This window comes from Brachyhypopomus gauderio, chromosome 16, assembly GCF_052324685.1.
Source record: "Brachyhypopomus gauderio isolate BG-103 chromosome 16, BGAUD_0.2, whole genome shotgun sequence".
Classification (NCBI taxonomy): Eukaryota; Metazoa; Chordata; class Actinopteri; order Gymnotiformes; family Hypopomidae; genus Brachyhypopomus; species Brachyhypopomus gauderio.
Window position 1 is genome coordinate 14898887 of NC_135226.1, and position 498107 is coordinate 15396993.

Here is a 498107-nt window from a genome sequence, read left to right on the forward strand (position 1 = left end):
CCTCTCTCTCTCTTCCTCTCCAGAGCACAGAGCAGGTAGCTGCCTTCTGCCGCAGCCCTCCACGAGATGAATCCTTCATCGGAAGCTGCCTCTTCCTCTTCCTCCTCCACTGGAATGGAGTCTTCCTCGCTCCCATTGAATGCCGCCTCCCCCCGACAGCTCTCCGATGCCGACAAACTGCGAAAGGTCATCTGTGAACTTGTGGAGACTGAACGCACCTACGTCAAAGTTAGTACTGCTCCATGTGTCTCATTGTAAGCGGCGTAATCTGTTATATCAGGACTAGCTATACGTTGAAGACCAGAAGCCAAGGCACTACTTCACATCTGTGTATTATTCCACACCCATGACTCTGCCTCCCCTGAGAACTAACACCTGCCACTCATTCATTCCTCATTACCTGCATGTGCTTCTTTCTCTTAATGCATGTAGAAATACTTTCTGTGCATTAACGCATGTATAAATGCTTCCTGCTCATTTATGCAGGTATAAATACTTTCTGTTTAATTACTGCATGTGCTAAATACTGTATGTGCTAATTTGTCATGTGTTGCTAATGCGGCGCTAATGTTAGCATCGTCTTGCCTGAAGTAGCATATGCTTTCTGCTTCATTGAGTTTCTGAGTTTCCATCATTTGTGTTGGCGTGTATTAGCTGTGCTAATAAAATTCACCTCACGCACCTCGGCCGCCCCACTCTGGGTTTTACGGTTTTACACGTTTAACAATTGATGTCGAGCTTTTGGAAGAGTGCAAGCACTGCTGGTCGTTGGCATGCGGGTACCTGTTCTCACAGGCTGCCTTGCGTGACATTTTCAGTCGTTGGTTTAAGTCACACTTATAGCAGCTGAGTGGGACCAGCCAGCGTGAAGCAGCAGAGCTTGGGCAGCCTGATCCTGCCTGCTCGTCTTCTGCTTGGGGGGGGGGGGAGCTTCAGGAACCAACCAATCCAAAATAGCAAAACACCTCTAGATACCCTCAAACCAGCAGCACTGGGCTTAGTGTCTAGATCACAGGCACGAGTGGCAGTGACAACAGTTGGGATTAAACCCTTGACTTTTAAATCCACAGCTTTGTGACTTACAGCGTATAATATTTCTATAAGGAACAGAGTTTATATGAGCAGTTGTGCTAAATTATCGATTTCTGTAGAACGATATTGGCATTAGCAAGGCCAAGGTTTGATTTGAGTTAGACTGCGTTGGGTTATACTGCTTTGGGTTTGATTGAGTTAGACTGCTTTGGGTTATTCTGCTTTGGGTTATACAACCAAGAGTTGTGAGGTTGACTTCATATCCCTCATACCAGAGGAATACAAGACTCAGTGTCTGAATCACAGGTGAGCTGTGGTTGGAGATTTAATCATACACACTGTGAGTGTGTGTCTCTAAATGAGTGTGTGTCTCTAAATGATTGTGTACTCCATCTGAACGTGCATTAATTCCTATGTGAAAGGTTCCATGCTGCTACAAGTTTACATGATTATTAAAAACACTCAGGACTGGACATAAACGACCACTGTAGACTGTGTGTTTGCTCATTTTTTGTGGATTCTCATGATAAGTGTGTGTGTGTGTGTGTGTGTGTGTTGTGTGGTGTGTGTGTGTGTGTGTGTGTGTGTGTGTGTGTGTGTGTGTGTGTGTGTGTGTTCTGTAACACTCCCCCCCTTCTCATTTTCAGGATCTGAACTGCCTGATTGGAAGATATTTGACTCCTCTGCAGAAAGAGAGTTTCCTCACCCAGGATGAAGTAAGTCCTCACACTCAGTCTAAGCTCCACGCTTGCACGACTGCAGTGTGATTTCATAATCACACAGTAGGACTGGGGAAAGAAACACGCACACACACATACACATACACACGCACACACACACGCGCACACGCACACACACACACACACATGCTCTTTTGCTCACATACCCACATATGCACACAAAGTCTAGGGGTGTGTGTATGTGGGGAGAGACTATGTACTCATGGGGGGTGTGGCTGAGGGGGGGCATGGGGGGGCATGTTCTATATTGAGCAGGATTGTGTGGGATTAGACTGGCAGTAAAACATGGACGTGTCCATTACTGTAGCACACATCTCTGGCACTGCACCAGCCCTCGCTGTAAATCAGACCAACACACACACACACACACACACACACACACACCGACACACACACACACCCAGCATATATGTTCTATAAATCATAATGACAATTTAATGCCAATGGGAATGTAGAAGTTATAGCCTCTCTACATGTCAGACATAACTGCCCCAAGAGAGCATGAACTGAAACATGTTATAAATAAGATGTAAAGAGTATTATTTTATTAGCATACATTGTATTACATTGTAAGTGTATTAGAGAGAGAGAGAGAGAGAGAGAGAGAGAGAGAGAGAGAATATCAGGGAGGAGATGCAGGCTGCTGTCTGAAGTGTTTTTCCCCTGTGGGAGGAGCCAGTGGGAGGAGCCAGTGGGGAGGGCTCATGACTTTCTTTGCCCTTCCTGCCTCCAGCACTGATGTGGCTACTGCATCCAGAGAAACTGCAGGCTGATACCGGCTGTGTCAAAGCCAAGCTCACTCATACACTCGTATAAACAACATACATTTGAAGGTGCAACATAACGACTAGCTGAACTCTAGCTAACCAGGGCTCAGACTCACCCGTGCAGTGACTGCTGAAGGGAGCCAGTCCTCTCTGTATAAATCCTGGATTTGTTCCACGTGGTTTATAGTTCTAATGCTTCTCCATCTCAGTTGGATGTGTGACTGTGTCTATTTTCAATTGCTTATTAGACTTTCCTCTTTTTTTTTTGTAAAATGCCAATGATTGCTGTTATCCATAACCGTGTTTGTGTTATTGGTGTGTGTGTGTCTGTGTTTGTGCGCACGCATCCGTACGTCAGCTGGACGTATTGTTTGGGAATCTGCCCGAGATGGTGGAGTTTCAGGTGGAGTTCTTGCGCACGTTGGAGGACGGGACTCGTCTGGTGCCCGATTTGGACAAGCTGGAGAGGGTGGAGCAGTTCAAGGTGAGGCAGTGAGGACCCAAACACTGTACCTCTCCTCCACCCACCGCCTACAGCCCTCTGTTACACCACCCTACTGACTCCCCAAACACTGTACCTCTCCTCCACCCACCGCCTACAGCCCTCTGTTACACCACCCTACTGACTCCCCAAACACTGTCCCTCTCCTCCACCCACCACCTACAGCCAACTGTTACACCACCCTACTGACTCCCCAAACACTGTCCCTCTCCTCCACCCACCACCTACACCCCCCTGTTACACCACCCTACTGACTCCCCAAACACTGTCCCTCTCCTCCACCCACCACCTACACCCCCCTGTTACACCACCCTACTGACTCTCCAAACACTGTCCCTCTCCTCCACCCACCACCTACACCCCCCTGTTACACCACCCTACTGACTCTCCAAACACTGTCCCTCTCCTCCACCCACCACCTACACCCCCCTGTTACACCACCCTACTGACTCCCCAAACACTGTCCCTCTCCTCCACCCACCACCTACACCCCTCTGTTACACCACCCTACTGACTCCCCAAACACTGTCCCTCTCCTCCACCCACCACCTACAGCCCCCTGTTACACCACCCTACTGACTCCCCAAACACTGTCCCTCTCCTCCACCCACCACCTACACCCCCCTGTTACACCACCCTACTGACTCCCCAAACACTGTACCTCTCCTCCACCCACCACCTACAGCCCTCTGTTACACCACCCTACTGACTCTCCAAACACTGTCCCTCTCCTCCACCCACCACCTACACCCCCCTGTTACACCACCCTACTGACTCCCCAAACACTGTCCCTCTCCTCCACCCACCACCTACACCCCCCTGTTACACCACCCTACTGACTCCCCAAACACTGTCCCTCTCCTCCACCCACCACCTACACCCCTCTGTTACACCACCCTACTGACTCCCCAAACACTGTCCCTCTCCTCCACCCACCACCTACACCCCTCTGTTACACCACCCTACTGACTCCCCAAACACTGTCCCTCTCCTCCACCCACCACCTACAGCCCTCTGTTACACCACCCTACTGACTCCCCAAACACTGTCCCTCTCCTCCACCCACCACCTACACCCCTCTGTTACACCACCCTACTGACTCCCCAAACACTGTCCCTCTCCTCCACCCACCACCTACACCCCCCTGTTACACCACCCTACTGACTCTCCAAACACTGTCCTTCTCCTCCACCCACCACCTACACCACCTACACCATTCTGTATATCAGGGCTATAGTTTACTGGAGAATTTAGCACATGTGAGACTACCATAAACAATAATAAAAATTTAACAAATGATGGAATAACAACATTGGCAAAAGCCACATTTAACACACTTGAGAGCTGATCTTGGGTCAGTTTTTCCATTTAGGGTGGAAAGCCCACATACTGATCTAGGGTCAGACTGTGCCTTGGTTTGGTTTGTTAAAGCCATGGCTGATGTCTAAACCTTGTTCTCTTGGTTGAATAAATGAATCTGTTCAAAGGTAGTTATATGTTTGGTTTTCTTCTTTACCTCCTCTGTAATACACTCATACACGTGGGCACTCTCTATCTCCATCTCTCATCCCCTCATCTTGCAGAAAATCCTCTTCTCCCTGGGAGGCTCCTTCCTCTACTACGCTGACCGCTTTAAGATCTACAGCGCCTTCTGCGCCAGCCATACCAAAGTGCCCAAAGTGTTAGTGAAAGGTAACAGGCTCACTCTCTCTCTCTCTCTCTCTCTCTCTCTCTCTCTCTCTCTCTCTCTCTCTCTCTCTCTCTCTCTCTCTCTCTCTCTCTCTCTCTCTCTCTCTCTCTCTCTCTCTCTCTCTCTCTTCTCTCTCCCAAATGTATATTCTGGAGTGGGTTAAAAGATAAAAGATTTACCAGAAACTTACCACAGTGCCAAAACAGACATAGCTACTGTAACCACACACACACACACACACACACACACATACTACATGGCATGTTGACCTGCGACCACATGCATGTGTGTGTCCTACAGCGAAGACGGATCCGGACTTCAAGGCGTTTCTGGACGAGAGGAACCCAAAACATCAGCATTCCTCCACGCTGGAGTCATACCTGATCAAACCCATCCAGAGAGTGCTGAAATACCCACTCCTCCTGAGAGAACTCTACACACTCACCGACCCCGACAGCGAGGAGCACTATCACCTTGACGGTAACACTGAGCGTGTGTGTGTGTGTGTGTGTATGTGTGTGTGTGTGTGTGTGTGTGTGTGTAATGCTGTCTGCTGTCTTTGTGATTGTGTGTGTCTTCGTGTATTTATTATTGCTTTTGGCTTTGTGTGTACCTATATTTGGTACTTATGTGTGTGTGTGTGATGCTGTCTGCTGTCTTTGTGATTGTGTGTGTCTTCGTGTATTTATTATTGCTTTTGGCTTTGTGTGTACCTATATTTGGTACTTATATGTGTGTGTGTGTGTGTGTGTGTGTGTGTGTGTGTGTGTGTGTGTGTGTGTGTGTAGTTGCAGTGAAAGCCATGAACAAAGTAGCCAGCCACATTAATGAGATGCAGAAACTTCATGAGGAGTTTGGTGCTGTATTTGACCAGCTCATTGCTGACCAGACAGGAGACAAGAAAGAGGTGCCCAGTACCGACTCCCTCCCACTCATCCACACATACACACACGTGACGCCACAGCCATACCTGAATCCACAGGTCCATCTCTTACAGATGATCAGAGTCATCATTAGCAGGTTATCAAAGTGTGTGTGAGTGTGCAAATGAATAATAATCTCACCTGTTTTTGTTTATGATGGTTTTGTTATTGGGTGCAGGTGGCTGACTTGTCTATGGGTGACCTGCTGCTACACACCACGGTGACCTGGCTCAACCCCCCCTCCTCTCTGGGCAAGTGGAAGAGGGAACCCCAGCTTGCCACCTTTGGTATGCCACATTAACCCCTCCCACTTTCTGGCATGCCCCTCCCACACCCGGACAAGCCCCTCCCACACACTGACAAGCCCCCTCCTGAACCTTCAGCATTCTGGTCACATTACTTGACCCTTGTTTCTTACCAATTCATTAATAGTGATGGTGTTTGACACTCAGCTTTGCTCTGTGTTAGTGTTCAAGACTGCTGTGGTGTTTGTATGCAAGGACTATTCCAAGCAGAAGAAGAAAATGGTGAGAATGATTCTTCTCTATCTCTCTGTCCCCCTCTTTCTGACATGAAATAAAAATTCAAAATCATTTCAAATTGACAAATTTTACTGTCATGATTTACTCTTCATTTACAATAAGTAACAGCTGTGTCTCTCTTCCTCTACGTCTCTCTGGCCTTGTCTCTCTTCCTCTACATCTCTCTTGCCGTGTCTCTCTTCCTCTATGCCTCTCTGGCCATGTCTCTATTCCTCTACATCTCTCCGGCTGTGTCTCTCTCCTTCTCTCTCCCAGGGAGGGTCACATCGTGCTTCTATCTCTGGTGAGGAGAAGGACCCGTTCCGATTCCGTCACATGATCTCCACCGATGCCCTCCAGGTTCGAGCCATGACAGTAGCAGGTGAGGAAGATTAAACACACTGTACACACACACACACACACACACACACACACACACACACACACAATATAGATTCTGTAAATCTAAACATTGTGTTTATATCCCGCATATGTCTGCAGATGGTGACAGTGCTGCAGTGTGTGAGATCATCCATGTGAAATCAGAGTCAGAAGGAAGACCTGAGAGAGTGTTTCACCTGTGCAGCAGGTCCGCACACCTCTACCACACTATAGTACATACACATTAAACTCCACATATGTTCAAGCACACACCTGCGGCACACACACACATACACACCACCAACATGTTCAAACACACCAACACCAAACACACTGGCCGTTTTTTATTAAATCTGATCGTAATAGCATTTCAGTTTCGTAATTCATCAGTTTAATCAATTTCATGCTCAGTCTGACATAAAAAATTGAAAACAAAATTATTGCACACATGTGAATCCTAGTAGACAACTGTCAAAATGTGTAAAGTGAATGGAATTCATTCGTTTCATGAATCAGACCTATGCTCGTTCAGGTCGGTCAAAAATATTTGTATGCATAATGATGAGTATGAATCATTGATTCACACTTCATATATTACAGTATTCCTAACACCTTATTCAAACCAAAATTTAAAACATATTTAGGCCGAACATTATTCTTAATTGTTTTGAATCATTAACTGTCAGTGAATGAACAGTTTTGTCCTGTAAATCACTTTACTGTCCTGCCTCCTGATTTTGCTCCACCCCGTAGTTCCCCAGAGAGCAAGAAGGACTTCTTGAAGGCGGTTCACTCCATCCTGCGGGACAAACAAAGGCGGCAGCTGCTGAAGACGGAGAGTCTGCCACCCAGCCAACAGTACGTGCCGTTTGGCGGGAAGCGTCTGAGTGCTCTGAAGGGAGCCCGGCCCACCATGAACCGAGCAGGTAGCCGCGACCTCACAGAACCACCTGCTGGCTCGACCCACTGATTCGACCTTCTTAAATGCTCTACTCACATACTCATCCAAGCCTCAGCTGATAGTTCTAGGCTCACCTTCTGATCATACCACAGACTGTCACATCTTATATTTGCCAGTGAATAATATATAATGTGTTCTTTTATTTATGTAATTGTTTCTATGTTACTCTGTGTTAATATGTTGGTAACATGTCGTGTTTGCATGTAGCTTCTGCCCCTACGCGCATGTTGGGCCGTCGTAAGTTGGTGCGAAACCGCTTCACCATCGACACGGACATCGTGTTTGACGCCGACGCCGACGGTGACTCGCTGGACTCCCAGCATGCACTGCAGCCGGGTGACACGGACCGCTGGGTGGAGGAGCAGTTCGACCTGCGGCGCTACGAGGAGCACGAGCAGGTGAAAGAGACGGACATCCTCAGCGATGAGGATGAGGAAGGTGATGACGAAGACCTTAGCCAGTCGGCGCTGAGCCCCACCACGGAGCAGGACCTGGAGGAGACCCTCTCCGCAATGGCACTGGAGGGAGACACGGCTGGAGAAAAAACAGATGAGGAGGAGGAAACCAAAACTGAAAGCAGGGACTGCAAATCCCAGCATGCCCTGAGGCTCTCTCATCTGGGGAAGCAGTGCGCCATGTCTGTGGCCAGTGTGGATGAGCAGGCGGCGCCCAGTGATGAGGTCATCTGGGTGCGACGGGATGAGAACAGTCCCGACTGTGATACGCAGGACGCGTCGCAGAGCTGAAGACCGACCAGCATGATGAAGTAAAACTACTGATCCTGGATCAGTCACATCTGCTGCCTGCCTGCCCTCCTACAGGAGTCCAGCTTTCTTGCACAGTTCATGGCCAGCACCACACAGCAACGAGTGATATGTCAGAAAGTGAAAATATATCCCTAAGACAAAGACTTTGCTTGAACAAACCTGATCCAACCAATTAAAACCTTCAGGAGGGTTTCAGGAGTGGCGGTGACTTGGAACTAAACTCTTCCTGGGTCACCAGGAAGTAGTCAGGCATTAGAATGAGTAGGGATCACAAACCCTGTTCTATATCAAACCCAATGCTATATCCTGAGAGATATGAAACAGGTGACCCCTGGAGAGAGTAGAGAGCAAACGTTCAACTGTTGTTCTTTTGATTTCTGCCTGTTATGAGCAGCCATATCTCAGAATGCAACCCAATAAGAATCGGATAACATTTGAAAGACGTTTCTGCAGCGATCTGGAGGGACTGTCTGATCAGTGATGTACACTGATGTACACGGCAGACTTGCACACACAAACACACTCAACCACTCACCCACATAACGTAGGTTGCGGTGTTTACAATCATTTAATTGTATGTGACAGGTTGCAAAACACACCCAGCTGTATGATACGGTGCTTTTCCACCACAGACATCAGCAGATCATAGAAATCTGATTTCCACAAGTGCTGTTTTCAGTCATACACATTGGGGAGCACCTTGCAGTATGATCAGGAGAATTTAATCAGATATTAACTTTGCACATTCCCTATGGCAACAGTGCCATGCAATTTGGAATGCCAATTGCTGCCAAATCAGTTTTTTTTCCACTTTTTGTTATTTTTGTTTATTTCCGAATAATAAGCATCTGGAAGTTGTATTATAAAAGGGTCTTTGTTTATTTATGCCCTTCTGAAGTACACAGTAAGAATTAGTATGGTAAATATTACATGAGTTAATGTAAGCTAAATATTGTCATAAAGATGTGTACAATGTTGTTTTAAGAGCAGCCTTTTTGGTTGTATATATTTTCATTTTTTTTAAGTTAATGTTTTTAAGGATTCAAGATTAAAGAATTCAGGTTTGAAACACTTTGTACATATATTCTTACATACAAAGAGATGTAAGTTGAAGGAGAAGAAAAGGCTCCTCAGATGGTTTAGACATGCCGCTTTTTTGCCATTTACCACAAAACATCCGGAGAAAGGATAAAAACAAAAGAAAGAAAAACGAGAGAGCTGTGATGATGAATATGATGAGGATGAATAGAAGTTGTAGGTTGTAGAAAAAATTGAGCTATGAATTCTTAAAGCAGATGTATCTGCCTTTGGTCATGGGCCAGCTAAGGTTCTCTTGATCAAAGAAAAAAGAGTAAACGGTATAGCACAGCAGCCCTTGAGTTGTGATAAAGGCCTTTCTTTACCATTTAAACCATGCCTCCACGGTTGGATCATCAGTGGAAGGCAATGGAATATCTGTGTCTCACTTTCACATGCAATAAGGACACAGTTGTTAAATAGAATAATTGTAGAATTTATTTTGTGCTGTTTTGTTTTATGGTTATTAATGATTCATTTACCCTGACAAATCCTGTTTTACTTGAATTTTTCATCGTTAGCAAAGGCAATAGTGTTGAGAGTAACGAACAGTGAAACATGTTTTTTTTATTATTATTAATTGTAATAGTCACTGCTTTATCTGGTTGAAATGCACTCCATCACAATGCTTCTCCACCTCTGCACACCTTGATCCAGAGGGCCTGAAGTTTGTCCTCAGGGGTCCAAAGCCAACTAACACACACACACACACGCGCACACACACGCACACACACACACACACACACACACACACACACACACACACACACACACACACACACACACCTCCTGTTCAGGACGGGGACCCTTTAGGACCAAGTTTAGCCCCTGGCCATAAACCTGTACAATAGATAAATGGAGTCATTGTTGTACTTCTTATTATTCTATTTTTTCTTTTTCTACATACAGTTTTTTCACATTACTAAAATCCAAATTTTATTCTATTTTTTCTTTTTCTACATACAGTTTTTTCACATTACTAAAATCCAAATTTGCTGAATGCAATCAAAAGGAGCAAATGAAAATTGGAAAATATTTTAGATGGATGTACTGTAGAATTACTTACAAAGTGTTCTCATTGTGCTACAGAGTTAAATTTTATTTTGTAAATAGAGCTGTGTATTAATATTATATCAAATAAATTGGTTTCATAAATATCCATAAAACTGGCTGGTGTAGTTGACTGTTCGTCAGTCTGTTCCATTGTTTTGTTTTTTGTTACTTTTAGATAATTACATTTTAATTAGTGTATAAGTGTGTGAATCACAGGTTACTGCTGGGTTATCGACTTGGTAGTTATAACAGCACACAACTTCCGACTGCCAGGTGGGGGTTATTCTCCATTTATTTCCCATTTATTCCCATATTCCCCATTCTACATTGACCTTGTTTACAGTAAACTGTCCCCTCACTCAAACCCTGAATAATCTTCTTTTAGTGGGCTGAAGGGTTTTGTACAGATAACACAAGAACCGCAGTTCTCAGCAGTGGAGGTCTGGGAATGGAAGTTAGGCGCAGCAGAGCAGAGCCTGGTCCAGAGAAAGAGGAGGACACCGTGGAGGACACGAGAACACAGTCATAACCTGGAGAAGACAGAGGACAGGGAACAAAGAGAAGCAGAGGTGCAGGCGGAGGACTGAAGAAAGGAAAAAATACAAAAATATACCTGGACTTTGTCATGCTGTTCACTAGTTAGCCAAGCTAGCTTAACAACCATTATCCATGTTTCCAGCCTAGCACACATTTTAATGGCCAAAGTGGACGTGTCACTTATGTTAGCCCAATATGTGACCCACATAGTTTGTCCCATTTCCACCTGCAGTGCTCGGATATCCTCAAACTATCTTCCTAATATTTCACATTTAATCCCATCTCCATAATGCAGCAGTCGTATTTGTCACGGGTTGTTTTTACTGTTTTTGGTAGTACTCGGTAGAAATAGTAAGTGAAGACCAGGAAAGGAGAGGAAACAAGATGAGCACAAAGGATGTGAGTTTAACAGAATGACTGTTCAGCGTTTTAAAAGTATTTTATCAGTAAATCTAACTTGATGAGTTGTTTCTTTGGTAGGAGGACATTTAAAGTTTTTTGTGTGGAGAGCATAAATAGAACCAGTGGTTTGAACAATAAAACAACAAAAACCAGATCCTGGTCCTTACATGCTTCTTCATGCAGTACTGTAATATATTCCTTTTAATGATTCATTTCAGCCAGCACCTATAAAGGCTACCGTTCATTTGTATACAAGCAAATTGGAATAAATTACATATGCTTCATTGGATGAAGCATTACATTAACAGGGAAAAGTCTCTGTGTTTAGTTTATAGTAAGCTCACACTAAAAATTTAAGTTTTCTCTTTTATGTATTATTTTTTTTTGTTTACAGCAGCTAATATACTGTATATTCACAGAATGTGTGTTCCCAGGGAATTGATGTAAGGTGCTAGTAACACCATGATCTTGGTGTTATTGCTACCATGTTCTGTGTACTGTACCATGTGATGATTGATTTAAAACATCAAATGAGATGGAAAAATGTGGACTGGGATTAGCTCCAGTGACCCTGACTAGCGGGATTAAGCAGTAGAGATGATGGATGGATTGATGGACGGAAGGATGCAATGCCACAACTGTGCTACATCTCCCTCTGGTGGGGAGATGCATGAAGTGCAGTAAGTTGGCATCATCTCTGTAGACCTATACTCCAGTAGACCTATACCTCGTGTATTTAAGACTGTGACACCACCATACCAAGGAGATGAAGAGAACCAATACTTGCTATAACAGCCCAGTGCATTTCCCCAAAGCTATGCAACATCATGACTGTAATCTTGTGGTAGAGGGAAGAATTATATGTTCAAACGGATCTTACTCCAACAGGCTAATGCCGGTTGTGTCACCGTGTTTGGGAAACCTGTGGCATCCTCGTGAACATCCTCGTGTGTGTGTGTGTGTGTGTGTGTGTGTGTGTGTGTGTGTGTGTGTGTGTGTGGTTACTCCAGTACCGTACATACAGAGACGGGTCCTTCTCAACACAGTAATGAGGTCATGAGCAGTATAAATAACCACTGGTGTTATTGCTAATGCAGTAAGGTCTTTGACGATTTCTGCTGGGGCACTGGCTAGACCATTCACCCAAACTCATGTTTGTATAGACGCTTTTACTGCAGCAGCAGGTAAATGCCTATTTACTGTTAACCTACTTAGGCCTTGTTTTGTGTGTGTGTGTGTGTGTGGGGGGGGGGGGGGGGGGTTATATTAAAACTGTACAGATGTGATAGACAGAGAATAGGCTGCAAAAGGGATGATTATTACTTCATCCACCCATGTACTCTCTGTCATTCTGTTATCAGTTTGATCTCATTATCAAATAAAGTATGACATGGACCAGTAGCGCAAACAAACCTTATTATACAACATACTCAGAGTGCTGAGTAGGCTTGGCTTTGATATTCTGACTAAATTATTTGTTTGCTTCTTTTGATACCAAGCAGCACCGTTCTGCGTGTCAATAAAACAGTAACCCCTGGGTGGTGCTGTTCAAAACCTTTTTCAATCAACAGCATATGTGTAATGTGTAGTGATAAAACGCATTTACAGGAAGAGAGTATCAAGAAGAATGAAAGGTGAAAGAGAATGAAACCTGTGAAAGAATTGGCACCTGTTTCACACAGAAACTGCATATACTATAATACAGCATGTCTTCTCTTATACACACCTCCAGAAATTCACTGGTAATATACTGACTCCTGTACCTTTTCATTAGTATCCCCGGAAGCTTAGTATTTTTTGTCTGTGTCTTGGTTATGTTGTCTAAAATCTCACCTTTTACTTAGACATGGATATTGTTGTTTTTAAGCCCTAAGGAAAACGCCACTTGTGCATATAGCCACAGAATTGCTTTTTTCTTTTTTTTATTCAATTAAACTTAATTTGAAACTTCATTTTGTGTTTCATTTATAATAAAGAAATGTGGTTTCTGTTTTAAACAAATTCACCTTTCCTAATTAATAGGCCTCTGTAAATCCCCCTCCCCCCGAGTCTGGAAGTTTTGTTTTTCTGTCAGTACATTACAGGAAAAGGAAGAGAACTTGTGTTTACATATGAAACTCAGGATGACGTCGCTGAAGTCGGACTAGTTGGACAGGTTTTCGGTTTCTGTTGAGGCTCCCATCCACAGCATGGACAAGCAGTCTACGCAGTTTCAGCTGTAGCCACAGAATACCACAAGTGACCTGTGGCTTCAAAACAACATGGCTGTTGTAAGGTGTCTCTCTTTTAAACAGACTCCGCCATACGCTCAGAGTTCCATGTTGACATGAAAACTTTCATCCTACCATAATTTCAGTGTGTGCTTACCCACAATCCCTGGCTGCTTCTGGAAAACAATGATATAAAAAATATATATGTTTTTATATAAAAATGTGATGTATACATATATAAATGTCATATAGTTGTGCTCATGGTTTACATACCCTGGTGGAATTTGTGATTTTATTTTATTTTTTCAGAGAATAGAAGTAATAATGCAATAAATTGTTTTCATGCTTAGTGGTTGGGTCAAGCCATGAATTATAATTTTTTTTTTTTTTGCCCTTTTTAAAATAATAATGACAACAGACACTACCCAAATGACTCTGTTATTATGTTGTACAGCCTGCATTTGGGATCCTACGTGGTGTGGTAGATCCCAGATTTGTTGGTCCCAGACTCTGCCATGACTACCGCCCCTGTGCAGGCTCTTAGCCTCTTCCAGCCATTGGTAGGATTTCTCTATATCAGGCACTTCCACTGTTTGCCGGTGGTACATATCATGCAGAGGTGTGTCATGCAGAGGTTTCTCCTTCTGTGATTGTTCCTCTTCATGTCCATCCATCTCAGGGTTCTGTTGTCTGAGGTTCCCACTAAGCACACCATAATTTGGGGCCACCATTTTCCTGGATCTTTGATGTTTCACCTTCATCTTTGATGTTGCTTCTTGGACCAAAAGCTGCTAGAAGCAATTGTTCTGATCTTCTTATTACACTAGATGGCTTTTCAGTAACACCTGAATCTAAAAGTTTAGGCATCACTAGTGATTTAGATCTTTCATTTTTCACACACATATGCAACGTCACTAAGGCGGATGTAATATTGCCAAGCTGGTCCATGCTTTTGTCTCGTCAAGATTGTACTAATGTAATGGTCTTCTAATTGGATGCTCTATTTAGCCCCTAAAGAAACTCCAACTTGTACAGAATGCTGCAGCTAAAGTCCTAACTAGGGCTAGAAAATTCGATTATATTAGTTATACTCTCGCTGCATACACTGGCTTCCGTTTAAATATCAAATTGATTTTTAAATTCTTCTGTTGACCTATAAGGCGTTAAATGGTCTTGCTTCACAATATCTGAGTGAACTCATTGCATACTATAATCCATCTCGCCTTCTATGCTCCCAAAATTCAGGATTTCTCTTAGTTCCAAAAATTAGCTCCAGCTGGAGGCAGATCTTTCTCCTTTAAAGCCCCTCGGTTATGGAATAGCCTTTCAGCTCCAATCCGAGATTCTGACACAGTTCCAATCTTTTAATCTAGACATAAGACTGTTGATGCTGTCATCCAGCCATGTCATATGATCACTCTAGTTGTGACAATGACTTGGGTGGAAAGTAATGGCTCAGTGAGCCCTCATGACAGTATTTCCATGTCCCAGCAAAATACTGTAGATGTCATAATGAAGATATACCAATGATATTTTAAGTAGCCAAAACACAACATTAAGAAGATAAATGCATAAAAATGAGCGAGTAACAGCCAAACATCTTCACTAGTTCTGTCCTGTCCTCCCTCTCAGTTCTACTCCATCTTGCTTTGATCTACTGTTATTGTTTAAACGGTGTTTGCACACTACTGACCAATGAAAAGTGACCATAGGTCAACCATTAGGTGCCACACCCACAGGCACTCACACATGCTAGAAGGCGGAATTGATTTGCTGTGCTGAATAACAGAGGGGTGTTTGTGGTTGGGGCAGGACAGAGCCAAAGTGAGCACTGTGGTGTGATAGCCGGTCTTTGTAAGAGACCAAAGATGTTTCTACAAATGGGGCCAGAGGATCTTCTCCTAAGCTGGCCACTGATCACTCCCAGGATCAGTCACCAAGACAGGAATGAGCTAACTATCCAGGGTCAATACAACTTTGAACTGGATTAACTTTCCAGGATTATAAGTCAATATCGTCAAATCCTGGAAAGCTGTGTTGTTTCGTCCCCAACACAACAGACTCAACACACCAGTCCATCGGGTTGAATTGGGTGAGCAGAAAAGCCATTAGGCTTGAGTATTATGGGCTGGTGGTTCCCTTGGAGAACTCTGCTCTACCTGCTCTCAGTGCCTTTCTCAGTGTGGTAAAGGTTTCTCTGTCTATGAAGGGAGTGTGGCATGACATACATAACACAGACTCATCTACAGTACAGTCAGGGTTCAGTGCACACCACTGTAATGCATAGCTGGCACAGATAGCCCCTCCCTTCTAGTTCCTTATTAAATGTTGCCGTGACGATAGTCTGCCTTGTCAGTTCCTGTATTGGTTGCCGTGCGAGTCAAGCGGCAGTTAGGCCGGAGGATGTCACCGTGGTAACCTCACTACCCATGAAGAAGGTGCCAGTTCATATTTTTGCCATTGTCATTATCATGGAGACACACAAACATTAACTATACACCTTGATGAACATCTTCAGCATGTGAGCAGACTTTCATGCAAAACAAAGGTTTTCACTACCATGTGGCTTCACTGATGCTTGTTTGAATGTGTTTGCTTCATCACACCTGAAAACAACCTCACATACAACCAAAGACAAATATATGCATAAACATACAGCTCAACAAAATTGAGCTCTGTTGGTGAAGATGAGAGATCTGTTATAAGAAACTAACTTTGCTTTTCACAAGTACTATTCCCCCAAACATATTCATTTTAGGCTGATGTTAATGGCATCTGACCATAAACAGCAATGTATACTAACAATGTATCAAGGCCCCTGTTGAACTGGTGTGCTGATGGCATTATGCAAGTATATGTGACATGCTAAATTATTGTGTAAACCTACCTGTTGACTGCAGATTATTACCAGTATTTATATTTTCGAGTTACATATGCACACTTTGATTAACCCCCTGATGCACATACAGTCATGGCAAAAATAAAGTTCACCTTCCTACAATTTATCACATCCATAGTTATTTGTCTTATTTATCAACTTCCGTAGACAAAAACCCCCCACACAGCTCAGCAATTTCTGAAATAGTCAGTGCAGCCTGTCTAGAACCAACAACCATGAGGTGTTCAAAGTCATTTCTAAAAGTCACCAGGTGAGTCACATAGCTCCAGAGATGGACATTCCAGGTTCAGAAAGTGAAAGGTCCTCACAAAGATTTGTTCGGGATTCCTGGATTGTGTTGGTTCCACAAATTTTACCTGGCTGGCACTTATTAGAAAATCCAGCAAGCTTGAGTAAAATCCTGGGAAGGAGTTTTACTTTCTGAACCTGGAATGTCCACCTCTGCTGGTGATCTGGATCTCAGAGTATTTTATACATCAAAGTTACTTCTAATAAAAAAATTGATAATAAATTTATAATTTTATTTATTTAATAAAATTTATAATAAATAAAAGTGCACATCTTAATAAGCAGCATGTAGCTGGAGTTTCTTATAAAACTGCAGCATGAAATTAAAGGTGTGACCTACAGAACAGCCATAGCCAATATGCATTTACCAAAGTAATACTGGAAAAAGCACTCAAAAATGCAAACAAGAGAACCTCCATGTTTGAACCCCCCACGTTTGCACCTCCACTTTTGAAGTTGAATGTTGAATGTTTACAGATTTGATTATTTGTGAACTTGCCATCAAAAATTTCTTGAATTATTATTTGTTTTAGTTTTGTTGCCTATTGTGGAGTATGTGTGTAGACTAGAAACACTGAAAACATGTTTTTATAGTCATAAATAAATGCATTAAATATATGTATTCTTAATCTACTCTATAATTTACTGCCATAAATACATACATTTATTATAAAGTTATGAATTTTGTAAAAACATTCAGTGTGCTTAGGAACTGCAGGCTACACAACATGTTTGAGGATGCCACACTGTGTTAAAATGGTCAACAGAAGTAAGTGCTAAAGTTTGGTGGTGTCTTGAGTTCCTTTTCCATGCGGGTCATGTGGGCGCCCGACAGCAGTAGAGAAACGTGGCTTTAATTATTATGATAATAATTATTACGAGCAGATTCTCACCACTTGGATCTAAAGCAAGGGGGAAATTTGGGGAAATAAGCCATTTCAACTTATTTATCACTCAAATGATTCATTTAATATCCTTTATTACTTTAATACTTTATATTTAAAGAAAACCATAGTGTTTCACTATTTGTTTGTTGTTTAGTTTATCATTCTGTAACCTCCAAATTAGTTTGAGTTTTGATCTTTTGTTTTTCTCCATTTCTTGACGTTTTCTTCTCTTTATCCTGACACCAGCTGACAGGACAACAAGGGTCACAGGGTAACAGGGTAACAACCGGTCCTCCCCTCCTTTGCATTGTTTGAACAGTTCAGGTATTGCCAGTTGCTTTTACCGATGCAGATAAACCTGTTGGGGCACATAGCACTGCTAACACATTTTTTTCTTGTGACTTAAAATCTTCCTCTCTGATATTCTGGCTCTCAGTTGAGACACAGCAGCTGTGAGAGGACGCAAGAGGAGTGAGACCAGGTTCGAGGCGGAGTGAGAGAGAGTGAAACCAGGTTAGAGACTGACGTGACGCAGAGAGAGAGAGAGGCATAGGGGGACATTTGAGTCAGAAGACCCCCGATTCCCTCCTGTGCGTGTGACCTATCAGTCCAGCATGTCTTACATGGCTGAGTCCTACGCCGGCAAGTCGTACGCAGGCAAGTCGTACGCGGGCAAGCCGTACACGGACCACTCGAACGCCGACAAGACGTACGCGGACAGCGCGTTCACGGACCAGGCGGTGAAGGACGCGTACGACGAGCAGATTCTGAAGGAGAAGAGAAAGCGCAAGGAGGCGGTGCACTGCGAGGTGGTCGCCCTGGTCTTCGGCTTCATCGGCTGCATCGGCGTCTCCGCCGTCACGGGTCTCCCCATGTGGCGGGTCACGGCCTTCATCCAGGAGAACATCATCGTCATGGAGACGCGCTGGGAGGGGCTGTGGATGAACTGCTACCGGCAGGCCAACATACGCATGCAGTGCAAGGTGTACGACTCGCTGCTCTACCTGCCCCCCGAGCTGCAGGCGTCCCGCGGCCTCATGTGCTGTGCCGTCGCCATCTCCGCCATCGCCTTGATCATCTCCATCGTGGGCATGCGCTGCACCCGTCTCATCGATTCCCGGCCGCGCGTGAAGCACATTGTCCTGGTGACCGGCGGCTGCCTCTTCCTGGCCGGATGCCTGGCCACCATCATCCCCGTCTCCTGGACGGCCTACCGCATCATCCAGGACTTCTACAACCCTCTGCTGCTGGACGCTCAGCGACGGGAGCTTGGCGAGGCGCTCTACATCGGCTGGGTCACGTCCGCCCTGCTCTTCACGGCCGGCGTGATTCTGCTCTGCCGCCATGCACCACACACGGAGGAGAAAGAGGACCCGACCACGGTGCTGTACAGAGCTGGTTACACCCCCAACAGTCTCTACAAGCCTGGATACACCTACCAACCAGCGTACACCTACCAGCCGGCATATTCCTACCAACCGGCATACGCTGCTCCTCCACCACCAGGATCTGTGATCTACAGTCGGCCCAGTTACTGATGATCTGGACCCTGGGGAGTAAAACCAGGACAGGTGTTCTACACGAGAGAGGAAGCACCTCGCTGTTATCCGGAAAACAAAACACAAGTTCAAAACTCTTGTTTTGTTGGGGTTTTTTTGTTGGATTATTGGATGCGATTTCTACTGCGTACATTTAGCTAGATGTGAATCTCCTGCAATGATTGTAATCTTAAATTTGTATTGCTTTCTTGGTTTCCAGTGGACGTTTTCAGGACTTGTTCATGGATAAAATCTGCACACAAGTCGAGGAACTGGCACTTTCTGGGAAGGTGAATGTGATGTATTGCTTCAGGAAGCAGTATCACTCTCACTCGTGCGCACTCATATGCATTTATCTTCTTACTAATGACGCTGAACCACTGGGAGTACTGCGGTACTCTGATTCAGAAGAGTGCATTTACAAACATATTGGAATATATGTCATTTTTTTAAGCACTGGAGAATTTTGGAGAAATTGTTAATGATAATAATAATAAATATTTATATATAAATAACAATGTACACTGTTTTATTTCTCATTACTAAATTCATGAACATTCTCTTCTGATGATGAACGTGAATTACTAGGTGAAGTCATTCTGTTCCAGGACAGACCTGGGTACACTGGCCAAACCTGTCTATGTGCATTTTTACATTGTTTGACTGCACTATTACCAACCCAGAATGATCCTGGATCCCTCAGATGTGCAGACACGCCTAAAACACAAATGTACCCGCAGGAATTTGACTATCGCTACCGACAGAAGTCACATGCTTGCCCCACACACAGCCCACAGCTCTCATGTACAGCACTGAGCAAGTAGTGATTTCACCTTTATGGATCAATTCAATATATTGCATATTCTTAAATATAGACACAATAAGGAATGAATGGGAATATGCTCATTGTAATACAATTTAGACCAAATCTGTTAAAACAGTGCTTTATAATGACACAGAAACAAAGCAGATGTGGACATCAACAGGAGGTGCTCACAGTAAAGTGGGAGAGAATGTTGTTTTTTTATGTGAAAGAAAGGTGGATGTCTTTTTCAGACTGGTTGGTTGCATTTTTAACATGACTTAAGCAAAACCTCCTAAACGGTATGCTGTTTCTCAGTAGAATGTGGTGTTCTTTCCGCCTGAGTGGTGAGAATGACTGAGGCGTTTGTGTGCTATTAACAGAACTCCAGTTCAAAGAATGGTTCTGTTTTACAAGTGTACATAGCTGGTCAGTGGCTGGTCTCATGCGTGTGGTCTCACGTGTTTGGTCTCACGTGTTTGGTCTCACGTGTGTGGTCTCACGTGTTTGGTCTCACGTGTTTGGTCTCATGCGTGTGGTCTCACGTGTTTGGTCTCACGTGTTTGGTCTCACGTGTGTGGTCTCACGTGTTTGGTCTCACGTGTTTGGTCTCATGCGTGTGGTCTCACGTGTTTGGTCTCACGTGTTTGGTCTCACGTGTGTGGTCTCACGTGTCTCAGAGGCAATGTGCTCTGCCTAGAGACCCATGATGTAGTCGGGGAGGATAATGGGAGGATCAGGCTGTTTGAGGAAAAGCAATGACAAACGCTAGGAAAAATAACTGGACAACAATCAAGAAAAGGAAAAAAGTACATCGTGTCCGCGTTCAACTCCCACGTCTCCTGAGCGAAGATACCAGTTTCATGTTATGTTACACGTGCAATCTCAGATGAAAAGGTTTGTCATGGTACACCTATGTGTTCAATGTCATGTTACACCTACATTTTTTGATATACACTAAACTATACACATATATGTAGATATATAGGCTGATCAGTCCATTGTCCACACTAACTCCATGGTAGCATTTGGTTTGTATTCTGTTCTCTACATTTGTTGTTGGAATCTGGCCTTGTAAAAGTCTTTCCTTGCTATATTGTGAGCCAATACATGTAAAGCTGTATTTCCATTAATTAAAACAAGACAAAACAACGTAAACAAGGCAATTAGAAGACCAACAAGTTGTCTCAAATTAGCCATTTATACAGCCAAATGAAAATTTCTTTTTAAACCAGCGCTTTTGCAATTTAACATAATTTGTAATAAAATTGGAAACTAAGTTTCTTACCACAACATAGCAACACTTTGTCTCACTATGACTAACATTCCTACTTGTACAACAGATGTGCAGTTCCTAGTGTTTGCGGTATTTGAAAACAACCTGAAATAAACAGTTTTTCCCAAGATAGTTCCAGGGACGTATGCAGTAAAGCACTCTTGGGATTCTCTGCTGACATAGCTCTTGTTAAGAAAACCTTATGTAGCTCTTTTTTTGTGGACAAGGTTATGAAAATGGTCACATGCTGTGTTACTGTTTGACGATGGCTTTAGGCAGTACAGAGTGCTCACAGTGACCATGCCAATGCATGTGCATGAGAGAGAGATAGAGATAAAGATAGTATAGTTTCCTCACTCACTGAAGTACAGTTTCCAGAGAAACAGGACAGATTTGTTGGTATATGTGTGTGTGTGTGTGTGTGTGTGTGTGTGTGTGTGTGTGTGTGTGTGTGTGTGTGTGTGTGTGTGTGTGTGTGTGTGCGAGAGAGAGAGAGTGAGGCGGATGGAGACAGTGTGTTTGTGTGTGTGTATAAGGGAGTGAACATGTAGTGGATGGCATGGCAGCGTTTCCTCCCCCTCCTCCTCCAGTCACGGGTTCATATGATTTCATGGCAACGGTGTGGAGATCCCTCCCATCCTATTATCCAGCTCAGGGCCCGGGGGGAGGGGCGGGAGGCAGCAGAGGTGTACACCTTTCACCAGCGCGCTCACAGGGACACAGAGGAGACCTTCAGGTGAGCGCCACTCCGCTTTCGTCCTTCGGCTGAGCCTGTCGCTACGGCCTGACTCCTCCTCGCTCTGCTCCGAGCATCTGATCCGCCTTTACACGGAGCCCCAGGTCTTGGAATGATTTGAAGCGGCCCCGGTTTGTTGCCGTCCCGAGTCTGAGCGCGCGGAAGGAAGATGGCGGCCCAGGGGCTGGAGATAGCAGCCATGTGCCTGACCCTGGTGGGCCTGATGGGGGCGGCGGCCAGCACGGGCATGCCCATGTGGAGGGTCACGGCCTTCATCCAGGAGAACATCATCGTCATGGAGACGCGCTGGGAGGGGCTGTGGATGAACTGCTTCCGTCAGGCCAACATACGCATGCAGTGCAAGGTGTACGACTCGCTGCTCTACCTGCCCCCTGAGCTGCAGGCGTCCCGCGGCCTCATGTGCTGCTCCGTCGCCCTGTCCTTCATCGGCCTCGTCATCGCCATCGCCGGGATGAAGTGCACGGTCTGCATCCAGGGAGACGACGGCACCAAGCACAAGGTCCTCGTCGCCGCCGGCTGCCTGATTCTCCTGGCCTGCATCGCTTGCCTGATCCCCGTCTCCTGGACGGCCCACGTCATCATCCAGGACTTCTACAACCCCCTGCTGCTGGACGCCCAGCGGCGAGAGCTGGGCGAGGCGCTCTACGTGGGCTGGGTGGCGGGGGCGCTGCTGTTCGTGGGCGGGTGCATTTTCACTTGCTGCAGCGCCCCCGAGGATGAGGGTGTGAAGCAAAGCCACGTGGCCTACACCCACAACGTGCCCTACGTGGCTTACCAGCCCCATCCAATGGTCTTCCAGCCCAGGTCAGCAGCCGCCTACAGCTACTCATCCAGAGAGCCATCGTTCATCCAGCCGTCCCGAGAGCACTCGTTCATCCAGCCGTCCCGAGAGCACTCGTTCATCCAGACGGCCCGACAGCCTTCGTTGGTCCAGCCGGCTAGACACCAGTCTATCCGCAGTGCTGTCGCCTACCTGTGAATACTCGTCAAATGCCGGCAAAAGGAGCTTAAACGAGACACTTTGGTAATGCTGGTTTGTCTCATATGTATGTACTCCTGTACAGTACGTGTGTCTTGCGTACTGGTATGTATATAGATGGAGATGAAACACTTCTGTTTACCATAAATGGATCAGCTGTGATGTGTGGGGAGGAGCACTTGTCTTTTGTCCAGACATTTCTCCACTGTATTTAAGATGAACGATAAGGTATAAGAACTTAATAATTGACCTGTTCTTGTTTTGGAAATAACCACTTTGAGTCTTTGCTAAGAAATCACATTTCTGAGAAAGTTATGAGAATGGATGGTGGCTTTGCTGTATAATGTTTATGGACTATATGGATCATATAAAAAACAATAAAAAATGTATTGTATATTGTAATTGTACATTTAGGAAGAATGGGCCAGTATGTCCACTTAATCTTTTTGTTTATTTCAGATTTATTCACATTTTATGCAGTTTCAGCTGTGTGCGGATGTGCTTTAGAGCGCTTCACCTCCATGACGGCCGTGTTATCTAAGGGCAGTGAAGGCGCTTGTGTGTGTCTTAGTAGTGCTGGCGCATGTACACAGAGGCGCGGAGTGTCTTGTTGATCTCTGTACCCTGAGGGCCCAGACAAACAGAGAGTGAAATATAAACTAACGTACAGCCATTGTCTAATATCCTTCAGCTGGCCACGCCCCTGCATCCTCAGTAACCTTACCACACAGGGCTACAACCTAACCAGGAAATGAAGAACAAATTGCTAATCCACTTTTTACTGGGAAGAGGAATGCATGTAGATTAATTTAGTTAGTGCTTGAGAACAGACTCCAGGTGTAGATTTAATGCAAGGGCAAGTTCCAAGGTAAAACTATAAAAGGAAAATTTTTCAAAGTTAGATTTAAACTCAAAAGTGTACAGGGAATAATTTGTCCAGGAAAAAATAATGACCTTTGTTAAATCTTTATAGGTTTTCTGTTGTGTTTACAGGGTATTGGGAATGAATGTTGAAGTAAAGGACTTAGTGATTCTTGGGGTTCTGGGTATATGGGTTATCCATGTCTAACAATAGGCAAGCTCATTTTTGGCAAATCCATCAAGCATACAGGAAAACAGGCAGAACAGGTGAGAGAGAGGGGAGGTTCAGTATGTACTGAACAATTCGAGCTGGCGTTACTGTAAAACTACACCTTGAGATAACATGGACAATGTAGTCAAACAGGAAAATTAGATAATCCAAATCTACATGTTGTAGAGATTCAATACTTGTGTCCATAATTAACTTTTTGTCTACCATAATTATGTGTCTGTAATTACCTAGAAGTGTCAACGACCTTTAAACGTAATCACATAATCTCTTCTGTGAACTGTGTTTTAAAATTAAACATGCTACTTTTTTGTCTTACAAACTAAGCAGCTATTGATGGTAATATTTGCCAGTGTGATAAAGTATTTTTGGTACATATACTCATAGTACATATTAGCAGCTTGCTTCATTCAGCAAGAGATGACCTGACCCATGAGTTGTTGACCCATGGCTCCTATAAGTACGCTGACCTAGACCCTCTAGTGGTGAATCCTGATATTGTTCTTGTGCGGACGATAGCTCATCTTTGAAGCTAGCAGAAGGGTAGAACTACTGACAATTCAACACTTAAATGAAAGGAATGGGAAGCAGTGTTAAAGATGCAGACACAAAAACCCACAAAAACAAAGGACGAGGTAGTAACAGAAGGACAGTGGGAGTGCCGTTCTGTTTGGGTATATTCACAAAGTGCAAGATGGTTACTGTTATATCCTGCATGAGCAGGGCACAACAAACATTTGGTAACCAGAAGCCCTCATGCTCCCTAACCAATCCAGAAAGAGCGACCCGCTTCCCAAAACGCGAGAGACCCAGACTCAGCACTCTCTCCTCCGTTCTGTTCTTCTCCAGACGTACAAGCACGGCCTGGGTCTCGTTCTTGTGTGGATTTAACTTTACCCTTGGATTATACTCCAAAACCACAGACATCACACCTTCATCCTGGGAAAACTGCGTAGAGGTCCACTGGTGTAACTGGATAAATGCTCAGGTCTGTCTGATATTGTTTAGGAGGAGTTGTGACTCGGACCACTGACACAGGCTCGGGCTTTTTGTGTCAGTGTATTGCTGAAGCTTCAGCTCCTGTTTGTGAGGAGAGCACGTTTGTGGATTTGTGTGCATGAGTGTGTGTGTGTGCGTATACATTTGAGCAATGGTTAACGCATGTGAGATCATCGCTCTGTCCTTGGGTGCTATCGGGTTGGTGGGAAGTGCGGCCACGACGGGCATGCCCATGTGGAGGGTCACGGCCTTCATCCAGGAGAACATCATCGTCATGGAGACGCGCTGGGAGGGGCTGTGGATGAACTGCTACCGCCAGGCCAACATACGCATGCAGTGCAAGGTGTACGACTCGCTGCTCTACCTGCCCCCCGAGCTGCAGGCGTCCCGCGGCCTCATGTGCTGCTCCGTCGCCTTGAGTTTTCTCGGACTGTCGGCCGCCGTCCTGGGTCTCCGTAACACGACCTGCTTCCAGGGCCAAAACCGCATCAAATCCCTCCTCATTACGACTGCAGGGGCGATGGAGGTCGCCGCTGCCCTCTGCGTTTTCATCCCCGTCTCCTGGACGGCCCACGTCATCATCCAGGACTTCTACAACCCGCTTCTGCTGGACGCCCAGCGGCGGGAGCTGGGCGAGGCGCTCTACGTGGGCTGGGTAGCGGGGGCGCTCCTCTTGCTGTCTGGGGCGGTCTTCCTGTCCTGTCGCTCTGCTCCGGACTCCGATCTCCTCTACCAGCCTGTGTACGGGACCGCAAACTCCACACTGACGCGTCTCCAACCCCTCACCTCCACTCACAGCTCCATCACCACTTTCCCCCAGCAGCCCCGACAAGCATTTCACCCAGCCTACAGCCACACTGGAGCTCCCCCTGGTGGACAGCCTGCATACAGTGAAGTCCTGGTGAAACAAGCTAACATGGTGCCCATTTATCAGGACCAAGGATCTGTGCATGGCTCCCATGGCACATGGAGACACTCCACGCCCAGAACCTCCGGCAAACCCAGCCTGATGCCCGTACCTGCGCGTGCTGGTCTTGACGGGCGCACACGCAACATGGCCACTATGCAGACCTCCCAAAACGCATTGGCACCATTTGGATATGGCAACTCTCAGATTCAAGCACACAACCCACTGTTCCACTCTGGAGTGTACATATGAGGACAGTTACATTTAACCGCCTCTAACAGCAGATAACAGAGTAATTATAAATGATGTACACTGATCAGCCATAACATTAAAACTACTGACAGGTGAAATCAATAACCCTGATCATCTTGTTGCATTGGCAGCTGTCAGGGGGTTAGATATTAGGCAGCCAATGAAGAGTCAGTTATTGTGTTTCAGTAAAAAAACAAAAACAGGAAGCGTAAGGATCTGCGCAACTTTGACAAGGGCCAAATTGTGATGGGTAGATGACTCCAAAACAACAGGTCATGTGGTATATTTCCCAGCATGCAGTAGTTAGTATATGTACCAAAGGCAGTCCATAGAAGGACAACCGTTGAACTGGGAATCATGTGCTTTTATGGTCATCGATGCACGCGGAGTGCTAATGTTAGCCTCTCTGGTCCGATCCCAGAGGAGAGCTATAAAAGAAAGGTGTCAGAACAAACTGGGTTTGCTGGGTTTGCATAGCTTCAGAGCAGTCAGAGTTACCCTCTGACCCCTGACCCCCTCTGAGTGCCCTCTGACCCCTGCCCTCCCTCAATTGTACCTACATTTGGCACATCAAAACTGGACCGTGGAGCAATGGAAGAAGGTGGCCTGGTCTGATGAATCTTGTGATCTGTTACATGTAGGGAGTGTCCAGGTGAGTGTGCATTGCCTACATGGAGCAGGAATGCTTAAGAATGCATGTTGGGAAGAAGGCAAGCTTGTGAGATGCTGGGAAACACTGCATTCATGTGGATCTTACTTTGAAATGTTCCTAAACGTTGTTGCGAACCAAAAAGTGACAAAAAGTTCTAGGCGTTCACTTGACCTCCAAACTCCAAAGAGCTCAAACTCAATCAAGGATTGGGATGTGCTTAGAAAACAATCTCACAACTTAGATGATCTGCTACAAATGTCTTGGTACCAGATACCACAGAAGACTTTCAGATGTCTTCTGGAGTCCATGACTCGCTGGTTAATGCAGTTTTGGTAGCAACAAAAAAAACAACATTAAGCAGGTGGATTTAATGTTATGGCTAATCATGGTATATTACAAATCAGTAAACTATATTAAAATTTGCATAAGGGTTACTAGATTAGAGTTAGCATAAAGTAATGCTAAAATAAGCAGGAATAGACTACGTATGTATTTATTTATGCATTTACAATTTGTAGTGTTTTTAAACAAAAAAAAATCATTTTCATTTTCTTTCTTTGGTGCATCTGATTTAATTTTAGATATGTATTTTACGGGAATCGCTTTTTGTATAGAGCCAGTTATATTTTTTCTCTTTTCTTAGTCATTTATAAGTCAACTTGTACTTCATTTTGCTGTCAACACTCTCATAATGTTGGTCAGAAGTTAATAAATATATTGATACATTTTAACTGTCACCAGGTTTGTTCAAAAAATTTGCCATGAATAGGCGGTCAAATAAAGAAAGTTATTACAATCAGCCTGTGTAATAACGCATGGACGTAATTTTGTAATAAAAAGTGGGGGGGACACGGATTCGTCGCTATTTAAATATTTGGTTTTAACCGTAAAAACTGGGGGGACCAACACCGGCTTTTGAAAAAGTGGGGGGCACATGTGTCTCCCCCCCCCCCCCCCCCCCCCCCATCCTCCCCCCAAATTACGTCCGTGTAATAACGCGAGGTTCTGTAGCACAGCAGTAGTGGAAACTGTGCTCTTAGTTCCAATTTAATTGCGAGGTGTCACATTTTACCCCCAATTTGGGTAATTTCTGCAATCGGTGTACTGCCTTCGCCCGGAGATGCTGGGATTGGCTCCAGCCCCCCCCCCCCCGTGACCCCGACTAGCGGGATTAAGTGGTTCAGATAATGGATAGATGGATGGATGGATGGGTCATACATTTGTTTAGGTGACATAAAGTTAATCCACAAGTCATCCACACGGTCTGTATTAGCTACACAAACGTGGGTGGGCAAGGCGGGAGAAGGTCAATCGAATAAATAGATGTGGGTCTTATCAAAATTACGGCGTCCAGTAAGGCACATGTAAGCCTATCGAGAAATCACACTTTTGTTTAATATCGTTTTCAAAAGGACTGAAATATAAATTATTTACCTTTTTCTTTGTGCTATTTTGTCCACCCCACGCAGCTAGCTGAATCTAATTCACGTAATCTAAAGGAATGTCTGTAAGAAAGTTGCGACAGTTCCCTTCTTTACCAGAAGATGGCGGCAGATCTAATTATTTTGACCTTCACGGACGCGTTTGCTCGGAGAAAACCTGCACAGTAAAGTTGCCTAGAATTTATATTTGATGGGCGTTCCGCTTTGAATTTATATAAGAATGCCAAATCACTATCACTAGTAATCTAATAATGTTGCAGGCAATGGACATGATAGGTCATTATGAAATCATTTTTCATTGGTGAGAAAGCGGAGTCGTGAACTGCTATGTTGTATCGGACCACTCCGTGATTTGCGCTTTAACCGCAACACACCAAGACGAAACCATGAAGATGTTTTCATGTTCATAAGAAGAACCAACCTATGCCTCTGAATGGAGAGAAGGATAACTAATATTCCTCATCTCATCTTCGTGATTGCATATCTAGCAGATCATCGGTAAAGCACCACACCATAGCAGGTACTTTTAAAACCTGCTGACCTTTATGGTGTATGATAACTGACTGTCTGCATAAACCATTTGCAACTAACGCCATACACACCAAGTCCAGTTTGCAGCATGCCCAATGTTCTTATCCAACCCAATTTTAATCAAATCACAAAAAAACCCGTAATATCTACAGATGAGCTGGATAACATATTGTGTACTGCGAGTACGCCAAAATGCATTTTTCAATAACTCCTACTGCTTGCCTAAAAACAAGAACCGGTCGCCTAAAAATAAGAAACAGGCCCATTTAATAAAAGCATGATAAACTTCAATGGAATATCCGAACTCTCGCTCCCTAAATATAACGCAACAGATAAAGTGTCGAAGAGGAGGCGCTTAATCTCCATGGAGCGCGCCATGGATTAAATCAAGGTTTCCATCACTGCTGCTACAAATATTTAATCAAATCTTGGTGCAAGCGGAGCAAAGATTTACTCAGAATCGACTGCTGCCGGATTTGAAGATAATCCTCCAAGAGTGTGTTTGAGGGTGGGCGACTTGTCTCTGCTCGCAGCCGAGTGTGCGCGCGGAGAGAGACGTTCACGCGGTTTGCATAATCAACCCCAAAAATCTTTATAACCTAGAAAGCGTGCGCGGGGCAACAGTAAGTGTTGCGTGATTAACACTTAATGTGGGATTGATGTGGGTGTGAACACCGAAAGGCGGAGCTCGCACCGAGTTGATAAGCAACATATGCCGAAGGCGCGTCCTGGCACCAAGATGCACGGCAGGAGAAGGGCGCGTGCCGTTTACGTTTGGATTGGAATGTTAAACGGTGCGCGTGTCGGCATGAAGTGACAGAAGAAGGACACACATGTTAAAAAGCAACTCTGCGCCAGTATCATGGCGAAAAGGAAGGGATTATTATTCTCGTTGCTGTGCCTATTAACTGACCTGTGTGTGAGTTCGCAGCAAGTCTTGCGAATCGGTACGTATTTTATTATTGACAGTCTTTGGCTGATCTTTGTTTGATTTGAATGAACATGCGCACGGTGTCGACTTGCACGTATAATAGTGTTACCGGGCGTTAAGAGCTGTAATCCTGCACAAATGCGTGTGAAAGCAGGTGCACCTGCTCTATTAGCGCGCACAAACACGCACGCACAAACACGCGCACAAACACGCACAAACACTAACGACACTGCGGGGTTTTTAATGTTTACCGGGACCTAAAAGTTTTGGAACGTGTGTTTATGGATTAGAGGAATAAAACTCTTTGCTCAAAACATCGGGACGCCTGCATGATTTGTATGGCTAGTTGTTTGCCTCGTGTCGCTTTATATGTTCGTTTTAATTTTTTCTCGAAAATACGCTTTGAAGTTAAAGCTGCAAAACACCTGTTAGATTCCAGTTCGTACGATTTTTAAGAGGAACACACAGAAAACATTATGCGCCTGTGCTCGATTGGAACAGACGATTCCGTCATTCGTATATATTGATTTACTAAGAACCATATTCCTATTTTTAATAATGTTTTATGATTTGACGCAAAAGTGCGCTAGTAGTTCGCAATGACCTGGTGCTGCTCAGATCAAATCCTGGTACTGTGGCATGAAGAGGTGAGTTTTCCCTGTAGAAAGAATTAGTTATGATTCAGCATCAGCACTGACATTCATGCTTTATGTGGAGACGATTAATGCTACGTTTGTACTTTTGCATTCTTTGTTTCTTTGCTGTTATTGGTTTGTTAGCGATGACCCTGACATTTTGTATCCTACACTTCACAGACTATTTGACCTCCAAAATCTAATCTTGAATCTGGTAGCAGGATACATGTACGTCACTAATGTATACTAAATATATATACAAATACAATCTATACAACTATCTATACAAATATCAAGTATCAACAGAGAATACAGGCGCTGTTGTGCACGCTACACCTCCCGTTTGATTGAAGTGTGATGTACTAAATCCACAACATCCACTGTGATTTCACTCTGGCCAAATCATGACTTTCTCTCTCTCCCTGATTGAGGTTGCCTAATCTTTTGCTTACTTTTTTTGCGATTCCGTTTCAAACCGCTTGGTGAACACATAATCTTTCCCATATGCTGCATACTTGAATAACCAGTTGATGTTGACCCATGTGCAGGCACACAGCTGGTAATAATGCCATCATCGTAACCCCGTAACACACACACACACACACACACACACACACTGAGAGTAAAGTGTAGGGCTTGTTCTGATTAACCCCCACCTTCCTGTTTCATTGCCAGTGCACAGTATCTCCCAATAATCCAGCTGTGCTAATCTGGCTGTGGCTCCCGGCCAGATCAGAGACAGCTCCACGGAACACAGCCGACGCTCGTGCGCTCCGATTAGGGGCTGCAGTATCCGCCGCGGAGCACAATAAACCGCTACTATTGGCCAGCACTGCTAATTTAGCCTAGACGTTCCTCTCCTTGGTGCCGCCCACTTTTATGTTAATTCGATTCCGTGACTTAAAAAAAGGCATTTGTGTTTGGTGTGCGGTGATGTGGCTTTTGGTTTTCAAGTGGAGAAGAATTTGTGAAGAATTTGTGAAGAACGTAAACAGAGACGTAGCAGCAGAACACAGAGGGATCTCAGTGGCTTACGCAGCAACGAGGCACACGTGGGTGCACCTGTGCGTGAACGCATGTGTTGGTTGGGCTCTGGACTGGAGAGATGTGGGCCAGGCAGGCCTTTGGAGTCCTGCAGGAAAGCTTGGACAGAACAGTGACATCATTGTGCGCTGGTCCTTTACATGCAGTCCCACATGGCATTGAGTGCTGTTTCACCAAAACATCTCTCTCTCTCTCTCTCTCTCTCTCTCTCTCTCTCTCTCTCTCTCTCTGTGTGTGTGTGTGTCTGTCTACCTATGACTTATCTTCCACAGAAAATTTTGATGCATTGAATTAACACCTGTTATATTCATCTGTGTACAGTTGGACTTAAACGAACATGGCGTGTGTTCAGTCTTTGGTGTCCGTTGATTCCACACCGTCTCTTTTTCAGTCTTTTTGGTTTCCAAAAGTGAATCTGTTAGTCCCTTTAGCTGATTGGCTGGCTTAATTCAACCTTATTCTCAAGCCTAGGTTTTTAATATCTGTATGTTCTGAACATCGTCCAGAAATCTGCAGTGTTTGGGCTTTGCAATCATAACAACCAGAAGTGATATTTGTGAGATTCATCTTGTGGCATACCCAACAGGGGCAGCCAGAGTCCAGCTTTAAAAATTACACACATCAACTTCAGATTACAGTAGAATTTTTCATCATAACGTCTATTAAGAATCAGAGATATTAGACAGATAAATCACAGAATGGCCTTTTTATGAGTGCCGCACTCAACAGTATTTTTAGATCATTGCAGCCTCTGTCTAGTGATATTGTTTCGGTCATACAGCCAGATTAGTAAAGACAGTTGGACAGCACTCGTATACTATGCAATATATTTAATCGACTGAGGGATGAAAACAAACACAAAGGCGTTTATCAGTGTGCTTATTGTGTTATGTCTGCCAAACCCCTTAAATACTGTGAACAATTACACCGTCGGGTCACTGGTGCATGACATAATCATCATTGTCCAAGAATAATATCCAGTCATACAGCCTCCATGCTTGCCAGGGTCAACATATCTGCTCCCAAGTAATACTGACAGTTTTAATTACAGGGTGTGAATAGTTTTATTTACAAAAACAATGAGAAGCAGAATGCTAAAACAACTAAAGTCTAACGAAAGTCAATCTGAATAAAATTACAGACAGAAAACCGCTAACAGAACACATTCGTACATCAAGCAGGGACACCATAGGGAAATATACACAGAGAACTACCAACATAGTAGCAAACCACAAACGATAGGAGACATGAATACTTACAAAGACCAATAACAGGCATACAAGACAAAGGGTTTAAATAACAAAGCTACTGAAGGCAAACTAGAAACAGGTGAAGACAATAACAGGCGGAAGAGGAAATAAAATGGGGAAACAAGTAAAGACCAAAACAAGCAAGCACATGAAATTAGAACTAAAACAAGAAGTTGCCAAGGAAACTGCAAGATATAAGAAACAGAAGAGTCAAAACACAAGCCAACAAGTGAAAACAGGCAGCGTTCAATTACATCCTGACCTCCTATCTCATCTCTCTGGGAGCAAATTGACAGTCTCACCTTAATCCTGCTGATGGCAGGTGTTACAGTTGGCCCGTATGTTTCGTTTCCATTGTAGCTAATCAACACATTAAGTGTCTTTATGTGGTTGGACAGATACTTTCTTGTGCCCTCCTTGTAATTCAGCTCTATTGCTAATGTGCGCAGTGTTTTTTAGTAGTGAGAGGGCAAGGGAAGAAAAGGCCATCCCATTGAACTGACCACGTTCAAGTTACATATCTAAAATGACCTCACTGGATGTAACCAGCAGCTTTGCCTGAGGGTTAAGAATGAATAGATGCTGGAAAGCGTACACAGAGAGCTCAGTTTGTGTTGAGTGTGACCTGTGCAGGAGTCATGACCTCAGAAGTGGATGTCAGAGCTCTTTCTCTGAATTCAATATACATAATGCTTTTTAAAAATCCATTTATAACATACTAGATGTCATGTTTCATTGCTCTTGATACAAAAAATGAACCATTCTAACTACCTTTAAGTATAGTCACACATAATTCACTGTAGAAATATGAGCACTTATAAAGATTATACAACATTGTCTTAGAGACATTCATAGATATTCCCCTAAAATAACTTTCCACTGTTGAATGATCTCATTGCACAGAATACTGTGCTCTGATATGAAAATGGTAGTTGGTACATCATGTTCAGTCAGCTATTCACATTTTAATTGCTACATGTCACCAATGTAGCATTTCGAACCCTCATTCCTCATTCCTCATCACATAACGTCAAGATACACAATTAGATCTTAAATAAATAAAAAAACATTTGATTTTAGGCACTCAAGATAACTCAGTGTCACCCTCAGCTGGTATCTAACCAACCCCCCACTTCACACACATATCTCTATCCAAACCCCACTGGTGATGTAGTCCACATCGACGGTCCTACACTTTGGGCACTTGGCAAACCCACTGTTTTCATAGTTTTGATAGCCTCTTTAAATAAATGTATTTTACTTCACACTCACGTCTCACAACCACTTTACGTCCCATCATGTCACACAAATGCATTTGTGTTAATGCTCAATGCTTACATCCCCAAATCCACGACGCAGCAGCCATACAGCAGGGAAAGGGGTAAAAGTGCATTATGAAATCATAACAGTAACTTCAGGGTTCCCAGTGTTCCTGGGTATGTTCGTGGTGAAAAGGGTGGTATGTGCGGACGTCCTATATTTATTTCCATTTCCGAGGACGGGAAAACAAGGGATTGACCAAACACAAAAGCAATTCAAAACTAACAGAACAAGGCTAAAAATAAAGTACTCAAACAAGGAACCACGCGCTGAAACTGACATATATCCACAACGGGGGTAGACGGAGGGAGCCAGTATCTACAGAGAGAGAGAGAGAGAGAGAGAGAGAGAGAGAGAGAGAGAGAGAGATAGAATTTCCAAAGGGAAATTTAAGGCATCCAGTAGAAGTCCCACACTGCACCAGGCACACAGGGATAACACTACAAAAGTGCAATAAAAATAACAACACGAAGAGATAAAAGCAGAGAATAGAACAATAACCAATAAGAATAGAGATAAAAAATAAAGGATAAAATAGAAAAACAGACTCTCAGTGTCTGTGAATAATGGAGGTAGTGCAGTTATAAAGTGAACTAGTTCCTCAGTACAAACAGAGAAGAACCGCTGATATCAACCATAAAATATACATGAATTACTCTACAGTGTACAATTGTATTGTAATGACATTCACATATGCATCTGATACAGATATATTATCAGGTGTCCACAGTGCAGGAGAAGTCATAGAGTTTTTTTTTTTTTTTACTGTGAGGAGCTAAACAGTCTGTTGGCCTGGGGGACAACAGACTACCTGAATCTGTCTGTGGGGTAAGACAAGGACAGCAGTCACTAAATGTCCTCCTCTGCCTGATGATGGCGTTGAGCAGAGGTTGGTGGGCATTGTCCATGATGGTCAGCAGCTTACTGAGGGGCCTTCTTTCTGCCATCTTTCTGATGTGACTGACTTCAGCTCTGATCCCAGGTCAGACTCAGACTTCCTCACCAGTCTGTCAAGTCACTCCAGCTCTGATCTCAAATCAGACTCGGTCTTCCTTGCCAGTCTGTCGAGTCACTCCAGCTCTGATCCCAGGTCAGACTCAGCCTTCCTCGCCAGTCTGTTGAGTCACTCCAGCTCTGATCCCAGGTCAGACTCAGCCTTCCTCACCAGTCTGTCAAGTCACTCCTCTGATCTCAGATCAGACTCGGCCTTACTTGCCAGTCTGTCGAGTCACTCCAACTCTGATCCCAGGTCAGACTCAGCCTTCCTCACCAGTCTGTCAAGTCACTCCAGCTCTGATCTCAGATCAGACTCGGCCTTACTTGCCAGTCTGTCGAGTCACTCCAGCTCTGATCCCAGGTCAGACTCAGCCTTCCTCTCCAGTCTGTCGAGTCACTCCAGCTCTGATCCCAGGTCAGACTCAGCCTTCCTCTCCAGTCTGTCGAGTCACTCCAGCTCTGATCCCAGGTCAGACTCAGCCTTCCTTACCAGTCCATCGAGTCGCTAGGCCTCCTTCTTCTTGATGCTGCTTCCCCAACACATTACAGCACAAAAGCAGATGCTGGCTACCACGGACCGTCTGGACACCCACAGGAGTTTCTGGCAGATCCCAAAGGATCCAAAACTCCTGAGAAACCACAGTCTGCTCTGTCCTTTCCTGTAGAGGGTGTCTGTGTTTGCTGACCAGTCTAATAATAAATAATAATGCATTTTATTTAATGGCGCCTTTCTAGCACCCAAGGACACTGTACAATAAAAGACAGTCATGAAAGTAGACAAAGGAAATAAACATTAAAGATAAAACTAAAGTCTAGCATGTTATCTTGCTGTATGCCCAGATATTTGAAGGTCTTGAGGACTGAGATCGGCTGCAGAGGAGGCCTGGACCTTCTGAAGTCCACTAGCATTTCTTTTGTTTTGGCGATATTCAACTGCAGGTAATCAGATGCCCACTAAGTACCCAAACCTGTGAGAACATGTGGCCGAAGTTATGCATATGGCAGATCTATATAAACTAAGGTAACTATATTTATTTACAGAACAACTAACAGCAATCCCTCTTGTATATGGTATCTCTGTCATTTCTTGTGGGTGTTTTTAGAAGTGCTGGTGACAGAGCTTGAAGTTACGACTTTCTTCCTGATGATAATGACCTTTAACCGCTGTGCGATTCTAACATGTGCTCTGTGTTGTGTCGTTGTGTGTTGTGTCGCTTCGAAGAAAACCCAACGCATCAATCGCGAAGCTGAAGACAGTAGCATCAGGGTTCTAATAATAACACTTTCCTTATTGCCTGTCTAGCGTTGCCTGCATTCACAAAATGCACAGCAAGTACTCAGTTTTGTAACCAAGTGGAAGAGACACTGTCCTAAATCTCTTCAGAATGCTCCGTCAGAGGCAGAATCACCGTATTCATTTTTACCACTGTTCCCCGTTCCAGTTATTTTACTGTGTGCACTTCACAGACAAAAAGAACCGTTTCAAAAACTGTGTGCAGTTAAGATGTCATTCTCACATCATACTCCTATTCACAGTTCAAAAGCTTGTATTATTTGTGGATCTGTGATGTTTAAAGCAAACAAGGTAAAGACTATGAGTGTTTCCTTATGGAACTGTTAGCTGTAGCTAAGCCAATGCCTAGCTGTTGTCTTCTCAGCCAATGAGGCTAACTTGGCATCCAATCTTAATGTGTTATAATGGTTTGAACAGTCTTCAAGTGTGGAGGTGGAATGTAATGCTGTAATGTTGCTGTTGCAATCTATTGTATGCTTCTGCTAAGCCAGCTAGCTACATTTCTAATGTCCATGGTATTCTGGCATGTGTTCTGCAAAGTTCTGCCCTCCTGGAGAGAACTGCATGTACAGTATATCTTTGTGGTACTGTGGACATCTTGGAAACCACTGGACACTGTAATGATTATTAATATTTCAAACACACCTGTCTTCATAGCTGCTCAGAAGAGAAAGTCTGTCTGCAGACTGCAAGACAGGACGGATTGACCAATCAGAACAGAGTGAGGGAGCTGACCAATCAGATCAGAGTAAGGGAGTTGACCAATCAGAGCAGAATGCGGGAGCTGACCAATCAGAGCAGACTGAGCTCATCAGGTGGCTTAAAGACACAGGAGTTCAAAGAGAGCATTTCAAACAGAGAGTGAGCTGAGATGTACAGTATGGGTGAAATATGTGTTTTTAGAACATTAACACATGTAATTCTATTCGAGTAGACCCCAAAAATAACATTATGAACTTTGTATACCAGCTTAATAGGTCTCCTTTAAATGTATTCCAGTGAATATTTAAATTCACCAGTTTGGTCTTGGCAAGTAGGTTAATGAGGTTTGGAGGACCTAAATCTGTGACCTCATTTCAGTCACCATGTCAGAATGATGGCTGATGATAAAACATAGAAAAACTGTTAATGTCTATAGTAAAACGTAGTGTAACTACTGTTACACCTGTTCACCTGTGTCCTCGTCCTTCCTTCCACTAATCCGGTTCAGCTGTCTCTCGTCCCCCTTACACCACAGACACTTTCAAAGTTGTGAGATCGCTGTGCTGTTCACACCGCACAACTCACTGTCTTGTAATGTGATTTACACACTGTATGTCATCAGCGACTAAGGCTAACGCAACATCTGATGTTTCTGCCCGACCAATCTGCCCGGCCTTATAAAAACGCACACAAGCATTGACATGAAGATTGATGCGATACCATGAGCAAGAGAGATTGCTGCTGCCAGGATTTTACTCAGCAGGGCCCTTGGCCTGACTGGCTCGTATCCTGCCTCTATAAAACATTAATTGCAAATATGATTATTGGTCACAGTGCACGGTGCCCGACATAAATATTGTAATTTAAATGCAGAACTCAGGTGAAATCTAAGTTTGCGTGTGTTTTGTTTCCATGCGTGCAGATGTGTTGGTGCATGTGTGCACACCTTTCCAAAAAGCATTCAAATTCATTCTTGTCAATTGTAAATGAGTTACTGTGTGTTTGCTCCCTAATAACTTGTTTGTATTGCCTTATAAGTACAATCAAATCCAGTATACATTATACTAATTATCGGTAAAACGCTACACCTGTTGACACAGAGCTGGGAGACCACAACATGTCTGCTTAGTCCAGAGCAAGACCACCATCTCCACCATGTTGGGAAACTGAAGGCCAGTGTCCCTGACTAACATCATCCTGACGAGGTTCCCTTCCACACTTCCCACCTTCTCCTCTGTCATTCACAGCCCACCACAGCAAATCCCATGAGGCAGGATTTCATAGACCCTGCGATCAACAGCTGCTGTTTCATGATTGATTACTCTGGGCTTGATCTGGGGTCGTCAGAAACAGGTGTGCTCAGTGGGGAAGACGGGAGGTAAATTTCCCTCCAGTCATGAGAAATGCAATGAAGGGAACAGCGGATTTCCTGGAAACAGTTTCCAACTGAAATCTGTAGCAGTCAAAACTATAACATCTGTATCCCCAAAGCTGCATATCGCTCTGTGAATCTCTCCGGTTTTTGTCCATCTCTGATGTCACTGTCATTTAAATTACATTATGACATAATGATGACACTGGCTTAAGGACCTTATTCCAGAGTGCAACAAAAGGTAGACGCAGCGTTGAGACCCACCATGGCCACCCACCATGGCCTGAGCTGTGCACCTAGCACCTAGCATAATTACATGAATTATAATGGTAAATATTATAGTATGTATAGAGTAGTACTGCTTGCAAGTCCTACATACTTTTTTCATCTTGTTCAACAAATGTTCTGGCCATTCAGGACGATGCCTGTGTGCCTTAGCTTTTCGTTTTCATTTTTACCCAATTATGTCAATTCCTGCCCACCAGCTAGCGAGCCCTCCCCCTGTCATGTGACCTCAACCAACCAGGAAGGGGCACAAGTGAGCGTGTGCTTCCTCCGAGAGAGGCGAAGCCAGTAATCCCAGCTTGTCAATCTCCTGCCCAAGTGAACTACACTCGGAGGAAAGCATCAACGCTAACAGTCCATGCAAGCACACAGACACTCGTGATTGGCTAGAGTAATTGACCTGGGACACAGCAATGCCACCCCTCACTCCCAGAGTCCTGACAGTTTTGCTAGGATGTCAACTGAATCGTCAGGACTCAAATCAGCGAACCCGTGATGATAAGGCAAATGCTTTTCTGCTTCGGCTTTTTGGAGTGCACCACATGTGACTGCACCCCCCCCTCAGCTCCCCCGAGGTGTGGAAAGGTCAGTGTGCTCCCAAGACGGTTTTGAGAGTCCTCTTCTACCTTGTTACTGCTGTCAACACTCATCCAAGCTGTTTTCTCCTCATAACCCCAAGGGGAAAGTCCATGTGTATGAATTAATTTTATTGTGTTAAAAATAAAGCACTATTAGCCAGTTTTTTTAAAAAGGTATTGAATTGAATGAGATAAATATGTGTAGTTCAGAGTAAACGTGGAGCAATGTGGAAACAAAGAAAACCACCTGCAGTATGTGTGTACATTTGTGTTGGTGTGAAAATGAATCTTTACCTTATTTTAATAAACCGTGACCACTTTCAAGTATTGTCTCTGACTGCTTCTCCCAAACACATTATGCATTCTGGTTGGTGGGTGTGATTCCGACTTTAATGTGAGCTTGTTGAACCGCTTGTCTGTGTGGTGGAGCACCTGATCAGAGAAGCAATTCTACATCAAAGCGCAGATTAATTACAGTCATGCAAGTGCGTTTTGAAGAACACTGGCCCTTGAGAACAGAAATATGAATGACTAAGATAAATTAAATGTATGCTGTCCAGCATAAAGGACTAAGCTATGTGCAACCCTTGTCACCATGGTGCTCTTCCATTTCAATGTGATTGTCCATAAGTAATGGCTGGCTTGGGTTTTTGTTGGCTAATGGGTTTTATTTCACTGGGAAAGGATTTAGTTACAACTCAGAATTCTAGCTGAAGGGCCGAAAGGCGAAGCACTCTGACACTGTTCTTTTAGATCTGTCTTTGGCTTCCAGTGATGCTTATATTTTATCATCGGTTCCAGAACAGATAAACGTGTCACTTCAGAACAATGTGCTTATTTCTGCAAAGCATTTCCAGATCAGCGGGCATTTTTGGTCCAGATATCAAACACTGTCACTGCCAAGTGGATTAAAGAAGTCAGACGACAAATGAGATCACGTGTGTGACAGAAAAGCCGTGACATGTCTGGCCATGTCCCAGCATGCAGTAGGAGATATCAGTGAGCCAGGCTATCTGGAAGGACAGCTGAAGCGCATAATCCCACGTAATCCCACGTAATCCCCATCCAAACACACGTGCGGCCAGCCGGGGGTTGTACTAGGCAGGGCAGAGAGCACTCAGTAGGGCACTCAGGGCTGAGACACAGGCAAGGGTCCAGTTATTGTCTAAGGATGGGAAATGGACATCTATGATCCTGAAGACTGTGTTGCTCTCAGTTCACGTCCAAGTCTGGGAGGACATCTTCATAGGCTCATGTTTCCGCAGACTCGCAGGGGTTTTGTGTAGATAATAGATGATGCATGTTTAATTATTGAAATTTGATAGATAGGTTCTTGTGTTTGTTTTCATTTAGATTGTTATTTTGGTTTCAAAGGAAGGCTAGGACGAAGCTTCCTTTTTATCTAGGCCAATTAAATGTGTATTCAAGCACTGCCAAAACAGAACTATTATTAGTTCTTATAAAAAACAAGGATTAGCTCTGACAGAGAAAATGGCACATAGATATTTTATATATTAGTATTTTTATAGTGTGTAAAGCAGTGGGGAACTGTCAGGGCCCTCTACGCCCTCTCAGAGGGCCTAAAATATTCTTAAAACATATATATATATATATATATATATATATATATATATATAACAAAAAAAATAAGCAAATAAATTATTCAACCGTGTCTATTCAATCTGTGTTGGAAGGTGAGGGGTTAAGTGGAAGCCTGTGAGCCTGTGTCTCCCCCTATCAGGACTGTGATGGGGGGTGTTAGCGGGCCCAGGTTTAATGATCACGGTTCGCTACTGGTGTAAAGCATTATGAATTAGATTGAGTTGTGTATGTGTGTATTGTGTGTGTTTGTGTGTCTGGGAGACGGGGGGTTGTTGGTGTGTATGACAAAAGATAATTGGTTGTAATTACATCATTCCTGCATACAGGGGGCATTTTTGAGACATTGGAGAATGAGCCGGTCAGTGTGGAAGAGCTGGCCTTCAAGTTTGCTGTGACCAACATCAATCGAAACAGGACATTAATGCCCAACATTACGCTCACCTATGACATCCAGCGCATCAACCTTTTTGATAGTTTTGAGGCCTCTCGAAGAGGTAAGAGCCATCTGACTGCTTCTTTCATCTCAGCATGTACTTTAGTAGTATGTGCTACTACTTCTGCTATCACTGCCAATACTACTACTACTACTACTACTACTAATACTACTATTACTACTACTGCTACAATACTACTACTATTACTACTACAATTACTACTACTATTACTGCTACAACTATTACTACTATTACTACAACTATTACTACTACTACTACTACTACTACTATTAGCCTACTATTACTACTACTACTACTAATCTAATACTACTACTATTACTACTACTACTACTACTACTACTATTAGCCTACTATTACTACTACTACTATTACTACTACTACTACTAATCTAATACTACTACTACTATTACTACTACTACTACTACTACTACTACTGTCACTATTACTACTACTACTACTACTACTACTACTACTACTGTCATTATTACTACTACTACTACTACTACTACTACTACTAACCCACAACCCTCCGGTCACAAGACCAATTCCCTACCACCAGGCCATGACTGCCCCTGGGTAGTGCACTAAAGGATGATCGGGTAGGGTACTAAAGGATGATAGCTTAGTATTACTATTTCATTATCATCAGTATTCAATCTGAATCCAGTGACTGCTATAGCCAGGGCTGTTTCTATACTCTATACTTCTATATATGGCTTAGGCTACTGGTCAGAGAACTGGGAATGTCACAGAAACTTCTCATCACCTTCCTTTTATTTGTCGCTTGTTAGCACCTGTTCACATGCCCCACTTTCAAAGTACTCCGACAAAGACAGACTACAACGAAGCAAATTATGATCCATACGGTCATGAAAGTAGTTTGTCATTTTTTGCATTTGAACTAAATATTTAAAAATGTATTTCCCTCTTTCTTACTTTGTCTTAACTCTTCCCTTATCCCTCTGTGTCATAACTCTGTCCTCACTGTGAGTTAACTCCACCTTCATATCACTTGTGTACTTTTGTCATAACTTTGCACAAACATCTCTCACACTCTGCCTCACAACTGCATCCTGACCTCTTTCTGTTCTGCCTTTAGCGTGCGATCAGCTGGCGTTGGGGGTGGCTGCTGTCTTTGGCCCCGCCCACAGCTCCTCGGTGAGTGCAGTGCAGTCCATCTGCAATGCCCTGGAGGTTCCCCACATCCAGACCCGCTGGAAACATCCATCTGTGGACAACAGGGACAGCTTCTACATCAACCTCCACCCGGACTACGCCTCTATTAGCCGGGCTGTGTTGGATATTGTGCAGTTTTTCAAGTGGAAGACGGTTACTGTAGTCTATGAGGATGCCACAGGTGGGATTCATTGGTGACAAACAGGAAATGACCACATAGGCTACATATTAATGACACATAAATATTAATGACACATACATATTAATGACACAAACTAATATGACACATATGACAGATTTTTTAATCATTTCTCACTTGCCAACATAGCGAAATATATTTAGTGAGCATTTCAGTGGTGAATTAGGCAAAAAATTTTGGATCCTCCCACACCCCACCCCCCTCCTGGACCACTGTAATAGACCTACTGGTTCCAGTCTGCCCACCCCTAGTTCACATGGTCTAAATCCGCCACTGGCCATAACAGAAACTCTCATGTTAATTCTTGAATGAGTGCTGTGCCATGCCATACATTACTTAAAATAATGTGACACAATATTATTGTTAATTAACAACACTTAGGTTTGGAAAAATACAGGATGTCTAATCTCTGTTAATATGAGTAATCAAGTAACACATGAGCAGGTGTTTCAGTTTCTCATTTATGAATAAAATGTCTGTTGTCTACTTCCAGCAGGCATTGCTAGTAGAACTGCTCACAGGCATCTTCAGGCTAATCAGATCTCTAACTGTGCATCCACATTAGTATTCCTGTATATATACATTCAAAGATCTACAAAAGATATCCAGCCAAAAATCTATTCAGGTGGCAGCTTATGGATACAGTGAATATCTCCACTAGACATCCATTGTCGATTGGGATCACGATAAAATAGATGAGGTGTATTGACTCGCTTATATTACAGGAAGCTTTCTTATCTCACTAGGAAGGGTGTTTTTATTAAGAAAGGACAGATAGGCGTTGACCTAAAGTGTAAGGAGATTTGGCCAATTCTCAGAAACTGAACTGTGGGTGTCAGTACCGTATGACTAAGTAAAAAGCACTCCATTTCAGCATTCATGCTGACATTATCATGTGTGAGCAGATCACGTCCTAGAGACAAGTATCAGAGCAGCGGTTCTGATATGTTCTGATAAATATGAAATATGCACATAGGTTGTGGTCTTGAAGCCATGTTACATACTGACTTTTCATGCTTGTAATCAATTATGGGTACAAGTAATGAATTGTGTTCTCAAAAAAATGCTTGAGTTATTGAGAAGATATGAGTTGAGAGAGGTTTTAGACTATTTAAAAAAATCTTGATAAGTGGGTCTGTGTAACGATTCAAGGGCGGGGATGACGCACATGCAGATATTCAATTGATTTATTAGAAGAACAGGAAACTAAACACAGGACAATGAGGGCTAACGAGTGATATGGTAAGTAGACAAGGAAAAAACATACACTAGACTAAACGGCTAACAAAACCATAAGGAAACCTAACATGAGCCGGGCAGAAAACTATGAGACACTAAACTGAAACAGAGAGAGCAAACAAGGCGAGGGAGACACATATACAACGCACGTAGAAAAACCCGGGAAGTAACAACGGGGAGGGCGGCAACTAAAAGGAAGGAGATACTAACAGGGCAAGGAATAAAATAAACAGCTACACGAGACTACTATGAAGAAACTAGGGATGAGTACAGAGACAGAGAGACTAGCAAACAATACAAACTACGTGGAGCTGGGAGGCTGGGTAACAAGGAGAACTATGACAGTAGATTAACACTAGGAGGGAGGTAGACAACAAGAACATGAACACGAAAGCAGGGAAATACAAAAACCATGAACAGGCAGACAGGGAGGTACTCACAAAACCACAATGACCGACATGGGAATGAAACACCACAGGGATTATATACACTGGACAAGACAGAGAAACAAGACTCAGGTGTGCAAGACTAACGAAGAGGGCGTGACGGACAGACGGAGGGACGAATGGGAGCGGGGAGCTAGGCGGGACCAGGGAGGAGGGAGGGGCTGGACGTGACAGTCTGTGTCAGGAGAGGGTGCATTTTCATACTTGCTGTATTAAGATGCATATATACAGATTAAACAATGACATTAAAACACTAAATATTAAAACACAATTTTTATGCTTTAATGAAAAATGCTCTGACTGTTCAACAGAAGCTGACATTCTGGGGGTGAAATATTAGTTTTTCTTACATTCATTCTCCAAAGGAATTATTAAGTCTTAGAGGAACTTTATGAAATAGAATCCATCTGCATTTTAAGATGATAAACAATGCTGTGTTTTTGGAACTGAAACGCAATGTAATTTCATGTAATGGCAGCAATTTCCAAAAAGAAGCAGGAAATTCTGAAATGATTTGTGGTTAACCTTAAATATTTAAACACTGCTAAGCGCCATTTGTTTTATTCATATCCTACTTCCTGGACTCCCTATGTTTTTGGTGCATCTTCACTGTGCTCATCCTTATCAATTAAATGTCTTAAATGATGGTTTGTGTGTTTGTTTGGAAGGTCTGATTCGTCTGCAGGAGCTGATCAAAGCGCCATCCCGATACAGCATTAAAATTAAGATCAGGCAGCTCCCAGCGGGCAGCAAAGACGCTCGGCCACTTCTGAAAGAGATGAAGAAAGGGAGGGAGTTCTGCGTCATCTTCGACTGCTCGTACCAGAGCTCAGCCGAGCTGTTAAAGCAGGTAACACACACACTCACCTGGTCGTAGGACAGGTAACACACACACTCACCTGGTCATAAGACAGGTAACATGCACACTCACCTGGTCATAAGACAGGTAACACACACACTCACCTGGTCATAGGACAGGTAACACACACACTCACCTGGTCATAAGACAGGTATCACGCACACTCACCTGGTCGTAGGACAGGTAACACACACACTCACCTGGTCATAAGACAGGTATCACGCACACTCACCTGGTCGTAGGACAGGTAACACACACACTCACCTGGTCGTAGGACAGGTAACACGCACACTCACCTGGTCGTAGGACAGGTAACACACACACTCACCTGGTCATAAGACAGGTAACATGCACACTCACCTGGTTTTAAGACAGGTAACACACACACTCACCTGGTCGTAGGACAGGTAACACACACACTCACCTGGTCATAAGACAAGTATCACGCACACTCACCTGGTCGTAGGACAGGTAACACACACACTCACCTGGTCATAAGACAGGTATCACACACACTCACCTGGTCGTAGGACAGGTAACACACACACTCACCTGGTCATAAGACAGGTAACATGCACACTCACCTGGTCATAAGACAGGTAACACGCACACTCACCTGGTCGTAGGACAGGTAACACACACACTCACCTGGTCGTAGGACAGGTAACACGCACACTCACCTGGTCGTAGGACAAGTAACACACACACTCACCTGGTCATAAGACAGGTATCACACACACTCACCTGGTCGTAGGACAGGTAACACATACACTCACCTGGTCATAAGACAGGTAACATGCACACTCACCTGGTCATAAGACAGGTAACACACACTCACCTGGTCGTAGGACAGGTAACACGCACAGTCACCTGGTCGTAGGACAGGTAACACACACACTCACCTGGTCGTAGGACAGATAACACACACACTCACCTGGTCGTAGGACAGGTAACATGCACACTCACCTGGTCGTAGGACAGATAACACACACACTCATCTAGACATAGGACATGTAACACACACACTCACCTGGTCATATGACAGGTAACACACACACACACCTGGTCATATGACAGGTAACACACACACACTCACCTGGTCGTAGAACAGATAACACACACACTCACCTGGTCATATGACAGGTAACACACACACACAAACTTGGTCGTAGGACAGATAACACAAATACTAACATGGTCGTAGAAATAGAATAGAAGCAGAATTGTGATTTTCTTTCTCTGTCTACAGTTACTGTCGATGGGCATGATGACGGAGTACTACCATTTCTTCTTCACCACACTGGTAATATTAATACACGCCTGACCACTGTAGGACAACACTTACTGTAGGATCTGTAGGACTGACTGTATGTACAATATTCATAGTACAGTCTTTCTCTTCAGTGCTGAAGGATTTGTAGTAGTGTGTGACAGGTCCATGTACTGAAGTACCAGTAATACAACCTGACTATTAGATGTGCACTGCAGGATACATAGGAGTGTGTAGGTGTCCCCACCATCATAGGGAGTTTTTCCTCGCCACTGTCGCCTTTGGCTTGCTCATTAGGGTTCTGGACCCATAGTATTGTTAACCTTTTAAATCCTGTAAAGCGCTTTGTGACAACATGTGTTGTGAAAAGCGCTATACAAATAAACTTTGATTTGATTTGATTTGAGTGTGTGACGGTGCGGTGTGTGTGTGTGTGTGTGTGTGTGTCCTGAAGGATCTATATGCTCTGGATCTGGAGCCATACCGCTACAGTGGGGTGAATATGACAGGCTTCCGCCTGCTCAATCTGGACAAGCCTCAGGTGACTTCAGTGTTGGAGAAATGGTCCATGGAGAGACTGCAGTCTCAAAACAGACCCGAGAGTGGCCTCATGGAGGGCATGATGACGGTACGTCCTCACAGCACGTACGTTACAGCACTGGGCTCGCTGAGAGGCTGTTTTTGCAGTTGTTGTGCGGTTGGTTGGTTAGCTTGCTGTGTAAGAGTTAAACACTGAACATTGTTCTAATGGGTCAATAACTGCCTGAAATGATTGTGCTTGTGTATCAAAGCCACTGTCAGTTACGGTCAATTAACAATTATGGTCAATTAACATGTAGAATAATTTGATGGTCTTTACCTTGTGTTTGAAACCTCTTTAGAGTTTCTTGTTCTCTGTTTCAACAACAGCCATGATGCTTCTGATATTGGTTTCAAGAAGAACTGTGTTGGTGATTAACTGATCTTTGGTGATTAACTATAAATGTGGTGCTTAGAGATTTCGTTTTAAACACTGATATATTCTTTTAAGTTAATAATAATAATGGGAATATGATATTGTAACGTGGCTTGCGCCACGGAGCGAGGAGACGGACACAATCGCTGAGAGGAGCGAGATTTAATACGGGGAATACCAAAAGCAGAGTCGATAACACAGGCAGGGGTCATAACAGGCAAGCAATCCGAACATGAACGAAAAACAGGCATGACAACAGAAACCAGGAGGACTCACGAACTAGGGATCAAACAGGCAGACAAACGACGTACGAACCGACAGAGTAGACAAAACCACGGATGACTCGACTGGGGGAATGACGGGACTTAAATACATAGAACTGAAACAAGGAACAGGTGATAACAATGACACGGGGCGTGGTAGCAACCGAGGAAACACGGAGACAACGAGCAGGGCGGGATAAACAGGCACGGGACACAGACACAAGGGAACCCGGAGTGACAGCTAGGAGAGGGGGCGTAGCCATACGTGACAGTACCCCCCCTCAAAGCGTGCCACACCGGGGCACGCAAGGGCAGACAGGACAGGGAAACAGACTAGGACCGGACAGGGAACCACGGTCCATGGCAAGGGACAGGGACAGCAGACACGGGACGGACCAGAGGGACAGGACACGGGACCTGGGGCATGGCAGGGACAAAGACAGGAGACGCGGAGACTGGCCTAGAGTCGGACAGGGACACGGCATGACATGGGATACAGGGAGACTGGACAGGGCCAGGGCGAGGCACAGGAGCAGGGCTGGACAGGACAGGACCGGGGACAGACACTGGAGCGGGGCCAGGGGACAGGGCAGAGGTAAACACTGAGGTGAAGACAGCATGGACCACAGAGACAGGCACGGGCACAAAGCGGGTCGTGACTTGGGGAACAGACACGGGGACAGGGACCTGGAGGAACAGACCAGACGCAAACACAGGGACGGGTACAAGGACACGAACAGGCACACACACAGGAACTGGGACCAACACAAATCCAGGGACAGAACACGGGAGCAAGGGGAACACGGGTACAGAGGCAGGTGTACAGGGCATAGCAGAGGGCACATAATGTCCGGGCCCAATAGAGGGCAGCACAGTCTCTGGGGACACAGGCGCGGCCGGGCGGCGGGCAGCGGGCACAGGCGCGGCCGGGCGGCGGGCAACGGGCACAGGCGCGGCCGGGCGGCGGGCAGCGGGCACAGGCGGAGCCGGGCGGCGGGCAGCGGGCACAGGCGGAGCCGGGCGGCGGGCAGCGGGCACAGGCGGAGCCGGGCGGCGGGCAGCGGGCACAGGCGGAGCCGGGCGGCGGGCAGCGGGCACAGGCGGAGCCGGGCGGCGGGCAGCGGGAACAGGCAGGGTCCGCTGGCGGGCAGCGGGAACAGGCAGGGTCCGCTGGCGGGCAGCGGGAACAGGCAGGGTCCGCTGGCGGGCAGCGGGAACAGGCAGGGTCCGCTGGCGGGCAGCGGGGACAGGAACCGGCGTGGACGACCCCTCCTGGGTCGCGGGGACAGGAACCGGCGTGGACGACCCCTCCTGGGTCGCGGGGACAGGAACCGGCGTGGACGACCCCTCCTGGGTCGCGGGGACAGGAACCGGCGTGAACGACCTCTCCTGGGTCGCGGGGACAGGAACCGGCACGGACTGCCTACGGGCAGTGGGGACAGGAACAGGCACGGACTGCCGACGGGCAGCAGGGACAGGAACCGGCGTGGACGACCTCTCCTGGGTCGCAGGGACAGGAACCGGCGTGGACGACCTCTCCTGGGTCGCAGGGACAGGAACCGGCGCGGACTGCCTACGGGCAGCGGGGACAGGAACCGGCGGTGAGGAGATGCACTCGGGGGGCGGAGCCGCCATACTGACGTCCTCGGGGGGCGTGTACGCCAAGCCGACGTCCTCGGGGGGCGTGTACGCCAAGCCGACGTCCTCGGGGGGCGTGTACGCCAAGCCGACGTCCTCGGGGGGCGTGTACGCCAAGCCGACGTCCTCGGGGGGCGTGTACGCCAAGCCGACGTCCTCGGGGGGCGTGTACGCCAAGCCGACGTCCTCGGGGGGCGGAGCCGCCAAGCCGACGTCCTCGGGGGGCGGAGCCGCCATACTGACGTCATCGGGGGGCGTGTCCGCCAAGCCGACGTGGCTTGTACTCCCCCCCAAAAAATACATGGGGGTGTCCTGTGGAGTAGCCGGTGGGATCAGCGGTGTTAGGTCCTCCTCCTCAGTGTCCGGGTTGAGCCTGGAAGAACACACAGACACACACGCCCCTCGGTGGCTCTCTCTGCGATGGCTCCGCCTCCTCTGAGGCGTCGGGAGCTCGCAGCAGCCATTGAGAGCCAACCGAGGGTTAAGCCACGGCTCGTCTGTGCGCTCGTTCCGTCTGCCCGCTGCTTGCACCACAGGTTGCTCACCCCTGTGGTGTTCGCCAAGCGGAGCAGACTCCCAGCGCTCAATAGGAGTCTCGCCGCGAAAGCCAGTAGTGAGAGACTGCGCTTTCTTTGGTCTGCGACGAGACTTCCTTGTTCCCACAGCGCCAGGGGTATTCCTGTCTCCGGCTCGTTCGCGCTGTAACACATGAGTGTTAAACTGCACGGAAGCAGCCAACAACTCGTTACAGCGACTAAACTCACCGGAGTCTCGCTCTCTCGCTGTGTCCTGGATAGATCCGTGGTTATGTAACGTGGCTTGCGCCACGGAGCGAGGAGACGGACACAATCGCTGAGAGGAGCGAGATTTAATACGGGGAATACCAAAAGCAGAGTCGATAACACAGGCAGGGGTCATAACAGGCAAGCAATCCGAACATGAACGAAAAACAGGCATGACAACAGAAACCAGGAGGACTCACGAACTAGGGATCAAACAGGCAGACAAACGACGTACGAACCGACAGAGTAGACAAAACCACGGATGACTCGACTGGGGGAATGACGGGACTTAAATACATAGAACTGAAACAAGGAACAGGTGATAACAATGACACGGGGCGTGGTAGCAACCGAGGAAACACGGAGACAACGAGCAGGGCGGGATAAACAGGCACGGGACACAGACACAAGGGAACCCGGAGTGACAGCTAGGAGAGGGGGCGTAGCCATACGTGACAGATATATAGACGGGGTGAATGATTCATTGTTCTTTCAGTATTTCACTGAAAAGTTGTACAAGCATCAGGTCCTTAGTCCTGCCAAACTGTACAACTGCCCACATTAGCATCTCTCCCTACTCTGTACAACTGCCCACATTAGCATCTCTCCCTACTCTGTACAACTGCCCACATTAGCATCTCTCCCTACTCTGTACAACTGCCCACATTAGCATCTCTCCCTACTCTGTACAACTGCCCACATTAGCATCTCTCCCTACTCTGACACACTCGTTTGAGCACGAGAGTGTGTCATTAATCTCCCTCCTCCACTCCACCACGTGTCTTGGAGCGGTGGACGCGTCCGGCACGAATCACCTGTGTTTCTCTCCCGCAGACGGACGCTGCCCTGATGTACGATGCCGTGTACATGGTGGCCGGCGTGTCTCAGCGGGTCTCCCCGATCACCGTCAGCTCACTGCAGTGCCACAGACACAAACCCTGGCGCTTCGGATCACGCTTCATCACCATGTTCAAGGAGGTGAGAGCGCCCCCTGGTGGCTCAGGCGCACCGCGCATCCCGTCTGAACACACCTGCCTACTCGTTTGTTTCTGGGACACTCTGAGTCCTATGCTGTCTCTACAGCCCATGGGCCTGTGTCTGGTAATAACGCTGATGCATTTACACAGGTGTGTGACTATTTGTGACAGGGCCCATCAAGACATTACATTACACCCTTAAGGAAAAACATGGAAAATATGCTTCCAAACTCACTAATTAGCCTCGAGACCTTTTATATCTCCGTCTTACTCATAATGCAACTCATCCATGGTAGATGTGTTCAGATGGGTCCTTCACAAATCGAAATGACCCAATGCAGACATATGCAGACACACTCCTAATTATTCTGTTCAGGCATTTCAGTGACACTCACTGCTGATGTAACACATGTGACTGAAAGTGTAAAAATGCCATGGCAAATAAAAACACTGTAGTATTACTGCTAATGAATAGGAAAGGAACTTGTTAATTTGTACGTCAGGCAGCTGCACGCTATCTTTGATCCAATTAAAATGAGAAAATAATTGGACTGGAATCTACTGTTATTTTCTCTTGTTTTGGGTATTCAAATATAGACAAAAACAAACAAGAAAACAAACAAACAATCTTTCTGTAATGTGGAGTGATAATGAGGCGGACACACGAAGAGTGAGATTTATTAAGGGCAAGTGCAAATTCAGGGAGGTTAAAACCAGAACCAAAACAAACAGAACCAGAATAATACATTATAACAACAATGTGGCAACAGGGTTTAGAATAAAGGAGGCTAATATATAAAAAGGACTTTAGCTTAGTACCTACAATGACCAGCAGCATAACATGGGAAACCCACTATTCAATTTTATTTAAAGAAGCCTCCACTGTTAGCGCTTAGCACAAACAACGCTTGATGGATAGAGATTCAGACATCAACAAGACATCAACACACATATACTGTATATTTATGAAAGCCTTTTAAAAACAAAACTTTTGTTTTCCCATAGAGTGTGCACACACTTCCCGCCTCACACGAAATGCTAAATGATCCCCACTAAAAGGAACACTTCAGCCATAAGCAGGAACAGTGACTGAGAAATTGTGTTTCTAGAGGAAAAAAAGACCTCCAACTTGTCATCAAATTTATTTTAGACAGGTATACGTCTGTACACCATTTGACAATGGTGTCAAATTTTTTCAACTGTCATAAACTTGTTGCTCAGGTGGTTGTTAGTCAGCTGTGACTCATTTATGACATTTCATTAAAGGATCATGACCTCATCTGAGCAAGGATAATTATCTTATGGTTCACCTCAGTGATAATCACTTACAGGCACACTGACCAACCGGCACCAATTTGTTATGGGTTACACTAATGACAAATGCACACAAATTCAATCTCCATAGGCAAACAGTGGTGGTAGGGCGGGTCATACTGAAGACCTGTAGGGCGGGTCATACTGAAGACCTCAGTGTGGCCATTGTATGTCACCTTATCTCAGTCAGCTCGAGAAATGTCTGTCCTGCTTTGTCCTGGTGAACTTTTAAGTGCTACTACTGTGAAATGTCCACTGGACTCTGGAACTCTGGAACTCTGGAAGCGTGCTCTCTGGAACTCTGGAAGCGTGTTCTCTGGAACTCTGGAAGCGTGCTCTTTGGAACTCTGGAAGCGTGTTCTCTGGAGTGATGAATCATGCTTCTCTATTTGGTGGTCTGATGGATGATTCTGGGATTAATGGATGCCAAGAGAACACAGCCTACTAATGTGTGGTGAGCACAGGGTGGTTAACAGGCAACATGGCACAACCTTTTTACCTGTGAGGAGTGATTGTGGTTCTCCCGTTAATCATTTAATTAGATAAGAAGTTATGAAGGTGGATTATGTCCAAGAAGGATCAATTTCACTAATATTAGCTAGTGGCTATGTTGGAGTTAGCTAAAAGTTAACTGTCAAACTTTGTGGCTGGTATTGTGGGGTATCTGTGATGTAAATGCTGATGAAGAATACCTTAATTAATATTAATCTGAAGTGTTCTGCCTCGCCTAGTGTGAAAACAAGGACACAGTGTCATTGATGTGAAGAAACACTGTGTTATAGTCCCCCTGTTCTTTCAGTATTTCCTGGTTGTGGACAATTTAGTGTTTGCAAACAGTGAGTGAGTGAGTGAGTGAGTGAGTGAGTGAGTGAGTGAGTGAGTGAGTGAGTACCTGTTAGCTGAGGCCATAAGTTACAATTTGTGAAGTGTAAAGTGGACAAGCATTTTGGCACTCTACACAGCAGCTCAGCTTGCTACATCGCAGACCTCTAGGAACCAAGGCAATTTTCTCAGCAGTAAGATACAAAAAAAACCCACTAAAAACTCAACAGCATTTCAGCCGCTGTGCTGTTGACAGTTGGTGTTGATGCTGTGCAGTAGATTGTCCTCAGCTGGTGATGGGAATTATTAATAATACATTTACTGTCATCACTAGAAAGCATTTCTTTTCCTGTGCAATGATTTCGTCCTCAGGCCCAGTGGAATGGACTGACTGGACAAATAATCCTAAACCAGACGGACGGCCAGAGGAAGGAGTTTGACTTGGACATTATCAGCCTGAGAGAGGACGGCATGGAGAAGGTAAACACCCACGCCGTCTTCTTCACTGAACACCGCCACACGCCATGTTTGTGTGGCAATTATATCAGCAATGGCAGAATTATTACCTTTTTATGACCCTATTATCACAACAGTAGCGACACTGTTGCAATAATGACCTCATTAGTAGTGGCAGACCCTGGGCTTCACATGCAGGACATGATCTTTCTCCTATAATGAATCAGAGCCGCTGTTCAAATATCTTCTGTGTTTTCATCTCATGCACGTTCACAAGTCGCTCGCCGGGTGCTCTAATAAAGCGTGGAAGAAGGTTGGTTCTTTCACGTCTGTCCTCGGAGTTTGGCTTCCTTTGCCCCAGCTGTTAATAATTTTTTTTTCTTTTCTGCCCGTAGTCCACTTTCTTTTAATGTTAGTTATCTTTTGTGTCAGACATTTGTCTTTTTATCATAATTTTGAAGCAAGTTACTGTGTTAAATAGTGACTGCACATCGTCGAGTGGTGAATAAACCCAGATTGTTGGAGATAAATTTCAAGCATCAGAGTACTAATGTTGTATGCTCATCATTCTAAACATACCTGCTTTAATGTTTATGACAATATGTACAAACATGAGCACATTTATATATAGTGTTGGTGTCCACATCCAAACCCAAGCATTCTCTGTATCAAACTTTTGCCATAATCATTAAATGCTCTGTCAGTCTGCCATAATCCCCAGCCTCAGCCCACTAAGTTGAGCAGATGGGTCAATTATCGGCTAATCCGACGTTTTCGGGGTGCTATCCTTCTGCTTCCTGCACGCTCACAGATCCAAGGCTACTCATGACAGCCGCTCTCAAACTGCAGGGATGAAGATTGGAAAACAACACTCCTCTCCCTCTCCTCCCTCCTCTCTCGGACTCTCCGTCGCTCTCTGTAGCTCTGTCCGAGGGATTGCTTCATCAGCTTTGCACCCACAGCTGTCGGCTCCTGTGTCTGACATCATGACTCAGCGATTCCTCCGCCTCAGTGGCGTGATCCATATATGCTGTCAGATTAGGATTAGCACGGTGTACCCCGAAAGGCCTGCCCTTTTAGAGTTTGCGTCGCAGTAGTTCATCTGTGTTTAACGTAGTTACGAAAAACTTACTTAAGTCAGTAAAGCAAGGCAACTCAAGAGCTAACGAAAATCCCTTTATGCAGCGACGTTTCTCCTTGCTACGTGTCTAACTTGAGTATTCATGTATTCGGTCCCCCACCTTTCTTTTCCACTCTGTACCTAATCGTTGCTGCGTTCTTCTTGGGTCCTGAGTCTTACTAACGCAAATGAGGCTGTACACTGCTTTATGTTGTCCCTGAGAATGAATGTGACGTGTCCAGTGATTGATCCTTTATTTTCTATCAGATCGGGGTGTGGAACTCCAATTCAGGCCTTAATATGACAGAGACAAGCAAAGAGAGGGCCGCTAATATTACAGACTCCATGGTCAACCGTACCTTAATCGTCACCACTATCCTGGTAAATTTATTGATAATTTATAATTTTATTTATTGTTATAAATAACGTATTCTGCCACTGATGATTTGTAATGTGATTTTATGGCAGGAAAACCCATACGTGATGTATAAGAAGTCAGACAAGCCACTGTACGGAAATGACAGGTTTGAGGGTTACTGTCTGGACCTGCTGAAGGAACTTTCCAACATCCTGGGCTTTGCCTACGAGGTCAAATTGGTGTCGGATGGCAAATACGGTGCCCAGAACGACAAGGGGGAGTGGAACGGAATGGTCCGCGAGCTCATGGATCATGTATGTTAGACCGTCTTTCTTCAAATCGTGAAATTACCATCTGCATCACGTTCTAACATTACACGCTACACTTAACTGAGATTCACTCTGTCCACATAAATCCCTCTTCATCTAACTGCTGGGTCAGGGATTACCCGCCTCAGCGACATCGTCCATACGCACTGTCAGATGTGTGCCGCTCGGCCTGTGTACTGGAAGCGAGCTGTCAGATCATTCTTTGCAGTGCCTCCTGTCCCTTGGTGCAGGTGGCCGACCTCGCTGTGGCTCCTCTCACCATCACTTACGTGAGGGAGAAGGTCATCGATTTCTCCAAGCCCTTCATGACCCTGGGAATCTCCATCCTTTACCACAAACCCAATGGCACCAACCCAGGCGTCTTCTCCTTCCTGAACCCTCTCTCGCCCGACATCTGGATGTATGTGCTCCTCGCCTGTCTCGGGGTCAGCTGTGTGCTCTTCGTCATCGCCAGGTAAGAAGATCTAAAGTTGGGGTTCTGGAAAAGGCCTGCAATGACTTGCAATGCAAAGACCGGCGCCAAGCAGTCATCTGAAGTCTGGAAAAAGATGGAATATATAAACCTTGTTTCCACTGCCTGGAAATAATATGGAAATTAACTTTTTTAAGGGAATATAGGATGCCAAGGTTTTATAACCTGTTCTATAAGTCTATACACATTCTATGATTTTCAGCAAGACAGCTGAACATGTCTGGAAGGTTGAAAGAGAAAACAAATCGAGTTAACATCCCCACTGCATGGCATCTCACTTTCATTGTCAAATTTGTCTGCAGATTTAACTGCATGTTGTAGGTAGGAAGTTAGGAGAGCATTTTATAATCTATTTTCTCAATCGTACTCTCCTAAAAAATCTCATCAGTAACAGCTGGAGTTGGTCAGACTGTGTGATAAAACAGCAGAGATGATTAATCAATTAAACGGACATGTTTGATGTCCTACTTACAACTTCACTGGGTAATCTGACATTAGGGCCCACAGGCTGCTAAATGACCCACCTGTTTCAGACATTTTCGTGCAGAAATGTAGCATCTTCCAGAGAAGCCCTAAAATTGCCCTATAATGGACCCCCCACAAATCGAAACCAAGTGCCCTTCGGTAGACATCTGATCACTTTTCATTTTATTTTATTGCTCTGACTGCCTGCACTTCAGTCCTTAACAGGAATGCAGGACTGTGATTAAGAGGTTCTTGTCTCTTTGCCCAGTGATTTGGCAAACACGTTACATCTATTACCCAGTGCTAATGGCTCAGACAAACTCATCTGGGCTGGGAGATTTGTATCCAGCTGTTAGAGGTGAGCTAACTTTAGTGAGATCTGCTTGCCATGGCTTCTCTGATATAGTCCTTCTTTTGTAGCTCAGCAGGGTTAAGACATTGTTAGATGCTTTGAAGCATGGAATCCTGAAAAGGGTTGTGGCAGTTCAGAGAACCAGAGAATCTGCTTCACTTCTGCAGAGAAAGGTCACAGAAGACAGATTTGTGGAATTCGGGGCAAGTGTCTAAGAGAGTCCTCACATGTATGAGTGAAATTCATGGTACACCTTCAGTAAGGTGTTCAAAGTGCACTTATATTCCTCATCTGATGATGCTATGCAAGGTGTTTTTTCTGTCTCGATGCAGATTTACTCCTTACGAATGGTACAACCCTCACCCCTGCAACCCCGACTCTGACATTGTGGAGAATAACTTCACTCTAATCAACAGCATGTGGTTTGGTGTTGGAGCCCTTATGCAGCAAGGTATGCCTTATCTATCAAGTGTGCAATATAAAAATACACAGGAAATCATTTCATTTCACCTCTGCCTTTTTAGATGTCAAATTAAAAGTCTGTACTTTGGATAATTATGGGTAGAGGAGATGGGGTAGTAATCACCACAGCTGATATTAAAACTGGACTGCATAATAACATCTTTCCCTTCAGGTTCAGAACTGATGCCCAAAGCTCTGTCTACAAGAATCGTAGGAGGCATCTGGTGGTTCTTCACCCTCATAATCATCTCGTCCTACACGGCCAACCTGGCCGCCTTCCTCACCGTGGAGCGCATGGATTCGCCGATCGACTCGGCCGATGATCTGGCCAAGCAGACCAAGATTGAGTATGGAGCAGTGAGAGACGGCTCTACCATGACCTTCTTCAAGGTAAGACCTCCACCCACAGCCGCTCCATGGGCTTTACTGTGGGGATGCATTCACCTGTTACACTAACTGCCTCAAGGTTATACTAACACACACACACACACACACACACACACACACACACACAAATGTACACACACACATCTGTTCATGAAGCTTCTCTTAGGTAGGCTGTGGAAGCTTTTAACAGAAATCAGTGTAGACAAAAGCTAAAACTATAGTGAGTGATTTAATGACACTGCTCTTTAAAGTTATTGTTGACACATTTTTAGAGCCAGATATGGCACCACACAGCCTTCAGCATTAACCTCAGAATATTGTTAATATTTCTCATTATGCATTTTCTGCATTTCTAATTAAGGCATTTAATGAACTAACACAGCACTTCCTGTGAACACTCCTGGTCCAACCAAAACAGTTTATGCTTAAACAGTGCTCACCGTCGTCCTCCTCCATCACGGCACATGAGCTAGCAATGTCCTTTCCCCTATGGCAGAAGTCGAAGATCTCCACCTACGAGAAGATGTGGGCCTTCATGAGCAGCAGGAAGAACACGGCGCTGGTGAAGAACAACCGGGAGGGGATCCAGCGGGTGCTGAACACGGACTACGCCCTCCTGATGGAGTCCACCAGCATCGAGTACATCAGCCAGCGCAACTGTAACCTCACCCAGATCGGAGGACTCATAGACTCCAAGGGCTACGGGGTGGGCACTCCTATTGGTGAGGAAGCTGGGGTCAAAGTGCAAGTGCTGTGCTTGGACACAACCACAGCACATCCAGACTGCTATCAACATTACCGATAGGCCAGTTAACATCTCGCCCTGGCCGGCTACGTTTCTATGATACATTCACCCTCTGAAGTGGTGAAAGATTTTAATACGAGTAAGAATCATAGCGGATGAACCTGTAGCTTGTAGTTAGTGAACAGACTTTATACGCACATCAGATGGATCAATCTCAACTCAAAATTATTTATCGATCAATAAATTCTCACGACCGATTATCCGGTCAAGCTTGATCTCCATAACCCATTTCATGTACAGATTTTTGCAGAATGATAAGCAGATGGCTAAATAATATTATCCAGTAAAGTGCTTGTTTTTTCAACCAGGTTCACCGTACCGGGACAAGGTGACCATCGCCATCCTGCAGTTGCAGGAGGAGGGCAAGCTGCACATGATGAAGGAGAAGTGGTGGAGGGGCAACGGCTGCCCCGAGGAGGACAGCAAGGAGGCCAGCGCCCTGGGTGTGGAGAACATCGGGGGCATCTTCATCGTGCTCGTCGCCGGCCTCGTGCTCTCTGTCTTCGTGGCCATCGGCGAGTTCGTCTACAAGTCCCGACGGGAGCCGGACGCGGAGGAGGAGAACGCAGGCCGCTGCGAGTGGCACAGCAAGTTCTGAGTTCCGGCGGTGGGGGGGGGAGGGGGGGCGTCCGGCGGGCCTCGTCGGGCATCGGGCTGGCGCCGTCCGCTTGCTTGTTTTGTTTGCTTGTTTGTTTGTCTGGCGGACAACCCGGGCCGCGGGGTAAGGACGGGCCATATCTGGGTTGGTGTAGCTACAGCTGAACACAACCCCTACAAGGACGCAGCATTGCCAGACTGCGTGGAGATGACTGGCACCGACGAAGGAGATTCACTGATCTGGAAGACAATGTCTGAACAACCGGAAAAAGTAATGAGAGACTTTGAAAAACAATTAATCTCATAGAGTAGCACACATCCATGTAGCCGTCATTTAGATGAGAACAAGCTTGACTATTTTATCCTCTACTAGAGAGAATTTTTTTTTCTTCTACGAAAGGATTATGGCTTGTTATAGTCATTTTACTCCTGAACATTGGGTTTGAAAAGCTTTTGCTTTTGGTGCTGAACAAATGAATTGAATTTGAACATGGATATTTTTAAAAACATTTACATCATTTATATCACAAACAAGATTTACAAAATAGTAGTGCCGCTCTTTCACAATACTGATATCCAGGTGCTGTTCCAGTATTTTCATTCTTTCACAAAATAATTAGGCAATTAGGTCATTATACAACATCTACCTTCATATTATGTGGCCCTATTGAAAACACTAATAAACATTCCACCTGGTCCAGCTGCCTGTGAAATTTCAAAGTGATGTGAGAATAATTTTTGTATTTTCCTTTCCTTCATAATTTTTTTGTTTTGTCTAATTCATGTCCTGCCAGCATGTTTTTGGTTTGTTTATATGTGTTTGTTAGTGTGTGTGTGTGTGTGTGTGTGTGTGTGTGTGTGTGTGTCTGCGTCTGCCTTTCTAATGAATGTTTTTGTCTGTCATGGGTAGAGAAGCAGACATGTAAAACGGGGATTTAATAACAAAGGGTGATCGAACATAAAAACCCATGACGGTCAAAAATAAGAAACAACAACCAGCGATGAGCTGGTTCAAACACAAGACATAAATAGACAAAGACAAACGCCCCTCAGGTGGAGAACTCACTAATGTGTACCACCCACCTGAGGGGCGTACACACAACAACAACACAACACGGGATCCTTTTCAGTTATCTCAAAGGACACCCTAACCTACACCTGCCCATGAGTATTATCAGATATGTCAGTACACAGTGATTTTTCTACCTTTTGTCACAGGAGGACCTTTTTATTTTTAATCTGTTTTGTCCTAAAAAAGAAAAAAAGGAGAACATTATCTAATCAGAATGTTTTAAGAGCCCTGTCCCTAAAAAAACACTTTCTGATCACAGTACCTATATACGCTATCTTTACAGGACTAAAAGCCAGGATCTAAATCTGTAAGCATTTTTTAACTCCCGTACTAAGCAAAATGATATCACACACCTCTGCGAATCATTTGAGTCGGAATGAGAAAAATCCCTTTTGGTTCTCGACTGTCATTCCATTCCACATCACACGTCTCCCCTCGGCTCTGGTGCCGTTGCTCACCCAGAGCCTCTGTGAAGTTTACACGTGGCCTGCCTGTCCTCTGATGTCACTCCTTTTGCGCGTACCCCAATTTCCATGTAATATCAGGCTCAGCTGCAGGCCCGAGCCCATCAAAGGACAGTCCTCCAGTTCCGAAGACGAGCACAGGAGCCATTACACGCCAATAAAAATCTGTCTGATACTGCTCAACCTCACGCAGGTCCAGCTCGGCTGGAGATTATACCCTGCAGATACAATATCGGCAGAATCACTGGCCATCCTGTGGAAGCGTTCTACTTACAGCAGAAAGATGAGGTGGATGCAGCCATTGCCAGGATATTAACGAGTGTCGACTTGAAGGTGCATTTTGTGTTATAGTGTGTTTACATGTTATTTCCAGTAGTTAGATCCATTCATTCAGTAGATGACATTTACTGTCTGGTTTGGAGAGGCGTAAAGCCAAACTGGGGCAAGTTCGCAGATTCATCTGTGGTCTTGCGGTGTTTGTGAGTGAGATAAGACATACCGTTTTGTTTTAGGTTTGCCAAACGAGTGACAAACATTATGATCACGAGCACTGAATGGAAGAGAAATTGGCCAACATTTGTAATTTGCTCGAGTGGTCTCCATACAAAATATAATAAAGATGTTTTCTACTTCCTTTTCTATCTAAAGCCCACTCATTTCTGTCTGTGAAATGACAATGTGTGGAGGTCTTAGCTGTGCCTTGCCTAGCTCACGCTAGTCTTTAGTCTCCTCACAAAGTCCCAACAGCATGCTGGGTAAGCGCACGCATATTCCAATGTCATCCAATAATCCACGACACTACGAAGGCACTTCATGTTTGATATAAGCTTGCATGTGCACACACACACACACACACACACACACACACACACACACGCATGTTCAGCAGTGCTGAATTAAAGACTCCATTACCCACTGTTTAGATCCCTGATCCATGCTAAAGCCTACACATTTTTTCACTTGTATTTTTTCAGTGTGTGTGTGTGCGTGTGTGTGTTCAGTCTTGGCAAGCATATTTTCCAGTGCCTGATCTGGCCTGCCATAAAGTAATCTCTGTAGCAGAAGGGATGGGCAGAAATACAACTTTCTTCTGAGTATATTGAGACTAATGTCAGTATGGTTGCCAGCCATTTCATGCAGGATTCCAAGTCAGCTTTTAGAGGTGGTTATAGACTTCCAAACACATTAGTATAACATCACTCTTGGTAGAAAACGAATACCCTCCAAATCACCAACTTTTTAGCAGAGGAGAATTTATTTGTTTTCTATAGACTGGGAAGATCGGGTTCCATGCTGGATGCCACAGTAACAGACTGCACGACACTGCAGACGTTTTTGTGCATGACGGTTGTAGGCGAGACATTACAGGAGCGCTGAGTGTGTGTGTTCCTCCAGACCCAGCAGCCAAACACATGCCCCGCCATATAAATCACACTGTGCACGCCAGCTTAGGCCGCTTAATGAAAACATTAATCAGACCCGTCCATAATCAGATTCAGATTCAGCTTCAGATTTCAATCTGGAATAGCCATGGTGATACCAGTTTTTTGCCCGAGTTCAAATGACACAAGACAATGGAAGTGATGTATTTGAGTGTCACATTTATAGTGTGGGTTCATACGTGCATGTGTGTAGGGCAATGCTGAGAGCAGTGTGTGTGTGTGTGTGTGTGTGTGTGTGTGTGTGGTAAGAGTGAGTACAGATAGAGTAAATATGTGGTGCTGATGAGTGAAAAGTGAGGTTCCATTTCTAGGGAAACTCAGAAACAAACCCACAGCTGGGCAGTGACAAAGTGGTCTTTAAACCAGTGTCTGACATTGTTAAATATAATCATTTGCGGTTATTGTTATGTTGGCTTGAAAAAGCTATCAGGCAAATTGCCCTTAACAATTACCCTGCCAATTACCCCTCATTCCAAATTACCCATCACAGCGCCTCAACATTTACCCCATCAGCCAAGTTGGCTTCAGATACCCCCACAGCTAAATAACCCTTAAACTACAACTACCTCACAGCTAAATAACCCTTAAACCACAACTACCCCACAGGTAAATAACCCTTCAACCACAGCTACCCCCAAAGCTAAATAACCGCTCAGCCTCACATCCTTTTGTTTTCTTGTACTTATTCTTTATTCTATCCTTTCATGTATCCCTCCATCCTCTCATCTTCTGATTTTATAACACCCATCATTTTCAACAGCCATCAAACTTGGTGAAAGGACTCACCAGCTGACCCCAAACATGAAACCACACATTGATGACACTCGTCTTTTCATCTCTTCAGGCCCTTTATTCATCCCTCCATCCTCCCATAGAAACCCACTGATTTGAAAACGCCCTTCATTTTCAAGCTATAGCCATCAAACCTGGTGAAAAATGTACTATGTAAGTACTAAAACTAGAATTTCATCAGTATTTCAACATTGCATTTTACATTTAAACAGCATTTAACATCATTTAATAGTTTTTATTGGGTTCTCCTCAATAATAAAAAAAAACAGGCAAACAGACTTTAATTATTTGTATCTGCTTTGTCACACTGATATAAAGTTCATTCACAAAGCTGGCCTTCTAGGATTGTCAATTACACATTAATTGGCAATGAAATTACACAGTGTTTTATACTATTGGTTGTATTTGTAGAGTACGTTACTTAAAGAACAGAACAGGGTTTGTTATTTCTCATCTTAAATTATGGAACATTTGCAAGTCCAAAGAGAGAGTGAGAGAGACAGAGAGAGAAAAAGAGAGAGAGAAAGAGAGAGAGAGACAGACAGACAGACAGACAGACAGATAGAGACAGGTGTACAGGAAAGACTCAGGTAAGCATTAAGCAATACAGAACAAAGGCTAAATGCTCAATGTTTTTTATTTACCCTAACACAATTATACACTTGTGTGTAAATAAGTGTGTGTGTGTGTGTGTGTGTGTGTGTGTGTGTGTGTGTGTGTGTGTGTGTGTGTGTGTGTGTGAGAGAGAGAGAGAGAGAGAGAGAGAGAGAGAGAGAGAGGAAGAGGAAGAGAGAGAGATAAGTGTGTGAAGGCAGTTCTAGGGCTTTGCATGGGCTTTGCATTAATCCTATGGGATAATCACACTTTTAAGGTTTGTTTTTTCTGATGAATTCAGAGAATTCATTAGGTTGTCTGGTCTTTAATCTGCCAACCCAGGTGTGTAATCAAAACTGGGAGCAGGATTACAATCTTCCTTAAATCTTGGCAGGATTAGGGCAAGTGACCTCAATTTGCAATACATCTGTTTCCTCCTCCAGTCGGCTCCCTCTGTGTAAAATGGAATAATCACATTGTAGTTATTTCTGGATGATTTGTGTGTGTGTGTGTGTGTGTGTGTGTGTGTGTGTGTGTGTGTGTGTGTGTGTGTGTGTGTGTGTGTGTGTGTGTGTGTGTGTGTGTGTGTGTGTGTGTGTGTGTGTGTGAGTGTGTGTGTGTGGTTAGAAGAGTGGAGTCTGTGAAAGTCATCAACAGTGCAGATGCATTTGCTCCTTTTAAGTGTAATCATCACATTGATGGGTTACTCTTGAGTCATTATGTCATCTAGGTTATTTCCTTTGGACAACATTGTATGTGGGCAGCATTTGTGTGGTGTGCAGCAGACATGCACACGGCACTTAGAGTGGAGACAGTATGCTGATGCTTCCAGCCCTTTGTGTTTGATGAAACGTAAAGTTGCAAAATGTGTTCCGTGTCCTTAGCTGAGGGTTACAATAGGCTGGAAATAGGTTAATGGTTTGTTTGTGTTGTACAAATGAAGGTTATTAATATTAGAGATTATAATAAAGTCTAACAGTGGCAAAATTAGCAGTGGCAAAGGAGTTTTCATTTGTGTATGAATTATGAGGATTGGTTATCTATTATTGGTTGCCATGCAATTAGCCCTGCCTCATTCCTCATCCTAGCTTTCTGCTTCCTTGGCGACAACTGGCTCCACCCAGTTCTCCAGCTCCTTCACTATAGTCCCACTGACCACTGATCCATATTATAGACAGAGGTGGGCATTCAAGGTTCAGAAAGTAAAAGTCCTCACCAAGGTTTTGCTCAGGCTTGCTGGACTGTGTTCATTCCACTAATTTTACCTGGCTGGCACTAATTAGAAAATCCAGCAAGCTTGAGTAAAATCCTGGGAAGGACTTTTATTTTCTGAACCTGGAATGTCCACCTCTTCTGGTGATCTGTATCTCGCACTCTCCAGCAGAGGTGGACATTCCAGGTTCCAGGTTCAACACAAACCAGGAAGCCTGAGCAAACTCTTGGTGAGGGTTTTTACTTTCTGAACCTGTAATGTTCACCTCTGATTATAGACTTATGAGTAACCAAGTACAGCGGAGGTGTTCAGACTTTTTGATTGGTTGCTTCCAGTTTATAAGTTTCATTTCTTCTCAAAAGTCTTTGCCAGTTTTTTCTACCATTTTCTCAACCTTATTATGCAGTTCACCTGCATTTGTCTCTCTGCCTGGATCCTAACCCAGGGTGTTTACCTGCTGCCGTGTTGTTTACCTGCTCTTGGGCTGTTTACCTGCATCTCCAGGGACTGGAGTCTCCAACCCAGAGAAATTCACTGACAGTGTTTCGTTCAGAAACACCATGATAAACATTGCTTATTTTCGAGTCATGCTTATGTCAAATCAACGAACCGCACGCTTCCTTTATTCACAAGAAATACAATTCCTCCTTTAACTACGTTCATTGAGAGGCATAAGCCGACCTCAGATACGCACTCTCAACGTTTACCTTGGGTACGCATTAAGAGTCTACCATCTGTGAGAGCCACCATACTCTGGAGGACATTCAAAACTGTGAAGAGATTTACAGAATAATAAATAAATTCACAAGATTGATGGCTATGCTTTTCTGTTCTAGGTAGAAGTGATGTTGATGCGGAAGCGGCCGTGAAAGGGGTGAAGGGCTGTTTAGGATTCAGCCCGAGTGGCTCCTGCTTCCTCAGCTGGAGCCGCCAATGAGCCACAGTGCCGGCGTGTCTTTAAAGTCACCGTGGGAGCAGAATCAAAGGGACAACTTCTGAATGAGCCCCCGTCCGTGTGCAGTTAACAGCAATGCTGCTCTGTCATGTAAATCGGTCATTCAAAAGTGCCGGCAGCTTCAAAAGCAAAGCAATCTCAAGATCTTTGATGTTCCACAAAGGTGAAATAAGAACAGCTGACTTTACTACAGATAGTCATAAATTTGACAAAATCTTTTGCTGATCATAATGAATTGTGTAGTTACATTTTTGCTGCAAATGACTGCTCTACTTTCATAGATTATTGAATATTTTGAGAACAGAAGCAGAATGTTTATTTCCATTATAGGGAATAATTAACATTAAATTATTAAGTTTATAACAAGAAAAGACACATTTTGTCCTGTGAAGCCCTGGACTGTGAATTTTCTCTTTTAAATCTTGGGTTAGTTTTAATTAATTCAGAACATCACATCATATAGATATGTTTCAAAAGTGTTTGGAAATAAACATTAAAGTGTTCAGTGCTGGGTGATAAAAAACACATTATTTTTAGTGTCTGGCTGTTGAGAAGCATCAGCTCCGCTCTCTGCCAGTCATACAGGGTTGTAACGTATCACTTTCTGTCATCTGTATTGTAGCTGTTGGGTGGGGGAGAGCGGATCGTCCAGCCCTTAGTACACTAGAGCTCCAATTTTAGACCTGGACTCCCATCCAGCTAACTACACTTAAACAGCCAAGGGCAAGATAGAAAATTGGAAAAATGTTAAAACGTAGGATGTTCAGGAACCCCTCATAATTGATTAGCATGGTTTTACAGGTCAGATAATCCTATTTGAAAAAAAGACAACTTGTTAACCCCAGTAACAATCTTTTTATTAAATGTAATGAAGTCAAAAGAAGAACCTGTCACCTTTGTGTTGAAAAAGGTTGAAATTCTACTTTGTAAATATCTAAATAGAAATCTAAAATCAAACCAAGGTACAGCAGTAAAGTAAGTCTCTCCATCCCATGTTCATAATAAAAATGGAAACATTGGCCTCTTGTGGGCAATTTAGGTAAAACCTAATAAAGCGAAGCAAGGTGAGTTTATTCATACGAAGGGCAATTCAAAGAGTATAACACAGACACTATAATAAAAAGCCTATTAGTGCCCAAGATCTATCAACTTGGGAAGGTTTTGCCAAAAGCAAAAAAGAAAGATCAGAAAATGCTAAATATAGTTTATTTAAATAGGAAATTAAAAATTAAAATTTTATGAAAGGATGAAAAATGCATTATTAAAAAACTATCAAACTAACATTAATAAGACGAAATGAAATAAAAATACAAAGAGATGAAAATTTTCAATAAAAATATCTAAAGTGCATAACATTAAATCTATAGAATAGCAGGGCAAATGAGATCCCTGAGATCTAAACAGTGTCAGTGGTTTAGTTGATCTGAATGGCACAGGAGAGTAAATGTGTTTACAGTCTGGGTTTGGAGATGTTAAGAGTCTGCACATGTCCCAGACCCAGGAAGGTTATTCCAACTGCAGCACAGTAGCAGAAGACAGACTGCACTATGTTGCGGGACTGTTTATAGGTCAGAATCCAGAATTGGAGAGTTCTAATAGGCCCATATTTTCCCAGCATACAAGTTATTTAAATAGGAGCGACCACATTTAATGATTTCAATAAAAGTCGCAATATTGTAAAATCTCATCCGTAGCTGACCGATGTAATGATCTGAGTGCTGGCGTAATGAGTTCACAGCTCTCAATAAGCTGTAGGTGTCCAATGGACTCTTGAGGGAGGCATATGAGGAGGCCATTACAATAATCTACACTGCAGGAGATAAACATCTTTTTCCATCACAAGGGACACATGATGTCAATCTGAGCATCATCAGCAGAGCTGAGATAAGCAAGTTTGTTGTCCTGCAGGATTTGACCTAGCGGGAGTGTGTAAAGGTTAAAGAGAAACGGTACAAGAGTGAGTCTTTATGGGAACCCAAGTTAGGGGGGATTGCACTGATTTTAGAAGTCATTTCTTTACATAAAAGTTTATTCCACACTGAATGGAAATAATGCACAGAATCAATGTAAAAAAAACCTGATTGTAGAATGGCATTGCACAATTAATCTTCTATGATGTTAATATTAAACATCATTAATATTAAACTCTGATATTAAACTCGTGTTTAACACAACGTTAATCATAGCGCACACTATAAGGTGTGTTAAACTGAAATCAGATCCACACACCATCCACACACCATTCACAAACATGCAAACGCATGCGATCTGGACACCCCGCCCTCTTATCTCCCTTCAACCCCAAAGTACAGCTGGAACATCTCCCCACATCCCCTGTCACTGAGGAACTGGAAAAGCTGACCAAGGTCCATGTGATTGCCCCTATTTCCATGAGGGTCGAAAATGGCCTCCTCAAAGCCGGAGAACCTTCGAAGTGAGTCGATGTCCTCCGCCTCGCCACTGACTCCGCCCACCAGCTCTATGGCAACATCCTCCCTGTGTCGAATCATGATCCTCTTCCAGGTCAAAACTTTCAGCCTGTGCGTCAAAGCAGACAGTGATTGTGTTAAGGCAGATAGGCATGGTGCTGTAAGTCAGAACCTCCACCCTGCTGCTGGAGGTCCCAGCCTTTAGTTTAGACCCGACTTTCACATAACACTCCTCATGTTACTAATGAAGGTTTCTGGGACCATCTGTTGATTAGAGTTGGGTAAATGTATAATCGAGGTCGCTGTACTTGGTTTACAATGTGACAAGTGTCTGATTAGTTCAGTATCTGACTAGTAACTTCAAGAACAAATATATTTCCATACATTTTATAAAACTACAGTTCTTTGCTTAGGAACGCCTACCCATACCTGGCCCAGAAGTCCTCACAGGCAGGGTGTAGCCCCTCCACACACACAATGCCTGGCTTTCCCGGCATGCAAAAGCCCGACAGGTTCATCTCCTTAGCCCATTCCAGAATGTTCTTTCTCTTGCTCTTGTTATAAATGTGATGGCTGTAGATCCAGAGCCTAGTAAAGGTTTCTCTGGGCTGTGACGCGACCGTCTCTTTCTTGGGGGCGTGGTCCAGGGCACTCCTGCCGAGGTATTCGAGCGCGTGCTCCTTGAGCCACTCCACGGCAGAGAGCGCGCACACGTCACCGCAGCAGCTCGCGCGCAGGTAGGAAGTCAAATCGGCGAGGAGGCGAGACTGCTGCGCGCGGCTAATCTCGGCGCACCTGTAATGCCACACGGAACCAAAAATAAACGCGCTTCTTTGAGGTTATAATGACACTGTAATAAATAAAACTAATAAAATTAAATAAATAAATTTAATGATTAAAATACCTGACTGCGATCTCTGGCAACACTTTAGGATAGTTGGGTGGGTATGTACAAGACAGTGTAACACCAATCTGTATAAAAGAAAACATTGGTAGATTATGGGTACCAAGGGCTCAGTAATTCACATCCACATTTAAAACATTGTGTAGAAAGTGTGTTTTACCTGGTTAACTGTCGCACCGTCTATCTTCAGCTTGATGGAGAATTCAGGTCTTGTACAAGGCGGAGTGTCGCTGGTTCCTTCAACATACGCTCGAAGTTCTGCGTGGGCGAGATGGTCGACCACAAACTCGTCCTGGCTGGGGAACATACTCGCCATAAGTTCTAGTTCTGCCAGCTGAGCCTCTGCTTCTTCTGCACACGCCATATCCGCATTTGGTACAGAATTTAACGGTGCAGCTAAACCAACTGGCGACGAATATACTGTTATTAGCTGGTTAACTAGGCTGCCATACTGAGCAACGTGTCACGAATATAGCGAGGCAGCATTACCTTACACTAGTTGCTGGTTATATTGAACAAATACAACTTAATTCGCAAAGCATTAAAGATCATAACAACACTGAATATAAAGACAATACTATTTCATTCATGGTTATCTGAACCCGAGCAAACATCATTAATGCAATGTGGTATTATTCGCTTTGGTTGTAGCTACTGTTGGGCAAAGAACCCAAATTACACTCTGGTGAAGTTGGCTATAGCTAACATATAGCTAGCATTACATTTCCTGCCCCAAAAACCGCCGATACGTAGCTTTATAATAATTTTATTCAGATACTAGTGTATAATTTTTCTTACTTTGATTAACTATACTAATGGTATATGAATGGTATACAAAGGTAAAACTTTATTTTACAGCTGAGTGAATGGAGCGATCGTTGAAAACTCTTATTTTGAAGTTCTTGACGACACCAAGTTCAACCCGGAAGCGGCCGCACACTTCGCATTGTTGAACGTGTGTAGCACGTTAGCTGCAGCTGTATATGCACTCAAATTTATTTTTACCAAAGGACGAATATAAATAACCGCTTGTTAAATTATTTTTGTATATTACACGTTGCTCGAACCGGAATTTTCCGGTTGACATGTAATACATCAAAGAGGATGCAGCTGGAAACTCGAAGTAAGACTCCAAATTGTATTGACTTCACTTGGTTAGCTGGCTGGGTAGTGGGGGGTAACAAGCTGTTGGGAACTGTGAAGTATATTGCCTCTTCTTTTCCTTTTCTTATGTTATTTATAACGTGTGTCTTTGAATCACGTTATATATGTTTAACCACTACTTTGTACGTAATTTGGTAACGTCTAGTTGTGATTTGATACGTCATCAGTATAATTAACATAACATTTAATTTGTGATTAGGTTAGGCACTCATCCTCATCATCATCATCATCATCATCATATGCTGTAATGGGTAAAAAGCGAGCAAAAGATAGAAGTCCAAGAGAGGATGACTCTGCGGACCTGTCAGGTATGTGGCATCTGGCTCCCTTTAAGCATGACAGTTTGGCATCCTTAGTCATAATTTGTGACTTTACTTTTTCATTATGTACCTTAGGTGCTACCTGTACGCATATCCGTAAAGGAATCGACCGCAGCTTGTTAAAAAAGACGGGCTTGGACCAGCACTGGGACACCTGCCAGGAATGCATAAAAGAGAGAGGAGGCAACTGTGACGTTGTTTCTGACCAGGAGATGGTCCAGGAGTCACCAGCCATATGGATGTGTCTGAAATGCGGTTATAGGGTAAGCAGGGACACCCCCCACCCCCCATAACATCCATTATCATATAGTTCACTCCTGCTTTCTTCCTGTTGACTTTACTGGTCATTTCCCTCCCAGTATTCTTGGTGGTCAGTGGTGGTCATGTGTTTCTGATGTGCTTAGGGCTGTGGCAGGTCGTCAGAGCATAAACATGCCATCAGACACTATGAGAAGCCACGCTCAGAGCCACATTGCTTAGTGCTCAGCCTGGACAACTGGAGCGTGTGGTAAGGGCACAGACCAGCCATGATGTGCTTGTGCTGATCCACAGTTATTTATTTTTACAACTGTTGTAATAAATGGTGCATGATCCTGACTGATTGTTGATCTAAGGTCACACTGATGACCTTTGCACTATCCTATGAGCTTTTGATGCTGGTCTTCGCAAGTTTAAAGAACACTTTGTGGGTTTTGCCAAGGTGTTACATCTGCGACGATGACGTGCACTACTCCAGCACGGGGCAGCTGGCCCAGCTGGTCTCCAGCATTAGGAAGCATTCGTTGGCTGACTCGGACCACAAGGCCTCGGCCAGAGGTGGGTGCAAAAGTTCACTGCAGGTCCAGACATGGCGCTGCTTTTAATGCCTTCGTGCCCCTTTTGTTCTCATCTCCAAGGTCTTCTAAATTATTAAGAGCTGAAGGAGATGTGCACTTTTAATAGTGTTGGAGGGCAGTGTTGTGGTCCCCCACAGCTTTGGTAAATGCTTAAGTGAAACTAGTCCCCTGTACCTGTTATGTTGCTGAATAGTATCTATAACAGAATCTTCTCCACATCACGTCTTCATTAAGAGTTGGAGGAAAAGAGCGGCGAAGCGGGGGTGGGCGTGGCCGAGAAAGACCAAGAAATCACGGCCAACCAGAAAGAGCGAAAGAAGGGTTCAAAGCAGAACGGCTCCCCAAAGGAACCGGCTGCGGCCTCCGTGTCCGACAACGGTACCGTGGCAGTGCGAGGCTTCAGTAATCTGGGCAACACGTGTTTCTTCAACGCCGTGCTCCAGGTGAGAGAACTCGTACCAGGCCGGGAGCGAACCCCTGCCCCTACCGGCCCGGCCATCTTACGAGGAACGAACAAAGAACATCAGATGCTGTCTGCGAGGCTCTTGGGTCCCGTTTTGGACAGCTGCGAAAGATTACACACGACTTGAATAGCCAGCGCTGCACACAGATCTCTTTGTTCTCGTTCCGTATTCTGTGACCATCGGCGAGTGATCACAAGGCCGCCTTTGTGGTTTCCGCACATGCGAATCCAATCAGTTAATGAACTCCTAATTCCTTCCGCTTGCGGTTCCAGAATCTGTCCCAAACGCGACTGCTGCGTCAGCTGCTCGGTGACCTGAGGGACGAGGAGAGGAGCGTGCTGCTGAAGCCACCGCCGTCCTCCGCGCTGGTAGGTTCATACCAGTGCGATCAGTGTTGGTCATATGGGGGGCACCTGCATGGGGGGCACCTGAGAGATGGGAATGGGATTAATCTAACACACATTTCAAATGGTGTTGTTAAATTGTTCGGCGCTACTGTAGCTCAATTGGTGGTGTAAATAGAGCAATATGCAAACAGCTCAATCCAGGGGATGCACAGTCTCTCGAACTGTTAAATATGTAAGTCGCTCTGGGTAAAAGAATCTGTCAAATGCTGTAACTGTTGTCCTAGACCAAGATCCAAGAATGAGATGAGACTTCCTGGCTATTATTTCTATCCCAGGAGCCTTTGCAGGTGCAGTTGCCAAGACCCGGGGCCCTCACGCTGGCCATGTGTCAGCTGCTTAACGAAATCCAGGAGACCAAGAAATCCGTCGTGACTCCTCGAGAACTCTTCACCCAAGTGTGTAAGAAGTAAGGTCCAGCAGTGAAATCCTTTGCTGCTTTTATGAGCAGAGTTTGGTTTTGGAGTAATTTAGTAGTGCGTCACCACCTGACTGGTGTGTGTGTGTGTGTGTGTGTGTGTGTGTGTGTGTGACACTCTCCACAGAGCGGCCAGGTTCAAGGGCTTCCAGCAGCAGGACAGTCAGGAGCTGCTGCGCTACCTGCTGGATGGCATGAGGGCGGAGGAGAGTTGTGTATGTGCGCTCCCCCTCACACACCGAAGCTAGCCAACACGCTAGAGTTAGCACTAACAGAAGTGAAGTACTCCATGTGTTAATATTTTCCCACAGAGTACTATCACTTAAGGAAAGCAAGGCATAGTGTAGTACGCTAATGCTAACTTTTTCGAAGTGTACGTTCATTATTGCGAGACTTTATGCAGTGTATGCTAATAATGATTGAACAGTCCAACCAAAAGCTGTTAAAGGAGAGAGTTTTTTCCTTTGAAATGTTTTTGGTGCAGTCTGTCAGATTGTGTCCAGGATATTCTCACAGTTGTCATTTTGAAAATGGCAATGGCATATCCCATTAGTTATAACCTTGAGCTATTAGATATAGGTTATATGGTGTTTTTTTTGTTTAGTATTTGTGCAGTGACGACATGGCAACATATACACATTGTACCTGTGTTTTTGACAGCGGGTGACTGCTGGAATTCTGCAGGCACTGAAAGGTGCTGGTAAAGGTTCTGACCCAGAGCAGAAGAAATTGGTGAAAGGTGAGTCTTTACCTGTATGGGGCAATTTCACTTTGCTTAACTGACAGACATACTTTCATCTAGAAGGTCCTTACACTGCCTCAGAATGCTCAATGTGCTTTTCTGAAAGCTTTAAAATTTATTTTTAGCAATACTGAAATTAATATATAGTGAGTGACATCCATACATTTATTAATCTCAGAAATATCAATTTGAAAATACTATTTGTTTTCCAAGAGTATGAAGGAAACGGTGTAACCAGGAGCTTTGTGGACCGCGTGTTTGGCGGAGAGATGAGCAGCACTGTCATGTGCAAACACTGCAAGACGGTTTCCTTGGTTACGGAGGTGTTTCTGGACCTGTCCCTACCTGTGGCTGACGAGGTACTGCCTCTCGGTCAGGAACTCAGTGACACGGTCACCACCATGCTGCATGAAACAGCCTTTCCAAAGCAGACAGATGATCAACATATATTAGGATGTACCACTCTGAAAATCCATATGAATCCATCATTATTTAGGATAGAAACATAAAAAGCTATTAATTTCATTTTCCATATGTGTTTACAAACATTAACATGCCACTAACAATACTGTTAACACTTCTTGTATAAATCATTGTATGGCTTTGAAACCAGTTATATATGTTATACCTATATAAATATGTAATCAGATCTTAAGCAGGGAACTTTAGCGTCGCTCTGAATGTCTAATACCATTCAGCCGGTCTTGTATGGAACATATAAACACTACTGTTCAGATGTCACAGTGGTTTAGTAGGTAAAGGCGACACGTGATGAGAAGCCAGTCAGTAGTGGAGTCAGTAGTTCTCTGGCACATGCGACTGGTGACACAGGACCAGCTCCGTCAGTTTATGTAGACAAAACCATCAGCATCTAAAACGCAAACGTTGCTCTTAGATAATTAATAGGAGAGATGTCTGCCCTCGTAGGCTTACAGGAAGAAGAACCAGAGGAAGGGAGTTCAGCAGAGGAACAGTGTCTGTGAGGATGGTGGGCGGGACATTCCTCTGGCCAATGGGACGGAGGATATGCCGACTGGGGCAGGCAGCAAGTACCAGCAGAAGAAGGCCAAGAAGCAGGCAAAAAAACAGTCCAAGGTAGACCTCACCTTTTTTTTACGCTTTTATTTTGTAGAGTGTGTATTCAAGTGTAATTAGACAAATGTCATACACTGAAGGTCCCCTTTAACATAAAGGGTGGTATGTCTGTCCTGATTGTGTGGGTCTGTGTTTTATAGAACCAGAAACGACAGCAGAAACAAGGAGCAAAGGTCACGCTGGACTCTCTGACCAATCAGAACACGGGCGACGCTCTGGAAGTCCCGCCTCCTGGTGTGGACGGACAGGTGGCTGACACTGAAGGTGGGGAGGACCAGTTAATGAGCCAATCAGTGACCACTGATCCTGCGGAGCAGAATGAGGATGGGCCTCCTGGAGAGGAAGAGGAGGAGGAGGAAAAGAGCCTCCAGGGCTGCGTGTCTGTGCAAAGCACTTCCTGTATGGATAGCAAGGGCTCCAGCCCCCTGTCAGAGGAGAGAACAGCCCTGGACAAGCCTTTGGAGCATAAGAGAGGAGAGGAAGAGGAGGAAGAAGAAGGCGAATCAAGCACACCGCCAAGCAGGGAGACGGAGGAATTAACGGAGGCCGTGGAGGCACTGTCGCTGCTGGCAGCCCCCGAGGAAGAGAGGCAGGACAGGGAAGAGCCAGGCGATTCCCTGGAGTACGTCGTGGTTAACCGGGACCCGGAGCTGGCCTTCCACGCGCTGGCCAGCAGGGCGGCGCCAGACAAGCAGGAGTGCTCGGTGGAGTCATGCCTCTACCAGTTCACAAAGGTGGAACACCTGACGGAGAGCAACAGCCTGTTGTGTGCGACCTGCACGAAAAGGCAGACCAGCCCCAAAGGCTCCGACGGTACAGCACACGCCTCCATTCACGCATTCAGTTAGGACGTTTCTGCACAAACTGGGAGAGTCACACTGAAGTCCTGGTGGTGGCCACTAGATAATGAGTGCTGGAGATTCAGGCCTCGGTCCTAGAAGGCATGCTGAAGTGTAGCACAGCCATTTTGAACCCTCGTTCCTGGAGGGCATTGCAGGGTTTTGTAAGGACAAGTGTTGGCTTTGTGTTGCATGCAGGACATCTGCTCGAGGGTCTGATTAATACGGGGTGGTGTTCACGTTTGCAGGTACCAAGAAGAACGTTTACAGGGACGCGCTGAAGCAGATGTTGATATCTTCACCTCCACCTGTGCTTACGTTGCATCTGAAGAGGTTCCAACAGGTAATCCCGCCCATTACACGTTAGACGTCTGCCATCCACAGCCCTTAGAGCATTTTGGTTCTGTAGATCACATTTAGTCATTTTTGCCAGTTTCTGAGTGTCTGTGTTTGTCTGTAGGTGGGATACAGTGTCTGTAAGGTCAACAGACACGTTCAGTTCCCTCAGGTGCTGGACCTTGGCCCATTCTGCTCCCTAATTTGCAAGGTATTCAAACCTAACCTAAACTAATCCAACCTAATCTAACCTAATCCAACCTAACCTAAACTAATCCAACCTAACCTAAACTAATCCAAACCTAACCTAAACTAATCCAAACCTAACCTAAACTAATCCAACCTAATCTAACCTAATCCAACCTAACCTAAACTAATCCAACCTAATCTAACCTAATCCAAACTAACCTGCCAACTCACTGTTACTCTCTCTACTGTCTCTCTGCGTCTTCTTATTACCATCATGAACCTTATCAGGTCATACATGCAAACCAGAATATATATATATCTAGAAGTAAGACATGCCCCTTGATGTGAGTCTCTGCTATAAACCTGTGGGGTGTGTGTGCGTTTGTGTGTGCAGGGAGTGGAGGAAGGACAGACACAAGTGCTCTATTCTCTCTACGGCATCGTGGAACACAGTGGCACCATGAGGTCAGGCCATTACACTGCGTTTGTTAAAACACGGCCCCAGGCCCAGACCACGCTGCAGAACGGAACCGAGCCAGGTAGGAACCAGCTGCCCCCGTAACTCCCGGACAGCCACTGTTAGCCAAACCACTGCCACTCATTACACAGTCTAGCAGCCTAATGGCAAGAATAATACAATTATCACAGTGCTGTTATTTATTTGAAAAACTCTCATCTGTTATTGCAGTTGATCAGGTCCCACAGACGTAGTGTTAAATGTTAAACTTAGAATCAAATTATTATTATTATTTTTAATATATATATTTGGTAGCTGAGAAATCAAGTGTTTTAATAAGCTAAAAATGAATGTAATGAAATAAATGAATGAAATAAATTGAAGTAAATAGTAATTAAGTTTCTGATATGTAAATATCTTTCAACAGGTGAAACAGCACCCCCTAAAGGATGTTGGTTCCACATCAGTGACAGCAGTGTACAACCTGTTACAGAAGCCAAGGTGCAGAACTCCCAAGCCTACCTCCTGTTCTACGAAAGAATCTCTTAGATCACTTCAGTGTAATGCATAACTCTAAAGGTGATGTACAGAGGCGGAGATGATTGCTGCTGAATCTTTTACCTGCTGCTTCACTGACGGAAAACTAACATGAATTTGATGGTTCAGGTGTAGGAAAGGAAAGAGTTGGTTTATTTTTTGTGGATGGTGTTTTGTAGTGATGAAACAGTTTCTGCAATATCAAATATCATTAAAAAAGATCCCTGGTTTGAGATTTTGCAAAAAAAAAATACGGAATATAAAAATAGAAGAATTATGATGAACTGAAAAGATGGTTTCTCTGTTGTTACTATCAGTATGACCAAACCCTTTTATAAAAACTTGGACATGTTCTGTGAAGTGATCTTACAAAAACCTCAAACTCAGTACATTCATTTGTTTGTTTTTATGATTTGGTACAATTTTGTCAAATATTTTAATACAGTATTGATTTAATCTAATTTTCAATGTCTTGTATGATCTTTTGTCTTTGAAACATGAACGGTTCTCATTCAAATATGTTTCCTAAATGTCACTAATTTATATTTAATTACAGCATACATTAAAAGATTAATTACAGAATTAATGGTATAGGGGTGGTATGGTATTCTCGTCGTGCCGGGACTTTTATTTTGAAACCTCGGTAAACGACCAGGCTGGCTTCACCGCGTCTACAGCGCCGTGTAACATCATCGGGCCGGTGTGTTCATCGACGGTAGCGACCATGCCGACTGTCAGCGTTAAACGGGATCTTCTCTTCCGAGCACTTGGAAGGACATTTAGTACGTTTGTTAAGACGAGCCACGTTATATATTTGTTAATGATCTTAATTGAAAACATGGAATGCGAGATTTTTATTCATCAGTAGTTTCGGTGCGATAGTTAAGCTGCTAACAGCACTGCGGTGTAGCATCGAATGAAAAAATAATGATCCTAGCAAGCCAGAAAAAGAATAAATGGTGCCAACGTGACGGCAGCTAAAGGCCCGTTGGCGTATGTGGGTGTTTAGTGCCAGTTAACGCAACTTGTCTCTTCAGACGTTCAAATGTCTGATGGGCCGATTGCGTCAGATAAACGGAGAGCAAATACGCCGAATAGGAAGAAAATTCAACAGTTTTCATGTTCTGGTGTAAATGTGTATCACTGTCATGTATGTAGCTACAGTAAGAAGAAAAAATTTATTTCAGGAATTTAGAGTTTGCCGTTTAATTCAGCGAATGTAGAGTAGAATAGCGTTCGTGTTGACGTAATTAAAAGGCGCCGGATGCGGATTGTTCCGGTGAGCCACGTGTTTCCTGTTTTGAAGCCGTCGCTGTGTTGTGTGTCTCGTAGCTGATGAAGAATTCGACGAGCTGTGTTTCGAGTTCGGCCTCGAGTTGGACGAGATCGTAAGTCTGATTTATGCGAAAGGAGGACCTCGCTGGTTTTAGCTACAGTTGGGGCGTTAAATGTAAACGTTTAAGGCAAGTTAAAGTGCGTACAGTTGTTGTAAGTGTGTGTGTATGTGTATACACCCTGTCCGTTTAGACATCAGAGAAGGATATAATCATCCGTGAACAGGGCGATCAGAAGGCTTCAGGGGCTTCGGACGTGATTCTCTATAAGATCGATGTGCCTGCCAACCGCTATGACCTCCTCTGTTTGGAGGGCTTGGTCAGAGGCCTCCAGGTCTTCAAGGATAAGTAAGACGCAACCCAGTGTTTGTACTTGTATGTAAGATTTGAACAATAAATCGATTCCTCAGTGGCTTATTGTGTTGAGTGGGATTCATTTAGGCTTAACGTTACAGTCGTGGTACCTGCAAACGTAACTCCTTGACCTAAAAACACAGCTTCATGTTATATATCTGAACATTCCATGTGTTTCTAGTTCTTGGTTGTGTTGAAAAGTGTGTGTGTGTGTGTGTGTGTGTGTGTGTGTGTGTGTGTATAGAATGGAGGCCCCCCGCTACAAGCGTGTAAATCCTGTGAGCGGTGATCCACAGAGACTCATCATAACTGAAGAGGTGAGTGAGAGACGCTCTTTCTGCGCAAACCTGGTCCTGATGCACACAAGATCTCCATCCCTGGATATGTAAGAGGTCCTGATAAATACTAGCTGTCCTTCGTGCTGCCTGTACAGACGGCGTCTGTGAGACCCCACGCGGTGGCCGCAGTGTTGCGCAACATCACCTTCACACCGGAGCGCTACGACAGTTTCATTGAACTGCAGGAGAAACTGCATCAGAACGTCTGCAGGTGAGTTACGTGTGTTTGGATGGATCTCTCCATCTACGCAAAAGAGTGATGGAGATGCATCTGCCACAATGAATGCTCAGAGGAGGCGGCTACCGTCGTGCTCGTATGTCTGTAGGAAACGGACACTGGTTGCAATAGGAACCCATGATCTGGACACCATTTCGGGGCCTTTCACCTACACAGCCAAAGCACCGGATGACATCCGCTTCAGACCACTCAATCAAAACCAGGAGTACACCGCCACCCAGCTCATGAGCTTCTACAAGGTGAGTTTGGACTCCTGATGAGGGGCCGTGTGAAATTAGCAAGTTCGTAGTAATAAAAGCATCTGTTCACCAGCATTGACTTTGGAATACCAGAGTTGGTTATATTCAACGACAACATTATTCAACAAATTCTCAGGCCATTTTTTTTAATTAAAGGTCCCCTAAATTCAGTCCACAACTTAAGCCTGTTGTATTGTTTTTACAGAGGTGTCAATTCCAGGTTCAGAAAGTAAAAGTCCTCACCAGGATTTTGCTCAGGCTTCCTGGATTGTGTTGATTCCACTAATTTTACATGGATTGTATCTAGCAAGCTTAAACAAAATCCTGGTGAGGACTTTTACTTTCTGAACCTGGAATTGACACACCTGCGTTTATAATACTGTGGTTAGTTTCATTAGTCACATTTGTGTATTCGGTGTGTTTTTGTTTTGAAATAAGCGTTTTGCATCATTCCCTAAAGAATTGTTAACATGTTGGCTTGATGTAAGGTGAGGGATTTTTACCCTCGTGTAATGTGTAAGAGTTTGTGTTTGGTGGATAGGGAAGTGTTTAGGTGTGGGGGATGGGTGGAGATTTCCTCATAACGTTGGACATGGTGGCCTAAATGCCTAAAAAACGAAGGGTCTCACCTTATCCATGCAGAAGCTATCTTGCAAACGATGAGTGGTCAATATATTCGCAGTTATCTAAGCAGTTATATGGGTACATTGCATCCAAGAAGCTAAACATTTTAACTGGAGTTTCCTGTCGAAGTTAATGGTGTTATGTATGTTTATTAGTGTTATCAGTCTGTTAATTACATGTTCTGCTTTGCCCAACTTAAGTTTTCCCTGCTCGGGATTTGCAAACTTGAGCTGTTATTAGGCAGGTTGCTTAGCGGGGAAGATTTTAACTTGTCAGCAATTACTCTGAGTCATACATCAACTCAAAAAGAGGTGTGGACAGACTTTGAAGGTTTCTAAGCCCCTCAGTAACCAGACTGTTGATGCTTGTGTGAAGAGCTCTAAGCAGACGGCCTTACCTACTCACTTTGGTTTTACAAACCTGTCAAAGTGGCACTGAGACAGTCACACAAAAGCATGTGGTCAATCAATGCAGCTCAGTTACTGTCTTGTCTCTACAATTAACATACTGAATCATTTTGTAGACGTTTTTTTTTTTTAAATAGTCTTTTCTGTACAAAGGCCATTGTGGCTTCAAATCTTAACATCTTCCTTTGAGTAAGATTTGGCCATAAGGGATGGCTTTATTTGGCCTTCTACACATACACGTGTACAGGACAATTAAGGGCCTGGCAGTAGCAGCATGGCAGAACTGGGATTTGAACTCACAACCTTCTGGCTGCTGGCTCAGAAGGTCAACGTTGCTGCATCTGCGAGAGTAGCGACCAATCACAATCACCCGAAGTCCAACCGCCGTCTTTCGTCCTGCAGACAGACAGCCACCTGCGGCACTACCTGCACATCATAGAGGAAGAGCCGCTCTACCCGGTGATTTACGACAGCAACGGGGTGGTGTTGTCCATGCCTCCCATCATCAACGGTGAGGCGTCACCGCTCCCCCCACGCACACTCATCACAGCTGTGTTGTTGTTTGTTAATGCTCATGCTATTTTGAATTTCTGTTTAGGGGATCACAGCAAAATCTCCGTAGACACGAAGAACGTTTTCATCGAGTGCACAGCCACAGATCTCACTAAGGTAGCTTGGCTTTTCATTTTGTTGTTTAAGCATTTGAAGACATGACTGACCTAACAATATAAATACACTAACAAAGTGTTCACAGGTAATAATGTAGGTCACAGATTAGTTGTCGGTTTATTACATCTTGTCTAAATTGAGTGTTTCCTTGTTTGATAAAGTGGACAGGGGGCACTGCTGGGAAACATGTGCATGTTGTAGCAACTTGTGCATGTTGTAGTGGTGACCAGTTTCTAACGGTTACCGTTCTGTGCAGACGTTTATGCAGGTGTGGAAAAAAATACTTAGAACTAGATGGTTTAATGGTTTATATTTGTCAGGTAAGTGGCATGTCATCTGCTACAGATGTTTCCATGGCATCAATCTGCCCCTCAGGTTTAAGGCTCCAACACAGCTGGTTCTGTTTCAGTTAATGCCGGTGTTTCAGTCTACATATGAAAATGATCGTTATCGTTATAATATAATTGGTTAATCATGCACCTGATGATAATCCTACAAATCCCCGACTTTATGTAAGTGGATCTAGAAGAACAGATGCTGTTTTGAAAATACTGATATGATTCAGAGTTCATGATTCTCTTTTCTTCGTTCACGTTGTTCGTCAATTACCGAAATGCAATGATATTAGCACGCATGTTTTTTGAGAGCATTTTGACTTTGCAGCATTTCTTCCGCACCTGCCGGACCCGTATCCACAGTCCCGTACGTGAATGTTGCGTGTAATGTTACGTAACGGCTCAGTCAGCACTCTGCAGTTGCCCCCGGGTTCTACGCAGAGTTCCCATCTCTACTGCAGGTTTAAATTATGTGCTTATCTGAACTCATGTTAACAGGGTGTTTGCTTGCCTGCAGGCAAAGATTGTGCTGGATATGATTGTAACCATGTTCAGTGAATATTGCGACCAGCCATTCACGTAAGTTTTGTGTGTGTGTGTGTGTGTGTGTGTGTGTGTGTGTGTGTGTGTGTGTGTGTGTGTGTGTGTGTGTGTGTGTGTGTGTGCGCGCGCGTCATCCCCCCCACCCCCCATGTCTGTTTGATTTGCTATATAATCTTTGATTTAACAAACACTTCTTGTCTGTCAGAACAGTCTCTGTTTGCCATTTGTCTGATTCATATCTGATGAATCACATCCAGTATTCTTACTTAACACATTAAATATGCATTATATACACTCACCAGCCACTTTATTAGATACACCTGTTCAGCTGCTCCAGCACACAAATTCACACAGGCTCACCAAGGCCAGACAACGGAAGATTGGAACTTCGCCTGCTCTGATGAGCCTCAATTATGGTTCTGACATTTTGATGGTAGGGTCAGAATTTGGCATAAACAACATTAAAGCAAACTGCCTTGTATCAACAGTTCAGGCTGCTAGTGGTGGTGCAGTTTGTTTTGCTGCACTCTGAGTCTCTTAATACCAACTGAGCATCATTTAAACACCACAGCCTACCTGAGTATTGTTGCTTAACAGAGTATTGATGCACCATGTGGCCCACCCAATCATAGCTGGACATTACTACCCATTATTTGAAGTGTCTTTCTGTCTTTTCTTCTCAGAGTTGAGGAGGCAGAGGTGGTTTATCCAGACGGCAGAATGGTCACTTATCCTGTATGTATCCAGCTGCGTAAATCACTGACACACACCACACACCTTCAGCAGTGTTAATCAGTCAGTATCTTAAAAGCAGACCTACTGACGCTTTACTACACACAGATTTGTTGCATATATGTCTACGGTTTCACCCTAAGTACAAAGTGGGTGTACTTCTGGCTAAGGTAGCACTTTGGTTGGTGCAAGCTTTTGTGTTGATTGCTTTTTCACTTTTTGGACTATAGGAGCTCGCTTATAGGACAGAATCCCTTTCAGTAGACTTCATCAACAGCAGAGTTGGCATCAAGTGAGACACACACACATACACACACACGCAGAGGCAAAGTATTACAGCCCTCACTGTGTTTATGCGCTGTCTCTCTCTCCCTCGCTCAGTGAGACGGCAGAAAGCATAGCTCAGCTTTTGACCCGGATGTGTTTGAAGTCGGAGGTCGCTGGTGCTGGTGAGGAGATACAGGTTGAGATCCCGCCCACACGCTCTGATGTCATCCACGCCTGTGACATCATGGAGGATGCGGCAGTGGCCTATGGTTTTAACAACATCACAAGGACCACGCCACGCACGTACACTGTAGCCAATCAGGTTAGATAACTGTCTTCACAAAAAACAAACGGCATTTAACTTGATGTATGTATTGAATTTGTCCGTTTGATTTTGTGTACTTTTAGGTGGTTTTGTGGGGTATATTTTACATTAACATTCATTTAAAGAGCTCTTCAAATTGGTCCATGCACATTGAAAAGAGATGAAAACCCCAGGATTGTGTAAGCATACAATTTGGCACATCCTGGTACTTGATCTAACTTGTGCATGTGTGTGTGCGCGTAGTTCCCCCTGAACAAGCTGACAGAGCTGTTAAGACTGGACATTGCTGCGGCTGGGTTTACAGAAGCTCTCACATTCGCTCTGGTATTCATGACACCTGCCTGTACACACACACACACACACACACACACACAGACTACACCCACCATTACACACACACACACACACACACACACACACACACACACACAGACTACACCCACCATTACACAGACACATACACACACACACAGACTACACCCACCATTACACAGACACATACACACACACACAGACTACACCCACCATTACACAGACACATACACACACACACAGACTACACCCACCATTACACAGACACATACACACACACACAGACTACACCCACCATTACACAGACACATACACACACACACACACACACACACACACACACACACAGACTACACCCACCATTACACATACACACACACACACAGACTACACCCACCCTTACACACACACACACAGATAAAACAACCTCCCTCTCTCCTTCCGTCTGTCCTCCCACCAGTGCTCACAGGAGGACATCGCTGATAAACTGGGAAAGAACATCAAAGACACGAAAGCTGTACACATCTGCAACCCCAAAACTGCAGAGTTTGAGGTACCATGCAGACATACACACGTGCACATGTACATCAGACAAAAACACATCCACACAGCCTTAACCTATATCGCTGTTGCCCACCAGAGGGCGCACTTTTGTGTCGAAAATCAAATATTTCATTGTTCGTCTTGAGAGATGCACTTCAGAATTTCATCCCCAGTTAGGATGTTGGTTCCAGCTCATCAAGTACTTCAACAGCATCTAAATATTGGAGACAGATGTGGGGTGTAAATTCTGTAAGCGGGTCGGTCTCCAGGACTGGAGTTGGGGCGCCATATTGAAAAGTCTGATGTGTAGTAAATGGTGTGCACGGGTCAAGTAGGGTAATGGTGTAAGTGTCCTTGTCATGGGCCCTGAAATAAGGTTCTAAATAAGAAGTACTGGTGGTTGTGCAGTGTAGTATATTGAAAGGGTAGTTAGTGTACACTTTGTGGTTGATTTGCAAAGAAAATGTGGTTTTAAATGTGGCTTTTAAGTGTGCTAAGTGTTAGCATTATCCATGTTCGTATTTGATTGCAAATGTCTAAATCAAAATATGGGCGTTGTGGGTAGAACAACGGATTAGCTAAGGATGAGCAGATGGCAATAAAACCAAAAGAACAAGCCACGTGTTTCGCCATTATTTTGGGTCCTTGACGGGGTTCAGAAAGCTGTATTAACACATGGCTGTTCTCAGAAAGGCTGTGAGCCTTAGGAATTTACAGTGGGGTTAGAGTGGTTGTTAAATGAGCCTGTTTGCATTGATCACACCCTTTGTTACACACCCTTACTGAGAAGCGGCCCCTATTGCAAATTCATTATGGAAAACCAGCACAACAGACAAAACTTGTTCTTTTGAGATTCAATCCACTGTTGGATCAGCTCGGGATTGTTTTCAGTAGTCTGGTGTTCCATGTCGAGGTGATTTTCTTAAGACGTGTTGTTTTATACCTGTGCAGTGTATTAAGTCTAGTGTTCTACATCTAGGTGGCACGAACCACGCTGCTTCCTGGACTCCTGAAGACCCTGTCTGCCAATAGGAAGATGCCCCTCCCCCTGAAACTGTTTGAGATCTCGGATGTGGTGCTGAAGGATGAAAGCACTGGTGTGTGTGTGTGTCGGTGTGTGTCTGTGTGTGTGTGTGTGTGTGTGTGTGTGTGTGTGTGTGCGCGCCACACAATGCTTCAAGCCTTGCTGTAGCAGACATGTGAATGAATGCTGATTTAAGACAAACTTTAACATGCGCTCAAATTAGCATAATGCTGTAAGATTTGCATAATTCTATTAAGGTATGGTTAACTAGGACTGAGGCAGTTGCAGCACTGATATGGGAAGATGTTTAGTTTGTATCATCAGCAGTGACTGCAAAGTCTGGAAACATAAAAAGTAATTTCTTATATCCCAGTATGCTGGGAAGTCTAGTTACAAGCATTCAGACAGCTCGTCTAGCCGTAGGACATGGCCAAAGGTAAAGGGAGAACATGTAGACTATAAAGAACGATTTTATGGTCTGGAAACCTAAATAACTATGCAGTAGATCAATAGACTTGGGCGTTAGCCTGTTAAATATTTATGTGTGTGTGTGTGTGTGTGTCTCAGATGTAGGTGCTCGGAACAGTAGGCGTCTGTGTGCGGTGTACTACAACAAAACCCCTGGCTTTGAGGTGATCCATGGGCTTCTAGACAGAGTCATGCAACTGCTAGAGGTCAAACCAGGGCGTAACCATGGTTACTACATCCAGGCAGCAGAAGGTGAGTGTTTTTAAGTTTGCGGCTCAAACACGGCGTGGCTGTACAGGAAGTGTGTGTGGGGATGTACAGGAAGTGTGTGTGGATGTACAGGATGTGTGTGTGGATGTACAGGAAGCAGATTCTACCATGCATTGTTCTCCCTGCCACTGCATTAGAAGTAAACATTTTTAATGCTTACGGCATTTGGCAGGCTCCTATATCCAGAGCAGCTTACGGAAGTCCTTCAGTACCTTTATCATAAACACATCCTCATATTATTATATAGGCTGGTGTTAACACCATCAGGCAGATGGAGGAGGGAGAGAGTGAGAGTGAGAGAGAGAGAGAATAAGCAGATCAAAATAGACATGCTAGACTGTCTCCCTCCTCCTCTGTCTGTCTTTGTCATTCTGGCTCTTGCACGCACATTTGCTCACACACACACACACACACACACACACACACACACACACACACACACTCGCTCAGCTTTAGCCAGACTGACTTTGTTTTTCTTTTCACGCCTCTCTTCCCAGATTCCACCTACTTCACCGGCCGCTGCGCAGAAATCTTTTCTCGCGGTAAAAGCGTCGGACACCTCGGGGTCCTTCACCCTGATGTTATCAACAGCTTTGAGCTCACCATGCCCTGCTCTGCCCTCGATATTGATATCCAGCCCTTCCTGTGACCCTGAATCTTAAGCCACGCCCACATCGGTAACGGTGCCTGCCAGCTGATCGTCACCTCCCCTTTAGTCTCAGACCTATCAGGAAGGAATGGGCGGAGTCTTCTTTACATCCTGGGCTGAAATCATGCAGAACCCTTCCTATTTTAATAAGACCACTTTATAGATGGTCCAGTTGAATGCTAGTGCATATTTATCATCTGTAACGAGCAGGTTGATGTACGTTTATGTACAGTACATGGAAGTCTATTACATCTCGCATAAAATAAACATGAAAACAGCCAGATGTTGAATTTCTTTGGTTTCTAGACTGCTGACAGTGTTCTGAAAGCGAAGTTCTTGATGTCTTCATCTTATTCCCTTTGAGAACTACAGGACATGAAGCTCACAACGTTTACACCTGTGTCTTGCCCTTTGTTTTCAAAAATACTGGGCTCTGTATTGTCATTAACCAAACTGTGCTGGGAAGACAAGGCGTTTGTCCCAGGAAGTGGGAGGAGCCCTGCTGATTTGATTGTTGTATTTGCTTAACACAGGTAGGCTACATCTGATGACTTACGAGTTTCTAAATGCTATATAATATATAATATAACTGATGATTATTGAATGTCTTATCTAAATGTTGTGTGTGTGTGTGTGTGTGTGTGTGTGTGTGTGTGTGTGCATGCGCATGTGCTTGAGCGTGCACGTGTCTAGCTGTGTATGTGCAATCATGAACCACAACAGATACGTCCTACAAAATATGGCCCCATACGTCATTTCCGCTATTTCCAAACACTCATATCATGCAGCAGACAAATGAGTGTGTACATTGTGACTAATGACGGCTGAAAGGGTGTGTGTGCAACACATGGTCAGGTAAATGACTGACATGCGTCTGTAAGAATTCAGACGGGTAGTGGCCCATTAGCCACGGAAACATCACTGGTGTGCATTTTAAATGTGAGTTAGTTTAGTAGATGTGTTTAAAGATTTGAGCACCTTAAGGACATTACAGCCATAAAACCCCACCATAAAGGAGAGATAACAAACAAGAGACTTCTGTTTTCTGGTTCCGTGTTTATTCATTCTTGTCGGCTAGCGTAACAATAGTGCACACATTTTTTATCCAAAAAAAAAAGAGGTCCAATTTAAAAGGTTCACTTTTGGAGAAAAATAAATACTTTTCTGTTCTCAGAACAAAAATGGTGCCGGTTCCTGCTGTAAACAGCACACAAAGTGTCTTAAGCAGAGGCGCTGAACGCTGAGACTGAACGTGAGAGTTGAGATATGAACGTTCTGCGTGAGGCGTGCAGGGAGAGTCACACTGCAGTTGTCGTTAGTTTAAGATGTATGCCCTTCTCGGTTTAAGTGGACTATTAAAATAAGTGAATCTTTAAAATATTTGTCTTCTTGGTTATTTATGATGCTTTCTGATTCAGTTGTGATTCAGTTTTTCTTTTGTGACACAAAATGTCATAGAAGAGCAGAAGTCTGGTAATGTCTGCCAACAGGTTATATGTTGTTGAGGTGTTACGCAGGTGATGTGTGTAAAATAAGGGATGACTCCATAATACTATGCAAATGTACTGATTTCACGTTCCATCTGGTCATTTCTGAACTGTAATGGTAGCTGTAGCATGCTACGTACATGAATAAATAATTTAATTTACATTTCATGTGGAATTCCCCTGCACAGAGCTGCCAGACTGTAAACATCTGAATGTGTCTCGGTTTGATGACATCACGCACCGTGTCCCACTTTGATGCCATCACGGTAGTGTTGTGGTTGCTGCAGGCTAAAGGGCTTGAGGTCACAGCAGCCTCATCATGGAGAACACTCGACAGGCGCCCATGCTGTTCACCAGTCCAATCACCAAGTACGTGCAGAACTTGTATGGCACTTCGACCTCTCTCCGCCGCCGGGCGATGGTGTCGCTAGGAGATACTCCGTAGCAACGGCAGATCACCCGCAGGCTCGCCCACTTGGCCATCTGCCGGGTGAGGACCAGCATGGACACACCCACCACGAACCGAGCCACACCGAGGGCAAAGGTCACGGCGGTTATAGGCGGCAGGGTCACCGGAAAGGGGCCTGTGAGTTCAAAGGTCTGACCTAATTGGTGATTCACCCAGTAACCCACTGAGGAACCTGCACTCGCAGACATGATGATGGTGGTGTCCCCCCGCGTTGTACTGTAGTGGTCTAGCTCGGGGTATTTGTAGCACAGACAGAGGGTCAGTACCAGTACTACTGCGGGGGAGAGGGGGCTCTTGAGTTGTAGGACATCCAGAGTGCTCCAGTGTGGATACGTTATTCCCAAAATGAGTGCAGATATAAGAATTCCACAGATAACGTCCTGAGAGAAAAGGCAAAAGGCAATTGGTCAAGGCTGAAAACAGGGTGTGGAATCACATGATAATATAATATAGTAATAGATCTTGGACTAATTGGCAGTGTAGTAGAAGCACCGTAGTAGCACAGACGCTTCCTTTCTGGATAAGATGAAGATGTCCTGCTGCCTGCTAGAACACAGCAGGTATTATCTGTGCATTTTCCATCCTGGCAGTTCCCAGCACTGGATGTTTGGCAGATCGGACAGAATTGAGCAGCGTAGCTGCTAATTCCACAGTTCTGGAACACGGTCAAGATAATGACCACGCGTTCCACTGCCCTGCCTAATAGCTGACGCTCGTGGCTGGACAGCGACACGCACACTGTGGTCAGATGTAATGTCCCTCACTAGCCTGTGTGCTCTAGGAGGATGTGGGAGGAGCCATGCTGTGCGTAGTCTGTCGGTTTGCTGGCGGCTGTCCATAAAGACCAGAAGCGGCTACAGCAAATAACACCTGATTAACGTTTTATTTCAGCTTGGATGCACTGAGCCAAAGCTCACAGTACATACCGTTTATCTTTCATTCTATCTCTATTACACACGTCTCCCTCCTCACTGTCACATACACAGTTATTCTTCCTTCCTCTTGTTTTCTCTTTCTTTCTCTCTCTCTCTCTCTCTCTCTCTCTCTCACACACACACACACACACACACACAGTGTTTTAGATCTCACCAGTGCAGAGTGCATGCCAGTGTAGAGGCGGCTGAGACACACCAGACCTGACAGAAGCACAGCCAGGACCAAGCCCACCTCGAACGGGAACTAGAACACACACACACACACACACACACACACACACACACACAAGCATGTTGCAGTTTCATATATACAGCCAGGGGTATACGCAATGTTTAAGTGGAATAATTGTTTGTTTGACTTCTTGCAAAAATACAATGAAGTTTCCATCGTGGGTTGGAGAAATCATCTCAAAACGAGCTGGATCCATTCTTGTTCCATACGTCGGATCTTAATCATATATAATGGTGTGGGATGAAATGATGAGACCTTTGCACAAGTCGATGTTCTGGGTGTGTGTATCCATGCCACAAGCAACTGCCCCCCTGTGTCCTGACAAACTAACACACCACCACACCTCTAACACAATGATTGAATGGTGGGCGTGGCTAGTGGAAGTGGGCGGGGTCAGAGTTGACTGACGGTCCCGTGCTGAATGGCTCTCTGGCTCTTGTCACTCTGTTTCTTTTCTTCTCCTTTCTTGGCCTGCTGCCCTTTGTTTCTCAGCATCAAGGTTCATTCCTTTTCCTCCACTCCATCTCTTCCTGTCATCTGTCTCTTTCTGTTTCCCTCAGTTCTCTTTTCTCATCCTGTTTCTCTCTCAATCTCTCTCTCTCACTCTCTTTTAAGGCTCCTCTCTTTATTTGGCTTTCCCCTTCACCTGGTTAATCAGTAACTTTGTTTGGATGGTTCTTTCATGTGTGAGAAGCAGCCCTGTCTCTCTCTCTCTCTTTCTCTCTCTCTCTCTCTCTCTCTCTCTCCTCCACCAGGGCTCTTTCAGGGTAGGCCATAAAGACAGTCAATACCCTCAAAGGACGCTGAGACAATAAGTCCTGGGAAGACAGTTAACCCTTCATAGTTTCTCTCACACACGCAGTTCAGTTCATTTCTGCGTTGGTGAACTGGTGTCCAGTCCCCTGGGGTCTGTGTGGACTGGATTGGTTCATCACTGATTGACACTGATGACCTTTTTTTCTTTACTGATCACTGTTGGGTGTAGCCATTTGTGATTGATAATGGCTGATTGATCCATTGCCTTTCCACTTTTAAAGGACTGTTTCTAAATACATTACAGTGTGTGTGTGTGTGTGTGTGTGTGTGTGTGTGTGTGTGTTGTGTTTGTATTTAGTAAGGTATAGTATGTGCATACACGTTCTTCTGTATCAGTCTGTGTTAATCCGCACGTTACATGCAATGCATGTGTGTCTGACGTGCACACTCTCATGAGTTGCAGTAGTTATGTGTAGGTGTGTGTGTGTGTGTGTGTATGTGTGTGTGAGACCTGCACACTTTCGTGATTTGCAGTAGTTATGTGTAGGTGTGTGTGTGTGTGTGTGTGTGTGTGTGTGTGTGTGTGTGTGTGTGTGTGTGTGTGTGTGTGTGTGTGTGTGTGACCTGCACACTCTCGTGATTTGCAGTAGTTATGTGTAGGTGTGTGTGTGTGTGTGTGTGTGTGTGTGTGTGTGTGTGTGTGTGTGTGTGTGTGTGTGTGTGTGTGTGTGTGTGTGTGTGTGTGTGTGTGTGACCTGCACACTCTCGTGGTTTGCAGTAGTTATGTGTAGGTGTGTGTGTGTGTGTGTGTGTGTGTGTGTGTGTGACCTGCACACTCTCGTGATTTGCAGTAGTTATGTGTAGGTGTGTGTGTGTGTGTGTGTGTGTGTGTGTGTGACCTGCACACTCTCGTGATTTGCAGTAGTTATGTGTAGGTGTGTGTGTGTGTCTTACCTGCACTCTCTCGCGAGCGCTGAACAGCAGTGTGAATGATATCGCAGTGGCCGCCATGGCGTGAGTGGAGGGCAGTCCATACTCCGCGTCCACGCGCTGCTCCAACTTAACCACAGGGGGCACTGTGGGCCGGGGCAACTTCAAAATGTCCTTCATTACCTGGCCGATATACATCACCACCTACACAGAGATATGGAAATAGAGATGAATGTATGCTGATGCATGTTAAACAGAGGTAACACAGGTGATGGGTGGAGGTTACTGTTTAAGGCTGTCTGGGTTAGAGTGCTCTCATTTTGAAGATCTCTCTAAGGGACGTGAAATTGATATTGGAACTGTACTCAGACGGAAATATAATTTTATTTAGATTTATTAAAGAGTTGCTGGTGTTAGGCTAGTACAAACATTATCCACTATTGCAATAAATACATGCTTGTGTTATTACCCTTACTCTGCATGTGTGAGTGTGTGTGAGTGTGTGTGCGTGTGAGTGTGTGTGAGTGCGTGCGTGCGTGCGTGTGTGTGTGTGTGTGTGTGTGTGTGTGTGTGTGTGAGTGCGTGCGTGCGTGTGAGTGCGTGCGTGCGTGCGTGCGTGCGTGCGTGCGTGCGTGCGTGTGTGCGTGCGTGTGTGTGTGTGTGTGTGTGTGTGTGTGTGTGTGTGCGTGCGTGCGTGCGTGCGTGCACATGTGCATATATGTTTCCTCTCACAGCCCACATGTTGACGAGGCGCCGGCACAGGAAAGGATCCAAGTTCCAGTGTATACAGGGCAGGAAGGAGATGTAAAAAACTTCATTTCCCAGTGTTGCAGACACCACAAACAGGAAGTACAGCGGCCAGTTTCTCACCTCATACTGAGGCGTCTTTTGCTGAAATGAGAAAAGGGGGCAAGTTAAATCAGACCGCAGCATTGCAGTGATTAGAAGCGCTCAAACATGCTCATGTGGTGCTAGTGGTGATCAAGAGGTCACAGTCAAAGGAATCCCACATGTGCTCATGGTGATCCACGTTTGCCCTTCAGAGTTTAGCTCTAATCATGCTTCTGGAGATCTGCCTGTAGAACTAGTTCCAGCTCAGATTCTCTGTCGGCCTCCACACTAGCTTTTTTCCAGACCCAGGTCACTTGCTCCTCAAGTTTGGAAAATTTTCGAGCTCGTGAGCGGTCCAGGGCTCTAGTCTCCGGTCATTCTGAACATATGCATTCTTAATAAAAAAGTACACTTGCATAAGACTTGAGCAAAGTTATAGTATGTACACTGAGAGCACAGCGATATGTAGGCCAACGTCTCTGCTGACCTGCCTGGCTAAAAACTTTTTCCTTGTTCGCGCGTGCTGCTGCACGGTGAGTGTTAATGCAAGGATTTTAAAGCAGTTAACGGGCGATGCAAACTTACAAAAAAAAAAAGATATATGACAGTGAGCGTTTTCTTGCAGCCTGCATATGCAATCCTTTCAATTTCATGAATTGATTGATTGATTCATTCATTCATGCAACCGGCACCGGGAGCGGATCGCATCCACACGATTTCAGACGGACTGATCGGGTCTCTAGCACCCAAGCTTTCAAACTTAACCAAATGTACCAAACTTGTAGAGTAATCGGTGTTGGGTCCCGGGAAAGATAACTCTTGTCTTGTGTTAAACTAATTCTTCTCCTGCTTTTAATATTGCCAGGGGGAACTATAAAAAAAAAACATTCAGTGAAATATGGATACAGTCTAATTATTATTATCGTCATTGTTATTGTTATTTTGCTCACACCATTAAAGCTAAATCTGCCTACCAGAAATACAGGTCCGGTGGCAAAGTTAAGTCTTTCCTAGTAGCTACAGCAAAAAAAAAAAAAAATCTTACGTTCAAATCATACGTCCTTAGTCTCATTCAAGCCCTGATGATAAAAAAGTATTTTATCTGAGGCTGAACTTCATTTTTAGCAGTGCGATAAGACTTGAGAATGTGCAGGTGAACTTTACGGTCTAACCAAACCCGACAAGCGGGTAAATCCTGTAGGCAGGTAGACTGTTGTTTTACTTCTCATATTTTGACCGGTTTCTGTGTGTAAAGTTGAACTGAGCTGCGAACGGTAGCGGTAACACATTAGTGTCAGTTTCATTGACACGCATGTAATCATTATTTACTTACGTTCATTTTGCAGTCATCTGCGGTGTGGTTGAAGTTTGAGTTATCGTCCTGTGACAGCGATCGTCCCGTCGCCACCAAATCTCCTTTTCGGTGCTGAATCTTCGAGGCGGTCGTGTTCCCGGGGTCGTGTCCCCGAACCCGACCCGTCTCGGTGGTTCGCGGTGCCGGATATAAGCCGCATGCCCGCTGGAAGGCAGCAACCAGCTCCGGGCTGTTCAAATATGATATTAACCACCACATCACCGCACGCGGTTACCTGCTGCACCTACTTCTCAGCACGCGCTTCCGTGTTTAGTCCTTCCCACGCACGCGAGCGCGTGTACAGGTGTGTACAGGTGTGTAAAGGTGCGCACAGGTTGTTACTTGTTCGTTACGCGGGCATGGCTCTGACGTCTCTTCGCTTTTGAGTGGTTTGACAGCCCCAGCAGGTAGTTTTCAAGAACAACCGACATACTGGGCGTCAAGGAAATTACTTATCCTGTCTGCAGTTGTTCCATACAAATATCCTTCTATCTGGTTCGCTCTGGGCCATTTACATTGTTTAGTGTGTGTGTGTGTGTGTGTGTGTGTGTGTGTGTGTGTGTGTGTGTGTGTGTGTGTGTGTGCGTGTGCGTGTGCGTGTGTGCGTGCGTACGTGCGTGTGTGCGCACGTTTAAAATAATACAATTCTGATTTATGTGGCCATTTGCTTTTTTGTTTGTTTTACTTATATTAGTCTAAATAATTCATTTTGGTATCTGAGGTTAAGGCTAAAGCTTGAAGTAAAGTGTAGAAAAAGAATTTTGCTACAGCGACACAAACCACAATGATTTTAGCATTACAAGACACTGTCTGTCTGTTCGCGCGCGTGTGTGAGCATTAATAAGGTGTTGAATCATTAATGATTCATATTTAATATATGCGCACTCTGTCTCAGATGCCCACCAACACTGAAGATTACATTTCTTCCCGCATCTAAGATTCTGCCAATTTAAATGTTGTTATTTGTTTGTCAGGTGATGGGTCATTATCCATTTTTATCCAGTGATTATTGCCTCCGCATCAATTTTCACCGAAAGCGGAATTACGAGAAATGATTGAAACGTTGATCTAGATCTGACGTGGGCAGACGAACATGAGTCATGGGATGCTGGGTTTCCAAGACAACGTCGATTACTGTTTGGATCTTTGTATGCTGTGTGACAATTAGTCTATAAATTAGCTAAATTAATGTTAACTTTTTGTGTCTTTCTTTTAAAATCGAGATTATAACGTCGTCATAACACCAGACAGCATCCAGAACGTGCAAACTGGAAAACGTCCCTGACGTAAACAGGAAGAACACTTCTCAACTCTGACCTCCTCCAGCGACGCGTGCCGCCCGACCCGGCGCGTGTCGGCTTCTTGCTTTGATCTCACCGCACGAGCTCTTTTGTCCGATATTGCGGCGCGTGATGGCGCCGCGCGCGGTGTGATTCTCCCTCGCGCGTCTGCCCGGAGTCCAGCCGCTCCCTCCCTCTACAGCGGGGCTCCGGAGCGAGGACGCTCGTCACCGCAAGCTAAACGGCGGACCAAGGGAGAGAGGGCGGCGGAGATACGGCGCATCCGCTCAAGAAGGCGTGAATTATTCAGAGTGGACCAGAGATTCGGAGAATGAGAGGACATGAGACAGTGTGTTTCATCGGGATGTTTTGGGATCTTTTTTTGTTATTAAGGGAGTGACACCATCCCTTAATAATGGCAGGATAATGGCCTTTTCATTAAGACTGTGAGGAAAACATCTCATCGTCTCGTTGTGTTATGAGGATGTGAGCAGCGCGAGATGCTATGGCAGAGGCGGATATAGTCGCTGATGGTTTGGACCCGCCCGGGCTCGCGGCCACTGCATTTCCGTACGAGGAGTATGAATGTAAAATCTGTTACAATTACTTCGACCTTGACCGCCGCGCTCCTAAAATCCTGGAATGCCTGCATACGTTCTGCGAGGAGTGTCTCCACGCGCTGCACCTGCGCGAGGAGCGGCCCTGGCGCCTCAGCTGTCCCGTGTGTCGCCACAGGACTCCGGTACCGGACTACAGGATCCAGAACCTCCCCAATAACACCAAGGTCACGGAGGACTTCCCCCTCTACATAGACTCGGACCCTCTGCCCCAAGACGTGTTGCCACCGCACCCGCCACCTCTGCACCCCGCGCTCGTGGCCCTCAGGCGCGAGGAGGCGTCCGGCGCGTCCAGCGCGAGCCAGGCCACGCCGTCCACCACGGTGTCCACCGCCACGACGCTGTCGCAGGAGTCGGTCTCGCGCTACGAGAGCTGCCACAACTGCAAGCGGCTCGCGCTGACGACGGGCTGCGTGTGCGTGGTCTTCTCCTTTCTGTCCATGCTCGTGCTACTCTTCATGGGCCTGATATTCGTGCACAGCCACAGCGGGCCGCCGTCGCCCGCCGGACCCATCTGTCTGTCCGTCGCGAGCATCCTCGCTATGGTGTCCGTGGTGGTCACGTGGCTCATCTGCTGGCTGAAGTACAGACCCGAGCACGAGACGGGCCGTCCATCAGCAACAAATAACGGCAGCAGGAGGAACGCCTGATCTTAACTGCTTTGTGTGTGTGTGTGTGTGTGTGTGTGTGTGTGTGTGTGTGTGTGTGTACGCGCGCTCGCTCGTGTCCACAGTATAATCACTGGTGTTTTAGACTCTGCGTACAGTTATTTTAACAGTGATTTTATTTGGGAAGCATATTATAGGCTGCTTCACGCGCTGTGCTTACTCCTATCACAATAGATTTGTGCCACTAAGAAAACACGTGCTTCTTCTCCTCCTTCTTCTTCTCCTTCTCCTCTCCTTCTCCTCTCCTCCTTCTTCTCCTTCTCATCAACCCTATGCAGAAACACGGTGTAACCGTGTCACAACCGACAATCGCTATAAGCGTAACATGCAAGCAGCATTCGTGGTTTTGTGGGCTTTTCTATAACGCGTTACTCACATAAGTACCTGTAGACATTTAAGGCGTGTTTTTTTCTCGCTGTTTTTTAAAAACCCATAAATCTATGACAGATGTGCGTGGGTACAAACCGAGCCACAGCGCCCCCTGCCGTAGCCCACGTTTAGCGTCCGTTAGAAATGCGCACTGTGCTGCGTGCGTCGTGGTTCCACGGAGTCGCTTACGAGCACCTGTTCATATTTTGGACAGAAAAACATTAACATTTAGTTTCGTCTGGCATTTATTTGGCACCAAGAATTAAGCAAGTAATTTGATCAATAGGCAAAATAACCGTGTAAAGTATTTGATAAATATTTTATTTAAACATTATTGGACCAATGAATTATTCATGATTTGTAGATATTAGCCATTCCAAATGAAAAAATACCAGTGAAGATTTTGGATCAAAGATCACGGAGTCTTTCAAAAAATACTTAAACGCCTGTTGTTGGTTTTAAAGGTTTCTTGTTTCTTTGTTCAAAAGGAGTAGTATGTCTAATTAACCGAGGTTGTCGCCCACGGACAGTACAACCTCTTTGCCTCAACAGAAGCGTAAATTCAGAGAAAGTCGCTCTGAGAACATTATCTGTAATCTAACAAATGAACTGGAAATATTGGGAAGAATTTAGTTTACGTAATGAGGTAGAAAATAGAAATTAACTTTGTTTCGGACTGTAAATGTGATGTCGAATGATGGCTTTTCATTTAATTTCACTGAAATGGGTAAGAAAGATTTTAAATGGCTATTCTGTGCCTTTTCTTTATATTTATTTATTTATTTGTGAGTGCTAAGCTCCATCAAGTTATTTTATTTATTTGTGCATCATTTTATAAAAAGATATGATAAATTGACAGTATGTTGCACTGGTCATAGGGTAAGTTTGTTTCAGGTTGCTAGCACCGCCCCCTCGTGGCGGACGCATGTAATGCAGGAGTAGTTTACATGCAGTGTTTTGAGCAGCGGTTCAATAGTGGGTTGAGGTCCAGGTCTGGACACTTGGACACTAAGAGATGTTGACGTAGTAACTCCTTCCTTCTCCTGACCAGGTAACAGTGTTTCGGAGCCTCTCTCTGTTTGCAGTTTGCTGCTGATGTGTGGTGTGCGTGTGTCTATATATCTATATATAGATATAGATATATATGTAAGGGGTGCTGCTCTGTGCTTTGATTTGGACAGTCATGAGTGTGTATAGTTTCTGTCTCTGTGTCTGCATATACATACTGTCATTTGTGTCTGTGCGGAAAAGCTTAGATCTAGTGACCAGCGTTACTAATTCATTCTGTATGTCATTACAGTCAAATTCTGCCATTTTACAGTACGTACAGTGTGACTCAACTACATCTGCTTCAAAGCAGTCAAAATATAGGCAGTGTGGTGCCATTCCCCAGAGACACAGAGACACACCTCTATGAGCAGGATCCAACAGCGATTTGAAGCTCTACGAAACGTGATTTGAAACTCTAAGCACTTTCTTTGCACGTTTCCACACTTTTTCGTAAACAGCGGGACACTTCGCAAGTTCTTTGGACCGCAGAAGATTGTCTGACCTCTCGAAACACCCAAATGGACCCGCGATGACGGACGACAGCAGTTACAATCAGCGAAGTTGATGAAACACAATCATGTAGTATAGCTTTAAAGACATTTCACATGTGGGTATGTGAGCTCCTGGGATGAGTCAAAAGACTGTCTGTAAAGACTACAGCATTTCTGTTCTCTTCCCCTACGGTTCTCAGTTAGTTCATCTGGAATCTGGGGAAGGAAACAGTCTTCCTTTGTCTTTTTCTTCTTCCCAAATCACTTAAAACTGCTGGAGGACTTTGAGCAGGCCCCTGACGTCTTGGCTATATGTCTTTAAAAACAAAATGTTGACGTGAGATATACAGAAGAGCAAGAGAGAAGACACAGCTGAAATAGTTGCTTTGTTTTTGAGAACAGTAATCATTTAATCAATACAAATCATACATTGCCACTAAAAGGCTTGTTTGTATTTTATTAAGTTTGTAGTAAATGAACATACACACAATATTCTGGGGCATTTTTTATGGCATCTAGCTTCATTCTGTTTCTGCCTTTCACCACAGCTACATGTCTGTAAGTGTTTGGCCTAAAGTCTCCACTTCTCATGTCTGAAGTGTTACACAGGTACCTGATATATAACGACTGACAAACACACACCCACACACACACACACACACACCCACACACACACACACACACACCCACATTCTCTGACCCTGGCACCATCACCGGGAGCTTTCTGTTGAAGTATACCCATTGCACAGATGTATAGGAATGACAGTAGACTGCAAACATAACCCATATATACTCTGTCCTATTGTCTATTTAGAGGTTAGGCTGTGTGGTTTTTATTCATTATGACCCAGATATTAGATTGTGTGTGGTTTTGTTTATTCTTTGATTCAGACCTTGTTGTGAACCATCTTTGACTTGTACTTTGCACATGGAAATGATTTGTTCTGTTTATATACATAAAAACACATTTACTTACAGAATTAAAAGACTGAATAAATATATACTTTTGTTGTTATTCATAAAGACATCCTGAAAAAAGGTGCCTCGGAGAGAGAGAGAGAGAGAGAGAGAGAGAGAGAGAGAGAGAGAGAGAGAGAGAGAGAGAGATACAGACTGTTAGAGCAAGAGATATTTATTCAGATTTTATTACTGTCTGTGTATTTATTGTGTATGTGTGCTTCTTAACATTATAGTGCTGTAATACAGCAGTTGACTTTGACTGACATTTTATTAGCAGGAGAGATATAACCAGACAAAAAATAGGGATTCATTCAGTTACACAAATTAATGTAATTCAAATAATGTATTTTTATGGTATACATATCTGTGTTTAAAATCTTACTCGTATTCTTGAATGGAACTGTCTGAATTCTCAATTAATAAATAAACACTATACTGTTACACTATTATATATGTATATATGTATACATACAATATATAATTATATATATATAATTAATATATATATTTATTTAAATTAAATAAACTTTACTGTACTCTCTCTCTCTCTCTCTCTCTCTCTATATATATATATATATATATATATATATATATATATATATATATATATATATATATATATATATATATATATATATTTACTTATTGCTTTTGGTTATTGTCTTCACTGTCAGACAAGTGACAGTAAGCTTCCCGGAACATTTCCAAGCTGGTTATTTTGTTTTTTATTTGTTGTGTTTTGTTCTTTTCCCTGTCCTGAGGATGTTTGTGAGCGATGAACTTCATTATGGTAAACTTTGTTTTTGTGACACTCTAGAACCATTTAATTTGCTGCTGAATTGAAACCTTGTTTAAATGAAAATATTTGACTAAAAGGTTCAGCTTAATTTAACAAGCCTTCTAGATGCAGCTGACAGAACTTGACATTAGTCAGCTGAAACACACACACACACACACACACACACACACACACTTTGTTAACTTCTCCAGCTCATATAAATTTGTAGAGTCTGTATCCTACGGGACCAGTCTATTTATTGAGTTTATTTAACTCTTCATGGAGAGAGAATAATGGGCTATTTTGCACGTGAAAGGACCCCCGTATCCCCTGCGTATTTTCCCTCCTGCGTGTGTCCCATTATGTCCGCATACGGCACAAAGAAAACATTTGAAGTTTCTTTTCATTTCAACAAAAGAGCCACATGTCATTGAAGTCTCTGTGCACTGTGCGCGCGCACGTGTATGTGAGTGAGTGAGTGAGTGAGTGAGTGAGTGAGTGAGAAACGCATTTCCCATAATCAATATCTGATTTGGATATAAAGCAATTATTTATTTTATTCTTGTACATCAAAATTCCAGCAAAGTTATACTGTAAATCATTTACACTCTGAGTACATATCTCAGTAAATTAGTCTATATTTTCCTACGAATTAGCCTAGGAATACATTTTAGAGTATCCTAATTTTGCCCGGAATTATTACCTGACCTGCAGACCTTCTATAAACATTTTTACTTTTTATTTATTTATTACTTCCATTTATGTAAATGAGCTTGATTTCAGTAATACTGACTTTAAATTTTACTGATTGATTTCATCAGTTGTGTTTTTGTGTCATTTTGATCGACACTTTTACAGCACATAGCGGAGCTGAGTTTTACTGTGTCAGGACTGTCTCATCTCTCACCATCACTTTTACGTGTTCATTGAAAACAGAGAAAGTTTACATATTCGACCAATCGGCGTGCAGCTGTTAGATTATGTTGTCCAATCAGACTCTTCTAACTGTAGGCACCAATGGATAGAAGGATATAGCTAAAATCACATCTTTCCACCAGTTTGGGAATACATTCTCAGTCGTAACTTTTTTAGTAACAACAACAGCGTCAAAATTAAACCTAGGCGATTATAACATTGGTAGCTATGTTTCTCTCTAATATGATACAGTGATCCATCTTTACTAGTAAGACTAGCAGAAGCCTGAACATTTTATCACTCAAATCCACGACCACTATTTTCCTGTGGGACACCCCATATTCCTTCTCAGTAAGTAAGACCTCAAACTCGCATCTCAGATCGATCGGATTTTTTAAAACCAGTGTAGCTAGTGGTTGCCAGCCCAGCGCACCCTGTTTCCACACTGAAGTGTGTCGGAGGAGCGCGTGCTCCGACAGGAACTGGAGAGTTGGAGTAGCGCGTGCTCTGACAGGGACTGGAGCGCGTCGGAGGAGCGCGTGCTCTGACAGGGACTACACCCGGAATGATGCGCCCTGCGTTGCCCCAGAACTACACACGCGGCGGGTTTCCTCTGGAAGGTAAACCTGTTCAAAAACTTTTCCAGGAAAAAAGTAGCAAGTTATTAAATGTTTTAGTGAAATGGGCATATCACGTTTCTGGATGAGCATTAAAATATTTATTGTTGAATTATTTATAGTTAATTTGTGAGAGTTATAAACTAAAATGTTTTAAATATGTCATTTATATGGATGTATTTTACCATAAATAATAAGTTGTTGCACGAATTTTGGGTAGGCCTCATGCTTTTTAAAATAGAAAACAATGATATTTAAATAAGGCAAAACCAGATGCTGCCTGACCAAGTCTCTGAAACTTAAAAAAATTGGGTCAGACGTTTTCGCCACAAGAACAACATGTCTGCAAATGATTGATTTATAGATTCAAACGAAGGCTACGTCTTATTTGTTTTGCATGATGTACAACTATGTTTGCCTGTCGATTATACGTCACTTATTCTCATATTTTGTCTTTTCCTAATCTATATCTCGCTCTGCCTCTGTCGCACCCAGTCTCCACTCCTCTGGGTCAGGGCCGCGTGAACCAGCTCGGAGGAGTTTTCATCAATGGTCGCCCGTTGCCCAACCACATTCGGCACAAGATAGTGGAAATGGCCCATCACGGCATCCGTCCATGCGTTATCTCCCGCCAGCTACGAGTGTCTCACGGCTGCGTCTCCAAAATCCTGTGCCGGTACCAAGAGACCGGATCCATCCGGCCAGGAGCCGTCGGTGGGAGTAAACCGAAGGTGAGCTGAGCCATCCGCTAACAAGCACATCCAAAGTTGCTTTCGGTGATTTGCACCGATGTGTTCTGGTTCCGACCCCTCAAGATCTGTCTCCGGATAACAGGTTTACTTCGGACTGAACCAGAGCGCAAGGCAGTTCTCACGCCTTCCTGCTGGGCCCCTGTGTTTCGCGTATACTCTGTTTAAATCTCAGTAGCAAAATTGTTGTCATTTTCTTTGCACAGACTGCGTCTCCCGACGTGGAAAAGCGCATTGACGAATTGAAACGGAACAATCCCGGGATGTTCAGCTGGGAAATACGGGATGCATTGATCAGAGAGGGCATATGTGAACGGAACAGCGCACCGTCGGGTAGGCCGGCGCGTGAGCGCGCATAGCTCAGCAATTTCATATATTTGTTTGAAACTTTGAAGTGCTTATCACTGATTCATAAAAACTTGCAAAAACACTAAACATAAACAGTTTCCATTTGTATCAGAGGTGTATTATGGTATTTAACAATTTAAACGTTTTTAAATATATAAACTCGAGAAGGACCTTTATCTCCAACTCGTGTATTTATTTCTTGCTAATTTATTTCTGTGGAAAAGTGAGCACAATCAGTCGGGTGATGCAAGGGAGAGCCGACGTTAGGAGAGACGAGGAAGAGGGGGGCGAAGATGAAGCGGAGAAGCGGGAACAGGAGGAGCACGCGCGCAGGGCCAGACACAGCATCGCGGGGATCCTGGGTGACAGATGTAAGTACAGTTTGGTGTGAATTGTTGTTTTGATAGTTGTTATTAACATGGCCATTTAAGTGGACTATTGGGAAACTGTCACAGTATTTCAAAACAGGTGATAACCCGTGTTTGGTACTGGGCCGTTATCAGCTTTACGTTTTCTCGCCGGTGATTTCGTTAATCTTATTATTCTTATATTCTGTGAGAAATCTTAATCTTAAACAAATTAACATTTATAATGTAATAAAATAATCTGTAACGACATCATCTTCACCATTACCGCCATCACCATCCTCAACAACAAAAACACGTATTGTTGTTATTATTCTTATTACAGATGCAAGCCAATAGTTTATTTCCAAACGAGATAAAGACAATGATCCTAACAGTGTGTTGTCCATATTATCGCAATACTACATGTGGAGAAAAAGAAACTAAACAAACTTGCAAATACGTTATTAGGCCAACCTATTTGCACAACAGTGCTCGAGGGCTCAATCGGGCTCTTAGGCGTGAACTTGAGTGACAAAAGCGCGCGAGCCCATTGAAACTTGTGTCTTGCCAACACGGGGACAAAAGACGGCAGCTCGCGCACAAAGAAGAAACTGCGACTTTTTGGGGGCAGTTTAGATAAGAACATTCTGCGCAAACAATTGCATTTGATACTATTAGATTTATCGCAATGCATATATATATATGATCAATTGCTATCCTGTTGATATTCCCATTTCATGGTTTCTGCTTACATTTAGACTATTCTGACAGGATAAAAGCAAAGCGACAATGCGATAATTAGAGTTTCATTTTGAAAGTTACAGGCGACAGGCCTAGAGGCTGTATACTGAAAATGAAAAGCTCATCTTTTTATTTGACTGGTTGTTAATCTATATGCTTGCTACATCTTATTAACACAACATAATAAACATATCTGTTACAAATAGGCTCCTTCCCGTTATCAGCCTTTGTAATGATAAACTAATGAGATAACATCTTGTCCTTGCGTGACTAATCTTCATGAATGTGCTTCGGGTTTCCCTAATGCTCTGGTAGTGCCGCCGAAATGGTCTAAATGGTTCTGATTTGGGAGTTTATTAAAGAGCGTTTGCGTCAATAGGGACCACTGTTCTCCTCAGCTAGACGTTCCTGGCCTCGAGCGCCGGTCACAATGGGCGCGCGCCCTTCCTCGTGCGCGCAGCTACAATACCCGTCCGTCACGCATTGCCCTTCTCGTGCCCCAAGACCAAGAAAGGAATATCCTCGGGCAAATTAGATCGAGGCCTTTATTTCAGTTTACTTTCATCTACTAGTCGAACATGCCCCACCCTCCTCTCTCTCTCCCGTTTCTAGTTTACCCCGGAGGACATATTCGTTTAATAATTCCGCTATGGCACGTTGTCCGCTGATTCCACTCAGTCGAGAGGGTTTTCAGACAGGCAAGTTGAGTTCGGTATTTACGACGCACTGCTGGTTCGGCTGAAGTCTTATACTTGACCTCAGTCTTCCACACTCTATAAATCACACAAACTACGCAGAAGCTCGTAAAATATCACCGTTTTCTTGAAAGTGTGGTTTCCAAAACAAACCAATCGTTCGTTATATGACGGATTTGTGACCATAGTTCAGTATGACTTTGACCAAATTGTAGTTCCAAAAATAGTTTTGCGCAATAAATATAAAGACATAACGAATGATTTGTAAATATATTAGCTTCAAATAGCTTGACCATATAATGCAGTAAAACACACTTCAGTGTGAAAACCTTTTATATGGTTAGGAGTGGAATGGTTTAATTTGGTTAGTAACGTTGAATGGTTGATGTTGTACCATGGAGTATGCAGTCAACAGCACATAATTTACTCTGAGAATGCACACACACACACACACACACACACACACACACACACACATATATATATATAGAGAGAGAGAGAGCGCACAAGCATGAACTAGTGTGATTACATTTACATTTAGGGTATTTATCCAGAGCAACTTACAAAGTGCTTTACGTCTGTTCACAGAATACATCTTCAATAATAGCGTAGATATGTCAGAATTCAAGATACACTTGAACCAGACTACTACTAAACTACAGGAATCAATGCCATTACCTAGTATGTCAATTAAAACAGGCTCACTTAAACAGGAATTAAAACATATACCAAGGAGCGCAAATAATCATAGACAGACAAACATACAATTTAAGAACACTGACAACAAGTGCTATCTGCAGTGTTAGTGCTCATTAAAGTACTCAACAAACAGGTGAGGCTTCAGTCTACGCTTGAAGATGTTGAAGTGTGATGTGATGTTGTTACAATGTTAGAACCAAAAACGTTTTTGGGGGTGTGATTTCTTGTATTGATTCATTTCAGGACTCAAGTGTGAGGGAATGTGGGAGAGAGACAGACAAAGAGAGATGGCAAATACTAAATGGGGAACCCCCGAAACGATAGCAGATAGACTGAGGAATGTTATATCTCAGTTCCAAGCCCCCAGGCACTTCAGATGGGGGGGGCAATAACAGAAAGGGTTTTATTGACAGGAAGGGTATGAAGGGCCATCACTTGGACATCGCTGGAATGAAGGATTTGATGATGATGATGATGATGATGACAATGATGACAATGATGGTGGTGATGATGATGATGATAAGGGATGTGGCATCCATTTGAAAAACACTGAACACAAAACCAGAACAATTACAAAAACCTGATTTTACCATCACTATCCCTGTACCTGTGAATCAGATGTGAAAGGTAATCAGGTTTCAACTGAGTATCAGGCTCTATGTAAACTTTTATTAATTTATTTAACTTTAATTAAAAAAATTGTGAATATTTTTTTTTGAATAATTTATTGCATCTATAGTAAGTAAAATTCATATTCAGTAACACTGAATATTACTGTGCTTAAAGTGCTATACAGTAAATAAGACTGAAATATCAGAACTAGATAATTGATAAATTACTAAAACTGGACAACTTGTTTATTTGTTTGTTTTCCAAACTAAATGATGTGGACATTATAGCATGTTTTATACTTAATAAAAATAGTTTATAGATACTTTTTCTATCACTTTTCTATAAAATTTAAGTGACAGGGCAATTACATTTTACATTGAATCTGTTATAGGACTTACAATGTGTAAACACTTATTTCTAAAATACATTATATTCGCCTGTATTTGGGCTCGAGAATTTCTTCAGTATCCAGCTATTGGATTCACTTTTCAAAAATACACAATAAACAAGGCTTTTTGCAGGAAGCAAAGTCATTACTGACCAATATAATTGATCAAAATCAATATAACATATTATTATTATTATTATTATTATTATTATTATTATTATTATTATTATTATTAATATAATAACAATAATAATAATAATAATAATAATCCCTGGTTATTATTAATATAATAATTATAATAATACCTCAAATAAATGATATCAATGAGAATGAAATTTTGAAATGCTAGTGTAAAAAAAAGTATGCTTTTTGTCTCAGTTTAAAAATGGTAACAGGTGAGACATTCTTACTATTTAGAGGTTGGCTGCAACCATTAAAGCACCTTTGCCCTTCAGCTGAGATGGTGGATTAGCCAGCAGGCACTGATCTGAAGATCTCTGAGATCTAGTAGTGCGAGGATGGGGCAGGTCTGCACTGTGGGCTGGATCTAGCCAATGGGGAGCATTCACAACAAGTGAAAGGCCCTTAGACTGGATCCTGTAATAACCAGGGACGCAGTGACGGAAGCGAGCATGAGGTTGAAGGTTCTTTATCCAGCAGCCCCGATCTGAAGTGGTTCAGAGAATATTTCTATAATCTAGTTAATCTAAAACAAGTAGATCAACAACTTGCCATATTTTGAAAAACAATGGTTTGATTTTTGAAATTGTTATGAGTTTGATAAAAGTGAGTTCCAAAACCAGCACTGTTTCGCAGGGCAGATCTGAGGGCAGGATTAAAGATTTTCATCATGTGACTTTGCATAGTGAGAATGCTTCCGAGTTTTTGTGTGATTGGGAGGGTCAAAAACAATAATATCTGTTTTGTCTTTATTTAGTTACAAAACTTTGTTGATCATCCATCTTTTTAATATTGTCAACAATAAAATGAGGGAAGCATCACACGGGAAGCATATACAATAACAAAAGGATGGGTTGTTCTATTATTAAATGGTAGCAGACTCAGTGGTAGCCAGCTGTGGCTACAGAGATAAAACAATTGCTGACATTATCTGAAAAGGTTCTTCTACACAGATAAGACTTAAGTTTGGAACTGTCCTATTGAATGTAGGGATACAGTCCAACGATGTCCCCAAGGTTTTCAGTAGGACTGTTGTGATTAAAGACAGTACTGAGGTTGAACAGGGTAAGGACAAGATAGTTTCAGTAAGGCAGACATTGGTATGAAGGGTTTAAAACCATACTGAATATCTTTTAAGGATATTATTTTTATTCAGTGGAGACCACAGTTGTGCAGGCACTTCCTTTTCCATAACTTTACAAAACTGCAATCTAGAGTTGAGCTGAGGAGATCTGGTTTCTGAATGTGGCTTCAGAACTAGCCAGAATTCTAAAATAAAAACACAAAAATGAAACCAGTATGGCACTGGGTGGAGCACTTTGGTAAATCACCACATGAGAGACTGAGCCAGTATCCAGCTCCCAGTTAGAGCCTAACTAAATAAACGACATATATGACATATTTATTACTTCTTTTTCTCTCGATTGAAGTTTTATGCAAGAACGCAGACAAATTTATAAATTCCTACCATACTTTCCAAATGTGTTGCTTGATAAAAAGTGCATGGAACAGAAGTGTGTTTGTGTGTGTGTGTGTGTGTGTGTGTGTGTGTGTGTGTGTGTGTGTGTGTGTGTGTGTGTGTGTGTGTGTGTGTGTGGACAGGATAGCTCCTTGCATCTCATGCATGTGACTTCCTTTATGATGATCAACACATCGACCTTTATGGCTTCAGAGATTACAGAAAGAAAAAAGCTCAGTTATTAAGAACTGTATATATATATATTTATTATATATACTATATATATTTTTTCCAAATATTTAAATTAAATATTTTAAATTATGAATGATTGGATCATTTTAACCTAATGTATGTTTACCTGGATGAGGGAGAGACTAACTCTTAAGAGACTAACACTTAACCCACAGTGAAGGAACTCTAAACTCTCCAAAAGTGTTACATTTGTGCCAGTGCAGTGGCTGGTGAGCGGCTGGTTTAATTATTTTCCTCACTGGACCATGAGTGGTGCAGAGAACATTCATCCATCCATCCATTCTGCTTCTCCCTTCTTCATTGGCTGTCCTAAACTGTTTGGCCATTTCTCAGAAATAAGGAAATGTCAATCACAAGGGGGAAAAAAACACAGAGGGAGGAGGTATTATTCACAGGGAGTCGGGTGTAGGAGAGGGCTGCAGTTCTGGCTCTGTGTCTTTGGGACAGCTGTAGGGGTCAGGACTGCTCTTTAGGAAGTCAAGTGCCCACCCCCTCCCACTCACCCCCCAGCCAGTTCCCGACTAAAAGCCCGTGGGGCAGATGGGCTATTAACTGTCAGTCATGCTTTCTGCAGCAGGGCATCTGCTGGAGCCCTATGCACTGTTTAATACACTCAGGCAGTCACTCAGCCACCCGCGAGCTGAAAAGGACCCCGAATCGCCTCCCGCCCTCCTGAACAAATGCATTTTTTTGCTTTTGTGTGTGTGTGTGTGTGTGTGTGTGTGTGTGTGTGTGTGTGTGTGTGTGTGTGTGTGTGTGTGTGTGTGTGTGTGTGTGTGTGTGTGTGTGTGTGTGTGTGCATGTGTGTGTCTGTGCAAATGTGTGTGTGTGTGTGTATTTAAGGGGGCACATGTCACAGCATCTATTAGCCCTCTTCATTACCTGTCCCCTGGGGTAACAGAACTGGCCCCTCGGATAGACAAACTGCCCCCACCTTCCTACTCAAACGCTTCTGTGCCGATAAACACACACATATGGTCGAGGCTTGACTTTTTCTCCTGGATTTTGTGCCTGCTTGGCACAGAAGAGACACAAGCACCCTCTCCCTCTCCTTCTCTCACTCCCTCTTCTTCTCTTTCTCATCCTCTCTCACTCCCTGTCTCACTCCTCATGCTTCAGCCTTCCAGGATGGCTCACACAGTTGGATGTTGTCCCATTGTTCATCTGTTTGGACCCATCCACCTGTTTGTCTGCCTGTCTGTCTGCCTGTCTGTCTGTCTGCACCAGCATGTGTGTGTATCTGTGTGGATCTGTATATTTCGGTGTGTGTTTCAGCATACTGTTGGATCTGCTGATTTGATCCCAGTCTTTGGGTCCAACAGTCAAACAGGGACAGAGCCTTGGCACGGTCTGCTGTCAGGGCAGTCTGAGTAATTGAACGGTGACACAGTTGGTGTTTTGTGCATGAGTTTCAGTTTGTCGACTAGAAAAAACGAAAGGCTGACTGTGAGGTTAAAGTGCAGAATGTCTTCTGTCTTTATCCGATGGAGCGATCGCTGTTGTGTTTATGCAGCCCGCCTATTTCAGATGACCATGAATAATATGACAAATTAAGGCAGTTAAAAAAAAACTGTTTATGTATGATACATAACTGCAAATAATTTTCAGTGCACACTTCATGCAACTCAGGGACATGCCCAGATCTTCGCTGGTGGTGATCTCTACGGTCATATCACTAGATTTCTGCTTGTTTGGGGGGCTGCTTCTGTCCTGCCCTCAGTGAGTGAAACACATGCTCAGTGGATGAATGACCTGTTCACGGCACTTTACACCCTGACCTGGAGTCGTTTTAGGAGAGTGTTTTGGGTCATCGAGTCTTTATTTTTCTCCATGCGTTTCCCTTTCCATTGTGCTTCATGCAGTCTTCGTCTCTTCTGACATTCTCGCAGAAGCTTACAAGAAGTTGATTTTGATTCGTCTAATGTTTTGGTTAAGTCTCTGGCGATCTATTACGGTGATGACTCAGCGTTGACAAAAAAACACTGCTGAGCTGCCCAATTACCTTCATTCCCTTAGAATGGGTAAAATATGTATAAAAATGGGCTGTAATTCCAACAAACAAAAGCCAAACACACACACTCTGAAAGTGTCCAAACACACACACTCTGAAAGTGTCCAAACACACACACTCTGAAAGTGTCCAAACACACACACTCTGAAAGTGTCTAAACACACATACACTGAAAGTGTGTGGGCTTTCTGCACCATAACCCTACACTACCTGTCTGATTCCCTGTCTGATTCCCTGTCTGATTCCCTGTTTGATTTTGAATCCAGAGTGCTGGAATGCGAAACTCTACCACCGTTTAATTTCTCCGAGAGTGCACTGTACATGTGAGGACTCCATAGTTTTAAGGTTATGACCGCAGATATGGTTTGTATATGAGACTGTTGGGTTTGGACAGCAGAATTGTGTTTGCCTAAGAAATTGAATTTGAGAGATGAAGAAAAAGCGGAATGTGTATGCGCTTTTAGTAACCACACCGTTTACAGAGCTGAGTGCCACACGTACGCACCGTTTAGATTCTGGGGAACTGAAATGTCCGCAGGTTAGACTGGGCCTGCTCCTCCTCTGTGGGAGAGCTGTGTCTCACTGGCTTCCACTGCTGCTTTGAGGTCTGTGTGTTTATAAAGCAGACATCAGCTCCGTGCTGCTAAAGGGAGAGTGAGACACACGGGCTTCACTTCACTACTGTACATTCACTGGGTTGGCGGGGCTTACAGCTGACCAGAGATGAATATGACTGTTTGTTTGTGTGTGTGTGTGTGTGTGTGTGTGTGTGGTAAAGGTTCAAATCTCTGCTGTTTGCACCTCTAAATATGGACATTTCAGCTGGATTTTCTGATATGAATGCATCCATACACACATCTGTAGTCGCCCTTAGGTTGAAAGAAGGAAGATTAGTGGAAGTTTACCAGGCTGCCATTGGCCATGGCTCCTTCCTTGTCTACGTCTGCCTCCGGTCCCCCCCACGGGCAGGTGACGGCCCACTCTGGAACCCCCCACCACCATGACCGATTCCACAGATGGAGCATGCAAATCAGCTTGACAAAGAGAGGGAGAGAGAGAGGGGGAGAGAGAGAGAGAGAGACAGACAGACAGACAGACAGAGAAAGACAGAGAGGGCTGATTGGAGAAGATGGGAGAAAGGCTGTCCTACTTTTCGGAGGGAGCAGTACTACAGCATTGCAAGTAGTGCTACGGCATGATTCCTGGGTATATTTAGCTCCAAAGCTCCCAAGAAATACTCATAAACGTCCATTGTTAATGTGGTGTGTGTGTGTGTGTGTGTGTGTGTGTGTGTGTGTGTGTGTGTGTGCGAGTCAGAGTAACAGGGATTGTGTTCTATTTAGAGGATCAGTTTCTCAGAAGGGGGTCATACCCCAAACTATTGCTCTGTTGTTTCCCATAGCTTGAGGGAATAAATACAATGTGACACACAGGGTCTCCTTTCTCAGCGGGGAATTTATTTAGAGTGACACAAAAATTACTGACCGCCAATTACACATGTGCTTACACCCACACACACACACACAAACACTGGATTTGGGGGAGCAGCTAACAAACCCCACACACCTCATATGCAGAAATACAAAGAAACCATGCTATAAAACGTCACATCTGATCTGTTACCAAACTCATTCAATCACAAAGTCCCCCCTTGTGTATGTGTGTGTGTGTTGTGTGTGTGTGTGTGTGTGTGTGTGTGTGTGTGTGTGTGTGTGTGTGTTCTTCCATCAGTCATTCATCTCTCTACTAGTATGGGCCTATTCTCAAGTGTTTCCATAATGGATTTAGAATTTTTTCTACCCAAAGCACGCATGCGCAAACCTTTAAATGTAAGCTGTGAGTGTGATGTTTATGAATGTGGGCATGTGTGTGTGTTTGTGTGTGTGTTATAGGCAGCGCGTCTGACGAGGGCTCAGACGTCGAGTCAGAGCCAGATTTACCTCTGAAGCGTAAGCAGCGTCGCAGTCGCACCACCTTCAGCAGCCAGCAGCTGGAGGAGCTGGAGCGCGTGTTTGAGAGGACACACTACCCCGACATCTACACACGAGAGGAGCTCGCTCAGAGGGCCAAGCTCACTGAGGCAAGGGTGCAGGTACACACACACACACACACACACACACACACACACACACACACACACACACACATACACACACACGCGCGCACACACACACTCACACAAACACACACACACACACACACACACACACACACACACACACATAAACACATAAACACACTCACACACACACACACACACTCACACACACACACATAAACTCGCACACGCACACACTCACACACACACACACACACTCACACACACACACACACTCTCTCTCTCTCACATATACGCACGCACACACACTCACACACACACAAAACCCATCTGATACTGAGAGTATTCTAGTGCCATTTGTGAGCCTCATTTAGAAATGTTCCTTTTGTTCATTCCCATCTGTGTACTAGTGTAAAGTAGTCGTGTTGATAATATCAGTGTCTATGTCTGATTCTGTTAGGTTTGGTTTAGCAACAGACGAGCCCGATGGAGGAAACAGGCAGGAGCCAATCAGCTGATGATGTTTAACCACCTGATCCCTGGGGGATTCACACCCTCAGCCATGTCCAATCTTTCACCCTATCAGCTTTCAGAAAGCCAGTACCCGCCCACCAGCCTTCCTCAGGGTAACGCCCAGATTTCAATTTATGCTAATTAACTGTCTGTTTTTAAATGGCTACAGATGTTCATTTATGCAGACTACACTGTAATTGTTCATCACTTGTAGTTAACTGAAGGGTTAATGCAGAAGTCTGGACCACATGGTTAACACACCTGGGAGGCACATTATGCCCCTTACAGTTACATCAGCTGTTCAATTAGCTACCAGTAATCCAGGACCAAAATCCAGGACCCGGTTTGGTGTTGAGGGTCATCGAGGACATGTTTGTACACTGTACCACATGTGTTGAGCAAAAGTGTTGGAGTTTGTATATAGTATGCAGAGTGACGAATATTACTTCTGTATTTTTTCCAAGACTCCAGCCCAGTCTACAGGCCTCAGCCCCTCCCACAGTCCCTGCCCCCATCTTCAGCCCACCACACGATTGGAGGGGTGGATCAAGAGGGTGGAGCTCCATACTGTCTGTCAAGTCGTCATGGTTATACTGCATATTCTGAAGGCTTTGCCACTCACAATGGCCACCACACTTCCACTATCAATAACAGACTGTCCTCACAGGTATCAGGCACGCTCTCTCTATCTCACACACACGTGAACGTTCTAGTGAGAGCTTTAATGTGTGTTCAAATGAGCGCTCTAGTGAACGCTGTGGTGAACGTGAGGGTTTTAATGTGTGTTTTAATGAGTGCTCTAGTGAACATTGTAGTGAACATTCTAGTGAGCGTTTTCAAGTGTGTTCAACTGATATATCGAACGTCCATATAAATAACGTCCACCTGATTTACATTTTTGAAGGACCACATCAGTTGAGAGCATGCATCCCCTGATACATCACCCTCATTGTTTGTTCTTAAGTGTGAGTGTGTGTGTGTGAGTGTTTGTGTGTGTGTGTACAAGTTCTTCAAGTGTCTTCAAGACTTTAGAATTTTTCTATGTGACCATTCTAAGTTAAAAGAGAGGATGGAGAGAGAGAGAGTGAAATGGGGATAGATACAGAGAGAAAGGGACAAAGGGAGAATGAGGGTGAAAGAGAGGGAGTGAGAGAGGGTGAGAGAGAGAGAACGAGGGAGAGGGGGCAGGGTAGATCCATCAGGCTGTTAGGCGTGAGCTCCATGAAATTCTCTGTTTTTAGTTGCTGGTTTCAGTTGGTTTAGGTTTCCTCTTTAAACCGGGCAACTCCGAACTCTGATAATTTTTTGAGAAAATGCTTCTGAGACACAAGAAACGCAACTCCAGCCACACTCATCTGTGGGGAAATAGTTTAAGCAAGACCATATGCACGTGTGTGTGTGTGTGTGTGTGTGTGTGTGTGTGTGTGTGTGTGTGTGTGTGTGTGTGTGTGTGTGTGTGTGTGTGTGTGTGTGTAGAGCTTTATGAGAGAGGAAGAATAAAATGGGTCAGACTATCAATGTATATGTGATCATATAAATAAATTTTCTTTAATATTGTATGTTTGTGATATAGAAAGAAAGAGAGAGATAGTTTTAGTTTCTCTGAAGAGTCATTTCCTGAGGCAGAAGTGCCTTGTATTGGGCTTTCATTAGGTCGGGAGACAGGCTACATTACATTTAATTTATGTTTATAGAATATTACTTTCTTTACCTTTGCCACTAACTTGTATTCAGAGATAAGAACCATTTGAACACAACACAGCATGCCTGTAACATAAAACAGCATTTTCGAAGCCTGTCTGTCTCTTTCTCTCTTTTTCTCTCCCCTAAACACACATACACACAGGTCCTGGGGCCAGATTCTTTTCCAAGAATCAGATAAAATGATCTCTAAATTTAATTATCTCTCCTTTAATCAATTGCAGGTCACATAGATCCCCCTAGATACAACCATATGTGTTCTTGTGTGTGTGTGTGTGTGTGTGTGTGTGTGTGTGTGTGTGTGTGTGTGTGTGTGTGTGTGTATGTGTGTGTGTGTCCACGTATGTGTGCATGTGTGAGACCAAAGAAAGCAAAGGAGAGTATGAAAGGAAGTGATATTATCAGACATTATCAGGCTGTAGTGTCCTTATCTATTATTGGTGTGTTTGGATTATTTTTATTTAAGCGAAATCAGACATCCAAGACTAATACTTTTTCATAGTAATTTGACTAAAAACAGCAACAAAATCTCTCTCTCTCTCTTTCTCTCCCTCTGTAGGTCATGGGCTTATTGGCTCCTGGAGGTGTTCCCCATCAGCCCCAGAGTGAGTACACCCTGTCTCCGCTCTCTGGCTCCTTGGATGCGGGTCCTGCCACGGGCTGCTCTCCCCGGGTGGAACACGTGCCCAGCGTTGGCCCTCTGGGGCCCGGATCCCAGTCCTACTGCCCCTCTGCCTCCTACACGCCGGCCCCTTACCGCCCGGAGCACAGCGCCACCTACCAGTACAATCCCTATGCGCAGAGTAAGGTCAATGTCTTCGGTGTGCTCGTGTCTCCTCGTACCCTACAGCAGTTGTGTTTTCTCTCTTCTTTCTTTGTCGCAAATTGTTTTGTTGCTTTTGTTTTGCTTTTTTAACAGGTGCATAAATGTCAAATGTGGAAATCTGTTTCTCACGATTCAGACTTTCTTTGCTCTTTGGTTTTGCTGTTTATTGAAGGAACGGAACATATATGTTTTGCATATATGTTACGTCCACACACACACACACACACACACAAACACACACACACACACACACACACACACACACACACACACACACACACACACAGGTTTTTTATTTCATTGGAACATTGGAATGGCAGACATTTGAGTTTGCATTAATGTTTAACAGACATGCAGTTACCCTTCAAAGAGATGTCATATGTTTGATTGTAATTGTGGCTTCTGAAGTTTCTAATTTTGGTCAGCGGGGGTCGACCCATCATTTTTGTCCTTCATAACAAACTCTCTCTGCACTCTCTGACATCACACGAGCTGTCCAATCAGACTTGCGTGATGCCCTTCGCCTCACCTCTCGGCCAATCAACAATAGGCACACTGAGTTAATTGCTGTATGTCAGTGATCTTCCTTTTCTATTAAGTTACTGCTTGGTTTTCAGTCCCAGTGTGGGCTCCGTTTTGTGTGTGTATGTGACAGACGGAGCTTTACGAGTACATGTGTGTGTATGTGCCACATGTAATACAGGGCTTTACTAGTACATGTATGTGTATGTGCCACATGTAATACAGGGCTTTACTAGTACATGTGTGTGTATGTGCCACATGTAATACAGGGCTTTACTAGTACATGTGTGTGTATGTGCCACATGTAATACAGGGCTTTACTAGTACATGTGTGTGTATGTGCCACATGTAATACAGGGCTTTACTAGTACATGTGTGTGTATGTGCCAGACGTAATATATGTGTGTCATGTGTTGTCATGTATGTCCATACATGTGTTTGTGTGAATTAATGTTTATGCTATGAATGTGCATGTATGTGTATGTAAGTGCTTCTATATGTGCGTGTTTCATGGTTTGATAATATCCTCTAGCAGTCTCATGATTAGAAACACGTGTACTGCCCCCCCACCCCCAGCACACACTCACCTGCACATGCCCCAAAGCAACCATTCTGCTCTGGGGATCTTGCTGCACGAGGTCAGTACTGTACCGGCGTTTGATCTGCACGCTGTCGGTATATTGCAGGCATGAACATCTGTCACCTTTCGGCGAAAATCGCCGTTATCATATTGACTTAATAAGCAAACAGCACTTCCAAAATCGGCAATTTCAATGACACAGTCGCCAGCAATTTCCGCCCAGAATCATCATAGAGGCCAAATTGCGTTCAATCATACGAACGTTCTTCATTATTCATATTTTGCGGTAAAACAAAGTTACTGCCGTTCGCTACAGCTTGCGTTGCGTTGAGCTAGCCACAAGCTCTTGTGAAAATAGGTAGATAGATAGGCTTATTAAGTTCGAGTCAGCCCTGTGTAGTTAACGGTGACATCAAATAAGAAACAAGATTTTTTTCTAGTGTCTCTCAGTGGCGGAGCCAAAGGGGGGGCAGGGGTGGCAATCGCCACCCCCAACAGAACCCTTGCCACCCCTGGTGCCACCCCACTGGAAATGGTCATTTTAAGAGAAAATATGTGTTTCCTTTTGTTCATCATTTGTATATGGACCCCTCTGATAAAACCTTGGTCACCCTTTGGCCACCCATTGAAAAAAAGTCTAGCTCCTCCACTGGTGTCTTTGTAGTTGTAACTGGTGAATCCAGGGACGTGTGAGGATAACATTCACGCCAGGGCTGAAAAGGTTGAAGATGAAGTTGTAAACTCTTGTCATTTGATAGCCTACCCTGTGCTTTAGCCCATGTTAGAAGCAGGGGTGTAGTTATTCGAACAGGGGGGACGCGTCCCCCCCCAGTGGTGTAGTGGGAGTGTGTAGTGGGGGAACAGCGACCCCCCACTTATTTTAACTGGATGTTGCTCTTGCTGAGACTGTTACGTCAAACGCTAGGTTTATACATGATGCGTTAGTAATTCGCCAACTCCTGGCGATCGCTCGCCACGCCCCACTCAACAACTTACACGCTATATCGCCATAGTGATATTGGCATATCGCAATATGGCACGGTGGAGAGCCTTTTTCGATTTTTTATTTTGAATGATCAAATTAACACCCCTACAGTTTGATGACCTCCTCAACAGTGTGTGCTTGGGTCTACTGTATTAGGGTTAATGTCACACAGGGTTAGGTGGGCTACACTGGGTCTACTGTATTAGGGTTAATGTCACACAGGGTTAGGTACGGGCTACACTGGGTCTACTGTATTAGGGTTAATGTCCCTGGGTTAGGTGGGCTACACTGGGTCTACTGTATTAGGGTTAATGTCACACTGGGTTAGGTGGGCTACACTGGGTCTACTGTATTAGGGTTAATGTCACACAGGGTTAGGTGGGCTACACTGGGTCTACTGTATTAGGGTTAATGTCACACAGGGTTAGGTATGGGCTACACTGGGTCTACTGTATTAGGGTTAATGTCCCTGGGTTAGGTGGGCTACACTGGGTCTACTGTATTAGGGTTAATGTCACACAGGCTTAGGTGGGCTACACTGGGTCTACTGTATTAGGGTTAATGTCACACAGGGTTAGGTGGGCTACACTGGGTCTACTGTATTAGGGTTAATGTCACACAGGGTTAGGTGGGCTACACTGGGTCTACTGTATTAGGGTTAATGTCACACAGGGTTAGGTGGGCTACACTGGGTCTACTGTATTAGGGTTAATGTAACTGGGTTAGGTGGGCTACACTGGGTCTACTGTATTAGGGTTAATGTAACTGGGTTAGGTGGGCTACACTGGGTCTACTGTATTAGGGTTAATGTCACACAGGCTTAGGTGGGCTACACTGGGTCTACTGTATTAGGGTTAATGTCACACAGGGTTAGGTGGGCTACACTGGGTCTACTGTATTAGGGTTAATGTAACTGGGTTAGGTGGGCTACACTGGGTCTACTGTATTAGGGTTAATGTCACACAGGCTTAGGTGGGCTACACTGGGTCTACTGTATTAGGGTTAATGTCACACAGGGTTAGGTGGGCTACACTGGGTCTACTGTATTAGGGTTAATGTCACACAGGGTTAGGTGGGCTACACTGGGTCTACTGTATTAGGGTTAATGTCACACAGGGTTAGGTGGGCTACACTGGGTCTACTGTATTAGGGTTAATGTCACACAGGCTTAGGTGGGCTACACTGGGTCTACTGTATTAGGGTTAATGTCACACAGGGTTAGGTGGGCTACACTGGGTCTACTGTATTAGGGTTAATGTCACACAGGGTTAGGTGGGCTACACTGGGTCTACTGTATTAGGGTTAATGTCACACAGGGTTAGGTGGGCTACACTGGGTCTACTGTATTAGGGTTAATGTAACTGGGTTAGGTGGGCTACACTGGGTCTACTGTATTAGGGTTAATGTAACTGGGTTAGGTGGGCTACACTGGGTCTACTGTATTAGGGTTAATGTCACACAGGCTTAGGTGGGCTACACTGGGTCTACTGTATTAGGGTTAATGTCACACAGGGTTAGGTGGGCTACACTGGGTCTACTGTATTAGGGTTAATGTAACTGGGTTAGGTGGGCTACACTGGGTCTACTGTATTAGGGTTAATGTCACACAGGCTTAGGTGGGCTACACTGGGTCTACTGTATTAGGGTTAATGTCACACAGGGTTAGGTGGGCTACACTGGGTCTACTGTATTAGGGTTAATGTCACACAGGGTTAGGTGGGCTACACTGGGTCTACTGTATTAGGGTTAATGTCACACAGGGTTAGGTGGGCTACACTGGGTCTACTGTATTAGGGTTAATGTCACACAGGCTTAGGTGGGCTACACTGGGTCTACTGTATTAGGGTTAATGTCACACAGGGTTAGGTGGGCTACACTGGGTCTACTGTATTAGGGTTAATGTCACACAGGGTTAGGTGGGCTACACTGGGTCTACTGTATTAGGGTTAATGTCACACAGGGTTAGGTGGGCTACACTGGGTCTACTGTATTAGGGTTAATGTAACTGGGTTAGGTGGGCTACACTGGGTCTACTGTATTAGGGTTAATGTAACTGGGTTAGGTGGGCTACACTGGGTCTACTGTATTAGGGTTAATGTCACACAGGCTTAGGTGGGCTACACTGGGTCTACTGTATTAGGGTTAATGTCACACAGGGTTAGGTGGGCTACACTGGGTCTACTGTATTAGGGTTAATGTAACTGGGTTAGGTGGGCTACACTGGGTCTACTGTATTAGGGTTAATGTCACACAGGGTTAGGTGGGCTACACTGGGTCTACTGTATTAGGGTTAATGTCACACAGGGTTAGGTGGGCTACACTGGGTCTACTGTATTAGGGTTAATGTCACACAGGGTTAGGTGGGCTACACTGGGTCTACTGTATTAGGGTTAATGTAACTGGGTTAGGTGGGCTACACTGGGTCTACTGTATTAGGGTTAATGTAACTGGGTTAGGTGGGCTACACTGGGTCTACTGTATTAGGGTTAATGTCACACAGGGTTAGGTGGGCTACACTGGGTCTACTGTATTAGGGTTAATGTCACATGGTATGGCCTGGGGCCCAATGCCCTGACAGCCATGACTGCTTCTCGGGTTGGAGCTGCAGTCGCCAAAGACGTGAGTGTGTTTCAGAAAGATCTAGCTTTTATATAAACCAGAGTGTGATCAGATTTCTCTTGAACTCTTATGAAGAACCATATCAAACATATCAAAAAGTGGAACAGAATCACTGGTTATTATCGATTATCACATGGCTTTATTCAACACAGGATATTGATTACAGCAGCTCTTCAATGGGAATGGTGGTCTGTTATTAAAGTCCAGGGCAGGCCCGGCTGCATCATGTCTGAATCACAAGATGTCAGTTACCTGGTGCCTTTCATCCAAATCATGGTAATCAGTTGTGGGCGGGGCTTCACCGACTGCGAGAGATACTGTTTTGCGCTGATGTCCTCGGCTCAGGCTCGGACCACGCCATCCTCGCGGCCCCGCTGCCTCATGGGAAACTCTCGGCAGCGGGCCGTTGAGGAGCACAGGGCCCCCCTCGGTCTGTGTGGTGCGTCCACAGCTTTAAGCCTGCTGTAAATGGCCCCTTCACTGAGGTTCCTGGAAAGTGCATTCCTCCTCATTTCAATTACTCTAGCTTAACTTAACTGCATATTTTGCATTTATTTATAGAGCCAAAGCAAAGTCAAAATAAGCATCAACTATAAAAGTGATATTTCATGAGAACTCGTGTACATATGGGCTTATAGGCAGTAGTTTTCCATTGGCTTCTGGGTAAAATTTGGCTAAGATGGAGATGACGTTTGCATATGAGGCTAGCTGTCTATCGGTGCAGAAAAATATCACTTGCAGGACGTATTTAGAATATTCTCTGATGTTAATTTGTGTAGTTGAGTTTGTGTGTGTTTTCCCCACAAATCTCATGTGGGGAAATTTTCTCTAAATTTTCTCTTTAGTCACTCGAGGTCTTCATGTTACCCACAGTTGAAATCTTAATGAAAAATGCAAGTCAATCACATCGAATAACTCAGTGTTTGGAACATTTGGGAGTTTATAGACTGGGGTTTGCATTTCATCAGATTCAACTAATATTATTAAACTAATACTTCTCTGTTTTTCTTAGCCTAATTTGTTTTTCAGTGCACTCAGTGGTATAAATATTGCGGTGCAAATTGAACTGAAATTATGACAATTTCAGTTATTTGTTCTCTCATCCCTGTTTCTTATATCTCACTCCTCTCTCACACACATTTTTTCTCTCAGTCCTCTCACACTCATTCTTTTCTCTCATTCCTCTCACACTCGTTCTTTTCTCTCACTCCTTTCTCACACTCGTTCTTTTCTCTCACTCCTCTCTCACACTCATTCAGTTCTCTTGTTCTCTCTGCAGGGTCCCTGCACTGTCTGAAGCCTGAGATCGCCTGAGCTGATTGGCTGTCCCACGAGGGGAGGTCTTAAGGGCAGCTATGAGTGCCCAACATTCAGGAGATGCTAGGGATCAAGTTTGGAACATCCTGATGTAGTCTTTACTGAAGAACACTGCCTGCAACAATGGGACGTGGTATCACACCACCATGGTGTGGGCAAAAAGATCTATCACACACACACACTTGCACACAGACTCAGACCCAAGCAAATTAAGAACTTGGATGTACATATACATACTGCTTTGGTGTCTTGAGGTCTGACACAAATACAGAAGCTGTTCTGATTCTACAAACTTTTCTCCTTGAAGAATTCTTCCAAACTGCGGTTGCTGGCTGGACCTCTTCTAATGATGATCTGCACGAGAGACTCTGATGCTACAGAGATTTGATTGGTCAAACATGAATCGGGGTGCAATATATAAAAACTCAAGTCTATACGTGAACGCTGTGTAAAATGGAATCAGAACTGTCGGCGTGGATGAACTCCATGACTACCCGTGGATGGGGGCCACCGTGATTGGTCAGACGGAGACGCCACTGATAGCAGCCACCCCGTCCCGGTCTCCGGGCTGAAATGAAAGCAGACGTTTGTATGATGTCAAACAAAGCGACTGCTGGATCTGATCCCCCCTCTGTTCACCCACATGCTTTAAATAAAAGACAAATGGCAAAAAGGAATGGCTAGTTTTTGTTTTTAAGATGGCTTAAAGACCAGACCCTTTTCTTTCTTTCTGCACATTCTGTTCTGTTGTTTTGTCTTATTTTTTTTCCCCTTGACGTCGTTGCTGTTAAACAAGAGTAGCATCCTGATCCCACTCAGGGTCCCAGCTGCATCCCTTCCAAAGCCAGAATCCTAAATCCTAGTAATTCTTGTTGCCAGGTGATGATGAATTAATCCGTACCATTTTATTTATGTTCCCTTAAGTCCTTCATCCCTTAATAATTCCACTGCAGTATCCCACTGCTGTTATTGTGTTATATCGCAGCCAGAGGTGGACATTCCAGGTTCAGAAAGATTTTCTAATTAGTGCCAGCCAGGTAAAATTAGTGAAATCAACACAATCCAGGAAGCCTAAGTAAAATCTTGTTGAGGACTATTACTTTCTGAACCAGGTATGCCCACCTCAGATCACAGCCTGTCGGGGGAAAATAACACCCAGTGAAACATATTGTGGGACACAGTGTAAGATAAAAGCTGCTCAGCATCACAGCGTCCGTTGCTGCCTGACCTGGCTGGTTCAGAAACCTGGGGGCAGCAGTGGTACCTTCTCTGGGAGAAATGTTTGGAGTGCTATAAGAGCTGTTTTACAACCTCTGTCCACTATGCCATGTTAAGCGCTGTGGGGCTGTAAATGGTGATGAGAGACCAAGTTTGGTGTTCTCCACTCCTTTTTTTTGTTTTTTCGGTAGGAAAATCTGAATGGTGAGTGAAAATGGAAAACAAAACAGAGAACGTTTGCATCTCTGCGTTTAATAAAAGAGATTAAGAGCTGAAATCTTGCTGCCTTAATCGAAAGAAACATTTTCAAGCTGTTAGTATTTTGTTTACATGATGATAAACCCTTACATACTGGCACGTAACATATTCTTTGTCTTTTTTGAGGCATCGAGAAGAATTCAGCTTCAGCAATAAATATGTATTTACAGTAAAGCTTAAGTCATGTAATCAGAGTGGTTTTAAAAGTACACTGTTGTTTTAAACTTGCCCAACTGAGCTATGGCTCCTGCACTCTGCTTCTTTAAAAAGCACCTCTGTTTGAGAGGGGTCATTTGTATAATTTTTATCACACGATCCTCCACGAAACCCATGAAAAACATTTAGAAAGTTTTGAGGCTCGGAACACACTTGTTCTGAAAGAGCACGTTTTCCTTTCCAAAGACCGCCTGGTGTGTTCAAGCTGGAGATGCCATTTCAGGTGTAAATGCATGATTTCTGAAGAACTTTGCTCAAAATATTTTCTCTACTTTGCAGGGTAAAAAGCTCCACTGAGCAAATTTAACTATGCATTTAAGTATTTAATTTTTGTGTATTTTACATAGACAGCTGTTGAAGAATGTATGTCCAATCGTCTGTATAAGTAAAAATAGAATGACAGACTGAAAGCATAAGTTAAAAGACTGAAAGCATTTCATTTCGCAAAGTAAATAATTGGCAACAGTATGAAGTGTGTGGGTTCAAGGAAATTAGACTCAAAATGTCATGTATAATATGTTTTGTTTCTAGTGACAGACCACACACACTCAGTAGGGAAATCAGTACTATCGCATGTGGTTCAAAAGACTTTCCTGCACATGTGTGTGTGTGCGTGTGTGTGTATGTGTTAGGAGAAGTTTGACAAACACCTGTAAGTAGTAATGTGCTATTTCAAGCCTCTCTGACATGATTTACAGCTCAGCTCTTCCTCAGCTGTTTCAACATTTTAACCATTTTACACTAAATACCTCTGTACGGTCTCACAGTGCATCTGATGTGTGTGTGTGTGTGTGTGTGTGTGTGTGTGTGTGTGTGTGTGTGTGTGTGTGTGGGAAAGGATAAAGTGCTCTCTTCATATTTTCCCTTCTTTTTTCTCTTTCTTTGAAGGTTCCCCTCTCTACCCGAACTGAAAGTCCCTGCTTCAAACAATCCTCTCCTCAACCCTGCCCTGATTGCGTATGACATCACAAGGTTACAGGTCAAGGGTCACATTCAGCTCAATCGCAGTTCTATAGACAGACAGACAGGCTCATCACAAAAATGTATAACAAAGTACACTTTCTTTGCTTTTAACTTCACACCTGTTCATTCTAGGCAAATGCCAGTTCCCAGAATTGGATTTTTAAATATAAGGTGTGAACAGAATCAGGGTATTGAGAAAATCACATTTTTCTTCTCAGGGTGGAAAAGAAGAGCAGGAGACCTGAGCCGTCACAACATGTTGCTTGTGTCAAGGCAACAAAATAAATGACGATCAAAGGCTCTAAGCATTTCAATCATGCCCAGAAAAAGACTCATGTCATGTGTTATCTTATGTGACTGGAACCAAGACCACTACACATCACCACCACGCAAAGCCATGATGTGGTGGAGGATGGAAACTCTTATAATATAATGTTCGAAAAATATGACCAGATGCACAGGATTAGAGTGTAAGCAAGATCAGGGTGGAAAACCACAACTGTCTTCCTAGTCCGCTTCATTAGGCTGATTTGATTAAACAAGAACAAAAGGCAGACGACAATGACCATGCATTGAACGATCATGAAAGTTCAACTGTTAAAAGCCATTACAGTGTGCCGAGACTTCTAATTTTCTGTATAACCTAATTTAAACTTTTGTGTAATTAGTATTAGATACATTTGAACCGAACGTGTAATTCTTTGGTAATATAAAATGCAAAATGCAAAGGTTCATGTCCAAGTTTAAATTTACTCATACTGTATAAAATGATGATGCGTACGGTATTATTCGGTGAAATCAGTGGGGAACCGTCAGGGCCCTCTACGCCCTCTCAGAGGGCCTAAAATATTCTTAAAGCATTATATATATAATTATCCAATTTTATTTTATCTACTTACAGTTTGACATTCGACATCTAAACAATTACAAAAATATAAGCAAATAAAATATTCACCCGTGTCTATTCAATCTGTGTTGGAAGGTGAGGGGTTGAGTGGAAGCCTGTGAGCCTGTGTCTCCCCCTATCAGGACTGTGATGCCCGCTGTTCGTTTACAGAGGGCCTGGCAGTTATAATTCAGCGCAATACCAGTTTCAAATGACAGCAAAATTGACCAATCATATCTTCTCTCTTAGTGGGCGGGCTTAACTGTATGATAATTTCCGCCCGCTGTGGCGACGCTAGCTGTCGTTAGCACCATCGCTAGCTAGTTTCGATTCATCCCTTTGACGTCCTCGTGCGCGTTGTTTACATATTCCGCTTCCGAGAACCACGGAGCTGTGAACCTTATTTTGTTTGGAAACTTATTTTGCTTAAGATGTTATCTAGTACAGATATTATTGTTTATTGCGTTTTTAAAGCTGTACTGTCGTCAGTGCCGTTTCAAGGTATTTGGGGGCCCCAAGCAAAGACACCAACCGGGGCCCCCCCAACCTCCACACCAGAAATCTCATGCCCAAACCCCCCTCCGGCCAAAAAAAAAAACATATCTGGCCGCAGTCCACCTTCAAGAACCACAGCATATACACCTCAAACTAACTACTTTACAAATTTACTACTTGTAGCTGAACATAGCAGATTTAAGTATGGGATTACCCGGGACGTATATATATTGTTTTTAGCCTACCTGCTGCTAAATTACACCATTTGTACAGGTAGGCCTAATTTATCCAGTGTAAATCATCACTTACCACTGTCTTGTGTTTTTTTTAGGGGTGGGCATAGATTAATTTTTTAAATCTAGATTAATCTCACTGAAATCTTGAAATTAATCTAGATTAATCTATATTAAAATGGCTCATATGTGTGCTACCCAAGTAATAACTAAAAGTCAGCTTTTGAGATAGGGTTTCTTAATACAGAGGGTGCATTAGACCAGGGGCTCATCTCCTGTTTCCAAAATGCATCAATGACTGCTTGAGGAAGCTGTTCTACTTTGATACTTGAAGAAAAAAACATACTCAATAAAATGTAGGCTACTCGTGTTCAACGGTTTATTCAGTTAAACATGAATTTGTAAGCCTACATACTGTACATTAAAAGGGGTTGATAACATGTTTATTCAGCTAAACATGATATTTGAAATGTAAGCCAACATTTAGTACATTTAATCTCACGGACATAATTTGGGGGGGACTTTTTCAAAAGCCGGTTTGGTCCTCTGAAGTTTTAACGGTTAAAAATAAATATTTAAATAGCGACGAATCTAGCGCTAGGACCATGCAGAAAACGACCGCTCCGAGCTCCGCTCCGCTTTACGTTCCTAAAAATGAATTTTCCATGAAGCAAACCTGGCGACTTCGTGGCTGCATCCATGTAAACACACGTACGATTTTTAATTCACAGGTTTGAAAACTCGTTCTCGCCCCTACTGTGCAATTTGGTTAGGAATACAGCCGAGCTAAACTGTCAAGTTGAAAGTCATCATAGTTTGCTTACCCATTTAGTAGATATATTAACGGCGATAATTTTTATATCGCCCGATAAGAGTATCAAATTAACGAACGCCGTTAACGGCCCACCACTTGTTTTTTTGTGTTCCTCTTCCTTCTTTTGTTTTCTCTTTTGGCTTCCTGATGGATAAATTCGCTTCATGGTTAAGTTTCATATTTGCCGGCGTCTAAAACTTGGCTGTCTGCCAGGACAGTGTCTGCCTGCCTTAAGCAGCTGGTGGGAGGGGCCCCCTTGAGGGGGATTCTGAGAACAGTGTCATTGCTCATGACTTTGAGAATGTAAAGGGGGGCTCACACAGTTTGTCGCTGCATTTAATTCTTAACCTGTTGTTGTCTGGGGGCCCCAGGCCAGCTTGGGGCCCCAAGCAATTGCCTGGTTTGCCTGCCCCATCGCGACGGGCCTGACTGTCGTCTCAGTTTTTCTTTATTTAGTTTATTAAGAAAGGAAAAAAAAAAATTTCGGGGGGGAGGGGGGGGTAGCGGGCCCAGGTTTAAAGGTCACGGTTCGCTACTGGGTGAAATATATCTGACTTGACTTTCTCCAGATACTGTACAGTGCATGCGGGACCGAAAAACTAGAATTTGAATATGCTTTGCAGTATTGCCATCTACTGGTCGATAGCTGAACTTGCAGGCTCTTCCTCACTTCTCTACAGGAACCGTCCACAGTGCCTTGAGATCCTGCAGAAAAGAACTAACAAAATTAATTTGTTGTTGCATTTGTGAGAGTAAATTTATACTTTAGTAATGTGAGGTCAATTTAAACCCATCTATATATGTGTTTTCATTTGTCTCTGCACGATCTGGGATCTGGAGTAAACATTTGAATCCAAGAAAGATTAATCTGCAATAGTAAATGAAAACACCAAAAAGGTCTATTCACATCTGAGAAAGAGAGTAGGGGGATGTTGTTGGGATTTGGTCTGGTTTTATTATTTTATTGTATTTAACTTTATGTTCCAGGAGTACATGTTGCTAGCAACACCATTGTCATTTGATTCCCAAGGAGCTGAAATTTCCCAAGAAGGTCATTAGCCAGATGAGAAAGAGTTTGAAAAAGCAAACAATGGATAAGATGTGATTCACAGTGAAGTAGTAAATAATAATAAACAAAAAGTTACATTTATTCCAAAATAAATTTTATTTAATTTTAAAATATAAAAAAAAAATCATATTCAGCTTCATATTCCTATCAGCTTTTCTACATTACTGAAAATTATTTCCTCATCCATGTATTTTCTGAACATCTGACACTCACCTCAAAACACGTTTTGATGTTTCATATGACCTAAACACTCAACAAGTTTCAACAGCATATAATCAAATAAATAAATCTATACTCTAATACCGATCTTTGGTAGGTAAGTTATAATTTTACTGGAAGCTATTACTATTATTTTTCACTGTATTTTTAAATACAAAATTGCATTTGGATTAAATGCATTTTGCTTCTAGAATGAATTATTTTATAATGCAAATAGTATATAATTTGTAAGTAACATCATATAGATAATCTAATTCACAATAGTAAACCATTCACTTAATCAATGTGATTAACGTTCTGGGTTTACACTGAACCCTCAGGTAAAGGGAAAGCTCTTAAAATGGATGCGTACATGACTGCCTGTTCTTGGAGGGTTGTCTCCACTGTGAGCTGAAAACAATTACACATACAGCCTTGTTTTTCACTAACTACACCCCGACATTTCAACAGGGTTTCTACCAGATTATATCTCAATCTCTCTCAATCCCTCTCTTTCACTTTCTTTCGTAAGGGTCAACCTCTGTGAGGTCACCCGCCACGAGACTTGCTTTGTTTTTTTACATCTGTGACAATGTTATAACAGACTGCTGAGAGAAAGCAGAAGGAATGGATCAATGTTGGCTGCTTCAGACTGGTTGAGTTACCCCATAGCAATGTGAGTTACCCCATAGCAATGTGAGTTACCCCATAACAATGTAAGCGTGTCTTTGAGTTTGGTGGAGAACTTTTGAGACTGCCTGCTTAAGACAAACTTAACCAGGATATTCTTAAGAGAACCAACATTGCATGAATTGTTTCCTTGTTCATGCACGGGTTGTTTCATTTGTCTAGGTATGGCTTCACAATTCAATAACAAAGTAATCCTTGACACCCTTACCATAATAATAACAACAATAATAATAATAGCATAACAACAACAACAATAATAATTGACAGTATTATTATTTTTTTATTATTATTTTAGTTTGTATTTCATATTGTACTGTACATTATTACCTTTTTGTATTATTTAGGGTTTATTTTTCTGAAAATGCCACTGAAATCATGGTTAGGTGCTATATTATGTGCTATAGTACTATAGTACTAGATGCAGGTTCCTCTTCACTGGAGGTTCTGTGTATAAGCTAAAGGTTAGAAAAAAAAATGAGAAAAAAAGGAAATTCCAAGCATAAAAGCATGTATTTAAGATTCAAGATTGCATTCAAGATTCAATGTCAAGACTTTCTGATTTTGTGTTTATAGCGTTCCATTTTTTTTCCCAGTTTTAAATAGAGCATACAGAGTTAACAGCAGTAGTGATAGTAAGTAATAATCACACAAAAATAATCACATATCACATCATCAGAGTAATAATCACAAAAGTTAACAGTGGTAGTAAGTAATAATCTAAAAAATATGACCCATTTTAAGTGCTTAGTAAAAAATAAAAATAAAAACAGCTAAACAACCACCAGCAATTTTGCCTCGCACTCTCAATAATGAATATTTTAATAATTAATATCTCAAATTTTTTTTCATTGAAAATGATTTGTATATATATTTGTATATATATATATATATATATATATATATATATATATATATATATATATATATATATATATATATATATATACAGATAAAAACAGTCTGCAAGCGAGTTAAATTTAATTAGTGGTGGGCCGTTATCGGCATTATCGGCGTTAACGGCATTAACGGCCCACAACTATTTTGTAATGTGACAGAAATGATTGATTATTGACTAATCATCATTGATTAGATCATGTTTAGTTATTATAAGGGATCATTATGAACTTTATGATTTAGGACATGTCCATTCTGACTAAGCAGAAGGACTACAATAATGAAGTAGTGTGTTTCCGTGTAATCATGTACTTATGTTTAGTTCATATTATGCATGTGTGCTATACGTGACCCATGTCAGGGAGAGTGCTGAGGGTAAGAGCACTCTGTTAACTGGTAGTCACTAGGCTTCTAGTCTTGGGTCATTTAGCTTTCTCTGTGTTCAACTGATACATCAGTTGCTTCCACTAACTCTAGGGAAGTCCATATTAGGAAATACACACATGTGCGACAAAGTAGCCTGCTGGACTCATGTTTTGGAACATGCTGTGCTAAAGATAACCTGCTGTTAGAACTGCTGAATTGTGTTTAAGATTGTATATAAGCAGGGGGACTGCCCCCCTGCCTTCAGAGTTGTCATGCTTGAATGAGACTCTCATGTCTGTGTCTGTCTTGTGTCTGTCTTGTATCTGTATTTGTCCTATTTATATATATTTATATTTTTGTAATAAATTAATCATTTAACCACGTCTGAGTCCTCATCCATTTCCAGAAAATTTCCACGACAGTAATCATATATTTTTTATAGGTCTGGCTCTTTACTGGTCTGTCCAAAACTATAAAGCATGTTCTGTTGCAAAAACACAATCCAAAATTAATTCTACAGATCTGGTTATTTTTATGTAAAAAGAATGCTTGCAGAGTTATTGTGACCTCATTCTTGTAACCTTTTACATACATTGCTTTGGCCATCATTGTCCCAGCTAAAATGTATTTAGAAGGTTGTGACCCTAATCAGAACGTTCTTCTGGATAATAAAGCACAGAGAATGAGAAAAGTCATGGTTGGTCACAACAAAGTTTAGAGATGTGAGAAGCTGATTGGTGCCATACCACAACCAATCCCTGGAAAGAAATGCCATTCGGAACACCTCCCACTGATTAATGCAACATCACAAATACCTGCCCACTCCAGGAGGCTGTTAGGGTCTGACGCCTACAGCTCCTCCCACTGTTCCACATCTTGTCACCCATACAGAATTAGCCAGAGATCACCAGAGAGATCACCAGAGATCACCACAGAGATCGCCAGAGATCACTAGAGATCACCAGAGAGATCACCACAGAGATCACCAGAGATCACCACAGAGATCACCAGAGATCACCAGAGAACACCAGAGATCACCACAGTCTGAATCCTTCTGGCGGGTCTGAAGACATGATAGAAACTCTATTCGGTGGGAAGAAGATACAAAATGTTCTACTGCTGTTTCTCTCGTGTAGATACATGGTGACTTTAATCAAAAATGTACTTGTTAATTTAGTTGTGTTTTAGTTCTAAACACATCTAAAATGAGAATTGGTTTTACTGGCCATAGAAAAGTCATTACACATGTTCAAAGGGACATTAAATAAGAAATCACAACTGTATATAACAAAGGGCTGTGCATAAATGCAAAAATGTTAAACCATATTACATTTGTTTTCTAAAAGCTTCAACAAATCTTTATGCATTTAATATCCTATTCTCTTGTAAAAGTCTTCCTTTGGGCAATTAAGTTTTTACATGTATCATCAGACTCACAAACAGACTGATGTTTATTAAAACCAGCTCACAGAAACATGACCAGTGATGGCTTAGTTACTCTGAAAAAGTAATCCGATTTCTAATTACTGATTACTCCTTTAAAAAGTAACTTAGTTACGTTACTGATTACTTGATTTTAATAGTAACTACGTTAGATTACAAGTTACTTTAGTAGTTACATTTAGCAGCAAAATTCATTTTTCCAATACTCAGTTTATTGGATGTGCATTTTAAACAAGTAACAATGTATCTCCTGACATTTAAATAATGTATCTCCTGACATCACGTTTGTGTCGCTGCGGGGTATTATTTGTAAATGTATTTGTAAACGTAGTAATACAAGCAAACTATTCGGTCAGACAGCTATTTGTTGTGAAACAAAATACAACTAATACAATTCCCTATAAAGCTCACCTCTGCACTGTTGTGACTACACGATCCTATGAGGTGGCAGGGCTGTATGCGGTGTGTATGTGTTCATACACATATGGAATGGAAGGGGGCCAGAATCTAGAATGGGTCCAGAATCAGCAACAGGAGGCAGAACGGGTAATGGACCAGAGTATGGAATAGTACCATAACAAGGACCGGTGGCCCTGAGCCATGAAAGTGTCGGTGGCCCTGAGCTCTGGAAGAGTGTTCCTGCTCCTCCGCATGTCTCTACTTCTCTCCCTTCTCTCATAACGCAGCAGAGAAAACGTATATATCAGTGCATGTCTTTCTTCTCGTCTGTGAGGTGACAAGCAGGAAAGTGAGATGTGAGCATTCAAGGAAGGTTGCATCCATTAACAGGATCCAAAACACAGAACACGTTGTTGCTCCCCTCCTCCGCTCCAGAGCCCGCGTGACGGACCTTCCATGTGGCCCGCGTTGTGATTTCCTTCTGTCAGAGGGTGCCCTCCTCATTTGGCCACGCCCCCTTATTGTTTTCTCTTATTGCTTCGAACTGTGTCTAGTTAACCCCATCAATGCCTAATGTATAAGTGTTTACACGTCAGCTGTTTTGACCTAGCGTTTGCTGTGTTTGTCTGTGCTCATGTGTTCATACCCGCTTGGATGAATGTCATTGGTTTTATGTTTACATTCATACAGCTTATGCATTCATATGGTGTTTTACTGGCCTCTCATGGGAAGAATAAGTTCAGACAGACTCCAGGAGAAATTGGTCAAGACCTGCTACTGTCAGTTAAACACATATTTTGTGTCATGGTGTTCACCATAGCATATGGTTCATAGCACAACCACTGGGACAGTGACCATGACCAGTTAGTTTCTGGGAATATGATTACCCAAAGTCCTTAGACAAACAGACACACACACAAAGCTTATGTTTACAACTATAATAATCTTTATGCATTTATTTACTGATCTAACTTTAGGATGTAATTATTCAGAGTACTTTGACTTTCTGAGATACATAATACATAATACAGTTCTCATAGGTTTCAGCAAGCGTTGGCATTAAAAACCTCTCCATTAAAGCAAGCATTGCATCTTTCAGGAGTACATTGATAAAGAAAAATTTCTTTGTTTACTTTTGCAAAGTTTGTACGGCGGTTATCAGCACTCTCGCTGCCAAAAATCTTACTGAAAACAAAAGCTTTTAGATTTCGGCTGTTGAACATCTTGAGGGCTTTGAGAATGTTATACGGACTCTGTTCATTTAAACATGTATTTAGACAGGGGGAGTTGTAGGTGTAGAAAATGACACAGCCATTGCTGTTCTTATTCAGGAGGTTCTGCATAGGCGAGGCTTGATTTGCTGAATTTAGCAGCCGTGACTCAGAGTGGGCGTTACTCTTTGGCAATGCCCCAATCATTGTGTTGCTTTGATAAATGTTTCTTTCATTTAAGACCTTTTTGACATTTTCTGGGTCATTGCCTGCAAGGAAGTCCTGACCTGGAATAAAACCTGCAGCACACTGATCAGCTGGAATATTGAGGGCCACTGCATACTGAACATCAACACCAGGACTAAACCTGTAATGAACAAAACAATGAAAGGCATGATAATTCATGTAATGACACTGTGAAATTGATTTTAATGTTTAAGGAGCTACTGCAGAATAATGTTATCTATATTTTCTTGCTTTTGTATAATAATTTACAATGCTCCACTTTTTTTGCATTATTTATATTAGACATTGTTTCGCTTACTTGTTCTGAATGTACTTGATTATCCGAGCCAGAGTGTTCTGGTCCACATTTTGAGTTTCAGTTCCACTAAAAACAACGCAGAGCAGGAAGCAACCTCTCAGAACTCCACCGAACACCTGCAGTGAAACCACAATAACTTCATAAGTCAAATTTCATGAACACCGGCCTAACTGAGTGTTTGTGCTCCATGTCACTAAACATTGTACATTTGGCCAGCTTGGGGCTCTGAGGTGTTTATTAATGCTGTGCAGGTAGTAGTTCTCTCAATGATACAGGTGTATCATACATCAGAAGAGAAGAAATGGATGAGATCTTGTAGTAATCTAGGAACTACAACTACTTGTAGATACATATGTCCAGTAAATATTTATAGGCAGAAATAACTTACCATGGTTTTTCGTTGGACACTGCAGAGCAAATCGGGATGAGAAAGCAGAATTGAGACTCTTTATGTCTCGGTAAGGAGTGATGAGCAGGAGGATCTGGTGCAGATTTATACTGATCATAACCCCGCCTCCTTAAAAAAAAAATTAAAAGCACTAGCCAGTCAGTGTTATTATGAATTCAGTGCCAGTTCCACTTGCAATATGTCAACAAAATAATTCTCGAAACGATTATTATCGGGTGGCCTATAACATACAGTATGTACTTACCAAAATCTAAACAGAGGACATGACTTCTACAATGCTTGCTTAGTGATTTAAGAAAGGTTTCAAGAAGTCACAACCAGCTACAGTTATGTAATAAATATGTAGTAGTGTAGTAAATACTGCTAGTATGTACAATAATATATTCATCTTTACCCTAATTAATTTATTAGCATAAATGTTCTTACATCTTAGAATTTGGAACAGGCAGGAAACAGACACAGCCTCAGTATTAAGATATTGAAGTGTACACGTCTTTGTGGTTCTCATTAATTGAATTCAGAAAGAATGCATTATAAGGGTGATTTCAAATTCCTGTTATAATATTAGAGCATATCTGATTGCTCCCAGCCCAAACCAAGAACCTGCAACCTCATTAAAGTGAATGTTTTAGTTTTGAGGTCTTTCTAAGTGGCGTAACATGCTAAATTTGCGTGACACCCCTTGAGATCCCCCAAGTGATGGTGTCACATGCATTGCTGTTTTCCTGTGTGGTAAACCTGTGAAAAACGTTCATGAAAAAGCATTTGTGTGGTGTCATTTTGTATGTACAAGAATTCATCTGCTTTCAAAGGCAGCCCTATTTTACAAAGCATAATTCTATTTATTTAATGTTCCCTCACAACACATACAATACCATTATGTCAAATGTGTCAAATGTCAAATGTCAAAGTGTTTAAGATAGAACCACCCAACCTTGAGTTCTATTGTCATCTTCACAATAAACGGTTACACTGAACAATGAAATTCCTACTCTGCATTCCTTCTATGGCTAAGAAAGAGTAAATGTAAACACAAATATGAAAAATCAACAAGAAACAATAAAAGGATCAATATAAAAAATAATTGAACATTAGTGTACATGAGATTGGCTGTGTTCAGCCTGTGCAGTAAAGGACTGTTCAGATTCACTTTGTCTTGGTTCAGTCAGTCAACTTCCTGCTGTTCTGAGCTGAAGAAGAAACAAACAACACACACACACACACACACACACACACACACACACACACACACACACACACACACACACACACACACTCACAGCGTTTCACTGAGAGTTACTGAGTTAAAATTCCAACGATTCACTTAATCTAAGCCATTCAATTCTGTATCTTCCAGCTTAGTATTTGAGACAGGCAGGGACCAGATACTGTCTCAATATTAAGGTATTAAAGTGAAAACGTCTTTGTACGATACATTATTGGAATTCATAAAGATTCATTATAAAATTATGCTATAATGGTGATGAAATACTAGAAAAAATCCTGTTGTATCGGAGTGTGTCTGATTGTACGCAGGCCAAACCAAGAGCCTCCAACCTCATTAAAATGAATGTTTTGAAGACAAAATGAAAAGAGAAGTACTCTTGCACAGTGTTCTTAATGTTTCTGCCTGTGTTACATTAATCTAAAAAGCTAGTGAGGAGTGGATTAATAACATGCAGTGGTTGAAATGTGGCTGATTAAGCTAGACTAAATCTGCTGCTGATAACATTCACAGTAAAGTCTGAAGTGTTATGTGCATAGCACACAAATGCAGTCTAGAGTTCAGGAGCAAAAAGCATGTGTGTGTGTGTGTGTGTGTGTGTGTGTTTTGAGAAAGGGGTAACGAAGGATAAAACATTTAAGATCTGCAAGAGTCTGCAAAAGTTGGGCGAATCTGATGCTTTCAAGGTGAACTTCTAGAAAGACTGCACACTCATTCTAGACACTATCAGAATTCTACACGTTACTTCAAAGTGTTACAACAGGACACTTTGGGAAATTGTGCAAAAACGTCACAACACCACAACTCACCAACAAGAGGATGTGGCCGTTCTAACGAGATGAACAGTGGAGCTTAACACTGAATTTTGCAACAGGCACAATACATTTTAGACTGTTACATTTTGTAAGTCTAATCCTGTTTATTTTATCTTCCCTCAAAAAATAGAACATTTCGTCAAAAGTGTTTAAGGAGGCAACTGTGCTAAGTAATTACAGACCCATCTCAAATCTACCATTTATTGGGAAAATAATTGAGAAAATAGCCTTCAAGTAACTCTGCAAGTGGCTGTCTAGACAAATTTCAGTCAGGTTTTTGACTGGCTCACAGTACTGAAACTGCTCTAATTAAGGTAATTAATGACATTCGTCTGAACACGGATTCAGGGAAGCTGTTCTAGTACTGCTTGACAGCCTTTGATACTGTAGTAGACCATCACATTGTTATAGATAGACTAGAGAAGTGGGTTGGTCTCTCAGGAACAGTTCTAAAATGGTTCAGTTCTTAATTGCAAGGCAGGAATTATTTTGTTGAAACTGAAAATAAGACTCCTGAAAGAATGCCAGTGACTTCCACAGTGGTGTTCCACAGTGTTCGATACTTGGGCCACTCCTATTTAACTTATAGATGCTTCCACTTGGACAGTTTTAGCAGTCACATGAAATCAGTAACTAAGTTGACATTTTTTCATCTTAAGAATATCAATAAGATCAGAGATTTCTTGACAAAAGCAGATCTTGAGAAACTTATTCAGGCTTTTGTTTCTAGCAGGGTTGATTACTGTAATGTCCTCCTAATAGGACTTCCAAAAAAGACAATTAAGCAGCTACAGCTGATTCAAAATGCAGCTGCTGTTCTCACTAGGAGCAAAAAAAGTGATCATATCACCCCCATTCTTACGTCCATACAGTGGTTACCAGTACAATACAGGATAGACTTCAAGGTGTTATTACTGGTCTATAAATCACTAAATGGTGTAGGACCAGTGTATCTATCTGACATGATGCTGAGCTATGAGCCAGGCAGAAATCTTAGGTCACTAGGAACTAATCAGTTAGTCCTGCCAAAGGTAAGAACTAGGCAAGGAGAGGCAGCATTTAGATATTACGCTGTTTCTAAACGCAATCCAAATAACACAAGTAAACATGCATGGCAACAAACACGGAGAACTCACAGGGCAACGGGAAGAACACTAGCCTATTTTAATAATTTTATTTATCTTTTACTTATTCCTATTTTCTTATTTATTTTCTCTGTTTCCATTTTTATTGCCTTTTATTTTAATCTTTTAATCTTTAGATTGTAATCATTTTCATTTCTATTTGATTTCCTTTAAAATCTTGTTAAAATTCTTATGTATTATGGGCAACACCTTGCCAAGGTGATAGACCTCGTAATAATCTTCTTTCTTTGCTTGTGTAAAGCACTTTGAATTGCCAGTGTGTATGAAAGTTGCTACATAAATAAACTTGCCTTGCCACAACATAATGGGGAACAGGTGCTAGTAGTCTAGTGATGGGGACAGAAGGAGTGGTTTGGTGCTCGGGGGCGTGTTGTGAAGCAATGTGATCTGAGACACGCGCCCTCTGGCGGCGACCCGGCCTCCCCACCGTGACAAATATTCAATAGTTACCGAGTCTTCCCAGTCTTCCCTTAAACATCTATAGTTGGTAGAAAATTCTGCTGCCAGGTTTTCAACTGGAGTGCATAAGAGGGAGCACATTATTCCTATTCTGGCTTCCCTCCACTGGCTGCCCGTGTATTTTAGAATTCATTTTAAGATTCTTTTATTTGTTTTTAAATCTTTAGATGGACTCGCCCCACCTTACCTCTCTGAGCTCCTCCATCCACATGCTCCCACTCAGTGCCTCAGGTCAGCTGATCAGCTGCTCTTCAAGGTGTCGAGGTCAAAGCAGCGTTAGAGCAGCGGGCTTTCTCACCTGCTGCTCTTTAATTATAAAACTTTAAAAATTATTTAAAAATTATAAAACGACCTCTCAATTTATATTAGACAAGCCTCGTCACTGTCCATTTTTGAAACTCATCTTAAAACCCATTTTTATTCCTTGGCTTTTAATCCAGCATAAGACCTGTTTTATTGGTGTTTACTGTCTCTATTTTTATTTATTTTATTACTGTTTTAATGCAATACTGCAGTTTCCAACTGAGAGTTGATTTCTTACCTGTTCTCATTACGGAAAGTCCGGATGTACCTACTTATATGTAACACTGTGGTATAGAATATTCATGCAGTGATCTTAATACTAGTCCCCTTATATGTGTCATAGAGTTTTCATGCACAGAACTAAAGTCTCTCCATTTAATTTGGTAAACATTAAATTAAAAAAATAATTATCTAATTTCCCCATAATGTGAAAACTGTGTTTCAAGACATCCTTGGCATAATTTTCATTGGGATTGTCAATGTATATATTAAAAATCAACACCAATTATGGTAGACCTCAGTAGAAATAAAAAGACACCCAAACTCCAACTAAATGTTGGTGTGACGACTGGGGGGGCAGACAATCATGTAGACAGACAGTAACACTGACTGACTGGTGCATTTTGTGGTGAAAACTATAAAACCAATCACACCTCAATCATAGAGGTCACACATCAATTTTTTTTGGTGTGTTTGTTGGTGTCCAATAGTCCAATACTCTGTGGCACTATAAGGGGACTAGTATTCTAAAACCTAATGGGATAAAGCAATCCAAAAGCATTTAGGAATCAGATTACATTACTTAAATATAGTAAGATTCTGGATTAGGTGACAAAAACATGTTTAATAGTTAAATCTGATAATTAATTAAATAAATTAATAGTAATCTGGGGTGACTATGAGTAAGAACTTTGAGATTAGAACTGTGGGATTATAAAGGGTGCTCTGGTGATACAGGCTGTGTACATTTGAATTTATCATGTCATCATATTGACCGATTAAGGTCAGACTGAAGGCAAAATAACAGGTACCCACCTCCCAACTCCAAACACAAAATCTAGTTACAAATAAGTAAAAACCATTTGTCACGTTGTGGGGGGGCCCCTGCCGGTCGCCCCCGTTTACAGCGGCAGATGTCCTGTTTTTGGTCACGTTATGTTCGTCCCTCAGGTGGGCGGGACCCGTGATCCGTCTCACCTGAGGGTCGTTTGTTCGTCTATAAATGTCTTGTCTTTGTACCAGTTGACTGCTGGTTATTATTTCCTTCATTTGGAACAATGCACGGGTTTTTGGTTTGCACACTTTCTATTAAACCATCCTCTTTCCCTGAGACCATCTGTTGAGTGACATCACAGCACCATCTGTTGGGCGACCTGTAAACAGAACTAAAGTAGCAAGAAAAAGCACAGACATTCTCAAAACGGCAACAGCCGTAACACACAGAGTTTATAATAAATTTTCATTTTCAATTTTTTATATACTGGGATGATGTATTGTAAGATTGTTAGGTTTTCACACCTCATACAAGACTGCTCAGTTTCTTGTCAATATGACAAAAGATTTAATAGATTAATAACTTCAACTTCAACATTTTTTATATACCCCTTGAAAACAACTACAGTTGACCCAAAGTGCTGCACAGAGAATATGCTAATAAAACATACAAACAGTAGGAAAAGTAGAATACAACAGTACACCAGCAATATCAATACAGTACTCAATGAGTACAGTATTGCCTGTGGACTGTTCTGTAGGACTGTAAATATAAAGTATGTTTCAAGTATTTGGGAAATGTATTCCTACTTTGTATTCCTACACAGTATTTACAGTATGTTACTATTTGTATTGCAGAACTGAAAGATTACCAACACTAGGTGGACGGAAACGTCTTTGGTCTCCTGAACAGGAAACTGAAATCCTGAACATGGTCCTAGAAAATAATGCCATAACATTACGGCAAATGCAAAGAAAAATAATAGAAAACAATGAGATATTTCAGAATATTGATAGGGTAGCTTATCAACGCTGGACCGTGTCTTGCGCAGAAATAATCTGAGGATGAAGCAGGTCTACAGGGTGCCTTTTTAACCCAATTCAGAAAGAGTCAATATAACTACGTGCAAGTAAGCCCTATACAATCTCACAACTGATGTATACACTCAACACTATATAAATTATACATAGTTCAGTATTGTAATCATAATGATTGTGCTTCACAATAGTGACTCCTCCATGTCTATTTCTGATACTGTCATGTGTGTTTCAGAGAATCCTTGAGCAGTGGAGCACCAATTCATCTTCATTGATGAGGTTGGATTCAACCTCACAAAAAGACGAAGGAGGGGAAGGAATATCATCGGCCAGCATGCCATTGTTGAAGTCCCTGGCCAGCGCGGAGGGAACATCACTATGTGTGCAGCGATTACCCACCACGGCGTCATCCATCACCATGCTACCCTTGGCCCATACAACACTGCCCATCTAATCACATTCCTGGACACCCTACACAACACACTCATTCCACCAGATCAGATAGACGGTCCAGAGCAGCTCAGGTACGTTGTCATTTGGGACAATGTAAGTTTCCACCGGGCTGCTCTGGTTCTTAACTGGTTCACTGCCCACCCACACTTTTCAGTTGTTTATCTCCCTCCATATTCTCCATTCCTCAATCCTATTGAGGATTTTTTTCTGCCTGGAGATGGAAAGTGTATGAGCTACATTCACAAACACGTATACCCCTTCACCAAGCTATGGAAGACGCATGTGGAGATATAGCAGTTGATGCTTTTCATGGCTGGATTCGCCATGCTAGTCGATATTTCCCCCGCTGCTTGGCCAGAGAAAACATTGCTTGTGATGTGGATGAGGTGCTGTGGCCAGACCGAAACAGAAGAGAGGATGCAACATAGTTTTTTAAATGTAACTGTATACAGTAAATTCTTCTGTTGTTTTGTATGTAGACCACTGTATGTGCAACTTTGTGTTGGGTGGGATGTACACTGTGTACATTGCTTTTGTGGGAAAAAATAAAATATATTTGTTACTGTGTGTATGTGTGTTCTGAGTATAAAAACACTATTCTAAAATATTTTACAACACACTTATGTATTTCCTGTCTGTAGTAAGTGTAACACTGAACAAAAAAAAGCCTAAGTCATTATGATGAATGGAGAAGAAGTGTTTTCCATTCATCATAGTGTTTTACATTGAGCACATCAGTGTTCAACTGGTTCTTATAAATGTCTATTCATATGATGGTTTGTGTGTGTTATCTGTGTCATCAAGAGAACTGAGGGGTTTTGCCCAATGTGTGTGTGTTTTTTTGATTTGTGTGTAGAGTTCTAAGAGTATGAGGCATGCTTTCAGACAATGTGTGTAAACAATTGAGAAAAACTGTAATACGGCGGTACCTGAGCAAGAGGACATTAAGAACTACAGAACAATTTCCAATCTTTCTATTTTTAGTAAATTGTTTGAATGTGTTGCTGTAGTCTAGTTGAAAGAACATCTATGTTCTAATAATCTTTCTGAGCTGTTCTAGTCTGCGTTTGGAGTTAACCACAATACTCAATCTACCTTATAAATGACTTATTGTTTGAGTGAACTCTGGACTGTTGAATATTTGTGCTCTCCTGGATCTCCACATGTCTCTAATTTTCTCCCTTCTCTCATAACGCAGCAGAGAAAACGTATATATCAGTGCATGTCTTTCTTCTCATCTGTGAGGTGACAAGCAGGAAAGTGAGATGTGAGCATTCAAGGAAGGTTGCATCCATTAACAGGATCCAAAACACAGAACACGTTGTTGCTCCCCTCCTCCGCTCCAGAGCCCGCGTGACGGACCTTCCATGTGGCCCGCGTTGTGATTTCCTTCTGTCAGCGGGTGCCATGAGCACTCTGTTCTCTTGTTCCTCCTCATTTGGCCACGCCTCCTTATTGGGGAATAGGAAGATGGTGGGGAATAGGAAGATTATTATTATGGTGGGGAATAGGATTATTGTTTCCTCTTATTGCTTTCACCTGTGTCTAGTTAACCCCATCAACGCCTAATGTATAAGTGTTTACATGTCAGCTGTTTTGACCCAGCGTTTGCTGTGTTTGTTGGTGCTCATGTGTCACAGTTTTAATGTGAGGGCTGAGAATGTTTGGTATTGTCCAGCTGTGGAATATCTGAGGGCAAAGATGCTGTGGCTACATGTAACTGATTCTCCAGGTGGGTATCTGTTAATCTTGAACGAAGTCGGTTTTTTGCATGTGACAGCTTTGAGAAGAATTGTTCACAGCGGTATGTGGTTCCGAACAGTGAGGCCATTTTAAGTGCATGTTTCCTTAAATTTGGAAATTCACAAGCACTTATGTTCTGTTTGTAGAATTCTAGCAGGTCCATGTTGCTGTGCCTGGCCTTTAGCTGACAGTTATTCTGAAGTTCAATTATTTCTAGCTGCATGCATTCTGGTACATCAGCCACATTTACATTGAATGGTGTTGCAAAAATGTTAAGATCTTGTTCTTTTGCTTTCACATCTTGAAATCACTGAGCAAATGCTTCTAGCAAGTAGGTACATTCATTTGCATATTCTTTTGTCCTTTCTGGCACAGGATTGTGATTCTGAAGTGTAGGGAAATGCCCAACATTGCCCCTTGCAAGTTGCACTTGCCACAATTTTAATTTGGCTTCAAATGACTTCATATGAAAAAGAAGTGAGACTAGGAGCTGATTAGGCCCTTGCAGTTTAACATTGAGCTCTGACAAATAGCTTGTGATGTCCACCATGAAGGCCAAATCACACGTCATTGAGTTTTTCATTACATTTCCCTTTTGTTTCCATGAAACTTTTAACAGCATCTCGGAGTTCATAAAATCGCTTGCGCATGTTAGCCCTGCTAAGCCATCGCACCTCACAGTAGTAAACCAAATCTCTGTAGTCTTTTTCTAGGCTTTTCAAAAATTCCTTGAACTGTCGATTATTTAGCCCTCTACTTTTAATGAAGTTAACGCAGGAAACAACAGTTGCCATTACATCTTTTATACACAGTGACTGTGAGCACAGATTTTCTTGGTGAATAATACAGTGACATGTAAATAAACTGCTGGGATCTACACCAACACGTGCCATCTCTTTTTTAATGAGTGCCACCAATCCTTTATGTGTCCCCACCATAGCTGGTGCACCATCAGTTGTCAGTCCACATAATTTGTTGAGTGATAAACCATAGGACTGCATTGCTATCATTAGCTTCTCAAAATGTCCTCACCTTTGGTTGTATCATGCATGCCCACCAACGAAAGCAAATCCTCTCTTGTGTTAAAACCCACCATAATTCCACGTACAAAAATTGCCGTTATGTCTGTTGTCTCGTCTAAAGCCAATGAGTAGAACTCAAAATCCTTGACAGAATCTTTCAGAGATTTCTCAATATCCTGTGCCATATTGCCAATATGGTCCGACGAGAAAGGCTGACGTTCTGGAACAGTTTCAGCTTTTCTGGAGCGAGCACCTGAGCAGCAGCGACCATACATTCCTTCACAAACTCTCCTTCAGAATATGGCCTCAGCCTCTTTGCTATCAGTTCACGTAACTCGCCTCAGTCACACTGTCCAGCTCCTTTTTGGGTCGTGTATAAGACGCTTGCTGTGTAAGCAAATTATTTTTAAGCGCCTTTATTTTTTCTGCTCGTACTGCAGTGTAGTATAACTTGCGTGTTTGGTGGTATGATGTCTTTCAATATTGCTTTTCTTGAGAACAGCGAGGGCTTCTCTACAAATTAAGCATACTGGCTTTCCTTTCACTTCAACGAAAAAATATTCTGTCGTCCATTTTTCTTGAAAGGCACGATATTCATCATCAACTTTCCTCCGCTTCGCCATTTTTCCAACTCGGACAAGCTTACTTCATGTCAGAAAGATGCATCTAATCGGATGAACCTACAATCATGTTTCTTGCAGCTAATTGGTTCGTTGAAAATATGCTAATTGAGTTGTAGAGTATCAAAAGTGACTGCATAAATCCTAAATATATATTTAATAAAATATAGAAAATACCCGACGGGCCATATATGGCTGAGTGGGGGGTCGTATACGGCCCGCGGGCCGGAGGTTCCCCACCCCTGGTGTACACGATAGCATTTAGTTCATAGCACAACCACTGAGACAGTGACCATGACCAGTTAGTTTCTGGGAATATGATTACCCAAAGTCCTTAGACAAACAGACACACACACAAAGCTTATGTTTACAACTACAATAATCTTTATGCGTTTATTTACTGATCTAGCTTGAGGATGTAATTATTCAGAGTACTTTGACTTTCTGAGATACATATTACATAATGTGGTTCACATAGGTTTCAGCAAACGGCATTAAAAACCTCTCCATTAAAGCAAGCATTGCATCTTTCAGGAGTACATTGATAAAGAAAAATTTCTTTGTTTACTTTTGCAAAGTTTGTACGGCGGTTATCACGACTCTCGCTGCCAAAAATCTTACTGAAAACAAAAGCTTTTCGATTTCGGCTGTTGAACATCTTGAGGGCTTTGAGAATGTTATACGGACTCTGTTCATTTAAACAGGTATTTAGACAGGGGGAGTTGTAGGTGTAGAAAATGACACAGCCATTGCTGTTCTTATTCAGGAGGTTCTGCATAGGCGAGGCTTGATTTGCTGAATTTAGCAGCCGTGACTCAGAGTGGGCGTTACTCTTTGGCAATGCCCCAATCATTGTGTTGCTTTGATAAATGTTTCTTTCATTTAAGACCTTTTTGACATTTACTGGGTCATTGCCTGCAAGGAAGTCCTGACCTGGAATAAAACCTGCAGCACACTGATCAGCTGGAATATTGAGGGCCACTGCATACTGAACATCAACACCAGGACTAAACCTGTAATGAACAAAACAATGAAAGGCATGATAATTCATGTAATGACACTGAGAAATTGATTTTAATGTTGAAGGAGCTACTGCAGAACAATGTTATCTATATTTTCTTGCTTTTGTATAATAATTTACAATGCTCCACTTATTTTGCATTATTTATATTAGACATTGTTTCGCTTACTTGTTCTGAATGTACTTGATTATCCGAGCCAGAGTGTTCTGGTCCACATTTTGAGTTTCAGTTCCTCTAAAAACAACGCAGAGCAGGAAGCAACCTCTCAGAACTCTACCGAACACCTGCAGTGAAACCACAATAACTTTATAAGTCAAATTTCATGAACACCGGCCTAACTGAGTGTTTGTGCTCCATGTCACTAAACATTGTACATTTGGCCAGCTTGTGGCTCTGAGGTGTTTATTAATGCTGTGCAGGTAGTAGTTCTCTCAATGATACAGGTGTATCATACATCAGAAGAGAAGAAATGGATGAGATCTTGTAGTAATCTAGGAACTACAACTACTTGTAGATACATATGTTCAGTAAATATTTATAGGTGTGACGCTCGGGGCTGGACGAAGGACGAGACACGAAATCCTTCTGGACGGACGTCACTTTAAGTTTATTCACATATATTGCGCAATAGCGCACAGTGAACAGAGATACACACACAGAAACGTGTAGACCAGGGGTACTCAAATAGAAATGATGACGGGCCACATTTTATTTTTTCAATCACTGACGGGGCCGGTTACGGGGGGGGGGGGGGGGGGGGTGGTGGTGTGAACGCATTTGAATGAATGAATGAATGTTCGATTTATATAGCGCCTTTCCAAATTCCCAAGGTCGCTTTACAATTTAACACAGGTACAATTCACAGACAACCAATCACACACACACCGGTGAGAAGCGGCAGCCAATTGCGCACAGCGTACTCTCTACCGGGATCCACAGCCCCCTGGGGGACTGAATGGGGTGCAGGAAGGGGAGAGAGGACAGACCCTAGTGGCAGAGCACCATCCACCACTGGACATACAAGCACACACACGCACGCACGCACACAGACACAGACACTACTTTTTATTGAACATAGAGACACAGACACACACTCAGGGAGAATTTTTGTTGACTGCCAATTTACCTAACCTCCATGTTTTTGGACTGTGGGAGGAAACCGGAGATCCCGGTGGAAACCCACGCAAACACGGGGAGAACATGGAAACTCCACTCAGATAGGAACTAGAACCCAAGACCCCAGTGCTGAGAGGCAAACGTGCTAACCACCAAGCCACCGTGTTACCCATTTTGACGCATTTGGGCGTCTGCTACCTGTTTGTTGTTGCCATAAAGGCAATCCCCGGCATCATCTTGAGATCGCGGTGCGCGATTTCAAAATAAGAGCGGATAGCGCGATTTAAAAAAAAAGATTCCTAAAAAAAAAAAAAACACTTTTCAAAACAGCTCGCGGGCCAGAAATAGATAGCCCCGGCCCGCGGGCCGCTATTTGAGTATGGGGGGTGTAGACTCTAGACAACGACGAGCACAGGACACTGCGCGAGCGCACATTAAATAGACAAACCACATTAACCCCATGTGATTACGAGACGATTCACAGGTGAGACGGATTATCACATGACATTGCCATCACCACGGAATATCCACAGACGCAGACGATGCACGTAGACTACGTAAACACACGCCCAAAAGGGAGGGGCCGGGGTCCTCAACGTGACAGACGCCCCCTCCAAGGGCACTACCCGTCCCGGGGTGCCAACAGGACCGAGTGCCCCGAACCCACGACGATGGGCGGATCCGACGCGCTCAGTCCTGCGTCTGGGAGGTGACTGCCCTTGGCGAAGCGTCCATCACGAATCGTCTAGCACACCCTCCCTGGGAAGACGGGGGAAAAGACGTTAAACACATTAAACGGCACATTCACAAACACACACACAGGCACGTTTACACAAAGTGGCACAAGAGGGAAAAACGGGTTAGGTACACAAAGGGGGAGACTGACAAACACAGGAACACAAACATGTAACATAGGCGCCAGGCTTCGCGCCAGGAGAAGAGCGAGTAGGGGAGAGTGCTCCGGTGCTGCTGGCGCTGTGTTGGGCAATCCCCCTCCTGCCTTCGCTGCGAACTCTCCGCCGGGTGCAGCGTGGCTGGCGGACGTGCCGGGAGCAGCGCGGCGGGCGGACGTGCCGGGAGCAGCGCGGCGGGCGGACGTGCCGGGAGCAGCGCGGCGGGCGGACGTGCGAGGTGCAGCGCGGCTGTAGGACGTGCCAGGTGCAGCGTGACTGGCGGATGTACCCGGCGCAGCGCGAGGAAGCTCCTCCTCGTAGTCCATCAGCTCCTCCTCGCCCTCCAGGACCCCTTCCATGGACTTAGCCGGACTCTCACCCCGGGAATAGTCCATGGGGCTGGCCCCGGAAGGACTGGAAGACGCGGTCTCTCCAGGAGTCCTCCTCCTTTTGACGGTTTTCACGGAGGAGGGAAGGCTCTCCTCCTCGTCCTCCGTGTAGGAGTCGCTCTCGGGTGTTCCCGAGCCCACAGACGGGGAATAGTCCTCTGCTCCGTACTCCACTGTGGACCTGTCGTCCTCCGACGGAGGGTAATGGTCCCGCTCCTCCTCCTGACCCTTGGGAGAGAGACCCACAGGCGGAGGGAGGTAGTCTTCCTCCTCTGACTCCTCCTCCTCTTCGCCGTAGTCTATGGTGGTGTCGGTGTAGACGGAGGGAGGGTACTCCTCTTCCTCCTCCCCCTCCCCAACATAGTCCACGGTGGGAGCGGAGTAGATGGATGGAGGGTAATCCTCCTCCTCCTCTGACTCCTCCTCGGAGTCCCCCTCCCCGAATTCGCTCACTGGGGTGGACTCCGTAGCACCGAAGACGCAGGAGTCCACCCTCAGAGGCGAGAGGGCGCGTGCTGGATGGGGGCGTCGCTGGCGCTCACGCCAAATCCGCACCACCCCCTCACGGAGCTCCTTGGCCAACTCGGGGTCTCGCGTACTCCGTGCTGCGGCCAGCTGGAACGCGCAGACGGGATCCTGCTCCAGCTGCTCCTGCGTCGGGGGGTCCTCTTCCTCTACAAGCTCGGCCTCTGGTGGCGATGCCTGGTAGAACTCCGGGACGCTCACTCTTATGGGCGAGCCCTCCCGGGAAGGTGCGGGGTGCCGCTCTCGCCACACTCGGACCGCAGTCCGGTAGTACTCCTCCTTCAGCTCGGGAATAGTGGTCTCCCGAGCCGCGCAGAGCAGGTAGGAGCACTCCGGGTCCTCCATGAGCTGCGTCCGAGTCGGCGGAGCTTCGTGGCGTGGGGGAGAAGACGAAGAGCGGCGATGCCGCTTACTGGGCTTCTTGCCCTTCTTCGGCTTCCCCTTGTAGCCTGGCATTCTGGGTTGGTGTCTCAAACGGCTCGTCGTTCTGTGCCGCTCGGGGCTGGACGAAGGACGAGACACGAAATCCTTCTGGACGGACGTCACTTTAAGTTTATTCACATATATTGCGCAATAGCGCACGGAGAACAGAGATACACACACAGAAACGTGTAGACTCTAGACAACGACGAGCACAGGACACTGCGCGAGCGCACATTAAATAGACAAACCACATTAACCCCATGTGATTACGAGACGATTCACAGGTGAGACGGATTATCACATGACATTGCCATCACCACGGAATATCCACAGACGCAGACGATGCACGTAGACTACGTAAACACACGCCCAAAAGGGAGGGGCCGGGGTCCTCAACGTGACAATAGGCAGAAATAACTTACCATGGTTTTTCGTTGGACACTGCAGAGCAAATCGGGATGAGAAAGCAGAACTGAGAGTCTTTATGTCTCAGTAAGGAGTGATGAGCAGGAGGATCTGGTGCAGATTTATACTGATCATAACCCCGCCTCCTTAAAAAAAAAAAAAGAAAAAACACTAGCCAGTCAGTGTTATTATAAATTCAATGCCGGTTCCACTTGCAATATGTCAGCAACAAAATAATTCTCGAAACGATTATTATAGGGTGGCCTATAACATACAGTATGTACTTACCAAAATCTAAACAGAGGACATGACTTCTACAATGCTTTCTTAGTGATTTAAGAAAGGTTTCAAGAAGTCACAACCAGCTACACTTATGTAATAAATATGTAGTAGTGTAGTAAATACTGCTAGTATGTACAGTAATAGATTAATCTTTACCCTAATGAAGTTATTAGCATAAATGTTCTTACATCTTAGAATTTGGAACGGCCAGGACACAGACACAGTCTTAGAATTAAGATATTAAAGTGTACACGTCTTTGTGGTTCTCATTATTTGAATTCAGAAAGAATGCATTATAAGGGTGATAAAACATTAGAAAAATTCAAATTCCTGTTATAATATTAGAGCATATTTGATTGCTCCCAGCCCAAACCAAGAACCTGAAACCTAATTAAAGAGAATGTTTTAAAGTTTTGAGGTCCTTCTAAGTGGCGTAGCATGCTAAAATTTGAGTGACACCCCTTGAGATCCCCCAAGTGATGGTGTCACATGCATTGCTGTTTTCCTGTGTGGTAAACCTGTGAAAAGCGTTCATGAAAAAGCATTTGTGTGGTGTCATTTTGTATGTACAAGAATTCATCTGCTTTCAAAAGCAGCCCTAACAGGTCAAGGCTACTGTATTTTTATTTTTTTTGACAAAGCATAAGTCTATTTATTTCATAATCCCTCACAACAAATACAATACCATTATGTCAAAGACAGAACCACCCAACCTCCCAGAAACTACCATCTACTCGATTCATGAGTTCTATTGTCATCTTCACAATAAACAGTTACACTGAACAATGAAATTACTACTCTGCATTCCTTCTTCTATGGCTAAGAAAGAGTAAATGTAAACACAAATATGAAAAAACAAGACAATACGACAATACAGCTTTAGAAATGCAATAACCAATAACATGTGTACTAGATAACTTTAAATTAAAAAATTAGGTTCACAGCTCTGTGTTCCTCGGGAGCGGAATATGTAAACAACACGCACGAGGGCATCAAAGGAATAGCCTTCTTCTATGGCTACGAAAAGGGTAAATGTAAACACAAATATGAAAAATCAACAAGAAACAATAAAAGGATCAATAAGAATATAAAACATAAATTAACATATGTGTACATGAGATTGGCTGTGTTCAGCCTGTGCAGTAAAGGACTGTTCAGATTCACTTTGTCTTGGTTCAGTCAGTCAACTTCCTGCTGTTTTGCAATAGACTTGAACTGAAGAAGAAACACACACACGCGCACACACACACACACACTCACAGCGTTTCACTGAGTGTTACTGAGTTAAAATTCCAACGATTCACTTCATCTAAGCCAATAAATTCTGTATCTTCCATCTTAGTATTTGAGACAAGCAGGAACCAGATACTGTCAACTGGCAACGGGAAGAACGCTAGACAGAAAGGCGGGACTGAACAAGGAACAATACTCACAAACGGTCACGAAATAACAGAGAGCACACGGTCACTAAGAACACTAATGAACAGATAGAACAAAACATACTATACAATACTATACTAGGGGAACAAGACACAGCTGGAAACACTGACGACAAGGGTGTGGCAGACAGGGGAAACCATAGAAACAGACAAAAAGGCAGGATCAATGAGCGGGGAACAACACAGACACGAGGAACAGGGACACCGGTGTGACGGCTAGGAGAGGGGGGCGTAGCCCTACGTGACACTGTTAACGTTTGGGACGGGCAGGCATGACGCAAATGCAGAATTCAGGGGGTTTTAATAAGGAGAGTAACAATCACGGCAAATAACAAAGAAGGCGGAGGGAGCTAAACAAAACCAAGGGGGGAAGACACCAACTAAACAGGTAAGCTAAACAACAGGGAACGCTAACGTATAAACCATAACAAACCGAGAACTGAGTAAGCACACAAAGGGGAAGAACATAACGAGGGGAGCAAAAGATACAGGGAAAACACAACAGTAATCAATGACTAAGCGAACAATGAACCACGGAACTACAAAGGATTACAAAATACTAGGGATATGCATAAGGAAAACAGAAACGCTAAACATGTGAAGACAAAATCAGCGAAGGCTAAGAATAAAGCAGGGAGGGAGAACTAGAACATAACATGAACAGACTATGAGGCAGGGCAAAGGAGAAACGAGGGACTACACACAAGGACAATAGCATGAACAATCTAAAGGCAACACAGAGGAACAGCGAGGACTCACGTACAGGGAAAGACCGACAACGGAGAATAACACTAGGGGGTTTTTATACACAGAGACAAGACGGTGAAACAAGACTCAGGTGTGCAAGACTAACGACGAGGGCGTGACAGACAGACGGAGGGACGAATGGGAGCGGGAGCTAGGCGGGACCAGGGAGGAGGGAGGGGCTGGACGTGACAGACACTTTTATTTTATCTTCTTTTATCTTAATTATTTTATCTTTTATTTTTATATTGTAATCATTATCATTTCTATTTGATTTCCTTTAAAATCTTGTTTAAATTTTTATGTATTATGGGCAACACCTTGCCAAGGTGATAGACCTCGGTTCGTAATAATCTTCTTTCTTGTCTTGTGTAAAGCACTTAGAATTGCCAGTGTGTATGAAAGTTGCTACATAAATAAACTTGCCTTGCCACAACATAATGGGGAACAGGTGCTAGTAGTCTAGTGATGGGGACAGAAGGAGTGGTTTGGTGCTCGTTGGCGTGTTGTGAAGCAATGTGAGCTGAGACACGCGCCCTCTGGCGGCGACCCGGCCTCCCCACCGTGACAAATATTCAATAGTTACTGAGTCTTCCCAGTCTTCCCTTAAACATCTATAGTTGGTAGAAAATTCTGCTGCCAGGTTTTCAACTGGAGTGCATAAGAGGGAGCACATTATTCCTATTCTGGCTTCCCGCCACTGGCTGCCCGTGTATTTTAGAATTCATTTTAAGATTCTTTTATTTGTTTTTAAATCTTTAGATGGACTCGCCCCACCTTACCTCTCTGAGCTCCTCCATCCACATGCTCCCACTCAGTGCCTCAGGTCAGCTGATCAGCTGCTCTTCAAGGTGTCGAGGTCAAAGCAGCGTTAGAGCAGCGGGCTTTCTCACCTGCTGCTCTTTAATTATAAAACTTTAAAAATTATTTAAAAATTATAAAACGACAATTTATATTAGACAAGCCTCGTCACTGTCCATTTTTGAAACTCATCTTAAAACCCATTTTTATTCCTTGGCTTTTAATCCAGCATAAGACCTGTTTTATTGGTGTTTACTGTCTCTATTTTTATTTATTTTATTACTGTTTTAATGCAATACTGCAGTTTCCAACTGAGAGTTGATTTCTTACCTGTTCTCATTACGGAAAGTCCGGATGTACCTACTTATATGTAACACTGTGGTATAGAATATTCATGCAGTGATCTTAATACTAGTCCCCTTATATGTGTCATAGAGTTTTCATGCACAGAACTAAAGTCTCTCCATTTAATTTGGTAAACATTAAATTAAAAAAATAATTATCTAATTTCCCCATAATGTGAAAACTGTGTTTCAAGACATCCTTGGCATAATTTTCATTGGGATTGTCAATGTATATATTAAAAATCAACACCAATTATGGTAGACCTCAGTAGAAATAAAAAGACACCCAAACTCCAACTAAATGTTGGTGTGACGACTGGGGGGGCAGACAATCATGTAGACAGACAGTAACACTGACTGACTGGTGCATTTTGTGGTGAAAACTATAAAACCAATCACACCTCAATCATAGAGGTCACACATCAATTTTTTTTGGTGTGTTTGTTGGTGTCCAATAGTCCAATACTCTGTGGCACTATAAGGGGACTAGTATTCTAAAACCTAATGGGATAAAGCAATCCAAAAGCATTTAGGAATCAGATTACATTACTTAAATATAGTAAGATTCTGGATTAGGTGACAAAAACATGTTTAATAGTTAAATCTGATAATTAATTAAATAAATTAATAGTAATCTGGGGTGACTATGAGTAAGAACTTTGAGATTAGAACTGTGGGATTATAAAGGGTGCTCTGGTGATACAGGCTGTGTACATTTGAATTTATCATGTCATCATATTGACCGATTAAGGTCAGACTGAAGGCAAAATAACAGGTACCCACCTCCCAACTCCAAACACAAAATCTAGTTACAAATAAGTAAAAACCATTTGTCACGTTGTGGGGGGGGCCCTGCCGGTCGCCCCCGTTTACAGCGGCAGATGTCCTGTTTTTGGTCACGTTATGTTCGTCCCTCAGGTGGGCGGGACCCGTGATCCGTCTCACCTGAGGGTCGTTTGTTCGTCTATAAATGTCTTGTCTTTGTACCAGTTGACTGCTGGTTATTATTTCCTTCATTTGGAACAATGCACGGGTTTTTGGTTTGCACACTTTCTATTAAACCATCCTCTTTCCCTGAGACCATCTGTTGAGTGACATCACAGCACCATCTGTTGGGCGACCTGTAAACAGAACTAAAGTAGCAAGAAAAAGCACAGACATTCTCAAAACGGCAACAGCCGTAACACACAGAGTTTATAATAAATTTTCATTTTCAATTTTTTATATACTGGGATGATGTATTGTAAGATTGTTAGGTTTTCACACCTCATACAAGACTGCTCAGTTTCTTGTCAATATGACAAAAGATTTAATAGATTAATAACTTCAACTTCAACATTATTTATATACCCCTTGAAAACAACTACAGTTGACCCAAAGTGCTGCACAGAGAATATGCTAATAAAACATACAAACAGTAGGAAAAGTAGAATACAACAGTACACCAGCAATATCAATACAGTACTCAATGAGTACAGTATTGCCTGTGGACTGTTCTGTAGGACTGTAAATATAAAGTATGTTTCAAGTATTTGGGAAATGTATTCCTACTTTGTATTCCTACACAGTATTTACAGTATGTTACTATTTGTATTGCAGAACTGAAAGATTACCAACACTAGGTGGACGGAAACGTCTTTGGTCTCCTGAACAGGAAACTGAAATCCTGAACATGGTCCTAGAAAATAATGCCATAACATTACGGCAAATGCAAAGAAAAATAATAGAAAACAATGAGATATTTCAGAATATTGATAGGGTAGCTTATCAACGCTGGACCGTGTCTTGCGCAGAAATAATCTGAGGATGAAGCAGGTCTACAGGGTGCCTTTTTAACCCAATTCAGAAAGAGTCAATATAACTACGTGCAAGTAAGCCCTATACAATCTCACAACTGATGTATACACTCAACACTATATAAATTATACATAGTTCAGTATTGTAATCATAATGATTGTGCTTCACAATAGTGACTCCTCCATGTCTATTTCTGATACTGTCATGTGTGTTTCAGAGAATCCTTGAGCAGTGGAGCACCAATTCATCTTCATTGATGAGGTTGGATTCAACCTCACAAAAAGACGAAGGAGGGGAAGGAATATCATCGGCCAGCATGCCATTGTTGAAGTCCCTGGCCAGCGCGGAGGGAACATCACTATGTGTGCAGCGATTACCCACCACGGCGTCATCCATCACCATGCTACCCTTGGCCCATACAACACTGCCCATCTAATCACATTCCTGGACACCCTACACAACACACTCATTCCACCAGATCAGATAGACGGTCCAGAGCAGCTCAGGTACGTTGTCATTTGGGACAATGTAAGTTTCCACCGGGCTGCTCTGGTTCTTAACTGGTTCACTGCCCACCCACACTTTTCAGTTGTTTATCTCCCTCCATATTCTCCATTCCTCAATCCTATTGAAGATTTTTTTCTGCCTGGAGATGGAAAGTGTATGAGCTACATTCACAAACACGTATACCCCTTCACCAAGCTATGGAAGACGCATGTGGAGATATAGCAGTTGATGCTTTTCATGGCTGGATTCGCCATGCTAGTCGATATTTCCCCCGCTGCTTGGCCAGAGAAAACATTGCTTGTGATGTGGATGAGGTGCTGTGGCCAGACCGAAACAGAAGAGAGGATGCAACATAGTTTTTTAAATGTAACTGTATACAGTAAATTCTTCTGTTGTTTTGTATGTAGACCACTGTATGTGCAACTTTGTGTTGGGTGGGATGTACACTGTGTACATTGCTTTTGTGGGAAAAAATAAAATATATTTGTTACTGTGTGTATGTGTGTTCTGAGTATAAAAACACTATTCTAAAATATTTTACAACACACTTATGTATTTCCTGTCTGTAGTAAGTGTAACACTGAACAAAAAAAAGCCTAAGTCATTATGATGAATGGAGAAGAAGTGTTTTCCATTCATCATAGTGTTTTACATTGAGCACATCAGTGTTCAACTGGTTCTTATAAATGTCTATTCATATGATGGTTTGTGTGTGTTATCTGTGTCATCAAGAGAACTGAGGGGTTTTGCCCAATGTGTGTGTGTTTTTTTGATTTGTGTGTAGAGTTCTAAGAGTATGAGGCATGCTTTCAGACAATGTGTGTAAACAATTGAGAAAAACTGTAATACGGCGGTACCTGAGCAAGAGGACATTAAGAACTACAGAACAATTTCCAATCTTTCCATTCTTAGTAAATTGTTTGAATGTGTTGTGAAAGAGCATCTATGTTCTAATAATCTTTCTGAGCTGTTCTAGTCTGCGTTTGGAGTTAACCACAATACTCAATCTACCTTATAAATGACTTATTGTTTGAGTGAACTCTGGACTGTTGAATATTTGTGCTCTCCTGGATCTCCACATGTCTCTAATTTTCTCCCTTCTCTCATAACGCAGCAGAGAAAACGTATATATCAGTGCATGTCTTTCTTCTCATCTGTGAGGTGACAAGCAGGAAAGTGAGATGTGAGCATTCAAGGAAGGTTGCATCCATTAACAGGATCCAAAACACAGAACACGTTGTTGCTCCCCTCCTCCGCTCCAGAGCCCGCGTGACGGACCTTCCATGTGGCCCGCGTTGTGATTTCCTTCTGTCAGCGGGTGCCATGAGCACTCTGTTCTCTTGTTCCTCCTCATTTGGCCATGCCCCCTTATTGGGGAATAGGAAGATGGTGGGGGATAGGAAGATTATTATTATGGTGGGGAATAGGATTATTGTTTCCTCCTATTGCTTTCACCTGTGTCTAGTTAACCCCATCAACGCCTAATGTATAAGTGTTTACATGTCAGCTGTTTTGACCCAGCATTTGCTGTGTTTGTTGGTGCTCATGTGTCACAGTTTTAATGTGAGGGCTGAGAATGTTTGGTATTGTCCAGCTGTGGAATATCTGAGGGCAAATATGCTGTGGCTACATGTAACTGATTCTCCAGGTGGGTATCTGTTAATCTTGAACGAAGTCGGTTTTTTGCATGTGACAGCTTTGAGAAGAATTGTTCACAGCGGTATGTGGTTCCGAACAGTGAGGCCATTTTAAGTGCATGTTTCCTTAAATTTGGAAATTCACAAGCACTTATGTTCTGTTTGTAGAATTCTAGCAGGTCCATGTTGCTGTGCCTGGCCTTTAGCTGACAGTTATTCTGAAGTTCAATTATTTCTAGCTGCATGCATTCTGGTACATCAGCCACATTTACATTGAATGGTGTTGCAAAAATGTTAAGATCTTGTTCTTTTGCTTTCACATCTTGAAATCACTGAGCAAATGCTTCTAGCAAGTAGGTACATTCATTTGCATATTCTTTTGTCCTTTCTGGCACAGGATTGTGATTCTGAAGTGTAGGGAAATGCCCAACATTGCCCCTTGCAAGTTGCACTTGCCACAATTTTAATTTGGCTTCAAATGACTTCATATGAGAAAGAAGTGAGACTAGGAGCTGATTAGGCCCTTGCAGTTTAACATTGAGCTCTGACAAATAGCTTGTGATGTCCACCATGAAGGCCAAATCACACGTCATTGAGTTTTTCATTACATTTCCCTTTTGTTTCCATGAAACTTTTAACAGCATCTCGGAGTTCATAAAATCGCTTGAGCATGTTAGCCCTGCTAAGCCATCGCACCTCACAGTAGTAAACCAAATCTCCGTAGTCTTTTTCCAGGCTTTTCAAAAATTCCTTGAACTTTCGATTATTTAGCCCTCTACTTTTAATGAAGTTAACGCAGGAAACAACAGTTGCCATTACATCTTTCATACACAGTGACTGTGAGCACAGATTTTCTTGGTGAATAATACAGTGACATGTAAATAAACTGCTGGGATCTACACCCACACGTGCCATCTCTTTTTTAATTAGTGCCACCAATCCTTTATGTGTCCCCACCATAGCTGGTGCACCATCAGTTGTCAGTCCACATAATTTGTTGAGTGCATTGCTATCATTAGCTTCTCAAAATGTCCTCACCTTTGGTTGTATCATGCATGCCCACCAACGAAAGCAAATCCTCTCTTGTGTTAAAATCCACCATAATTCCACGTACAAAAATTGCCGTTATGTCTGTTGTCTCGTCTAAAGCCAATGAGTAGAACTCAAAATCCTTGACAGAATCTTTCAGAGATTTCTCAATATCCTGTGCCATATTGCCAATACGGTCCGACGAGAAAGGCTGACGTTCTGGAACAGTTTCAGCTTTTCTGGAGCGAGCACCTGAGCAGCAGCGACCATACATTCCTTCACAAACTCTCCTTCAGAATATGGCCTCAGCCTCTTTGCTATCAGTTCACGTAACTCGCCTCAGTCACACTATCCAGCTCCTTTTTGGGTCGTGTATAAGACGCTTGCTGTGTAAGCAAATTTTTTTTAAGCGCCTTTATTTTCTCTGCTCGTACTGCAGTGTAGTATAACTTGCGTGTTTGGTGGTATGATGTCTTTCAATATTGCTTTTCTTGAGAACAGCGAGGGCTTCTCTACAAATTAAGCATACTGGCTTTCCTTTCACTTCAACGAAAAAATATTCTGTCGTCCATTTTTCTTGAAAGGCACGATATTCATCATCAACTTTCCTCCGCTTCGCCATTTTTCCAACTCGGACAAGCTTACTTGTCAGAAAAGATGCATCTAATCGGATGAACCTACAATCATGTTTCTTGCAGCTAATTGGTTCGTTGAAAATATGCTAATTGAGTTGTAGAGTATCAAAAGTGACTGCATAAATCCTAAATATATATTTAATAAAATATAGAAAATACCCGACGGGCCATATATGGCTGAGTGGGGGGTCGTATACGGCCCGCGGGCCGGAGGTTCCCCACCCCTGGTGTACACGATAGCATTTAGTTCATAGCACAACCACTGAGACAGTGACCATGACCAGTTAGTTTCTGGGAATATGATTACCCAAAGTCCTTAGACAAACAGACACACACACAATGCTTATGTTTACAACTACAATAATCTTTATGCGTTTATTTACTGATCTAGCTTGAGGATGTAATTATTCAGAGTACTTTGACTTTCTGAGATACATATTACATAATGTGGTTCACATAGGTTTCAGCAAACGGCATTAAAAACCTCTCCATTAAAGCAAGCATTGCATCTTTCAGGAGTACATTGATAAAGAAAAATTTCTTTGTTTACTTTTGCAAAGTTTGTACGGCGGTTATCACGACTCTCGCTGCCAAAAATCTTACTGAAAACAAAAGCTTTTCGATTTCGGCTGTTGAACATCTTGAGGGCTTTGAGAATGTTATACGGACTCTGTTCATTTAAACATGTATTTAGACAGGGGGAGTTGTAGGTGTAGAAAATGACACAGCCATTGCTGTTCTTATTCAGGAGGTTCTGCATAGGCGAGGCTTGATTTGCTGAATTTAGCAGCCGTGACTCAGAGTGGGCGTTACTCTTTGGCAAAGCCCCAATCATTGTGTTGCTTTGATAAATGTTTCTTTCATTTAAGACCTTTTTAACATTTACTGGGTCATTGCCTTCAAGGAAGTCCTGACCTGGAATAAAACCTGCAGCACACTGATCAGCTGGAATATTGAGGGCCACTGCATACTGAACATCAACACCAGGGCTAAACCTGTAATGAACAAAACAATGAAAGGCATGATAATTCATGTAATGACACTGAGAAATTGATTTTAATGTTGAAGGAGCTACTGCAGAATAATGTTATCTATATTTTCTTGCTTTTGTATAATAATTTACAATGCTCCACTTATTTTGCATTATTTATATTAGACATTGTTTCGCTTACTTGTTCTGAATGTACTTGATTATCCGAGCCAGAGTGTTCTGGTCCACATTTTGAGTTTCAGTTCCTCTAAAAACAACGCAGAGCAGGAAGCAACCTCTCAGAACTCCACCGAACACCTGCAGTGAAACCACAATAACTTCATAAGTCAAATTTCATGAACACCGGCCTAACTGAGTGTTTGTGCTCCATGTCACTAAACATTGTACATTTGGCCAGCTTGGGGCTCTGAGGTGTTTATTAATGCTGTGCAGGTAGTAGTTCTCTCAATGATACAGGTGTATCATACATCAGAAGAGAAGAAATGGATGAGAGCTTGTAGTAATCTAGGAACTACAACTACTTGTAGATACATATGTCCAGTAAATATTTATAGGCAGAAATAACTTACCATGATTTTTCGTTGGACACTGCAGAGCAAATCGGGATGAGAAAGCAGAACTGAGACTCTTTATGTCTCGGTAAGGAGTGATGAGCAGGAGGATCTGGTGCAGATTTATACTGATCATAACCCCGCCTCCTTAAAAAAAAAAAAGAAAAAACACTAGCCAGTCAGTGTTATTATAAATTCAGTGCCGGTTCCACTTGCAATATGTCAGCAACAAAATAATTCTCGAAACGATTATTATAGGGTGGCCTATAACATACAGTATGTACTTACCAAAATCTAAACAGAGGACATGACTTCTACAATGCTTTCTTAGTGATTTAAGAAAGGTTTCAAGAAGTCACAACCAGCTACACTTATGTAATAAATATGTAGTAGTGTAGTAAATACTGCTAGTATGTACAGTAATAGATTAATCTTTACCCTAATGAAGTTATTAGCATAAATGTTCTTACATCTCAGAATTTGGAACGGCCAGGACACAGACACAGTCTTAGTATTAAGATATTAAAGTGTACACGTCTTTGTGGTTCTCATTATTTGAATTCAGAAAGAATGCATTATAAGGGTGATAAAACATTAGAAAAATTCAAATTCCTGTTATAATATTAGAGCATATTTGATTGCTCCCAGCCCAAACCAAGAACCTGAAACCTAATTAAAGTGAATGTTTTAAAGTTTTGAGGTCCTTCTAAGTGGCGTAGCATGCTAAAATTTGAGTGACACCCCTTGAGATCCCCCAAGTGATGGTGTCACATGCATTGCTGTTTTCCTGTGTGGTAAACCTGTGAAAAGCGTTCATGAAAAAGCATTTGTGTGGTGTCATTTTGTATGTACAAGAATTCATCTGCTTTCAAAAGCAGCCCTAACAGGTCAAGGCTACTGTATTTTTATTTTTTTTGACAAAGCATAAGTCTATTTATTTCATAATCCCTCACAACAAATACAATACCATTATGTCAAAGACAGAACCACCCAACCTCCCAGAAACTACCATCTACTCGATTCATGAGTTCTATTGTCATCTTCACAATAAACAGTTACACTGAACAATGAAATTACTACTCTGCATTCCTTCTTCTATGGCTACGAAAAGGGTAAATGTAAACACAAATATGAAAAATCAACAAGAAACAATAAAAGGATCAATAAGAATATAAAACATAAATTAACATATGTGTACATGAGATTGGCTGTGTTCAGCCTGTGCAGTAAAGGACTGTTCAGATTCACTTTGTCTTGGTTCAGTCAGTCAACTTCCTGCTGTTTTGCAATAGACTTGAGCTGAAGAAGAAACAAACACACACACACACACACACACACACACACACACTCACAGCGTTTCACTGAGTGTTACTGAGTTAAAATTCCAACGATTCACTTCATCTAAGCCATTTAATTCTGTATCTTCCATCTTAGTATTTGAGACAGGCAGGAACCAGATACTGTCAACTGGCAACGGGAAGAACACTAGACAGAAAGGCGGGACTGAACAAGGAACAATACTCACAAACGGTCACGAAATAACAGAGAGCACACGGTCACTAAGAGCACTAATGAACAGATAGAACAAAGCAACCGATACCATACTAGGGGAACAAGACACAGCTGGAAACACTGACGACAAGGGTGTGGCAGACAGGGGAAACCATAGAAACAGACAAAAAGGCACGATCAATGAGCAGGGAACAACACAGACATGAGGAACAGGGACACCGGTGTGACAGCTAGGAGAGGGGGGCGTAGCCCTACGTGACACTTTTATTTTATCTTCTTTTATCTTAATTATTTTATCTTTTATTTTTATATTGTAATCATTATCATTTCTATTTGATTTCCTTTAAAATCTTGTTTAAATTTTTATGTATTATGGGCAACACCTTGCCAAGGTGATAGACCTCGGTTCGTAATAATCTTCTTTCTTGTCTTGTGTAAAGCACTTAGAATTGCCAGTGTGTATGAAAGGTGCTACAGAAATAAACTTGCCTTGCCTTGCATTGCCTTAAGCAAGAACCAAGCTTCCAGAAACCACCATTCTCTACTCAATATTGTGACGCGGGAAGAGAAACGGCCAAAGGCGAGGGTTGTACAGAATGATTTTTATTCTCCATCAGAGAAGAGCATTCAAAATAAAGGGCAACTCAAAGAAGGGTGCACAACATAATGGGCAACAGGTGCTAGTAGTCTAGTGATGGGGACAGAAGGAGTGGTTTGGTGCTCGTTGGCGTGTTGTGAAGCAGTGTGAGCTGAGACATGCACCCTCTGGCGGCGACCCGGCCTCCCGACCGTGACAAATATTCAATAATTACCGAGTCTTCCCAGTCTTCCCTTAAACATCTATAGTTGGTAGAAAATTCTGCTGCCAGGTTTTCAACTGGAGTGCATAAGAGGGAGCACATTATTCCTATTCTGGCTTCCCGCCACTGGCTGCCTGTGTATTTTAGAATTCATTTTAAGATTGTCACGGTGAGGCGGCCCCCTACCGGTCGCCTCCATCCACAGCGGCTGTTGTTGTTGTTGTTGTTTTGTGACGTCGTGTGCGTCCCCTGAGGGTCATTTGTTTGCCTATATATGTCTTGTCTTTGTACCAGCTGGTCATTATATCCTTAATTTTGAGATATTGCACGGGTTTTTGGTTTGCACACTTTCTATTAAACCATCCTCTTTCCCTGAGACTTGGCATGATCGCTTCCTTTTTAGTTGCTCACCCCTGCCCGTCACAGAATGACCAGCCACTTTTTGGAAGCTGCCAGTCTCCTTTACTTTCTCCTTCATTCGTGGTCATGTCTCGTGGTAAGTGTTTGTCTGCGTGGTGTTTTTGTCTTACTGTCTCCAAATTTTCACAAGCTTACTCGAAGAGTTCTGTAAATAGCATTATAGAGGCATCGGCTCCTAGTGTAAATGTGGATGAACTAGTAGCTCTGTTTCATTCATCTTGTTCCACTATTCTTGACTCTGTTGCTCCCTTTAAAACCAGACAGATTAAATCTAAATCTCAGCCATGGTTAAATAATTCTACCCAAGCCCTTAGACGTAAATGTAGATGTGCTGAAAGGAAATAGAAAAAGGAGAAGCTGCAGGTCTCTTTGGACATTTTAAAACACTGTCTGACTGATTTTCAAAATGCTGTAAAAGCAAAAAATCACTATAGACCTAAAGTTTTGTTTAATACCTTAAATGCTGTCCTAAAGGCACCACCCATCACTCTTGTGGAATCACCCAAAATTTGTGAGGATTTCTTGCAAGTCTTCATTGATAAGATTGATAAGGGCTAATATAAGCCCCCCCCCCCCCCCCCCCCCGGAAATGATAAACCAGTAGATGTAGTAGGTTCTGCTGTTTTCAATCAGTTTGAACCTGTCTTTCTTTTGGATATTAAAGATATGGTCTCTCAGATGAAACCCTCAACATCTCCATGTGATATTATTCCTACCCGCCTTATTAAAAAGGCTTTTGATATAATAGGGCCAGGTATTGCATTAATCCTAAATGCAAGCTTATCTTCGGGCATGGTTCCAGCCTGTTGTAAACAAGCTGTCATTCAGCCAATTTTGAAAAAACAAAACCTAAATCCAAACATCCTCAGTAATTTCCGGCCAATCTCCAAATTAAGTTTTATTTCTAAATTACTTGAAAAATCAGTATTTCAGCAAATAACATACCTATTAGAAAATGAAATCTTTGAGGAATTTCAGTCTGGTTTTAAAGCACTTCATAGTACAGAGTCTGCGTTGCTAAGGGTGACAAATGACTTATTGTTAGCAACCGATTCAGGAAATGTATGTTTCTTTTAGACCTCGGTGCTGCGTTTGATACTGTCGACCATGGCATTTTGCTTAAACGACTTGAGCTTATGGTTGGTTTTCAGGGAACCGTCCTAGATTGGTTTAGATCTTACCTGAGTAATAGGACTTTTAGGATAAATGTGGGAAATTGTTATTCATCTATCGCCAGCCTGAGATGCGGGGTTCCACAGGGTTTTATTTGGGGGCCTGCCTTTTTTTCACTGTATATTATTAGGAAACACAATATAGCATTCCATTGTTATGCCGATTACACCCAGCTTTACATGCCCTTCAAGCCTAATGATCTCACAGCCGTAACTCGGCTAAGTGAATGCTTAAAGGAGATAAATTCATGGATGGCTATTAATTTTCTCCAACTAAATGAACAAAAATCAGAAATGCTTTTATTTGGCCCCAGCTAAAGCTGTTGAAACAGCTTCACAAAGAGCAAATTATCTGTCACGTTGAGGACCCCGGCCCCTCCCTTCTTGGCGTGTGTAAATGTTGTCCACGTGCTTTGTCTGCGTCAGCGGAACTCCGTGGTTATGGCTATGTTGTGTGAATAATGTGTCTCACCTGTGAATCGTCTCGTAATCACATGGGGCTAATGTGGTCTATCTATTTAATGTGCGCTCGCGCAGTGTCCTGTGCTCGTCGTTGTCTGAGTCTACACGTTAGAAAAGGGAAAGAAAAGAAAAGGGACCACATCACCCCTGTTTTAGTTTCTTTGCACTGGCTTCCTGTTTACCACAGAATTCATTTTAATATTCTTTTATTTGTTTTTAAAGCCTTACATGGGCAAGCGCCATCATATATTAAGGACCTGCTCTGTCCTTATTCTGTCCCACGGTCTCTGAGGTCCTCTGACCAACTATTGTTGACTATTCCTCATTCTCGTTTGAAGCTGAGAGGTGATCGAGCTTTTTCAGTTGCAGCTCCGAGATTATGGAATAGTCTTCCCTTCGAGGTTAGATCTGCTCCATCTCTTACAACCTTCAAGTCGAGACTTAAAACACATCTTTTTACCTTGGCCTTTTAAACCTGTATATTTATCTTACATGGTGTATTTGTATGTATTTTAAATGTTTCTATGCTATGTATAAATGTGTTTTTCATTTGAGTTGGGCGTATATTGTACTTTTTAGCCTTTGTACAGCACTTTGGTTGACTCTGTCATATAAAATGTGCTTTATAAATAAACTTACTTACTTCATGATGTTTTGGATTGGCCAGTAAGGAAGTAACACTGGATTCAGCTGTTTTCTGTGCCTCTACATTATTGACAGCACGAGATAGTGTATCTTTTCCAGGTGTGTACAGGAAGCCACTACCGAAATGCGGGAGACTCCCGCAGCTTCAGGGAGACTTGGGATGTCTGCGAGGAACACTGAGATGAGGAGAGACGAGCCTTTCCAGAGATCCATCCTGGGCCAGCCACCTCCTGCCTAACCAGATATGATGGAGGACCTACCCACCGCCCTGACAAACCAGTTTTTCCAAAAGTGTGAGATGTTTTGTCTGTTTTTTGTGTGGCATTGGCTGCTGTGTGTTTCGAAAAAAGAGACAGTTTCAGAAATTGAGTCTTAGCGGCTGCAAAAAACTGTAAGCTGTTCATGCATCCACAAGGTATTTTACTGCCCTCTAGTGGAAAGTCCAAAACATTTAATTCCTCAAACACACACACACACACACACAGTTGACTCACTCTGTAATGCTGCATTACGTATTTATTTAATGATCTTAAGCTTTAGGAGATCTTCATAAAGAGTGCTGTGTCTTTTTATAGCCCAATAACAAAATTCTCATAGGTTTCAGCAATCATCACTAAAAATATTCCCATTGAAGCAAGCATTGCATCCTGTAGCATCACAGCGATAAAGATTAATCTTATTGTTTACTTTGGAAAATAATTGATGACGCTGTTCTCTGTTTTGTGTGTCATTGGGATAAATTCTATTGAAAACAAAAGCATGTGGACCATGATGATTTCGGAATATGTTGAGGTCATTGAGAATATTACGTGGTTTTGCAGCACATAAGCAGGTTTTGAGGCAGGGTGAGTTAAAGGTGTAGAAAACCACACAGCCGTTTTTACGCTGGTTCAGGAGGTTTTGCATAGGAGAGACACCCGTCTCTCCGGGCCTCAGCAGCCGGAATTCAGAGTGATTTTTACCCTTTGGCTTTGCCCCAATCATTGTGTTGCTTTGATAAATGTTTCTTTCTTTTAAGATCTTTGTGACATTTTCTGGGTCATTATCTGCAAGGAATTTCTGACCTAGCTTAACTTTAGTACACTGAACAGCTGGAATATTGATGGCCACTGCATACTGAACATTCCTAGCAGGACTAAACCTGTAATGAACAAAAGAGTTTAATCGACATATTATAATTCACAAAAAATACTATGAGAATTTTATTATTATTCTGTATAATTCATGTGGTGCCTGTTTTACATCATTTGTATTTGACAATGTTTTGCTTACTTTTCCTCAATGTAATTGATAATGTGAGACAAGGTCTTCTGGTCTACATTTTGGGTGGTCTGGTCCACATTTTGGGTATTTTGGTCCACATTTTGGATGTTATGGTCCACATTTTGAGCCTCAGTTCCAATCACGTATGAGAAGAGAACACAGAGCAGGAAGCAACCTCTCAGAACTCCGCGGAACACCTGCAGTGACACCACCATACCAAAGACATGAAGAGCACCAGCACTGACTATAACTGCAACCCAGTGCAAACTGAGGTCATACATTACCATACTAGTAATGCTGGGTGTGCCATGGTTCTTGGGAAACCTGACATTTTCTTGAAAATGTATGCTAACAGGTCTAACATCAAAATTCAAAATTGGTTGACCCAATTTGACTGCACAGTGTTGTGGAAGAGTTCAGTTCTAAAGTATAAAGTTCTGGATATACTACAGGGTTTGATGTATTTGATAATGCTATACAGTCAGGTCACAACTTGTAGGTCTCATATATACTTCAGAGGACGCAAAAATGGATGTGATTTTGTACCAATCTAGGAACTTGTTCAACTACAGTAACATAAAGAGACAGGTGTAGATATTTTTAGATTGAAATAACTTACCATGATTTTTCGTTGGACACTGCAGAGCAAATCGGGATGAGAAAGCAGAACTGAGACTCTTTATGTCTCGGTAAGGAGTGATGAGCAGGAGGATCTGGTGCAGATTTATACTGATCATAACCCCGCCCCAGAAAGAGAAGAAAGCATGTAGTGGAAAATTATGTGTGGTGTCCAACTAGTGGTGTTGAGAATAACATGACTGTGTGTGACCAATGAGAACAGCACACGAGAGACCTGTAGTGTTGAAGTGGGACTAGTACTGAGAGTAAAGAAACTGCACAATTGCACAAACAGATGGTTATGTCTAGTGATTATCTGATCTCCTGTTTAATATATATATATATATATATATATATATATATATATATATATATATATATATATATATATATATATATATACTGTACATATAGTTTATTTATATATACTATATACACATTTATACACACACACACACACACACACACACACATATATGTATATATATATATATATATATACTGTATATATAGTTTATTTATATATACTATATACACATTTATACACACACACACACATATATGTATATATATATACTGTATATATAGTTTATTTATATATACTATATATACACACACACACACACATATATATATATATATATATATATATATATATATATATATATATATATATATATATATATATATATATATATATGTATATACACACACACATACTTAAATAAGAAAGTGATCAAAAGTGTTGAGTTTCTCTTGAGCAGCCAAACCCAAAGATTGTTTTTCTCTCCTGTCTCCCACATACTTGCTTTCTTGTTTGCAAGAAATCCCAGTAAACTCCTTGACAGTGGTGCTTAACAATCTGGAATAGCTATTTACTGTCTCCCAATGTAGGGCCCAGTTTGACTAACTACTGACTACTGTAGTCATTATGCTACCATGTGGGCAGCCAATCATAACGTGCACGCATTTTGATTTGCTTTGCACATGCTGCTGTTTTGTTGTGTCTTGTTTCTGATGATGTATGACTTTCCACAGCCCAGATCTAACACTGACAATGAAACAAGGCACTGAAGTTGAAGCCACAACGATGAGGCAACAGACGCAGGTGATAAAAAAGAAAACACTTTGTTAGAGAGAAAAACTTTGTTTATACAACAATGTGTCTCTGACTCTCATGCTGATATCTTTCACAAACCATTCACACAAACCTATCACACACACACGCACGCCTTTTTCTCTTCCTTGATGCCCTGATCCCCACCCCCACCAACTCTGGTGTGCTGCTATGATTATTAATATTCTCATTTGTATGTATATGAATAACTACATCAACAACAATCAGCTATTCAGCTATCAAAAAATATCTTCAGAATTCCGACTCACACAAAACCAGGCATGACTATGGCAAAATGAACTAAAAAACAATTAAACCACCAACACCAGCCATGTAATGTGTTTACACACGTGAACAAGGAGAGAGAAAAGAGTGAACAGGGAAACAGCTAGGTGAATAACATGTGACATGTGTACATGCAGGTGTGTCTGAGTCAATGTGTGTGTGACAGTGAGGATGTGTGTGTGAGGTTGATTAAATGGCAGGTATATTTATGAATATTTATGGAGAGAGGGCTTTATTAAAAGGGCCCCAGTCTAAAACATTGAGTGATGTTGGATATGTTCTATAAAAGTGAGTCCCACTGCATCATGGTCTTTTTCCTAAGCTGTAAGTTCAGTACACTTTTCCTCTGTGATAGTGATGGGAATATGTGCAATGCAAAATAAACCCAACCCTAAAAGAAAAATAATGAATGCAAGCACAAAAGATGCGGAAAACTCAACTCAACGTAAAAAGAAACAAAAGATGCCAGGGGAAGTAACCGGCTGGCTGGCAAACGCTGCTATGAACAGAAAACCCTTCCCAAAACAAAAGCAGAACTGGACAGGTAGATAACAACGTGAGAGAGACCAGGAAGTGGTGCAGGAGGTAAGTACTCGAATAAGTAAAAGATGAGAGTGAGAGAGAATGGTGACGAGTCACCAGCAATGCAACACAAGACCAACAAGGAGAAAACTGGCTGAGCAACAATCAGCATGGAGACCAAACGATTCAGCAGTGAACTGCCACAACTCTCTCCCTAAAGTAGGGAGGGAGACAGCTGCGGCAGATCACTGCTGATTGCGAGGACTCTGTCTGAAACTGGCTCATGAGCTCTTCTCTGTGGCAGCCAGAGGAACCGCACTGGAGCCAGCCCTGACACAAATCCAGGAGAAGAGAAGAACAGAGGGTTTGGAGTTTGGGGGAGAACTTTTAAGACTGCCTATTTACAGTTTTTCTGAGTTGCCAAGACACATTTCCGGAAACCATGCATCTATTTCTCCAAACTGTAAACACAAAACCGAATTCAAACACTAAATTCACAAAACCTCTGACTCTTCCTGCAAAACCAAACTATTTCCTCAGAACAGTTCAAGCAGTGCTCAAAACCAAACAATGTTGTCAAATCAAGCCTCAAGTCAATCAAAATGAATAACAGCACTGAACATTACACACAACACTGAAAAAAGGAAAACACAATGGTCAGATCATGAACCTGTAGAAATAATCTTTATTGGCTTCAAAACAAAAATGTTGTTTAGAAAAAATGAGTAAAAATATATACAAAGAAATACATTACAACAGAAGTGCATGCAGTATCTACTCTACTGCAGCATTATGTCGAAGTGCTGGGTCAGGCCACAGGACTTCAACAACATCACAGGCCACATTCTCCCTGGCCAGGCAGCGTGGAAAATAACTTCTAGTATGCCGGATCCATGCTTGGCATGCATCCACACCTATGTCATTACAGGCCAGTTCCATGGCCTGCAAGAGATTTTCACTGGTGTAGGGTTGCCGGTCATAGACCTTCCAATGCCATGAACGCTTTGCCTTATGCCTGTTGCCATTTTGAGAACATCTGTGCTTATTCTTGCTGCTGTAGTTCTGTTTACAGGTCGTCCAACAGATGGCGCTGTGATGACAATAGTTGGGTTGTCACTCAACTTCTTATTTAGAGGTGAGATTGGTGGAAGGTTCATCAGCATGTGGTTGTCTTGTGCAGTAGGCGCCATGTGGTAACGGAAGATGGGGTTTTTTTATGTTCTTTTTTAGCTTTTGTGGTTGGCAAGTTGTTAGAAACAAGGCCTATTGAGTTAAAATTGAACTGTGGTTCTTGAAAAGGGCCTTATGAGATAGTTCTGAACACTGTGGTAGGTTCTCTTTAGTAGGACCTTTTAAATCACTAGCTTTACAGTTTTTCTCGATTCTTTACACACATTGTCTGAAAGCATGCCTCATACTCTCAGAACTCTACACACAAATAAAAAAACGCACACACAATGGGCAAAACCCTCCAGTTCTCTTTCAAAATGAAACTTTACATTCAGAACAATGTTATCTCTTTTTAAAATGGTATTTTGTTCACAGATGACACACACAAACCATCATATGAATAGACATTTTTAAGAACCAGTTGAACACTGATGTGCTCAATGTAAAACTGTCACGTAGGGCAACGCCCCCTCTCGTAGCTGTCACTCTGGGTTCCTTCATGTCTGTGTTCCCTGCCTGTTTGTCCCGCCCTGCTCGTTGGTTTTGATGGATTCCTTGTTTGTTACCACGCCCCTGTGTCATTGTCATCACCTGTCCCTAGTTTAGTCCTGTGTATATTAGTCCCTGTGTCTCCCAGGTCTAGTTATTGGTTTTTTTGTTTTCTCTGTGTTTTGCATGTTCGCCTTAGTGCTGCTGTTCCGTGAGTTTTCCTTGTTGTGTTCGCTATGTCTGTCCATATTTCGTGTCCTGACTGCCTGCCCGATATGACCTGCGCCTGCTATTACGACCCTGATTATGGAATTTCCTTGAATAAATCTCGCTCTCCTCAGCGTTTGTGTCCGCCTCCCTGTTCTGCCCCACGCAGAACGTTACAAAAACACTAAGATGAATGGAAAACACTTCTTCTCCATTCATCATAATGACTTAGGCCTTTTTTTTGTTCAGTGTTACACTTACTACAGACAGGAAATACATAAGTGTGTTGTAAAATATTTTAGAATAGTGTTTTTATACTCAGAACACACATACACAGTAACAAATATATATATATTTTTCCCACAAAAGCAATGTACACAGTGTACATCCCACCCAACACAAAGTTGCATATACAGTGGTCTACATACAAAACAACAGAAGAATTTACTGTATACAGTTACAGTTAAAAAAACTATGTTGCACCCTCTCTTCTGTTTCGGTCTGGCCACAGCACCTCATTCACATCACAAACAATGTTTTCTCTGGCCAACCAGCGGGGGAAATATCGACTAGCATGGCGAATCCAGCCATGAAAAGCATCAACTGCTATATCTCCACATGCATCTTCCATAGCTTGGTGAAGGGGTATACGTGTTCGTGAATGTAGCTCATACACTTTCCATCTCCAGGCAGAAAAAAAATCCTCAATAAGATTGAGGAATGGAGAATATGGAGGGAGATAAACAACTGAAAACGTGGGTGGGCAGTGAACCAATTATGAACCACAGCAGCCCGGTGGAAACTTACATTGTCCCAAACGACAACGTACCTGAGCTGCTCTGGACCGTCTATCTGATCTGGTGGAATGAGTGTGTTGTGTAGGGTGTCCAGGAATGTGATTAGATGAGCAGTGTTGTAGGGGCCAAGGGTAGCATGGTGATGGATGAGGCCGTTGTGGGTAATCGCTGCACACATAGTGATGTTCCCTCCGCGCTGGCCAGGGACTTCAACAATGGCACGCTGGCCGATGATATTCCTTCCCCTCCTTCGTCTTCGTCATCAATGAAGATGAATTGGTGCTCCACTGCGTCCACCTCTAGCTCAAAGATTCTCTGAAACACACATGACAGTATCAAAAATAGACATGGAGGAGCAGGGTTGCCAACTCTCACGTATTGAGCGTGAGACACACGCATTTGACCGTTTCACATGCTCTCACTCCACACTTCCAATATTTCACGCCGAAAAAAAAATCCAGTTTATTTACCTCTGATCCACATATATGATTCAATGAGTTACTAGTTCACTCTGGCCACCGGCTTTTGACAGATCGAGATATAACACTCAATTTGTGTCCATTACACTCGCCACCTCCTCGGTCACCCTGTAGACCTGCTTCATCTTCAGATTATTTCTGCGCAAGACACGGTCCAGCGTTGATAAGCTTACCCTATCAATATTTTAAAATATCTTGTTGTTTTCTATTATTTTTCTTTGTATTTGCCATAATGTTATAGCATTATTTTCTAGGACCATGTTCAGGATTTCAGTTTCCTGTTCAGGAGACAAAAGACGTTTCCATCCACCTCATAATACAAATAGTAAAATACTGTAAATACTGTGATTATAGAATATAAACAAAAACTAAATATGAGGTTCGACAGGAACTTTGAAATCTCCAGTCTGTTAAGTGTGTTGCAGATCCAAACCTGTACGGACCTCCCAGGCGACCCCAAACCATCCCGACGGCCCCACCCACTCCCATCGACGTCAAACCCCCGATACCCGTGAGACGTACCAAGAACACTCCAGCACGCCCAGTCAGCCCAGTGGCTTCGCACACGAGATCACAAGACGTGCAAGACGCAACAGCCGGACCAAGCCAAGGACGGATGGTCCACGTCAGCGAACCGCCCCTGCCCCCACCTCCAGAGTAGAAGTGGACAGGATGAGCCTATGCTTGTTATGAGAACATGGTTGCAGATTTACAGGAAGTCGTAAAGCAGTTCAAATACCCTGGTGACATTGGGGATCGTAAGTTTGCAGATGAACTGGATATGTTCTGCTGTGAGTTCAGGCCGACGTCACATGAGGGCAGCACGGTGGCTTGGCGGTTAGCACGTTTGCCTCTCAGCACTGGGGTCTTGGGTTCAAGTCCCTATCTGAGTGGAGTTTCTATGTTCTCCCCGTGCCTGCGTGGGTTATCTCCGGTTTCCTCCCAGAGTCCAAAAACATGGAGCTTAGGTAAATTGGCAGTCCCAAAAATTCTCCCTGAGTGTGTGTCTGTGTCTCTCCATGAGTGTTTGTCTGTGTCTCTCTCTGTTCAATAAAAACAAGTTGTTGTCTGTGTGTGTGTGTGCTTGTATGCCCAGTGGCGGATGGTGCTCTGTCACTAGGGTCTGTCCTCTCTCCCCTTCCTGCACCCCAATCAGTCAAGGAATTTCCCACAAAGACAGGATAAGCGTGATAAGCAAGGTCGGCAAAGTCGAGGTGGGGACTGATGGTCGGAGGGGTCGACTGGTGATGTTCCGGAAGGGTCAGGTAAGACACAAACTTTTATGACTGAATTTATAGATGTTGATGACAGCGATAAAGTGATTAATTCTGCTACTGGGATTATGCAAAATAATTATGAACTGTCATGTGGGGGGGACATATGCTGTTTATGAGACAAATGCTGCTGCAGATGTACTATGTTAAATGTTATGGTGGGGGGAATTGAGATGGCAGGTATCTCCAGTCTGTTGGTGCGTCAGGTGTGCCTATAGCTGAACACTTCTCTTTCCGGCTTTCGCACTTTATCTCTGCTCCTGCACTCCCTCTGTTTCAGCTAGCTTAACTTCTTTGTCTCGTCTTAGTTTCCTGACGTGGTTTTCGAACTTTGGCAAAGAAAATGGATTTGATCAAGTGGTCCCTCAACACAATTGGTATGATTTTTTCCACGTGGAGTCATGGTGTGGGAGAACCCACATGTCTGGACGGACCGTCCTCATCTGGATATGTGTTTGGCTCAGGGGGGACGTGGCGTAGTTTGTGTCTTGCGCCTCTCTCCCTGGAAGATGTTGAGGACGTGTTCTTATTTGGAACTTTGATCACTGGGATTCTGCTGATTGGATTAGGCGGATTTGGATTTGGATTTGCCCTGGTGTATCGGGAAATTAAAAGAGTGGGGTCAGTTATCGAACGCCCACGAAAATTGCCCAACTTGATTGATGCGGTGGGTAGAGCTGTTGGAACTGTTGGAACTGTTGAAACACAGACTGTGACTTTTAAAAAGCTGGATTTGATCATGGATGGAATCAATGCTCTACACGTGAAGCTGGATCAGCTGGGAGACCGCTGACTTAAGGGGAGTTTGTGTGTTCAAACACTCAAGGACAAGCTCCCTGCTAAATTCTTCATTCATGATTATCTGCATTGGCGCCCAAACAAATTTCTCCCGGAAGGTCATCGTCTTGGTTACCTGCTCCTACCCCGACACAGAGACTGTCAGAGATGGCTTTCGCCTTCCACCACGAACTTTGACACAAAGACTGTGTGCCAGGCCTCTGGCTCCCCCCTCCCTATCTGAATGGATCTCGCCTCTCACTGCTTACTGTCTGTGTTATCAATGCTGTATGTGCTATGGGGATTTTTTGCATGCACACAGACTGTTGTCTTGTTTGTGAGAATAATCTGTGGTCATATTTTTTTGTCTCCTCCTAATGTCTATCTCTATGTTTCTCCCTAATCTGTACGGCGGCACCCTGAAGTGTGGCCACTCTAGGTTCTCGGTGCTTTACACCGGGGTCCTGGGGAAACTGAATTTCCCATTCGTGGGATCAATAAAGGTTTATCTTATCTTATCTTATTTTTCTGCACCCCTCTCTTGTACATTGCAGGAGACGGGGACTAAATTTAGGTTTAGCTTCCTGATATCTAGGGTGTGTCCAATAAATCTGCTTGGAAGAGATTTAATGTGTCAGCTAGGTATTCAGATAAAAAGGGCCGGATGGCCTGAGAGTTGAATTACCTGATTCAAGCTGTACATCTTGCTTTAGAGCCGCTCTGTTATGCATACGAGTGGCAGCTGAGCACCTGTCCCACTGGGAAAATTAAGACAGAACTGATAACATTTGCACAAAATGCTATTAACCCCACGGGCACTGTGTTTATGGACCCGTGTATGTTGCATTGCACAGCTTACACACATGAGAGAGGACCAGATGTAGGTTATGAGAAAAAATGGTTCAGAAAGCGTGAACAGGGTGAAATGCTGGTGTTAAAACAGATGTTTTGGGGTCAACACATGGGAGTGCTGGAGGTTGATTTGAGCAGAGCAGAGCAGGCTATGTTTCAAATGATAAACAGTGTGGCACATGTTTCTTTGGTCGAACCCACTGATTGGCAGTGGGGTGATTTGGGGGTGTGGCTGGAGCGAGTGTTGTGTGCGCATGACTGGGATAGTGGGTGTGATGATGTGCGGTACAGTGCATCAACGGACGTTTTTTGTAAACCTCTGAACTGGGTAGTCATAGTGGGGGGGGGGGGGGGGTAGAGCTGCGTCTGGGCAAGCTGCCAACATTCCATTGTCCAAAGATAGAGGGTGTGTGTGTGGGAATGGAGCAGGTCTCTGGGGCGCTGTGGTCTAAGGGTAAGTGTGATGTGGGCTTAATCAGGGGATGTGACCCTGTGAGAATCACACCTAAGTCGAACTTCAGGCCTTGTAAACCACAGTATCCCTTGAAGCAGGAAGCAGTCCAGGAGATACGACCAGTCTTTGAGGCATTGTTGAAGGTGGGGGTAATTGTTCCATTGTTCCATAGGGGGCCTGGTGAACTGGAAGAGTGAACGTAGCTGTGAACGTAGCTGTGGTACAGAGAGCACCGTTGGTTCCGAACCATTATACACTTTTGTTACAGGGCCCACCTGACAGTAAGTGGTTTTCAGTTGTTGATTTGGCCAATGCCTTCTTTTCTGTACCGGTACATGCAGACTAGGGATGTCTTCAACTAAGGATTTTCATCCTTGGCTTTATTGGCTTGGTTGGCTTTATTCAGCTTTTATTTATTGTGACGGGCGGTGTGAGCAACTGAAAATGAAGCGATCACGCCAAGTCTCAGGGAAAAAGGATGTTTTAATAGAAAGTGTGCTCAGCATACTTAGCCTCACTGATAGAGAAAAATAAAAACAATCCTAGATTTCTTTTTAATACTATTTCTAAACTTACAAAAAATCAAGCAGGCACAGAACCTCAGATTCCAGTAAACCTCACTAGTAATGTATTTATAGATTTCTTTGATAATAAAATAGAGAATATTAGACAAAATATAAAACCCTTTATTAGCAATACAACTGGTATGTCATCTGGTTTGGTTGATATTGATTTAAATTACATACCGGGAGAAAAACTTGATGCTTTTCATCCACTCCCAAAATCAGAATTAGAGAAAATAATTTCTTCCTTAAATTGTACTACCTGCACATTAGACTCAGTTCCCTCAAAGTTATTAAAAGAGGTATTACCAGCTGTAACTGAACCTCTTCTAACTATAGTTAACTCATCCATTACAATAGGTCACATGCCCAAATCATGTAAATTAGCAATTATCAAACCTCTGATCAAGAAACCAAATCTTGATCCGACTGTGCTATCTAATTATAGACCCATTTCAAACACATCATTTATATCTAAGATCATAGAAAAAGCTGTTGCCCAGCAATTATGCCTATATCTGCATATGAATAACACATTTGAAAAGTTCCAATCTGGTTTTAGGCCCCATCACAGTACTGAAACAGCATTAGTTAAAGTAACAAATGATCTCCTCCTTGCATCAGATCAAGGCTATGTATCACTGTTAGTGCTTCTTGATCTTAGTGCAGCTTTCGACACAATTGATCATAGGATCTTGCTAGAAAGGTTAGAACGCTGGGTTGGAGTCTCAGGCACAGCCCTTTCATGGTTTCAGTCTTACTTAACAAATCGCTATCAGTTTGTAGAGCTCAATAATATTTCATCCAAACATACAATGGTTAAATATGGGGTCCCGCAAGGCTCCATCTTAGGACCACTATTATTTACATTATATATGCTACCATTGGGCACAGTTATAAACAAACATGGTGTCAACTTTCACTGCTATGCGGATGACACTCAACTTTACATATCAGCCAAACCCGATGACAAACTCAGTTTAGGAAAAATTGAGGCCTGTGTAAGAGATATTAAATGCTGGATGTCTCTAAACTTCCTACAATTAAATGAGGACAAAACAGAAGTTCTCCTTGTGGGCCCTAAGGCCGCAAGACAGAAAATTCCAAATTTAATGCTTAATCTTGCAGACTATCCCATTACACCTGGCACAGTAGCCAAAAACCTAGGCGTCATACTCGACTCCGACCTATCATTTGATAAATATATAGATAATACTACTAGGATAGCTTTTCTACATCTCCGCAACATTGCCAAATTAAGAAATGCATTATCACAGGATGATGCAGAAAAATTGGTGCACGCCTTTGTTAGCTCTAGACTAGACTACTGCAATTCACTACTGTCAGGATGTTCAAATAGGAATCTAAATAAACTTCAAGTAGTTCAAAATGCCGCAGCTAGAGTTCTGACCAGAACTAGAAAATTTCAGCATATTAGACCAGTCCTATCAGCCCTGCATTGGCTCCCAGTTAAATTTCGTATTGATTTTAAAATTCTATTATTAGCATATAAAGCACTACACGGGCTTGCTCCTGAATACCTCCAGGAACTTATTTCCTACTATGAACCCCCACGTCAACTAAGATCACAGGGTGCTGGTCTGTTATTAGTTCCACAAATTAACAAGGTAACAGCAGGGGGAAGAGCCTTTTCTTATAAGGCCCCCCAGCTTTGGAATAATCTTCCTAAATGTGTCCGGGACTCTGACACAGTCACAATCTTTAAATCTAGGTTGAAAACCCACTTATTTAGTCTAGCATTTGATAATTAATATCCCCCTTAGATAAAGGTACAGATCCAGGGGTTCATAGACGAAGGGTTTTATGGTAGACTGGGGTGCTGGTGCTGTCATCCTGTCACTGCTCGTGGTCACTCAAGTTTGTTGACAGTGCAGTGGACGGATGCCATTGTCTCAGAATGCCCCCAAGCCTATGTTACCTTCTGGTTCTGCCTTTTTTTAGCTAGGCTGTAATAATTTAACTTAGTGCCGGAGTTGCTGCCACACTCCAGAAATGTTTATAATTTTACCTGTCCTGTATATGTCCTCATACAGAGCTAATTTTCCCTGTTTCATTTCTCCACATGGCTGCCCGCCTGCTTGAGGTATAATGAGATGAGGAGAGACAAGCGATCCATCCTGGCCGGCCACCTCCTGCCTAACCGGATGCCTACACCATGATGGACATTATTACATCTTTTTCGGTCTAAATGGACATTATTGCATCTTTTACATTCTGTCTACATTCTGTCTATATTGTTGTTGTTGTCATGGTGACCGGTGTCGGCCAGAGGAGGATGGGCTCCCCCCCTGAGTCTTGGTTCCTCTCAAGGTTTCTTCCTCATGCAAAAACTAGGGAGTTTTTCCTTGCCACTGTCGCCCTTGGCTTGCTCACTGGGGGCTAGGACTCGGCACTTGTAAAGCTGCTTTGTGACAACAACTGTTGTAAAAAGCGCTATATAAATAAAATTTGATTGATTGATTGATTGAAAGTGTGCAAACCAAAACCCGTGCAAAAGATCCAAATTAAGGATATAATGACCAGCAGTCAACTGGTACAAAGACAAGACATATATAGGCAAACAAACGACCCTCAGGTGAGACGGATCACGGGCTCCGCCCACCTGAGGGACGCACATGACATCACCAAACAATAACAACAACAGCCGCTGTGGACAGAGGCGGCCGGTAGGGGGCCGCCTCACCGTGACATTTATTCACATTTTTTTTATGAAAAAAAAAAGTCACAGTCAGTGCGCATATCAAACTGTCAGACAGGCACTGTGCAAAATGTCAAAAATATTTTAAATAAAATATGCCTGCCTGAAAATATAAAAAATGCCACACAACAGCATTTTATAATTATAAATTATAAGTAAAGGTTCAAGTAACGGGGTTTAAAAAGCAAACAACAACAAAAAATGTTTATAGGCCTACTTGCCGAGACGCACCGCGACGAGACGAGATGACACTGTAACAGTGGTTTTACATGTACTGTACCACTGCGCATGCGCACTCTTGTTGGGTATCCTGCGCGGGACTGCGAGCTAGTTGTAGCATAGCCTCCGGTCTGCTGTGTCTACCCTGAGTTATCTGGACAGTAATGGTGAGATGCGTGGGTGACTCCTGCCCTATTAAACACCACTTTTACCCCGCACGGTGTGTGTCCTGTGTGTGTGCCTCCAGAGAAGCCAGGAACTAGTGTATTTTCCCTGCTGGCTCCTTCGCTACACGCTTTTCACCCATTACAACACGACCGAAACGACAAACGGCTGAACTGTTTTTTTTTTTTTTTTTGCCTTACGCGTTTTAAATGGTATGCCATGTTGGTTGTTGTCTTGTGAAATGAAAGACGTTGATGACATAACTTGCACTTTACTTTGTTTGATTCATCTTTATCTTTTTCAAAATACTCCCACACTTTTGAAGTTTTTTTAGTAGCCATTATAATCTCGGCAGATGCTGACTATCCTGACTAGCCCTTTAATGAATTTGTACCGGCTCCCCCGGTCAACAAATTACGTTCGCAACAAATTTGTTTGGGTGATATGGGACAGGTGGGGCATGGAATTTCCCCTTCTTCTGAGGTGGGGAATGATAGAAAAAGTTTGAGAACCACTGCACTAGTTACACTTTACTATAGTTACATTACAAAGCATTACAAAGAATGAGGCTGTCATTCTCATATCCTCCTGCAGCCTCCGGTCTCCTTACACCAGTCAAGTCCCAGGTGAGCCATCAGCAGTCTTCTCAACTCGCCGGTGTTACGTTTGAATTATTGACATAACTGGTGGACCTGCCTGACGAACTTCTCTCCGCCCACGTCTCTAGGGTTGTCTATCTGTCACATGACTTATTTGATGTCGGACACAGTCCATGGGCGGTGGACCAACATGAGTCCTTCATGGCTTGCCACCTCTACCATTGGCATCTGGTGGGTCTCTTGTCTCTCCTTTTTCTGTTTTTTGCTTTCTAATGAGGCCTGCGTTTCGAAATTTGGCCCCCCGGCCGCGCGAGCTCACAACCTTGCTTTTCTCCTGTTTCCTGCTCACTATCTGTGTCGTAACCGCTGTAATCTTCTGGGCTGGTGCTCATGATGATGATGATGATTGCAGCACCAGCAGCTGGTTTGGTGCTGCTGATGATAGCACCACCAGTGGTAGTGCCTGCGCTGCTGTGTGTGTGTGTGTGATAGAAGACACTGACGTATCAATTGTACACAGAAAAAGCTGATGGGTCAGCAGAGGAATGACAGGCAGATAACCAGTGTTGGGAACGTTACTTTAAAAAAGTAATTAGTTATAGTTACTCACTACTTGTTCAAAAAAGTAACTGAGTTAGTAACTGAATTACTCTATAATAAAAATAACTCGTTACCAGGGAAAGTAACTATTTGCACTACAGTTAAAAAAAGTTATATGCTAATGAATAAGGATTTTTTTTGAAAAAGCAGTTTTCACAGTCAGTTCAAATGAGTAGATCAGAAAGGTGTTTAACTTTTGATATTTATTGTAACGTCAACGGCATTGTAACGACAGGAAAAGTAATTAATTATATTATCCCATTACTGACAAAATGACGCCGTTACCTAACATTGCACAACATTGCACAACGTTATTCACAACATTGCAGATAACATAGTGCTTTCCGTCTCTGCACATTCCTCTGATGCAGGTTACAATAAACACACACATAAAAAAATACATAATTACATACTGAATCACACTATTCACAGTCCTTCTGCTAATCAGAATGACATGTACATAAATCTTTACTAACCACCCCAAGCTGTCTGTGTGTGTGCATGAGAGCATGCACGTGTGTGTGTGTGATTACCAGAGGGCTGTGGATCACACATGCCCAAAGCGGTGTGCAGCCCTAGCCCGGCACCCAGTTGGGGTTAGGTGCCTTGCTCAAGGGCACCTCAGTCATGACCTTAGGTCTGGGAATCAAACCCACAACCCTCCGGTCACAACACCAGTTCCCTAACCACCAGGCCATGACTGCCCTAACACCCCTTGCTATGCTCTCCTATATTCAAGTTCTTAAAATGTAGATGAGCATTAATTACCTGACTATCCCTACAAAACTGTAGTTCTAGTCACTGGTCTAGTCCATAATTTCCAGACTTCATGGTGCCACGATCTTCTTCTACCCCTGCTATAGGCCCATAGCCACCCACCATGACACCCATGCTCAGTTTCATAATTCATCATGTCCAGTCTTGATTATATTAAGTTTTTTATATCTTGATAACTTTCTCCTGAAACTCAAAACATCCTTTTTGTTTGGCAAACCAAAACAAACTGGTCTGCTCACTTTAGTATGTCTGCTACATTCTAGAAAACTGGCCCACATCACTCCAACTCTCCATCTGTTACATTGGTTATCTATCTCACAATGCATTCAGTTTAAACTTATTTTTACATACACATCTTGGAGAACCGTACTTACTGGCCATGGGCCTCCACTAGACACAGCCAAATGAAAACATGACCGTAGTATTAAAAACGCGTCCATACCACTGTTATCATTAACGTACCCTTTCCCGGCTTGTGTTAGAATCTGAAGATGAGGTAAGAATCAGTGAGCTTCAAGAGGTAGTCACCTAAAATGGGCTTCAGGTTTGCTTTAATAGGGTTCATTAGTGGAAGCTCATTGAGAGAATGCCAAGAGTGTGCAAAGTAGTAATCAGAGCAAAGAATGGCTATTTTGAAGAAACTAGAATAGAAAACATGTTTTCAGTTATTTCACTTTTTTTGTCAAGTACATAACTCCACATGTATTCATTCATAGTTTTGATGCCTTCTACAGCACAACTAATTACAGTATACTGGTTACATCAATTGGAAGTGGAGCTTAGATAAGGGGATCTAGACCTCTGCACAGAAACTTACAATACAACAAAACGCAAACCCTTAGAAAATCAGACTATTACAACAATTTCAGACCTCTGCAACACGTAAGATATCAATATAAAATTATATATATATATATATATATATATATATATATATATATATATATATATATATATATATATATATATATATATATATATATAAAATAAAACAATTTTATACCTGCATATGGATCCTCACTCTCATTCATAGTCCATTTTGTGGACTTGTCAGACCTCTAAAACACAGCAAATTTCAGACCTTTGCAACAAAACTAAATTGTGTTGTGGATATCTGACCTACTTTGAAAAGGTCTCACTTGTTAATGAGAAAAAAACGAACATCTCTCCAAACTTAATGCAAATGGATAAATCTTTTTTACAATAAAATCTGTAGCAAAGTCCATGAATTAACTATTTAAAGCAGAGATTGAGCAGAGAGGGACTGAACATCCAGTAACAAAAGATCTCACCATATATACATTTGAAAATACATTGAGGCTGCTTCTGCCTGTACTGCCAAAGGGCAGAGACAGGCTCAACCCATTCAGTGTAGTTTGCTGTGAAAATCCCTGCCTGTATTGATTGATTCAATGTTTTTACTACATAGCAAGAGTATCAAAACATCAAACTTCATGTGTGCAACTGGAAAAAATATCACGGCAGCTATAAAAAACAAACAAACAAAAACTGTACAGAGCAGTGTACATCAGCATAGCCAAACATATCCATTCATCTAGATTATTCTATACCCCCCATACTCAAATAGCGGCCTGTGGGCCTAAAAAGGGCCGCGGGCTGTTTTGAAAAGTTTTTTTTTTTTTTTTTATGATTTTTTTTCAATCGCGCTATCCGCTCTTATTTTGAAATCGCACACCGCGATCTCAAGACCAAGCTGGGAATTGCCTCCATGGCAACAATAAACAGATATGTTTATTATTAGATAAACAATATGTTCACAATCGGTCTAATTCGAAATATGATTGTTTGATTAAAACTGTCAAGTGTAAGGGGAATTCCCATGATGTCACAAAGCAGCAACTGTATATAAACTTGCGCTGAGAGTGTCATTTGTGGGATACAGACAGGAGAGCAGTACGTGGTTTTGGATACATTTACAACATTTATTTACCACAGCATACAGGATTCAGCTACACAGATTGCTGCAGAGGTATGTATGTCTTTTGGACTTTTATGAATATGTTTTAATACGAACTGTGCCTTCCGCCAAAAAGTAGTTCCACAACAAGTGAACAGAACAGTTCCCTGGCCTATCTAAAAAATAAAATAATTATTTAGCTCAGCCTTTTCAACTGTTCCCAAATTGACCTTAAAGTGATTTTGTAAGAGCCAGACTGTGAAGCACTTTGTAGCCCACTTTATTTGTCGAATTGTATTTTGCTCATGTTAAGCCAGTTCCAGCGCGTTCAGTTGTTCTACTGTCATTGCAGTCGATCAAATAGTTTTTGTGGTAATTGTAGGTTCAGAATTTGATGTAAGTGTGGAGTCACACTTTTTCTGAGTCTGTCCAAATTGGCTGCAGGTCAAACGTTATGTTAAAAGCATCCATTTGATAAATTTTTGCAGGTTGTATAAGCACAGATACAAAAATGTTTTTTGTGTACATGCCGTTGCTTGGCAACGTGTCCGCGGAGTGATACAGGTTTAGTGTGAGAATGCAGTGCTGTTCTCAGATTGCGAGGTCGGAACTAACTGTTGTATAATGATGTTTAAATGCGGTTTTAAAAGTAGCTATAGAGTCAACGTTTGTTTTTAGAAAGAGCATCGATATTTAGTTATTTTTGACGTGCCTTATTACTGATGTGCAACCAACTCTTAAACCTTTGGAACAGTTATACATTTGGTTCAAAGAGGCGGGGTCTAGTTAAAAACTTCAAATACTTCGAATGCAAACGGGAATTGCCGAAAGAAGATGATGCGTCTCTCTGGACGTAGAAACACATCCTAGCACCAGTGGGGAACCGTCAGGGCCCTCTACGCCCTCTCAGAGGGCCTAAAATATTCTTAAAACATAAATATATATAATATAATTTATCCAATTTTATTTTATCTACATACAGTTTGACAATCGACATCTAAACAATTACAAAAATATAAGCAAATAAATTATTCAACCGTGTCTATTCATACTGTGTTGGAAGGAGGGGTTAAGTTAAGTTAACTGTGTCTCCCTCTATCAGCACTGTGATGCCCGATGCCCGATTCATATTCCGCTCCTGAGGAACACGGAGCTGTGGACCTTATTTTGCTTAAGAAGTTATCTAGTGCATATGTTATTGTTTGTTGCGTTTTTAACCTGCTTTTAAGAAGCATGTTGACCTCGCTTCTTTGCTCACACGTCTTTTATCAAAATATTTTTTATCTAAATGTAGGAATGTTAACACCACCTAATTCACAATCTCGGGACCAGATCATATGTAGTGGATCAATAAAAAATTGCGGTTGCAGTACCAGCTGCCCAGCCGCTAGCGAGCTTGGTTAATAATTCGGTTTTTAATTCGAGGACCGACGACGTCTTTCTTGTCGTAATAGTTTTGTGAAGGCATCTTTGATATTTTTACATTAACATAGTTAACCAACCATGAACGCATTTTCCTCTGTAAATCCACATAAATTGAAAAGACACATCTAAAATCCCGTTTCTCGTGGCCCAAGAGTGCGACATATTTGTTTACATGTGGTGTTTTCATCTAGTTTGTAGGTGGGTTTGGTCTTCACTTGAATTTGACAACAGGCTTCCAGTTATGGTGAGTTGTGGGTGATGAATCCAGCACCACACGCCCATGTTCATTTAAGATACAAAGATCTTTAAGAACACAGAAACAATTCTGAACCATTTTCTTATGTAGCTCATTGAAATAGCCTGGAAGAGAATTGTACTACTCGGTATTAAAAGGGATCCTCCAAAAACTTTAAATAAAAAGCAATAAATATGGAACCATAAATGGATATAAATGCTGAATGTAAAGAAAATGCTTCTTTATTCTGTTACTCTATTCAATATGGAAAGATCTTCATGTACTTTTCTAAAATGTAGTTGCATTAAGGAAATTATTAAGGATAATCTTTTAAATAAAGTAGCAGTAACTTCCAAACATTTGTAATTGTGAGTTCTGAACATTGTACTGGTTCTGGCAGTCCAACGCAGTGGATCTGAAGAAGAAGGAGGAGAAAGATGCGGAGCTGGACAGACGGATCGAGGCTCTGCGCAAGAAGAACGAGGCTTTGATGAGAAGATATCAGGTGGGTGTGCTGAAAGTTGCATGGCATTCTCCCCTTTCACTGTTTATTTCATGCGTGTTGTCTCCCAACCTCGTGGGTTTGCTGTGGAGAAGAGTACATGTATCTGTCTGGTATGTATACATTTTCAATTAAGTGAAGCACTTTTTTCGCATTTCTTCATACATGGATCATTTTAATTTTATATGCTATATGTGATTTTTGTAATGTGCATGCCAACTTGTACTTAACAAAAAACCCTATACGAGCAGAAACTGAAGGGGAAGGCAATTAATTTTTGTAACAACAGCAGAATAGGCCAGATAATTTTTATTTATTTATTTTAAATAGGTGCTATTTGTTATGATATTTATAAGTACCACTACGTTACATCCTGCAGGAAATAGAGCAAGATAAAAAGAAGGCTGAACAGGAGGGCATCGCTGTGACAACCCCCCGCAAGCCCCGCTCTCATGAGCCCGACTCGGACCGGCGGAAGATCGAGAAAGAAAACATAACTGTGACTGTTGATCTGTCCAAACTGAGTGGGGTAAGACCAGCAACGTCCATAGTTCAAAGTGGGCTTTGTGGACATGGAATGCCAAGCTGCCAAGGAGATGTTTTCAGTGCTTTTAGCATTTTGGGGCTATGCTAATGTTGGCTTTTGGATGGTATATAATGTAAAAACACCATCCAGGGAAAGTAACACACACACACAGATGGCCTGTGTAGTGGTAATTAGACTCCCTCCCTCTGGTCTATGAAGGTCAAGTGTCAGAACACACACACACCGCTGATTACGATGTCCCAGCCCTCCACACACACACCACCTATGGAAGCCCTCTGTGACAACTGCTCACTGACTCCCTCCCCCTCCTCCTCCCCCAGAATCGGAGGCCCGGTACCAAGAGCTCCGTGGACATGACTCTGTCCATGACGGGCCGAGAGCGGGCCGAGTACCTGCGCTGGAAGAAGGAGCGCAAGCAGATTGACGAGGAGAGGCTGGCTCGCCACCGCAACTCCACTGGCCAGTGGAAGCGGGAGTGGGACGCCCAGAAAACAGACACCATGTGAGTCCGGAGCCCCGGCGGCCCCTCCTCCACGCACAGCACTCGCCCCCCGCCCGGCTGCCTAACGACAGACAGCCTGTCATGGGAAATGGGCGCAGTTATAGAGTATTTTCATATGAAAAGCAAACGTGGTGTAATGGTGTTAGACAATTACAATCTGATTTTTGGGTTATTATTGGTGAGTGTGTGTGAGGGATAGAGAGAGAAGCTGGGAGGGAGTGATTCATGTTGACAGGATGCAAGTGGGATGATGAGTCACTCTGTGGTGTGTTCACAGGTTCAGTGAGGACTCGGCTGCAGCCGGAGAGGCCACACCAGAAGCAGGAAGTAGGAGAGGCAAGTTACACACACACACACACACACACACACAGCTGACCATGAGAGTGAGTAGTCGGCACTGATCATGGCATCAGTGAACATACCTGCATAAAACCTGCCTGTGAGGTCAGTTGTGTGTACATCAGGTGTACACCTTAATCAACTCCATGCACCACTTGTGATTTTGGGCTTTGTTTCTGTAGTTGGACTTCTTAACCATCCTTAGCCCATCATCATTGTAGGTGTTTAGTGACGTTCTGTGATGTCTTCTTTCAGCAGCTAGGGGGCGTAATGCCCATATACAGCAGCACAGTGGGGCTTCAGGTCAGCTTGTGGCATGGGACTGTCTCTGTGTGGCGTGTGTCTGTCACCTCACTCCACATTGACCCTGCCAAAGGACAAGCTCGTCTAACCATGCTCTCACCTACATCTGCTTCATGGTCATGCTGACCATCCTTCACTTGTAGTTGTGTCCATGGTGTTTTTATGGGGTGCTCCTCTGCAGTAATGAACTGAAGTTCATGGCGGAAGGGGAAGAATGACCTATTTTGAATGGTTGCTTTTAAAAAAAACTATTCATCTTGTGGCATACGCTCTTGAGCGGCTTTTTACGTGCCTCAGCACCTTACGTCAAAACTCGTTAGACACAAGTCCAGTCAAGACTCAATTTGCATGCTTTTCATCATAATTTCCCCTCCCCCCTCACCGAAGACTGATGTGTGCTGCTATCCATCATGATGACTTGTGGGGCCATCTGTGCCTCTGAGCTCCGGGTCTGTGCTCTCCTCTGCTGGTTTGTTGTATGCAGTCGCCTTCCAGGATCATGCAGGGCCCCTTGTAAGACTCACACTGTTTTACCTCCCCTCTCTTCCAGAGGACAGCAAGAGACCCCCCAAGGTGCCCACGTTTGGAAACTTCTTGGGGCACGGCAAGTCCAGAGAGGAGCGCCGTAGCTGTCGTGGACGAGGGAAAGGCAGGGGTCAGGGCAAGAGCTACAGGTAGTGTTCCATACTGGTCATCGGTCACTCTTCAATTAATCTATCAGCTCTACGTTTTCCTTGAAATGGGGTATTGGGAGGTGGTGACGTTATCTACAATAAATGTAAAGTATTAGTCACCGTAGCTTCAGAAATGTTGCACAAGATTAGTTTTAATTTGATGCTTAAGCGCCATCTCAGCCATGGGTTCCCAGTAAATGGGATTACAGTGGCAAGGGCAACACGGTGGCTTGGTGGTTAGCACGTTTGCCTCTCAGCACTGGGGTCTTGGGTTCAAGACCCTATCGGAGTGGAGTTTCCATGTTCTCCCTGTGTTTGCGTGGGTTTTCCCTGTGATCTCTGGTTTCCTCCCACAGTCCAAAGACATGGAAGTGAGGTAAATTGGCAGTCACTGACAAATTCTCCCTGAGTGTGTGTCTGTGTCTCTCTGTTCAATAAAAAAAAGTAGTGTCTGTGTGTGTGCATGTATGTGTGTCTGCTTGTATGCCCAGTGGTGGATGGTGTTCTGCCACTAGGGTCTGTCCACTCTCCCCTTCCTGCACCCCATTCAGTCCCCCAGGGGGCTGTGTATTCCGGTAAAGAGTACGCTGTGCGCAATTGGCTGCTGCTTCTCGCTGGTGTGTGTGATTGTTTGTTTGAGACTTGTACCTGTGTTAAATTGAACATTCATTCATTATTGTGTCTCTGTTCTCAAGCATGCATGATAACCGCTGGGAGAAGGAGAAAGAGGAGGAGAAGCCCAGAGAGGAGCATCCCAAAGCCCTATCAGAAAAGGTGAGGCTTTTGTGCTTCCAGAAGCTTGGTTGGATCCTTTCCTGAATGTTTTAACATGGTTGAGCACTTGATAATTCCCAGAGTTTAACTAATATAGTTGATATCGTCTCTGCCGATGGACTAGCCTGCAGGTGCCGTTGAGAAACTCCCTGTTAGCAGTACTGCTAATGTATTTAATTTAATGAACTCTTGGTCACCAGAAAGAACTGAAGAGCTCCAGCTCCCACGCCCCGTCCACCCCGAGCCCCAAGCAGCAGCGGACATCCGGGCCCAAGGTGGACATCCCCTCCCCACAGGAGAGCCTCAGCACCCCAGAGACCCTCAGCCCCTACATCCCTCTGGAGGACCACCAGCCCGTGTTAGACTGGGGAGAAGAGATGGAGAAAAATTATGGCTGGTGAAAAAATAAACAATTTATTTGAACATGAATTTTGCCCTAGAAGGATGAAAGGATTTTTTTGTAAAGATAAAACTGAATTTACTCTCATTTTGTAAGAGCTGCTGCTCCAGCTTGCCTGATATTCAACGTGAACCGAGTTACGTTGGAGGGTCACGCGAGGTGGGCGGAGTCGCGCGCTACGGTCACTCGCGAAAGTATAAACCTAGCTTTAATGAACCGCAGCTGACTAACACTACCAACAAGAGTGGGTGTGTCCAAGAAGAGTGGGTGTGTCCAGAGAGCTGCGCCCCGTGGAAAATCTGAAACCAGCCAATTAAACTGCAGCCTCAGATCACGTGCTTGGCAAAAGTTTATCCCTCTCCATGCACTCTCATTAGACCGGTGCCCCGCACACAGGAAGTGTGCACAATGTAAGCAATTAAATTAGTGCTGTCAATTCCAGGTGCTGCGATTGATTTTGCTCAAGCTTGCTAGATTTTTTAATTAGCAATCCAGGTAAAATTAGTGGAATGAACACAATCCAGGTAGCCTGAGCAAAATCCTGGTGAGGACTTTTAATCGCAGCACCTGGAATTGACAGCACTAAATTAAATACAATTGTGTTTACTCTTTTAATACATTCAAACATGGCTATTAGACACACAGTGTGACAAAATAATTTCCTCATTATCGCAGTTTATAATGAACTAATTTTAATATCGGAACAATATTAAATGGGCGGCGCCCTAGCGCCCCCTATTGACCAGCCACCACTGAGAGATGCAGTCTTCCAAGAGCAGTGCGGGGGAAGAGTCCCCTGAAGCCCAGCAGTGACCACAAGTCCGGTACCAACCAAAAGCCAAGAGGAGAGGGGTGGTGGTGACCATTGATCTATATTACTGGATTGGACATCGCCTGTTGCCGCTATAGCTAGCGATGCGCCGCCCTCTGAGCCATTACTATGCATTGAGTCATGCCAGCAAAGCAGTGTAGTTCCTATGTGGGATGTGCATCCATCCGCCCTTATTTCTTATCCGATTTTTATAAAATATGGCTTAATTTAAAGGTGAAAATATTGCCAATGTTGTGATATGTAAAACTTTGTTATTCTCCCAAGAGATAAATTTAAATTTAGGTAAAAATGTTAAAAATCCCTGCAAAAAGCCCTTTTCTTTCACCTGGCTAAAACTAAATAACACAAGTACGTCATTGTCACGGAGGAGCCGTGACGCTCACGCAAGCGCACAACACTCTGCCATTCACGCAAGCGCACAGGCGCAGAGGCAGCCATCTGCCGGCATTTTTACAGTTTTTTTCGATTGGTTTGGCTCATTTCTTGAAACCGAGATGACATTCTCAATACAACATGGACAAGTCTGGAAACCCCTTGGCAATTGTTCACAACAGAATAGCAGTTCTCCTTGGTTTAGTCAAATTGCAAATGTCTTTGTACATGTCTCAAATATCCCAGTCATCTTTGCAAATGATTTAGTACAAGTAGCCTACAGTTAGCACAATTTCCTAGTAATTTGAAATGAAATGAAATGAAAAATGAAATGTGCCATATTTTGTCAATTGTGATTTTTTACACCCCAATCGAACAGCAATCTGTTCAATTTTCAAAATTAATCAACATTATACCATATATATTATATAGTATTATACCACAAATACCACATACCAACCTCTTGATATATTTGGTAAATTCATGACTATAATTGAACATCTGAAACTAGAACCTTACTAATGAAGGTTCACACATCTCAGATAACCAAGCAGATAGATACTTGACAGGTGCTCTTTATGCTTGTGAATGCTATCAATCATGTAAGCCTGTACATAGAGAGCTTGACTAGGACCAATACAATTTCTGAACATGGAGGCAACTAGTCCAACACAAGCAAGAAGGCAACTTCCTGCTCAAGGAAGAGGTGGAAGAAGAAGATGAGGAAGAGGAGGAGTGAGGGTACGTGGTGGTGGGACAGGGGGAAGAAGAAGATGAGGAAGAGGAGGAGTGAGGGTACGTGGTGGTGGGACAGGGGGAAGAAGAAGATGGATGGGAAAGAGGGGGAGTGAGGGTACGTGGTGGTGGGACAGGGGGAAGAAGATGATGAGGAAGAGGAGGAGTGAGGGTACGTGGTGGTGGGACAGGGGGAAGAAGAAGATGAGGAAGAGGGGGAGTGAGGGTACGTGGTGTTGGGACAGGGGGAAGAAGAAGATGAGGAAGAGGAGGAGTGAGGGTACGTGGTGGTGGGACAGGGGGAAGAAGAAGATGAGGAAGAGGGGGAGTGAGGGTACGTGGTGGTGGGACAGGGGGAAGAAGAAGATGAGGAAGAGGGGGAGTGAGGGTACGTGGTGGTGGGACAGGGGGAAGAAGAAGATGAGGAAGAGGAGGAGTGAGGGTACGTGGTGGTGGGACAGGGGGAAGAAGAAGATGAGGAAGAGGGGGAGTGAGGGTACGTGGTGGTGGGACAGGGGGAAGAAGAAGATGAGGAAGAGGAGGAGTGAGAGTACGTGGTGGTGGGACAGGGGGAAGAAGAAGATGAGGAAGAGGGGGAGTGAGGGTATGTGGTGGTGGGACAGGGGGCACTGGAAAAAATCAAAATCTTACCAAGTGTATTTGTCTAATTTCTAGTCAAAATATCTCATTAGACTTAATATAAGACATAATTGCCTAACAAGTACAATTTCAGCAAGATATAGGGACTTGTTTTAAGACAATACAACTTGAATATCTTGTTAAGTGAAAAAGTCTTGAAAACATCTTGTTTTGAGTCATATGTCATATGAAACAAGCTTTTTTGACATTGGAAGAGGTTTTTAAGCTGCTGTGTTATTTGCAACAGATGAATCATCATCTTTCAGGAATTACACTTACTTGATTTAAGAAAATATATCTTATTTATAGTAAAGCCTTAAGTTTCACCAGTTTGACAAAAACGAGTGACTTTCTGGAGTCTCTGCTGTTTGCCTCATGGTGATCACAAGACTAGGAATTCCCAGAATGTTGAACTATTCCTTCAATCAAAATAAAACTCCAACAACATTGAATAAAATACAATGATACACAAATGCAATGAGGAGTTTTTAATGTTCAGTTACATGAACATCTCTACATTTGAAAGGGTAAATAAATGTTTGAGTCATTTCTCATTTAACATCTGAACATTACTCAAATTATACCACAATACCATAATGTTACTACACTGAAACCCCATTCACACACAAATACAACACATGAATCAGTTACTTATTAAAGTATCTCATACACACTGGCCTTATCTAAATGGTTCAATAGTGGGAGGAGAAAAAAGTTTAAGTAAATGCTCCCCAGAAAATCAAGTTTATAAAAGAAAACAAAAAAATCAGTACATCAACATAAATAGTGGCAGTAGTGGTCTTAATATTTGTAGTTAAAACATTAATTTCTGCTCAAAACAGACTCAAGTATTTGTATTAAGAGAGTAATGCACATTGACATCTGTGATATCATACTTCATTGGAACATACTTGCTATTATTGAAGTTCAAATAGTAGTATGGTGTATAATCAACAAGTTTTTCAGCATCTTCAAAAATATTGGCTTGGGCTAGGTAGGGAACTTCTACCTCGTATGCTAAATAATGATCATTCCACCCATTTATTGAGAGAGGCTGGCATTCAAAACAATACAATGAAGAATTTACTATGTAGATGTTTTTCACAAGTCCAAACTCTGGAGTACTATTGATGACATTAGTAATAACCAAAGTTTTCTCACAAGTATACTTATTTCCATGTTGCATTATCCACTTTACCGAAACTATATGTTGAAGATGCTCTATTCCTAAGAAGTCTGTAATCTTTCCTTCTACATAGTGAACATTTTTAACCTCAGAGACTGGGCCGATTTCAACTTCATTTGAAAAAATTGGATGTGTCTCATGCACATTTTGACTACATTCATATAGTTGGTTGTGCTTCACAAGAGACTTACAAATATTCTTAAAACTACTTTTCAAAGCCCACTGCTTGAAAAAGCAATGCTTTGACTCAAAGCGCATACACATATGCCTCACCATAGGACCAAGAGCCTTAATCTGAGAAGGCAGATGCAGAAGGAAATGCTGTTTAGGTATAATATTTTTATCTGGAAATAGTTCTTTGAAATCTTTTAAATGTTGCTCTATTAAAAGTTTCAGCCTTGAAAGAGTTTGGAGAGCAATAGTAGGTGAAAACAGAATTCTGACTATCTGTAACAACTTGAGGAGCATTTGCGTGTACTCATTGTCTCCAATTTTGTCAATAAGAAATGGCATGATCTTTAACAAACCAGCATCTGCCCTGCTGACTGTTTCAATTTATTGTCATTTGATGACAGTGTATTGACAGATATCGGGCAAGGCTTATCTCTTGCATCCAAAGGAGAGTAAGGGAAACTAATAATTGCACTGTTGAATGTGTCTAACTCCATATGCCCTGAAAGCACAAGATGCTTTAAAACACATTTGATTTCATATGGGGCAATACCTTCAAGAATAATATGCATAATGTCTTGTGGAGTTTGATTGATTATATCAAAGTGAGGAAATTCTGTTAATTTGCTTCTCCTGTTAATACCATATGTTGTTTTTAGATTTTCTTTCAGAAAGTCAGTGCTTGCTTTTTCAATGTCACTACATTGTCTGATATGACTTGTCGAGGTCCTTTTAACAAATAAATCTTCATTAAATTGTTCCTGCATGTCTTCAAAGTTACATTCAGTGTCTGCATTTACTGTAGGCAAACCCTACTCCTTCCTTAAATCCAGCCACTTTATGTTGAGCTAGAGTGTCTCCACACACAGACATAAGTGCCCCAAAAATTGTCTTCTCACCATTTGCAGTGACAACTTTAGCACCATCATACAGCTCAATGAAGTCGCAATTAATCCTCTCAAGGACCTTATCAATACCACAATCAGAAAGATCTTTTGATTTTACCATGGCAAGCAGACGAATGGCAGCAAGTCTTGACCTGTATTTAGGGTTGATGTTACCTAAGGTATAATAAATCAATAACAATTTGTTTTTGTTGGCCCGAGATCCAAGAGGATTGCACAATTCAATTTCATCTGTATATAAAATTAATTGCAATGCTGTGGGAACTCTCAAAAACAGTGGGTGTGATTTAAAAATGTCTCCATCAATGAAATCATGAAAAAAACTATCCTTGCATGGTTGTGGCCCCTGTTCAATCATTGCAAGAATTCTTGGATGCATTAACAGCTGTTCCAAACTTTTCAACAAAGGTATATAATAAAAGTAATGGTGTTTAATGGTAAGGACTCTAGAGTCCCCACTTTTCACATAACATGCCGTATTTTTTTATATAATCATCTCTGGTTCAACTGGCTGTAACAGTTCTTTGATTGTCTTATCCTGCAAATGTGTTGTAGCAATTTGACTGAAAGGGTCATTAAACTGGTCAAATACTCCCATTATATCACTCTTCAGTTGACCAAGGTCCCCATTATGTGTCTCAATCATATTACTCATTTGATGTTTTAGGTGCTCCAGTAATGCTGCCTGGTATTGCTGGACTCCGGACACCATTTGGTTAACAGCTCTCTAGAGAAAAAAACAATAATGCAAATAAACAAACAAATTACAAACTAATGAGAGAAATGTGAACAAGGCTATGGAACAGTTGGAATTGAGTTTATAAATGAAATTTACGCTCATTTCAAACTCTGTAATTTTATTCTGAGACTCAAGAGATTCACAATTACAACATATCCTTATTTATCTTATTCTGTCTGAAACAAGCCCTTTTAGACAGAGCATTCCAGGAGCCTATACAAATAAAATTTGATTTGATAAAAAACCTGTGTAAGTCGATGGGTTTCTCTGGCCTGAAGAAGAAATGCAGTTGCATATTTGGAAAAGTCCATGTTGACATGCCCTTCTCCACCTTCTTGAAATCCACGCTGAAACAGATTTACATCTCTATTAAAACATGTAGCAGAAAGCACAAATGCAGTAGTATGTTTCCTCAGAAGATTCACATCAGGCTATTCATGTAACACTCTCTCAGCTAGAGAAAAGCAAACATCTCATCTTTGATATTTAATGAACATCACATTTTTAAATATCAACATACTAACCATTTCATGAGTACACAGTTAGGATTTAAATATATTCTGAATAAAGCAGTTAAATTCACTTCACTGTAACAACGAATATTAAAAATACTAAAAACAACGAATATTAAATAAGACACCGATATCATCATATCCGCCGTTATCATGGTTCATCGGACCAACACGTTGTCTTGGGACCCTTAAAAAACTACCTTAAACTGTACAGACTGGGATATAACTTCAGGAAACAACAAACAAGAATATAATGTAACGGTCCACGTATATACTAATATCTTTTGAACAGTCCCACAATGTTTTTGAACGGTCCAAACGCGAAGTTAAAATTCAAGCAGGCTCAAAAAGAAACAGGAGCACGAAATGCGAATTCTTCTAACGGGATGAGAGAAAGTGGACATTCAATTATGTCATATTACCAAAACTCTGGGAAGAACCTCCTAAAACCGATGAAAACAGCGATTTATTTTACCGCGCGCTTGTGATGACTGATTTCGCTTAGACAGCGCGACCGGAGAAAAATGGCCGCGGCTCAATCATTATCACGCGGAAATATCCAAGTCCCTACTCAATAGGAATCGACTTATTAGTAAAAAGGGCAGACTGGTACAGATAACATAAACGTACGTGCGAAGGTGTATTAATGTAGACAGAATACACAAATAAGATGCAGAAGTACTCTGCTGCGTTACAAACTGCTGGTAACTTACTTGTGTAGATTCAGGTAGTGCTACATTCTGTTCCGCCTGGGTTGGAAGTGTTGCGTCTTCAGTATAAGTTGATGGAGCGGCGTGACCTGGGGCGTTTTCGGCGGTCGAGCAGCCAGCATCACTATCAAAACAACCTGCTATGCTTGTTGTAGTGGGTTCGCGTGCCTCAAGTGCTACCTGAATGCTGGGTACATTAAAATCCTCGAAATATCCTTCTCTCGAGTGCATTCGAAGTTTTGTAGATGTACATAGCCCTGCATTGTCCTCCGTGGCTTTAGCTGCCGTTCGGTCTCCGCATGGCCTCATACATTTGCGACTAAGAAGATGCGAGGCATGGCTCCGTTTGACGTGGTAGTAAAAAGAGTTGTACACTCTGTATTCCTGAGTGCAACCATCAATGCCACAGATAACACGGAAATTCGGACTACGGCTGTGTACGGTATGTATGTGGTTAAGTAATGTTCTTAATGTCACTGCCACAAAAAGGCAGCAAATGAAGCAGCGCCAAATCATGTTAATGTATAAAGACACTCCTCATAACAGCCCTCGAGCCCATAGCAAACCACGAGAAGGATTGTTGTAGTGGCGGAAGGTTACATCAATAGGAAAAGATGGTACGTTTTAAATTATTTAAAGTTGATAAAGCGTAAAATTGATTGACACCAAAATAAGGGGTTTAGGTTGTTATTGTGAGATTAAGACTAATGTAACTGTCCTATATTCCAAAGTTTGTTAGTAAATTTAAATACATTTTATAACCCATTGTGCTAACAGCGGATGTAGACACTGTATGTAGTACTACGGATCGTGTAGGGCCCTTCTTCCGAAAAAGCGGGAACGTCCGTTAACAGACTTGATTAGAGAATAGTTTTTACCTCAGAGGTCCAGTATATGCGAACATTAACGCCACAAGTTAATTATATTGGATTTTATGATATAATAATAAAACTATATGTTATATACTATTGTATGTTATATACTATTATATATATAACTATATACTGTTATATCAAATGACCGTGTAAGCTCTGCTACCTTTGTGAGCTAGCTGGCTAACTCTTGCTAGTTAGGTTAGCTAAAAGTAAGATACCTGACTTTTGCTAGGACATCCTTGGAAACGTTAGCTAAGTACATCTGGAAACATCTCCCTCAGATGTCCTGAGTTATGGAAAAAATGGACGCAATATCAACAGCTACCTTACAAGGTAATTATCATTAAGTATTATTTAAGTTAACTTGCATGTGCTGCTACCCATTCATGGTGGTAGCTAGTTAGAATGACTGCGGTGACTCGTGCTATTTTTATATTCAAAGTTGTGCAGGTGTGTACATAATATTTTACTGAAATTAGTATAGCTACATGCTAATGTTTTACAGTAAGCTTATTTTTGTATGATTAATTTATATAGTATGATTTATATAGTTTATTATCAAAAATAATTATATTAAGACCAGAAAAGAGAAAGCATGGGAGTTAGGCTAACCATGTTTTTTTCTTCTTCTTTTTTATCTTTCAAAACATGCTTTATGTAGAGGGGGTTAAGTTAATGAGAAGTATCTTTTAATATTTTTATTTTATTTGTATGTTGTTGTTTAGCTGCAAACATCAGCGAAGCCTTGTTACCAACCCTGTCCCGTGAAGACATTCGTGATCTTTTTCCTGGACCTGAACATTTTCACAGGAGAAAAGCCATATGGAACCTGTTTCACAAAGAACAGGAGGTACACAGTAACTTAAATCAGCTTACATTGTACTTTCACCATCAGCATTCAGTCAGTTTTAACAAATAATTATAATTATAAACAAAATCATAACAATTACAATAAATAATCTGCTTTTAATGGACTCATCACTGTATGATGTGGAGTTTCAGCTTTTGTAGTTAAAAAATGTGTGTTAAACTTGTAATTACCAGCTATATAATACATAATTATATATTATATTATATAATGCATAATATTTTTTATTTATTTTTTTAGTTCTATATAATGTTGCTAATGTTTTAATTTATGAATTGTAATATTGTCTTATATATATTCCTTAGCATGTGCAGCAAACAGCATTCCCTAATCAAGAGAATGGTTCAAATGGCAGAGTTTCAGAAACTCCTCAGCCCAGCAATGCCCAACCTGATGTGCAATAGACACTGGACCCTCCAAGAACCCTGCAGATAACCAACCCTCAATATGTTGTGTATACTGACAGTGAGCTGGAGTATTTTAGGAAGCAGTATTTTGAAATGCAGCATGTTGGCCAAGAAGGTGAATGCACTCTTTCAAAAGAACTTCGCTGCCGATTAGTGAGGAACACACTGACCAACATGGTGTCCATCATCAGAGCAACTACTACCGAATTCATGTATCCACCCAAAAATCATGTACAGTCTATGGCAAAGCGGCTTGTGGAGTATTATCCAATGCTACGTGATAACTCTGTGAACTGCAAACACACTTGGGTATGTGTTCCATTTGTGAACATTTCATTAATGTCAGTTTTTAGTTTCAGTGATGGAAAACTGTACACCATCCATGATCGAACATGAAAACTGAACTATAAATAATATTTATGGAACTATAGTATAAAGTTTAAATGTCTGTTAGGCATTTCAGTGTAATTTTATTCTGTTGTCATGGAACCTGCCATCATGATCTCTAAATTATTTATTTATAGTATTCAGTTTTTGTTTGTTTGTTTTTACATAATTTAGTTACTAGTTAGAATACAGAGTATAACAAATCCCCCATAGTACAACAAAATGTGCAGTCTAAATGTTTGGTTGTAAATGGTGAAATTAAATGAGTGCATTACTTACATGTCTTTCACATGCAGGAATTACTTTTCAAGCAATTAATGAAAAGACTCCACAACATAAAGACACCAAAAAAGCGACAGGGATCTACACCACAAAGACAAAGAAAACGAAGACGGCTCGATTTTCAGGGTTCTGATGGTGATTTAAGCACATCCATCTCAGAGTCACCAGGAAGCACTGCATCAACTGTAATCTTAGACAGAACAAGAAGCAGCTCATCATCTTTGGATAGGAGTAATTCACCTGATGGTAAGTGTGATATATTAAGATGTTTCATTATAGACTATATGTGAACAAAAAACTGACTCCTTTGCTTTTTAAAAAGCAGAAATTGTTGACCAGAGAGAAACTGCTGAAGATCCAGGAGTTCATTTTGGCCCTGATAGTCAGCAAAGTCACGCAAGACATTACCGTACCCTGCAAGAGATGTTAAAAAGACCGAAACCTAATAAGGAGGCAGTTGCTCAGCTACTTGACCTTGAGTTTGATGCTCGTAGAGCCTTCATCAACTCTGACACAGTGAAAGACCAAGACAGACCTGCTATCATACTGCAAGCATACCCCTGTTTCAAAGAAGTAGATCATGTAAGTAAATGTATTTATTTCATGTATGCCCCTAACTAGAATTATGAACATATTGTGTTAAATCTTTTTTGTGTATGTTTGTGTGTTATCCTTTTTTTGAACCAGGTTATGGATGAACTTCGTTGTATCCTTGACAGATCTAACCCTGACTTTATTTCTGACCTGAAGACCCGCTGGGAAAGCTTTTATGGCAAAGCACAGTTCTATGGGGTTTTTAAAAAGGTTCTGAGACCCCCAACAACACAGGACAAAGGTAGAAACTTTTCAGGAAATACCTTTTTGTTGTTTACTGCTGCTTATACTAAAGCTTAGTCATCAGGAGCTTCAGAGCTTTATGTTGGGTGCTGGAAACAGATCCAACTGTGTTGTGCTACTCCAGAATATACTGGAGGTTCTCTAGCCTAGTCTTGAGCTTGACTTTTAAAATAAAATGTGTGAATATTAAGGTGAAAATTCATAAACACAGACTACACACCACCCTGCACTCCCATTGAGTTTGATCCAACTTTTTGTGCAAAATATCACACTGATTTAAACACAAACAAAGAAAACAAGCACTCAATGCAAAAAATATATTAAATAATGTGCTTATGTCTGGAACAGTGACACAATCTATAGCTATGATGAAGGCGCTTCCTGAGCTGTTCCCATCACCTGTGGCCCTACCCAAGAAGTTGGGACATGCAAGTGAGGCAATGGTGCATGTTCTTGAGGTAAGAAATCTGAAATAAATGCCTAAGGCCTCATATGTGAAAATCATATGAACTATTAGACACGATTGAGCTAGGGAATGCCTTTTGGAATAAGTTTTTACTCGTGGTGTGCTTTTGATAAAATAAAGGTTGTCTTGCATGAGTAGTGAATTGAACCCTAGTTTTTTGTGTTGATGGCCAAGGTTGTGTTCTCTATCTTGTGTAATGATCAATTCACCATTCCATTTCAATTTTTTATTTCAACACCATGGTTCGCATTTCTCCTTGAAAGTTTGATTGCAAATTGTATGAAACTTCATAACTATTCAAAATCAAATTCAGACTCAAATATACATGCATGTTTCAGACAGTATTATTCCATACTCATTTATTTTGTTACAGCCCACAGAAAACCCAAACATCTACCTTCAGAGAAGACAAGTCTTCAATCCAGTGCTGATCATTTGTGAAAGCAACTGCATGCTGGCCATTGGGGCTACACCTGTGACAACCCTTCCAAAAGAAAACATAGACACAGGTGTGCTCTATCTTTTAGCATACTACTACACATTTCATCTGACCTATCCGAAGTGCATCGCAACACTCCTGTCAATACTGCAAACAGAAGTTCTGCAGGATGCCATTCATGATAGGGATGCAACTTCATCCTACAAAAAAGCTTTGTCAGAGTGGAAAAAGTTCATTGGGGAGTAGTGAAAAGAGCTCTATGGCCATGCAGCTATCACCATCATATAGTTGACATAACATATAACGCTGTGAGCGTGTACTGTTTAGTGTGTTCTACTGGTGTTTTGATGCGCCGTGAGCGTATACTGTTCAGCGTGATTGACTGCTGTTTCAAGACGCCGTGAGCTTGTACTGTTTAGTGTGTTCTACTGGTGTTTTGATGCGCCGTGAGCGTTTACTGTTCAGTGTGATTGACTGCTGTTTCAAGACGCCGTGAGCGTGTACTGTTTAGTTTGTTCTACTGGTGTTTTGATGCGCTGTGAGCGTTTACTGTTCAGTTTGATTGACTGCTGTTCCAAGACGCCGTGAGTATGTCCAGCGTCAAGCTTAATAAACATAGCCTTTAAACACACCTTGTCTTTGACTCCCTCGCACCCGTTACAATCCAGTTAATAAAAATGCTTCCTCAGAGGGTCTGATTGTTAAAAAATTTTGTTTAAGTGAAATGTAACTTTTGTTTTAAGTTTCAAAAACATTTTGAGTTACCACCATGCCTACTGCATACTTGTTTTTCATTAAGTGCTATGTAGCCTCATTTCATGTCTCGAGTTAATAAAAAAAAATTGTACCATACTGGATGTTGTTGTTTTTACTGTTCCTTGTGTTATTATGAAATATAGCTTATTATAAGTATTACAGTCTTAAATTAGAATGACTTTAAATTGTTTTTTTGTTCATTTAAACTTCATATTGAGTGTAAAATGCATTAAAGGATTCTAATTTTGAGATTTCTTTACCAAATGAGGTTGCTTAAAACAAGATTAATATGCTAGTTTATGGCATTTATAGACATTTTTTATAGTATTTGAATAGGTAGGTTTTGCTTAAATCTAGTCATAAAGCCATATATTAAGTCTTTTTTAGTGTTTTTTTTCTTAAATATCTTGCTTAAAACAAGATTAATATGCTAGTTTTGGCATTAATAATAATTTTTGATTAGGTAGGTTTTGCTTAAATTAAGTCATTTTTAGTGTTTTTTGAGAGTACAAGATCATTTTTAGTGCAAGATTTTTTTTCTTGTTTCAAGAAATCTTATCAAGCTAAATTTTCTCACTATACTGGCAGATAATTTTGCTTGATTCAACCATTCTTTTTCTTGTTTTGTTTATATTTTTTCTTATTTTTTGGCACAGATTTTTTGCAGTGGGAAGAGACAGAGGAGCACGATCACACTGTGTTGTCCCAGATGAAATTCAGGCGACGCTCATTGACCATGTTATAGCCTACTGTAAATCATCGCCTCACAATGGCAGAGGCAGGTCAACGAGTTCAACCCAAAGTGCCTCCGTCTACCGTCTCCTCCATCATTATTGACCAACGGGCCACAGTGGATGTCCCAGGCCAGCGAAGGGGCAATCTGACTATGTGTGCTGCCATTTCTGAGAATGGTGTGGCCACCCACATCCACAGTCTTGGCCCATACAATACAGAGAAACTTCTCCTTTTCTTGGATCACCTTTACATCTATTTGATCCCTGAAAATGAGAGAGGTCTCGTAGGGCCTCACCTACCACTCCACATCATTGTATGGGTCAATGAGAATTTTCACCATAGCCAACTCATCAGTGCTTGGTTTGCTACCCATCCAAGAATGCTGATGGAGTTCCTACCCTCTTACTCTCCTTTCCTCAATCCCATTGAAGAGTTTTTTTCCACTTGGAGATGGAGAGTGTATGACCATCATCCACAAGACCAGAGATCCCTGCTCAGTGTAGGGGGTGGTTGCGACATTTCTACCCTCGTTGCATTGCAAAGGAGATTATACGTTGTGAGATGGATGAAAATCTATGGCCAGACAGAGAGCAGTGTGTGGATGGCCAGGAGGTTGAGGATGGTGGCCAGGTGAGAGAGGGTGAGGATAGTCACTATTGAAGTGAAACCACACCCCCACTTTATTTACAGGACTATTTTTATTTGATTGTATTACAGAATGGGCATCATGTTTACATTTCCTTTTTACACTTCAGTATTGTTAGCAAGTTCATTTTTGTGTAAATAAAAATGGGTTAAACTTCCTTGGCGTTATTAGTTTGATGTGTGATTAACCTTTGTAAAATCTTTTTTTTTTCAGTTTTATACTCTATTGTATTCTGTTAGTTAGTCCTTTGCCATAGTGACAACACATCTAACCATTTTGTCTTGAAGTGCTCACACAATGCCAAATGGACAATACATTTTGGTAGCACTGACTATTCATACGAGAAGGGAATTGAGTTTTGACACATGGGTGAATTGTTTTGGAAAGGATATGGGCTTCTGAAGGCAAACCATGGTGTTATGCTGAACCATCCAGGTTATTTTGATAAAAGCACCAAATGCTTGAGGATGTCCAGTCTGTTTCGAGAAATGGGCCAAAGCAATTTCTTGCCAATCTTTACTATTTTGGTGGCACTGACTTTAAATGAAAAGGGGGTTTAGCGTTGAAGCATAAGTGAACAGTTTTGGGACAGATATACGCTTTTGTAAGTGAGCTCTTTGTTGTGCTGATCTGTAAGACAGTTATACCAAATGATGTTAGAGTTTTGAGAATGTAATTTCAGTTTCAGGAAATGAGCCAAACCAATCGAGAAAAATTGCAATCGCTCCTAATCGTTCCACTCACCACTTCTACATCCTCAGGACGTTCCTACATCAGCCCTTTAGCAGCACTGTATCTGTGAACGTGCAGAGGGACCTCTTTTAACGAAAATTGGTAGGAAGTGTGTTTTTTATAGAGACCATGTCCTCACCTTTTAGGATCTGTGGATTTGCTTCGGGACGTTTGCAAGGAGCTGGCTGGAAAGAACTGCCTTATAGGCTGTCCTGTTGAGCAACCTGCCTGGAGGCTCTGACAAGGGCACTTTCAGCAGACGTCTCTCCACCTTCTGTTTTGCAGTGTGCTGTTGTGCTCCCCTGCACATCATTCCACTTCTGAATTTGTCCTGACAGGCGGGGTGATCGTTTCACTCCAAGGTTGCGGAACACTTTCAGTGCCCTGATCTCGACGAGGCCCCTGGGGCTTGAGCAATGTTGATCGGTGCACTGGTTCACTGGGAAAAGAGCATCTGCTAAATGCTCTAAATGTATCATGCCACTAATTAGGAATGGAAGACTGGCCGCCCAAGTGTGTAAGAGACGTGATGAGAGGACATGATGAGTTAGGAAGAGCGCGTGATGAGTTAGGAAGAGCACGTGATAAGTTAGGAAGAGTGCATGATGAGTTAGGAAGAGCACGTGATGAGTTAGGAAGAGCACGTGATAAGTTAGGAAGAGCGCGTGATGAGTTAGGAAGAGCACGTGATGAGTTAGGAATGGAGTACTGCCTGGAGTGTGTACAATTCTTCAGAGCGTGTAGTGAAAACAGGATGGAGCCCTGCCTCAAGAGAGACAACGCAACATGTGGCGAGATGGGAGCGGATTGTTGTCCTCTTGGACATAACAAAAGGCCCTGCTGACCAGTTTCTTTTGTCTACACCAGCGGTGTCCAAACATTTTGCAGTGAGGGCCAGATTTGGTGAGGTGAACATGTGTGTGGGGGCCATCCATTCAGTGGCATGAGGGGGGGGGGGGGGGGGGGGGTGATCTGCATGTGATGAGCAGTGTTGGGAACGTTACTCTAAAAAAGTAATTAGTTATAGTTACTCACTACTTCTTCAAAAAAGTAACTGAGTTAGTAACTGAATTACTCTATAATAAAAGTAACCTGTTACCAGGGAAAGTAACTATTTGCGTTACAGTTTTAAAAAGATTATATGCCAATTAATTAAGTTTTTTTTAAGCAGTTTTCACAGTCAGTTGAAATGAGTAGATCAGAAAGTTGCTTAACTTTTGATATTTATTGCACATCAACAGATCAGTGCAGGATAAAATCCTTTAAAATCCCAAATCTTTGTAAAAAAAAAAAAAAACAAAAGTAAACAGTTACACTCTATAAAGTGCATTTACATCTATTAAATTATCTCAACCTGAGACAACTGGTTTGTTCACAACAGAAGTAAACTTAACAATAAATCCTCTATTCTTAATTAAATAAATCAAATACCCAGTCTGGTAGACATTCAGGAACTTCAAGTATTTTCTTAAATAATGTTTATATCGCCTTGAAAATGCTAAATTTTCTTCGGCTTGCACCTGACGCCATTTCGGCCTCTTCTCCGTTTGTGTCGTGTCACTCGCGTGCTTCGGCGCGCGTGTAAAAACATTGGCTCTGATTGGCTACCATAACGCTGCCTTAGCCAATCGCTTACTGACTTGTTAAGTTAAACAGGTGTTACACCGAGAACTGTGACCTATCAAGATCTGTTACTCCTCACTAGCCTGGGCAGCGGTCCGCTCGCATTAGTATATCAATATATAGTAACGCACCGCTTTTAATGACAAGTAACGTAAACGGCGTTAACGGAAAAGTAACTAATTATATTATCCCGTTACTGACAAAATGACGCCGTTACCTAACGCCGTTATTTTTAACGGCGTTATTCGCAACACTGGTGATGAGAGAGCGGGGGATGTGGGACTGCAGTGTATACTGCCATCTTCTGGTGAAATATAAAATGCTGTGGTCAACAGAGGCTATGGGCCGGAGAATTTGAGCGCGGGCCGCACATTGGACACCCCGGTCTACACTTTCACTTACCCTTCACCATCTTGCTGTTTTGGAAAAGGAAATAACAAATTGATCATATCACCACAGAAGAAGATTCTGTCCATTGCGCTGGTGGCTGCCTCCTAGCTAAGGACCAAGTGACTTACAGGAGACGTGGTGTGTAAAATAAATGGAGACACACCGCTGAAGGTCTTCTTGCCCTCTGAAAGTGTTCAATGTTGAGCAGACCTGTCCTACACCACAGACCTGTTCACACCCACCACCACTAGCCAAGGTCAGAGCCAGCTCAAACACATCTGACTTATATTAACGGCACGGTGCTGCCCACTGTCTTCTTCTCTGTTCTCCCTGTGTCCTTTAAAACTCCGCCCATATTCCGCGTGCTCTGTTTCTGTTTCCTGTTCTCCATATGGAATGTGCTCCTCTTTAACACAGACTTTCAGAAGTTATTCTTGTTGCCATGGTAATGCACTAATGATGGGACCCATCGATCTCCTGTGCAGGAAAGTGAAAGTGTGTGTGTGTGTGTGTGTGTGTGTGTGTGTGTGTTCCTAAGGGTCCTTAGGAAGCACAACCTGGAGTCCAACCTACTGCTGACCTTCTACCGCTCGTCCATCGAGAGCCTACTGACGTACTGCATCACAGTGTGGCAGCTGCACCATGGCAGACAGAGAGAGACTGCAGAGATGTAGTGAAGACAGCACAGAGGATCATTGGCTGCCCTCTGCCCTCCCTAATGGACATTTACTCCACCCGCTGTCTCAGCAGAGCACAATCCATAATCATGGACAACTCCCACCCCGACTCTGATCTGTTTGACCTGTTGCCCTCAGGAAGACGCTACAGGTGCATCAGATCAAAGACAAACCAGTTCAAGAATAGTTTTTTCCCAAAGGCAGTTACAAACATAAACTCAAATTTGCACTAACTCCAACCCTACAGACTCTCTGACACCCACCGTGCAATATTATACCCACTGTGCAATACTTATATTTATATTTATACTGTAAATTCAAGATTGTGTACTTACTGTGTACCTACTGTGTATTATTTACTGTGTTTTTATGTTGTACTTGCTACTGCACTGGAGGATAGTGTACTGTACTGTGTATAGTGACAATAAAAGGCATTCTATTCTATTCTATAAGCGCATCATTTTCTTAAGCACCTCACCATTCATGAGCAGGACAATAAAATTCACTTTGAACTCTTGATCACATAAGAGAGTAAAGTCAATAAATTCTTAAGTGAATATTGACAAGAGACTTCAGACATAAATGGAAGTTATAGCTACAGCATAGAGCTACAGCAGTAAATCTTACTCTCTAGAGTTATGTGGTAAAATATAAAGTATATTAATCTGTAATAAAAAATGTGAATGATATTTATAAAAATACATATTAAGTTACAGGTAAAACGCAGACTAAGCTGTTGTGTTCATTACAACTTGCCTGTCTGCTTCATAGACCATTATGTACTAAGTTTCCTAATGACCGCGAGGTGGCGGTACAGCACCTAACCGAGCCACCCAACACAGTACATAAGAGTACAGAAGAAGACTTGTTGTCATGGCGCCGTTTTAAAACGTTTTGAACCTTCTCCTGTATGAAAGTTCATTTAAGCTGTTTGGATAGTTAGAAAATTACCGCATGATATGAAACCCAACGGGCGGGTTAGGGCGCCTGTAAATGGACTTATATTCAGTCGTCATTTCACTTTCTAAAGCAACTGAATTGGTTTCAGTAGGCAGTTTTCTTCAGTTGGGCACCGTTGAATTGATGTTATTATAATTAGCGAACGTTAGACAGATAAAAGTAGGAAAGTACATGTTTGAAAATGAAGCTCAGAGCTCGGATATAAACGTAGATGCAACTAGAGAGCTAAACTAGTTCGTTAGGTGAGGTTAAATGAACAGTGTGGATGAAGGCAGACTGAAGGGGTTCACAATGACAGCTGGGCTGAGTGACCATCATCCGGACACACGTGCGTGGGTCAGTAAAGACGTTTGTGCTCGGAGCCGAGGCCTTCAAACACAGGTACCTACTGTCTAATAATCAGCCCGTTATGTCGCAGTATTAGTGGCAACTTGCTTTTCATTTGTACTTATTCTGGGTCGCTACATAACTAGCCATGTATGATAAATCTACTGCTATTTTATAATTATTCCTAACACTTGTGAGCTAACAATTCTATGTTCTCTCTCTCTCTCTCACTCTCTCTCTCTCTCTCTCTCACTCACACACACACTCATTCACAACTACTACACAGCTTTTGTTTAATCTGGCCATGCCAAGCAGTGTTCACAATCGAGCGAGCAGCGTGGGGCCTCCAGCTCCCATTGTGATTGAGAAGCTGGTGCCTCACAGCTCAAAGCAGGATGAATCCGGGAGCTGTGACGGCTCCTTACGCCTCTCCGTCCTGTCAGAGGAGCGGCTACAGGCAGCGGTGAGACTGGCCAAGCGAGACGTCTACAGGAAACGGCAGGACTCCATAACCAGCCAATTGCGTAGATCAGAGGAGAGGTCTACAAGTCCAGACTGGAACAGCACAGCCAATCATCAGGTATCTGAGTAAAACAAAATCCTGTTTAATTACTGTTATATAGTAATTGTTATATTAATCAATAATATTAAATAATATTTTGTCTGATCAAATTTAGAGTGGTGTTTCCCCTAAAGGAGAGCAGAGGACAAGGAGCCCAAAGAGGCAGATGAAGTCCTGCTCTGAGGTGCTGGTTTACACTCCTCAGAAGCTCTCGGTGGCCCCTCTGCCTGACCACGGTCGGTCCCCTCCCACCAGGGACCCTGGCCCGAGAGGCGAGCCGCAGCTCAGCAGGGAGATCCACAAGCTCCAGAAACAACTGGCCACGTACATCCAAAGGATCGAGCGGCTGGCTGATAAAGGTACAGCGAGCTTATCACTGGTGTGCCATCCTCACGTTTCCTCGTGTGTGGGGAGGGAGGCTCTCCATGACCCAGTGTGACCGTCTCCCCCAGGGAGAGCACAGGAGGCCACGGTGGAACCGGAGGAGCGGCGGAAGCTGGAGATTCGCCGGCAGGAGCAGACGGCGCGCTCGTCTCGCCTCATCTACGTCCTGCAGCAGCAGGTCAGTGTGGAGTCCTGCACTTTTGCCGACGGTGAAATAGCACGAGTGGTGTGTTCATGTGATTTGTATTGATTGTGCAACTTTGCTTGAAGGTTTACAATTACTTGATATTGAACACGAGTATATGGATCACGTGAATCTGTTTTCATTTATACACAGGTGAAAGAAATTCAAGAGGATTTGGATAAGATGCGATTGCAGAGTGTAAGAGACCCCAAGAAGGCAAGTATGATGTATTTAATGCAGTGTGGATGTATGCCCAATAAAATTTGATTACTGCAGATTTTGTGGTACTAAGCGTGGTGTATCTTGCCACACAGTCAGATTGCACAGTAATCTAAAGAGATCTAAAAAAAATACCCGTAATAATGGAAGTTTGCTGGGAAAGTACACACCTGCTCAGTTTACAGTTATAGTGGATCCGTTTTCCCTTACCTAAGGAAAAAAGGCATTGGCTTATTAGATCTCCAGTGGCCAATTAAGGGCTGTGAAAACTCAGAAGAGTTGAAGAAGAGTAGCATGAGTTCTTCGTCAGACAAAATCATACGTCAGTCCCACGTGTGAACGCTGTTGTCTGATACACGGTCTTGTGTGTCCTTAAAAGGATGTTTCTTCTTTAACTTTTAACGTGCAACAGAAACGTTATTTGTGTCCTCCCAGTCAAGGGCGGTGGACAGGTTGGCCGCCGCCCATCGAGGGGCCGTCCGAGCGATGCAGGTGTTCATCAAGCAGCTGTCGGACCCGGCGGAGAGCAGAGTCCCCGCCCAGTGCAGGGAGCTGGGCCAGCTCATCCGCCAGCTCTCACTGTGCTCCGCCAGGGTGGACGTGGACCAGGGCTCCGCTGTGCCTCACACCGCCCTGGACATCCTGCAGACGTTGGAGGTGATGGCAGGGCCGACCTCGTGTCTTTTAAACCCCTGCGTTGACTGTTTGTAAGACTAAGATATGCTTGCGTGCGAGACTACGTACAATAGGAGTTCTAAATCACCCTTTAAAATAGCACAACCTCAGAGGCTTTTATTTGTGGCTGTGTCAGCTGATTTTACTTTTGTTGTTCAGACCTTGGACTCCATGCTGAGTAAGAAGGAGGGTGTCCAGGGGACTGAGGCTGGACCACGTGGTTCCTCACCCGGCAGAGAAAGGTCTCCCAGGGCCAGAGACCTCAGCAGGTCCTCACCACACGCACCTCGCATTCCAACTGTGAAAGATCCCCGGAAGCCAGGGAAACCCGCACCCTCAAAAAAGACCTTCCCAGGTGAACTGTGATCTAGGTCGTGTCCGATCTGGAGCCCCCAGATACGAATGCAATGATGGGACTTGACGGCTGGGCTTTTGGTCTTTGTGATCAGGCAGGAGAACGGCGGGGCGGCCCCACAGACGACCGCAGCTCTCGGATCAGGAGCGCGGCACGGTGATGGGGGCTGGCGCCCAGGGCCTGGCACACCTGGGGGAGGGAGGGGGAGGGAGGGAGAGCAGGCCAGAGCCACACAGCCACAGTCCAGCCACTGCTGCATCTCGTCCAGCCAGAAGCAAGGTGAGCTCACACAGCTGGGTCTTCTGGATTTCATCTGGTCTTTTGTCCATATTGAACACCAATGAATGAAACAAAAACCTTATGCTTTGAAATCTGAGGCCCATCTCTTAATCCACAAAGCAGGGTGGTCCTGTTCGAGATGTTGGCTTCCAGCAGGCCACTGTCTCATCCAGGCTTCGAGAAGGTCACCTCCCACAGAGAGAGGCCCGGGTGCCCTGGGTCCCCACATCTCCTCACTCCTCTACTAAACAGCAGTGCGTGTGATCACACACACACACACACACACACACACACACACACACACACACTTACCCACCCCAATTCTTCCTCTGATCTCTCCATCTTGCAGCTCAGGGTAGGTTTGTCTGTGTGTGTGTGTTTTGTAGAGCTGTGTCCAGCAGGCCAGAGCCCAGGTGTCTCTTCTCCCCAGCGAAGAGCTCCTCCCAGCCCGTAGGTGGGCAGGTGTCCCAGGCCCGGGGCAGGAGTAGCGCCCAGCAGGAGACGGCTGCGCACAGCTGGACACAAGCCCACCACGAGGCCCTCAGGTCCCACACACCTTCACCCGCTCATGTGACACTGCTTTATTTGAAAGGAAACCTATACAGAGGCTCTCGAGGCACGGCGGTTATTTAGCCTAGCATGGTTTGCAATATAAGACCTGGATTCTTTCACCTTTGAAAAATTACGGCCTCCTCGCCGAATGCCGCTGTCAAAACATCTTGGTGGAATGATGAAGTGAGAAGTGAACAGTCAGCACAGTGCTGTTGTGTTTGCAATGGATGAAGAAAATGAATGAGCTGAATTATTGCTGTGAAAACTAAACACAGCTTGGATTAGTTTGGCGTTTGCCATGAATTTGTTTCACACGATCGTTACTTGCACGTGGCCAGGGGCGGCACTCCTGATTCTATTTAGAAATTAGTTCTTGCCATAAATTACTTGTAAACTCCTGCTAAATGGGCTCATTAATTTATTTCACTCTGAGGCAGATCACAGCTGCTCATGCACTAAATCTATATCATGGCAAATGCTCCCGTGCCCTTGTGGGCTTGAAATAATTACAGTAGTAGTTTTTCTACTCATGCATATTGTGAAGGTGAAACGATACCTGAATGTGAAATCCTGAATGGCATCTTTTATTCTGACACCGATACACCAGGACTAGATACAAACGCCAGACCTGGAATCAGCTCTAGATACACGGCTGATAAGACGAGGAGTTCTACCTGTAACTGTGCAGTTACATGTGTTCCCCTGTAGAGGGCAGGACTGTTTACAAAAACAACATGTTGGATTACTCTCCTGGGCCTTAAGCACTGCATTTCTGTGTAACTGTGCCCTGTTGCACTGCCTATATTGTGTTGGAAAGTAGTGTCTGAGTTATTCATAATTCTGAAGTGTGTGTGTGCGCACTTTGCAGACATGCTTGGCTGGATAGGATGACAGAGGACAGACTAAAACAGCTGAATCAGCTCACTCAAGAGGAAACTGAGCGTATTAATAGACTCAGGTAAGTTAGTGACACCGGCCACCCAATCACTCCGTATGTCTGGGATCTGAATTAATCGGTTATGTTTGAAGCTCACACGTCTGCGTGTCTGCGTCTGCGTGTCTGCGTCTGCGTGACAGGACTGAGTTGCTCTCTCCTAGTCAGTGGGCCCAGAGAGCAGAGGAGGCAGCTAGAGAACGACTTCAGCCTCTGCTGGACTTAGCACAGGTAACACCTGCACAATAGCCCCTAAATCCCAATGTTACCTGTGACCCAACAAAGTAATACTGACAGGATTGAGGTGATTTCCATTTAAATATGAGCCTCGTGGGATGCGTTCAAGTGTCACCCTGGTGTTTACCGCTGATTTACATTTGCACTAGGGTCAAATCTCGAAGGGGATTCACTTGTATCACAGTTGAAATGTTGGGATTGGTATTGATTTGGTTATATAACGAATTATAGTAACATGCGTGTTTAGGTTTTGGCCAAAACGAAAACTCTCAGGCTAATTTCCGTGCAGGTGGAGGAGAGGGCGCGGCGGGCGGAGGAGGAGCAGGTGGAGGAGAGGGCGCGGCGGGTGGAGGTGGAGCAGGTGGAGGAGAGGGCGCGGCGGGTGGAGGTGGAGCAGGTGGAGGAGAGGGCGCGGCGGGTGGAGGTGGAGCAGGTGGAGGAGAGGGCGCGGCGGGTGGAGGTGGAGCAGGTGGAGGAGAGGGCGCGGCGGGCGGAGGAGGAGCAGTTCCGCGGCAGGCTGCTGCAGGACCCCGTGCTGGAACACATGCTGCAGCGCATGGAGGAGATGGAGGTGGGCCCACCGCTCCACCCTCGCCGGAGCGCTAACTCACGGGCCGCCCGGAACAGCAGAAACCTCAATCCTATGTTACGTGTTCCTCATTTTCCTTCTTTAGAAAGATCAGGAGGAGGTGCGAAGGCGATTCGCTACGATCTCTTACACAGATTCTTGGCACTGGGAGCAGGTCCCTGGTGAGTACCTAAATGGGGCCGAACCACCACTCAAGTGTTTACGCTCCACTGGACACGACCGGCCCAGGTGTGTGGAGAAGGCCCTGTTTAATTATTACTCTCTCTTCAGTTTGTCAGAAGGTCACAGCTGTTCATGTCTTTACAAACAGTGAAAATTACTACTGTGGCTTTGTAGTTGGTTTACTGATATTGCCCAGCAAGTGGCAGCATTGTTGAAGCAGATACTCTCTTGTGGTCTTAGGGGCCCAGAGGAAGAGTGATGGTTCGAGGCCTGCATCTCCACAACCCATCAGGCTGACCAAAGCAGTTGTGAAACCCTCCACCACTGGGGACATCGTTATACAGAAGCCAGTGGAGAGCAGGTGAGTGGGGGGGGGGGGGGCACCAGACTCCCTGTACTGAGTTGGGGCTTCTCCTAAAACCATGTGATGCTTTGTCTTCCCCATCCTGACCACTGACGCTGTGGTTTTCTGCTCACTTGCCTCACTGTCGGAGACGTAATATATTTAAAGGAATGATGTGCAGTTGAACAAGTGTGTCCTCCAAATTGAGTTTGGCTGAAGGAAATGAGTTGAAGCATCACTGAACTCCTCATCTCATGCAAACACAATAATTTGATAAAATTAAGTCTAAGAAACACTCAGTAATGTGCCATAAAGAAATTAAGAGACAAATTGAGCAAAAGTGTTTGTGGTAATTTACAGTAATTAATCGTTGCCTGATTTCTTTTCCTCCTGCCTGCAAGGCAGTTCTGGGACTGTTGCGTTTCTTTGCATTGCAATGCTTGTCAGTGGACTCGAACAGCAACCGAGAAATTCGAACGGATTTCGGAAAGATCCGCTGGCTCTCGCCTGGTCCGCTGTCTGTGCGGAAGACCGGAGACGACCCCATGACCATCTGTGCAGAGAACGGTAGACTGTCCCGTGACCGTCTGTACGGAGAACGGTAGACTGTCCCGTGGCCATCTGTGCGGAGGACGGTAGATTGCCCTGTGGCCATCTGTGCGGAGAATGGTAGACTGCCCCGTGGCCGTCTGTGCGGAGGATGGTAGACTGCCCCGTGGCCGTCTGTGCAGAGACCCGCCGTCCGCTGCCACTGCTCTGTCAGTCATCACAGATGATGAAAGGGTGCTGAAAGTGCTGAGAGGCACAGTGGTCAGGGACGTCAGCAAAATTCAATGGACCAGATTCAACAGCTCCATTTTGGAGATTAAAGAACTAAAGATGTCCTGTAAGCGCGACATGGCCTGACTCCCCCCACTCCCACCCCTCACCCGTGCTCCCCAAGTTCTAGTGCTGCTGAAAATGTTCCATAGAAACTTTGGGGCACTGTATCAGAGCTCTTTTGATGACACGGTCTAAACTAGTCCATGCTGACTGGGATTTACAGGGATCACGGATGTCAGCAGGCCTCTCAGACAGAATTGTGTTCTAAAAGCAAACAGGCCCACTAAGTGCTTTGGGCTTTCCAGAAAACACTTCTGACCCCCTAGAAAACAGTACAGCACTAGCGGTAGAAACCACTGCACAAGGAAATACTGCTCAGAGTACAGTATATAATGCATTTGTGCTGTTAATAATAGACAATAGAACTTTTTGGATGTTTCTGTACCCTAAAAAGGTGTTTTAGTGTAGAACTCTGAGTAGTGCATAAATTTGGATTATTTAGCAGGAGCTCTTCCCTGCTGACTACAGCAAATATGGACTGCTCTGTAGGGTTTCCCCAGGGGCATGAAGAGGTCTCTAATGAGCTTGTAGAGAGCGTTTAAACAAGCTTCCAGGCAGACCGCTGGTTCACACCAAATTGGAACGACATGTTCAGGAAAGCCAATCCGCTACTGTCAAGCCTACTGCCTCACGCATCCAGCAGTGGAAATGAGCCTGTCACGTTGACCATGTCTCCATCTGGCCTGGGTTTGCACGTCTGGCCTGGGTTTGCACATCTGGCCTGGGTTTGCACGTCTGGCTTGGGTTTGCACGCCCGGCACTTCCAAATGGGCTCCGGCACAAAGGAAAAAAGCCCGACTCAAAAGCTTCATCTTAGTTCCCAGACAAGTTTACTCATAAAGGGATGGGATGAGGAATGTCGAAATCCTCTTGGGGAGATGTTTGAGTCACCATGTCAGGCGCTCTGTCAGCAAACATCTGCAGGCGGCTGGCAGCCAGCCAAGCAGGATTTAGGCCCCTTTCCTAATGTGGAGCCTGCCAGTTTTTTTGTTTGTTTGTTTATTTATTCGTTTGAAGCTGCTCCTTGAATTGCGTTCAACCGAGAAATGGGCCACGTGTACAACAGAAGTGAGCGACTTTCGATTTTACTGATCGAAAATGCTAAACATGAGCCACAATGTCAAGTCGGTGCGATCCATTGCCCTTCCTTCCCGTTTGGTTAGTCACATACCGGCTACAACACGCACGTTAATCGTGCACAGCAGGCCGGACAGCAGCTGTGGCGCGTGTGGAGGAGCGCGAGAAGCAGCCGCACCAGAAAGAGGCTAAAAACGTTTCATTCGAATCATCGCGCGAGGGTTAGCCGCGTCCGTGGTAAATACCACCGAGGTCAACGGTCTTGGCCTTTGTGCGGTGGGACAGAGCGGTTTGTTAGTTTTTCTCAGTCGCTTTGATGCATTTCTCAGATCAGGATTAACATTTGCACCACAGTCTGTGCATTTCTCAAAACAATTTGTTCAAACAGCACCACACAATGGTTGGCTACCTAAAGCCTGTACCTCACTCACAATCCTTTGTTCATTCCTCAAAGGTAAGTATTTATATCAGTAAACATGTCCGAGTCATCAGAATTAAAAGTTCTTCAATCATTGATTACGAACAAGACAGTGAAAATGATTAGTCCTGTAATCATGTTTACTCTGTAAGGATTTTCTCAATGTTGTTCTTTTGATGACGGATTGAACATACTTTATAAAGTATGTCAATTTTAGCAGTATAAAATTACACATTACTGTTTATGTGAGCATGATTGTAAGAAAATGGACAGAAATCCATTGATGCATTCTTTGTAAAGAAATTTATTGATGGATCATGTCATCAAAAAATAAACAAACGAGACAAGTCTGGAAAAACATTACTTTGCACAAAGAATAAAATGTTCAGAAATTTAAACGTAGGAAACAAGCAGCATTGTACAGTGTAAATCACAGTGCTGTTTTCTATACCTCCTGACGTTCTTGTCTGTTGGGCCACATATTCTCATCCACATCACAACAGATATCTTCCCTTGCAATGCAGCGTGGACAGAATCTTTTGGAATGTCTAATCCAGCCTCTGCAAGCTTCTGCTGTGATGTCATCACATGCTGCATCCATGGCAGCCAGCAGAGCCATCCGAGTATGAGGCTGCCGATCGTAAACCTTCACCTCCATGCGGAGAAGAACTCCTCAATTGGGTTCAGGAATGGGGAATAGGGTGGGAGAAATAGCATCAGCACCCTGTTGTGGTTTGCAAACCATTGCCTGATGATGTTTGAATGATGGAATCTCACATTGTCCCAAATTACCACATAATTTGTTACAGGTAAATCTGGAGCCTTTTCATGGTCATTTAGAGCCATATCACCATCTGGGATGAGATCCCTGTAGAGTGTATCTATGAATGTGACAAGATGCTGTGTGTTGTATGGCCCTAAAGTGGGAATATGAGTTAGCACACCCAATTCTGAAATGGCTGCACACATAGTGATGTTCCCTCCTCGTTGGCCAGGTACATCAACGGTGGCTCTGTGTCCAATAATATTTCGACCACGTCTTCTGCCTTTTGTCAGGTTGAAGCCAGCCTCATCCACGTATATGAATCGATGAGTTTGCTCACTTGATTCCAGCTCCATTATACTCTACATTTCAGAAGATACAAAAACAAATAACACAAAGTTATTATCTTACAGTAACAGAATTCACTGAAGATCACAACAAATGTACATTAGTCAAATTTACTGTACTTTATCATTACACAAGGAACTATTTACTGAAATGGGTAGTTACTGTATGCACGTAGATGATTTACCTGCACATACTGATAGCGAAGCTGCTTCACTCTGTCACCATTCCTTTCAAATGGTACACGATACAACTGTTTCATTCTCATCTGGTTTCTTCTAAGCACTCTGTCAATAGTTGAGATGCTTACTGACTGTATGTTTTCAAAGATGTCATGGTTGTCTATAATGGCACTCTGGATCTCCCTAAGTCTAATAGCATTATTAGCTATGACCATTTCACAGATGGCATCCTCCTGCTGAGGTGTAAAAGGGGACCTCTGCCACCCCTGTGAGGTAGTCCTGCAGACCTGTGTGGTACACAAGTAGTAAGGCAAAACAAGACCGAGTTGAGTATACTTTTAGAAAATGTGTAAAATTGTAATATGAAGTGTTAGTGTGTACTGTAAACATAAAAGTATTACAGTATAGAGTTATTTGGATTACCCACCTGTTCTCTCTACGAAAAGTTTGGATTATTGAGGACACGGTTGATCTCCCAACATTTGGCTGCGCCCTTCGTCCAGCTTCAGCCATTGTTAGGCCATGATTGACAACATGGTCTATAAGTGTGGCCCTTATTTCATCTGCAACATGCCTATGTCCATGGCCTCTTCTACCTCTCCCTCTGTTATGCCTCCTTTCTCCCCTTCCATGCACTCCTACTGCTCTTCTTACTTCTGGCTGTTGAGCCTGCTCATTTCTTTGTGGATCTTCCATTGTTAGAAATTGTAGAACTGTGTGTTGCTTCCAGTAGTCTATATATGCTTGCCAATTGAAGGTTCATGAGATGCACCTTAGAGTAGTTTCAGAAAACTGCTTGATAATTAGTTGATCTAGAGCAGGTATCACCAAATGGCGGACCGCGGTCCGGATCCGGACCCGAACGCCGTCCTGTCCGGACCAATCACATTCCTGATTAACTGGATACGGACCCAAATGCCAAAAAAATTTTAACGGGAGACTATATTTTAAACCGGAGAATTTATTTTCAGACGAGTGTTACGTTCACCACCCATTTGAGTGTTACGTCCCCCCCCCGCTCAACAACTTTCGTTCGCCCCCCCCCGATTTGATGTGCACAAGTGACTAGATGATATGCAAATTGAACGAGTAGTTTTAAGAAATCTAATTCTGATCTGAGAAATGCTCCAAAGCGACTGAGAAAAACTGTAATAAGGGTTCAAGGGCATTAAAAAATTACAACAAATCATCCATTTAGGTGCGTTTCAACATTAAAGCACACGGCTCAAGTTATTTAGGTGGTTTCTCTGGTGTCGTTCGCCGCACATATCAGATATTTATGTCGGGGCGGTACGTTATGTTTTACGTATGCCGGATGGAGTCCAGAACCGATCTTTGCTAAATTTAGGTTGATAAAGAGGAAAGTAATTACTTTTAAAGGCAAACAACTGATGTCGGGTTGGCCTCGTGTGGAATCACTTTGCCTTGAATATCGCTGCCGGTAGTGGTTTTAGTTGTGTCCCACTTGCCTAGAGGAGGAATTTTGAGCTAATCAGCATGTTTGGCCTGTAGTGGCTTCTGCACTAATAATAGCATCCGGAATCGATATCACACACTCGAATCAATAACCCAGAGCCTCCACGGGCCTTTATCTGGTGATTATTATGTGTGCTTTGTGCCTCAGCATTATCATTCATTTTCTCACAGGCCGCTGAGAGTCTTGTAAGTCTTTTAATAGCTTCATTTAACTTCTGGTATTGCTGCATTGTAGGTCAGTGTCAAATTTACATTAAAATAGACTGTTATTGGATCCATGTGGTATACAGAGACGAACCTCATTGGAAATGGATTATTCACAGACATTTGGTAATAAATCATATGACCGCACATTTCATTAAAGACTGTTGCCTACGAAGGAATTTATAATGTAAAAAAAAAGGTAATGATTTTTATGTTACAATATTAAATTTACCACTAGAGGGCGCAGTGGTGAGTTCTGTGAGTGTGCGTTTGTGGATGTGCCGATCAAGCTGCAGGGATGTGCAAGGACTGGGTACAGAGGTGATTACTGCTGTAAATATGGAGAAGCAGATATTGGGCCCAGCTGCTGATTAGTGCTCACAGCTCATTATGTCTCGTCTAATCTCCCATTCCCTGTGTTTACAACAAACATGGTTTAGCCCAGGAACACCCGCCGCTTTTAAACCCCCCCCCCCCCCCCCCCCCACCCTATCCACACTGTTCTCATAGGTAACTCTGAGCAAGTATTCACACGTTCAGCTAACACGTGGCATTGCAAGCATTGTGGTTGTCTTGTTGCTAGCGAATGGTGTTGAGATGGTGCCGACTCCTACTGAGCCAACATGGCGGAGGGCTGTGATTGGGCCATATGGCTTTTCCGTCTGTTTATTCGGAGACCGTTTGAGGCCAGGACTATGTTGAAGAAGTCTGTAATGAAATTTAATGGATTACTTTGCCATTATTCCATTATTGTGAACCCTGAACCAGCAATGACCAGTTTATGCTGTTCGGTTTTCTGAAATATTGCGTATTGCTTTTCCAAACCATCTCTTAGGAAGTGATAGTTCATGGATCCAGTGAAGGGCACAACAGGACCTGTGGATACATGAGGGTGTATGTTGGTGCAGTGCTGAATGGGTGGTGTGGTTATGGCACTGAGAACAACAGGCAGGAAGGGGTGGAGAGAGGAGGGGGGGAGATTATCTCCAGGGAGAGTCAGAGGGAGTGTGTGGTCAGCACTTCTCCGAGAGCGACTAATCTCGATTGACTATGGTTGGTCCAAAGTGCTGAGGGCTCTCATAAGCAGGTCAGATGATTGCTTGCAGTGCTGCTCAGAATTCAACACTCTTTTATGCCCATTCTCTCTCTCTCTCTCTCTCTCTCTCTCTCTCTCTCTATCACTCTTCTCTAGGGTCACATACTCTCTGCTCCTGGCTGTGACCTCTTGGTGTGAGGGCTGCATAACTTCTTCTGTCCTTTCACTTGTGCTTATACCCACCATGCCTTCTCCCCGCCGCCTAGAGACAGGCCTGCAGCCGCTGAAACTCAAAACTGCCCAATGTGTTTTGCAGCCTGTGTTTTGTGGTTGAACAAGCATGCGTATTTGTTGTCCACATCATCCATCTCCCCTCAGTCGTCGTCGTCCCCCCCCCCCCCCCCCCCACCCCCCCCCCCCATGGAGCTCTTTGCTGCCTGGTCTGGGAGTCCGGCCTGTGGTTCGACCCACCCACCCTCCCACTCTTGCATATATATCCACAGTAGCAAGCAGGGGTTCTGCTGGAGCAGATGACACTTCCGCTTGGCTGAGTCTCATGTGGGGCTGCTGGCTGCTTCTGGGCTCTCGACCGCTGTACTGCTTTTGGGACTGTGGGGGAGGCAAAGATATTTTCAGTTGCCAGCTGTGTGGTGTCAGAGGATTTAAGGTCAGGTGTGTTGGGCTTTGCCAAGGGGTGCGTGCGTGCGTCTGTGTGTATGTGGATGGGAGAGAATGAATCCTGGGTAGTGAATAGTTTTTTGTTGGTGAAGAGTATTTAACATGGCATTCGTCTGAAACTTTGTCTGCCTTGAGTAATTTCAGGTCCCTCATGGGTAGCTGCCTTGTTTCAGATTTTTGTTCAGTCTTTTGTCTTGTTTCCAAGAGAAAGGTCACTCAGCCTGCTTAGAAGTCCAAAGTGACCAGAACTGCATTACTATTCAAGGCACTTTTCTTCAGTGCTTTGTGAAATTAAACCCACATCCGTTAAACAAGCGGAGTTAATCTTCTACCAGTATGAAATTCATAACCCCTGGAATATTTAAGACCTCTTTTTTTGGCTTTGACACGACCTTCAATGCTAAAGTCTTTTCGAATGAATGCCTTTAGGTGGATGTCAGCAGGATGTGTTAGTTTAGCTGGAGAGTGCTGCCCCCCCCAGGTTATGTTCCTTTACAGATTAAATGTTCCTTCTGTAGAGCATGTTGTGATGAAGGTTTGGCACGTTCAGACCCGGCGCCTCAGCGGACGGCCTTCTCTGGGTAGGGGGACCGGTCAGTGTAATGCCCCCTGATGCTCCCAAACCACACCCCTGCTCCTGGCTGTGCATATGGCCCGAGGAGAGTGCATCCACTTCTGTGTGGCAGCTTTGGGCCCAGAGGGAGCCATGTGGCATCATCGCCCTGCTGGAGACCTGGCCTGTGTCCCCACTCCCTCCTATTGATGGGTGGAGCAGGTGGAGCTGGAACACGCCAGCCAAACTCGCTACTCACCATTGCTCTTAGAGAGGTGGTGGTGGTGGTGACCTGTTGGTATTTTACTTTCATCCTATCATTTGTTTTGGCTGTCTCTAGGAGAGCAAGTGGATGAGTTGACTACAAGCAGTTACAAGGGGGTCGAGCTCGTGGTACCAACTGTGTTCATTTTCACTCTTAACCTTGACTACAAAGGTTGAACATTGCTGGGATGATTCAGATGTGCGGCGATTGCTAACCAGCTGCTCGTGTGTCCGTTTCTAGCAGGGCATCGGAGAGCAGCTCCCCGCTGTACGAGGAGGCGTCTGCCCCCGTCCGCAGCCGTCCACCCCCCAGCCAAGCGGGCCCGGCGGGAGGGGTCCGACTGAGCGTGCCCCCCAGCGTACTGAAGAGCATCCAGGAGTACAGGGAAGCCCATGGCTCCTACCTGCGCCTGGTGTCTCACCAGCGCGTGGGCAGCTTCGACCCCTGGGCTGTTGCCGAAAGGTGAGATCCCGACGTGTCCAGCCAGCTCTGGCCGAAGCCCGTTTCGCCACTTCTTGTAAGAAAAGGAAAGAGTAGTGTATTTGTAAGACGCACACTGAAGAGGTTGGCCTTTTGAAATAGCTAATTTCGTGCAATTGATTTCTTGTATAATCCTTTGTGTGCCGGAATGTGCCGGAGCTGAAATCACATATCGGGACATGGCAGCACGGCTTGGCCATTGCCAGCACGGCCAAAGTGAGCACTGCAGATTACTCACAGCATCCATTTTTATTCCTGTGGTGACACATGCAGTAGGAGCTTCCTTTGTTTACAGCCCAGAGGCTGTAGTGCTCCTCAAACACGGTGCTATTTTACATGTTAACATTAGCTCCAGTACGGCCGGCAGGATCCAGACCGCTGGCTCTGTGCCCTCTCTAGCACATTCCAGGCATCATTAGCACATTAACAGAACTTTTACGTCTATGTAAGTCTATGCACAGTGTCTTTGAATTAGGATGCTGCTGGGAGCCCTTGAGCTAGATTAAGGTTAAACACGCCGTCCAGGGCATGGGGGGTGGAGGAGGGGTGGGGTGGAGGGTGGAGGTGAGGTGGGGTGGAGGGGGGTTAGTGCTCATTGAAATCTGCTCCAAGGGTTCCCAAAGGACAGCTGAGGACTTTCTCCTCTGTTCCTATTGACTGTGTGTGCTGGAGCAATATCTGCAGTGGACAAGACTTGCAAATCAGTGTGGAAAAAAAAGGCACAGGTTAAGAGGGGTCTCAGTTTCAACGTGGAGAGATTTTCATCTTTCTCCACTTTGGTGAAGAGAAGTAGAGAGAATTCTTATAAAACCTAACACACTAAGATGTTTGAAAAGATCTTAAATGGCATTTGGTGGTGGAATGACTTATTGTTCTTGAAGGATGTGAAAAGGATGGATGTGAAAACACGAGTTTGTTGAATCGACGTAGAGGCACTCGTCCAACTCCCTGTGCAGTCTGGGTAATGCGGCTTACCGGGACACCGAAGGCCCTTTGGCAGTTCTGCCTGAGGGCTGGAAATGCAATGAAACGAGGATATCGGCTACTCGACCTGCCTCTCCCACACAGGGTGGGGTTGGTGCAGGGAGGAGGGGCTATGGGACATGAGGGACTTGTCAAAATTCCGGCTTGTGGCTTATTCGATCATCTCTAACTGGGCGAATGTGAAACACTGGGTAAAGTGCTTGAATGCCCCATGGGTGTTTGGCAACAGAAGCAAGCTGGTGTTTATGGTGTGCCCCCCCCCCCCCCCCCCCCCTCTCGCTCTCTCTCTCTCTCTCCCCCCCCCCCCCTCTCGCTCTCTCTCTCTCTCTCTCACCCCCCTCCCTCTCTCTCTCTCTCTCTCTCTCTCTCACCCCCCTCCCTCTCTCTCTCTCTCTCTCTCTCTCTCTCTCTCAGTCTGGCTGAAGAGCTGATGACGGAGGCCTTGTCTGATGTGGCAGCAGAGTTCCAGGATGTTTGTGAGCAGTACGCCGAGGCCATCTTCACCTCCGAGTTCCTCCAACCTGTCCAGTCCCCTCCCCCAGCTGTGTCCTAGCAGTGCCACAGATAGGACTTCATCGTGGGGGTCTGCTGTTGTCCCCCTTTGTCCCAAAAATACCACTCTAACATTTTAATGCACTTTTGTATGTTTGTACTTTTTTTTTTACTGGGAGTGTGATCTTTAAAGAGAGTACAAGAGAAGCATTAAGACTTTTACATTTATTTTACAGTTAGTCAGTGTTTGAGTTTCTTTTGCATGTTTGATCATGGTGTCTTTCCACACATGAAAGCTTTCAACATGGATTTGATGCAAAGCCTAATTGCCACTGGCAGCCCATCCCACTTCTTACACACCATGTGGACCTGCACAGGAACATAATTAACCCACTGCACAATTCCCACATTACACAGGGCTATAGCCTTCTACTATCTCTTCACATACAGCTTGGACTATTTTGTTTTTACTTGCTTGAGTTCATGGCCGTGCTCAAGGACTTTAGACCAGTATGTTTTTATTGCTGTTGCAGGATGAATTGCCAAAGCAAAAAACATCCCCATGGCTTCTAGATGTTTGCAGTTTTGTGTGATAAAGGTATGATGATTACGCTGTGTGTGTATGTGTGTATGTGTGTATGTGTGTATGTGTGTATGTGTGTGTGTGTGTGTGTGTGTGTGTGTGTGTGTGTGTGTGTGTAACGGCCACTGAACTAATTCAGTTCATGCGTTGGTGCTTGAAGGGCGATCAGGGAAGGGATGTGCCCAGCCGATGGCCTGGAGCTAACGGGCTTGTGACATGCAAACACACACTGAGAGCAATTAGACATCACAGGATCTGATGTGGGCACGTGTGTGTGTGTGTGTGTACGTGTGTGTGTGTGTGTGTACATGTACGTGTGTGTGTACGTGTACGTGTGTGTGTACGTGTGCGTGTGTGTGTACGTGTGTGTGTGTGTGTGCATCCAGGTCCCCTGTGAATGCTTTTATGTTAAGCTTCCTGCCTTGGTGTCGTATCAATAGTCTAGTTATTCTCAAAGGCTTGTTCGATTAATAGTTAATTACAAACTTTTAGAGCTATTGGTACTTTATTATTATTTATACATTGAAATAATGCCCTATGTTGTATAATGGTAATAACCCCTTTTTCCTTTTACCAGTGTGGCTGATGGGTTTAGTCTCATTATGTCTGATATAAATATCTTTAATCTGAAAGAGGGAGGCCAAGCATGTATATTTTAAAATCCCTTCCCCGGAGTGGCATATAGCTCCCAGTGACAAGGATGAAACTGCTTCTAGAGGGGGGAAAAAGTTTAATTAATTAGTTTTTTTTCCCCCTTGCATCAAACTGGTGAAATCAATGTTATCCATCTTGCTGTCTCACCTGCCCCCAGGAGGTGTTTCTCTGGAGCTGTTCTTATAACAGTCCTGGTGCACTGACTCCAGCAAGAAACGCTTTGTCACTGGGCTTCCTGACTGGTACAAATAGACCCACTCTGCTAAAGAGTGTGGTAACGTAGCAGGGCCGGTGTGCACGGATTGCAAAAGAACCGAGCCTCTGGACCGTGCTGCCGTATGTACTCATGTAGCAGGACTCGTGCAGGGAATGAATTTGGAAATTGCTGATGTGACGCGTGCAGACTTTGTTTTTTTTTTTTTGTTTTTTTTTTTGGGGGGGGGGGGGGTGAATGGAGAGAGAGAGAGACTGCAGCAGTTTATCTGCAGGTGCTTCTACAAAGTGGCTGTATTATCCTGCATGAAATGAAATGCTGCAGATTGTTGTGACTGGTGTGAAAAATGTTGGGCTTAAGCATAATTATTTCTCGTTAACTCCACCTCAGTGGCACCACCATCATTCTTCACTCTGTCCAGCCTGTTGGGTTTTGTAACATACAGGCTCACAGATATGTGCAATAGTGGTTGCATTATATTTGATGTTGCGTGGACCGTCTCTACGATGTGATTTCTAGACACTTAATCTTGCCTTTTCATCGTATGACCTCTCAGCTACTGTTACACAATAATTTGTCATTTCTTATTTAAAATGAACTAACACACAGAGCCTGTCAAATGTCTTTGTTCAATTATGTTTAGCCATTTTCATATTTCGAATGCTCCAAGGCTGTATTTTGGTCACACTGATGCATGACAAGACGAGTAAACACGGATGGTGTCTGAAGCACTTTCCACCATTTAAATGCAAGCAGTTGCATTAACGCTGTTCCAGCGTAGACCAATCCCTCCGGCTCTAATAAAGGCAGAATGCAATTAGCAGTGGGTAAGAATCAGGCTTCAGTTTGCAGTGTTCTTCTGTGGAGGCTTTCGGCCGCTAGCTCGGTTTCCTCCATTCAAATTGGGCCATAAACAGATTTCTGCTCGAACAATTTGATCTTCACTTTTACTTTCGAAGAGGGCAGTTTTGGTCTATTTCAGGAAGATTACATTCAATTAGACTGAATGGGGCTGGAAGATGGTGGCACCTTGTGATGTCCAGGTCTGACAGCAAGAGGCGATTACAACAGACGTGGCACAAGGACCACAGATAGACAAAACACCAACACAGATCCACAATGTGGAACATCTTGGATAAGCACAAACATAAAAAAGTGCACATACTTCTCATTAACCAATATATCAAGATTTCTTTTTGCTTAAATGCATCTAAAATGTTCTGCCATAGTTTCAGAATATGAAGTGTAGTAGGTGTAGACTAACAGCCCAGACATGCACAGCTGAGTCTGTGTCTGACATCCCCCTGATTTCTTGTATTGCTGTGACTAAAGTGCTTGGTGCAGCTGTGTTAACATCTTCTACCTTAATGTCTAGATTTCCAGGATGATGCCTCATGTAAGCAAAGCAATGACAACACAGTACCATGGCAACTATGAAGAGCTCCTGAAAATAAAACTTGCTAAGTCAGGCTTCCAATTTATATCCAGTAATGCATTAATTTAATATGCTGGAAAATGAGATGGAGTTCAGAATCTATCAAGCATGAACAAAAATGGAAAATAATTGCAAGTAAATAAGCAGAAGTCTACAAGATCTTGTCAGGAGATCAGACTCGTATTAATTGAATGCAAGCCATTAATTTGTAGTCTGATTGTTTAAATGAGCTGATTCATTATTAAGGTCACAGTACTTAAGATAGGCTATAATGTGAGGATTCAAAAGATTTGTTTTGAATTCAAAAGATTCAAAAGGTTTGCTTTTGAAGGTCTAGAGCATCTCTCGTGTAACTCCTGAAAACATTCCCAACACAGGGCAGAGCGGGCCGTGGAGTTAAACACCAGGGAGTATATCTCGGGTGAACCTAAAACTGAAAAGCTAAAGGATATAAATAAACACAGTGGAACCACAGTACCTTACATACCTGATGCTAAATTATTGAGGTAGGTGGTATTAGTCAGCTACGACCTTATTTGCAGGTATGCCAGCCTTATGTTGCCAAAGCCTTAATGTGATGGGTCGTGCCATTTCAGTGCAGTTTTCCTTATTTCACTGTCTCTCAGCTCAAGCCAAAGTGGGATATTTTCCCACGCCCACCCGATTAACTGGCTCCTGTAACTATTTACAAAATAAGATCATTGGGATGGGCGTTTTGACATGAAGCAATTTGCATTTTCTAAGCGTCACAGTGTCAAAAACAGCGAGACTCCGCTCGTCAGTGCGACTGTGCCGCTGGAGGCAGTCGAGCGTCAGCTGCGATAGGGAGGGAGAGCAAAGTCTGCACACACACACACACACAACCCCAAAGAGTGAGGACTTCACCCACAACCGCATCTCAGCTGCCATGGACCGCTTCCCCGCTTATGGAATGTGTTCAGCATCCTGCCGCATGAAACCCACGCTGTAGATTGAAGGTCTGCTGGATCTCAGCTGTAGTAGGTGGAGGTGGTGGGGGGAGAGACGTGCGTGCTGTCAAAACTAATAGAAGAACGCGCAACAGACACTTCTGTGGCAACCCGTTCCACGGAATGGCTCATGAGACGAGAAGCAAAGGTATGTGATAATCATAATGTGTTTTGTGAACTACATCCAGATCTCGGATACTAAAGCTCGGTGTTCTTTGGTGAGGCTGCAGTTCGTTAACAGGTTGAGAGACGACTCGTCTCGCCACGAACACGTTCCCAGCCCCGATCTACTTTGCTCGCCAATGTGTTGGAATGCGTGTGTGTTTAATATCACGCATTAAGCGAGTTTATTTAATCAAATAAATCAAATGTTCATTTAATCAAATAATACAAAAACATCGGACTGTTTCCGAATCATAACGAAGTGATGTTAACATTCAGACCTGAATGTATGAATCTGTGTATTACTTTTGTCCGTAGAATAAAAGTGTCCCACGTTAGGCCTAAGTGTTCATAACATTTAGATAGGGAACGTCTAATTAAAAAGATTAAGTATAATCCAACAGGCGCGCATTTAGCCACAGCCTCCCGTAATCTTCTGTAATTTCTCACTTTCGTTTCCTCCATTTTAACGACGGTTTGTCCTTGTACACTATTGCGAGCACTAGTCAGTGATTGGGATGCGTATTTTTAACTGTCTTTACTCGGAACATCTCGGGGAGCCGACCTCTGGTTTAAGACTGCGATGGGGGGGGGGGTCTCATTCATCCTGCTCTGAAATATGGGATGTATACTTTACACAGTTTATTTTTTAAATATTTGAATTTTAATTTGAATTTGTTTGGCTTATTTTGCATTGTCACTGTCACGGGCGGAATACAGCAGGACATGCAAATGTTGTACCACACTAATAAGATCCAGACTGAAAATCCTTGGCACGGTGCCTCAAGAAGACCAAGACACTGAGAGTTTTGCTTCATAGTGATGTAATGATATAAGACATCTCCCTGTCTTGACTATGCTGGGTGACTCTTCTCTCCTGCTTACGTTAGATGACTGCATGATTTTTGCTGTCTTGCTCAAGGTAAGCTCCACTGTCGCTAAAGTGGGGTTCTGTCCATAAAGTGAGGTTCTTTGACGCCTCATAACGTGTGGCCACATCGAGAAGCTGATAATGACCCAGTTTTGCTGAAGTGTTGAAGAAAATTAGGAGATGCGTGTAAACGAATTCTGTATAGGTTTGCGTTTCTAATCGTGCTCAACCCGACGTGAAATCTTTCCAAAACCTCATAGGCTCTATGGCAAACGATGTCAAAACAATGTTATGTTGAAGACATTTAATACAGCTGTGGTTGTTTCTGGAGAATGGAAAACAGCCTTCACCATTTTCAATCATCGTTTCAATTTACACAAAAGCCCAGATGCAAACAGCTTGCACTGACCTGAATTGCACCTGTTGGGTGATCGCTTACACAGGTGATGGTGGAAGACAGCTTACATTGCAGTGTTCTTTTCGCTGGTTTCTTTTGACAGTTTATTTGCAATAACTGGCAATATCAAACAATATACTACTGATTTATAATGAAATGTGATGATTTCAAAACAGATTGACTAAGTAAGACTTATGAAATGCCCGTGTAGTTTAAATTAAATCAAAAATCAAATTAAAAGTGTGGGTGTTTTAAGTTAAATGTAAATTTAAATGTACCATATTTTGTCAATTGTGATTTTTTACACCGCAATCGAAATTTGTCCTCCGCTTTTAACCCATCTGTGCAGTTAGAACACACACACACACTAGTGATTACTAGGGGGCTGTGGATCACACGTTCCCAGAGCGGTGGGAAGCCCTAGCCCGGCGCCCAGGGAGCAGTTGGGGTTAGGTGCCTTGCTCGAGGGCACCTCAGTCATGGCCTCAGGTCTAGGAATCGAACCCACGACCCTCCGGTCACAAGACCAGTTCCCCTACACTAGGCCATGACTGCCCTAAGAGAAGTTAAGAGAAATCTTCCATCAATCTACTTTATATCAGCTTTCCAGCACCAGGGAAAAATACCCACCTTCAAGCTTGACTTGATTCACTTACCAGACATCTCCATCCAACACATCTCCACCTCAACCCGCACGACTCAATCTCTACCTCAACCTGCACGACCGGCATGTACCAGCCCAAAAGCTGGGGAAATCAGAACAGAGGCCCGGTCTGTTCTAAAGCAAAATCACCCACTGGCCAAGGCACTTTGGTCTCCCTGATTATGGGGCTTTTATTCAGTGTATATCTGTAGTTAAATAGATGGGAAACTGGCACCAGCTAGAGCTAGACATCTAGACAGGGAGTTTAATGCTGTCTCACCTCCTCATGCCATTTCATTATGGGAGCCCCCAATCACCCTTCACCCTCCCACATGGAGCATGTGGCTGCGTTTTATCAGGAGGACACAGTAGCTTCTAAATTACGGTAGACATGGAGTGAGAACGGTGTGTGTGTGTGTGTGTGTGTGTGTGTGTGTGTGTGGGCGGGCAGAGGGAGGGGGGGGTGGGTGTTTGTTTTTCATTTACCAGCGTAGTAATAAGACTCTCAGTCACAGAATTGGAGCTCTTGTTCCTCTGCCAATTATACATTATTGCTTCTGTCCAAATGTGGTCAAGTACGCCAAATCACCCACACATCAAAGAGGAGGTTGGGCCAGATGCGTTGACGAGCGCACACCATTTGGGGGGGGGGGGGTGCCTACATTTCACCAGTGCTGAATTTATTGAGCACGTCTAAAATTTGTGTATTCATAAAACTCAGCATTTTCTTACGTGTTTTGCTATGTGCAATGTCCGGTCACAAGGCTGTAAAAATGCTAAACGCATGCACATTGAAAGGAATGATATTTCACTTGGGTTCATGAACACAACTGTAGCTGCAAACATAGTCAATTGTCTGGGTCAGGGCTTCATTTCCATGTAATCTCATTCACCTATAGATTACTATGTCAGTTAGCGCAAGAGGATTCCATTCAATCTTTATTTACCAGGACATTTGCATCCAGCAGTAAAGTCATTACAAAGCTTTTAAGTTATTTAATTTGGCTGGTGCAGAGAGAAATTTGTTAATGAGCACTGAATGACTGTTGTAATGAAATACCCATGTGGATTGTGCCTTGTTCAAAATATAGAATGCAGGCAACATGGCTTCCCTTATCACTACTGGGGAAGCCCGTGAGATCCTGGGGAGGATCCTCAGTTAAGGTTCGTACCTGATGTCAAAAAATTGCCTCTTTACAGAATTAAAGGTTGGGCAGATAGAATGGTTAAAGGTGGGAGCAATTTGATGTCTTTCACCAAAAGATTGCCGTATTTGTGTTGTTAGATGCAAGCTCCACGTTCTTCTGCCTGTATTTCATATGTGATTGCTTTCCATCTGTTGTGTTTTATCAGTAACACTTGCTCTCTTATCGTATCGGTCTTGGATTCGTAAAGAGAAATTATTCATGGCTAATATGCCATCCTGAATGGCTTCAGATTGAACAATGCGTTGCGGGTTTTCAGCGCTTGCTGAAATGTTTGTGTGCTGCCTAATTTGCACAGCGATTTGGATGGAGCACAGATCTAAAAATAGCCCAGCGCGAGAGGCAGTGACAGACAGCAGGTCCACGCTCACAGCTACCCTGCATCCCTCTGAGAGCAAGCGGCGGAGGGAGAGAGAGGCGCGAGCGCCCGACCACTTGCGCAGCTCTCGGGACTGCGTGGAGAACTGCAGCCTGGCCTGTATCCCTGAGAAGAGCAGACCAGACCATGCAGAGCAGTTTGTGCGTAGCAGAATCACAACACAACAAGGGCGAAAAAGGACGGTTTTATTTATTTGTTAATGCATTTTTATGGTATATGGGAGCACAATCTCTTCACATCAGGAACACCGTGAAAGGGAAGGTTGACTCGAATATCACGTCCTTTGTGTCTGACCTAGCACAGAACCAATGTCGAAAATCACTAGTTTGGAGACCACAGACGTCTGTGTCTAAGGAAGGAACCGTAGGGCTGGTGTTCATGTTGCAGAGTGCTAAACAACATCCAGATATCTTTCAGAGGCACGTCTGAGCCAGTGGCTCAACGCTATTCAACCAGAGACTAGAACAAGATACAGAACATTGTCTCTTCAGATAACTGGTAGGACAGTGAGGGCAAAACAAACCAAAAACCTTTCAAGTTGAAAGCTTGACATAATTTATCTCTGTAGAAGAGGAAGCTACAGCGGAACTAGAATTGCTGCTCAAAATGAACTGAAATAAACAAACAGGGAAATGTCTCAAGTCTTGTTTGGAGACATTTCACAAAGTTGTGATGTCTTGAACTAAACGCACAAGACTGGACTTGAGATCGAAACAAATTCATCACTTGATGCCATGTGCATGCAGACTAGCCAATAAAACGGCCCCTTCTTTGTGAACCCATGACATGTCATTAGAGCTTCACGAGGCGTTATAACTTGTCCAAGTAAAAATCAATCACCATTTTTTATATCATCACTGTTGGTTCAACAGTGGACACTTCACAAAACCCTGGGTATAGTCCTTATTGACAAAACATGTATGTAATGCAATTTCTAGTCCATGTCCAACCCTGGACATTGCTAAAAACAAATATTTTCTTATCCAACAAGGACATCCCATATTTAATCGAGGAATTTGTTAATGGAGTTCTTTCTGAGTTTATACAATCACGTTATATAATAATGTTATACAATCGGTTTGGACTGAGTAGATCCCGATCGGAGAGCATTGAGTGGCTCTCCTTACAGGGTTAAGTCAGAAATGAAAGCTCCGTCTGACTGTATTTGGCAAGCGGACCTGCACGAAGCAGGTTTCAGCCCGCGGCTGCTGGGGCTGCAGTGATCTCTCTCAGGGAGATGACATTTGGGACATGCTTGAGTGACCCGTTCCACTTCAGTGGGAAAATCTGATTGCGGTGCTTACACGCGAGAGTGCAATTCTTGCCTTAATAGGGGTTACTCTCAGATTTTTTGGCATTGAAGAGTTCTCCTGGCGTGTAAGCACCTGTGGTCCTCAGTGCAGGCGTTGTTTCTCTCGTGTGCTCACGCAGGTTTCAAGGGCTTCGCTCTGTCGCTCCCGAGGCGTGGTCAGACTGGAGCAGCACGTTGCCCCGACAGGCACCCCTAAGGCCTGTTGACCTGTGACCTGTGACCTGGGCCGTGCTGGTGTCCCTCTTTTTTTTTCTTTCCCTCGTTACCTTTAACCCCAGTCTGTTTTTGGTGCATGTGGTTGGGTTCCTTCTCGTTTCTTCATAGGTGATAGGCGGGACAGGTGTGGAGAGCTGTGCTGTGGTCTTTGTAGAGTGAGAGTGCTTGAACTCTGCTTCCTAATGCAAAGTTATTCATCACGTCTGCGTTTTCAGCGTAACGGGGGCATATGTGGCGTTTCGCAGTGGAGAGTGGCACTCCGAGCGCAGGGCTGCCAAACCGAGGTGTTTACCAGCCGCACGGCACATATGCCGTGGGAACACTCGCTCACCATGGCGACACGTTGTAAGGGCCGCATGAGTCTTCTGCACAAAGCCCGGCACTTTAGCAGAATGGCTGAATGAGGGATGGCCCATCCTTCCTTTGAGAAGCTCAAGCCAAACTCGTGATGGATTTTTATTACGTGTTGGAATGGGATTTGGCCGAGTCCAAGGACGTTATTCATCCCGTGCCAAGTTCTGCCAGGCCCAATTGTAATTTTTGTCAGATCCATATGGGAAGGCAGAAATACAGACTGCCTTCAGGTAACCCATTGGGTGCCTGTGTAAGGCTGATCTGTGCGGGCAGCACGTGATGTTAATTTGTGGATTACCTCCTACGTCGTAGTAAGTCTCCGTCTGGTAAATACTGGAATGTTAAAGCTTTAAAGTGCAAGTGAAGAGTATTATTCTTTCTTTTTTAAAACCCAGTTTTTTTTTCACGCTGTTCTGCCTGAACTGAAGACAGCTCAGCATATTTGGGGAAGAGTGCTAACTGCTCTGTTCTGTACTTGTGAACAGAAACCCTTGAATTTCGCATTTCATTTTATTGACAGTAGGGAAGAGGAGCAAAGAGGAAAGCTGGGAAAGAGCTTCCACACTCTTAAAGTCCCACGTAGTCTTCAACGTCTACACCTGCAGGGTGTGTGTGTGTGTTCACCTGACCAATCAGCAACCCGACCACCTCCTGCCCCCACCTGGGGGGAGGTGGTGTCCTGTCTATGGTCGATGGTCCCGTCTAAAGTCGACAGGCGATGTCGACACTCGGCTTGTGCAGTGTGTTCTCTCTTAAGGAAAGCAGTCCTGTGCATCAACTGTGCGTAAAAACCAAGATCTTTGGCTTCCGGAGCAAACCAGTGTGTACGACACGTGTACGAACTGCCCTTCTGTGAAATTCAGAGTGACAGATGCCGGGCGTTTACAGGCCAGCGCCACGCACTGTGGCCCAAACGCTCCGTTTACACTCATGTCAATTACAGTGGCAAAGACGAACTAACGACCAGCTAGACGCTCCACAGCGCTCTCTAGGAGATTTGGGCCGCGTTTCACTCCAAGGAATCCTATGGCCCTGCTGACATTTCATTCAGCTGGACATGGACTGCTTACAAATGAGCACTTCTGTCTGTTCTGTATGCTCTGAATAGTATTAGTTTCCCTCCAGTTGTTAAAAAATGCGGCGCATGCCCACTAATCCGATCGAAAAAACCAGACTGAGGCATTTTTCACCAAAACGCAAAGCCACTCACAATGCATGTGCCTTTTAGCATTAGCTATCCCTCATATAATAATGCTAATTTCATGGTTGAGATAAGTCCTCTCACCACCTGGGAGAATTATTGCTCTCTTGCAATTATATGGTACTGTAAATGTGTATTCGTCCTCAGCCTCAACCACAGAAGTGCAATGTGTCTTTCTCTGTGGCGCGAGTTAGCTATGCGCTTATTAAAGTATTAACATAAAGAGAGTCATGCGCACACCCATATCTAAACAAACCAGGTATGGATCTTGATGAAAGGCCGTCGGTCGGCACCCTCACTATAACTCATAACATCAAAATTCATCATCTGGCCGAGTTTGGAAGCCAAGCGTGTGGGGTCTGGACAGTTTGTGCTATCACATGTGAAGCTGAAAGCGTGTTCCGGTGTAGGTGTGTTCCGGTGTAGGCGTGTTCCAGTGTAGGCGTGTTCCAGTGTAGACGTGTTCCAGTGTAGGCGTGTTCCAGTGTAGGCGTGTTCTGGTGTAGGTGTGTTCCGGTGTAGGTGTGTACCGGTGTAGGTGCATTCCGGTGTAGACGTGTTCCAGTGTAGGCGTGTTCCGGTGTAGACGTGTTCCAGTGTAGACGTGTTCCAGTGTAGGCGTGTTCCGGTGTAGACGTGTTCCAGTGTAGGCGTGTTCCAGTGTAGGTGTGTTCCGGTGTAGACGTGTTCCGGTGTAGACGTGTTCCGGTGTAGGCGTGTTCCGGTGTAGACGTGTTCCGGTGTAGGCGTGTTCCGGTGTAGGCGTGTTCCGGTGTAGACGTGTTCCAGTGTAGGCGTGTTCCGGTGTAGACGTGTTCCAGTGTAGACGTGTTCCAGTGTAGGCATGTTCCAGTGTAGGTGTGTTCCGGTGTAGACGTGTTCCAGTGTAGGCGTGTTCCAGTGTAGGCGTGTTCCGGTGTAGACATGTTCCGGTGTAGGCGTGTTCCGGTGTAGGCGTGTTCCTTCCGGTGTAGGCGTGTTCCAGTGTAGGCATGTTCCGGTGTAGACGTGTTCCAGTGTAGGCATGTTCCGGTGTAGGCATGTTCCGGTGTAGACGTGTTCCAGTGTAGACGTGTTCCAGTGTAGGCATGTTCCAGTGTAGGCGTGTTCCGGTGTAGACGTGTTCCAGTGTAGGCGTGTTCCGGTGTAGACGTGTTCCAGTGTAGGCGTGTTCCGGTGTAGACATGTTCCGGTGTAGGCGTGTTCCGGTGTAGGCGTGTTCCTTCCGGTGTAGGCGTGTTCCAGTGTAGGCATGTTCCGGTGTAGACGTGTTCCAGTGTAGGCATGTTCCGGTGTAGGCATGTTCCGGTGTAGACGTGTTCCAGTGTAGGCATGTTCCGGTGTAGGCATGTTCCGGTGTAGACGTGTTCCAGTGTAGGCATGTTCCAGTGTAGGCATGTTCCAGTGTAGGCATGTTCCGGTGTCGTTGGACGTGGAATGACGGACTGTGTACGTTGCCTCCTTCACTAGCCACATCTCCCTAAGTCTGCAAACTCCTTCCTCTTCGTCACACTTCTCTGTGTTTATTTCAGGGTACATTACGCAGGAATCAGATTAGGAGCAGGAGAGGGAATGGATTTGATTAGACGTGCTGGGGTCTGGGTGCTGGTCAGTAGAGCCTTAACTCACACACCGACCACTTTTAACAACCCAGACCAGCATATGCACACATTTGTACTCAATCACAGTACTGGGCTACATGCTAGCCATCTTGCCCCCCGATGAACAGAATGTAATTCTTATTGTCAACGATTTTATGTACACAATGCCTGTGATTACGATGGCATTGTACATACGGAGCATATGAATGGTGCACAACTCCAGTGGGACGCTCTGTGCACTGACCCTTGCAGAGTCAAGAACAGGTGCACGACTCCTTATTGGACAGCACTCTTTGTCTTCAGTAATGGCTGGCACTTGGCTCCTTCTGCAACGACGTGCCTGAGTGGTTTGGTGTTGGTCCTGATTAGGGCTCGGCAGAAGGAAGCCTCTCCTGTGGGTGCCACCGCGTAAAGCCTTGTGTTTTTATTGGAAAGCTGCAAAAGGTTAATGCAGATAGCCATCTTGGTGCGTGTGTGTGTGTGTGTGTGTGTGTGTGTGTGTGTGTGTGTGTGTGTGTGTGTGTGTGTGTGTGTGTGTGTGTGTGTGTGTGTGTGTGTGTGCATGTATGTGCGCGTGTGTTAAGGAGCTTTAATGGCAGGAGTGTTTGTTCCAGTGTTGGCAGGGCAGGCAGAGATGAAAAGCTCATTAAAAGTCGTGTAGTGGCGCGACGCGGGAGCTGGCAGGCACGCCAGGCTGCGGTAATGGGAGGCGCGACCTCATTGTTTGAGCCGAGCGTGGAGGTCTGCATCAGGAGAGGGGGGGACGTCACCCTGGTCCTTGGCCAGCGGTCGAAGGCGCTGGCTGGGCTGGCGGACCTGGAGCTGGTTGGAGTGGTTGACGCAGGTAAACTGACCTCGATCCTCTGTCTGCTTAAATCGATAGTGGTTCGATGAAGGTTTGCTAAGAGGAGAGTATTTTAGCGATGGTGACTCAGTGATGCTAAGACGTTAAATACTGTTAAAAACTATGTGGCTTGGTAGTGTTGAGTAGTGGTAAGTAGCACAGTAACTTTAGATGTGGTTAACATACGGGCTGTCACAAAATATTTCCCATGTGCCATACAGATGTCTTCAGTGTCTCAGATCTATAATTATAACGGTATAAATCAAGCTGAAAGAATGGAGATGATTGTGATGTGACATGTCATTTTCCACAATTAACATTAACATTAAATTAAAATTTGAGCACACCAGGGATCTTTGTTCTATGTTGTTCAAAGAGCTCTAATCCCAGCACTTAAACTCGAGGTTCGCTCGGTTCTTGTAGAATAGCAATTGACCAAACAATTTTACTAGCTGCTGTATGTCCATGACATTCATGTTTTTGATTTCTTTCTTTTTTTTGCTTTTCATATCATTATATCATTCAGGAAAAGCATGAACCTGTTTGATTTTACTTTTCTGCACTTGATGGCAAACTTTTCCTGTGTACAAACGCTTTCAAAGTAAACGTATTTTTCACTTGGTAACTTGGTGTAGTTTGGCTTGGCTAATGCCATGATGGATCTAATCAGTAAGTGATTGGATGTGCATTAATTGCACGGACGATTGAGGCCTGATGTCTAATCATTTCTTTACGTCTTCTCGCCCACAGTGACGCTACGCAAGCACAGCGCCTCCCACTGGCGTATGCAGGACATTGCCCAGGAGTCTGTGGACAGCTCTGATGATGAGTTCTTCGATGCCCGTGGTTAGTGTCACTCTTTTGTCCATTGGTGTCCTGATATCACCTCTCCTGTGTGTGTGTGTGTGTGTGTGTGTGTGTGTGTGTGTGTGTGTGTGTGTGTGTGTGTGTCCTCTGTCCTCCTTTCTCTCTGACATGCTCCTCGTTTTTTGAGGTGTCACCCAATCCACTGCCTGTCTAGTCAGTCCAATACACTGATAATGCAATGACTTCACATACCAAGCTTGTGTTTTGGGCTTGGGTAAACAATGTCCGTGGCTCTATACAATGCTTAACTGAGCTGGTTTCGTATGTGTTTATACGATAATTCTGTCACACTGAACAAACGTCCTTGTTTCCGAAAAATTCCTTGGTTAAACATGGACCTCTGTGGTTCTGAGCCTGCATAAAAAGTCAGACCACAGGCTTTTCCAGAAATTCTGCATGTAATCTGATGTTCTCTCTATGCTTTGACTTCTATAAGGATTCTCTATCCAGCATAGCGAAGCACGCCGTATTGCAGCCGCGTTGTGTGCAGCCAGACCCAGTGTCTGTTTTCAACCCTTTACTGTGAGCGTGTGGTCAGAGACGCACGCGCTTGTCGATCACGGGCGATGAAAACAGCACAGCGGCGACCGCCGGCCTGCCCGACCTGCCCGGCTCTATTGTGGCTGTTCACGCCTGCCTTCATTCTGTCCGGCTCGCTGACGTGAGCTGTATTCCAGCCGTCTGCGGTGACCTTCGGAAATGTCACGTTTGCTCTGGGAATTTTTTTTTTTTGTTTTTACTATGAAAGCATTTGGGTTATAGTAGCTTCATGTTATACGTGAGCTAGTAGTAGATGTGTTCTGCTAGAATTCAGTATTTTCTTACCTTCTCTGAAAGTCAGGACTGAGACTGATTTTTCTACCATCGAGTTTGATAAGAAAGAGGCAGCATGACTGAAGCAGCCCCCGGGGACAGATGTCAATGCAGTGCTAGAAGCAGCTGTGTTCACATCTCTGCCGGTCAGTCATGTGGTACCAGTTGCTGTAGTGATTTGAGACTCTTCTGAGACTCTTCTGAGGGGGCGGAGCAGAGAGAGGGCATTCGCTTGTGTGATTGAAGCTGACGCGTCACCGTTCGAGACCACAGCAACTCCGCAGCCCCTCCTGAGGTCTCCAGGGCCGGGGGCACGCCACCTACTTTAGTAAATGCATACATGCTCTTTCAATTATAGTTCTGATGAAACTGTCTGCCAAGATGAAGAATTATGCAGGAACTTATTAGGCATTTTATTAACGTGTGTACTTTGTGTTTTTGGTACTGTAGTAAGGAACATTTGCTTAAACTATAAAGATCTTGTTATTATTAAAGATAATACATGCTGTGGCGTGTTTGTGTTCCATGGGTTTTATTTATTTATATTTATTTATTATTTATATGTACACTGTTGGCTCTTTCTCCATTGGCAGAGATAAATAGTAACACGCACGTCTCCATATTTACCTCTAATTGGACTCATCTGGTCAGACCGTCCTGTCCCACCGCTGCACTGAGCACTTCGGTTCAACTCCAGCCCATTTCATGGTGATAACAAAGATGAAATCGCACTTCTTGATTGCTTTTGTGGGAGAACTTTTTCCCTCTTTCAGAAACCTCATCAAGCAGAGATGCCGTGCCACCTTATCTTCTGACACGAATCATTAACCACAATGAGACAGAATCCTGGAAAACACATCGTTTCTAGACACATTCTAGCATGCTTGTTGTTTTTTTTTTTTTGGGGGGGGGGGGGGGGGGGGGGGGTACCCGAGGCAAGCTTATAGAGGGGAGGGCAGAAGATGACAGAAGAGGAGCAGGATTCAAAGAGCGTGCTCGGCTCTCTGGACCTCGACAATGAACCTCCAGGGCTTTTCTTTATTCCCCTGTGATTAATGCCTCCTCCCATGCTATAAAGACACCGGAGGAATGGAGCCATGAGAAAAATGTATTATGCTGCCACAAACCATTACCGGGGAGATGCTAAAGGCACAAGCTACAGCAGGCACTCTGAGGAGCAGCTTGTGGGCCAGTCTGTTTGATGGATGCTCAACAGATGTACCGTCTCTCCATGGGGTGAGGACATAAACTAGATCTTTGGGCATTTTCAGAAGCCTTCTCTTCACTTCTGCTTGGAATTACGAAGAAAGGTAAAAATAATGGTGCGACGCTCGCAGATCTGGATTTAAATGCTTTTAGCCATTCGAAACCTTTTAAGTTTTCCATCTAATCAGGTCTCGTTGCTGTCTGCAGAGGTGTGAAAGACTTCAGGTCCAATGACATTGACTTAATGGAGCTTCATGTGGATTGCAGTTTCTAGTACTATGGCTGCTGCCTGTTGAGGGTGGCCTCCTGAATGAAGTTGTTTGTAACAAGTGCAGATTATCAGGAAACGGATGACGTGTGAAACACTTTTAGCCAAACAAAAACAAGAATGGCAAGAAAAACAACAACCTAATGTGGTGAAGGACAGCGTGTATGCATGCATGTGGAGATGAGCTTTCAAGAAATCCTACTTACATGTCTGCGGCTGACACCAGTGAGGTGTTTGTGGGGTGTGTGTGTGTGTGTGTGTGTGTGTGTGTGTGTGTGTGTGTGTGTGTGTGTGTGTGTGTGCACCTGCGTGTCATCTCCATAGGTGTCGACGGCTCTTCCTGGGTATCTCTGTTTGTGTGCCCTCCGCCGCTCAATGTGCAACAGTCGCGGTGAAATCGCACGGCGGGAGGAGAAGAGACTGGTCATAATCACAGATCACTGGCAGCACGCCTTCACCTGCCTGACACCTCCACTCAGCCGTGTGCGTTCGCCTCTCTGCGGCTCCGTGAGGAGGGGCTCGGCTAAACACACCTCCCCCAACTCCCCCACCCCTCCGCCCGCTCCCCTCCGTCTTGCGGCGCGGCGATGCACAGAAGCGAGGCTCCGTGTAGGAAGTCATTAGCCATTCTTTTCCAGGGCGGGTGCAGGATATAAATAGAAGCTTCACCGAGTCCTGTTAACTCCAGGCATCCAGTGGCGATGTCTGGAACAAGTGATGAATCTTAAATGTTTCTGAAGTGAAACTCGTGTATAGCGATTTGGTGAAGACATAATGTACTGAAGGTCACATTGTCTGAATGCCCTGAAAGCTTATATAAGTGTACCTGCCTGTGTTTTTACTCATTGCTGGCTTCAAGCACTGTACGCCTCTTCCAATATTAAGTAGTATACATCTGTGCCCCCACATTGCCTCAATCTGTAGTTCACTCAAACCATTGAACCCAACACTTTAACCTTGTTTATAATCATGGTCCAAAAAATACAATGGTAAATAATTTCTTGTTTTGCTCACAAGAGCAGTGAGACAAATTAAAAATGAAAAAAAAAATCCCTTCAGCAAATGTGCCAACCCATAACAGCTCTGCTCCCTGCGTCTTTGACATGTTTGACAAATTTCCATAGTGGTTAATCCAGATCTGTTATTGGAGCACATTCACTTCAGTGATGAAGTCTGGGTGTGCCTAACCACACCATATTTACAGTGATGCATTAACTGGAGCCCCTGATTTAAAGAGGTCATAAATTGCTACCGGAGGTGCGTTTGTTGGCCAATTTATTATAGTTCCACAGTCATTCATTTTGCTGCCATTACTAAATAATTAGCGCGACACCTTGCTACATGGCAGCACTGAGATTTCTTGAAGCTTTTTTCCTTATTGATTATGCACTGGCGGCCTGAGCCGATTGGCTGGTCACACACTTCAGCCCTTCAGCTCTGCCAGGGTTCTGCTGTCCCTGTCGTCAAGCCGTGGTAATTATATTACTCAAAATCTACTTAAAAGTGAGTTCTGTAAGACCAAAGGGCATTGTCTAACATATTATTCCCTTCATTTAGTGTTGGGAATAGGGGAGAAGGTTGTTTTTCAGGTGGGTTTTACTTGACTTGGATCATCGTGCGTATGATTATGAGAAAATGCAGATGACAGCTGCTCCCCCGACTCGTGGATCCTCTGAGCGAGTCGCACGTCTGAGTTTGTGCTTCTCCGCACGTGACCAGGCAGCCGACCGAGTTCAGTCGCAGTGTGATTAGATTGTGATTGTAGTGCAGATTTGCCAGATTGCATGAACACTCGTTTTTGCCGGAGTGCGACTAGAACAACTATCATCAGAGGTTGGTCAGTGACCTCACAGGTTGGTCAGTGTTCAAAAACAGTGGTTCAGGTTTACTGGAGATATGTAAAGCTTGATGGAGAACCCATTTTCTAGTGTGGCGCTCATATGAGTAAAAAAAAAAAATCACGTCCTTTGACTTTGATTCATGCCAAGTCACCCTTGTGACTCTCCTACGAACATATGCTGTGACATGCAGAAATTTCTCCCAGTGTTTATGAACTTTTGCGGTTTTCAATGGGAGCACCTCAGTCCAGCTGATGGAAATGAGATGGCTGTTTGTTTCCTGTGTCTGCGGATGTAGATGATCTTGGACCACGTGGACCCTGACCTCCTTCCTCATGACCCCCCCCTCGCTGTAGAGTATGAGGTCAACCCTTCTGGTTCTTTTTGGACGTTTTTAAAGTGATCGATCAACTTAATGCACCAGAGCTTTATTCCGCTTCTTTGTCGTTAAAAAAGGATATTCTTTAAGAAACATTGTTGGAGAAACAAAGTTGGATTCACTGGATTTGGTTTTGGCACATTTGCTATTCATGTATTCAGACTCTTCTGGTGTATCATCTGTTGCAGCCTAAAAGTGTAGCGGGAAGAAAGCGCGGTGAAATAAACCAACCTGCAGGATGCCGTCATTCTCCCGTCTGCACCGGGCCGCTCCTGCTCCACAGACGGCCCATCTGACAGCTCCTCTTCTTCTGTTGTTGCTTCCTTTGTTTTTTCATACTGAATATGAAAAATTCTCGAGTGAGAAATGCGTTCAAGGGAACCGCCACCCCTAGGACCTCATTAATTCAGGCCTTTTTAAGAATTCGGTGTGTTAAGCCTTGTTATTTCAGATTTGTTGTACGTTTAATTGCCTTCATTCAGAACGGTTCATTGTTTTGTAATGGCTTACTTTGTATGGTTCAGTACTTCACTTCCTGTCGGCTTGATCAGCCCCACATCTCTACGGTTTCAGTAATCCAAGCTCTCAATGCTCAAGCGTTGTACAGCATGGAAAGGAAAAGAATAAAGAATATTTAGTGCTTAATTTCTGCGGGGAGGTGTTTGGCTTTTCTGCCCTTCACTGAGAACTTGCAAAAGTCTTGCAGGTCATGTCAGTACTGTACTATTAATGAAGATCAGAAACCACCAGGCCCTTCCTCTCTTTCTTCAGACACCGTCTCTGTTTCTGTTTGTGTTCTTTTAGAAGGTTTGGTTATGATCCTTCTTCAGGGGCAGTAAGAAGCTTTCTTACACCTTTAGTGAGGATGGGATTAGCTGGGATGTGATGGGATGGGATTAGCTGCTTTATTTATTCCCCTGCTTGTTTTTGTTTCCTTCACTGCTCCTTTCCTTCCTCTTCTGTGGTAAACACGTTTCACACTTCTGAAAAGCGAGGTCCCCCCCTCCAACCCAAACCCCCACCCGCCCCCTCACCCACACACGTTTGCGTTCTCTCTCCCTCTCAGCTTCACTCCATCTCCCCTAATCTCTCCCTAAAATGTACTGATCAGGTCCATTCCCAGCTCGATGAGTCAGTAGTTTACAGCATTTGGCTTAACAGCCCTGTTCTGCTTGCCCATCAACCCCCCACCGTCCCCGCCATTTTGGATCCGTGAGCACTTGTGCGTCCGTGTCCGCACGAGCTAGCATGGAAACGACAGGAGGGAGAACAGCACGAGACGTAGCTCGCCCAAATGGTCCCGCAGCTTGATTAAGACGAGCAAGCTTGATGGATGGCTGTCACACTCACTGTCCCGCATGCTGTCCCGCACTGTCCAGACCCGAGGAGAGCTGCAAATCCCGCCCTGCAGCCGCCCATCCGCTTCCCCGCAGGCTAGGGGTAGTCCTCCAAGCACCAGGAGAAAGGCTGATGACTCCAGTCATCACGTGCAAGACAATCTCGCATCCTAAAACATGCTTCATTGTGTATATTTGTGCCTCTGTGTGTGGGTTCCTTACAGAGGTCCTGGAGGGGAAGACAGCTATGCTATTGGGGATGAGTCAGTGGAACTCCAACGACCTCGTTGAACAGATTGAGACCTTGGGACACATTGACCAGACACAAGGTAAGAGCAAAGACGACTACATGGGTAAATTCTCTGAACCGAACAGACATTAATGCCCCATCCCACATAGAACGGCTGTTCAGAGTGTCTAGTGTCTTCGGGGGTTTATAGACACTGCAGCAGAGTCGCACCTGATGTAAATGTATATGTGTAAATGTAAATGTGCCGTATTTGTCAATTGTGATTTTTACACCACAATCGAAATTTGTCCTCCACTTTTAACCCATCTGTGCAGTTAGAACACACACACACACACTAGTGATTACTAGGGGGCTGTGGATCACACGTGCCCAGAGCGGTGGGCAGTCCTAGCTCGGCGCCCGGGGAGCAGTTGGGGTTAGGTGCCTTGCTCAAGGGCACCTCAGTCATGGCCTCAGGTCTGGGAATCGAACCCACGACCCTCTGGTCACAAGACCAGTTCCCCTACACTAGGCCATGACTGTGTTTTGGGGTATTAAAGGAGGGTGGTTATTGGTGAGAGTGGTGAAGCTCTGCACAGGAAGGCCAAACCCAGGGGAGGAAGGAACATGTATATATGCACACACACACACACACACACACACACACACACACACAAACACTAACACACACACATAATACATATATTGGCCATTTTATGACAAAGCTTGCACAATCTTGCACAAGTGCACCAAAGATTGAAAACAAATTTGCTTTTTTCCATCGCTGATTGAAATATAAAAAACCCCTTTAATCACCTCTCAGATCTTTCTGTCACTCTTTGCGCCGTTCCCATTTCTCCTTCCGAAGGTAAGATGTGAGTCACAAGCTAAAGATAATGTAGACATTGTCCTCGTCTGCTTGCTAGTAGATGCTATAAAGTTCCAATATATTGCATATCGCTTTGCTTCTGAAAACCACCTGGTTGACATAGTGTTGCTTAGGGCTGTGACGATAACCGCATTACCACAACACCGCGGTTATGTAATGCCTACCGCGGTGTTGAGCTCATTACCGCCGTTTATTTATTTATCTATAAAATGAATCATTTCCATTGCAAAAAAACATGGAAAAAACATTTCCATTGCAATCGCTGTGTACACGAGAGGAACAGTCCATTAATTAAATGGGCGTTGGGGAATGGGGGGGGTGTGTGCTGGATTTTTGTGTGTGATTACCGTATTTTCCGGAGTATAAGCCACTACGTTTTCACCCCACGATTTGAACCATGCGGTTTATAATGGGGTGCAGCTTTTCTGTAGTTTTTTCTTCAACCGTCAGGGGGCGGAGCAGAAAGTGAATCAGGTGGTAGGTCAAAGTTGTAAATCAAAGAAGAAAGTGCTCATTTTCATTTAGCACATGCAAGCAGCAGGCACGACGGAGAATTTTTTTCAAACCAACATTTGCCAAATTCCGAATCCCCGGCAGAATCCGACTCCCCTCGTTTGCACACGCATAAAGATGCTACAGATGATATTCGGGAGTTACAGTGATGTCAATGGGAGTCATGTGGTCAGAGGTGAACTTCGGTATAGCCGATGTGTTTTTTATTTAAAATAATTAACACTCTTGAGCCAGTGTGGCTTTGGACATAGATAATGCCGTGTCGTTTGCTGTGATGGATAATTAATGTCTAGCTCTTATTTATGCATAGAAACATAAATCGACAATATAATCTGTATTGTCTTTATGCGGATAAACGAGGGGACTCGGAATTCGACACAACACCGGCTGAAAGCCAAAACTGTCGCACATGAAATGCTACAGGCACCGTTCAGAAACTGATCAGTTCAGTTAAATGTGTTCAGTTCAGTAGATATATGCAGCTTTTAGCCCGGTGTGGCTTATACAACATTTTCCAAAAAGAAAAGAAAAGACCTCCACTCCGGTCCCCAGGAGAATCCGTGCGGACACTGAACTCGCGAGGTATTTGCAGGAAGAAGCCCTCGATTCGCATTCGGATCCACTTGCCTGGTGGCGGAATAATCAAAATCGATTCCCTCTTCTGTCAAACATTGCCACGAACGAGTACTCCATCGAAGCGTGTATTCAGCACGGCAGGCAACATTGCCACCTCATTTAGATCGTCCCTTATACCGGTGAACATGTTGAACATGTTGGTTTGTCTTGCAAGGAACATGAAGATGGAAAAATAAGATATTTATAATTCACGTTATTCACGTCATTATTAACAGTATTATGGCCATAATTTGCGTAAAGTGATTGCGACTAATAAAGTTTTTGTTAATTTAAAAGTGCATGTTTTTTTGCATGTGCATGCGCGGTTAACCGCTTCACCACGGTGATACGTTGCTCTCTCACCGCAGTAAGAAAAAATCCATACCGTCACAGCCCTAGTGTTGCTCCTATATACGTTTGTCTATCAGGTTATGTCGGGTCAAATTGCAGACTATGAGATCAAATGAAACAATGCATCAATTTAACACTATTTTCATCTACACTGGATAGTGTGCAGGAAAGAAAGAAAAAAAACATTCAGGACGTTTTCCTGATCCAAAGTGAAGCATCTCGTGCGTGGTCCACTCATTTGTCTCTAGTGATGATGCGACTGCAGATGGTTACAGCAGGAGGAGGGATGAAGGTCCCAGAAACAGCTGAGGATGATGATGTAGTGGGTCTGACCCCCCTCCCCTCGACCCCTCCACCTGCACACACCCCTAATGAGCTTACTGAAGATGAGTGTGAGGACCGTGGGTCATACGATTAGAGCAAATTAAGATTCCTGACTACCATGTAATCTCCCAAAGTGAACTACACAGAGTCTATTAACCTCCACAGTGTTTGACGAAGTCAAAACTGGAAATGGGAGGATTCCTGTGCTAGTCACATGACTAGCTTGACCAAACAAAATGATGTCTTTTTGTACTCCAGAGCAAGCAAGTTGGCCTAGAGCCAACAAAATCGTTTTGGTAAAAAGAAGGCTTTGACAGCAGAGCTAAGCTTGAGTGAGAGAAAGCAATTTTGTAAATTGATTTGATGGTCAGCATTCATGTACAAATGAAAGACTTTGTTAGCTTATAGGTCTTTTTGGGGTATTTTTTCTCTAGTCCATAATTACAGCAGGAGGCTTGTGAGATTGATTGAAGCCTACAAAAAACATTATTTTTGAAAGGTCTGTTTAGTTAACTTTGACCTATAAAAAAGTGGCATGTTGCATATTAATGGCTCCACATTTAATGTGACAAAGACATTCCATTCATTACCTTTAAAGTGTAGGAATGAGGCAACTACAGACGGTTGCAAGTTTAACAAGTTTGAATCTGTTTTATCTTGTCCAGTGTCATGAGGAGGAGGATGAGTTCCCCTCTCTGAATTTCACCTCCTCTCGAGGTTTCTTTCTTTCAGCCTCAGGGAATATTTCCTCATCAAAATCGCCTCTGGCTAGCTCTTTGTGGGCTTGTATCTGGTTATGTATAAAGCTGTTGTAACCACGTCTATGGTAAAAAGCACTATATCAATAAACTTTGAGTGGCTGATTTAATAATTTGATGTAGAACCTGTCGGCCGTCATCTTTTCCGTTTGACCCAACACTCGTACAGTAGGATGATGAATGCAGCCAAAAATCAGCCACGTACTTTAGCCCTCGCTGAAGTGTTTAGTCATTCTGCCAACACTGCAATTCTTGTCTACACAAAACATTAGTCACCCCAAACTTTAAGCCCCAGGCCCACTCGAGACGGCCCACTCAACCACGTGATCATTCCTTTGACCTTTGAACCCCTTTTGTTGATGTGCCCTGTGAGCGCTTGTTCCTGTGAACAGAGTGATCACACATGCTCAGTTACTGTGATCACGCCAAGGCTCAAACTGCTTCCTGAAGTGGCTTCCGTCACACCAGAGCATATAAACACATTGGAAATATGGTTAGCGTGTGTGGGACCGTATATGGGAAATAATTAATTTCAGTGCGCAGATAGTCTGATGTTGTGTCTTCATGTGCCTATTTTTGTCTGTCAGGGCAAATGAGGGGTGATTACAGGGACCTGGTGTACAGGAAGTGGAAGTCCTCCTGTCACACTCTGTAAACACGCACAACAAACCGGGAGAAAGCACTCAGGAACATGACTGCTGCACACACAATGCCTTTTAAGGAAATCTACTAATAATATAAGGTGTCCCAGCATAAGAAAAAAGGGACAGGAGAATTCGCTTGTTTCTGTGATTTGTTGGTCTGTTTTGGTCTTTTGGAGAAATGAAATCTAAATTTTAACATGACGTGTCAGTTATTGTACAGTTACAGTACACTCCATAACTCCTGTAACAAAGATGCTGCTCGTGGTGTCTTGGCTCAGTAAAAAAATTGATGTTGTGCTAGTTGTTTCTTGGTTAGCTGTGTGTTGTTGCATAATTAGTCTGAGAATGCATTAGGCCAGTCAAAGTCATCTGTGATGATGTACATGTGTGTTAAGCTGGGTGTATACTGCCACGCTTAAATGCAATCGTGACCTTGGAAAGACCTCTATTGTACCTTCAATAATAACTAAACCACTCAATAATGTGGGATATGTCAGAGAATGCCATGAAGAATGGTCCAGAATGCCGTGGGACACCAGAGGTACTCCAGAACACAATGGCCAGGACTCATTTTGCTAGGGACAAAGTGTTCTAGACAAATGAAAGGAAGACGAACCTGTCGCAGGCTGCTGGAGGGGACGTGTGGAGGAACGGAAAGAACCAGGACGTTCTCCTGATCCACAGTGAAGCATCTCATGCGTGAGACGTGCAGGCGTGCACAGGCACGGCCGCCGGTGGTGCCGCTCACTTTAGTGACGAAGCGACTGCAGACGGTTGCAGCTGGAAGAAGGTGGAAACGGCCCAGAAGAAACTCAGGAGTTCAAAACGAACGAGTGCCTTTCTGCTGCAGTATAATGACCCCATAACAGTCCTGCAACAGCTGTGGACTGCTCCAGAATGCGACGTGATCTTGACAGTCTCACGGCTTGTGCTCACGGAACTTGCTTTCCACTTACCAAAGACACAACTGAAGCTTCAACATCCCCCAGTCAAGCAAGGCGTGAAACCCACACAGAGCCTCATCAGGGAAGCCCAGGGAAATCGCTGATGTCTATGAGTTACAGACCTCAGACACACGCTGTTTGCGAGCCATTTTCAATCAAGTAGTAAACAAGACAATCTTATTTACAATTACGATAATTTGTCCAGCCGCGCAGCCTGCCCCAAAGTGGCTAGAATCCTGCATGGTCCACCCAATATAGCTGTGAATACGCTCGAATTAAAGCTGACAGCAGATTATTATCTCTTACTTATTGCTTTTTGTCCCCCCCCTTCAAATCCAGCAGGAGTTCAGAGCTCTTTCTTTAGGAGGTTCCTAGTGGATCCAGCACATTATTCTGTCTTGTTTAACTTCTACACCCCTCTTCTCTCACGGTCCCTTGGGAGCGTTTGACTGATGGAGCCGAGAACAGGAGGTGCTAGGTGTCCAGAGGTATTGGACTAATTAGTCTGTCAAATGTAGGGATTCTTGCCTGATGTGCTAGAGGCAGACGTTAATTAGGAAACGCTGTTGAAATGTCGCTAAAATGCCACTGGTGGGTGTTTCAGTGATAGCAGGCAGACGCTCCCAGAGACACTGACCTTCACTGTGGGGGTTGGAGTTGAACACTGTTCTTTTAGCTAATGTTCAAACCTCCAAGGTGATTCGTTTGTCCCTGCTCTCCCATGTATCCATCTTGCCTTACCAGGTTTTTCGTGTCTCAGAGCTTCAGGGTACCAGTCTTCTTTTTTCAGCCAAAATAACAGTCATTTCAGTTCTTGCACATTACATATTATCTCTAAGAAAAGATACTTGGCCAGCCGATAATCGCTGGCCATCAAGTCTTCAAGGGCGCACGCTGTCTCTCGCTCATTAGCACGTAAGTGATTAGTATGGGGCCCCCGCGGTTTTCTGGAGCAATGCAACGATGTGGCGACAGTGCCTTAGGAAGGCTTAATGGATGTTAATGTGGCGTGCTGTGTGTTGTGGGACCCCCGGCAGCCTGACAGGCAGTGCAGAAGGGCTGGGCTCCCAGCAGCCTGACAGGCAGTGCAGAAGGGCTGGGCTCCCAGCACCCCTCTCTCCCTAGATGTGCTGTCCCTGGGGCCCCTGCCACAGGCCTGTCTGTACTCCTGTAAGGCCCCACGCAGAGCTACTGTTTCAGTTAGTGACGCTGAATCAATCACCTTGATTATACGTGGATGAGTGTGGGAGGGGGTGTACGCTGAGAGAGCTGAGCTGTGTGTGTGTGTGTGTGTGTGTGTGTGTGTGTGTGCGTGCGTGCGTGCGTGTGTGTGCGTGCGTGTCTGTGTGTGTGCGTGGGTGTGTGTGTGAGAGAGACTCTGTTGCACCTTCCTCTCCTCTGCTTGACTGCACTGATCTCATACCCACTGGCAGTAGTGTGTGTGTGTGTGTGTGTGTGTGTGTGTGTGTGTGTGTGTGTGTGTGTGTGTGTGTGTGTGTGTGTGTGTTTGTGGCAGTAGTGTGTGTGCACTCACTGCTTCTGGCAAATTGTCAGGGTAAAAGGCTGAGAGCCTAACAGAGATGCACCCTGTCTCTCCACCTCTGTCACACTGTCTCTCTCTCTGTTGCTGTCTCTCTCTCACTGTCTGCCTCTCTCTCCATCTCCCTTTCCCCACCCCTGTCTGTCCTCTTTCTCATCTAATGTGATTCCTGTATGTTCCTACTTAAATATTTCGCCTAAAATGAAGTGAAGAAAAAAATAATTTTATTTTATATAATTTTATATTATTTATATATATATAAATAATATCTCCTATGTGTTTGTAGTGTTGTGACGCAAGGTTCAGCAGAATCTCTTCAGCTTGATCTTACCAGGGTTTATGATTAAGATTTAAGTTTCCACTTAGGTTTATAAATGTTAATCGCACAGTCACTGGCATTGGGGAAAACGGATTGTCTATTACCTACAAGCTATTCAGGGCCTTAAATAAATTTAGCCATAAATAAATTTGAACTGAAAACTAATTAGAAAACAATGGAAACAGGCAACACACAGGTGTGTTGCCTGTTTCCATTGTTTTTCATTGCTGACTCTTATGTCCACGGAGCACCACCAACAAACATCATTGAAGAACTCCTTTAGCACCTGAGCACCTGTCCCACTGCTTTGCTGAAAACTAATTAGACTTTAGTAGAAATGAAATGTCCCTTACGCTAGTGATGCTGTCACATATCTCCCTTCTGTCCATCTAAGGGCTACAGCAGACTTTCTGGGTTGTTGGTGGTGTGTACACACGCGCACACACACACACACACACACACACACACACTTTTCATTGTTTTTCTCCCTTACTCCAGAACCCCACCAGTCTCTGTTAACATATAACCTAGTAGGTCCAGTCTTTTTACTTTTACGTGTTTTTTTTGCCCGTTTGTTCGGTGCAGTGTGCTGGAAGTGACAGTGAAACAGGGACATCGGTTGAGGGGAGAGCTCTACTGTTCTGCTGCTGAGGACCGTGCTTGTGGACCAGGTCGTCGCTGCTCCCCAGTCTTACCTTACATGGTGTTCAGTCCTCTCTATTGCTGTGTTGAAATAGCCTTCTGCTGTGGTGTCTGACTTTCCCACTGCAGGGTGGACTGTGATGTAATGGAAAGTGAATGGACACAGATAAGCTCACGGGGCCTAAACATAAAGCCTTTATGTGTCTGAATGAAGGCAGAAATGATAAGTGTGTTTGGGAACACGGCTATAGGTGCTTGAGTCGGGGAAGCCATGATAAGTGTGTTTGCCCGATTTTATAGTGCTGCACGAAGTGGTAGCTGGTGTGACTTTTGTTTATATTTAGTGGGAGTGTTTTTTACACACACACACACACACACACACACACACACACACACACACACACACACACATATATATATATACACACACACTCACACACACAAAAACAGTGCAGTGACAGGCCGCTGGCAAGCGGATCCCAGGCCTGGAGTCACCAGCCCTGTGTGGGAGACTGTCAAGATCTGTCTGGGTCACAATACACACACAGTCTGGAGCACAGAGCATCCACACCAATCACATTTAAAGCTTCTTTCTCGCTCTGTGTCTCTCTCTGTCTCTCTCTGTCTCACACACACACCCACACACACACACACAAAGAAGATGTGAGCTTCAAAGTCTGCTTACCTCCCCGGTGAGCTTTTGTTCATTATTCGCGGCATGATGCTGCGTCCGTGTCCATCAGACTCTCTGCCTGTCCGTGGCCTGAATCATCTTCTCCACACATCCGTCCGCCTGTGCTGCACCGGGGCCGTGTCTGCGGCAGGCGTGGGGAGTCAGCCGCCGTTAGCATAGAGTCCTGCCGGTGCCGAGTCATGCGAACAGGTGTGGGGCAGATGGTGGTCGTGGGTGGGGGTTGGTGGGGGTGGTGGTGTGGGGTGGCGCTTTCACTCCCCGGGTCACGGAGTCGCCCGTGCCACCACGACCGAAGATGTTTCTGATCTGTGCCATTACCCTGCAGCTGTTGGGAGCTTTGTGTGCTTCTGCAGCTTTTAGCCGTGATGTCCTGGAGTTGACAGCTTCACCCAGACATCTTGCAATTGGTCTGGAATCAGCACTTCCCTTCTGGGGAAGTGGGGGTTGGGCAGTGACTTGATTTTTACTTGATGAATAACCAAGATGTCCCCAGATTGTTTTTTTAAATGCTTGCAATCAGCCTGTTCCACTCAATAGAACGATATCTGACACAGACATTCTATACTCGGTACGATGTCAAATTCTGGACATCCAACTATGAGGGTTTCCTCTTTGTTTCAGTTGCTTCAGTATGTAGGTAATTAGCTCTACTCAAACACATCAATGCCTTCTTTCAGATGTGTGAGGGCTGTAATAATTGTGAAGGTTTATTTAACCTCCTTGTGAAAGGTGAGTACTTGACTCATTTGTTATCAGAGCTCAAACAAGACTCCGCCACTGTTTCTGACCCAAATTAAATTATTGGTCTTGTTTTTATCTTGTTTTACAAATGTGGAAACCAAAGTTGGTCTCATTTATATGGGTCTTGTTTGACGCTGAGCTTTACAATGTGTGTGTGGTAGATAAATAGATTATGATCACTTCCTATTAATTCAGCCTGATTGAATGAATTCCACTAGTGCTGTTCTTCTGGGCTCGTGTCTGTAGCTTTGGGGGACACAAATAGCTGATTGCGTTAAACTGAGATAACATGTCTGGATATGCTCATTTTACTAGTGTGCTTTTCCGGATGTTTCCAAAGAGCTCACACCCCTGCGCTGGCATTAGCTTAGGCCTGCCAATAGCCCTGTATGCACAGAACACTGAGAACCCTGCTGGTGATGATGACAACACACCCAGGTTCACTTTCTCACTCAGTTTTGACCGTGTCCCAAAAAACCTCTCCATATACTTCTCTCGTTCTCTAATCACAGTAGCTCTCTCCCAGAGGCACTTGGGCTAGCAGTCTCACCCATTTGGGGTTCTCAGCGACCTGCTGTTTTCAGTTGGAACTTTTCTCTCTTTCTTTCTTCAATCAGGTTCTCACCGCCAAGCCAAACCTGCATCTATTGTGCCGTATTGAATACAGAGTGCCTTAGATGCCTGTGTGTTATAAAACATTGAATTCTAAAGGGGGACAAATGTGCTATAAATGTAGAATCCAGCCATGAGATGATTAAGAACCAATTAAGAACACCCAGCCTGAATGAAGCATACATTTACATTTACGGCATTTGGCAGAAGCCCTTATCCAGAGCGACTTACATTTTTATCTCATTTTTTATACAAATAAATAAAGCAATTGCGGGTTCAAAGCAATTGAGGGTTAAGGGCCTTGCTCAGGGGCACTTCAGTCATGGCCTCAGATCTGGGAATCGAACCCACAACCCTCCGGTCACAAGAGCAGTTCCCAGTTCCGCCAGGCCATGACTGCCCACACACACACACATACACACTGCATACACACCCAAGCCCCCCCCTCCAAACACACACACACACATACACACAACCCCCCCCCCCCCCCACACACACACACACGCACGCACAACCCCCCCCCCCCCCCCCACACACACAACCTCCCCCCACACAAACACGCAACCCTCCCCACACATACACACAACCTCCCCCCACACAAACACACCCCCCCACACACACAACCCCCCATACACACACAAACAACCCCCCCACACATATACACACACAACCCCCCCCACACATACACACACACAACCCCCCCCCACCCACACACACACACAACCCCCCCCCACACCCACACACACACAACCCACCTACCCACACACACACACACACAACACCCCCCCCCCCCAACCCATACATACACACACCCACACTCCTCTCTGCTAAGGCAGCAATCCCAAGTGCTGCCAAGCTGTGCAGGTTGACGTTCACTCACATCGCGCACACCGCATCGTGCGAACACAATGTCTCCGCCCATCGCCCCAAGCCCGGCGAGGGCCGCCCGTCAACGGGAGCCTGCAGCTGCGCTGTCGGGCCGACCCTCCGCAGCGTACGCAGCTTTGAGCCCCGCCGCAGGCCTTTCATTCAGCACAATCGCTCCTTAGAGAGCGCACCGTCGGGAAATGAAAGCGCGTGCTATTTAAAGACCCGCCGCAGTCTCCCCGACAGTCCCTCCAATCTTCAGTCACTTCAGGGTTGTCATGACACCCTCGCCATGGCGCTCACGGCCCCGCCGCGGTTGGCACATCGGACGGTACGGGTAGATTAACCAATCAGATTTGGTCCTGCTTTGTCTTTAGTGCAGCTCGTGTGTCTTCAGGAGTCTCACGCCACTGGATTTGTAGCTGATAAAGAGACAAATATAACGAGCATATTCCCATTAACTTGGATGGACACTGTGAATATTTCACTGCCAGTCCAACACTGCCAGTATGTCCACGTCGATCGGTTTGAGCTAAAGACCTTGACTATGCTGTATGTGAATGCAGATGTGTTCAGTAATAGAAGGTATGATCTGTTGCAGGAGTGAGTGAGAATCATTCGCTGCTAGTGACTGCAGCATGGCACAGGGTCCTGCATGGCACAGAGTCCTGCATGGCACAGAGTCCTGCATGGCACAGAGTCCTGCATGGCACAGAGTTCAGTATGGCACAGAGTCTTGCATGGCACAGATTCCTGCATGGCACAGATTCCTGCATGGCACAGAGTTCAGTATGGCACACAGTCCTGCATGGCACAGAGTTCAGTATGGCACAGAGTCCTGCATGGCACAGAGTCCTGCATGGCACACAGTCCTGCATGGCACACAGTCCTGCATGGCACAGAGTTCAGTATGGCACAGTCTTGCATGGCACACAGTCCTGCATGGCACAGAGTCCTGCATGGCACACAGTCCTGCATGGCACAGGGTCCTGCATGGCACACAGTCCTGCATGGCACACAGTCCTGCATGGCACACAGTCCTGCATGGCACGCCCATGTCCCCTTGAAGCAGGTGTATGGAGGCTGTATAAGTGCAGTGGGGGCTTCACCGTCAGACCCTGCACAACCGCCATGCTGCCTCCCTGATTGGGAAATGGTCCCAGGAGGAGCTGCAGAAAGCAGACGGTGAGGTGCAGATGGAGGCATCTGTAACGCGGTGCAGTCGCGAGGCGTATGCATTCGCAGAGAAGAGCAAGATTTAAAAAGGACAAATCCATTATTGTTGTTGGTTAGACAGTCCAGGGTCATTTTACCAATTTTTTACGTACCAGATGACCGGATAAACCAAAAAGACAACATGGGCTGAATAAACAATGACCAGCAGGAGGACAGAGCAAACACAGGGTTAATGTACACAAGATAAGAAGGATTAACAACAAAACTAAATACTAATGACTATGGTGGAGAACCAAACGAGGTGGTGTGAAAACTACAAAGAAGCACGTGGCAAACAAAAACACGGATGTGACTGACAGACGGGGAGGGGCCAATTGTGACAGCTCTGATGACATTTGTTAGGGTCACACGCGTACTACAGATTAGCTGGTACTACAGATTAGCTGGTACTACAGATTCTTGTCCTCATTCCGGGACTCTTGTTGGGATTTATTTATATCTCTTTCACTTTGTTAAGGCTGAAGCCGCTGACTGAAGAATGGAGGGTTTGGTGGTAATAGCTACCCCTCTTTGTTGCACTTTTGTATCGACTCCTTTTGAAGCGATGACAAATAACAGTAGGGGATCCTTTTCTCTTTTTTTGCAGTCCCACCTGGTTTCTTTAGAAACTTGCACAATAAAACGTGAACGTAAAAACATTAATGGAAGCTGGAGTAATGAGCTTCAGCAGATCCATAATTGTTTTAGTCTGGGTTATCTGTGCATCTGTGTGAAATGGCTTCATTAATACCCCACCTCTCTTTTTTACTCTCTCCATCTCCACCTCCATCTCTCCCATTGATCTGTGATTCAGGGAGCTTGTATGGTGTTGGGCGTCCTAGGTTTGTCCCCCAGAGCAGCATTGAAGTCCTAGACGATGCTGAGGTAAGATCATCCGAAGATCACTCTGTGATAGGAGAAATTCATTAAGATGTTACTGTCAGACCAGTCTGGGAATTTAGTTCCTCAAGGCTCAGCCTTCATACCCTTAGCCTTTGCCCCACAGACACACATGTGTAATCTTACACTTCAGATTAGCGCAGTGATACCATCGATCTGTTTCAAATGTGTTATTCTGGTCTCCTACACAACGCTCTTGATTGCGGTCTCTAAACGCCACCCCCTTCTGTCTCCCCTCCCCCAGACGAAGTGTAAGACGCAGGTGCTGGTACTGGCTGTGCATGGCGGGAACATTCTGGACCCGGCGGGCGGCGACCCCGGGGCCAAAGCTGCTGACGTGGCCACGCTGGCGTCGGTGCTGGAGAAGGTGACGCGGGCCTACCTCCATGCCGCCACCCAGCACGTTCTCCTCCGGCTGGTGCCTTGTCCTGCAGTGTGTGCAGAAGCCTTCAACATGGTCTCCAAGTGAGTGACTGAGAGCTTCCAGGAAGGGTCTCGCATTAGGGAATCATCGTAGCTGGATATTAACTGTAGTGGATGGATTTAATAATTTATCGATTAGCTAGAAATTAATGGCTCTTCTAATCTTCACTGCTCTCATAGTCATTCTGCAGATACACATTACTTGGGTCTTCTGAACAGAGCTCTGCCCTTAAAGCCTTTAAAACCGATGTGGGTTTTGTCAAATTGCTTTGTATTCTTTAAGACCTATTGGAGACATCAGTAGTACATATATTTATATATTTGTAGTATAGAAGTACATACATATTTTTTACATTACTCATCACCAGCATTTAGTTTTAGCATGACTGTGCAAGCCTTTGTGTTTTCTCAGTTTTTAACCAAATAGTGGATGCTGCCATTTTGTCGTCAAATTGCTGCTCTGAAATCCCTGATGGTGGTTTTTGCTGAGTCCATGTGAGCGTCCGCTGCCCCTGCCTCAGGAAACATCTAAAGCAAAGTGTCCCCCCCCCAAAAAAATGAACATCAGCACTCGGGCAGTGAAACCGCAACATGACTGAATTGGGAGACAAAACCTCAACCCACCGCAGGCCATGTTTACCTAAACGTGATCAGCTGGGGTTTGTAGACATGCTCTGGATTTGCTTAATTTTTTCTTGACTTGTATTTAAATAGGGAAGGTGCACTGGTACCATACTGGGAGCAGGTGCACCTGGGCAAAGGCTTGGAGTTCTGAAGGGCTCCTGTCCCATTCTAGCAACTGGTCTTAGTAGTGAGATGTCCACGCTCAGCTCCACTGAGACCTCATTTTACGAAGGAAAATGAGAAATTATATGTTTACTTCAGTACCGGTTAAATATCTTGTTAGGGACGTGGCCATAGTAATTAGTATTTGTGGGCTTTTAGTGCCATTTAAAGTGTGCAAAATATTACATTTACAACATTTAACATTAACCTCTGTACTTCACAGTGGAAGGTTCTGAACACACAGACGCGCTAGGCAGAGATTAAAGAGAATTCATAAGCGGAGCATTAATCATGCTGTCTGTGGTGGTCTGACTCTCTGAGGAAAAGGAAGAGCAAGAAAACAGATTCAGTTTGTGTGATGCGTTTGTTGCAGAGAATATTATGACTTATCATTCCTCTTGGCTGTTATTGGTTTATAAAGGCTAGAATGAGCAGACAAAAATGAGTCAACAGTGAAGGAAAGCTCAAAGCAAGTAAAGTTAATTCTAATTTCTCCAGAGAAATTGCCCCAGTAATGAATGGGCTCTCTCAGAACCCTTGAAGCAAGTCTGTCTCTTCTAGTGCTCCGATGCCTTTAGAGGGTCTTTGATGTTAAGTCCAGAGTCCTGAACTGCAACATACAGTTTTTCTCTTTTCTATCACTTGTGCTGCGTAATAGTCCAATACTCTATTGGCAGACAGGAGCTTCATCACACAGCACGATCACAGGAACCACTTTGATCACACGAACGTACTCATTTCCTCTACGTGTAGTACATTTGTACATATTGACTGTGGCATTATATTGAATTTTCTCACGTCAATGACATGTTTGTAGAATTCACTGTGTGGTTGACTCCTGACTTATGATTGATGGGGGTTTTTTTGAGGAGAGGGAACAAAAAAATAAACAGATGTGAGTGCCATGGCCTCCATAGTCTGAGGCCTGCCGGCCCGCTGGCCCGCATCGTCTCTGCGTACTGGGATGAAATATTGAACAGAACAGTATCCTGTGGGAGCTCAGTGTGAACCCAGTTATTGTTGAATCCTTCAATCGCTTCTTGCAAGATGCCGAGTCAATAAGCATGCTCATACACACACACACACACACACACACACACACACACACACACACACACACACACACACACACACACACACACACACACACACACATCGTTCTGCCCCGGTGAAAGTCATCGTGCTGTGAACTAATGAAAACCTGGGCCGGCGGGGTTGCCTGACTCCTTGGGTCCGTGTACCAGTATCAGCCCGGGCGATGTTGCCGGTGGCCTGTGTCGTCCCGGTAACGCCAGCTCGCTCTGCTGGGAGCCTAATTTAATGTCCTGCAGATCTCTGACAGTCTGCTGAGGGATGTCAGCGGGGCATCACTAGACACCTGACACACACACACACACACACACACACACACACACACGCACATGCACACACACGCGCACACACACACACACACACACACACACACACACACACACACACACACACACACACATACAGTATACACACACATACAGTATACACACTCACATACACACACACAAAAAACACACACACACATACACATACAGTATACACACATTCATACACACACACAGTATACACACACTCACACACACATACAGTATACACACACTCATACACACACACACACACACACACACACACACACACACACACACACACACACACACAGTATACACACACTCATACACACACACACACACACAGAGTATACACACACTCATACACACACACACACACGCACAGCATCTGTTTTGCACCTCTGAGCTTGTCCACATATCCCAGTGCTCTTTGACATTCCTGGTTTTAGGTATGTATGGGAAGCACCTGCTTATGGGGTCATGCCAAGAAATAGTTGCGTGTTTTGCTGGTAAAGGCTTTTTGAGTTATTGCAGGTTGGTTATTCCTGCCTTGGCTTTAAATGATGCTTCTGTCTCCATTTCCAGCAGGGTTCACTTGCTCCCTGTACAGAGTATACGTTTGCTTTCTGCAACTGCACCTTTCTTCTGCGTTTCTTTAACCTCATAGGTGCAATTAGGGGTAGAAGAAGTGTGTCAAATCACACGTTCGCCAGGTGCATTCGACACGCCCGCACACGCGCACACGTGCACACACCAAGCGCGTTCAGACACGAGCGGGCATATACTGCATGACACCGCATGTTTGCTCGCCTTTCTGCTGCCAGAGGCAGACGAGGGAAAGGTTGGAGCTGTGAAAGAGGAAGAGGAAGAGGGGAGAACTGACGCATGTTTCTTCACGTTGGCCATCAAGTTCAGGCAATTCAGGCAAATAATCCACATCGATTGTCCTTCACTGATGCACGGTGAGAAAACGGACCACCGTGCCTTCTCTCTGACAAGTAGTCTCATGAACAGCAATCAGGGTCTCTGGGGCTCTGGAGGAAGGCGGCTGCTTCGATGTTTACTGGTACTGCATCTGTCCTGTAGTCAGTGGGGAAAGGCTTCGTCCTGCCTCTGTGTGCAGGACGCTGCAGTGGGCACTGTCCCCAGGTCAGCTTGCTCCTCCACGGCTCCTCGTTTGTTGTGCGAGGCGGCGGAGGATGGGGGGTGTGGGGGGGTCTGTCTGTTTCGTCTGTATTGATCCACCCAGGGCGGCTAATGGCGGGAGAAGGTGTTGCTAGTGGATAAACGGAAAAGCAACAACAACAACAACAAAAGACAAGTAAATAAATAAATCAACACCTTGCCCGCTTCCACTAAGGGAAGCCACCATTAGACTTGTTTTTGGTCATTTTGCCAATGTGCCTGTGTTCGGGTTGTGCTTCTGACCATCTACACGACTCCAGGTGTTATTGATTGATTGCCCTCTCAGTGCCCCCGCCATCCACCCCGAATGCAGCGCGGCTATTTTGAGACTCGGTAGCCGTGGCCTGTGGAGCAGACGTGCAGGCAGCGAGGACGCTGGGTGTGTGAAGTCGGCTCCTGAAAGGCTCGTGTGTGTGAGCACATGGACTACTGGATCTGTGTCCTCGGGCATGAGTCATATCAACATGCTGCTAATGAGGGCGGAGAATGGGGAATCTGGTCTTGCACACACGTGTACATGTATGCGTGTTGGCGGGTGGGGGTGGGTAGGGGGGGGGTTTAAGATAAAGAAAGTGAATTAAGCAGCTGTCTCAATAATAAGTCGATAACGTGGCTTCCCCGCATCAGCTCAGCTCTTCGATCCTGGTTCTTTCTACCCCACACCAGTAGAACGCTTGAGCTATGGGGCTTCAGACACACGGTAATGACGTCCTTTAAGAAAACACTCACCGCTGAACACCGTCACGGTCCACGGTGAGGGGAGCAGCCCATGGTTCTGGTGTTATTAAAGTGTCATGGTCTAGAATGTTCTGTGACGGGGCAGCGGGTGTTGAGGACAGAGGGGGATCTTGAACATGTTCAACACACGTGTGAGTCGTCATGCTCTCTCATCTTCCTGATGAAATGGATCCGAATTCGGCTCCCTGCTGTTTCCCATGCTGGTCTCATGGTTTCATCTCTTCGGGCACAGTAGAACAGTGCCACAGTACCAGCACGACCAGCTGTTTGCATAATTCCCAGAAATTAATTATACAACTCCACAAATAAATAATGAATGCTGGGAAGTCTGAGGGATAAGGAGGTGCTGGTTGGCCCTGTCGCTGGCAGGGGGGCGTGGCTTGGCTGCATGCTGCTGTCATGAACCCGGTGCGGTAACGGCCACGCTCTGATTCGGCCAGGTTGACTCATGTAAAACATGACAGGCACAAGATCCCGACCCCCCTACCGGGTCACGTCCTCTTCGTGGTTAGACCAGGGCTGTCTGCACAGGACGTAGACAGGCGCTCAGGACACCATCTGTGTGCAGGAAGAGAGCAGTTGCAGGAAGAGAGAGGACAAGAGAGAGGGACTCGAAAATCTAGACAGATGCATAGATAATCCCAGGCCAAAGATGCCTGTTGATGATGATATGAACTATTTTATCAAAACCATCACACCCGATCTGGCGACGTTATCAGAACCTCTTCTGCTGTTCCAACATTTCCAAATGGGTCAATGTGAAAGTGCGCTGGGCAGCTGAATTATAATTGGGTTAAAATATTATTATATTTGGCTCATCTGATCATTCGTTACCAATGAGCTGTAAACATGCAATAGACTGAATAGACGCTCCATAACCGCACGTCGTGGTTAAGCTCAAAGCGTTGGATGTTGTTCTGAAGACGGCGACAGTTGGCTTTGAGTTTTTCACTCGGCAGTTGCTAGACGTCTCCTAAGAAGTCGCAAGTTCAGCACCACGCTGTGTACGAGAACAATCAAAGCGCTCATCGGCTGTGAACACAGCAGCGTGGGGAGTGCCGGCTCTGGCTGGGGGTTCGCCTCAGCCGTCCCCGTTTAATCAGACGGGTGTGCTTCTCCTCTTACACGCCTCCTGCCGAGGCTCCCAGCTGCACAGGCGGCCCCCTGGGGGACCGGAGGGGCTCGGAGGGAGGGCGCCGCCCCTGTGGAGTGGTCTGGGTCCTGCAGCCATTTGAGGGCAGCCGGATGGGTTCACGCCTGCACTGCCGCAGCACGGTGCATTTGGGAGCCTTCAGTTTACAGCCCCGTGTGCAGCTATCGTGTTTTCCAGCCCTGCACGCCGCTAGCAAGGGAGACTGCCGTATGTTGCCAGTGTTAGGATTGCAGTGTTAAAATTAGAATGTCTTTGAACAAAAACACAAGAGAGGAGAGAGACGGCCTCTGCTGGCAATGGATCCATGGAACGAGTGTTGCTAGGAGGGATTATGTCCCCTGTCCCGCGTGTCCCCGCCCCTGCCGTCCTGAAGTCAGAGGAGGCTCCACACACTCACTGTTTCAACGCTCGAAAGCTTTCGCAAACTCCGTGTCTGTAAGCTGCGTATGATCAACGGTTGGCACAGCTGTTCATGGAGACAGCAAAGGGGCAATGCAATCTGTGAGTTTTCTCTCAGCATCGACCAATGGACTCAGGGGCTGACACACACACACACACACACACACACACACACACACACTCATACGCAGTGCTATCTCTGCCTCTGGTTCTCCTCATCTTTGTCATTTCTGACCTAAGTCAGTCTTCTATTCATAACCATCTGCTACTTTACTGATCAGATCCCTCTTCCAATCTCCCCAACATACACACACACACACACACACACACACACACCTCAGTCATTTGGAGCTAGGCTAATGTCTGGAATGTCTGAGAGCCTTCACCGGAGTGGAAAATGAGGCTTGAGGGGGGATGCATTTCCAGTCTGTGTCAGACTCTGGGCCTGCAGCGCTATCACCTGGGGGTGGGGTGGGGGGGATGCTTCTGAAGACCTCGTCTCAACGAGGGGTTTATTTACTCACTCATCTTATTGAGTCTCGATGGAGACGACACAGCCGTAGCTCGCGTCGGCTGGGACGTGCGGTAGGTATTTGGGTGAATTTGCTTGGCTGTGGGGACCCTGCGCTACACGGTGCCATGAGCCAAATGCCACGCCCCCCCCCCCCCCCCCCCCCCCCCCCCCCCCTGCCCACCATTACCCACGTGTCCCTCTGCTTCTGCTGCAGCCTGAACCCCTACAGTTATGACGAGAGCTGCGTGTCCAGCAGTGTGGACCACCTGCCCTGGCCGCCCTGCCTCTCCTCGCAATTGCCTCGCCGCAGTACCAGGACGCGGTGGTCACCGTCATCGCACGAGCCAATCAGGTGTACCGCAGCTTCCTGCAGTCTCCTGAAGGACAGGGCTTCGCCGGTCAGGTCAGTCCTGGAGGTCATGGGCCCACTGCTGATCTGAGATCAGTTCTGCTCTTTACCTCATAGTACAACCTCGATTGGAACAGTGTGGAAATACTAATGAAAGCAGAGTAGTGATTTGTAAATCCAGTACTATACTATTTACTGTGAAGCTATCTGATGTTTTATACTGTGAATTATTATTATTATTTTTCAAAACATGCACTCATTACTCATTTCAAATGATGACTACAAGAACTGCAAAAATGTTGGGACAGTTGACAGCTTCCCATTGTGTACCATCTTTTAATAACAGGCATTACACATTAATAACAGGCCCTTGAGGACTCCTGTTCTTTAAGTCCAGTGGAGTCCTCCCCATTCCTCCATGACACATGTCTTCATTTGCTGTATTCTGTACTTCTTAACATTTCTCGGTTGGAGTTGAGCACCACACACTTGTCATCTGGCTTTATCGTTATCCTGTAAAAGCAGAGGAAAGACAGTGTCTCATTCCTTCTATATTTCTACATATCTACATTAATGGTGCCTTCACAGACGTTAGCCATGCCTCAGACACTGACACACCTGGCTTTTGGACTTGATGCTGATAACAGCTTACCTGGTCCTTGTTGTCTATAGCCCAGAGAATATGACCATTTTCTTCTTTTGAATAAAATATTTTTAGACTGATTGAGTGGACCTCGAAACACACTTCCACTGAGCCATTCACAATGAGCCCTGAGGAGCTAACACTGCTTCTGTACAGTGCAAGTGTGTGTCATCATCTTTGCATAGTACAGCCTTAACTTGTAACTGATGATTAGTGTTGACTGACTAAGGTTTGCCGTTCTCTGTGACCCTGGGTTCACTGTTCTCTGAATGATCAGATCTCTGGATTATTCTCTGACACCTCCATGCTGTGGAAGGATTAGGTCTTGCTTGGAAGCTCCTTTATATGCTGCAATAGTTTCCTCTTCCTTTTAACATCACCTACTTATCACCACCAGTTTCAGATTTGGAATTAGGAGGCTAGTCCTAGGACTGCCTTAAAACACACCCCAAAGTTCCTAGCAGTAGTTGGGGGGGAAGGGGGGCGGGGCTCACTGATGAGTCATTGCAATTCTGAGTCATCACTGATGAGTCATTGCAGGCACAGGGAGAGGAGAGTTTGGCTCAGCTCTCCACCTGCTTCTGAATCTCACATGATAAATACCCAAACACAAGTGATTTCCAGAGGCTGGAAGAGGCTGCTGTGTAAATCCTACATGCAGAACTTTCGTGCACTCTCATGAGAGGCACGTTACCAACCCCCTCCCATCCTGGAAAACTCATGCAGGTATATGATAAGGCTTTGAAATGCTGATACATTTGGAGCTGGAGAACTGTTGCTCATAGATTTTCTTGTATTTTATTTCTAATTGATGTAAGTAAAACAAAGCTTGTGATAATTGTATTTTCAGGCTCCAGCCCAGCCAGAGCAGGGTATTAGACATTCATCCACACCAAAGCAGTCATTAACCAGCCGCAGCAGCGCTGTGTGTGCCACGCTCCCTCCCTGCTCTGAATAAGAGTGGTATTGACAGACAGATTGAGCAGTGGCCATCATTAAGCCGGCCTGCTGTTGAGCCTCGGATGTCTGAACTGGCTGCTTTCACTGTGGTGCCTCTGATGTGTGTGTGTGTGTGTGTGTGTGTGTGTGTGTGTGTGTGTGTGTGTGTGTGTGTGTGTGTGTGTGTGTGTGTACTATGACCAGGTGTGCCTGTTGGGCGACAGTGTGGGTGGCGTGCTGTGTTTTGACGCTCTCTGCTTCAGTAACAGTCCACAGCACGACAGCCCTCATCACCGAAGCCGACACGACAGTATGGAGAGCCTGAAGGTATTTGTTTAACACTACAACAACTCTCGCTAATCCAAACCCTGTTTCCTGGTTGTAAATGACTTGGCACAGTCCTGGGTTCTTCCCTTTTGTCTCAACAAAATGTCTTGGTTGTTGTCCACACCCCTGTCTCCCTCCAGCAACATTCACTACAATCTTTTAATCTTTTTTTTCAGTCCTCACAGAAAAACAACCCGTTGATTTATTTTCTGTTTCACTTCTTGCCACTTCTGAACCCGGCCACGTCCCGCTCTCTCACCCTTGCCCACAGGAGACTCCGGGGCTTCTGGGAGAAGCTGGCATGGGCCTCAGTTCCAGCAAGCGCCTGAGCAAAAGCAACATTGACATCTCAGAGCCCTGTGAGGTCCGTGGGCCCCGGAAAGGCTGTGAGCAGAGTGACTCGTGTGACCGCAACTCCCCCAGGGGCCATGGGCACCCATTCCTGAGCAGGTAAGACTCGAACCCTGGTTCGTGCGTTAACTTTTTCCCAGAGTTTTGTTGAAACACATGGATCGATCAGATGTGCACATCGATTTAAACAGGTAAGGCAGAGCATATGTAATTGAGCCTTGACCGCTCGGTCAGCCTAGGTGTCAGTCTTCTTCACCTGCTCATTCATCAATATTTGTCACCTGCTATAAATAGCCTGCACATGCCGGGGGTGAGTGAGGACGTTTCTTCCTCACAGAATCTGCTTTACCATTTCCCAGTGCAGAAGAGACATTTGTAAACATCATATAAAATCAATTTTCATCTATAAACCAAAAGCCATCCAGCATTATTCCGCCTCAATGGTGGCCGTCTTGAGTCAAATATCTTGCTACATCTCCCATTAATGTGTAGGATCCAATAAGTGTGATTCGAGAATCCCCAGCCGTCAGCATAAAGCCCCCATTACGTCATTTTCCTTTGCTCGTCACTTCGCTCCCTGGTCCGCCCACGGGGGACGTGACTGAGCCTTGTCTCACGTCCACGGTGAATATTAAGTGTTCCTGCACGTTCTCGTTCGAGCCAAGCCGGGAGCTAAAGAGCTCTTTTCTTTTAGCTAGCCGTATGGACGTCGACCACGTCCTCTGTAAATGTCAGAAGCGTTGTTCAGTCAGGTGATGGCCAGCGTTGTGAGGCTTGCCTGTAATTGCTTTACCTCACACACAGGACATTGCGGAGGAGCAGCAAGATAGCGCAGCCTTTTGTAAACACTTAAAACGAGATCCATTCTATGCTTACTGTGGAAGGAAATGCACCCTTTGTGGACCGTGGTGGGCGAGTGGAGGGGTGGTCCTCACAGCCCTGAGCCCACCCAGGGTTAGGCGGTGTGTAAAAGGGCTGATTGGCAGGGCTGGTGGTGCTCGTCCACTGGGAGACTTCTCTTTGCAGCTTGTGCTTATCAGAGCAGTGGCAGCAGTAACCTTTAGTAACCTTCAGGAGGTTTGGGCTTTTCTGCCAGTGTTACATCTCTGGTCCGAACCTGATGCCGATGTAATGGAGCGATCTGGCACGTGAACAGTGTGTGCCTTGGAGGCACTGCTGGCTTTAGGGCACTCTGTGCAGCAGAATTTGAACATCTGATTCCTGCTAATGGACATCAAGACCAGGCAGTGGACCAACTAGTTGAAAAGGAATGAAGAGAAAAGATGAGTTGGGGGGGGGGGGGGGGGGGGGGGTGGACTGTTGTGTTGTCATGGTGTCACATCGATTGTTTCTAGCTGTAATCTTTGAGGCCTACGCAGAGGTTTGAACATGTCCAGAGATGCCTGCCACCATGCCGGAGGCATCATCAATCATGTTAGAATTAGAATTACAATGCCTAATTCTAATTCTAATATGTTTCTAGGCATCATCAGTCATATTAGAATTAGAATTAGAACACCTAATTCTAATTCTAATATGTTTCTAGGCATCAAATCAATCCTATTAGAATTAGAATGCCTAATTCTAATTCTAATATGATTCTAGGCATCAAATCAGTCATATTAGAATTAGAATTAGAATGCCTAATTCTAATTCTAATACTTTTTCTAGCTGTAATCTTTGAGGCTCAGGCAGGTGTGAACATGTCCAGAGAGGCCTACCACCATGTGGGAGTCATCATCAATCACATCAGAGAGTGTGGAAGGCTGTTAAATGTACACAGAATGACCTGAATGTGTCTATATTGGTGTTTCCCAACCCAGTCCTTGGGACACCCCAGTCCTGCTGAGGGTCCATATTTCTGCCTAAACGCTGGGACACCTGTACCTGGTACCCAGTGTTCTTATTGGCCGGTCTAGATGCTCAGTGAAGGATTAATGATGATATCATGATGCCATATATTGATACTGTACTTTCATTGGGAAAGGGGAAATGGTTATGTAAATATTATAAATAAGTCTATATATTCACATTTATATGTAAATTGTGTAAATATCATACAAATATAAATTCCTATCCTATTATTGCAAGCATTTTCGGAGATACCCACAAGTAATATATCTTTGCAAATGACTTTAGTGAAACCCTCAAATTGGATTTGGCCTTTAATGCAGACAAATAAGTGAATTAAGTCAAATTATGTAAACTCCCTTGGTTGTGAAATATATTGCTGGATTGGGTGGAAATGTTTTTTTAACTATGAATTCCATGCATGCTGATGCCTGCTGAAACAGCTCCACAGATTTGCAGGCACTGTGTTTGTGGAGCAGTGACCTGTTTGCTCGGTGATGATGAATGGGGCCGTTCCTTATTAAGGACGGCCAGATGATATGAAACGAGACCGAAGCTTTGGCTGGTTACCACAGATAAATGTTAATGGCAGTGGCCTGAATGGGAAAAGCGAGCTGCATGTCATGGCTGCAGTAGGTCTGGGTGTCTTTGTATCTTGATGTCATATTGTCTGCAGAGGCCGAACCTACACAGATATAATAATACTCCACTGGGGACAACATAAAGGCTGAATGAAGGAATTGTTCGCCATGTGCAATTCTTTTCATCCTTTTTTTAAAGATTCGTTTCAAGTCATCTCTGTAGCAAACCTGGATGCTGATATGTGGATCTGGAGAGACACCTTTGACTCTGACCGGGACAGCGTTTGGTCACACATCTGCTCAGTGTGGCTTGTTTTCTCATGAATCATCAGAACAGACCCATGAATCATCAGGACAGACCCATGAATCATCAGGACAGACCCATGAATCATCAGAACAGACTCATGAATCATCAGAACAGACCCATGAATCATCAGGACAGACCCATGAATCATCAGAACAGACTCATGAATCATCAGGACAGACCCATGAATCATCAGGACAGACCCATGAATCATCAGAACAGACTCATGAATCATCAGAACAGACTCATGAATCATCAGAACAGACCCATGAATCATCAGAACAGACCCATGAATCATCAGAACAGACCCATGAATCATCAGAACAGACTCATAAATCATCAGGACAGACTCTTAATACTGTTATTGGTCATCTGTATGGACATTTAATGTTCAGGCTTGATGCTTACTTAATGAATTGACTGAGCTCTGTTATCAGCTTCAGCTTATTTAGTGACTAAGAGCTTAAATCGTATTGCTCAGCAACTACTTTGAGTTATCCATTACCTACAGAATCAATATGAAAGGTTAGTCAGTTGGTTAGCTCACAGAGTGAGGAGAGAATATCTGGTCTACCTGGTAGATCTTTGAACTTTGAGGGGTTAAAAAATTCAAAGCACAATAAGTGGGTTATCATTGAGTTAGCGGTATCAGCGGTTTACCACCCACAATAAATAATCAAACCGCCAGCATGTTTATTGTTCCTCTGTCAGGACATTCTAGCTATGACCTCTGCTTCCCCATTCCACATGCTCCAACAATGAAGTTGCTATTTAAAGTTACTTGGTGTGTCTTGTACGGGTTCTGCTACGTAAATGAAAACCGCCTGTTCCATTTCCTTGCTAGTGCTTCTCTGTTAGCTTTATCAATTTCAATTAGCCTTTTCAATTTGCTCCTACAATATGGCAGAGATGACATCGGCAATACAGGAAATGAAATACCCAAACGTAGCTTTGCTGTTGGTATGCTGGTGCATTCATGTGCTTATGAAACAATGCAGAATATATTAAGATGAAGATGTTAATTGATGTTAGATTAATGTTAGATTTTCAATTAACCAAGTATTTAATGTTAAATGAATAATGCACGTCATGTAATGGTGATTTGTTTTAGGGGCAAGATCCATAACTTATTCTTTGGTGCTGTTTGGTAGGCCTGTCATCATGGAGTTCCATGGTGCTGGAATTTCATGTTTGAACATGGTTTCTCTCTGCATTCCTCCATTTCTGCGCTTTTGCATTTCTGCATTTTGGTGTTTCCAATACTAATTACAAATGAAAAAATCTTTTAAAACGTTTCTTTTAAAATGTTCATGGAATTGTCTGTATTTGTCAGTATATCTGCTGGAGTGTCAGTCGATTCATGTATATGAAGAAGACCTCGGTCTTAGTCACCACGTCCATGTTTTATAACAACACTGAAAACCGAAGCCTATACACTTATGTGTACAATGCACTTGTGTTACTGTCTTTAGCTTTGGATTGATGCACTGACGTTTGGGTTGTTTGTGTTTGTGCGTGTATGTAGTCTGATACAGGATGGAGGGGATCTTAAATCAGCAGGCAGCAGTCCGGCAATGAATCCAGGCCGCTTTGATTTTGAGGTTGCGGAGTGTTTCCTGTTGGGCTGCCCTCTTGGGCTGGTGTTAGCCATGAGACATACTGTGCTTCCATCAGTCCAGGGTGAGGATTCTGCACACGCACACACACACACACACACACACACACACACACACACACACACACACACACACACACACACACACACATGCTCTCATACACACACACACCGCCAAAAAATCAACATTCCCCTGCACACTCCACTTGACACTCCATCCTCTGAATACACTACGAGTATCCACCTGGCAGGTCATTTCGACTTACGCTCAAGAATTCCCGACTGATTTGCAGTGTGGCGATGGCGGCTTCAGCGAGGTCGCCACGTTACGACACCCTCCAGTTACCCCTCCACCTCCGTCTTTTAGAACACCCCCCCCCCCCCTCCCCCCCACTTCCACTTCCTCCTGAAACGTGTCTGTCTCCTTCTTTCCTGCAGTGCCTCAGTTGCGGCCCGCCTGCTCCCAGATCTTCAACCTCTTCTACCCGTCCGACCCCTCGGCCTCGCGCCTGGAGCCCCTCCTGCACGCCAGCTTCCACCGCCTGCCTCCGTTCTCCATGCCCCGGTACCAGCGCCACCCGCTGGGCGACGGGCGCTCCACCCTCATCGGTGAGGACCAGGCTGCCCGTGATAGTCGAACACGCTCTGTACTTCTGAACTGGGTTTGTGATCGTTGTTTCAATCTTTTTTTTTCTCCCCTGACTGCTTGATTGGTTTGGTAGAAGGCTGCATTGCCTGTTCTGTATTTGAGGCACGTGGTCCTCCACGGCAGGAGTGCTGTTTCTTTAGCTGTGTAAACATCCCACACCACTCATATTTTGTTCTCTCTCTTTTGCTCAACCACGGGCAGATTTAGCCTTGCATATGCAAAATGTTTCTCTCTCTGGTTGGAGCTGTCATGTTAACCAGTGCTGATACGGAGAGTGCCAGGATGCAGCCCGACACCCAATCTAACCAATAAAAACAGTGACTGGGGACTGGGGACACACCCCCGTCCCGCTGTTCCCCTAAACAGCTAACCCGAGTAGGCCACGCCCCTCACATAGAACCTCGAGAGCGTCGTACATTCATTTAACCTGTACATTGTTTAACCTGCTTCCACTGTAGTGTTGCCCTGTCTTTTAAACTAGGCTCTCGGCAGAAAATAAATAAATAAAACAGTAACTAGGACGAGCATCTCTGAAGGTTTTCAGCATACGGTTTCATAGGAGAAAACGTTTTTGCAGCAGAGAAAATGGAACATAACCTACATATCAGAAGTTAAAAAAAGAAAGTCCCAGAGAATTCGATTATGAGCATAATATGTAATTATATACATAAAGTCTTTGACAGGTGACTCTATTGACATTAATATTATGGCTGCTCACGGCGACACTTATTAAAATTGTGATCTTGTGTCATGGCTGCAGTCATCCAAAAATAGAAGGATGAAACTGTGAGGGGAAAAAAAACAGTGACTTTGTTAGGCGACTTTTGTAAGTGTCACTGCACTGACTATGGCACGGCTGGCAAACTGATTGTTAGACACAGAATGTGGATTGATAGCAGCAAATGAATACTAGGAAACACGCATGTGTACTCTCAAATGTGCAGGCGTGCATGCACACACACTCTCACTACCAACACACACACACACACATACACACACACACACACACACACACACACACACACACACACACACTGGTTTAATGTAGTATATGTAGTAATTAATTATTGTTGTCACATGGAGTGTCTCCAGAGTTGCCTTCCATGTGTAAGATAGTTCCACCATTACTGTGATCACAGATCCACTCTGCAGGCCATTTAATGTGATTAATGGCGCTAATGTCCAGGAATAGCTGGGCTGTTTGCTTGTTTATGGTTTTTTCCCTCACATTGTTGACTGATTTGAAATTCAGAGCCATTCATCCTAGACATGTGAGTTATGGCAAGAGGCTGAGAGCCGCAGTTGTGTGACTGGTGATGGCAAGCGCTGAAAAGTTGTTTTTCTCATGACTCTCTGGAACACTTCCGGAAGCTTCCATTTATTTTCTTTATTTTCTCAGTCTTCATCACCCCTCAAGCTCCAAGCTCCTCTTCCCTCCCGCCCTGCCCGGGGTGGCACAGGGGGCCTGGCACACTGTGCTTGGCCTACACATCTCCTCTTCAAACCAATCTTCTTCTCAAGGTCTCCTGGTCCTCGTCTAGCTAGCATGAGCCTGGCGAGACTCTGGCTGTATTTCATGCTGTATGTCCATGTCTTGTCAGGGTTTTTTTTTTTCCTTCTTTTTTCTGATCGCCTCCCAGGAGTGTTTCATCTGCGTAGGTTATTTCATGTCCAAAAACAGGCTTGTTTTTCTCTCTCACTCACACGCATACACACTCTCTCTCTCTCTTTCTTTCTCTTTACCCTTTATTTGAGAAGACAAGCACCAGACATTGCCATGCTTAGGCCTGACTAGCTATGTCTCTCAGTCCATGTCTTTCTGTCTCTCTCTATTGTCCTCACCATTGTCTCTCATCTCACTCTCTGTCATGCTCTCTCAGCATTTCAGAGTCAAGAAAAAAGAAAGAGGGATGGACTAACACAAATGGGGGGGGCATGACAATAAATATGTGATGCAATAATTCTCCAGGGTAGTGTCAGTATAAAGTCAGATTAATTTTTTTCCCCTGTAATGAACGTATCTATCAAAAGGGACCAATGTCACTGTTCACCTTCAGTGTCCTCTCTCATGTACTACATATTAGGGAGCTGAATCAATGCCTTCATCACTCATATTCCTAATCAGTTCAACAACTAATCTACTAATGAAATGTGGCGATCACACTCCTGGGACCGGCGTCGTGTGTCTATAAAGCCCGAAGTACTTCCGCTTGTTCATCGGGCCTCGTTCCGTTATTAGCGACGCGTGATTCTGGACCACGCACCTGAAAGTCCTGCCAGCGTATTAGCATTCCCCCCGGCGAACTCCCGCCTCTTTAGTGACATGGGAAATTAGAGCGAGCGTCTGTGGCTCTTGAGCCTAACGGGAAAACGGAAGGTCAGGCTGGCCAAGGAGGGGGGGTTCAAAACGGGGCAGACGTGTCCCACGTCCCCCATGCCCCACCGCTGGGGGGTTTGCGGGCGTTGAACGCGGGGCATCGCTCACGTCAGACGGCGGCCACATTCCGTGCGTTTGCTCCCCTGCCGTTTGGAGACCACGGGGGAGGGAAGGCGATACAGATTCAGGTGGCGTTTCTGATGAGCCGTTCTGATAGGGCTCCGTCTGCTTAGGATTCACGAGCGTGCCATCGTCGGGCACTATCCGTACGTCCTCCGTCTCCCCTGCTGTCTGGGTCGCCCCTCCTCGGTGCCCCCCCCCAAATGGGTCCCTGCTGGATCTCTGTCTGTGGTTGGTCACAATCTCCCAGCTGCTTGCACTACTGCTCACCACTGTCTTTCACTGTCAAATGAGAAGAGACTATGCCGACCGCAGAGCAGCCGCGATTGGCTGTTTAGCAGCCCGCTACATGCACACACATGACCGGGTCGACACGCGGGAGTGCACACGCACACACACACACACACACACACACACACGTGAATGTGTATTTAGTGAGCTGTGTCTGAATCCTCAGGTGTGGCAGTGCTTAATGTTCTGTTTTCCACTCTGGTGTTCTGTGTAATGAAAGCATGCTTTGTTAGAAAACACAGAGTGCTTGTAAGAGGCCGTAGCATACGGGGAGATATTAGATATGGTTAACGCTCAAGTAACGTGGGAGAGGAGAAAGGGCTTAACCTACACGTGGAAGCTTTTAAGATCTGTTTCGCTGCCGCAACTGGATGTGACACTTGGGAGTAAGTGAAACAAAGTCTTGCTGTGTGGAGTGGCAGTAAACACCCATAAGCCATCGCCTGCTGTGCCATGGAGTAAATGTATTAAGGTTTTGAGTCCATTAAATGTCAGTCTCCCAGCACACAGAGAGGACAGTCTGAAGAGAGGGCAGATAACTGGAAAACAAGGGTCTGATGTGTAATGCCCTTTGGCCTATTTATAGTTATTATTAAATGAGTGCTTGACTTCAGAGTTTGAAAAGTTTATTTTTAAGCCAGTTAATCATCACTATACCTAAGGGGAAAACATATCCAATTGTAATCTAAACATATATTGTGGATGTGTTTTGCATAATCCTTAAGGGATTCAAATGAATTCTGAACTGATCATTGCCAGAGAACGGTCTCTGTCCTCCAGTGGGAGAGTGAGGTTTGCTGGAGGCATAATTCACATCGGGCGTCGCTGATCTCGCTCCACTCACCAGCCCCCCCTGTCTGCCCTCCCAGCGGATGACATCCACAGCCACGCCGACGTGTTCCTGGACGGGGGCGGCGTGAAGGCGGACGAGGCGGGCGGGGCAGGCAGACGGCCGGGGGGCGGGACCCGCAGGGCCAGCTTGACCAGCACGGACAGCCAGGCCTCGGGATGCTGGGAAGGAAAGCTGAGCTGCGCCATCGCCAACGGTGAGTGGGCGGCGTGGGAGCAAAGCAGGCGCAGATACACCTGCCCCGTCCCAGCCGGTGTGTGCGGAGGTTGGCACATGGTGACTCATCCCTCTCGAAACACCCAGGTACCAGAGCACGGGTTCTCCTTCAGGTGAACTGTTCAGAGCGGCGAGATTCCTGTGGCTACACTCACAGCAAAGCGTCTGAGCTGCCGTCATTGTTGCGCTGAAGGCTTTAATAGCTTTAATTGGGAATGCATTAGTATTGTAGGAACAGGTTTGTTTAGGTATGATGAGCACCAGTGACCCTTTTCGTATTGTAATTAGCAGAAGGCCTCATGTTGGAAATGTGGATTTTTTTATAGTGTGTGTGTGTGTGTGTGTGTGTGTGTGTGTGTATGTGTGTGTGTATGTGTGTGCGTGTGTGTGTGCGTGTGCGTGTGTGCGTGTGTGCGTGTGTGTGTGTGTGTTTCAGTCTCCAGCAGCTGGTGGGGCTCCAAACGGCTGGATTATGCCCTGTATTGTCCTGACGTCCTGACTGCCTTCCCCACTGTAGCTCTGCCTCACCTCTTCCATGCTTCTTACTGGGAGTCCACTGATGTGGTGGCGTTCCTGCTCAGACAGGTACCACATACAGCTACCACCCTGCGGGGTAATAGAGCACGATGGTGTTACCCCGGTAGTACCGAGAATCCCTCCTGTCCTAGTTTTCCCGGGACTGTCCTTCTCGTTAAATCTCCCAGGTTTTCATTAGGTTGAACCTAGTCTATGGTGTGAGACATGGCTTCCACTGTCTCACCGTGAGCAGGAGAATGAACAGAGCCTGTCTCACTGCCGTTTGTGGAGCAGATTACTGGAGCCATAGTGTATAGACAGCTTTCTGGTGGGCCAATTTGATTGGATGAACCAGATTCAATATCACCTTAAATGACACGAGAAGAAATGGAGGTATAATTGGATCTTTTTGTGGTATGTGGAATGGCGCTTGCGTAGTCTGGCAGCATTAGTCAGGTTTGGGGTTTCTGGACGAAGGGAGGGTGTGAGGCGGGTCACGCCTGCCCTGCTGAGGGGGAGGAGTCACTGCTTAGCCCTGTGTGTCTGTGTGATTGACAGGTGTTGCGCTGCGACTGCGTGAAGGCGCAGGAGGCGGACCGTTCAGACTCCACCTCCTTCTCCCCGTCCAGCCCCAGGGAGAAGTGGCTACGGAGACGCACACACGTCAAACTGAGGGTGAGGACATGTCCCTCGTCCCCCCAGCCCCATCTTGGTGTGCTCATTTCTGCACATCCTCACTGCCATGTTATGCCTGAACAACGTATTTGATAAAATCCCGTTCTAATTAATTAGGACACTTTTTGTCCAGTGTGTTGAATATTTGTCTCATTTCGCTCTCAGTATCAGCTACGCGAGACTCCCGCTTAAAAACTCACATCACACACACACACACACACACACACACACACACACACACACACACACACACACACACACACACTCCATCGCTCAAATGCCACCGCAGGCAGCAGTTGAGCCCCCTGATTTTGTGGAAGAAGGTAGAAGGGCTAAAAATATCCTTGGTGGTGGTGGTGGTGGTGGTAAATTGAGCTCCTCAAACACTCCACAGTAGTGCGGTGTGTGAGTGAGTCTGCCGCCTCACCTTGAGCCTCGGCACCGAGCTCAAACAACACAATTACCCAGCGCGACTCCGCCTGTGCCCCTGCGCGCTCATATATCAGCTACGTCGTTCACCAAAAAAAAAAAGAAGGACCCAGTCGTTCAGCTCTCTCCGGTGTTTCAGCAGGGTTAAATATAGCACGCTGGAATATTCCGTCACTGTCAGTGCGTCTTTGTCAAAGGAGATTGTTTTGATCAACGGGACCCTGATGTAGAATTTGTGCAGTTTTGCAGTGTTCAGCCTGCAGATGAACACTGATTGTTCTTGAGGGGTGTTGATCGGAGGGCGTGCTGGGGTTTCACGCGCTCACGCCAAACGCGAGCATTTCTGGATACGTGTTTGCTTTCTGTAGACTTTGTGAAGCCCATATTTCCATTCTCAGACATTGTGTGTGTGTGTGTGTGTGTGTGTGTGTGTGTGTGTGTGTGTGTGTGTGTGTGTGTGTGCGTGTGCGCGTGTGCGCGTGTGCGCGTGTGCGCGTGTGCGCGTGTGCGCGTGTGTGCGTGTGTGCGTGTGTGTGTGTGTGTGTGTGTGTGTGTGTGTGTGTCTGGTCAGGTTTGTGCTCTGTGCTGTGGACATCCACACAGCTACACGTCTGTACGTGCCCTCTCTGTGTCCCACCCTGGCCGGCCAGCTGCGGTTGTCTTTGCCGGCACGACTAGTATCTCACTGCAGATGTCTGAATGTTGTGTCAGTGGGATTCATCCTCATATGTGTGTGTTTGTGTGCCTCTATGTCTGCATATGTATGTATAACTGTACAACCCAATCATGGCATTTTAGCACGGACACTGGTGAGAATAAATTATTGACTGACTTATTTAATATGCAAATATGTTTAACTGCTTCACTAAAAGACAAATCTGCTCAATCAGGCTCATTAGCTCATCTGGACTAATGATTTTTAGAGTGGCTCTCTATGATGAAAGTTTAAATCCACGCAGGGCTGTCATGTTCACATTAATCTCAAGGATTGCGGTGTGCGTAACTTTCAGTTATATCATTTGCACTTTGCACGTGGGTTTCACAGCAGGGACACTGGTGTTCCTTTATTCAACATAGCTGTCGTAAGGAAAGTCAGGGGTAAAAGTAACACTGTAAACATGTTCTCAGTAGACAGCGATGGACGTCTAACCTGCATGATGATGTCTGGGGAACTGCACTGCTCAGCTCAGGGTTCAACCGAAAGCAAACTAACACAGTCCTGACACAGTGATTTCTTGCTGCTCACAAACTAAATTGGACCCCTGCATACATATTTCCATGACAGCCAGCTACGTTTCCCGCGTATAACCAGTACGCATCAGAATCTGCATGGGTCAGTGTTTCTGGGCGCCTTCATTTCCCCATCCTGACTACCTCAGCAAAGGCTTCGGGATTTATTTCCTGCAGGCTCGCGGTGGCTTGGGCTTCCTGGAGCGAAATTTATGGGAGAGCAGGATTAGTGTGGAAGGGTTGCGGAGGCACGCGACTCACTCTTTCAGCCACCGCGGAGACACGACCCCCTTTTTCGGCCACCGCGGCGGTGCGACTCCCTCTTCAGGTCACCGCAGAGACATGACCCGTTCTTTCAGCTGTCGCCTGTGCTGAATGCTTAAGCGTAGTCTGGAAGACAGCGGTGTGACGGTATGACGGTGTGGCGGTATGACGGTGTGGCGGTATATCGGTGTGGCGGTATGACGGTGTGGCGGTATGACGGTGTGACGGTATGTCGGTGTGGCGGTATGACGGTGTGGCGGTATGATGGTGTGACGCTGTGGCTGTGCGTCGTGACCTGATGCGTTCTTCTGAGCCAGCATTACCAGGAAAGGAAGACGATGGGAGGTGTAGGAACAACGTAAAATACGGTGAACTCTGACCCCACCCTCTCTCACCCTACTCACGCAGAACGTCACTGCCAACCACAGGGTGAACGATGTTATTGCCACAGAGGAGGGACAACAGACTCTGGTTGGACGCTTCATGTATGGCCCCCTGGACATGGTGACTCTGACAGGAGAGAAGGTGATGCCTAATCAACTGAACTCCAATCTGATCATCAAGATCACATCTGAGTTCTTTATATAGTTTCGACTGCTCAATCTCTCTCTCTCTCTCACACACACACACACACACACACACACACACACACACACACACACACACAGGTGGATATATATCTCATGACTCAGCCACAGTCAGGTCGCTGGGTGCACTTTGACACCGAGGTCACCAACAACAGTGGCAGAGTGTCCTACACCATCCCTGATGACAAGAAGCAGCCCTTGGGGGTTTACCCAATCAAAATGGTCGTCAAGTAAGTCAGTGCCAGTGGTTAGTTCTCCCAACGATGCCTGACTTTGTACGTGTCAGTCTCTGTAATTTCTAGTTAAATGCTGTTTTATTCACTGTTGCGTTACATGAATGCTTGAGTGAATTGTTAAACACAGCGGGATATGTTCCAGCAGGCGTTAAAATTAATCTCAACACATCCGGTGCAGTGTGTGCTAAAGATAATCCACCTTTCTCTAGTGCTGTCTGAGTTTTCTCATATTCTTTTCTCTATTTCTCTCTAATATTCGCTGCAGGGGAGACCAGACGAGTGCTGAGGCTTTTCTCACCGTGTTGCCTCATGGGATGGAGTGTGTGGTGTTCAGCATTGACGGCTCCTTCGCAGCCAGCGTCTCCATCATGGGCAGTGATCCGAAAGTGCGGCCAGGAGCCGTGGATGTGGTTAGGTGGGCAGGGGGATGTATGAGAGAGTTGGGCGGAGGAAGAGAGAGGAAGAGAGGGAGGGAGGGAGGGAGCGAGTGAGTGAGGGAGCAAGTAGTAAGGATATGGAAACTGAAGGAGAAAGAGGTTGCTGACCTTTGAGAGATGTGTGACGTGTGTGTGTGTGTGTGTGTGTGTGTGGGGGGGGGGGGGCAATGTAGAGTGGCGCATATATATAATAATGTAAAGTAACGAAAAATCACATAGCATGATCTGCTAACAGATCTGCTAACTGCTTTAAATGACTGTTTTAGAAGGAGAAGGCCATAGTTTTAGAAGCCCAGTTGGGAATCTTTGATGGGGGAATCCTTGTGTTCAGACACTGGCAGGACCTGGGCTACCTGATCATCTACATCACGGGCCGTCCAGACATGCAGAAGCAGAGGGTGGTGTCATGGCTGTCTCAGCACAACTTTCCCCAGGGCATGATCTTCTTCTCCGAGGGCCTGGTGCACGATCCCCTGCGCCAGAAGACTATCTTCCTCAGGAACTTGATGCAGGAGGTGAAGTGTACCAGCAGGGTTACGTAACTTGTTACCTCACTTCCTGTTTATAATGAAGTGTCTGGCTCCTTCCATGACTCTTTCTCGCTGGTGCTCTTGTCTGCTGCATCTCACACAGCATCATTATATTTCTTTGATTCCTCACACACAATCACACGCACAAGCACAGACACAATCGCACGCTCGCGCACACACACACACCTTTTCACCACACCTGAGGCTGTCTGGAAAAAGTCCTCCTTTTCTCCTGTTGTTAGTGTCACATTAAGATCAACTCTGCCTACGGCTCTATGAAGGATATCTCCGTCTACAGCATGCTGGGCCTCAGCCCCAGTCAGATCTATATAGTGGGCAGACCGTCCAAGAAGTACCAGAATCAATGTCAGGTGACTTTCTTCTGTTTTCTTCCTTTTGTTAACAAGTACAAATCCATGGTGCCAGCGATTCTCGCTTCTCTGGAAAATTCCATTCGAGCAGCTGTTTACATCCTGTTCTTTTCTTTTCGCTTTTCCTTTTGTTTGTGTGGTCTTTTCCTTTCTTCCCCATTCTCTGCTCTCCTGACCACCACGTGGCGCCCCTGCCCCGCCCCCTATCCCGGCCCCGCCCCTCCCCATGCCCCGGCCCCTTTCGCATGCAGTTCCTGAGCGAGGGCTACGCCGCACATCTCTCGACGCTGCAGTTCGGGCACCGGGCCCGACCCAAGAAAACCTCGTCTGTACGAATGGTGCTGCGTAAGGGCTCCTTCGGCCTGTCGGCCAAACCGGACTTCCTGTGCAAGCGTCCGCACCTGCGGCGCACGATGTCCGTGCAGCAGCCCGAGCCGCCCGCCACACCCAACCCCAAGCCCGAGCGCGCTCAGAGCCAGCCAGAGTCCGACAAGGACCACGGAGGCGGAGTGGCGGGTGGCCATGCCTTCTGGGTGCGTGCGGCCGGGCACCGCGGCGACACCACTCCCTGACCAGAGAGAAAGAGAGAGGGAGGAAGGAGGAGAGGAAGAGTTTCTCAGCTGACGTGGTCCAGGTAAGACCCTCATCTGGAAGCACTAAACTGGGTATAATTTAAGAAGTTTTTTTTTTTTTTGGTATTTTTCCCTTGATATTCTCACTTTTAAAGGTGTGAATCATTCAAGTCTGTTATTTAAAATTCGATTTCAGAGGATTTCTGAAAAGAGCCGTCGCCTGTGAGATCTGGCTGCATTTTTTGTGCAGTCACACACGAGTCGATAGATTGTAAGGAAAGAGTCGGCGTGCTTCTAGTTTCCCTGACGGAGCAGTCCCCCCCCCCCCCCTTTCTGCACTGTCACATCCATATTCATGACCAGGCCCAGGGTCGAGCTATTATTGGGAGATGCTCTGGGATCGTCTGACAGCACCACACCTCCCACTCTGCTCTCTCACTTCCCTCTTGGCTGCTGAAATGCAAATTCAAATGTCCGGTCGTGTCCTGTGTTGGCGGTTCCGGTGATCCGAAGATGGAATTGAGCGCGCGCTGAATCCAGCCGTGGCTTGATGTGAAATTAATATTGGCTTTAAGAGGGTGGGGCCGTGCTAGTCCTGGAGCAGTGGATCTGTCTCTCGCCGAGCGGACGCGGAGGGCCTTGATTAGCGCAGTGTGGGCTCATCCCTTCAGCTCCTCTCTGTTCCTGTCCCACAGGGCCTTTACCTCTCAACCCCACCCAGCTCCTGCCGCTCCACCCGCTGGGACAGACCGCACCACCCGCTGGGACGGGCCGCGCATTGGCGAGCCCGTTGCACGTGCGGCGGGTGAGAGAGGCCTTTGAGTATCCGTCCGGCGTGCTAGGATCGCTTGAGCCGCGCGGGATCCAAGATGGCTCAGCAGCACCGGAACCGAACCGTTTTCAAGGTCCCGGATGTGTCGACCTCGAGTAGAGAGACGTGGAGTAGAGACGCTGTTCCTGAGCTGAGGGCTTTTGGCATCTCTGCTCCATCCTGTGTCCTTTGTCCAGTGATCAACACGACCTTTAACCCGGAAGAGCTTCTAAGGCTCCACACACACCACACACATTGACATACCGAATAACATCCCATTCGAAAGGTGGGATCCACAAGGCTCAAGCAATACGCATCACAGACGAGAGGCAGCCGCAGCTCAGACGCTGACCCCACCCCTACATAGTGGCAGCATGTCTGTTCGGCCTCCCCGCCAGCAGGGGGCGGCCTCGGCCCCACGCCGGGACCCACGGACCCCTCCTCTCTGGCGAGCCTTCCATATCCGTGGCTGTGGGTGCAAATGGACAACGGGGGGCGTGACCGTCAGTGCTTTTCTTTTGTGCCTCATATTCTCCTGTTTCTGTGGCAGTTGTAAGTGGCACCTGAATCAAATTAAATAAGTTACTGTGGGTGTAGTTGCTTGTGGCTAAAGACAGCAATGTTTACCATACAGCAGAGGCTGGTTTCATAGTCGTATTGTTGTTATTGATATTGATAATACTACCATATTATTCAAACAATACAGATGTAATTAAGACATTTATTTGTAAACGATATCAATATATTAAGTCTGTATATAATAACAGTACATGAAAGGAGACCAGTATGACCAGTTAAAGAGATGTTGATTGTCTCCTTGTGTGCTGTTTGTGTTGTACTGCAGTACAGTACATATGCTCTTATTGAAACAATTTTTCACTGAGGAAATTTAAAATAGCCTCATATTTATTAATGTAAATTTGCCAAACCAAGGTATGCTTCTCTTTCTTGTACAATTAGATTTACACCGTTTGTGGATGCTATATGAAAATGAGCAACTATTGGTGCGGGAGTGTTTGTGTATTTGAAAATCCGTGAAGATGTCTGTGTTCTGAACCGATTTGTAATTACTGTACATATTTATAATGACAAGCAGTCATTGTTTATTTTTTTCTGTGTACACAGAAGTCTAGTGGATGAGGTCTTAAACAGATCCTGCAATATGAGCCTCTCACATAAATTTCAAGGACATACAGTATTTATATAATCTTTTGTGTGTGATATTCTGAATCAAATTGTGAACACTGATGAAATATTATAGAGTCACTATACAAGGTACATGAATGTATTTTCAGCCTTATAAACGTTTGTGTGTACCGATGTATATTCATTCGTCTTACAAAGTTATAGACCTTCCTATTTATTCAAATTATGTGCTATAAGAGAATATATTTATATTTTCCCTAAGTTATTCACCAAGATGCAGATTTTGTCATATTGTTTATGACAGGATTCAAAACGTGGTATGGAAAAAACAGACAACTGTGCTGTTGCAGACAATAAATGCTATTTTAGCCGATGCGTGTGTAAACACTGGTACATTACCTCCATGACCCAGAGTGGAACGATCTATGGCGCGGAGCCATTACCTGGTATGAAGAGGCGCACGCCGTTGACGTCTCTGCTAAGATCTGAGGACTCTGAAGAACTGAGGAGTGTCCACATGTTTCTTTGAATCTGATTCACATTTATAGTTGTTAACTGTTTCATTCACTCACAAGCAGTTTGAAACACAAGGTTTGGTACTTGAGTGTGTCCAGTAAATGAGGTTGGTTCAGTCAAAGGCCGTGGTATAACGCCCTGTGACTCGGTCACAGCTAATTTTGCCCCAGCTCCTGCCCCAGAAACGTCTGTGGGTGGATCCCTGGCCTCACGTTGAGGTGAGGGCTTAATTGTCTAATCTCATCCATTTTCTCCTAACCAATCACAGGCAGGAACTCGATTTTATTCAAATTTTTATTTCATTTATGCTGTCAGGTTTGTTATCACATGGCTTTAGATGGAGATTTATATGTATGCAAATTCAGAGAGCAATTTGCTTTATGTAATAAATTACTGTTAGAGTAAATTATGTTAGAGAACAATTTTTTAAACCACCCCTATAATTCTTTATAATTTGTAATATAATTCTTCTTCATATGTTTCTCATATATTTCCAATTGTATTTTCATAGGTGAGATATAGTACCAATTGTGTGTGTATATAGTATATTACTCAACAGACATTTTTAATGTCTGATGAACTATGAAAATGTATAGTTATGTAATAGTTATTTGGCCATTTAATTTTTATGCAAAACAATGTAGTCAGTTATGACCAATTTATATATTGATTGTCTGATTTAGTATAGGTAGTTTGGCTCATTTGTACTTAAATTTGCCAGATCAGACATGTGATGTCAGACACTTGTTATGCATGCACTCATGACCCTCTGGGTCCATATTGGTGAATGATTCTAGCCCTTTGTGTAATATGAAACCCTAAAATACCACATTGGTAATATTTGCAAGACAGTGGTAATATCTGACCCTAAACAATATTTTAAATTTGCCAGACTTGTGTTGACAGATACTTGTTAGACATGTAATGTGATGGCCAGCCAGAGGTGAACTGGGTGAGCCACCATGGAGTTGATGGGTAGATTGGACCCAGTCACTGATTGGTCTTATAACTGGGAGTGAGGAAAAAAGGGGCAACGGAACAGCCAGGAGAAGGTCGAGGGTAGAAGGACTGGATCTCTCATTCAGTGAGGCAAAAACAGACATAAACTTCCCAACAAAAGAATAGTCGATAGGAAACAAAGATGGAGAACAAACTTATTGTTTTAGTTTCAAAGAAACAGCTTTTTGTAGAGTAGAGAAAATGACCCGAGACCCGAGAACAAGTCCCGCAACCTCTACTCAAAGATATGGGCCGAACTGTGGGTCAGAACTCTGAATAAGCATTCCAGCGGTATCTTGGCGTGAGCTGTAGTGATGGGACATCTGAAGCTAGGCTTCGAAGCGTGTACCGAGTAAAAAGGGGCGTGTCCGATGAAGCCCCGCTTCGGAGCTTGTGTCATATTGAGCAAAATCACGTGATCAGCAACAAACGAGGCCTCGCATTACATCGGCCACGTCATTGCTTCATTTTGCGTATCGTTTTTCTAAATAAAAGCGCTATGAACCCTGTTGCTTCGTGTTGTAGTTAAATTTAAAATCTGGAACGTTCTAAATTCTTTTTGTTTGATCAGGATGTACATCAGATTCACACATCAAAAACAGACTAAAAACCATTGGAAGAGGCAAACCTTATTTGTAATGTTAAAAACATTTTACATTTGGCAGACGCCCTTATCCAGAGCGACTTACATTTTAATATAAGTGAACAATTGAGGGTTAAGGGGCACCTTAATCATGGCTTCAGGTCTGGGGATCGAACCCACGACCCTCCGATTACAAGCCCAGTTCCCTAACCACTTCCCTTCCCTAACCACCAGGTCATGACTGCCAAACCAGATCTAGAAGCCCCAAGAAGCAATTATTTTAAACACATTCTGTTTTTAAAAAAAATCAGTTTCTAACTCCAAATATTCAGTCACTCAACAATCACTCAATTCCCAACATAGTAAAGTACAACATATCTTCATTGTCAAATACGTTCATGACATACAAGAAAACCCAACACAACCACTAATGGTCAAGGATTAGATTGGCTACAAATCATTTTAATAATTAAAACATGACAATTAAGTATGATTTAAATGATTCTCCTGTTACTAAACATGAGTTTGATGGAAACTTTGTGACAATATTGCATTTACACATTTTTGAAAGTATGATCCAACTGAATGACGAGGCTGTTACAGTTTCACCAGCAGATGTCACTAGTGAGTGATGAATGAAGCCTCGAGTAATGAACCTTTTTGCAAAGCAAAGGGTTGGAAAGCTTCATTGCTTCAAGAGGCTTCATTTGCCCATCACTAGTGAGCTGCCTATAAGGGCTATCAAGCGGGTGTAGCTCATCTGGCTTGATTAGCCCGTCGGCTCCGTCTGGTGGCTGGTGGTGGTATGGCGTTGGGGCCAACCCTTACAAGGCATGGCCTCATGACCCTCTGGGTGCATACTGGTGAATGATTCTAGCCCTTTGTGTAATATGAACCCTAAATATCACTGTGGTAATATGTATGGGGCACATTGGTAACTTTGGGGACATGTTGGTAATATCTGACCCTAAACAATACTTTAAGTCTTGTCTAGGGTTGCAGCGGTAACCGGTTTCACGGTATACCACGGTATTAAAATGCACGGTTATCATACCGTGTGCATTTGCTTATTACCGGTAAAAAGCAAGCCAGCGGAGAAACTGACCCGTGCATGCGCAACTTCGCTCCGGTTCAGCTACTCAGCACACAGCGGTGAGAATGGCAGAAAGTGTATCAGACTTAACAAATTTTTTAACAAAAAAAAAGCTAAACTAATGTCAGCGGCGAAAATGACGTAATCGCGGTGGCTCCGCCCGTGCGCGAGGGTCTCACGCGCTGTCGATTAGCGAGGTCGTGCACCTCTCGAATTTTGTAACTGCGCGCGCCGCGCCTCAGCGTTTTAATATTTCCCAGCACCTTAAACTTAATAAAGTTAAATATTTATACATATACTCGAAATAATTCGCTTTTTATCACATTATTTAATGGTTGTTTATTTTCAAAACGCCCAATCTTAACGTCTTCACGTTCTCTCATGTTTCGTCCTGGAATTACAAGAGGCTCGTATTTGTTAACTGTGCGGAGTCGCGCGCTACGGTCACTAGTGAAAGAATAAACCTAGCTTTTTATGGTCCTTGCTTTCACTGGATGTGAAAGACGCCATTAATTTACATGCGTTCATTTTCAAATTCTAACGTGCCTGTTTTTCACATGTTAAAACCAGACTCGGTGTGAAAGCCTTAAAATAGAAATCTCTATTGTGAGGGTCATGTCAGAAATAAATCCTCTCTTTCTGCAGTATCTGGTTATATTCTAACTTGGCAGTACAACGGACGTTTACAACAGTTGTTGATCAGACACTGACCCAGGCTGAGTTTATCAGATATTAAATAATTTAAACTTAAATAATTGTACTGAAATACATGATTTAGGTTTCTCTAATTTTGCAGTATTTATATAAACATGTTTACAGCTTTTTTTTTTAATGAGACATTTTGTATACAATAGTTGCAGGTTTCTACAAAAAATAGTTAATTGAACAAAAAAAAAACTTGTAATTTCTTTAAGGGTCAGTGTATCTTTTAATAATATACAAACTAACTGTGATACCGTGATAACCGTGATACCGCGGTATTGTCTGAGACGGTTTTCATACCGTGAAAATCTCATACCGTTGCAACCCTAGTCTTGTCACACACACAGAGACACATGCACACACACACACACACCATTTGCCATACTGTCACACTTCCTCTGCGTATATATATTTCTCCACTGCACCCGTCCATCAGTTGCATGGCTGAGCCTGCGGTCTGGTGGGGGTTAACTCTCCCACTGCCTTCCTCTGCTCTCAACAACCACTGCACTTGTGGTTGTTTAGGTGATGTTATTACTGTAATATCCTGCAGAGTACTAGTACTAGTACTGTGCTAGTGACCCCTCATGATCATCATGGTGGAGTGGGACTTTAACTCAAATCATCAATATTTAACGAAGCCTTTGCAAAGTATAGATAGTGATTTTAGTCACACTTTAGTCATAATGATAGATTACTTATTGCTTTAAGATTATGAACCATACATGTTTTTCTGTGAGATGGACGTGGCATTCTGTGAACTTTATCAGTGTTCCTGTATATACCAAAATCACAGTTAACTGCATACTGTATTTAAAAGCATATTTATTGGAATTTCAGCATTGTGGACATTGGTATTTTGAGTTAAGCTATTGTTTTGTCTATGGAACAATCATAAATGCGTCCCTCTGGTTAAGATACGGTCATGTATCTTAACTGTCAGCCACAGAGATAGCCACACAGCTGCAAAAGTACGAAGAATTCAAAACAGTTAACATTAGCAACATGACTGCCTGAGAAGACAGTGCGCACCATTTCATTCTCTGTCATGATTATGCCATTATGTCAGCACCAAAACAATCACAAAATCCAATGCTATGGTCGTGTATTTCCCAGCCAATCGCTGATCATAGTAAGTTTACACAAGCAGATAAACACAAGTATTTGCCCACAGCATCGTTCATGAGTACCAGGCAGCAGCATGACGGCAGCAGGAAGGGGAATGTCTGTCTGTAGTTGGGGGAACAGCGACAGAATTATTAGCTGATTAAAGTGGGAGGATCAGACCTCAGGCTAATAGACACTTAGCCTGGGTCAGCACCTCCTATTAATGTCTACTGCTGCTCACTGCCACTGCATGAGAACTTAAAATTCCCATTTTAATTCATACAGTCGAGCTTCATTGTCCTTTACTGCCCCTCACTGCACCTCTCTGCCCCTCACTGCCCTTTATTGCACCTCACTACCCTTCATTGCCCCTCAATACCTCTCTCTGCCCTTTATTGTCCCTCTCTACCCCTCACTGTCCCTCTCTGCCCTTTATTGCCCTCTCTACCCCTCACTGCCCTTTATTGCCCCTCACTGCCCCTCTGCCCTTTATTGCCCCTCACTGCCCCTCTCTGCCCTTCACTACCCTGCTCCTCTTCATCTCATCACTCTTTCTCCTTTCTCTTACTTTTTTATTTGCTTGTTTGTTTCTGGTATTAAAAAAGGAAATCCTAACAGTATCTTTCTTGATAACTATTGTTATTATCATAATTATTGCAGACATTTGTAACGTGTGGTAAAGAATTTAGACATTGAGATTTAGGACTATTGGAATAAGAAATAAAATGCATCTGAATACAATTTTTTATTGTTCAGCAGTGATTATTCTGTGTGTCCTGTCTCAGATCATCTGTGTCTCAATCATCTGTTAATGGCAGCTCTTAGTACCGTTGTTCTAGGAAGTCACCCACAAAATGTTGCATTGTGACATGACTGAATCACTGCGATATGAGTTTGTAGGAGATGCGAGCCTCGTGAGGTATACCTTCTTCAGCAGTCTAAATGCAAAATTACAGCTGATATCAGCTGATATTAACAGTCAAAGGCTTCTTGACTGAGTGACAGCTTGTGTCGTGGCCTGCTCTATCGGTCAGCATCATGGGTGGACAGTCACTTTGTTATGTCTCATTTATCATCACATTACCATCTTATTCTGGTTGTTAGTAACATTAGTATGTATGCCCTCGGCAGGTAAGTGACTTTCCCATATATTTTGATGTATTTGTGTGTTTTATAATAATTCAATTATGAAAAGTATGAAAAAGTCTCACAGGCTTTAATCCACAGAACATTCTTCATGTTTCACATTTATAAGGTTTTCAGTATTGTTTTTACACTGATTTAGATAATAATTCACTACTTAGGTGGTGAAAACAATTTAAGCACTTGACACTGAATCACACGAGTAGTGAATTGAATTAAACATTTACTCTCCATTTGGACAGTGCAGGAGACGAACCAGGACGTGTATTATTTTGCAAAAATGCAGCTAACTAACTAAATAACAGAACCTTTCTCTTCAAGTAAACACTTGCTACATGGATCTAATTGGTAAGCTTTTAAAATGGTCAAACTTTGCCACAGTGACCTGTGACTACACAGCTGCATCAGAAGGCAGTCGTGTCCTGCTGGGACTGAGGCGTGTGGGGGGGACCAGAGTGGGGAGATCATGGATGGTTCTGGGTCCACAGCTGAAGCTCTTTCGACGGAGCCCAACACCAAGGTGTTCTGCTGCCGCTACCTGAGGAACTTCCTCCCTCGGGCGTACAGAGAGGAGCTCTACCACATGCTGCGTATGTCGGGACCCCTGGTGAGAGCCTGGTCTAGCTGCTTGATTGACTCTCCTGCTCTCCCCCTATTTCCATTTGTGTGTGTGTGTGTGTGTGTGTGTGTGTGTGTGTGTGTGTGTGCGTGTGTGTGTCTGACAGGTGTGAGTGTTATATACACACACGAGAGTGTTGGGTTTCTCTCATACAGAGATGCGACTTTATTTTCTCTTTAGTCTTCGATATACATTTGTCTAACAACAGAAAACATCAGGGCTTTTAATAATCTTGCTTTTCTAGTGAAAAACACATAAACAAACAAAAGACCTTGTTGCAGATGGTTCGGCAGCCTCATCCACTATTCATTCAGTATTATTTTTCTGCTTTGTCGTTATAGGTCGTAACTCGCATTTTGAATTACCTGCTTCCTTTTGTCATAACAATATTTTGTGGCCGACTGGGAAACAGTGTGTTGGCTGGTTATGGGATGGCTAGTGTTGTGAGTTTGCATTTTCACATGTTTCATTTTCCTCATTTCCTACCCTGTGGTAGCACGGTGTCGTAAAATTTAAATCATAGCACTGCAAAAACGGTTAAAAGTGAACATGTTCTCTTCTTCTTTGGTTTAGACCCTGACCATTACCACAGCTGCAACAGGAGGAGGTCTCGCACTGGCATGTGACACGCTAGTGGCTCAGGTCTGAAGATCCCTACTACAACACAAATGTTTTACTGCACACATATGCTAAAAGAATGAATTATAGAAGCATTAGCACCTGCAGACCTGCAAATTTCTTAGTTCTTCACTCCCAGAAGCTCACATCTGATTGGCTTAGCTAATGATATGATTGCATTCTGAAATCTGGGGCAGTGGGACCATTACTTCATTATGCCTAACCACAGCATCACAGGTTCAATTAAATCATGAGTGGACCAATGAAATTTCAATAGTCTGTAATGTTTTTTTTCTGTGCAGCTCTATGTAGGACAGGTGCTGCAGGGATATTATATGAATATATGATATTGCATAAAAAACCAAATAATTTATTTTTGATGTTTCTTCAACAGTCAAAGCTAAAGAATCCCAAACTAGTTTTTTTTTTTTGTCTTGAGCTGCTTCTCGGCAAGGTGTATGTTGTAAGATGACGGTTAATTTCCAATATGGGGTCAATTCAGTGACAATGATCAAACTTTTCTGCCTTTCTGTGCCCTTGTGCCCAGACGTTCGGGAGCAAGAACCTGCTATATGTGGGGGTGATTCTGCAGAGGGGCATTCTGATCCTTCTGCTCTTCTGCCTGCCCTGCTGGGCCCTGCTCATCAACACCCAGTCCCTCCTCCTCCTGCTGGGCCAGGAGCCCGAGGTGGCCAGGTGACCCAACACATCTTAGCGCCATTGTTTAGCGCCATTTAGCGCCATTGTTTAAAGTCAAAGATACATGCGGTGGGAAAGGTTGAACAGGGGAGCTTTCGAGGTATGTGTGGCGTATACAGGACAATGCCCTTAGGGCATCTCAGTTGACACTATAGCACACGCAGCAAAGTGCAAAGCGGTTGCGTATGCAAATGAAGACAATGTGCAAACCGCAGTGTGCTTCTTCTACAAACAACTGGATAGTGGGGCAGTTCAAATTTCCTCAGTCTCCAGAGGTAATGAAGGCAAAGGTGTGCCTTTTTACTGGTGTATCGATGTGATGTCAAATTCTTGTCAAATTCACATCAAATATTGACACCTCGGCACTTGACATTTCTTAGTCTCTCTAGCAGGTTCCCATCCAAGGAGAGGGGGTTTGTGTCTCTTATTCTGCTTTCTGCCATCGGTTCTTTGTTTTTGGGATTTTATTTTACTCCACTGTGAGGCTGCCTACCACCTTCAGGTAGACCCTCTCATCATTTTTGTTGAGGAGCCCTCCCCACAGCAGTTCCCTGAGCACTTTTGACTGTGGTGTTCGTGCCGTGTAACCATGGCATTACAAAGACAATGATGTGAGTGGAGAGGGTGGAAAACATCCTGGCATTGCAGAAGTGTTCAGGACGAGAGACGAACTACTGGGATTGGTTAAGGATGAAAGGGTGAAATGTGTCAAAGCTAAAGTCAACAAACAGACCCCTTACATTATTCCCCTCTGGCTCAAGGTCCCTGCTCAGCCCTGCAGGACATGGGTTACATAATTTTGTGTGAACCTATTTGAAAGATATGAAAACCATTGAGCTGAAAAGTCAAGGTTGTTGTCTTAAAGATCCACTGATTAATTATATTTAGGGATATACATGCATATTAAGGGACAGGATGCTGAGTGCTTAATCTCATATATATGCCATGTCCCCGAGCCATGTTCATAATGCTGTGTTCCGTCGTCATAATCTGCTTCAAGTGAACAGTTATCTGCTTTTCCCAGACTTAGTTTTTATGAACTCAAAGATCATTCTTCAAGGAGATAATCTCCCCCATATTGGCTTGATAAAATCTCCAGAAAGCATCTTCTCTCTGTTGACCTGCGTAATGGAATGAAGACACAGCCATTGCATTCCAGATGAATGTTGAATGCTCACCCTCAGTGATTGCTGCTGTCAGTTTTACTGCAGGGTGGTAATGACGTGAGGGTAGGAGTTGATGTCTTCCTCCGTTGATAGAAAATTTCATCCCTCTGCCATCATCTTACTCTTCTACTCAGTGACCTGTGTGCTCCTGTGTGTTTCAGGATAGCTCAGCTCTATGTGGTCATATACCTGCCTGCAGTACCGGTGAGTATTTTCGCATTTTCCCCCTTTACAGTTGACTGCACAGTATTCATGCTAATGAAAAATAAGGAAATGTTATGTTACATGCTAAACTCAAGCACCACTCCATGCACTGTGGTGTTAAGCTGCCCCTCCCCTCCACTAATCTCTCCCTTAGTGAGCTGTTAATCTCTTGTGCACAGGCTCTGTTTCTGCATCAGCTGCAGGGAGCATATCTTCAGAACCAGGTGAACGTTTTCTTTAGATCGCGAGAGATTATGTTTCACAATACTTCATTGCTCCACAATTCAGAATAATTTAAGTTATTTTACATTAAAATTCACTTACTTGGGTTTGCAGGGAGTGATTTTTCCACAGATGTATACTGCTGTTGCGGCAAACATTGCCAATGTACTGACAAATTACATTATGATCTTCTGGTTGGACCTTGGAGTATAGTAAGTGAATCATGAACCACAGATATTTCTAGCAACTGCTTTGCGGGTCTGTGTTGTCACACTAATGGCTGCCTGTGTAACCTCATGTGAGAACCATAACAACCCGTAGAGGAACTCGTGTTGTTTTTGTAAATCGCCCGATGTTTTGTGTCTCTGGATGTCAGCGGGTCTGCTGTGGCCAGTTCTTTGTCAGAGATCTACAGCTGTGTGTTTCTCTATGGCTACATTCGCTGGAAGAAGCTGCACACGGACACATGGGGAGGTGAGACCAGACGCATCGGCCCTCCCCGTATTTATCCTGCACTTGGACGTCCTGCCGCGCACATCGTTAAGCTTCCCGGCCTCCTGTGCTGTCTTTGGCTCTCTGTCAAAACAGGACTTTCATTGATTCTACAGGCTGGACTTTAGAGTCGCTGCAAGACTGGGGGCCGTACATGAAGCTAGCAGTGCCTAGCATGATGATGCTCTGTTTTGAGTGTTGGATTTATGAGTTAGGAGGATTCCTAGCAGGTACGCACCGAAACATATTTCCTACACCACTGCTCAAGTGTGATAACATCTCGTACACATTATTCATAGATAGTGTGCTATACTGTTTACCCACTATAGTAAACTTTGAATAATGCAGTCTGGAGAGATAGTATTAGTATGCTAACATGAAGCATAGATCATTCAAGGCCCACACTGGTTTGTGTGGGTATTACCTTTTAATATGATGTTATTCTGTGTTATCTTTTAGCAACATCAAGTTCCTAAAAGTAATTCTCCCTAGTGTTCAGTATATTAACTTTTCACTGAAAGATAAACCAGTGTCTCATCCCAAATGAATAAACATAATGTTCAAAGCAATTAGTATGCTTGCTGGGAGCTTGAGCACCTATTTCTGATGATAATGGGATTCAGCAAGAGAGACACACACAGGGTCCTCAGTCTGTAAATCTTTGACATGTGGCCAGGTGTGTTGTCTTAATCATTAGCAGCGTTATTCTGTAATTGCACAAAAAATGCACAATGCCATTTTCACACTACAATAACAGCTGCCCATTTTAGCTTCTCATGATTAATGTTGTTAACGGGATGCCAAATCAAGCCATATCATTAAATATTTGCTCTGGGTTATTAAAAATTCCCTTTCTTGAGTTTCAGGGCTACTGGGCGAAGTGGATCTGGCTGCTCAACACGCAGTGATTATGATTGCTACCATAGTCTACATGGTGCGACGGCTTAAAAAGAAACTAGCATTGTTTTGTCCACCTTCCTGAACGAACTAAAAGATGAAATGTAATTGCCGGACGAAGTCAAATATTACCTGATTCCACAGTTTGAAGTATAACTTACACGATAATACAATATACGAGCGCAGACGTTGGAGATGGTTGACACCATAATTGCTACGGTTTTTAAGGTTTAGAAGTGTTCCTAACTGTTTACAAATGGCCGTTCAGTGTCCGTTAGGCATTCAGAGTGCGGTATGCGTGCGTGTGGGTAACGCCCTCGGGGCGGGGGACACTGCCGGGGCCCTCCTCACCTGCAAGGTTTCTCTCGGCTGCACAGGTTATCTCCCACCTCTCACACTCATTACCCTCATTCAGCCATTTTGAGTTTTTCCACTTCACGTTGCCTCAACGTTTCTCCTTTCTCACGGTGTGCGACACCACAGTCGCCATGACCATCGTCGAAGGCGCCATACTGGCCTCTGTGAAGTCGGTCATCGGTTTCATATTTACAGATGATAGGTAAGCATTCGTATTGCTCAAGACTATGCCCCGATTTCTTAGCTGATGTATTCTAATGAGCCTGTATTTTGGGGCCAAAAAATTTGTTACTTTTCAGGCAGATCATACTGTTGGTGTCCCAAATTTTAAACGTCTACTGTGTTTTGGTGATTTCTGATGGTCTTGTGGTGAGTGGTGCACGTTTTTTTTAAGGCACAATACTGCACATTTTAAAGCCAATGTTCTTTAATCTTACCCTTTCTCTTCTGTGTTAGTGTATTTGCATGGGCATTCTTCTGGGTTCGGGGCAGCAGAAGATAGCAGCTATCGCTAATCTTATTGGTTACTACTGCATCGGACTGCCAGTGGCCATCTCTCTCATGTTTGCAGCAAAACTACAAGTTGCTGGTTTGTGTGTTGCTTTTGTCTCCGTTGTTTTCCATTTGTCAGTATGTAAATGCTCTTTGAACCTGGCGTGGCTTTGGCTTATCCTTGTACACCCGCTGTGCCAGGATTTTGGCTGGGGCTCCTCATCTGTGTGTGCATTCAGGCCGGCTTCTTCATCACAGTCATTTTCAAACTTAACTGGGATAGATTGACAAAAGAGGTATGAACCAGTGTGAACCATTTTTCTTAGCAAGAGGGCCTTGCCGATTGGTCAGCGTTCATTTTTTGTTACACACTTCTCTGAACTCGTACTACAAGTGGTGTACAGGTATATGGATGTATATATTTCATTTCCAGGCCGTTCAACGCTGTAGAAAAAACAAACTGTCCAGTGTGGCACGAGATACCGAAAACGATCTGAATCATCGTACTGTAGTGAGTTCTATTCCAATGGACAATGCAACAAGCAGTGTAGAGGCAAGTGTTTTTGTATCGATCACAAAGAAAACACTTTTGGAGTGAACCGATGCCTTTTAGAGGTGTAGGGATATCACAGGAATCATAGGGATAAAACAAATTCTGTCTCCTTTCCGAACTCAGAATAGGAGCAGCTACCAGACCACGAGCTTACAGCAGCATGAAGGCTCAGAACCTCAGGAGAGGGTGAAACCGGACCAGAAGGTGGAGAAGCACCAAGTGTTACTCTCCACATCTCAGCTCATCATCAGAAGAGGCCTGACCACTCTCTCTGTCATTCTTATCTTCGCCGCGGGGGTGGCCATCCATGTCTTGCTGCCTTTGCCTGAGGTTCTTGATGCATTTGGAGTTAATGCCACTTTGCACTCTAACACCACACTGCACTACTCCACACTGTCTCCTCAGGTCACTCCCACAATGACACTCTGAAACCAGGATTCCTTTGATATTCCTCTGACTTTGTCAACCTTTAATGTGAAGTACTCAAGTAAATTTTTGGGATGCATACTTTTACTTTTACTTGAGTAACATTTGGTTCAAGTAACTGTACTTTTACTTGAGTAAAATTGTTGAATACTCTACCCACCTCTGTTGACCAAAGATTGTCATTGAAAGGTAGAGTGACCACACACTCCTTCAGTTAAGTTGATAATGCTTTTGGGAAATGGGACCCTAAATGACAAAAAGGAACCTGAAATGGGGAAGATGGTACTATACATTACACACACACACACACACACACACCATTTTCCGTACCATCAGTGTGACGGTGGGGTCGCGGCGAAGAACGAGACACACAATCCTTCACAGATACGTCACTTTTACTTATACACGGGAATTGCGCAATAGCGCACGAAGAACAGAGATACACTCACACACACAGCGTGTAGACTTTAGACATTGACGAGCACAGGACACTGCGCGAGCGCACATTAAGTAGACAAACCACAGTAGCCCCACGTGATCACGAGACGATTCACAGGTGAGACTTATTAATCACACAACAAAACCCTACCCACGTATATACACTGACGCAGACAAAGCACGTGGACTACGTTGACACACGCCCAAAAGGGAGGGGCCGGGGTCCTCAACGTGACAGACGCCCCCTCCAAGGGCACTACCCGTCCCGGGGTGCCAACAGGACCGAGTGCCCCGAACCCACGACGATGGGCGGATCCGACGCGCTCAGTCCTGCGTCTGGGAGGTGACCGCCCTTGGGGAAGCGTCCGCCACGGACCGCCTAGAACACCCTCCCTGGGAAGACGGGGGAAAAGACGGAAGACACATTAAACGGAACAGACACGAATACACACACAGGCACACTGACATACATCGGAATAAACGGGAAAAGGGGGTTTGGTACACAAACGGGCAGACATACGAACACTGGCACACTCACACATGAAACGGGCGCCAGGCTGCGCGCCAGGAGGAGAGCGACTAGGGGAGAGAGATCGGGTGCTGCAGGCGCTGCGGGTACTTGTCCTGCTCCAGCCTTTGCTGCCTGGTCTCCGCCTGGTACAGCGCGGCTGGCTTGCGCGCCTGGTACAGCGCGGTTGGCGTTCGCGCCAGGTGCTCCGCGGCGGGCTTGTGCGCCTGATGCAGCGCGGCGGGCTTGTGCGCCTGATGCAGCGCGGCGGGCTTGCGCGCCTGATGCAGCGCGGCGGGCTTGCGCGCCTGATGCAGCGCGGCGGGCTTGCGCGCCTGATGCAGCGCGGCGGGCTTGCGCGCCTGATGCAGCGCGGCTGGCAGACGCCCCGTGCGGGCCGTTTGGTGTTTCCCCGTCGATGTCCATGTCCTCCGTCCCCCGGCTCCACTCCATGGACTGCTCCGGGCTGCCACCCCGGGAGCAGTCCATCGCGCTCTCGCCGGAGCGATCGGAGTGTGGACGACGCTCCGCACTCCCTTTCACGGTCCTAACCGACCTCACCGAGGCAGGCGGACTGTCCTCCTCTTCCTCCGTATAGGAGTCCCCCTCCGTCTCACCGTAGTCGGCGGTAGGCGTGGAGCACCCCAATGGAGGGTAGTCCTCTTGCTCCTCCTCCTCGGTAGGAGCGGAACCCACGGGCGGAGGGAGGTAGTCGTCGTCCTCCGACTCCTCCTCCTCCTCTTCACCGTAGTCCTCGCTCTCTGAAGGAGGGTAGTCCTCTCCCTCCCCGCCGTAGTCTACGGTGGATGCGTCACCTAAAGACGGAGGGTAGGCTTCCTCCTCCTCTCCACCGTAGTCCTCGGTAGCGGACTCGCTCTCTGAAGGAGGGTAGTCCTCTCCCTCCCCACCGTAGTCTACGGTGGATGCGTCACATAAAGACGGAGGGTAGGCCTCCTCCTCTTCTCCACCGTAGTCTACGGTGGAGGCGTCGCACAACGAGGGAGCGGGTTCTTCGCCCTCATCTTCCTCTTCGTCCTGCTCCTCCTCCGTGGAGTCCCCTGCCCCGAACTCGTTCTCCGGGGAGGTCTCGACCGCTCCGAAAACCCCGGAGTCCACCCTCGGCGACGAGGGAGCGCGGGACGGAGGGGAGTGTCGCTCCCTCCACAGCCTCACCGCGCCCTGGCGGAAGAACTCCGCCAGCTCGGGGTCCCTCTCCACTAGCCCCTGGGCTGTGGACAGCTGGAGGGCGCACACTGGGTCGGTCTCCAACTCCTCGACCGTCGGCATAGCCTCGTGTCGCGGAGAGGGGTTCTCCTCGGGCTCCTCCTCAGGTGTCCTCCCCTCTTCATAGAGTTCGGCGAAGCCCACCCGTATGGGCGAGGGCTCCCGGGAAGACAAGGGGTGTCGCTCCTGCCACACTTTTACCGCCGTCTGGCGGTACTCCTCCGCCAGCCAGGGAATGGCGGTCTCCCGAGCTGCGCACAGCATGTAGGAGCACTCCGGGTCCTGTTGGAGCTGCTCCGTAGTCGGCGTGGCCGGACTGCGTGGAGGGGAGGAAGAGGTACGGTGACGCCGCTTGCTGGGGCGCTGTGCCTTCTTTGGCCGGGTTGCGTATCCTGGCATTTTCTGTGTCTCTTGTGGCTCGTCAATCTGTGACGGTGGGGTCGCGGCGAAGAACGAGACACACAATCCTTCACAGATACGTCACTTTTACTTATACACGGGAATTGCGCAATAGCGCACGAAGAACAGGGATACACTCACACACACAGCGTGTAGACTTTAGACATTGACGAGCACAGGACACTGCGCGAGCGCACATTAAGTAGACAAACCACAGTAGCCCCACGTGATCACGAGACGATTCACAGGTGAGACTTATTAATCACACAACAAAACCCTACCCACGTATATACACTGACGCAGACAAAGCACGTGGACTACGTTGACACACGCCCAAAAGGGAGGGGCCGGGGTCCTCAACGTGACAATCAGACCACTGTCTGCGTATATATCCCCAATGTTCTAATGGTCCGTTTTAATGTTCTAAAAATTATTGACAAAAAAATAAAAAATCGAATTGGTTCAACATAACATGGAGTAAGGTGGGGTGATTTCTGTGTATTTAATGTACACTCCTTGTAAAGCCAGTCAAATAATGCCATCTTAGTAATAAAGTGAACAGTAGATTGTTTTGAAAAACCAGTTGTTCTGAATATTTCTGAGTTGGTCTTGGTCAATAGTTCGTAGTGCATTCTCGGTGACTGTCTGTGAACTCAAGGCTGCAGGGGTTGTGTCCTCTGCTGATTCTGCAAACAGTGCATTTATGTTTCAGAAGCAGAAAGGGATTCTAGCAAAAAGATCAATGGACATAATCACACTTTGTGTAAACTGGCCATTAAGCTCACGTCAGTTGTTTGTTTGTCTCATGTAACCCTACGGAGTCTTTCATCTCGTCTGTCTTTGTAACCCAGGGTCACGTGACTGTTCCTGGAGTTCCTCCTTTGCTATTTTGGTCACAATGTTCAGCGGTGCTCTGGCTGACCCAGTTCATGTTAAAGGTTTTCAAGAGCGCACATGAGCATGTAACTTGTGACTATGTGAATACCATTTACTGCAAAAATTAGGCCATTTTTTGCATATTTGTTTTTTTTCTGATGTTCACACAGCAAATTACATGTGCACAGAGCAGAGTGCAGACTTATGGGTACATGTCTAAAATACAAAAATATTCCATAAAACAACCACCGTTGGAACATGAAACGCCTTGAACCTCCTGCATCGTTTCATTGGATTGTTTGCTGTCGGAAGGAACTTCAGTCAGGAGGAATTTCACCATGAGCAATGATAACAAAAATCTTTTTTAAAAATGAAGAAAGTGTGGAGGGACTTCCAGCAGAGCTAAACTCCCTCACCCATTACCACAATCACAGGTTCAGGTCCCTGAATAACACCTAGACGGAAGAAGTAGCACTAAATGTGAAGGATCTGATGGTTCCCACATTTAAGCTTTTTTTGCAGGGTGATATTTTGATTTAAGTATGTGCTCTAGATGTATGGTGATAATCCTCCTTTTGTGCCTCAGTTCTGCGTAGCCTCTAGCCTTGTCCTTTAGCAGATCAAGAATAATCTCTGGGTCCCAGGTGGTACAACCAGATGAACTTCCCTACCGAGAAGAAGCCAATACTGCAACTATTTAGAAATGTTTTAAACACGAGTGTCTTTCTGTCAGAGAAGTAGTCCCATATGATGAATAAAGTTACATACAACAAGACCAAGAAAGTCTCTCAACTCACCAGTGTGTACTGGGCCCCTTGATTTTCACCTCTCTGGGGTCCAGAGTTCTTCCTTGTCCCAGTCTGGTTTTATATGTTCTATTGTAATTACTGTAGCAGTACTTTCTTTTTTAAATGTCCCAGGAACATCGTAGACCATGTTGAGCCTGACTGAATGAATGTTCAATTTATATAGCGCCTTTCAAGATACCCATGGTCGCTTTATAATTGGCTACATTCCTGCTTCTCCTCTGTGAATTTGAAGGGGACCCTCAGTTAACAATACGTGAGAATCTTCTCTAATGAAAATTGCCTAAATATCTTATGTTAGAAAAGACAAGCATACAATTATTCCATGGTATAATTTTCAGAATTGTCTGAGCGGATAAACATTTTCTGTGTGTTTTATAATGAAGGTTTTTTGGAGCATCTCTCTTAAAGAAAACCGTTTCTTTAAGGCACAGACAATCTACGGTGTGAAACATTACAATCATGACTGAGAAGTAAACGACTGTGTTATCTGTTGTAATATAGAAATTATTGTATTATCAGTTCAAAAAACTGAATGAGAATTTAATGTGCTATATCAGTGCATTTTTCCTGTTATTTCTTTGCTGCCAGTAATTTAAACTTTTATGCTTTCTTACTGTATAACTGGGTTTATGGAATTATTCTTTTTTTTATTAATTATTCTTTTTCAATTATGGTGCCAAGACGAGGGCGTTTTTCGGACGATATAAATAATGATACATGCTGTCAACACAACGCGGGACTCAATACAACGAGCAGCACGTATGTGTCACTAACAAGACACAAGAGCAACAAGTCACGCTAAAAAGTCAAGAGACATGAAACGAGAAATACGCATACACAGACTAACACACAAGCTAACAAACACACACAGACAAGAGTTCACCACACGCAGGACAGCCCAATGGTATATGGTTATACTAAGAAAAAACTATTTCGATATTCTATAAAAATAAATACATGTACATCACCTATTATTTATTTACATTTACGAATATACATTTATGAACATTTACGGCTAATACATATCAATGTTTAATGATATATAATATAGTCTAGTAAGTAATTGGTGTAGGCATTACTGCTGGGTGAAAGGCCAGTTTATGTTTAAATCTCAATGCATAGACTCCAAGGTCTGCTCCTCACCATCTGCTGTAACTAATATAGGCACATCCAGTTAGGAAAGAATATCTTTAGCAGATTGGCAGAATACCTTGGTGTATAGTGTTCACCTGCATATTGGCAGAATACCTTGGTGTATAGTGTTCCTGAATAGTGGCGGAATACCTTAATGTATAGTGTTCCTGTATAATGGCAGAATACCTTGGTGTTCACCTGTATAGTGGCAGAATACCTTAGTGTATACTGAACACCTGTGTAGTAGCAGAATACCTTAGTGTATAGCGTACACCTGTATAGTGGCAGAATACCTTAGTGTATACTGAACACCTGTGTAGTAGCAGAATACCTTAGTGTATAGTGTTCCTGTATAACCTAGCCACTAGGGTGCACATACTAATGTATTTTAGTGCAGGTCCCAAGCCCGGATAAATACGGAGGGTTGCGTCAGGAAGGGCATCCGGTGTAAAAACTGCGCCAAATCAAATGATGTGGATCAAAAATAGAAATTCCATACCGGATCGGTCGAGGCCCGGGTTAACAACGACCGCCACTGGTGCTGTTGTCCAACAGGGCATTAGTGGAAATTGGACTACTGTTGGGACAAGGAGGAGGAGGAGAGGGGGGAAGAGGGTTCTGAAGCTGAAGGAGAGGAGGCAGAGCAGGAAGGTGGAGGTTAGAGTTGGTACGTTGAATGTGGGCTCTATGACAGGTAAAGGGAGAGAGCTAGCTGATGCGATGGAGAGGAGGAAGATAGATATACTGTGTGTACAGGAGACCATGTGGAAGGGGAGCAAGGCCAGGAGCATTGGTGGTGGCTTCAAACTCTTCTATCATGGTGTAGACAGGAAGAGAACTGGAGTAGGGGTAATCCTGAAGGATGAATTTAGTAAGAGTAGTGGAGGTAAAGAGAGTAAGTGACAGGGTGATCTGTGTAAAGTTAGAGATTGATGGGGTGATGAAGAATGTCATCAGTGCTTATGCTCCTCAGGTAGGTTGTGATTTGGAGGAGAAAGAGGAATTCTGGAGGGAGTTAGATGAAGTTGTTTTGCAGGTTCCTAAAGAAGAGAGAGTGGTTATTGGAGCAGATATAAATGTACATGTTGGTGGAGGGAACAGTGATGATGAGGAGGTGTTGGGTAGATATGGTGTTAATGAAAGGAATACAGAAGGACAAATGGTGGTAGATTTTGCTAAAAGGATAAAGATGGCTGTAGTTAACACTTTAAGAAAAAGGAAGAGCACAGGGTAACGTATAAGAGTGGGGGAAGATGCACACAGGTCGACTATATCCTCTGTAGGAGACGAAACCTGAAAGAGGTTAGTGATTGCAAGGTGTTACCAGGGGAGAGTGTAGCTAAACAGCATAGGATGGTGATATGTAGGATGATGTTGGAGGTGAAGAAGAGGAAGAGAGTGAGAGCGGAACCTAAGATCAGGTGGTGGAAGTTAAAGGATGAGGACTGTGGTGTAAAATTCAGGGATGAGGTGAGGCAGGTACTGGGTAATGGTGGTGGTGTTCTGGATACCTGGGATGAGACTTCAAATGCAGTGAGGGATGTGGCTAGGAAGGTACCTAAGGACAGAGGAAGATAGACAAAGAGTCGTGGTGGTGGAATGAGGAAGTTCAGGAAACAGGGTCACAATTCCCAGTGCATAACTTGTTCGTGCACTTGATGGTGGCATCCTCCTTAAAAAAGAAACAATTTTTAAAAATGACAATTTCACTGTGCATATGATTAAATTGAATAGATATATTATTCAAATTCACTTGAATGTCTTACCCGTGCATTTCAATCATATCAGCAACCAGGATGTTCACCATTTGTTTACGTTTTGCATCTGTTAGTCTTAGTCATCCACTTGTTATTAGATTAATTAGCACTAGATTAATTAGCGACCACAATAGATTAATTAGTGATTTGTCTTACAGAAATGTCCAAGTGCAACAGGATTTGTAATATGTATGCTGGTTATAGACTTTTATAGAGTTCATTTTCGTAAATAAAAAATACTAACTGTCTTGAAGAAATCTGTTGTATTCCACGCCTTCATCGAACTGCGTGAATAGTGAATATTGGGATCATTTACCAAAGTGTAATCACATATCAGCATTCAAATCATTTACCACACGTTGTGAGACATGGCATAAAATTGGGTTTAAAATCATTCACCTGGACATCTAAAAATAAATACATGTTGTAGATGGCAAAAATCCATTATCCATCCATCCACGATCTAGATCCAACTCCTCCCACCGTCGTGTTTTCATTGGTCTGAAGTAATTGCACTACGAGTTGTATCAGATCAGCCATTCCAAATCACTGTTGCCATCCTAAATTGCTATTCTTATTTACTTGCCGTTCATTTGTGAACAATCACGAATGTGAAAGTAAGTTCATAATAAACCAATTTTCATCTTGCTCATGCTAGTAACTAGTTTCCGTTGGTGATCATACAAAATCTGACTGTTTCTGTTACAGACAACCGTGCATCTTATATATCTTAATGACAACCTGACTTATTTAATTTTTATAACTTATTTCACTGAGCACTCTAGGTTTCAAACTAAGAATTACGAGAACAGTAACACACGTGATATACCGAAGTTCACCTCCGACTACGTGACCTCGCCATATTACTGTGTTCCACGTCGTTACAGACAACCGTGCATCTTATATATCTTAATGACAGTGAAATAAGTTATAATCACAGTACCCGAACCCACCCCGATTAACGGGAGTACTGTGATTATAACTTATTTCACTGAGCACTCTAGGTTTGTCCTAGCTACATAATAAGATATATTTAGGTAATAATTGTCTATTTTATATTTTATTTTATTAAAAATTAAATAAGTCAGGTTGTCATTAAGATATATAAGATGCACGGTTGTCTGTAACGACGTGGAACACAGTAATATGGCAAGGTCACGTAGTCGGAGGTGAACTTCGGTATATCACGTGTGTTACTGTTCTCGTAATTCTTAGTTTGAGTCGGAATTCGGCACAACACCGGCAAACACAGGCAAGATGTGTGTTTATGTTTTCTCATATCAGCTATTTTTAACGATTATCTATTTTAGTAACCCACAGTAGATAGACTGAAGTAGATTGTTGTGGAGTTACGACTACCCTGTTGTATATTGTAATCGTGTGTGTAGAATGGCATGGGTGGGCGGGGCTTAACTCCATCAGCCAATGACTGTGTAAATCCCGCCCACCCGTAAAAACAGGTCCAAAAGTCAAAAGCGAGAAACTTCTGGAGGCGAGAGCGAGACCGAGAGAAGCGCGAACGAGAAAAGGCGCAACGAAAACGGATTCTTCAAGAATATTAAACTCAAAATAGACTATTGAAAACATAAATATTGTGTACAAACCAGCTTTTTAAACTCTCAATATTAACGACAGTTTTCTCAATTACAAAACGTAATTTCTTGGTTATGGATTCTGTTTTTTGATTCTCAAAACATTAGGTCCTATATTGACGTCATACATTTATATTTACATCCCGCTCTGTAAATACGGGGCAGGGCGTCAGCGGCAGTTTTGGGCATGCGCAGTTCATTTGCAGTGTGGACGTGGAGCGGTGAGGGTCTGCTCTGAGTGAGAGACTGCACTGAGTGTTGTGGGCGGGGCTCACGGCAGCACCCCGAGTACAGCAACTGAAGAGCGAGTGTGTTCAGAGTCTCCAAAAGTCTCCGATAACACCACAAAAAGCCGCTAGATTTGTCGCTAGTCGCTTTTTACCACAAAAAGTCTTTAGAGGGTCAGAAAAGTCGCTAAATTGGCACTCATAAATCAATATATTTACGCAATAATACAGAGAGGGAGTGCGTGTAATATTGGCACTGCTGTGCTGCGGTCGTAGGCACTAGGCCGCAGGCCGAGTGCCGTAGATCAGCACCGCAATGCCAATATTACACTTTATAGCACGAACCCCGAGTGTACTATTGCGATTATACCACAGTTCCATTATTGAAAGATTTTGAGTTAAAGAGGACGAGAAAATACGACCTGTTTGGTTAAAAACATTCCGCCAGTTAAAATAGTTCCATTCAATTGCTCGCTGCTAAACTTACACAACACTGGAACAGCCTTACCCAATAAATATTATAGAGGTAAATATACACAAAAACAACTGTTGATAAAATTGTATTTATTAAAAATAAAGTACAACAATTATTGATAATGGATTTTACGGTATTAACTTTGTTTCTCTGCATTTCCAGCTCATCCAAATCATTGTTTGTAAGCGTGGCAAACCTTGGCTCATTGTAGGAATGAGGCTGGTCATTTATAGCTTCATCCTCCAGTTTCAGATCGAAACAAATGCTTTCGAAGCCAATAGATTTAACGAACTCCCTGTAACTCATTTTGATAATGTTGCTGCGTGTTTGTAGTTGCGCTGTTTGGCTTGTAAACGCTGCTTCGTTGCTAGGTTACCTGTATGTGGCGGAGTAATACATGGAGAGCTTCGGTTACAGTGCTATAACGTGTAATATTGGCACTCCTAGATCGCCTCTCAGCCAATCACATTGTAGGGTCAGAACTAACAGTGGTATAATAGGCATTAACTTACCGATTCACACAGGAGAAATGAGACACAGCTAACAAAGAGACGACATACTATGGGGTTACTCATTTAACACTCTAAATGAGTAATGGGGAAATGGGAGTTAATCATAATCCTAGACATAAGTGATACGTTCTCAGAGTTATTTTAAAGGAGAGTGCTTGTTTAACACTTTATTTTAACACTGTTTTTCCCCATTGTGAGTAAAACCACAGAGATGAGACTCTATTCAGAGTTGTATTAACTCAGGCAATAGTCAGATTGACTCTCTACTCTCAAATATTTAATCAACACCAAATATTTAGCTCTGCTGATTTTGCTGGGGTCACTTTCGGCGCCTAACTCAGAGGTACAAAATGGCTTTCAAGAAATACCCTTAATTTCTGAGTAATTGAAGATGGTAAGCTAAAGTGAGCAGCTGATTCAGCCCCTTTTTGGTCTAATATTTTTTTCTTTTGTCAACCTTTTCTTCTATTTGAACACTGAGGACCTTTTTCCGGTGCAAAGGTTGATTCTTCTTAGAAAAAAACAACAGTATAGTGAAGTGTGCTATTGGCTGTTTTTAATTTATTTTTTGAAGTTGATTTTGGGAAGCTGTATGTCTGAAATTTCTGGTTAGCAAAGTTTTTAAACATTAATTATTTTGAGTTGTTCACTGTAACAATGTTGTTTGTGAGTTTAGTTAAATTCTGATTGATGTTCAGAAATACTTTCTACCATCATAGACAGCAATTGCTCCGCCACTACAAACATCCTATTTCCGCTGTGGACCAAATCAAAGCTCACTATTGTCTGCATCTCATTTAATCAGTCAGTGTTTAGGGGTTGTGAAACGCTCTCCTAAAGTGCACAGTTTCAGCAGAGCGGACTGAGGCTAGTGGGGGGGACCAGAGTGGGGAGATCATGGATGGTTCTGGGTCCACAGCTGAAGCTCTTTCGACGGAGCCCAACATCAAGGTGTTCTGCTGCCACTACCTGAGGAACTACCTACCTCGGGCGTACAGAGAGGAGCTCTACCACATATTACGCATGACGGGACCCCTGGTGAGAATTCTCTCTCACACACACACAGATACATACATACAAACATGCATGCATACATACATACACAAAAGTGTTCTTACTTTTGTCTTTCATTCCTCATTTAATTATAAAACAATGCTAGCCATGATTGTTGATTTATGGAAAGTACAGACCAGGCTATGGGGTGATATTTGTGATGCAGTCCTTCAGGATCTGTGGAATATTCTTCATACTGTTGGGCTGCTAAATGCAGTAAAATAAATTTGTTCCAAATCATGTCAGATTTCTTGGAGATATGTGTCACATATCACATTTCTTGTGACATGTAAAGTCAATTTTGAAATCTTGTGCAATATAATTTTTTGGGGGGTGGTGGGGGGGAGCACATCTGGCACTGTGCTGTTTTTGTGTGTTGGAGAAGCCCCATGAAGCCTCGTGCTGTGGCTGATCTCTTTCCCCCGAGGGGCCTGAAGACCGTTTCAACTCTGATCACCAAACAGTGCCGTGTTTGTGTCCGCAGCTCGCGTGCCGCTTCCTGAATTTCCTTCTTTTCTTTGTGGTCACAATGTTCTGCGGGCGTTTGGGGAACACAGTGCTAGCTGGCTACGGAATGGCTTCTGCTGTGAGTCCACCCACCACACCCCAACCCCCCAACCCCCACGCACCCCTACCCCCAAACCCCCACGCACCCCAACCCCCCAACCCCCACGCACCCCTACCCCCAAACCCCCACGCACCCCTACCCCCCAACCCCCACGCACCCCTACCCCCAAACCCCCACGCACCCCTACCCCCAAACCCCCACGCACCCCTACCCCCCACATCACCCTACTGCTCTTGTCAATACTTTTACAGATTGGACAAACAAAAGATTAAAAGTAATCAGCTTCCATTTTCTATGGAGGATTAGAACTCAGCAATGGTGTCACTGCATCGCTTCACATGAGTGATTTTCAATTCAACTTTTAAATTCATTTCTTTTTCAGACAATAAATGTAACAACCGCAGCGACTGGATTGGGCCTAGCTTTGGCGTGCGATACATTGGTTTCACAGGTATGTGAATTATATAATTGGTTCCCTCGCTGTTAATGACCCCATTCAGAATGTCATGAACTCCTCATTTAAAATTCAGTATTTGAAATGTTTCTTGAATGCTGTTTGTGAAAGACAATGCTCATAGCAACTTCAGGATGCATGCTTTGTTCATGTGAAGGTACGTGGCTTAATGGATTTGATTTGAACCTACTTCATTTGATAATACAACAAAAAAAACCCAACGCAGTCCTGAACTAAACAGAAATGGACCCGTGTAGGCTTTTCACCAGTGAAAGAGTGCTAAATAGACTTCCGCTGGCCCATGTCCTCGTGCCCAGACGTTCGGGAGCAAGAACCTGCTACAGGTGGGGGTGATTCTGCAGAGGGGCATTCTGATCCTTCTGCTCTTCTGCCTGCCCTGCTGGGCCCTGCTCATCAACACCCAGTCCCTCCTCCTCCTGCTGGGCCAGGAGCCCGAGGTGGCCAGGTAACTAATATATACTTCTTCACATGTTGCCAGAAAACAATGCCAAATTTTAGATGAATTGTATATTAAACCCCTCTACAAATGTAAGTAATATTCAGACAGAGTGGTCATTTGAAGTCTGACAAATTCAACCACTTAAATCCAATAATACTGATTTGAAAAGGATATGTATGGATATTCAGTTTATCATAAATATACTAAATATATGTTTAGATGAATCTTCACTAGAAATAGATCTGTTTTATTGATCAAATAAAGTCTGATCTCCTTGCTTAGATCTTGTTTACCCCTAAGATACGTCTGGCTCAGTTAATCATAGCAATGTAAACATTCACATGGCCTTGTTTGGTATCTCTTAAAACAGATGCTTTCGTCGAGCATGAGTTCTGTGTTCGAGTTGAAGTGTTTAACCCTTGCTGAGGCAGGTCATGCTGAACTCTGCTTCCTGCAGACAAAGCAGTGACTCTGGTCTTGTTCCTTTCAGGATCGCACATATCTACGTTGTTGCTTACCTACCTGCGGTCCCAGTAAGGCCAGTGTTTTGTGCTGTCCCCAAATTTCACCACACATCCCAGTCCTCACTCACATGTGTGCTGCCTCCTTTTTCCACAGGCCATGTTTCTATACCAGCTACAGTTGTCTTACCTGCAAAACCAGGTGTGTAGGACTAATAGCCCTGAATAGTCAGTCTGGCCAGTAATAAGAACCACTGTGTTTCATGCCTGTGCTAACGATGGAAGTGCATCTCCATCTAGGGTGTGATTTTACCTCAAATGTACGCGTCCGTGCTGGCCAATCTCATGAATGTGCTAGCTAACTACGTTCTGCTGTTCTGGTGGGATCTTGGTGTGCAGTGAGTGTTCTTTGTCTCATTCTTTTAAATGCACCTGAAAAGACTCCTGTTGGTCTTTATTTTGAGTTTGTGCACGTTGTGTTTCAGTGGGTCGGCAATAGCCAACAGCTTTGCCCAAGTTTTCAGCTGCTTTGCTCTGTTCTCTTACATCCGCCTTAAGAAACTCCACGTTAACACATGGGGAGGTGAGAGTCACCCCTTCATACACCGTACTTCAATTGCAGCAGTGCATCAGAACCACCCATGTCTTATACCGGAGTTCAGAGTTGAACTCTGCCTGACCCAGAGTGCATTGCAATGCCTGTGGCTAGTAAGGTGGCCGTGAAAGGGCGTGGTGATGGTTCAGGCTGGTGGGCGTGGTGATGGTGCAGGCTGACGGCTGTTGTTTTTCTCCGCGTTACACTTTCTCCGCTCACTCAGGCTGGTCCTCTGAGTCCCTGCAGGACTGGGGTGCCTACATGAAGCTGGCCCTTCCTAGCACACTAATGACATGCTTTGAATGGTGGATCTACGAGATCGGGGGATTCCTAGCAGGTGCCTTTTTGCGGACACAGCATATTAAGCATTTAATAGCTTTTAAAAATGTATTTCAGTATATTGAATGAATATGGCTCATTTTCAACTTTGCTCACAGGAATGTTGGGAGAAATAGACCTTGCTGCTCAACATGTGGTCATAATGCTGGCATATATTAACTACATGGTAATGAAGTTATTTAAATCTCTCTCCATATTCATTAACCTATCATTCATCTTTTTATTTTTTTTATATATATATACCACACACACACATATATTATTATTTTTTTCAATAAATTTGTGCATGTTTCTTTCACACTATCGAAGATCCCGTTGGGCCTGCAAGGCGTGGCGTGCGTGCGTGTGGGTAACGCACTAGGGGCGGGAGACACTGCAGGCGCCATCCTCACTAGCAAGGTTTCTCTCATCTGCGGAGGTGACAAAACAACTTAATTTACACATACCTCATATTTCATTGGTTATACAATTATCAATTCCAAGCTCTGTGGGGCTTAAACACTTTTCTCAAACACTTTCAGCTGTTCTGGCCATCATTCAGGGTCTTGTGCTTGGCTCAACTAAATCAGTAATTGGCTTCATGTTCACCTCAGATGAGTATGTCTTTCTTAATTGTTCAGAGTGTTCTCCTTTTTGGGGGCATTTTGACATCCAAATCTGTTGACATTAACCATTAATCTTAATAAAATCCTCCAAACACTGCTTTTAAACATCTCTGTCATGTGACCATCTGCTTTCAGGAGCATAGTGGAGTTGGTTTCTGAACTCATGACTATCTACTGCCCTCTTCAGTTCTTTAATGGGATTTTGGTGAGTTCTTAGTGAGACTCTCTCGTTCGTTCAACAGTAGACCTTCACACAGTTTCACCTAATCATGTGGTTTGTGACCGTCATGCTACGTTATGTTCTCAGTGTGTTGGTATGGGGATTGTCCTGGGCACGGGTCAACAGAAGATAGCAGCCATTGCTAACCTGGTGGGTTATTACGGCATTGGCCTTCCACTCAGTGTCGCTCTCACTTTTCCCGCCAAACTAGATGTTGCAGGTTCGTTCTTTTACATGAATGAAACTATTTAACCGAATGGGGCAAACACAGACAGCACTGAGCAGTTTATTGTAAGCAGTGCTGTAGTAACACACATCTCCTCTTCGTTAACAGGGTTCTGGTTGGGCCTTTTGGTGGCTGTCTTCCTGTTGGCGATTTTTTTCATCGTCATCATCTTCAAATTAAACTGGAAGAAGATGACAGAGGAGGTATGACCGAGTGGATCTCGATGTCTCGTTAATATTCATATTTGCGGACTCATTTCATGATTAAAAACTGAATATTCGTTGCTGAGGAAGGCTATTGACCGTGCTGGATTGGGGAAGAACAGTTCTGTGAGGCACCCAGAGCTTCGATCCAGTCATCGACTCTCTGATAGCTTCTACATCGCCATGAGTAATGGAGAGGTATCATTCTCTCGTCTAAATTACCTGTAAAACTAACTGTAAAAATCATTTTAGCACTTAAATAAGTTAAATAAATTTTTAATCAAATATTATACATTTTTGCAAATTATTATATCAAATCCTCAAATGACCATGCACAAACATTTTGAGCTATGTTCTTTCGTGGCCAGAATGGGTCCAGCTACCAGCCCATGACCTATCGAGTCCAGGAGGAGGAGAAGACCAGCTCAGAGGCTCAGGAGAGGCTGAGAGGAGATCAGGCAGATGAGGAGAAACCAGTGTTACTCCCCACCTCTCAGCTCGTCCTCAGGAGAGGCCTGACCACTTTCGCTGCCATCCTTGTCCTCGCCGCTGGGACGGCCGTCCACCTTTTCCTGCCTCTGCCTGAGCTGGTTCCTGTGATCAACAGCACTTTGGACTGGGAGAACTTCACATCTCCTTCTCCATTCACTCTACAGATGTCTGTTTGAGACTTGTTGGTGACTGTGTGGACAACAAATCACGTTTAAAGTGTTTCAGTGAGGAACTCGCCTCAGCATGGTAGAATATTACTATGCTGTGGGAATTGAACAGTGTTGTCTTTAGTAAAAGGAAATTCCCATTGCAATAAGGATTAATACATACCTGTAGACATATTTTTTTGTTGCTGAGATGGCAAATATTCCAAGAGATTTAACTAAATTAATAATATTGACAAGAGGTTTAAATGTAAATAGTGTTTATCCCAATCAATCTAACACACTAAAATATTGCCTAATTAAAACAGTACACAAAAAACATATCTCCTATTGGACATCAACTTATATCTTTTATTCACCTATTAGTCGTCCTATTTAGATAAACCATTGCAAGTAAACATGAGGATGTATCCAGTATATTGGAAACCAGTTAATAGTAAATATTTTCAGTGTTTAAAATTCAAATGTGTAGCTTATTAACCAATTTTAAAAATGTACAAAGGAATAGAGTGCATCAATAAGTTGTAAATATAAATTTATTCACTTGAAGCATACCTTCACCTTCATATATCTTCACACCGTCTCTTGACTAAGATTAGTCACAAATACAAATACGTTAAGTGGTGGAAATTTTGATATTTCCTTTTATCCTATGTTGTTTGCTATCCGTTAATCATATTAGACACATGTTTAGAGATGTGACTTATAAATGTGTTAACCATATAGAAGGGACACTGAACCTGTTACAGAACAGTGTCCCGTATGATTTAGTAAGGCCTTAGAAAACTATTGTCTACCCTGGACGTACTCGGCCCGTTCCGGGACTGCGATGTTCCTAAACCGACCTCGCTAGAGATGCCAGATGGTCTCTCTGTAACACGGGGTGTACAAACCGGTACACACCGCGTAAGAAAATGAAGTGAGAATTGAACCCAAATGCCGTTGGAAACCAATAGGGATAAATGCTTATGACTAACGCAATGTGAGCGTAACAAACACTCACACGAGAAAGCATAAACTGCAACAGAGAAACCAATCTGCATGCACGTTAAACACACACACACACACACACACACACAGAAGCTAAATGAAACTTAAAAGGACGCGGAAAACAACGCGTAAAAAGGAAAAATCCAACAGAAAACAATGTGGAATACTCAACATTCCAGGAACAGGAGGAAAATAACAAAGGCAACAGCAAGAACGCGGAAAAAATACAACTTGTGAAAACGAAACTAAGGACGCCAGGGGAAGTAACTGACAGCAGGCAAACGCCGCGACAAAACAAAACCCTTCCCAAAATAAAAGTTAAACTGATAGGAAGTAAAAAGCTGGAGGAGAACTTGAGGGAGGCCAGTAAGCGGCGCAGGAGATAAACACTCGAATAAGTAATAGTGAAAAGGCAGAGAAGAGAGAGAGAGAGAAGGCAAGGTGGCAAGACACCTTGGCAACTGGAACGCACCGTAGAGACTGAGGGACCAGAGAAAGGGCTGAGAACGTAACGGCGAGAGACCAAAACAAATCAGCAATGATCACCGCTGATTGTGCCCAGCGAGTCTAGGACTGTCTCGGGTGCCTCTTGTGGAGGTAGAAGGCGTGGCAACCGAGGCAACCCTGACACTCCTAGTCTCAACATGGAAGTGGCCACGTCGGCTCTCAGACCATTATGAGATCACCAAGCATGGACGGGTCGTGTGGGGAGAAGCCAATATACAATTGTCAAATCATGTGTGATTTATGTTATGTTCATCCAATCATATGCTTTAATCACCTCACGTTCACCTCGTGAACATCTTATGTGCTTATGAACTAGAGTATAAGAGATGAGAGCTCGGAGTGGGGAATTAGCTCTCGTTTGAAGGCGCTCTTGAGTGTATGTAGATGAGAACTTTGGATTGATCCATACTTGTTTAATAAATCTATTATACTTTACATTATCTTACCTACCTGTTTTTGACTTTTACTGTGCTTACCATTTAAGGGTTACAGAATTTCCAGAACAGTTAAAAAAAAAAGGGCAGCCAAACATCTGGAAATCAGCTCTGTGTTTTATTACTCCAGTCCGTGTCCTCCAGAGCTTAATCCGAGCGCTGTGACCTTCTCTCAGTCCTCTTATCTGGTCAGAGTCATGTTTAAGATCAGTCCTCCAGCCAGCATGCTGAGCATGAGCACCAAGGGGAGGCCCCGGCGAAACACCAGCGTCCTGAATGGCAGCAGCTTCCCCACAGTGCAGAGGTTCTCGCTGGATGACTGCACCAGCAGCACATCCATGTCGTGGCCTGGCAGGTCTCATTGGGCTCCACGTCTCCCTGTTGCTCTGCGGAGTCTGCCAGCACAGAGCTCCTGTTAGCACCCGGCCGCGTTATGTGCTTCACCAAGCAATCTCGGAGCTGTGGAAGTTCTTACCGTCCTCTGTCCCATTGGACTGTACTCCAGCCCTGACCTGGGCCTGCGATGAGAACAAGGCATTAGTAACGCTGGCACTGAACGCCGCAGGGCAAGAGCTGGATTGTGTTTGGCACGTGGCTCTCACCTCCTCTGTGACTTTCGCCCAGTTCATCTTGACCAGGAGCACTGAAGAAGACGGACTGAAGGAGCACGCAAATGAAAAGGCCCGTCCAAAGACCTACAGCGCGGCAGACGAGAGAAACACGTCTCAGAGGGCAGCGCGTGGCATCGGGAAGACAGGCATATGAAAGAAAAAGAGCATATGAGACAGAGAGAAAATGAGCGAGAGAAAATGTTTTCCATACCAAAAATCCCTAGTTTGGCTGCAAACATCAGAGATACTCCAATAGGAAAACCCACACCATAGTATCCAATCAGATTTGCAATTGCCCCGAGCTTCTGTTTCCCTAAGCCTCGGACAATGCTCTCAGTAGCGGCCTGGCGTGGGATGAAATCCAGTCGGGTGATCCAGCACACGCCCTGTTTACACCTCTGACTCCTCCCACTTTATAGGTATAGAGTAATACGAGTGTGGCACGCTCTGTTAAGTGTTATGTGCTGTAAGGAGCAGGTGTGCAGGAGACTCACTGCTGTTGCATCAAATATATGGAAGGGAGCGTAGAGGACCATGACAGTGGCAACCCTCTGCCTAATCTGTCTGTGAAAAAGACATTTATTTATGTTTCATGTTTTTGTTTACATGATTTTACATGATCATGGTACTGTTCAAATTTAAAAAAGTATTCTAAACCCACAGTATAATGAACAGTACATGAAGTTTATTATACTGACACCATGTCCAAGTTAATATGTGTTTCATGGACAAAGTTCACGGTGGATTTTACTACAGTTGGTTCAAATAAGCAAAAATATAGTTTAAATGGATGACAAAGACAACACACTGTCTAGGTACAATAGAGTGGAGTACTCACTCATCATTGGTGAAGACGTAAGAAATGGCGTCTTTGGAACAGCCGATGATGACTGCCAAGCATGCTGAGACCAACACTGCGAAACAAGTTCATGAGCCGAGTTTTTTGGCCTTTTTCCGAAAAACAGTACAATCGGAGCACTGTAATTCAGTCCCCAGTGCAGCACATGGTTTAAAGAACGAGTGCCAAACGAGCAAAGGTCAATCACGAGTGTGAAGCGTCTAATCAGGCAAGAAGGTGTCCCACTCCTGTAGGCAGTCCATGGACCACCCTGCACATGGAGAGAGACACGGACCTCACACAGATCTCACAGATAGCAGTTACCACAGTTGCATACATATGATTACACAAATTAGGACATTGTAGCTTTCAAGGTCTGTTGTCACTGTGGTTAACAAAATAGGTTAGAATTTGCATAAGGGGAGTCGGCATGATTAGCCTTTCTAATTGGGTCATTATGATGCATGTATAAAATGAAACAAGTGTATATGCAAATTGTTTATGTCGCATATTTATCTCACTAGGGAAGAATGTTGGTGAGGAGTACTCATTGATATAAGGAAACATGAAATGGTTGTTTATGTGGTGCAAGAATTTCATGTGATCACCTACCACAGAAATGTTTGCGTGATTTTACGAACTCACCATGCCAGGTGTCCTTGTGAAGACCTCTACAAAGGATGTAAATAAACAGTACAATAGCCATCGAGTACAGTGAGATAACGTTGGCTGCTGCAGATCCACTGCAGATAAAACAGTCATATCAGTCACATTGGTGATGTCGTACATATCGTAATCTTTGTCACTGATGTGCACATTTAAAAAAATTCAGTACTGGGATAAACGGACTATGCCCAGGGGTTTAATCCCAGCTGATCGTTCTTGCAAAGTGTCATCTCGATAGAACGGTGTACTCACATGATGCCAAGGTCAAGAACCAAGACCAAAACATAGTTTGCCAAAGCATTTATGATGTTTTCTATAACTCCAGTGATAACCAGCAGCCAAATGATTCCCTAGAAGGAAACACTTCATTCACTCTTTACACCTCTCTGAATGACAGTGATTTTCATTACTGTCTGAGAGCCAGGAGAGTCTCTCAAGACGTTCTCTTACCTGGTTTTGAAGATAAGTGGTCTCAATAATGAATGCATATAATGCCTGAAAGAAAACAACAACATTAAAATGGGCTGAGAATCTGTTTTTATAACCGGAAACCTTCAAGTGCCCCTGTATGCAGTGAAAAAATGACAGCAACTTAGCACATCAGTCAATTTATTATCTGATATAAATAATTCAAGCAGTTCATTTGAACCAACAGATGCTCTGTTATTGCATATCCCAGCAGCAGAGGGTGCATGGCTGAAACCAGCCACAGACAGGCCGCCATTGCAGGGCAAATGTGCAAACACACACACCCTCATCCACCCATTCTCTCACACAGGGCTATTTTAGAGAACCTAGCTGAAACCATAGTGGGGGACACAGTGGGGATATGCACACTCCTCACAAGTAGTGCAAATGTGCAAACACAAAAAACATCTTCAGTAGGGATGTGTGTATTGTTTTACGTACTGGAAGAGGCCAATAAATGATTAAATTAAGTACAAAGAATAAAGAGCTTACAGGATAAGCCACAATAAATAGGGCTAAAAGGATCAAATTAAAGAGACATAAAATATAAAAGGTAAGAATTTTAAAGTAATTCATATTGATCAAGAACTTTTTAAAAGACAAATCTTATATACTGTGCAGGAACAGAAATGTTTTCAGTCTAGATGCTTGTGGTTTGGGTATCGTAGGACTTTGGGGAGTTAGTTCCAGCTGTGGGTAACTGGGAAACCGAAAGCTTTGCTGTTTATCAGGACCAATTCCTGTTCTAAGAGACCTAATGGGTTTCCCAGATATATCTGAGTCCTCAGCTGTTTCATTATTTATAAACAAGTAGTAACATTTAAAATTGATCCGGTGGCTAAATGGAGGGCAGAGGATTTGAGAGCTGAGGTAATACCAGCACCATAATAAGGGTGGGCTTCTCTCTGCCTGGTAATACCAGCACCATAATAAGGGTGGGCTTCTCCCTGCCTGGTAATACCAGCACCATAATAAGGGTGGGCTTCTCCCTGCCTGGTAATACCAGCACCATAATAAGGTTGGGCTTCTCTCGGCCTGGTAATACCAGCACCATAATAAGGGTGGGCTTCTCTCTGCCTGGTAATACCAGCACCATAATAAGGGTGGGCTTCTCCCTGCCTGGTAATACCAGCACCATAATAAGGGTGGGCTTCTCCCTGCCTGGTAATACCAGCACCATAATAAGGGTGGGCTTCTCCCTGCCTGGTAATACCAGCACCATAATAAGGGTGGGCTTCTCCCTGCCTGGTAATACCAGCACCATAATAAGGGTGGGCTTCTCTCGGCCTGGTAATACCAGCACAATAATAAGGGTGGGCTTCTCTCTGCCTGGTAATACCAGCACCATAATAAGGGTGGGCTTCTCCCTGTCTGGTAATACCAGCACCATAATAAGGGTGGGCTTCTCCCTGCCTGGTAATACCAGTACCATAATAAGGGTGCGCTTCTCTCTGCCTGGTAATACCAGCACCATAATAAGGGTGGGCTTCTCCCTGCCTGGTAATACCAGCACCATAATAAGGGTGGGCTTCTCTCGGCCTGGTAATACCAGCACCATAATAAGGGTGGGCTTCTCTCTGCCTGGTAATACCAGCACCATAATAAGGGTGGGCTTCTCCCTGCCTGGTAATACCAGCACCATAATAAGGGTGGGCTTCTCCCTGCCTGGTAATACCAGCACCATAATAAGGGTGGGCTTCTCCCTGCCTGGTAATACCAGCACCATAATAAGGGTGGGCTTCTCCCTGCCTGGTAATACCAGCACCATAATAAGGGTGAGCTTCTCCCTGCCTGGTAATACCAGCACCATAATAAGGGTGGGCTTCTCTCGGCCTGGTAATACCAGCACCATAATAAGGGTGCGCTTCTCTCTGCCTGGTAATACCAGCACCATAATAAGGGTGCGCTTCTCTCTGCCTGGTTAGCATACTAGTGATAACATTCTGAATTAGCTGCAGATGTGTAATGGTCTAATGGAAACTTCTGCAATAGTGGCCTGCTTTGAAATTAATGCAACAGGTTTGTCTAGTCTCCTGGAGATGATGTTGTTACTGAATTTCACTTAGCCACTACAAATAAGCTCTGAATACATTATAACTCTTGCGATTTCTGACTTTATGTTTTTTGGTATTTAAAGTCTTGGAGGTAAGCAGTAACCTTCGGCCGGTGGACGCAGGTGGACAGTTGCAAGAGCTGCAATGTTCCTTAAGAATCTTTAAATTAATAGCACTAAACTCAAGACATAACTTAAGTTATGATGATGGCACTTACTGGATCCATTTGCTAATGTATCGGTTTAGCCAGCACTACCAGTTGGGAGTTGAATGTCAAATACTTCCAAGCACCCAGTGGTTCTCTCTTATATATGCTCACTTCTGTTATTAGCACAAAACCAAGAAACAATAAGGATACTGTGCACTGGAAAGTTGGGTGAAGGACACCGAACCGGTTTGCTCTGGCTGTGTAAGCAACACGCAGATCTCAAAAGAGAAGTTATGGTGCTGACTGAGCAACTGGTGGTCTCACGACAGACTCGTGCCGGAACAGGTGATGTCTCAGACTGAGGTCACTAGCGGAGACGTGGAGCTAATGAGCTGTTTGAAAACTTTTAACACCGATTTGTGTGGCATTAATTAAGTTAGTTGGGGCAGGAAATGCTCCCACAGACTACAGTTGTGGTTGGGATATTTTACACAATGTACTTAAAACTCAAGGGTGGCAAAATTAATCCCACAACAGTAGGTAATCTTTTTGGGCAACAAGAATGAAGAATAACATGGTGCAATACGCAGCCTTGCCTTGGCAGCCTTGGCAGCAGCATGTCAGAGTGTGCAGGGAGTGATACCACGAGGGGCACACCAGTGACCATGTTACACACTCATGGATTTTTCATGGGCCGCAGGGAAGGATGAGTTGTCTTTTAGAGAGGGTTCTGTTCAAGGTCCCCTCGTGGGGTCTGCTGATTGCTTTGGGTGAGCTGACTGCTCAAGTGGGAACTGGCCTCCAGATTTGTCATGGTGAAATTGGTCGATATGGTCTCTCCATTGTGAACAAAATTTGAACCGGCACCATATTTGTGCATCATGGGCACAAACCTTAAGTGCAAACATATTTACAAGGTGATGTGGTGGCATTGAGTCTCAACAACAGGGTCACCTGTTGCTACTACTGTGTTGTTTCCTCTTCAGTGTCCACAAAGTTTACACAAAGGAGCTTGATGGTTGCATGCAGGTGTTCTGGAGATAGAAAAATAAAGGCTATCTGGACTGCTGGATCACAGCCCTGAGACAGAAAGGGCCAGGCCTGTAGTAGCATGTACAGTAGAGTGTTTCTTGGGTCTTGTGTCCTGTTACCGTCTGAATTAAAAAATGTTTTGGTCAACATGCCTCGACGTTCTCGTAAACGAATTTCGAGTCTACGTTTACGTTTAGGCAAAATGTCTTTTATCTCCTCTCTCTGAGCCCCCTGAGTGTGCTCCGGTCTCATCTCAGTCGTGTTTTTTCTCTGATCCCTCGGACGTTAGAACGTTACAGGAATAATAAAAATGATGTTTAGGTTTGAGTATGTGTGTGAGTTTAAGTTAGAGAAATTGGATCCCTACCTGAGATATTAATGTGTCACAGGCTGATGCCAAACCATAACCTACCGCAACCCCGGTCACGTTTATGACCTGTCAGAAGGATCGTAGAGGATATGATGAATATAAATACTGGATAATCTAAGCTGCTCTGAAGCAAAGTGTCACACGGGAGGTCAGTCACCACATACTGAATGGTTTCTACTCACAGCTATGGCTAGCAGCACTACACCATCGAGCTCTGTCCTCCCCAGATGTCCACAGAACACAGTACTGACAAAAAAAGGTCTTTATTACTATCTTTATTTATTATATCTTTATTATCTTTATTTTGGTATCTTCATTTTCTGTGCTGGATTGTTTTAAAGTGTCTCTGATATCAGTCTCCATTCCAGCAAGTAAAATACATACTTGGATTTAAATAAGATTTACTAGAACAGAAAATATTCACTCATAAAAATCAAAGCAGTAGTTAAGATCAATGCAGTTTCCCCTTAAGCCGGTAAGAAGAATCTTAGCAGTGTTTATTAACCGTTATGCACAGATATAAATTTACGATCCACTTTGAACTTCAGGAACCTGAAAGAGTCCATTAGAGTCACCTAAATTATTTATATTTTTAACTAAATAGGCAGAATGCATGTCATCTTTTCTACATGTCTTATTTTCTAAAATTTCAAATAAATAAATAGCTTAAAGCTTTGCCAATGCACAAATTAAATCGTCCCGTGTGCTACTTTAACAACATGGGGATCATTGTAAAAGTATTTTAAAAGACACCGTAAACACAAACATAAAAACAAAATATTTGAATGAATTAATAAAACGCATGACTTACTGACACTAAGCTGAACTTTGACAGGGTGTACAAGGTTGTAATAAGATCTCCAGATTGTCAATATGGTTCATATATACTCACGTTTTTATTCATTTGGATTTCAATATATTTTTCAAGCACATCATATAGTATCTGCTTTGCATCAATTTTGTATTTACTTTGAATTTGAGGAGGAAGTGATGGTTGCAAACCCCTTGGAGCTTGGATGTAATGTAATACATGCTTTACAATTCAATTTAGTCAGTTTTGTGTTTCAATAGTGTGAATTAATTTCAGGAAATTACATACAACACTATCATCTGTGTATCACCTGATTACAGTACTGACGCACAATCATTGGATCTGAAATGCAATTCCTACTTCCTAATTATTTTCATCTTGAATTTCAACATTGTTTGAACAAATCCTAATTGCAATCCTAAAATAAATCACGAAATATAAGTCGCTAGGTGGCATTAATGCCCCTCGGTTGAATTCAGCAATTCCCTCTTTATTTTTAAATCACACAAAATATTTAAATTTTGAATTTCAGTAGCATATGAATTGCATTACATCCAGCGTTAAATCACCTGCAAATGATGCTGATACAAAGCGACTGCATTTGAAAGGAAATGCAGTTCTTGCTTTGTATTCATTTTAATCAATTTCAATAGTAATTCAAGCATTTTGCAAAGAATTGTGCATTGTCTGTAATTGCATTCAACTATGTATTTCTATTGAAATAGTAGAATTAATAAGTGTGTGTTGCATTTCTCTCTTTTCTATTGACTTTTATCAAGAAACTGAGTAAGCAGGTTCAACTTTTAAGGAAATGCTGAAGCTCAAGTTGGTACATATTAAACATAAAATATCCAGAGGTAACTTTACGTCGGTGGTGTTCACATTGTAAAATATTCACACAGCCTACTCACCACGGGCAAAGCTGGAGATGATAACTCATTAAATTCTTGTCTGCATTCTGCAGGAATTAAACTGGGAATTCGTCTCAAACATATGTGGTTACTGTTCAGCGATAAAGGATTTTCAGCCATTTTGGAGTGTTGTACTGTTCACCAGGACCATTGGTAAATTTCGTTTTTTAAATGCGGACACGAATGGAAAGATATGAAAATTACCCTTAGCAAATGAATCGCCTCTAAGCCGTGGACTCGCCGCTCACCTCAAAGCAACCTCTAAACTGCTTTACCAACCTACTACCCGCAGACTTGTACAGCTTTGGGACGCCGCTAACCTGTGTCTTCATCATTTGGCCACAAGGTGGAGCCATTTGCACAGCAGATGCATAAGTATGGAGGTTTGGAATTCTTGTGTATTCAACAGTCTAAAAGACACCCCGCACACTTCATGAGAGCTGTTTCAGCCTACATTATGTTCTTGTAGTGTGAAATATGTACTACAGCCAAGTTTTAGTCTATCTTAAAGGAGCAATAAGTCATTTTTCCAATCTCTAGAATCAGCAAAGAAGTTCAGTATAATTTATTACAACTAGGTGAAAGGAGGTTGATATATTGGCTAATATAAAAATGACACCTCGTGTGGTTTACAGGAGTAACCCGCGTTTGTGAGAGGCATATTTAAGTATAGTATGAACAGTACATCCTAACACACAGTGAAGTTATTTTACAGCAAAGTTTATTAGTTTATTCTGACAAACCTACAAACAAAAGATCAGGAATCAATGGCATTGCTTATACGCAGTGAAATTTCCTATTTTAATATTTGAAAATTTCTAGAAAAGAAATGGCCAGAAATGAGAATGACTTTTTGAATGCCACTTCAGCAAAGCACAATCCATGCTATATTATATATATATATTATTCCACCAATCTACTACACAGACCAATTGATGAGTGTGACGGGCAGGTGTGAGCAACTGAAAGGAAGCGATCACGCCAAGTCTCAGAGAAATAGGAGGGTTTAATAGAAAAGGTGCAAACCAAAAACCCGTGCTATACATCCAAATTAAGGAGATAATGACCAGCGGTCAACTGGTACGACGACAAGACATATATAGACAGACAAACGACCATCAGGTGGGAACGGATCACGGGCTCCGCCCACCTGAGGGGCGTACACGACATCACAAAACAACAACAACAACAGCCGCTGTGGACGGAGGCGACCGGTAGGGGGCCGCCTCACCGTGACAGACCCCCCCACCAAGCCGCACTCCCCTCCACTGGGTGTGTGGCACACAGCGGCTGCACAACAACACGAAGGGGCAGGAAGGCAAGGACAGGCAGGGACACACCTCCTGCAGTCCACGAGCTGAAACACAAAACACATAACGTTAGTCAGCTCACCTCCCTGGGCGGGACCCTGGACCGACTGGGCCGTTAACAACACATAACCACGCCCCGGTCGGTCACAGGGCCCTTGCGCCCTAACCGGCCCTTGGCCGGTGAGCCCCACAGGTGTGAGGACGAGGAGCTATGGCTCCTGTGTCGTCCTTAGCGTATGTGTGTGTGCAGGTTACCTCCCCGAGGCGTGGCTTCTTCACCTCCTGGACCTACCTCCTCCCAGAGCTGACCCCTGCCTTCTGCTAGGGGTCACCCCAGCCTCCTGGGGGAGCCAACCCCTCCCGGGGTCCCTCATCACAAGGTGGACTCCTCCACCCAACCCAGGAGCGCCAGAGACCGAGGCCCAGAGCACCCCCGACGCGGGCTAGGGAGCAGCCCCAAGGGCCTCCTGGTCACCCCGGGCAGGAGGGAGGATCTCCCTCCGTGCCATACCCAGTGGCACGGGACCACAACCGCCCCCCTCCCAAACACACATTTAAGGGGAGGAGCAAGCGTGGAATTACACTTAACAGTAGACAACACGCTAGGACAAAACATGCACACAAAGACTCGACAAACAGAACTTAGTGAGCAGACACTGAACGAACGGGACCGATACTTGCGTGCACTACACAAACGATGGTGACGCGCCGCTCAGAGTCGCAGTCGCTCCCCACATAAAACACACGACACACGGGGAGCGAGGCGACAGTGACGAGCGGCGAGCGCGTCACACACACAAAACACTCAACATATAACAAACGCGCACGCACACGGATCCTCACGTCCGTTACCTGGACACACTAACACCACACAAGAAGAAGAGTATTTCCAGGACGACAGTCCTGTCCCTCGCCGTGCCACTAACACAACACATGGGCACAGCGGATCTCTTCACACAAACAAACAAACAACAAACACGAAGAGTATTTCCAGGACGACAGTCCTGTGCCTCGCCGTGCCACTAACACAACACATGGGCACGGCGGATCTCTTCAAACAAACACCACGCAGACAAACACTTACCACGAGACATGACCACGAACGAAGGAGAAAGAAAAAGAGACTCGGCGGCTTCCGAAAGGTGGCTGGTCATTCTGTGACGGGCAGGTGTGAGCAACTGAAAGGAAGCGATCACGCCAAGTCTCAGAGAAATAGGAGGGTTTAATAGAAAAGGTGCAAACCAAAAACCCGTGCTATACATCCAAATTAAGGAGATAATGACCAGCGGTCAACTGGTACGACGACAAGACATATATAGACAGACAAACGACCATCAGGTGGGAACGGATCACGGGCTCCGCCCACCTGAGGGGCGTACACGACATCACAAAACAACAACAACAACAGCCGCTGTGGACGGAGGCGACCGGTAGGGGGCCGCCTCACCGTGACAATGAGTGCAGAAAACAGTTCAGAACACTGGAAATTCTGACCAAAAATGTTGTTTAATTTTGGGAGTTTTGCTCAGGATATTGGAAGAATTGAAGTAAATCAGAAGATGTTTTTTAATACCATTTTAGATGGTGTATTTTTATCTTTAATTTCCCAGGCCTCTGCCACAGGCATCTCCATAGTGCCTAGAAATGGTCTTCTGCATGCTCAAAGCAAATGACTGGATCTTCATCATCTATAGATTCATCATCTATAATATGAGCTGTCACACCAAGATTATTAGATTATTCTTGTTGCTAACAGAGGTCCAGTGATCCCCAGTCAGAGCCACATTTGTGGCGCTCTTCACAATAACCCACAGACATTTTGGGGGGCAAGTGCTCGTGGGGGGAGGGGGGGGGGGGTGGGATGGTGGAGGGCACTTTTTAGCGCAAATAAAAAAACTACAAGCTCATGTTGAATGAAAATTGACTTTTATTTGTAACATTCTCTAAACGTGAGTTTTCAATGGAAAAAAGTCACGCAGCCAACTTATGGAGATGATTCCGTGCCTATTCGAAATGTAATCGCTACTAGACAAAAATGGAAATGCAATCCACAAAATGCATTGCTTTTCCATACAAACATGCAGAATACGTGCCACAATGAAATGCAAAAGCACTATTACATTACATTTCAATGCACTTTAACTCTTTATTGAAAAACAATACACAAGAATTACCATTCAAAACCAAAACGCTGAATTTGTGCCAGAATTGAATATAATACAGCTCGAAATGTAATCACGGCACCGAGGTATTGCTTTTCACCGTACGGTATTTCTGACATAAATGTCTCCTTTAAATGTAATGATCACGAGATTGACACTGATGTGATGAAAACATGCCACAATGAAAAGTAAAAGCTCCAGTGTGTGTGGATTTGTATTTAAAGAAAGAAACGCTGAATTCGTGCCAGAAGCCACCATGAAATGCAATCGACTGAGCGTCATTGTATTCCACTGTGTGTCTCTGCGAAGCTGTGTTCATGCCAGAATGAAATCTAATCACTGTCCAATAGGAACGCTCGCCTGAATTTGGGGCGGGGCTTAGACTCCAGTCAGAAGCAATCGTTCATAGTTGGACTTGAAAGCAGCAGAAATGTCTTTTCACGACAGAATAAAAGAGGAAATAAACAGTCTAATTGGACAAATTGAGGCTGGTGCAGTTACAGACGACTACGTGCTTAACTTAATTAAGCTGAAGGTGCTGGACAATATTGAAAACGGACCTTGAAAGTGTCGTGCATGTGCTTGAATTCCATCTTGTAAAGGTGGATGAACCCTGCAAACAGCGCTGAAGAGCGGAACACGACATCGACAAGCCACAGCGGAGCCCCCGCGATTGCTACCCGTATTTTCCAGATTATAAACCGCTACTTATTCCCTCTCGCTTTGAACCATGTGACTTATAATGAGGTGTGGCTTTTCTGTAGATGTTCCTTCACCCGTCAGGGGTGGAACAGAAAGTTAATCAGGTGGTAGGACAAAGTTGTAAGTCAAAGAAGAAAGTGCTCATTTTCATTTAACTCATGCAAGCAGCAGGCACGACGGAGAATTTTTTCCAAACGAACGTGTTGTGCCGAATTCCGCCCCTCGTTCAGCAATCGCGGGGGCTCCGCTGTGGCTTGTCGATGTCGTGTTCCGCTCTTCAGCGCTGTTTGCAGGGTTCATCCACCTTTACAAGATGGAATTCAAGCACATGCACGACACTTTCAAGGTCCGTTTTCAATATTGTCCAGCACCTTCAGCTTAATTAAGTTAAGCACGTAGTCGTCTGTAACTGCACCAGCCTCAATTTGTCCAATTAGACTGTTTATTTCCTCTTTTATTCTGTCGTGAAAAGACATTTCTGCTGCTTTCAAGTCCAACTATGAACGATTGCTTCTGACTGGAGTCTAAGCCCCGCCCCAAATTCAGGCGAGCGTTCCTATTGGACAGTGATTAGATTTCATTCTGGCACGAACACAGCTTCGCAGAGACACACAGTGGAATACAATGACGCTCAGTCGATTGCATTTCAAGGTGGCTTCTGGCACGAATTCAGCGTTTCTTTCTTTAAATACAAATCCACACACACTGGAGCTTTTACTTTTCATTGTGGCATGTTTTCATCACATCAGTGTTTAAATCAATCTCGTGATCATTACATTTAAAGGAGACATTTATGTCAGAAATACCGTACGGTGAAAAGCAATACCTCGGTGCCGTGATTACATTTCGAGCTGTATTATATTCAATTCTGGCACAAATTCAGCGTTTTGGTTTTGAATGGTAATTCTTGTGTATTGTTTTTCAATAAAGAGATAAAGTGCATTGAAATGTAATGTAATAGTGCTTTTGCATTTCATTGTGGCACGTATTCTGCATGTTTGTATGGAAAAGCAATGCATTTTGTGGATTGCATTTCCATTTTTGCCTAGTAGCGATTACATTTCGAATAGGCACGGAATCATCTCCATACCAACTGATATAATTCATATCCAATATTAACTATATACAGTCATGTCCTTCAGTTAACTTCTGTTTACCCTCCACTGTCTGCAGAACTTGTTACATATATTTTGTAATTTAAATCAATATATGCCTACAATTAAGACAGTAAAAAGACCAAAATGTAGGAGAAGGAGTTATGGGCTACTGAGTGTTGTCATTACACGAATGCAGATGGGCATTTTTCACAGGTAATGGGGAACTTCCCGTTTCTTCTTTCACAAATGAATGTGTTAATTTATATTGCCTAACAAAACCTATACAACAGTACGTTCAGCTTAACACATAGATTTGCATACTCTACCTTAATTATTTGTATGTGGTCGTCATCACGTTATCTATCATTGATTTGGGCTAGAACGACTAGTTTATCAGGTGACCAGTCGGCTAAAAATGCTTAGTAGTTTGGTGCTGTATGAGACATTTTACTGCACAAGAAAATGATTTCACGTTGGGCTTAGAGGGCAAACGGTAGATTTGACTTGATGTGTATGTGACCTGGCTGGTGGGGCACGGGAGAAGAAGTCTATCTGTGACCGTGTGTGTTGTGCTGAAGACGCTTCCTTCCACTCGCTGAACTGAACTGCAGCTGCAGCGCATCTGGTGTTAAAGGAAGAGAGAGGTCGGGTGTGTGCGAGGTTGTGGCGCATTTAGGGCATTGTTTTTAATCGCTCAGGTTTTCAAAAGATCATTTCAAACCGACCTTAGTAAAATGATTTTAAAAAAAGTTTTCAAAAGGGCACTTTCGTTGATAAAGGGCAGAGCTGGTGTCTATGTGTGCACGCCACTGCAATAATGTCAGGAATGCCACCTGATCTTTCCTAATCAACCTCACCTGCCCCTCATCACCACGCCCCCTTCAGCCTTACTTAAGCACTTCACCAGCACATCTCAGTTGCGAAGTATTGCCGACTCATGCCGCGTACCAAGCCGTTCTATATCCTGTCTGCTCTCCTGTGTCCTGACCCTCGCTTACGTCCCCGACCTTGTCTCCTGCCTAATCCCTCTGTACCTCCTGACTTCTGCTCCCCCGGTATGACCCTGGACCGTCCTGACCACGTCAAGAACACGCTGTTACTACTGATCCTAGTACTCTTGATTCACCTGCCTGTGTTTGTACCAGCGTCTCATTTAAATAAAAGCGGTGTTCTTCCGCATTTGGATCCCTCTCTGCCTGTTCAATACGTTACAAATAACCTGTTTTACTTCCCTTTCCTCATCATAGAGCTGCTGGATTTTCGTCGACATTGTCTTTCTGGACGGTAGTTCGTAACTTGCATCAATTGACGCAATGTGCAGCGCTTCTTGTAAGCCTTTATCTTCGATCACAGAGAGCGAACAACACTGCAAATAATGTGACGCGTCATGTTTAAACGCGTGCGGAGTCGCGAGCTACGGCCACTCGCGAAAGTTTAATCAGGCTTAATGGTTCAACGAAGGTAATTTAAAAACCAGGACATTTCCTCACTTAAAAAAAAACCCGGGACAGGATGTGAAATACGGACGTTTGGTCACCCGATCGCACTAGGAATACATTTAGCAGCTAAGTGATCATTACTGACCTGCGCATTAGCACCAACATGTTTTGCGTTGAGGTGGTAACGAAGGGTGGAAGTGCTCCTGTGATAAGCGAACTCCTTCCTACATAAAGTGCAAATAACACAATTTTTGTTTGTACTTCCATCTGGAAGTTTCTTATATTTAAATTTCCCATCCACCAGCGTAGCCTCTTCAGTCATCTCCATCATGATCTTATTGTACGTCCATATAATCTGTTTGCCCGGAACTCGTGCACTTAGAGTGTCTCATGCGTTAAATGCGTTAAAATGCGTAAATCTTTTTAGTGCGTTAATTTTCCTGTAATTAATTAATCAATCGAAATTAACGCGTTAAAGTCCCACCACTAATTACTATATATTATTTTATATTTATATCTTACGTGTTGCAGAGGTCTGAAATTGCTGTAGTCTGATTTATGTTCTAAGGGTCTGCGTTCTGAAGGGTGTGCGAGGCCTGGGGTGGTGGGCTATGTGTGATATTTTTTCATGGCTCAAATCCCTGGGAGAGCCCCCATCACCAAAAGATGAGACTATTATCATATCGTTGTAGAGGTAAACAAAAGAGCATTGAAGGTATTACATACTTTAAACAAGGTAATGCATGCTTAATTGAGAGCTTGTAGAGTACAATGTAAATCAACAGTAAAATCATAAAAATTCATTAAAAAAACTCAAGAAATTAGTATTTAAAAAATTTATTGAACATGACACATTTAAAGTTACCATTACATGTACAAAGTTACAAATATTTACAGTACAGGCTAAATACAAACTAATGGTTGTTATGTTCACAAAGGCTACTAAAACGTGCTACAGTGATGCAATTTATTGTTAGCAATTTTAAATGGAATAATTTATTAGGGGTAGAATAATTGGAAACATGTGAATTTGTGCATAAAGTATGAGTGTGAGAATAGGTTCATTCCTGGTCAAATCAATTTTAAAAGAATGTTTAATTTGTCTTTTTAGTGGGAAATGTAGTGGGGTGGGTTTCCCGAAACGTTCTTAGCGCTAAGTACTTCGTAACCTCGTATGAAACGTATAAGGTTAAAAAGTACTTAGCGCTACGAACGTTTCGGGAAACTCACCCGTGGTCTTTGCTAACGCGACATCAGAGGAGCTACTGGGAGAGCAGCCTCATCTACCTGATGGAGAAGTGGCTAAATGAACTAACGCCGGACTCACACATAATCATGGACGGTTTTTGTCTACTTTGAGCAGACAGAACCAGGGAGAGTGCTAAGAAGAGAGGAGGGGGTCTGGCTGTGTTTGTGAATGATAGATGGTGTAACTCTAGGCACTTAACCATCAAGGAAACACTCTGTAGTAAGGACATTGAACTGCTAGACGTTAGCATGAGACTACTATATTCCTCTGGATTTTTCAAGTTATGGTGATAACTGTGTATGTGCCGCCCTCTGCAAACGCTGATGCAGCTTGTGATGTCCTTCATGCTACCAGGTGGAAACAACACCTACAGGAAGAAGATGGAGGACCAGCTGCAGCAGAGCAACATCAGGGGGGTTTGGAGGAGTTTGAACTCAATCTCAGGCCACAACACAAGCCCTAAGGTTGTTGGAGATTTAGAATGGGTGGACAACTTGAAGCAGTTTTTTAACAGGTTTGACCAGTCACCCACCCCTCCCCCAGCCCAGCCATCCTGGCTGTCAGACTCATCATCCTTAATGTCTTCCAGCTTATCTTCTCAGGTACTCACACCTCTAGGCTCTCAATCATCACCTTCCCGTTTCACTTCAGTGTTTTCCATCTCACAGCCCCCCTCCCCCACCTCAGAGGACTTCTCTCCACAGCCCCTCTCCATCCTGTCCTTTTCAACTCATCTAGTGAGGAATGAGCTCCCAAAGATAAAGGTGCGTAAAGCTGCAGGTCCAGATGGTATCAGTTCCAGGCTACTGAGGTGCTGCGCAGATAAACTGTGTGGCATTTTGGGTTTCATGTTCAACCTGAGCCTGAAGCTGGGGACAGTACCACACAGGGCCGGCGCCAGGACATATACAGTGGGGGGGGGGCGTCAGAAAATTTCGGGGTGGCGAACGTAAGTTGTTGACTGGAGGCAGGGCCAACGTAAGTTGTTGACGGGGGGGGGGGGGGGGGGTGATCGATAGATCAGAGGTAAATAAACCCTGAACCCTGAATAATTGGGTCTTATTATTAAGGGGGCGGGACACTTCGCCTGAGGCCTGAGGTGACGCCCCCTTTCGCCCCCCCCGTGGCACCGGGCCTGGTACCACAACTGTGGAAGAGCTCCTGTGTGGTACCGGTACCAAAGACCAAGCACCCAAAGGATCTGAGCAGCTTGAGAGCAGCTTGAACTATCTACAGTTCGCCTACCAGCCTGGCATCGGAGTGGATGATGCCATCATCTATCTCCTGCACTGAGCTCTGAACCTAGAGATGCCTGGTAGCACTGTGAGGATCATGTTCTTTGATTTCTCCAGTGCTTTCAACACCATACAGCCAGGACTTCTGAGGGTCAAGCTGGAGCTGTCAGGAGTGGACCACCACCTGTCCCAGTGGATACTGGACTACCTCACTGAACGCCCACAGTACGTGAGGACACAGGGCTGTGTCGCTGACAGGCTGGTCTGCAGTACGTGCTGTGGTGGCACCGTTCCTCTTCACCCTCTACACTGCAGACTTCTCCATCAACTCCTCGCACTACCATCTACAAAAGTTCTCGAATTACTCTGCCATATTTGGCCTCATCACAGACGGGGATGACGCAAAGTATAGACAGTGCACTCAGGACTTTGTGGACTGGTGCCAGCCGAACCACCTCCTGATCAATGCTGCTAAGACTAAGGAGCTGGTTGTGGATTCCTGCAGATGCAGACCCATCACACGAACACCGTTGAACATCCAGGTAGTGGACATTGAGATAGTGGACACCTACAAGTACCTGGGTGTTCACCTGAACAATAAACTGGACTGGACTCACAACACTGATGCACTTTACAAAAAGGGTCAGAGCACTCTACCTGCTGAGAAGGTTGTGGTCCTTTGGAGTGCAGGTGGCACTCCTGAAGACCTTCTATGACTCTGTAGTCGCATCAGCCATCTTCTATGCGGCAGTATGTTGGAGTAGCAGCTTATCCGCAGCAGAGAGGAAGTGGTTAGATAAGCTCATCAAGAAGGCCAAGCAGTATGAGAAATGAAGGTGTGGAGAGAATATATTACCATCTCATTTGATCATTGAAAGCTGTTTACGCAGAGCCAGACAATGTGTGTATTGGCCTGGAATGACTGCACAATTTTCTATGTATGATTTTAGGTCTTCAGTGTGCAGAGCCAAAGACTCGAGACAACAGAGATGTTTCACCCGCATGACATTCCACTAAGGCCGTGGGCAAAGGTGTGTACAGACTAGGGCTGGGTATTGATTCAAATTCCAAGAATCGATCCGATTCCGATTCTGAAGATTAAGAATCGATTTTTTTCGATTTAATCCGATTTAATCGATTCGATCCAATTCGATCCAATTCGGGGTTTAGTGTTATTAAAAATGTATTTGAGCTGTTTCCTGACTGTGTACAGAAGCAACATGTTAAAACTAGTATTATATCGATATTAATCAGCAAATAGTTACTGGTAGTTGGTAGTTACTGATGGCTGGAAGACTGGTGAAAAGGGTCATCATAAATCTACCTTCAAGAAAGGTAATCCAGGACAATAAACAGGACATCTTTGAGGTGTCTATATCTGCAACAGTGGGCTCCTACTGGGACACTAACCAGTGCATTATTATTATGATTTAAATAATTAAGAATTCACCCATAAGCTGTTGCTACCAAATGCATTTTTATTTTAAAAGTGCTCACACTTAATAAACTGAAAGTATAAAATGTAAACGTGTATTTTTCTTTAAAGTGAGAATATAAGAACAGAACTCTCACGTTACGGTCCCCGACCCCTCCGTTTTGGGCGCGTTAACGTCGTCTGCGTCTAATCGTCTACGTCGGTGTATCTCCGTGGGTGCGGGTGCGTCTTGTGATAGTCCTTACCTGTGGCTCGTCTTGTCACGTGGGGTTTATGTGGTTTGTCTATTTAATTTGCGCTCGCGCAGCGTCCTGTGCTCGTCGTTGTTTGAGTCACACATGTTCTATGTAAACGTGTTTTATGTGCGCTGTCTGCGCTTCGGTAAATGTAATAAACGTAACGATTTGGAAAGTGCAAAGGATTCTGTCTCATCCATCGCCTTGCGCCCAACGTTACAAGAACATTTTAAACTTTTTTTAAACTGTAAAAACTGGGTAAACGGTCAGTGACACGGACTAACTGTAGTCACTGACACTGGATAAACTGTCCTTCTGTTTTTAGATTTCCGATTTGACTATCGTCGTTACCGGCACTGTCCGACGCCAAGTCGTTTTACAGTTAGTTAGACCGAGCACGCCTGCGTGAATTCAGTGACGAGGCGGGGGTAAAAGTTCACAAAAAAATCGATCTTTGGATGTACGAATCGATAATCAGATCATCATGCGAATCGATTCTGAATCGGAAAATCGATTTTTTCAACACAGGCCTAGTACAGACCTATTCGCGTTCAATGATAGAAATAGTCAGATTGCGGTTGATTACTTGTCAAATTTCTGGGAAGTCTTCCATCTTCCAGACAAGGATTGAGCCAGTGTTATCCACAACCTGAAAGCTCACTTTGCAAGATGTGGAATCCCGGACATTGTGGTTTAAAATTATGGGCCGCAATATCGGCGTTGGGAATTTCAACGTTTCAGCAAAGTCTGAGACTGTAAGCATGTGACATCATCACCTACACTACAGGCCAAAAGTTTGGACACACCTTCTCATTCAATGCGCTTTCTTTATTTACATGACTATTTACATTGTAGATTCACTGAAGGCATCAAAACCATGAATGAATACATGTGGAGTTATGTACTGTACAAAAAAAGTGAAATAACTGAAAACATGTTTTATATTCTAGTTTCTTCAAAATAGCCATCCTTTGCTCTGATTACTGCTTTGCACATTCTTGGCATTCTCTCAATGAGCTTCCACTAATGAACCCTGTTAAAGCAAACCTGAAGCCCATTTCAGGTGACTACCTCTTGAAGCTCACGGAGAGAATTCCAAGAGCAAAGGCTATTTTGAAGAAACTAGAATATAAAACATGTTTTCAGTTATTTCACTTTTTTTTGTCAAGTACATTACTCCACATGTGTTCATTCATTGGATACCTGATACATGATTGGATACCATGCTCATGTTTATGCTGTGTTACCTGAACTGTTTGTCCTTTACTGTGTAGACTGGACTGTTAATTCTGTGCTCTTGAAATGCTGGATGTTCTTGCCGCGCAGTGCTGTGTTTTTGATGCTGTGAGTGGGACTGTTTATTGCCTTGTGCACGTTCTGCATGGTTGTGAGTTGTACTGTTGGTGCAGGTCTGATGCCCCTGAGTGAAGAGAGCGTCCTACTCACACTGTGAGTTGAGCTGCCCGTGCATTCTTGTTTTGGTTGTCCTATTTAATGCTGTGTTCATGCCATGCATTAATGTCATGCCTGATTCTGTGCTGTGGAATATTATTGCCACTTAAGAATTTTTTATAAACCGGCCACACCAGTTTAAATAACCTTCACGTGTCCAGAACGCAGCACGGTCATTAATTGTTTCTCACGGGATGTTTTTTATTGCTGCGATGCTAAGCACAACAAACAAAATCTAGCTTGCAACAAAGTGCAAATCTAGCTTGCTGAAAACGAGGGACGTTCTGAACCACAAATTCTCCCAAACATTGAAGTAAAAGATGATGCCCCAAAGGAACTTTTGCCAAAGAAAGGAGCCGTGTCTGTTGTCAGGAAGTACCGTATTTTCTCAACTATACAGCGCACCTCAATATAAGCCGCACCTACAAAGTAAAAAAAAAAAAAGGAAAATGTTTTATAAGCCACACCTGGCTAAAAGCCGCATATATCTACTGAACTGAATACATTTTAACGCAATCACAAATATGTGTCTTTCTAACTCGAAGCCTCTTTTCCTACTTTATTTGCACAACTTTGCTAGCTCACCCACTCAGCTCACTCCATTCGCTTCTTTGCTCACACGTCTTTTATTAAAATATTTTTTAATCTAAACGTGGGAATGTTAATACCACCTAATTCACAATCTCAGGACCAGATCATATGTAGTGGATCAATAAAAAATTGCGGTTGCAGTAGTAGCTGCCCAGCCGCTAGTGAGCTTGGTTAATAATAATTTGGTTTTTAATTTGAGGACCGATGACATCTTGTCGTAATAGTTTTGTGAAGGCATCGTTGATATTTTTACATTAACATAGTTTACTCATTTAATCTCTGTGAATATAACTTGTGGGCAAAATAATAACCAACCATGAACGCATTTGCCTCATTAAATCCACATAAATTGAAAAGCCGCATCTAAAATCCCGTTTCTCGTGGCCCAAGAGTGCGACATATTTGTTTACATGTGGTGTTTTCATCTAGTTTGTAGGTGGTTTTGGTCCATTCTTCACTTGAATTTGACGACAGGCTTCCAGTTATGGTGAGTTGTGGGTGATGAATCCAGCACCACACGCCCATGTTCATTTAAGATACAAAGATCTTTAAGAACACAGAAACAATTCTGAACCATTTTCTTATGTAGCTCATTGAAATAGCCTGGAAGAAAATTGTACTACTCGGTATTAAAAGGGATCCTCCAAAAACTTTAAATAAAAAGCAATAAATATGGAACCATAAATGGATATAAATGCTGAATGTAAAGAAAATGCTTCTTTATTCTGTTACTCTATTCAATATGGAAAGATCTTCATGTACTTTTCTGAAATGTAGTTGCATTAAGGAAATTATTAAGGATAATCTTTTAAATAAAGTAGCAGTAACTTCCAAACATTTGTAATTGTGAGTTCTGAACATTGTACTGGTTCTGGCAGTCCAATGCAGTGGATATGAAGGAGAAAGATGCAGAGCTGGACAGACTGTTTGTGGCTCTGCACAAAAAGAATGATGCTCTAATGAGAAGATATCAGGTGGGTGTGCTGAAAGTTGCATGGCATTCTCCCCTTTCACTGTTTATTTCATGCGTGTTGTCTCCCAACCTCGTGGCTTTGCTGTGGAGAAGAGTACATGTATCTGTCTGGTATTTATCATTTGTGATTGTGAGTTCTGAACATTGTGCTGGTTCCGACAGTCCAATGAATTGGAGCTGAAGAAGGTGAAAGATGCAGAGCTGGACAGACTGTTTGTGGCTCTGCGCAAAAAGAATGATGCTCTAATGAGAAGATATCAGGTGGGTGTGCTGAAAGTTGCACGGCATTCTCCCCTTTCACTGTTTATTTCATGCGTGTTGTCTCCCAACCTCGTGGTTTTGCTGTGGAGAAAAGTACATGTATCTGTCTGGTATTTAACATTTGTGATTGTGAGTTCTGAACATTGTGCTGGTTCCGACAGTCCAATGAATTGGAGCTGAAGAAGGTGAAAGATGCAGAGCTGGACAGACTGTTTGTGGCTCTGCGCAAAAAGAATGATGCTCTAATGAGAAGATATCAGGTGGGTGTGCTGAAAGTTGCACGGCATTCTCCCCTTTCACTGTTTATTTCATGCGTGTTGTCTCCCAACCTCGTGGTTTTGCTGTGGAGAAGAGTACATGTATCTGTCTGGTATTTAACATTTGTGATTGTGAGTTCTGAACATTGTGCTGGTTCCGACAGTCCAATGCAGTTGATATGAAGAAGGAGGAGAAATGTGCAGAGCTGGACAGACGTATTGAGGCTCTGCGCAAGAAAAACGAGGGCTTGATGAGAAGATATCAGGTGGGTGTGCTGAAAGTTGCATGGCATTCTCCCCTTTCACTGTTTATTTCATGCGTGTTGTCTCCCAACCTCGTGGGTTTGCTGTGGAGAAGAGTACATGTATCTGTCTGGTATGTATACATTTTCAATTAAGTGAAGCACTTTTTTCGCATTTCTTCATACATGGATCATTTAAATTTTATATGCTATAATATGTGATTTTTGTAATGTGCATGCCAACTTGTACTTAACAAAAAACCCTATACGAGCAGAAACTGAAGGGGAAGGCAATTAATTTTTGTAACAACAGCAGAATAGGCCAGATAATTTTTATTTATTTATTTTAAATAGGCGCTATTTGTTATGATATTTATAAGTACCACTACGTTACATCCTGCAGGAAATAGAGCAAGATAAAAAGAAGGCTGAACAGGAGGGCATCGCTGTGACAACCCCCCGCAAGCCCCGCTCTCATGAGCCCGACTCGGTCGATCTGTCCAAACTGAGTGGGGTGAGACCAGCAACGTCCATAGTTCAAAGTGGGCTTTGTGGACATGGAATGCCAAGCTGCCAAGAAGATGTTTTCAGTGCTTTTAGCATTTTGGGGCTATGCTAATGTTGGCTTTTGGATCGTATATAATGTAAAAACACCATCCAGGGAAAGTAATTGTGAAATGAATACGGGATACTTTCTATCAGCTTCATCATATGCAGTGAGAGGAGACGTCTAAGATGCTTCTAGAGCTCCAGCGTTACTTCCCGCCTCTTTACCTCACAGCTTGCTGGTTTTAATGCCCCTCCTAGGGTCTACTGAGACAGGGTGTAGTGCATTTTAATCAATACCTGTAGAGCGTCTCTGGGACACAGAGATGGCCTGTGTAGTGGTAATTAGACTCCCTCCCTCTGGTCTATGAAGGTCAAGTGTCAGGCTGAATGGACAATGACATATCGCAGAGCTTTCAGAAGAGACGCTGGTAGTGGATAGATCTTTGGTCTTTAGTCTGTGGCAGAGTTATAACGTCATTTCATGGAATGGAACAGCAATATGTCACTGAAAATGATAATTTAATAAAAATAAAATAAGACATGCCTCCTTATATGTTTTCTATCAAGAAATCGTTGCTTTTCGGTGCCTTGCAGAGGTTGACGCAGACATAGAGCAGATAGTCCTTCGAGAATGAACCATGGGTTCTGGTGTGTGATGTCTGCCTGCATTTGCAGGAGAAGCGATTGGTGAACGACAGAAAAGTGCCGCCCCACCGCAGTGACCAGGACGTGGAAGAAAGCGAGCTGCTCCATGGCGAGAGCCCCCCGCGCAAGTCTGGCACCGTTCGGCTGAACAGGGTCGCCCAGCGTGGTGGAGCAGCGAGGGGTTCTCCGCCCCTCATTATTGCTGTCTGGGGTGTCTTGTTGAGTGTATTTAAGTACCTTAAGTGTATTTTAAGTGTATTATTGTAAGTACCTCTTGCTTGTATGCCATTTGGAATCTTGGTCTTCTCTGTTTGTACTCCCTGTTCATTGGTATTCTCTTTCAGTAGTACTTGGTGTGATTTTGATTTCTCTAGTTATATGCTTGTTAATGTCTTTCCTTTTCTTTTGCCATGTCCCCCCAGTTATTTCTGTTAGTGTTGTTTGGTTATTCTTGGTGTATGTTCTGTGTGCTCTGTATAAATGTATTAGTTTTGTTATTAAATCATTGTTCAGTCCGCTCTTGCGTCCAGCCCTCTCCCAGTTGTTACAGGAGGGCCACCGGCCCGTATCTGACTGGGGAAAGGTGATGGAAATCAGTAGTGGCTGGTGCAAAAAAATTGACAACAATACAAACAAATAAAATAAGACAAACAAATATTGCCCTTATTGCCCTTTATTTATTTGAACATGAATTTTGCCCTAGCGTTTTCAACTGAACGGTTTGTTGAAGGATTTTTTTGTAAAGATAATTTCATTTTGTAAGAGATATTCAACGTGAACCAAGTTACGTTGGAGGCGCAGGGAGGGCGGAGTCGCTTGCAACGGTCACTCGCGAAAGTATAAACCTAGCTTTAATGAACCGCAGCTGACTAACACTACCAACAAGAGTGTGTCCTCTGCGCCCCGTGCACGGCGGAAGAATACACGGTTACGCGGCTCGGGCAGTGTTGCCTCAGCAAGGAAAGTAGCTATTGGTTGTCCTAAAAGTCGCTAGAAGTTGCTAAATGACACCATCACCTAATTTGCATAATACATGTTTTTGAAGCTGTAAAGGAATAACGTTGGGAGAGAAAAAAGTGAGTAAAAAACACCCTAAATGTTAGAACTACAAATGAACATCTGTTGCCTTTGAAATATGGAGTCACTTCTCAAAAGAACTACATGACTTTAATGCTTTATATAAATCATTTTTACGTAAATTACATAAAGTTTTTTTGCTATGTTAAATGTTAGTATAAGAGTAGCAGTTAGCAGGAACTAGTTGGCATAGAAATCAACCTTACAATACAGGCAGTATGCCCGTGTATCATCTCCAATACACGGCTTCAACCAGCCTTTAAATTCAGGATTTGATTCCCACTCTTTCCTGTATTTCTGAGAATAGAGTTTAGAGTGAGACATGATGAGCAAGTTAGCTAGATGTTGAGTGACCGGCTACATGGTGAATGAGGTAAAGAATGACTGAGACTGTGTGAGTTAAATGCAGCGATTTCTTTTCGTGTCTCACTGAAGACTAAAGCATTTATATTTACATCCCGCTCTGTAAATACGGGGCGGGGCGGCAGCTTTGGGCATGCGCAGTTCATTTGCAGTGTGTACGTGGAGCGGTGAGGGTCTGCTCTGAGTGTGAGACTGCACAATGTTTTTAAGTTTTCCATGTGATTGTTTAAAGTTAAATTTCAACTTCTCCAGCTTAAGGAAGACCATTACATCACCTAATGTAGAATGGGGTGACTTCTAATTAAACTAATCAGTCCCACCAGGATTTCGCGGGCCTTTTTTGTGATTGTTGCGGGCTAAAATGTTTGATGTTGCGAGTGTTTTTCAAAAAAATTGCGATGGAAGTTGCGGTGTGTTTTTGCCTTTTTGTGAGTACGTTGCAATAGGGAGTAAATGTTGTATGGTTTCCTCTATTTAGTAGTCCATTTTAATTATCTATTTACCTATTTATTCAGGGTTGCCAACTTTTCAAGATCGCTTAGAGTGAGATTTGAACCTGGAGGGGGTGGCGAACATTAATTGTTGACAGGGGGGCGGGGTTAGCGAACGTAAGTTGTTACCGGGCAGCCTGTACACAAATTAAGTATTATATCGAGATCGATCGCCAGTGGTTGGCGCCAGAGCGAACTAGTAACTCATAGATATGGATCAGAGATAAATAAACTTTATTTCTGACTTTAAACTTTATCTCAGTTTAAAGTTTAAACTTATAAACTTTATCTCAGACCCTCGCCGCTTGCGTGCGCTGCAGCGACTGCATTTTGGGGAATGTAGTGTTTGTGCGTGCAAAACACCATCGGGCGGCTGTGGCCTGCGGGCCGGTTCTAACTCAATAGTAATTAAATATCATCCATGGGGCAATAGATAATCAATTCGCGGGTCGGATCTTAACTTTGACATATGTGCTCTATGTGGTATGAAATAGTTTGGGCAGGAATTATCCCTCTCAAGATTTTGTATGCCCCGCCCCTTGAAACACAGGTCTTGGGACAGAGAATGCACAATGATCCCTCTCACTTTCTTGAAATGATCCCTCGAAGTGCAACAGCTCGGTGGCAGAAATGGACTTTACATCTCTTAAAAGACTATTAAAAATCACTTTGAGTGGACGGGCTGGTGCTAGAAATACATGTATGAACCCATCGTTGTGAAACAATAAAACACTGAAAACAGAAAAAAACAGTTTATCCCCGCTTTCATGTAGTGTACCGGGATACTACTTTTCCCGATCTTTTTGCCGTTACTTTCGTCGCTCATGCTGCTTTCAGTCTGGTCCTGTTGAACGTATATACAGAAGTAAGGCGGGAGTTTGTCGACGTCACATCAAGACGACATCAGTGATTGGTCAAATTTGCGGGAAAGTTGCGGTGATTGGCTGAAGTTGCAACACCGCCCTGAATTCGCGGGGTTTGCTTGAAGTTGCGTTGAAGTTGCAAATCGCAACATCGCGACTTTCTGGAGGGTCTGGCTAATGGAGAATGGGGTGACTTCTAATTCAGCTAAGGAAGAACAATAAGGAAGCAATATCCTTCTCCTTGCAAGAAGACTGTATTATCATAAGTAATTTCAATCAGAGATGAGCTGTTTTTAATAATACTTACATGTAAATGACAAATGCTTGATCCTAATAAAAATGTTTTATTGAAAACACCAATTAATCAATTCATTAATATTTTTAAAAAATCGATTCACATATCAAAAATCGATTCTCATTTACTACGATTCAGAATCGCCAGGGGAAGTAACTGGCTGCAGGCAAAAAACGCAGCAGCAAAATAAAACCCCAAAAAGAAAGGCAAAACGGAAAGGAAGAAATACAGGATTGGGAAAACTTGAGATGGGTCTGGAAGCGACGCAGGAGATAGATACTCGAATAAGTAAAGAGAAAGCATAACAGAGAGATGTGGCGAGACACCTTCAAACGAGAAGCAATCACAGAGAAAGCAGAGACTGGCTGAGAACGTACGGTTACGCTGGTTTAGTCTGGGACTGACTTTTGTGCCCCTAGCAACGGCTGGGGGAACAGCATCCGAGCCAGCCCAGACAGCTTGCAAAATGAAGCTCAAAAATTTTGGTAACAACAAAAAGCATTTTTTTTTTTACCAAATTAAATGTGAGACACTTTATTTTCTGTATTTGTCATTCTGTCTTGCAAAGCAGACTGTAGTAGATCATGCAGATTTTATAGACTGAAGCAGACATTTTTATAAATTAAATCGTTATTGAATCAAAAATCGTTATTGAATTGAATTGTGGTCCCCAAAATCGGTATTGAATTGTGAGATAGTAAATGATTCCCACCCCTAATTTTAACCTTAAATCCAACAATGTCCATAAAACGTATGTTAAGAGTCTTTAGAATCCTTTACTGCATGTTGCTGGGTTGTATAGTTTCTCATCTTGTAGAGAGAGAGAGAAGAGGGGAGGGAGAGACAGACAACAGTATTAATTAAAGCACACAACAGTAACACTGCAGATTATCTAAACCAATTTCAGCAATGATAAACATCCTTCTCTGTGAATTTAAAACAAGGTAAAGCATAAAAATCCTGTTGTACTATTGAATTAGCACACTAGGCCTGTTTAATGGGGATGCATTTTCTGCACCACCTGGGTCCTGAGCATAATACACTGTACAGAACTCTATGAAGCACACTAGGCCTGTTTAATGGGGATGCATTTTCTGCACCACCTGGGTCCTGAGCATAATACACTGTACAGAACTCTATGAACTCTACAAACAGCTTCTAGTTTGCACAGGATAATAAAATCCTTACCAGTACACCCTCAAATATACTATACAATTAATTAATTTGAGCTGCTGCAGTTACTCAAAATTTCCAAAGACACTGATGTCTATCACTTTAATCACCTCTTGGGGGAGATTTTACAAATGCCAAGTGATGTGTTAGGTGTACATAAAACATTAAAAAACTCCAAAATAGGAGCCCGTCACAGTTTTGGAAAGTAAAAATGACAATGATTTTCACATGCCTTCAGTCACATTATATGTGTAGCACACTATTGATTACTTACATCTGTTCTGCGTTCCTTTTTTAAAAGTCTCTCTGCGCTCTCAATGCATGGTTCCATCACGGTCACGAGCATTGGTAAACCACTTTGAGACAGCTCTCTCAACATCTTTTTAGTTAGATTCTGAAGAAAAGCATTTTGCTTTAGGCCACCTACAAAACAAAATTTAAAATTCAGATAGAATAAACTGAGGCAAAAACAACCAACACATGTTACTTTCCAGATCAAAGAGCACCAAAACGAGAAAACCGCTATCTAACTTGGACCCATTACAAGAATGATTAGTAGCCGTTTATCCATAAGACAATACTCTTTTCTGCTATACACAAGATTTTCTATGTAGGTTAGCTAGCCTAGCAACATCGAAAATTTGCACTTATGCTATGCCTTAGCTGATCTAGGAAAATTAATTAACTTAACCTAGGTGGGTTACATCGAAAATGTGTATACTTTTTCTCACAGATTATTCTTTTTAGCCATAACAAATGAACGGCTTGCGATCTACCTTTCAACACTAACGGCTAACGGTTATTCTAGCTAGTATCAAGCTAGCTACCTACCTTAGCTATGTTTGAATTAAAGATAACGTCAGGTAATATTCTTTCTTTGTATATTTGATCTTTTACACATTGACAACAAAATTAAAGAAACCGGATAAAAAGTTAATTTCTTACCTCAGTTAATGATAACGGATTTAAAAATTCGCTTTCAGTCAGGCCAGGCGGGAGAACGTTCTAGACTTTCGTTGGGGGCAGGGTTGGCAGGTCCTACACAAATATCCCGCACAAAATCTGTGTAAAACCCGCCCTTCAGAAGCTTAAACTAGCCCAAAGCCCAAAGTTGTTGAGGGGGGGAGGGGGGAGGGGGGAGGGGGGTGGTGGCGTGGTGGAGTGTAACCTGTCGACCGGGGGGGGGGGGGGGGGGGGGGGGGGGTGGCGAGTGTGTAAAATGGAGACAAATTAAGTATTATACCACAGTTAGTTCCGACCCTACAATGTGATTGGCTGAGAGGCGATCTAGGAGTGCCAATATTACATGTTATAGCACTGTAACCGAAGCTCTCCATGTATTACTCCGCCACATACAGGTAACCTAGCAACGAAGCGGCGTTTACAAGCCAAACCGCGCAACTACAAACAAGTATCAAAAGTATCAAAATGAATTACACGGATTTAATTAAATCTATTGGCTTCGAAACCATTTGTTTCGATCTGAAACTGGAGGATGACGTTATAAATGACCAGCCTGATTCCTCCAATGAGCCTCCAAGGTTTGTCATGCTTACAAATAATGATTTGGATGAGCTGGAAATGCAGAAAAACGAAATTAATACCGTTAAACAAACGTCCTGGGCTCTTAACGTATTTACATCCTGGTTAAAGAGCAACAACACTGCAGTCGATTTTAGTATTATCAACAAAAATGAAATGAATCAGCTTTTACGACGTTTTTATGGATCCGTCAGAAACATGAAGGGAGAGTTATATGGCATCAGCAGCTTCGTTGGTTTAGAGCTGGACTGAACATATACCTGAACGAATCAGCCGTGGATGGTCAATAATTGTACTTTATTTTTAATAAATACAACTTTATCAACAGTTGTTTTTGTGTATATTTACCTCTATAATATTTATTGGGTAAGGCTGTTCGAGTGTTGTGTAAGTTTAGCAGCGAGCCATTGAATGGAACTATTTTAACTGGCGGAGTGTTTTTAACCAAACAGGTCGTATTTTCTCGTCCTCTTTTACTCAAAATCTTTCAATAAACAGCGATAATGGAACTGTGGTATAATCGCAATAATACACTCGAGGTTCGTGCTATAACGGGTAATATCGGCACTGCTGTACTGATCTACGGCACTCGGCCTGCGGCCTCGTGCCTACGACCGCAGCACAGCAGTGCCGATATTACCCGTTATAGCACTCCCTCTCGTGTATTATTGCGTCATTATGTCGCGATCGATTCTTAGTGTTGACTTGTAACTTCCGCAGTAGCCCTACTCAAAAAAGTAGCCCAAAAAACCGCACCCCGCGACCCCAGAATTTTTACCCGCGGCAGGACTTTCAAACAAGCCCAATTTGGCGTGAAAACCGCGAACCTGGCAACTCTGGTTGGGGGCGAGGGCGCACGAGACAGTGATTTCTTTTCGCGTTAAATTTACATCCCACTCTGTAAATACGGGGCGGGGCGTCAGCGGCAGCTTTGGGCATGCGCAGTTCATTTGCAGTGTGGACGTGTAGCGGTGAGGGTCTGCTCTGAGTGAGAGACTGTACTGAATGTTGTGGGGCGAAGCAGTGTTGCCAACTTAGCGACTTTGTCGCTATATTTAGCTACTTTTTGTGGTGTTATTGGAGACTCATTTGTAGTTCTAACATATTTATTTAGTTTTTTACTCACTTTTTTCTCTCCTAACGTTATTCCTTTACAGCTTCAAAAACATGTATTGTGCAAATTATGCATTTAGCCACTTCTAGCGACTTGTAGGACAACCAATAGCTACCTTCCTTACTGAAGAGTTGGCAACACTGCCCAGAGGACAGCAACTGAAGAGCGTGTGTGTTCAGAGTTTTCAAAAGTCTCCAATAACACCACAAAAAGTCGCTACATTTGTCGCTAGTCGCTTTTTACTACAAAAAGTCTCTATAGGGTCTGAAAAGTTGGCAACACTGCCTCCCTATCGCAGCTGACGCTCGACTGCCTCCAGCGGCACAGTCGCATTGACGAGCGGAGTCTCGCTGTTTTTGACACTGATGCTTAGAAAATGCTAATTGCTTCATGTCAAAACGCCCATCCGGGTGGGCGTGGGAAAATATCTCACTTTAGCTTGAGCTGAGAGACAGTGAAATAAGGAAAACTGCACTGAAATGGCACGACCCATCACATTAAGGCTTTGGCAACATAAGGCTGGCATACCTGCAATTAAAGGTCGTAGCTGACTAATACCACCTACCTCAATAATTTAGCATCAGGTATGTAAGGTACTGTGGTTCCACTGTGTTTATTTATATCCTTTAGCTTTTCAGTTTTAGGTTCACCCGAGATATACTCCCTGGTGTTTAACTCCACGGCCCGCTCTGCCCTGTGTTGGGAATGTTTTCAGGAGTTACAGGAGAGATGCTCTAGACCTTCAAAAGCAAACCTTTTGAATTCAAAACAAATCTTTTGAATCCTCACATAGCCTATCTTAAGTACTGTGACCTTAATAATGAATCAGCTCATTTAAACAATCAGACTACAAATTAATGGCTTGCATTCAATTAATACGAGTCTGATCTCCTGACAAGATCTTGTAGACTTCTGCTTATTTACTTGCAATTATTTTCAATTTTTGTTCATGCTTGATAGATTCTGAACTCCATCTCATTTTCCAGCATATTAAATTAATGCATTACTGGATATAAATTGGAAGCCTGACTTAGCAAGTTTTATTTTCAGGAGCTCTTCATAGTTGCCATGGTACTGTGTTGTCATTGCTTTGCTTACATGAGGCATCATCCTGGAAATCTAGACATTAAGGTAGAAGATGTTAACACAGCTGCACCAAGCACTTTAGTCACAGCAATACAAGAAATCAGGGAGATGTCAGACACAGACTCAGCTGTGCATGTCTGGGCTGTTAAGCTACACCTACTACACTTCACATTCACACCACCAAACCACCCCGGCTTCACTCACTCCATCTGAAACTATGGCTGAACCTTTAAGATGCCTTTAAGCAAAAAAAATCTTGATATATTGGTTAATGAGAAGTATGTGCACTTTTTTATGTTTGTGCTTATCCAAGATGTTCCACATTGTGGATCTGTGTTGGTGTTTTGTCTATCTGTGGTCCTTGTGCCACATCTGTTGTAATCGCCTCTTCTTGCTGTCAGACCTGGACATCACAAGGTGCCACCATCTTCCAGCCCCATTCAGTCTAATTGAATGTAATCTTCCTGAAATAGACCAAAACTGCCCTCTTCGAAAGTAAAAGTGAAGATCAAATTGTTCGAGCAGAAATCTGTTTATGGCCCAATTTGAATGGAGGAAACCGAGCTAGCGGCCGAAAGCCTCCACAGAAGAACACTGCAAACTGAAGCCTGATTCTTAACCACTGCTAATTGCATTCTGCCTTTATTAGAGCCGGAGGGATTGGTCTACGCTGGAACAGCGTTAATGCAACTGCTTGTATTTAAATGGTGGAAAGTGCTTCAGACACCATCCGTGTTTACTCGTCTTGTCATGCATCAGTGTGACCAAAATACAGCCTTGTAGCATTCGAAATATGAAAATGGCTAAACATAATTGAACAAAGACATTTGACAGGCTCTGTGTGTTAGTTCATTTTAAATAAGAAATGACAAAAAATATTGTGTAACAGTAGCTGAGAGGTCATACGATGAAAAGGCAAGATTAAGTGTCTAGAAATCACATCGTAGAGACGGTCCACGCAACATCAAATATAATGCAACCACTATTGCACATATCTGTGAGCCTGTATGTTGCAAAACCCAACAGGCTGGACAGAGTGAAGAATGATGGTGGTGCCACTGAGGTGGAGTTAACGAGAAATAATTATGCTTAAGCCCAACATTTTTCACACAGTCACAACAATCTGCAGCATTTCGTTTCATGCAGGATAATACACCCACTTTGTAGAAGCACCTGCAGATAAACTGCTGCAGTCTCTCTCTCTCTCTCTCTCTCCATTCACCCACCCCCCCACACACCCCCCACACACCCAGAACAAAGTCTGCACGCGTCACATCAGCAATTTCCAAATTAATTCCCTGCACGAGTCCTGCTACATGAGTACATATGGCAGCACGGTCCAGAGGCTCGGTTCTTTTGCAATCCGTGCACACAGGCCCTGCTACGTTACCACACTCTTTAGCAGAGTGGGTCTATTTGAACCAGTCAGGAAGCCCAGTGACAAAGCGTTTCTTGCTGGAGTCAGTGCACCAGGACTGTTATAAGAACAGCCCCAGAGAAACACCTCCTGGGGGCAGGTGAGACAGCAAGATGGATAACATTGATTTCACCAGTTTGATGCAAGGGGGAAAAAACTAATTAATTAAACTTTTTCCCCCCTCTAGAAGCAGTTTCATCCTTGTCACTGGGAGCTATATGCCACTCCGGGGAAGGGATTTAAAAATATACATGCTTGGCCTCCCTCTTTCAGATTAAAGATATTTATATCAGACATAATGAGACTAAACCCATCAGCCACACTGGTAAAAGGAAAAAGGGTTTATTACCATTATACAACATAGGGTATTATTTCAATGTATAAATAATAATAAAGTACCAATAGCTCTAAAAGTTTGTAATTAACTATTAATCGAACAAGCCTTTGAGAATAACTAGACTATTGATACGACACCAAGGCAGGAAGCTTAACATAAAAGCATTCACAGGGGACCTGGATGCACACACACGTACACACACACACACACACACATGTACACGTACACGCACACGCACACACACACACATGCCCACATCAGATCCTGTGATGTCTAATTGCTCTCAGTGTGTGTTTGCATGTCACAAGCCCGTTAGCTCCAGGCCATCGGCTGGGCACATCCCTTCCCTGATCGCCCTTCAAGCACCAAGGCATGAATTGAATTAGTTCAGTGGCCGTTATACACATTATACACACACACACACACACACACACACACACACACACACAGCTTAATCATCATACCTTTATCACACAAAACTGCAAACATCTAGATGCCATGGGGATGTTTTTGCTTTGGCAATTCACCCTGCAACAGCAATAAAAACATACTGGTCTAAAGTCCTTGAGCACGGCCATGAACTCAAGCAAGTAAAAACAAAATAGTCCAAGCTGTATGTGGAAGAGATAGTAGAAGGCTATAGCCCTGTGTAATGTGGGAATTGTGCAGTGGGTTAATTATGTTCCTGTGCAGGTCCACATGGTGTGTAAGAAGTGGGATGGGCTGCCAGTGGCAATTAGGCTTTGCATCAAATCCATGTTGAAAGCTTTCATGTGTGGAAAGACACCATGATCAAACATGCAAAAGAAACTCAAACACTGACTAACTGTAAAATAAATGTAAAAGTCTTAATGCTTCTCTTGTACTCTCTTTAAAGAACACACTCCCAGTAAAAAAAAAAAAGTACAAACATACAAAAGTGCATTAAAATGTTTAACAATGTATACAGAGTGGTATTTTTGGGACAAAGGGGGACAACAGCAGACCCCCACGATGAAGTCCTATCTGTGGCACTGCTAGGACACAGCTGGGGGAGGGGACTGGACAGGTTGGAGGAACTCGGAGGTGAAGATGGCCTCGGCGTACTGCTCACAAACATCCTGGAACTCTGCTGCCACATCAGACAAGGCCTCAGTCATCAGCTCTTCAGCCAGACTGAGAGAGAGAGAGAGAGAGAGAGGGGGGGGGGGGGGGGGGGGGGGTGAGAGAGAGAGAGAGAGAGAGAGCGAGAGAGAGAGAGAGAGGGGGGGGGGGGGGTGAGAGAGAGAGAGAGAGAGAGAGAGAGCGAGGGGGGGGTTGAGAGAGCGCACCATAAACACCAGCTTGCTTCTGTTGCCAAACACCCATGGGGCATTCAAGCACTTTACCCAGTGTTTCTCATTTGCCCAGTTAGAGATGATCGAATAAGCCACAAGCCGGAATTTTGACAAGTCCCTCATGTCCCATAGCCCCTCCTCCCTGCACCAACCCCACCCTGTGTGGGAGAGGCAGGTCGAGTAGCCGATATCCTCGTTTCATTGCATTTCACGGCTGCTCTTGATCCAGCCCTCAGGCAGAACTGCCAAAGGGCCTTCGGTGTCCCGGTAAGCCGCATTACCCAGACTGCACAGGGAGTTGGACGAGTGCCTCTACGTCGATTCAACAAACTCGTGTTTTCACATCCATCCTTTTCACATCCTTCAAGAACAATAAGTCATTCCACCACCAAATGCCATTTAAGATCTTTTCAAACATCTTAGTGTGTTAGGTTTTAAAAGAATTCTCTCTACTTCTCTTCACCAAAGTGGAGAAAGATGAAAATCTCTCCACGTTGAAACTGAGACCCCTCTTAACCTGTGCCTTTTTTTTCCACACTGATTTGCAAGTCTTGTCCACTGCAGATATTGCTCCAGCACACACAGTCAATAGGAACAGAGGAGAAAGTCCTCAGCTGTCCTTTGGGAACCCTTGGAGCAGATTTCAATGAGCACTAACCCCCCTCCACCCCACCTCACCTCCACCCTCCACCCCACCCCTCCTCCACCCCCCATGCCCTGGACGGCGTGTTTAACCTTAATCTAGCTCAAGGGCTCCCAGCAGCATCCTAATTCAAAGACACTGTGCATAGACTTACATAGACGTAAAAGTTCTGTTAATGTGCTAATGATGCCTGGAATGTGCTAGAGAGGGCACAGAGCCAGCGGTCTGGACCCTGCCGGCCGTACTGGAGCTAATGTTAACATGTAAAATAGCACCGTGTTTGAGGAGCACTACAGCCTCTGGGCTGTAAACAAAGGAAGCTCCTACTGCATGTGTCACCACAGGAATAAAAATGGATGCTGTGAGTAATCTGCAGTGCTCACTTTGGCCGTGCTGGCAGTGGCCAAGCCGTGCTGCCATGTCCCGATATGTGATTTCAGCTCCGGCACATTCCGGCACACAAAGGATTATACAAGAAATCAATTGCACAAAATTAGCTATTTCAAAAGGCCAACCTCTTCAGTGTGCGTCTTACGAATACACTACTCTTTCCTTTTCTTACAAGAAGTGGCGAAACGGGCTTCGGCCAGAGCTGGCTGGACACGTCGGGATCTCACCTTTCGGCAACAGCCCAGGGGTCGAAGCTGCCCACGCGCTGGTGAGACACCAGGCGCAGGTAGGAGCCATGGGCTTCCCTGTACTCCTGGATGCTCTTCAGTACGCTGGGGGGCACGCTCAGCCGGACCCCTCCCACCGGGCCCGCTTGGCTGGGGGGCGGACGGCTGCGGACGGGGGCAGACGCCTCCTCGTACAGCGGGGAGCTGCTCTCCGATGCCCTGCTAGAGACGGACACACGAGCAGCTGGTTAGCAATCGCCGCACATCTGAATCATCCCAGCAATGTTCAACCTTTATAGTCAAGGTTAAGAGTGAAAATGAACACAGTTGGTACCACGAGCTCAACCCCCTTGTAACTGCTTGTAGTCAACTCATCCATTTGCTCTCCTAGAGACAGCCAAAACAAATGATAGGATGAAAGTAAAATACCAACAGGTCACCACCACCACCACCTCTCTAAGAGCAATGGTGAGTAGTGAGTTTGGCTGGAGTGTTCCAGCTCCACCTGCTCCACCCATCAATAGGAGGGAGTGGGGACACAGGCCAGGTCTCCAGCAGGGCGGTGATGCCACATGGCTCCCTCTGGGCCCAAAGCTGCCACACAGAAGTGGATGCACTCTCCTCGGGCCATATGCACAGCCAGGAGCAGGGGTGTGGTTTGGGAGCATCAGGGGGCATTACACTGACCGGTCCCCCTACCCAGAGAAGGCCGTCCGCTGAGGCGCCGGGTCTGAACGTGCCAAACCTTCATCACAACATGCTCTACAGAAGGAACATTTAATCTGTAAAGGAACATAACCTGGGGGGGCAGCACTCTCCAGCTAAACTAACACATCCTGCTGACATCCACCTAAAGGCATTCATTCGAAAAGACTTTAGCATTGAAGGTCGTGTCAAAGCCAAAAAAAAAGAGGTCTTAAATATTCCAGGGGTTATGAATTTCATACTGGTAGAAGATTAACTCCGCTTGTTTAACGGACGTGTGTTTAATTTCACAAAGCACTGAAGAAAAGTGCCTTGAATATTAATGCAGTTCTGGTCACTTTGGACTTCTAAGCAGGCTGAGTGACCTTTCTCTTGGAAACAAGACAAAAGACTGAACAGAAATCTGAAACAAGGCAGCTACCCATGAGGGACCTGAAATTACTCAAGGCAGACAAAGTTTCAGACGAATGCCATGTTAAATACTCTTCACCAACAAAAAACTTCACTACCCAGGATTCATTCTCTCCCATCCACATACACACAGACGCACGCACGCACCCCTTGGCAAAGCCCAACACACCTGACCTTAAATCCTCTGACACCACACAGCTGGCAACTGAAAATATCTTTGCCTCCCCCACAGTCCCAAAAGCAGTACAGCGGTCGAGAGCCCAGAAGCAGCCAGCAGCCCCACATGAGACTCAGCCAAGCGGAAGCGTCATCTGCTCCAGCAGAACTCCTGCTTGCTACTGTGGATATATATGCAAGAGTGGGAGGGTGGGTGGGTCGAACCACAGGCCGGACTCCCAGACCAGGCAGCAAAGAGCTCCATGGGGGGGGGGGGCTGGGGATGGATGATGTGGACAACAAATATGCATGCTTGTTCAACCACAAAACACAGGCTGCAAAACACATTGGGCAGTTTTGAGTTTCAGCGGCTGCAGGCCTGTCTCTAGGCGGCGGGGAGAAGGCATGGTGGGTATAAGCACAAGTGAAAGGACAGAAGAAGTTATGCAGCCCTCACACCAAGAGGTCACAGCCAGGAGCAGAGAGTATGTGACCCTAGAGCCCTCAGCACTTTGGACCAACCATAGTCAATCGAGATTAGTCGCTCTCGGAGAAGTGCTGACCACACACTCCCTCTGACTCTCCCTGGAGATAATCCCCCCCCCCCCCCTCTCTCCACCCCTTCCTGCCTGTTGTTCTCAGTGCCATAACCACACCACCCATTCAGCACTGCACCAACATACACCCTCATGTATCCACAGGTCCTGTTGTGCCCTTCACTGGATCCATGAACTATCACTTCCTAAGAGATGGTTTGGAAAAGCAATATGCAATATTTCAGAAAACTGAACAGCATAAACTGGTCATTGCTGGTTCAGGGTTCACAATAATGGAATAATGGAAAAAGTAATCCATTAAATTTCATTACAGACTTCTTCAACATAGTCCTGGCCTCAAACGGTCTCCGAATAAACAGACGGAAAAGCCATATGGCCCAATCACAGCCCTCCGCCTTGTTGGCTCAGTAGGAGTCGGCACCATCTCAACACCATTCGCTAGCAACAAGACAACCACAATGCTTGCAATGCCACATGTTAGCTGAACGTGTGAATACCTGCTCAGTTACCTATGAGAACAGTGTGGGTGGGATGGGGTGGGGGGGGGGGGGGTTAAAAGCTGCAGGTGTTCCTGGGCTAAACCATGTTTGTAGTAATCACAGGGAATGGGAGATTAGACGAGACATAATGAGCTGTGATCTCTAATCAGCAGCTGGGCCCAATATCTGGTTCTCCATATTTACAGCAGTAATCACCTCTGTACCCACGCACACCCACAGAACTCGCCACTGCGCCCTCTAGTGGTACCCTTAATATTGTAACAGAAAAATCATTACCTAGGCCTGTCGCGATAATTACATTATCGACTTATCGTACGATAATGTTTTTTACCGCAATCATTTTTGCTGATGTTGATAATTGGCCTCTGCGAACGGTGGAAGCGTTTATACTTGCTTTTCTTTGCAGTGTTGTTCGAAACGATATGTGGTAGTATAAGAAACACCCCTCAAAAACAGGGGAATGAACATTTACCTGACAAACTTTAATGTAGCTTTTGTGTTTCAGGTTTGAAAAGTGCTGGAATTTGTTCGTTTCACAACAAATATCTGTCTGACTGAACAATTCTCTTTTATTACGTTAACAAATACGAGCCTCTTGTAATTCCAGGACGAAACATGAGAGAACGTGAAGACGTTAAGATTGGGCATTTTGAAAATAAACCACCATTAAATAATGTGATTGTGATTAAAAGCGAATTATTTCAAATCATTTCGAGTATATGTATAAATATTTAACTTATTTAAGTTTATCGTGCTGGGAAATATAGAAATGGACCTTTAAGTGACGTACAAGTGCTTTAATTCCACCTTGTAAAGGTGCATGAACCCTGCAAACATGACTTTGTTCATTGCGCTGAGGCGCAGTTACAAAATTCGAGAGGTGCACGACCTCGCGAATCGACAGCGCGCGAGACCCTTGCGCACGCGCGGAGCCACAGCAATTGTCATTTTCGCCGCGCAGACCCTCGCGCCGCTCGCGACACGTCAAGTATAAACCAGGCTTAAACTAGCCCAAAGCCCAAAGTTGTTGGGGGGGGGGGGGGGTTGCAACTCTGGAGGTACACGACCTCGCGAACATTTGATCTATATAGATCAATGCTCGCGAATCGACAGTGCGCGACACCCTCGCGCACGGGCGGAGCCACTGCGATTACGTCATTTATGGCGCACGGACCTTCGCGCCGCTTGCGACGCATCAAGTATAAATATAATATTATCATTTATCGCTATAATTTCTGGGACAATATATCGTTCTGAAAATTTTGTTATCGTGACAGGCCTATCATTACCTTTTTTTTAAACATTATAAATTCCTTCGTAGGCAACAGCTTTTAATGAAATGTGCGGTCATATGATTTATTACCAACTGCCTGTGAATAACCCATTTCCAATGAGGTTCGTCTCTGTATACCACATGGATCCAATAGCCTATTTTAATGTAAATTTGACACTGACCTACAATGCAGCAATACCAGAAGTTAAATGAAGCTATTAAAAGACTTACAAGACTCTCAGAGGCCTGTGAGAAAATGAATGATAATGCTGAGGCACAAAGCACACATAATAATCACCAGATAAAGGCCCGTGGAGGCCCTGGGTTATTGATTCGAGTGTGTGATATCGATTCCGGATGCTATTATTAGTGCAGAAGCCACTACAGGCCAAACATGCTGATTAGCTCAAAATTCCTCCTCTAGGCAAGTGGGACACAACTAAAACCACTACCGAGAGAAATATCTGATATGTGCGGCGAACGAAACCAGAGAAACCACCTAAATAACTTGAGCCGTGTGCTTTAATGTTGAAAGGCACCTAAATGGATGATTTGTTGTAATTTTTGAATGCCCTTGAACCCTTATTAACGACCCGCTCTGTCCCACCGCACAAATGCCAAGGCCGTTGACCTTGTGGTATTTACCACAGACCGCTGCTAACGGACACGGCTAACCGTCACGCGCGATGATTCGAATGAAACGTTCTCGCGCTCCTCCACACGCACATGCGCGAGGAAGCGTGCGCTCTGCGTGGAACGTCGCGCCACAGCTGCTGTCCGGCCTGCTGTGCACGATTAACGTGCGTGTTGTAGCCGGTATGTGACTAACCAAACGGGAAGGAAGGGCACTGGATCGCACCGACTTGACATTGTGGCTCATGTTTAGCATTTTCGATGAGTAAAATCGAAAGTCGCTCACTTCTGTTGTACACGTGGCCCATTTCTCGGTTGAACGCAACTCAAGGAGCAGCTTCAAACGAATAAATAAACAAACAAACAAAAAACTGACAGGCTCCACATTAGGAAAGGGGCCTAAATCCTGCTTGGCTGGCTGCCAGCCGCCTGCAGATGTTTGCTGACAGAGCGCCTGACTCAAACATCTCCCCAAGAGGATTTCGACATTCCTCATCCCATCCCTTTATGAGTAAACTTGTCTGGGAACTAAGATGACGCTTTTGAGTCAGGCTTTTTTCCTTTGTGCCGGAGCCCATTTGGAAGTGCCGGGTGTGCAAACCCAGGCCAGACGTGCAAACCCAGGCCAGACGTGCAAACCCAGGCCAGACGTGCAAACCCAGGCCAGATGGAGACATGGTCAACGTGACAGGCTCATGTCCACTGCTGGATGCGTGAGGCAGTAGGCTTGACAGTAGCGGATTGGCTTTCCTGAACATGTCGTTCCAATATGGTGTGAACCGGCGGTCTGCCTGGAAGCTTGTTTAAACGCTCTCTACAAGCTCATTAGAGACCTCTTCATGCCCCTGGGGAAACCCTACAGAGCAGTCCATATTTGCTGTAGTCAGCAGGGAAGAGCTCCTGCTAAATAATCCAAATTTATGCACTACTCAGAGTTCTACACTAAAACACCTTTTAGGGTACAGAAACATCCAAAAAGTTCTATTGTCTATTATTAACAGCACAAATGCATTATATACTGTACTCTGAGCAGTATTTCCTTGTGCAGTGGTTTCTACTGCACTGTTTTCTAGGGGGTCAGAAGTGCCTTTCCACAGCTGTTTTCTGGAAAGCCCAAAGCACTTAGTGGGCCTGTTTGCTTTTTAGAACACAATTCTGTCTGAGAGGCCTGCTGACATCCGTGATCCCTGTAAATCCCAGTCAGCATGGACTAGTTTAGACCGTGTCATCAAAAGAGCTCTGATACAGTGCCCCAAAGTTTCTATGGAACATTTTCAGCAGCACTAGAACTTGGGGAGCACGGGTGAGGGGTGGGAGTGGGGGGAGTCAGGCCATGTCGCGCTTACAGGACATCTTTAGTTCTTTAATCTCCAAAATGGAGCTGTTGAATCTGGTCCATTGAATTTTGCTGACGTCCCTGACCACTGTGCCTCTCAGCACTTTCAGCACCCTTTCATCATCTGTGATGACTGACAGAGCAGTGGCAGCGGACGGCGGGTCTCTGCACAGACGGCCACGGGGCAGTCTACCATCCTCCGCACAGACGGCCACGGGGCAGTCTACCATCCTCCGCACAGATGGCCATGGGGCAGTCTACCATTCTCCGAACAGATGGCCACGGGGCAATCTACCGTCCTCCGCACAGACGGCCACGGGACAGTCCACCGTTCTCCGTACAGACGGTCACGGGACAGTCTACCGTTCTCTGCACAGACGGTCATGGGGTCGTCTCCGGTCTTCCGCACAGACAGCGGACCAGGCGAGAGCCAGCGGATCTTTCCGAAATCCGTTCGAACTTCTCGGTTGCTGTTCGAGTCCACTGACAAGCATTGCAATGCAAAGAAACGCAACAGTCCCAGAACTGCCTTGCAGGCAGGAGGAAAAGAAATCAGGCAACGATTAATTACTGTAAATTACCACAAACACTTTTGCTCAATTTGTCTCTTAATTTCTTTATGGCACATTACTGAGTGTTTCTTAGACTTAATTTTATCAAATTATTGTGTTTGCATGAGATGAGGAGTTCAGTGATGCTTCAACTCATTTCCTTCAGCCAAACTCAATTTGGAGGACACACTTGTTCAACTGCACATCATTCCTTTAAATATATTACGTCTCCGACAGTGAGGCAAGTGAGCAGAAAACCGCAGCGTCAGTGGTCAGGATGGGGAAGACAAAGCATCACATGGTTTTAGGAGAAGCCCCACCTCAGTACAGGGAGTCTGGTGCCCCCCCACTCACCTGCTCTCCACTGGCTTCTGTATAACGATGTCCCCAGTGGTGGAGGGTTTCACAACTGCTTTGGTCAGCCTGATGGGTTGTGGAGATGCAGGCCTCGAACCATCACTCTTCCTCTGGGCCCCTAAGACCACAAGAGAGTATCTGCTTCAACAATGCTGCCACCTGCTGGGCAATATCAGTAAATCCACTACAAAGCCACAGTAGTAATTTTCACTGTTTGTAAAGACATGAACAGCTGTGACCTTCTGACAAACTGAAGAGAGAGTAATAATTAAACAGGGCCTTCTCCACACACCTGGGCCGGTCGTGTCCAGTGGAGCGTAAACACTTGAGTGGTGGTTCGGCCCCATTTAGGTACTCACCAGGGACCTGCTCCCAGTGCCAAGAGTCTGTGTAAGAGATCGTAGCGAATCGCCTTCGCACCTCCTCCTGATCTTTCTAAAGAAGGAAAATGAGGAACACGTAACACAGGATTGAGGTTTCTGCTGTTCCGGGCGGCCCGTGAGTTAGCGCTCCGGCGAGGGTGGAGCGGTGGGCCCACCTCCATCTCCTCCATGCGCTGCAGCATGTGTTCCAGCACGGGGTCCTGCAGCAGCCTGCCGCGGAACTGCTCCTCCTCCGCCCGCCGCGCCCTCTCCTCCACCTGCTCCACCTCCGCCCGCCGCGCCCTCTCCTCCACCTGCTCCACCTCCACCCGCCGCGCCCTCTCCTCCACCTGCTCCACCTCCACCCGCCGCGCCCTCTCCTCCACCTGCTCCACCTCCACCCGCCGCGCCCTCTCCTCCACCTGCACGGAAATTAGCCTGAGAGTTTTCGTTTTGGCCAAAACCTAAACGCGCATGTTACTATAATTCGTTATATAACCAAATCAATACCAATCCCAACATCTCAACTGTGATACAAGTGAATCCCCTTCGAGATTTGACCCTAGTGCAAATGTAAATCAGCGGTAAACACCAGGGTGACACTTAACGCATCCCACGAGGCTCATATTTAAATGGAAATCACCTCAATCCTGTCAGTATTACTTTGTTGGGTCACAGGTAACATTGGGATTTACGGGCTATTGTGCAGGTGTTACCTGTGCTGAGTCCAGCAGAGGCTGAAGTCGTTCTCTAGCTGCCTCCTCTGCTCTCTGGGCCCACTGACTAGGAGAGAGCAACTCAGTCCTGTCACGCAGACGCAGACACGCAGACGCAGACACGCAGACGTGTGAGCTTCAAACATAACCGATTAATTCAGATCCCAGACATACGGAGTGATTGGGTGGCCGGTGTCACTACCTTACCTGAGTCTATTAATACGCTCAGTTTCCTCTTGAGTGAGCTGATTCAGCTGTTTTAGTCTGTCCTCTGTCATCCTATCCAGCCAAGCATGTCTGCAAAGTGCGCACACACACACTTCAGAATTATGAATAACTCAAACACAATATACTTTCACAATACTTTCCAACACAATATAGGCAGTGCAACAGGGCACAGTTACACCGAAATGCAGTGCTTAAGGCCCAGGAGAGTAATCCAACATGTTGTTTTTGTAAACAGTCCTGCCCTCTACAGGGGAACACATGTAACTGCACAGTTACAGGTAGAACTCCTCGTCTTATCAGCCGTATATCTAGAGCTGATTCCAGGTCTGGCGTTTGTATCTAGTCCTGGTGTATCGGTGTCAGAATAAAAGATGCCATTCAGGATTTCACATTCAGGTATCGTTTCACCTTCACAATATGCATGAGTAGAAAAACTACTACTGTAATTATTTCAAGCCCACAAGGGCACGGGAGCATTTGCCATGATATAGATTTAGTGCATGAGCAGCTGTGATCTGCCTCAGAGTGAAATAAATTAATGAGCCCATTTAGCAGGAGTTTACAAGTAATTTATGGCAAGAACTAATTTCTAAATAGAATCAGGAGTGCAGCCCCTGGCCACGTGCAAGTAACGATCGTGTGAAACAAATTCATGGTAAACGCCAACCTAATCCAAGCTGTGTTTAGTTTTCACATAATAATAATAATTCAGCTCATTCATTTTCTTCATCCATTGCAAACACAACAGCACTGTGCTGACTGTTCACTTCTCACTTCATCATTCCACCAAGACGTTTTGACAGCGGCATTCGGCGAGGAGGCCGTAATTTTTCAAAGGTGAAAGAATCCAGGTCTTATATTGCAAACCATGCTAGGCTAAATAACCGCCGTGCCTCGAGAGCCTCTGTATAGGTTTCCTTTCAAATAAAGCAGTGTCACATGAGCGGGTGAAGGTGTGTGGGACCTGAGGGCCTCGTGGTGGGCTTGTGTCCTGCTGTGCGCAGCCGTCTCCTGCTGGGCGCTACTCCTGCCCCGGGCCTGGGACACCTGCCCACCTACGGGCTGGGAGGAGCTCTTCGCTGGGGAGAAGAGACACCTGGGCTCTGGCCTGCTGGACACAGCTCTACAAAACACACACACACAGACAAACCTACCCTGAGCTGCAAGATGGAGAGACCAGAGGAAGAATTGGGGTGGGTAAGTGTGTGTGTGTGTGTGTGTGTGTGTGTGTGTGTGTGTGTGTGTGTGTGTGTGTGTGTGTGTGTGTGTGTGTGTGTGTGTGTGTGTGATCACACGCACTGCTGTTTAGTAGGGGAGTGAGGAGACGTGGGGACCCAGGGCACCCGGGCCTCTCTCTGTGGGAGGTGACCTTCTCGAAGCCTGGATGAGACAGTGGCCTGCTGGAAGCCAACATCTCGAACAGGACCACCCTGCTTTGTGGATTAAGAGATGGGCCTCAGATTTCAAAGCATAAGGTTTTTGTTTCATTCATTGGTGTTCAATATGGACAAAAGACCAGATGAAATCCAGGAGACCCAGCCGTGTGAGCTCACCTTGCTTCTGGCTGGACGAGATGCAGCAGTGGCTGGACTGTGGCTGTGTGGCTCTGGCCTGCTCTCCCTCCCTCCCCCTCCCTCCCCCAGGTGTGCCAGGCCCTGGGCGCCAGCCCCCATCACCGTGCCGCACTCCTGATCCGAGAGCCGCGGTCGTCTGTGGGGCCGCCCCGCCGTTCTCCTGCCTGATCACAAAGACCAAAAGCCCGGCCGTCAAGTCCCATCGTTGCATTCGTATCTGGGGGCTCCAGATCGGACACGACCTAGATCACAGTTCACCTGGGAAGGTCTTTTTTGAGGGTGCGGGTTTCCTTGGCTTCCGGGGATCTTTCACAGTGGGAATGCGAGGTGCGTGTGGTGAGGACCTGCTGAGGTCTCTGGCCCTGGGAGACCTTTCTCTGCCGGGTGAGGAACCACGTGGTCCAGCCTCGTTCCCCTGGACACCCTCCTTCTTACTCAGCATGGAGTCCAGGGTCTGAACAACAAAAGTAAAATCAGCTGACACAGCCACAAATAAAAGCCTCTGAGGTTGTGCTATTTTAAAGGGTCATTTAGAACTCCTATTGTACGTAGTCTCGCACGCAAGCATATCTTAGTCTTACAAACAGTCAACGCAGGGGTTTAAAAGACACGAGGTCGGCCCTGCCATCACCTCCAACGTCTGCAGGATGTCCAGGGCGGTGTGAGGCACAGCGGAGCCCTGGTCCACGTCCACCCTGGCGGAGCACAGGGAGAGCTGGCGGATGAGCTGGCCCAGCTCCCTGCACTGGGCGGGGACTCTGCTCTCCGCCGGGTCCGACAGCTGCTTGATGAACACCTGCATCGCTCGGACGGCCCCTCGATGGGCGGCGGCCAACCTGTCCACCGCCCTTGACTGGGAGGACACAAATAACGTTTCTGTTGCACGTTAAAAGTTAAAGAAGAAACATCCTTTTAAGGACACACAAGACCGTGTATCAGACAACAGCGTTCACACGTGGGACTGACGTATATTTTTGTTGTCTGACGAAGAACTCATGCTACTCTTCTGAGTTTTCACAGCCCTTAATTGGCCACTGGAGATCTAATAAGCCAATGCCTTTTTTCCTTAGGTAAGGGAAAACGAATCCACTATAACTGTAAACTCTAAACTTATGCCTCTGAAGCAGGTGTGTACTTTCCCAGCAAACTTCCCTTATTACGGGTATTTTTTTTAGACCTCTTTAGATGACTGTGCGATCTGACTGTGTGGCAAGATACACCACGCTTAGTACCACAAAATCTGCAGTAATCAAATTTTATTGGGCATACATCCACACTGCATTAAATACATCATACTTGCCTTCTTGGGGTCTCTTACACTCTGTAATCGCATCTTATCCAAATCCTCTTGAATTTCTTTCACCTGTGTATAAATGAAAACAGATTCACGTGATCCATATACTCATGTTCAATATCAAGTAATTGTAAACCTTCAAGCAAAGTTGCACAATCAATACAAATCACATGAACACACCACTCGTGCAATTTCACCGTCGGCAAAAGTGCAGGACTCCACACTGACCTGCTGCTGCAGGACGTAGATGAGGCGAGACGAGCGCGCCGTCTGCTCCTGCCGGCGAATCTCCAGCTTCCGCCGCTCCTCCGGTTCCACCGTGGCCTCCTGTGCTCTCCCTGGGGGAGACGGTCACACTCGGTCATGGAGAGCCTCCCTCCCCACACACGAGGAAACGTGAGGATGGCACACCAGTGATAAGCTCGCTGTACCTTTATCAGCCAGCCGCTCGATCCTTTGGATGTACGTGGCCAGTTGTTTCTGGAGCTTGTGGATCTCCCTGCTGAGCTGCGGCTCGCCTCTCGGGCCAGGGTCCCTGGTGGGAGGGGACCGACCGTGGTCAGGCAGAGGGGCCACCGAGAGCTTCTGAGGAGTGTAAACCAGCACCTCTGAGCAGGACTTCATCTGCCTCTTTGGGCTCCTTGTCCTCTGCTCTCCTTTAGGGGAAACACCACTCTAAATTTGATCAGACAAAATATAATTTAAAATTATTGATTAATATAACAATTACTATATAACAGTAATTAAACTGGATTTTGTTTTACTCAGATACCTGATGATTGGCTGTGCTGTTCCAGTCTGGACTTGTAGACCTCTCCTCTGATCTACGCAATTGGCTGGTTATGGAGTCCTGCCGTTTCCTGTAGACGTCTCGCTTGGCCAGTCTCACCGCTGCCTGTAGCCGCTCCTCTGACAGGACGGAGAGGCGTAAGGAGCTGTCACAGCTCCTGGATTCATCCTGCTTTGAGCTGTGAGGCACCAGCTTCTCAATCACAATGGGAGCTGGAGGCCCCACGCTGCTCGCTCGATTGTGAACACTGCTTGGCATGGCCAGATTAAACAAAAGCTGTGTAGTAGTTGTGAATGAGTGTGTGTGTGTGTGTGTGTGTGTGTGAGAGAGAGAGAGGGAGAGAGAGAGAGGGAGAGAGAGAGAGAGAGAGAGAGAACATAGAATTGTTAGCTCACAAGTGTTAGGAATAATAGTAAAATAGCAGTAGATTTATCATACATGGCTAGTTATGTAGCGACCCAGAATAAGTACAAATGAAAAGCAAGTTGCCACTAATACTGCGACATAACGGGCTGATTATTAGACAGTAGGTACCTGTGTTTGAAGGCCTCGGCTCCGAGCACAAACGTCTTTACTGACCCACACACGTGTGTCCGGATGATGGTCACTCAGCCCAGCTGTCATTGTGAACCCCTTCAGTCTGCCTTCATCCACACTGTTCATTTAACCTCACCTAACGAACTAGTTTAGCTTTCTAGTTGCATCTACGTTTATATCCGAGCTCTGACCTTCATTTTCAAACATGTACTTTCCTACTTTTATCTGTCTAACGTTCGCTAATTATAATAACATCAATTCAACGGTGCCCAACTGAAGAAAACTGCCTACTGAAACCAATTCAGTTGCTTTAGAAAGTGAAATGACGACTGAAAGTCCATTTACAGGCGCCCTAACCCGCCCGTTGGGTTTCATATCAAGCAGTAATTTTCTAACTATCCAAACAGCTTAAATGAACTTTCATACAGGAGAAGGTTCAAAACATTTTAAAACGGCGCCATGACAACAAGTCTTCTTCTGTACTCTTCTGTACTGTGTTGGGTGGCTCGGTTAGGTGCTGTACCGCCACCTCGCGGTCATTATGAAACTTAGTACAAAATGGTCTATAAAGCAGACAGGCAAGTTGTAATGAACACAACAGCTTAGTCTGCGTTTTACCTGTAACTTAATATGTATTTTTATAAATATCATTCACATTTTTTATTACAGATTAATATACTTTATATTCTACAGCATAACTTTAGAGAGTAAGATTTACTGGTGTAGCTCTATGCTGTAGCTATAACTTCCATTTATGTCTGAAGTCTTGTCAATATTCACTTAAGAATTTATTGACTTTACTCTCTTATGTGATCAAGAGTTCAAAGTGAATTTTATTGTCCTGCTCATGAATGGTGAGGTGCTCAAGAAAATGATGCGCTTATCTCACACACACACACGCACACACACACACACACACACACACACACACACACACACACACACACACACACACACACACACACTTTCACTTTCCTGCACAGGAGATCGATGGGTCCCATCATTAGTGCATTACCATGGCAACAAGAATAACTTCTGAAAGTCTGTGTTATAGAGGAGCACATTCCATATGGAGAACAGGAAACAGAGACAGAGCACGCGGAATATGAGCGGAGTTTTAAAGGACACAGGGAGAACAGAGAAGAAGACAGTGGGCAGCACCGTGCCGTTAATAGAAGTCAGATGTGTTTGAGATGGCTCTGACCTTGGCTAGTGGTGGGGGGTGTGAACAGGTCTGTGGTGTAGGACAGGTCTGCTCAACATTGAACACTTTCAGAGGGCAAGAAGACCTTCAGCAGTGTGTCTCCATTTATTTTACACACCACGTCTCCTGTAAGTCACTTGGTCTTTAGCTAGGAGGCAGCCACCAGCGCAATGGACAGAATCTTCTTCCGTGGTGATATGATCAATTTGTTATTTCCATTTCCAAAACAGCAAGATGGTGAAGTGAAAGTGAAAGTGTAGACCGGGGTGTCCAAAGTGCGGCCCGCGCTCAAATTTTCCGGCCCGTAGCCTCTGTTGACCACAGCATTTTATATTTCACCAGAAGATGGCAGTATACACTGCAGTCCCACATCCCCCGCTCTCTCATCACACGCAGACCACCTCCCCCCCCCCCCCCCCCCCCCCCCCCCCACCCAATGGCCCACTGTGTGGATGGCCCCCACAACACATGTTCACCTCACCAAATCTGGCCCTCGCTGCAAAATGTTTGGACACCCCTGGTGTAGACTCATCACGTGCTCTTCCTAACTCATCACGTGCTCTTCCTAACTCATCACACGTTCTTCCTAACTCATTACGTGCTCTTCCTAACTCATCACTCACTCTTCCTAACTCATCATGCACTCTTCCTAACTCATCACGTGCTCTTCCTAACTCATTACGTGCTCTTCCTAACTCATCATGCACTCTTCCTAACTCATTACGTGCTCTTCCTAACTCATCACGCGCTCTTCCTAACTCATCACGTGCTCTTCCTAACTCATCACGTGCTCTTCCTAACTCATCACGCGCTCTTCCTAACTCATCATGCGCTCTTCCTAACTCATTACGTGCTCTTCCTAACTTATCACACGCTCTTCATAACTCATCAAGCGCTATTCCTAACTCATCACATGCTCTTCCTAACTCATCATGTCCTCTCATCACGTCTCTTACACACTTGGGCGGCCAGTCTTCCATTCCTAATTAGTGGCATGATACATTTAGAGCATTTAGCAGATGCTCTTTTCCCAGTGAACCAGTGCACCGATCAACATTGCTCAAGCCCCAGGGGCCTCGTCGAGATCAGGGCACTGAAAGTGTTCCGCAACCTTGGAGTGAAACGATCACCCCGCCTGTCAGGACAAATTCAGAAGTGGAATGATGTGCAGGGAAGCACAACAGCACACTGCAAAACAGAAGGTGGAGAGACGTCTGCTGAAAGTGCCCTTGTCAGAGCCTCCAGGCAGGTTGCTCAACAGGACAGCCTATAAGGCAGTTCTTTCCAGCCAGCTCCTTGCAAACGTCCCAAAGCAAATCCACAGATTCTAAAAGGTGAGGACATGGTCTCTCTATAAAAAACACACTTCCTACCAATTTTCGTTAAAAAAGGTCCCTCTGCACGTTCACAGATACAGTGCTGCTAAAGGCCTGATGTAGGAACGTCCTGAGGATGTAGAAGTGGTGAGTGGAACGATTAGGAGTGATTATTAGACATGAAGATGTACAGAAGCTTTCTACTCTGACCACAATAAAAGGAAACGGGCTCCTTAAAGATCTACAAAGATCTACAAAGAACGTTCAGCAGTTGTCAGCTCTTCTGCCATAGTCGAACACAATCATGCTCAGAGTAGATCCATCTGTTACGTGTTTAAGGTGCTGCATGTGTAAATCTGATATTTCTTTATAGTGTAGGATTAAATCCAGAATAAGAGGTACTGGTGATGTCCAGTAAGTTCAATAACAGACAGAAATACACCTCAATATTTTGTCAAAAATAAAGTGATCTTTCTCTGACATGGATTCATCTCTATCTGTTATCTGAACTATCTGAACAACCGAATTTGTTAGAAGCACCTTATGTGTAGAGACTATAAGCCTATAAATATGTTGCTACATGTAATCTGGGTTTATTCTCTGCAGTGGTCAAACAGAATCACTTTAATTGGCTTTGTAAGACTTAAAAATATGTCTTACATATGATTACAAGTCATACATTAGCTAATTAAGACATGATATATTGCACGGATATAAATCATTTAAATCAAGAAGGCACAACAATGTATGCATAAACGCATCATCAAGATGAAATGTGGTACACATTTAAAAATAGATATTTTTAAGTGAATATTTCTTTTTTCACATTTCTGAACAATCTGGGAAACAGACGATGAGTGGTTGAACGTTAGCAGAGAGAGAGAGAGAGAGAGAGTTTATAACCTCAACACTGCCCTCTGGTGGTGTCTATTAACAAATTTGATGAAACTACCTTCCGTTACAAGAAATAACGTTTTACAGTGCAACACTTTCAATTCTTCGTCAAGACATCATTTTATTTATTTACTGTTCTGTAATTCATTTGACAGATTCGCTGAGATTGTGCTCAGCAGACATAAGAAACACTTAGATGGAGATTACGATGTAATCCTCATATTTCTAGTAATATAGCACATTCTGTGTCATTATTATCAGGTTACATTAGGGTACCTGGCTACGGGTTATAATTTTAGCCCTTTTTGCTACAGAAACGTTACAGCAGTGAAAAAAACAATGAAGGATAAATGTGCCCCGACAACTTTCAGTATATTTAGTTATCCAATGAAGAGGGTCACTGCCTCCAAACGTCTCCTAATTTCTTATTACCACGGTTCTCTCATTAAACCACTTTACACTCATTTGTCGATTATATATGTATACACTGATTCAAGAGCATTTGTGTTGTTATTGAATGTCTGTCGAACTGAACATTGTTGCACAAAAAATATGTAGATCTTCAAGGTTTTACGGTTGTGCTACAGAAATATTTGATATTTATCGTTTATAAGTGAACGCCCAAGGTCACATACCTATTAATGAATGGGCCGTTTATTGACTACATATTTCATATTTACTATAGTCATTTGATTTTAAGTATGCTTAAATTAGTAATGAATGAATGACAAAGAAAGCGAAATGCATAACTTATAGAGGAACATATAGTGAATCATATAGAGAATAAAAACTTTATACATCATATATTTATACGTTATTTATAGACTTGAGAAGAAATGGCTACTACACCCCTTTGGGCGTAAAAGAGCAACGCGAAAAAGAATTATGCATAGTGGTTTACTCATTTAAAGTCAAGATAAGAAGAGTGAAATATGTGTCTAACATACTTGCATGTCTTGTTATAATAACGTCTACGAGATGCAGAGACTGGAGTGCAGACGTCGGTCTTATTGCTACAAGTTGAACAAAAGCTGCTGTCAATACACGATGACCAGAACAAATTTTGCTCTTCGAAAAATATGGCAACCTACAACTTCCTATGTCATTTTTTACAGAGGAAACGTGGAAATAAATATGTGGTAGTTTCGAATTTGGAAGTAAGAGAAAAGCACGCACGAGCGTCCGCTCGGACGTCCAGAGTCCCTGCGCGTGACATGTCTCTCCATCGCAGCCGTGTCCAGCGTCCCTGGTCCCGGTCTAGCCCACCGAGCACGCGTTAGTGGTCGGTGCCGAGGTGCTGTTTGAACCGGGCTTATTTGGACTCCAGAAGACCACGTAGTAGATGGCCAAGAAGAAGGCCGCGAGTGAAACGCAGAGGAAGTACGCGATGCCCATGGCCACTTTCACCCAGATCCTGGTGGTTGATGTCGCCTGTTTGATCCACTGGTCCCCCGGGTAACTGGGTCTCCTGTCCGGACCCCCGTTTGTCCCTCCACCTGCAACTGACTTCACCCCTCTCATGATGGGATAGATCAAGAGTAAGGCAATATCTTCCTTCCAAGATTGTTTTTTTTGCTATAATCGGAGGTGTTTCACTCTTCGGTTCTTCGTACGGGACAGTCCTGTGTCTCCTGCCCGTCCCTCAAGTGCGCGTGCTTTGGAGGACAAACGCAGCCCCGCCGCGCGACATGTATTATTCACGTTCTGGGCGGGGTTTTGTTTCCCGGCCACTGCGACCCTCCCTATACATTATTAATTTACTCTTAGAAAAAAGTACTTATGTTGTAATAAAAAAATGTATGTGTTGCAGCCTACATATATGTATGTGTGAATTAGCTTCTTTTTTTTTTAACAGAGAAATACAATTTTGAATTTTATACAGTGAAATACACTACAGTTTTCTGTAGTGTATTTCACTGTATAAAATTCAAAATTGTATGGAATCAACAGGAAGAAAGTTTGAAATATGCAGTTGTGGCAAATGACAAACTAGGGACCGTGGCTGCAAGTATACTTATGGAGGTGTTTTCAGTTGTTTTAAGAAACCTTGCTACAGGGTTTCTTAATACATCATCTGCTTTGCAGAGAAGCACAAATCACAGCCTATTAAATATATGAATCCATGTATGTATGCACCCAACTGTATGCGCCCAAATGAAAAAAAATGTTGCACGTTAGGTTTAATCTGCAATAATTCACGAAGAGTGCGCATTTAAGACAAAGGTTTACATTTATTTCATGATGTTTTAAAGAAAACACTGCACTACATAATGTACACGAAAACTATAGGCAAAACAACCAAAAAAGTTCTCCATAATCTTGCTAAACAGCACTGATCTTAATTTATTTTCACAAGAACACTGATAAACCTTACAAATGCATCTTTACCAAACATTGTACTTGCAGTGCAGAAAAGCCAACACAACCTTTCAGGAGAGGTGTAAATAAAGTCAAATTCTCAAACAGGAAGACTGTCCATGTGCAGGTAGATGCCACAGGTACAATACAATCACAAAAGTCATCATTTTTCATTGTTGTTAAAAAATAAAATAAAATTTCTCAATCCAAACTGAACATTAGTCAATCACACAAAGAACAGGAATGTAAGACATGATCACAAATCCTGCGGGTTAAAATGTGGAAATCCCCACTACTAAGCAAGCTTTGAAGACACCCTGCTTTCATGAAAAAAAAATCCCAGCCAAAATGGAGCAGGACAAAGAATACACCGAAATTAGTTAAAGTTCTCCATTCTTTGCTGTCCCAAATGCAGAATATCTCGTAGATCAAGCAGGCCACGGGCCGTCGGTGAAATACCATGATCTTTGGTCAGAACACACACAAGTACAGTGTGGGCTGCCACTTGTAAACGCACAGTTAATGCGAGAATATCTAGCACCTCTTTTTCCATGCAAAAAAAAATTTACATCTATAATATGACTTAAGAAAAGCCTATCCGGCTATTTTTAAATGTATTTCATTTTTTCACAAGTAGCTTCAACAATCCTAATGCCCTTGTCCCCTTTGTTTGCATAGGAATTACACATGAATGACACTCCCACCATTGAATAGAACCCTTGAGGACTCAAGCAGCGTGAGTTTTCAGAATCCAACACCTTTACCTTCAATTAATGGTGGAAAAGGTTGTTTTGTGTCTACGGCATCTGTGCTCCTGCCAAATTTCATACAGAGCGAGTGTCCTTACATAATAATTTTTACTGATTGCTTTTTTTGTTTGTTTTTACCAACAATGCAAAAGATCATCTTAACAACTATAAAGTGAATTTCCTCGGATGTGGTTTGCAGCCCGAGGCCTGTGGAGAAGCCAGCACTTAGGCCTGGAAACACACTAGAGAGAGATGCAGCGTTTCCTCCGCTGAGAGCAGCACAAACCCGAGGAATCGCAAAACCATGAAACCACACGGGCTGTCAGGAAGCGGCGAGGAGAATCCCACAGGTCTTACCACCACCCTCCTCCTTTCCAGATGACGGACGGCCGTTTGGCCAGACACGCCTTCCCAATGCCGCGTCCCTCTTCTGGTGAAGACCTCCCGCACCATGTGTGTTCAGCACTTACGCCTCAGCCTGGAGGTACAACAACGAAGGCAAGAAAGCAAAATTATACCGGCGCTATGAGGAGTGAGATGGTTCCATAGGGAGGAGTTGGCCCATGGCCAATCACCATGAACCTGAAGCCCATAAAGAGAAGAGAAGCTTCATGTATTGTGACTAGTAGTTGGTGAACGCTGGCATTTCAGACTCACCAGGTATATTAGACACACAAAAGGACATCTGTGCAACAGCAGATTGAAACGATCCATGTGCCGCCCCCTTTCTAGCTCATCACTGCTTATTTACTGACCACGGGGGTCTATGGCTTGCCTACTGCTGACAAGGCTGTTCTTAAAGCAACCATGACAATGATGTTGGAGACACACGCACCCACCCACCCACGCACGCACACCCACACCAGCTCAGAACCATTATCCACCGTGTCGCCAATGTATCGGTGATGTGCGAACACAGCCAATGGCAGTCCTGCGGTCACCAACTGACCACTGCAAAAGGGCTCGAGAACCACCAACACAGCAGTGAGGAAACACACTCTGCCTGGACCCCACCAAGGTGTTTCTAATAAGGTGGCTGATGTATTCTACAGTATTCATTTTGAGTTGTTTTGAAATTGTTAAATACCTACATAGATGTACTTGTGATTCGATAATTTAAGCATATCGTGCACTTTGCATATTCATGGCTGAAGACTTACCTGTTATAATAAAAGTGCGACATTGTTTTGCTTTTGTCTGTTTTAAACAGTAACACCACAATAGTTTTTCACAATAGAGTGAGGGGAAAAGGCAAATAGATGAGTCCATGGCTAGACCATTAGGTGGGTCCATCATGCAAACCCATCAAAGACAATAAACCAGTTATGCAATTTCCTCTAGGTTTCCATTACCACTGGTTCACAGCACAATTACCACATAAAGGGATTTTGGCAATAATCAGAATTTTTTTCCACTGTGGCTTCTCTTACTAAACAGTCTTAATGTGCATCAGTAATGAGATTTAGGGAAAAACAAGAATATATTACTCTGGCAATTATGATCGTATAAAAGGCATTAGGTTTGATTCAGATTTTTAGAAGATGAAGAGAGTGATTTCAAAAGAGATTTCATCTAAATATGTAACTAAATAGGAACAAGAATCATCCTAATTCAGTTCTTTCTTTCAGTGTTTTGGGCATAAATGAGACATTAATCAGTTTATAGGAGGTTTAAAAAAGCTCATTAAAATTGTAAACAATCATCTGATACATGGTTAGACACAGAAAACAATTACACAGGCAATCATCTAAACAGCTGCAGGATTCACCTGACACAGGCCATAGGTCACACCAGACGTTTCATATACACTTCATATACTGTAAAAATTTAATGCATTATATATTGTAATTATTTTAGCACGCACATATCAAATTCTGTATTTGCAGGAGCCATTTTCTATCCATTGCTTATGTATTTGTTTGGTGAAGGGTTTTGTTTTTGTTATATTTGTGCACTGAGTGGGCATCTGGAGTGTAATCTCCGGATATGAACATGTGTTAAGTGACTAAAAAGCATTAAATGTTATTGTTTCAAGAAGCAACTGTTGGTGGATGCTTGTGGTATAATTCAATTGTCTACCATTCGGTCTGCCTAACGGACAAACAGCTTTTACATCGGACCCATTTCAGACGTCATGTATTCCTTCTTACGATGATGACACCATGCGCCAATCAAATGAGAAGCAGGGAAATGGAAGAGTTCTTGTTTGGACTGGCGAGCTCAAACCGTGCACAATGCATATCACTCACTTCAGCAGACATGGAGAAACTGAATTAGAAACAAATGCTTTGCTTTAGCAGTTAGAAACATGCACGAGGAGAAAACACCAGAGCCCGTTTCCAAAGCAGGGTGGTCCAAAGTGCAATCTGGGAGGGGGGTTGTTAGCTGGGGCTCTTGATACAAGAAGGGTTCACAGCAGAAGCTGGTAGTCAGCGCAAAACCACGAATGTGTGTTTGGGTTGATTAATGCTAACACTCGGGCTCCAAATAGCATCGGAGGCCATTACTTTTGCTAGGGTATTGCTTCCTTATTGTTCTTCCTTAGCTTAATTAGAAGTCACCCCATTCTACATTAAGTGATGTAATTGTCTCCCTTAAAATGGAGAAGTTAAAACTTTACTTTAAACAATCACCTGGAAAACTTAAAAACATGGAACCCTGTGCTGCAGGATAACCACACAAGTGTCCCTACGTTACATATACTAAATTACTGATTAACTTCACTTGTAGCAGTACCTGACCAGCTCTAAAATGGTACTACTCTATTCTTGTGTGCTTATATTAACCAATCAAAACAAATGTGGTCATTGCTTTGCCTGAAAGATGTATACCTGCATTTAATGAAAAGGGGAAAAAGGAAAGAAATGAAACAGGGGGCGGGGCAATAACGGAAGGGGTGAAGAAGGGGGCGGGGCTTCAGCAGCAGGCGAGATGCAGGTGAGTGCTCAGATGTCAGTCGAAGTGAAGGAGGTCTTGCGGAAAGTCACGCTTCCAAAGTCGGTAATAAGAACGGCACCTGAACACGGCTGATCCAGACATTTCTGAGTGACGTCTGCCACAGTCTCAATCCCAGTCTGCACCGGTGCGGGCTCTACGGCCTCCTCCACGCTCTCCTCTGAGGGGGATTAAAGACGTGAATTATACATCTAACGTAAGAATTCTGTACTGTGTAACACCCCTGCAACAGGGATTCGCTCTGTAAGCTCTGGCGATGCTGTTAGCGTTTACCCTCGTGTGGGGTTGAGTCATGTGCACTTGGTCTACTGGGTTCATCTGTGGCTGGGGTCACGGAGCTGGGGTCAGCGGGGAGGTCAGGGGGCTGCAACAGCACTGGCTCCTCCAACTCCACAAGGGAATCTGCATCGAGCACTAAATGCAAAGTAAACCCAACGTGTCACGAGCTTCCACTGTATTTTGGCAAGCTGTTAAGAGTATTTAGTGGTGGTATCTGGTTAAAAACAGAGTAATTCTGTAAATGTACATGAGTAGCAACATATACGACTAGCAAACTAACATGACTCTGTCAAAATCATAGGGTTACAAAGGGACACTAAAAGGCAACATTCATTATTTGAAACACAGACATCCAGTTAAGAACCTTTTGGCATGCTAACTGTTCGTACGTTCTGCTAACACACAATAAGCCACAGTGACGTGTCCCCTACCTTGCTGTGTGGGGGCCTGTTTGCATGCCTCCTCGGTCTGGTTGCTGGCATCACCACCACGCCTCTCCTCTTGGCTTTTGGTTGGTACCAGACTGCTGTCGTCATTGCTGGGCTTCAGGGGACTCTCGCCCATGCTGCTCTTGGGAGACTGCATCTCCATCTCCTCTCCCCAGTCAGACACGGGCTGGTGGCCCTCCAGAGGTGTGTAGGTGCTGAGAAGCTTGGCTGGCTCTGGGGTGCTGAGGCTCTCCTGTGGAGAGGGGATGTGCACCTTGGGCCCGGGTGTCCGCTGCTGCTTGGGACTCGGGGTGGACGGGGTGGAGGAGCCGGAGCTCTTCTCGCTGAAGCTCTTCTCGCTGGGTTCAGAGTCTTTCTGGACAGCCACCTTCTTGGACTTGCGGTGCCCCAGGAAGTCCCCAAACGTGGGCACCTTGGCACTCTTGCTGTCCTCTGGAAGAGAGGGGAGGTAAAACAGTGCGAGTCTTACAAGGGGCCCTGCATGATCCTGGAAGGCGACTGCATACAACAAACTAGCTGAGGAGAGCACAGACCCGGAGCTGGGGCTCTTGATGCAAGAAGGGTTTACAGCAGGAGCTGGTAGCCAGCACAAAACCACGAATGTGTGTTTGGGTTGATTAACGCTAACACTCGGACTTCAAATAGCATCAGAGGCCATTACTCTTGCTTTGCTCCTTGGAAGGAGAAGGATATTGCTTCCTTATTGTTCTTCCTTAGCTGAATTAGAAGTCACCCCATTCTACATCTTTGTTTAAACTTTACTTTAAACAATCACCTGGAAAACATAAAAACATGGAACCCTGTGCTGCAGGATAACCACACAAGTGTCCCTACGTTACATATACTAAATTACTGATTACCTTCACTTGTAGCAGTACCTGACCAGCTCTAAAATGGTACTACTCCATTCTTGTGTGCTTATATTAACCCATCAAAACAAATGTGGTCATTGCTTTGCCTGAAAGATGTATACCTGCATTTAATGAAAAGGGGAAAAAGGAAAGAAATGAAACAGGGGGCGGGGCAATAACGGAAGGGGTGAAGAAGGGGGCGGGGCTTCAGCAGCAGGCGAGATGCAGGTGAGTGCTCAGATGTCAGTCGAAGTGAAGGATGTCTTGCGGAAAGTCACGCTTCCAAAGTCGGTAATAAGAACGGCACCTGAACACGGCTGATCCAAACATTCCTGAGTGACGTCTGCCACAGTCTCAATCCCAGTCTGCACCGGTGCGGGCTCTACGGCCTCCTCCATGCTCTCCTCTGAGGGGGATTAAAGACGTGAATTATACATCTAATGTAAGAATTCTGTACTGTGTAACACCCCTGCAACGGGGATTCGCTCTGTAAGCTCTGGCGATGCTGTTATCGTTTACCCTCGTGTGGGGTTGAGTCATGTGCACTTGGTCTACTGGGTTCATCTGTGGCTGGGGTCACGGAGCTGGGGTCAGTGGGGGGGTCAGCAGGGAGGTCAGGGGGCTGCAACAGCACTGGCTCCTCCAACTCCACAAGGGAATCTGCATCAAGCGTGTGACAGAAATTATTGATTAGATCATGTTTAGTTATTATAAGAGATCATTATGAACTTTATGATTTAGTACATGTCCATTCTGACTAAGCAGAGGGACTACAATAATGAAGTAGTGTGTAACCATTTTTAGTTCATATTATGCATGTGTGCTATACTGTGACCCAGGTCAGGGAGAGTGCTGAGGGTAAGAGTACTCTGTTAACTGGTAGTCACTAGGCTACTATAGTTGGGTCATTTAGCTTTCTCTGCGTTCAACTGATACATCAGTTGCTTCCGCTAACTCTAGGGAAGTCCATATTAGGAGATTCACACATGTGAGACAAAGTAGCCTGTTGGGCATGCTGTGCTGAAGATAACTTGCTTGTTAGAACTGCTGAACTGTGTTTAAGATTGTTTATAAGCAAGGGGACTGCCTCCTTGCTTTCAGAGTTGTCATGCTTGAATGACACTCATGTCTGTGTCTTTCTTTGTCCTATTTATATATATTTATATTTTTGTAATAAATTAATAATTTAACATCGTCTGAGTCCTCATCCATTTTCAGAAAATTTCCATGAAAATTTGGCGTCACAAACAGGATCGGCGAGAGGCACCCCGGAAAGGCGGTGACTGATCTTCGAGGACGCTCCCCGGGGGATGAGATTCCTGGCTGGGCTGGGCAAAAGTGGGAACCCCGCGAGAAAAGGGAAAGTACCTATCCAGGGAGTGATGTCACCGCCAGTCTCCGGTGGTGTTCTCCACCCGATCAAACAAACCACAGTAAGTGGGAATTTTCAGTTTATACATTTTTAGGAATTTTTTCTGTGTGTTAAATATCCGCCAGTGTCTGCCCACCGGAGGTTCTCTGTAATAAGATAGGAATATAGAGAGATATCGCCTACAAGAGTCTATAAGAGTGTGAAGGGGTCATCTCTGGGGTCATCTAGGATTATAATTAAACATCATTTGGGTAAAATGGGTAAAATACATAGTAAGAGTAAAGCATTGGAGGCTCATAATATAATAATAATAATTATAATTATAAGTGTAATTTACCAAATGACCAGAGATTATTTAGAAGATGTAACTTGACGTGTGTTTTTGGGCTAAGCATTATGGGTTTGGTTCAAAGGGAACACTGAATGTAGACTATCTGCACAGACTACTTGAGAGAGTAAAAACTGAGCCCAAGGGCGCAGATAGAAAAACGCACAAGTATTTTGCTAAACATAAAGCAGATATGGGAGCAAAATGTTGGCTTGAGGAAGCAGAGAAAAGGCAAGCACGACAGGTAGGGCTTAAAAAGTGCACTAACAAAGTCTCTCAGTGTGTTGTTTGTAGCCGATCCAGACCTCGATGCTGCCCCGCCAAGATCTGCTCCAGCCATCCCGGCCCAGCAGCTGCACGCTCAGGTGCATCCACAGCCACTACACCTGCCTGTCGCACCTGCACTGCCAGTTCCAGCGCCACCAGTTCTGGCGCCACCACGGCAACAACCTCTGTCTGCCGCACCTGCACTGCGAGCTCCAGTGCCCTCCGTTCCGGTGCCACAACCACAACCTCTGCCTCCCGCACTCCCACCAACCAAACAGCTGCCACCGCACCCAGGGCCGTCAGCCCCGTATGATGACGTCCGTCAGGTGATGGAATGTGCCCGCCAGGTGATGGAATGTGCCCGCCAGGTGATGGAATGTGCCCACCAGGTGATGGAAGGCGCCACCTTCCCAATGCCACCACCACCACCCCTGCCGCCAGCTTCACCGGTGGCAGCACACACAAGAAGCTGCAAGCCAAGAGAGAAGCCGTGCCACAGAAAGAAAGGAGGAGGTGATGCTTGAACTGACCACCCCAGGGTGTACAGCGACCTTCCCAATGGTCTTCCCAATGGTCGAGGTAGCAGGCCCTGAAGGAGTCATCATGGTCCACCGTCACTGGACAGGAGATGACATCATGAAGGCGGCCGAGGGCCTGGGCTAACCGACAGAGATGGGAGGTAAGCGCTTCGGCGAAGAACTAACAGCTTTTTTTCAGTCTTGTCATCCAGTCAAACAAGATAGACCGAGACCGTACACCGGGAGACGTCCGACTCCACAACACTGAGTGGGAACAGCAGCTGGACAGGAAGTTCCAAACAGGCCCTACTGAGAGATGGTAGGACGCCTGGTCGCAAGGCTGTAAGCTGCATACCCAGCTAATATCAACACGTCCAAAATAGCTGCATGTAAACAAGAAGACGGAGAACCTGTCAGCGACTTCCTCGTGAGACTGACCAGAGTTCACACCGACCACAGCGGTCTTGTAGCACCAGCACAACGAGCAGAGGCCGGCGGAGGCCAGCCCATGTCAAGCCCACCTGAGAAACAGCTTCCTGGTAAGCATGAGAAAAGACATCAGTGACCTCATCAGAGCCCAGTGCATCGGGTACAACAACGCCACCCTGAAAGCCATAGAAGATCATGCCAAGCATCACGAGGCAAAGCTGGCACGGAGAGTGAACAAGAAGATCCAGAAGCAAGCTGAGACCATGGTGCAGAGAACTCACAGAGAACGCGGGAGGGGCCGCGTCAGAGGCAGAGGAAGGATGGGGACGAGAGAGTTACCCCAGAGGCAGAGGAAGGATGGAGACGAGAGAGTTACCCCAGAGGCAGAGGAAGGATGGAGACGAGAGAGTTACCCCAGAGGCAGAGGAAGGATGGGGACGAGAGAGTTACCCCAGAGGCAGAGGAAGGATGGGGACGAGAGAGTTACCCCAGAGGCAGAGGAAGGATGGAGACGAGAGAGTTACCCCAGAGGCAGAGGAAGGATGGAGACGAGAGAGTTACCCCAGAGGCAGAGGAAGGATGGGGACGAGAGAGTTACCCCAGAGGCAGAGGAAGGATGGGGACGAGAGAGTTACCCCAGAGGCAGAGGAAGGATGGGGACGAGAGAGTTACCCCAGAGGCAGAGGAAGGATGGAGACGAGAGAGTTACCCCAGAGGCAGAGGAAGGATGGAGACGAGAGAGTTACCCCAGAGGCAGAGGAAGGATGGGGACGAGAGTGTTACCCCAGAGGCAGAGGTGATGAATGTTACAACTGTGGAAAACAAGAGATTGTCCTGAAAATGAAGAAAAAGCTGAGAAAAAACCCCCCAGAAATTTCAGAGATTGACGGGCAGCGGAGAGGCTGGATGGTACAGGACCACTGGAAGATGACAAAAGGAAAGTAACTGGTTTAAATTATTGTTTAAATTATCAATGCTTGCAGCAGATTAGTGAAGGGCCGCATGGCCTGACTAAAATAACTAACAGTAAAGGGCACCAAAGTTAAGTTTTTGGTTTATAGTGGTGCCACAAATTTAAAAAAAAGGAAAAAAAAGAGCCTCTCCAATGTAAATTAAATAATACCACATTTGAACATGAATTTTTAATTTCAACTGCATGACCATTAAATGTTATGGGTTGTGATTTAATGTGTAATTAAATTAATTGGGATGTGATATCAGTAGCAGGCCTGAGGGGTTGTTTGTGTAGTGGGAGTCAGCTGTGTTGGGGTTCAGTTATCAGCAGAAGTTCCACTGTATGTTTATGAGCTGCAGAGTGCAGGGGGAGTGTGTTGGGAACACTCCATGTGTGAAGTGCGTGGTCTGTTACCAGGTGATTTGATGGCAATGGTGCAAACCACATTAGAACAGGAAGACCTGTTCTAATTTCCTCGATCTAAACCACAGTGTCACTAGCAAGCGTGTGCAAGGAGCCACAATGGCAGGACATCGGTGAATGGATGACAGAGATGTCTGACATTACCGATTGGGAGAGAGTTCCTGGCAGGAACACCATGTTTAGCCCTAGCAGGAGACTAGCAGGAGCCTAGCAGGAGCCGTACCGGCTCCCCTGCAGGCGGGGAGTGGAATTGATTAACATCCTTGGTATGATTTTAGCCACCTCCCTTACCCTCTCAGAAAAAAATGAGAGGAAGAGGAACTCAGAACTGTTCCTGCAGCATTAATGGCACAAGGTAAGAGCGATGTTGGGGCTCATACGGGGGTGTGAGCCCATACACGTCACCCCAAAATCTGACTATAGGTCAAAACAACATCAATACCCTTTAAAGCCTGAGGTGCTCAAAGGAAATTAGGCCAGTTTTTCCAATCACTTAGGCAAGCTGGAGTGATCGTACTGTGCCCTAACTCATCCGTGCGCTCTCCAATTTTTCCAGTTAACAAACCAGGGCGGGAAGAATGGTGATTTGTGCAGGATTTGCTGGCTGTCAATGCAGCAGTACACGCTAGAGCCCCAAAAGTGCCAAATCCTCACACCATTCTTTCCCAGATTCCCCCAGATAGCCAGTGGTTCAGTGTAGTGGACCTAGCAAATCCAGATAGCCAGTACTGGTTGGCATATTCCTTCGAAGGAAAAAACATACACATTTACTCGCTTACGCCAAGGCTATTGTGAGTCACCCACCATTTACAATGCAGCGCTGCAAAACAGTCTGGCCTCTCTGAAACTTCCAGAGGGCATTGCACTGTTGCACTACATAGATGCTCTGATACTCTGTGTAAACACATGAGAAGCATGCAAAGAGGGCCATAGTGGCATTGCTACATCACCTAGCAAGGGAAGGTCACAAGGTCCCTAAGCAAAATTGCAATATTGCTGACAAAAAGTGCACTTCCTAGGTCATGACTTAGTATGTATTGAAATTCTAACAACAAATTGAGATAAAAATAACCTTTGTTAAAGAGAATAAGCCAGTTTAAACAAATGAGTCTTAAGAGCAGTTTTGAATTCTGAAATAAAATGCAGTGTTCGTATGTGTGTAGGGAAGTGTTGACGTTCTAATTTTACAGGACCAAAAAAAAAAAACCAAAACAAAAAAAAAACATTCCACGACAAGTGCTAAATGCAAAGTAAACCCAACATGTCATGAGCTTCCACTGTATTTTGGCAAGCTGTTAAGTGTATTCAGTCGTGGTATCTGGTTTAAAACAGCGTAATTCTATAAATGTACATGAGTAGAAACATATACGACTAGCAAACTAACATGACCCTGTCAAAATCATAAGGTTACAAAGGGACACTAAAAGACAACATTCATTATTTGAAACACCGACTTCCAGTTAAGAACCTTTTGGCATGCTAACTGTTCTGCTAACACACAATAAGCCACAGTGACGTGTCCCCTACCTGGCTGTGTGGGGGCCTGTTTGCATGCCTCCTCGGTCTGGTTGCTGGCATCACCACCACCCCTATCCTCTTGGCTTTTGGTTGGTACCAGACTGCTGTCGTCATTGCTGGGCTTCAGGGGACTCTCGCCCGCGCTGCTCTTGGGAGACTGCATCTCCATCTCCTCTCCCCAGTCAGACACGGGCTGGTGGCCCTCCAGAGGAGTGAAGGGGCTGAGGGGCTTGGCTGGATCTTGGGTGCTGAGGCTCTCCTTTGGGGAGGGGATGTGCACCTTGGGCCCGGGTGTCCGCTGCTGCTTGGGGCTCGGGGTGGACGGGGCGTGGGAGCCGGAGATCTTCTCGCTGGAGCTCTTCTCCCTGGGTTTAGAGTCTTTCTGGACAGCAGCCTTCTTGTCCTCAGGCCGCACCTCTTCCTCCTCCTCCTCCTCCTCCTCCTCTTCCACCACCTCCTCTCCATCGCTGGCATCCTCCCACTGATCTTCGTCTTCCTCAGCAGTACTGCTAACAGGGAGTTTCTCCATGGCACCTGCAGGCTAGTCCATCGGCAGAGACAAGATCGACTTAGGAATTCCTTTATTAGTTCAACTCTGGAAAGCATCAAGTGCTCAACAATGTTAAAAGATTCAGGGAGGGATCCACCAAGCTTCTGGAAGCAGCAAACCCTCACCTTCTCTGATGGGGCTTTGGACGGCTCCTCTCTTGGTTTCTCCTTTTTCTCCTTCTCCTGTTCCTCCTTTTTTCCCTTCTCCTCCTCTTTGTCTGCTTCCCAGCGATTATCATGCATGCTTGAGAACAGAGACACATTAATCCCATTTACTGGGAACCAACGGCTGAGATGGCGTTTAAGCATCAAATTTTTTAAATTTTTTAAACTTGTGCCACATTTCTGAAGCTACGGTAACTAATACTTTGCATTTAGGGCTGCACGATTAATCGTATTTTTATCGTTATCGCAATGTGAAGTTTCACGATAAACACATCGAAAGAGCCACGATAACTCCTTGAATAACAGCAAACTCAAATTGCATTATCCTCGTCCAGCAATAGAGGGAGCTATTCGCGCTGCAGACTATGATCACGTGACGTAAGTAGGCAAGAGGCAGAGTGAGGTGAACACGCTCATCAGACACGCAATTTGGTTTAAGCCTGGTTTACACTTGACGTGGCGTGAGGGTCCGCGAGGCGAAAATAACGTAATCGCGGTGGCTTCGCGCGCTGTCGATTCACGAGGTCGTGCACCTCTCGAATTTTGTAAGTTCTCGAGCGCCGCGTCTCAGCCAGAGACCGTATATATAAGTGGACCGGACGACACGAGTGAATAGTGAAGCCTCCGTGAGTCAGCTGCCCAGCTGCAGTACAACTTTTAACCCCGCCCATTCCCATGTAAGTGAACAGGCCGGACGAGAAACTTTGAATTTTTATTATACGTAAAATACGTTTTTTGAGCAATTATATTTTGTCAATTCTATAAGACCCCATTGCGTTAGTATCTCTCCCAGTGTTTATCTCTATGATAAACAGATTTTATAGAAGTTATTAAGTGTTACTTAAAGGGGTGTGGCGATAAGGTGATTGACAGTTAATAGCTGCGTTGGTTGACATCTAATACCAGACGCTCAAACGTGAACGCGCTCAACAGCAAAACTCTATCAAAACTCTCGACAGCAGAACTATCGACAGCAGTATTAAAACCTTTTACCTTTGTTTATTTTGTAAAACGTCAAGTGTCTATACTGGTGGGCGTATCCTAATGAATGTTGCGGCGGAGATACGTGCTGTGTTCGAAATAGATTACTACATACTGGATACTGCATACTGGACTCAGTATATACTGGATACTGCATACTGGTCCTCGTAGTAGTATGCAGTACAGTTTCCAGTATGCGACAAAAGCAAAGCATACTACTGGGTCACGTGAATGTAGCGTTGCATGATGGGATGCAGTACACCACGAAGATAGCTCTGTTTGCGTACTGGAACATTTTGCGGAAGTAGTAGGTCATCCGGGTATGTTTCGCGTACTGGAAAATTTCATTTTGGTCACATACGGCATACTGATTTGGGGCTCGATCAGTACGCCAGTAGTATGTAGTAGGCTATTTCGAACACAGCCACGGTCTCTGGCGGAGATACTGTCCTGCCTACCGGTTCTAATGCGCATGCTCTGGCTCCAATTTTCATCTACTGCGCAAGCGCATCCAAGATGGCGGTGTCCGTGCGGCCATCTTGGTGGCTTCAAAAGTTCACATTATATATACGGTCTCTGGTCTCAGCGCAATGAGAACCGTCATGTTTGCAGGGTTCCTACACCTATGCAAGGTGGAATTCAAGCACTTGTACGTCACTTTCAAGGTCTATTTCAATAATTCCCAGCATGTTAAACACGTTAAATATTTATACATATACTCTAAATGATTCGAAATAATTCGCTTTTTTTATCACATTATTTAATGGTTGTTTATTTTCAAAACGCCCAATCTTAACGTCTTCACACTCTCTCATGTTTCATCCTGGAATTACAAGAGGCTCGTATTTGTTAACGTAATACAAGAGAACTGTTCAATCAGACAGTTATTTGTTGTGAAACGAAGTAGTTACAATTTCAAGCATTTTCAAGTACTTTAGCCTAAATTTCAGCACTTTTCAAACCTGAAACACAAAGCAACATTAAAATTGGTCAGGTAAATGTTCCCCTGTATTTGAGGGGTGTTTTTTTATACTCCTAGGCCTACATATCGTTTCGGACAACACTGCAAAGTATGTGACACGGCAAGATTAAACACTTCCGCCCTTCGCAGAGGTTCACGCAAGGTGTGCGGAGTCGTGCGCTGCGGTCACTCGTGAAAGTATAAACCTAGATTGAATCTATTGTTGAATAAACCTGCAAAATATTTGGAATTATTCTGGATTCATTACACAGTAAAAAACAAAACAAATTAACGTGCTGCTGTTCAGAGAGACACTACATTTCTGTATTTTAATCTTAATTTATCGTGGTTCACATCGATATTGGGATATCCAACAATGTTATCGCACATCGCAATTCTAGTCCATATCGTGCACCCCTACTTTGCATTTATTTTAGATAACGTCACCACCTCCTAAAACCCCATTTCAAGGAAAACGTAGAGCTGGTAGAGGAATTGAAGAGTGACCAATGACCAGTAGGGAACACTACCTGTAGCTCTTGCCCTGACCCCTGCCTTTCCCTCGTCCACGACTGCTACGGCCCTCCTCTCTGGACTTGCCGTGCCCCAAGAAGTCCCCAAACGTGGGCACCTTGGGGGTTCTCTTGCTGTCCTCTGGAAGAGAGGGGAGGTAAAACAGTGTGAGTCTTACAAGGGGCCCTGCATGATCCTGGAAGGCGACTGCATACAACAAACCAGCAGAGGAGAGCACAGACCCGGAGCTCAGAGGCACAGATGGCCCCACAAGTCATCATGATGGATCGCAGCACACATCAGGGAGGGGAAATGATGATGAAAAGCATGCAAATTGAGTCTTGACTGGACTTGTGGCTAACGAGTTCTGACGTGAGGCGTTGAAGCACGTAGCAAAGAGCGTTCAAGAGCATATGCCATAAGATGAATCATTTTTTTTAAAAGCAACCATTCAAAATAGGTAATTCTTCCCCTTCCGTCATGAACTTCAGTTCATTACTGCAGAGGAGCACCCCATAAAAACACCATGGACACAACTACAAGTGAAGGATGGTCAGCATGACCATGAAGCAGATGTAGGTGAGAGCATGGTTAGACGAGCTTGTCCTTTGGCAGGGTCAATGTGGAGTGAGGTGACAGACACACGCCACACAGAGAGACAGTCCCATGCCACAAGCTGACCTGAAGCCCCACTGCGCTGCTGCATACGGGCATTGCGCCCCCTAGCTGCTGAAAGAAGACATCACAGAACGTCACTAAACACCTACAATGATGATGGGCTAAGGATGGTTAAGAAGTCCAACTACAGAAACAAAGCACAAAATCACAAGTGGTGAATGGAGTTGATTAAGGCATACACCTGATGTACACACAACTGACCTCACAGGCGGGTTTTATGCAGGTATGTTCACTGATGCCATGATCCGTGCCAACTACTCACCCTCATGGTCAGCTGTGTGTGTGTGTGTGTGTGTGTGTGTGTGTGTGTGTGTGTGTGTGTGTGTGTGTGTGTGTGTGTAACTTGCCTCTCCTACTTCCTGCTTCTGGTGTGGCCTCTCCGGCTGCAGCTGAGTCCTCACTGAACCTGTGAACACACCACAGAGTGACTCATCATCCCACTTGCATCCTGTCAACATGAATCACTCCCTCCCAGCATCTCTCTCTATCCCTCACACACACTCACCAATAATAACCGAAAAATCAGATTGTAATTGTCTAACAACATTACTCCACGTTTGCTTTTCATATGAAAATACTCTATAACTGCGCCCATTTCCCATGACAGGCTGGCTGTCGTTAGGCAGCCGGGCGGGGGGCGAGTGCTGTGCGTGGAGGAGGGGCCGCCGGGGCTCCGGACTCACATGGTGTCTGTTTTCTGGGCGTCCCACTCCCGCTTCCACTGGCCAGTGGAGTTGCGGTGGCGAGCCAGCCTCTCCTCGTCAATCTGCTCGCGCTCCTTCTTCCAGCGCAGGTACTCGGCCCGCTCTCGGCCCGTCATGGACAGAGTCATGTCCACGGAGCTCTTGGTACCGGGCCTCCGATTCTGGGGGAGGAGGAGGGGGAGGGAGTCAGTGAGCAGTTGTCACAGAGGGCTTCCATAGGTGGTGTGTGTGTGGAGGGCTGGGACATCGTAATCAGCGGTGTGTGTGTTTGTGTGGACCTCCAGGACAACCTCACCGTCCACTCCTTCTCTACTTCGGTGCCGGTCTTCACGTTGTCGAAGTCCAGCCCGCCCCAGTTGCGGACGTGTCTGCGGCTGCCCTCCTTGCGGTCGGTGTCCTGTATCGGCCCGCTGCGCCGCGGGTCATCCAGAAAGTTACGCGTGGGGTTCTTCTCGCCGTCAGCCTGCATCAGCGGATACGAAAATTCAACAATGATGCAGGTTCACGACATGGGCGCATGCGATGCGGAAAAAAAAACCCGAAAAAAAAAAACCAGCAGAAACCAGAAACCCTACATACCCTTTGACCTCTCTCATATTCTGCAATCTTCTCCATCTCTTCATTCATCTTCTCAATGTTCTGCCTCCTCTTCTCCTCCCACTCCTGAGCAAGGAACAGTCACGTTTATCCACTGTTATTCTAAGGCTGGGCGGTATTTATGCATGACCAAAATTCTATATCACGATATTTTTCTAAATTATATCGGTTTCACAGTATTTGACGGTTTCCCCTCCATGCGTGATGTGTTAACTGCATTGATTACGAAAAGAATTACTGCAGTAGAGTGGTTAAGAGTACCCTATTCCACTGTTAGAAAAATGTCTCCACCTAAGTATTACATGTAATACAGATTTGCATGGCCTCACAATCAGTTTTCAAATGGTAGCTCTAAAGTAGTGAATGAATCATATAGCATGACCGTTGCAGTAAAAATACAAAAACTTTTATTTTTTAATTCGCTTTTTAATGTGATAAAAAGCAAATTATTTAGAATCATTTCGACAATATGTGTATTTGTATAAATATGTAACGTAAGCTGAAGGTGCTGGAAAATACTGAAAATGGACCTAGAAAGTGTCGTACATGTGCTTGAATTCCATCTTGTAAAGGTGGATGAACCCTGCAAACACAGCACTGAAGAGCGGAACGCAACCTCGACACACCACAGCAGAGCCCCCGCGATTGTGATTGCTACCCGTATTTTCTGGACTATAAGTCGCTACTTATTCCCTCACGTTTTGAACCATGCGACTTATAATGAGGTGCTGCTTTTCTGTAGATGTTTCTTCACCCGTAAGGGGTGGAGCAGAAAGTTAATCAGGTGGTAGGACAAAGTTGTATATCAAAGAAGAAAGTTCTCATTTTCATTTAGCACATGCAAGCAGCAGGCACGACGGAGAATTTTTTTCAAACGAACGTGTTGTGCCAAATTCCGAGTCCCCTCATTTGCACATGCATAAAGACGCTACAGATGATATTCGGGAGTTACAGTGATTATAACCAACTAGATATTTAGACATAATACTGCTGTAATACTGCGAAGTCATGTGGTCAGAGGTGAACTTCGGTATAGCTAGTGTGTATTTTATTTAAAATAATTAACAACCTTTAGCCAGTGTGGATTTGGACATAGATAATACATTTTGCTGTGATGGATAATTCAAGTCTAGCTCTTATTTATGCAAAGAAAAATAAATCAACAGTATCATCTGTAGCGTCTTAATGCGGAAAAACGATGGGAGTCGGAATTCGACACAACACTGGCTGAAAGCCAAATCTGTCGCATGTGAAATGCTACAGGCACTTTTCAGAAACTGATCAGTTCAGTTATGTTCAGTTATTTTTAAACATTGTAGGTGCAGCTTATATTGAGGTGCGCTGTATAGTCGAGGAAATACGGTACTTCCTGACAACAGACACGGCTCCTTTCTTTGGCAAAATTTCCTTTGGGCATCATCTTTTACTTCAATGTTTGGTAAAATTTGTGGTTCAGAATGTCCCTCATTTTCAGCAAGCTAGATTTGCGCTCTGTTGCATGTGTGCTTAGCGGCACAGAAATAAAAAGCGTCCCTTGAGAAACAATTAACGACCGTGCTGCGTTCCGGACACGTAAAGGTTATTTAAACTGGTGCGGCCAGTTTATGAAAAATTCTTATGATAACAAAAATAAACACCGGTTTTCGGTGCTAACTGGTATACAGCTCAGCACTAGGCTTAAGACTTCCCTTCCTTTAAAATTACGTCTGTATTATAAGCATCAAGTATCACTTTGCAAACTGCAGGCCGAGTCTCAAATGATCAACGTGGGACTGTGGAGACTGCTGCAAATCTGTAGCTCACCTTAGACTTTCTGTCTGAGCCAGAGACGCCGTGCTGCGCCCCCTGACCTCTCCCACCCCTTCGCCCCCCTCTTGGGCGATCGCCGTGGGCGGGGACATCTCCCCCTTCCCAAGGGGGCCTGTCAGCTCGGGGCTCCATCTTGTCCGAACGCAGCTCCCTCCTGTCTGACCGGAGGCCCCCACCACGCTGGGCGACCCTGTTCAGCCGAACGGCGCCAGACTTGCGCGGGGGGCTCTCGCCATGGAGGAGTTCGCCTTCTTCCACGTCCTGGTCACTGCGGTGGGGCGGCACTTTTCTGTCGTTCACCAATCGCTTCTCCTGCAAATACAGGCAGACATCACACACCAGAACCCATGGTTCATTCTCGAAGGACTATCTGCTCTATGTCTGCGTCAACCTCTGCAAGGCACCGAAAAGCAACGATTTCTTGATAGAAAACATATAAGGAGGCATGTCTTATTTTATTTTTATTAAATTATCATTTTCAGTGACATATTGCTGTTCCATTCCATGAAATGACGTTATAACTCTGCCACAGACTACAGACCAAAGATCTATCCACTACCAGCGTCTCTTCTGAAAGCTCTGCGATATGTCATTGTCCATTCAGCCTGACACTTGACCTTCATAGACCAGAGGGAGGGAGTCTAATTACCACTACACAGGCCATCTGTGTCCCAGAGACGCTCTACAGGTATTGATTAAAATGCACTACACCCTGTCTCAGTAGACCCCAGGAGGGGAATTAAAACCAGCAAGCTGTGAGGTAAAGAGGCGGGAAGTAACGCTGGAGCTCTAGAAGCATCTTAGACGTCTCCTCTCACTGCATATGATGAAGCTGAAAGAAAGTATCCCGTATTCATTTCACAATTACTTTCCCTGGATGGTGTTTTTACATTATATACGATCCAAAAGCCAACATTAGCATAGCTCCGAAATGCTAAAAGCACTGAAAACATCTCCTTGGCAGCTTGGCATTCCATGTCCACAAAGCCCACTTTGAACTATGGACGTTGCTGGTCTTACCCCACTCAGTTTGGACAGATCAACAGTCACAGTTATGTTTTCTTTCTCGATCTTCCGCCGGTCCGAGTCGGGCTCATGAGAGCGGGGCTTGCGGGGGGTTGTCACGGCGATGCCCTCCTGTTCAGCCTTCTTTTTATCTTCCTCTATTTCCTGCAGGATGTAACATAGTGGTGGTACTTATAAATATCATAACAAATAGCTCCATCGATATAGAGGCCGCTATGTATGGGGAACTCAGGCATATCCCTGTTTTATTAAAGGATACTGCCTATTTAAAATAAATAAATAAAAATTATCTGGCCTATTCTGCTGTTGTTAAAAAAATTAATTGCCTTCCCCTTCAGTTTCTGCTCGTATAAGGTTTTTTTGTTAAGTACAAGTTGGCATGCACATTACAAAATTCACATATAGCATATAAAATTAAAATGATCCATGTATGAAGAAATGAGAAAAAAGTGCTTCACTTAATTGAAAATGTATACATACCAGACAGATACGTACTCTTCTCCACAGCAAACCCACGAGGTTGGGAGACAACACGCATGAAATAAACAGTGAAAGGGGAGAATGCCATGCAACTTTCAGCACACCCACCTGATATCTTCTCATCAAAGCCTCGTTCTTCTTGCGCAGAGCCTCGATCCGTCTGTCCAGCTCCGCATCTTTCTCCTCCTTCTTCTTCAGATCCACTGCGTTGGACTGCCAGAACCAGCACAATGTTCAGAACTCACAATTACAAATGTTTGGAAGTTACTGCTACTATATTTAAAAGATTATCCTTAATAATTTCCTTAATGCAACTACATTTCATAAAAGAAAATGAAGATCTCTCCATATTGAATAGAGTAACAGAATAAAGAAGCATTTTCTTTACATTCAGCATTTATATCCATTTATGGTTCCATATTTATTGCTTTTTATTCAAAATTTTTGGAGGATCTTTTAATACCGAGTAGTGCAATTCTCTTCCAGGCTATTTCAATGAGCTACATAAGAAAATGGTTCAGAATTGTTTCTGTGTTCTTAAAGATCTTCGTGTCTTAAATGAACATGGGCGTGTAGTGCTGGTTTCATCACCCACAACTCACCATAACTGGAAGCCTGTCGTCAAAGTCAAGCGCAGGATTGACGACTGAGCTCCAGCTGAGACCAAAACCACCTACAAACTAGATGAAAACACCACATGTAAACAAATACGTCGCACTCTTGGGCCACGAGAAACGGGATTTTAGATGCGGATTTTCAATTTATGTTTTTTTTTATTGATCCACTACATATGATCTGGTCCTGAGATTGTGAATTAGGTGGTGTTAACATTCCTACGTTTAGATTTTAAAAAATATTTTAATAAAATACATTGTGAGCAAAGAAGCGAATGGAGCGAGGTCAAACATGCGCGCGAGCCGAGCGCGTGAGCTAGCAAAGTTGTGCAGAGAAAGTAGGAAAAGAGAGGCTTCAAGTTAGAAAGACACATATTTATGATTGCGTTTAAATTACTTTTTGTTGCACTGCTGTACCTGTGCAAAAGAAAAAAAAAACGTACCCAATAATATATGGTGCTAGGATGTGTTCCTACGTCCAGAGAGACGTATCTACTTCCTGTAATTACTGCTTTTACGTCCGGGTAACGGACGACAGGCCCGTGTAGGGCATCCGAAAATTTCAAAATAAAAGTGAGTGAGCGCGAGTGTCATCCTCGAGTACTAACAAGCCCGTCCTTTGCTGAGGAAGTTTTGTCTTACGCTGCTAATTTATGTGATTGATAACAGCAATCTATGTTGCCACTTTTCTTACCAGTCTGTGGTCATTTATGATCATATTTTCCAACAACAACAACACTTATGCTCATATAATCAATAAACACGAATTAGATCTCGAAAATTGTGCTAAAACTGGTTATTCTGAAGTAAAAATTACACCTTATTCAAATTAAGTTCTATTTCTGATGCCACATGCAGAGCAAAGGTACATGTAGGCAGTGATGGCTAAGTTACCTTGAGAAAGTAATCCGATTACTGATTACTGATTACTCCTTTTAAAAGTAACTTAGTTACGTCACATATTACTTGATTTTAAAAGTAACTACGTTAGATTACAAGTTACTTTAGTAGTTACATTCAGCAGCAAAATAAATTTTTCCAATACTCACTTTATTGGAAGTGTATTATTAACAGTAACAATGTATTGAAGCAGGTTCGGCAACCGAGGCAAAAACTGCTTAATCCAAAAATCCCGAGGAGGGTAACTTTATTGATAATGCAACCCTGGCGCGCGCAGTCGCCCCCCCCCCCCCCCCCCCCCGTGTCACTTAAAGGGCGAGACTCTAGTGATGGGATTTTCGGCTCTATTTTGAGATGCGGCTCTAATGGCTCTTCTTACTGTGGAGAGCCGGCTCTTTCGGCTCCCAAACGGCTCCCCATATATATTTTTTACATTATTAATTAATTAATAGCTTAATACTAATTTTATAACATTTTGTTTCATTATTGACATTGTTAAGCACTTGTGATGAGTAAAAATGCTGCATAACAATGCTTTATAAATAAAACTTTTATTATAACCAATTATTAAATGATCACAAAATAGTACCAAAATAGAACGCAATACAGCTTTGTCAATTGCCTGCCGTTTCCACAAAAAAAGTGGAGATAACTTTTTTTCAGTGTTTTCCCACCACATTATTAACTGAAATCTGCGTGTGATTGGTCAGATGTGTTGAGCACACGCTTGACATGCGGGTAGTGGAGACATTCTTTGCAGTGTTGTCCGAAACGATATGTGGTAGTATAAAGAAACACCCCTCAAACACAGGGGAAGGAGCATTTACCTGACGAATGTTGCATTGTGTTCCAGGTTTGAAAAGTGCTAAAGTAGGTTAAAGTACTTGAAAATGCTTGAAAATGTAACTGTATTTTGTTTCACAAAAATAGCTGTCTGACTGAATCGATGTGATATAAAAAGCCCAATTGTTTCGAATCATTTCGAGTATATGTATAAATATTTAACTTAAGTTTAAGGTGCTTGGAAATATTGAAAATGGACCTTGAAAGTGACGTTCAAGTGCTTGAATTCCACCTTGTAAAGGTGTATGAACCCGGCATACATAACTTTGTTCATTGCGCTGAAGAGGTGCACGACCTTGCTTCGCACTGGTCACGCAGGGGCGGAGCCACCGCGATTGCGTCATTTTCGGCGCACGGACCCTAGCGCTGGTCGCAAACTGGCACAAACTGAGGAAATAAACTCTCCGCTCTCTACCACTGGCAGAAGCAGAGCAATAGGCGCAAGGAGAGGGAGAGACAGCGAGGCACCGAAGGACAAATAAAAACGATGTTGGAAAAAACTGTGGCACTTGCAGAGCACAAGCGCAATACTGAAGGAAAAGCGGCTCCCAAATAGGATCCTAAAACGGCTCCCATTGCAGAGCCGGTTCCAATCGTTCACTTCAAAGAGCCGGCTCTTAGAACCGGATCGTTCGCGAACGACACATCACTACGAGACTCGCCGTGTCGCTACAGTATCTCCTGACATTACGTTTGTGTAGCTGCGCGGTATTATTTGTAAATTTATTTGTAAACGTAATACAAGCGAACTGGGGTGGGTTTCCCGAAACGTTTGTAGCGCCAAGTACTTCGTAACCTCGTATGAAACGTACGAGGTTAAGAAGTACTTAGCGCTACGAACGTTTCGGGAAACCCACCCCTGTTCAGTCAGACAGCTTGTGAAATGAAATACCATTACAATTTCAAGCATTTTAAAGTAGGCTACGTTAGTCAAAATTCCAGCACTTTTCAAACGTGGAACACAAAGCAACATTAAAATTCTTCAGGTAAATGTTCCTTCCCCTGTTTTTGAGGGGTGTTTCTTTATACTACCACACATCGTTACGGGAGGACACTGCAAAAAATGACTTGTAAAACGCGCTCGCGCTCTCACAGGGTCGCGCGCAGCGTGCGGAGTCGAGCGCTACGGTCAGACGCAAAAGTAGAACTGAGCCAAGAAGAAAGCAAAAATATATATTTTACTAGGGAAAATAAAAATAGTAACGCACAGTTATTTGGGTAAGTAACTTTAATCTGATTACTGGACTGGAAATAGTAGCGCGTTATATTACTCGTTACCGAAAAACGTGGTAAGATTAGAGTAACGCGTTACTAAGTAACGCGTTACTGACATCACTGCATGTAGGACAGGCATGTTCGGAGTCCGGCCCGCGTTCAAACTTCCACCGACAGTAAAATCAGTAAAATGCGGCCCGCCAGCACCCGCAATTTTATATTTCACCAGCAGATGGCAGTAGACCTGGTAAACAAGAGGAGACCTCGCCACAACGTCCAAACCTCCCATCCCGTCCACGCAAACAAAGAGCAGCCCCCTTGTTTATTATAAATTTGCATAAATTGGATAATGATCGGCTCCCACACAGTTTCACTTAATCAGATCTGGCCTTCATAGCAAGAAGTTTGGACATCCCTGCCCTAATGTATTAATGCAGTCAAATATACACTCCTCACTACAATATGGCTAATTTAAATAAGCTAGCTTTAGAATAACTATGGTTAATTTTTAAAAGTTCCACCACTCCGCAGCCTACGCCATAAAATAAGTAATATGCAACCCACCAGCACCCACTATTTTTTATTTCACCAGAAGATGGCAGTAGACCTGGTACATACAAGTAGACCTCGCCACAACGTCCAATCCTCCTACCCCGTCCCACGCAAACAAAAAGCAACCCACCCCCCCCCCTTAATTGTTACAAAATAAATTTGATAATTTGCACACAATTTCACTACTATACTAGAATTTGCCCTCATTGTAAAACGTTTGGACACCCCTGGTGTAGGACAAGGATGTAGAAACAGTGTACCACAGCACTAAGTCGATTGTTATTTTCATAGCTGTATACAACGTGCGGTACAAAGAGAGGTGGAGGTCCCCCTCCAGTCTAACATGCATGTGCGCTGCAGCTGCCACAAAGGTTCACGGACATTTTTAAATCGAATCTCTGTCCACATAAATAAATGAATAACCTGGGTATTGGTTCTTCTATATGCTTGTGCATCATGGACTTTCTTCCAACCACAACATGTCGTAACTGGAAGTCACTCTTACTCCACCCAATTTCTAAACACAGGAACTTTTAACACTGTTCACAGATGACTGGATTCTCATTCACACCTCCCAGCTCTAAAATTAAATTATCTGATGCTGCCACAATGGTAGAGCTGAGTAGACAGCATGCAGGCTGGAGGTGGAACATCTGACCAAGTGTAAGAACAATAACCTGGTCCTACCACCTAAGGCAAAGTAGATGGGGATGGACACCACGCATAACTGTTAGAACTGCTGCTATTAGACAAACGGTTCAGGACCATTAGATCCAGCACCAATAGCCTCAGTAGCTACTTTTTTCTGAAGGTTGTGGCTTCCACCACACCTCTTCCTGCCTAACCAAAGAACTTACAAAGACTACAGACTGGAAGCATACACACAAGCTTAAACATTGAATACACAGCACACACCACATGTCTCAGAAACAGCATACATGCACACACAAACACAGGACTGCACACACCTACCTTGACCCTCAGAGAGTGTATTATTATGCATTAATCTTACATCCAAAATCTGTAAATATGTAAATGTTATCATGCATATTTCCATGCATATTCATGTGTATATTTAGATTGTAAATTTTATTTTTTAACCTGAACAACTGCACAAGCTTTTTTGCACTGCCTTGTGCCATCTGTGTGTAGGAGAAGTGCCATGCCAAATGTCATTGTGCCTGAGTAAAATGACAATATTCTATTCCCACTTTCTCTGAGCTGTTCCCACCTCTTCTCTCTGTGATACAGCTCGAGTTCGACTGTAATGGTGCTTATCTGCTTATATGTTTCCGGACCATTCTCTACCATTATGAAATCTCTTATTTGTGGTGTGCCTGATCATAAAAAACAATCGATCAATCAAAATGTATTTATATAGCGCTTTTTACAACAGTTGTTGTCACAAAGCAGCTTTACAATTGTCCGAGTTCAAGCCCCCAATGAGCAAGCCAAGGGCGACAGTGGCAAGGAAAAACTCCCTAAGGGCATGAGGAAGAAACCTTGAGAGGAACCAAGACTCAGGGGGAGAACCCATCCTCCTCTGGCTGACACCGGTCACCATAACAAGTAGAGAGATACATAAACAAACAAAAGATGGGAATGATCTCATCTTTCTCATCTTTGTGTGTATTTATATACATGAGTTCTCTATATAATTGTTATTCAGTCCTAAACTTCTCGATGGTTAGTAATAGTAGTCCAGGACCGTGGAGATACAGTCATAGCAGGTGAGAATTCGGGTTGGTGAGAGGGGCCAGGGCAGTGGGTTGATCCTTCATCCACAACTGGTTAGACAGGGCAGTGGGATGAACCTTCATCCATAACTGGTTAGGGAGGAGGTGGCAGGCCCAGGGTGGATATCAGGAAAGGCTCGTCTCTCCTTGTCTCAGTATTTCTCGGATAGGCAAGCAGTCATTTGGAAAAAGAAAAGAGGGGAAATTAGCTGTGTATGGGATCATATGTGGGACAGAGGAAATGTAAACATTTCTGGAGTGTGTCAGAAAATCTGGCATAAAATTAGTACAGCCTTGCTAAAAGGGCAGAACCAGAAGGTAACACAGACTTAGGAGCATCCTGAGACATTGGCATCCATCCACAACACCGTCAACAAACTTGAGTGACCACGTGCAGTGACAGGATGACAGCACCAGCGCCCCAGTTTACTATAAAACCCTTCACCTATGAACCCCTGGATCTGTACGTTCTAAGTCTTACCTTTCCTGAGTTGGCACTGCACCAGATGGGACTCAGCCTCATCTATATTCACCAAATCCAGGCTGGACCACTTCCTGTCTTGTCCAAGCATCTATATGACATGCAAAATTTCATACTTTTCAAAATCGCAGACAATTCAATCTCTACAGTTTCACCTCATATATACAGTTGCACCTAACTTTTTACATGTTATTTACTTTTGAGTTTTTCCATAGCCATTTTCGACATAGAAATGCTAATGTTGATACAATTTGTGGGGGAATTTTGGCTTATTGATTATTTCAGTTTTGTTGTTGCACTAGTCTAGTGTCAGTCATTTGAGTCTTTCCCAATTCGACTCTAAGCATTACAGAGTACTGCCTCAGGCCCTGTTAAACAGTCTGTTCACCAATGATTGTGTAGTACAACAATAAGAAAATAATGACGTTCTCCAATGACCCCACTGTCACAGAAGCAATAATAATGAATCTGACAACAAGAGACAGGAGTTGTCTGTTTGGTGTCATAATAACAATCTGACCATGAATGTCACAAAACCAAGAAACTCATCATGGATTTCAGCATAAACAGATAGGATCACACTGCCATTAACAGTAATGACTCACCTGTTGAAATTAGCAGCAGTACTGGGTATGCATCTGTGAAATTCCCTTCCACAATCCATGATTACCAGCAGCCACTCTTCTTCCAGAGCATTGCAGATGAAATAAAAATATATTAATATTATATTAATACTATATAATTCTGTGTCTCTGGAAACATTGTGTACTTCGGCATATAGGGAGGATGTCCATAGGCTTGTGGAGTGGAGCGCAGACAACAACTTAGTCGTTAACACCTCAAAGACCAAAGAACTGATTGTGGACTACAGGAAGATAAAATCCGACCTGAGACCAATCTGGATCAATGGGGAGTGTGTGGAAAGGGTAGCCAGCTTTAAGTTTTTGGGGGTGCATTTGGATGCAGACCTCCAATGGAGCACAAACACCTCAGCGATAGTGAAAAAGGCCCAACAGCGCCTCCACTTTCTGAGGATCCTCAGGAGGCTCAACCTGAGGAAAGAACTGCTGATGGCTTTCTATCGCTGCTCCGTGGAGAGTGTGTTAACATTTTGCATCTCTGTGTGGTTCGCCAGCTGTAACACCAAACACAAGAAGGCCATACAGAGGGTCATCAACACCGCCCAGAAAATCATTGGTTACCCTCTTACATCACTTAAGGAGCTCTACAACACCCGTTGTCGCAGAAAGGCCCATAAAATAATAAAAGCCAGAACACACCCAGGGTATCACATATTCAAACTGCTGCCATCAGGCAGACGGTTCAGGCAACTCAAAGCAAGGACAAATAGGCTAAGGGACAGTTTTTACAACAGGGCTATCGCGCTGTTAAACTCTTAAATTATTTATTCGGGCACTGTGCAGTATATAGATTCAATTTCAATTTAAGATGATAACTTTATCGGGAAATGTGCAACTTAATTCACAAGTGCAATAACATGCTGCTTCTTCTGTTTTGTTTGTTTTTGGTTCCGACTATTCTATTTTGGTTCTTAAATCCATTTTATTATATTAGTGATAACATTTTATTATTTTAGTGTATATAGCATATTGTACCATTGTATTTAATATGTACCATGATGGAGGCTGGATCCTATTTTCGTTGAACAAGTGTACATGTACATTGTGCAATGACATTAAAGTATTCGTATTCGTATTCGTAGCGGTGGTTGGGATTTTAAATATGCCACTGCATGTAAATATGCATGCATAAAAATGCATTGAATTAATGAATTGATAATTATTTACTATTTAAATAATTTCATAAAATTGATTTTTAAAATGCCACCACATTATGGTTTTTTATTTCAAAATGGTGTTTTTTTGTGCTTCCGGTTCCTGTAAGCCAACCCCAACTGGTGACGCAGCGTGTTCTGAGCATGCCTACAAGGGTCCAAAATAAACAAAAGAGCCAAGACACGACCCGCACTGGCTTACTTTCCCCTCTAAACAGAACCCTACCCCTGCATTTGTTTTTTTTTTACTGTCAAACCCATCATGGAAAACGCATTATCATGCCGAGCGAGCGTGTACTTGGACCAAGGCGGCAGGAAATACATGGAGGATTTTGTTCAGCTGAAGCAGGACGACGAACCGAGCGAGGACGAACTGAACGCGGCCGAACATGGCGAGACGGAAGTGGAAGATGCGAATTGCAAACTTGAGCGTGCGCCCGCGGATCCGAGCCCGGTACCGGCGGATCCGAGCCCGGTACCGGCGGCCGGAGGAGCGCGGCCGGCCGCGCGGACCGAGAGCGAGGCGAGCCGCTGCGCGGAGCCGCGCGCCGGGGAGGTTCCGAGAAACGCGTGTCCGTCCCGGGCCGTTGCCTTCTACGCGGTCTTCGACGGGCACGGCGGTCCGGACGCTGCGAGCTACGCACGGGAACATCTGTGGGATCTTATTAAGAAACAAAGAGGCTTCTGGTCCAGAGACGACGAGGAGGTGTGCACGGCTATAAGGAAAGGGTTCGTTGCCTGTCACCACGCCATGTGGAAGAAACTGCGTGAGTTCACTGGGCACTGGATAGTCGATTTAATAGCTTTCTAATTCTAATACTACTGCTAATAACAGTGATGTAACTCATTTATGTCCGTCTTGGGTGCTTGAAATCAACATGTTTGTAGCGGAGTGGCCCAGAACAGCCACTGGCCTTCCCAGCACGTCCGGGACGACTGCGAGCATCGTTGTGATCCGACGTGATCGCTTGTACGTGGCCCATGTTGGGGACTCTGCTGTGGTCTTAGGGGTGCAGGACGACCCCGCAGAGGAGGTTCTTCGAGCAGAGGAAGTTACACAGGATCATAAACCCGAGCTTCCCAAAGAGAGGAAGAGAATTGAGGCACTGGGAGGCAGGTTAGTGTACCCCCCCCCCCCCACCAATAATACCCCCACCCCTACTAAAATAAATAAATGAATGATAAATGCACGGAGGACTACATACAGACACTGTAATGTCTCTGTTTATTTATAGACACTGTTACTGTACTAAAAGATTTATTGGTTCTGTTGTCTTTTCCAGTGTAATAAAAAAGTCTGGGGTTAATAGAGTTGTCTGGAAAAGACCCAGACTCACTCACAATGGGCCAGTCAGAAGGAGCACCGTCATTGACCAGATCCCATTTCTTGCAGTAGCTCGAGCCCTTGGTGAGCCATGGTGACAAAACGCTTGATTCCTAATAACTTATACCACCTGGTTGCTCTTTAGGACCGAGTTCAGTTCCCTGAGAAGGGAACATTCTACTTAGTGGTGGTTAAAGAAAGCTCACCAGTTATAATATTCTGATGGTGCGAACTGTTGGAGAGAGATTGCCTTACTTGTGCGTCAGGTTTTGTTAATGTGCCGTGTTCCAGGGGATCTGTGGAGTTATGACTTCTACAGTGGCGAGTTTGTCGTTTCGCCCGAGCCCGATACCGCTGTTATCAAACTGGATGTGAAGCGACACCGGTACATAATTCTGGGAAGCGATGGCCTGTGGAACATGGTTTCGCCCCAAGAGGCAGTGTCCATTTGCCAGGAAACGGACAGGGCCCGGGTAAAAGTTTTTGGACTTCTCGTGGTTGTTGCTCTGCTTTACAGTGATTCTTAACAATTCATATGGCCCTTTGAATTTTTACTGGGGCATTAATACCAATTACTAAAGTCGTTACTCACCGTGTGCCCACAGGCTAGGTGCCTAAGAACTAAGGAGCATGTTTGTAGTGCTCATGAGCTGGTGAGCAGTGCTCTGCAGCGATGGAATCAGCGCATGCTTCGTGCTGACAACACCAGCGCTATAGTCATTTGCTTGGAGACAGTAGGGACATGTTCTGGGCCCTTGTCTCCATATGAAGTTGTCTACAACCTGGAAGGAGCAAAGTGTTCCTCCATTGCTGAATCTTCTTCCAACAGTACAGATGTCCAGGTTGGCATCACCACTTATGAGCATTTACATACGTGCATAGTGCACAAATATTTGAAGGTGGTATTGTTTTTGGAACTGTTTCAAAATCAAATTCTCAGGTGAATTTTAAGCATAAGAAAACCCACTAAATCCACATCTTATTGTGGATTGTTATTAGTGTTCATATATATTATATTATATAAAATATTAGAAAATAATAAATTGCACCAAAACAACCAAAATTGTTGATTTGAATTGTAGTAAAATTTGAGATTTCATGAGGCATTGAAGAGTTTCTAAAATAATCATAATGAAAGTGAATCTTTGTTGGAGCTATTACTCCAGAACAATTTTAAGTAACTTTTAATAGCTCATGTTGTGTAAACCTAAACGATTCAGCCTTCATATGCTGTGCTATCTTTCTGTAGGTCCCAAAGGCGGATGTCTCTTTTCCTTCCTCTGAACTGGAACCAGCCTTGGGGCAGCCAGGAGCCAGTAGTGGAACACGCAGTTGTTCATTATCTGAATTTCCACTTACAAACCCTCACTTCCTTCGCAGAGATATCGGTAATAATTGCGACAGTAATGGCCCACTATCTGCAGGCAAACGAATGCTGGAGGCTGTCTCTGTCCCTCCAGGCAAGAGGCCTCGGCGTAGCCTCGCGCAGACACCACACAGCCACGCCCCCCCGTACACGTCACGGCGGCGGTACGGCGAGCGGACCGCGCTGAGACGCGGGGGCAAAGGTCGGAAGCAGCCCGACAACGTCCGAGGGCTGCTCAAGGAGCATGGAAACCCTACCGTGTGTGTTTGCTGACATTCCTGTTCTTTCCTGCACATTCACACCTGTTGCGCGGTCACATTCAAACTACACTTAATATAAGCTACTGAGAATCTGGGCTCTAAAGCTACCAGGTTTTTAAAAAGGAGAAAAAAAAAAAAGTGGTTCAGTTTTAAGAGCAGTGTGGATACAATATAGTATACCGCTGTCTATTTAGCATATTGTGGCACATCTATTGTGTTATTGCTTTTGTCGTGTGAAGCTATAGTGGATCTCTTAGATGCTCAAACATTTTGTCACTTGTCATCTTGCCTACAATGTTTTTGTATTTTGTAATCTTGTAACGCCACAGTTTGATCAAGTACACATCATGGGCCTTTTAATTACCTGGGGTTCATACACTTTAAGTTGAATTCCTGATGTCTTCCATTCATCATAGTGGAAGGATTGTGAGAAAAATTCAACAGATGACTGCATATCTTCTGAGAAGATATCACTCCTTGCAGCTGACTTGTACATATTCCAAAGAGCAATTTTTAAGAACCAATTACTTTGAGGAATTCAATAATCTATGTATTTTTATACACTTTGTTTTAACAAAGAACAAAGAACGTAAGCAGTTTTAGTAGAATTGAATCTTAACCTCCTGTCACTATATATGATCTTACCTCAGCATACAAGACATGTATACACATCTGGGTTTTTGTTTTAAATATGCATACTAATATCCTGTATCTCATTTACATATTAATATTTGTTTTTGATGGGTTTGTTATTTTTAAAAGTTGTTTTCTTAATTGTGAGATTTTTGTGTGAAACTTAAGGTGCTGCTATGCTTAACCGGGTAAAATAAAAACAAACTTGATAAACCTATTAAAATGCTTTGATTTCCCACTCCAGGATCTGACTGTGGCTGACTTGCACTGATGTGTATGAGTATATTGCGTTGGAAAGATTTTAAAAATCATTTTCTTTTTAACAGCTAGGCATTACTCTGTGTTCACTCAGAAATTATAGGTTTACATTCGTTTGGGAATATTTCAGTTGTACAAAAAATTATGTTAATGCTGCTTTATCTTTAGACACGGCTTCACAATGAAGCTTTATAACGTTGATTACAAATTGAAATGATGTTGAATGATGTTGAATGTTTTGTGTTCTTATTTCGTAAGTAAATTCTTCAATTCAATTCTTTATTTACATCAGACACAAACTATATGGTCCATATCAAGAAAATTTATCAAAACAAGATAAAGTAAGAAGATAAATAAAAGTAAACAAGACAGGTACAGACCCATCAGACTTATAGGCACTCTCCTCCAGTATCGCCTAAACTTGGATGAGAACCTCACCGAGCTCTTAACTGGATTAACTAGAGATTCAATTATGCTATTTTGAGAGCAATCCAGTCTACACATGAATTTGGAAAAATGAAATGAAAACCATGAATCAAATTGATGGGACACATTTTTGGAAAGTAATGTGTTTCTGGCAAAAACTTGTTTTCGGTCCGTTCCGTTGATTGTGAAGACACGGTGCGCCGGAAGTAGATCGTGCGGATGGTTTGTAGATCAGACGCCCTTACGGAAGTACAAAGACGACGGTCTCGTTGCATGGCGGGAATGTTTTGAATGTTTGGATATGCCGCGATATTACAGCCACACAAATTAAATGTTTTTATTTTCTTGTCATTTTAATTAGCCACTAAGGTAAATGTCTTCCTAAGTAGCTTGTCGCGGATAACTGGCTAGATATTCACTATTGCGTTTTTTCCGTCTGTCTGTCTGCGAATAGTTAGGGTTGATATGGTTAGCCTAGCTGGTTAGCTAATATAAAAGTCCTGGCGAGGTTGATGAAGCGGTGATGGTCAGCAGGTCGGGATCAGAGAGGCACTGACCCAGCTCACCATAAAACCCCCCGAACATTTTGAATATCTCTGTCTCTCTCTCTCTCTCTCTCTCTCTCTCTCTCTCTCTCTCTCTCTCTCTCTCTCTCTATATATATATATATATATATATATATATATATATATATATCTTTCCGTGTGTGTGTATGTATGTATATATATGTGTATATATATATATATATATATATATATATGTATGTATGTATGTATGTGTGTGTGTGTGTGTGTGTGTGTGTGTGTGTGTGTGTGTGTGTGTGTGTGTGTGTGTGACTCCCACAGTAATCACAGGAGCTGTAACTATGGCTACGAATACGGTGGAGTACACCATAGGAGGAGTGAAGATACACTTCCCTTGTAAAGCCTATCCGTCTCAGCTCGCCATGATGAACTCGGTGAGTCTAAAGATGTGTCGTTGAACATCGAGTTGGCTGCACCCCCAGAGAACCTGTTGGAGTTGTTCTTGTCACTGTAAATCTCCCGCTCTTCCTTAGATTGTTCGTGGGCTGAACCACGGGCAGCACTGCTTGCTGGAGAGTCCCACGGGCAGCGGGAAGAGTCTGGCCCTGCTGTGTTCGGCCCTGTCATGGCAGCAAGCCCAGTTTGGTATGTGTCTTCATGACTATGTTTATAGGTCTGGTTCATTAGAACGTTGTCCTTGAGTTTACAAAGTTCCTCTACTGACAGTTGAACACGTGAATGAGAAACAGAAAGTGTAATAATTCAGTTTTAATGCACTGGTACATCTTTAAAAGGTTATGTGGATGGGCAAGACTCAGAAACTGTTGCCAGCATCAGCGTTTCAAGATTATGTGTACCATGTAGTATCAGTGTGCCTGTCTGAAACAGTCTGTGTTCATAACGGCGTGTTGTCGCCGTAGGGGTTCGTGAGTGTGGCAGGTGTTTTTTAATGCTCTTATCTTCACAGCTGTCGGGGAACTCACCTTTGTCTGCTTTGATAAGGGGGAAAAACGCAATGAGATGAACTCTCCTGCTTGCATGTGAAATGTTTTAATCCAGGTCCTGTTTAACGTTTGTCAATGGATGAATGGGTTAAAGGGTGTCGGTCTGAATGTCTTCCTTGTGGGCTTGAAGTAGCTGAAGGACCTGATTACTCTTTCATCTCACTAGATGCTCCCCAAAGGAGGCCAGAAACGGGATGTTTCAGACAGACGTCCTTCAGCAGCTGTGCAAGCAAAGTGTTTCCGAACGGCACAGCTGATGAAGGACCTCTGTTGAAAATGTCCTGTTTCTCTGGAAACTTGGTCTACTTCACTTCAATTTGTAATGTCACTAAGAATCTTTCCTACGTACACTGCAAGTCACTTACCGCAGTTACTTTATTAAATTGGTCTCAAATCTGACGGATGTTTAGAAAATATATAGTATGCATTGCATTTCAGAACATGAAATGGTTGACTTTGACCGTTATAAATGATGAAACATTTCACAAAGGTTTTCTTAGCCCTTTATGCAGTTATCACAGACCTGCTTTGTATGATGGTAAAACTTTTTTCCTCTAAGGTAAGGCCGACCAGGATAAAGGTAGCCCCTCATGTGATGGCAAAAAGCCAAACATCACTACCCCATGTCAGTGTGTGTGCCACAGCCCGGCAGCCTCCTCCGACAGCATGGTGACCCAACCACCTGTGATCGATCTCACCGGCGAAGGTACTTTGACCCCGGCCGCCGTTCCTCGGAGAGGTGAGCGTCTTCGGTGCTGCTCACAATATGGAGGCTTCCAACATCAGGGTTCACCAACAAACCAGAAGGTTCTTCTCATCTGCTTCCCTGTCAGAGGAGGAGGGCGATCCATCAAGGAGATCCACCCTGTCATCCCGGCTCTCGGAGAGACTGCAGGCCTCCCTCGTTACAGAGGGTGCATGCGGTGACGATGACTTCAAGACCGTCGGGAAGCGGATCCGGCCGCGGGCCTCGGATCAGAAGGTATGCCTGGAATTCGTCAGCTCATAACGATCCGTTTGAGCGCCGGCCCTGTTCTGAACGCGACACGGACGGGCCCCCTCCCCTGCATGACGTCTTTCTTTGTGAATCGTTTGACACTTCAGCAGGGCAGGAAGCGAAGGTGTCTGGAGCGAGGTGTGGTTTACGACGACGATGAGGCGGAACCAGAGCCGCCTGCGTCTGGAGCGTCGGGCCGGCCCGCGGACGTGAGCAGACAGACGGGGGCTGAGGGCGGCCTGCCCCCTGCAGGATGCTGTGTGAGTACACAGAGCCACACCACGACCCATCTTCAATCTCAGAGCACCAGCGCAGAGGTTACCGGGGCAGCGTCTGAATGTGTACGTCTTACATTTGCTGAATAACTCGATGCTTGGTGTAACCTGACCCATTTTTCGTGTGCGAGCACTTTCAAGCGGGCTATTTGACCTTTGCCTTCAGTTAACCTTTGCTCACAGGCCCCTTTCTATAACCTGTTGAAACCTATGACCTCCTAACGATCCTATTCTGAACTTATTACACAATCATCTTTTGATGAATTGCTGTTTTGTTTGTGTTTGTTTGCTGATGTGGGAGAGAGAGAAAAACAAAAACAGAAAAACATGTACTCTGCAAATTTCCAGAACGCCAGAATTACTCAAGTAGTTTACCGCCTGATAAACTGGTTCCCACCAGAGATTACTGGTAGCTTACATAAGACATTGCGGTGCTTCAAATATAGGTGTGGACTCAGAATTATAAGCACAGAAATGATGAGGGGAAAATCCCACGTTTGTCTACACAAATCTGTTTTTGTTCAAACAGGGCAGTTGAGTCAGATGCTGGCATTATCAGGTGGCGCGTTATATTCTGTGACATGAGAGTGTTTTTGTGGGTTTTTATTTGGCCACTGAGTGGCAGTAGAGGTTTTCTAGTTTGGCAGCATTGCGATTCCTGTTCTGATAGACATGTGTAAATTAAGTCTCATTTAACCCATAAAATATGTACATGGCTGTTTTTTCTATTTTAAAACAGTAGTCCTGTTCCATAATGTTAGCAATCATTAGATGTGAAAAGTTGTGTGTTTTTGCATAGCCTGAGCATTATCAGTTAAGCGTGTGTTAGCGCTGCTCTTATCTGGTATTGTTTTGCTGTTTGACTGCTTTTACCATGATGATGATTCAGATGTTTTTACTAACTGTGAGTGAGTGTGTGACGGGTGCACCTTTGCACCACCGACCCGGTTTCAGCCATGCCTAAACCAGTTATGAAAGGCCTGGTTTAGAGTTTGCACCAGAGCCTGGACAAGTTTGAGTAATGAGACGAGTTTTGTGAGGATGAGTCGCGGAGCTTCGAGGACGGGCCCGTCACCACTAACCCCCCGAAACGGCTCTTTACTAGGGGGAAACCAGACCTGCCGCGACTAAAGAATCATGCAATTAGCATCAAGGTAGATATTCTGCTCAGGTTATTGTGTGTGTGCTCGACCTCCGTATGAAGCTTGTGAGAAATGCGTCAGTGTGAAGTGTACTGTGTTGCTGGACTGGTGGACTGTTACAGAAGGCTGAGGCCCGGGCCTGGTGGGCGGGTCAAGGGTGAGGGAGGGGGCGGGGTTTGGAGTGGGAGGGGCGATGTCGCAGGTTTCCATTTCTCACCTGACACCGTGTGCAGGCCCCTGCCGTCGCTGACTGACATCCTCAATGGAGCCTTTGAAGCAAGCTCCAGTTTAATTAAGAGGTTTGCCTTGCTTGGCAGTGATCTGTGAAAGCCTGGGATAAATATTGAATGGGGTTCACCCGCTGGTTACTGTGCTCCAGGGATAAACAGCTGCTTTGTGGTGCAGGAGATTGGCTGGCTTGGGGTGTGTGTGTGTGTGTGTAGGGGGGGGGGTGCGGAGGTGACAAGGTCTCTGGAGGGGGCAGCCAACAGGGGGAATGAAGACCCACGAAGGCTAATAAAGACTCAGGGAAGAGAGTTTCTCTCAGTCCTGTCCGCACTCTCCAGCCCGCTGCTTCACTGAATGAGAGAGGGTGTGTGTGTGTGTGTGTGTGTGTGTGTGTGTGTGTGTGTGTGTGTGTGTGTGTGTGTGTGTGTGTGTGTGTGTGTGTGTGTGTGTGTGTGTGTGTGTGTGTGTGTGTGTGTGTGTGTGTGTGTGTGTGGAGAGGGGGGTAGTGTGAGATTTCAGTTTCTCAAGTGTCAGGCTCTCAGAGCTCACCTGTTGAAATGTAGTATCTTTTGTTCCCGCTCACACTCAGGCCTGAGAGGGAGATTTAGTGCTGCGTCTCAAACACATACCACACGCACACACACACACACACACACGGCTCTAACGGGGTCCTGCGCTCCACCCGCACCTCAAACAAACACCAGCACCACTGTTACTCCATACAAACCTTCTGCCTCTTTTGCTTTCTAACATTGACACCCGTTTTGCGCACTGCTTTGTACCAGCGTGTATGAGCTGCTCAAAGAAGCAGCGTTTCACTTTTCAGACCTCGGCGTGGCTACTCTCTACTCTCAAGGGCCCCGGAAGGCCGACCCTGTCTGTCAGGGTGGATGCATGCGCTCACGGCGATGCTGTGTCCGGCCCCAGGCCTGGAGCCACTGGCGGTTTGGCTCCCTGATCATATCGGGATATGTGCGGCGGGGCGGGGGGGACGAAGAATGCGACCCGCTGTCCGAATGTGTCTGTGGCGGTGGGTCCAGCCAGCGGGACCTGTTATCTGCATACCTGGGGTGTCTGTTTGCTCGACGGCGGTGAGAGGGGGCCGAAACTGCGGCAGGCCACGCGTAATGGATACCCTTGTGTCAGCTGTTTCCTGCGCTGCCGCTGACAAGAGCCCCCCCCCATTCACGGGGGCGCCCCCCTCCCCCTCCCGATGAATAAGTAATTATTCGGCGTAGGAGGCAGGACGTTTGGAGCGGCCCATTGAATGTGGCAGCAGCAGGTAAGGTGAGCCAGCGAACCAGAGACCCGCCGCGAAACCCGTCCAGCTCCGCCGTAACCTTAGCCACCTCCGGGCCTCCGCTGGCCCGGCGAGGTGAACCGGGGCTTTGTTCCGCTGACGGACAGCTCCCGCTCACTCACACACACACACACCCACACCCCCGTTCCTCCGCCCGTTGTAATATTTAACGGCAAACAAGGGTTCGAGGAGCTCGCGAGTAACCAAAGATTGACCTGCGCACTGAAGCGTAGGCCGAGGGAGAGCTTGCTCCCTGGTATTGAGGTGTAACACACGCCGGGGCTTAGCGTTTGTTTGTGAGGGGGATAGTCTTACTGTCGCTTTCAGGGAGAAGAAAGAATGGAAAGTGTGAAGTCTCATATTCCAGGGACCCAGTGGTCATCGTCTTCCTGCCTGGCGGAGGACTTGGGATTGATGCTACTTTCACTTTGGAAAGAGACACCAGAGCAAGCGTGCGGGGGCGGGATTAGGCTTTTGCGCATCGGGTGTCCGACTCCCACGCCTGCTCTGAAACGCCTGTGACATCCTGGTTCCCATTCTTTTAGGTTTAGGATTAATCCCAGACTGGGAAAGAGGCTCAAAATGTTCAGTTAGGACCAGTTAGATTGTTGGAAAATATATTTAAAGGTCCAGTTGCCTTTCTAAACATGATTAATGTGAAATGAAATGAAGCAACAATTAATGTTTGACTCGAATGAAAGGTTTTAATGTACAGTGTGCAAGCCCTTGTGTCACAGGGGGTTCATTTGACATGTGTACACGTAGACTCTTTTAATTCTGGTTTAAACTAACACCGTAAACAAGCACACTACAGTTGTGGACTTCTAAGTTACACAGTAACACTTGTCTCCGGTCACAAATCTCGTGAGCATGCACACCAGCCCCTTCTCTGTTTCGCACAGCCTGTTTGTGGAATGTCCGTCATTCTTCTTGGTCAGGAGAGATGTGAGGATCACTTTCACCACCGAAGGCTGGCAGGCCCTTGTGTGTGAAAGCCGCAATTAAAGACACCCAATCAGGGAGAAACGCCGTGAACAATGGCCAGGTCTAAACTTACAGCCTCAGACGGGGTCATACGATCTGTAGTCGTAGCGTTTCCTTCTGTGTCTGTGTGTGTGTCTGTATGTCCACTTCCACGAAAAACCCGTTTGGTCCGATTTGGCTTTCGCGACCTCCTGCGTCGCTCCGTCGGGTTTTCGCTGTTGACGAAGTTCTTGCTGGTGACGCGTTTTCCGTCCTCTCTCCGCAGTCTCCCGTGTCCTGTTCCCTGTGTCCCTGTGCCAGTCTCGTAAACGGGCCCGGTGCGGGCGAGAAGCCCAAGGGCGGAGTCAAGGAGGGCGACAGGAAGAAGGCGGCGGTTCCCAAGATCTTCTTTGGCACACGCACACACAAGCAGATCACCCAGATCGCCCGGGAGCTGAAGCGCACGCTCTACGCCACCGTTCCCATGACCATCCTGTCCAGCCGGGACCACACCTGCGTCCACCCCGAGGTGGTGCCCCACGCCAACCGCAACGAACGCTGCAAAGAGCTGCTGGAGGCCAAGAACGTGAGTGGCCACCGTGCTCCGGGTCACGCCGGCTGGGGGGCGGGATATTTGTTCACGTGAACCCCTCAATGGCACGATGAGGCTCGAACAGGGGCTGTCGGGGTCCGTAGGGCTCCTGTTGGGTCCCGACCGTGAACTCAACCGACCTCGTCCGCCGTGGTACAGGACCCGTGACCCCACGTCACGGGCCGTTTTGGTAGTGCTGTTATTCTTTGTGGGTCTGTTATCTACCTTCACGTGGTTTCATTTCCTCCTTAAAAAATAATGCTGGCCAAACTGTTGGGCTTATTTTCTTACTTTATTCAAAATGTCCCCATTCGGCCCATGTGTCATACAAGCAGAGTTAGGGGGCGGGGGGCCTTTCATCCATCAGTTTACCACAAGACTAGTGAATTGGAGCTTTTGAGCTGAGCTTGACCTCACTTCTTCTGTGGAAAGTAAAACCGCCCCCCCCCCCCCCCCCCCCCCTCCCAGTGGCCTTCAGAGAGAGCGTGGCCCTAATGAGACCTCTACCCTCTTCCTTTAGGACACTGCTCTAAAGGGAAGATGATGAGTTGCCTTCAGATTTCAGCCTCTGTAACATAAACCCACCCGCGAGTGAAGTCCCTGTCACTGGAGCCGTGGGGAGCGTTTCTGCCTAATAATGGCCTTAATCAGTCACGTACAGCTTTTTGTCATGTGCCCTTGTCCACGGCCTCGGGCGTGCTTTGTTTTACCAGGGCCTCCCCGCCTGCTGGCCTGTTACGGAGGTGTGCCTTCACCTCCCCGCCCGTGACACGAATGGGCCGAGACCTTCGGGCGGAGCCCGCCCCCGCCGCCCTCGCCTTCCCGTAGGCCGATCCTCCATGCGTCCTCTCCTGGCCACGCCCCTGCAACCCCGCCCCCTCCTCTGCTCCGCCGCGGCTGTCATCACCTCCACGGTGAAACGGGGTGGAGGATGAAAAGGTCCGGCCCGGGCAGTGTTAATCCCACGCTTTTGGCTGGGGGCTAATCCCCCTCTAAGGACAGCATAGTGGAACCTGCCATCAGCCTCTCGGCAGCCCCAGTGAGGCCCGGCACAGAACAGATGGCCTCCTTTTGTAGAAGGACCAAAGACACCTGCTCCAATTTATGAAAAGCACGTGCGTCATACAGCCACTGTAGTGCTCTAATTGTTACAGAGCAAACCAAGAATGGGCTGCCTAACAGTTTAAATAGCAGCTAATTACTAATAACAATGATGCGCCTTCTTTCCTTTGGCTCGGCTGAATGGTAACTTGCTGTTCAATTGTAAGCAGTGACATTTAATTTGATTTCGACCCACTTCAGCAGAGTTTGTAAGGGAGCGTGGATCACAGTTTTGTTTAAGTTTAATCTCGTTTTGCAGGGCCTGGCCTGCCGCTTCTACCATAACGTGCACAGGATGCGTGAGCAGTGCACTCTACAGCATGTGCACGGGCTGAACCGGGCCTGGGACATCGAGGAGCTGGTGCGTCTGGGCACCAAGCTCCGATCCTGCGCGTACTATGCCGCTCGGGAGCTTATGCAGGAGGCCCAGATCGTCTTCTGCCCTTACAACTACCTGCTGGACCCCCTCATCCGCGAGAGCGTGAGTATCGGCCATGCCTGGCGCTTGTGGGTTTGGTGTGGAGGGGTCGGTCGAACGGTGAATGCCTGATCTGGTCGCCGACGCTCTCCTCAGATGGACATCAGTCTGAAGGGCCAGATCGTGGTGCTGGACGAGGCCCACAACATCGAGGACTGCGCCCGGGAGAGCGCCAGCTTCACGCTGAGCGAGGCCCAGCTACGGCAGGCCCGTGAGGAGATCGAGGGGATGGTGACCTACAACATCCGGCGGAGCGGCCATGAGCCCCTTCTCGCCTTCTGCTGCAGCCTGATGAAGTAGGGGCCCTCGGGGAGCAACCCACTCCCCCTGCCCTGGGGGGTGTGGTGGTGGTGGTGGGGGGGGTTTCTCCAGCTCCGCGCCACGTCTCCCAAAAGCGCCGCGGTCTTATGATCTTAAATGAAAGAGAGCGTGTGTTCCACGAGCCACTCTGTCTTCCATTTACTGATGGTCTTTATCTTACGAGGCTTCTGGGAACCTGGCTCCGCTCTGTCTGCTAATCCGCTGGAGGCTGTTGGTTCTCACAGGAGGTTACTTGATATTAAAGGATGACATGAGAGTTCGTCTCACAGGATCATGCGTCTGTCTGACGCATGCTGAATTCTAACCGTAAATTCCTCTATCGATTAGTAGAATACGGACAGACCGAGTTGAAGCGCGTTGGCCGGAGATGTGGGAGGTTTGAGCGTGCGTGTGTTTTTGTGTGTGTGTGTGTGTGTGTGTGTGTGTGTGTGTGTGTGTGTAGCTGGATACAGGAGAGCTCCAGTGTCCTACAGGAGAGAGACTATGAGACTGCGTGTAAGGTGTGGACAGGGAAGGAGGTCTTGGGTATCTTCCATGGGCTTGGCATCACGGCCGACACCTTCCCCGTGCTGCAGGTACCCCCGCTGTCTTCTGACTTCGCCCCTGACTCCGCCCCTGTTCTACAGTGGACTTTTCTCTTGTACTTTCATTTCATGGTGTGTGTGTGTGTGTGAGCAGAAGCACCTCGCTGCGGTGTTGGAGAAGGAGGAGCGGGTGGGGCTGGTGAACGGCAGAGAGGACATGGTGGAGGTGCCCACAGTCAGCGCCAACACCCAGTTGGTGCTCAAGAGCCTCTTCATGGTGCTGGAGTTCCTGTTCCGACAGAACTGCAGGTCCAGATCCCGCCCTGCTGGTCTCGCGGACTGGCGTGTGTGCTCTCGTTCACACCAGTTCCCGCATGTTTCATGATCTCTTCGAGCAGGCTGCAGTCTTACAGGCCAAGCTGAATCAGCTTATGTGTGTGTGTGTGTGTGTGTAGGTTTGCAGATGACTACCGCGTGGCTCTGCAGCAGAGCTATGTGTGGGCCGTGGTGCAGGACGCCCCCGATGCCCAGGGCTTCTTCGCTCGCCCCCGTCGCCGGCGTCAGGGTGCCCGCACCAAAACCATGGTTCACACTCTCAGCTTCTGGTGCCTCAACCCCGCGGTGGTGAGAACCGTCCCGGGAGAAGCTGCACGGCTAACCCCGATTAATGGAACAATTCAACTTTTGTTTTTTTTACTTGATTTTGCAGATTAGCACAATCGTTCTATTTGGAGCTTTGTGTGTAAAGCTCTGGGATGTAAGTTTATGATGTATTGTGTGTGTGTGTGTGTGTGTGTGTGTGTGTGTGTGTGTGTGTGTGTGTGTGTGTGTGTGTGTGTGTGTGTGTGTGCGTGTGTGGCAGGCGTTCTCAGACCTGAGCGAGTCGGTGCGCTGTATCGTGCTCACCTCTGGCACTCTTTCACCCATGGGCTCCTTCTCCTCTGAGCTTGGCGTCAAGTTCTCCATCCAGCTGGAGGCCAGTCACGTCATCCCCAAGTCCCAGGTCGGCGCACGCGGCAGGGGCCGACGTCTCCTCCCTCCGGGGGGTCATTCAGACTGGAGCCGGCCAATCGGCTTTGGTTTGACCCTAACGTGTGGACCCCAGGTGTGAGACGTCCATGTCTGATTGGCTGTTGTGCGTGTCCCGTCAGGTGTGGGTGGGCACGGTCGGTGCGGGACCCCAAGGTCGGCGGCTCTGTGCCACGTTCCAACACGCCGAGACCTTTGCCTTCCAGGACGAGGTGGGCGCTCTGCTCCTCCAGGTGTGCCAGGCGGTGAGCCGAGGGGTCCTCTGCTTCCTGCCCTCCTACAAGGTACGGTCCCCTACACCCCGCCCACTCTGGAGGCGTGGCTTCAGCCCTCATTTTTCTCCCGGATAGTTAAAACATCAGTGTCTGACATGGAACACGGTACAAATGAGTGAGAGTTGAACCTGCAGCTCTGGAGTGTCACCACTGGGGGGCGCTGGAGACCACAGTTCAAGGCCCACGTAGCGTTCAAGCCATTTGTCGTGCATACACACAGCAGCCTTAAAGTGACACCTGAAGGGCTCCTTATAAAATTCAGTTTTGAATATCCGATAGGCGGTGGCTTTGTCTGCCTCTCAGGCACTAAGAGCCAACTCTGGTGTATAATGGATATTGGACAAAGCTCAGAGTGTGGGTCAGCGTTTTTTCTTCCCTGTATCACCTTTCAGCTAACGAGCTGCCCGCTAGGCTCCCATTGATAAATACTTTGTTCTCCTTTGTTTGTTATGCCGCTACCATGAATAATTGATTCTCATTCAAGCAGCCTGTCAAGAAGAATCCTCTAAAGGAACAAGTAACTTTCTCAGATGTCTGTGTGTGTGTGTGTGTGATCGCTGCGTAGGTCCGTATTAAAACGGATTCTTATATAGTTACTTATTCCAGCAAAAAAAGGCATAGTCTGTTTTGTAATATGTTTTATGTCGAATTCTTCATTCGTGTCCTGGTTTAGTGGTATTTTATCATTATTGATGGTTATGCTTGAATTCTCGGGGGATTAATATTTAATCTGTAAAATGAGCATACTAGGGATTATATTGAGCTTGTGGGTCTGGGGATGTTCTGGAGCCGGTGAGTCCCGTCCGAGGTTGACTCCTGTAGCTCAGCTCAGAGTCTCTCGTGCCGAGCGGGTCACGGCATCCTCTGTCTCCAGACGCCTCTTCTGCAAGATCTCTATCGCTTGTTATGGGCTGCATCCCACACACACACACACTCACTCTCTATCCCTAGAGCTGTGGTTTGTAGCAGTCCTGACATGACAACCCTCCTCTTAGTTAGAGCCCATTAAACTGGGTCCTCATCGTCTGAACCGACCATGGGAGAAATAAACTGGAAACAACCGGGGGGGCCGAGGCCCATTTATTAAATGTTGGTGCGCAAAGGTGAAAAGATCTCGGGGAAACGCAAGATGCTTTTAAAGCAGATTAAGATAAGGGCCATTAAAGGGGGGGGGGGGTGTCGCCATGCTGTCTGTGTGAAGATGCGTCTGTGCTGGCGCCTCGTGCTGCAGGGCTGGCGGGCGGAGGGTGGAGGGAGGGTGGTGTCGGACGACTGCATCCGCCACGCTCTCTTGTCCCATCAAAGTCAAAGTGCACCGCGGGGCGACTGGGCTAAGAGCTTGTGAGACCTCCCGGCTCCTCTGCCTTCTGCCCAGGCACACTCAGCCGTAAGTGGTCCGTCCGCTCGGAGGGGGGGGGGGGGGGAGTTTGGAGGGGGTGGTGTTCTCGTTTAACGGCTACGACAGTTGGACCACTCCAGCCACACTCCAGCCATGCTGGCTTTTTAAATTTGTTACCCCCTGTTTTGGTGAAGAGATCATTTTTGAAATTTTCACACGAATTTCCCCATGAATATGGTGGCTGGACTCTTGACCAAAGCTTTTGTTTAAGATATACATATTGAGCTGGATATCATTTGCCTCTCTTTGCCTAATGTGTATTTAAGTAACTGACAGGGGCGGTCGGTCAGCTGGCGGTGAAATAAGCCAGAATCATCCTTTGCTCCTGTACCTTCAGCCCACTTGAGCTGTAAATGAACTGTAAACCGTGACAGTGAGATCCATTAGCAGCTAGCAGTGCTGAATGGCTCCACTCTAGACTGTTTACCACACGGAGTCCTACACAATCTCCAAATGCTTTCTCCTAAGAAACAGGGAGGCGGCCGACGCCTCCCGCTTCTGTCCCGGCGACGAGACTCTCGGTTTCGCGTGTTTTTCCCAGTGTAAATATTTTGTCCGTGCTGTGGCAGTCGATGTATCCCGCCTCCCCACGCCCGCTTGGCGTTAGCGAGGCAGGCGTTTCCTCGACCAGATAGAACCGGAATAGTCCCGGGGCTGATCTCGTGCTTTATCTGCTGCCCTTAGCCCCCGTGACTGTCGGCCTCGTGCTAATGGCCTGCTCTGTGTTGGCGCCCGGGGGTGAGTGGAGGGGGGGGGGGGGGGGGGGGGGTTGGGTTGGTGTTGGGGGCAGCGGAGGCGCTCGCCAGCAGGTGGCAGGGGCGCCTGTCTGCTTCAGCCTTGACGCGATCGTCGCTGCGATGTTTGACAACTGAATTATTTACAGCTGCTACACGTTCTCTTGCGCCACCATCACGGCCCCCCCCGCATGTTTCATTGATGACGCCGGCAGCCCGAGCGGCGTCCACCGTTTAATGGGTGTTTGGGAGCAGGGGAGAAACGGGGGGAGAGCATGCGGCCAAATAACACAGAAGTGGCAGAGATGGAAGAGGAAGAGAGATAGAGAGGTGCTCGGAGGGAGTGTGGTGGATGATAGGAGAGAGGGAGAGAGAGAGGGGGAGGGAGGGAGAGAGGGAAGGGGGAGAGAAAGAGGGAGGAGGAGAGAGAAAAGTGGAGGGGTATAGAGAGAGTGAGGGGGAGGGTGGGAGACAGTGGGGAAAGAGAGAGAGAAAGAGACCAAAACAGAGAGCAAACAAGCTCTGATTGCCCCGGTGTTATCACATCTCCTTGGGCAGCTGGCTCTGGTTTTCCCACTCGAATGTGTCTGTCCCACACCGCATGCATCGCACCCAGACATGATTTACTCGTTATTGGGACTTGACTGTCTTTTGATTGCATCGATATATTCAAAGTCATTAATCCATAACTTTGGAACAAGGAACAACCAGGAACAGAGACTCAGAGACCCTGAGGGTCGAGACGTGTTCTTGACAGGGTCCACAGCCAGAAGACTTGAATCATCATCAGAGCAGTGGCACTCTTGCGTTCTTTTCTGCGTGGAGAGCGTGCCCCGTCTGATGGCCCTGTGTGGATTTGACCCGGGCGAAGAGTCACCCCTGCCACGTCTACGCACCTGAACGTCAGCCAAGTGTGTAGATTGACATTTTCGCTCTGCTGCGTGGAGGTCTGGGCCCTGTGGAAACTGCTGCTCTTGTCACATAATGCCCCCCCCCCCCCCCCCCCCCCCCCCAAGAACCACATACACACACAGTACACACTCGGACACACAACGGAGACCACTCTGAGAGTGTGGAAATGTACCTTTTTCTTTCAGTATAATTGCTCTCTTTATGTACTTATTATGTTTTTGGCAAGGCGGTTGTTTTGTTTTTGTGGTTTTAAACTCTGCATCTCGCTCTACTCATGCCAGGAGCTGGGAGTAGCCTTAAGTGTCCAGCTGTTCCCCAGAAGTTTGGAGGAGTGAGATGGACGGGTCCTCAGACAGACGCGCCCAGTGTGATCTCCCCACTCGGTTGTGATCTCCCCACTCGGTTGTGATCTCCCCACTCGGTTGTGATCTCTCCCCCCGGGTGTGATCTCTCCCCTCGGGTGTGATCTCGCCCCTCGGGTGTGATCTCTCCCCCCGGGTGTGATCTGTGATCTCTCCCCCCGGGTGTGATCTCTCCCCCCGGGTGTGATCTCGCCCCCCGGGTGTGATCTCTCCCCCCGGGTGTGATCTCGCCCCTCGGGTGTGATCTCGCCCCTCGGGTGTGATCTCTCCCCCCGGGTGTGATCTCGCCCCCCGGGTGTGATCTCTCCCCTGGGGTGTGATCTGTGATCTCTCCCCTGGGGTGTGATCTGTGATCTCGCCCCCCGGGTGTGATCTGTGATCTCGCCCCCCGGGTGTGATCTGTGATCTCGCCCCCCGGGTGTGATCTCGCCCCCCGGGTGTGATCTCTCCCCCCGGGTGTGATCTGTGATCTCTCCCCCCGGGTGTGATCTCTCCCCCCGGGTGTGATCTGTGATCTCTCCCCCCGGGTGTGATCTCTCCCCCCGGGTGTGATCTCGCCCCTCGGGTGTGATCTGTGATCTCGCCCCTCGGGTGTGATCTGTGATCTCTCCCCCCGGGTGTGATCTGTGATCTCTCCCCTCGGGTGTGATCTCTCCCCTCGGGTGTGATCTCTCCCCTCGGGTGTGATCTCTCCCCCCGGGTGTGATCTGTCCCCTCGGTTGTGATCTGTGATCTCTCCCCTCGGGTGTAATCTCATCCCAGTGTGATCTCCCCTCATGGATGCATGGCTGACCCACAGCCCCTCAGGACGCGGAAAATGTGTGCGTAATGAAATGCAGCATTGAGGCAGACACAATGTTTACTCACGGTGTCTGTGGTACAGGCATTAGGACCATTACCCCACCAGCCATAGAGCTTCAGCTCTGGAACCATCTTGTATTTCGCCCGGGTTTATAAGGCCTTACAAATTACAGCTGTGGGAACGTAAACAACGAGCATCCACAAGGGGCCTTTGTGCTGGCGTGTGTCCCCGTCTTTTACGCCGCCGTGTTTTATGATCGGGTTTCACTGGGGTTATTATCAGGTTACGGTTCATCATGTGCAGAAATGAATAACATTACCCCTAAAGGGAATTCGGGTGTTTAGTACAGTGGCCTGACTCATCAGTTGTCAGAAGAACACTTGAATGTGCTTCACACACAGAGAAACGTCTGAACACCAACTGAATATCCAAAAATAACTGGGAAAAAAATGCAGGTGTCTTCATACCTGTGATGTATTTTGTTGAACCATTGAAATTGTTCAAAGCCACTTTTGTTTTGATGTATTGTGGCATAAATGTATGGATGGTTCATCACACCTCACAGTATATAATATATTGTTTTCACCAGAAGCTACTGTTGCATGCTACCACATTCCATCTATTTTGTTGAAAGTGAGCTTCAAAACATCTTCAAAACATCACCAGTATCACCAGTATGATCAGTTCAGTGGCAATACACAGGCTTCATATGCTGGATAAATCAGTGTGTCCACAGTCACCCATTGTCTCTTGGACTCATGTTTCCTCCCACTAAAGCAGCAGCGAACACGGGTGAAACTTGATGCCAGTATTTTTATTTTTTTTTGTTTTTTTTTTTATTGAGTACCACATTCAGAGGTTCTGTGTAGCATTTTTGTGTTGAGTGTTGTGTTGTCATAAAAGCCCAGTTTCTTGGGAAAAGGACTGGGCATTGATACCGGAGTCCTGCAGGGCGTCGGTACCGGGAGTCCTGCAGGGCGTCGGTACCGGGAGTCCTGCAGGGCGTCGGTACCGGGAGTCCTGCAGGGCGTCGGTACCGGGAGTCCTGCTACTGTCCTCTCTCGCTCTCCCAGGACCTTTGGCCAAGCTCTACGGCCGTCACGTCTGCGGTGATGGGAGAAGTCTTATGATGGCCACCAGAATAACTTCTGCTTGACCCTTGCACTGTAATACTACATTTCCAAGTCAGTGAAGTTTCTCCTTGATCGGGCCTGTTTATTCAAGAGGAAAATGCCCATTGCAGAGGCCCCTGTCACTCTCGGTGAGGACGAGGGCTTTGAGATCAATGCTGTTCCCCAGAGAGCCAATGACGTTTTGCACTAACAGCAGCACTAGAGCACTGGTTGTTGTTATTGGCGGCACACAGCCCTCACGTCCTGTGAAGACGTGTTGGGGATTGGGATAGCAATGTAAGACCCCGGATGTCTGACAGTAGTGAAAGGACAGGTCTGGGCTTCTGTTAAAGGCCTCCAGCCTGGACCACGCTAACGGTGTGTTGGTGACGAGTGCTGCGTGATGAGGGTTTTTTTGTCGTGCCTCTGTATCTCCATTCTGTTCTGATTATGATGAAGCTGGATGGTGTATCTGGCCTCTTCATACTATCTGCTGAGACTGTAGCCCATTTGTTCTGCACCATTCTACACACGGCAATGACTCAAAATGCCTCTGGTTTGAGTGCGTGTCTCTTATGTGTTTGTGTGTCAGAGTGTATCGGCCACAGCAGTGTTACTACAGTTTTTATATGCTTCAGTGGCATTGCTGGGTTAATAGTGGGGGGAAAAACTCATCCAACTACAGGTTTGTGGTCGGAAGCCATTTGAGAAGTGTTGGAAGATAGTTTAACAGTTGGGTGTTTTCTCCAGCTGTGCATTTACCAGATGTTTCTAATTAATACTAGAATTATTATATTATTAATTAGTTACAATTGTTAAGTATTATTGCTTTCAGTAAAGTTGGTACAGAATGTGTCTAAGTGTGTCATGTCCTCATATTTTGTCAGTGTTCCATTGCTTCTTTCCGAGGGAAAAGATTAGCGTTACCCCCAACGACAGCACGGCGGGAGCTGCGTCCTGATCGAGTGTTTACCGTGTGTGCTGTGTGTAGATGCTGGATAAGCTGAGGGAGCGTTGGACCAACACGGGCCTGTGGGAGAAGATGGAGGCGCGGAAGGTGGTGATAACGGAGCCGCGCGGAGGGGCCAAGAGCGACTTCGACGAGCTCCTGCAAACTTATTACGAGGCCATCCGACAGAGCGGGTCCAGAGGTCAGGGGTCGCGACCCCTCCACCCCCCCACAGTTATTCTCTCTGTAAAATCTGTAAGGTTTTCCTGGAGGCAGTGGGGGTGGTCGTTAAACGGTGTACCTCTGCTCAGATGGAGCGCTGCTGATGGCCGTGTGCAGAGGGAAAGTGAGCGAAGGCCTGGACTTCACCGACGATAACGCCAGAGCCGTGGTGACGGTCGGCATCCCCTTTCCCAACATCAAAGACCTCCAGGTGGTCCCTCACTCCGCCGTGTGCACATGGGCGTTTGGTGAAAGTACGGGGGAAAGTTTTCCTTCTTTAAGGTCAAACTGTACCTTTAAATGTCACGAGTGTCATTTACTTATTTTATCTGTTGTTTTTAGCCTGTTAGTCTTTAGTTGCTTCCATCGTTTTTATTAGTTAAACATCAGTGTAATCTTTCAGTAGTTTTATTTGCAGCAGGTTTTAATGCAGATCTCTGCGGAATGGGTAACTTCGAGCTCTCGAGCCCCTGGGTGTCGGTCTACGGTGCTCTCGTGCCCTTTGAAGCAGGAAGCGTGAGTGGGTTTATAGGCCATGGGTGAGAGGGACGAGGAGATACATTCAAAACCCACCAATGAAACGCTGTGTGCTGCGCTGTTGGGCGTGACCCTTACGCCGACCCCTCCCCCTGCATTGCTGGCAAAGCACGTCCGAGTTCTCGCGGACGCGTCGTGACATACCGGGTATTGCCTTCTCATGGCGTCTTCGTTTGACCTCACGTTGAGGTCTTTTTACCATATTTTTGCCTTACTTATTCAAGCTTTTATACGACTTCTTTTTATTAGCACGTCAAGACTAGTACAAAAAATGTCAAGGGAGTCTTTGTGTGCTACCTCCACACAGTAATGTAAATGCAGGTGTAGGTCATTAGATATCGAGATATTCTGATCTGATAATGCTTGTGGTGGTCTGATGGAGAGCTGCTACTCTGAGCCTCTGGCCTGACCCTGTGCTCAGGGCCTGCTGGTCAGGGCCAGCAACGAGGTGACAGTCATGTGACTTTGGTGATACGGGACTGACACGGAGCCCTAAGGGATTACTGGGGTCTAGGAGATGACCCCTGACCCCATTAGTGTGGGGGAGGTGCAGCGAGGACTCTGACACTAATGACTGTCAGAGAACACTGACTCCTGTGCCAGAAGCCACTCTCTCTCTTACACACACACACACACACACACACACACACACACTGTCGCAGGTGCAGCAGATGCCGCTACTGTAAGGACTTAAGTGGCCGCACGCACTCACTCTATCGTGTACAGACGAACACTCCCCCCATTGAAGAGGGCCCATACACCAACACTCTTTATCTTGCTTTCAAAGCTGCACTAACACGTACACACGCATTTTCAGAGTGGCTTTTGTGCTAGGGCTTCTATTATACGGACAAATGCATCGCCAAGCCTTTGGACTGCCTTTAAAACAACATGGCCGTCACTTTAATTTCTGTGTTGTGTGCTGGGGCAAGATCAAAGGTGAAGTCTTAGCTGTCTGGAGTGCGGGACACATCATGGGCCCGTGTAATGGATGTAAATATTTTTGGTAGCGCATAAGTTGAAAGAGCACGTTTTGTGAAACAGGCGTGTTATAAAGGCCGTAAGGGGGCCATTTTGGCTCCTGCCTCGTCTAGACGCGTATTCTCTTACGATGTTCGAAAAATACTTGGAAGTTGGTGATGCTGCTGATGTCCGTGTATGTTTTACCTTCATAGATGTATTTGGGAACGTTTAACAACTTTCTACCACGACCTCATCTCCATTTTTCATATAATTTTTCATATTCTATTTATTAGTTGTTATTATTAGAATTACGTATTGTTAGTTATTAGAATTTAGATATACCTAGTAAAATCAAACATCCAGCGGCTGAATTATTAATATAGTTATTAATAATTAAATAGTTTGGTCTTGAACATATTTTATTCAGATTTCACTAATGGTTCATAATTGTTCGTACGGGACTATTTTGAATTGAAGTGATGAGCCGCGTCTTGCGGTGTTATGTTGACATGGCCGTCCGGTGTGTTATGAACGTCACGGCGATCGTCTGCTCGCACACGGTGCACCCACATTTTCGCCGACACAAGATGTCCAAGATCTGCGAAGTTGCGTGTGCACGCGTCTGGTCGAGCGCAAAGCCCCTCAGTCAGACGTCTGTTTATAAGGACGAACAGATGGGTAGGGGAATCGATGCGAACGCGAGAGTCGTGCGTCCCCGTGACATTTCACCAGTCCCCTCTGGCGTGTGCTCCGTTTGCACGTGTCGGAGTTTTGGCTTTTTCACATATGCAGCCTGTCACTTCGGATCGAGTGTTGGTACGGTGCAGGGAGGGTACCGGCCTGGTGCTGAAACTGACCCTGATTGGATTTAGATGACACGTGCAGCCTCAGGTTAGCAGCCTATTGCTTTGATAGTGAGATCTCCATGGAGACGCATTTAACGGGAGGATCTTAGTCTGAGCATCATCACATCTCGTGTGTGTGTGTGTGTGTGTGTGTGTGTGTGTGTGTGTGTGTGTGTGTGTGTGTGTGAATGTGAGAGGGACATGTCTTTGCGGCTGATGTGCGTTGGTCGTAGTCTTGCGCAGGTCTGTCTCTGAGCACACACTCCTGAACACACGTGTGGCTGTCATGAGCAGTTAGGGGCTCCTGCCTGTCCCGTCCGGCAGGAACTGAACTTTTCACTTGTCAGCTCAGAAAGGTTAACGGCGAGAAGATGGCAGCGGCCCGGCTGATGAATGACTGACACTGCCGTGGCATTCTTATGGCATGGCTCATGTCCAACACACACACACACACACACACACACACACACACACACCCAGACACCAAAGCCAGATGGACAAGCATTTAGGAAACGTCCTTTGGCCCTGGTTATCCTCTCCAGGGCAGTCTCGCTCCCTCCAGTAATAAATGTTGCCCCTGTCTGACAGTGTTGGGGCTGGTTTGTACCAGGGTAGCAGGAACACACTACCCTGTACCCTGTAAACTAGGGTACTTCCACAGTAGCAACTGTACCTGTGAGGAATTTAGAATAAAGAAAAATACTTCCTTTGGGTTGCAGGTTGAATTGAAGATGAAATACAACGACCAATATTCCAAACCCAGGGGCCTCCTTCCTGGAGGGCGCTGGTATGAGATCCAGGCCTATCGCGCCCTGAACCAGGCCTTGGGGAGGTCGGTTACAGATACTTTGAACTTTTGAAGATGGTTATTGGGTGTCGTTCTTTGTAATGGTGTGTGTGAAGATAAAGATATGTCTTCATGAGCTCTATCACGGGTTGTCTAATCTTCGTCCTCATAGGTGTATTCGTCATAGAAATGACTGGGGGGCACTTATTTTGGTGGACGATCGTTTTAGGGCCAACCCCAACAAGTACATCACGGGTGAGTGAATGCCACAGGCACGTTATATCACCCAACCGCAGTTACGCGTGTGCAGCACTAGATGGCGATAGTGGTCTTTTACTGGCCCGTGAAGCATTGGGCTGTGGTGAGGTGCCAGCTAATGTGTACACAAGTCCTCTTTTACATGTAATGGTAGTCGGAAATGTCCAATACATGAAAATGTGAACAGAGTTTACATTCAGCGGTCAGAACGAGCTGACCAACACCTACCGCATGAAAGCCTACACAGATGCACCGTAATGTGGCAGGATGGTTATGGAGGTCGGGTGGAGTAGGGTGATGGTGCTCTGACACTCTCCCTGCACTCTCAGGCCTGTCGAAGTGGGTGCGTCAGCTGGTGGTGCATCACGAAAACTTCGCCAGCGCCATTCAGTCCCTGGGGTCCTTCTCCCAGAAGCAACTGGGGGAGGCGGAGCACCATGTGGAGAGCTTCTATGGGGGGGCGGGCCCCAGCGTCTCGGAGGCGGGCCCCAGCGTCTCTGAGGCGGGCCCCAGCGTCTCGGAGGCGGGCCCCAGCGTCTCGGAGGCGGGCCCCAGCGTCTCGGAGGCGGGCCCCAGCGTCTCGGAGGCGGGCCCCAGCGTCTCTGGGGCGGGCCCCTCCACGCGGTCGTCCCCTCCTGACCCACCTGCGCCGCCCCAGTGCCCGAATTCTCTGGGTCGGGCTGCCGTCCCCTCTGTCCATGGCCCTTCTGGAGCAGGTGCGTGGTTTCAGTCCAAGATGCTATTGTTTGTTCATCAGAATTTCATCTCAAAAGTAAACGAAATGAACCACTAGCAGCAAATCAGAAGTAGAATACACAGAAAGAGTGTGCAGGAGTGTGCAGGAGGGTGGAGGGTAGTGACAGTATGTGCTGTGTGGGAGTGAGGCCACCAGATGCAACAGGATGAGGAATTAAGCATTGAATTAACAGATGGGCTTTAAGAGTTTTAAAAGCTGTGAAAAACTGGGTGAAATACTGGATGTTTTGAGTGAGTGAGTTCCTGAGATTAGGGATTGTAACACAAAAAGTCACTGACTGAATGACTAAAATGTATATATAACAGACCATGATTTTACAACTTTTGGCTATTTGGTTTAGAGTTGGTTTTTTTTTTCTTTCTTTGAGATCATGGATTATTGGAGAATGGAGAAGTACACCTTGTGTTGAGCACTTCAACTGCATATTTTCTGACTTTTCTGTATTTCTTCACCTTATTTGATGAGATAATTACTCTGTCTTGTTCTTGCGTAGGTGACCAGGCGCTTCCCCCTCAGCCATGCGCAACACCAGGCGAGAGTAAAGACGCTCGTCTCTTATCCGCAGTGCGACCCGTCTTCAGCCTGCTCACCTCCACGCCCGTCAGCGCCCGATACAGAGCGCCCATCTTCCAGCCCAGGGGCTCCAGCGAGAGTGCTGACAAGAGTGTGGACGTGACGGCCATTAGCCACCGCTCTCTTCCTGCCCTTGACCAGGCCGCCACGGATCAGGCCGGAGGTGTTGCTGAGAACGGACAGAGTGCCGTAGCCCCCGCCCCCACCCCCGCCCCTCCTCCACCGGCCCTGTCCCCTGTAAGCGGCGCAGCAGAGCCGGGGGACACGCACGAGGAGGAGGACCAGAGTGTCTTTTACACCCCTGAGTTGTTTGAAGGAGAGGAAGACGAAGAGGACGAAGAGGCAGCCGTATCGAGGGAGGAGCCACCGCCGCCCCTCCCTCCTCCCCCCAACGAGGCGGCCGACCCGCCTTCGGAGGACCCGACTGGGTCTGCGCACAGCCCGGGGAGAACTGCCTCCGCTGACCGTAGAGGAGGCGATGGGGTTCCTCACAGAGACTGGGAGTTATCTCTGAGGGAGGCGGAGCAGGCAGGTAGTACAGGCGGGGAGGCGTGGCCAGCAGAGAGACGGCCCAGCGGCAGGTCACACAGACTCTCCAGGTCTAGACAAAAAGCACCAGGCATCACAGCAGCCGCAGGTAAATGTGTGGAACCTGCTATTCTCAGGCCAGCCAGCCACATGTCATAACCATCCACCATTTAAAAGTTTGTAACAAATAGTAAATAGTAAATAAAGGGCTTAAGAAATAAATTTTGATAAACCAACATGTCTGTTTGCTGTGGGATGAGTATTAATTGCAAACCATGTAGAACAGAACGATTCTGACCAACATTTTTTGACGTTCCTTTAGACTTGTGGACGCACGTTTTGACATATTGCTCTTATTCCTTTTGAAAATCGTCTGAAGATGTGTGTTGGGTACATCTACCATTCCTGGCTCTGTGAGGCTTTGGTGGGGTTAATAGTAATGAGCGTGTCTGTAGCAGCACCGGGCCGAACTCCATCAGCTCAGATTGGACATTTTCACGCTGGTGTTAGGCTGGCGGGGGAAGTAAACAACCACAGGAAGTTCCCACAATGCACCTCTTTCCTGCGGGGCCACTGCATTGGCGTGAAACTGCTCATCGCTCATCTGTCTTCCTTCTGCTTCGTCTTCCTGCCATTGCTTTTGAGTGTGTGTGTGTGTGTGTGTGTGTGTGTGTGTGTGTGTGTGTGTGTGTGTGTGTGTGTGTGTGTGTGTGTGTGTGTGTGTGTGTGTGTGTGTGTGTGTGTGTGTGTGTGTGTGTGGCCAGCGATTCATTTTTTTTTTCTTGTTTTAGGATGTTTTGGGTTTGAATCCAGATGTGTTGATATACCGATGTGTGGACAAAGCTGAACTTTGTTTTATGCAAAGTTGATTAAGGAAGGACCTTGTGTCTTAAGTCCTGGTCTAATGACTTTTATTAGGAGGGATGAGGGTCATTTGAGCCACATTATAATTATTTTAATGGGCTTTTTTCTCTAGCGGTGTAGTGTAATTTTGTCTAGCAAACTCTTCGACCCAGACGGAACGGCGGAGAGGGGAGGGGCTAATTAACCGCCATTAGCCTGACGAGATGCGTCTCGTTAGAGGGGTTGATGCAGTGACACCACACAGGAACGGGGGAGGAGGACTTTCAGCTAGAGCACATCGCTCTTCGTCCAACTCACGCCCAGCGTCTGGTCTGGCCCATTAGCAAGAAGTCCGACCGCGGACGCTTCAGTAGACGAGTTTGAGAATTTCTGCCGCCCAGGACATTCTAGCAAACTGTCTGCAGCCCTGTGAGACTAAATGGCTGGACCCTCCCTCGCCCACCCATACGTCTAATATATGTCATTGCAGTACTTCTGTAGCTCCTGGTCGCTGCAGAGTTAAAGGGACAGAAGAGGGATTAGTGTTGATGGCTGTGGTGTGCAGAGATGCTTCCACTCATTTTCAGCTTGCCTAATGCGATGAGAATCATTTCCCCTTTGACGTGAGGCTCCTTAGGCCTTTGTGCCCGCGTTTTGTGCTCGCATTTTATGCCCGCGTTTTGTGCTCGCATTTTATGCCCGCGTTTTATGCCCGCATTATGCCTGTGTTCCATGTCTTGGATTGACAGGTGCAAAGGGAAGCAAGCAAGTGAAGATGTGTAGGCAGAGAGGGCGGGCCAGGCCAGACATGGCCCAGGACGCTGGGGTTCTGGTCCTGGCCGCGGGGCCCTCCGGCTCTCCACGCAGGTCCAACACACGTAGGTCTGAGGTCGTCACTCCAGAGCTGAGTAGAGAGAGCCTGAAGGGACGTGATGTACGCACCAGGAGGCGCTGTTCTCCTGAACAGAGAGGGCGAGAGAGTGAACGCCCAGGTTCTCAGCAGGCAGGTAGGACAGGGCAGTCCATTTGAGTCAGAGTAGTCAGTTTTACTGCAGTTACGTCTTCTCAGTGTAGTTAGCTACTAAAGCGTTTCTTTAGAAGTGTGCATGTAGGCCATTGCTGTTACTACAGACTGCATTCCATCTCATTGTAGCACTTTCCCAAAAAAAAGACTTTAAAGCTAAATTATAAACCTCATTGCTGTAATAACAGATTATATTGTCCTGATCTTGGCTTTTATGTGGTCAAAGGTACAGAAATCAGAGTTCAGAGGTCATGTTCACGGAATAGCAGGCAGGCTAGGAAGGTTAAAAGGGGCACTCAAACCAAGGTAAGCCCTCCGTGACGGCGGTATGCAGACGGACGATCGCTCTGACCCAAGTAGACGAGTGTTTTACTTTATCTTGCCAGACGTCCAGTTCCTCCCCTTGTATGAGAGGACTTCACTGTGGCTCTTGCCAGGCTGTGCTTCTTCCCTTCGCACAAGGTCAGTTTACCATAGACGTCTGTATCTGTGACTCTCCCAGTGCACCTGCTGCTTAGTCCAGTCCTTGTGGGCCACTGGCCAGTCCGCAGTTTTGCTCTCTCTCAACCAGTGCAGCTGCACCAGGTACTCGGTCTTTGAGTGCTCGTCACGCTAGGAGATGAGGACAGATAAAAAAATAAAACCAAAAACAGCACTGGATTGGGGAAAACGCGGATGTACTGTACACGTCTGTGCTGTCCTGCTCTCCCTGTGACGCAGGTATGGTTCAGGGTGCTGCGTGTGAGCGAGCGGAGACGTCCTGGCTGGCGCGGGACTCTGAGCAGTCGCCCGGGCCTCCGCATTGTCCGTGTAGCCCACTACGAGCCACACGGAGCAGCGGCAGAACTCTGCTACGGGTCCGGAAAGGCTCCGCGCTGCAGGCCTTACGCCGGTCCCTGTGTGCCTACACACCCGACGGGCAGACAGGTGGGCCCCGTTGGCATGACGCATGGTTGCACACACGTGGAGTGGCTAGACGGCCAGACTGGGTTCCCCCCCCCCCCCCCCCACGGGACCCTGCAGACAGCTGCAACGACGTCTGGCACACGTTCCACTGTCCTTCTATACACGTCGAGAAGAAAACATTTTGTGGAATGTTTCCAGTATCTGAAAGGTTTTCTGGACACATTTCAATGTTTCCTAATGATTAATGAGAAATGTAAATGTTAAAAGAAAACACAGGAAATCAGAATTCAGGCCTTTGGTTTTGTTCAGTACTAGTACTGCAGGGCGGGTAGCGTAGCAGGCGTACCTGCGCAGGTAGAGGTTCACCTTTGCTTTTGTTTAAACCGCTATGTCCTCTTTTCATGCTTTATATGAATGCTCGGTGTGAGATCTTCATTACTGTCAGCAGAAGAAAGGTCTGTACTGACACGCTCTCCAGAGGATTACAGTGTTTGCCTCCCTTTACTGGGCTGTCACTGTCCGCCGCATGAGAGGACGCGCTGCTGCTTTGATGCATCTGCTGTTTGCTCTTCAGCTATGTCGAGTGAAATGAGACCTAAACGCTCCCCTGTTCTCTTTTTCCCCCCTGTGTTTACTCACTGTGTGCTCACACACACACACACACACACACACACACACACACACACAAAGGCGTATGCTCATACAATGCCATTTGGAACAAGACGGCGTGTTCAGTGTCCCAGCTGCTCCTCTGTCAAAGCTGCGTGGCCCACAACCCTCGTCACGCTGGCATCATGGCGGTAGACGTCCACCACCCAAAGGACCCTGCTTCAGACGAGGTGGGCTGCTTACCGACACCCACAGGAAACCCGTGTCACATCCGTCACATTGTGTAGTCAAAATAAGGCATAGCCGTGAAGCTTCGACTTCTACAAATTCTGGAAAAGTTTAAAACCTTTATTATATCTATTATATTTATCTGGGTTGTTTTCTGTGCGTGTGTGCAATCGGTGTATACATGGCTTTTCTGTAGACCTGACTGAGTTCACCATGTTGGTGCTCTACAAAGCTTTGCGTGGTGGTTTCTGGTGTGTGTTACCAGCAGTTGTGTGCATGGCACTTGTCCACATCCCCTTCACCACCCAGGCAGCATTGCAGTGTGGTGCCAGCCTGAGCGCTACCTTCCAAGCCCCGCCCCACCCCACCCTGCCACGCCCCCACATCACACAGCCCCGCCCCACAGTCTCCGGACCCACCCGGGCCCAGCGTGGGACCGGCACACTTCCTCCAAGTGCCGTCTCCTTCAGCACCGCTGCCATCACTGCACTGTGCTAATTGCGATCCGTCTATTGTGTTTGATGGATTCATCTGCCGTTGAGCACTCTTAATTCACCCTAATCCCTCCAGTGTGAGAGTCATGCTGAGGCTTCACCGGGCCCCTGACCTACGACACACGACAGAGCCCGACGGTGCCCAGACAGCCAGGCCGTTTTTATTCGTAATACGCCTGGGTGTGTCTGGCTAATAGCTGCTCAATATGCGGAACCAACAGGAAGCTCTGTAGATGACTCGTAGTCGTTTTCTCCAGGGTTTTTTTTTATGTGCTTTAGTGCTTAGGACATGAATGTTTGACGCGCTGCCGCACCAATAAAAACGTTTATTCGTAATGCTGTAATTACGCTAGATCAGTTCCACTCACGACGCAAAAAATCAACACGGACCACTGAATGCCACGGAGAATGTTTCACAGCAAACGAAAACACGTCAGCTGGTCCTTTTGTCTAAGTTGATGAAAATGATCTTCGAGTTACAAGTTCAGATGTAGTTCAGATGTAGTTTCCATGATCAAAGCCATTAGGGTTAGTTGTGTGTTTCACTCAATCACCCCCTCCCCAAACACCTCCCTCCACTCAAATAATGGCTACCAAGAGGGACACTGTGTCCTTGTGGCCAGCAGCGTCCGTGGTCTGGGCTCACACCACAGGGAGGCTGTCCTAGCATTGTTGGAGACAGCAGGGGTTGTTGTGACACGCTGGTCTGGTTTGTCCTAGGGTGGACTAGCTATGGGAGGGGCTGAAGACGTGCCCCCCCGCCCCCCCAAAAGGTGGCTGAATGGCTGTTGCTGTGGTGACAGTGGACTCTGCGGTCTCACCAAATCTGTTACAAAACTGGGTGGGTGTCGGGGCAGTTGTGAAGCTAAGCAGGCAAACTGTCATGGAGTTTTAGACGCTTAATCCGGTATTAACGGACTCAGTCAGACAATAGTGTTAAGATGATGTCAAGATTGGGGGATTTTTTTTTTGCTTGTCATATTTCATTTGGTAACAGGAACGTAGTTAACTACACAGTGAAAAACAAATAACTAATGACATTTCAGTATTGAAAAGGGAGGAAAAAATAACTTTCTCCCTCATTATTTTCACTGTATGGGTTCATACTGTTTCCTTAATCACCAAGTGATTGTTTTATGTATTACACCTAATGGTGAATGAATGTACTGCTGTCATTTGATTAGTTTAAAAAATGTTATAGTTTACAGACTGTTGAACAAATATTTAAGCCTGTGTAGTGAGCAGTTTGTGTAACCGTTTACTCAAAGCCTTTGGTATCTCTTCAATCTTAACTCGCATTTGTTACTTGGACAGCAAAGCATTTTATGCTACCCACATAGGATATTACAAAATTCTTAAGGTTTCAATGTCAAGTAAAAAAAAAATAATTGTCACCCAGACAATCTTATTTGATCATATTTCTGCTGGTTTTGTTTTACCAATGACCGACGGTGGCGTGGATAAAGTCGATGGTGTTTCGTCAGCGTGAGGCGTGAAAGTTGGTTTCTCATGACTCTGTTACCCTCGTGAAAACATCACTGAAGCCTTAATTACATGCAAATGAACGCAGCAAGACACATAACATGAGTGCAGACCATTACAGTATGGCCCACAGTTTTTATTGTATTGCTTTGCAAGCAAATTTGTTTAATGTTCATGAAATGTCCTTTTTTTTTTAGGTTTGTGAGAGAACTTATACCATTGGTTGTGAGGTTATTCATAAGAGATGTACCATCTGAATTTAGTAGATCAATCTGAATTAACATTCAGTCATTCCTTTCTCCAGTGCTTAAATTAGGGGATTGTCTTATACTGGAATAAGCAAAATTTTTATTCCTGTCTTCAGATATTGAATATGTATAGTGTTAATGACATTAGCTATTCATATTTTTTGGCTGTTAGAAGGAAATGCGGTTGTGGTGTATGATCATTAGGACTTTGAGTATTTGCGTCATGTGGTATTGTGACATTTACTTTTTGTGTTTTCTCTCAGTAACAATCGCGCCACACCGAGAGAGAAAAAAAGAAACAAACAAAACACCAGCGATTTAAGAAGTGCTTGCTTTAGCAGGCTGTGCAATTTTAGTTGAAATCACTTCCTGGTATGCATATCTGGCCAAGCGCCAACACCAAGCACAGACAAAAAGGCTTTAAGTGACTGTTTATTCTCCCACTCCCCTCATAGAAGGCGATTAGGCAGAGTGCACATTTAGAGCTCCTTCCCCACGCTACGAGATAAAAGTCCTCCTAAACCTGTCTGTCTGTCCCAGGTGCTCCTGAGTCATGGGAGTGCCGGATGGAGAACTCTCACAGTTCATATCTCCCCGGGTTTGGCTGAGCTGGCTCTGGGTGGCATTACCTGAGCTATGGGCCGGGTGTAGCTGGCCCGTCCCGGAGAGATTAATCGCCAGGCCCCCGTGAGGTAATCACCAGCCTCCGTGAGGTAACACGGCTATCACAGGGATGCCTGAAAGTGTTTTGTGGTCTGCATTGATTGGGTGAACAGTGCGGCCAAGTTGCAGGATACAGATGTATTGGGGCCTTTAGCTGGGTGTTACCCGTTTTTTGTGTTTGTGTTGTTGTTTTTCACTTTCAGATCCAAAAGGCTTCATTTTCATAGTCTCCCTCACATATAGGGGCACTATATAATTTTATTGTTAGCAAAGACACCAAAGAAAGGAATTGGAACTCATTCATATATTCGAGCACTTTGGCTTTAGCGACACCTTTGTTTACCTTGTAAGGCAATCCTTTATATACGGGATTGACACTTTCTAGATTTGGCATCTGCTAAGCTTGCTAAGACTCAAACTGAACTTGTCATTGTCGTGATGTTTGTCGATGACAGGTGCAGCTGTAGCCTCTGAACCTTTCAAACCTCCGAAGCACGCCATATAAGCATGACCTCACTGCTAAAGCATTCTGGGATTTTTCTGTGAAGGGCAAAATAGGACTAAATTTATTAGTTGTGTTGGAGAGAAATTGAAGTAGTGGTATTGGAATACAGCTGTTGCATCCAGACAGGACGTCTCTCGTTCCAGCTTTATGTATTTAAGAGTGTGATAATCTGTAGAGGCATTAGAATTTTTGGCCAGAATTTCCCTTGTTTGTTCGCCAGAGTAGAATAAGCAGTGATGTGCGTGGTTTGGCAAATGCCAGTAGCAACTCCGAAATCTGACTGCTGTCTCTGAGTCTACGTCTGTCCTTGCTGTGGAGCTCGTAGTGAATGGCACCGAGACGGCTACTTTGTGCTGATGTGCTAAGCGCCCTGCTCAAAGCAAACAGCGAAAGAACACGGAACAAATCGACGGAGATTCCATCGGAACGGGCGTGCAACCAATCCATCGTCTGCTCACTAAAGCCAGGCGATCAGCGCAATGATGGATATGGCCTCTGTTTGTAGAAGTTTCTTTCTGGGGAAGAAGAAAAAAGTCTCTCCGGGGCTTATGGGGGCTCTGCTCCTCCCCGTCCCGTGTGAGCATCACAGCTCGCGAATTGGTGAGAGAAACCTGAGTGAAAATTGAAGGCTTTGGGAAGACCGGGAAAGGGAGGCAGGGGGTTGGATGTGTGTGCGTGAGCCGTCGCCTGTGCTATCTGGACCGTAGGTGGTCCCTCCTTGCGTAAATATTAGAAGTGCTGAGATGCAGTGTGTCAAAACACGTAGGGCTTCAAGTGCCACAGCACTGAACAGGGTCCACATGTGAAGTTCTAGTGCCGTTTGTTTAAGCAAATGAGTCCTGCTGACAGACATCTGCCTTAATGTGCAGGCTGAGGCAGTTGAGGCTCAGGATACACACACACACACAACTCTCGCACTCTCTCCCTCTCCAACTCTGAATATTGTTTGCCCTGGTGGGGGTGGGGTGGGGGGGTCCACAAACGCGCAGGCGAACATCCCAGCCTCTCCGGGTGCTGACAGACAGGGTGTGGAGCTGGGTGAGATCTGGGAGTGCGTGCCCACCCCACAGTTCACCCTGAGTCACCCTCCCGTCCTCCCCAGGCTGCCGGCGCCCGTCATGGGTGAAGCTACTGTTTATTTAGCCTCCTTTTGAGCTTTTTCATTCCTTTCTCCTCTAATCCCACGTGATCAGTAACACCCATTTTTGGTGGCTGGGGCTGTCAAATTAAGCAACCTTCTTAACTACGTCTCATAGGTGTCAGGTTGATAAAGCTGTTCGAGGGTTTTGTAGGTGTGGTAAACAGATTTTCTTTTGTTTTACAGGTACCTGTTCAACCTGATTTTTCTTTTTTTTTTTTTTTTTTACTCCATTTGCTGTAGAAATAAAATTTCATAAAACTCTTCTAATAAATGAGCTAGGCGGTCTGGTCTAGTCTGGTCTATTTTTAGAGCTGAAAAAAAACCCCATACAACCTGATCCATCAGGGATCAGTAGCTACGCTCAACATAACCTGCACAGGCTTATGACCCGGATCACATCAGAACACAAAGCGCAGTCTTAACGCCCTAGAGCACCGTCTCACTCTTTTTTTGTCTAGAAGTGTCGATGCCTTAGAAACTGAAAATATTATGAGTTCTTGCTTTCCAAAGCGGATGAAAAGCACTTACGCGGTGAAAGAAGCCGTGATCGAGGCGAGGGGGGCGTGGTGGCGGTGGTGGTGGGTGGGGGTGACTTGTGTACTCTACCAGGCGAGGGATTACCCCTGGGTGATAGAGCGGGGGGGGGGGGGGGGGGGGGGGGGGGGGGGTTTCTGCCCTGGTGCCGCTCCAGACTCCCTCACACATCCGCCGCTCCCTCCCTGCCCCTGCGTGTCAGCGTGCACAATGCCCAACGACAACAATGCCTGCAGGCTCGCCTGACAATGGCCCGCGCGGCTGGCGGGCCCGGAGAACACCTCGAAAGCAAACACGGCCAGCGGTCGGCCACAAAGGCCGGCCGCCTCGGACCCTTTTGTGCGTCCTGCGCACCTCGGCGGCGATACAAAGGCCACACCCTCCCGCGCGGCAGGTGTCTCATTAAAGTGCCGCCTGTGCATTGTGGATCCCCTGTTGCTCCTGTGCCGGTGTGTGTTTGTCTTCTGCTCGTTCGTTTCCAATCACGGCCAGCGCAGCAACACACACACACACACACACACACACACACACACACACACACAGTGCCCGACTCTGTTGATGAGCGTGTTTGTAAGGGATCGGGTCAGCTCATCCCGTCCGGTTTCCTTTGTCCTGAAAGACAATTACGCATCATTCTTGATTCATTATGCCTGGTAATGTGAAATAGTAATTAAAGTGATGGCACGTATGCTGTTTCGTTTGTGCACGCCTTTACAACTGAAGAATGAATAACAACTATTCAGAGATGCTTTTCTTTCTTTTATCCAGCTTCTCTTGGGTGAGAATCATGAGAGACCGCGTTTGTGTCCAGGAGATGTCAGTATTCTCCACAGCAAATGGCTTGTGTCTCTGCATCCTGTGCCTGGTACACTTTTAAATTTCTCTTTCGATATTTCTCTGTCAGTGACACCAGACTCATTACATGAGTTCTGCAGAGCGTGTTAACGTGTGGCTCACGCAGTCACACCACGTCCTCTCCTGTCATGTTCTCCGTCCAACCCTACGATCGAAGAAATGCTTTCTGGGAACCGGAACCCTTGACCATGGCAGCGATCGCTGGGCCACTGTGGCAAACACGTTCTCCTCTTTCTCTCCGACTGGGTGTTTGTCTTAATGCTGCTGGACTGGGTTTCGGAGGGATGACTAATTGCCACAAGAAAAGAGAACATGTTGATAATGGCCAGCGCTGCAGATCCTGGGAGCGCCAGGCAGACGAGCATCTCTGTGGAGGTTTGTTTGCCGGAGCTGCAGCGTGTTGGAGGCGCTAAAGCTGCCAGTAATGACAAGGCAAACAGTATTATTGACAGAGACACAAAAGGGGCTTTAGGGATGTCTCAGCCAGCTGTGAATAGAGCACCTACACCCAACGCCGTGGGAGGTGCCGTCATCGCCGGAGCTGTTAACCCTGACTGGTGTGCACCCCTCCTGTCCACTGGCCCAGCACGCAACGGCGGCGACCCCCTACCGGACCCAGGACGCCCAGCTGACCCAGATCCCCTGTGACTCTGCTAGATGGGTCGGCGCCGTCTGTTAATTGGCTTTCGCTCGTGACCCAGTTTTGACTGTGAGGCCCCCCCCCCCCAACACCCCCAATAACCCTAGTCACGCTCCTCCAGTCCGGCCCAATTACACAGCAGAAAGGAGGCCAGGGGAAGGGGCTCCTCCCCCAGAGCTTCGAGGTGTCACCCCCACCGCCACCACCCTGCCGTTCCTGTCCCCTACTCTGAGCGTTACTGCCCCTGACAGCCCCTCTCATCCCCACCTCTCACTTCATTAAGTCTGCTTGGCAGCTGCCGTCTAGGGGGCACTGTCTACTAATTCATCAACACACTGCGTAACGTGTCTCCGTAGGCACAACAATTGCAGTCAGATGAAAATTGCTGCAACGGCCCATCAAACATTGGTTCAGTGCTGAGTGGTTGCAATTGGAACTGTGGATCTGTTTAGCATAGCTGTTCCATCTCTTATCTGGGCATCGGTAATCAGCACAAACGCGGGCAAGGCTGTCTCTGGTTCTGATTGGTTTTTTTTTTTCTTCTTTCTACATACCTTTCTCTGAAAATTGCTACGTGTAATTAGACGAGCCTCATTCCTGCCTGCTTGCAGGAAAACACGCTTTCGAGTGTTTGGTGGGGGGTGGTGGGGGGGGATTATGAAGACGTCTTGGCTAAAAGCTTCAGTAAGCGAAGGAAGCTAAACACTTTGGACCCTCCAAACCTAATGGAGTCCTTAAAACAACACGGTCTCCGTGGAGACCAAGTAGTCGTTCCACAAGCAACTGGGAACCAACAACGCCCTGTCCACACACACTGATGTGTGAGTGCCATTGACTAGAACTGTGCAATCTTCAGGGGCTCAAATTCTCGTCCTAGCTCGAAACACTGTTTGCTAGGTCAGGAGGAGCTTGGATGTGGTCTAAGTGAAATTCAAATGAACCTGCGCAGGGTATTAACATGTCGCCGTGCTGTTGACATGGTAGCACTTTTACCCACATGTTAAGTCATGCACACTGGTCTTTGTTTTACGTCAGTGAGCCCATATTATTGTTCCTGGGGCAAAGGAATAAAAATGGTGTTGAGTCACACAAGGATGTGTCATAGACACCTCCTTATTACCTGCTTTTATAAGCCTTGGTTTTGATAATCCCACACTGGTGTGAGCGTTATTGGATGAATTAATGACCAGTAGTCAATATTTACCTGCTTTACCTGAGCTGCCCTCTGCATGCTAGCTGTTTTATATTGGGAATCTGGCGGCAGCGATTCAGACTACGACCCCAGCGTGGGCGCTAGAAGCCGAGCGAAGTCGATGGATCTCAAACATCCTGCTGCTCGATCCATAGAGCTGTGCGTACGCCGCACACACTGATGTGTTAATAAAGGTCTTCTGGCACTTATTCTTTGCTCTGGTTTTACAGTTTTGATTCTGCGTTCTAGTTTTTAACAAGTCGTTGTTTTCCTCAGTTCTAGAAGTTTAAAGTGTACAGGATGTCACGTAATCCCGTACCAGTCGTACCCTGCACCGTGTTCTGTAACACTAGAGTGTTTGCCAACTGGGTTTGAGTGAGAGACAAACCTCAGCTTTGAACACTTCGGCTCACCTAACTTCTCCAGAACCTTAAAGTTGATTTATAAAGGAAGCCAGCTCGACGATGGCCAAGACTAGGACTGAAGATGGTCACCTACAGAAGATTATCACCTGTATCTAGTTTGTATTCCATGTCCTACTATTATCTTATCTGAACTGCATGTCCTAGACATCTGAGCGGTGGGACCTTCCAGGTTTGTGACGAACGTAAATCCCGATCGAGTGTTTCAGTGTTGGAATACCTCGCCCGTTCCTTTGGCGCTCGTCACTCCGCCGTATCTCTGCATTCCAGATGCATCAGATGCGACGGCCGCACGTCCGCACGCCTGGTCCCTTTCATTTGTATAAAGGGAAAAAAGGAACGATGTTTTTTGTCAAAATTTATTTATTCGGTTCTTGTATTTAGAAAGCAATGATAAAGTCTTGAGCTAGGTACTGTTTTTTACACTTTGTTCCCTAAAGTACTAAAAATACATTTTGGTGTCTGGTTTATATCGGTGGTTTATATTATTTGATCTATGCAGTCACTCACCATATCTGAATAAATGAGTGTTGAATAAAATAAGACAGGTGGTTCCAAACTTTGGAACTTTGGGTATGCAAAGATATCTGCCATGTTAAGTTTCCCACATGCACCTTTGTGTCCGTGGGGAGAGGGCGGGGCCAGAGTGTGGTGTATTAGTTAGAAAGCAATTTGCAATTTCTGCTGGTGTGGACACATGACATTTGGACTTATCTTCGCTTTTTTACAGAGAAAGGAAATGAGAGATAAAGGCTTGGTGGAGAGCCAGCATGTCTGCTCTCTCTAACCTTTCCTAACCTCAGGGAAACCCACTGACCCTGTGTGCTGTGCTCTCTGATTTTAACCACCAATCCTCTGTATCTGGAGAGAGCTGTTTCCTCTGCCAGGACGATACCTCCTTGTCTCTTTACGCTTTAGTGTTGCCTTACGTTCCCACTTCAGTGCGTCTGGTTATTTCCAAGCCTTTTAAGATGTGAACCAGGCATGTAAGACCATAGACACCTCTGGCCCTGAGCACAAGCTGGCCATCGTGACCGACCGCGGTGAGCTCCGCGCTGGGAGAAGTCGGCCTGCCCGGCCAACTTGGCAATCGCAGGTGTATCGGGAGTTTCCCCCGGGCGCTGGTCCAGCCAACGATCGGGCCCATGGTAACAAAACTCTCTTATACGCAGAACATCAAAGCAGAGATGAAAGCCACCAAAATAATCCAGGTTGTGCCTCTTTCTGTGTGCCGCTGCAATGGACGCGACTCTGTTTATGTGTGCGGTTATCTGCTCTGTCATCACCTCGCCAAGGCAGACAGCTATCAGTACCATCATGCAGGGGTCTGGAGCCGGGCACCTAGCTACAGTGCCTGGCTTGAATTCCCTGACTACCCCTTTCCCATCCTGAGCCTCCTGACTCTTCTGCATACCCCGCACACACCCTCGTTCTAAAGCAGACCCCGTAGTCTCAATTTCCACACAATTTCCCGATTATGTAATTATTCGTGGGGTTTGTGTCGTCGGGAGATCTGCAGCTATTGTCTGTGCCTTGTGCGTTTATGTCTGATGAGGGCCAGTGATAGCAAGACTGCCTTGGTGGTTCCTTATCTAAGGGATCAGAGATTGGCACCATAAATGTGTACGCACACTCGCATGCTTACTCACATACACACGCACACACTGGCCAACCATCGCAAGCATTAGTCACGCTTGAGGTAATTAAATTGTTTCGCGGCATTCCGTAGCCCTGTCGGAACCTACGCTGTACGTATGTAAACTTTGCTTAGCCGTCTCTCACGTATTTGGTCCTTGTTTTCCTAGTATGCGGATGTTTTTCTTGAGCCAGTGAGAGAACAGTGATGGTATCCTGTCCATTAGCTGTAATTATGCTTGTTAGGAATTGGCCAGGGTGGAGAAATGGGAGGTGTTGCTGCCTCTCACATCATCGCCTCCAGGGTGGATGGAGGGGGCTGACCCCATCAGCTGAGCTGTCTCGAGTCCACCCTTCCTGCCCAGGGCCGACGGCTATCTCTAGTTCTTGTTTTGCTGCTTCTTGTCAGACCTGCCACCAGGGCGGAGCCGAACGACGGGCTAGAAAACAAACCCTCGGACGACGCTCGTCCTCGTTCGAACCCGCGCGGGGCTCTGACCCCACTGCACCTACCGCTGTCTACGCGACACCTCCACAAGCACGCGACTTGGCGAACCAATGGAGGAAGGCCGACCCGGAGGAGCTGGAAGGAGCTGAGCCTGGGCCCAGTTGCCAAAAGCACGATCGCGGCCCGATCTCGTGACCTTTCAGCATTGTCGCCATTCCTTCGGGCTATCGATGGTGTCCAAGCGAGACGGAGATAAAAGGTCCTTTAAACTTTGCTTCGTTCCCCGGTCGGACGCCTTACACCTGCATTCTCAGCTCCTCCGCTGTTGCGCAAGTGATTAACATCTTTATCTCAGGCCGCTGCGTGCCACCATCGGGTGGAAAGATTCACACGTCTGCGATGTGTAATGCCTTCCTTATCCTGCGGATCTCACCCGGGGTTTTTTTCTCCCCACGTGGCCTTTTACCGGCCTGAGTCAAAACATACTTTCAGAATACCAGTAGACAATATCCCTCCTCAAAGGCACATCAGGCCTTGAAGCTGGAATTAAACTGAAATGGTTTACTGTCTGACAGCAAAGCTGGTTTGATGAGGAGATGAGATCGTCATCTTCCGTCCCTGTGACCCACTTAGTCCACTGACCAATGGGAGGTAGATGCCACAAGAAGTTACGTCGGCTCACTTTGCCTCTGAGGATGATCTACAGATTGCCTGAGAAGACTCGTGGGGGCCTGAAGTGAAGGCCTTAAAGCCTCGTGTTTGGCTTCCTTCCCTGGCAGGACAATATGTGGCATCACTAGCTGTCAATACGTCCATTCTGGCCTCTTTCATAGTGCGAAGGTATATGAGTTCAGCTTAATGTAATGCTTTGAAAACATTTCTAAAAGCAGGGACTTTGGTGACAGATCTTCCTAGGCCCACTTATATGAACCTTCTTACTTTTCTAAATTTTGTTGAGATCCGGCCTTATCATGTGTGGTATTTTATGCTCATTTAATTCCAAGCTTGTTCGTGAAAGTTCAAAAGCTGGCCAATAAATGTATGATTGTTTACCCAGAATTCTTGATCAGGTCACAGCGTTGCCTCTGTAAATGTTTGGTACAGCCCAGGCTCCACCCCCACAGCCCAGGCTCCGCCCCCACAGCCACGCTAAGCTCAGCAGAAGAACCAAACCTGGATCAGAGCTTCCTGCTGGTGTAAATGCCGTGCGTGGCGGTTGACATACCATCTCACCCCAGTGCCCCCACCCAATTAGCATTACAAGGTCTTAGCAAACAAGTTTGCTTGCTGTTTGTCGGCTGCCTCCTGAACCAAGCAAGAAGTCTTTAAGAAGTCTTATAGAAGCCTAATTCCTACTGGCTGCACAGGCACTTGCCGGTGTCCTGATCTCCTGTAAGCAGCGTTTGTCCAGCTAAACACTTGATCCATGCGAGGGTATTGGCTGAAGGTGAAGGAGATAAGAGCTGGTGTTCAGGACAAATGTGTTGGCCTTTGCTTTCCCTTTTCAGGACTAATCCTAAGATCTTCCCTCTTACCGTCACACAGACGCTTTCCCGCCAGAATGCTTGGGATCACAGTCTTCCTTGGAATGCCTCGAGCAAGTTCGACAGGGGTATCATAGACCTGCTTAACCCTCAAATTCAATTCATAAAATCAAGTTTGATCATTAAGTTGTTTTTTATTATCTTTGAGTTAAATTAAGTTTTTTTTGTCATTATTTTGTAGGACAAATCATCTTGGTAAATGACCTAAGACTTGAAGTATACGCTTCTTAACTTTGGAATTGTTATACTTGTTGATATAAGATACCATAGTCAAAGAAATGGCAAATGTACAAGAAATGGCAAAAAATGTGGCTTAATATCTCACCAAAATTGTGGTTAGTTTCATAAAATTGCATATTAAAACTTATTTGACCTGTACACATCCCCATTTATAGGAGCTTGTAGATTAATAGCTTTGATAGATTTGTTACCTTACAAATGCAAAAAGCAAAAAAACCCCAAAAACACCCCGCATCCTGTAGTTACAGTCTTTAGCCAGTAGAGGGGATTGAGACACTAAATGCCACAGTGCAACAAAGAGAACATAACCAACCAACTTTCCAGCTGTTCAGATGTGCCTTTTTTAAAAAATCAGAACAGGATTTCAACCCCTCAAGAAAGTCCAGTTGTACACTGACTTTTCTTGAATTTAAAGGATGATTAATTCAGATTAACAGGATCCCCGTGCACACTGGGTTTGGTTCTGTTCTAAGGGAGGCGTGCGTGGACTGTGCCTCAGCTTTAGACTTCCTTAAAAAAACACAATGCCTTTAAAAGGAGTGGCCGGGTGTGGGAGAGTCAAAGGACTGGTATGGCTGGCTTAAGGAATCCACTAGTGTAAACACGATCACTCCATTCAGTTACAGCGAGTGTGAACGAGGGAGCAGGCTGAGGCATGGGACGTGGGCGGGGGTGGGGGGCGGAGGTGGGGGCTCATCCATAGCGGTGACACCATGGCAAAGTGGCAAACCGGAACTCCTTTAGCGTGAATCACTAGGAAAGTGATCTTCAGGTCTGGGCAGTGTTCTGTTGCTCCTTCATTAAGGATATTTAATACATCTTTCATAGCGCATATTGAGGTGCAGAATAGGAAATATGTCATTGGACGGTTTTATTTATTTATTATGAATTTGTCATGTTTATGCTGCAGTGACCTCTCTAGTAATTTCGAGGAAATACCACTATATACTGGACTGTGTTTCTCCATATTCCCATCATGATGGTGGGAGATGGTGGCCTATGGTGGGTGCTGGGGCGGGGCTTTCACACAGAGATCTACCATCTGATTGGTTAAGTGCATTAAAGAAAATAGGCAGGGGTTTGACATGACTGCACAGAAGTCTGAACATAATCTTCCTCTCATGGACGTTTTAGATTATGCCCGCCAGAAGAAAAAAATAAAATAAAATGCACACACAGCGAATCGGAGGCTTGATTCATACATACACAGCGAATCAGAAGCTTGATTTGCACACACACAGCGAATCGGAAGCTTGATTTGCACACACACAGCGAATCGGAGGCTTGATTTGCACACACACAGCGAATCGGAGGCTTGATTCGCACACACAGCGAATCGGAGCCTTGATTCGCACATACACAGCGAATCGGAGGCTTGCATTGATAAATGCCAACAATGTGATCCAACATTAGTCATCTGCAGCCTTTGCATCAGAGCACGCCACACCGCAAATGTTTGGAATGGTATCCTGTTTTTCCCAGTCACATGGTTATTAAGCACGCGTTTGTTTGCTAGGCTGTGTTCCTTTGCCATCACTGCACGCTGTACATCAACTTCAGAGGCCGTTATTTAATCCGATGGGATGAAAACTTAATCCCTTCAGTGTTTCCTTATGAGACTGTGGAACTCTCAGAATGTAATTATTAATTTTTATTGCTGCCTTTCTCCTAATCCACTTTGTGTGTGGGATTTGCCAGTATAGTTTTCCTAAGTTAGCTTTATGTTTTTATCTGCGTTATGACTGAGGCATTCTGCTGCAGGTAAGTGAATGACCATTTAGGTTGAGACTTAAGACTTGCGGTATGCAATTAAGACTCCTGAGTTAGCAGCCTGGCTCCGCCCTCTTCATCTCACCCCCCACTTACGCTCAACATACCATTCAGACGGTTCCTTCTGCACAGAAGACAATTCGGCAGCTTTACATTGGGAAAGGTTACTGTAGGCACACGGGAACGGCAGGCGTGGTTGCATATCTTCTAAGATCTCTGTACATGTGGTAAGAGGAGAGGGAGCTCCAGACCTTCACCTTTGTGCCACACCCACACAGCACTAGTGGACCAAGGAACATGAAGACCATCCGGCCGTCCATGTCAATCTGGCTGCATGTGCATGGAATGAAAATTATTCACAGGTTGACTGTTTACTGGGCTCCAGAAAGACCATAATGGCTTTGATATTCACCCCCCCCCCCCCCCCCCCCCACCACCACCAAGCATTTAAAGCATGTCTTTGAGTGCTTGCTCGAGGAGCCGTGCCACGCTTTTACAAGAAGGAGCGTCTTGAGCTCCAGGTCAGAACGTGCCCAGCCAAGGGAGCTCTCAGACGGGATTTAGGGACGACAGAGGAGATCGGCGTGAGGAGGGCAAGACCAGAGCAGGGGAGAGGCACAGTCGGAGCAGATCCACCCCAATGAGTTCCAGATGAACATCTCAACCCCCCCCCCCCCCCCCATATTCTCACAAATAGATACTGAAGGCTATAGTGTTCTACGTGGGGCTTAAACCTGACTTCTCTTTGATGGAGATGGACTGCTTTTTATGTGGAATGCTAAACGGTATAAATCTCTGGAGTCGGCCTGTCGTCTTCTGCGTTGCACGAGTTTCAGTTAAGCGGTGAAAAGAGGCAGCCCGTTAAGGTTTGATCAGATGACGATGAGAGAAGGTTCTTTTTAAGTGATCTTAGATTTATCAGAGCTGGGTTTTAAGCATGAGAGAGGGCTTTGGTTCGGATAAGCGGATTAAAAGACCACATGACGCTTCCTGCAGCTGAAGCGACCTCACCATATAGTGCTCTGGCTCTAAACCGCAAGCAGCCATCTGCCCTGGGCTGTGTGATGGCTCTGAGCTCATCCATCATAGACGTGCAGCAGCGCTTTTGTGGAATGCCTGCGTTGTCTGCGCAGCTCCTACGGCACGTCGTGAGCTTTCCCGGAGCAAAACCAGAGCCTCGTTGTTTTTATTGTTGATGTTGTTGTTGTCATCTCTCCTCAGATCTGGCTGCTTCCCTCGGCAGTGCGGTTCTGTTCCAGGATCAGCTCTCTCGGGCCTGTTCAGGGAAGCCAGCAGTGAGCTCCTTTTTTCACATTACATGCTGTTTTTTCATGCATGTAAATGTGAGTCTACCTTTAAGCTTTAGTACGTTTAGCCTTAAATAAAAAAAAAAATCTAAAATTATTTAGTTTTCTTTGCTTTCTTTATTTTTTTTAATTGTTTATAACCCCTGATATGATTGTACATGTTTCAATAGCAGATCAAATATGGATATACGTAAGTACATCCCTAGTCCATGTTGGTGATGTTGCATAATAAAGACTGCACGTGTGCTTCATATGGTTGTGAGTCGTGGTTCGTCTTTTCTGCTTGTTAATGAAAAATCATGTTATACCGGTTTATTCTTTTTGAAAGCCATTGGCGTTCAGGACCAAAGACCCGCTTGCTGGTGCTGAGGGAGACACAGTAGGTGGAGCACGGGTGTAGCTGTCATGGATGCTGCGTCCTCCCAACAGACGCTTCGCCAGCGTGAGAGCCCCTGTAGATCACTCCGATAAACGCTACAAAACATGATTTAGTAATTCTCTCGTTCACTAGAATTATGCTCCTCAGGAGTTCCAGTTGTAACATCTGCTCCAAAGACCTGGCCTCCTCCACGGCAATAGTCCTGTCATTTCTTTACCAAGGTCTAAATTTCCTAAAAATTCCCTCCATCAATCCCTTGACGTGGAAGGGACCTCGCTTCCATGCTGCACGGACCTCGTGTTCTGTGCCAAGCAGGGCCGGACTAGGACTGGCGGTGGTGTGCTGGATCAGTGGTGTTTGTGGCAGGGACAGAACCGCAGCTCAGCGCTGGTGTGTGTGTGTGTGTGTGTGTGTGTGTGTGTGTGTGTGTGTGTGTGTGTGTGTGTGTGACATTGCCTCAACTGTGTTGGGGAGCCACAATCTGTGTACCTGTGCACCCTGAACCTCACAGATGTTGCACTGACACACACTAGGTCAAATAATCTCATACACCTGGGTCCTTGTTCCTTAATATCCATAAATACGCACTTATACATATATTCAATAACGCTTTGAGTGGTTCCAAATTTGACTGCATTCACCATGTAAGACTGAAGATTAAGGAAGGATCGTCATTACATTCACCACACAACAAAAACAAAAGCAGATGGCGTGTAGTTTTCCTGTAACGTTGTAGCAGCTGCTTGCTTTGACATGTCTGCAACAACAGGTGTGATATTGCTTTATAATCCAATGCGATGGTTGAACTGACCTTTGCTTTAAACCGTGTTTGAAGGAAGTGCCATTTTAAAGACTTGAGACCAAAAAAAAGTAAAAATTTTATTTGAAAGGTGTGCAAAAAGACTGAAAACGTTAGGAGATAATTTGTTACATGTTGAGTCAAAAGCACAAATTGGATCATGCAGGTCACCAGATTGCCATGTGTTTTTTCCACACATCCGCATCGCCTCCACGAGCAGGCTTACCGAGTTACGGTCCGTCCTCGTCTGTGGAGGGCTGTTTTACATTTTCAGACTCTGAAGGCTTTTTTCCAGCTCGGTTATTTAAGTCTTGGACTTCTCTGCAGAGTTCTCTGTTCTGCGCTCCGCTTGGCTTAATGGTTAGTCTTCAAGCCTCCATCTGGTTGCAAGGGACCTCTCTGATGTCCCATTTCACTAAGTGCACCGTGTTGGACTCACTTGGACGCCAACATCACAACTGAATTGTTACCCCGCCCCCCCCGCTCCGAACAGCCCATGGAGCTGATCTTCAAATCTGTCATAGACACATGGCAGACCACTGCTGCCCCAGAACAGGACAGTTACAGCCCCTTCAACATATTACGCTTACAGCGGATCAATAAGTTCGTCTATGAAATACTGATCATATTTGATGTCTGCAGATTCTAGATCCAGTAGTGCTATTAAACATGTTCTGAAACCGTTTATTGCATAGTCATTTTTAGTTTTATTACCTGATCTTTAGTAAATAAACAATTTCATATAAAAATATAGGCCTTGCTACGCCAGCAGGGTTTGAAATTTATAGGCAAACACTGACTGAGAGTGTAGAACATTAAGGGCATATCTTTACCAGATTTTGTAGTTTTAATAGGACTATAAAGAACAAGTTGTCCAGATGTCAGAACAGACCGGTTCCTGGACACTGGGTCTGGGTCTGGTCTTACATTTCATTAACAATTCGAATATACTGTAGAAAATGTCGCTAGAATAGTTCAAATGTTTTCCAAAACACATAATAGGACAGCTTGTTTAGTTCATTTAGTCTAATATGTCTCCTGTGTCGTACACACGTCATATAGAGTTTGTGCTTTGACACACGGTTGGCACTGAAAGGTTTAGAGCATCTTTATGCTGTGATTATAGTCTCCTGGTGCATTTAGCACAGTGCTTTTAGATCAACTGTTAGTACAAGTGCAACTATAAACGTATGAAAAATAAATATGACACATACAGAGCGGCTTACTGTGCAGAGATAATACTGTGATGGGCCATACAGATCTGGACATGAACAGGTGTATTATAACTGGCAATTTAATGTCTTTAGTGTCATGGCTCTGTCAAAATGTCATCTCGTTGACGTCATGTGTTATAGACGGTCTATAACTCCAGGATGATATGATGATGATCATGCTAACAGTTCTGCGCTGTTAAACATCTCATCTTAGCTCTCAGTCCAATGGGGCCCTAGGGTGCCAAAGCCCAGTTGATACTGGTAGACTGGGTCTCTCGACAGCATTGGGCTGTGGTCCCTGGAGGTCGAGAAATCCCTGTGAGGTCGAAGAGGTGACCCGGGCTTTCTGTGGTACAGTGGAGGATGGGGGTCTCTGTCACGGGAGCCAGGCCCCGACGGTGTGGAGGAGGAGGAGGAACAGGAGGAGGAAGACGAAGGTGGTGCTGGTGGTGCAGGCCGCTGTGCCGTGAAGGGGGCCAGTTCCGGGATGGAAGGGGCGGGGTTTGGGCGCTGAGTCGATGGTGAGTGGTGGGAGACCACAGAGGGGGCCATGCCGGGGAAGTGGGCGGGAAAGGCCTGGTAGGGCACGGCCTCCACAGTCTGCACGCCGTAGCGTGGGTATGGCTGCACCGACGCCCACATGTTGCAGTTCAGGGAAGGCGGGGGCAGGTCCTCGGTGCCGACCACGCCCCCCGGCCCCGCCTCCCTGTCCATGCCTCCGTACATGCAGGCCTCTCTGGAAGCCAGTGCCTCGCCACAGTATGGGTGGGACAGTAACGGAGGTTCATAGGTGGGAGGGGGGTGGAAGTAGTGCTCGTCTGGAAGAGACGGGGGCGGCGCATCTAGATACGGACGCTTGCAGCCCATCTCCAAGTGCCTGGAGTTATCTGCAGGAATACGAGCGGTTGAGACACACCAAATGTACGGACAGACCGAACACCACCTGAAGTTCACCTCAATGCCGAGACAAATACTACTTTGTCTCGGTACATTTGTATCTGCTGCTACGTTCCAGTACCTCTGTGCTTGAAGCAGTGGTAGAGCAGGCCGGAGTCTCGGCTCGGAGGGAAGGGGCTGGGGAGGGTGTCCTGTGCGTCGCCGCTGCCCAAGGACACCCCACTCTCGTAGGGGTAGTGAGGCTGCGCGTGGCACCCCAGCATCCCGCCACCGAGCTTTCCTGGCAGATGAGCGTGGGACGAGAGGAAACGCTGCCGCACCATGTTCTTGGAGATCACTGGGTAGTCTTTCCTTGGGACACACACACACACACACACACACACACACACACACATATGATCGAGATCACTGGCTAATCTTTCCTATAGCGACATACATGTGATCAAGATCACTTCATATATACAGTACATGGTTGTTTTTTTAGTTTCTTGGTACATTTAAAGTACTGGCCTGTCTCTTTTTATGTAAGAGTAGGTCCGTTTTTAATGTTTATACCCTTGAAGTCTGGACACACGTAGGTCTCCCTCGTCACTACCCCGAAACCCTTTGGCAAAGGGATTGTTTTCTATCTTTAACTGTGTTATCTGCAACAACAACAAAAAAAAAAACAGATTTTAGTTTTATACATCATGTTTTTCCTTAAGTGGTTCGTGCGTATTATTACCTTGTGGTTCTGGTAGGATGTCACCGAGATAAACGTGGTCTCGTTGAACACGTGTGTGCAGTAGGCAGTGTTCTTGGAGCCAAAGGCGTTGTTCTCGTCCGCTTTTACGATGTGAAGCCTGGGCTGGTATTTGTGCATAGAGTTCAGTATAATCTGTGAGAGGAGAGAAGAGTGTCGGCTGTGTCAGAGAGAGGCTCAGACAAGCGACGCTGGATGTGACGGTTATTGGCACCGTCAGAATGTAACATTACAGTTTTTGCTTATGGCCTTGTGTGCAAGTATTCCGGCTAAAGCAAATATCCAGATCTATGAACAGGAGGTTGTGTGACATTAGAAAAATATTGTATGATACTGGTTGCATGCTGTGAGGGAGCATTAGTAAGTAGACGTCTGGAATTTTGCTCTGCACTGCTTTGTAAGTAATTCAATTAAATTCTGTGTGTGTGTGTGTGTGTGAGGGAGAGAGACAGAGCACAAGTGAGGAGGAACACTCTGGCACCAGTGTGCGGGTTTCTGGGTGCTCAGTGGACCGTTAGGTCGGGGTCATCCCCTGTGCAACTCTGTCAAGGCCAATGAACATCAAGGTCTTCTCTGCTACTGCATCGACTCCCTCTGCCTCTCGGGCTCCGTGCTCCACCCGCCCTCCTGCCGGATGAATCGGGAACTCGCACGCTCAAGCTCCAGTCTACCCCCTCCCCTCCCCTCTGCCTCCAGTGCAGCAGACAGTGGGCCCCACTCAGCAAATGGCCCGGCTGCTTTCGCCGAATCGGATGACCGGACGGAGAGCCCTGCTGGCGTCTTGGGGTGTGATACGAACTGTATCGGGGGGTGAAGCTGCAGGCATCTGGGCTCTCTACATATCTTCCTCTCTCTTGTGGGTCTTGTGGGTTAAGGGTGGTGTGGTTGTGGGATGGAGGTTGTACCATGTGGTTCCACACAGGGATAGACAACACTGCATGGGAGCCATCTTGAATGTCCTCAAAGGTCGTATAAACAGCACATGGAGTAGGGTGTCTGCTGTCACCTGTCCAGTGGTAGTAATGATCTGATCAGTAACTCTATTTTCAACTCTGATATGCTACTTTAAGGACTGGCATGTAGTTGACATTGTTGTAGTTCTTGAACTGTACTGCTGCTTACGTAAACATCTAATAATGTAGGTAGTTTCTCAAAGCCTGGGTGCCTGTGTTCAACGCTGGTCTGTCTGTGACGGGGGCCCTGCTGTACGCACGCTGCTGCCTCTCACGAGTGCGTGCTGTCTGCCCGCCAAGCAACACTTGCGCTCGGTCTGTGAGCCACTCTCGGCCAGCCACGGCGTCCCTGCTGGTGCGGCCGTCAGTGGAGCTTAGGAGACCTCATTAATCTCCCTTATCACATCCCAGACACTCAACCAGTCCTGACAGGCCGGCCCCGCATGGATCTGACAGGTTATGAACCTAATGAGCTTGCCTCTGACGTGATGACTTCAGACACGGTATCCCAGGGTCCCTATGGGCAGCAGTGCCGTGGTCAGACTCCTCACCTCTGCTGTACCTTCCCTTTCTGTCTTTCCTAGTCTCTATGGAGATGACCCCTTACATGGTCTTTATATGAGGCCATCTCCTGAATCACTCCATTGTCCAAAAGCGTTCACCGAGTTATAGTTTGAGCCGACATCTGATGTTGCCTGCTTGTCTAAATTTCTTTCTCCTATCTTTTATATTATGTGCATACTAGATCCACATAAAATTTAAAAAGTTGGGTTTCAAAGACTAAAACTGTTCATCAAGCGCACAGATGGGAAGAAAAAAAGGTATGAAGCAACCATGAATCACTGGACCGCAGCCCACAGACTACTCCATGAAGAACCACAATGGAGGAACTGGATTTACATAATCTAATCCAGCGGATTAGCATGACTGAGCAGTTTCCAGTGGTTACTCTGTTGCCATTCACTCTTAAATATATGTTGAATGATCACACCCTGTTAGCCTGTTTGTTAAGTCTTAATCTCCTTACTACCTTACTACACTGTTTTAGTTGTGGCTAATGAAGCAACTTGGTAGAATAATATCACATACGTGCCCAAAAGGATCCAGGTGGTTGTTTGTGAGTTTCAGCTTCTGAAAGGAGACCAGCTGCCTCATCCAGTGAGCCCCCGTGGCAGGAGAATCTGGGTGGACGTAAAGCCGGCCCGGCATGGCTGGCTCTGCCTTCCCGGCCACCATCCTGAGGACACGGAGAGATTTTAACCCACGCTTCACACAAAAGCACACGGCACCGGCCACACTTCCAAGGGCACGGAGGTCGCAGAATTCCGACATGGCGCCAATTCACTGAAACGGTTCTCTCACCGCTGCACGAGAGCTTCTACTGAAAGGTCATTGGGTGTGACACGTATACTATGCACACACTACTATAGCTGTGTTTTATACAGAACATCTGTACATTAATGACAGTCATGAAGCAGGAATCCTTATGGTCCGGGCATTGTAGGAATCACTCCCTCATACTGCGGGCTGGCAGCTTTGACCGTAACATCCCTCCTAATTACGTGGCTCCAAGGTGTCGCTGAGGAACACCAGATCCAGTGTTGGCAAAGGTTGAAACCTCCATTTGGTCCATGAATCTAAAATAATAAGTTGGTTCTTTTGAAACAAAAACAAAGTGCATTTTTATAGGCCTACATGTAAATATCGAAGCTTAGTTCTGCTTCGGAGGCCTTTTGTAGTGACCCTGCCAGAGACCCACTGGCAGAGACGCAGGGTCACGGGGCGAACAGTACGCATTACCCAGCGGTGTTTAGCCCACTGGTTCTGACAAGCCTCCTGCCACTAACCTGCGATAATTAACTGTGTGCTAATGACGGTCAGCAGCCCTGTTGTGCAAGGGGCAGTCTGGTGGTGTAGTCGTATATTAACCACCATTTTTATTCTAGATTAGGCCGAGCAAGATCTCTGATATGGATATTTGACATGCGGGGTGCTCGCTAATCTACTGAATTATAGCTAACTTGACTAGGGACCCAGGATGGGACAGAAACTAGAAGCTAAAAAAATATATAAATGCACTCATGATTAAGCTCTCTGTTGGAGGGAGATGAGGTGTGGAATGATATCTCCACTCCTGCAGAGCCTACAGCTGTGCGGGAAGTGGTGGGGATTTATTCTCGCTTCCTTCCAAAGGAAAGAAACACATGAATACTGTGGACATCTTGAGACAGTTCAGCATAACATATGCTAATTAGTGTCACTGCACCATGCAAGTTAGCTGATGAAGTCATTTGCCTCGAGGGATCAGCCAGTCAGAACTGATCCACCTCAGGGTGCGTCCCTCTTCATGCAAATCATCTGTGTTCAAGCAAAAATATGTTACCAGCAATGAACATCCTTCTAATATGAATCCTCACAGAGAAACAGAGGGATGTAAAGTAACGAAACGAGAAAGAGAAGTCGGTGTGGAGAATTTTGTCTTTGCTGCGTGTTGGAAGAAAAAAAAGGCGACGGTCCCCAACTTACCACTTGTTGTCACAGAACTTGTAACGATGGTCATCGGCCGGCACGATGTCGACTAAAAGGATGTACTTGGTTTTTGGATTCATCCCGGAGACTTTTACTTTGTAGCTGGGGAACAGCCGCCTGGACACAGAGAGATGCTATATTTGTTTCATTTTAAACCGTCGAAAGACGGAGAAAATTGTTGGAGAAAATTAGCAGGACTTTCACAACTTGTAAGCTGTTTTTTTACACATTCATTTTCTTGCTGACATAAGTGGCATATATATATATATATATATATATATATCATCCTTTATACACGTGTTAAGTGCAGTATTTTTCTGTCGTTTGATTGTATGATTTGCTTTTTTAAAATGTTCATAGATTTATCTCAGCTGCACAACCTCCTGATAAGCATAACAGGAATATTTATTTAGTAGAAAAAATTACATACTCCCAAATATAGAGCCAACGTCTGTACCTGGGACGAATAGCTATGACATATTTGGAGGGATTTGCTCGTTTTGAAAGAACAACTGAAATGTGAGAGCAACATTTTACTCATAAAAAAAAGCCAGGATGACCGATATAATATGCTAATGTGGCGGACAGCGTAGTAAAATACATCACGGGAGTCACCTTCCATGACCCCATCCAGACGAGAAAAGGCTCTTTCTTCCCATCTGCGTCAAAGTAAGACACAAAAGGAACTGGTGCCCGTATAAACTCTAAGTGCTTTTTAATGGTGGCTCGGAATGGACGACAGTTTATACTGCCAGCACGTCACTGGCCTCCAAACGATCCACCATGGTGCATCACTTTATCTGGGGGGTTCGGTGAACAACAGGTTCAACCAGCAGTCATACATTTATAACTGTCTCCATATTGTAAATAAATGGCCGTGCGGGTCCAGGCCGTCCGCTCGAGCACGTTCCCGGAGGGAAAGACTGTAAGGCCCATGGTTGGAGAGCGGCATGCCAAGGGCAGCCAAGGTGGGGTTGATGTTGGGCGTGTGGTCCATGCCTGAAATCCAGTCAAGAGTGTCCAGTCAAGCAGCAGTCATAGTAAAATGTAAAGCACTAAAATAAATAAATTAAAATAATTGTGTACCACTCGGATACTGAAAAAAAAGTTTGGTCACAGTTACAGCTACAGTGTATCCAGTGGCCACAGTTATCGCCACAGTGGATCCTGTGGCATGTCTAATAGGGCCTTAATCTCTGTGCCACTCCACTGTTGCTACATGAAGCCAAGCTTTTGCAGGGTATTATTGCACTGTAATATAACACTGTTAGGGTTCTATTACTCTGCTAGCTGTCTTTGGACAGCCACAAGCAATCTTGCATGTAAAGTTTGCAAATAATCTTAAATATGGCTCCGTGTTTGAAAAGTAGTTTGGATTATTATAGATAGCTTTCCTTCTAACCCAATGTTTCTGGGTGGCAGTATTGTATTTGCTGTCTGTGTGTGTGCGTGTGTGTGTGTGTGTGTGTGTGTGTGTGTGTGGGGTGTGGGGGGGGGCAGTGAAGAATGGGCAGTCTGTCAGCGTACACAGTGTGCCAGCTGTTTCTCTTAGCATACTCTCTCTCTCTCTCTCTCACACACTGTCTTTCTGTATCTCTCTCTTGTTCTGTTTCTCTCTCTCACTACAGCAGGACTGCTCTGCCAGTGATCCATCCTGTCTGTAGGAACAGGCCGGAGAGGGGAGATCAAAAGGCTGAAGATGATGGAGCAGGCGCGGTGTGGGGGGGTGTACAGGGGCTGGGAGACACCGCTGACCTGGGCCACCACGCTCCCCTCATCAGCTGACGTGCGCCGATGCCGGCCGCCTGCTCTCACTCCCAGCTGCCAAGAACGCCAGCGCCTGGGCCATGGACATGCTCACACAATAACAAGCCAGTCGCGATGGCTCGGAGGGTTCTTCCAGAGTTCAGCGGGGCAGAATATCCAACCCTGGGCTGCGGGCTGTGGTCCTCCTGCACTGCTACGCTGCACAATCCACTTTCTGAACCCAGCCAGGAGGTGCTGAGATATTACTGCTGTTGCTGCTATTACTACAGTGTTGGAGATCAGTCTGACTTGCATATTAGCTTAGCCACCAGTGCTCCTAACTGCAGTATAGCCTCATCACTTATGTACACGTTCAGCCTGCAGATTATGTGCAGAATGATCACACTATTGCTTTTATTGAAAACATTTTACAGCCAAAATTGCTTGAAAAGAAAGGTGAGGGTGGGTGGCGTTCGAGTTTAGGTTAGTTAATGGCAGTTAAGGGTAGGTAAATTTAAGGGTAAGGATAAAGTTAACTAATGGTTAAGTTTAGTTAACTTTAAGGGTAAAGTTAACGGTTTTGCATTTATACTTTTATTACCATTTAATTCTTTTGGAATCCAGCAATCTATTTCATGCCCGCTGTAATTTGTATGTTTCTTATTATGTTACATTATTTTTATTATGTTACATAATTTTTTTAATTATTCCTTACCATTTCGCACTGGTCTGCATACAAGCTCATTTGTTTTAAAGATTCCCCCCCCCCCCCCCCCCCAAAAAAAAAAAAAAAAAAAAAAACCTTTAAAAACAGAAACCAAAAGAAGAGCTAGAAAATCAATCAAGTGACTCGTGGCCCAAGTCTCAGCGATGCTCCGGGCCCTGAAGGGTTTTTCAGCTATGCATCTGGTCAGCAGCGCACACAATATGTGCAGCATCGTATTGGAGACATTAAGCCTGACGTACTTCAGTCAGCGTTTAAACTTCACAGATGTCCTAGTAAATAGTTAAACAAACTGGAAAGTCGTATAGTACAAACTGTTGCTATTGAATTTCACGTTTTAATTTTCTGTTATCTCGCCTTTTATAACACAATGTCCAATAAACAAGTGCTAAGCTCAACCATGACTGTTGTGTGGATACGGTGCAGTATAACGTTAGCCTTCGTGTGTGTTTCCATGCAGGGACAGCTAACATTAGCCCGTAAAGAGAAAGAATGCAGCGCAGACCCGGTTACAGTGTAATGTAACACTGATGAGAACCACTGCATGAAATTGTCCTCCATTTTGTGAAACAGGACACGTTCTTGAGGTGAGTTGGTGATATCCGTAAAGATTTACTGTTCTTTGAATTGGTGAACAATATCCAACACGTTCTCGGGGGGAAATAACAAACTAAATATATGTATAAATACTACGGCAAACAGCTTGACTTGCTTCATTATTAGTCTGTCGTAGTCACGATCATAAACTGAGTCTGCTGGTCAATTACCTGCTAAACTAAAATAAAAGGCACCCATCTGTTGTTGTGGAGAGGGTGCATGAGAAGACCGTCTCCCCGTCTCGGCGCAGCTGTGTGACCGGGCTGGGCTCAGCTCTTCAAAGAGTTTAAGGATTCTTTGCGCACTTCATCAGCTGGACAAGGGGAAGCCCATTTTTCACAATGTTTCAGCATTAAAGAAAAATTGTGGTGACCTTTTGCATTTTCCACCGAGAAATCTTGAGGAACGGCAGGCCACGCCTGGCAGAAAGCGTTGAGTCATACTCTGCATAATGTCCAGGGTCTCTACTCCTAATCCAGGGGGTGCATTAAATCTAACACACGGGTTAGACATTTGTGTTTCCAATTAAACATTCACAGACGCAGGAATTCAGCCTTCCATTACTATGCGTACAGATCACTACGTGTGTTTAAAGAATTTTGCGTAAATGTTTTGTTTTTGTTTTTTGTTTTTTTTGCTACTAATATTTTTGTACATCTAGTGAGAGTCTTAATATTTTGAAGACAAGGACGTCCACATGTTCTCAGAAGTCGAGAAAGGGACCGTACACTTACCTGCCTGCTTTGGTGATGATCATTTCCGTTCCTGTCTCATGGAACTTCTTCCACATTTCCTTCTCATGAAGAACCACTTTGATATTCTCAATGCTCTGCACACAAACACACAAACACACACACACACACGAGACGGGGGCCAGACAGCAGGACAGTGAGACAATGTCCTATCATAGGTGCATTGGTTGATTGCTATAAAAAAAAGTTCATCATTATTTCTCACCATCATCAAAAATAATGTCAGAAGGACACATTTAGTTGCACTGGCTCGGACGCTCAGATTTCAATCATGTGAAAGTGCCGGTAGCCCTCGCCCTGGTTACCTGGTCGAGGTCATTGTTGTTAGGGATACTGGGAGCTGCTGGCAGGCCCAGATGGGAGGATACGGTGGCCAGTTCAGGACGCCCAGCAGACTGGACCACAGTCACACCTTTATCAGCCACAGCCGACGCCTTGTCCTGAAGCATCTCTGACACACAGACAGGAGCCCTCAAACACAGGAACTGCCAATAGGATGGATAGACTAGATAGACAGATCACTTGCTTTCACTTAAATGTCAACTTTAATGCATTTTAATTTTGTGTTATATTCCACCGTTTTATTGGAGAAGGACCATCGTATCACATACAGTACTCTACCACATCCGCGTTCTATTAGATTCAAGCTTTCACCTTCATTTGCGGGAAACAATTCTAAACTATCATTACTAATAATTAATAATTTGTTAGATGTAGCTTTTTATTAATTTAGGACCAAAGTTAAAAATGTAATCAAAAAAGTAAACATGGTCATTGGTCTTCAAACATTTACAATTATATTCTGTATTATTCTTTCAATTATGTTTAGCTCCTCTTTTAACATAGTTGTAACTCACTAACATGTGTCTTGGGTTCAGTGAAAGGCAGTGGTGTTATAGTTACTACGCCACCCACTCCGTAATATATATATATATATGTATGTTTGTATGTATATATATGCATGTAACGCACTTAGAAAAACACAGGTGTGGCAAAAAGCATAAACATACCAAAACATTTTAGGTATCTTTCACATATGCTAAACTTTAGAAAAATAATTGTTTTTAATTTTCAGAATGTTGCAGTTCATTTTAAGTCTATTAACTATTTTGAGTGAAAAATTCACAAACCAAAGCTTAAACTCAATTACAAACACTTTCTACTGTGGCAGTACTATATGTGGACAGACATCATCGATAATACCTCGTCTATGGCCTGAAATTAAACAGCTTCATAGTTTTTAAACACCACATCTGACCAGGTGATCCTGCAGATGTGAACTGTTTCAAACAAATCAATTAGTCTTTCACACATGCATTTCAAAAGCTATTTCTAGAATAGAGGGCAGGGCTATGTATCAAACTGATGTTTATACATAGAGTAAAAAGGAAAGTGAAGATATATGTGTCATGAAAACGCTTTGGACTTGTGCGTTTTGTCCTTCAGAGTGTGATGATGTCATTATACACTGTACATCATAAGGCCACAAAATATCACAACTGATTAACATTTACATTTTTTTGAAGGAAAACCCGTCTTCAATGAGATGACCTGGCCACTTCATTTAGTGGGAAAGGTCAGGATCCGTTTGTTCTAAAGTATTGCCTGAATAAATATTTATACTTCCAACATTACAGTACAGTTTTTTTTTATGTAAGGGGGTTAAACACTGCCGATTCCATTAACGGAGGTCGCCCTCTGAGTACTCTTCTCTCACGACCCTCCAATGCCCTCCAATGCAAACACCAGGCAAAAGGTGCAGATAACTGCCCCACCCTGCCCCGTCATGCCTGCCTGTTGCCACCCGGAGTACAGCCCGTCACTCGTGTGGTGAGACCCGAGGCCCATTTTCGCCCTAATCTCACACCTGTAAACAGCGTGAGTGCACCCCCTTCGGATGAAAGGAGAGACGTGGGGTTCCATGTAAACTCCAGCAGACATTTGCCCGGACTAATAAAGATAAGAGCGGACAGGCGAGACCGGGCTTTAGTGAGGCAGCCCCGAGTCCCGCAGTCCAAAATGTGCCTTTCACTTACTCTGTTTAACTAAACCCAGTGAGCACGGGCTGTGTTTATATCTCTGTCACTCCAGACATATAATCCGCTAAACTCTTCTTGGCAGATTTTACTCTTTGTACACTGGGATCGGGAAGCTGTTCCCAGCGTCCTGTAGTCCAGAATACTGAACATCTGCCAAGTCTTTTTGCACCTCTTTCTCCGAGATGATAAGATTATTTGAGCGCAGACGCCATTTTAGTGTCCGTTTTTGCTGGTGGGAGTCGTCCTACACTGTGGTGTGATTTTGCATTGGAGAACTGGACTCCACTGTGTGTGTGTGTGTGTGTGTGTGTGTGTGTTTGACAGGAACCCTGCAGGATCTTCAGCCAGCTGGAGGCTCCCCCTTCCCCTGGTCTGGCTTTGACCGAGACACACAGGTATGATGCATGTTATTAAGACAGCTCTCATAAATGTCTGTCCATTTTGTGCAACAGTTCTTGACCCTTACAACGTCCCCTCTGCTGCGACGAGACGTCGGGTCCCAGCACAAACGAACACCTACGTTCCCATCTAATGAGAGTAAATGGATCCACTCTTGGGTGTCACGCCAAAAGGGCCTGCCCATGTGTCTGCATGGGTACCAGACATTTCTGATACACCGCCACAATGGGCACTGGTACATGAGAGCTTAGCTTAGCCCTACATCTAACATCTCCCTCACTCAAGTAGCAAAATTACAATCAATTTCCATTTTCATTTTCAACAACCGTAGAAGGAAAATATATTGCTCCAATATATATTAAATATCAATGATGAGCCTTTAAAGCAAAGCTAATTATCAATCATCAGGACAGTCCTCTCCTGCAGATAGCAGTTAACTAATTCCATTTTAATTAAAGATTTTGGGGATCTACACTCCTATTAATTAATGCAAAAAATATTAGGATTACATGTTGTGTAACAAAAAGCATGTAAATGATTTTAGGGTTCACACACGTAGTGTGGAAACCCTATTGTAATTGTTTCATTTATTATTGCGACATTCGTTATTTAGTGTAATAATTTATGTGTGCATACATTTCCTTTGATTTTCGTTTGTAATCAGTTTTGTGGATAAAAAAATTCATTGTGCTATGCTAAATAGCTTTAAAAAGTCAGACTAGGTCAATGTAACTTTTAACCAAGCCACCCCACTATTTTTAATACTGACATTTGGTTCTAATTTTAAAGAAAATAAATAAGCCCCCTTTTTAGTGTCTTTGTATGACACATTTTTATTATATGATAGGATTTTAATCTAAAATAAAACAAGCACTCAACTCCAGTTTATGGATTGAAATAACAAACCGTATCCAGTGCCTAACATTACAGAAGTGTTTGTGTCCGACTTTTGACAATCATTGTTAAGGATTAACCAACAGTGTTTGATAAAGGAATTCAACGGAATATTAGAATAACTAGATATTTCATGATTGACGTTCTCAGAAGTTATAAACTAGAAAGCATCCACAGCAGGCCGTCCAGTAAACATCGTCTTGGAAAAACCTCTCACACTTGAACAAGAAACTCCTAACACAACTATTGAATGTAGCCTATACACTATTGAACATTAACCCCATTCAAAACAAACACTATAACATGTCATATTTCTTTTTTTTGGAGCCGAAACCACTCCAGGGGATCAAGAACATCGAATATTTGTTAAATGACTTCATCACTATTGTTATAACAGCGCAAACCGCATTTGCAAGACAGGTACATTTGATCAAGCAAGATCAACTGCGTCTAATAGTATTAGCTTCGTGCATTAGATGCACTTCCATGACTGAGCTTACAACGCAGCAACATTTTTTTTATTCATGACCACAAATAGCGTTATCATATTACCTCATGAAACAGACTACTACGTGCTGAATTCCTCCATCTCCGTCCAAACGTTAATATTCTGTCCTCCGCAGATACGGCAGGAGGTCCCGGTGCCTCGTCGTTACTCTGGCTGCCGGCCGTGTAGCATCTTCTGTCGCCTATCCGGTTATCGGGCGATTATAACGGTTCTCTAACGCGCGTTCGTGTCGTGAAACCCAGACTGTGACAGGGGAGACACTGTAAATTAAACCTCTTCGCTGTGTTGGGGAGGGGAGGTGGAGGTGGTGGTGGTGATGGGGGGGACCTCGGTGCCTGATGTTCGGTAGTACTAAAAGGATACGCTGAACAGCTCGACGTGCTCAGACACAAGGGTGAGACGCCCGGTTCTTACACCCACTCCCTCCTCACGCCTCACCGCTGACGTTGCACTCGGTAATAACACCTAGTCGACTTAACCGCAGTTATCTGAAGGCAAGAGTCGCACCACTCGCGAATATTCGAATATCAGCTGCAATGCAGCCCGTATCCTGTCCTAATCGAATTAGCCATGAGCTATAGCTAAAAAGAAGCTACATATTATAGTCTATAAATAGTATATGGGGCATTTAAACCTAAATGACATTCAGTGAAGGGTTTTGGATTGTCAGGGCTTCTACATTAGGTATAGCCTAATAATAACGTTTAATACAAAGGAAAGAACATAGCCTATACGTGGGACATATACGTGGATATAAGACATATCCGTGGGTATGCGAAAACGTTCAGATTGACTTACAGTAATGTCAAGAAACCAATGACATGAATGATATGGAGTAGCCATAGGCTACAATGTGTTAGCTATTTTTATAAGCTCTCTGTCGGTAGAAGGTTTTCGTATTGTTTTGTTCTCTTGTTTATTTCTATCTGTACATGTATTTTTTTAGTTGTATATGAGTTGTTGAGGAGTTTGAACGCATTTTCAGTGAAATATGGCTGCGTTTTTGGAGTGAAAGGGTTGAAGCGTAAAGCTGAAATATCAATAAATCACCTGATAAAATCTTAAGACTTGTATTTATGCTGGTGAATTTACCAAATGAGCGGTAACAGCTAGATCTGTCTGTCGGTTTTACTGAAGTAACGTTTTTTCAAACGCTTCCCAAACTCTTCAAACCAGACACAATACCGTTATATATACAGAAGATATTGGCCAGTGGTCTTGGAGAGAGTATACTTAAGAATAAAATAACAGCATGCTTATTAGGATATATTACCAACACGTTTTCTTCAATAATTAAGCCTTTTGCTAGGAGCCCGTGGGCCTATAAAAAGTATATTGACGGTACAGCTGGTAAGATGGAGTATTTAGAAATCCCTGCTATTAAGAACAGAAATGAATCAGCACATTTAAGTTTTTTTATTCTTCTATCTTCGTCTCACATATAAAAATACACACAAATACCCAGTGTGGTGCAGGTTATTGCTATTGTGTTCGATATAAATGGAAATTAATCACAGGAATTGCTTGCTGTGGTTGTTGTTATTTTGTGAGACGGGTAAGCAGTTGTACATAAATAATTGATTTGCAGTATTTATTCAATGAAAACGTTGCGTTATTTAAATAAGTAGTAGTAGTAGTAGTAGTAGCCTAGTATTGTAACCTAAATTAACTGACATGTATATATTTTATTTTCGTGTATTTTCAAGACATGAGGTTCTGTTTAGAAATGTTATGTACAAACAGAAATAACAGATTCAGTAGAGGCTTACAGGAAAAGTGGCGGATTCTAGCGAGAGATTCTGACTCCTGGAGCCCAAAGATACCTGTTGTCCTTGAGCAGGCCTGCCGCGCCAGAATCACTCACACTTACAGTCAGATATTTGGTGCAATGCACGTGGAATAGAAATAAGCTTCTTTAGTCTTATTATGACTAACTGGGTTCTGCACATTTTACATAACAGACTGCGCGCTTAAAGCTGTTCCGCTTCAGTACGTGATAATATATCTAAATAGATCGTTTACCATCAATTATATAATGATATAATAATAATGATGTCATGTTTCTGTTCCGACATCGAGGCCTCCGTTAACAAATGTATTTGTGCATATACACTTCAGGCCTCAACTGAAGAGATCAACTCGAGATCAGACACTCATCAACTCTTTTATAATTAGCGGCCTAAAATATTTGACGTTAAGTGCTCAAACGCCGTATTACGCCGTAATAACCTTGTGTCATTAAAAAGTCGACCTTACCTTTACCTCGTTGAATTGGGTAGCCCAACTCTAGACTAGTTCAAGGTTGGCGCCTCTCTTGGGATTCTCAACCACACAAGTTATACCTTACCGTGCTATATAAGATGTCCCTATAAAGGGGTTGATTTTTTTATAGGGGCTGAATTGAGCTGGCTTTCTGAAAGAGAATTTAAACTTCACTCACTCCCACCATCACGTGGTCTAGAAATTAGGAACAGGAGTAGAGTTAACTTACCGCGTACTGAGAGTTGTGCGTGCCCGCATACACACTAATACACACTAACACACACTAATCCACACAAACACACACTAATTCACACAAACACACACTAATACACACTAACACACACTAACACACACTAATACACACTAATACACATAAGCGCTCCTCCAAAACCTTGTAGGTTAGCTCGCTCAAAATGATGCGATAGGACACTCATTTAGATGTAGTTTTTCTTCGTAGTTTCTTGATGTAAACATTTACAGTTAAAACGTATTTAACTTCATAAAATACAATCAGTTATGCAATCAGTTACTAAATAAATAGAACAAAACAAAACGGTGCTAAATCCATAGATTGCGTAAATAATTCAAATGACTTGTCAAATGTAGAGTTAACTTATTAGGTTTAAGTTATTATTTTAATATACTCATCATAATAAAATACATGCACAGGTTTTATTCCAAATGATTCTGGGATCTACTGTCCACGGCAGTTTGATAACACCCACAGAAACATACTTAATACTGCATTTTTTATCCTTAATCCTGATACGGCATGCTCGTTTAATAAAATGGTACTGTGCTGGAAGTCTTCCCCCTAAAACTACCTTAGATTCGTATTTTTTTTTTACAAATCAACAACTATTAATATGACGCTATTGGAAAAATAGATGTAAAATTTGTCAAATTATTACTAAGATTAAAGTGCAGTCGTCCTTCCGAATGTCGTTTTCACGCAGGCTATAATTCCTTAACATTCAAATCGTTCATCGCATTTTATTTGCTAATAGACGCGTTGCCCTGTCACGCTTTTATTGTACGTAAAGTCAAATGTACAGGCATGTCAGTGGAAACACCGACCACCTAATACTCTGTGAGTAACGTTTATTTTATCAGTGTTATCGTATTTTATCCGCTTATTTTGATCTAGAGTTTTCCCATAAAAATGTCTAAAGGTTCTTCCTTTGCTTAATATGCTGAAGGCAAATAATGTCATTTTTATTCATTTAGAGTACTCATTGTTTATTTACATAGTTTCCCCCCCCCTCCATTTTAATTATGGTTTACATTTTGGTGTCTGTAATATCCCTGCAAACAGCAGACTTCAGACAAGCCTAACCATAAACCTAAAACTGCTAGCTTTGCCCTGACCTTTCCTGGAGAGATAAGAAATTCCAGCCTAAGGACTCAGAAAAATATAGGGACTCTTTAGCATGGAAACTGGGAAATGAGGAATATCACAGTGGAGTCATCTTGTGGTGATTTACAGATGCGAGTGAGGGTTGTCTTGTCTTGGGAAAACATTTGCCCATAGCTCGGGCAACAAGGGCTGAGCTAATAAACAATATAGACTGACCAAAAGAAGCACACAGTTATGTTCTTGTTCTCATCTTCTCATCTGCTTTCCTCACACACTCTCTCTTCCTCCTACTACGACTTACACGTTCTTCACGACAGTGTGTTTAGGTGTAGGTGTGGTCTCATCAGTTGTCACCGTCTGTGGTACACATCTGTCCCACACATCTGTCCTATACATTTACACATTCTGTGACCTAGTTGCATTACGTCAGGTCAACGCTAGCACGTTCTCTAAGCGTAGCGACTGTGATAGGCAGAGCAGAGCTGTGACATCACAATGGCTCCATGGCTACAAGAACCTCTTGGCAACCCTCAGCCCTGGAACCTGCATAATGCCATACTGCCCCTGTCATTAGCTCAGCTGTCTGTTTCTGTAATTGCAGCACCAAGCATGCTGTTCTTTCTTTCACCATTACCCATAAGCACTAGCTCTGTGAAAGAGCTCACAAAAAATGTTTAGATATACTGACTCGCAAATCATCCCCGGCATATAAAGCATTTTGGTCATTTGTTCAATCTGTGATATTTAAAATATTGTGTATATTATATCACATATTTCCTATCTGAGAATCCAGACTACTACTGAGAAATCAAGATATTCATATGCAGGAATGTGTTATGAATGATCTGCTGGAAAGTGTAATACCATCTGCTTTGGGAGAGTCAAGCTAAACATTTAGTTAATGAAGCTAGTAGTTACAGCAATGACAGAGTTGAATTACAGCACAGCTAGTGCATAAAGGAAAAAGTAGTTACTAAAGCTTAAACTCTTTTGACCTTTAAACCTTTTTCAGAATGAAAGAAATTTCTATGAAAAGTGCTAACGTACCGTCTCAAAGGTGTTGCTCACCAGAAAGAGGAAACTGCTTCAAAACCCAATAACAACAAACTAACAATAGGATCAATAACCACTAAACAATTAGAAAGAAGAATTTGTACCTTACATCAATTAATCTATGACTTGCAGAAACAAGTCATTTTAAACTACTTTAAACTACTTTAAAACTACATTTTGGAACTTAAATCCTGAAAGCTATTAGGAAATGTTAGCAAGCTCTCTGTGCCACTTGAACCCCAAAACCTCCTAAACACAGAATTTGTATTTGTGAGTATTTGTCGTGAAACCCTTTTGACTTTGGACAGGGTATTTTTACATCATGTTGATGTACATTCATTCTACCTAACAATTTACAATTAACACTGAATCTTGTTTGTTACATATTTTCCACATTTTTCCATGATATCTATGAGTTAAATTCTGTATATTCTATTATGCATTGTATTATGCAGCATTTCTGGATCAGTATTTGTTGATTCTTATTCTTGAGTTATAATTATTATGCTGTGTTTCACGTTCACTATACTGAAGATTAAAGATTATTGTGACATTTAATCTCTACAATTTCGTACAACTTTCCATACAGCTCTCTATAAATTGTAATTTATAGTAAGTTACTGGTTGAATGGTTCAGTTATGGCTTTGTAGTGGGAATCCCTACAGTTCAGGACCGTATTACTGGACAAATGCCCATTCAGTCAGCAGTTTAAAAAACGATAAAATAGGTAAAACAGTATTCTAAGCGTGGAAACAAGCTATTAGCTTCTACAGCCTGAAAATGTTTGTGTGCATGTCTAGGTCTGTACTTCTGTAATTAATCTCTTATGTTATTTATATTAGTATGTAATTCATCTAAAAACGTAGTTGCACATGTGTATTTTATGTAATTTTCCCTGACAAAAGCCCCGACCCAAAAAAACACATTATAATGTTTGAATGCACATTCTCTGCAGTCCTGACAGGGAAAAGATCAGGAAAAGATGTATACACGCAGTTGTTGCTGACAGCTAGCAAAGTCTATCGCTGAGTAAAGGTTCTATGACACCAAAGGTTTTTAAAACAAAATGGTCTGTTTAGCCTCATATCCATATTAAACCCAGACATTGAGCATTAGTACATTAAAGGCTGCAGTTCTGTGATGCTATTTAATGGTTGTAGTGTAATGTAGCCCAGATGCTAATGATCACTCAGCAGGTTGAGTGATACCTGGTTACATTAGAACCATTAGAACATTTACTGGTGATTTTAAGATATATATATCTTTATCTTTATTTGATTTATTCTTTGCTGTTGTCTTATTTACATTTTTATTTCAATATTGATTCTGGGTGTGCTTGTTTCCAATTAATCTAATTTTCTAATTTTTTAAGTTTTCTTTATTATAATAAATTCTCATTCCGTTTCATCTCTACAAATGGTTTATTCCTTGTAACCAGTTGTTATAGATTATAGATTAATGATGTGATTAATAAAGTTGAAAATAATCCTGTGCCAGTGGCTTTAAAGCAGTTTTGGACTTGTTAGGAATTTCTAGTTTACATGAAGCTACAGAACTGCATGGCATTATTGCAGCACGAGGATGAGGGGTCTCCAGATCTAAAAGTGTTTGGCTGAGCTGCACTGTGGATGAGCAGCATATATGAAGCCCATGGGGCCTACAGAGCCCTTATTCTAGGACGGGGAACCCAGACTTGAGACGGTATTCATTTAAAGGTGCACAGTTGAGAGTTGAAACGGCCGCCATAACCTGACAGCTAATTCCAACAGATCTTCAGCATCCAGGCAGTGTCACGTTCATAAAAAAAAAAGAAAAAAGAAAAGTTTCAATCGTGTTTATGTGAATTGTCGAGTGCCATGAGCACACTCTCCAGATGGAGAAGGTCAACGAGAGAGAAAATGTCTCACACACACGCGTGTAGTGTGAGAGATCCACGCAACACGCGGTCTCCTTCGTGTTCTGGATAAGCGCCGCGGACTGAACCGTGAAAGGGTGCAGAAGAGAAGGATCAGACGTTGTTTTGGAAACAGCCAGACTGTGATTGAAATAATGTCTAAACACGGTTCTTCCACCATCTAATTTGTAATCGCAGCTAATTTGACTTTGGGGACAGCCACGTCTCCGAGGGCCCTGATGCATGCTGGGGATTCTGTCTCTGAGCAACTGAACGAGGCTTTCTGCACAGGCAGTACCATGCATCATCCTGAGGTCACAGAGTTCTCCTCGTGATGTGTTTCAGTGTGGCCAGACCTGTAGCTACACACACACTCACAACCTGTGGCAGCTACACACACCTTCATGACCTGTGGCAGCTACACACACCCTTATGACCTTTGGCAGCTACACACACACTCATGACCTGTAGCAGCCACACACACCCTCATGACCTGTAGCAGCTACACACACCCTCATGACCTGTGGCAGTTACACACAAACTCATGACCTGTGGCAGTTACACACACCCTCATGACCTGTGGCAGCTACACACACACTCACGACCTGTGTCAGCTACACACACCCTCATTACCTGTAGCAGCTACACACACACACACTCATGACCTGTGGCAGTTACACACACACACACGACCTGTGGCAACTACACACACACTCATGACCTGTGGCAACTGCACATACCCTCAAGTGTCACACTGTAGCTTATCAGTGTTTCTACAAGCAAAGCATCAGCAAGGTTTCTAATAAACACAAACATGCCAACTTCAGCCACATATTGCAAAGTCAGTTGCCAAGCCCACAGAAACTACAACTATCACCTTCCTGAATAAGCACATTTTTGTCTATTTTAAAAATAGAAAATGTTTGCAGGTGATAATGCCGATGACGACTTGGCTGACAGGTTGCCTGACAAATGAGGCGGTTATCTGAATCGTGTAAAGAAAAACAACTGTCACTCCAGCAACGCCCAGTGCAGATTTTGCTGGAATGCTAAACTTTGACAGTATAAATCTAAGACATGCAGGTTACCCTGCAAGATGTAAACACGTCATTAGCATAAACACAACGGCGAGATTACAGTACTTTGAAACGTGCAGACGTGGGGCATCTTAGGTTAAGGATGAGCATGTGACCACATGATGGGAAGGTTAGTGTTAGAAGAAAGGAAAAATTCCACTGGCAACATATTGCTTTATGTTTGAACAATGACGGACATGTTGTCATGACGAAAGCGTGTATGACTGCGTCTGGAAAAAACTCATTATTATTAGTGATGGAATTGAAGATGACCACTGTACCATGGTTTTAGTAGGGTACAGGGTATAACCAGTGAATAGTATTTACTAGCAAACAGTCACAAGATGCATTTCTATGACTAAAAAGATCATCAAAAGGAACAAAATGTAAACCTAGAGTCTGGTCAATGATACATGCGATTCACAAGCTTAAGAGCACAGTGATATCAGAAACCCTGCAAATGAGCGTTAACACAAGGACTAGGGGGGAAAAACCTCGCTAATAAATGCTTGACACAGCATGTCAAAGGAAGACCAGTGAAACGGGAACCGCTTTATACTACTTGATCTGTCCCAATATTTAACATAGCGTTAATGAATTGTATAGTAACTGTCCCCTTTGGAATGATATTATTTTTCTAAAACTATGATTTCTTTGACAACCTGTCAACTATAACTGTCAAGAGAATATAACACAAGTACATTTAGAAATTCACACAAGGGTGTTCACAGGCGCAGACGTGCAGATATGCAGATGCACAGATGTGCAGACGTACAGACACGCAGACGTGCAGGCGCAGACGCGCAGATGCGCAGATGCGTAAAATGCTCCACATTGCTCCTCAACCTTGTCCACTTATTTCTCAGTACAGAAGCATAAAACCCAACATAATCTATTCTTCCTTAAGCCGTCCAGAATTTTCTTTGAAGGTTTGGATTATAAGATATTTTAAGACATACAGTATTGAGGTTCACAGATTTGACCAACATAAATTTGATTAATATTTCACTGATAAAAGTGATTTGCGTTTCTTCCAGAACATTCCTCATAATAGAACTGAGTATTATTGAATCTGTACATGCTGACAACTGACCAGAAGGTCCATACAGAACACTGGCAACACCAGACACAGAACACTGGCAATTGCTGAATAATATATCTCATGATTAATAATAATACAACTTGAGTTTTAAAGGTTACTACAGTGCACGGCACATTTATCATCTGCATATAAAACCCATACTGAGACAGATTGTGATTCTAAAATGCTGACTGACAAGTTTGTGGTTTCAGTATGGGGTGCCTTTCAGCAAACATCAATTACTAAAAATGTTTGTAATATCAATATGAAATAAACTGTCAGGCATTTTGTAAGTCACTTTTGACAAATGACCTTCGGCTGTCTGAGAAGTGTAACTGCACTAAATATCTTGGTTATTGTTCGTTTAATTTGAAGCAATTGAACCTTAAAATGGTTTAAACAAATGAGTAACCGAAGCTGTCATTTATGACTGTATGGGGTCCATTATGTTTCTGATGTTAGTTGATGGCATAACATTAATGAGTTCTTGTTGTTTTAGGGCACATCTGTAGATAACTATCTTCTGATGCTTATTCCAACCATGATCCAGTATATTTTAGATGTGTAATCTTTCTGCACAAATGCGTAGTAATCTGTTTTCTGCTATTGTAATGTCATGTATTAAGCAACATCCTTGACCAATATGGTTCTATTTCTTTCATTTAAATTGAATTCAGATGGCTTTTTGTAGAGAACATTCTAAAATATAAAGAAATCTAAAAAACTAAATATGAAATATTTTGAACTAACCACAATTTGTTTTCTCTATTAGTAATTTTACATATTTGTGGAGCAGTCCCACAATTACCCACCACTTAAATTAAGGCTGTCCTAAGATCTCCATATATTAGATATAGAGAGAAGTTGTTTCTAATGTTATTATGTTGTTTGTTGTTATTATAAGTTAAATAGTAAATACATCCGATCCAGATGAACCTAGATCAAACTGAATCAAAAAAGTAGATGAAAACTGAAGAGAAATCCCAAAACCGATTTGGACAAACATGAATCCCATAGTAGACATAAGATGGAGGACATAGATGTAGCCAGGGGGTGTACTTTGGCAGGGTGGAGCTTCTTCACCCATCCTCACACACAGATTGTTAGTGTCCCCACTGTGGGATCTCATAAGGAAGACACATAGCTGGGGTGAGGGGGGGGGGGGGGGGGGGGCAATTGCTCTGGCCAATGAGAGCCGCATTTTCCTCTCAGATTCATCCAACCAGACCAGTGCCACACACTGACCGTCACCTTAAAGGTGTTTGATGTGACCTTTTTTAATTAAGCTAAAATTATTAATTAGACTTTTCTTTCTTGATATTACTTAAGTAAAAAATTTATTAAAACACCTTCCACGTTGAAACATAAATGAGATGTTTTCATAGATCTGAAGAACTGTTCTTGTGTTGGTATATTTGAAGGCAATTATTGTGACACCTAGTGGTAGGCGAAAGTACTTCAAGCGTGCTCCAATCCCAAGCAAGTTTTGTTCAGGATTGCCCAGTTTTTGAAAATACAGTTGTGGTTTATGCAAGCTTGAATGTGCTTTGTAATCTTTACAAATCATGTAGAATTATAATTACGCTGCGAAATGGCAAATGATTTGACTGATTTAGGAACAAATTAATAGCTATATGTTTACAATGTCTCTACCAGCATGTCAATATTTCCAGCAGAATTTCAATTTGCTGTTATTCTTCATTCTCACACAAAATTAATTCCAAATTTTAATTAATCTGTCACATTTCTGAATGTTTAATGTACGCTAATTAATATGTATGGATGTTTAAGCATTATGAATATTCTGTGTTGCTGATGTTTTATCTATTAAGGGCAACATTAAGGATTTGATGTTTGAACCTATATCTTATTTATATTAATACGTCCAGGAGGCGGCAGTCTGTCCTTGATTCGTTTTGTACTATAATTTGAAAAAACTTTTTTTTCTCAAATTTTTTAGTCTAAAACATTTAAGACCTAATACCGTATGCACAAAAGAATTCAGTATTCAACAGCAAGAATTTTCAGCACATAAAATCCTGCCTAAATCTAATCCGTACCGTAACATGAAGACATAAAGTCTTCAAAACAATCTCCATGTTAAGGGCATTTCTCTGTTGTATGTTTGCTTTATTTGTGGCAAACATACATGGTTTAGGTTTAATACTTTACATTACTACATACAATCATTCATGCATTTGTGCCAAAGCTCACATACACACGTATACTGGCAGAATAAGAAAGGTTTCCTGATTTGACCTCTAAGCTCCAGTACAGATTAATAGGATATCAAAGCAGGCCCTGATGTTACATCTGATTAAGCATGTTATTCTCGTTAGGTAACCGGTATGTCTGGTATGTTTAGGTAACTGGTAGTGTTACTTTGAAAAACATTAGTGGTCAATTCAGGCTGCATTTTCAATACCAATTAAAATCGTTCTAAAATTGACTTGTATGACCAATCCAATTTTATACTGATTTTTGTAAGGCATTAGTATTAAACACAGCCGTAGTGTTTTCATGTGGGATATGCCTGAAAACAAAAACCCACAATAATATTCATGTTATTAAATATTATGTCCAGACTTCTGGTACTCCCGAATCTTTTGTTTGCCACCATAATCCAGTGTCAGTGTATGTTGATATTCTTTCATTAATTATCAGTTTATCCGAGATATAAAACATTTACATCTAATTGAGTGCAGTTTGATTTCAGCTTTGTGCCCGTGTAAAAATTTATTCGCTCTCCAACGCTGCAGGTGTTCGCCAGGTAAGTAGATCAGTAGATATTTGCGGTATTTCCTCGTTTTATAAATAATAAATTGTTGCGTTATAGGTTTAGTTTCTTGTTTTCTGTAAAAGCTTTCATGTGCAGCATTTAAAACCTAATGTTTATTTGACATGTTCTTGTCCACTACTTATTCTCTGTAAAGAGCTTACTCGAGACATGCATTAGACAAATCTATTTTTAATTATTAGTCACTTTATCGCAGAAGAACAAGTCATCGGAGAATTCTTCCCCGACTATAATCCTAACTTCACCCATCGGATATGATTATTTTGACCCGATGGGTGTGGTAGGCCACGTCAAAGACCATCTGAACATTTTGAGGTAAACGCGTATATTACCCTGCTTGTTTTTCCACAAGGATTTTGTTGTCGTAGACAATGGAGTGATAGCAAGTAGTAGCTAATCAGTGGCTTCGTAGCTTTTTTAAAACCTACCCAGTGTTTAGTTTCAGCCACTGCAGATGAAGAACTGATGAAGATGAAGAGCTGCTGTGAGAAACCACACATATCAGTGTTTAGTTTGTCTTATTTAGATGAGCCGAGAGGAGCGCGCGCACAAGCCCACCCGGGGTCGCGCATCCTTGTATTCTCTTCTCTCCCCATATAGCCCATCAAAAATATAAAAACATCTGCCTTAATATAAAAAAAGAAAAGAAACAAACGAAACTACCCAAATCTTCAACGATCATTACCCCTCACTGAAACCTATTGATTATTCACTGATTAGTTTGGACAAATAGTAATGTGGACTTGCTTTCTCTGAGTTAATTGAAGGTAACAGTTTGAACAATTGGCCTCCCATAAAATGGGGTGAAGAGAAACGGTAGAGACAGGAGGGGGGGGTCTAATTAGGAGCTGTAGCTCTCGGGACCTGCCCTACACGCGAGGGAGGGGGCACAGGACAGTAAGCAGGCGACAGCCGCCGGGGGCCGGACAAAGGGCTGTCTGCTGCCGCAGTGGTTAGGCGTCCCCCCCCCCATCCTCTCTAACCTTCAAGTTGCGACAATTCACTCTTTCACCATTGTGAGAAACTTGTGTCTCAATAGTGCCCACCCCAACACGCGCGCGCGCGGCCGCGCTGTCTCGCGCTGTAGTAAATATATTACTAATACTTAAAATGATTTTTTCCTGATCAGGAATTTGTGTCTATCCTGTTCTCTTAGAAAGTCGTTGATTTTAAACAATACATTAAATATGCACTTGTGATTTTGTGATTGTAAATATAAAAATATATACACAAACGAAAAACATATGTTATGATTAATACTATCAAATAATAATATTATTATTATAGTGCTCTTATTACAAAACTGAACCATTAACGATGATGACACATTCACAAATTGAAACATCAGTTTGGTAAATTCATGTTAAAGTGTTGTTCGGGTCTTCAATTAAATAACGTAAAGCGGTTCGTTGTTTAGAAATCACCACAGGGACAGAAACACGACGGCAGGGGGCGCTGTGGCCTGTGGCCTCTTATTCACGCTCGGGTGGCCTGGACACACTCGCAGCCCAAACTGGAACAGTTTTAGTGAAAAAGCTGCCAGAATATTCCAGAACACGTCCGGAAAACCTCCACATACGCAGGATAATCGCAAATGGTGTGAGAGTTTTTCCTCTCTCTCCTTTCTTTCTCACTAGACTGATCCTGAGACCGCGGAGAGGTTAGAGGACTAGTGTTATTTTTAAAGTTGTTTCTTTGCTTCTTGTATTTTGGCATACAGTCAGATCGCTTGACTCGACTAATACGGCTTAACCCACAACAAATCTAGAGCAGCAACACACTTATTTCAACACATTTTATTGAAACTGTGATAGAATTCAACAACAACAACAAAAAAAATTTGGACAACCAACAAACGCGCCACGACCATAACGAACGACACTCCTGTGAGGACTACACTCCAGCTCCCTCCCGAAGAGGAATGTCGCTCTCTTCTGTGTTATGTTAGCAGGGGCGCAGATGGCACTGGGGACGGGGGGGGGGGATGTCCCCTCCAGATTTATATTGACCCCATCCGAAATCTAGCATCTACAAGCATATATATATATATATATATATATATATATATATATATATATATATATATATATATATAGTACAGCTTGCTCCCCCTCACTTCGGAATTTCCATCTGCGCCCATGTATGTTAGTGAATTCACCTGAGGCTCTCCAACCCTTGCGCGTGCCCCTTGCGCGTACCCATTGCGCGTGCCCCTGACGTTCGCCGCGCCCGCTTCCTTTCGACCGGGCTAAAAGCGTCTCTGAGTGGCCCCTACCACGCAGCGGTGGCACGCGCTTCCGTTACAGGTCACGCGCAGATTAAACAGCAACGCGTCACAGACAGAAGTATCTGCTTCAACCCAACAAGCGCTATTAAGTAGCTTTCATTTACAATATATGTTCATGTAAAATGAAAAAAAGCGATGAGTTAAACTCTAAATATTATGTACACGCAAATGTACAGCTTTGAATAAATTATTACCAATTTGCATATTATTGGATCCTTATAGCTTATTTACAGAATTACTTTTCTTTTAATTACATAAATAGTTCACGTTTACCTGTCTGTGGGATGTCACAAACAGTCCACTAACTGTCATCTCAATCCCTTTTGAATTATTATTATTTTTTTTTGGATGTAGGTTTTGTCGATTTAAAGATTACAAGTGTCATTTGAATGTTTTATGTCCATGACTTGGCCAGCAGTGATATTTTCACCTTCTAAAGACATTCTGTCAAAGCTGCATTTTGATTCCATTGTATTTGTTTTTCCATGGATTGATGAGGTTTGTGTCATCAAGAGTTGCATTAGTTCAGTTCGGCTACAGGCTAGATTGTCTTTGCAGAATTTGTTTCTAGATCTGTTCAAGTTTCCACAACAAGAGCACCAAGTTAATTCTTATCCAACAAAGCATTGTGGTTGTTAGTTTTTCTCTCGTTTGCTATTGCCACGGTAGTCATCCATGCGGTTAAAAAAAAAAGAAGTACATGAACATCCTTCAGAGAACCACTTAACAACATCCTCTGGCAATTCAAGTCACGCCCTGGATAGGTTTGGGGACGTTCTATCATTTGGGAGAATTCCTGGGAGAAGATGTCTCACGTTGACTCTCCAAACCGCTCACTAGTCTCTGAATGTTCTGGAGTTCGTTGATGGATTCCTTCAGTGCCGTTTTAGGAGAGCCGTTCCTCTGGCCGGACCCGGCTTTGTGGTTGTGTTGATCCGGCACGGGACTGGGCTCCCTGCTTCCGGATTTCGAGGACTCGGACGAGAGGTTCAGGCTTCCTGGCAGTCCGGTAGTGAGCAGGTTGGCGCTCTGAGGGAGGGACACCGGGAGCTGGTACGGGCTGAACCGAAGGCGTGGGCGTGAGCCGCTCAGGAAGGGGTTCCTGGAGAGGGAGGAGGCGGAGCTGCTGGCGGGCAGGGCGGAGGCCGCGGCCGCTGCTGCCATGTAGGTGTACGGATAGGGGAAGAGCCCGCCGAAGGGAGGCATGGGGATGCCCTGGAACAACACACATCTGTTAGCAACAGGCTCCAATACCAGAGGCATGCAGGCCCAGACTGGGCTTAGTGTGACGGGTCCACGACGCAGGCATTAGGTGATGCCACCAAATTTGTGAGTAAACTCCCGTTTTGCATGTATTTTTGCACTTCTAACTAATTTTTAAGAAAACCTGAGATTTAACAAAAGCACAGAAATTATTTTATGGATATTGGAAGTTTTGAATCCATTGGTAAAAGTGTTATCAGTGGACAATTTTCATGAGTAGCAATTTAGCAGTTTATTATAGTATTATAGTATTACAGCAGGCTACACGTAGCTCTTCAAGTCAGAAGACTGCAGAACTATGTGCCGGCTAAGACAGTCTGGGAGGGGAGTGATGTCTGTTCTGACAACCCCTTTGCTTCCCAGTCCCCCCATTGTTGAGCATTAAACTGGAATTTGATTCCAGCCTCCTACATACTTCAAACACTAACTCATTTAGCATGGGCAAGGTGCACATTAGCCTACCAGTGTACCGGTAAATGAACATTTTAAAGTTTGAGAACGTCTTACCTGAGAAGCTAGCATGTGCTGGGAGAGATGGAAGGGGAAGGGGTTAGCGGTACTTCCTGCCCCCTGTGCTGGCAGACTACCGTTCTCTAAGCCACTTGCTGCCGATACTGAAGCCAAAAGATGGCCCATTCCCATGGCGGAGAAGGCGCCGGGTGCCATGGCGAACTGTCCAGGGTGGAACAGCAGGGGCTGGCCGGTGTTCAGCGGGTTGAAGAACTGTTGACTGTGAAGTCCAGACAGGGCCAGGCTCTGCAAGTGTCCCGCCCCAAAATGCGAGGGACTGTCCGTCTGTACCATGAGCGGAGAAAAACTGTCTTTACTTCCGCCGACACCCTCGTTATCCGCCTCCTTCTTCGACGACTCCGATTCTTTCTTGTGCTTGTTGTCCAGTTTGTCTTTGTCGTTAAACGAGGCGTCGCTCGACTTTCTGGAGTCGGCGTAGTCCTCTTTCTTGTTGGGGCTGGACTTGTCCCTGCCTTGCTCCTCACTCCTGGGGCTGGACGGGGACAGGGCCTTTCGTCCTGGACTGCTTGAGCTGCCACACCGTTCATCCTGCTGGTCTAGTTCCTGCTCACTGTCAGTGCAAATCTTGTCCTCTGCGAGAGGAAAAAAAATTATATTTCACTAGAGTTAGTAACTTTATAATATTTATAATTTGTATACTTTATAATATTGCTGAATAATAATGCCTGTTGGACTATTAACCGATCTAGCCACAGGCCTAGGGGAGAATGGAACATCTATGAAAAAAGTTTTAAAAGGTAAAATCCTCCATTGACTGTTTTTCATAAAAAAACAAAACAAAACAAACAATGCCAATGTACAGTTTATTATTTCAATTTAATATGAAGTAAACATCTTAAACAATTTTGTTTTAACCTTGACATTTTAACATTGTTTTAATCTTCTTAACATAATTGGTCAATGACATCATTTTAGACCTGTGTGCTGTAAGCTGCAGTGAAAAGCATAACATGCTAACTGCTAGCCTAGCACAGCCAGTCAGTCAAGGACCAGGGTGAGGGCTTAACTGGGTCACTGGGATGAGACACTACTGCCAATATTCAACAAAATAGTCACTCAGTAAATGAATCAAATTTTGCACGCCATTAAGCTATGTTTCATCTTGAAAATAACTTTGTTATTAGCCTGCATATTCCTTTGTGTGAAAATAAGTCTTAGATTAATGTGTTAAGGTAAACCTTGGATTAAGTCTAAATATGGATTGAATGTCACCAAGGCAACTTAAAATCAATTCGGTGAGTATATTATAATTAAATATAGTAAGTATTGAAATTGTATCTGCTTAACTGCTTAACACCTTTGTAGTATATATATATATATATATTATATATTATATATATATATATATATATATATATATATATATATATATATATATATACATACAAATCAGGAAATTACCGTTTTTACTGTAATTAATGTTTATTTATTTTGTCCCATTTCTACACACACACACACACACACACACACACACACACACACACACACACACACACACACACACACACACACACAGTATATAGTCATACTTAAAAGCCTATATATATAACTGAATGTACCTCGGCTTCCGCGGGTAAACCCGAGTGGGCTGGACACAGGTCCGCCGGGTGAATGGCCCGCGTCTCTTCCGGTAGCGGCTTCACTCGAAGAGGCGTCGGAGTCTCCGCCGTCCCGGTCCACTTTGCACTGGCCGACCTCATACATGTGTAATGAGGGGAGAGTCAGCTGCTTCCTGGAGCACACACACCACACAACAACATGAAATAGCTAATTCAGCAATAACTGACTAGGGCTATAAAAAGAGGGCGGGGCTTAAGATGAAAGGAGCAAGAATAACACATAAATGTCGTCATTCTGCTAAGGTAATGCTATGGAAACGGTTAACACTGCATGTGGCTCTAAATGAGGGTTAGTCTTTAACCTTTTACCTTTTTTCCCTTCGTCCATTCCCCGTGTCCCTGAAGCCTTTGGCAAAAGGATTGTTATCAATTTTCAGCTGTGTAATCTGCAGACACAAATCATCATCATGATCATTAATAATAATAATAATAATAATAATAATAATAATCATATTTTTATACATGGCAATATATTTCTTGCTTTTCTTGCCGTAAATCCACGCTAAATCACATGGATGGATACAATGGATACAATAAATACTTTACAATTATACGAATTTCCATGAATATTATTAAATACCGTAGAACCCCCGTGGGAACATTTCACACGCAAATCATTCGTGTTTTCTCACAGACTAGTGCAATACACAGACAACTTGCAACAGCCAACAGAACAAACGACGAATCCATCAATAATTAACGGCGCGTTTACACACGCCAAACAAATAAAAAAATAAATAATTGAAGTGCAGGATAATGTTTTGAGTATGATGTTTTCACGGTAAGCTACACTAAGACAGGCGGCTCTGTGATGGTTCCCTTACAGCGGCCCGACTGCAGTAACACGGAGTGTGTGTGTGTGTGTGTGTGTGTGTGTGTGTGTGTGTGTGTGGCTCCCGGACACAGTGGCACGGTAATCTGCTGCTAATCGATAGTGACTCTATGCCATAAACTTTACGACACCAACAAGCCCAGCAGCCCCCTCAGACACACATGCCAATTAATATCAGCACTGAGGCTACAGTAGGATAAGAGGACTTTGTGTAGGTCAACAGGCCACCTGGACACACGTGGACATCACATATGTTCGTGCTTCTCTTGAGAATTTATTATACGCCAGTATCCGCAACACAAAGATGAACACACATAGGCTACACGTATTACAAACAGTAAAGAAAATGACATATTTTAGTTATGTCAACTTATAAATTAGTCTTCTTTACAAGATCAGAGAAAGAGTTTTGTAGCCCAGTGCAAGAAACAGCATGTTTCAGCTATGCATTAACATGATCGATCTTGCAACTGCAAATAACTGGTTGTGTAAATATTGGGCAGCTTACCTTGTCGTTTTGATATGCCGTGACAGCGATGAATTCGGTCTCGGGAAACACATACGTCCTAAATGTGCTGTACGGAAGTTTCAGAATATCGTTGGCCCTCACAATATGAAACCTGGGCTGGTATTTATGCATTGAATTCAGTATAGTCTGAAAACAAGGAGAAGGAGATGGTTGAGTAAAGGGAAAATGTAATTTCCACGACATCATAATCTGAAATAAATCACTATTTTGCATGTTAAAGTGAGCATAAAGGCTTAAATGGTCTATTCACTGCAGTACTTTAGCACGGTGTAAACAGTTTGTGTCATTCTTGGTTTAGATCTTACAGATAGGTTACAGGTCACACCACAGTGGCCCTATAAACGCATACTAACACTGAGTTTAAACCAAAGGTGTTGTGGTGCAGGCCTAAAAAATGATTAAAGGCATTACACGTTGTGGCGCAGTTGGAGATATGAGAACATAAAGTCTATGAGTGGTACATGTCACTCGAGTTTACAGATTTTAAATGCATGTAAACGTCCCGGTTTGTTTGTGCGTGTTTACATTAGAGCACCTGAAGCTTGTAAGGTCAAGAGCAACTGTTGTACTTGCTATCTTTCCAGATTTATTTTTTGGTCATATCAAGAGGACATTGCCTTGATTCCGCATCATTCCCCTTTTCTGACTTCACACATCTTGAAACACACGACAACACCGCCGTAAAATAACACAACGCTACGTTGGCCAAGAACAACTCAGGATAGTTTTCATATTACATAACCACACTGACAATACTATTATTATTATTATTCATAACGCCAAAATGAGTCGGGCAATCATAGTGCAGGCAGAACGGAAACCAAATGTTACAACAAATGATGTTTATGACATTTGGATAATACTGAGACCACAATAACATGATGCCACTATCGGGAAAAGGGCAACATTCTTGGCACAGTCCCTCAAATACGCGGCCCAAAAACATCATACTTCTGTAAAAACGTCTCACAAACCGCTTCTTCTGTCACACAAACGTTTAATCATTTGTCTAGAAGAGACTTTTAGCATGCGATAACACGTCACTTACAAATCCGTGTTTGTCCGAAATGTTGTTTGTCAGTTTGAGTTTATGAAAGGCAACAGGCTTCGCCATCCACTGTTCCCCAGTTGCGGGGCTGTCCGGGTGTATGTACATCCTCTTGGGCATCTCCGGGTCGGCCTTGCCCGCCACCATCCAGCGGGAGTTGTGGAACTTGTAGCGGCAGTCATCGGCAGCCACGATATCCATTAACAAGATGTACTTGGCCTTTTTGTCAAGTCCGTTTATTCGGACCTTAAAAGGCGGAAACATCCTCCTGTGGGGAAAGACAGTTGTTCATTATCTAACATTAAGTAATTAACAGATTTTACGGATGTTATTATTTACACGAATTAATGTTCTTAGTCAAATATAATGTAATAGGGTTGATTAATATATTAATATAAAAGGCTATACACGCAAACATACACACGAAAGAGGATACACACACACACACACACACACACACACACACACCCTGTTTCAACCCAATTTTCAAACTAATTGACCTAAAATTAGGTATTCAGTGTTTGAGCTAATTAGCTTTATTTAACCGACATAACTATTTAATAGCAGGTCCCTGGACCCATCAGCCTGTTCAGAGAACACGAGCGAACCTCCTGTAAGCTAATAACGGGTCGGGCTTTACAGACAGAGCTGGGACGCCTTCATCTAACAGCATGTTGCTCATGTCTACACACTAAAACAGCAAAACATCGCGGATGTTTTCAATATCCGCTTCTTTCTACCATGCTCGCCAGTGATATAAATTCTACATTATATTTTTTTATATGATATTTAAAAAAGAAGCCTCGAATACATTGGCATCAATGCAAAATAGTCGCGTGCGAAGATTATTTTAGCTAATATAATAATCTCACTAAATAAATAAAAAATGAAAATGGGAAGCAACATCCGTTTTCTTCTTTGAAAACCTTGGACCATTTGCGCTAGTCCTACTAAACAAGAATCCGGAATATCCCATGAAATAAAGCGCAACAAAATTCAATTAAATTTACATTTGAAGTCAAGCGTGCTACATCTAAACAACAATCCTACAATTTAACACAACGAATCCACACAAATGACCAATTGTAAAACGGAACATTACCTGCCAGATTTAGTGATGACCATCTCCGTCCCTAATTTGTGGAACTGGTCCCACAGATCTTTGGCTTCCAGCGTGACTTTTGGGTCATCTTCGACCTCCTCCTCCGGCTCCAGGCTCTTGAGGCTGCGGAGGTGAGCCGCCTGGTGGTGGTGACTCAGGGCCGGGTGGAGTGCAGCCTCGGCGGCCCCGGCCAGTGTGTGGTCCGGGATGGGCTTGGTCAGGGCACCGGGGGGCAGTGCCAACGCGGGGAAGAAGGAGGGCTGGGCGGCCGCTAGAAACGCTGACATGGGGAAGTCGGTGGGCCGGTGAGGGTGGAAATGGTGGTAAGCCATGGCAGTCCCTGAGAAAACTGGATCTCTCATCGGTGCATCCAAAACTCGAGGAGGAAATGTGATATTCAGTGATGTTTTCTCTCGAAGCGGCGCGTATCCGAATAAACGCGAGGTCGTCTGGCTAAGGAAGGAAGCGCAGCGAGGTAATTTCGACTACGGGGAGTATGTTCTGAAAAAGGCGGAGAACCGCCACCTCGGTTCCTGCTGTTTCCACCAAGTTTCGTGTTATTACCAGGCGAAAGTAAAAGACTTTGAGAGGAGAAGTGGGGAGTCCTGTCCTCCAGACGTGGTTCTTATAAAAACACGATCACTCGGTGCCGTTTCCAATCCGAACGTAATGGTTGAACACGGAGCCCAAGCGCTTAGATCCTGCTCCGTCTTCTGTGGAGCTGCAAGTATCTCACATGTCCTTCCTCCCCCGATCCCAACACTAACGAACCAAGCCCCCTTGATTGTTGATTTTACGCTTTCTGGACCAATTGTGGGCCTCTATAGGCGTGGTTCCGACAGCTACGGCCCGGCTCCGGGAGAGGGGGTGGACGAGAAGGTGTCGGAAGCATTAGCAGTAAGAAAACATGTCAACAGAATAAAATATGAACCAATGACAGTAAAGATGGAGACCCCCACCCCCCCCCGTGTCCGAGCCGCGAAGCCGGGCTGCGCTCAGTCCGTGGCGGGTGGAGGCAGCAGCTCGGTCCGCCTGCGCTTCACCGTCACAGCGTGTCACTCCGGGAACCAGGAATTATTACTGAAGTTAATAACCGCGCTCTCATTTATTCACTAGATTTCAATAAACCACCGAGGGGCAGAAACGACTCGGTCGCTGACATTTATTTCGCACCGGAGAAACATTTTAACAAACGTGAAGTTATTTAGACGTTACAGCTGATGTAGCCTCGCCGGACTCTCCGGTGTCCACTCCCAGTAAGACCACCAAAACCATTAAGATATTATCCAGATTAGACGTGTCGGGTAAGGACTGACAAATTCATGTTTAAGGGGTCAGACGACCAAACTATCCTTTAAAATGAGTCCAGCGTTTCATGTTAGTGATTGATTATCCGTGTACATCTTAACTAACTTCGCAAGAGGACAAACCTCCACTAATCCGGACACTGGCACTTTAAACACACCCCGGGTCATTCAGAAGCTCACACACACTGGGATATAACACACTGGGACATAAACACAGTGTAAGGATTATTTAGGTGAGTTCATTCTTCTTTTTAATATTAACCTGCGCAATATTGCGCAACGGCGTGTCGAGTTTACATTTAAATGTGGATTATTTAAACTTGACAAGCGGAGCATTTCAGCGCATTAGTACACGGCACACTGACTTCAAATGAAAAACACCGCTAACAAAACCTAAGCAAGTTTTCAAGGGAAAAAAAGTCACACAATTCAGTACACACTACAGACTACTCAACGACAGAAGTCACTGAAGTAAGTACTAAGATCATGGTTTCATATCTGGTTTTTATTTATCATATAATGAGATGCTCGTTAAATGTCGCCCATACTACATTTTTAGCCCAACAGGCTACTTTCGACCTAGTATTGAGATTCTGAATGTAAAACGATGAATAAATTCGTGGGCATTTGCTTAACTTGGATATGGTGTGTTGTACAGTCGCTCGGCGCCAGGCGGCTGACGGACCACAATAAGAAACGTCTCCTGTCACTTCATATTTATCATGAAAACCTCCAACAACGCGACTCCATCGTTTTGTAATTGATGCCAAAAATGGGCTGTTTTTAAGTCTGAAAATCAGTGATGGCAATTGGCATATAACTGAAAACGTGGATTAAACGTCAGCTATCTGCTATATTTTTTTCTAAACGGGGAATGTGAGATATCGTTGGTGAAAACGCAAACGTGCCACATTCTCACTAGTGCAGCGAGGTGCAGTAGTGCAGCCGCACGCGCGCACGAGCCACTTTAACCCTTTTTGCACCACTTACAATTACAGCCAAACAGCCCGAGTTGCACATTCAAATGAAAGTTCGTGCAATGAAACTTTTTAAACTCGCCGATGCAATGTAGATGTACGTGAAATATTTGTATATGTATTTATGTTTGTATATATTTTTACACACGTAACACACGTGTCCACTTATTTTAAAAATCGCCTTCATGTTCTTTCAGAAAAAATACAACGACAGTAAGAACAAAAAAAAAAAGGAAATATATAATTCAGGTCTTCTGAAATAGTGAGTATAAAATTATATTTTAATGGTGTGAACAGTTTATTTTAAATATATAATTACGAAGCATTTGAAAAGAGCGTTGCTCTTCCCTGCTATATCGAATTATTTACACATTTTTATTAAGTGGAGTTAAGTGTGAAACTCTTAATTTGCAGCATTTCGAACCACAAATGAAAAGTGGTATAAAGCTTAAAATAAACGAACTAATGTGGAACAATAAAATCAACGCAATTTGATTGAAAAGCAGGAATTTAGCCGCACAGGTGTTATATGCACTTGGAAAGCGAAGTGTAATCAGGTTTGATAGCTAGCAAAAAAAAACAAAACGTTCATATTTAGCCAAATAAATGTCTCTTAAAATGAGTTCCTAAAAACGCGGATTTTGTAAGAGGTGGAAATGTTGAGATTAAAGTTTGTATTGCAAAATAAAAATAAAATAGTAACAAAAAAAAAAACAGGCCTAAATTAGACCAAACGGTAGATTTATCGCCGGGTACATCTGCGATATGAATCAGGTTAAATACAAGCGTGTCCCCAGAGATGTAACGAAACGCAGTTTGTAAGAAAGCTGAAAGTCCTGAATATTTTGATAGTTGAGTGGTTCCTCTGTGTTCATTAGTTTGGTGAGGTGATCTGCTGCACATTAGTCTGTTGAGTTTAAAGCGCACAATAAAACAGCAGTAAGAGGTCGAAACATGGACAGACTGTGTACCTAGATATCTACTAATGCTTTGGTTAATTTGGGGGTAAAATGTATAGGGTACGTTGTGGGGATCTTTTATATAAGTCGGGGTAGTTACTGGACCCTGTATTAGTATAGTCTTTGTCTTACAATCGCTGGTGGGTCTGGACGCACCGTTGTGATTTGTTCATTGGAGCATGAACAGGCCTTCTCTGGTGAAATGTTTTGCCTACAGTCGCCGAACTGGCATAATCAATAGTCTATGTTTGATCTGCGGGCTTAAACTTCGACAAAGGGAGATTTCAAGTGGAAAGAGATTAACCACACATGGGAATGATAATGGTTTTCCATGTATATACTTAAGGAACTAATCACATCAACAGAGTCAGTGCAATTAAGTTCGATTTATTTTTCCTAGGGCCCAGATCCTCACTGACACACATCCAAACCGACAAGAATATAATCAAGTGTTCAGCCATTATCACAGATGACTTAGAAGTTGCCCGTGCTGGGTGTAGTGCCACTGTTAATCACGAAAGCTGTTGTAAAAATACAGTATCTGAACTAGGAAGGTTTTAAAACCCTCACCACCAGGTAACGAAGCGGTTTAGAGAAGGGTTAGAATATGTAAAACACAGGCGGAGTGAAGCCTGCTATCACTAAATACATACATGTCTTTATCATGCATTGTTCCGGTTAGTTTGTCCTTCAGACGAATTTTAGATCATGTGTCCAATTCTGCAACAACCTAAAGTGTTAAAACATTTTTCGTCGGCTAACACATATTTCCAACATCCTTGAAATGAATGTGTACTTTAATATACAGTGACTCGTATTGGTCATTATTAAAGGTCGATTTTTACTTGTTCATCTTTCCCCATCTCTGCCCAAACCCCTGCATCATCTCTCCTGCTATATTTAGCCAGTAGACTGAAGCATTGGCGCCAGACCGTTTAAGACCTGTCAAAGTCCCTCATATTGCCCCCTGTCACATGTATACCGAGTCTTCACTACCCCCCCCTCCACCCCACATCTCCAGTCTTCACTACACCCCCCACACACACACATCTCCACTCTTCACTACACCCCCCACACACACACATCTCCAGTCTTCACTACACCCCCCCACACACACATCTCCACTCTTCACTACACCCCCACACACACACATCTCAGTCCTCTTTCTGCTCCGCTCAGTGCTTTTTTCAGCCCGTCCAAGCGTATCCAGCGTATAATTCCCGCCATTTCCGCAGTGCCAATTAAGGGAACCGATTTAATCTGTTTGTACTCGGTTTGCGGGTTTGTGAAAACGCATGAAGGAAACAGAACCACGCCAGGCAACTCTTGCGCCTGCAGACCCAACGCTTCTTGCCCTAAAACAAACGTCAACCTTGCAGACCTCAGTTAGTAGCTACGGCATCATCACGCACCTTGTAGCGGATTATTTCCCCATCTCCCTACAGAATATGTAATCTCTCATATCACACGTAACAGGATCCGTGATGAGACGCAGCGTCTAATCCATTACCTCTGAGATCTGTAGACATCGCGTTGTGTGTATAATTTTTTTTCTCATAGACAGTGCAATTAAATCCCTTTTTAATGCATGTATCATAGTAAGTTGATTAAAATGGCGTAGCTGAGATTTATATCTATTAACGTAATAGAGGGGTGATATCGATTAAAGAAACTCTGTCAGATGCACCCATAAAATATCAGATGTAGTTTATCCATGAAAAATATAAAAAGTGAGAAACAAGTGTCTCTAAACGAGACTTAAATTTGATCGACTCATTAATTGATTATTTATGATTTATTTATTTATGATTATTGGATTAAATGATGATAGGATTACGCATTATTATTATCATTATTATATTACTGAGGTAACGCATTCTTGTGATGGATGTCACACCTTATTACCGCAGGTAACAGGTGGGGGCGCTCTAACTACCCTTGGGACCGTGTCATGCAGTGCGACCCATCACATGAAGAAACCCCAAAACAATATCGTATAACGTCTTTCATCCAGGTGACTAACTGTATAAGGTTTATTATGTTGTTATTATAATGATCTCTGAGAACAACTGGGAATATTTTGACTGGACGAGACCATAAGGGTTTATGCCATTGAAACATTCATAGGGTAAGATCTGGTAAGGTTAATGTGCTAATGTTAAAATTATGTTTTCAAGATAACTACACTATATTGTAGGCATATGCTTTATATATTAGGTTATTAATACAGTTTCTTCGAATTCAATGCTCTTAAATATAGTCCATATCTACTATTCTTTTAACAAGTGAGATAAATACTTTTGCCATAACTCCATGTATTTGCGACTCAAACCACATTAAATTAAATAAACCACATTAAATAAAATGTCATATTTCACTTGTTTCTTTCGTTCCCTATTTGCTGTCCACAACCCTTTTCACACTACCATCCCATTCGGACCCTACTGTGTTGTGTCTTATTGTGATTACTAAATTCCGGTTTAGTTATATATATATATATATATATATATATATATATATATATATATATATATATATATATATATATATGTAGTAGCCTTGTGTATCACTTAAAACGTGTAGGCTGTAATGATAAAAAAAAATGAAAATAAGAAATGTATTAAACAGAAACACAAGCTTGCTAATTTATATAATTGTAGGCTACGATGTACTTGCTGAAAAACTTTGGCAGGATTTTCAGAATTCTAACATTCTTGACACATACATGCCCCCGAAACCCGTGAAATTAGTTGAGCAGATTAATTTATCAGCCTTTCACAAGATTTAAAACGGCACGACGGATAATGCACAAAGTGAGATATCATCCGAGTTCCTCTTAACGCTAATGACGCGCATATGATAAAATCATTAAAAAATTATAAAAAAAATTATTTATGAAAAAATGCAAAAATAGATTTAGATGCCTTAATATGTCTTATATAGCAGGATATAATCTGGATATAATCTGGAAACGTACCCTTTCACCACTGACTCCATTACAATCCAGCAGTTCTGAGGGATCCTTCTCGTTGTGAACTGTCAAGGTAAGTTAATCACATTATCTCTGGTTAAATGAAAAACACTAACTCACACGAGTAAAGTGTTTTTGTGTGTTTAAACAACACTAGATGTGTTAAATACACCGCTTCTTCTGCCCCTACACCGATCCGGATTATAATTACACCATCATTTTTCATTTTGACGTTTAACGTCAGTTCAACGCAGCAGTCTCAGTCTATTTCGACTAGTTTCCTTTCTGTGCCATTATTTAAATTCCAAGTTCAACGAGTCTAACGTAGAGAAATCAGCGTGTCTGCGTGACGACAGGAGACACCAAGAAGACCTCAGACTGCCACTGTGAGACTATATGTCCAGCTTATTTACAGGTCGCATCTGTAATTTGTGGCATAGAAGTGTTACACGATGGTAGCTCTAAACGAACCCGTCCGAACCCGTTTACTGGACCATTCCCAGTAAACATACCGCCTTGTTCAGGGTATAACGCAGCTGCTGCAATTTACAAGATTCAGTCTACTGTTTTTTTTTTGTTTTTTTTTTTGAGGGGGGGGGGGATGTAAATTTGCACATGTGAAATATTTTTTGCACTGTTTTATGGTCTAACGCCATATAGCTATAATCTATAGCTAGTCAGTACTATAGATATATTCGAAAAACACGCGTAATTACACGTTCATTTTGTAATAAATGTTGGATAAATTAACTTTTTTAATACGTCCTCTGTGCCACAGGCCTGTAAGTTTGTTATACTTAGCATTAGCTAGTTAAATGGTGTAAGGCTAGGCGGTTGTTTTAGCAGGCATACCAGTTGAGAGCCGGGTACTGAACTGGGGTCACTGGGAGCCCGGAAGGGTGAAGGGCTGGGGCTCTGTTGTAGTATTAAACCTGGGCTCTCCTTCACCACCTGCATGGATCAGCGTGAGAGGAACCCTACCACCTCTAATCTATGTCTGCTCCATCTACTAGCAGCGATTAAATCAGTAGTATGGGGGAGGAGTTAAACTTCATTTAATTCAGTATATGAGAACTCTCCCACTCAACCTCCAGGTGCTGGCGGGCTGTTGGCGTGTCCAGCCACCGTTGAGACTGTGTAGCTGTGGCTTCAGAGGTGTGTGCACAGGGATGTGCTCCTGCAGGTACAGAGACGTGTGTACAGGTATGTGCTCCTCATCCAGCCGAGGGCACAGCTCATCTGGGGAGAGACCTGGAGCAGGACAAGCTCACTACGTCCCTGTCCCCTACGTCCCTGTCCCCGTTATCCCGGCCTTGTTCCAGTGGAGCCTCGGAGCTCAAGCAGATGATCACATATGAAGTTACATGGAGATTCAGCTGTTTATTTGTTTACTTGTTGTTTTTATTACAATTTAGCTCACTGCCTAATTAGGTCAAGCGCATATGCAAATGATCTAGGGTCATTACTTTCTTTTAGCTTGTAGCCTCCTCAGGAAAGCTGTTACTTTCATAAGAACTTGTAGTCTTTCATCATATTCCTTAAATTTATGACCGTTATGATTTGTTATATTACATAATCTGCAAAGGCATAAAATATAAGACATGTAAAAAAAAAATATCTGAGGTGGGCAAGAAAAAAACACCTACCTGAATTTCTCACGTTATCTCACGGCGATTTAGTGCAACCATTGACAGACTCCCCTCACATTCCTGTAACTGCGTGTATCAGATGCCTGTACGTGTCTCTCTGCAATAAAGATTTCTGTGAGGTCCCCTCATGTCTTTGTGGTTCTGACTAAGGACTGATTGGGTGAAGCACTTTATGAATTGGACCTTTAAAACACCAAAATGTTGGTACAACTCGATGTCATTGCAAAGTATCACTTATTCGTGATTTCATGTCATTATTTACCATTAAAAGAGAAATGTTGTTAGAACTCAGAAATGTTTAATTGAAACATGGCTGGTGTGCAGTTTAGGTCTTTTAGATGCTCAAACAACATGGTAGTTCAAACACTCTGACACATAAAACAATCCTACATGAGTCCGGCGAGTACCGGTCACCTGCTGAGGTCCACAGGATTACGACACAACTCACCTTCTGAAGATAGGTCATGTAAACGTAACTGAAAACATCCCTTATCTAGACTGAATCTTACCTTCAGCCTCTGGTTTAGAAAATGAAAAGATTCCACTGTCTCACGCAGCACGTATCACCGTTACCGATAGTTGACCGCAAACGGTTACAATGAACAGGTCATCATTTCAAGCACACTGACACAAACCAATGTACACTTGACAATTTCAATTGCATGGATTTATATTCAACAACAGGATAAATTCAGTGTTTTACAAAAGCGTATTACAGTTCATAAAAAGCATGTGCAATGCATTCAGGGAAATACAGTCACGCCAGATTTGCCCCCCTGTAAATCATTCAGAGACACACACACACACACACACACACACACACACACACACACACACACAGCCAGACGCGCCTGCGGGACGAGAGCGCTATCCCAGCATGCTCTCCTGCAGCTCCTCTCCGTCTCCGCGTCTGTGTAATATTGCCTGTCTAGTCCAGTTTGAGGGAGCAATTTCTTTGTAAGTCATAAAGAAGAAAACATGAATAGCACGTGAGCGTGTGTATATTCAGGGGACAAATAAAGATTTGCTCTGCTGTCATCATCTCCTGAACGTATTCCTGCGGCCAGTGGGCAGGCATCTCGCACGACTTAAGATGTTGCTCGAGTAAAGAGGTTTTGGCCTGAGAACTGGCCACATTCTCTCAACGTCCACAAAGCACATCTTAAATCATGGACATAATTGTAAAGCAATGTCCCTTCTCATGTAAACGATAAACCTTGTATTTATCGCTAAATTTAAAAAAGGAACTGTAAAACACACACACATACTCACACAAGAACACAGAACATTTACAAAGCCGAAGAATGAAACTGGATTGAAATCACAAAGAAATACACAAAGAAATATTGTAAATATAGTGTCATGTAACATTGTGTGGGTGACCATTAAATGTCATTAGAGTACAACTAAATATATTTGTCAATGGCAAAAATTTTAAGGTTTAGGTTTAAAATGTATTACCAGTAAATATTAAAATAGATTCAAAATATTCTGTTCAGAAATAAATGTATTGAAAGGACATTTGTTTCATAAACAAATATTGTAAATATACTCAATGTGAATGCAGTTACAAATTTAAATAGAAAATCGAGATTCTTTAATACTCTAACTTTGCAACAATGGCTGTAAATTAAATCATACAAGACCCTCTATTTTATGAATAATAAAACATACATGAAGCTACAGTATGTTACACATCCTGATGTATGCATCCACACACACACACACACACACACACACACACACACACACACACACACACACACACACACACTCTTTCTGTCCTGCATCTAGCTGAAGGTGCACAGTAACATCTCCAACAGCTTTAACATCATGTCTGCAGAGCGTCTCTGCCTCACACAGACTTCATCACACCAGCATGTCTAGGCCCAAAGTCCAAATCTAGTAACTCACTTGAACACCTGCAAACAGACGTCGTCTCCGATCTGAACGGATTTTCATTCTTCGTTACTAGACGGCTGGTTGGGTGGAAGGAAACGTCGGAATTGCATTCCACAGCGACGGTCCGGGCACGGCCAGAGGAGGTGTGTGTGTGTGTGTGTGTGTGGGGGGGGGGGCGTGCAGGGCTGGGGAGGCAGGGGGGTGCGTTAGGGGAACCCACCGGGGTAGAGGCTGAGGGGCTGGCCCTCGTTGGTGGGCAGAGGGGACCGGTAGCCTTCGAAGTTGCGCGGGATGCTGCCGCTGGTGGAGCCCGAGCTGTTGCTGAGCGTCTCGATGCTACCCTCCCTCTGCAGCTCTGCGGGGACACCAGAGAGACCAGGGGGACGGGGGATGGGGAGGGACAGCGTGAATCATGTCCTCGTACACAAATGTACACACAAAGACACTGTCATCGCTGTATATGTGTGGCCTCGTTTATCAGATGCAGTTAAATACGAGCTAGTATTTGAGCACGGTGAGCATACAGGAAACGTCAGGTAAGACGTATCAAAGCACTGGAAGGGACTGACCCCAGTTCAGTTCATTACACGGGAATGCGCATTTGATTGTGACTTTTATATTTGTCTTCCGACATTCCCTCTTGAACGTGCTGTCTTGCTAAATGAGATGTCTTAACTCATGTTGAAATACGTCTCTTACAGGGAGTTTTATGTGAATAACATTCCTGTTGGCATTCCAAAACCTTTACAAAGATCCACAAATTACAAACATCTCAGGATTTTTTTATGTGTAAATGAATCTATTCATGAAGTTTGTAAAGGTTTGTTTAAATTAACTCATTTAAATGAACCCAGTACATGCTACTACACACCACACACTCTGGGATGTGTATGTAAGACACACTGGCCAAAATGCCTGTATACTATACATGCAAAAGATGACTTTGTTTAATTTGTGACATAGTACAATTATTAATAGCACTATATGATTTCTGCAAAAACCTATGATGAGTTTTACCTCCCATATAATGAGTGTGTGTTGGTTCAGCACATATACTGTGGCACTCACTTAACATAGGATCATGTAATCCTACAATAACATGATATTTACAGTTGGTTTATTAAAAATGGTTTTCAGTAAAAGTCAACAAGAAAAACCCCAATAATAAATGATAGGCTAATGAAGGTAATTAAAAAACCAGGACATTTCCTCACACACACACACACACTTGCACGCACACGCACACACAAACTGTATATATCCACACTGATAGCGAGTGGGTGACAGTGTTTGGCCTCATGACCGGAGCTAAGTGGGCTGGAGATGACCATGTATGTGTGATTGGTGGGAGTGTATCAGCACACACACACCCCCATGACAGCAGAACTCAGCGAGGTGGCCAGAAGGACCCGCCCCGTCCCACCCGCACTCCACCCGCACTCCACCCGCACTCCACCCGCTTGGCCCAGCGCGGTCTTCGCAGCAGTCCCTTGGGCAGAGAACAATCAGACTTCAAAGGCCTGGGCAGGTCAGGGTCCGCTCCCAGCCCGGGTGGGGGGGGGGCCGGGCTAGCGTGCCGGGCGTGTGAGCACCGACGCCGGAGATGATAAGTTTCCACTGGAAGCAGAGCTCTTGGCTTTAGCGCTAGGTAAATAATGCCGTCACACAGATGCCCCCACACGCTCGCATGCGTGCACACGCACTGAGGCACGGGGGCCTGCTGAGGCCACAACATCACCGCTTTACACGCAACAGGCCCCCACCTCGTCCCCCCCCCCCCATTATTCACTTCCCCCATACCACACAACACATGTATTCTGGCCAAGCTGAAATGAGTAACCATGGCTGGCGAAGGCTACTGTTTCATACTGTTTTCTTTCTCACAGCCTCGCTGAAACACACGGCACGTAGATGCACTTTCCAGTCTACGTCGCCACTGCGCTGCTATTACGATAACGCCGAGGCTAATCTGCAGCTCCCGCTGCCCCCGCTACAGCGGCCCATTGTAGTATCGGGAGACCCAGAGGCTAGCGGCAGGATTCTGTCTCCGCGCAGCCGCTACAACAGGAGGGCCAGTGTGAGGGTGAAACCTGAGCCGCCAAGCGGGCTGCCCGAGGAGAGGGGCCGGTCCTGAAGACCAAGGAGCCCAGCGACAGCAGGACAGGTCGCGGGACTTGAGCTGGTGCCGTGACCCTGAACAACATCTGGTGAGGCCTGGTGGGACGCCTCAGGAAGGCCTGGCTGTTGGCGGTGGAAGACTGACGCACGGGGGCTGGACTCCTGTTCTTTCCATTTAAGAACTTCCCCCGGTCCACTCCGCAGAACATGTGGGGCCCATAACACAGAAAGTTGAGCTATAAGTTGCTATACAAACGTCTGATCTTAGGAAAGTCACCTTTTGATGAGGGCAAATGACAGTTTTACATAATGAGGAATACTGTACTGGACTATGTTTATGGATTAAGTTCTAGTTACGCAAGATGAATGCCATCAAAAGTAATGTGACTTCCAAGCAACTCGAACATTGCTCACATTCACTCATAGGTGATCTGGACAAAAATTACAAATTGTAAAGAGACCGTAAAGCCCAGCACGTCTCGAGCTGATCTCCAAACACCTCATTAAATATAAAAAGGCCGCTCGATGTTCCGCAAGGCAGCTGCTTCACAGCGCCGCACTGCAACAGGACACGCGCAGAATCCCGCAGTCGGAGAGGTTTGGCGTGGGCCGGCCTGCCGCTACGCAGGGCAGGCAGGAGCGAGGGAGGGTGAGAGGTGGAGGAGATGGAGGCGGTGGAGGCACGCAGGGCCCGTGCGCACGGCCTCCACCCTCCTGATTCACAACACATTGCTACAGCTGGGGGCTTGCGGTTGCCAAGATAGATTGAGTTGCGCATTAGGGGGAAACGAAACTGGGATCAAAGTAAACAAAGAGCCCTTAATCAGACTGCTGGGTCTGAGCAAATGGCAGCGAGAGAGTCTGCCTAATTTATGCCTTCACTATCAAAGCGAGAGAGCAGGGGAGAGAGATATAGAGGGAGAAAATGAGAGAGGTGGGGAGAGAGAGATAGAGGGAGTAAATGAGAGAGGTGGGGGGAGAGATGAAGGCCACAACCCACACCAATACTACACTTATCCCATCCCATTGTTTTTTTTTTGTTGTTGTTTGCACTTTAATCTCGGTGTGGATGCAGCTGGCTCTGGTTATCACTCTCTCTCTCTCTCTCTCGCACACACACACACACACACACACACACACACATACACACACACACACACACACACACACACACACACACACACACACACCTCACTGCTGTGCTCCAACACTGCACCGTCCACACCTGTTCGTTTACTCCCTCAAACACACGCACACAGAGAGGGGGCGTCAGTGTGTGTGTGTGTGTGTGTGTGTGTGTGTGTGTGGAACCAGTTTCCCAGCAGACATGCTTAGAAGGGCAAGTTTAGGGCCACGACAGCCAGTCAGACAAACGATGGTCCCACGCCGCTGTGGCTCCATGAGAGGGGGGGGCAGGAGGGCGAAGGTGGGGTCGGGGGGTGTGATGGGGGGGTGTGATGGGGGGTGTGATGGGGGGTGTCGTTAATGGGAGGCGATCCTTCATACTTCAGCCTCGTTAAAACGTGCTCTGCCAGGCGGGCAGGTAAAGGTGGCAGGAGCCTCGCTGCACCCAACATGGCCCGCTTTCAATTACACCTAATGAAAAGCCAGCGTAACCTGGCCCGCCCTCAACTGGCCCCCAGCCTGCCCCCCCTCGCACAGCCCCCCAGGGTACAGCCCTCATTTAGGGGCAGAGTCACGCTGGCCACGCTGTGATGAAGGAGAGTGTGGTGGTGTCAGCCCTGCCCGGCCGCTGCAGTCGTGTACCTGACGGTGCGCTTGTGTACTTTACACACTGAGCCAAGCTGTATCAAAGCATTATCACACAGGTGAGAACAGCCCTCATTACAAATACCGTACGCCACATACTTCAGACTCCCCAGACTACAACAGCATTAGCTGTTCTGAGCTAGATAAGGGAATAAAAAAAAAAACCCACCCACAGGACAAGCCAGTTCCATTTTATCAAGATTAACGTTGAGGTTTTTTATTCTTATCACAACATGAGGTTCTCACTTACACGGACCAATTCAAGCTACTTAAATCTTTATGATTTGGGATTATGCTGATGTGAACAGTGCACAGGAAACGTGTACAACACGGCACTCTGGGCTCGGCGTGTTGTCTTAAGGGTGAGTTATGGAGGACATAAACCAAACGAGAAGGAACCAGCGGCCAATCGAAACGCTGAATCTGTTTCTGCGCGGTGACGGCCATGCGAGTGACTGACACCACACACGTATATGCTGAACACTTCAACTTGTCAAAACAGAATCCGTAAAATGTTCTGAAATAAAAACGTTTTCCTGCTGCTAGTGTAATTGTCTGAATAGCCGCTCAAAGGTCTCGGACTCGGCTTGACGAGATTTAAATGTTCGTGACATTTTTGAGTCTCTCTTGCATTAAGCTGCGTTTCGGTCCAGTCAGCTGATATGACCGCCATGTACGGTCCTCAATGGTCCTCTGTTGTCGTTCTCCAGACTGGACCTGTCCTGCAAAGGGAGGAGCTACGGGAGGGACTAAAGGAGGGGCTAGGGGAGGGGTTAGGGGTGGAGCTACAGGAGGTGCAGGGCTTCGACCCTCACGAGAGCGGTGAAGGAGGTGGAGTGTAACGGATTGGAGGGCGTGGCAGGAGAAACAGGACAACGAGAACGCCGGCGGCGAGCTCTGTTGGAAGCGGCGGAGAGCGTCATGCGTGTGCGTTTGCGTCATGCGTGTGCGTTTGCGTCATACGTGTGCGTTCGCGTCATACGTGTGCGCTAGTGTCATGCGTGTGTTTGCGTCATGCGTGTGCGTCATGCGTGTGCGTTCGCGTCATGCGTGTGCGTTCGCGTCATGCGTGTGCGTTCGCGTCATACGTGTGCACTAGCGTCATGCGTGTGCGTTTGCGTCATGCGTGTGCGTTTGCGTCATGCGTGTGCGTTTGCGTCATGCGTGTACGTTCGCGTCATGCGTGTGCGTTCGCATCATGCGTTCGCGTCATGCGTGTGCGTTCGCGTCATACGTGTGCGTTCGCGTCATACGTGGGCACTAGCATCATGCGTTCGCATCATACGTGTGCACTAGCGTCATGCGTGTGCACTAGCGTCATGCGTGTGTGTCGTGCGTGTGCGTTCGCATCATGCGTGTGCGTTTGCGTCATGCGTGTGCGTTCGCGTCATGCGTGTGCGTTCGCGTCATACGTGTGCGTTCGCGTCATGCGTGTGTGTCATGCGTGTGCGTTCGCATCATGCGTTCGCGTCATGCGTGTGCGTTCGCGTCATACGTGTGTGTCATGCGTGTGCGTTCGCATCATACGTGGGCACTAGCGTCATGCGTTCGCGTCATGCGTGTGCGTTCGCGTCATACGTGTGCGTTCGCGTCATGCGTGTGCGTTCCGCGCGGTGGAGTGTGGGCTGGCCGCACTGCTCACACAGCCCTCCATTATGTCCCTCATCTCTAATTCAGGTCTTTTATTAATGCGCGTGTCCATGCACAGAGGTGGAGCAGGAGTGGTGGGACCAGCGTGGACTGTGAGTAGATGGTGAAACGATTGTGTGCAGCGTCTGCTGTTCTCCCTGCCAGCGCTGTGTCACCACACCTACACCTACACCTACACCTACACCTACACCTACACCTGCACCACACCTACACCTGCACCTACACTACACCTCCCCACATCAATACCTACACCTACACCTCCACCTGCACCACACCAATACCTACACCTGCACCTACACTACACCTCCCCACATCAATACCTACACCTACACCTACACCTCCACCTGCACCACACCTACACCTGCACCTACACTACACCTCCACCACACTAATACCTACACATACACCTACACCTCCACCACACTAATACCTACACCTACACATACACCTCCACCACACTAATACCTACACCTACACATACACCACCACCTGCACCACACTAATACCTACACCTACACCTACACCTCCACCTGCACCACACTAATACCTACACCTACACCTCTACCTGCACCACACTAATACCTACACCTACACCTCCACCTGCACCACACTAATACCTACACCTACACCTACACCTCCACCTGCACCACACTAATACCTACACCTACACCTACACCTCCACCACACTAATACCTACACCTACACCTCCACCTGCACCACACCAATACCTACACCTGCACCTACACTACACCTCCCCACCACACCCACACCACACCTCCCCACCACACCAATACCTACACCTGCACCTACACTACACCTCCCCACCTGCACCTCCACTTCCATCACACCTCCCCACCACACCAATACCTACACCTGCACCTACACTACACCTCCCCACCAAACCTACACCTCCATCACACCTCCCCACCTGCACCTCCACCTACACCTACAACTCCCCACCAAACCAACACCTCCACCTCCATCACACCTCCCCACCTGCACCTCCACCTACATCTACACTACACCTCCCCACCAAACCTACACCTCCACCTACACCACACCTCCCCACCTGCACCTCCACCACACCCACACCTCCCCACCACACCCACACCACACCTCCCCACCACACCTGCACCTCCACCTAAACCTCCACCTACAGCTCCCCAACACACCTACACCTCCACCACACCTCCACCTCCATCACACCTCCCCACCTACACTTCCACCTTCATCACACCTCCCCACCTACACCTCCACCACACCTACACCTCCACCTCCATCACACCTCCCCACCTACACCTCCACCACACCTACACCTCCACCACACCTCCCCACCTACACCTCCACCTCCATCACATCTCCCCACCTACACCTCCACCTCCATCACACCTCCCCACCACACCTCCACCTCCATCACACCTCCACCTTTATCTCCAGCCCTGTGCAAACTCTTCTGCTCTCAGTGTGTTTCATCAGCACTGTGTCATGACAATCTGGAACAGGGTTTGCTGCCTTGCTTTCACATGCGTTCTTTTACAGTCTCTCTCTCCCTCTCTCTCCCCCTCCCTCTCTCTCCCTCCCTCCCCCTTTCTCCCTCTCTCTCTCCCTCCCACTCTCTGAAATCCCACTTTCTGCTTGTCGCTCCCTTGAGCAAGCAGTTAAGTGCAGCCTCCAAAAAGCCCATAAAAAGCATCTTCACTGCAGGTTGGTTTCCCTCCATTCCTCCCCTCCTCTCCCTCCAGCCCTCCTCCTCCCGCACCTCCCGGTCCTGGAGAGGAGGCCAGAATAAGCCGGGGTGGCCGTGGCTGCTCTGAACACAGAGATTATTCTGCGTCGCCTCACGTTGTCGCCGTGTGCGGTCAGACTCTAGGCTGGCCCGAAGAGAACAACCTCACAAGAGGGAGGGGCTTATGCTGCAGAGGGGGAGGAGCTATGCAAATCCTGCTCTTTTGACACAGCACTGACCCCCACCCCCCCCTCATCTCCATCACTACACCAGCACCACCTCCTCTCCCCGTCCTGCCTGAGGTATTCTCTGACACACTGGCCCACACAGTAATCCCACTCAAACCAGCTGACCCCTGCTGGGGCAGGAACCTCCCCACACCTCTCTGGGGATACACCAAGGCCTCTCAAACAGTCGTGAGAGTCGCTCTGTCGCTCCACAACGCCCCCCACACCGTTCAACCCCCCCCCCCCCCCCCCAATCTGCTTCATCGTGTGCCCCCCCCCATCTGCTTCATCGTGCCCCCCCCATCTGCTTCATCGTGCCCCCCCATCTGCTTCATCGTGCCCCCCCCATCTGCTTCATCGTGCGCCCCCCCCATCTGCTTCATCGTGCGCCCCCCCCCCCATCTGCTTCATCGTGCGCCCCCCCATCTGCTTCATCGTGCGCCCCCTCCCCCCATCTGCTTCATCGTGCGCCCCCTCCCCCCATCTGCTTCATCGTGTGCCCCCCCCCCATCTGCTTCATCGTGCGCCCCCATCTGCTTCATCGTGCGCCCCCCATCTGCTTCATCGTGTGCCCCCCCCATCTGCTTCATCGTGCCCCCCCCCCCATCTGCTTCATCGTGCACCCCCCCCCCATCTGCTTCATCGTGCGCCCCCCCCCCCCCCCCCCCCCCCATCTGCTTCATCGTGTGCCCCCTCCCCATGCATCCAGCAGCAGGCCGAGCGGAGCCAGATTAGCTCTGGGTTTGTTTGTGTAATCTATCATGCGCGTTGTGCAAGCGGGCGCTGGATGATTGATCAGCGGTGCGCTAATTCCTGCCGTGGCAGGAGGGAGGCTGGGCTGCCGTGCTCCGTGCCGTGTGCTGTTACTCCAGCGATGGCTATCTCTCGCCGTTAAAATGAGCCGTGACATCAAGGCCAGGGGCGCAGCGCTCTGATAATGGCCCTCCGCTGCACAGATGAATTTGCACGACGCGGTCCAATGCAAACAGCCTGGACTACCTATCATCGGGCGGGCGGTGAACAATGGCCGTTTTCACAAAGCCAGGCTCACAAACGGCCCGTTACATGTTTGAAGAGTCCGCGTGGTTATTAGCAGCAGATAATGAGCTGTGCTCAGGTTAAACAGGACATTCACTTCACATTTGTAACAAACTCCTCCTTTTATCTTTTAATATAAATCCGACCTCATAAATGAGTCACACGGGGACGCAGCGTAAGATCTAATCTCTGCTCTACTGAAGATGACTCATCGCTCTCTCAGACGGATGACTTAAAACTACCACACACAAGCCTGTCCAGGTTCATTACCACACAGCTGACCAGGACTTTGAAGTAGAACAAATAGCACAGATAAGGACACGTGTGTGTGTCCGTGTCTGTTTGTTTGTACCGGGCCTTCCTCCGCCTTCCTCCGGTGATCCGGTGTGCAGGCCTGTCTCAGTGCTGTTCACACACTTAGCTGCCAAATACGTCATCACGTTACAGGGGCTTTGTAACCTGTTGCTAAAGGCAGCTCTTCCAGACGGCACTGCTGAACACGCTTAGGGCCTGACAGCAATGAAATCCTCACTCTTCATCACTTGATAAAATCATTGGTACTCCCGAGATAACAAATATACATATATGAAAAAACAACGTAAAAATAGTGGACTTGGCAGTGCTTTTGTGTCTCTCGATAATATCAGGCTGGGCGGGTCTCATCCAAAGCTTATTTAAGCATTGCTCCAGTGCACCTAGCAAATCCCCTACGTCTAGATTCAATAACAAACCTCCGGTTGAGTAATTAACTCAATCAAAAAGCCATTTTGAACAGAACCTGACATTTTTATAAATAATTTGTGACTGGATGGTGGTGTATGTAGGCTAGGCCTGTGAGCAATGGACGTCTTGATGACTACAGAGTTGGAGAGCAAACATCCTGTCCTGGTTCGGCTAGCAGTCACTGGGAACGTCGGGACACGGAGAGTGTCGGGACACGGAGAGTGTCGGGACTGGAGAGCGTCCGGCTCTTAGAGATGTACAAGCAAGCGTGAACCTGGGTGAGTGCGCAGGCACTGATTCCATGAGAAAACGTTGAATCACTGCAAGTTCAGATGGCCACTTGGGCCTGTGTTGGTCGCAATGTGTGTGTGTGTGTGTGTGTGTGTGTGTGTGTGTGTGTGTGTGTGTGTGTGTGTGTGTGTGTGTGTGTGTACATGTGTTTATGTGTGCAAGGCATGTGTTTTCCCCTTACCCTCTAAGCACGCCTGTTTGAGAGTCTGCCTAAGTGTGTGTACGCATGTGTGACAGACTCTGTGTGTATGTGTGTGAGTGGGTGGGTGTTTGTGTTCATCTGTGGTTCCATGCGTGTCTTCTTGAGAGCCTTTATGCGTGTGTGTGTGTGTGTGTGTGTGTGTTTGTGTGTGAGAGAGAGAGCAGTGGAACTGCCCTAAAGGCCAGCCTGAATGCGTAGGGATGTTCTGGGAGAGGGAGTGGGTACTTAAGAGCTGTCGCTAACATCCTCTTCACAAAGCAGCCAGTGTAGCGTGGCCTGCTGCACCAGTGTGGGCGTCCCGTCAAGTGCACGAAAAGCCATCGGCTCCAATAAGTGTTAAACGGACTCACACACACACACACACACACACACACACACACACACACACACACACACACACACACACACAGAGCGCTGGTCCCAACACTCCTGCTCCCACTGATGAAGCTCACCCAACAGGGAGCACTCATCTCCTCTGCACAATTATGACCACTGCTTACGTGCTGAGGTCACAGTCTCCGTGTGTGAGGCTACGTGAAACACATCAGAGTGCAGGATCATATCATATGTGGCTTCAGCACTGCAGGCGTGAGGGTGAGATGCTTGTAAATGTGTCGTTGTGGGCGTCCGGGCGTCCGTAAGGAGAAATGACAGACCCATGATCCTCGGCTGGGGCTTTAGTGCACTCTGGCTGTGGTGGGTGGGTGTGGCTCATGGTACTGAGAGCCCGCCTCCTGCATCCCCTCCCCCTCCTTAAATGGAATTTATGCAAAATGCAGCATGCCACATTATGTTGCTGTGTGAAATTTCGGGATGACTGTATTTCAGGGATCTGTGGCCTGCAATAGGTCCATGTCACCAAGTAACAATCACCGTGACGCCAAGGGCTCAAAGTGGGGGGGGGGGGGGCCTTCCTCCCACACCCCGCCTCCTTCACTCCTTCATGTTTATGTAAATGAACATGTGATAGTCATCTCCTCTTGTTTCAGCACCAATAAAACCACAGAACACATCACAGCCAAGTAGGAGTGGGACGTGCAGGGTGGAGACAGAGGTGGAGACGGAGGTGGAGACGGAGGTGGAGACGAAGGTGGAGACGGAGGTGGAGACAGAGACCGACCGAGGTGGAGACGGAGGTGGAGACGGAGGTGGAGACAGAGGTGGAGATGGAGACGGAGGTGGAGACAGAGCTGGAGACAGAGGAGGAGATGGAGGTGGAGACAGAGCTGGAGATGGAGGTGGAGACAGTGGTGGAGATGGAGACCGAGGTGGAGATGGAGGTGGAGACAGAGGTGGAGACGGAGGTGGAGACAGAGGAGGAGATGGAGGTGGAGACAGGTGGAGACAGAGGTGGAGACAGAGGTGGAGACGGAGGAGGAGACGGAGGTGGAGACAGAGGTGGAGACAGAGGTGGAAACGGAGGTGGAGACGGAGGTGGAGACGGAGGTGGAGACAGAGGTGGAGACGGAGATGGAGACGGAGGTGGAGACGGAGGTGGAGACAGAGGTGGAGACGGAGGTGGAGACAGAGGTGGAGACGGAGATGGAGACGGAGGTGGAGACGGAGGTGGAGACAGATGTGGAGACGGAGGTGGAGACGGAGGTGGAGACAGAGGTGGAGACGGAGATGGAGACAGAGGTGGAGACAGAGGTGGAGACGGAGGTGGAGACAGAGGTGGAGACAGAGGTGGAGACGGAGATGGAGACGGAGGTGGAGACGGAGGTGGAGACGGAGATGGAGACGGAGGTGGAGACGGAGGTGGAGACGGAGGTGGAGACGGAGGTGGAGACAGAGGTGGAGAATTCGTTGGAGAGTGGGGAAAAGGGGATGAAGCGCGGCCCATGACAGCAAGAGGAGAACCATCTTGTTCTGCTCCGAGTGACCTCATTACTGCTACAGAGAGGGACCATCCCAAAAACAGCCGCCGTGACCTCGGGGGACTTTAAGCGGACAGCCGGCGTTCTGGAACGTGCAGGGCGTCGCTCAGAGGCAGCTCTGGCGGTCCAGTCCCGCACGACAGGCCCTGCGCGTGTGATTAGAGCCCCCCCCCACCCCCCACACCCCCCCAACCCGTCTGGTCTTCTGCTGGTCTTCCTCCCCGTCTGGTGTCTGGCTAAGGCGCAGACCGGGCTGATATAAGCCCCTGCTATCTCGGCCGAGGCTCCGGTAGTATGTGTCCCACCACCGGGCCGCCAGAGCAGGGTTCTCACCTCCACGCTCCCTCTCCCCGCCCTCCCCCACGCTCCCCGCCCTCCCCACGCTCCCCGCCCTCCCCACGCTCCCTCTCCCCGCCCTCCCCCACGCTCCCCGCCCTCCCCACGCTCCCCGCCCTCCCCACGCTCCCTCTCCCCGCCCTCCCCACGCTCCCTCTCCCCGCCCTCCCCACGCTCCCTCTCCCCGCCCCTCCCCACGCTCCCCGCCCTGCCCACGCTCCCTCTCCCCGCCCTCCCCACGCTCCCTCTCCCCGCCCTCCCCACGCTCCCCGCCCTCCCCACGCTCCCCCGCCCTCCCCCACGCCCCTCTCCCCGCCCCTCCCCACGCTCCCCGCCCTCCCCACGCTCCCTCTCCCCGCCCTCCCCACGCTCCCTCTCCCCGCCCTCCCCACGCTCCCTCTCCCCGCCCTCCCCACGCTCCCCGCCCTCCCCACGCTCCCTCTCCCCGCCCTCCCCCCACGCTCCCTCTCCCCGCCCTCCCCACGCTCCCTCTCCCCGCCCTCCCCACGCTCCCCGCCCTGCCCACGCTCCCTCTCCCCGCCATCCCCACGCTCCCTCTCCCCGCCCTCCCCACTCTCCCCGCCCTCCCCACGCTCCCTCTCCCCGCCCTCCCCACGCTCCCCCGCCCTCCCCCACGCTCCCTCTCCCCGCCCTCCCCACGCTCCCCGCCCTGCCCACGCTCCCTCTCCCCGCCATCCCCACGCTCCCTCTCCCCGCCCTCCCCACTCTCCCCGCCCTCCCCACGCTCCCTCTCCCCGCCCTCCCCACGCTCCCCCCGCCCTCCCCACGCTCCCTCTCCCCGCCCTCCCCACTCTCCCCCGCCCTCCCCACGCTCCCCGCCCTCCCCACGCTCCCTCTCCCCGCCATCCCCACGCTCCCCGCTGCAGGAAGGGGTTAAGCAGCCGCCCGGTTCGCCCCGCTGCGAGGCCGAGAGCTGAGCGTAATGTGATCAGTAATGAATTTTGTGTTACATTAGGCTGTATAAATGGACGGACAAGCGCAGACTACAAGTGTCCGGGAGTCGGGCTTAATCTAATGATGCAAAAATAGAGACAGAACCAATTACGTGGAGGGCCAAGTCGGTGCTGCTGCAGGGACTGCAAATGAATAGGTACAAATCAGATTAGTGCCTAATAGACGCGCTGCAAGAGAGGGCCAGTCGATGCTAAACGCATTAGGGCCTCGTGACCTCCCCTCTGCACCGTCCTGGACCAAGACTCCATCTTCCCTCCCAAATCAAAGAGCCTGTTGTTCAGTGGGGGGGGCTTCCTAAACGAGTTCAACATTTGGATTGTCCAGAGTGGCAAGAGACCCCCCCCCACCAACTCCCATCTAATTCATGATTAGAAAACCTTAGAAATGTGCCATTTCCAAGCCGATCTGGGCAAGAAATCACCGTAATACGCCGGGACCTTGTCTCTTAAAGGGATGTCACCATTTTTCTAACTTAGAGGGGCACAAGAAAGACAAGGCAGACAAACTGATTGCGCTTGGTGAGTAAATGAAACAAAATGAGTTTATGGTCGTTATCTGCTAACAGCTTCTTGTTCTGCTGGAAGGGGCCGCAGATCTGACCAGCGTCTGCCGGGTGTGTGTGTGTGTGTGTGTGTGGTGGGGGGGATCTAATTGAGATGCCAGATGACTGTAGGTCTTTAACAAGTGTGCGGAATCACGCTGCGAACTCCACCCTCCACCCTTCGCTGGAGGAGCGAAGCAATATCTCGCTGTTTAAAACACTCATCAGCCTCCTCCCACACTAACCCATGAAGCACCGTGTGTCAGGGTGGATCTGTAGCACGGCCCGTGTTTCCTGAGAAGGGTTTGCTAACACACTGATGGGAGAAGCGCCATCTGCGTGGTCGTGATGCGTGCAGCTCACCCGTCCCCGATCCTACCACGTCCCGGCTGGGCGACTCGGACATGGCCTCGGCCAGTCTCTCACGCAGACCCTCGTCGGTGGCGTCCACGGAGGACATGTGACGTAGGCCGAAGCTCTCGGGCCAACTGCCACAGACCTCCAGCAGAGTCACGCTGCGGTCGAACGTGCCTGAGAGAGAGAGAGAGAGAGAGAGAGAGAGAGAGAGAGAGAGAGGAGAGAGAGAGAGAGAGAGAGAGAGAGAGAGAGAGAGAGAGAGGATTAGACACACGGTGTTGAGAATCAGAGGCTCCAGGTTGAGGGCTGCTAATCACGCCAGCACTCAGCACACATCACCTTCACCCTCACGGGGGTGAGCAGCCCGGCCAGAAAAGTGTATGAACAAGTCTGAGTCTGACCCACAGCTGCATGGCCATGGACAGCAGATGGGAGATGACTGAGCCCACCACAAACCACCACAAGACAATAGCTTCTTTTTTTTTTTTTTTTTTTTTTTTTTAATAAAAAAGGAAAACTGTCCTTTTTATTCTGCCTAGATGCAAACAGTCTGAGGGCAGCGCGCTGATGTCTGAGGCGTCTCCGGTCTCTGGTGAGACTGTGTGTGAGGAGTGTGGGGTGGTCGTGTTTCTGAGGTGGCTCTGCACACACAAATGTGGGGCATGGTGAAATACGTCTGGGTTATCAGAGGGCTGGAAGAAGGTCCCCCAGAGAAGGTCCCTCAGAGAAGGTCCCTCAGAGAAGATCCCCCAGAGAAGATCCCCCAGAAAAGGTCCCTCAGAGAAGATCCCTCAGAGAAGATCCCCCAGAGAAGATCCCCCAGAGAAGATCCCTCAGAGAAGATCCCCCAGAGAAGATCCCTCAGAGAAGATCCCCCAGAGAAGATCCCCCAGAGAAGGCCCCTTTGATCTTTGTGCCAGTGGCTATCTGTGGCGCCTCCCTGTACAGACTCAGCCACACTCAGGGCCTCTGACAGGAGCTAAAGCAGGGGCGATGGAGGGGCCCAAGGTGATGGTGGGGCCCGGGGCGAGAGAGGGGCCCGTGGTGATGGTGGGGCCCGTGGTGATGGTGGGGCCCGTGGTGATGGTGGGGCCCGTGGTGATGGTGGGGCCCGTGGTGATGGAGGGGCCCGTGGTGATGGAGGGGCCCGTGGTGATGGTGGGGCCCATGGTGATGGAGGGGCCCGGGGCGATGGAGGGGGCCCGTGGTGATGGAGGGGCCCGTTGTCATGTAGGGGCCCGTGGTCATGGAGGGGCCCGGGGCGATGGTGGGGCCCATGGTGATGGAGGGGCCCGTGGTCATGGAGGGGCCCGTGGTGATGGAGGGGCCCGTGGTCATGGAGGGGCCCGGGGCGATGGAGGGCGCTGTGGCTGGCAACCCACCGCCGACAGGCTTGAAGGGGCCTCTGCCGCTATCTGCTGCAAAACACCATCCAGACCCACAGACAGCAGATAACTTTATGCCACTTCATAAAAAGCTGTTTGTCCCACATGTGACAGCCAGTGATTGTGGAGGAGCGAATCCCCTCAGAGGAATCATCAAAGCAGCATCTCTGGCTCCGTGCAGGATGAGCCCCAGTACAGGGTCATGACCCCATGACAGCTCTGCGTGGCAGTAGAGTGTTTACACACAGGGCTTTTTCTGGACCGGTCGAGTCCCCCCCCCAGCCCCAATCCCCCCCCCCCCTCCAGAGTGTAGCATGCAGCTCTCAGGAAACAGACCAACAGACCAATGAACTGGTGTATGCAAAGTACATGTTAATGTATAAGTGGGATTAGGTGGGATTTAATGGGCGGGGCCAGGCATGTTTGTGTACACAACACGGCCGACAGCTGTGCAGGCATGGACAGACGTTGAGGGAGGCGGACCCTGCTCCACCCGGCTCCGCTCCCCCCTCCACGGCGTCCGAGCGACACCAGCTGACTGAAGGCGGGGTCAGGAGTTCAGGTCCTCCGCTGGGGGAGATCTCTTCATCGGAGCGGCTGACAGCCCTGCCTCAGCCTGCATTCCTCTTTCTTCACACCCGTGAGCTGCAGAGCAAACCCCATCAAATCATAAACGGCCACTGCGGGGTCAGGAGGCGGAGTCAGGAGGCGGGCG

The 498107-nt window shown here is 44.8% G+C and overlaps 25 protein-coding genes, 6 long non-coding RNA genes and 1 pseudogene across 55 annotated transcripts in view; 19 read left to right on the top strand and 13 right to left on the bottom strand.

The window, feature by feature from the left end:
* tiam1b (TIAM Rac1 associated GEF 1b) overlaps nucleotides 1-10292 on the top strand; it is a 58321-nt gene extending 48029 nt beyond the window's left edge. Inside the window, 13 exon segments of the mRNA XM_076975998.1 lie at nucleotides 24-56; nucleotides 58-228; nucleotides 1680-1748; nucleotides 2898-3023; nucleotides 4625-4733; nucleotides 5032-5211; nucleotides 5520-5638; nucleotides 5833-5941; nucleotides 6123-6181; nucleotides 6452-6557; nucleotides 6677-6764; nucleotides 7310-7482; nucleotides 7725-10292. Of these exon segments, the coding sequence (XP_076832113.1) occupies nucleotides 24-56; nucleotides 58-228; nucleotides 1680-1748; nucleotides 2898-3023; nucleotides 4625-4733; nucleotides 5032-5211; nucleotides 5520-5638; nucleotides 5833-5941; nucleotides 6123-6181; nucleotides 6452-6557; nucleotides 6677-6764; nucleotides 7310-7482; nucleotides 7725-8263 (1881 nt within the window). The 3' untranslated portion in view covers nucleotides 8264-10292.
* Nucleotides 6441-51136, bottom strand: LOC143477441 (uncharacterized). The gene is made up of 3 exons (XR_013121553.1): nucleotides 50969-51136; nucleotides 42405-42554; nucleotides 6441-6576 (listed from the first exon to the last, which is right to left on the bottom strand). It is a non-coding gene; the product is annotated as an uncharacterized LOC143477441 (long non-coding RNA).
* On the top strand, nucleotides 18052-19668 carry cldn8.2 (claudin 8.2). The gene has a single exon (XM_076976005.1). The coding sequence runs from the start codon at nucleotides 18252-18254 to the stop codon at nucleotides 19173-19175; it is 924 nt and encodes a 307-aa protein (XP_076832120.1). The 5' UTR covers nucleotides 18052-18251; the 3' UTR covers nucleotides 19176-19668.
* Nucleotides 21776-24387, top strand: cldn8.1 (claudin 8.1). The gene has a single exon (XM_076976820.1). The coding sequence runs from the start codon at nucleotides 22159-22161 to the stop codon at nucleotides 22987-22989; it is 831 nt and encodes a 276-aa protein (XP_076832935.1). The 5' UTR covers nucleotides 21776-22158; the 3' UTR covers nucleotides 22990-24387.
* LOC143477938 (claudin-8-like) lies at nucleotides 24587-27615 on the top strand. The gene has a single exon (XM_076976819.1). It carries the CDS (start codon nucleotides 25230-25232, stop codon nucleotides 26235-26237), a length of 1008 nt encoding a protein of 335 aa, XP_076832934.1. The 5' UTR covers nucleotides 24587-25229; the 3' UTR covers nucleotides 26238-27615.
* grik1b (glutamate receptor, ionotropic, kainate 1b) lies at nucleotides 29255-59071 on the top strand. The gene is made up of 15 exons (XM_076976003.1): nucleotides 29255-29809; nucleotides 41198-41365; nucleotides 42426-42683; nucleotides 45055-45236; nucleotides 46495-46548; nucleotides 46970-47143; nucleotides 50988-51131; nucleotides 53639-53746; nucleotides 55110-55223; nucleotides 55311-55514; nucleotides 55760-55983; nucleotides 57151-57269; nucleotides 57453-57670; nucleotides 58164-58389; nucleotides 58781-59071. Exons 1-15 carry the CDS (start codon nucleotides 29725-29727, stop codon nucleotides 59068-59070), a joined length of 2568 nt encoding a protein of 855 aa, XP_076832118.1. The 5' UTR covers nucleotides 29255-29724; the 3' UTR covers nucleotide 59071.
* A 7394-nt stretch (nucleotides 59072-66465) lies between these two features.
* rwdd2b (RWD domain containing 2B) lies at nucleotides 66466-69648 on the bottom strand. Its single transcript, XM_076977126.1, has 4 exons — nucleotides 69095-69648; nucleotides 68935-69002; nucleotides 68460-68825; nucleotides 66466-68139 (listed from the first exon to the last, which is right to left on the bottom strand). Exons 1-4 carry the CDS (start codon nucleotides 69296-69298, stop codon nucleotides 67887-67889), a joined length of 891 nt encoding a protein of 296 aa, XP_076833241.1. The 5' UTR covers nucleotides 69299-69648; the 3' UTR covers nucleotides 66466-67886.
* A 147-nt stretch (nucleotides 69649-69795) lies between these two features.
* usp16 (ubiquitin specific peptidase 16) lies at nucleotides 69796-77196 on the top strand. 2 transcript variants are annotated; one of them, XM_076977119.1, is made up of 17 exons: nucleotides 69796-70057; nucleotides 70298-70406; nucleotides 70494-70681; nucleotides 70823-70926; nucleotides 71119-71234; nucleotides 71489-71697; nucleotides 71991-72086; nucleotides 72401-72531; nucleotides 72668-72755; nucleotides 73201-73279; nucleotides 73496-73641; nucleotides 74210-74377; nucleotides 74518-75190; nucleotides 75465-75559; nucleotides 75677-75763; nucleotides 76136-76280; nucleotides 76626-77196. In XM_076977119.1, exons 2-17 carry the CDS (start codon nucleotides 70346-70348, stop codon nucleotides 76745-76747), a joined length of 2508 nt encoding a protein of 835 aa, XP_076833234.1. In that variant the 5' UTR covers nucleotides 69796-70057; nucleotides 70298-70345; the 3' UTR covers nucleotides 76748-77196. The 2 variants fall into 2 exon arrangements, with proteins under 2 accessions (XP_076833234.1, XP_076833235.1); XM_076977120.1 differs by lacking the exons at nucleotides 69796-70057; nucleotides 70298-70406 and having other exon boundaries at nucleotides 70647-70681; nucleotides 71491-71697.
* Nucleotides 77197-77366: 170 nt separating this feature from the next.
* Nucleotides 77367-86687, top strand: farsb (phenylalanyl-tRNA synthetase subunit beta). Its single transcript, XM_076977121.1, has 17 exons — nucleotides 77367-77517; nucleotides 78068-78123; nucleotides 78263-78417; nucleotides 78668-78740; nucleotides 78857-78972; nucleotides 79088-79238; nucleotides 80672-80780; nucleotides 80868-80938; nucleotides 81791-81852; nucleotides 82500-82551; nucleotides 82779-82840; nucleotides 82930-83137; nucleotides 83384-83464; nucleotides 83913-84005; nucleotides 84975-85092; nucleotides 85587-85739; nucleotides 86255-86687. The coding sequence occupies exons 1-17, from the start codon at nucleotides 77460-77462 to the stop codon at nucleotides 86404-86406; spliced, it is 1770 nt and encodes a 589-aa protein (XP_076833236.1). The 5' UTR covers nucleotides 77367-77459; the 3' UTR covers nucleotides 86407-86687.
* A 755-nt stretch (nucleotides 86688-87442) lies between these two features.
* On the bottom strand, nucleotides 87443-93783 carry sgpp2 (sphingosine-1-phosphate phosphatase 2). 2 transcript variants are annotated; one of them, XM_076977124.1, is made up of 5 exons: nucleotides 93380-93783; nucleotides 91948-92106; nucleotides 91240-91419; nucleotides 89452-89541; nucleotides 87443-88742 (listed from the first exon to the last, which is right to left on the bottom strand). In XM_076977124.1, the coding sequence occupies exons 1-5, from the start codon at nucleotides 93617-93619 to the stop codon at nucleotides 88197-88199; spliced, it is 1215 nt and encodes a 404-aa protein (XP_076833239.1). In that variant the 5' UTR covers nucleotides 93620-93783; the 3' UTR covers nucleotides 87443-88196. The 2 variants fall into 2 exon arrangements, with proteins under 2 accessions (XP_076833239.1, XP_076833240.1); XM_076977125.1 differs by lacking the exon at nucleotides 93380-93783 and having other exon boundaries at nucleotides 91955-92087.
* Nucleotides 93784-93994: 211 nt separating this feature from the next.
* On the top strand, nucleotides 93995-99171 carry rnf228 (ring finger protein 228). The gene has a single exon (XM_076977127.1). It carries the CDS (start codon nucleotides 95186-95188, stop codon nucleotides 95945-95947), a length of 762 nt encoding a protein of 253 aa, XP_076833242.1. The 5' UTR covers nucleotides 93995-95185; the 3' UTR covers nucleotides 95948-99171.
* Nucleotides 99172-100683: 1512 nt separating this feature from the next.
* Nucleotides 100684-121401, top strand: pax3b (paired box 3b). 2 transcript variants are annotated; one of them, XM_076977123.1, is made up of 9 exons: nucleotides 100684-101148; nucleotides 101641-101876; nucleotides 102101-102227; nucleotides 102467-102613; nucleotides 111519-111718; nucleotides 112146-112311; nucleotides 112663-112865; nucleotides 114459-114707; nucleotides 120711-121401. In XM_076977123.1, the coding sequence occupies exons 1-9, from the start codon at nucleotides 101094-101096 to the stop codon at nucleotides 120726-120728; spliced, it is 1401 nt and encodes a 466-aa protein (XP_076833238.1). In that variant the 5' UTR covers nucleotides 100684-101093; the 3' UTR covers nucleotides 120729-121401. The 2 variants fall into 2 exon arrangements, with proteins under 2 accessions (XP_076833238.1, XP_076833237.1); XM_076977122.1 differs by having other exon boundaries at nucleotides 114459-114702.
* Nucleotides 121402-143241: 21840 nt separating this feature from the next.
* Nucleotides 143242-147762, bottom strand: LOC143477684 (uncharacterized). Its single transcript, XR_013121607.1, has 3 exons — nucleotides 147661-147762; nucleotides 144061-144176; nucleotides 143242-143883 (listed from the first exon to the last, which is right to left on the bottom strand). It is a non-coding gene; the product is annotated as an uncharacterized LOC143477684 (long non-coding RNA).
* Nucleotides 147763-157211: 9449 nt separating this feature from the next.
* On the bottom strand, nucleotides 157212-159667 carry LOC143477670 (uncharacterized). Of its 2 annotated transcripts, none has more exons than XR_013121605.1 (4): nucleotides 159649-159667; nucleotides 158419-158547; nucleotides 158031-158146; nucleotides 157212-157853 (listed from the first exon to the last, which is right to left on the bottom strand). It is a non-coding gene; the product is annotated as an uncharacterized LOC143477670 (long non-coding RNA). The 2 variants fall into 2 exon arrangements; XR_013121604.1 differs by lacking the exon at nucleotides 159649-159667 and adding an exon at nucleotides 159599-159617.
* Nucleotides 159668-181248: 21581 nt separating this feature from the next.
* On the top strand, nucleotides 181249-187203 carry LOC143478085 (coiled-coil domain-containing protein 9-like). Of its 3 annotated transcripts, XM_076977019.1 has the most exons (9): nucleotides 181249-181347; nucleotides 182892-182944; nucleotides 183336-183440; nucleotides 183817-183966; nucleotides 184305-184486; nucleotides 184764-184822; nucleotides 185679-185802; nucleotides 186498-186576; nucleotides 186777-187202. In XM_076977019.1, exons 2-9 carry the CDS (start codon nucleotides 182942-182944, stop codon nucleotides 186975-186977), a joined length of 903 nt encoding a protein of 300 aa, XP_076833134.1. In that variant the 5' UTR covers nucleotides 181249-181347; nucleotides 182892-182941; the 3' UTR covers nucleotides 186978-187202. The 3 variants fall into 3 exon arrangements, with proteins under 3 accessions (XP_076833134.1, XP_076833135.1, XP_076833133.1); XM_076977020.1 differs by lacking the exon at nucleotides 181249-181347 and having other exon boundaries at nucleotides 182735-182944; nucleotides 183336-183550; nucleotides 186777-187203; XM_076977018.1 differs by lacking the exon at nucleotides 181249-181347 and having other exon boundaries at nucleotides 182735-182944; nucleotides 186777-187200.
* Nucleotides 187204-190162: 2959 nt separating this feature from the next.
* LOC143478003 (uncharacterized) lies at nucleotides 190163-194285 on the bottom strand. Its single transcript, XR_013121678.1, has 3 exons — nucleotides 193781-194285; nucleotides 192801-192902; nucleotides 190163-192543 (listed from the first exon to the last, which is right to left on the bottom strand). It is a non-coding gene; the product is annotated as an uncharacterized LOC143478003 (long non-coding RNA).
* Nucleotides 194286-194638: 353 nt separating this feature from the next.
* Nucleotides 194639-199839, top strand: LOC143477362 (uncharacterized). The gene is made up of 9 exons (XM_076975947.1): nucleotides 194639-194985; nucleotides 195378-195502; nucleotides 195826-196236; nucleotides 196611-196842; nucleotides 196922-197178; nucleotides 197284-197431; nucleotides 197782-197891; nucleotides 198273-198408; nucleotides 199751-199839. Exons 3-9 carry the CDS (start codon nucleotides 196021-196023, stop codon nucleotides 199837-199839), a joined length of 1188 nt encoding a protein of 395 aa, XP_076832062.1. The 5' UTR covers nucleotides 194639-194985; nucleotides 195378-195502; nucleotides 195826-196020.
* A 4928-nt stretch (nucleotides 199840-204767) lies between these two features.
* On the top strand, nucleotides 204768-220615 carry LOC143478111 (protein moonraker-like). Of its 4 annotated transcripts, none has more exons than XM_076977055.1 (16): nucleotides 204768-205238; nucleotides 205471-205764; nucleotides 205862-206105; nucleotides 206199-206308; nucleotides 206468-206530; nucleotides 206969-207190; nucleotides 207368-207563; nucleotides 207658-207842; nucleotides 207963-208096; nucleotides 208229-208387; nucleotides 209263-209352; nucleotides 209472-209559; nucleotides 210240-210315; nucleotides 210557-210677; nucleotides 218779-219000; nucleotides 220417-220615. In XM_076977055.1, exons 1-16 carry the CDS (start codon nucleotides 205110-205112, stop codon nucleotides 220553-220555), a joined length of 2472 nt encoding a protein of 823 aa, XP_076833170.1. In that variant the 5' UTR covers nucleotides 204768-205109; the 3' UTR covers nucleotides 220556-220615. The 4 variants fall into 4 exon arrangements, 3 of the variants coding, with proteins under 3 accessions (XP_076833170.1, XP_076833172.1, XP_076833171.1); XM_076977057.1 differs by having other exon boundaries at nucleotides 209281-209352; XM_076977056.1 differs by having other exon boundaries at nucleotides 207966-208096.
* A 3555-nt stretch (nucleotides 220616-224170) lies between these two features.
* On the top strand, nucleotides 224171-281094 carry pitpnm3 (PITPNM family member 3). The gene is given in 21 exon segments (XM_076976336.1): nucleotides 224171-224496; nucleotides 234284-234379; nucleotides 240466-240570; nucleotides 252953-253023; nucleotides 253283-253503; nucleotides 259833-259888; nucleotides 259891-260021; nucleotides 261754-261876; nucleotides 262148-262326; nucleotides 266489-266643; nucleotides 267017-267187; nucleotides 270885-271061; nucleotides 271518-271666; nucleotides 272156-272272; nucleotides 274604-274720; nucleotides 274864-275012; nucleotides 275284-275433; nucleotides 275787-275970; nucleotides 276228-276356; nucleotides 276608-276990; nucleotides 277624-281094. Coding segments are annotated over 20 exon segments (2826 nt in total). The 5' UTR covers nucleotides 224171-224471; the 3' UTR covers nucleotides 276929-276990; nucleotides 277624-281094.
* Nucleotides 281095-285317: 4223 nt separating this feature from the next.
* LOC143477852 (multidrug and toxin extrusion protein 1-like) lies at nucleotides 285318-292951 on the top strand. Of its 2 annotated transcripts, XM_076976703.1 has the most exons (17): nucleotides 285321-285635; nucleotides 285989-286090; nucleotides 286221-286289; nucleotides 286813-286961; nucleotides 288292-288334; nucleotides 288514-288558; nucleotides 288671-288768; nucleotides 288933-289030; nucleotides 289165-289278; nucleotides 289915-289982; nucleotides 290214-290322; nucleotides 290429-290504; nucleotides 290602-290671; nucleotides 290759-290891; nucleotides 290996-291090; nucleotides 291228-291347; nucleotides 291471-292951. In XM_076976703.1, the coding sequence occupies exons 1-17, from the start codon at nucleotides 285495-285497 to the stop codon at nucleotides 291774-291776; spliced, it is 1836 nt and encodes a 611-aa protein (XP_076832818.1). In that variant the 5' UTR covers nucleotides 285321-285494; the 3' UTR covers nucleotides 291777-292951. The 2 variants fall into 2 exon arrangements, with proteins under 2 accessions (XP_076832819.1, XP_076832818.1); XM_076976704.1 differs by lacking the exon at nucleotides 285989-286090 and having other exon boundaries at nucleotides 285318-285635.
* Nucleotides 292952-301217: 8266 nt separating this feature from the next.
* On the top strand, nucleotides 301218-309513 carry LOC143477853 (multidrug and toxin extrusion protein 1-like). 2 transcript variants are annotated; one of them, XM_076976705.1, is made up of 17 exons: nucleotides 301218-302762; nucleotides 303262-303363; nucleotides 303728-303796; nucleotides 304117-304265; nucleotides 304750-304792; nucleotides 304878-304922; nucleotides 305021-305118; nucleotides 305206-305303; nucleotides 305539-305652; nucleotides 305753-305820; nucleotides 305964-306072; nucleotides 306176-306251; nucleotides 306395-306464; nucleotides 306567-306699; nucleotides 306814-306908; nucleotides 306999-307106; nucleotides 307277-309513. In XM_076976705.1, the coding sequence occupies exons 1-17, from the start codon at nucleotides 302622-302624 to the stop codon at nucleotides 307574-307576; spliced, it is 1818 nt and encodes a 605-aa protein (XP_076832820.1). In that variant the 5' UTR covers nucleotides 301218-302621; the 3' UTR covers nucleotides 307577-309513. The 2 variants fall into 2 exon arrangements, with proteins under 2 accessions (XP_076832820.1, XP_076832821.1); XM_076976706.1 differs by lacking the exon at nucleotides 303262-303363.
* LOC143477363 (multidrug and toxin extrusion protein 1-like) lies at nucleotides 309399-317665 on the bottom strand (annotated as a pseudogene). Its single transcript, XR_013121550.1, has 13 exons — nucleotides 317405-317665; nucleotides 315865-315928; nucleotides 315680-315748; nucleotides 312061-312105; nucleotides 311863-311960; nucleotides 311590-311687; nucleotides 311174-311215; nucleotides 310945-311020; nucleotides 310601-310670; nucleotides 310318-310450; nucleotides 310098-310190; nucleotides 309971-310013; nucleotides 309399-309890 (listed from the first exon to the last, which is right to left on the bottom strand). The product of XR_013121550.1 is annotated as a multidrug and toxin extrusion protein 1-like (transcript).
* Nucleotides 317666-326468: 8803 nt separating this feature from the next.
* Nucleotides 326469-333864, top strand: LOC143478247 (uncharacterized). The gene is made up of 10 exons (XM_076977220.1): nucleotides 326469-327434; nucleotides 327549-327629; nucleotides 329679-329718; nucleotides 330742-330799; nucleotides 331191-331286; nucleotides 331448-331546; nucleotides 331708-331806; nucleotides 331968-332069; nucleotides 332449-332559; nucleotides 333270-333864. The coding sequence occupies exons 4-10, from the start codon at nucleotides 330797-330799 to the stop codon at nucleotides 333504-333506; spliced, it is 747 nt and encodes a 248-aa protein (XP_076833335.1). The 5' UTR covers nucleotides 326469-327434; nucleotides 327549-327629; nucleotides 329679-329718; nucleotides 330742-330796; the 3' UTR covers nucleotides 333507-333864.
* A 2377-nt stretch (nucleotides 333865-336241) lies between these two features.
* Nucleotides 336242-338574, bottom strand: LOC143478401 (uncharacterized). Its single transcript, XR_013121741.1, has 3 exons — nucleotides 338447-338574; nucleotides 337776-337924; nucleotides 336242-337138 (listed from the first exon to the last, which is right to left on the bottom strand). It is a non-coding gene; the product is annotated as an uncharacterized LOC143478401 (long non-coding RNA).
* Nucleotides 338575-342857: 4283 nt separating this feature from the next.
* Nucleotides 342858-358022, bottom strand: LOC143478080 (protein moonraker-like). 6 transcript variants are annotated; one of them, XM_076977011.1, is made up of 17 exons: nucleotides 357551-358022; nucleotides 356999-357292; nucleotides 356658-356901; nucleotides 356455-356564; nucleotides 356233-356295; nucleotides 355564-355785; nucleotides 355191-355386; nucleotides 354912-355096; nucleotides 354658-354791; nucleotides 354323-354481; nucleotides 353338-353409; nucleotides 353131-353218; nucleotides 352591-352692; nucleotides 352412-352487; nucleotides 352050-352170; nucleotides 345574-345795; nucleotides 342858-344152 (listed from the first exon to the last, which is right to left on the bottom strand). In XM_076977011.1, the coding sequence occupies exons 1-17, from the start codon at nucleotides 357677-357679 to the stop codon at nucleotides 344014-344016; spliced, it is 2556 nt and encodes an 851-aa protein (XP_076833126.1). In that variant the 5' UTR covers nucleotides 357680-358022; the 3' UTR covers nucleotides 342858-344013. The 6 variants fall into 6 exon arrangements, 5 of the variants coding, with proteins under 5 accessions (XP_076833126.1, XP_076833125.1, XP_076833124.1 ...); XM_076977010.1 differs by having other exon boundaries at nucleotides 345574-345792; nucleotides 353338-353427; XM_076977009.1 differs by having other exon boundaries at nucleotides 342860-344152; nucleotides 353338-353427; nucleotides 354658-354788.
* Nucleotides 358023-363178: 5156 nt separating this feature from the next.
* On the bottom strand, nucleotides 363179-383986 carry ccdc9 (coiled-coil domain containing 9). 3 transcript variants are annotated; one of them, XM_076976060.1, is made up of 19 exons: nucleotides 383939-383986; nucleotides 383484-383561; nucleotides 382990-383094; nucleotides 382396-382545; nucleotides 381370-381687; nucleotides 379549-379632; nucleotides 379265-379432; nucleotides 378949-379130; nucleotides 378613-378671; nucleotides 378269-378313; nucleotides 377605-377728; nucleotides 375094-375211; nucleotides 374428-374959; nucleotides 369128-369268; nucleotides 368916-369014; nucleotides 367740-368189; nucleotides 367303-367443; nucleotides 367091-367189; nucleotides 363179-364552 (listed from the first exon to the last, which is right to left on the bottom strand). In XM_076976060.1, the coding sequence occupies exons 2-19, from the start codon at nucleotides 383484-383486 to the stop codon at nucleotides 364548-364550; spliced, it is 2823 nt and encodes a 940-aa protein (XP_076832175.1). In that variant the 5' UTR covers nucleotides 383487-383561; nucleotides 383939-383986; the 3' UTR covers nucleotides 363179-364547. The 3 variants fall into 3 exon arrangements, with proteins under 3 accessions (XP_076832175.1, XP_076832174.1, XP_076832176.1); XM_076976059.1 differs by having other exon boundaries at nucleotides 378269-378316; XM_076976061.1 differs by lacking the exon at nucleotides 378269-378313.
* A 7183-nt stretch (nucleotides 383987-391169) lies between these two features.
* ppm1da (protein phosphatase, Mg2+/Mn2+ dependent, 1Da) lies at nucleotides 391170-394160 on the top strand. Of its 2 annotated transcripts, XM_076976857.1 has the most exons (7): nucleotides 391170-391784; nucleotides 391906-392134; nucleotides 392301-392425; nucleotides 392633-392814; nucleotides 392947-393183; nucleotides 393591-393729; nucleotides 393802-394160. In XM_076976857.1, exons 1-7 carry the CDS (start codon nucleotides 391280-391282, stop codon nucleotides 393978-393980), a joined length of 1596 nt encoding a protein of 531 aa, XP_076832972.1. In that variant the 5' UTR covers nucleotides 391170-391279; the 3' UTR covers nucleotides 393981-394160. The 2 variants fall into 2 exon arrangements, with proteins under 2 accessions (XP_076832972.1, XP_076832971.1); XM_076976856.1 differs by having other exon boundaries at nucleotides 391171-391784; nucleotides 393591-394160.
* Nucleotides 394161-395509: 1349 nt separating this feature from the next.
* Nucleotides 395510-446507, top strand: brip1 (BRCA1 interacting helicase 1). 4 transcript variants are annotated; one of them, XM_076976806.1, is made up of 26 exons: nucleotides 395510-395653; nucleotides 396130-396242; nucleotides 396342-396453; nucleotides 397372-397551; nucleotides 397646-397794; nucleotides 397917-398069; nucleotides 402004-402303; nucleotides 403670-403891; nucleotides 403985-404184; nucleotides 404652-404784; nucleotides 404888-405042; nucleotides 405189-405357; nucleotides 405596-405736; nucleotides 405885-406046; nucleotides 412350-412509; nucleotides 412619-412740; nucleotides 415594-415706; nucleotides 415834-415916; nucleotides 416249-416635; nucleotides 417170-417886; nucleotides 419370-419627; nucleotides 419871-419950; nucleotides 420031-420106; nucleotides 420365-420571; nucleotides 421241-421389; nucleotides 445649-446507. In XM_076976806.1, the coding sequence occupies exons 2-26, from the start codon at nucleotides 396150-396152 to the stop codon at nucleotides 445682-445684; spliced, it is 4557 nt and encodes a 1518-aa protein (XP_076832921.1). In that variant the 5' UTR covers nucleotides 395510-395653; nucleotides 396130-396149; the 3' UTR covers nucleotides 445685-446507. The 4 variants fall into 4 exon arrangements, with proteins under 4 accessions (XP_076832921.1, XP_076832918.1, XP_076832919.1 ...); XM_076976803.1 differs by lacking the exon at nucleotides 445649-446507 and adding an exon at nucleotides 436422-436574; XM_076976804.1 differs by lacking the exon at nucleotides 445649-446507 and adding an exon at nucleotides 436422-436574 and having other exon boundaries at nucleotides 397920-398069.
* Nucleotides 438262-452047, bottom strand: tbx4 (T-box transcription factor 4). 2 transcript variants are annotated; one of them, XM_076976807.1, is made up of 9 exons: nucleotides 451724-452047; nucleotides 448145-448290; nucleotides 447822-447916; nucleotides 444018-444137; nucleotides 442581-442728; nucleotides 440521-440673; nucleotides 440352-440440; nucleotides 439918-440147; nucleotides 438262-439786 (listed from the first exon to the last, which is right to left on the bottom strand). In XM_076976807.1, exons 2-9 carry the CDS (start codon nucleotides 448286-448288, stop codon nucleotides 439110-439112), a joined length of 1656 nt encoding a protein of 551 aa, XP_076832922.1. In that variant the 5' UTR covers nucleotides 448289-448290; nucleotides 451724-452047; the 3' UTR covers nucleotides 438262-439109. The 2 variants fall into 2 exon arrangements, with proteins under 2 accessions (XP_076832922.1, XP_076832923.1); XM_076976808.1 differs by lacking the exons at nucleotides 447822-447916; nucleotides 448145-448290; nucleotides 451724-452047 and adding an exon at nucleotides 447258-447372.
* Nucleotides 452048-465276: 13229 nt separating this feature from the next.
* On the bottom strand, nucleotides 465277-473166 carry tbx2b (T-box transcription factor 2b). Its single transcript, XM_076977349.1, has 7 exons — nucleotides 472412-473166; nucleotides 471310-471577; nucleotides 470241-470387; nucleotides 469210-469286; nucleotides 468841-469013; nucleotides 467258-467853; nucleotides 465277-466702 (listed from the first exon to the last, which is right to left on the bottom strand). Exons 1-7 carry the CDS (start codon nucleotides 472771-472773, stop codon nucleotides 466268-466270), a joined length of 2058 nt encoding a protein of 685 aa, XP_076833464.1. The 5' UTR covers nucleotides 472774-473166; the 3' UTR covers nucleotides 465277-466267.
* A 905-nt stretch (nucleotides 473167-474071) lies between these two features.
* LOC143478388 (uncharacterized) lies at nucleotides 474072-480393 on the top strand. The gene is made up of 3 exons (XR_013121738.1): nucleotides 474072-474189; nucleotides 477565-477668; nucleotides 478598-480393. It is a non-coding gene; the product is annotated as an uncharacterized LOC143478388 (long non-coding RNA).
* Nucleotides 480394-482342: 1949 nt separating this feature from the next.
* The window catches only part of bcas3 (BCAS3 microtubule associated cell migration factor), a 107050-nt gene continuing 91285 nt past the window's right edge, over nucleotides 482343-498107 (bottom strand). The window contains 2 exon segments of the mRNA XM_076977348.1: nucleotides 482343-482531; nucleotides 496014-496181. Of these exon segments, the coding sequence (XP_076833463.1) occupies nucleotides 482383-482531; nucleotides 496014-496181 (317 nt within the window). The 3' untranslated portion in view covers nucleotides 482343-482382.

What these genes read in the sequence shown, in the direction of transcription:
- cldn8.2 (XM_076976005.1), top strand. Translation starts at nt 18,252, where the DNA reads ATGTCTTACATGGCTGAGTCCTACGCCGGCAAGTCGTACGCAGGCAAG.
- cldn8.1 (XM_076976820.1), top strand. Translation starts at nt 22,159, where the DNA reads ATGGCGGCCCAGGGGCTGGAGATAGCAGCCATGTGCCTGACCCTGGTG.
- LOC143477938 (XM_076976819.1), top strand. Translation starts at nt 25,230, where the DNA reads ATGGTTAACGCATGTGAGATCATCGCTCTGTCCTTGGGTGCTATCGGG.
- grik1b (XM_076976003.1), top strand. Translation starts at nt 29,725, where the DNA reads ATGGCGAAAAGGAAGGGATTATTATTCTCGTTGCTGTGCCTATTAACT. An exon ending in TCATCACCATGTTCAAGGAG is followed by an intron (nt 51,132 to 53,638) that starts GTGAGAGCGCCC and finishes TTTCGTCCTCAG; the next exon opens with GCCCAGTGGAATGGACTGAC. An exon ending in TGGAGCCCTTATGCAGCAAG is followed by an intron (nt 57,270 to 57,452) that starts GTATGCCTTATC and finishes CTTTCCCTTCAG; the next exon opens with GTTCAGAACTGATGCCCAAA.
- rwdd2b (XM_076977126.1), bottom strand. Translation starts at nt 69,298, where the DNA reads ATGGCGTGTGCAGAAGAAGCAGAGGCTCAGCTGGCAGAACTAGAACTT. An exon ending in ACGGTGCGACAGTTAACCAG is followed by an intron (nt 69,003 to 69,094) that starts GTAAAACACACT and finishes TCTTTTATACAG; the next exon opens with ATTGGTGTTACACTGTCTTG. An exon ending in TGTGAGGACTTCTGGGCCAG is followed by an intron (nt 68,140 to 68,459) that starts GTATGGGTAGGC and finishes TTTGACGCACAG; the next exon opens with GCTGAAAGTTTTGACCTGGA.
- usp16 (XM_076977119.1), top strand. Translation starts at nt 70,346, where the DNA reads ATGGGTAAAAAGCGAGCAAAAGATAGAAGTCCAAGAGAGGATGACTCT. An exon ending in ATCTGAAGAGGTTCCAACAG is followed by an intron (nt 75,560 to 75,676) that starts GTAATCCCGCCC and finishes GTTTGTCTGTAG; the next exon opens with GTGGGATACAGTGTCTGTAA. An exon ending in TCTGCTCCCTAATTTGCAAG is followed by an intron (nt 75,764 to 76,135) that starts GTATTCAAACCT and finishes TTGTGTGTGCAG; the next exon opens with GGAGTGGAGGAAGGACAGAC.
- farsb (XM_076977121.1), top strand. Translation starts at nt 77,460, where the DNA reads ATGCCGACTGTCAGCGTTAAACGGGATCTTCTCTTCCGAGCACTTGGA. An exon ending in CTCCAGGTCTTCAAGGATAA is followed by an intron (nt 78,418 to 78,667) that starts GTAAGACGCAAC and finishes GTGTGTGTATAG; the next exon opens with AATGGAGGCCCCCCGCTACA. An exon ending in GCAGAATGGTCACTTATCCT is followed by an intron (nt 82,552 to 82,778) that starts GTATGTATCCAG and finishes TTTGGACTATAG; the next exon opens with GAGCTCGCTTATAGGACAGA.
- sgpp2 (XM_076977124.1), bottom strand. Translation starts at nt 93,619, where the DNA reads ATGTGGTGGTTAATATCATATTTGAACAGCCCGGAGCTGGTTGCTGCC. An exon ending in GCGCTCGCGAGAGAGTGCAG is followed by an intron (nt 89,542 to 91,239) that starts GTAAGACACACA and finishes TGTGTGTTCTAG; the next exon opens with TTCCCGTTCGAGGTGGGCTT. An exon ending in CTGGCATGCACTCTGCACTG is followed by an intron (nt 88,743 to 89,451) that starts GTGAGATCTAAA and finishes CTTTTCTCTCAG; the next exon opens with GACGTTATCTGTGGAATTCT.
- rnf228 (XM_076977127.1), top strand. Translation starts at nt 95,186, where the DNA reads ATGGCAGAGGCGGATATAGTCGCTGATGGTTTGGACCCGCCCGGGCTC.
- pax3b (XM_076977122.1), top strand. Translation starts at nt 101,094, where the DNA reads ATGATGCGCCCTGCGTTGCCCCAGAACTACACACGCGGCGGGTTTCCT. An exon ending in CGGCGGGTTTCCTCTGGAAG is followed by an intron (nt 101,149 to 101,640) that starts GTAAACCTGTTC and finishes TGTCGCACCCAG; the next exon opens with TCTCCACTCCTCTGGGTCAG. An exon ending in TCACTGAGGCAAGGGTGCAG is followed by an intron (nt 111,719 to 112,145) that starts GTACACACACAC and finishes TGATTCTGTTAG; the next exon opens with GTTTGGTTTAGCAACAGACG.
- LOC143478085 (XM_076977018.1), top strand. Translation starts at nt 182,873, where the DNA reads ATGTGGTGTTTTCATCTAGTTTGTAGGTGGGTTTGGTCTTCACTTGAA. An exon ending in CTTTGATGAGAAGATATCAG is followed by an intron (nt 183,441 to 183,816) that starts GTGGGTGTGCTG and finishes TACATCCTGCAG; the next exon opens with GAAATAGAGCAAGATAAAAA. An exon ending in AGAAGCAGGAAGTAGGAGAG is followed by an intron (nt 184,823 to 185,678) that starts GCAAGTTACACA and finishes CCTCTCTTCCAG; the next exon opens with AGGACAGCAAGAGACCCCCC.
- LOC143477362 (XM_076975947.1), top strand. Translation starts at nt 196,021, where the DNA reads ATGCAGCATGTTGGCCAAGAAGGTGAATGCACTCTTTCAAAAGAACTT. An exon ending in CCCAACAACACAGGACAAAG is followed by an intron (nt 197,432 to 197,781) that starts GTAGAAACTTTT and finishes TGTCTGGAACAG; the next exon opens with TGACACAATCTATAGCTATG. An exon ending in AAAAGAAAACATAGACACAG is followed by an intron (nt 198,409 to 199,750) that starts GTGTGCTCTATC and finishes TTTTTGGCACAG; the next exon opens with ATTTTTTGCAGTGGGAAGAG.
- LOC143478111 (XM_076977055.1), top strand. Translation starts at nt 205,110, where the DNA reads ATGAACAGTGTGGATGAAGGCAGACTGAAGGGGTTCACAATGACAGCT. An exon ending in CTCGTCCAGCCAGAAGCAAG is followed by an intron (nt 207,843 to 207,962) that starts GTGAGCTCACAC and finishes TAATCCACAAAG; the next exon opens with CAGGGTGGTCCTGTTCGAGA. An exon ending in CCCTGGGCTGTTGCCGAAAG is followed by an intron (nt 219,001 to 220,416) that starts GTGAGATCCCGA and finishes TCTCTCTCTCAG; the next exon opens with TCTGGCTGAAGAGCTGATGA.
- LOC143477852 (XM_076976703.1), top strand. Translation starts at nt 285,495, where the DNA reads ATGGATGGTTCTGGGTCCACAGCTGAAGCTCTTTCGACGGAGCCCAAC. An exon ending in TGCGTATGTCGGGACCCCTG is followed by an intron (nt 285,636 to 285,988) that starts GTGAGAGCCTGG and finishes TTGTCGTTATAG; the next exon opens with GTCGTAACTCGCATTTTGAA. An exon ending in TGATTTCTGATGGTCTTGTG is followed by an intron (nt 290,672 to 290,758) that starts GTGAGTGGTGCA and finishes CTTCTGTGTTAG; the next exon opens with TGTATTTGCATGGGCATTCT.
- LOC143477853 (XM_076976705.1), top strand. Translation starts at nt 302,622, where the DNA reads ATGGATGGTTCTGGGTCCACAGCTGAAGCTCTTTCGACGGAGCCCAAC. An exon ending in GCGATACATTGGTTTCACAG is followed by an intron (nt 303,797 to 304,116) that starts GTATGTGAATTA and finishes CCTCGTGCCCAG; the next exon opens with ACGTTCGGGAGCAAGAACCT. An exon ending in CTTACCTACCTGCGGTCCCA is followed by an intron (nt 304,793 to 304,877) that starts GTAAGGCCAGTG and finishes CTTTTTCCACAG; the next exon opens with GCCATGTTTCTATACCAGCT.
- LOC143478247 (XM_076977220.1), top strand. An exon ending in CTCTAATGAGAAGATATCAG is followed by an intron (nt 331,807 to 331,967) that starts GTGGGTGTGCTG and finishes TGGTTCCGACAG; the next exon opens with TCCAATGCAGTTGATATGAA. An exon ending in GCTTGATGAGAAGATATCAG is followed by an intron (nt 332,070 to 332,448) that starts GTGGGTGTGCTG and finishes TACATCCTGCAG; the next exon opens with GAAATAGAGCAAGATAAAAA.
- LOC143478080 (XM_076977008.1), bottom strand. Translation starts at nt 357,679, where the DNA reads ATGAACAGTGTGGATGAAGGCAGACTGAAGGGGTTCACAATGACAGCT. An exon ending in ACAGCACAGCCAATCATCAG is followed by an intron (nt 356,902 to 356,998) that starts GTATCTGAGTAA and finishes GATCAAATTTAG; the next exon opens with AGTGGTGTTTCCCCTAAAGG. An exon ending in TCTACGTCCTGCAGCAGCAG is followed by an intron (nt 356,296 to 356,454) that starts GTCAGTGTGGAG and finishes ATTTATACACAG; the next exon opens with GTGAAAGAAATTCAAGAGGA.
- ccdc9 (XM_076976059.1), bottom strand. An exon ending in ATCTGTCCAAACTGAGTGGG is followed by an intron (nt 381,688 to 382,395) that starts GTAAGACCAGCA and finishes CTGTATTTGCAG; the next exon opens with GAGAAGCGATTGGTGAACGA. An exon ending in TTTGGATCAGCCGTGTTCAG is followed by an intron (nt 368,190 to 368,915) that starts GTGCCGTTCTTA and finishes CCTCTCTTCCAG; the next exon opens with AGGACAGCAAGAGTGCCAAG.
- ppm1da (XM_076976856.1), top strand. Translation starts at nt 391,280, where the DNA reads ATGGAAAACGCATTATCATGCCGAGCGAGCGTGTACTTGGACCAAGGC. An exon ending in TGCAGTAGCTCGAGCCCTTG is followed by an intron (nt 392,426 to 392,632) that starts GTGAGCCATGGT and finishes GCCGTGTTCCAG; the next exon opens with GGGATCTGTGGAGTTATGAC. An exon ending in CCAACAGTACAGATGTCCAG is followed by an intron (nt 393,184 to 393,590) that starts GTTGGCATCACC and finishes ATCTTTCTGTAG; the next exon opens with GTCCCAAAGGCGGATGTCTC.
- brip1 (XM_076976803.1), top strand. Translation starts at nt 396,150, where the DNA reads ATGGCTACGAATACGGTGGAGTACACCATAGGAGGAGTGAAGATACAC. An exon ending in AGCTCGCCATGATGAACTCG is followed by an intron (nt 396,243 to 396,341) that starts GTGAGTCTAAAG and finishes GCTCTTCCTTAG; the next exon opens with ATTGTTCGTGGGCTGAACCA. An exon ending in ATGGCAGCAAGCCCAGTTTG is followed by an intron (nt 396,454 to 397,371) that starts GTATGTGTCTTC and finishes TTTTCCTCTAAG; the next exon opens with GTAAGGCCGACCAGGATAAA.
- tbx4 (XM_076976807.1), bottom strand. Translation starts at nt 448,288, where the DNA reads ATGCTTCAGGACAAGGCGTCGGCTGTGGCTGATAAAGGTGTGACTGTG. An exon ending in ACAACAATGACCTCGACCAG is followed by an intron (nt 447,917 to 448,144) that starts GTAACCAGGGCG and finishes GTTTGTGTGCAG; the next exon opens with AGCATTGAGAATATCAAAGT. An exon ending in CCACTGCTTCAAGCACAGAG is followed by an intron (nt 439,787 to 439,917) that starts GTACTGGAACGT and finishes GTATTCCTGCAG; the next exon opens with ATAACTCCAGGCACTTGGAG.
- tbx2b (XM_076977349.1), bottom strand. Translation starts at nt 472,773, where the DNA reads ATGAGAGATCCAGTTTTCTCAGGGACTGCCATGGCTTACCACCATTTC. An exon ending in GTTTACCCGCGGAAGCCGAG is followed by an intron (nt 467,854 to 468,840) that starts GTACATTCAGTT and finishes TTCCTCTCGCAG; the next exon opens with AGGACAAGATTTGCACTGAC. An exon ending in AGCACATGCTAGCTTCTCAG is followed by an intron (nt 466,703 to 467,257) that starts GTAAGACGTTCT and finishes GTGTTGTTCCAG; the next exon opens with GGCATCCCCATGCCTCCCTT.